Source organism: Temnothorax longispinosus, chromosome 2 (assembly GCF_030848805.1).
Source record: "Temnothorax longispinosus isolate EJ_2023e chromosome 2, Tlon_JGU_v1, whole genome shotgun sequence".
Lineage (NCBI taxonomy): Eukaryota > Metazoa > Arthropoda > Insecta > Hymenoptera > Formicidae > Temnothorax > Temnothorax longispinosus.
Window position 1 is genome coordinate 1,028,050 of NC_092359.1, and position 563,488 is coordinate 1,591,537.

A 563,488-nucleotide genomic window follows, 5' to 3' on the forward strand; every position below is an offset into this window, starting at 1 on the left:
TTTTCCATATTTATTTATCATTTATAATGCGGCACGATTTGACTCGTTGATTGAGCAAAAAATCTGATTTATTCTAGACAAGAGTAAAGCAGCTCAGATGGCAGCGGGCGAGCAGCGGCTCGGGGATCAGATTCGCGCTATCCTCAAGCATTATCAGCAAGACGATCCCGTCGGGCTTCCGGGCGCACCGATACCGGATCCGATGCCAGTGCCGGATATGAAGCATTCCTTTTCCATGTACACGATGAATTTCAAGCAGATCAGCGTTTACGGGCTGTCCAAGTTTCGTATCGAACATGTGGAATCGGAATTGGCACGTATGCAGGTAAATTAAAAAAGTGAAAAACGAAGCAAGAGAGAGAGAGAGAGAGAGAGAGAGAGAGAGAGAGAGAGAGATGAAAATATTCGAGAAGAAGTGAAACTCAAATTAATGCGCTAATATTTCTTTTTTAATGCTCTTGATTAGATTCTGCGATTAAAATGTATACACCGCGTATACATTATAGGATATCGCATGGAGAAAATATGTAGTTTGGTGTTACAATTGTTAATAGTTATAGTTATTATTAGTTTATAATAATATAATAATATAATTAATTATTAATATAGCTATGAATGGTTTAAAAGTAACGTTAGTTTACAGTTATAAATTTAGTGTCAATGCGAGAAATTAGTTTTATACCGATAACTTTAAAAGTTTACAACATCATAGATTTTATTATTCGATTGATTTCCTTGTTAAAACAACAATGCAAAGATATAAGTAGAAACTCCACCGTTAAATTTTAATTAATATAACATTTAATAAAAATTATTAATTTATAATTCACACGCGTAAAACGTTTTTAGTAAGCGAAATATTAAATGTTTGAACTTTTACATGAATCCATGTTTGTAGAAAATGTTTACGTAGAAAATAAGATGATTATATTTCAAGCGGACGCAGTAGAAATATGATAATCAATACAATACTGATTGTGAGACACTGTAATAACGAATGTGTGGAAAGTACAATATACTTTTCCGACTAATCTAACAAAATCTTTTTTTATTAATTATATAGGAAAATATTTAAATTATTAATTTGCAAGGACTTTTAAAATATGATTTACACATAATTCTGTACATAGAATATCTTGTAAATATCTCTGTATTTTTTTCTTATTTTTTATATGTCTTCTTTTTAAAGTTATCAAATTTTTATTTTTTATTTAGCTTTACAAATTTTTTTATTATATCACATAGTTTATAGTATTATTATTATATTTATTTAGTTATATGCACTTGCGATGTTTATATCTCCAATTTTACTGTCTTTGCTAGAAATTTAAGAACAAATGTATTTTTTTAAGGTATCTGTCGCAGTAAGGATTGACAGTCTTGATATTCGTGGATTATACACACTGGCGTCATGGCTCTCGAGATCCGCCGGCGATTTTATAGTGAAACTCACCGGTGTCATGGTCGAGGGTATCGCCAGGCTGGAAGTGGGCACCGATGGCAAATTGCAAGCTCAGGACATCGACATGGATCTGACTTTCGACAAAATTGACATGGACTTCAAGAATCTAGGATTTCTCGGATCAGTTTTTCAAGGTGTCATTAACTCCATCGGCACCTTTATCTTTGACAGCATCAAACCATTCATATTGAAGGAAGTTAATACAAACGTAAGGTACGATTACGATATCTAAAAATATAAATAAAAAAAAGATAAGAAAAATAGAGAGCAAGGAAAGTAGCGATGGAAGTATTACATAAATGATGTTAGTCAAAGAATAATCGATTTTTCAAAAGGACAGTAATCTAATATTGACGCCGGTTTTAATTTACGTTTTTTATGACATTGTTCTTTCTTTAAATTTTGATATTTATGAATCTATTAATTTAAATCTTACATATCTTTTTTTATAAAGTTCTGTGCGTTTTAATAATAATAAATAATTTTTTTTATTCTTTTGAAAAAGGAAGAATTTAAAATAATTTCTTGTTTATTTTTTCGACGATATATATTGATATGTCGATGATATATTTATAGGGGCGAGGTAAATAAGCAGATATCACAATTACCGCAATACTTCCCGAATTCGATTTCGCCCTTCGATATGGCAATCGCAGAAGCCCGCAAGTATGTTTCTCAGATGGGCTGTGATCCGTACAAGCTAAAGGATTACACCCAGAGCGTCGGTATATTCACCGTGACCTCGTCGCATACGTGGATCACCGGTCTAGCCAGTTTCTATCGCATGGGAAACATAACTATCACCATGGAGAACGGAACTGTAAGAGCGAGCTTTTTTAAGAGATCTATAATATTTAACTACGCGTGTAAAAGATGCCAACAGTAAAAATATTGCTGAAATCAGGTATAGACGAGGCTGCCGTATATATTTAGAAGAAGATGTAACGTTTAAACTTTAAACGAACGAGTTGTAATTTAATTTAAATAAATATATTTCGTCCATACGACGAAATTGCTAAACACAAAACAGCTGCAGGATTGGCCGTAATCGCAATCGTCGTTGCGTAAACATTACGCAAGATATCGCGCGCTTGCAAATCGCTTGCAACGCGCGGTTTTGGGGCTTTGCACGCGCGTAGGCGACGTATGTTTATCGTGGACTTTGTACTTATGCGTTACGACGCCTTATACAGGTATACGCGCTTCTGGACGTTGGTACCCAGGAATTGGAGGGCAAGACTCACTGGGAAGTGAGCGTGGTCGGCGGCTTCCTATCGCGCGCCGGCACCGTGTCCTTCACCGTGCAATACTTCCGGGTCCAGGTGAAGCTGGGCCAGCCGCTGGACACGCGGAAGCGCGCCGCCCTGGAGGAACTGGAGCTCGAATTGGGCAACGTCCAGGCGAGAATCCACGGTGCCGGCACGCTCGATTATCTCATGGAAGCGAGCATTAATATACTGCCGAACGTTTTAAGGTAAACCATAATAGATGCAGCCTTGTAAAATATGCGTCTCGCGCCGATTTCAAGGTGACGCCCGTAATTGGCGATTTTCCGACATCGATCGAATTACAATGAGCATTAGGAGGAAGTGTGTCTATAATGCGACGAAACCTTGACAATCTTCGAAACAATCTTCACAACAAACCTTTTTTTATAAATTCTACGTACGTCTCGGAATGTTTGATTAAATCTTAAAACAGTTTTGCGTTTTTTAGTTTTTACAAAATCCTTCTAAAGTCATACGTTACAATAATTGGGATATGATCTGGGATCTAAAAGATTATATAATCTTGGATTTTTCTGTTACATTCTCTACATTTAAATATTATCATATTTAGACTGAAAAAGATGATTCTGCATGACAAATTTTATTTTATCTTTTTTTGCTGTCTTAAAATTCCTTATTTAAGCTTCTAACTCCACTTTCTATTATACTTACTTTAGATATCAGATTATGGATGCTATCGAGGGGCCGTTAAAGAGACGCATACAAGAGGAGTTAGACAAGGTAGACACGGAGAAATTGATCGATGAGAAAATTCCGGAGATCGAGGAACAAGCTAGATGGATGCAGACTTTAGTGCCCGCAGAGGAAACGATTTTAGAGGAACCGACACTGCCACCGCAGAGCCTAGACGATCAAGTGCCGTTCTCCGAGAGCGAGGAAGAACGAGGGCCATCGTAAGAAAGACGCCCGCGAGCGGTCGAACGTTCAAACGTTTAATTTTATTTTAGACGGTCAATAATTCGGAATAAAATCTCATTCGTAATATAAACACGTACATCATACATCATGTATGCGTGCATTTTAACATGTCCATACATGTACATTCTGATTAATTGTTTAATTGTTCTGTATCACGCGACGAAATTCTATTTATAAATTATGAATTTAATTCCGTCATGAATTACGAATCGTCCAAAAGCAGGCTTCGCAGCAAAGACGGGAAATGTACGCACGTCTTCGTGACGTATTTGGCAAACATGCGCAATTTATGTGTCCGATGGATAATTTAGTAATGATTTGCCTAAGTTGAAATATTTATTGCGGCTTAGCCCTTTTTCATGTGCCACAAGCATGTCATTAAGATATAAATATTTAACAGCAAAAATTTTTTAAAAATAGAGCATTGGCCTTCAAAATTAAACCACGAACTTCGTTCGAAAAGAAATATTTACCAAATTTGCAACTAATAATAGTACACAAGTTAAATAATATAATTGCAATTTTGTTAAAATCGTATAAAATTACATATTTAAAGACGATTGTTTAAAAAAGGTATCAAGATTAAATCATTTTTATTTAAAAAAGAGCATTACTAGTATTATTAGAAACATATTACAATTACGATATAATTGCAAATTTGTAAGAATTACATGTAGTTATTTAGAGGTAATATTGTTCGATGATAATAATATAATACAAAATTAAATTAATATTAAACCTTTATTGAAGGAAATATTATTAGCAAAATATTACATTAATTTTAATAGAAAGCGAATAAAATTACAAATGACTGTGCGAAAGGTATCGCGAGAGTAAAATCACTGTATTAACACTGAATCTGGAATATATATATATATGTGTTTAGTCGTCACTTGAACACAATTGCAATCGTCTAACTCGAAATACGAATACGAAATACATTACATAATATCTCGCCTATAATTCTAACTTACTTCCTGGCTATAGTGACGAATAATTAATACCGCGTGATTTATCTATATCATTCATACATATTTTATGCAACACGCATTCCTTGCCAAAAAAGAGTTGTTACGTAAACAATCTATAAGTACGGGTTCTAAATCGAATTGTCGAGTTAACGATAACACGAATAAATTAAGTGAACGATTACATAATAAAGCCAAGCTCTACAGAACGTACGCAGTTGTTACATTTTAATAGCGAGTCACGGCGGCATGAACCATTTGAAACCAATCGCCGAGACGAATGATGTAATGTCTAACAGCGTCGTAAAGCTTCCTGACAGTAGCTATTGTTATTAACGTACGTGTTTTTTTAAAGCTATGAGAAAATAATCAACACAACGCGACTATACATATATATGTATGTTTTTTTACAATTTTCTACAATTAGCTAATTACGTTAAATATCGAAGTTCAAACGCGCGAAAGATGAGTCACGGCCGTAATTATGGAATCGATGGATGTCTATTAATTTCCGCTCTTGTACGCAATTGAAAGTGGATCTTTATTTTAAACGTAATAGTATGTAAATTTAATTCTGCAGTCTTTTTTTTTATCAATCTTAAGCTACGGTTCAAATAATAATCGTGACTCGTTTCTGATATACAGGAGTGCAATGCTGATACATACAGACATTCATGCATATATACATATAAAATTATATATTATTATACATATATGTATATGTATTAATACACATTTATATATAGATACATGTGTATACGTATATATATCAACAAATGTTTACAAAATCGATACATCGTACTGACCGGTTGTACATACATAATAGACATTTGCGAGGAAGCCGAATAACGCGAGTCAGTTATTGCGGAGAGATATCTGAAGGTCGTCTAAACATTCAAGAGACTGATGTAAACACCGACTAACTTTCTTCTCTGCCAGTGTTTAACTCTCCATCTCTTTCTAGATCGCGATACCGATTGTTATTACAGGCACGTAACTCTGCAAACTATTGGCTTTAAGAATGATCGCGGCTGTAAAAATAAAATGATTCGGAATACTTCGACGTCTTGGGGATTAATCCCTCGGACGCCGGACCACTTTCGCGTTTTCCGGAAACATTTCAGCGCGTTACTTGGCCTTGATGGCCGGCAAAAAGCTTCGTCGAATTGGCACGATTCGTTCGCCTGGCGCCGGTAATGCCAGTCTGGGCGCCGTGATGGTCAGGATACCATCGGACGACAAACTGGGCTTCACGTGGCCGATGTCGTAGCCCTTGGGTAGCAGGTAACGGCGTATGAACTGTCGCGACACGTAGCCGTGTCTGTCTTTCCTCTGATGGTGCTTGGCCTCGACGGTGATGCACTGGTCGTCGGTGCGCACGGTGATCTCCTCCGGCGCGAACTGCTGCACGTCCACGATTACCTGGTACTTGTTATCGTCGCGTTCGACCGTCGCCCAGCCGCCTATCTCGCGTTCCAGGTTCTCCACACTGCGCCACGGCCGGAACCTGTCGCGGACCGACGATAGCCACAGATCATCGTCGCGCACACTCAGCTTCCGAAAGTGGTCCTCTATCTCGCGGTGATAGCGGTCTATATCATCCCACCAGTTGCGGTATAGGTTTCTCGATACCAATGCCATGATTTTCTGCGGACAACCGGAAAATAGGCACTAATCATTATATATTTACCTGATTTACTTCTGACGCCTAACAGATTATCATTTTTATCATAGAATTGTTTGGAAAGATTCTAAATGAAAGATAAAACGTATTGGCAATTAAGTGAATGCAAACAAAATCTAAACGTAATATAATAGATAAGGATATAGATTTAATAATAAAAATACAAATATATATATTTGTATCTGATGAATAATTATAACGTATCTGATAAGTGCGCAAACTGAAATTGCTGGAAAAGTGCATTTAGCACTTATTTAAAATACTTATTTAAATAGGCGCTTTATCTACAGTACTTATTTTTAAAGAAATTTTGACGAGTCTAATATCTAGAATACTGAGCAATTTTTGCCTTGCTGCTTTTTGCTATTGCTTGGTTTTTTAACTGTACGATTTATCGTTCACGACGATATTTTCATATATCCTGAGAGACACAGCATGTAAATATTTATGTGTATTGCCCCGTCCTTCGAACACAGTATTGACAGTATGCAAAATCATCTGTTTTTGGAACATCTTCATTCGCGAACGAAAACAAGAGGCTCCTCTCATTCGGAGCAGTTTCACATTTGAACAAAAATCATAGATTACCGTATAACTTCACAAGACAGTTACACCGACGTTCAATGATATCTTTTCTATTCAAAATTTAAAAGTTATTTCAAATTGACATATCTCGATCTTATAAAAAAATATTGGCTGCGTAAATCAGGCTGGAATTTTAAATAAGAGATTCTCCTGCTTGTTATGTTTAATAAACGAATAAAATAATGGCGATTTAACCTCTCTTGTATAAGAATTATCGAAACAATAAACGTAATATATGCTCAAAGGTCTCTAAGGAAAAAATGTTTTATAAATCTTTCTACATAAAAACTTGTCATTATTAATAATAATTTTAAACGTGAACGTAGCAAAAGACGCACGATAATTCAATTAATCAACGTTAATTGTTGAACAATCAAACAATAATCCGTACGTGACGCGTGAATTCGGAGAGGACAATTGCGATACGTACCTTGCCGCCTTCGAAAATAAAGCGCTCGTTTCGTTTGTCAAGAACCCGACGTCGGGCACGTCGTTGAATTATCACGCTTCGTGAAATAACTCGTCGTACTGCGCAATAAGAAATCCGCCGCGAGGCTCGCTTCCTTCAGGCGCGAATTCCGCTTAGCGATTAACTGCGCAACCGTTGCCACTGCGCCTGTTTATATTCGGTTTACCGCTCTTTTCGAGACCGTTCGATAGCGCGGCGTGCGCATGCGCACGATTGTAGGGTATCTCGCGCGACTTCTCGTCGCTTCCAGCGAGATGTGTTATGACTCGTTCGCCCGCTTATCTATATTTCTCGAAAGATCCGGAAGGAGCGCTTGCGGAATCGGAATTGTCCGCGAGAAATTAGAATAAAATTCATTCTTACGAACGAAAACCGCGCACGTTCGTCGGTTACGCGTAATAAAAATACCGAGATTCGATAAGAATTTCGATAAGAACTGATGGCATTTGTGCTCTCGTTTTCACTGTAACCGCAGCTACATATTTTGAATTATGAAATAACACATTATGTTATTAAAATATAGTATAATATAATATATGATATAATATAATTATCTTATAATTTTATATTGTACTTTACAATAATGTTATATATTATAAAATATAAAAATATTACTATATATACTTATATTTTTATATCTATAAATATACGTTAATTCCTTTTAGCATTACCTATACAAATGGCTTCTAGAACATACATATTTTGATGTATGTATTTAAAAACTTATCAGAAAATAGAATATTATCAAAAATACAAATAATTTTTATTAAAAGGGTTAAATACACAAAAACATTTTTAAAAAACTGAGCGAATAAGTGTCTAAACTATAACAAATATTGTTATACTTTATCATTTATTAGGTTCTTTTGAAAATTTATATTTCAGACACTCATGTCAAATTTAGGTATTAAATTAAATCCTGTTATCGCGAAAAAACAGTCGTATTTATCTTAAATTCCCAGAGAAAAGAGAAAAAGAATAAAAAATATATTAATTCTAAAAATAAAATCTTTATTGAAAGTTTATTTCATTCATGATTTTTTTTTCTAGATAAAATTCTATAGTATAAATGTTTCATGGCTGGATTAAATACAGGCAAGCGTGCATGTATGCAACAGAAGAAATACCTTTGCATTTCTTTGATATTCAGAGATTCCTGTTAACTATTACCCGCTTCATATATAGTTACATTCTCTTCTTATCACACATATCAGGTACACTTTTATATCACATGCATATATTTCAAAATTAGATAATGATAGGTATAAGTATCTAAAACATTCTACTTGCGAGAACATATTGTTTTGATATTTCTTCTAGCTATTACTTACTATGCTACCTATTATATGCTACTCATCTATTTCGAGATGTATTAGTCACCGATTCGTTTTATCTGCTTTTATTGGCAGATGGAAAACAGCCAAAAAAAAGCATGCAGAATCTCGTATGTGAAGTCAGCGCACATGTAACGCCAAGTACTATTGTATTAATAGCACACAATACAAATACTATATTTTCTTAAGCATTTTCTTAAGCATCCCATGATGATAATTATTTAGATAATCGCGCGACTTTACTTGATCTTCTATCGATTTTATTTAAATGGCACATTGAACATTTACACACCGTTTTTGCTTACGATTATTTTCACGATAATCATGACTTCTCTGCTAAAACTTTATATGGATTTAGGATGCCATTCGGATCCATCATTTTCTTCAGACCGTACATCATCTCGATCTCAGAAGAACTTTTGCTCAGGTGAAGATATTTGGTCTTTTTAAAACCGATGCCGTGTTCGGCACTGATGCTACCCTGGCACTGTGACACGTATTCAAAGATAAAAGGTTCTAATTGTGCGGCCACGTCCTCGTAGTATTCCGGTATGGAGATTTGTACGTGGATGTTTCCGTCGCCTGAAGACAAAAAAGGGAAATTATTCGTGAACATCAAATATATATTTCTAGACATTTAAATTATCTTTATTTGCATAAGAGATACCTAAATGACCGTAACCGCTGATCCTAACAACACGCGGATCGGATATTCGCTTGCGAAGTACCTTGACGACCTCATAAAATGATGAGAAAGGTAGGGAGATGTCGTATTTGAAGACATATCCGTCACGTAAGACACCCTCACTGATTCTTTCTCGAAGACCCCAAATATTTTCCACTTTTGTTGTTTCGTTAGTCAAAGTGCCATCTTCGATGAAATCATTACTAATCGCTTTTTCGACAAACGAGGATAGTTTTTCTTCGTCATGGGCCAGATGGCTACCGGAGGTTTCAATAAGCATATAAAACTCGTGACCATCTTTGCAACTCGTCAACGGATTCTTCATGCCTAGGTTGTTGATGGAGACATCCAGAGATAGTCGGTCCATCATTTCGCAGGAAGAAAGAATTTCGCCTAGTTCGCGTCTCGCTAAATGATATGTTTTCATGACCTTATCAAAGCTCGCCAATCCTGCAAAAATTATATAATTAACATACAAAATACTTAAACATTAAATTTTTATATTTTAAGTCAACAAAATTTTATAGTAAGGTGTACAACTGTACATGTGTGTGTGCATGTGTATTGTAGTTTAACTTATATATTAAATCTAGTGTATACTAACATATTTTTATATTTGCACTAAATATACCTAGAAATGCGACATTCACGGCCTTTGGCAACGGTGGACACTGAATAGCTACTTTGGTTACAATTCCTAACGTGCCTTCAGACCCGATAAAAAGATGTTTCAAGTGATAGCCGGTATTATTTTTCTTGAGAACGTTCAGTGCGTCCACGACATCGCCGTTTGCCTTCACCTATAAAAATAATTAATATTATTTTCGATTATATTAAGCTGCAAAGAGAAAAATTTGAATCTTTAAAAACAGGGAAATTTAATTTTTCTAACTTTGGAAAATTAATTAATCATTTTGTTCTTTCCCAACTTTCAATAATAATTCAAAAATTTACAATATAATAGTAAATAATTATGAGAAAAACATAAAAATAATTTTAGTTTATATAAATTGTAAGCATATCATGTAATTTAGACAACAAAAATATTGACAGATATAATTATTTATACCTTTTAACACTGTCATATATAAATTACATATAATGTATATAAATTAAAGAATAATATTATAATAATTTTAACGATTTGTATTTAAGACTTACGGCTTCGATTCCCAAGACGTTTCCGTGAAGATTGCCGTAACGCAGAAGTCTTACTCCACCTGCATTAGTGGACACGCAACCGCCAATCAAGCAGCTACCTTTAGCTCCCAGATCCAAAGGCATCATAAGGCCGACGGTAGCCAAGTGATTTTCCAGGTCCTGTAAAACGCAGCCAGCCTCGCATGTCAGTACACCTAACACCAAGTGTTTGTGTTTTTAATATAATGTAACGTAACACAAGAGAGAAACGAACAGTTATGTAATGTCTTTTCGGTCATGTGAGATTTTAAGGAATCACACTGCGTACTATTCACATATGTTAGCCTCTGAAACATATTTTTTCAAAAGTCATTAAAAAGAGGGGTGAAATATCTCAGTTTAATTCTTTTAACTCAAGGATTCTACTTTAGACTAATTTATATATTTAAAAAATATACAAATTAAAATAAATCTTTCCAATTTTAAATACTTTAACAGAAGCTTTAGATAGTAACAGAATTTGGCAGCTGTAATCGCAACATAAATATTGAAGGTTTTCGCCCAGTTTTCTGGCAGGGCTTCCGAAAATCTTCAGATCACATCTTTGAGTTGATATCATAATTGCATGCACTTATCACCTACCCGCCAATTCATTCGTATCCAGAATTTTATTCATGAGCTTCATCGAGATGACGATTTCATCAAATACTGGGTTGCTTCCTGAGACGAGACCGGTGTTACCACTTTGCGGGCAAACTGCTAATCGCTTTTCGTTGCAATATTTTAAGCAAGCTGATACCTCCTCGGTGGATTTCGGTTTCAACACCAACCGACTGGCACCTGCAATTATAACCGACAACCACATGATTTGAAAATGTAAAAGAATTTCGGACTTTTACTCCAAAAAAATATTAACGATGCATTTTTCTTCTATTTGAACTATACGAGCATGTGGTCACACATGCACTCTCTTTTTTAAATATAAACTTCATAGTTCAGAAAAAGATATTTTAGACATTTTAGTGTGTTAAAAATAGCACACTACAGGAAATTTGTCTTATTTTGGAGAAAAGTAATATGTGAACAAATTGTTGTTTTAATTGTAGTTTTTTCCAAATTTTTATTTTATTATTATTTAAAAAAATATATAAAAATATTTATTTAGCAATAAAGTATAGATATAAGATTCGCAAATTCTCTGATTTCACTTACATTGACATAATATTTATTATTTTCATCAAAACAAGAATTCTCTTGAGATAAAAAGAATTACTTTTTTTCCAAATATATTTTCCATAAAAATTTAATAATTAAAAATTCTCCCTCGCATCTCTTTATCCTTTTGAGCTTACCCCTGACGGTCCTTGGAAAGTCGATGTTGTAGCTCTCACATTCATCCGGGTCCGTGATGAGGCGATTGGAGCCGAGCAACGCCTCAAAGAAGCGAACGTCCGCGTTCGTGATCGTGGCGTAGGGTCCGCGTCGCATTTTGTACCTGATCGACGTTAATTCGGGTTTCGCACCACCGGTCTGATAGTAGCGACTTACGATTTTCCCCGAACATCGAGCAGCGACTTCGTTGCATCGAAGGAAGATACCCATCAGTGCGCCTCGCATCGCGATCATTTCCCACGATAAATTAATCCTGAAAAAGAAAAAAAGACATCAATATTCGTAATCTCAATTAAATTGAACACAATCTTCAGCTAGCTTATATTTTTCTCACAGAGAATCGACAAAAAATGATAGACCGCGAAGAAAAAAAATATTTGTTACCGAAGGTGTCCCTTGCTTCACACGATTGATTAGCGAGGAAAGAGGAATAAGAAATTTATTCAAAAAAGTTTGTCACTAAAGAATAAAGTCCATCAAGGAAGAACAGATAACTTTAAAACCATTTATTATAAAATAACGACGAAAGTATAAGTATAAATACATAACATTCGAGAGCTAAGTCACATTTGTATTTCACAAATCTAATCGCGACAAAACTAATTTATCGCTATGTATAAATTATTTCGCATCTTCAAACCATGTTTTATATCAAGGTCACTGCATAGCTTTGAAATAAAGATGGCTAAATATAATATAATGACACAATTGCCAGGTGATACGCAAAGTTGCCATTTTCATAATGGCAATTAAAATATTTTGCAAAATAATTCAGATTTATAATAAAATAATTTACTTATAGATAAACAAAAGATCGAATATTGACTTCATACTTCATATAAATAAACGAATTTTTGTATTAATAATTAAAATTTGTTAATTTTATTAATAAAATAAGATAAAACTATTAACAAATTATTTCATATTTCTATTAATAATCAATTACATTAGACACATCGCGAAATGTACTGACAAAATACTGAGAATCTATATATAGTTCATCACGTTACGTATAGATTTCAATACCGTCGGCACATTTCGGAGCACACCCACATATTAGCATAGTTTCGTGATTACAGCATTATTTATCGACACGATAAATAATAATTTGCTTGATTGAAACTACCGCCATCTTCAGGTCATTTGTCAACTTCTACTCGAAGAATTTCTACTTGCGCTTATTATCGACAGGGTAATACTTTCGAGAATATATGACTCTTACAAGAATAAGGCCCTGCGCACAATAGAGCACGTATTAGAAATAGGAATAATTATTAAATATTAGGAATCGGAATTAGAAATAATAATTAAACGTAACGCACAATAAAAAAGAATAAAATATAAGATGTAAATATAGGAATATTCCTACATTTACATATCCTAATATTTAATATTTGTTCTTATTTCTAATATGTGTTCTAATATGTGTTCTATTGTGCACAGAGCCTAACTCATCCCCTCAAAATTGAGGGAGTTAAGGAAATAAAAATAGACCGTTTGTTTTATAGAGTAATAACTCTGTTTATTCTCTAGCTGAATTTTTCACTTTTTATCTGTTCTATCTTTCTCCCCCTAATGTCTAATTACATATACATTTTATCTGAAGTAGTGCAGAAATATAGTATAGCTGCAAAGAACAGATTTAACAAATAAGATCTTGAAGTCATCATACCAAGAGCTTAAACGCGATATTCACCTCCGCCATATTTGATCCATCGCGAATTAATGACGGTCGATTGAATGAGATTAACATCGCATATAGTATATCGCAATTAAAAATTCGTACTATTTTTTTCTATTATTTTCTCTATTATATTATTTATTTTATTATATGTATGTATATCTTTTTCACATATCAATTACAATTCACATCCTCTACGCTAAAAAATGTATCATGCCAAATATAATGTTAATTAATTGACATCTGTAATATACGTACATATGAAAAATTATAATTTTTAGGCTTTATTTTCGAATTTTAAGACTTGATATATTTATACATATCTGCACAGTGTAATATTAAATTACGCGTTTAACGCTCTTCTCGAGTAACTTCAACTTCGAAAGCAATCCCGTCACTTCGAAACGTCACAAGGGGTATATGGGATAATCTAAGAAAATGAGCAACAAAACATCTCCCCAATCTGCATTGTAGATTTGCAGAGATAAGGCGAAGATAACGTTGCATATAATAAAGACAACCGTTTATCTTGGATTAAATTTTTCTTTTCAGTTTCCCGCACAAAAACTTAGGTTCATCTTTTGTGTCAGCAGAGATCTCTGGTATCTTCATGGCATATTACGTGAGTGAGGAGAAAAGATTTGGGATGAAAAATTATCTGGAGAATTAGACTCATTCTTTTACCATGCATCTCAGCTTATATACGATAACCTTATTTAGACCTTATTTGTTTCTTAATGGACGTACAACGATATTAAAATTCTTTTCGGTTATCCATTTAAAATCGTTATCGTCACGATAATTCATTGCGGCATGTGACACTGTGACAGACGCGGACACAATGAACGAACGAACGCGCAACGGATTTCAAAACGACGTCTGTCGCAACGGCCGCAACAATATCAGAGAGACGAGCGTTAACGCGGCTGTCCGTCCCGGCGTTTACAGTGATTAAGGCGTGGCTATCTTAGCATGCCTATTTATAGCCGGACGTACGTACGGCCGCGGCGCGGCGGTGCGCCTTTCACGCGATCGCACAATCGTGCAGAAAGCGCGATTCGTCGCGTCTGTAATTGATACAAAACCGCGCGCGTATATGTCCCGGCGATCGGCGTAATGGCGCGCCGAACTGGCGGCCGTGTTGGTTTATACAATATAACCGAATTTATCGGTTTGCGGGGAATCCACCCGACAATCTATATCCAGATACTTCTTCTTCGGTATCGATATCAGACACTATCGCATATCTTCTGTATCTTCTGTTGTAAGCACCAGTTTTAAATCTTAAGAAGAAATATTCGTCTCGAGTGTAAATGACATTCTCTCCGATAAGAACTTTGGAATTTATTTCTCAACATCCGATGTGATAACCCTTATTAATGCGTTTCTAACGAGTTTGAGAACGCGAAGTCACTTGAAGTTCAGTGAACAATACAAGTTAGAGATGCAGTTTACGTGTGAACGTTGATTACGTGCGAATGTTGATCGATTTTTTTTTTAGACTTTTCGTATTTGGCGTCAAAATGCGATCGTTAAGCTCGTTCCATCGATATGTCGTTGTGAAGATATTTAAGAATAAAAATTAAGGAAAAAGGACTTTTTCTTTTTTAATCCATTGAACGTGGTGATTGTTTCATAGCATGACGATTTTTGTCATTATTTATTATTGTCTATTATAGCATTCTGGACCTAATTTATTATTGTACCTCATTTCGAAAGAGACAACGTATGAAGAGATGAAACTGCATCTTTCCCCGAACCTCGATAAAGTTCCTCAGATACGAGCTTCTGCGAATTGGCCTCCATGAAGTTCGCCAATGAATCAAAATATACAAGGAAGCGACCTACCAAGATAACATCTTAATTCTTGATCTTCCTCTGACGAGAGACAATAATCATATCTCGTCTCCTCGTCGCCTCGTAACAGGAGACTATTTTTATCAAAACCGATTACGCGATTATTCGGCGAACCGTGACTGCAAATTTAACGCCTTTTATCCACAGTCGTATACGAGGTCAGTGTCGTATATCATTTCGCAAATTGCCATTGGGATGCGAATTCGAGTCACTCCAGGTCCGAATTAAACGGGAATTAAACAACGATTGTGAGTCGAATAACAAAAAAAAAAAAAACACCTAACACAGTAATTTTCTTCAAATTATTCCGGACTAAAGGTGCGCCTTTGGAAAGACCTCGTGACGCATCAGAAACATCGTTACCGTTTTACGTTCAACATATCCTTCATACCGTATAATGTATGTAATTCTATCTCTATATATAATTCCACCTGTGTCCATACAAACGATACGAGGCTTTCCATTTCCCTTCCGCGCCATTGATAAATTATGGATAATCGAGTAAAAAGAATCGCGACATATAATAAGGGCGCACGAATAAAACCGATTTCTCCGTGCGCATAAAGAAAATTGGTGGCAAGAGAGTAAACGAGATGCGCTTTGTGATATCTTTACCGTTTCCACGCGCTCGTTGACGCGTAACAAAGGTATTATAATTTCCACGTTGCAATTGTATTCGTGCAATTAGCAGGATTTCGTTCGAGTGCTCTTTCGCGAGCTCTGTGCAATATTATTCGATATGTAAATCATACCCTTTTCACGGTGTACGGTGTTCATAGTGCCCTATATATATATATCGCGATTTGACACGAATAAACGAGCGTTTATCCCCACGCACGTTCGGTTGCATCGCGATTTTTCGATTGATAGAATACGTTTCCCGCGGACGTTCCGTAATTGCGTCCATAATTAATCGGTCCCGCGATAAACGTCCTACGCGGCGACAACAACTCGCGATCCGTCCGTTAGACCGTTCGACGTCCGCGAAAAACCGTGTGGAGGGAGGGAATTATTAAGAACTTAATTTTAGCGTGGCCGGCAGGTGGAAAATAGAAGCGATGGATCGATGAAGCTTAATCCAGCCGCTGAAATCTTAAGTGTCCAATCGATAAAACCCGTCGCGTCGTCATAGTTAAGCGACATCGCGAGACGGGCGTAACTCGTCTTCATTTCTCAAATTCGAGGAACACAATGGAGAACAGCACCGCCCAAGGAACGCCGCTCGTTCGACCGATTCGTTGTAGACGCACCGCGGGACTCGTTAAAGTCCCATCAGGCCTTTTGAAAGAATTAAATATTGAGCACAATGGAGACAAACGTATCTTTCCGGCCGACAATTTTAGAAATATTTATACTTCAACAATAAACTAATGGACGAATGAATATCAATCAAATGTTTGACTTTACGAAAGCATATGTGCTTAGCTTGTTATCTAATATGCAATAGCCCGCTTATATCTTTTAGTATTTCCCAAAAAGAAACGGTGACGAGATTTATGAACGGATATATTTACTTTAAAGTAAAATAGTCAGTAAATGAATGTAACATGAATGATTAATCTTTAAATTCTTAAGTAGGGAATAAAGAAGATTATAAATATTCTGTAAGTTGGGCAAATACACTCACGTTGTACAGTGTAAAATTTACATGAACAGCAAGTTTAAAAATCACACAATTTATAATAAAATTTATACATTTGCGTTATAAATTTTGTGATTTTTGAACTTGGTCACATAATTTTTACACATTTGTTTTACAGTTAGAGGATCGATATCAGTATATAACTTCGCAAAGATTGTATTTGGATAGCATATACACGTGCGATAATGAATCTTCTGCTTATTCACGAATAAACGAAACACAGCGTCCGACATAAGGGTCTTTTTCGCATGTCTACAGCGTCGGAAATTGAACTCGCTGAGATTGTACCGATTTCGCAACCTTTGGCAATACGTATAACATAATAAACTCTCTCTCTCTCTCTCTCTCCCCTTCTGTCTCCTCCCTCTCTCCCTTCCTCTCTCTCTCTCTCTCTCTCTCTCTCTCATCGTATATACAAGTGCCATATTAAAAGAGGCTGTTATACGCAGATATTAAAGAGGAAATTTTTTACTCTCTCGTAAAGATAACGAGATTATTATCCTGTAGAACAATTAGCCGATATAGATCGGAATTTATAGCGAAAGAGATTGCATTCTCAGCATGAACGTGTGTCGCAAATGTTGCACAGGCAAGTCTTACGATTCCTGAACGATTGTCTTGGAGTATCGTGTGGAGTCGGATCGTTAACCCCCCCTAATCGGCCGCGTGGGAGATAATAACGATATCACTCGTATCAAATTGCAATACGTGCACCGACTTGTAAATATGTAGCCCCTTGTATATGTATTTTATATTTGTATGTATCCTTATGTGTATTTTATATTTGTAACTTTTTATATGTGTGTGTTTCTTGATATATATTTCTTTCTTGGCGCTCAATCTGATGTAAAATTGCTGGCTCATTACTTGAAATTAGAAACCGAAAGAGCCATAAAGATGTATTAAATTTTCGATTTTGCCAGGCTAATATAAAACGTAATGGCGTGACCGTTCCATACAATTAATTATGCTAAATTAAGAATTAACGATATTAATTTGCACGTAATGCGCAGTCAGATAATGAGAGACGCTCTCATTCGGAGCGAAGATTATATTGCAAATCGAATATCGGGATATTCCGCGACGAAGAGGATGGCCCGATGCCCTCGAGCGTCGTTGCCCCAACACGACGAGTCCGTCATGGCACTCGCACGGCATTCGGCAATTACGCTTCGCTCCCCTCCCCCCAACCATCCCGTCTCCGCGCGGTCGCTACCATTTTCTCGACGTTAATTCGAGGACCGATCGGATGCAGACATCGGATATATTATAATCTACAGCGAATCTTTCGATGGGGAAGCCCTCCTACTCCTGCCCCTTCCCCGTCGTGTATCATCGAACGATATGCGGCGGTATATTACCGAGCAGACTTGTGTGGGGAAAAGGAGGTCAGGGGGTGGAGAGGGAGGGGACGGTTGAGTGTGGGAAGGAGGAGATGGCAGTGAAATGAGCCCGCGGTAGAGAGGGAACCGCGATGGACATACGAAGAGAAGAAAGAGCGGCCCGGGGTGGGAAGGGAAGAGGGAAGAGAGAAAATTTCAAGGGAGAGAGATCGAGCGTGGTGGGAAGGGAACCAATCGTCGCGACGATTTAAGCGCTGTGTGCGCGCGCGCGCGCGCGCGCCCGCCGCGTCCTACACGTGATATAGCGTGCCGCGTGTACGGAGCGCGTATGTGTGTATACCGGTCGAATCAGAATGAACACACGAGCCTCTCGCGATAGTAGCGATGGCCACACGTGTACGTGTGCTCACGCAACCGTGTATACGCGCGCACACAGGCGCTGCGCGCGACCAATTCACGGACATCGACCATGACTATATCGAGACTCGAGGCGAATCGAGGCGGAACGAGACGGAAGGAGACGGGACGACGCGCGATACGAACGGGCGCGAGCGAGAGAAAGAGGATCTGTTCTCCCCCCCTCTTGGCGGGGGCAGCGCGGCACATGCGCGGTCACGCAACGACGTTACACGCGCCGGCCGTACCCCAGGCCAGACCAATTCCTCGGTAGCAGCCCGAATCATTAACTTGTTTCCCTGGCAACCCCGTCGCGACCCACACCATTGGCTGCGTCGCTTCTCCCACCCGCGCGCCATTGAGCTCTACGGTCGAACGGCAAACTACAGATGCCGAAGATACGCTCCATCGTTCGCAGCATAGCATAGACGTGGACTATAGGGCAATCTCCCCCCCTTCCTCTTCCCCTACACGCCACGATCTACCGACCCGACCCTCGTCAAGCGCGCATACACATGCATATATGTGCGCGCGCGCGCGCATGAGAACGTCGTACGCGCGCGCGCGCGCGTCTGCCGCTCACGCAGGGACTTGGTTACTGGGATTGGTACAGCCGGGACTGTTCCTACCCTACGCGCGATACGTCCTACCGTCGCACCTCGCGTCGAAATCCGAGACCGGTATTGGGAGATGAACGATAAATCCCTTGTATTTCACGTTAGCGTGGTTTTACTCCTTTTTTACGATTCTATATCTGGGAAATGCTGTCGAGGTACACTCGTTTCCATACGTAGGATCGAGTACCGTAAACGGAAGGATTTTTAATTAACAATTTTCTTAATTGAGCGTGCGGTTTTGATCGCGTTCGACAGCGATCGCCAAAAACAAAACGCGTTCGCGTTTCGGCGTATAAAATTGCGCGCGATAAGCTTGCCATGCTTCGTCCTAGGCAAATACAGAGGTAGTACACGTGGAAGAGTTTTTAAGGGCCGAAGTTCCGACCGCCGAAACGCGAGACTCCGCGTCCTTGATCCATAGATGAAGATGGATCCCCGTGCCTTGGGCGGAGCAGGATGCATTATGCATGGAGGTTTTGGCATCAAAATTGGAGCTTTCCTCGACACCGCGTCGCGTCGAGGACGTCAAGGACGCGAGATGCCCATGTTTTTTGTTTTTCTTAAGTTTTGCTTACGTATGTACGCTCGTTGCGTAAAAAAAAAAATAAAAAACAGCTACGAGCAACTTGAACGCACCGATTGGACGGAAAATTTCTGCAAGAACGCGAGGAGCCAATTGCGTGCGGCTCGCAAGTCCCCGAGTTTCGAGCCGGGAAGCATAAACTCGGCTTAGAGACAGTTGCGCGTCAGGGCCGTGTTGCGCCCGCACGGGGCCACAGATACTAAACTTCGTGTGCGAACTTCTCGCTACATTACGTCACTATATTTTATTCCAACTGCATACTATATACACATTACTTTGCTGTAATTGGTTTAACAGCGTTAAGATTATTATTATAACATTTATATATTTCGGCAACTTAGAAAGGATTAAATTGCGAAAAAAGATTTTTAGAATACCAAAATCAAATATTGTAAATAAGAACAAAAGAACTATTATTTTGCAGCATAATTACATGCGCGCACGTATTGATTAAAACAATATTTTACAAATTTATTTCGTATCTCGAATAATATAAAGTTTTATAAAACAAAGAGAGAGGAAAGAACATATGTTAAGACGAGCATATTATGTTAGGACGAAAAGAACTTATTTCATTTTATTCGCAGCAAACACACTCTTTTCTCTCTTTCTCTTATGTGCAATGTGTTTCGTTGCAGGGGGAATAGTCATTCCAAAGGATATAACTCATAGAACCTGCACAGCAGAAACATTAGCCATTAACAAGTGACCTTCACGTCTTTGAAATCTTTTTGAATACTTTGTAAATTTTTTCCGTTCAATTGTAAGCATGTAACAAGAAATTTCCTAAGAAGAGAGTCTAATAGTTTGGAGGGGCAAGTCTGTTCTTAGAATTCTGCATAGATTTCTTGTAATTTAAAATATACAAATATACAATAAGATATACAAAATACATAAATATGTGCATTTTTATATATTAACTTTACGATATTACGATAATATTTTGATGTAAGTTAAAAGTATTAATAATGATTGTTTTCGTTCATGTAAATGTATAAAATAATAAGCACACACAGTTGGATTAGTAATAATATCATATACGTATGATACGTAATCTTACATGCATTAAAAAGTGGCTCTTCATGTGGAGTAAAAAGTTTTTCTAGAAATCCTGGTCGTGCAATCGTTGTTACGTAAAGTTTCTGGTGATGATTAGCGCAACTGGTAATAATCGATCGTGTGTTGTTTACGATATGATATGAATAATAGATGATATTATCAGCGGTAATTTGTTGTTATCTTTTCTCACTGCAATAAGAAATGAAGATCGTAACAACAATCTCTGTACAATTTATCTCTTTAAATATTTTTATTAAAAGAGGTTTAATAACACTCGTTTTTTCAGTTTTTTTCGTTAACATTTTTATAAAATCTCACAAAACTTATATAATACATATAAAATAAATATGTTTAATATAGAAATTGTAAGTTGTTTGAATAACAATCGTGTGTTATAAATAAATATAAAATTAATTAATTGCAATTTTAAATTGTAACGTATTTTCAATTATCACTGAATATGTCATTTAATAATATATATCAATTAGATAACAATATGATCGAACAACGTAACAAATAAATTATTCATTATTATCAATAATAACGTATAAAGTTTTTATTAGTATAACAATTATAATTCCCAATTAAATATTCAAAAAGGAAATAAACAATGATTTCTCTGACAAAAAGAAAAAAAAAGAGAGATTCTTAGGAGAAATGTGTAAAGCTGGATACCAGGGCACTCGGAAAACTCAGCACGTTTCTGCCGGTGCTATGCTGTGAAATATAGCATGGACTATAGATCTGTATACGTACAGGAACAAATGGTTCGCGTCTCTGTGTGCGAGCACACGATAGGACGACTGGATGCGATAGGTAGCGGTGAGGAAGGAGAGAGGAAGAGAGAGAGAGAGAGAGAGAGAGAGAGAGAGAGAGAGAGAGAGAGAGAGAGAAAGCGAGCGAAAGAGAGAGCGAGAGAGAGAGAGAGAACGCGGTACCGTTAGTGAGCATGCGCCTATAGCCACCATATCCGATGGCTCCGCCTTTCTCAGAGCGGACGATGCCTTTGGGATTTGTCCCCGTCGAACCAATCAGCAGGCAGGCTGGACGACGCGGGGCGCGCGGCGGGAGGGTTACAACGGGAAGGGATGGCTGCGTCGGGGACGCGCGGGTATTACGGAGGTAACGTCCGTATTATACCGTGTGGAACAGGGAGGCAGCTAACAGCAACGGCAGTAGCAGCGGCATCGTCGATAGCACCGACGGATTAACCATTATCGCCAATTCTTACGGACTCCAGGCTACGCGCCAACGAATTTCGCGGGTTGTTGTTCGCGCAATGAAAAACGGTGATTCGTAAAAAAGTGAAAACGCTACGAACGAGCGAACGACACGCCGTTGGTGGCATCGTGTGCTGCGCGACGGACAAGGTGGTGGTGGTGGTGTGAGTGGGAATACACATAACACACGTGCATCTACGTAAGCGCACTCTCTGTGTGTGCGTACACACACACACACACACACATATACGCGGCCAGTCGAAGCGTGTATATATAGGTGTGTGACTGCGCAGTCGCCATGTGAGTACCTGATAATAGGTAGAAGCGAGACGTCCGTGTCGGAGGCTCCGTCGACTCGTGGTGGCGTCATCGTCGTCGTCGTCGTCGTTGTCGTAGGGCGGCCGTCGAGTGTATCCACCCCTTCGCCATGTCTCTCCGTGGGCGCTGTACGTGCCACGCGAGAAAAAAAAATTATCACTAGACCGCGTTTACGAATACAACTCGACTACCACGCTGACGAGGACGATCTTCGCCGAACGCGACAACGGTCCATCGACACGGTGCGACTGTTCGATAACACTGTGCCTTGTCTCTGTCTCTCTTTACTCGTTTGCCACCTCCTCTCTCTTTCGCACACCCGTCCCGTCGTTTCTCCGAACGGTGTTCTTCATTTTGTATTTTCAATATGTCGGCGTCCGCGAGACGCCGCCACCTCGGCGCTCGGATTCGCACGGAGGGACGGGCTGCGACGACAACGACCGGATACCGGATACCGTATCGTGCGTGTGACGCCAGCCAGTAGCCACGCTTTATTGCGTTTTCCGGCGAGCGTGTCGCAGAGAAAAAAAAAGCGTCTCCGCGTGCTCTCGTTATAACTATCTGTTTGTACATAAAATTGCCATTATGGCGAGATCCATGTGTTAGCCGTCCCCCATGGCACAGTTCTTTTTTCTCTCTCTCTCTCTCTCCTTCCCCTCTCCCATCTCCTAATTTTTCTCTCCCCTCTCCGTCACGCCACCCCGCCTTTCAATCGTATTTCCCGCTCTCCGGTGCTTTCCCCCCTTCTTCCCTCTTTCTCCCCTCTCGTTATTACCGTGCCGCTAATTATGGTGGATATATGGGCTGGGACGCGACATTTTGTTCGTTTGCGCGCGCGCGTACGCCGCGCACATTCCAAAATGGAATCGTCGGCGTTTACGCGCCGGATCGATATTCCTCCCGTGATGGTTTTTATTCGAGTGACGGGATATGCAGAGCTCTGCGTTACCATGCGAGTTCGGCGTCGGGGACGTCAGACCGTGTTCCGTTCTTTCGCCCTGCTTGCCCTCCCCCTCGGTGCATTCGAAGCGCGACGCGTTTCTATTTTCTCTCTCTCGCTCTCTCTCTCTCTCTCTTCACCGAGAAGCGTATCGAGCCTCGAGCCCTAGCGTTGTAAAAGGTGGCCCAGATGTGTGGAACCTTTTACAAGAAGTTCGCGTATCAACGTATATACATATACATATATTCTGTAATACATATGCAAGATATATTTCATGTACCAGTTTCACTTCGAAATCAGATATCATTTCATTTCCGCAATGCAGAGAATCTCGGATCTGTCGCGAGCTACTTTTCGCGTCTACGAATTTTTTTTATCGAACGAATTAGGCGCTATAGGAAACTGATTTTCCCATAACAAAAAGAAAGCAAACGAATTTTTCTAAGTTACAATGTCTACCCAATATAGCTTCACAGATCGTTTGACTTTGGCTACGGTCAACGTGATGCTACAAATGCTTCGAAGCATTCCTCTTCTCTTTTCTTTCAATGAAGAAAGAAGAAGAAGAACGCTCCAAAGGATTTGTAGCGTCACGTTGACCGTAGCCTTTATATGTATTTCATTTAAGGTCTAAGGTATTTCATTGAATATCTGCGACGAGTGATAAATTCTTTCGGTTTTTGTTAAAGTACAAAAGTCCAAGTTACAGTGAAACGCGACTGATTAAGTCTGAGACATCCTATATAAAAGAAATGAAAATAAAACCTTTCCTTGTGAAATGTGCTTAATTGAGCTGTTCTGTGAGAGCGGAATTATTTCTCAATATAGAAAGTAAATTTGCGTCACTTAGTTTTGTGTTGGTGCAGTATTCAATCTATTTAGTTTTACATTCTTACAATTCTTGAATTTGAAATAAGATGGATGTATGTTTTCTTCTTTAAAAGATATAAGAAAAGTAAAAAAAAAAAAAACAATTTCGATATAAAAACTACAATAATACTGCAACAATATTAAAGTAAAATGAAAAGATTGAAATAAGATCAGATGCAAAGTTAAGTTATACAATCTCAATATTAGAAATGCAATAAAAAATATAACATGGTCCTATAGGTTGAGGTTGAAACAGTAAATTCACGTAATTGAATGGGTAATCATTAGTACATTATTGAGACGTTTAACATTATGATGACATTTCAATAATATTTATGCTAATAAATGTTTCAAGACCGACAAATAATCAACACATGGTTTCAGCTGAATGGAAAATGTCAAATATTATTAGGCATGGCACAAAAAATCAAAATTAGGCACATCCCTACTTATTTGCTGTGTATTCACATAATCGGTCGATTTTCACTTATTTATAATGTCAGAATTGCAATAATAATCCGATATTAATATAATAATAAAAAACAATATCAGATGGAAAGATTGAACGTCAAACAAAAATCATATATAATTTGGTGTTTAAACTGCAGTAATACTCCGACAATGTTGAAGTGAAATGATGAGATTACGGAATGAAATTATATGGATAGTATGCAACTGTGTGTGAAAAGCATACTCCAGGCTAGACAGAGATAAATAATATTTTTACAATATTCTGCAGTGTCTGTATTCTTCGGGGGAAAAGGCGCGCTCCGTTAAATAGAGATTAATATTTTTATAATATTCTGCAGTGTCTGTATTCCTCTGGGAAAACAGTTGATGAAATCACTACTTCCGCCGTACATACGTCCGCACGATATCTTCACAACGCTCGAACATTTCGAGATACTCAGCTAACTCAGCATTATCCTTATCTCGTAGCTAAGGCAAATTTATGATAAATAATTATTGCCGCACGAAGCGTCTGCCTGTTTGATTTACGTGTTAATTACACAGTAGGATCTGCATACGCTGCGATTTGGTTCTAATATCGTATATTAAGTATAGCTATATGTCGATGTCGCCGCCTAATCCTAACCTATATTCGCTCGGTTCTAATTCTTGCGACGATAGGGCCGCGATAACCGCCCAATTTACGATGAATAAATAACGTTCAATCGAACGACGGGAAAAAAAATAGCGCCGGATGCCCCGATATCGAGCGGATGAGTAAAACCATGTGGTTTTGCTCGCTTGATCGCGCGCGTTACTTTAGCGCGGCGAGCTAGGATCGGGCGAAACGTGACGAACCGTTGATAACTTTTCAGATAACTTACTTTTGCCGGGCCGAGGAGTTTCCGCATGCGTGACCGTCGAGAGAGAAAGAAAGAAAAGATGCAACGTTAAACGTAGGGCAACACTTCACTGACTTCACTCCCAGCCCTCTCCCAGGCACCGGTGCCAGTAGTCGTTCTCGCGACGACAAAATCTCGCCGAGCTCTCGGATCCGCCAAAGCACGCGTACTGTCGGCGAAGGTTATGGCGCGGCGTCGATGGCTACTTCACGCTCGCCTCTCGAACCCGCGTTCGATCGTCAAGTAGACACCCCACCGCGGTATTTTTGTTTAAACATGAAAATAAGATAACGCCGTGCGTAGACACGAGCCGGGAGAGAGTACGTTGAATATTCTGCCAATGGATACAATCGTATTACTCATTTAACTTGTGAATGGGAAAATAGAAGACCGTTAACGAACGATAGAGCAAACTTTTAAGAAAATAATATACCTTCGATGATGCGTGCCTTGCACGCGGAAATATGCGAAGCTGACACGACAGTCGGGCTATTATCCAGGAATTAATTTTCTTTGTTTGTCTGTCTATATCGCAGATGCGGCACGATGGGAAGATTGAAACTGGCGTGAATGTGAATGTAAAATGGCAAGGAAAAGGAGCTACGCGCCAGTTGAACACTGTTAGCGAGAGATACTTCTTTTTCTAAGAGAACGTCTGTAGTCTAATTACGCAAGAGTATAAGGAAACATGACAGATGTTAAACCGATTGGAATTTCGACATCGCAACCACAACAGCAATCGCAATCGCCTCAGCAACAACCGCAACAACAACAAATAATGATCGCAACTCATGACCTGCAGCAGCAGCAGCAGAATGTCCAACAGTCGCAGCAACATGTACAGCAGCAACCTCAGCAGGTCCAGCAACAAGCCCAGGTACAACAGCAGCAGGTTCAGCCGCAGCAGCAGTTACAGCAGCAAGTTCAGTCGCAACAGCAGCTACAGGTCCAGCAGCAAGTGCAACAACAGGTGCAACAACAGGTGCAGCAGCAACAGCAGCAGCAGTCACAACAACAATCGCAGCAGCCACAGCAACAGCAGCAAAATAACGGACCTCACAATGTTGTACCTACTCAGGTTCAAGTGCAGCCGCAGGTAGCTGCCAGCATGCCGCAACAAGTAATTATTCTTTCACATCTGTTTAAAATTATATATTTCGTTTTATTTTATAAATAATTTTACATTTTTTATTATATTTGATTATTGATTCTACTTAATTATGTTTTATTAATTGCCACGTTATTTTTATTCTTTGGTTTTTTTTACCTTCGCGTGAGTATATCGACATTATTTTGCATCTCGTTATTAATAAAGTTACAGGGAGCTGTTGCGGTGTCGATGCAACAGCATCAGCAACAGGGAGTAGGTGGTGTGTCTATGACATTATCTGGTCAACAAGGTGCAACCACTATAACTACAATGGCTGCACATCCGCAGGCAGTTCAAGTGATTCAACAGCCAATGCAGAGTCAAGCTTATCATTTACAACAATTGTATAATACTCAAGGTACACCGTTGTTGATGCCAGGAAACCTTGCGCTCCATCCGGCGGGCATAAATCCCTCTTCTATTCAGGTATAATCCAATTTTCTTTAATTTTTATGAAAGAGAATTAATTATCTCTCTAAAAATAATTTATCTCGAAAACTTTGATATACAAAATTTTACTCTATAATTAAAATAATAATGTGAGAATTAAAGCCTCCTACACACGAAGTGATGTAATATCAGGAAAAAAAAGAACAGTTTTCTTATAAACTGTTTTAATTCTATTAATAATATAATTTATTTTTTTTATTAGAACATTATAAAATAACGTTATAAAACTATCAAAGATAGTTAAACAAAAAATGATATACTCTGAAAGTCGTATACACTATTTTTCCTTTTTTAATAATTATTAGATTCGCGTTTCTAGTTTTAAAAAACAATGCATATTTTATAGGTGATAGCAGCTGGAAAGCCGTTTCAATCTACAGCTCAACTAACTCCTCACATGTTGGCTACGACATCTTCGCCTGGACAAGGAGCTGGTCATCCAGGTGCCGGTGGTAACAAAGTCCCGGGATTTCCCGCCGGCTATTTACCGGTACCCACGTCTGCTAATCCGGGTGGTGGTCAAACGCTAGTGTTCGGTCAACTCGGTGTATTAGGTTCTCCGCAACCACCGCCCTCGCTGCAGCAACAACAACAGCAGCAGTCCACGAATAAGCAGGACCAAGTACAAAAGGTAAATATAGCAAATAAGCATTTATTCTACGATATTAAAGCTTTATATTTTCCGTTTGCTTATCACTTTTCAAACATTATCATCTACAGTACACGATATATTTCAAACAGTATACAGCCTGCACTACTGGGACACCTTCAGGTGGAAGAACTGGTGGTATGCAGTTTGCACCCTGGCAATTCGCCCCTCAAGTATGGACCACTGGATTGCAACAACCGACTCTCCTCACTGCCGCGCCTAATCAAATATTCATTCGCGGTCCTGCACAAACTGATATGTTTATACAAAGTCCACAGCCACTACAGGCACACAATGGTCAGTAATTCCATTCATTTATTAATACACCTAAACATTTCCAAAATAAGAATTTAGTATTTTTTTGTTTATAATTTTTTTGGTATTTTCTTTGTAACCCATGAACGAAACTTTCACACAGAGAATAATGAAATTAAAAAGTCTTACTGTTTTGTTTGATTAGCTCTCGCGACGCAGCAACAGATACAAGGTGTGCAACAGATAACGGCGACTGGTGGAAAACCTAAGCTGATAGATATCCAGCAACAACAGTCTCAACAGGGTAAGCCGAACACAACCATACAGCGACCGTTGAGCATCTTACCGTCATCCTTGGTGCAGGCTGCCAATGTACGAGCCGCCAGTTCTGTCTCCACACAGACAGTTTATGGAGTGCAAGCTACAGTACAGACACAGGTTATTATATTAACATCAGCACATGGTATTTAATTTTTATCTTGAGAATCCATGATATATAAAATATATTCTATAATACAAAAATAACATAAAACCTAAGATTATTTCGAGTGTTACAATAGACTCTTGAACACTTTGTGACTTTCTCTGCCTTTACGTCCACGACAACCTTTAAGTTACGACAAACGTTTTGTTTTCTGCCATCAGCCAAAGAATAGCAATAGCGGGAAAGGCCGTGGCAAGCCGATACAAACTCCGCAACAACAACAACAGCAGCAGCAACAGCAGCAGCAGCAACAACAGCAACAACAACAGCAGCAGCAGCAGCAGCAACAAGCCCAACCAACAATACAACATCAACAAGTCTTCATACAACAGAAGCCACATACGCCGCAACAACAGCCGCAGCTGCAACAGTACCAACAAGTGCAATCTTCCCAAATACAGAACACTAAGCCCATCATGAGTAAGAATGCTTATTCAAGTTGATATTTACACGATACTTACAGTATCAAAGTTAATATGGAGTATAGATATAGAAACTATATTTGACAGTATTATAGTATGAAAATTTCTATTACGTAGCGAATATGACGCTGCAACAAACACCACCTGGCGTTGTCCTGGGAGCGGATCGTTCCATTATGCCCGTAGTCTCAGTGGGCGGAGTTGGAGTCGGGATCGCTGCCTCGTCGCAGATGAATACAATGTCGCAACCTCCGATGTCAACTATGCAACAAATTCCTTTACCGGTACTGACTGCTATGCTATTTCGGAAGTTACTGGCCTTGTAAACGTTCATTTATGTTGCATATAACTGTAAAATGATAAAGCTATTCTTTTTTCTCTGTAGCATAAAATAAAGAACGCAGAATATAGAATAATAATGAATATTCTTTCTTTTCTAGACTATCAATCCGACAATTATATCGGGTAATCAAATAATGAGCGGTACGTCACAAATTCAAGCGATGCCAATTGTGAGTGCAACGCAGGATCAGCCGACACACGATAACACCAACTCGACGATAATGATCACATCGCCGGACCGTAATTCGCAGGCTGAGTGCTCTTTGATATTACCGTCTACCACGAACTCCCCGTTAATAACTGACGATAGCGTAAAGTTAGCTGTGAAAAAAGACGACGTACCTGTCACTACGGAAGATATCACGACAGCACCTCAGTCGGAGATAACAGGTATTAATTATCATTTTATTAGTAAATAGGAAATTTATTGGATACAATCCATGCGGGGTGAAGATATAAAATGGTTTCGTAACCGTTTATACGTAGATGGGGACCAATGTAAGACGGCAAAAAAAGACGAGGAAACAATTGCTCCAAAAGTGGACGAGAAACAGTGCAATAACCCGTTAGCAGGGCTTGCCAATACAGTAAACGCGATTACGAACGGCGTAGTTGGTGATGAGTCACAAACTATACCGATCTCCGCGACAGTCATAGTGAATAATAAACAAGCGCCGCCTAAAGCTATGGTAAAGCCACAGGTTCTTACGCATGTGATAGAAGGATTTGTAATACATGAAGGTATATATTGTAATTGCATTTTTATCTATCAATTATATTATCGTATTAAGTGTCCCTGTGATATAAACATGAATTTTCTTATCTGTACTGCAGCATCAGAACCATTCGCGGTGAGTCAGGAAACTACTAATATCCTTAATCGGAGTCATACAGTCACAGAAAAAGATGCACACGAAGAGCCGCCAAGTAAGTAACTTACTCCCGTGAGTGATTAATGTTGCGTTTTAAGTTCAAGCTAATAATCAAAATTTGCATCGCAGAGAAGAAAACTTGTTCTAATTATTTGAACGAAGAGGATGGAACCAGCGGCCAAGTCAGTAAATGCGAAAGTTGCGGTAATGCGATCGACGAACAAAACATTAAGTTGAAAAAAGAAAAGCGATTCTGCTCGTCGATGTGCGCAAAGAGGTGAACACATACTTTATAACATACATCAAGTATTATATGTATTATATGTACTATCAAATTATTTTATTTCTAAATATTTTCTCTCGCAAATACTTTTTTTAACGAAGAACTTATCTTGTTTACAGTAAAAAACGTGAAATGCGTGATGCTACGGAGAAACAGTGGACTGAAATAGAGACTGAAACCGTCGATGTTGACATGACGAAGAAAAACGGCGAGGAGAGATCGTTGTCTACGACTACCACATCCTCCGCCGACGAATCACTGCCGAAAGTTAATCCAGTTAAATGGACGGTAATGAAAGATATTTTTGAGATTTTTTTCATTAAAAAAAACATACCTGAATATCTTCACATGAGCGAAATTACATGAAAAATTATATGTGTTTCACGTAGGTGGGTGAAGTGTGCGATTTCATACGTGGTCTACCGGGATGCGCCGATTACGCGGAAGACTTCGCTATCCAGGAGATTGATGGCCAAGCTCTTATGCTGCTGAAAGAAGATCACCTCATGTCGGCGATGAGTATCAAATTAGGCCCGGCATTAAAAATCGTCGCCAACATCAATTCGATGCGCGTAGAATCGAATTCGAATCCTTCGAATAATTCATAACCGTCTGCTTACTAGTAGCAGGATTTTCAAAAAATGTTTCCAGAACGTTTCTAGCCTGCGGGCTACAGGGTTTGTGCAAGTATTTGATCGAATGTAAATGTGTAAGATTAAATGTCTTAATGGCAACTACACTGAGTATATAAATACGGACGATTTTCATATCGGTATATTTTACGAAACTTTGTGATGTTAGCGACTTCTCTGATGTATCTCTGGAACAAATTGTATAATTTAATTGAATAATTTTAATTATACATATAATTTAGTTTAGTTTTCATGAGTAAATTACGAAAGAGACGAAGCAATATCTATCAATTTTTTTATTTCGAATGTATGGATAAAAGTAAAAAAAAAAACAGTTTGCTTAAAATATTAATTGGTATTTTATTTTACGGTGAAAAATGAGGATACTTGTATACTGTACGTATGGTGGATACTCGTGAATATAATGATTCTAAAGGACAAAATTTGTTTGAATAAACAGTTCTTTAAAATTTCCTAAAAAATTAGCTTTATTCAAGAGTATCATCCATACGTTATTTATAATTTGATTTTTAATCTGTTTAATCGCGGTCTGATAGCGATCTAAACAAATTAAGGATATTCGTATTTTTCTTCTTTTAGGATTACATTATCGAGGATATGTTTATTTTACGCACAAAAATCGAATTCAGGTAGAAATATGATTGTACTCTCAAGATAGTAATACTACGTTAAATGCGTGAAATTTGTTTAGTTGTATTGTATTCCGGGCTCGGCACTGATTGATGTTCAAAGGCCGGTATTCATAGTTAGATCTTATATTTAAGACCATCTTAAGTTTGATTAAAGACAGTCTCAAGACTCCATCCAATAAAATGACCATATTAGAATCTTGAGGCATTACTTAAGATGATCTTGAAATAAAAACGGACTATGAACACCAGTAGACATGTGTATATAATGTCATACAATGATCATACAATAGAAGTGAATATGATCATTGAACGGATTTTATTGATCCTAATGATCACAAAGAATGTTTGTGAAATGATTTCATTTGACATGCACATAATGAGTGTTTCCTCAAAGTGCACTATTTTGTGAAACTGGAACTGTCAAAGAATAGAGTACAAATTGTGTCTATTGTGCAGGAACATATATTGTACATATAAAACGAGGATACAGCACGCTGTATTTTGTACTCAAGAGTAAACACCACCGGTTGACGTACAAAATGCATTGCCTTCTAAAACTTATGGATAGTAGCGTCACAGTTACTGTCTCGTTAAGAATGCCGATATTTTTTTTTTCTTGCCGGAATGATAATTTCGCTCTTATGTTGATATTGAAGGGGAGAAAAAGAAACTGCCTGCTTGTGTCATTCGTATTTTCATACATACGTGTTTTGTAAACGTTATACGTGTACTTGGTCGATACAGGTGTAAATAGTAGATGTAAAATGATTTATTTATTGTACAAAATTTTACGACACGAGATTTTAGAGTTTCTGAGAATTATCCTTTCATTATCACAATTAGTTCGTAGTCCAGTGAAAAAAAAGTGATTATCCTGTTCTTTAAGAGTAATGATGAAATTAAGTCTTGGAAAAAATTGTCACTATTTTTAGTGTTGGACAACTTTTTTCAATAAAAATCTGACGATATATAATTTTTAGTATGTCAATATATTGGCACGTTCTTTGGAGAACTCGCTGTAAATATATTTATTATATAAATTCACATAACCGTCAATTCTGAAGCTAACTGACAATGAGGCAAAGGTTGCTGCTTTTATATATTTCTTACTATAAGATTAATTAATTTTATACATATTTCGATATATTATGTAAAGTAACTGCGTGATGATTTAATAGGATCCGTCGTGTTTTGGATTGAACAATGATTTGCGATGCAGTTTACGCAAACGTTAAACGTAGTAATAGATGTCTTTTTGTACATTGTAAGAGAGAATCTTAGCGGAGGCAGCAATATAGCTCCTAAAAACATCCGTATGTATCGCATTACTAAATTTCTCCCACGCTCTATTCATGCCTATTGATAGAAAGTAGAGTCTCTACATATAATGCAAGTTAAATATTCCGTGCACCTCGTAAAAGTTTTTTTTATTCAGGTTCGGTTGCACCAACAATGCGAGCTTATTAAAATTCTCCCTCAGAGAATAAGTATCTTCCATATACATTAATTAAAAAATGTATTTCCTTTTTATATCCTTATATCGACAAAGAAAACTTACGATACAGGCACATGAAAAGAATGTAATTAATTAGCGCTAACTGAAATTGGTGCAACTGTGGCTGACATAATTAGGTTTCACGAATGCTGAAATTCCAGCTACAAATTCAAAGTTCAAAATTCTGGCATCGTTTTCGGCGAGGTTTCGAAATAACTCAGGGCCCCAAATGTTTCACAACATACTTTTTATAATGGAGAAATACACTCTGCAATGGCATAAAACTAAATTATTATTATTATTATACTATTGGGAAAGTAGGAGTTGAAATAACTGCAATTGAAATTTTTCGAATAAAGAAAATATAATGAATTACGAATCAATTAATTGTAGAGGATAATCCCTGCAATAATCACTCTCAAACTTTCCTTTAATGTACACTTTCTCGTAAGTGACGTACTTATATTTTTGTCCTTTTCTACAATTTATAAATTTCTTGTAATCTGTTACCTAATTTAATATAAAAAAAAAAGAAATGTATGTTATTGGAGAGTTGCAACTCAAAATATGATAAATGTGATACAAAAATTAGTAAGAAACAAAATGTTTAAGACTATATTTATTACAGAAAACAATAAAACTATGAAGTTTATTTACAAATGATGAGCATAATTTTAATTTTTACATTGACTATATATATATGTACACAGGTTCATTAACAGTTGATAATTATTCGAGTTATATATATATTCTGATTCTCTCGAATACACTGCTCCGCGTCGACTGTCATTCGATGTTTTTCCACTTCCCTTGCCCATACATTAAAAGAATTGCTTACAGATTTATCTCGACCGCATGACGGTCTGCCCTACGTCGACAATTTTATGTCCGGAGATTCTTCTATGTTCCTACCCTCAACCAGAAGCTCGTCCGTGGTGAGTTTGCTCTGCGCTAGTTGCAAGGGACGAATGTATCGAAAGTATTCGTACGCCTTGTAGCCGATGAGGAGGCCGGCGATTACCGTCACCCCCATGCAGACTTTCACGGCGCCCCTGTGCATCTTGTCGTACAGCCTCTCCTTCCTCTTTCTCCTTTGGAAGCCCGGATCCATTGTCGGCGAATCCCGCTCGCCGACGTACGCTGAAAATATACCATTACGTAAATATCACGACATCGCGGCGCACCGTCTTGGAGCGTGGATAACCTCAAAATTTCAATACGAAGATGTCAAGACGGAATAGCGGGCAATTGCAATCAATTTTATTGTGACCGCTCACCTGAAAAGTGTCGACTATTTGACTCTTTTGCGAACGGCAGATTGAATTTCCCTTTCAATCGGCTTCCCTACACAATGCTCGGCGAATCCAACGAATCGGAGCCGGAGCTCGAGGCGGAGGTATCCGGATTCCGGTATCGGGTATCGTCGCCGTCGCCGCACGCGGGACGACACCACGTGGGATCAAGTATCACGGTTCTCCGCTACATGGCGCTACGATTCGCGAAACTAATTAAAAAAAAAAAATTTTTTTTTCGTTGATAGCACGAAGTTATTGCGCAAATCTTGACATTGTGGTTAAAGTAAAAAAATTCTGTTGTAAATTGTACAAATTTTATTAAACACACTTTATTATAAATATACAAAGAAATTTCTGAAAGTTTGTAATACATGTTACATCAATTTATTTTTTTTTAGTTATAATACAATTAAGGAAAATTTAACAAAATAATATTTTTCTCTTACATCTATTTACATACGAGAGAATTGTTGCGGGATAAAATTCGAGTTCCCTTCAATTCAAAAGACAAATGATACGTAACACAATTCACAAAATACTGCACTTACATCTGCGAGGATTGTACAAAGTTTCATGAAATTTAAAAGTCAGTTTAGGCATTTGATGGAAAAATTGGAAGCATTTGTATAAGACATTTTTTATACTGTGAACTATTTTTTTTACACTTTTTATATTAAAAAGCTTAAATTGTCTGAATCACAGCCCTAATATCTAGTTGTAAGAAATGCGGTTAAGTCATGTTCCGTCATGAGCTACCTTCAAATAAAGTTTAGCAACGACTTATCGACAGACTTATGGATACAATCCTCAATCTTCTGCCTCTAATTCTCTAAAAACTCATCAAATATCTTCGAATCAATGTCCAACACTATCTCGTCCAAAGATGGACCTTCTGCAGAGACTGGTAACTCTAAAATTTGGAACAGATAAATTAATCATATAATCTGTAATTAATGATAATCACAGAATAATCATCGGGAAGTTAAACTTATCTCGTGAATGGACAGAATAAAGTGGATGAAACATTATACTGCAGAAGAAATACCATTTTTTAGAAATATATTTGTATTAACTTGTAAATATAAATATTATAACGAATTCAGCTGACTGCACAGCTCAATAATAAATTTTCGAAATAACATAGCTGTTTAATAACTTCTCAATTGATAGGTACTCTGTGGCAATCGTATTTAAACAATATACAGGTTTGCATCAGGTGGCAATTAAGACATCCATGCGATATTCACAGGGTATAAATTATTTACAATAGATTTACTTAATTTGAATATTTTTGCTCGGATATTTCTACGAGTAATTGTTTATTTCATTCACTTTAATGCTCACACGCATTTTCTTTTTTTTTGTGAGAAGATATAGAAATAAAAGGCATACTTGGTATAGATCCAGTTGCTTTGTATTCCTCAAGATCCTCCTTAAAGGCTTCCTCGAAGGTCTCTCGTCGCTCTTTCAATTTTTTTTGCTGATTTAATTCATGTTGCGAGAGTCTCTCCGTGTGCTCGTTAGCTAACTTTCCTAAAAAAAAAAAAAATAATTTGAAATAATTCATGAAAAGATCTTCATTGGATACACAAAATACATTTCTTTCGTCGCGTAACGTACCTTTGAAATTATTTAATTCTATCAGTTTCTTCTCTTTATACAAAGCCAACTGGAACCTGTGATCCAACTGTCTACTTTGTAAATCTAACATTTCATTTAGGTCCTCCAATCGATACAAAGCTCCTTCAACTTCTTCAAACATTTCTTGTAAATTTCCTTCGACATAATAAAATGGACAATTTTAGAAAGATTCGATTTCTATTTGTGTCTAAACGCGTCGCGTTTCATCTCTAAAAAAGGAAAACTACCTATTTGGTCCATAAGATCTTGAATTGCATTATTAATCTTTGGAATGTAAGCTAAGGTGCTATTTAAACATGTGACGTTGTTCCACTCGTGTTGAAGTTTCTCGTAAATAGAAGATATCAGCGTATCCGCTTCCTGAGCCTTTCCCGCGTTTTCCTCTGCGAGCTCGTGAAGCTCGTTCCATTGCAGTTGAAAGTGATGCAGAACGTCTGCCCCAGCGTCATAATTTACATTCCTTACATTGGCCGATTTTTTGCTCTTTGGTTGCTCAGTGGTGGACAATCCGCGTATACTGAAATCATGGATTACGTTCTGGAGTTGTAAAAGTTGCTGCTGCTGCTTACGTCGCTACGTTATCTTTCGTAGTTCATCATTCGAAAGTGTGTGATTTATGACCGGCTATCGTCAGTTCTATTATTGTACGTTATTATTATCCGTATCATTTCTAAACAGTAATGACAAGAGACACAGTAAATATAGAAAACCTTTTACCTAGCAGATATACCTTCCTGCACCGTCTGAAACTTGCTACGTAATGATCCAAACATATTTTATTGTCTCAGTGGCGAACATTCGCTGTCGATGAACCTCCAATGTGCTTTTAAATCCAACTACCTGCATTGGACGACAACTCTCTTTTAATTTTATCACACAGATGTTGTAACGAACGAAAAGAATATACTTAAATACTAAAATCAGGAAGTATTTTCAACTTCTCTGCGTCGTGTGAAGACGTGTCTACCTTTGTGCAACAAGCTACGGTAATTTTATAAAAATTGTGATTTTCTCTATACAGTTTACATTATAATTTAGCTGTAATTATCTTTGACCAATTACACGCACATTCAACAAATCGTGTTAATTGTGTTTACAGTCAAGCCAATCAATTTAACTTGTTCGACAAAGTAAATACGTCATTCTCTCAACAAAAAGAATCTGCTCATTTCACACGTGCGTTATCACCTGCTTTGGAATTATTTTGCAATTGCTAACCGGAAAACACAAGAGATGACATGAGAACTTTGTTTACACGCGTGTAAACACGTGATCGAAGCTACGGCTTGTCAGTCGTTATTAATTGACAATCGACACGTCATCAGACCGAGCTCGGTCCAGCTCGGTCGTTGTTTACAAAACAATGCACTCGGCGTCAGCCAATTTAATGAAATTCTTTCCGCGTATCAAACGGTGCAATGGGAAACCGACAGATTTGGAATTTAATTAACAGAGAAAAGCTCTCTGCCTTTTTTCGAGGGAGTAAAATTACATTGAAATCCGAGAACGACGTGCGAGAACTAGTCGGCAATTTAGCTCGTCGAATTGTCGCGGAGATGACGATAGGTATACGTTTGTTTGATCTGCACTCCTAGGTACCTTACGACCTCGAAAATGACATCTAAATAAAAAGATTTGCTCTTTTATTTCTCAATTAGCAGCACTGGTTCAAGAAGTGTATATTTATTGGGACTTGGGAGTGCAGCCGAAACTCAGTGCAAGAGTTTACTGAACTGGCTGCACTATAAGTGCAGAGCCATTGCAAGCGAGAAAAATCAGCCGGCATTTTCGAAGCAAAAGTAAACAAGTTAAATAGTAAATACGAAAGTGATAGCTTTCCTAGATCGAAAAGATTTCGCAATATTTATATTTGGGTAAATAACATTTGAAATTCTACATATATATAAGTGATAACTGTCGCCAGTTCCTGTTAAAAAAAATCAGTAACCGTTAAATGTCAAATTTATAAGGTTAGAAAATCTTATGATGCTTATTAATAATACTATATATTTCTTTATATAGTTTTTTAATTATTTTTTGGTGGAACTGCAGTTGTATAGTTATCGTGATCAGATAAATCTAACGATTCCACGGGTACAACAGGGCGAATCATTGATTAATCTTTATACACGTTCTTTTCTGTTCTCTCTATCTTCGCCTGCACTAGCTCAGTTTCAGTTCAGTTTAAGAATAAAAAGTTAATCTTAAATGTTTATTCCAGCTTTGGAAAGAGGAGAAAGCGAATAACTCGATTGCGAGAGGAACAAACCGGCCTGTTATCAAACGGATATGTTGTGTCGCATGGAAGCGATTGATCGTGGACGCGTGCTCCGGATAGAAACGACAGGCATCCGACAGGATGCAGGATTCTACAGGCTTTCCTTTGGCATCTGTATGCTTCAACAACACTCGCAGTTGCAGAGAATCAGTCGGAATCTGCAATCTGGCGTATTGACCTAGCAGCCTTTAGACATACTAATCAGGACTCGATGAGCGAACTGACCGCGGCGTATCAGTAGATTGACAGTAAATTGAATTGGCAGAAATAGCCCGCAAATTGAAATCGACTATAATGTCCGCATTAAGCTTATGTTCTGCAGAGCCTGCTAACATAACTCGATGGTAGAACTGAAGGCAGAAACTGGGTAGAATCTGTTGAATCCGGATTCTGCTCTATTTCTGCTGTTAATTCGTATACAATTATGCAGTAAGTATATCAAAGAGTTTACCTGATTTCTGCAGTCAATCTGCCATCATATTTTGGTCAAACTTTACTGTATTTCTGTCTACAGTATTGTATACACTAGATCCTGTATCAGAGTGGTAGCTTGTTTTTTTTTTATATAGATTTGACCATGTGAAGAATTTTACTATGTGCATATCTTATTGTGCAATGGGAGGTTGCTAAGCATAAAATTTAACTGCTGCATCTTAATTTTATCCCACATTTTCATATGAATTGATGGCACATAAAAAAGTTATGAATCTGGAAGGTGTTAATTGCATCACGGTGTTACGTTTGCATATTAAGCCTGTGGTACATAGCAAAAAATTTATCCTGGATCTCTCAGTTCGATGTTACCAAACTTAGGAGTCAGTCTCTTTATTTTATGTTCATTTTGTAATGTAATTCAAGAAAATATAACATGAAAGAATTATATTAAATATGTAATTTCATCGTAATTTTTTATAATTTTTTTATTAGGTTAAATATATAAATATAATTATATTATACTTATATCATTAAATATACATAAATATATAATGTTATTTGTAGACAGAGAAACTAGACTCGGGAAATTTGTAAACGGAGCAAAATACTGAAGTGGCACTGAAAGAAGATATTCAACAATGGCTACTTGTGCTAGATACATTTGAAGTTTCTTATAATCAGTGAAATGAATTAGAAGATCACGAAGCAGCTGTTTGAAAGTAAAGGAAGGCCAGAGTTCAGAATGTGTACCAAAAGAAAATAATAATAATGATAAAAATCCAAAGATATACATATACAAGATATACAAGATCTTATTAATCATCTAAGATTTTATATGGAAAGGTATAATTTTATCGCATTTAGTTTCCTTAATTGAATAAAACAATTTTTATTTTTTTAGACATATATGGATAACAATCGTTACCAAAAATAAGAGATTCCAGCATAATCTTTTATTTACCGAGTGGAAAGAGCAATAAACTGTACAAGTCGGAAACTCTTTGTAAGGCCTTGGATATTTCATCTTTGACGTGCTTCTAAACGCAATTGTGATTCATTATTCGTAAATGAATAAATAACCAACAAAATAGGCAGAAAAAATGAAGATAAATCTAAAAATTTATAAGGGACGTTGTTTACCTTTATGATTTACATGAAAACTCTCGTAATAGTTGCAATTTATCGTGCTACAATGTCAAAAAATTTATTTAAATTGTTTAAATAGATTTCGAAGAGCGTAACGTTGAGAGATCGATAAATTAACTCTAATAAGGGAAATATTTTAATCTTTCATCCCGAATTGTAAAACAAATTATATGAATAATACATCATCGATGCAACAATTTATTTCACAGTCACTGTCCATTTCGTATTTATGGGTACAATAAAACTGATAAGTACGACATAAAAATTCTGATAATGAATAATGCGAAAACTTTATTACATTGTTACAACAATAGAATTCATGAATCATTCACACATTCGCGCACACGAAATGAAGAATATGAGTTTAATGAACTTATTGTGTTTAAAAATATAACATGAAAACAGGAAATTGATAAAGCTCTGTGAATTATAAAGCGAATCGTGATACATCTAAATAGCGTTTTCGACTGGCATAAATTTGACCCATGACCAAGGCCCAACCCGAGTTGGGTTAATGACATCACATGCTGGAATCGTCCGATTAAAACCTGGAAGTAGAACGTGATCGTTATTAACTCTTCTCGGGTTGGACCTTGGTCATGGGTCAAATTCATGCCGGCCAAAACGCTATAAGATAACATCTTAAAATCAATTTTAAAGTCTGTTTAAAATTGAAACTCCTAAAGGTTTGTTTTTTTAACTTCGAGTCGATTACTCCGTACTGACTGAACATAACGAACATTAATATAACACAGAACAGACGAAATAGGATGTAACAATGTGACAAATGCAATATATTTAGTGCATAAGGAAAGTTCAAGTAGCTATTCGAATCTGTTCTACCGTATTATTCGCATAAACTCTTGTTGACTGTTCACAGAATAAATAAAAACATAATCTGTAATAGTTGTTTTTCACCCATGTCATCTATTCGAATAAAACAAGATTTTCAACTTAATTGTCATTGTCATTAAATCTCTCATTCAATCTATTCTCGAATTAAGTAATGTATCTCAAGAACAATTTACTTTGACTACTTTGTGAATTTAATAATATATTGCGTTGTCCGTTTTGCCAAGAAAGATTGTAAAGTATCAATTTTGTACTCGAGTCTTTATATAAAGTTTTCAGATATGGACAACAAATCAATACAACAATCATATATAATATACAAATTGGTAATAAATTATAAATTACGTGGTTTTTTTTCTTACTTTTATGTAAATTATAAATTATTTTTCTTTATTTAAAAATAAATCAATAAAAGGCTATCTGCAGGCATTATAAAACTGATATACAATTTATATTGCTAACGAGTATCTTATAAACCGTACAAACAAAATTTATTCCGGAAAATATCGTCTCAATTTTAGTACGATAAACAGAACAGGGGAGTTTACAAGAGGCTTATTAGAATGTTTTGCCCTGGCGAATGAATAATGCCCCTTCTGGAAAATGGGAAAAAAATGAGATTCGTGCCTCGGCTGAGGTAATATTTTTAGCAATAAATATCGTACAAGATAGGAGGGTCAATAAGATTCTTATTAGTATTAATGATATATATTAAATTGTATATCAATTTAGTAATGAAAGATTTCCAGCCTTGATTTAAGGCTACGTTTCAAGATCAAGTAATATAATAAATTATATAGATTAGCGCAAATAATAACAAATTATAATAAAATTTAACTATTTATACATATTTTTTCATCTTGTTCTATTTATTTCGTAGGAAAACGTTTAAGATAAGTCGAAGAAAAAATAAATGTTACAAAAACATGCATGAATTCATGAAATGAATGCGTACTCATTCAACTGGATACAGCCAAGTTTCCTCTCTTCTTTATTATTCGCATCGTCAAGTTGGATCATCCTTCCCAAATCACCCATTACAAAATGCTAGGAGGGTAAGCTTCCCACGGACTTCCTACAGACTTCCCCTCTTGTACCCCAACAACAATTTTCGATTTCCAGCGGGTATGCTATGGTTGCATTCGGGGAGCACACTATTAGCGCTATTGCATCATTTTATCTTTATCGCTCTTCAGGTGTAAAACAAGGATAGAATAAGCAAATAGTGCTAATAGCGCGCTCCCCGAACGCAGCCCGTATCGAGCAACGTGACGTATATATAAAAAGATGTAGAAGAAGATTTGGAGAAATAATCCTGTATAATACATCCTTTAAATTTAGTAGCCCTTCAGTTATAAGGTCGTGTATTTTAAAGCGAACTATAATGTGAAATTTGGTACTTCTGACGGCATTGTATCATAGTAGCATCGATAAAATCATTTATAATTTTAAAGTTATCTTTTAAATTTAAACAAATAATTATGAATTAGAATATTATACTTGATAAATTATATTTAAAAAGAAACATATACATATATAAGTGCTTTTCTCCAACTTGGAACCAGAAAAATACATATTTTTTTTTTAACTGAGGGATTGTAATAAACTTTCGAAATTAGCTTTTCGATTTAATTTAATTTTTATTCTGGTAGGATGCAGGCAATTTGAAACGACGCAATTTAAAGTACTGAAACGTATAAGATTTATTTTTTCCACATACGATTATGCAACTGTTGTATTTAACAAGAATAGATAATAACGAAAAAAAGTGGGAACAAATGGTGCATTTAAATGTGTTAATTGAGTAAAAAATTTAGTTGTTGTCTGATATAACAATTACATATACATATACTTTAAGTTTACGAATGAAATGTCACATGCTCTTTAATTTCTATAAAAGTCCATTCTTACTAATTATATTAATTTCATTATTATCCCGTACAATCTCATATCTCGCGTTCGTTTCCCATTACATCACGAATGTAATTACATACGCTAATATTGTTTTTATAATATGTATAATAGAATGGTTGGAATTTCGAGACATTTATAACAGCGTATAGCATATGAGAGTGCAATATAAAACTTTTTCATAAAATTAGTATTTTATTTATAAAAGTGACCTTTGATATCTCGGGAAAAAATTAAATTTTTCGCGAGAAAAGAAAAATAATAAAAGTTGAATATATTAGCCGATTACTGCAATAAACTTGAAAGAAATGTTTCTCGATGAAAATATAATAAAAAATTAATTGCAGTTATTTTTTATGTAACGCCTCTCTCTGTGCATAGATATAAAAATTTACAATTTTATGAAATTATAATAGCAAAATAAATGATACATTTAAATATTCAACGCAAAAATATTGCTTAATTATTTAAACACTAAAATGAAGAATTCTGTTATCTCTCTAATATTATTACAGCAACTCAAGTGACGCTAGGTATATAAAAATCGACTGACAGTGCGATTATGTTACATAGTATATATTCTATTGAAATACTACACTCTACTCAAGGCTCTACCAAGTAACTTATCTGGAATTCTTCTGTAAACGTGATTTTGATTAAAATATCTCAAATTGAAAAGGGAGGGCAATAAAAAAAGTAACAACGCTTTTCTGATATAATGTCGATGCAAGCTTTCGATGGCAACTAGGTCGAATAGAATTAATGCAATTTCAAATTTTATTTCTCACAATCAGTCTCATGTATATAAATACATGATTTTGTTCGTCGAGACTAATTACACGCTCATGTATAGAGTGCATTAAAATGTACGCAATTAAGGGGACTGTGTGTGGAGGGTCAGATTGCTGGAAAATTTTGTGATAAACTGAATAAATGTGCAAAAATGAAATTTTGAGGTACATTTATACAATATATAAAGAGTAGAAAAAAATATTTTTTATTAACAAATATTAAGATAAATGTACGATATGCATAGCTGAAGTTTCTTTTTCGAGGTTGTTTTGTAGTAATATCTCGGCTCTCGGTCATCTGATCAGAGCAAATTTTAACTAGAAATTTCGGAGGGTTATCATTATCAAGTGAACCACTAAAAAAATCGAATAAAAATTAACAAAACGGCATAAAAACGGCTTAACATAAAGAAATTATTTGTTTTATTTTATAGATTCATTGTAGCCAAACAATATATTATTTAGTTAGGAGATATTACTTCTAATAATAGTTTTTTCCGTTAAATAATAGGGTTTCCTTAAAAAAAAAATTTTTTTTATTCAAAAAAATATTATTTCGTCATCTATAAGCATATGTAGTTGCTTTAATGAAAGGAATTTCAATCAAACAAGTTATAGAAATACTGAATGTTAAGAATTCTTTTTCTCCATATATCTGACCCTCCAGTCCCCTTAAGAGCCAACACGTAAACTATTTTATCAAACATGTGATAGGAAATACCAATAACAAATAATTCAACGTTATGTAATGTATTAGAAACCTACTCGCCGCTTTGATAAATTAGCGTTATAATCTTTGCCGCATGCATTTTAATAGAAAGAAGAAAGAAAAGAAATTTTTTAATAGAAAATATAGAAGAAAATGAAAATATGATATAGGAATTAAAAAGGAGACCGCGTTCTTGAAAACACTATATTAAAAAAAAAATTAAAATTATCTTACAATCTTTCCGCTCGGAGTTTACTCAATTGCCTCTTCGTCATTTTCGTACGGATGTAATTTAAATAAACGTGCTGGAAACCAAAAATATTTTCGCACACTTTTCCGCTATTACGATCAAAATTACGGCCTCCTTTTTTGTCGCTTCATAAATCATTGAGATCTTAACGTCTTAGTAAGCGTAAAAAATATCAATGTAGCCAGACAGCCAAATCTGTCGAGAATATAGAAAGTTTTGTCAAATTTTTTCGATATTAGAATGTGCCGGCAGAAATATAACAGAATATAATATTGACATGTTGACTGCAGGAACTGAGCAATCTACCGACAATCTGCTGTCAAATTATATCGGCAGATTTTTGCCGACAAAAGATGAGTTTAATGCGGACAGATGATACCGGATCTGTTTCAATATCTAAAGCAAATCTACTACCAATTTATTGTTATATTACGAGGAATTTGCTTACTGGGTAAAAAAATGTAAAAAAGAAATGTGTCAAGTACATCTTTTTAAATAATAATTAAGATATAAATATAAATTAATATGACACAAAAAACAAATAAAATCGTACAGAGAGCAAGATATTATATTAAATAATTGTGTTTTTAACAGCAAACAAACACACCAAGCCAAAATACGAATAATGGAACACGAACGGAATGTTTATATCGACATATTCGGCACGTCTGTTTTTCAAATAATGCAATTCAGCAATATACTTGCATTAATTGCAATACTTGCATAAATAATTAATTATTAATTTTTCAACGTGAACGTAACGATTTTACTTTTTTATATCATTAATTTATATATTTATTTTTAATTATTACGTTTACTACAAAAATATATGTAATAGTAGGTAAATCAAAGTGGGAGAAAGAGGATAGATCTGTACCCTTTATCTTACTTTACTGTTTTATTGTAATACTTTGCTGATTAAAATAAAGTTTTATCAAACAGTCTCAATCTCGTACTTTAGACTAGACTTGAGAGAGGCTGTTTATTTTTTCTAGATGTCCGGACTCTAAAAATAATCGAACTCAGAACTTATATCTCCTACACACACATTAAGCAATAATATGCAATACACAAACTATAGTTTTCTCTTTTCTCTCCGCATTAGATCGCATTTTTTGCCTATTAATCTCTTATAAAATTTTTGCCCATGTCTCTTATAAATTTTTTTAAATCTTAATGGCAAATATAATATTAACGTCATTTAAAATCGTGGTATTAAAATAATTTTTATTTTCTAACTTTAAAAATTTCGTTTCTGAAGAAGTGATTATATACCTTTTCCGAAGCTTTAAAGGCTCAGCAATTTCCGGTAAATAAAATTATTGATCTTTGAACGAATTGACCGACATACCTCTACTTTCGCATCAGTTTTGAGTAATTTTTAGGGCTTTCTTCATTTAGTTCCAGAACGTGAGGAAAATGTTACTTATCGCCATAATATTACTCGCATCGTCGTAAAGCCTCCCCTTTATAACTTCTCCAATCGTTTGTTTGTCACTTTAAAGAAAAAAAACCCTTACTTTCAAAAAATTCTTAGTTGCCTTTCGAAAAAACTTTCTCGTCATCCACGATAGTGAACAGTTTTGTATTTATAGCTCTACCTTCCTTTTGTGTTAGACAATAGCTAGAGGATAAAGTTTCCAATTTTAGGTACCTGAGAAATCGATTACTTTTCAAAATTTTTTAAATAAATAGCCTGGAACGGTTTAAATGACTTGACAGTATTCTATCCTAACGAGATGTGTTACTAAAAAAAATATATATTTGAAGCTTCTTTTTATATTTGCGGTATGTTTTTAAAGCAAATATGTGGAGTGACGCATGGCTGATTGTGAAAGCGGTCGTCTCGTAGTCGGTGGCTCCCGGATTCCGATCCTCATCCCACATGTCTCGGTTTTACCAGAGAAGGCAAAGAAAATACTTCCCAGGATACCGGTGTAAAAAAAAAATTCCCAACTCCAGAATAACTCTTTGGTGGGTAAGTTCTATAGCCATAAAATTGCCAAATCAGAATGATTAATATAGTACACTGAACATGAAAAGCAGATATATTATGAAATATAAGTTGGAAAGTAGCACGATCCAAGCACATGAAGCTTTTATACCATCTAGAATTTGTGGTGGCATAGGAAATTTTCTTTCAAATTATAGACTAAATAAAATATATTTTACGAAGTTTTAAATCATCTAATATAATTTTAATTTTGTTTAAAATTGTATTAAATAAATTGATAGTGCCTACATAAACACTACATTGCAACACTAATCAAGTTCTGAACAAGTTGTAACAATTATAGCCAAATATACTTAAACAGTATTTGATTATAATATAGTACTGCTTAAATATTTAATTATATTTGCAATGATTATTTGCAATAATCTTATATCTTTAAAATAATTTTAAATAATTAATATTTTATTTTTAATATTTCATTATTTTTTGTTAAAAGTGCTTTAAAAATGTATTTTTTAGACTTATTTTTGTTGCACATATAAGTTTGAATTTTTAAAAAATATATTTAGTATGTTTTTTTATTGTTTAAAAAAAAGTATTGTATATCTAATATTTTATAAATATTGATCTATTACTATTGTTACATTTAAAAAAATAAAATGTAAATTTATTATTGCAACATCGAGAAAAAGAAACATAATAAAAAATTTAATTTATCGGTGTACGTATTACATGTAATGTATATGTTAACAAGAATTAGATCATGACTTTCTATATTTCATGCAGACTAAAAATAATTCGCAGCTTTGAATAGTAAATTGCTCGAAGTTGGTCACTGGTTACGTAATCATACTTAACGTGGCCGAATGTAGCAAGTCAGCATCACATCGCGCAACAGTTAAACGCATTCACATACTGTACACTTCGTTTTCTTCATTACGTACTCAATATAATTTATCATGTGACATCTGTGAGTCTAATTTGGACGGAAGAATAACTTGACGAAAGTTGCTACGAAACGTTTTTTCGCTCTCATAAATATTGAAAGTGTTTTCTTCCTCTTACTTCTTTAATTTGCATGTTCCTATACATGTTGTGTTCAACGCAGGTCAGGTCAGGTTAAGTACATGTATAATGGAAAGAAAGAGAGGGAAGGAAAAAGATGCTAAAAAACTACAGGTTAAAAGTCTATTTAGTTTAGCTGCATTCTCTACATTTCTTTTTTCCTTTTGTTTTTTCTCTAAAACCAGAAACTTCACGAGTACAGCTATATAAGAAGAACAAATTTATATATTTAAACAGCATTAATAAAAATTAGTATAATAAAACAATTATTACTAAGTTCCTCTTAAAAAAAGTAAAAATTTTTATCTGTGTCTATATATATATATATACATATATATATAAAAATTGTAATTATGTAGTTTCTTTCGATGCAACATGATAAGATTATTGTATACACATTTTATACGTATTATTTTTTAAACATAGATGAACTATTGTTATTATCATTATTCTTAAAAAGTATTACATCAACATTTTTAAAATTTTCTTTTACTTTGCAACCGTTATATTAGTGTTTATTACAGAAATGTTTTTATTACAGAAACTACCTGTACATTTAATAAAAATTATATTAAGATTTTTTCAATATAATTATTATTAATTATAATTATCTTCAATTTGTATAGAGATAGATTTGTAAAATTTTCAAAAAAAAAAAAAAAATCGTGAAAGAAGACGTTTGTCAATTGGGCGATAATCCCGCTGGTTTCGCGCATAATTGACCAACTGTTCCGTATAATCCGTATTCATAATCATAATGCCAGAAATTTTCAATACATTGAACGCCCGGTTGGCTTGCTGATTGGTTGGTTTAGATCCTCATTCGAGAGAAATTTGGCAACGTCGCTAAAGCTTTAACCTTCTCTCCTTCCTCACCCCGCCATGCCGCGCCGGTGCCCGGTACCCGACTGTGGTGCTTAGCAACCAGTGAGGTCAACAAACGAGGTCAAGTTATACATTAACCTCGCCACGAGAAAATATTACTGGCGTATTGCTGATAAATTATATTATCATGTATCCTTAACCATCCTTAATTACTGTTCGAGTGATATCGAACATCTATTTGTCATCCATGCAATAAAAAACCAAAACGTCAAAGAGAATTATTCACGTGTGTGGCTTGAGGAAGGAATAATAAATATCATTTCCCTCAATATTTTTCTTGCAAGAAACAATATATCATATATCAAGTTTGAAGATATAAAAAAAGGTCACAAATAGTTTCTATGGTAAAATAGCTATCACTGTTGGAGACTGCTTACAGCTGTACAGCTGTAAAGCAAAGGAAAATAGAAAGGAAAAATAAAATAAAAGCACCGTATATGGAGAAAAGAGAATTGGACGGTTTGTATTGAAGCGAGAGTCGCTATTTTAATGGTAATGGTGAACGCGTAGAAGCTCTAGGTATACATATAGATAGATCTCTGGGGTAGATGCAGGACGAGAGAAGAGGAACCCGGGAGGAGTGAGGAAATGGATGGTATGCTGGGCGCAGCGGGGGTAGATCCTCTCCTTCCCCCAGCTCCCCGCTGCATTACCAAGCATTCGCTCTCTCGGCTCTCTGTTGAGTCAGTCGTTTCTGCTGTTCCATCACGTCGGATGAGGACAAGCAAGCCCGCCAGCAACAGCAGCGACCGATTGACCAGCAACAGCAACACACAGGCGCAGTACTGGCGTGGAAAATTCCACTCCTATTTCGTCTCCTCCCTTCGCAGCAGGAGGGGCAGAATAGAGAATGAAAGAGGGGGAAGGGCTATTATTTTTATTGCGTTCTTTGCAAGCGCATTAACCCACGGTTGTGGTTGAGTAATATTAGCTTGTACTCGGTTATTGCATTCCCGTTGGCTATAGGTACAAGCCAACATGCACATGCGACTATATATTTCGTTATTATCCTGAAACGTTGCTTCACGTAATTGTTCCAGCACAGAAACTGGGATACAATATATCATATTGCATTACCTGAATATTGAAATCGTTGCAAATACTTGATATGATTCATGCAACTAATAATAAGTTGTAATGAACACATTATCCTTTGCAATAAACTGTTAATACTTCTAAATATTTCATTGTAGTGCCTTAAAGCAGATATTGTGAACAGTTTGTAGTAGTAAAATGAAAGAATATTTTCTTCCGTTAACAAAAAAGCTCAATCGATTTTTAAAAAGTTAGTCCGGGTTCAGGTAATCGAGTTTTAGAATATACATCATTTATGTTTACAATTGCATTAATGAAGACTATATAAAAATTATAATTTCTATTACAATAATATATGAAGAAACGTAAACTATCACGCAAATCCGTCAAAACGAATAAAAAGTACGTACATAGCGTAATGGAAAAAAAAAAGAGCAGGGATTTACGAGTAAATTCAAAACTGAATTGGAACGGAATGCTATTATAATAAGCTCGAACACATTGTAGATGTAGTCTCATAATTATGATGTTAACGAAACACCGTCGAGAATCAAGCCTTTTCTTCCTCTTCTTTCTCCTTCTCTTTCTTTAACCGAGCGACATAACTTAATTAAATAAAACTCATCAAAAAGAAATCGAGCTTAGAATACCGTGCGCAAAATCGGCTTTTGAGGGGAAGTAACAGAGGGAAATGGTGGGTCAATGCACGTTACGAGCATCTTCCATCTCTTTCACTCTTTCTTTTTCTCCCTCTCTCCCTCTCTCTCTCTCTCCTTTTCCCTATTCTCAACCTCCTCCTCTTCCACCTCTCTTTTTCTCCTCCCACTTCCGTACCAAAGTTACGCCGCTACTATATCGTGATAATCTTGCCTGCTCCATAAAGGGGATTACCTTCTCTGCGCCAAACTAACGCAGTCATTGCTCATACTAGTACGAAGTTTCTACTAGCCGTAGAACAGAAGTTATGTGGCGGAGTGGGGGAATGGAAAGGATCGATAGTCAAGTATTTCTCGGGATGTAAATACCAGTGGCAACCGGGTGCATATATTGGACCACCCAATTGCATGCTTGCAGCTTTACAGCGCTGCGCTGGGTTGCAGCAATATCCGGTTGGCTGATGGTACCGCTCTCATTAGCTTTTAAGCAATAGCTTGCAATTATATACCATTGTATTAAGTCACTAATAGATAAATAGCAAGATATGAGTTTTTCTGTTGCCGTGAAACGGGTGAGGCAACCAATTATTAATGACCTTCGTAATGCAATCAAGAGCAATTTGTAGACAACGAGCGAAGCGTTGCGAGGCGTTCTTCGACAGATTTCTATTCACCATGGGTAACTTCATTAGAATATTTACATCATAAACTACTTTGTGATGCGCATATTTTATTATATCAACAATTAATTTTTTGAAATATACATAACTATAACACTTCACTCGTTTTCTTTGCTTGAATATACAAAGGCGCCGCCTTTCCTTTCTTCTCTCCAGGGGCGTGGCATATACAAACAAGTTCAACAATTATTCTACTCAACCCAAAGTCTTTTTCTTGAAATCTACCAAATTAAACATAGACTCGATCCCCCCCCCCCCCAAAAAGATAAGGTTCTAAATATAGAATCCAGGCATTGTGCTACTCTCGAATATCTGGGACCGAGATTCGTTACGATCAATAGACTCGGCAGATTCGGCCGTTTTCGACATGTTCCGTTAAGTTCCCCTACTATATTCGTCCTCGTCGACCTCTAACCATTACCGGCCACGCCTTGCTCGTATGAATTCCATCAGCTAAACTGGTTATTCGGGATACAATTATATACCATTTGCGCACTATAGATTTTCCTTGTAAAACTGTTTGAAAAAAATATCTTTTCCACTTATTTTTTCCACTATACAGGGTGATTCATTTTAAACAAGACGAGTTAAATATTCTTTAAAAAAATGTTTCAAACGGAAAGTTTTACATCACAGAAAAAAAGGAATATTCTTGATTTGAAACAATCTTTAGTTTCAACGTTGGAAAATTTGGAAATCTTGAAATGAGATTATATTGCGTTAAACGAAGAAAATTTTCTTGAAGTCATTATATAGTTCAACCAAGAAAAAAAATGTTGAAATAAAAAGTTGAAATTCTCATGAGAAGATGTAGATTGTTTCATATATACGCAAGATTACTATAATCTTCTTATAAGAATTTCAACATTTTATTTCAACATTTCAACTTTTTATTTTAACATTTTTTTCTTGGTTGAACTATATGTATAATAAGTTCATTCAAGCAAGTTTTCTTCGTTTAACGCAATATAATCTCATTTCAAGAATATATATTCTTGCGTATATATGAGTATAAACACTGTTGATTTGACACTTCTTTTTTTCTGTGCAGTTTTAGGAAAGTAATATAAATGCAAATTTTTTATACCATGTTTGAGATATTAATGTAATCGATATTTTTTGAAATAAAAACGTTTTTCTTGCATAAAATACAATTTCTATAGTCTAAGGTCATAAAAAATCAATAGTTCAGGAGGTATTTCTTAATTTTTATCAAAATATGTTAGAATAAAATATTGTATAAAATACCTCGTAAACTATTGATTTCTTTTTAAAACTTTATTTTAATACTTTTATAAATAGAATAACTAGGGAAACTAACTAAATTATACAAAAAGTCGCAAAGTTCCACTTAAAAAAAAATGTAAATAATCTTATCTCATAAAAGTGCATGTTATAAAGAATTTGCATTATATTGCCATCCTAAAATTTAATATCTCTTTACATTTAATATGTCAGATTTACATTTATTCAGAAAACGCTTAATTTGAAAGAAAAATTGGTGTGTGCGTGCGTGCGTGTGTGTATTCTTTAAAATAAATCCTGCCTGTAAATGCACAAATATCAAATATTGTATTCTGCGATTGTAAATGTAATATAATACAACTGATTATTCGCGTTTCCATGTATGAATTTTTCAGAAGACAAACAGTACCGCGAAACAAAAAGTAGCGAAGTTATATAAAATAAATTAATCATAAACTCTGATGTTAAAATTAAAAATTTCACAAAAAGTGGAGTAGAACAATTAACTTAAATCGATTGAAGTACGAAAGGAGTATATTTTGCGTCGTAATAAATACTTGGTACAAGATTGAATTGACCGCGAGAGATTTATAATCGATGCGTGTGGAATTAAGTACGAAGTTAAATCGATTTCAGTACGAAAGAAGTATATTTTGCGTCGTAATAAATATACTTAGTACAAGATTGAGTCGACCGCGAGAGATTTTAATCAAATCAATGTGCGCGTGGAATTAACTACGAGGCGTGAGAGACGTGTCCGACATGACGTTCTACTTTGAGTCCTATGAACCATTGGACACCATTGGTTGATATTTCCGACACTACACGGATCAATGTCACGCATGGCTATATGTGCCTGGCCAGGCAGAGTGTCGGGGAGGGATGAAACAAGCGCCGCGCTTCTCTGTCGCTTCATAATTTCCAGGAACCAGAAGAACAGCAGCGAAATTATGGATGTAAATCGTCAGTGGTGCTTTTAAGTACAATGGATGACAGGCGGCAATTGGACAGCTGGCGTTGACGGTTATCGCACAGGGAATTGCACGGAATGGGGGATTCGCGCGGTTGAAAGCCACGGTACTTGGAGGCACGGGCGCGAGCGAGAGGGAAAAGAAGAGACGGAGGAGTGGTAGGGAAAGAGGAAACTTGGTGGTAGAAGAGGGCAACCGAAGGTGGAGGGAGGGAAGAATGGTAGAGGAAAAGCGCGACTCTGGAAAGGGGGACGAATAGCACAGAATAGTTTAACAGGTCGTGGTTACGAGCGTCCGCCGTTCGCTCATTGGTTCCCCACCCGTACTTGAGTACACGTTAGGTTAACTTAATTTCCACCCGTGCTCCTTCCACCCACCCGCTTTCTCCCCTCGTTCCCCTTCTCCCTCATAGCTTCATCCTCTTCCTGTATTTGTTATTATCCGTCTGCCAACGTCTGCCTGCCTGCCTACCTGCCTATACCTGCCTGGCTTGTCCGTCTGCGTCACTGTATGATAATACTTTTTATATTTGCTGGGTTTTGCGCAAAGGATGTGAATACTCATACGTTACACGTGTGTAAGTATACAACATGTGTATGAAGTTCGAAGCATAACGAGAGCGAACCTCCCCTTAGGGCACTATAAGAGACGCAGCAAGAGCAGGTAGCCGTAGGAGGGGGGGGGGAGAGGAACACGAGAGGCGAATAAGCCATGGCAGCTGCAAGAGAACAAGAACAAGAGAAAGAGAAATAGAGAGAGAGGAGAGGAGAGGAGAGAGAAAAGGGGGTCGGGTGGAATACGGAGCTGGTGGGAGAGTAATAATCCCGCCGTCTGGAACGGTAAACTGCGCACGCTGCCTCACGAGCGAGCGAGCGAGCGAGCGCGCGCGCGCGCGCGCCTCTTTACGAAACGACGCATCTGAAAACTCCGAACTCCGTCCTCAACAATTCATAGCGAGTTAATTATCCTACCGCTCGTGCGCGATCGACGTCACCTATATCTTTTGCTACCCCCTATATCGGTATCTCGGTACTAATAATAAACTCTCAGACTGGACGCGAACACAGGGCGACGGGATCATAGCCGCGGCCGCCGCCGGGGATTGCGCATCACAACACGTCATTGAATTTCCGTTTTCAACCGAAGGACGGAGTGTAGCAGTGCCGTTTCAAACGGACGGACGGACGGACGGACGGACGGATGGCCGCGGAAGTGATCATGTTACGATACTGTCGGTCATTTTGTAATCGCGTGTAAAGGAAAGCGCGGGAGTACGATCATGTTCGTCGCGCGACACCACCTCGCTTTTCTTTAACGTTGATCCGCCGCCGCGCCGCGCCGCGAGATAAGGGGCTCCGATCTCCTCACCCCCATCATCGCCATGCCGCCCCGACGACGCGCCGAGATCCAAGAAAGCGCGCGTATTTAATTGACTTTACCTACCGTTGAACATTGAAAACGTTTACCGATTCGAAAGGTTTTAACTCGAAATCTTTGAGCCTCGAGCCGCCGCGCCCGCGTGTAGTGTCTCGCGCGCCTCTCGAAAGTCTCGAATCTTCCCTCTTGTGGGTGCTCCGCTTTTTGATATACATATGAGCCGGTCGCGGTCATTCGTGCGACTGCCGAAGCCGAAAGAGCGAGAGCGCCCGCCTGCCCGCCCTCTCGAATCGGCGACTCGATCGAGAAAGATCGCCGAACTCCGGGCTAACTCGATAAAAATCGCAAATCGGTGGTGGTGCGTGCGTATCGATGCGTGCTATACCGCCCGCGGCCGGCCAATGATCGCTGATGGTACGCGGTACGCGATGTTCGTATCCCCGATCACGGCGCCCGACGGGATCGTACATCGAGGATAAGCCGATGTTGATAACAATGTCCGTAAGTATGCCGCAGTACAGCTTTTACCTACGTTCAACGTGTTAATCGCGCGCGAAAAAAGGTTAAATGGGAAAATGAGCCTCGCGTGTCGCGTGTCTATTGTAATTTGAATGAACTTGGCGGAGATTTGATAAAGCGCGACCCGAGTGTTGGGGGATATGTTGACGTATATATAGAGTCTTCCACCCCCGCTCGTTAACGACTCCAAGTTATTTGCTTTATCTGTTTCGCAGATTGCGAAAATAAATAATTCGATTGTATCACGATTTTCAGGAATTTAAATTTTCTGCAAAAAATAAGATCTATAAGGACGGCGCTGTGGAGCTGTTGCAAAATTTCGGTACGTGTTTTGTAATAACAATAATCAGCTGTAACATAGACTAATACTAATTTTATAAAGTATAATTCTGTAAAACGGACTGACGTATATAAATATGACCACCATCTTCTTACGTCACCGATATTGAACGATATATTTTTGAAAAATTTAAAAAAATTATATATTTTTATATTTATATGTACCGCCCTGTTAAGGAAGAGTGCCGTATCCGCAAAAATTCATTCATATTCTGAGTTATATATAGATTCTAACATTTTTCACCTCGAGGATTTCACTGGACTAGGCAAAAAATCGTATCTGCAATCTGCAACCGTTATTGAGATATAATGGTATCACTTGCCGTATCTGCTTTCAAATAGGCAGTTTTGTGATGAGTAAACACACGTATATGCTAACCAAAAATGCAGTATCTGCTTTTTTTATATGTTACAATGTAAATATTGTAATTTTAGCTTCATAAAATAATTTCAAGAAGTATTTTATTTCAGAAAAAAGTTAAACAATTGATATAATAGACATACATTGTGACGGCTGGATTACAGATTTTTGAACCGTTTTTTTTTCCTTCAATTTTGGGGTTTTTGTAGATAACTCTTCCTTAGCAGGGCAGTATATTGAATACATCGATATTTTTTAATTTAAATTTTTCAATTAGTATTAGCTACTTATTTTCATTTATTACTATTTAATTTAAAGATTGAAAATTTCATTAGATTTGTACAATATGTCAGTCATGAAAAAACATTATTTATGTGAATTGATCAATGTTACTGTCAATATCACCGTTACTTTTTTTTTTTTGTAAAATTTATCTTCAATAAATTGGACTCAAGCTGTGCATTATATGGTACTCGTTGTACTTTCGACTTTGCTTTTGCTTCTTATCTGGAGTTAAAAAGAGCAGATCTTTTAGATCTAAAAAAGATCTGCTCTTTTTAACTAAAACTTCTTGCACGCGTCAGCTTTCCTTCTTTTTTTCTCCGCGTTGAAAAGAAAAAAAGAAAAGATGAACGGTGCAAAAGAAGTCCAGCGAAAAAGATCAATCCTAAATCCTCTTAATATTGGATATGTTTCGAATATCGAAAATCTGTAATAAAATCATCTACATCCACTTTATACATGTGCCTGATAGATGTGCATATATCAATATGAATTGCGATTATTGACTACGATTACACGACTCGATTTACGCCGAAGTTATAACATCGATGTTGTAACTACTGACGTTAAATGCCGTGTAAACGGTCTTTTACGACGAAGAACCACATCGACGTAATAAATGTCATTGCACGTAACAAAGTTTTAGTCACAATCGTAAGGCCGTAAGAAAATAGACCACGCACAATCGATTATTCTTCCAGCTCAAAGAGAATAATAGAGTGTAATTGGTCTATTTTCTTACGCCCTTACGATTATAACTTAAAACTTTGTTACGTGCAATGGCCTTGACTTCGTCGTAGAAGAGCGTTTACACGGCATTTAACGTCAGTAGTTATAATATCGATGTTATAACTTCGGTGTAAATCGAGTCGTGTAATCGTAGTCATTGTCTTAAATATATTTATTGCTATTTTATATGAATATATAAGGTTTATTCTCTCTTCCGATTTTTTCATTGATTTTCTGACATTCCCTTTTTACGATTCTTTGATAGCATTATACTTTATAACGATTACGAGTATTACTCTATGTTACTCTGTGTTATTTTGCGAACTATTATAATTTTGTAATAAACTTTTATGAACGTCGGTCCAGCGATGTAATTTATATCCCTGTTTCTGTTGTTTTGCACAAAGAAGCCTGTGTCTCTCTTTTTTACCATTTCATTACGTGTGCCTCCTTGTAAATGTTAATAAAAGTTGCGGTATGAAAGAGACGATCTAATAAATTATGAAATTACGATTATCATCAACAGCTACAGCGTCTGATCTCGTTGCGAATTATTCAAGCGCTTTTTCAGCAACACATATCCTTTTTTCCTTTCGCATATATCTATCTCCTATTTCTTTAAATCAAGATTAACATTTAAAAATATTTCATATAATCTTTGATACATCACGCAAATACGTATGTCACTTACTTAGAGCGTCATATTACCAAGCATTAGCATTATCTTCGACTCTCGTTCATTTTCATCAACTCTCGTTCGACAGAAACGTGCGCGAGAGCGCACTTAGGAAATGAAAATCCGTCTATACCCAGGTAGCAATAAAATGTCTAAAAGACATCATAAAGACATCTTTAAGATTTCTGGCATCTTAAAAACATCTTTATGGATGTCTTTTAGACATTAATGCTACCTGGGGTATGGCCGTTTCGGCGCCGAGCCGCGCGAGCGAGCGGATCTCGCGTCGGCTGTATAGGTTAGGAATTTATAAACAGGCGGCAAGAAGAGACCACGCGCGTAATCGTATCGCGCAATAAACACCCGACGTCGTGACGAGGAGACGTTTCATCGCGAACTCCGGTTTCTACTTCTTCGCGCGCCGGTATAGAGAACTCTCGTCGACGAGAGCACGTCACCGCGAGCAGCGTGACAATCGCCATTCTGCCGTATTACTTTAACGGAGTAAACGCGCATTATTGCCCGTCTCAGTTTCTCTCAGAAGTCAGAACATTTCGGGGCAAGGGCAAGCAACATGAACGAGCGGTTCACGAACTTTGCTTGTCCCGAAGTCCTTTGTCTTTTTTTTCGTTTCTTTAGAAATTTTACAATGGATACGTCCCCCCTCTCAAGACCGTACTTTTGTACCTTGGGTGTCAACGAACTTGAAGCCTATAATCTCCGCATGTTTTCCTCTCGGATCTCGGGACCGGGGACGGGAAGAGAGCGATCGATTCACAGTTAAAATTCGGTCGGTCGGCAAGAGAATTCTGGCGCTCCGCGAGCACTTTTTTTCCGAAGGGGAAGCTTACGGAACTCGCCGCGCGGCGGCGTCGCGCGCGAAGCACGCTGCTGCAACAAGCTGCCAACAACGCTGCCGCGCGCCGCCGGACCGATCGACCAATCGGCGGCGGGAAATCCGCGCGCCGATACGAAAGCGGCCAATGCGGCGCGCGCTTTAGCCCGCGTATCGATTGGCGAGTCGTGTTTTCAATTCTCGGGACGAAAGTGGCCGAGGCCCGAGACTCGAGAGCGGCGGCGGCAATTATTCTCCGGCGTCGGCCATTTTGCGCGAGAGTACTTCCGTACCGCCGCGCCGATCACCGTTGCGCGTGCAGATCGCGCGCGTCGATTTGTTTACGCCGCCTCATGTAAATAAATATATTATATATATATACATATGTGTACACAACCGGGTAGCCGCGCCGTGTCGGTGTGAAAAGCGTCTCCTCCCCCACGATCCGCCGTCCGCTCCGCGTCACGACGTGAGTGCGCGCTCGCGCATAATCGTGGTCAAGTCGAGACTGTCGGTGTCGAGAGGCCAAAGGCAGAGCCTCTCGAGTCTCGAGTCGCGAACGGCCGATTTGACACTGGTGACGGAAAACGGTATAAGACGTGGGTGACCTCGTTCGACAACGTCTCGCGGACGAAGAGGCCGTTTCAGTTTACCTTGTCGACGTGCCATCTCGGTACGTTTACTGTCTGAATCTCTCTCTAGCTCTCTCTCTGTCTCTCTCTCTCGCTCTCTTCTATGTCTCTTTTGTGTGTCCTCCGTGCGCGTCCGTTTGTCTCTCTTTCTCTCCCTACTCCGCAAGGGAACGATGTAACTTCTGCGCACCAAACAAACTTTACACGCACGTAAGCGTGACGGTGTGTGTGCGCGCGGTGTAATGAAATAGAAATACAGGCGCGCGAATACGACACGGGAAGATGTAACCTTCTTGGCGGGGAAGGTGGATAGAGTGACCGGGATCCATGCGTTCTGTTTCAGACGTGAGTGAGGGCACTCCCAAATCGTCGGACGACAGCCTGAGTGGTCAGCAACTGGTGGATTGCGACATTTGCGGCGAGCGTTTCACCTCGAAGAAGCCGCTGCGCGTCCACATTAACACCCACCTGAGAAAACTGCGTATTGTCCTCAAGAGAGTGGCAAACCCGAAAGTGGTAAAGGTGAAGAAGGACACGTACTGGTTGGATCCCGAGAAGACTGGCTCGTTGAAGCTGACCCTGAAGAAGCAAAGCGTAGCCGATTCCTTGAAGCTCACCCTGAAGAAATCCTCGGAATCGGAAGATTTCACCGTAGTGAACAACAATTTTTACCCGGTCATTAAGTACTATCAGGAGAGAGACGTGGCAGGTGCTAAGGAAAATGATCCGAGAGGCGACAAGGCAGCGGAGAACTCGATCAACGAACCTTTTGAGAACGTGATGGTGGATCAACAAGTGAGTCTTTCTTTAGACGGTGCGGTGTTGAAGCTCAAGATCTTTTCATTTTTTGTTTTTTTGTGATCTCATTTGCAGGATGATTACGACAGCGCCAAGTTGGACACCGACCCTCACAATCCTCTGGAAGAGAATGAAAGACCGTCCGCAGATATCAACGAGAGTGACTCTGATGTAGGGAGTGATATGGCAAATCCGTCTGAGAAGGACGATCAGAATGTCGATGATGCACAAAGTACCGATAACTTTGACAATTCCGAGAAAAGGCTTTCGGAAACCGAAGATCACGAGGAAACGGATGCTTTGGAAGCGACCTGCAGGGAAACTATTGAAAACTTGAAAAAACTCGGCGAACAGTCAAGGTAGGTTGATAGATTGCGATATTTAATTGCGATGGGAATCCTCTTATTAAGATTTATTATAATAGATGAGAATGCTAGAGTAGAATCGAGAAGGAAACGTGAAAATTACAAATTAACTTTATTTAGATTATTGCAAAGCTCTCCTAATATAATTTTTTAGCTTGTGTAAATATTTGGTAGCATTTGCATTTACACTGTTCATATTTCAGTCGCGATATCTTTCTGGATTTAGTTTTTTTATAGCTCCAGGTCAGCTAGTCAACTGGTCGACAGTTCATCGGTGGAAGAAGAAGATGACAGAAGCCACGAAGCCAGCATGATACATAATCTCGAGCAGAATCCTTCCATCAGCATTAATCCGAAGTCTTTCACATTTTCCAATCATGCAACCGAACGCGACAATGAAGATAAGAACAGGGAGTCAACTGACGCATCACAGACACAAGGTTTTAACTGGAATCAACTGTCTGCCGATTTATCAAACAAAAGCAATGAAGATTTCAACAAGGAAGATAGCGAACACCAGGGAGATAACGATGCGAACATGGACAACGCTGGATCAATTTTGCAGAGTTTTCTCATCGAACATCAGAGGCGTAATCCGAACGAGGTGTCGTTGTCGAATAATATGTCGTCCGGCGAAACGGCAGAATATGTGCCCCTTGAGAAATTGGCGGAGACCGTCAATACGTGTCGTGTCTGTAATGAGAAATTCAAGGACATCGCGCATCTGGATGAGCATCGTAGCAAAGCCGGTCACTATCAGTGCAATATACCAGAATGCGCCAATCTCATCTTTCATTCAACGATGGAAGTGTCGATACATCGGGCACAAGTACACGGTACCCCACTCTCCCCGAGCGTGAGCCAATTGTCGCCTCATCATTTGCCGTCGAACACAAATACATCACATTTGGGCCAAACCACACATTCGCCTCATGCCATTTCCGTTACACCGGTGGAGGTATCATCGACAAATGGTTCACATCACCTCAGTAGGACTTCACCCTTAACGTCGCCGCATCAGACGAATTCACCGACATATAATGCGGCGGTAGCAGCAGCGGCAGCGGGCGGTTCTACTGGCCAGCAAATGCAAATACCGCCGGTAAACTTTGAACAACTACCACCACCCGTACAACAACTGGCCCAGCAAGTGCAGCGTATGCCTCTTCCACAGACGCAAATGCCCCCTAGTCTTCCTCCAGGAGCCAACACCATGATACCTGCACCAAATTATTTCGTACAACCGCCAGGACGACCACCGTTGTACAGAGTACCTGGTCCACAAGGTATACAAGGTATACACTATCCACCGCACATGGCGCACTTGTATCAATATGGACCGAATCCATATTCTCAAATAGCGCCTCCACAAATGCATCCCCAAATGCCTCAGCCAGTTCCACGGGGGCAACGATATCCGTCGGCATCTGTTGTTCAAAACAGCAGGTAATCATAGACCTCGCATACAGACACGAATATCTTCATTAGGGGGTATCTTCAATTTTCAGGGCGCCACGATTACCACAAGCTACCGGTCCAGTTCCTCGCCAGCGTATGAAAAGGCCCCTGCAACAGACTATGCAGCAACAAAATAACGCTTCTGTCAAACAAAGGCGTATGGATGTTCTATTGCCTGATAGAAACGAAGATGCAGACTGCCATGTCATAGCTCAACAGAAGAGAAATGACGGATTGCCTGTTATTCAAAATGTTCAGGGAGCCACCACGCAGCAAACCAGTAGAAACGATTCTACGATACATCTCACAGATTCAATCACTTTAAGTGTTCGGCAACCTGGTAAGTTTATAACAAAAGAGTACTCGATTGTAATCAGCCATTTTGCTCAACCTTTATTACTGCTTACATTTTTTTATGCGCCTGTGTAAAGTGCCTCTTCTATGAAATTTGGTTCCTGATTTTATTCAATAGTATTTTCAGTTGCTTTTACAAAAGAAAAAAAAATATGTTTGTTATATTTGCAATTTTTTAATTTAATTTTAGTGTGAGCTGCTTTTTAAGGTTCCTGGGCTCTCGCTGCGGTCATGTGAGATCGTAACGTCAGAGGCGAGAAATGACACGCTGAGATTTCTTGCGTGTAACTTCCAAGTAAAAAGATATACATAAAATAACACTTCAGTTCACTTCAGAAATATTCCGAGATCTACCCCTTTCCTTTCTACATAAGCCTGCGCAGACTAGGTTTCGTATAACATTCATTTTACGGCTGTTTATTAACTGTCAAGGGAAAGGGCTAGACTTTCGAAGTGTGCTGAAGTGATATAAAGTGTTATTTTATGCAAATATCTTTTTATTTGGAAATGGCACGCAAGAATTCTCAACGTGTCACTTCTCGCTTTGGCCGCGGCGAGTATCCAGGAGCCTTGATATCCGTTTATTGTGTTTTGTTGCATACGATTGCTGCGATTGTATATAAAAGAACATGGATCTTTCAAAGGGAATTATTACATTACTGTATTCGCAGAAGGGGTACATTACAGTAAAATAGCGTTGTCTTTTTACTAATCTAAAGGTTCCATCCCAGCTCAAATCCAGAACACGTCAAACCAGGGGGGGAAGAAATCCGACGCCAAGGCAGTTGCAAATGTCCTCGCGGCTCGAGGTATAACCGTTACTCCAGCTGCAAATAAAAATAAGACAAGTGAACAAAACAAACAGCAAATACCCCCCCAGCAGCAGCAGAGGCCACCACCTTCACAGCAGCCTTTAAATGTTACAGCGCTCAATCTGAATTCTGCTATTTCTATCATACCAACTAGTTCACAAAGAAAGCAACAAGAACAAGGGCAGTTTGCTGTTCCGCAAAACAAGCAAAACAAATCGCCAATCAATGACCAAGTTGAGCGACCGCCGAGACCGCCAACCGTGGATCTTACGCAGGATACTCCACCACAGATACCAGTGGTTAGACGAGGTCGGCCACCCAGGTGAGAATCGTCTATATCATCGGTTGTGTTGTTACATAATTGTTATTAGATTTACTAATCGACGAATTAGCTCGAAACATAATAAGATATTGATTTTTTTCCAGAGCATTATTAACATGTCAAGTATGCGATAAAAACTTTCAAAATTCAGATATGTTGACGCAACATATGGCGACTCATCGAACGACCAGCAAACTGCTTCACAGGTGAGTTATAATTATCTTGCTCATGAGTTTTTTTTCCTTCGAATAGTTCTAATTCCCTTGAACACGGGAATAGAACTGATTCCTCTTGCTTTTTAAGGTGCAACCTCTGTCCAGCTCAATATCCCACAGTTCAGGCGTTGACAACGCACAAGCAGGCTTACCACAAAGAAGTTGATACCGTGGCACAAAACGGAGGCACGGAATTGGCTTTGCCGGTCGTGGATTTAAAGTCGCCGCATGTCCTAAATCGCTTGGCAAATTTGGGTATTCAAAGCTACATACCGTTGTCGCAGCTAAGTGCTCAAACTGGTGGTTACTTCGGCTTACCGATCATCACGATCGACGGCGCGAGAAATACGAGCACCTGCAATCTGGGTGCGCTTGGTGCTACCTCCATATTAAGTCTTGGTCCTCTTAAGCATATATCAAACGGGTAACCGCGGACAAACTCGCATTCGGCCTACTCCACGTGTGCAATCGCGCTCTTTGGTTATATCTTGTTCAAGTTGCTTTACTTGTTGCTGTATTGCCAATGACCATGACACATGAAGCGTCTTGATTTCTAAAGAGAAAACCGTGATATAGTTTAAGTAGAGTCGTCATAAATGCAACGTTTTATACATAAAGAATATATTGAAATATGTTCTTTATATAGGAAATATATGTGACATTTATTTGTGAATTTTTTTTAATTTTATTTTAAAAAGAAAATGGTTGACGACTGACTTAGACGTAAAATTTGTTAATTTATATTTGTAGACTTAAAGCAATACAGTATTCCTCGCATAAAACTTTTCTGATTGAAGTTATACTACATTTTGATAAAATAAGATTTTAAGACCCAGTTAATCTAGAAATTTAACCCTTTTGCTACGGCAGAGCGCTGGCCGAGGAAACGCTATTCGTATGGGAGAACCGCGAGTGTGCTTTGCCGCGGACAAAGTTTTACTTTGTAATGACGCGATCAAATTCATATCTTAACTTTATTTTACTTGTTATTGCTGTAGATAAATGAACATTGTTTATAGCTTTGTTGTAATAATCCAAACAACACATGTGTCTAAGGATGCATTTTGAAATGTACTGACAATATTGAAAATTTACTTAATGTGAATTATGGATTTCAGTACTATCAATACATTTCGGGATGCACCAAATTCATTCTTGAGATCTAAAAGATGCCTTACGTCGTGTCTAAAAGATGTGTTTCAGACATCTTCAAGATGCCTTTGAGATGACTTTGAGACGCTTTTGACACGTGTGTTGTTTGGAAATTTATTCTCACTTTAGTTTTGCGAGCACGGCAAATATCACTTGTGTATCATAGACATTGACTATTCGTAGTAGTAGCTCAGTACTCGGTGGATATGCACTGTGGCCATTCGTAGCTAAAGGGTTAAAATATGAGGTACATAATATATCGTTACAAAAGGAATCTTAAACCATGAATTATTTTGTATATTTTTTTTTTAAATAAAGATATTAAAAATAGAAAAAATTTCTCTGCTGAACTTACATGTTTTATGTGTATAAATTATTTAGCAAAAAGTAATTGCATAGCTAAGTCTTTCTTTATTATTATCGCAATGCTTTAGCTTTAAGATGTACCTAATGAAAAATACAACTTTCTGTCATTGAAAAACTATACTGACAGTATCAAATATAAAATATTAGGTTGTACTACATAAAATTGTTGGTATTCAATCAGTTTAAAATCGACAAATGAATAAAATTTAAGATATAAGCTTGCAACAGTATTGGGATTTATAATTTTCTTTAACTATTGTATTGTTTTTATTTAATCTTCTTTATAGAACTGGATAATATGCGATGAAAGACTTATGAATATTTTTTTATCTATATTTGAAATTGCAATATAATACTGCTCAAATAGATAGAAACATTAATACGATTTTCAGAGAAAACTGTGTGAAATAAAATGTTAGTAAAATGATTATTCGGTGATGATTATACACAAATTTTACTCTGAGAATCCACATTTCACAAATAAATCTAGATAGTCCCAATTCCTAATGCTGATGATATTTTGATGGAATAAAACGTGTTTTTTTTTTAACAACATTTTTATGTTGCCCAGTAAAAACAGCAATTTGTTATGGTACAACCTAATACATGACAAAATATTTTACATGTGCAATATATGCGATAAATTGTGTCTGATATATCTAATCAGACAGAATTATTTTGACAGATAAAAAAATGACACTTGAAAAGAGTATATTGATAAAATTATATCTAATATTGTTATATCCATCTTAATGGATTTACTCACTTTGACTGTTTGGGCGACGGAATTTTGAGAATAATTGAAGAAAATTAGATAGATAAAAAAAATTAACATTTTTATGTTAAAAAAATATATAATTAAATATTTTTTGTATTCTTTACAAGAATACAAGAAATATTTAATTTCTTCATACAAAATGTTTACCGCCACATATCTCTGCATTTTTAATTGAGCGTAGAACTTCCAAAAATTTGATCTGAAATTGTATTACTGATAAATCTGTATTATTTATTAGAATCTGGCAAAGACACAAATTTAACATTTTGGCTTTCTAAAAAAATCATGAACTTTCGGAAAGAAGAACTAATATTTTTAATGTCAAAATGTGTAATTAATTCAATCCTTAATTTTTTAAAAATATATTCTCTCAACAGTCAGGGTGGGTAGACCCTTTTAAAAAGATTACAATTCTTGAAACAAACAGCGTTGATACGTTGATGAGAAAACTATCTCTCAATTTTTTTTATGAGAAAAGAAAGCTTTTATTTTGCAATTGTCAAAATATCAAAACACAACTTGCTAAGTTGTACATACATTTTGTAAAAAGAAAGACAAAAGTGATTAAAAATATATTCCTTTATACTTAAGAAATGTTTTATAAAGATATCATATACGCATCATATGTCATATGTAATTTTTATTTATTATCATTCCTATTAGTTACATTGTTACATGCAAATAAGTATTTTCATTCTTTATTATCACACTTTTTCTATATCTTCATAATATACTATTACATACTTATTCTTTACGTATATATTATATCATTCTTTATATTAATTTATACACTTCAAATAAGCAGCCATCTGTCTGTCGAATTTGTAGAAACTATCATCGCGAGCGACTGATAATGAGATATTAAAATATTGTATATGTGTGTATAATAATAAAAAGAATAATGTATATATATATATATATATATATAATATATATATATGAATATTTCCGTCGCAATCCGAATGTACAAGAACAGTTGGGCATTGTATTGTTCACCTTCATTTTTAAGCGAAAACTCTTAAAATATATTTAAATGAACACATTTAAATGATTTTGTTCCTTTGTAGTCGAATACAAAGCGAGATTCCGAGACGTTATTTAATCTCTCCTTTCACATGTCTAAAAACATTTTGGCTTTATTAGTTCCTCGAACAATTCACGCCGTTTAAAGGAGAAAAATAATATAGACATGTTACTTTTTTTATTCGACTCTTTTATTGTAATTTCCCTACCCATTAGCTATAAAATCACACATCAATGATATCACTTAATATTCATCTCTTATAATTGTTCTGTACATAAATGTATTAAGGTACGGTTATTAAAAAACGAGATTTTTTATATTTTATGTCAAAATGTGCTAGCATATATAAATTATAAAATATCTCGTAAACTATTGATTTTTTGATAATTTTAATACTTCGATATGCAGAATAACTAAAACTAAAAGAATCAAAATCATAATTTTATTTAAAAACGTGGCGGACTATGTGACTTAAAAAAATCGATTTTTTCGAAAATTAATTACAATTATTTGTCCCTCTCCAGATCATGCAACTTTTGTCTGAAATATTTTTGTCTACTGAACTCACAAAGTTTTCGAAATATTAACTTTAAGCTCGATTTAACTTACTTTTTATCTTTTTCTAATATCCATTTCTATCAATGCAAATTAACTTTAATTTTAGTTTAATTTACTTTTTATCTTTTTCTAATTTCAAGAGAAGCTTATTACACTTTTAAAAGTTTTTTATGTGATGTGAAAACATCTAAATCTTAGAACTAGAAAAAGATAAAAAGTAATTTAAACCGAGATTACAGTTTATCTGCATTGGTAAAGATAGAGAAAAATAAAAATTAATTTGAATTAAGATTAAAGTTGATTGTATTGGTAAAAATAGAGACACATAAAAAGCTAGTCGTTGCGATAAAGCAACTAACAGTTTTTATCGTCAAAATACATTTGCTCGGCGAACAAGATAACTTGGCCAGTCTGAAAGAGATATAACTTATGCGCGCACATGCTCGATTGTGTCCTGCGCGATGATAGACTAGGCGGAGCATATGTTCTTTATATCAATGAGCTATCTCGCTTAACGAGAATGGAGAGGGGAAGGCGTTCATTTACATCCGAGTAAAAAATTGGACACGCTTGTCTGTTGACATGCGCGCAATTTATATTAAAACATTAATAATTAATTACTTGTTTCTTCGGATTGAATTATCAACATGTAGAATAGAATATATTATAATATGCATGCGCGCGCGCGCGCGTATGTGTAAATAGAAATAAATTTCTCCGAGTGAAATATAGTAAAATAAATTTTTTATCAATGAAGAATCAGTCTTTTTCAAGCTACTATTATATTTTCTAACACGCTAAAAATTTAGCGTAAAACGTGTAAATTTTGCCGATTTTTACGCCTGTTTCGGCTGTTTTAGGCCTACTTGCGGTAGCAATGGGCGCGTTTAGCAGACCACAAGCCGCTCAGTAGCAGTCGAACGTGATTGGCTCTTACTTTTAGAACCAACCAATCAACGCAGAGTGTTGATAAGACGAACTCAACAGTTGTGTCTGCTGAACACGGCTAATATCTCATCTCTATTATCTGGAGAGGGCGCAAGCGCGTAGGCAAGTTTTTCAAGCTGCGCAAAGCCGACCGCTTGATGGCAGCATGCTCCCGCTCCCTCGCTCCCTCGTCATTCTCGTCAATATTGTCAAGTCAGTCAAGTGCGGAAATTGCATCGTGCCGATCGTGGCTTCTACAACTATCCTCGATTCACACGTTTATTTCAGCGGTTAACACTTGTATTTTTAAAAAGGTGATCTTTAACAATGACAGTTCACGTGTGTTCTACATTCGAGGCACTCGTCAAGCATTTATTGTTGTGATTGTCTTGTGACAGTGAAAGAATCGATAATTATTATGTCGACATAATACACGCCCGCTCCTTTTGTCATTATCCAAGTTAGTATGTATATCGGAATGTAACATTGATAGTCGTAGATTTGCTCGTCACGTTTTATACACATCTGATGATTATACCATGGTTGACTTTACCATTGGCAAATTTTTATATTTCAGTCCAACAGAATGACTTCCAGCACTCTTACTGCGAGAGCGGAGGAATACTTTCACAGTATAAATCCTATAGCTCGGAGGATCGGCGAGGATATAACTGCAACGAAAGAGGCCTACGAGGGGCTATGGAACACCTTGAGTTCAGCGGAGCGCAATCAAGCCGTCAACGAGACTATAATTCAGCCCGAGGTAGCGTTGAAGTACACCTTGAAGAAGGTCGAGTTAACCAAAGAGTTACCTGAATGGTATCCGAACCTTCGCATACAAACTGGAATGAAATATGTCATAGACGAAACCGGTTCTGTGAGTACAGTGTAGGATTGTTAATACTTGCGGGAAAAATTTGAATAATAATCTGACAACTTTTTTCACTGTGTTTACAGACATTACGATGGCGAGACGAGCACTCGGCGCCATTTTCATTTATGACTCAATCGCAGATGAATCTTAATCTGATAGACTCTAGCGAAGATATGAAATCTAGATCGATGAGGAGCCACTTCGGAGAATTGCCGCATTTTTCTAGTCCCGTGAAGGCACAGAGAAACACGTGTTCGCTAAGCGATGGTTACAGTTCCGCACATCAAGTCAGTTGTTATCCGCCGGATTGTTACACCAGCAGTCTATTCGAGAACGATCAATGCAGCGACTTACTGACGAATGAAATGGACAGCGAGCACTCTGACAGTATATTTGCTAAACTGATCAACAAGACCTCTTTATTGAAGTTACAAAGCAACATCGAGGATGATATGGAGAGTTTGGTGAGGGATTCCGATACGGATAAAAGTCAGTCAAATACCTTGGTGGTGACATCGCGAACGAAATCGAGCGACATAAACGAATCGACCGCTCTGTTAGAGACACCCAGCTCTTACAGTAGCTTTCAGTCATCTCAATTGAATCAAGAAGAGGAAGAGAGGAGTATACCAAAGACTGGATTTGAGTTTCTCGATAATTGGTAAATTCATTCCGTAAAAGAAAATAATACAATTTTTTTAATGCTCTTCTATTACATAAAAGATATTTCCATATATTCTAAGAATGAACTCTAGTTCGATTGCAGATGTTCGAGCAATATATTTAATTACTCTATTGCTAGATGTTGTATGAAAATATGCATGCGTGTGTTTTGCGTAAAAGTCAGAGTATATTTATAAAAAGAGATGGAATATTTTTTACTCTAGTCTGATAAGATTTTTTTATATCTATATTTTGTACCTTATCTCATTTGTACTGTACTATACTGGAGTATTACCATTTACATGACAGATGATTCAAAGAGTTAAATAATGAAGACTGAAAAAGAATAATTTCCAAAGATATGTTCTCAGAAGATTTAATTTTACGTAGATCTCGATAGACTATATCGTGCATCCTATGGATATCGAATAACATAGGTGAGATTTTTGTTACCTTTTTTACAGCATTGTATTTTATAATATAAAAATATATAATAAGTGCTTATGAACAGATAGATATGCTTAGTGCATTTTGCAAGTATCTGGTCACTATTTACAAGCGATAATTTATCTCTTGAAAAGATTTATGTAAACTGTCTTTTCAATTGTGTATCAATATATGTGTATCACATGAATGCGCTATAACTTACTTCCCATACATACATACATATTCATAACATGTGCCTATTAATATTAATTATATTACAAATCACAATTTGCTTTTTGTGTCTGAAGAATTTCTTCGGTTCAACTCATCGACATAGTCTCCTCGCGCAAAAGAACCTCGATAGTCTTTGAATTTTCTCTAAAGAAAATTCGTTGAACCTCTTAAGCAGTCCAGAATCCGGACAACCAAACTGAAAACATCAGACCGCAAAGCCTCTTTATTTGTTTTTATTAACGTGAACACCGTGTAGTAAAGAAAACTAATTCTTTTTACAAATGATTATGTACTTAGAACGATATCAAAAAATAAAAATAAGAAAAAGTGATAGCGGGGAAATAAAGATATTCTGACGACAGATATTTCAATATTTTTCACATTTACAATTAGTATATTCTTAGATAATTGATGCTGTTATACCTTTAGTGCCGGGCGACTGTATGATCGTTATATTTTCGTCACCGCTGCCGTTCTGGGCGATTTCGGAGGTCCGATAATAGTCGAGCACGTTCCTTCTTGTTTGGGAGAACGAGCAGATACCACGCAGTTCCGTCGCTTTCATTATTCGTCTGGCCTCTGATTTGCGCTCGAAGGGTGACATCAGTATCAGACGCCGCTTCAACGATGTTCGAACTGAGACTTTAAAAATCAATGTAGCAATAATAATTTTGAAACTACTTCCTTATCGTACAGCTTATTGATGTACTACAGCACTTAATTTTATTTAATAACATGTTTTATCTATATTATCAATATAATACGAGTAATTTTATCATACATTATTTCTTGTGGCTCTTCCATGTTTTATCTGTAATACTTTTTCGCGATGTTACTAATAATTGACTCACCACTCGTATCGATTTTATCTCCTGATGCACCCTTACATATGTTTTTCGATTCCTTCGACGATCCGTCAGTCAATGCAGATAAACTTTTCGAAACGATGGCTGCTTGACGATTACTGTCACTGCACGACGATCCGTGACAGACATTCGGCAAGGATTTGCCCTTCGGCTTCAACAGAGTGATTTGTGGAAAACAAGAACCTAAGAGATCATTATTTAAAACATTATTTTTATCGAAGAATATTAAACTTTATCTAACATCTATTATATATAGTAATTTTAGAAACGCCATATGTTTACGCTTCTTCCCCGAATGTCCTTTCATGGAACTGCAGTGTCCGTATTTCGGACATCTTTGTCCATCGAGACAATCTTGATCCATCGAGCGCTTTTCATCTCCCACATTGCTATTTCTATACTGTTCCATCGCTTGACGTTCCAATTCCTGCAATACCGTAATGTAAAAATATCAGTATAATAATTAATAATATTCCAAAATGTGGAAATAGTTGAATGAAAACGAATCGAGAAGAATGCATTTATGAAATTAAGCATCCTATTTTCGGCGTCGAGAACTGATTGAAAAATTGCTTTATTCTTTCTGCTGCAAAACTTTGTTTGGTAAAAAGAAATCACAATAATTCAGCTTATTCGGATTAAATCCGATCTCTGATGTTGATAATGAATCTATAAGATCAGACGACTCTTATATTCTTGTCAATTCGTTTCGATTCACCTTTGACGGAAATATCTAGTCATGAGATTAATATTTGGATCGTTACCTGATATTTGAGCGCTAACGACTCCTCCGAGTTCCTGTATTGTTCCATCGCTTGCTGTTCGAGCTCGTCGTATCTGAAAACCCACAAAACACTCAAATTGCAGGTGAATTTGATTAGAAAAAATGATTACCATGTCAAATCAACCGAAGTTTTAAAACTAAATCGGCAAATAACTTCAACGTACCTTTTCTCGAAGACGTTATCCAGGACCGTTTCGTTCGAGGCATTCGTCAGAACATCTCTGTAAAGCGGCCGCTTCGTCCTCTTGTCCTTCTTTTCGGTATCCGAAACCCTGTATCTTGAGCTCTCGTTCTCAAAGAATCTGTCCTTCAATCTGCATCTTGAGCTTTCGTTCCCAAAGATTCTATCTTTCAACCGGCACGAAGTTTCAGACGACCTTTGTTGGGCTTGCGGTGATGATTCGGCAGCCGTTTTCCAGCTGGTGCCGGCTCCTCTGCAATATTCGTACTTCTCCTCGAAGCTGCGCAGCTCGGACACGAGGGTGTTTACAGTTACAACTTCCTTCGTTTTCTTCGCACAGTGATCCCTGTCGAACCACTGTACCTGCACGTTGTGACTGGAGGTTTTCAGGCTCTGTCTGGAATCCAGAAGAAAAGGCTGCTGAACGGCGGGCTTTGAGTGGCCGCGTCGCGTCTTGATGCTGTTCTTCGTCAGTAGTATGAGATTGTTGAAGTCAACTCCTTGATTCTTCCGTTTCAGCAGCGGTTCCTGGTACAATTCCATCGGTCGTTGATACACAGGTATGGGTGTCGTTGAACTCGGCTGAGTACAAGGCAAAAATTTCTCGTACATCTGCGAAATTATGATTCAAACCCGTTATGCGTAGTTTTGTGAGAATTTCTAATAATAACGGGAATATACCATGGCATTATCGATTTCAATTCAGAATAATTAATAACAATTGCGTAATATGAAAAATAGGTGTAATATAAATTCCTTCGTCTTTCCCTCACTCTTTTTTCTCAAATATATGGATAATAATTATATTTTATTAGAACAATTAATAGATTAATTCTTCAAATTTTTTCTGATTTGAATATCTTAATCTTTTTATATATAAAAAATATATAAAATAAATCTTTTTTTATGTTAAAAAAAAATACCTGCAAAGGACGATGGGCAATCGCAGCATCGTGAATCGGTTGCAGCGGCGTGCAGATTGACAGAGGTGACGACGAAGGAGACGCTGTCAACTGTAGCTGCATCGGCGGTGCCACTCTCTGGATCCATTCCTGTGGCGAACGATACACGTTCGCCTCTGTGTGTGTCGCTGGTAATATGGACACTCTGGCGTTCTGTTCGCAAAGAAAAGTTGCATAGCTAAAAGGTTTTATATTTTAATGATCACTTTATATTAATAATCAATTGTGAAAATCATTCTTGTTAACAGAGAAAATTATTCCGCGCTAAATCTTAATTTTAGCGTGATATGACCGTTTTTCTTCCCGAATACAATGCAGCCAGGTTTTGATTGCAGGTTTTGATCACTATATATGGCCGCGATCAAGAAATACATTCGGCGCCAAAGTTCTTTCTGACTGTGATGAAGAGTTTATCTTGACATTTATGAAGGTACATTTCGCTAATTATGATTTTATATACACTTTATGTAGCGTCCTATGTACGAGAGTTTGACTAATTTCTTTCAGAAACATCTAAGCGCGACCTTCATACAAAATTTACTTTCCGGCAGGCCGTACGTTTACCGGAAAAATGGTCGCCGCGGCCTCCTGCTGCGGCCTGTTATAAGGAAACAGCTCGTTTTGGTAATTCCTGTCATTTAACGACGGGAAGTAGCGTATCTGGCAAGCCTTGCGCTCCTTGTCGTTGTTCAGGCTGTAAGCTATCGGAGGTAGGTTCGATTTCGGGAAGAATTCCGGCACTTCGGCGCTCAGAACTGGTGGCGGCGGCGACGGTGGCGGTGGTAGAGACGGAGGTGACAATAGCGGTTTCCGCTGATATTCCGCTCTCAGGATCAAGGGTTGATACTGCAACGCGCAATAGAATTGCTGATGGTGTTGGGCAGCAGGCTGCGTCTGTCGCGCGACACGCGACTGCTGGCTCATCTGCTGATAGCATCGCTGTTGCTGCTGCTGTTGCTGTTGCTGCTGCTGGTGCTGATGATGATGATGATGCTGAAACTTCTCTGGATTCCATATGTCGCGCACGGCATCGCTCTCTATGCAGGACTGCAGCTGCATTTCGGCAGCGGTCTCGACGGTGTATCGGCGATGACGGGCGAACGTTCTCATTGATTTCTCACGAAACTCTAATAGCGCACAATACATATAGTAAGGGATAAAAGAAGCGTATAAGACGATAGCACATCGGAGTTTTTGAACTCAGAAACTAATTTTTAGATGTTGAATTATTTTATGCGTCTTGCATATTTTCAATATTTCGACAAGAATTTATATTGCCAGATATTATGTCTCTATAATATTTCGAATTAAAGATTGATTATCCTTTCGTCGCCAAAAGTGTTTAATATACGTGGGAAAAGATTTTCAAAAAGCATTTTTAATTATCTAAATAATTATTGTAAACTATATTATTAAAAAGTATATAATTTCGGGGATCTGATGTGCGGATGTATAATTTATTCGTATCGTTAACATGTGAAATTATTGCTTACCACTCTCGTCTGATTTATAAGTCGAATGTAATAATTCATCGCGCAATCCAATTTTTCTGCTTCCTTTTGGACTGGTTTTTTGGCGTCGCTTTTTCGAGCTCTCATTCCAGTCCGATTGGAAGTTCGAGCAAGCGACGGCTTCATTATCCCTCCTTGCGGTGTTACACTTTAGTATTTGTATTGCTGAGCTTTGCAAATTGAAGTGTACTATTAACAAAATATTAAAATCTATTCGCGATTAACACTAGATGTATTTAATATTTTCAAGTCTGCGATTACAAAGCACGCGGACGTCGTCGAGATAAATGTTAAAAATAAATAAAATATATAAAACAAGTTAAATAAATAAATTGATTTTAATTAAAATTGCAATCTGCTAGACTAATTAATATTATACTTTAATTTATACGTATCATTTTAAATTAAATACCACATTGTAGACGCGCCATTAATTAATTCATTCCGATAATATCTTTATCGCGCAATTTTTTTTTGGAGGGAAGAGCTTTGCGGGACATAAAAATAACACGGAAGTGCCGAAGTGAACTAACGGTTCCCGATGCGATCGCGTGCAGCTCGGCGAGATTAACCGGGCGAAGTGTTCTTGAACTTCAGGAAGCATCCACGGTTCCACAGCCTCCGTAGCTGAACGGAAGTGACGAGGCACGCTACCCGACGATTTACCGTCGTCCGGACTGTACATTCTCTCATGCTGCTCGTCGTACTCGTAATTACCGTATTTCGCCAAGCGCGATTCGGAGATGACGTTTCGGACGAGTCTTGGACGATAATCACCATATTCCTCGTACTTCGCGGTTACTTCGCAACTCTGGCATTAAACGCGCGCGATAAGTTATCATTATGTCAAAATAAATTTTCCTTCCTCTTATTCCGAAAAATCTGCGGTGTTACGGTACACGCAGTTAGCTTTTTTTTTTACTTTTAGCAATTCGCAACCGTATATTTTTCTATCTTCGATAAACGAAATATAGAATACGTTTGCGGTCTCGAATGAGATCTAATAGAATTTCTGTTATCTTCAGAAAGAAATATACAGGTATGATATTTCTTTCATCTTTATAGTAATAGTGTTTTGATGACAAAAAGAGAGCTGTTAGTTCCTTTCTTCTCTTAAGGATCAAATATCCTCAGACCAACGATAAACGATGATGATATTGATAAGATAGATGTTTGGAGATATGCATATATAAAAGTATCTGATACTACGTTTAACGCGATCGTAAGTTACTTATACAGAAGTAACGCTCGCGTAAACGTAGTATGAGTTGCGCGTCTCACTTGAATCCAGAGGGAACGATTTAATTTTCGGAAGGGATCCTCCGGATCGAAGGTCCACGTCTTGTCGGCGATCAAACTGACGTTTGCGTAAGCGCTATTCAGGAGCTCGTCGTCGTATGACGGAAGTGGAGATATCATTATCTGTACATTATAACCGATTGATATCGGATTCCGGTAGCGCCGACGAGCCGAGAGGCCGGCGAAACTTTCGCGTTTAAAACGCAAACCCTTCTCGTATTTTTTCTCACGGAGCGACCGAAAATTCGATCTCAAGTTAATAGGTAATAATCGACTAACACGTATATAGTAAAAAAAAATAATTAGTAAGTAATTTGACGCGATGAAATCGGTCGGTTTTGACCGCTTTGACAAAAGTATCGGAACGTATGCAAGAGATGAAGATCGAAGCCGTCGCGATCGCGACTTATCGATGCAGCCAGATACCTAGTAAGCTTTTTTTCAGGCACCTCCGAAAGTCGATGCAAGATGCTGTAATTTTACTTATCGCTTCCTAATTTCAGTTAAATTCATCTAAATCGATTTGGATTTATTTAAGCTTCTTTTTTAATTCAATCTCTATTTTTTTAAATAATAATATTTAAACGTGGAAATCGTGCGATACAAGGAAGAGAAAATCATTTCGTTTGACGATTATTTCGTATACACATTGCATATATAGGATTCTACATTGTAGAACTCAATGGATAGCTATTTTCATAAAGACATTTGAAATAAGAAAATCTTGCTCCACGTTTCACATGAGGAAGAAAAGGAGGAAGAAAAGGAATAAATAAAGACAGCAGCTTTTACAAATCTGTCATCTATTTTACGGTCGATGATGATAGAGTTAGCACGCACTCGCACACGCATTCGCACTTTTGTACAGTTTACACGCGCGGTTTTATTTACAAAGTGAAATCAGGCCGAAGACAGATCTCATAATTTACAACGTAAAACGCGCAAGGCGATCGTCGAGGAAGCCGTTTCTCGCGATCGCGAAACGTCGTTTGGCGAGAGGAGAAAATCAGTCTGGCAGTCTGCGAATAGCAGGCCACTCTCAGGAACGCTACGACGGCGCCGTTATTGTTTCTCTAACAATGAATTGAGCACGAATTTGACATACTCGCGAATCACGTTATCGTCCGCGTGGCATTCCACAGCGGTCCGACAATCCCGTTCATCAGCGGTGTTCCGTTAATACCTTCGCGGTCCAAGAACTGGCAATGCGAAGTAGTTATAAACGTGGGAAGACGAACTCTATCCCTTCTCTTAACGGGCATTCTACTAATCAAAACGCCGTGTTTTCGGTTGAATGGCCGAATGCCACAGATAGTTAACAATCTTCACATAAACAAGAATTTAACAAAATAATCAATGTTTAGATTGTTTTAGAATTAGATAATACTTCGTAATACAACCGATATAATTTTCAGTTTAATCCCCGACTTATTATAAACAATGGATTTTATGATTTTAATAATAATAATTTAAATAATTCTATCGTCACGAAGGAAAAGGTACATACAAGGACCAATTTCGTATGTTGCATGAAAATTTAAAATCAATTGGAAAACAGCGTTCACATACTTACTGAAATTGCAATTCCAAAAAGTCATGATTGTAATCATCAATATTTTTATCTTTTATCACCTTTTTATTTTTCATTTGCTATTAAAAAGCTAATTTTCGAGTATAAAAGGCAAAAAAATATAATTCGCGATAAGTACAATATAACTATATAGTGTACTATAAATTAATTTCTAAGAATAATTATAAGAAAGAGCTACGTATCCCAAAAATCTTTTTAATTTGCAATTTCAATAAATAGCGTTTTTTGATTAAGAATCATGAAATAAGTGCTTATATGTGCCACTTAGCCATTCAAGCAATAATTACAATGTGCGACTGCATCGAGTGTGTATCTGGCACGACAGCTTAGGATATATGTATACAGAGTCGCTAGTTAACGATTAATTGGACTGCCTCGATGCCCAGTCGCACATCTCTCCATCTCGCCGGCGACGGATAAATCGCCGTAATTAAAATGGCATTCAACGTAATCTCGCGAGTCTCGTACTTCGTATTTAATATCGTATTTAATGCGGTCGCTTGAAATGCGCGAAACGTGCAAATTTAGCATTAACATTTAATGCCATTAAAATTAATATTATTCGTAATATTAATATCGATTATTTAAAATCGATTAAGATTATCTAAAATCTTAATATTAATATCAGAAATAATATTAATTTCATAAATATGAATAATTCATAATACGTGGTATTATGTCGTAAGAAAATTTTTGTAATACGACCAATCGCGTAACTAAAGATAGATATTGCGCGCTCCGCGCGAGCGAATCGTTTTGATTAGACATGTGTCATTCAATATTTACAAAAAAAAAGAGAAATTTGCGAGATAAAGAGTACGATAGAAAACAACGAGTCTCTCCCTCTTTACATTTTATGGCAAGATGATCACGCGTTCGACGCGGCACCTCGCTGCAACTTCTAAACGTTGCAACGACTTTTCATGAACACTCTTCGCCAGCATTTTTCTCAAACGTATTCTCATATCACTCAAACCCACATTCGATCATCCAAATTCGCAAGACTGGATGTCGCTATTTATACTATCGATTTACAAACGTTCGACTAATCAAGCTAAACGAGCAGCAAAACAATTCGATAACATTCCTAAGTGGATCTCGCGCGTTTCCTCAGGGCGAGGAGTCTCTACAATTTCCCCGAAATAATTCTTACGGTCACTAAACTACTATTGTTCACTAAATTGTCCCGGCATCAAATCCGAGGACCCGTTTCAAACGTATTCCTCAGACGGTTTGGGGATATTCGCCGGTAATCTGGGTACTCGACTGGTACTGTCCGGTAGCTCGGCAATGTCGATGAACACGCCGACGAGGCTCTCGAAGTTGGGTCCCCAGTTGAGCAGATAGTCCCAGCTGAGAGCGTCCTCGGCGGCGGCGGTGGTGGTGGTAGTGGTGGTAGGCGAGCCGTTACTGGCGTGGCCACCGTAGAGAAGACCACCCATGTGGGTCGACAGATCGTCGTCCGAGGCAACGAGGGTGCTGAGAGAGCCGCGAAATGAACTGTCGAAGCCGTCGTAGTTACCGACGTTCGGCGGCAACGGCGGTTTCGTTGACTGCGATGACTCGACATTACTTCTCCCCTGCGGGCTGCTCCCCTCGTCATCCTGCTTGGCGAACAGGTTGTCGGACCGCTTGTCGCCCACCAGCGACCCGTTGTCGTACTCGATTTCCGAGCAGGTGAAGCTATCGTTGCCGCTCTCGTCGGTGGTCGACGAGTTCCGTCGCTCGAGCCTCTCCACGGGAGGCGTGTGACGCCGGTGGTGATGGAGAGGTCCGTGCGCGGGAGGGCCCCTGGCCTCACTGGAGGAGCTCACAGCGTCCAGAGTGGAGACCAGGCTGGAGGTTCTTGGACGGGAATTGAGTCGTTCGATCTCCTCTGCCGTGAGACCCATCGGACCCGATGACACGTTGTTCACCGAATTCTCGTTGTTGGACTGCGGGGCCTTTCTGCTAGCGGTTGAGCCTGACAGTTGACTCATGATGGGTGAGTTCAGGCTCCTCTCGCTATTGGAATTCAACGCATCCTTTCCGACACCGCCGGATGAGGACGTGGTGGCCAGCAGCGCGCTTTGCAGCGGTTTCCCGCTGATATCGTGCAGCGTGAGAATCCGCGGTTGTTGCGCGGACAACTCGCTACTGGGAGATAATCTCGCCAGAGGAGTACTCTGGAGCAATTTGGGCGCCGGTCCGGGTGGTTGGTTCACGTTGGGCGGTGGCATAGCTCGCGGTGGGAAGGGTCCGGTATGGCGATGCTGTTGCCCCGTGTGCTTATGATGGTTGCCATAATTACCTGTAAAAATAATGTCTATTTAAGCCGATTATATTATTTTAAATATACATACGTATATATCTTTTAAAATAATGTAAACTTTAAAACTTAATGCTTAAAGCAAATTACGTTAAACTTTAAAATTTTTTCTCTCAATAATAAAATATTGGTCTTTTCTCACCTATAGGAGGCGGAGTGGCTTTGTACTTCCTCATGCCGTCGCGATAACCCTTGTAATGATATACGATGTCAATGTCGCTGGGCGCGATGGAACTAGCGTTCTCCAAATCGTAATGTTCCGGGATGTCGGGTTCCGGGTTATGCTCGTGCGAATGGAGGGAGGTTTGAGTGGGCGGTAACGGTAGATGCTCATCGCGGATAGGAGGCGACTTAGTGACTTCCCGCTCGATAATATCTGGTCGTTGCGGTCGGTGCTCGGTAGTAGAGTTGATCTCGCGCTCCTTGTATTTCTTCGAGATCAGCTCAGGACCCATGTGACCGACGCCGCGCAGATCCGATGTGTCGGAGATGTACGTGTTCTCATGACGGGACATGAGATTATCGTTTCCGGGGCCGACCAGCGGGTTACCGGTCATGATAGCATTGGTATTCTTGTTGACAACCGACGGCGCCGACTTCTCCTTGTTTTGGCGGCGCAGTCGGAACACTATGAAGCTCACCAAAATGGCAATTAATAGGATGACGAAGAAGACGATGACCAGAGTGATACCAATACTGAGGGGGTCCGCGGCCGCAGCCGCTCCAATGCCGATCGGTCCTCTGCATCCGATGCTCACTTTGCCATGATAAAGCACATCTTTGAAGATAGAACTGGAGCCGTTGAATGATTGCACCTCGTTGTTGATGGTAAAGTTGGCCAGACAACCTTCGAAGCTCCTAGAACCAGCGCTGTGAGCATAATAGAGGTCCTGGCTGACTCCACCGATCGACAAGACGGACAAATATGGATCGAGGAAATCGTGAACCCCTGCCAAGTCCAATTCGTCGCCTGTCAAGGTACCATCGACCAACAATCTTAATCCTCGAGCGTAGGCATAGAGAGTCAGATTATGCCAACGTCCGTCCGCGAGACCACCCTCAATGTTGATCGACATGTTCACCGGTGATCCGAGCAGAGACATGTAAATCAATTGGCCGTTGCGAAGCTGAAGCACAGTATAATCGCATTAATTAGATTCCAAAATAAAACCCACTTATTTTTATCTACACACATTATTTGTTCTATTCGTTCTTTATTCATTTAATAAAATATAATTAATACTAATTCTTGATAGTACATAAAGTTTAAAAAATCTTTGAAAATTGATTGTTTTTAAAATAAATGATTTTAATATTTATAATATTTTACGAAACAAAAAATTGGTTGAAATTGTATCTCACCTCTACGGATGTAAAATGCTTATTTGTCGCGGCGTATATCAGGATACCATCAGACTTCACGGTTCTGAACATCAAACTGATTGTCTTCGGGGGAGAAAGATATGTTGACGAGCTCGTGTCCTCACGCTTCAAGCGATTCTTGTGCCATGCTGTTGATCCATTATAGATATACTCCAACAATTGCATCCTTCTGTGTTTCTCTGAAATCTGCGCAAACAATACCAATCATGCGACGATTCAGAATTATTCAGAAATAGAATTAATGAAATATTAACAAAGTTGAAGTAATATGACACTGAACTAACTAATTTAAATATTTTTATCTTTTTACTAATCAAATTTCTAGAAATCGTGAACCCCTGCTATTTAAAATCTATTATCTCGTATCTAACATTAAATTAATGACATAATATGTAGTATATATATAGACATGCTATGTCATTTAATATTATTATCTCATTGTTACATTTATCGTATTAGTGATATTAACATTAACATTAAATAATTACAATGCTTATAATAAAATCCTATATATGTATAAAATCAATAATTTATTTTTACCTTAAACTCGATAAATCCTCCCTCACTCAACGTGATGGGTTCCAGGGCACCGTAGCAATTGGGCGCTATCAAAGATCCGCACTGACACATCACTTGATGCCAGTTGTCATGACATTGGGCGTTCACGCCGCAGACAGACACAGCGTCCTGCTCGTCTCTCAGGCATGGATTCCGCTGCGATCTGATGCACGTGGACTTCACGCCACGCGACGCGAGTGGATTCGTCAGATTCAAGGCCCTTCCGTTTATCGAAACCGAGTGAACACAACCCACGAAATCGTCAGAGTGGACTTGGCCCGGACGTTCTAACACGGGATCAGCGTTCTCCAAGCCGCCCAGTAAGAGAGGATTATTGTTAAAGTTCAAGGCCCTGTAAATACCGAATATTAGCGCGCATTCGTAAATCTTAATTTAAGGGATCTAAAGTGATCAATCATTTTTTATCAAGATCAATCCCTTTCTTACAGTGCTTTTAATAATTATCTCCATTATTATATCGCTGAAGCTGGCTCGAAGTCAAGCCGAAACGTTCGTTTTGTAATTCACGTACTTATTATTATACTTAATTAAAAATCCAAATACACATTCACAACGCGCGCACTAACAACCGCATTATTCTTATTGCCCCTCATTTAGTTTAAATTTTATATTCCATTAGTATCAAATACAATCATGTTTTACAATTTAAAATAAACTTTCTACAATTTCAACATCAAAACTGTACAACAATAATGTATTAATTTTAAGATAGACCGTCTAGAACTTCAGAAGATTTAAAAATTCAATTTTTAGTTCAATTTTACGGTCCTATTCACAAATTGATTTTCTTTTGTTGGAAAATTGATAAGACACTTACCCAGTTGGGCCCGTGCCGTCCGCGTAGCAGGTACGATCGCCGGGTCTGCAATCGTCGCAGACATCGCCGTGTTCCCTGCAGGTGGACACGCTGAGCGAGAGAACTTTGCCGTTCCTGGTGGCGGTGACCTTGTGCCATTCGCCGTCCGACACCGGTCGCTTCGTCTTGATAGTGACGGTGCCGATCGCGCTTCTGGCACCGCCGTACGAGAAAACCACTAGGCCGCTTATCAGCTCCAACACGACAAAGTCCGAGCGGCCACCCGACTGCGACGCATAGTTGTACAGCAGCAACGCATCCGGCATCGTGGTGGCAAACACGATGGTGATGTCATTCGTGTTGGTGTCTAACGCTGGGAATGCCATATACGACAACTCGTCGAAACCAAAGGTCGAACGCTCGCAATGCCGGCCGTAACGACCCTCAGGACAGCTACATCGATATCTGCGCGGGCAACAATTTTATTTTTCATTTTTTTAATTTCACTTTCGTACAAATCGTTTAATTATTAAGTGGCATATGTAGATCGTGGTCATGTCACTTAAAATCATATTAAAATCATATTCAACAAACCCAGGTTTTTCTCCTACGCATAAGCCACCGTACAAGCAAGGATTCGGTCGACAGGAATCTGTGACTGCCTCACAGTGATTTCCTCTGTAGCCCGCCCTGCAGAGGCAGAAGAAGCTGAAGCTGTCCGGGCTCTTTCTACACGATCCGCCGTTTCGACACGGATTGCTGGCACACGCATCGCCTCTCTCGAGCTCGCACAGCTTGCCGTCGCGATCGATAGGACAAGTGCATTGAAAATCGTATCCCAAACGTCGGCATTGTCCTCCCTACAGAAAAAGAAGAAGAGCTTTATAGAATTTGTGCTTCGTATCGATTTTCAAAAAGTGCTGCGAATAACAAATCTAAGCTAGAAGAAAAAAGTCTCAAAGTGAGCGTAGAAAAATATTTAGAAAATTCTCTAATTCAAAGGCATATGTTATATATACAATTTAATAACCATCTAGGAACGAAAATAAATATTAAACTCGTGCTCGTATGCTAACGTTATAAATTATAGCTACAATAGAAACGTAATAATTTTAAAAGTTACAATATTAGCAATATTCATTATTTTTATGTTACATGTGTTATACTTTGCTCCACGTTTTAACTGCAAACTATTTTTTTACTCACCAGCAAACAGGGATTCGGAAAACATGGATCCTGTCTTCTTTCACATCTGTCACCGGTGTAGCCATCCCGACACTTACAGGATCTCTCGTGCATCATTCTGGGCGACGTCAGGATTAGCGCCTGGCTGTCGGTGATCCTGGCGTCGTCGTATATGGTCAACCGGTCGCTGCAGCTACCCCCGTTTTCGCACGGCATATGTTCGCACGGAGAATAACCGACGATAAAGGAGTTATTTTTGAGCAGCGTTTGGATTTCGTCTCGATTGCGCTTCAACAGATCAGTCACCTCGTTCCTCGTTCGATACTCTGAAGAAAATGAATAAAATATTGTCGAAATTATATTATCATTTCTTAACGTATATAATAAGTAATATATGTTGAATCCGAGTAATGTAAATATAATAGCACGTCAATATCTTTCAAAATTTTAGAATTGACGTCCATTTAACAACGATACTAAATATGTGAGTGTACATATCTGTTAATTGAATATATGCATTTGTGATATATTTTTAACTTACCTTGCGAAGATTTCACCGCCAAGTGAACATTTAGGTCCGGTCCGTTTTCACCAATGCTGAAAATGGTAAGTGTATCGCCAACATCGAGCTTCTCCTGCAGAAGATCCAAGAGAGCCCGGTAGTATTGACTGAGAAAATCATTAGCGATCATTTTGATAATTTGCAGAGTCGCACTGTTCTCGATCGTGGCGTTCGAGAAGATCAGGAACTCGACGGTGACCTTGGAGATCACATTCGGATGTCGTCCGTCGTTACCGGAGACGCTCAAAGAATAGCCGGCTATACCCACATAATTCAGAAATTAGTAAAAAAATATTCTGCGTAATATTTTGTTGAGAATAAATCATTTCGATCGAGATGGAACATTATGAAACGTTGTGCCCGATATGCTCATCGACAAGTCAATACATCATGTTTTAAAAGTCAAAAATATAGATTAGGAAGAAAAATTCTCTCTCATTATAAATCTGATGTTCCGCGATTGATATGTAACGTGCCTGATGAAATCTTGTTGGTGTGCAGATCGCAAGCAGTGGGGATGGTAAGCACATTCGAGTTCGGGCCTTGAAGAATCTTGCACGAGAAAGCCCCGATGATATCCGGATCGTTCGGGTGCACGTCGGCGATCTTTCCTAGTGGTGTATCGCCGTTAAACGAGTACACGATCACATGCACCGACCTTGGTGTGGATGGGTTGTCATTCTGATCGGTGACGATTACGACGATATTGTGCTCGCTCTTCATTCGAGGTATACCCGAGTCCTCCACTACAACCTACACACAAAAATACATTTCATTAAATTCAAATACCATTGTGCTATTTACATCTCTTTGTGCTATCTGGACTTTTATCAATTATATATAGAATTACAGAAAATGGAGTGTGTAACTTTGCAGAGATTTTAAAATTTTCTAAGGATAAATTGTTTTATTGCTTCTCTCCGGCAATAAATAGGTAAATGGCATAGTTAAAATTACTTTCATTACCTTATATACGTTTTAAATACCAACCTTCAGCTCCAACTGTGGCATTGTTTCTCTATCGAGGCTCGTAGTGGTTCTCAGTATACCCGAATGCTTGTCCAAGGTCACCATGTTGCTCTGTTCTCCTTCGATCAATCTGTAGGTGAACGGTGCACCATTGGGCGGCAGATCGGGATCGGTCGCACTCAAAGTCATGATGCTGGCACCTATCGATTCGTTCTCGCTTACATAGCCGACTACTTTCGGTGGATCGAAGACCGGGCCATTGTCGTTCACGTCCATTAGCTCGATGTGCACCATCACGGTGCCAGTTTGCGGTGGCGAACCGCTGTCGATCGCGCCAATCGTCAGATCGTACGTGGGTACGGTCTCGCGATCCAGTTTCTTCGCCGTTTCGACGTCACCGTTCTGTGAATCGACTTTGAAAGCCTTGTCGAGATTGCCGCTGATGATAGAGTACAAGAACTGATTGTTCTGCGGCTTGATGTCCTTGTCGATCGCGCGAACTATAAGCACGAGGGTGCCCTGGGCGGCACCCTCCGACACGTTGGCGTTGTAGGTACTCTGCAGAAACTCAGGCGGATCGTTGCCATCCTGGATGGAAACGATCACCTGAGCTTCGTCAGTGTCGTTGCCGCGTATACCACCGCCGTTCTTCGCCATCACCGTCAACACCACGCGATTCTGTGTCTCACGATCGAGCCGACGCGACACTCGAATAATGCCAGTATCCGAACCGATCGAGAAGCCGCGATCATTAGACGAGCCCACGAAGAGATAGTACACACGGCCGTCGTCGCCCGAGTCCTGATCGGTTGCCTGGACTACGCCAACCGACGTGCCCACCTCGGCGCTCTCCGACACGTCCATGTGAAATACGGGTTGAATGAAGTGCGGATAGTACTCGTTCACGCCGGTGATGTGCACCACCACGGTTGTGAAGCCGACCATCTGCGACGAGTCCGGATTGGATGCAACGATATCAAGATTGTATTCGTTCGCTTCTTCATAATCGAAACTGGCGTCCGATGTGATTTCGCCAGTATCCCTGCGGATGCGGAAATGGTCTTTGCCGGTGCCGCCCAGGATCTCGTACTGCACTATAGCATACTTGGGTGAGTCGATGTCTCGGGCGATCACCTGGAATTCCGTGAAGAAAACGTAAAAAAATTGCGATTAAATTATACGTCAATTTTGTATCAATTTAATGGAAAGTATATTGGAAATAAAAATAAACACATAGATTTATTAATTGATTTATTTAAGAAATAAGATAGGAAACTTCTTGAAATAACAAATTTATAGCAATTTCTTTATATTCGATTTAAGTTCAAAATTCGAATAATTTTTCTAGCTAGCTACTGAGCTAAAAAACTAGAAGATATCAGAAGAACATAAATTAGATTTAAAAATTCTACGATAAACATACCTTGTAAACGAAAGTATCAGGTGGCGAATTTTCTGGTAAGAACGCTTCATAGACACTCTGATTGAAGGTTGGAGGGTTGTCGTTGATGTCGGAGACATTGACAGTTAAGGTGGCTACCACTTGCTTCGGCTCGAATCCCAGATCCGTGGCGGTGATGTTCAGCCGGTATTCCTGCACCAAGTCGTAGTCGAGGGGCTCGAGTATGGTGACCGCGCCGGTGATAGAATGCACGAAGAATTCATTTCTCTCGTTGCCGGCCGAGATCCTATAGCGGATCATGCCGTTGGGTCCGCTGTCACCATCCTCGGCGCTCACCATCAGAATCGTGGTGTTAACTGGCTCGTTTTCCGGTACTCTGACTTGATAACTGACGGCGGCGAAGGCGGGCGCGTGTCGGTTCTCGCCAGAGATTACGAGAGTCAGAACGATCTCATCCTTCTGCGGCGGCACGCCTTTGTCGGTGGCGCGGGCTTTCAGCAGGAACACCGCGCCGATGGGAATGCCGTTAAGATTCTTGCGCACGTAAACCCAGCCAGATTGTTCCTCGATAGCGAACAGGTCGTCGGTGCCGTTCACGTTCTCCAGCGAATAACTGACCTCCGCGTTCACGCCGAAGTCAGCGTCGTCACGGGCGATCAGCTGAATAATGCGTTTGCCTACTCCATAATTCTCTGGCACTGGGGACAGATAAGACCTCTGCTCAAAACGAGGCGCGTTGTTGTTGGCATCTACCACGTTCACGTGCACCATTGTTCTCGAGGACATCGGCGGCTTGCCGTTATCGGTGGCGACTACTGTCAGCGAGTATAGATTCTCCGGCGAGGATGGCCGATGCGTGTGCTTGTAACGTAGGGTACGCTTGCTGAAAACGTCGCCGGTCGCCGGATCAACAGTGAAGAGATCGGACGGTTGCAGCAGGCTGTAAGATATAACGGAGTTCGGTCCCTGTTTGTCGCGATCGGTAGCCGCGACTGTGCCAACATGTGCCACCCGCGGCTGGAGCTCGGGGAAATGAAAATGATAGGTCTTCTTGTCAAACTCAGGCGCGTTGTCGTTCTGGTCCTGAATGGTGATCGTCAGGGGAGTCTCTGCTCGCCATGCGCGGTCTGCTACTACGACCTATAACGAAGAAGTAGAAAACGATAACAGAAGAAAAAGAGAAAAAGTAGTTTTGATTTTGATATAATAAGTAAAACAAGTATTTTCACAAAGCAAAGTTTAATGGAACTACAACTGCAATACATTTCAAGAGATATATGTCGCGCGTGTCTAAAGTATTATTTCTTTTAAAGATGCTTTCTTTCCTCAAATCTGAATGCGTCTAAACTTAGAAAACGTTTGAATCTCTTAAATTTCGCTCTTTATACCTCTGAATACTTTCTTTAAACTTTTGTATTGTTTTTCGTAAGTTTAAAAGCAATTCATTCGATTTTATAGAGATAAAATTAAATATCCTACCTTCAGTAGATACTCGTCCTGATCCTCTCTATCGAGCTGCCCAGCCACGGTCACGTTTCCACTTAAGGCGTCGATGGAGAACTTCTCTCCTGGATTATCAGTAAAGCTATAACTGACGTTCGCGTTCTGACCGATGTCTCGGTCGCTGCTGGTCATGCGTATAACGAACGTGCCAATTTCCGCGTTCTCCGTCACGTTTACGCTAAACAGTCGCGTGAAGTGCGGCGGATTGTCGTTCTTGTCCAGAACGGTAACCAGCACCGTGGCAGTACCGGTTAATCGGGGGTGACCTTGATCTCTGGCTTCCACGATCAGTTCGTAAGACGCAATCTGAAGGAATTTCAACGTGAGTTTAAGTTAAATGATATAATTAATTGTCACACAAGATATTTTCAGGATTTTTAGGTAGAATTGGTTCGAGATAATTATAATTAGTTTTGAATATTGTAATCAATTAATTAAATATTATTGTAATATCCTCACCTCTTCGCGGTCCAATTTGGCATTGGTCTCGATCTGCCCAGTGCTGCTGTCAATGATGAAAGACTCGGAGAAGTCGTCGATTAGATGATAAGTGATCTGGCCGTTCTCTCCGGAATCGCGATCTCTTGCGGATACCTTGCCGACGAACAACGGTGGATACTCTTCCTCCATCACGGTCGCGTTGTAAATGGCCGCTTCCAGGACCGGTGCGTTATCATTGGCGTCCGTGACATTCACCAGAAGTTGAAGAACGCTGCGCAGAGCGGGCGTATCCGAATCACAAACTTCAATCCAGGCTTCGTAGTGCGGAGCCGTCTCATAATCAAAGCCAGAGGCAACCACGACCTAAAGAAGAATTGTAATTAATTAATAATTAAATATAACGTGCAAAATATAAAAAAAATAATCATTTTCGTAACAGTTTGAAATTCTATAGAGAAAAAGAGAGATAACTAGATAAAAGAAAGCAAGATAAATCAGAGAAAGAGAGATGAATAAATCAAATTGAAATATTTGATCTCAGTTACCTCTCCAGTGTGAGGAGCAATTCTCAAAGCATCCCCCACGTTTCCGCCAGCCATGCCGTAGCTCAAATTGCTTGTCGGTCCAGTCTTTGGTGTGGTAGCGCTCAACTTGGTGATCACCTTGCCTTCGGGCACGTCCTCAGACAGCGTGAAGCTCGTGTTGACGCTCGATTGAAATCTGGGGAACAGCTGCCGCTCCCACAAGTGGATCACCAGATCGGCGGTGACGTGCTGGGGCTCGGCACCGCAGTCCGACGCCTGTATCTGCAGTTGATAGGTGGTCTGGTCGCCGATCAGTTCCTGCGTAGCACGGATCACGCCATTGTTGAGATCAATGGTGAATTGATCGGCGTCCTTGCCGTGCAGCCGGTAAACAATCCGCGAGTTCTCGCCATCATCGTCGTCGCTTGCTTTCGCGCCGAAGACGAAGTCGCCTTTAAGAAGAAATCGACATCAACATTCTGGTTCGCGGCTAGCTAGTTAGCAGAATGCAGAACCATTCTACGGTGGCTCTTCCTTTCGTCAGTAATTAATGCATCTAATTAACGCACTTGGTATTGCCGCCGATCTCATTACCTGGTTTGGTTGCGCTTGGAACGTAGGCTGTGTACCGGGGACTGGAAAAACGGGGCGCATTGTCGTTCACGTCCGTCACGTAGATCGTCAGATTCACAGCGGAGGCACGCGGCTCCGTCGGGCTCGAGTCTCTAGCCACCAGGGTCAAATAATATACAGCAGTCTGCTCGCGGTCCAATGGCATCGTGGTGAACACCTCGCCCGTGTCGGGGTCTGCAGAAAACCGCTCCGCTTTGTCTCCAAGTAGGTTGTAGCTATTTTGAAAAAAGTAATAAAAACCATTTAAACATGGTAAAATATATTATCAATAAAATTAAACAAAATACATTTGATAAATGCAGATTATTATTCTGCTATGATTGGTTTGAAGTGATTCTTAGAGTAAACATATTTATAAGCTCTTACAATTAGCTTTAACTCTTGGTCATAAAATTTTGCGCGAAGAAGATAAAAACTATAAATTTCTTATTTTAAATTATATGATTAGTTCTCTAGTAACTATTCACTTAAACATTAATTAGAGGTAAAAGGACAATACAAAAAGAGAACTGTATATCCAAATAATATTTACATTTAAAATATTGGTGAATTTTTATCGAGAGAAAAGTAGAATTACATAATAAAGTTTCTTTTTGATTCAATCTGTGCGATTCAACATTGCCAAGCACTTCCTAAAATGGAATAATATATTTTCAATCGTGATTACGCAACATCGGTGAGGCCTGCCTACCTTATTTTCGCATTGAATCCTTCGTCCTTGTCCGTGGCGTGCGGCTTGGTGACCCAAGTTCCGGCGGGCGCGTTCTCCACCACGGTGGCCTTGTAGTCCTGCCGCGCGAACTCGGGGCTGTGATCGTTCACGTCGAGGACGACGATCCTGACGATGCCAGATCCGGTGAGAGGCGGCGAGCCTGCGGAGACACGCGATGCGAAACTTTAGTCGTGTTGTCGTCGGGCGGCCATAAAAACAACCGTCGTCGCATCGATGCGTCGTGCCATCGCTCTAGCTTGACTTCTTTCTCAGTTTTATTTATTTATTTATTTATTTTTTGCGCTTTTATTGCTATTTCGCGAACCGTAACGCCGCGCGAGCGTAGTTGGGTCAGTGGCGCGATTATTCCGCTAAATTTACGGCCCACCTCTCGCGGCTCGTTTATGACGGTTTAAATCGGTCCAAACGGAAGGTAAACCGGGGCCATAATTTTAACAGAATATTATTGTGGGGTCCGCGTCGCCCGCGAGACGCCGTAAGGTGATTTAGAACTTGCTCGTGCCCGTCGTGGAATATATTTACTTTTGACCGGCGAATCATTGCTCGTATAATTTTTCTTTTGTCGATTCTTGCAAAATTAGTCGGATGAAGCGCAAAGATGAAGTGCACAAATCGACAGAGAAACATCATTTACAGCAAAAGCTTACTTAAGATATCGTTTATTTTATTGCATCGTAGTTTATTTTACATTTCTAAATGTGAGTCGATTACCTATAATTAGGTACTTAATAATTGCGTTCATTGTAAATTTGCTTTATTCATCTTCAGATGATTTGGGAATTGAGAGAATTTGATGGTTGTAAACTTTTTCAACAATTTTGTTAAAAAAAAAAAATCAATCGAATCCCTCAAATTTCTCGAAGAATCGCTTTCTAAACTTTCCTTGTTTAGTTAATTTGACATATATCCAACTAGAACGATCCTAGATTGGTGCTTTCTTGGGAGCCGCTTTCAAAAATCAAAGGGCGGTACATTGAGATAATTGGGGTCGTGTGGAAAAGCGACTTTTCTGGATCGCGGAAGTGCACGCGGTGGCTAAATAATGGCCGGCAAACGACGCGGGGGTAATTTAGACGTGACACACGCGTTCTCCAAGCGGTGCCCATTGTGCTACCCACTTATGATTTACGGATTGGGGTACCCGACGTAACGACGTTAGTGCGCGCGGAAAAGTCTCGCCGCGGCTTAATTGCGCCGCCTAAAACGCACCATTACTCTCCAGCAGGGTAGGAAGGGAAGAGGACCGATTTCTCTGATTGCGCACGGAGTATATACGCGGTACATGTATATGTTGCACATACATGGCGAGCGTTGGCGTAGCCCAGGGCCACGCGCCTGCACGAACGTACACCGTTCAATCACGCGGAGAGTTCCCGTTGAGGGATAAGACAAAGCAGGAAAGAGAGGAAGAGAGAGAGAGAGAGAGAGAAAGCAGGGGAAGAAGACGGAGGCTGAGACTTGAAACTATATTTATCATGTTCTAGGTAAATATCCCGTAAGAGTACAGATTGGATAGACTGCGTCAAAAATCTCGCGGTTTCTTGTAGCTGCAAATTCTTCCTCGACTTGCTTGGGAACATATCCAACGATAAGGGAAAAGAATTAATAAACAGAGAATGTAAAAAAATATCACTCAAGATATATAATCCTACACGGGTTGATTCGTCACGTATCATAACTCCTTTGTAAAAACATAATGTACATAATGTAATTTTAGAAAGGTAATAATTACAAAATTATAAATTAATCTAAGCAATAATTTTGATCTGCCCGTAAACGAAAAGCGATACTATATTTGCAAAATCAATAACGATAAGAAATAAAAAATTACATAGAAATCAAATAGTTATATCTGTAGTCAATAATCAAAGATAATTTTTATTTTCTTTAATTACTGCCGTTATTTCATGATAAATGGATTATTGGCAGGCTAAATATTCAGTTTAAATTAACAAATCCATCTTGGGGTAATGGTAAAAATTTGACGGAAGGAGATATTTGAAAATAAGATATAATAATAATTACAGAGCTAATAAAAGTAGGAGAATAGAAAAATAGATAAAAAAAAAAGAAAAAATAAGGCACGTAGCATTATAACAATTGTAGTACACAATGACGTGATGAACGTGAGTTCCCAGGGATTTAGAGTCAGGAAAGATGGTCTACTTTGCATATAACGAGTAATCGCGTAATTTTGCTTACTGCTTACTAATGACAGTAATGAAGGGACTCACTTGCTACGCTGATTTCCACCGAACGGGATTTTCAGCTCGGCTGATCAGGAATATCGATTTTTAAGGAACCCGCTAGCCTTAGGTCTTAGGTATCACGAGTATGAGAAAGAGTGAGGCGTTCGTATATGGCGAGTGTCCTTATTGAAAAATGATTATCGAAGCGTCAGTTGGCCATGTGCTGCCCGATACGTATATATTTTTAATTATAAAAAGACAAAACAGAGACACACAAATCATCGTGTCGTACGTCTCAATAGAAGCGAGACATCCTGTTTACGTGCGGCAGATGCTGAAGGGGTCGCAAGGCCCTTATAATCGCCCCGACAATACGCGTCGCGCAAGACAAAAATATGTGTGCCCCGAGATGCCGGAGAGCACGCTGGCGCGCGAGCGCGTGACAACGCTCTGCGGTGTATGTGAATAAAGTAGAATATAATGTGCGAGTGCAAGAAAGGGGGGAGCACTATCCAAAAGAGACGCATAGCTCTCTTTCTCTCTCCGGACGAGAAGGAGGGGTCGTGAGGCCCGAAACGCGCGCGCGGGGCCTCACGACCGGCGGAACGGGAAGGCAAGAGGAGAGGACAGCATGGACGAGATAGTGAGGTAGTGAGAAACGAAGCGTGCGGAAGAGGGGGGGGAGGATGCCTGAGGCCCACAGTCGAACGGGAGAACCAAAGGAAGGAATGGCAAAGGAGAAGGAGGAGGAGAAGAAGGAGGGAGGAGAGGACAGTGCCAGTGCCGAGGCAGACAGGGAGGAAGGCATTCGAGGCCGATTATCATAATCGCGCGTCATAACTCTGCGGGCTTGTCTACCTTGCCGGGGACCGATTGGGCCATCGAGCCACCGCGACCGGGGGCGGGACGGGAGAAGGGGGTAGGCGCAGGAAGGGGTGAGGACCGGGAGGAGGGGAAGGACCGGGGGAGGACTACCGGCTTCTAAGAGGAAGCGTGGAGAAAAAAAAGGTTTAAGAGGGAGGAACTGCCCACCGCTTAAAGAATCTCATCGAACAACCCACAAATTTATATCCAATTTGTATATTACCGCTCATTACTTAAACCCACCGCGTACATCGTCTATCGTTTCTCGTCTATGTGCCGGTCAGCGTCCGCTGCTGGCAGTATTGACATTTCGGCGGATCGTTTGATGGACGGCTGCTGGCACGATTTGCATAAGAAATTAGCACGAATCGATCACGAGCATAATTCCGCGAACGTTTAAGTCGATCTTGTGCAGAATACCCGGAAATAATAGTAATCGCGCCAATCGTAAAGTCGATTGATAGCCAACTAAATGACTCTCTTTGAGTGTACTGTAAGAAGAAATACCCAAGCGCGTATCTCGAGTTGCAATACAACAATGATATAATTAATATTGTGATAATAGCAAAATATATATATTAAAATATTTAAAAAATAGATAATATATAAAAGTTAAGTATTATGCAAAAAATTTATAAATATCAATCTTTAAGGGAAAGAAAGAAAAGAAAAATAGGTTTAAGAAGATTGTCCAGCATTTAAACAATCTTTCTCATCGAGCAAATTACAAATTTATATTCTAATAACTTTAGTTATTTTTTCGTTCAGTCACACTATCTGGGTTACACTGATATGCCGATCCAAGTTTAATTAAGTGCTTTGTTCACACTAAATCGCAACCAGTTTTACACAGACCGGTCACAGCCAAGTGGATCGTAAAAATAATCCCTGCCGGAGAATAAGGGGCTATCCTTTTAATGTCGACCATTGTACGATAGATTGTATGGGATATACGCCTATTTAGCAGTCCATCTGCGGCGAAGATATCGCGTATTCTTGTTGTCGCAGTTTTCTTTCGTATCAATTTTACACCATTAAGCTAAATTTTCTTTCAGCAGAATAGAACGTAATAATGTGCAAAACGCACAAATATTCTATATGCAATATAACACCTTAATAGTTCTATAGTAACATTTTTAACAAAGTATATCCATAAATTGTCCCTTGTAAATTACAAGGAAATTTTATCTATCTATATATGACCAGGCCCCAGCATAGGACATTCCAGCAATATTGCAACATTTCTATAATACAGCTGGAATGTTGTAATATAATTTAAATGTTGCTGGAATACAGTTGGAATGCTACGACATTACTGCAATATTGCTTAATGTTCTATGTTCAATGGACTATTTAATGGATGTTGAGTAACTTACCAGTATCCATAGCCACTAGAGTGAGCGTGTATTCGGGTATCAACTCTCTATCCAATGGACGAAGAAGCGATATGTCGCCGGTGCTCGCGTTTATGCGGAATAGATCCGTGTCACCCTCCTTGAGGAAGTACCTCACTTGATCGTTGTACGGTGGAGTGTCCGCGTCGTACGCTTTAACCTTTTAGCAAATATACAAAAACTTTAGCTTCAACTCATTTGTTAAAATACGTTCTATACGCGCATACGACGAGATGATGAGATTTCAAGCCATACAGCTATAATTAAGATCTAAATTTTTTAATTATCATTTTGAAATCATAATAAATATTTTTTTTAACTCAAGCAATCTATTTGATTCGACAGAAGGACTTTTATTCGACATTCGAACACTTGAGGTCCTTCGAATGTTTTCATTCCCTATTATCAACTGTGACACGGTGTTATTACCTGTATCACAAAACCGCCACCCGGCGGCACCATATTCTCCATAACGTGTGCCAGATATGGCGAATCGAGGAAGACCGGTGCATTGTCGTTTATGTCGAGCACGGTGATGGTGACCTGGGCCGTGTCGCCGCGCGGCACTTTTCCAACTTCCGCCGCGCAATCCTCGCTGCGGATTGTCAGATCGTACCGGGACTTGCGCTCGAAGTTCAGGTTCTTCGCCACTCGTATCACGCCGCCATCTTCTGAGATCGTAAAGTCCCGATTATCGTCCCCCATCGCAATGCTGTACCGCACCCTGCCGTTCGCACCCTCATCGCGATCCATCGCCGACACCTGAGGCCACAGCAACAAGAAAAAGGACGATTTAATATTGAGAGGAAGAAAGAAAGGAAAGGAGGGGGAGGGAGAGAGAGAGAGAGAGAGGGAGAGAGAGAGAGAGAGAGAGAGAGAGCCATATTTTTATTTTATATTATTTTGATTTTAATTGCCCTATCTAACAAGATATTTTATAGAAATTGTAACAATAACAGTTATTCTTTTCGTCCATTTTATTAGTGGATTTTAGAAATGAAAATCTTAACTGTATAGATCTTAAATTCGCTGTGTCGGAAAATTTAAACCAATTATAAAAAATCTGATTTCTTCCTCTTATCTACTTCGACTCTTCTAAAGTATTGAAGTTCATTGTAATCTCACTGACCTGGAGCACACTGGCGCCGATGCTGGCATTCTCGGCGATGGTGGCGAAGTACTGCCTAGGCTCGAACACCGGTGAGTTGTCGTTTTCATCGAGCACCGTAACGGAGACGATGGTCGTCGACGACCTTGGCGGCTCGCCACGATCTTTGGCGGTGACTTCCAGGGTGTAGTTGGATCTTTGTTCGCGGTCTAATGGCCCGGAGACCCGCAACAACCCGTCCACTGGGCCAAGGGTAAACGGTAAATTACCGTCATCCCTCAGCGAGTACTCAACGTAACCGTTCCGACCCTCATCCCGGTCGATGGCTTTTATTGCCATCACCACCGAGTTACTCGGCGCGTTTTCAATTATCGATATTTTCGTGGGCGATATGAATTCCGGCGACATGTCATTCACGTCCAACAGCACCACCGTCACCTGTGTCATTTGAAGGAAGGATAACGTACATTGTTTCAAAATTCAGGGAAGAGAGGAATAATTGTCAACACGACTGTAGTTTTCGCAATAAATCGTAACTTAAATACTAGAGATTTTTACTGGACATCGTCAATAGTCAAGTGTATGTTTTCAAAAAAAAACGTTCTATTCTAGTATTTTTTAATACGTTGCGTAGCGCATGTACCATCGATGGCCGGAATAAATCGTCGCGCAAAAATGGTGCAGCACGAAACGTGTTAAAAAGCTTAAGTTTTTAAAATTTCCTCATTCACATATAAAAATATCACCGAAAAATGTTTTTCGGATTTTTTAAGATTCACCAACCTGTACTGTGGAGGACAATGACCGCGCCGGTGGTAGTGGACTGTCAGTAGCGCTCAGCACCAGATTGTAGACCGGCTTCCGCTCGCGATCGAGCGCCCGACGCGTGAAGAGGGTGCCGTTGTGGGCCACCCCAAAGTCACCGTCCTCGTCGCCTCCGGCGACGGCGTAGATGACCCTGCCATTGTCGCCGGAGTCTAGATCCTGGGCGGTCACGGTGAGCACGGGAGTGCCGACAGTCGCGTTCTCCACGATGTCGGCCGCGTGCGGCCCGGTTTCGAAGATCGGTGCGTTGTCGTTCAGATCGACAACGTTGCAGTATACCGTCACGGTGGACGACAGCACCGGCACACCGCCATCCGTCGCTTGCACGACGAGGATGTAGTGCTGCACCTACAGATTTAATTATAGGATTTAATTGTACGGAGAACAAATGTAAAATGTAAAATGCAGATCTTTTTGAGAATTTATTATATTATTTTAAAAGTTTGCATAACGTAAAAATAAATTTTGTATAAATTAACTACTACGTTCGGTACGTAGAAATTGCAAAAGAATTAACTTTCATCCCTATTACAAATCGCCCTGTAACAGGTCCTTTTAAGAACCGTATTTAAACGTTTTGCAAGAACTAAAATGTTAGTTTCGGCACGTGGTCGGTATACCGTGCTATTTCTTTGTTTCCGATGCGCTTCGCATACACGCACGCGTACACGTGTATTTCACGGTTCGTAATGACGTTGGCGTGTATCTGAAAGGGCATTACGTTGATGAAGGGTTCTATAAGCTACCCTTATCCCGTACCTCTCGCTTACGCTTTCCCTTCTTTCTTCTTTCATTTTCTTCTCGATAGAAGCTGCACCAACACGCATCTGTTCTATCGTAAAGCGCAAAACAGTGGCGTAGCCACCGCGGTTGGCACGAAAATAAGCGTATTATTATTACACGGTGATATTAATATCACCATTTGCCGATTAATGTAGAACATCAATATATATTTTATAGGAAGTAAAGCTAAATAAAGATTCAAGAGAACAAAAATTCTAATAGATAAAAAATGGCGTAAATTTACAGAATTAAAACACAGAATTATACAGAAAAAATAGAGACTTTTAGAGATGTTTCTTTTATACGATACATTGCTAAAAATTCTAAATGTTTTCTGTATTTGTATTATATACATCTATCGGTATCAATTTTAATAGAACATAATAACGGGAAAATAGAAACAGTTTCAAACAATATTTTTTTTATGACCAAAAAGCTGTAATTTATTTACTAGTAAATAAGCGCTTGATAGCCAACGGCTAACGGCTTTATGTAAAAAATCAACGCTTTTCCTATAAAGTTAATAGGAAAATAACAATTATTTAAAAGTCTCTCGCGTGTTGACAACTATTTTCCACCTGTGTACCCTATTTGATCAAATCGCGAAGTTTTTCCGCTTTGTAGAATTTTAGGACTTCGGTTACGCTACTGGCTACAGTGGACGAACGTGTACGTTACCGAAAGTATGGCTAAGTATGGCTTGTCTCCGAAAATGTAGCACCGGAGACCGCCATTAAAGACTGTCTGTTCATCGATCTGTCCGACTGTTATAGCGTTAAACCCTAAATTCTAGCGTTGCCCTCCGCTCCGAGTAATATAATAGGTGCGCTCCGATCCTTGAATGTAGAGGCGTGTTCGTGGTTATAATCGCTGCCCGGGGCATCCGACGCGTTTTAACGTTATACGCGTGCGTATTTTCAGTTCCGAGAGGTAGGCCGATCCGAACGGAACTTCATCCCGACAGAGCCGCCGTTAACCCCTTCGCGTCCAGCAACCAGCAACCGTTATGATGGACATATCTATAGCGATATGTAAACATATGGCTTCAGAATCATCCGGCATTATCGTTCCAGTTCATGAGCATGCTCTGGTTCATGACTGCGATCATTTAACAGCGTCTTTTTATGTGGAATAATAAATAGAGACCGGGCAAGTCACGGCCATGTGTATGTAGAGAGAGAATCGTTGAGAAATCAAAGAAGTTCGGATGCCAAAATTAATATGTCGTAAAACGGATATTTATAATCCCTCACGGACTATTTATAATCATGAGAGGAAAGCGGCTCATGAAAAATTCAAATTTGCTTGTTAACAAATCCGGGAGGACCACCAATCAGGGAGGGTTGAAATCTCGTGTGACGTGTGATTTACTCATGATCGTTATTGACGATAACTTTATTTGCGTTACTATTTCGCTCGTGGTTGCCAAAGCTGACGCAGAATTCCACGTGGATTCATGAACTATTCATAATCGCGTGGAGACGATTCATGTAAAATTCAAATTTTTTGCTGTCAGTATAAATAAGGACCTTAATACGGCGAGGTCAAAATTGCGACGATCGTCACCGTAGATGGCTTTATTTACAACAGAATTCCTTATTATTGGGCGTGATGGCGCGTAGACTCCCTTGCCGGTACCAACCTGTTCGTAGTCGAGGCTCGCGGTGAGCGTGAACACGCCGGTGCTTGGATTCAGCGAAAACACGTCGTTCGCCCAGTCGGAGATGAGCACGTAGCTCAGATGGCTGTTGGGCCCCTCGGCGTCGACGTCCGTTGCTACGACCTGACCAACACGGCTGCCCCTCGGCACGTTCTCCGGGACATCGAACGAGTAGGCCGTGCTCTGGAAGGTCGGCGCGTTGTCGTTGGTGTCGGTGACCTGCGAACAGCGGTTTTCGAGATTCTCTATTAGCACGACGATACGAGGCGCGGCCTGTTACAGTTACATTTGCCTTTAACATCTTTACATCGCCATGTAAATGAACAAAAGAAATATTTGTAGCAACAAAGATTTTAAGCAACAAAGAAATCCATGGTCGAAACGTCGTGACGATTATAATTAATAATGGCCAATTAGGTCAAATGGAGACCAATAATTTTATCTTAATTTTTAAAAAATTTTAATAAAAGATTTAGGTAATTTTTTTAAAAATATTGTAAAAAGGGTTGAGTTGTCTTGAAATTTTTGTTAAATGTTTATACATGTAAGGATTTAAGTAATTTTTTGAAAATATTATAGTAAAAGATCTCTTTTCTTGCGCGTTCCACGAAAATCCTTTATCTAGTGTTCAAACCATTCTAAGGGCTAAGTGCCTACTTCTCTTCCGAGAATTCCTCCGGGAGAGCTTTTTTTCTTCCAAGCCGTTTCAAAGGACACAGTGAGTTGCTTTCATTACGCGCGTCCCCGCGCGCCTTTCATCCCTCGCGTTTATATAATAATAAAAGCGGCAGAAAGGATTTTTACCGCGCGCACACCTCTCGTGTCCCCCGCGCGCCTCTTAATAGACCCGGAAGCCGGGTACGCGCGATCTTAAAATAAACACTCGGAGAGAGAGAATAAAATCGGCTGGAATGGCGCGCACTCGACGTCATTCTTGGATAAACACGCCGCCACCGGAAATATTCGCGCCGCGCTGCGCTCACTTCATTCGCCTTCGAATTATTGTGCTACCTCGCTCCCTCGCGCGCCGGTAGTCCCGGCGCGAGAAAACATTCTCAGGGCCCCGCAGGCTATTTATCCATGTAACAATGCGCTCATTGTGATCGATCGTCGCGGCAGCGGTGAAACGCGCGACGGAAAAAGACGGCCCTCTCTCGATCGAAAGCGAGAATAAATAGCGCTGGTAAACATCATTTTCATCGCGTGAAACGCTCTCTTCAACGTTTTTTCGCCAGTTTTCGCGACTATATTTTTCGCTGTTGAAAAAGAGATTCACACACACACACACACAAATTTCTTTGCTGTAATTCTACAATCGTCAAGTCATTCGTCACGCGTGACGAATGGGTTATTTTCAAAAAATGCACAACATAACACAAAAATTTTTCATGAAACTACTATTTGTCAACGGGAAACAACAAGTATAAAAAAATACTATTATAGAAACCGCTGCAATGCATTTGAAAATCAAATAATTTTATAAATGGTTTAATTGGCCCGGACCACGATTGGAGCACATTAAAGTCGTCGACATTTCGTTATTTTACATTAATTTCTGCGCGACACCATGATGCCACTAGTTCTTTTTTATCGCCTGAAGAGACCAAAATCGAACGGCAAATTTCCGCAGATTTACATTTTTTACGCATTTGTCAAACCAAATAAAGTAGCGGCTTCTTTCTGTCTCCTTCTTTCTCTTTTCCTTCCATTTTTGCTTGCCGAAAACGCAAACGCGCAATAATTTAAACAACAAACGAAACATTAATCTGTCGTTTATACATGTAAATTATAGTCAGATATGTAAATTATATTATTCCCGCGTGACGACTATGTTCGCGGCTACCAACGCGCGCCGAATTTAATATGATTTAATTTATCTGTCAGAGTAAATCGAATCGGAATTAAACGATGAGATTTTCGCATGTTGTGCCATGTTAAAAGATTTGCGCAATAGGTATCTGAAATTTGACTGCAACGTTAGTAAAGATGATTTTATGTGCATTAATTATTCCGTTTAGACGGTTTAGACTGATTGTGAGAGACAGTCTTTATCGCGCGCTATAGGGATTCAATAAAAAGGATATATAGGTACATGTTACTAAAAGTATTAGTTGTATTTAAACTTGCGCAAGCAATACACTTAAAAATATGGATTAATATATATAATTCAAGATTACAACCACCATTTCTTCGCAATAACGCCTCAAAGTTAATAAGAATAATTAAAAGGAGTAAAATATAACATGTATACAGTTGCTACTAAAGAAAAATACATAGTCTATTCTTAGCAAATGCACTATGCTATTGCAACTCCGTCATTGTTTTGATAGCGGGATAAAAATTAGTTTACAATAAAATAATCTGTTATTAAATAATCAATTATTCCAGCAAAATTCGAAGATTCAAAATAAAACCATATTCAACAAGTAAAAGCAATACTATTAAGTTTTATGTTATTGTTCATTTAATGACTAATGATATTTGCTATGATAGCATCAAATAGATTGAGGTTTCTTTTCAGTATGCAAATAAATCAATTATTTAAATTATTAATGTTTCTCACGTAGAAAATTAATGTAATTACAAGATAATACTAGATTGATATATCTCCCTAGAGATAGAGCTCGAGTATGCTCGAAACGTATCTAAGTTTTCCACGGGGACGGACGCGCGGTGCGGTAGAATGAAGTGGGCACGGTTTGATTAAGGAGGGCTCGGAGACGTTTGCAAAAAGTGATGGTGTCCCGAGACGACAGTGGATGACGAGGAGCCAGCGAGAAGAAGGAAGAAGACGAAGAAAAAGGGACGGGATAAAAGAGGTTGGGCAAGAGACGCTTTGAGCCTCGGTGAAGGACCGAGGGATGACAGGGGGTACCAGACGGGGCCCAGATTCCGCGACCGAGACGTGTATATAGTTCGTGAGCGACAATAACACACTTTTGCCGATGTTCTCTAAATGCGCGCGCGCGTGTGCGTGTGCGTGTGTGTGTAATTATATATAATTATAATAAAAAAGTAGATTATACTATTTATAACGCATGAAAGTTGCAGAGAAAAAACGCAATCGGCCTCGTTTCTCATGATGAATGTCACACTAATGATCTTATTGTTAGTCTGATTGCTTAAAATATATAATATTTGAATGTGTAAGGAGATGAAAAGAACAAACTTTGTACACATTAAATATCGAGCGAGTATATCAATCAATTTCTTATTAAATGAATATTATATGATCCCATAAACAAATGCATTTTTTGACGAATATTATAGATTACTTATTTCTATTTAATTGGTGTACGTCGTTTACGATTAAGAACTAACTAGAGCTCTTTAAATCAATTAGTTGTATTTTATAATATATACAAATAAATGTGACATAATTATATTATTGATTGCCAAGCGAAACTTGGTTTCTTCCGCTCTTAAATAAGATATTTCTCAAATAATTGTATTTCCAGAATAAAGAATATAGAAAATATTTTAATTTAATATAATATATACGTATTATTCTCTGGCAATGTCGCCATTTTATTCTATCATAGTCTATTCTTTCGCGATGACTTCGAGCAAAAAGGAGTTTTGACGAAAAGAGGATAGCGGGAGAAGAATTAAAATAAAAAAAAGATTCTCAAGGGATCCAGGAAGATCGATCGAGGAAGAAATGGTTAAGGTTAGCGAGAGAAGAACACGGGCTAGGAAAAGAGGCACGCAGGAGGAGAGAGAATAGCATATATAGGATAAAATATAAAAGACCAGAAGGGGCAAATTTTGCAACACAGTCGGCCAACAGAGAGCGCGAAGCCCTTTTTCATGGAGCCTAGAGTTCTTCAAGTAAGAGTTTGGATCCAATTTACCATTTCCAGACTTATATAGTGCACTTTTCGAAAACATTAAAATCAGTTTAGTATCTATGCAGTTTGTTAATGCAGAAATAAATTTAATTCAATAGTTTATATGTATAAATATTATTATCACTATATACATAAATTTGTAAAAAAAAAAAAAACAATAGATAGATCAATTAAAAATTTTCTAAGCGGTGTCCAAACTCTTACTTAAGGAACTCTAATGGAGTCCCGAAACTGTCGAGCTATATAACCGGATCTGACATTCCTCATTTTCTCTCTCTCTCTTTCTTTCTTTCTCTCTTCTACCTTTCAGAATAGAACAGCGGGCACGAGCACGCGGCGGGCAAAGCGAAGTCTTTAAAAGAATTTCAGCCATTACACATCATGAGGATAATTTTTGCGATTGTCTCCGACGGGATCCCGGCACAACTCGGCTGGCCCGGTGCCGGTGGTCGGGGTCCCTTTTCGGGCTTCGTTAAACGGTCGAATCCCGGGCCCAACTCGCGTTTTTTATCGCCACGAATCGTTTCGACCGAACCGCGTAATGAATTATAAGGCGGGACGCACGATACACTCCGCGCGTCACCGAGCACGCCTCGCAATAGCGCGCGCCTAGGGATCTGGGGGGGGGGGGAGGTGCTGAATGGAGGTGTGGATTTTGACTCACTTGATTTAAGTACTTCTAATGTGTATGTGTGTGTGTGTGTGTGTGTGTGTGTGTGTGTGTGTGTGTGTGTGTGTATGCTAAGGGGAAAAGATAATCTTTAAATGGAGTATAATTCTAGAATACATTTTTTTTATTCTCTTAAAACGTATAAGATTAATAAAAAAATTTATTTCTTTTCTACATTTATATTAATAAAAGAATGTACAAATTTTTTTATCAATATGTATCTCAATCCGTTATTGTATTGAATGGCTGTCCGTTAGGCGTTAAGCGAGCGTTTAAAGATTAAGTTTATCTCATAGTCTGGTCAGCAATTCTGATTGAAATCTTGAGCTTTTTCACGATAGTTGCACGATTTATCATACTATTCTCTCTCTCTTTTTCGCGTTCTCTCGTTCTGATATTCTGGCGCAACCGATCCGTGCACGGATCAATTTTTCTCGCGGCATATTTCGCAATGACGCAGAAACAAATTCGATCTTTTTCACTAAGGCAAGGGACGGGTGTGCCATTGTTGCATGCACGTGCAGAGCGAGTGTGTGAGCAATCCCGCATGGCGGGTCGCCAGGCAATCGTAGATTTATCTTTCGAGTGATGCCTGCGCGGGTACGCAATAGCGCAACATTGTTCTGCTTGAGATCGCTCGTTACGATAGACAGCGCTGACTTATGCGTACGGCATTATGACCGTACACCAAGACTTTCCTCGCCCCGCTGGCGTTTTCGTCTGATTACCGATCATTAATTGAAAAATATCAGATCTATCCGCAACCCTTTACCCACGCCCCGCGAAATAGTTCGAAATAGTATAGAGAGCCTGAGGCTTGCATGACTAATTTTTTATTTACGTCGAGTTTTGTCATCGGTTTAAAGCATGATCGCTACATTTTTCTCATATTGCAAGAGCCTGACTTACTTTCGTGTCCTATTCTCAAAAAATTTATTTGTAAATACGTATATTTTCCTCTCGAATTAAATTCATGAATTTCCCATGAGACCTTATTTAGGTTAAATACCTAATTGTAAAATGAAAGAAAAATTTCTGTGTTATTAGATAGAACAAATTTCTTCTCCTAGATTGGACAACTTTTACACTGCACCGTGTCGTGTTGCCTGGCTCGATTCCGTTAGAGATTGATTGCCTTTAAATTGACCGGTAATTGGTCTCGCGGCAATAATGATATCCCGTACAAATACACTCGTAAATTAATTCATCGCTGTGATTACTTAGCGTCTCTCTCTCTCTCTCTCTCTCTCTCTTTCTTTTTTTCTCTCAATCCTTCATCTTTCAGGACGATTCGTTATTCGCGCAACGATCCTTCGAGCGAGGAGAAATTAGCTAACGTCGCCGACGTTCATTCGACAACGACCGAATTCCTTCACGAGTACCGGGTTATTATTTAACCACGAGGAGAATCGTCGATATGAAGCAATAGGTTACAGTTATAGTAGGAAGTTGTCGGCGACCTTTCGGCACGGGGACGTGTCTAATGCATTATCGACTTGACCCCTCGCTCGCACCGAGCATTCCGATACTCGGGAACAATCGCCCGCTCTTCGTTCTGGTGGATCACAATTCGTCTCTCCTCCCCCGCCAATGGCTACGAATGCCATTTTCGATATTTCGCGAGATGCTTTCAGAGAGAGTGGCCGCTTCGTGTTCTTACGCTAGTTTAGTTATTTATTTCGCTTTCGCGAAAGAGATCGAAGCGACCGGTCGACATCGCGGAAATGAAAGTCTATCGAAGATGGGATGTGATTTTAAAAGTAGCCGGTATGTGAGAAAGTAATCAACGTGTGAGTAATATAAAAATACTATCATCGGTATCTTTATGTAGAAAAAAAAACATTTTCTGACATAATATATCTTAAGATGTCATAATAAACTTTATCAAGTACAATATAAACAACAAAGATTTAGAATACCAATTCTATTTCGCTACAGTTCCATCGTAATTAGAACTTTTTATCCTATACGAAGAAAATATTGTACTAAAAATTGCAATAAAGTCCTTGTTGTCTCAAAATGTTATAGACATTGTAACGGAAATTGTATTTAATATTTGTACTAAAAATTCATATACTTTACTAAAGAATTATTGTAATATATTATTCGAATATTTTATTATATAATTTGAAACAATTATTTTATTAAAATTCGAAAGAAATTTTACGACCTGAGTACAATTGCTTTTAAACAAGCTACACGTTTTACTATGATTACAATGTCAATACAGCAACTTTTTAAACGTCACAAAATAAAATTATTAAATTATAATTACAGTATAAGCTGTAATATTATTATATGTCCAAAATAGATTTTTATATATTTGTTTGAATTTTTTCACATTAATAATATTGTAAACTCAGATTAAAGTTTACACGGCTTTTTGTTGTAAAGAACTACGTTCGATTGTCTATATAAAATCACGACTGATAAAAATTTATAATGTGCACTATAATTTTCATTAATATTAAAAATTAAAATACGATTGATTGTCAATCTTTCATAATAATGTCGCGTCGTGCTCCTACTTTACAGCACAATGTAAAGAGGAATGTATATATGTTTCACGTAATTTATTTGCTCCGTGTAGAGAATGTATCTCTTAAAACGCCACGTCGGCGTCGCTCAAGTCTCGCACTATCACCTGTATATGAAGCACGATGTCCCGGTGTTGCAGGCCGTCGTCGGCGCGCACCTTGAGCACGTATCTCTCCTTCGTCTCCCTATCGAGGGCCTCAGCGAGGCTCAGCTGGCCGGTGGTCGGATGCAGTTTAAATTGGCCCTGCGTCCCATCGTTGTCCGCGTCGGACTCACCGCGATCGCCGGGACGATGATGATTCGACACCAGGGTATAAGTCAGAGTACCGATGGTATCCGGATCGTGGGCCTTGAGTACCGTGATGACGGTATTGGGCGGCGCCTCCTCGGAGATTTGGAATTTCCACGGGCCCGGGCCCCAGGTCGGTGCCACGTCGTTCCTGTCTAACACCGTCACGCGTACCTGCAGCAAGAAAAAGGTATGACGATTAGAAGTGGCTCGCCGGGGTCATCGGTCATTCCGGTCAGATCGTATCCAACCGGATTGAGTCATCAGTGACTAGACGGTATATACCGACGCGGTATTGTCAGATGCAGCGGAATGTTCGGGAAACATTACCCTGGGAAAGTCTCGTGTTCTCGATCAAAGCGATCTGAGTCGCTCCCGCAAGATCGATTATCTCGACGTCGTCGTAAAAATTCTCGGTCACTTATATAATTAAAACTTTAACGCAATATCATCGCAGAAGGTATAACAAAAAAGCAATTAATTTCTTCTTGATGTAATAATACTTGTCCCACTGAAAAAGGTAGATACCATAAGTATCTTTCGTATCGTACTAGGTATATCGTGGTTTGTTATAGTTGCGTTTCTACTAAAGAATTCAGCAGAAACCAGCCTTAACAGTAAGACGTGATACGATTTAATAAATTTTGTAATTTAAAAACGGTTCAATAAATTTTAAAAATCTAATTAATATTCATCTATATTTGATATCTATATTATTTGATATCATATTTGTAATCATGATTCAGCTGAAGTTTTAGTTTAGATAAAGTTTATTTTGTGATACAATCCGCCGCGATACAAAATTGATTCTTAAATTTTGTATCAGTTGAGTATTAAATAGAGATGAAAGAAAATGATTATATTCATGTAAACAATCGGTGCGCATGTGTGTGTAATGTGACTGGGATTTAAAGTTCAAGAATAAATTTTTTAAGTATTATAATTAAAAATTAGATTATCATCTTCATGATATAATTGCATATCCCGAAAATAATGCTCCATAATAATTTTCTTATAATATTAATTTAAAAATCAGCAATGTGTGTGTATTTGTTTAAAATTAAGCTGTTCCAAATTCGATATGTGAGCGGCGTTAAATCTAATGTTCATCTAAGAAACAAAGTCTATTATTACAACAATTATAACTAGTTTCATATCATCGCATTGAAATGTAATCGTAAAACAAAAACCAAGAAACACTAAACTTAAATTATTTTCTATTAATGATTATCAGTCCGCGAGAGATTGACTTCCGCAATTAATAATTCATAAAGTGTCGCAGCTACTTATCAACGTAAATGTTATCGACGCAAATTACTCATTCGAATGAGAATCGGAGTGAGATTGAAAATTATAAATTACATGGAATAATAACTATTAGATTAATAAGTAATTAAAATTTATTACGTATATAATTATAAATTATTGTATCTGTATAATTATTATATGTTTTGTCATGACATTTATGAAACACAATTATTTTTCTAATGCGTGGAATTTGTCACGTTTTAACAATAAATGCTACCATCGGATTGAGAATGCGGAATATATGTGACGAAAATGAAATTCTCAGCTGAATACATTTTATACAATTTGATCTGTAATCAAAATATGATTATATCGCTTATCCGTCGATGTTTTAAGATATAAAACTTCATTCTGAGTATCTCGTACGTTTTTTTTTTTTAATATTTGATACATTTTTTAGACTTATGTAACGGAGCAGAATCGAAAAATATAAAAACTTAATTTTGAAATACGTCGAGAGAGAGAGAGAGAGAGAGAGAGAGAGAGAGAGAGAGAGAGAGAGCCATATATTCGATACGAGAACTCGCGACGATTTGGCTAACGTCTGAGACGTAATTACGTGTAAAGCCGAAGGGAACGTACGAAGGCCGTTGCGGAGTCGAAGTCACGGTATGCATGCGAAGACTCGTGAGAAAGTTAGTTTTTCGATTCCGCTCGTGCATGTCTCATTTCATTAAATTCTCAGTCACGTCAGCAGCTCCGAGGTTTATGCGGCTACTAGCAGCCCGCGCGTATATCGAAAACGGCGAGAGGAGCGGTAAACTATTGGAAAAGCATAATACGGGAATAACAGTACCGCGGTGATAAATCAATAGCTGTATGCATTTAACTACGATACTCACTAAATGTTCCCATGTATGAACCGTGCCAATTCTCTGTGTAGTGTCATTCGCATTTGTAAGGAGGTTTAAATACAGCAAGGTGACAGTCGCTTATAATCCTCGATACAGACAACGTGACAATAAATAAAGATCGTCGCTTGTACAGTCACGCAGAGGAAGTTGTACCTGATGTTTATTGTATAGAAAAATGTATAAAACAAAATACATATATATATATATGTATATATATAAATACATATATGTATATATATAAATAAAATATATAAATAAATTATTTCTATAAATAAAAAAATATATAGTTATATTTTTATAAATATAACACTGTAGTTACACAATGTATATATATATATATATATATATATATATATATATATATATTATGTATTTATATATTTTTTAAAAATATATATATTATATACACATGTGCTTCAAAGAAGTCACAAAGGTTACAGCTGTGTCGGCGACGAATCTGTCACTGCTCGCCATGTAAATTCATAAATTAGGATATCAGTGGTCTGGGCAGTTTAAACGCCTACATGCGCAGAGAGTTCCTAATCCCAATATTTACGTAATTGATGAACGCGTCTCGATATATCTATCGGCGTACGCGCACCCGTTGCGGAATCGGCGGACTCGATTAAAATACTCTCTCGCGTGAGTCATTTCTCTCGCGGAAGAGAGGCGTAAATTGTTTTTCCTTTTTACAGCCAGCCGACGTAACCTCGGCCATGGTAATCCTTGTGTACACATAATCCGAGCCGAGACGAATAAATACGCGGACATTTCTCAGGTAGGGAGCTTTTATATAACAAGTGACCCGCGAAGGCATGCATCTGTCTTCCTAGTAATTAGTCGACCCTCCCCCTCCCACCCTGTCATTGATGGAACGGTTACCATCGATTATTGCTCTCGGATGTTTAGGCGCACCTTCATCGTCGTCAACGTTAGTGAAACAACGTTTCGTTATGACGAAACAAAAGTCGGGACTCTCGGAGCGCCCGAGCCTGAGGAGCCGGGTGGCGGATTAAGCGAGAATAAATAGTCGCGAACCCCCGTGCCTACCGTCGCTCATAAATCGCCGTGTAACCCAGATGCACCGATCTCCGCCTGGATGAATGCACTTACGCAACTTGTGCACGATCGACGCGTGTCGCGTTCGTAGGCGATCCCGACCGACGATCGATATCATTCGCATGTTATTAGAGTTACGCCATCCTATATGCAGCTTTCAATAGAATAATACAAGAAGAAGGTCGGCTTTATAGCGTGAAAGATGAGAAATATTATTGTCTATAATAAAATTAAAAAACAAAACTCGGGACCTTTACGTAACGGGGGCGTTACTAAAATACTGCTCTGTTCACTGTTAAATATTAAAAGGTGAAATTTAAACCCATACCTTGAGTTAAATAAACATTTTGTTATTTTTAACTACCATGTGTGTTCAAATTTATTATTTTAACACAAAATAGTGTTATTTTAATTCTATTGGTTTAATTAAATTAACATTGTTTTGGTTAAATTAATGACATATTGAGTAGGAGCAGTGGCAAGTTATATATAAGAATAATTAAAAATGACTTAAATTGAGTACAATTTAACACTACGAATTTAATAGTGTTGTATCGGATACTTAATAACGAATACAGAATTTTCTTCCACAACAATTTTATCCATTTTCCATCCCATCAATGTTCGTCGATCAATGGTCAAATAACACAAACAGTTTATCCATCGGAAATCACACTTCCGGGTTCTTTTTTTTTCCTCAGACAAATGCGTATCTTCCGCAACAAATCCGATCTTAAATCGATGATTATTATGGGCTGGCGTTACTGCCAAAAATCGACGCGATAAGAGATATCGATAACGAGCTTGGCCCAGGCCCGGGCCTCGTTCGCCTAATATATTCACGTGTACACGCAGAGCGAGGTATACCGACGCCTGTTGGACGAGTTAAATTTATGCAAAGTCTGTCGGAGCAGGTCCACCACGTCGTCGTCGGTAATTATAGGTGGGCCTCGCTGTATCGTCATTAATAGCGGCTATCGACAGTCCCGTGTTAAATGGCCGCGACGTATCTTAACTTCCCGACATAGTTCACACGATCCGTAAGATTGGCCTTATCTCGTAATGGTGCGATAACGGCGCAGATTGTTGCGTGAACGGTCCGCCACCCATGCGTGATGCCCGTGTTAAGCAAACCGACACTTATCTCAGGCAGGCGAAAATGCCCGTGCCCCGTGAGTAACGCGCTTTCTTACGGTCGTCGGTTAATCGTATTCCGTCGATTCTTAATTTTGTAACTGGTTTTTAAACGTTATTGAAAAAAAAATCGACCGTCCAGCCAAAGGATATCGATCACTTCGGGCAAAATTTTCATATCGTCCGGCAAGATCATCGATATATTATCCTACGTTTTTTTATTCAAATTGTATTGCATTCTGAATCACATTAGTCATTTATTATTATAAAATTATAATACATCGTGCAATTTGTACTAAGAATATATATTTATAATAAATTATAGCAGACAATATTTATTTATTAGAGATATTTATAATAAATAATAAATAAATTTATCTTTTTTTTATTTGCATACTATTATTTTTTAAACGGACAAACGTTTTTTTATATTGTATATCTATAAATTATTTAATAAAAATATACATTTTATAAGCAGTAATTTATTTAAATTCGCTACTTTAATTTTTGTCACAGTGGGATTAACTCATTTATTGCCACAACTTTTGATCCACTGCTCGTAGAGCAGGCATTTCGCACCGGTTGCATCAACGCCGCTTGGCGTTGTCCCAATTAACTCATTTCCTCTCTCTGTCTAGATTAGGCGCATGATGACTTCGAGAAAGACATAATAATTCTAACATTCGCTAATTTAGAGTTAGTTAATGTGGAACGTCGGGATATGACGCATCCTTGGATCTGATTGCGTCAATGCTGCTCGTCTTTTTCTTTTTTGTCTTTCTCTCTGCCATTTTGAAATCATTATTAATCCTAATTGTCTGGATAAAAAATTCTTGAATTGTCTACAGCTGACAAAATTCACAAAATAAATCACGAATAATAAGTAACTAATAAAAAAGTAAATTCTTTTATTTTAGATAAAGATTTGAATGTGAAAAGTCGTCAATCTTTATGAATTTACGGAATTCAACTTAGGATAATGCATCGCACGTGGTATCGAGGGCGACGTTTCCTGCGTCGGCGTTGAAATCACCGCGCGGAGAATACCGAGAGCCGGCACCGAAACTTCCTCGATCTCTCGCGTCTCCGGTCGCAGTCAGTTCGCACATTATACGATCTCTCTTCCCCACTCTCTTTCTCTCTCCTTCCTTCGTCGTTGTCGCCGTCATCATGAGAGCGGCCGCGACACTTGGTGTCATCGTCGCAAGCGAGCGGGAACAACGAGCGACGAGCGAAGCAACGGCAACAATAAGCAGACAAATCAGTGCGGTCATATAGCTGTCTCTCGGCTACAATCCCACCCTCTTTTCTCCATTCTCTTCTCTATATACTCTCTCCCTCTCTCTTTTTCTCTTCCTCTTCCGTTCCTTTTCTCTCGCTTCTCGCTCTACTCCTTCGATGCGGCGCGAGAGCGCGGTATATGGGCGGTAAGGAACGCCCGGAGAAGAGCATTCGGAGTGCAAGGAAAGATGGTATCTGCGTCAGCGCGGTCGGGGATCAGCGGATCGGATCGAGTCGCTCAGCGGGGGTTTCTTTGGGTCATGCACGAAGTAAGTCCCATTCTTCTGAGGCCCGTTCCTGTGCCCCGTCCCGCCCCGCCGCTCCTGGGTCCGCCAGCTCGGGCCCGAGGCCCCGCACGCCACTCTATACGTTCCACCCCCCTCCCCCACCCTTGTCCCGCTACGCGGCCGAGGCATGTATCGTACAGGCCGATACTCTTCGCTCGAGAGCGGTCCCCCCCGACCCCTTTTACCGAACGAGGTCTTATGGATTCTCTATGAGGAGTCGAACCACTGACATCGACCGATTAATAATGCGTCTTCGTGGGGGCTCGCATGGCCCACGACGACGATGACCCAGACGACGTTTCTTACCGAGAACGTAAAGGGTACACCGTAATTTCGTATAACGATCGGAGACAATAAGATATGTATCTACTAATAGCCGCTTTTCTTCCTGCGTCCTCCGTATACGACACACGGAGAAATCCGAGAGAATCGAAAATGGAAAATATACGTGAGAGTACAAGCGGAAGATGTTATCTGCAAAGCCTGAATCGATGCTGCTTCGAGAGTTCCTCGCCTACGGCTTGAAATTCCGATTTCAAAGGTTAGTCTCAAATAAATTTCAGCTGAAATAAGCTGCGGTGATTCTTAAGAAGAATCGCCTCAACTGCATCATATTTTTCACTCGTTTTTATTACAAGTTCGTTATCTGACTAAAAAGATATATATATGTCGTGTTAAAAAACTGCTCAAAATTATGGCAAGCAGTTTTCAAAACGGTAGATGATAGCAGACGCTATAAATGTTTACGCTCGGATAAAATTGGATATCGTAACTTTGTTTTTTTTTTTAATCATATGCAAAGCGATCGCTAAGATCGCTCATGCTTGCTCGCTTGCGCATAACGAGCAGTAATTATTAAACGTTAGAGATTCGTAAATCGAAGACGCGTACCATAACCGGCGCGATTATCGCGCGATTTTCCGCTTCCCGCATGGCCGCCCCGCTCGCGTGGAATTTCAAATTCCGCGATGTGTATCTGCTAATGGCTGCTTTACGCCTCGCGATCGCTGGCCGCATTCGTGAGCGACGAGAGCGTGCAGTTGTAACTATGTAGCCGTTATTGCAATGTAATTATTACCCGGTTATTATGTGCGCGCGCGCGCGCGCGGGCGCGCACACTCCATACATCTCCATGCGGGGTCCACAATCGAGGGATCGTAGTTTTTTAATTAATTAATTAAGCCATTTCCCGAGAGTGCTTAATGAATTTCTCGACGCCGTTTGTTTATTGGCTTCGGAACCGCGAACTGGTTTCCGATCCCAGTAGCAAGTATCCGAGTTTGTAATTCTGAATTCGTAATTCTTAGTACGTAATTTACTTCTCTGCTCGTGTCGCGGCTGGAATTATGTGTGAATGTAGAAGATAGAAGGGATTCTTAACGTCCTCGCCTTCTCCTCGCGCGTGCAATTACGTAGAAATAACTTATGATGAAATCAAATTTTCTTACCTTACTTAACATGTATTAAATAATTCGTAAACGAGAGAATCGGATACGGATGAATATCGTTGATAATTGACAATCGATCGCGATCTATAAAAGTAATTTCATGATTTGATACGCGATTTTCTTGCAAATATTCATAAATATCCGCTTATTCGTCAAATAACGTAAATGCTCTAGCAGCTGATATTAAAAATGATCGGCATTTGAAACTTGAATTTGTAATTTCGAGGCCAAACTCGTATCGCTCGTATTTATCGAATGGAATGCTATCGCTTCGCTATGAGGGGTCGACGTCGCCCAATTAATAATCGACTTCGTCGTGGGAGCCGTGCGCCAGGTCGAGGACCTTAAGGACATTTTATGACTCGTTACAACGATGAGACGATAACCGAATACCTAATATATATACATATTTTTGAGAAATAATTTTCTCGGAAACAACACGTACATACAAAAAGAATATAGATATTCTAAAAATATTTTTAGTTTATTATTATACAAGAAGTATATATATATCTTGCTGGCAAATAATTTCTCCCTAAGATGATTTTAGTAATCATTTGTGATAATTGTAACTGTTTTAGTTTTTACAGCGTTATATCTCTCTGTGTGTGTGTATACAGATATAAATAAAAATCTCGAAGCAGCAACAAGCCGTAAGATACAAGGGACTAAAAATAATTTAGAATTAATATGTTAGGCGCAAATTAATGGAATGCTAATTAATTAAAAACATCTCACGAAGCTTCAGGTAATTCGGAATCAGTTCAATGTTTAAACATTATTACCGCATAATCTTCTAGTTTTCTAATTTGTCTCCGTTTAACACGTGCTTTATCGACACGATAAAACACGTTTCTTCGCGATAAGTTTCCCATTGATTTTTCCCAGACAACGCCAACGTGTCGATAAAACCGAATTAAAAGCGATTAAAGATAACTCCTTGTCGTCGAGCGCGTAGATTCCTGGAAAAACTTAATTACGCCGCTTCCATCGTTCATTCCGAGCGAAGCCGGGCGGCGCGGTAATAGTTTCGCCGGAGTAAAATATATTTTCCGCGAGGAAGAGAGAGGAAGTCGAAGCATCGGCATTCCACGGCTTAATAACGACCCGCGCCGCCGCCGGATCCCGTAGGCCGCTCAAAGAGCATACTGTAATTCCGTATAACGGCCGCGCGCAGGGACAATAAGATACATATCCACGGTGTTTAGGACTAACAGCTTTGTTTCCTCGTCCATGACACTGTCACTTCGACAGGCGGGCGCTACGGAGACCCCGGCGTCCACGGTCCACGTCAGAACGCGCCCGGTATCGCGCGTCGTATAATAATAATATCCGATGGATGCCATAGGAGCCACGGCGAACTGTTCCCATCAATCGTTAATAGCCCTCTGTCGTATCGGTTGTACGAGCCGTACGAGGTGTCCCGGGATGCCTGAGCGGCATTCCCGTTCACGAAGACTTCGAGCAACTTGAAAGAATCTCCTCGTGACGAGGATATCGAGACCTGTCTCGGCCGATCGATGCGTTCGGCGATTTAATCTTCGGGTGAAGAAGAAAAAAACGGAAAGGTCGGGGAGAAAAATAAAGATTTGTCTTCAAAATTTAATATTAAACTCGCGGAGAAATTCGATAGGGAGCGATTTCGTCAGGTATGTAAAAGGCGCCGCTGCTGCATTAAAGCAAAGTGACAAAAGACTTTGGTGAAATAACAGCTCGTTTTGCGTTTCGAGTCTTTGTACGTGTATACTATACATATATAATTGTATATATATGTGTATGTGCGTGTGTGGAGGGATCGTTTGTGCACCGAGTCCGAATTGGTCTGGCGTGCACCGGCTCTCGAAGGACTCGAAGCATCATCGCGCGTACAATACTGGCGTACGCATCCAAATAAGAGGACGAAAATATCTTTGAGACCAGCCGGCCCGACCGGCCGGCCGGCCAGCCCGCTGACATCGACGACGATCGATAACGTGAATTTGCGACTTCGTCAGGACACGGGTAAAGTCACAATGTCGTCATATCTCATGCGCGCCGATCGATGAACGCCGGGGCAGGCAGGTATGCGCCGATCGCATCGTTTGCAACATTGTGTCACAGGAGGGCCAAGCATATTAATTTCCGTCCGTCGAGAGGTCTGACAGGCGACGATGGGAGGAGAGGAATCCGGGACCGGTGTCCTTGAACTTCGTTTTCCTCGTCGCGTTTTTCTGCATCGTTACCGGAAACGCAATTCCTATTCGATAATCTTTGATAGCGAAGTAGCTGTGTCGGCCTACGCGATTACGCTTTTAGATTTACGTGATTCAGTGTACGCGTATACTACAATATATAGTTGGTATACTAAAAACTAAATCTAGAATATAAAACAATGCAGAAATTATTACAAATATATATATATATATATATATATACTTATTAGAAGAAAAATAAGTGGAAAATAAATGAAAGATAATACACTTCAATCATATGCAAAAAATTATCGGAGAAGATCAATCATTTCGTTTTCTGAAAAATTTACTTTAAAAATCAGAAAATTAATAACATACTTATTGTTTTGAATTTTAACGATTTTGTGTTATTCAAATGTGGGTTTAAATTTTAAATTGGGCGTAGAATTTTAATTAATTTTGCTAATATCACGGATGCACAAAATGCGTTTATATCGCTCATACAATATATAAAAGAAATATCATATGTGTGCCTTGTTTTCTCTGTAATAGAATTGCTTATACTTCATTTATACTTTCTCCTCTCTTTAATCATAATGTGCCACTTTTAAAATAAAAAAAGTTCGCGAATGTAATAAGAAACAAATCTAACATGTTTTTATATAGGAAAAAGTAAAATCGAAATTCTAAAATAAATCTGAAGAGAAACGATATTTATTGTGCAGTTGGCGATCCGTCCTCCGAAGGTTAATAACAAGATTTCGGATGATAGTAGACATATTATATGATGAGAGAAAGAAGGATATATCCTATCTCTTCTACACGCAGGTTACAGGTTAAGAAGGGACATAGCTCGTCGAGGAGTAGTAAACAGAGATGAGATATCTTCAGTCTCGTAGAGAGATCTAAGGTTGCCACAAGCATCGTTCGGGGACGTCGCACCTTCGCGCATAAGCGGTATTGCAACGGCCACCTCTCTGCCGTGTCTCGAGGATGCAATTAAAAAAGGAGGAGCTGGTGAATGCGGTGACGAGGGACACGCGGGAGAGACGGGGAAACGGAGGGCAGACACCCCGACGAGGAAGCCTTCCAAGTTTCTGCTGTGGTTTCGCGCTTACGAAGCCCGCTTTGTTTTTCTCGCCGCTCCCGGGGCCCGCTTTCTCTCTCTCTCTCTCTTTCTCTCTCTCCGCCGATCCCTCTCCTCTCTCGCACCCCCGCATGAGCGTGCCACATGAGGACTTTCGCGATCGTGCAGCCCCGACCGACGCGACGGGTCTCATTGAACGGGCAAGATGTCGCGGCAGACCGCAACGCGGGGCTTAAGTGTCCGTTACACGTGGAATATGTCACGAGAAAACAACGTCGACGAGGAGATCGGTAGCTCTTCCCCATGTAGTTAACCTTCGATTATATTGCTATCCAGCATATCGCTTTCGATATATAAACCGAACCCGGAGTTGCGACGTTGCTACCTCGATTCTACGGAATGTAATTAATACATAAACAGTTTTTTTAATCGAAGCAATTTGGACAAGATAAAGAGCGGCCCATACGAGAAAGATCGTTAATCACTTTGCAATTGTTATTAATTTTATCATCTATATAATACGTATGTATGTATAGATAGTGTTTGTACACAATCTTTCAAAAATGTATTTTCCTGCAACCGCCAGTAATAATAGGTTATAAAAAAAATGGTTTTAACGCAGTTATAATAATGCTACATTATTATATCAATAATGCTACATTGTTATAAATAATCCTAAAATAAGGCAATATAACAAAAACTAAACGAAAATATTTCTTAATCTTCTACGTCATGTGTTTATTTACTTTTTAAGGAAAAAATTAGAAGATTAAATTAAAATAAAAAAGACCATTACCGTTTTACAATTGAAATTAACTCTTCTATCTTAATTTTTAAATAAATTAATTTGCTTAACCGCAAACGACATCGATCTCAGGTTTCACACCTGGCGACGCCGACGGTGGGAAATATCCGCGTTTCTCTCTCGCGAGGCTTGAAACTTAGTTCGTTTTACGGCGAAACCGGCGGCTATAGTAAATTTATACCCTTCGCGTATTATCATGACAATGAGAAGCATCTTTTTCTCAAGGTACCACGCCGCGTCCTCTTCGCTAAATCCTAATTTAGCGATTCTCTCTCTCTCTCTTCTCGCCGACGGACGCGGCGCAAGACGTCGGGTTTAGGTGGATGCTGGTCTTTGTGCAAGATCCGTCAGGTGGCCGGTGATGGATCATCCGTTTTGAAATACGGCTGCTAACTTATTTTTATCTCGCGCCTCGTCTCCGCGGGAGGATTCGTTCAAATTGTATTACAATACCGGTCAAACGAGGAGTAACGAGCAGTGGCGGCGGATTTAGGGCTCCCGCTGCCCTATAAGCGCAACAACATTCCTCAGGTGCACTTTGCCCCAGAACTTATAAGAATTTTCAAGTCTAAAACAACCTTATAACATTAATACATTTTATTTAATATAAATTAAACTTTTATCGTTTATTCCAATTGCTAATTTAATTCCAGTGTTGATTTCTTTAGCGAACGTATACAATACAAATTTTTCGTTAGGTTTTACAAAAGATTAATCAAGAGCCGCGCGTCCTCTTTCGACATATCGAAAGAAGACTAATTTCCGGCAGACCAACGGTGTGAGAGATCGAGGGACACGGCGGATCGATACTCGCCGCCGATCATCGGACAATTAAAATGACATCCCGCGCAGCCACGCTTGCTCGCGCTAAATTATGCGCTCGGCAAGATCTTCTTGTTCGCGAGATGCGTCTCGCGAATAAGAAGATCGTAGGCGCGACTACGTGGAAGAATAAAAGAAGAGACGCGCGTACGTGCGTCCATATATACAGTGTGCTTCGTGGCAGTCATCGGACATCCCTTTAACCGCAGCTTCTTTACGGCTGACTTGCGAACGATCTTCCCTCAACGAGAATATTACCAAGATTTTTAACGTCTCACATTTTGGTTTTGTATAACTATAACAATTAAACCCTTAATTTCGTTAAACAAACGTAATTAAAGACGCGTTCTCGTCGTTTATGTATTTTCTAGTTGAGTTTACCATAATCGCGTTTTAATTAGTAATTACTCAGAAATTAAGTGTTTTGACACTTTCGTCGAAGATACTCGATAACAAATCGACGGAAGGGTCCGCGGCGAAGGATATCCGGCGATCTCGAGTCACCCCGTGTGCATATATGTATAAGCAGAAGAGCGATCGCGGCGAACGCGCGTGAGGGGAAGGCCGGAGGGAGGGGCGATGAGGATGGCGATGAGAACGGTGGAAAAAACGAGGCAGAAGGTAAGTGGAGTGACGCGCGTGGAAGTAGAATAAGGATCGAGGGAGCAAGGCGAGAGGAGAGAAGATAAAGAGAAACTGAAAGAGACTCCGGATGGTAGAGAGATAGAGAAAGACGGAGTGAGAACACGAGGGATGCTGCAGAAGGAGGAAGGAGGTGGTGGTGGTGATGGTGGCCGGGCAGGAAGAAGGGAGGGGAAGGTGGGGATTGTCTGGCGAAGGAACCTCTAACAACCTATGATCACGTTATTAATTGAAAGAAGACCGCCGATGCTACCGGTTACGCCACTGACTTTACGTGCCGTGTTACGGCCGTGTGGCACCGGCACGGGCTCATTTTTTAACGGAAACATTCTCGTCGATATGTACACGTATACCTGCGCGTGTGCACGCACGCACTTTTTTATATCTCTGCGCGCGCGTGCGTATTTGCGTGTGTATGCGTGACAAATACACACATGTGAAGTCTCGCGCCGGCGGTACCCTCGTCCGGGGGTGAACTTCCGCGGAGATAAGGAGATACGCGCGAATATAATGAGATTGTAACGAGTTTAACCGTAATTGACGACGGCCCGAAGAGTGGATGTTGAGAGAGGGGGTGGGAGAGGACGAGGAGGGAAGGAGGGGAGGAGGTACATCACGTTCTTACGAGAGCCGAGAGTTATTGGGGCCTTTCGCGTAAAAGTCGACGATGATCCAGCAAGACGGGTCGCCGCGGGACGAATGGGGTATCTTTTTTTTATGCGATATTTTATTAATACATCGCGTGAGCTATTTATATATAGCGTCTCGCGGTATTCGTCGCTCGCTTGCGAAAGTCGCGTTCGTATGGCGAGTTATAAATTATCACTGTAAATATATCCTATTATCATATTAGCATAACAGTAAATGATATTTACCGCACAGTAATTTTTGACATTTCTGCACATGTAACTTCTATTTCTATCCACGGGTTTCAATATTCCCGAGAATTTAATTTTGTTATTTCTCAAGACGCAATATGCACTAAAGATATTACAAAACTAATATAATTCTCTAGACATTTATAGCCTTTCAGTGTAAAATATATGATTCTTAAGATGTCTCATGTGCTTCTAGTTAACCCCTTAAGTAGTATGCCCGGAAAAGTTTCATGGCCAAGTCTGCTGTCAATCCCGATCCCGCCACTGTTAAATATTAAAGGATGAAACCAATGCCTTAAGTTAAATAACATTTTGTTAATTTTAACTACCATGTTGTGTCGAAATTTGTTATTTTAATACAAAACAGTATATTATTTTAACTTCATTGGTTTAGTTAAATTAACATTGTTTTAAATAAACTAACGACATATTGAGTTGGAGCAGTGGCGACTTATAAGAATAATTAAAAGTGACTCAAATTCAGTATAATTTGACATTATACGAATTTAACAGCGGAACAGTTCCATGCTGAACTTCGTGCTCAATGCGTTTTATCCCGAAAATATCTCCATCTATTCCTAGCAGATTTTCGTGAGGTATTCTTGCAAATTTTGTATTCCATTTCAGATAAATCATCACTGACGAGATTAAACATACGTATTCTAATATCTAATACACGATATATCTAGGAATATATATGTTAAACATACACATTAAGAATTCTCAATATCGCGAATAAACACGAACTGACAGGAGTTTCTTTTACAGTTCAAAGTTCGAAGGATGGAAACGAAGGGTGAATACTCGTCTAGAATTTTCATTATCGCTAAAACGAACTGAACGACACGTCCATGGTATCGATCGAAGACGATCGAGCAAGAGTGGCATGATAAATTCTCGCGGCATGACGTGGTGGTAGCCGCGCTATTTGATCGTGGGGTCTTAGTTATTGCCGGGTGGCCCCCTCGATATCGTGCTTCCGAGGGAGAAAGTCGCTAGTCAATTATAACGTAGCGAGCGGCATGGCTTATGGCAATACGTGTATTTCCCGGGAGGGCCGTGTGCGTTTCAGTTATGTGGGATATGACAGTCGCTACGGGAGAGGAAAGTCGAGTCCCCTGGCCGTCCTGGGGTTTGCAGACTATCGCTGGAAGTACTCAGAGTCGGCTTTAAAGGCAAATCTCTCGCAGAAAGAAGCTTTAATTATTAAATTTAATAATATATTGTTAACCCAATAAGCAATATGTAAAAGAAGTGCGATGAATTTCGTTTTTATTTTAAGAAAGAACTCGTTTTTAAAATGACCGAAGAAGACGTGCGATTAAAATTACACTCGATACATGGTGTACATCTAACACTATAGTGGAATACCCGTGAGATCAAATAGGAGATCCTTATGAGGAGGAGGTAAATTACGACACGGGAAGACTGAGCGATGAAATTGGAATCGCTCTAGGAATTTGAAGTCGAAGAGTATCGGAGTCGCGCCAAACTGATTGTATAGAAGATACGATGCACATATATGCTACGGGCGAGAAGCCCGGGATCCAAGCGCGGGCCTGACCGCGCTGGAAATGGGGCCCGCTCGAGAGATGTAGAGAATGAGAGGGAAAGAGAAAGAGGGCTGGAGAGAAGGGAGAAGAAAAAGAATGCGCCGGTCGAGCAACTCTTGCGCGACAGTCCGGAGTGTAGGCACGGTTATATGCGTATATGAGCGTGCAGGCGCGTAGAACACGTTCCGCAAAGGGAAGAGAAAGGAGGATAAGGGCAACGGGGTAACGCGGGGTACGGAGACTGCGGGCACGGCCGTGCGCTGCTTATCAGAAAAATTTGTGGCGCGCGGGGCGTCATTTTTCGCGCGCGGCGCGCATCCGTTCGCCGCTTTTGTGCGGGCGAGAAGTTAAATTCATTGTTTATTAACGTGAATCGTATACTGTGCAATTTTGACGCGTCGCGACACTCGCTTTGTGTAATAATAAACACATTCGAATCCTTCTTTGAAAAATTCTCCAACAGTCGTATAAAAGTTCGAATTGCCTTCAACATTGTTCGAAACAGGAAGGTCTTTAATATTGTGAAAAGTTTTAAAAGTATTGAATATCTTAAAACTCTTGAAAATCTAGAAAATCTTTCATGCAAATACTCCAATATATGCAAGACGTCAAAAATTCTTAAAGATAAAATTGCTATTTGTACACAGAACAAAAAAAGTGTCAAATCAAGAAACTTATATACTCATCATATATACGCAACAATTTGTAATCTTGAAGTAAGAATATCGCATAAACGAAGAAAACTTGTTCGAATGAAGTTATTTAGTTCAACCAAGTAGTTCAACCAAGAAAATAAAGTTGAAATAAAAAATTGAAATTTTTATAAGAAGATTATAGATTATTACGTATATACGAGTATATAAGTCTTGATTTAATACTTCTTTTTTTTATGTGTATAAAACAAAAGGCAGATTGAAATAATAATGTAAAGCGTTATATAAGTAAGAGAAAAAACATATTTTCAAAATACTCTAGACGCTAACAAAGTTTGAATAATATTTGAGATATTTTGAGATTCTCGCTATATGTTTGAAATGATTAGATATGAATTTATCGCTAGTTTTTCGCGTGATCTATTCGTAGAAAGCGGATCAAATTGCGGCGTTTTATTAGCTATCTCGATAGTAAGGCGCTAAAACTAAATATTATCACCGCGATGGAATTTGCATACAGTTAATACTAGTGTTAAAGATTCTGAAAGTGCGCAAATAATAAGGGACTAAAGAACAAAAATTTTGGTTACTTTCGTTTGCTCGTCGACAAACTTGGCACGTTTCACTATTTCGTCATCAAATATTGGACTTTATCGTTTGAAATTCTTTTCTCTCTTCATATTTATTTGCTGAAAATATAAAACACGAGAAAAAATTATTAATCTCGGTCGATCTCGCTTGTACGAAATACCTTAATCGTTGCGAAATATACCTGAATCCGGAAGGATTTACATTTTTTGGCGTATCTCTTCTCACCGTTCGGGACCGTTCGGAAATGTCAATGAGGATACGAAAATAATGGTCCGTCCGGCACGGTAAAATATAACCAAGGACGTATCGCTTCACACTCGTGACGTCATCGGGCGCCTCTTTCGCAACGTATATAGCGATCGATCGGAAAGAACCGCGTGGCGGTCGTCGGAGAAATTCGCTTATTCGCCACGCGCGCATTTATCCGCGTATTTCGACCTCAGAAACACGAACGTACGCTGAATTATCCCTTGTTTATTATCGCATTGTCGCGTCCCGCTCCCCTGTTCGCCTCGGGGACGTAAGTTATTTTCTCCTTTGATTTACCGTGTCCGCCGGTTGCGAAAACGAGGGTGGCTTATTTTTTTTTCTTCTCTCTCGACACACACGGCCATTCGGCTCGCCGCGCGCAATTCTTATGTAAAAAGCCCGACGCGACGCCTGCAAAGGCCTTTCGGGTTTCGCGCGACCCGAAATTTCGCAACGAATCGCGCGCCGGCGATTCGATTTGCACTTATTCTTCGATTTCTTTCTCAAGCGAGTGATGTGAAACGGACAGGTCCGATTCTCTCAATTAGATACGTCCGACTTGTACAACATAATTAGTCGGTGGAGAATCGATGCAATCACATGGTTTTTTCAATTTATTATAGTTTAGGCTCGATATGGATATCTACGTAGTTGTTTCAATTAATAAGTATGTAACTAATTTGATTTTGCTATATTCATTGCTAAAGAAAAAACATAATATATTTTACGATTATTCGATTCGATGTGTTCAAAATAGATAAAGTCATTATGTGCTCACATGTGCATACTTTATATATCTGAATTTTCATTGTTCTCTTTGATAATTTGCAATTAAATAAAGATTAATAATATTGTAAATATATATCATTTTTATTAGACAAAGATAAATGCAAAAGTTCTTTTTTAATTCTGAAACAATTTGTGCAGCATCAATAAAAATTGATCAATAAAAAAAGTTTTACTCTATAAATTTAGTGGACTTATAAGGCTGAGTTGTAATTTTACACCCCACGCGAATAACGTAGAGTTAAAAACATCTGCAGAGAGTCCAAGTAACGTTTTACGAAAAATTATCGTCATTATTTTAAAAGAGAAACTGTTGTTCGATCGATTATAAATTTATCTCAGGAGTTAACGCGAGTTTGTTTCTTTGTTAAGAACACGAATTGAGACTGGTTTTTACGCGTACTCAGATTGCGGAATAAAACTCGCGTGTACAGGCTCATATTATTGTTGCAAGTAAAACGATTTAATACCTCGCGCGAATATCGGCATCACTTTGACAGATACGCGCCACCCTCGTAAATTTAAAAACTCAATTACTGGTTGGAAATTTCGTAACTCTTATAATACATGCGTACGCACGTATATACAGGCTTTCCCACAGACGACTTGCGTCACTAACGAATTATCCTGGAAGAAATTTCACGACGATATATTTTTGTTACTTACCGTTGCTAATAATTTAATTAATTGTTAGACACGTTGAACATAATAATAATATTGAATTAATAGATATATCATTAATTTAATTTAATTATATAAATTAAATTGTAATTAATTCAACGTCGTTTTAAATTATCTGAGAAAAAGTTGATTAAACTCCATGCAGTCTATCTTAAATTTTTACAAGTTCATAAATGTATATTCTTTTTGCGCTAATAAAAATGACGACTTTTTCTATAAAGTAAGTGTTTAATTTATTTATTGAATTTATTCTGTCTATTTATTATAAAATAACAGCTATTAATTTCAGTAGCCGCGATTGGTCACCATGTATATTATTATAAAATGTATTTGCTTGAGATTTTTGTTGGAAGAAAAACGTCACGTTTTAGAGATTAGAGCAAAAGAGGCTAAAAGCTTGTTACACCTATTGCAGACCCAGTCTGCAATAGATTAGACCGCTACTGACGTACGCCTTCTTTGGGACACTCTGTATATATATCGACTTACGCATTACATTTCTCGCTCTCGGCCGGAGGCTGTGGGCTGCGCGATAATACACGACATTCCTCGATTTTCTGCGTCTCCAATAACGTGGGTAGTCGGTTTGATATTTGTAACCGCGTCCCGGCACGTGTCCCGACCCTGCCTCCTGAACTTCGCGAGTTAAGTTTACATTTCGTGTGACCGGTCCGTTCTCGAAAGAGGAGTCCTCGGATAAATAACTTTCTTATCTTACTTTTAAATACTTACTTCCGAATAGTGCGCGACGATATTCGTATATTTCATTGAAATTTATATCCGGTGATATCTACGTTATTACCGGTTATTACATTTAGAATATTTTTAGTCTCTATTGAAATAAAAATATATAAAACGTACAGACACACGTGTTGCATTTAAATCTAATTTTTTCGACGGGAGACAACACTGTCGTCGTGGAAATCTGTAATCCCAAGACACCCCGTGTGTCTTACCGCAGGAAAAAATGTTACGGCGATTTTATCGAGAGCTGAGAGAGAGAGAGAGAGAGAGAGAGAGAGGCGAGAGTCGCGGATAGTTGCGTTTTATCGCGAGACCCCTTCGGTATCTATAGAGAGCGCGTGGATTAAATAAAAAGAGACGTGAGGGGAAAAAAAGAGGAAGCCCTAACGCGCATCCGCATGCTTCGAAACGCTCGCCTCGGCACGGCGGCGTAAAGGCATTTACCACATTTTATGCATACGGCCGGCAGCCGGCTGCATACGCCTGGCTCGCGCGAGAAGTTCCGCGCGATGCACGGCTCGTCGCTCGTCGCGCGAGAGTTATCATCCGAGGTGAATTTTTGTCGCGTGCGCGATTATCGCGTGCTAATTTCCGATCCTTCCGCGTTCCGTCTATCTTGCTTCTAGAAATTACTGCCGAAATTATCCCGCTGATTAGAACCGCGCGGAATTCGCGGGGCGTCACTCGGGAAGTAGCTGAGATAAAATAGCTCCTTTTCATAGTCATTTTGAACCTACAGAATGGAATAAATTAAACACTGCGCCGTAGAAGAAATCGGTTCTTTTTATTTTAGCATATACTGCAAGAAGATACATATATGAAATCGTAGAAATAAATATTATAGAGAGCCAGTAATTCGGCCGGTTGGATCAGTGATATATTTTTGAAATGATGACATTGATGACTATTTGAATTTACATAATCGAGGCGCTTTTAAAAATATACTTAAAATATTGCACGTTAAATACACTTTCTAACATTAATAACTGTAATATCTTTGAAACATTCCAAGTAAATTCCCTTCCTACAAATAGCCTCTTATATCTGAGATCTTCCAAATATATCACTGATCCGTACGTAACGAGAAAAGTTTTCAACTTTTTTTATAATATTATTCTTACAAGTTCATAAATGTATATTCTTTTTATACTTCATGTTAATAAAAATAACGAATTTCTTCTGCAAAGTAGTGTTTGATTCATTTCATTCTGTTTTATTCTTACCAGGATAGAAAAATATAATAAACGAGTAATCGAGTAATAACGAGTAACAAGGACTTACTCCACAGTTGCTCCGCCGTCACCCAATGCCTCCCAGACCTCCTCCTCCTCCTCTTCTCCTCGGTCCTCCTTCGTTGTCGCATCTCCGTCGGCGCACTCACTCACCACGTTCACACGCGAAAATATCGATCGTCACTTATGATCGCGCGACACTTTCAACACTTTTAACTTTGCACGGCACTCCTGGTATTAATCTCGCGACGCGGCGCGTACTTTGTTATTACACGGAGACGGAAGACGTACGGCGGAGAAGCTATGAACGAAGCTGCGATCCGATCGACACCCGTAACGTCCCGCAAACGGCGTAAACATCAGGTAGACGCTAACATGGCGGAGGAACTTTCGCAAATCGCAGTCTGCCAACTTCACTCGCCAGGAGCAACCGTTGCGTCGCGAGGACGCCACACTTGCTGCTTTATCATGCGATTTTGGTTAATCGCAAATCGATTTAGGAACATCCATATTCGTGTCTATCCGGGGTGTCCTCCACGGTCACCAAATATCGCCAAATATCAACGATTAAATGCGAGGTTAAACGACTGTGATCTCTAATTAAGCACTCGCGGCGTTATTACTCGATTCAGGGTTTGCTCGTATCCTCTATCCGTGTTCTGAAAACGACGCGACGGTAACTTCATTCCGAAGCCGCGCGACCCGACGCGAGTCAAGTTAAACGGTTGAGAAAAGCGAGAGACGTGCCGATCATCCGAAAGAATTAACGTAATCGAAAGTCAGCACTGTCAAACGCGATATACCTCGGTGACCGTATAAATTTCGAACATTCGATATATATCACAGTTTTCTCCGCAATCTGAACCGCCGGACCCGGCACTTGTGTTTACTCCGCGACGCGATCCGAGACGAGACGACCGAGACTGTCCGAGAGCAAAGATGCATTATGCCCGTATCGCACTAGCGGCTCGCGGCCGCAATTACGATTCTACCTCAGCCAATCAGAAGGTCAGCGACCACTACTTTCTGATTGGCTGAGGTAGAATAATAATCGCGGCAGGGCCGCGAGGGGCGCGAGCCGATAGTGCGATACGGGCGTAATGTCTTTTATGTCTTTGCTCTCGGATCTCGGATCGCGGAGTAACACAAGTATCGCTGGGTGTTGGGTCCGGCGATTCAGATTACGGAAAACTGTGATACATCGCGCGAATGTTCGGAATTTATACGGATACCGAGGTACATTAATATTACACTCGATAATACTGACTTTCGATTACATTTTTTCGGATAGTCGGTCTCGCTTTTTTTAATCGGCGTCTCTCGCGTCGCGGTCGGGTCGACGCGGCTTCGGAATGAAGTTACCGTCGCGTCGTTTTCGGAACACGGATAAAGGATACGAGCGGACCCTAAATCGAGTGACGCCGCGACGTGTTTTGTACTTAATCGTGTTTTGATAATTTGCGATATTTGATCGTGGAGAGGGCATAAATGTGAATGTTCATAAATCGACGATTTAATTGCGGTTAGCCAAAATCGTCACACAAGCAGCAAGCGTGGCGTCCTCGCGACGCGACGCTTGCTCCTGGCGAGTGAAGTCGGCCGCGGCCGCGTGATTTATGAAATTCTCTCCGCCGACCGCCATTTAGTGTCTACCTGCGGGACATTACGGGTATCGATCGCATCGCATACTTTCATTCGTAGCATTTCCGTTGTAATTCTTCCGTCGCCGTGTAACAGAATACGCGCCGCGTCGCGAGATTAATACCGGGAGTGCCGTGTAAAGTGTCGAAAGTGTCGCGCGATCATAAGTGACGATATTTTTGCGCATTTTAACGTCGTGACTCGTGAGTGAGTGTGCCGAGATGCGACAACGGAGGAGGAGGAGGAGGGGGCCTGGGAGGCATCGGCGGAGCAACCGTGGGGTGAGTAATTGTTATATTTGTTTATTATATTTTACTGTCCTGTGACGGATTCCGTCACTTTCTCAAGCGCTACTTGATTTACGTGATATTCGTTACTCGTTCGATGTTTAACTCCGGCGCAATTTCGCAATTTCGGAGTTCGATCTCCGGCATATGCGATATTCAAGAAGAGATATTATGTCGCGAATGTCACGGTCTCTCTTATTCGCATGGTCGTAAAATATTACTTGCACGATTTTTCGCGGACGATTTTTGCATTAGCATTTTAAAATCAAATATCTATTAAAATAATGTTTTAAAAATGTAACGTGCGCGATATAATTATTTACTTTAAGTATCGATTATCTGGGACACTCGTGCTTTAATGTAAAAATATTTATATATGTTTCAGATTAACGCAGGGTTACCACAACTCCGCTGTTGCGCATCGGCCGGTGAGTTATTTTTTTTTGTCTTTTTCTAACAATTATTAAACATTATATGAAAATATAGTCTGCAATTGATTTATTTCGTCTTTTCCATAATAATTTGAATAATAGTAGGCACACCTTTTGTCGACAATTATCACAGATTCAGATCCGCGATATACGCGACGCATATATATAAACACATTTAATAACATTCTCCATCCTCTCTCCAGTCGATCGAATTTCAAGATCGACTGCCTCACAGCGGACATAAATACCTGTCCCCTCTCACTTCCGCTTTCTCGTTTATCACGACAGGCGAGAATATTCGCGTCGCACGCGCCTCCGCTTCATTCCGCCGTTGATTTCGAGATACGTTACTCGGTCGGCGCGCCACACATACGCACACGCATCCCGCCGGCTGCGAATTTATTTATAGTCTTCGTTGAGCTATGTATGATTCATGCATCGTCGTTTACGATACGCGACGACCGCGACCGCGGCCGTCTGTCCCTCGGTCCCTCTGCTGCGGTGACGAGTGACGAGTCCCCGACGCACCCTGCGTGGTTGCGTGTCCCGACTCGCGAATTTTCCCGGCGCGGCGCAATCATCCCGGCAATCACCCCGCGACGTCCATCCTTGCAAATTTCCCAATGCTGCCAAGAATACTCACGATCGTCTGTCTATTTTATCGAAGGGAATAATTTCAGAAAAAATACTTGCAAAAAGGGAAACGTATATGTACTATTAATAGCCTGTGCTGTGACTGCGTAATTTTGTGTACAATTTCTAAATTATACTCAAAATAACAATACAAATATAGAAAGACTATTAATTCTATGTGAAAAATAAATGCAAATTTCTTTCGTAATAGATTTGCCTTTAAGAAAACGAGATTCTTCTGCGTCGTATTGAAAAACTTGGAACCACGTGACACGTATTAATATTCATGAAATACTGATATGTAGAATTAGGCATTACACTTATAATTGCATATAAGTAGATGTAATATTTTTCTTCTTCTACATTGAACGAACTCCACGGTATACGTCTGGAATTAACATGTAGAAAACTAGACACATTACGTTTATAATTGTATGCAATTAGATGAATTATTTTTCCTCTCTTAATAATCGAACAACTTGTGGTGTAATAGCGGATGTATTTAGTGTCGTATTTCAAAACACGTTCTGGCACGTGCCTACCGGCACATTTCGCCAGTCGCGCGCACGATTAAGAAGTTAAGAAGTTTCCGTGGTATATCTTTATCTCTCGAGATAACTTTATGATCTTACGAACGGCCGCCTTGAACACGTGGTCCCCATTCGTTACCTGATGCTTTTTATTCCTCCAGCTCTCTTACAGATGACTTCCTCGCCTAGATCGGGCAAAAACGCGCCGCTATTTCCCGTTGGCTTGTTCTTAAATTCGTGCGTTTTTGCGAGATACGGATTCCTAATCCAGCCACTGCGCGAATCGCTTTGTTTGTATGAAAGGACTCGAGCTCTAATTTTAGATATTCTGCGCACCATTTTAAAAATTCTCGCGACTTGAATATTTAATTTTCTCTCAAAACTCAAGATTTAATTTTTATTATGCTAAAAATTAAAACAGATTAAAAAGGTCCACGCGTAAGATCCATGCTTTTACAATAAAGTAAGATTTGATAGGATTACCTTTAGATGTAAAATTTTCCGCAAAATGAAGGAAAATGATAGATTTTGACGGAGCTTCCGTTAACATTGAATAATCCACATATGTATCTATTTTTATCATTGTATTTGCAAGAATATTCACATATACATGTAGAAAGCTTTTATCTTAAATCGTTCTTAGATAATTTGTTGGCAACATATAAAAATATTTTATTTCCTTGGTGCAAGAGACTGGCCTTGTCACTTTCTTAAAAAAACAGTGACCTTACTCAAGGCGGGGCAAAGAGATAGCTCGTAATTCCGTCAATTAAGTTTCCGCCAATAATTTTCTCGAGCGACTCTCCGTAGATCGCAATTTAGATCCTTAGTAAGAATAGCTTCATAAATTTCGCGTGCGTGACCTCGTTTTTTCCGCGTTGGTAGTGTGGGTGTCCCATATCATTATTGTTACATATCGGTAGTAAATTTTCGCCGTAAGGACGATCCGAGGGAGGATCGTTTGTGTCGCAACGGTCAGAACGTTCCTCCTCCAATTACAACTAATCCGCAAAACGAGGCCGTGCTATGACGACGATACGAGTTAATCGCGATAAGTTGCAATTTCGCCGCGGAGAGCGGATCGCAATTACCACTTTCCATCTCGTGTCGGCGCAGTAGGTCAGATGCAAACTGGTTCTCGCCTCGGGCCGCGTAATAGAATACGAGGACAAATGTACAAAGCTGTTCAGGGTACGGTCGATTACGCGCCTGGTTTTCGCGATCGTCCGGAAATTTTCGCGGAAGACAAAACCGAGGAGAGCCGCGCGACTCGGACGAATCAAATTACAAGATCTCATTTCATTAATAATTGAAAAATTCGATGGAATAATGGTCCAAAAGTTATTCCTTAGGAATTTATAAAAATTAATCTTGAAGTTGTAGGAGTTTTACTTTCTATTTTTAATTTAATAAAAAAAAAATTAAGTCAATCAATTTATTGTTTTTTCTTCGGATTGATAACTTAACTTCGTGATAAGGCGACATATAAAAATAACGTGTAACCGAAATAAACTGTGGACATTAAACATGATGATCGAGACATTACTGGAAAACCGGAAATTATTATCCGCGTGCGGCATTCAATAACGGTAATACGTACTTCATATTTACGACGCAAAAATCCGTTATGAGTAAACTATGAAAGTATCTTTACTTCGAATGATTGGCTCGTTTATTTTATGACTCTGACTGCTGAGATCATTTCTTGCCGGAAAAATAATTCTAAATGACTGATTTGATATCTCCTTATACTTTTTGTTATCGACAGGTATCAAAATTCTTGAAATTTTCCACACGCGCTAATAATTCTCAACAATAAAGTTAAACTAATGATTAATTAATCAAAATAAATCCTCCAATTTTGATAAATAGAAGATATATCTTTTTCGGATTGATATCTTGAGCAAAGGAGTTGGATATTATGTAACAGCATTCCTTCGGCCATTCACGATATTACAAGGATTTCCGGTTTTCGAGAAAGCGAGATGCGAACGCGAGACAATCGTCGCACGACACGAATAACACCGGTGCGGAAGAGGGAAACTTGACCTAACCGAAACGTCAGTACATTGGCATTTTTCTAGTCTGTACCAAAAGGGGAGAGGGGTGAAGGAGAGGACGCTCGAGCGAGACGTGAAGAAGAGACAAAAGAGAGCGGGACGCTGCGAGACAAGAGGGCGGCGGGGGCGGAGGAAGGAGGGCGCGGTGGCAAGAGACGAGATGAGAGAAGGAAGAGTAGAAGAGGCAGAGGACAGGGATGTAAATCATAATATGTAAATCCGTGTGATTTCGTTTGACTCCGGCTGGCTGGCTGGCTGGCTGGCTGGCTGGCTGACTGGCTCGGATGGCCGGGACCGGCGCTTCGAACTGATGGCCACTTGGCGAGAAACTCGAAAAGGCATTCCGGGACTCGCGTCTCTTTCGGTCCCTCGTCTCTCTCTTTCTCTCATCTTCCTTCCTTCTCCTCCGAGTCTCTCTTCTCTTACTCTTTCCCCACCCTTTCCTTTCCTATCCTACCTCGGGTAGATCTTCCTCTTTGACTTCCCGCGATCTCTCTCCCCCTAGGCTTCCTCTTCTCGTCTTCGCGCGCGCGAGTCTTCTCCTCGTCTCTCTCTTCCCTCTCTCCCCCTCCCCACTCTCGCATATCTTCCTTCTCTTCGCGTTCACGATTTAACAATCTACGTCGTCCGCTGAGAGTAGAAACTAGGAACGCTCGTAAATAATTTCGTGAATCCGAAGGTCGCGACGTGTGCGCCCCGTGTCCAATGAAAATTAGAATGTATTCTCTTCGCTGGACTTGACCAAGCTGTGTGACAAGTTTGAAAAACGCACTGTGGATGCGCCAAGCGAACGGTAAATCAGAGAAACGATAAGCTTCGTAGACGGAATCGCATTAACTTCAATCGTATTCGTTCATTAGGATAAAAGGATGAATTCTGAATGATCACACACACATTGACATAGACATATTTATATTTTAGTTCAAAAAGGCGCCAACTGAATGATGAAATCTTTAACGGATATAACCAACCCTATTAATGCTTTACGGATGATTTTATTTCATATAATGTCAATGTGTCACGTTCTTTTTAATTTCGCTTTTATGTGAAATAATTATAGTAAACAGTCCATAAAACTAGACTTTAGATATCTATTTATGGATCAGCTCGTAAAATGCCTTATCGATTCTTCGTGGCATTATACCACATATCTCGAGGATAGTAAAATTAATTGACGCTTGCATATCTCGTAATGTAAATGACCAAGTTACAGCTAGTGATCCAGTTTCAGGTTCCGGTCACAGATCAGATAACTCGCAAACTAGGTTTTTTAAAGCATTTAAAATTATTGATAAACAAATAATATAGTCTATTATTTTTGTAAGAATATAGCAAAAAAAATTAAATAGATGTTTATTTAGAAGAATCGTAGATTCAAAAAAATAGAATTAAATTTTACGAACTATATTGCGTACTCTACCAGTAGTGGTAATATATTATTAATATATTTTTTCGTGGAAAATAATAACAGGCTTCCCATAACTGCTCATTTCTTATCAATCTCTCGTGATCTCTCGTGAAGAAAATCGTGAAAGCTGAATTTCAGTTTCCGTTTAATGATGAATTATCGCTTCGGAGAATCGAAGAATAGAAGGAGGCGAACGGAACGGCGAGAGAGGACAGGCCGCGCTTCCTAATCGGCGACGTATATCGCGGCTCGCGCGATTAAAATCGGAAATAGATCCACGGCGCCGCGCCGTTCTCTCTTCGGGGCGTCTCTACTGCCTCGCGTCTTTACTGCCGCGCGTTAAAAATTCTCACGGGAGGAAGAGCCCGGGGACTTAGAGTGGACCATAAATAATTCCGAGGATCCGTTTACCTGAGGGGGTAACGATGGATCCTCGGTGTGTACTGTACATGTATGCGGGCATTCGACAATGGCCCCCGGGTGTTGCCTTATCGATAGCCGATGCGGTCCGTACGTAATTAAGTTACAAAGTGGCCGTTGTCAAGCGTCTATTTTCTATGCCAGAGCGTATCTGGCGATACGGTACCTCGATACCTCGCGCTGTTCCGTTCCGATCCGACTTGATTGAGACACCGTTCGTGAACGATTAAACATACCTCTCGCTGTTTCGAGAACGAGAAAATATCCTATCAACATCCACTACATCGTATTATAAGAGTTTCCGTTAGAAAATGAATTCCAAGCTTCCCGCTTTAAGTTGAGATTCAAGCACGTTCATTTTCAAGAGCCACGCCTGTGGCCGTTTTAAAGATACGGACAGCCCGTAAACGTTCCCTCGCTCGCGCGCGAGGGAAGTCCGCTTTAGAAACCGCTATACTCGCCTGCCCGACACCGCGCGAGAGTTGCGCGGACTCGCGTGCGACTCGTAGCCAACGGCTCCTCGCATAGTCAAAGGCAATATAAAAGGTATAGAGAGTGTGGAATTCAGCCGCCTCTCAGCTTGAGACCCGGGCTCCGGGCTTGACTCGCTTCTTCGAGTCGACTCGAGAGCTACGGGACTCTCCGCGGAGTCCTCCTCTCCTCCGGTTGATGATGGAACGAAGCATTCTGGTTCCCGTCATGCTAGCCGTAGGCCTCGTGCGCGCGCCGAGCCTGGCCTGGCCTGGCCTGGCCTGCTTGAAAGTCGGCAACAAGTTACACACCGGCCTACGGTCTCGTCTCGTCCAGGCCTTCGTCTCCGTCTCCGTCTCCGTCTCCTCGCTTTAAATCGATCGGGCCACGTATCGGGGCCGCTCGCCAAAAACGACGACGTGTTTTCAAAGACCGTACGAGTTGGTCGGAAGAGCTCGGTTGCGGCTCGGTGGCCTAAAATTCTTTTTTCCGAGGAACATTCAAGAAGCAATTTCTCCTTGAAACGTGATTAAAAATATCAAAATTTCGTGTCGATTTACTCGAATCACTTGGAAAAGTGATTCGGACTACTATTGCGCTTTTGCATCTTCAATTTTGCTTTTTATTACCGTGGCAGGATCAGAGAATCTATACTGTCTTCTTACTTTTGAGAATATGAGAGAAATAATTTTAAAATAAATTTAAAATATAATTTTTTAAGTTTCTGGAAAAAGAAAAACATATTATATTACCGTTACACTGAGATATAAGTTGGTTAAATTGGTGAATGTTGTAAACAAATTTTTTCTTTAGTACAATTTAAAAATAGTAACTTGAACGATATAAATATTTCTTCGCAATAATTAGATGCTAACGCGTGGAAATTTTCTTTAACCGTAGCAATCGCGTACCGTAATATACGTATAAATTTTATAGACTTTCGAAAGTGAACGTTAGAAAGCGCGCGTACGCGTTTTATTAATTATCTTAGCGGCGCTGCTTTTTCAAATTCTCGTCGTTATCTCGCGTTTACGACGCAACGGATTCCTCCGGTAAACGCACCGTGATCTCATATAAAACGCATAACTCTCGTCATTAGCGAGACACACTCTTCGTCGATGACACATATCGAACGAGCCCACATCTCACGATTGAGATCGGTCGCGCTTTAATTTATCGTAACGTAAATTAGATTTCAATTATAGACTGAAAGCGAGATTACTGGCGAGATACCCGGCTCGTTTGCAAATCGTAATCAGATCTTCGAAAAAAAGAGGAAGATCAATCTTTCCAGCGATCTATCGATCAATAACGGCGACGCTGTGATTTTTAGTGCAGCCGCCGCGCCGCGCCGTAGCGATTTCTGTCGGAAACTTCGAAAGCCAGTTCGGATAGAACCAGACTGGTCCACTCTCTCCCTTCCGAGAAAGAGGAGAGAGAGAGAGAGAGAGAGAGAGAGAGAGAGAGAGAGAGAGGCAAGGAGGATGAGACTAGACGAGAGAGGACGTAATCACGTGCTTCGCTTCCTTTTAAATTGATCGACGATCCATAGGCGTATCGTTGAAAAACACGAAAGCAGCTCTTCTTTACAACGCGTCACACGATCGTAACGCATCTCGATTCCAGATCTGAAGCGGACGCCGTGGTTTTACGACGGATGTTATGACGATCCGCGGCCACCGTTACATCCCGGGACATCTTGTAAATATTATCCAGCGGCGGCGTTCGTCCTCCGAGACGAAATGTTGTCATAAACGAGATTCTTTCTTTCCCACAACTTTTCAACTTTTCGCGTGAAACGTTTGAATAAGATTTGTTATTTATTTTGATCGATAACGTTTAATTTGTCAAAGACGTTGATGCACCTCTCAGGAAGATCTCGCGTACTTCATCTCGAATTGATCGACGATCGTACAAACGGACATCACCGCGAACATCGAGATTCGAAGCGGAGAAATAGATTAAGTACGGCGGGATGCGTCGTTTATATATATGCGTAACGTATCTCGAGGGTCCGTGGAATCTCTGGAATTTTTTTGACATCATGGTAGATATAAATGTTGGATTTTCGGTAGGAGAAAATATGACTCAAAGTTCCAACATGCCACTTTTCGACTCCTCGTTTTATCCGTAAAACGCGTTGACTTTTGAATAATATATATCTTGCGAATAATTGAACAGAACTCCAAAATTCTCTGCAGACACGTCTCCTAACAGTCACGTCTTATTCCATTTTACTTAAATTACTAAATATGATTACGTGACATCTTTATTTTATTACGAATTAATAAGAAATAAGATAAAATGAATACATCTGTTTACGCATGCACGAGTTAAAAATTAAAGAGTGAGAGGGACAGAGAATTAAATGCAGAAACAAAGATCGTTCGTGAAAGTTGGCGTTGCGGCAACGCGATATGCCTGCCTACGCGAATGGCAGTCCGTCGGTCGCGAGTACAGTTAATAAGCGAGCGAGCAACAACAACAGCAACACAACAGCGGCCGTATATACCCGCGGTAACGTGGGAGGCGTCCGCCCGTTCACGGTAGAAACCGGCGCGCGATCACGATGCAAAAGGGTTAAAAGAGTCGGGATATGACGGATAAAAATCGGACTTTTTGCGATTCGGCGCCGCTTTCTAAAGCCGCGACACGTCAGACGCCGTTTGTGAGCGCAAGCGTCCCTCGGTGGGGGATATTAGAAAGGACAGGACGATAATCGAAGGTCAAGTGCTAAACGCTCGCCCCGAACGCTCGAGCGCGCGCTCGCGTTCGAGTCCGGGTCGCGTTTAACCCTCGATCACGTTGCGTTTGAATTCGAATAGCACGATCACGCTATACTTAGTTATGGCTTCGCTGATAAATGACGTACAGTGTTATTTTTATCTTATCGACATCTCTGCTTTTGCTTTTTTACAAAGATAGCCTTGTTGACACAATCTAATTTCATCCTATATAGGAATATAGGATAAAAATCATATAAATCGAAGATCGTATATATAAATGCTTATATATATTTCTTCTTTTACAAAACTATACTATAAAATATAAAAATATAAAAATATAAAAATATAAAAATATATAAAAATATAAAAATATAAAAATATATAAAAATATAAAAATATAAAAATATAAAATATAAAATAGAAAAATTATAAATAATGTTAAACATTACAGAAATTATAGAAAGCATTAAAATGTTGATCTTTAGTATAATTGCAACGCCTAATAAGAACTTTAGAACACGACTGATAGTGAATTAAATGCGAGATACCTTTTGACATACTATAGGATAGAAAAATATATTAAAAACATGTTATAAATAATCTTACGATACATTGTAGAAATGGCAGGAAAGCATTAAAGTGCTGATCTTTAGTGTAATTGCGGCGCTTGAGAACTTTAGAACACGATTGAATAGTAAATTAGGAACAGGATTCCTTTATGATAAATAAAAAAAATCGAACGATAACTGCGATTTCGGTGAATGTAGATGGATGAACGATACGACTTGTTAACGATATTGTTTATTTTTACTTGAGCTCGTTGAGCGGCCGCGCAACGAGAGGATGATTCGCGGGGTGAAAATTTATTGAAAGCGCCCGTCAATCAATCCCGGAATAATTTGCAGCCGGGGCGGAATGAAATGATTTCGCACGTCGATCGTGAGATAATAGATGCATCGAAGTAACGGTAACTCGCGAGATATTACGCGGTACGATTCGCGGGACGCACGGGGCGTGCGAGAACGGCGGAGATCCGCGCTCGCGCGGCTATCGTAATTACATCGGTAATACGGCTATGTAATCGTAAATACAATAGTGTTGATTGCAGCGCCCGCACGATTTTTTATCGCCGTCCCGCGGGCGTTATCCTTCCGTAATTCCGCGCATGCGAACGCCGCGCCGCGCCGTATATTCATCTTTCTCGGTATCGATCCGTATATCTGAACGTTCGCAACCGCAATACGTTACGTGGAAAGACGTAGGAATGGAAGGGAATCTTACGTGGAATGGATTGTACTACAAAAGCCTACTTTCTAGGCTTCTTCTGTAATTCGCTTCATAATTTAAAAGAGAATTCCGTTTGTAATTTTACCGTACGAAAAACATTTCTAACAAATCAGAATACATGCATATATAAAATATATATTAAGACACACACACACACACGTATGTATAAAATACAACATATAAAATTATAAACAAGATTGTATCCTGGAATCTGACACCAATTATAGATTTTCTAAAAAGTAATCTCGCATCTGTCAAGAAGAATTTCCACACTAGAAAACTCATAAGTCGAAACTATTCGATGTAACGAACGGATTTCCTGATTTTCGCACTTTTTCCTTTTTAATTTAGAGCAGGAACTTTTAATTTATATTTATTATCGTTTTTTTTTATCTTTTGAAAACGCGGCTGACAACAAATCGCCAAAACGATTCAAGTTACGCCCGATGTGAAACGATTATGACAGTGATTGTGGATAGTTGATTTCATGTCCGTCAATCTCGGTGCCCACGTATGCCGCCAAATAGTAGTTGGAGTGAATAAATTCCACTTCGTAATTATATGCGGAGTAATGAATTCTAACATTATTTATGTCGTAAAGCGATCTCGTAAATACTCGCGCCAAGTATACGCAATGTGCAACGTGTCGGCCGTAAACTATCCATAATTTCTACCGCAAACGGGTTGACATGTTAAAACGGCGGAAATGCCCGCAATACAGATCTACGTATTAAAAATGGCGCCGACTCGATCCTTTCGCACATCGCGTTTTCATATTCCGCGGTCGACGGCAGAACACGTCCGCCTGTAATTATCGCCGATTTATGAGATCTGTGTATGTGGATCTAAGTCGCGCGAGTGTCGCAATGTATAATCGATGCAAATATCAAAAAGCGTCGTTCTGTGTTAAGTTTCCTTGATCTCGGTTGGGAATAGAGATAGATCTTTATTTATTGTAGTTATTAACGCCGTTTCTCAGATAATAATATATTCTAAGATTGATAATTTTAAATTAGCGCCAAGATTTTAAAATATTCAGAATTTTTTTACAATCCTTTATAAAAATCCTCGACGCGACGTCTCCCGAGGCTCTATTGTTCTTCAATGCTTCGGATGTTTACCGTCTTGGACAGCATCCCGCAGTTCGCATTTGAATTTATAGGTCTCTACGCGTGCAAAAGCTGCATAATGGGCGCTATTATACCGATTGCACATTTACCGAGCTCATTTTGTCTCGCGCGACGCTTTTTAACTCGGGCCCCGCACAAAAGTCTCGTCTTCCGGATGACCTTCACGCGGAGCCTTTATTAATGAGGGTACTCTTGACCTTTTTCTTCTTTTTTTTTTGTTCCTTTTAATTCCGTTGATTCTTTTCATCAAATGCATGCTTTAATTTAAGAAGTTCGCGGCTCGCGAGCGGAAATCGAAAATTTCAAAGAGTTTGCCGGACAAAATTCCGGCGTTGCGACGAAAATGACCGCAACCGCGAACCTGATGGCAACCTCGATTGATGATAATTCATATATTCCTAATAACTCATATTGCAAGTCATCAAAAAATACCGAGCACGCAAGGTGAATATACTGTTCATCAAATAAAGGAGGGGCGAAAGAAGGGTGAAAAGAGATTGCAATCCTCTTGGATTTTTAATGAGAACGAGGGAGATTACATCGATCCAAATTAAGTGGGCAAAAAAGTATAATCAAGTCTGTGTCAACTCACAATCAGACTTTTTACGAGTGTACGTATTATAAAGTTCCAAAAGAATCTTTTGCATATTCGGTAGCAAGAGATCGGCAACTTAACGGGAGCTGTAAAAAATTAATCTTTCTCTGAGATAAATGTAAAAAGAAGATCGCGTTCGTGTTATCGATCTCGTTATAATTTCGCAAATCTTGATCTCGATCTTGCATAATGTTCTCCAACGTCCCGCGACGTCATCTCGCTCAGGCAGATCCTCGGACAGCGTACACAAAGTGTGTGGCGCGCGCATTTAACACCCACAAAATCTCAATGCCGAGGCGCGCCGGCGAGGAGAATCGCCGTCGTGTCGCGTCGCGTCGGATCGCATGAAGGCCAGGCCCCCAAGTAATTGTTCGGGATCTTACGAGCGACCGCGCGAAATACGGCTCGGTGTGTGTCTAACGCGACGATACGCGGCGCGAGTGCGAGAAAGCCGCCGTCTGATATTCAGGCCCCGTTCTCCAAGGCCCCGGTCCCAACGCCAAGGGGTCACCTTGGCTGGCTGATGCCTCTTTCAGGCGTCCTGAAAAGAGAGACCCCGCCAACAATGACGGTGCCCGCGTCTGCTATATGGATCCTCTCGGTTGCAAGAGCGCGCCGTATCTCGTTATGCTCTTTCCCCCTGTCCACTGCCACCTTCCTTTTATTCCCCATAAGCCCCTCTCTGTCTGAATACGTATACCAGGTGTAAAAACACCTTTTGTCAACCGAACGAAAGATTTCCCTATTTGTTTTCGTAACGCGCAACTGCCGTTTTCTCCATGCTTGAATTTAAAAAATTGGCCCATTTTGCCGACAAATACGTTTTTCAATTTTAATTAAAGTTTGAAAAAATATATTGATGCGTGTTCAAACGTTTCCAAGTGCTATTGTAGCTATTTAAGACTTAATTAAGGTCGTTATAGTGATTAATTAAGCGTTTAATGGCGATCTTAAGAAGATTACTTATACGTTGAAGATCACGATTTCTAGGAAAATGTATGATTTAATCAGAAATCTCCCTTCGAAGGTAAATTATAGGGTTAATTTATTAATAATTGACATAGACATATATCGACATCGATATACTCTGAAATTATGGAACGCGAGTCATGGTTTGACCCCTACAGGAAAATGCATTTGCAAGTCCCATCACGGCGAATATGGAGTTTTGTAAACAACCTATTGAGCTTTCAATGGCATAGCAGAGAATAGCGAGAAAGGCGAGAAATGGCAAATTCCATGGCTCCATGGTGGACATTCAGGTGCAAATTTATTCAAAAAGTTCGTGAAATTCAAAAGGCTGAAAGATCGGCAAAGACCTGTGTCTAACTGCTTCCACGTCTCGACCATACCTCTGTTGAATTCACAATGCATTTCTCCCTTATCCGCCCTCCCACGCGTCTTTTAATCGCTGCTTTCCCTTTTGTACTCTCTGAGTCACACGGTCGACTTTTTAATCTTCAATCTCGCGTACGAATGCTTCACAAGTTTGTCATATTTTCAAGACTAAACCATACAATCACCAAATATCTACTCGAGATCTATGGAATCTATTACTCTCCGAGAGAATATTAATTCTGGAACTTGATTGTTAAATCAAATATGAGAATAAATAAATGCCTAAATTAAAATTGGATATGTGAAATAATGGTATAATTATTAATTATTAGTATAAATGGTATATATCATTTCGTATAGAAAATACATATAAATAAAATATCTTTTAATAAAAGATAATATTTTTAATAGTTTATTTCTTTTGATTAATGTTAGATTATTGTCCAAGCAATAATATCACTTGATGTAAAAGATCAAGAAATTGCACAATACTGTGAAGAAATTTATCTCTAATATAATTAAAGTAATAAAATGAATAATCTCGATTAATCCCGAGAAATTATAGGTACGAACTTCGTTTCGCAAAAATCTGCATTTCAATATTTTCGAGTATTACGACTTGCGCGCATGAATCTCGTCACGATCGGTAGCCGGCTTCGGTGCGAGTTTGACGCTCTTAGCAAGCTGTAAAGTACTCCTTAATCTTTCCGCGATCCGTCACTTCGATGATCCTTAACTTGTCTTGCCGAGTATCTCGCGCGCGGAATATGGTGGTGCATTAAGACCTTAATAGCGTTGCTGCCGTTATTATGATATGATAATGATACACTGCCGAACATTGTAGCATTCGTCCTTCCTTCCATCTCTCCGCATCCTTCGAGATTCGCTCGAGCCTGCCGAAAAGGGCCCGTTGACATGTTATTATATTTTAATCGTTTATTACGCCGTTACCAGCACGCCCAATCGCGTCCTTTTTCTTCGCGATTATTTCCAAGCGAACAAGAAGGGGGATGTTACCCCCGTCCATCACCAATAAAGATATTTATTAAAATCTGAAGGCGGGCGCTTAATTAAATTACTAAATTATTAAATTATGACACATTAAATTATCGCATTCAATTATTATTGTCACCGACGAATAGAGAACTTTTTAGGTTTCGCAGAATATTATTATTTTTTTCTCCAGTCGACTCCGCGATTATGTCCGCCGTAAAGAGATTTCGTGATTATCCCACTTAAATCGCGTCGTACATTTCACAAAATGCATTAACGGACGCATCGGAATAACTCGCGCTATCGAATTGCATTGAATCATACTGGTACCGGCAATTTTACGCATTGAATAAAATAATAAGTAACGATTACGAGCGTGCCGCGAGACATTTTGACGCGAGCGAAGGTGATCCGGCCTCGATCGAGCGGGTCCGTGCGAAAGGAAAGGAAGAAGAAGACGAAGAAAAACCGCGAGGAGACAAAGCTTACCTACGGAGAACCGGTCCTTAGCGTTATTCCTTAATCCCGGAATGAATCGCCGCACCGTGTAGATCGAACATTTAGGAGCGATCTTTATTTACACCTACACATCTCGACGGCGACGGCGACGATCGAGAGTCGCCGTCCGTGGGACAATGCCCGTCTAGAGTTTGGCGTAAGAACCGGGAATAATAATGAAGCTGATTGGGGTCGCGGACGACGGGAGAAGATATAATAGTTACGCGTTTACAACGGGATGCCGTGAATTAAGAGTGAAATAAACGCGATGGCGGCGACGGCGGCGGCAGAAGAGCAACCTTGGGTCCCGCGGAATCGGCTTCAACGTCCCTTCTTCATGTCGCACGCGATTTAAGACCACGCGTCGCATACACGACCATTAGCTTCGATCGAAATGCGCTACTGGCGTTACGGCGGAAAGTCGACGAACGGTTGACGGACATTGCCCGCAAACGCAACATATACTCTATTTAGACTCTAGATATATTATGATTATATTTAAATTACATTAACATATATTAATTATTAATATTTTATAATGTGAAGAGATGATTCATCATGGCATGAATAACGAATCGAGTATGCGAGAGCAAGCACGTTCTTTTTACTTTATCTCGAAACAATTAGCTTTCTCATTTTTCAAAGCATTTCGCATATAATACCTGATAAAAATATAAGTACATTGCGTATAACTATATTTTTATACTTAATAATAATGTTCCGGAATTAAGTAGTGCATGTATTGACTTCAATCATTTTTAGAAGAATAAAGTAGGGAAAAAAATCTTACTGTATTAAAATAATATTTTAATCACGAAAAAATATCTTTTCCTGCAATTGCTAAAAAAATATAGAAATTTACGCGCACGTGTAAATTTGCACGGAAAGACACCGACAAATTTTCAACGGAAATATTAATTCTCAAAATGCACCGTTCCCACGAAACACGTGTCGTTAACGTCAAATTAATTCTGATAATTCAGACTGGTTGAGCAAACAAAATAAAGAAAGAGGCGAGGCGGCGCAGGCGGCGTGGTGTCCAAGAGACAGAATTTTACACGCGTTTACATCGCGCCGACACTCTCGATCGGATAGTTGTGTCCGAAATACAATTAAAAGGAGGAAGAAGATAAAAGAGGGAGAGAGAAAGAGAGAGAGAGGAAGGAAAAAAACAAGAAAAAGAAAGGAGAAGACCGAGTCATCGAGATCAGACCCCGCCTTCCGTGTCCTCTATAGGGTCCGCAGTACCCAAAACATTTTCATTCAGATCTTTCTCTCTCTCTTTTCTATCCGTCAACGATCAATTTATGTTAATTTCTCTCTCCGCGGCACGAAAAAGGTCGCCATTAAAGATGCGTATATACGTTAGTCATAAAAGTGTAATATCTATGACATTTACGTCTGTTCCGGAAGAGAATGGGGTAGGGAGTTAGATACTTAAAGTTGGAGGACGCGATTAGGTGGAGAGCTCTCTCGGAGCCGCGTAAGAATTTTAATGACACAAAAATACCCGACGTCCGTCGGTTCGCCTAGAGAAAGTGGATTAATTAATTTTCCCGGGGTGTTTATTCGAACAAACGTGAGTCGTAAGTCGGGATGAGGAATAAAAAGTCTAAACGCGTGGGGCCATGATCGAGTTCTCATATATCGGGTGAATTAAGAGGAAATAGCTTGCAAAGAAAGTGAGTGTATTCCGAATGCCTCGAAACAAGCAAGAAATCTCGACATAAACATAAAGTCTGATTTGTCCTCCTGTAACAATTAATTTTCATTATATTAGGTATTTTCGTGGTAAATCTCGCAAAATTTCATCAAATTTCAGGAAAAGTATGAAGAAATACAGTAATGACGTAAAAGAGAGATAACCATTTAATAAGAAAAGAATCATCATCTTGACTCCCGATTTACAAATCGGATCTGTTCGTAAGAATCTCTTTCGAAACGTCACGGATCTCTTCCCGAATCACCCAGTATACGCTCGGCGGCGGTCTCGGATCGACATATAGGCTCGCCCCGAAGAAATTATCCCGGGTGTCGATAAGCGACGCGTTAATTTTTGCGCGGGTCGATTAGTCGCGGACACGCCGATTACTAGTCGTCGTCGAAGGAATCGCTTATCGCGCGCGCTCGCGCGAGCGTGCGAAGGCGGGGGGGTGCTCTTTATTATCCGCGGATACAAATTCCGACGCATGCTTCCCGCACGGCTCGGCAGCGCACAGCGCGTATTAAAACCAAGAAGTACCTGTAACGGCGGCGATCCCGCGAGATATGTAAATACGGAACGTAATTATCAGCCGGGCGGCCCCGGGCGACGAAGAATTTTAATGCGACGCGGATAATTTTGATTTTATTCAGCGAGCTGCGCACGCAGAAATTTATCTCACCGCCCTGGACTCATGATTTGCGCGGTATCGATTTCAATTTTCCCAAACTCTCCCTCTCTCTCTCTCTCTCCCTCTCCCCCTCTCCCTCTCTTTCTTTCTGTCTATGTGTTTCTTTTTCATTCTCTCTTGCCTCCACAATGTTGCAATCGCTGCAACCGCGCGCGTTATCCGACCCGTGATAGATGAAACGCACGTGCTGCGCACACACGCATGTCATTTCGCATACTTGCGATCGCGCTCGGGATTACGGAATACAATCTGCCGTACACGAGCCTAGACGGAAGAGAAATTAGACGGCGATGCGAAACCGCCGAGCGTCCTCCGTGTTCCTCGAGCACCTCGGAGGGCTCGGAGAGGTGTGCAGGGTGTGCTCGGCCGCGAGACCACCAACGCAACGCGAACGAAAACACGCGTGGCGAGTTGTTTAACCCTTGGATCGCTGATGTGAGCGACGCGCGTGAACGCGTTTTAAGTTTCTTCCCTCCCCCGCCAATAACTTTTTTGTCAAATATAAAATATATAAATCGTTTATGAATCGCAATATCTAATTCTTTACCATTTAATATGTACGTCAATATATTTTACAATTTATATTAACTCTGTAATGTGAATATTTATTGTATCTTTCAATCTTCCAAATCTTTTAAACATTTAAATATTTAAAAAAATATACGCGTCTGCTTTTCTCTCTCGCCTTTCTTCTTCACTTTTTGACATAAGCTTATATTATATATGTAGACTTATATATGTATGCGTTTGTCAAGGCGCAGGGGGAATTAACATAAACCGATCTCGATATAGAGATCGATCTCGAAGCGAAAAGAATATTCCGTATCACGTGCTTATGGGCCCGCCGATCGACACGACGGGCCCCGAAGGACAGGGCGGGCGCGTCCCGACGATCTGACGACTCTCTCCCTCTATCTCGTCTATCGACTTTTTCCTTTTCTCCTCTCTTGTCGTGTATCCCTTTTGTTAACCCGCGGCCCAACAGATCGAATACAGATGAAAATGTGTACGCTACATAATTCCAAGCTCGCGCACATTTATGTCACAGTTGTTTACAATCTGGTTGTATCGACCATGTTATTGCAAATTTTCAATACTTTTTTAACATAATTTATAAGAATCTTGTTGTTATATGTATATACTTTTATCTAGCAAATAAGAATAGTTTTTTATTGAATTTAATAAATGGTATCAAAAATTAAATAAATATAGAAGTAAAATAAAGAGTATATGCATATATACATACATATACATACTCTTAAAGCATTATTTATATATAATTATACATTACGATATTTCAATAATATAAATTGAACAATATCAGAAAAATAGAGAATATTGAACAGAAATAAATATGCAAGACAAATGTAACGAGATAAGCGGATTTAATGAATAATAGAAGCGGAAGAATTCTGTTGCAAAGCGAGTGATTATCCGCCATAAAATTTTCCCCGGGAAGAAATCGGCTTCGAAAAGTTGTTCAAAAGAGCGTATCATTAAAATTCGACGCGGCGGCGGTGGGCAACCCCGTTGTTTGCTACGCACTTTATTTAATAAAATGTTACTCGGGGGAGAAACTCGGGGGCTTAATATTCAGCGGGCGAGCGACGGTTTCGCGAGGAAGCGCAAAATGCCCGTGCTCGCGGCGCATATTTTCCCTGAAACGCGCCGTGGCGTCGCGCTAATTTTTTTCTCTGCATTTTTTTTCCTCCTCCCTGTCCCTCGTTGCAACCGCGAATTTTTTTACGCACACATGCACGCACCGAGCCGGGCAAAACTCGCGAAAAAAATACGCGCGTTCCTTAAATCCTACACCACGCCGAACGCGTCGCCCGAGCGCGACCGCTACGAGCGCGCGCGCGTGTGTGTGTGTGTATGCGCGTGTGGCACGTAGGCAAAGAGTTCCCGCGGGGCTCAATCGTTATCGCCGGTGCCTTATCTCGTCTTAAGACTTCTTTGCAAGAGCAACGCAAGAGCGAGGCCCTTCTGCAATTATCCCCCTCCGCGCGTCCGGCATCCCTCCCCCTCCGCGTCCCCTCGCTCGCTCGCTCGACGTCTCCCTCGGAGTATCTCGAAGGAGGCTTTTGCGGCCGAGACTCCCTCCCTACCGCCCTTTATCCCCTTTCCCCCTTGTACCCCCCTCTCGATCTGAGAATTTGATTTTTCTGTGGTCAACGCGCGTTGCGTTCCTTATTTGCGCGCGCACGATAACGTCTCGAGTCCTTCCTTCGCGTTCAGTGAAACGCACTGCCGATTTTCCGAATTATAAACCTTTTGCTTATTAAATACGATAATTTCTAGCCGCGCGATTTATACGCGGTGTTGCGTTTTCGCGAGGTGACTCGAAATACGCAAAATCTATCGCTCAATCCTTCTATTAATCATGATCTTTTTCAGTTTTTGTATTGGTTTACTTAAAATATAATCTATCTATTTATAGTCTTTATAATTGATGCGTAACGTTATTTGATTTTTTAAAACTCCATATCCCGTAATATTTGATGACGTCTATTCCAGCGTTATAAAAACATAATGAGGAAATGAACTTTCGTTTCTCGCATGTAAACGGTCCACCAGCATCAAAGTGGGTGCGTCACTTTCGATACTTATCGGTGCGAGTGAAAGGCCATAAAAGGCTCTCCAGCGATCGATTTATTCGTCGCGCTGTACCACATTTTACGCTTCTACATTCTGTACTCCAAAAGCGTGTCCGAGCATTCATTACGATTTTGCGCGCGAATATAATTCCAAGGTCTTGATCTTCATAAATTTGCTAACACCGAATTATTTTATTAAATCTTGTTCCTATATCATTATTTGGTTTTTATTGCAACATTATTCTCTTTCATCCATACCCAGATCCACTTACATCGAATAATACAACTCATAAACGAATGAGCGTAATAATTTCGAGAACAATGCACGAGTTCCTCTCACGTTTTACCTTCAAACGCGAAAAATACCGCGCGTTGTCACGCGACACACCCTGTATAACCTCGTCCGCGATCTGGCGCGATTAATTAAAAGGCTGAGTTCATAATGTAATTTATTATTATCATCATTGCCCGACGATATCTCCCGCGACGTCCATTCTACGAAGAGTACTCTGTATATTAACGCGCGCTCAAATTAATTAACGGATATTATGGCCGCCGCGGAATCCGCTTAAGTGTAGCCGAGGCGCCAAAGGTGTTAATTTAAGGGAGCGCAATGTAGCGCGCGCAAGCTATTTGCGACTACTAATTCGGTCTCGATTGAACACCTTCGTGTCGAGCTTGGCGCTCGATCGACATTCAGATTATGACTTTTCACTTTTGTCGATAAACGCAGTCAAAATACGTGTCGTGAAATGTGTGTAGATTAAAAAGGTACAGTGCAAAAGTTCCAAATTTTGTAACTCAAAACTATTGTATTTGTAATTATATGTATTATATATATTATAGCTATATAATTATATTACATATAATATAATTTTAATGTATATCTACTGTATAATCTATTTATCTATATTTATTATTTATTATATAATACGCACACATGCACACACGTGCGTATATAGTAGCGGCATTGTCCACTTTTCCAAATGTCAAGAATGACTATAAAGATCATTTTCGAGTAAATAGTTCGCACTGAAATCTTAATTCAATGAAATTACAATGTCCAGAAGCGAGGCAAAGTCGATGGTAATCTCTAATTGTTCGCCACTGAATTTCCCTCGACTTCTGGCCAGTTATCTGGCACGCGATCCAGGATAAACGCATTTCCCGCGAGAAGGCATCTCGCGCGGGAACGATTATCCCGATACCGCTGGCACGCCCATAAAGCGCTATTATGTGGTTTACGAGCTCCGCTCACGCTTTTAATTAGGTCATCTCGACTTAATGTCAGGGAGGCACTAAATGACGACAAAAATTCGACAACGATAGAAATTATTTCGGCTCGACCAACAACATTGTGAGTTATACAAGCAGGTTTAACCACATATTAATATAGAATTTTATAACTTAATAAATTATACTACACAGTGTGTGTGTATAGCATAATTGACTTTTTTTTAATTTTATACGTTGCAAAGAAACTTAGAATTTATTTAAATTCAACGCAACAAAAATATATCAAAAATAGTTTTAATAAAAGATCAAAATGATTTTGCTGTCTAGTTCTATTCCTAATTAAGTTCCTAAAATATTTATGACTGTTTAGAGCTCTGTAATTTAATTTGTAACAATAAGTGACAATAATCATTTTACATCTCTTAGAAAATTCATGATGAAGATATTATTAGATTTATTACTCCGGAAATAAATGCAAGTTAGTGTTCGTTTATGTTAAGACATTGTGCGCGATACACGTGCAGGATAAGCGCGATTTCGGATGCGGATCGTCAGCGATGTCGACGCGGCAAATCCGTACTTTCGCGGCACCCCGTATACACAATGCACATGAGGGGTGCGGCAGCCCAGGGCTGGTCAGCGGAGGGCCTGACAGTCACTCAATGAATTATTGGCCATAATAGCAGTGGCAGCGAGGCCGGAGCCTGATTCTCTCTCACACTCTCTTTCTCTCTCTCTCTCTCTCTTTCTCTCCCACTTTCTCTCGCGTCTCTCGACGAGCCGTCGTGCAACTCGATTCCGGCGGCCGCCGTAACCCTTTGGCGTCGTCTCTCGTGCCTCGGGTTTGGCGCGGGACGAAACGTATTGTTGCTATGCATGCTCAGTAGGCCACGCTCTTTACGAGCGCGGTTCCCGCAAAAAGCACGTTCGGTTTGTGCGGTCGAACGCTTCTACGCATGCAAAAGTTTATACATACGGATCTAATCGGCTTGCTCTGCAAATATCGCGTATTGCATCCCGCATTTCTAATATTTCAACGTGCGACAGTTAAATACTTGTAAGAGCAATTTGCCGATGGTCCCCAAAATAACAGATTGTAATATACATATAATAACTTAATAACATGTACGATATATACAAAATGTTTCAAAAAAGAATTTAAAACTTACAATTAGAGAGTAAGTAGTATTTACATATTAAATTGAATTAAAAAGAAAATTAATCACAATGCCCATAGAATTAATCTTATTAGAGGTATAAGCGATTTTTGGTTCTGATACAAAGGTAATTTAAATTAGACTTATATATCTTTTTCTGCATAAATTAATTCCTCTCGTATAAGACTTAATATAAAATTATCAAAAAATAACAAGATTTTACAAGATATTTTATGTTCAAAATATATCGAATAAAAGGACCTCATAAAGTATTCACTCTTTGGTAATTTATCTCTTAATATATTTTTATATATAAAATAAATAGAAAAATTAATTTATGTAAAAAAACGTTATATGGTATTATATGCAAACGAACATAAGTCACCTATATAACTAAAATTCACTTTAGTCTGTGACAAAATTAATTTTTGAATTTATGTCGATTTTTTTTCATTTAGCTTGATAAGCAAAAAACTTCTTTTTTAATATTCTAGATTTATAAGCACAAATAGATACGTAAGAAACAGCAACTTTATAATACAAGTTTATGGTGTCAATAACCGGAAATTGGAATTATATAAAAAAAGCAGGTAACACCGTCGACCAGTGTCTTTTATTATATCCACGAAGCCACTTGACATTGGAAAGAAAGGACGAAAATTACGGATCAGGTTATAGTGAGTGTGGAAACGCATAACGGAATCGCGTTTTGCAATCGATTTGCAGCGCCCGGCAGCTTCCTCTGCCGCGCCGCGCCGGCGAGATTCACTCCGATGAGTCCGATGATCGCTGGCATCGCTGCCGCTCGCGAGCGCAACGCACACGGCGATTAATTAATTAGAATGAATATTGTATCGAATCCGGCCGGGCGGATCGACGAGAGCGGCGGCCGAGAGTGGTCTCGTGCCGCTTTTATTTTAATCGGCGATCTGTGTTAATGATTCCCGCGCGCGGAACTCGCTCTCGGAAAAGGATCATTAACCTTGGAAGTGATCCCGGAACGTTTGCGGTGGCTGCGTGGTGTCTGCCTTCACCTGCTGAGAGAGTTGGGCGTCTAACGGGAGTCGGGTAGCTCTCGCGGCGCGTGTACTACCCGCTCGCAAGCCTGATTGTTTATATTGTCGCGTGTCCCGTGCCTGCCTGAAATATTCATATCTTGCTGTGCCCGATTGATATCGAGAGCAGCAAATTGAGAAGAAGATCACTCTCCCGGATGAAACGTCTAACTACTCTGGCTAGTCAGATTGAAGCGGATATCTCGAGCTCGATTCAATGTGATGCGGGACGTGTCGCGATACGCTCTATCAACTTTATACTGTTCTACCGTTGTTCCTCAATTGTACTATTAAACATTAAGTCCCGTTTAATTTGTGTTTCTTTACCTCGTGTCAAGTGTTATAAGCGAATGCGTCTAACACTCACAATTTATTTTTACAAGTTCGTAATACGTACAGTTTTCTTGCGTTAATTAAAGTAATGGGTTTCTTCTATACTGGCATTTTATTAATTTCATATTCCGCCTATCTATTACAAAATAACAACTATTTAGTTTCATTAATTTGCTGATTACTCTGTATATCGCTGTTCGCCAGGTATCGCGTATTCACGTGACACGATTCGAGTCGTCGCATCGCCTGTTCGTGACACTCGCGTTGAAATCACTCTCGCGCAACCCTAAATTCTGAACACAGTAAAACTCGCTTATTTCCTTCGTATCATTTGGACATAATGTGATAATTACTGATATTATTAATTTTCAAATATTTATTTGGTCACTATTAATTTCCGAATAAACTTGATTTATAAACAAATGATTTCGTGAAATTATGTCGAGTTATTTGTTATCAATATCAAAATAAGATCGATAAAATAATGAAAAATTTTTTTAGTTTAGTAAAGTTTGAAAAATCCATTATAAATAATGTCCATTTAGCGAACAAAAAAAGTTTTGGATCTTGAAGTTAATCTTTTACTAAAAATCTAAAAATTCTAACAATAAAATATATTTAATCCTATATGCCACACTCGTATTAAAAATTTTTTTGTTTTATATGTTTAAAAAATTAATGAATACATTTCTAAGCGAACAAATTTTTTCGATAATTATTGTGTAATATATGAAAATTTAATGACAGCTTAAGATTCTGCATTTGGTTTAGATTTCTGGTAATCAAGCGTATAAAAATCTTGTTCGAATTTTCTAAATTATCTTGTTTCTTTAAGCGTCACATTATTGCATAAAGGCGAAAAGGAATTTCACGCCTTTACAATCAATCTCATATATCGGCGCCAAAAATTTCTCGAATCACACCGACGACGGCACGACCAGGATAATTTACGTGGGACTTAATTAACACCAGCAGTATGTTCATTAACCAGAACGATGGTTATCAAGGGCCGTTTTCCGTTCTTTTAAGGTCGAACAGGGAATGTTCTTGCGTTACATTATGACATTTACGTTACTCTGCGACGCAACGACGATTATCGTCGTAATTATCGCCGTTGTTATTACTATTATTTTATCATCCGCGCGCGCTTATCGCCGCGGGTATCCGCGGCTGATGGAACGAGGCTGCGTGGCCGATAGTCGCGCTCAATGGTGATGAGGATGATGCTTCTTCTCTCGGGATATCGGAGTTTCTCTCGCCGCACTGGAGAGAAGGAGAACTATACACTATACTACAGAAGCGAGAGGAAAGAGGAGGGAACAGATGGAAGGCAGAAGAGCGAACGAGACAACAGATGGAGAGAGAGAGAGAGAGAGAGAGAGAAGTGAGGGGGGAATAGCGGGAAGGGAGTACCTACGCATTGCGGCAGACATTATGCTAATCTGCGAGCGAGGATGTATGCCCGATAAGCCGCCCGTGTACCGCCTTGGTATATAAGTCCCCCTTCGGATTCCCCTTACCGCCCCCCGCTCTTTCCCGTGCTCTGCTCTCTGGCCTCGTCGGTGAAGCCCAGGGGCTCCACGCCCTCGATCTCACATACGTGTACGTTATCGGCGGTGTGCGTGCCTCACATTACGTCTTATATACCCTTCGCGCACGCGGGGCGACGGCGGACGGACGTCGCGGCGACGGGTCTTGGTCCGAGGGTCAGCGCCTTATCTCTTCTTAACGAAAACGTGGAAGAGCATTTGGGTGTCGGGGACCCGAGAAATGTCGCGCGTCAGCGACCGACTTTGAAACTAGTCGAGCTCTGTGCCCGTCTTTCTTTCTGTCTTCCTTTTGCATGCTCAATCTTTGGCGATGGACTCGAATAATCTTTGCATCGATAACTCGCAGGTATCTAAAAGAATGTCCGAGATTAGCTGATCAGAAATTAGGAATTAAACTCGAGAAAGACAACCTTGACAATTGTTTATGGGTCTATCTGTTAATCCCTCCTCTATTCTCCACCGTTTTAGTCGCTGAAAATTACTGTTGCGGTGGTAACTGTTACATATTAATTATCATCTTTCTTTTTACAAATTCATGTTTTCTCTCTCTCATTCTCTCTTTGAGAACAGATTCTCTCGCAGCGGCAAGGCTAATATCAGGCTCATGATAGCGGACATTCCGCGAGAATACCGGAAGAACCGTTGAAAGACGAGCGTGTGTAAATGTCATGCGACGAGTAGTAGATCCACTTAAAAACCATAATAAGGAAAATATAAAGCAACCTCATATATCCGGCATGATAAACGTACCATATACAGCAACGCTTATTATCGAATTTTTTTTCAGTCACTGTTCTCGCGGTTCCACCGATTAATTTTCCGCGGAAATAATGTGCCCATCGGTGACAACTTTTCATCTCCAGATCTGGGTGATGGATACACTTTAAAGGTTGTCAGTGTAAAATCCTACAGAATCCCACAGTCGGAGCTTGTGAGACCGCTGACAGTATACTAATTAAGTTTAAACACATGGATTATAATGGTAGGCATTTTGGGAGCACAAGATAAATCTGCTAATTCCTTTCGCGAAGTCGGCCGATGCCTCTTTCCTCTTTTCTTCTATCCTCTCTTTTCTCTCTTTTCCTTTAAAGGTCTCCGACTCGTTTTCGAGAGAACGGTTTTCTTTCGCATCTCTCCCCTCAAGTTCAGTAATCTTAAAGAGGACGTATAATTCAGGCGAATTAATGGTGGACGTACGGATATCGGGTGGGTAACGCGATCTTTAAAGGGCGACGGCGTATTTGTCCGCGAGCCGAGATCGGATCGGGATAAGGGTCGAAAAAAAGGAGAGAGAAGGAAAGAGAAAAAATAATGACAGTGGCGTGTGACGCGCGGAGAGACGCGGGAGAAACGACGGGTCAATTTGAATACAATGCCACGCGAATATGCATTTTCTCGCATTCCTGCCTCCGCGTGGTTGCGTACGTCTTCCTTTAACCCTAAGCGCCATCGCCTGGGACGTATTCTCGACCCCGTTTCTAATGCGTATAGATCATGCCAAAATTGTTGTCTCTGATTAATAATTTTGATCCAATGTCATTATATCAATAATAAATTATTACATTCTATATTATGTACTATTTCTATTTCATTAATTTGCGCGAGCAAACATGGTGGATTGTCTCTAAAATTTATGTCTATTATCTATATTATATCACGTGTGATATCGATACGTTAATTATTATTAACTTAGAATATTTAAACGCTACACACATACATTACAATTACAATTACATTAACTCTACATTTATTTAATAAATGACATATTTTGAATTAAATAGGATCTCTCTAGATCGAAAAGGCACGCCGATCGTGTTGCCGAGTGTATCCTCGAGTCTATCATTACATATGAAGGGGGAAGAGGTGAAAAAAGAAGAATCCGCGAGTCTTGTGCGTTCCTGCGAAAGGGATGTCCAAATAATATTTAAAAATTAATGTCATGCGAACTTATCCAAAGGGTTCGGTGGGTTTTGCACCACCTTTCTGCATAAGATAAAGAGCTCTTGTGGCCACCGCACGCGTGTAAGAAAGAACGAGAAGGAGACTGGCGAACATAAAGATAGACTAAGAACGAGAGGCACTGTGCCCGTGAGGAGAAACCTGTAGGATCGAGCGAGAGGAGGAGATGAAGAGAGAAAGAGAGATGGAGGAGGCTGAAGGCGCAGAAGAAGTGGAGGAAGAGAAGGAAGTAGGAACTCCGCGCGAGATAAAAGGAGCCAGACGATCGTAATTCAATGGAGCGAGAAGAGAGGGAAGTGCGCCTCCAGAGCGAGCGGCACAGAGTATAGAAAAAGAGAGCTAGAGACGAGGATAGAGAGGGATAATCGTGGGGAATGAAAGGAGAGCGCGAAAGCGACGAGATCGGAAACACGAGCGAGAGGGAACATGAGACGCGAAGTGAAGAATGAGAGGTATGCGAGAACGAAACAGAGAAAGAGGAGCGTAAAGTGAGAGAGAAGGATGAACGAAGAGGAAGGGCTGGAAGGGTGGCACATGAGCGGAACAAGGTGGCGTGAGAAAAAGAGAGAAGAGGACGGAGCGAAGTCGGAATAAAAGTGAAGAGGAGGAACGTCAACGAAATGGAGAGAGGAAGAGGGACGGCATGTACGTAGAGAAGAAGAATGGAAGTGTGTATCGCGCGACGGAAAGAGGGAACAGGAATGCCCAAGAAAGAATAAAGATGAAGGGAGAGAGAGAGAGAGAGAGAGAGAAACGAGAGATATAAAGAGAAAGAGAGAAAGTCGATAGGCACAGGCGAGGAATAACAGAAGGTGTGAGTAAGCCGGAGTGAGAAATCGAGGATTATTGTAGCCGCAAATGGAAGATTGAAAAAAAAGAGGGAGGAAAAGAGGAGGAATTTATTTATATTTTGTAAAAAAACATAAAAAAATTAATAATTATGAGTATATCATTCATATGAAGAAAAATTTGCAGATGAAATGTAATTGATATATACATATATATGACGATAAAAAAATAAAATTAAAACAAAAAGGAGCGTTAGTTAAAAAATAAAAATTGAACATTTTCGAGTGTAAAAATCCAAAAGAATCCAGATTTGAAGAGAGAGACAAGAAAAAAGGGATAAAGAAAGCGTGTGTGTTCAAGGCGTGCTCGCGAAATGGTACAAGACCGGTAACTGTGCCGTCCGCGTCGAGGCGGTTGACTTAGGAAGAAGAGAGGAGAACGAGACGCTCGAACGAGGGAGACAAATGAGGAGCTTCTTCTCTGCCGCCGCCTTTCTTTCTCTCTCCTTCTTCTCTTTCTTTCTTTCTCTATCTACCTCTCGCGTTCTTCTTTTTGAGAGTCCTCGACACAGGAGAATTTCGACTTGCCAGCGCTCTTACTCTCCTCTCGGTCGTGCGTCGTCTCGTCATGCTTTCGTCGCGCCTCCGTCCTTCATCCTCGCGTCTTCGTCCGAGCGACAGCGAAGCGAAGCAAAGGCGAGGAGAGTTTCGCTCTCGCAGATGGTGGGCCTAGTCAGTCCCACCGTCAGCGATGCCCAGTTTTTCTTCTTCCACCTTTCTTTCCTACCCTTCTCTCCCTCTTCGCGAACGACGCAATCGCTCTCGCACCACCCTATCCCTTGTACTCGCCCTTGGCGCCTTTCTCCCTTCGTCTTTTTCTCCTTTCTCTCTCGTTAGTTATCTCTGTCTCGAATATCTCTCCAGTCCTCCTGCTCTTTTTCTACTTCTGTTCATATCGTTCTTCTTACGCAACTTCCTTCTCTCTCGCTCTTTTTATCCCTCTTTTTCCACTTTGTCTCGTTCTCTCTCGTTTTGTGTTCTCTGTCCTCCTTCTTCTTCTTCTTTATCTGCATTCCTCGCGCAAAGGACAGGCGCGCATTTCTTTCTCGTTCCTACCGCTCCAACACTAATTCACGTTGACATCTCTGCGCGGCGGACAAACCGTCCGACGAATGAGTGCCCACGAGAGAATGAGAAGCGCGATAAGGAGCCCGCTGTATCCTATCGGGCGGAGCTATGTGTGGAGAATAGCCGGTTAGAGAGACGCGGGATAGCTGAGAAAACTTTGTCGGAAAATCCCGGAGTAACAATCGACGAAGCAGTATATGACAATAATATAAATTGCAGGTATTTGCTCTTCATTTATAAAAACATACGATTTTTTATATTTATACACACATTTAAGAATGGATCTAGAGGCTAACATAACATATAATGATAAAATTTCTAGGAAGATTTATATCTGGAAAATAACGAAATAAATTTCAGACTTGGATAGAACTGTAATTTTATTCAAAAATTTTATTGAATCGGTTGAAAAAAGATATCGTTTACCTTTTTTAGAAAATTTTTGGAAAATTGTTCTCTTTCTTGGAGAACTCGTCTAATGATGCATCGACGTGCCTCCAACTTTATGAAAACACGAGTACGAATACAATCGCGTGATTAGAACTTTTCATCGATCATAGATTCGAATATTGGATCCGTGGAAAAAGATCATGGATGCAAAAAGTGCAAAGAATGTCCCTCGCCTTTCCGAAAGTACGAAGAAAAACAAGTATTTTTTCGAGAAGATATTTACGGTGCTAATATTGAGTACCTTTACAACAAACTAGTAAAAAAATTAACGAAAACAGCTTCTACTAAAGCTCATATACTTCTAATTTATCTCCTAATCTTAATAATTTGATGCTTGATGACAAATTATCTATTAATCTATTAATTATCTATTAATTAGATAATTCTCATTTTAATTTTTAAGTTGAACTTCACATCGCTCAAGATATTACAATTTCCAGGCGCTATTTATTCAGAGTTAATCGCGGCGATCGATCCGCGACGATGAAGAGAAGGCGACCGAGGAGCATGCATGCGACTAGCGCGGACGATGGAGAGCGAGAGGGGGCGAAAGGGGGATTCGACAGATGAAACTGCTCGGGAGCACGGTAGACGTGTAGTGATTCGTGTTCCTTGTGTCCCAAGTGTTTGTCTAGGTCCTAAATAAATGTAAATCAAGCGCCTCGGTCCGGTGATCGTCGGTGGAGGAACTGGGCCCGGACCCCGGGCGGACCAAACCCGAAACCGAATCTCTCTCCGGGGGCCATGCGTCATTTGACTTTACGTTACACGTATGCTCGCGTGTCTCCTCTCACCCTCCTTATCGCATCTCGCTACCTGCTATAGTAGAAAAAAAGAAAAAATATATAAAGAAAAATTTTCTAATTCTTCTCTTCCTAATAACTTTTAAAGTAAGATTAATGTGTATTTATCTATATAGATACATATATAGATAACACTTCTTAGAGATAAGAATCTTAGAGATAAAGATTACAAAATTTGCTTGGCACGAAAGGAGTAAAATACAAAAGTAGCAGAGGGGATTTGGAAATAAAATATAATGTGACAAGTAAGATGTAGATAGGAGAGACTAATCCGAAATAAGGAAGTAACGACGCACGTGTCGCTACTGAGGGAAACAGAAATTATCTCTATAGAGAATACGTTAAGAGAGTTGCGATTTTATTTCCTCGGATTACTACTTTATGACGCGTACACCCGCAATGTACGAACCACTAATTACAGGCTCGGATGCGAGAAGCGATTCGCAACCGAGCGAAATCGTAACACGGCGAACCGGCTGCGACGCGGTGCCGATCGCTAAATCCGATTCACAACACGTTCTTCACGTGCTTATTAAATAATCGCGATCGTACCATGTATACTCGTGTGAGAGTCTCGTGATATATCAATTTTATGCGAGATAACGTGCCGAAAGAATAAAATATCGCGCGGTTACGGCACGCGGATACGCCGCCTTAAGATTTATCTAACCGTGAAAAGTCGAGTTAAAGTTGCTCCGCAGATACGATCGTTGAGACTAATATCGATGTTAAGCTTATTTTAATGTTTATAATTCGTGGCGAGAAAATCCAGAATAAAATTCTATATATATAATTTGATACGCGCTACTCTGTATCGCGTGTATCATGTCATAATTATAACATGAGATTTTTTCTAATCTATATTTATATTCGGCACGTTGAAGTTATAAATAGAATTCTGCTTTAAATTCCATCTCGAGTTATAGTCCGAAGTGACTTTTAGAATATGAGATGGTTTATAAGTTTTATAGTAACTTCCGATCTATTATTGATATGTTTCCCTAACGAAGCACATGATCTTAACTCACGCCGTATAATATATCCTTACGTGAGAATTCCGCCGTTCTAATATAACAACTGTGTAGAACGGACAGATTGCGCAAAGTAATTGGATCGTGGTGTTACCTCACGACACGTTGGAATCTCGTAAACACGCGAAGAAAACGCTAGAAACTAGATCGGAATCTCGCGAAACGAATGAAACTCAGGATTTTCACATTCAGTGCTGAAAATACGAAATGGGCACGAAAATTACAGATGTATATTTTTATGTGGAAATTTTTAATGTTTACACAGTAAACGCGCTTTTAGGGTCCCACAAAGGCCGTACAATGCAAAGACGTCACGTGTAGTATCCTCGAGCTCGTAAATTCGCTACCGCGCGAGTAATTGTCGCGAATTGAATGTCGCTGTGAATGTGTATGGTATATCACGACATCGTGATCGTAAATTCTCAGGTACTTAGTACCACGCGAGATTAGGTCTTTACGCTCGCAGGCCCGGGGCGCAATTTCCACAATTAGCGAATAATCACGCGGCGTTGTTCGAGCGTCGGCCGGATTTATCGGGACAAAAGGAGCACGCCGAGCGTAATCGGACGAGTTTTGCGCGAGTTTCTTCGTCCCGGGTACAGGGCCCTCTCGCTCGAAATCCGTGGATGCGTGCGCCCGCTCGGTCCCCCGAAACGGCGGGGCACCGCCGTATCTGACGGTCATTAGCGAGCGCGCGCTTCTGAGCCAGCTGCGATAAAAAGCGGAGGACCAACCGAGTAGTATTTTACCGAGGACATAGTTCTCAGGAATGATCACTATGCGAAGGTCGCCTGATTATGAAAAGATACCGACTTCGGGGAATCATTCTTTCCACCGCGCCGTTTAAAAGAGCATCCCCGGAATCGTTCGTAGTTGTCGCGCAAGAATCGGTGCGTTCCACGATCCGGCCGGGTAATTAAAGTCGATTTAGCGAAATCGACGATGTGACGAGAGACAACTGTAACGAATGGAACTGAAAAGACGCGACGACGAATTGGTGGGAACGTTTCCATCTCGCCGCGGCCGTAGAGCTTCCCTTAATTGCGACGGTTACATAGTACCTAATTTTATACATTTATATACACACACTCATTTATACTTCCCATTAATATACGTGACGATGATTATACTCGCATTTCTCATACCTCGAATTAAACGAGTGCATACGAATTACTTTTGAAAAATAAATTGTTTACTATCGTCTGTCTTGATTTTTATCGCACAAGAGAAACATCAAGTGTTTCTCTGCGCAAGTATAAAATAGAGCTCTACATTGTACGTGGCTAATCGTTTCTGCAAAACGTATCATCGCCGGGAGCCTCATTCGCCCGTTTCCAGGAAGAAAAAAGAAAGGCGAGACCGCCCAATAACATTTTGAAAAGCACAACAAGCTGTTAATGACATCATAATTGAATAATGTCCGTAATCCAGGGCTTTTTCGGCGGTACGCGACCGTCGACCGTTTAGCCGCGATTTCTTAAATCGCATAAGGATACAGACCACCGGATATAGACGTAAGTCAGAACTCTTTCGCTTCGGATCGCCTTACTCTCTTATAATCTGACGGATGTTCGTAAAAACTTGCTCGCCGGTCATGGTGGTGTAATACTAATGAGTGATTCCCCCGAGTTTGGCTCGTAACGACGTCACCTCGCCTCTTCGGAAATTCGAATCTTTCGGCACTTTTTAATTTGGAGTTTTGGATAAATCTTCGAACTCTGGCCTTCCTCGTCCCTTTTAAAATGCCTATAAAGCTATCCGATTCGACACACTAATTTCACGAATACTTGGAATTTCGAACCGATGAATTACCGGGTTCCCCCGGTTTTTAGGTGGCCAAAAGTTGTATAGAATTTTGACTGAAGTTTTAAAATGTTAACTTGGAAAAGTCTTAAAAATTGTGATCTTTGGACTTTAAAATTCCTTGAATGGTTAATCTTTAGCTTTTCAGTGTAAATCGATTGAATGACCTTTTCCGCAAATTGATCCCAATCATTCACGAGACTGCATCGAAGACGTTTTCACTTAACGCGTAGAAATCAATGGTGAATGGGCTTTAGCTGCGAAATCTAGCACCGTACGATCTAGGATTACGACCGTCCTCTTGTTAGAGAGTACCCAATACCTGAATGAGCGATAGAAAATCTGTCCCGCCGTACAATAATGGGTGCGCGCTCGTGTCAAATCTCCAATCGAGATGGACAAGCAGGTAGAAATTACGAGCACAATGAATATCGGAGAATAGCTACAGAATTAACTAGAAAAAGACGCAGTCACAAAAAAGGAGGCCGTCCGGAAACTCGTGAAACTCGTAAAACTAGAAGTGCGGAAAATGTAGCTTAAGAGGGAAGACGTAAATCATTTTTTATTTACTAAAAAATAAAATCTCGCAGATTTCAACAATCGCTTAAAAAAAACGATATTGCATCTTGAAGAGAACATCCATTTTAGACAAGAAGAATTACCGTCATCATTTCTATAGAACTTTCATGCATTGTCATATCAGAAATTCTGTTTGAGAATATATCGATATTGTAACTTACGATTGCAAGAATATTTATTTCGATAACTCTTATTTATAATAAAGTATATATGTCATTCCATTATTACCATATACATATTGTATGCAGTAATAAATAATATATAGATGTATGTAATAAAATAAGAGATTTTTAACAACGCTATCACCATCGCCCAACGAATTAATAAACTGATACAATTAAATTGCAACATAATCGCGCAGCTAATCACGAAATGGTCCACGGGAAAGCGACATTGACTCCCTTCTTTCTTATCGTTGACTCATTTAGCATTTTCTTTTTCTTATTTTTTGACGCAATTACCGATTTTTCGTTCTTAATTTGGGTATAAATACAATACCGGATATTACCAGACTTATTATACTTAATTATTACCGTTGTAATACAGTACGATGGCTGCGATATTTCCGAATGTCGGCGGAAACGATCGTGTAGCAGCCGCCATCGTGGCTCAGTGTCATCATCGGTACCGTTTTCGAATTAATTAAGGCACGCATTACTCGTCCATTCGGGCTGTGCGCACGTAACATCGTCTGCGGCTTCCCTCATTAGCGTCTGGCAATAATCAGCCGACATGTCCGAGCTGTGCATTCGCGGTTACCCCGATATCGCTTCTTCTATTGCGCGTATATCTCCTCGATGCGGTGGTCGCAAGCGAAAAAGAAAGAGAGAGAGAGAGAGAGAGAGAGAGAGAAAGCCTGGCTTTTTGCGAGCCGCGCGAATTTAAGGAGCGCATTCGAAACTCCGTTACACGAGAAGGAGCGAGGCGGTCGCCAATTAGATGCTCCTCACCGCGGCACCGGCGAGGATTTCGTAAGAGGCGAGCTCTCCGGCCACGCGGGTTATGGAAATTAATTCCGGCGCGGCCGGCGGAGAGATGCGAGAAACGGACAAACGTGATTTGACAAATCTGACAGTTTCGCGCGCTCGCGCATTCGGTATTCCGAAACGGAGGAGATTAATATTCAAATATCTATCATATCGCACGCACGACCGTGACAGATGGGCACTTTGGATTTCACGTCGGGATTGCGATTTGAATAATAGGAATCTGCACGCGCGCGAAACGTTTTTGTGAAACTGGTGTGATGCAACGTAGTATAATATTACATATAATAAATGTCAATGAATTACATAATATAAATTTAAATATTATTTTCGTCGAAGATACTAGTAAAATATGTTTGAATTGTATATCAGTTTCTTGTTTATCACAAGTTTTCTGTCATTCATTTTGTAATATTTTTTTTACAACGTGGAGTAATCCCAACGGTACACAGCGGTAAACACAAGATTGATTTTTCCTCGTTTCTCGCATTTATATAATTCTTATTTCTTATTAGGGAAACATCTATATTTTTATATATCAAAAAGCACATCGCATTTAAGTTAGAAATGATCCTGTATACACTTAGAAAAATGGAATAGTTCTAGCAATTTTAAAGTGATGACTCTGATGTAATTATATTTATATAATAAATTATGAAAATTATATATTTTTTTAGTTTAAACAAATATTTTCTTGAAATCAGTTATTATGCTATAATGATGTAGTATGGCATAATGTATATTGATACATTTCTTGTATCAACAATGTATTTTTCGTTATATAAACGTGACTGTTTTACATTACTATTTTCTTGTGTTAACATTACTATGTTTTCTTAGTTCGAACAACTTATCCATTTTTCTTATTGCAACTTAATATAATACCATTTTTCCTCATTTTTCTAGCTGATACTACTTTTTTCTGAATGCATATTCATATTTATACGTATCCATATGTTATCAATCCAGAATGATAAACTACTATACGTATAGCAGCAAATATCTGAATGTTCCAGTGTCCTTCGACAGGAGGAAGCAGAGAGAGAATGAGAGAAAGAGAGAGAGAGAAAGAGAGAGAGAGAGAGAGAGAGAGAGAGAGAGAGAGACTGGTTATAAATATATATTTCGAATGTAATACAGATCGGCAGAGAATTCTCCACCGTGCTCCGTACCCATCGGCTATAATCGCGGGATTCGTCAGATCGCCGACGAATTAGTGAGGTGTCTCGCTGGTACCTGCCTGCGAGGCGCGGGCGAGTGTTTGCATCGGAGTGTCCAACGGAGAAGAACAAGCAGGTAGAGATTATGGGGAATACAATGTGCCGCGGTACCCGCGCGTTTTCAAACGAGCTGAGTGGCAGTAGAAGTGGAGGTCCTTTGAGCGAGCCAGCGGGAGAAAAAGGGAAGGATAGAGAAAGAGAAAGAGAAATACAGTTGGAGAGGGAGAGAAAGAGAGCGAGAGATCTCGGGGAGATATTCCCTCGAACGATCGTCCGTGGAGAAACGGTATGCGGTTCTGGAATTTCGTCCTTTTTGTTGCGCGCGCGGCGAACGCCTCGTGTGATTTCAATAGACGAATCTCGAAGTCGTCGTTGCGTCCCGCTGCGATGTACTTCCACGGCGACAATCCACCCGCCCCGATCCGGTCCAGCCCGGAGTGGGAATAATATTTCAGCCGCGGCCGTCGCGAAACCCGGCCGTCGAATCCGTCAAAAACGTCGACCTTGAAAAATCTATCGACGTTAAGATCTGCATTCCCCGACGATCGAGTCCAGTATCACGCGGTATACTAGATGCTGCGCCAGCGGCGGATCGCCGCTCCCTAAAAAGGTGACTAACCCTTTCTATCACCGCGAAGTCCGCGACTACACTCGTTCAACCGATGTCATTTGAGCATTCGTGAATGTTTTGCCACGTATATCTCGAACATCTCAAATCGCATTTTTATTTACTCGCAAATCTGCTGGCTTTTTAAACCTCGACGTGATTGAACTTGAGATCTAATTATCCATCAGGAATATTTTTAAATTATGTTTCGAGTTTCCCGAAACACTTACCACAAACCGTGGTAAATGGTAAATCCAAACGCGGCTTATCACCGCTGCGCCGGTGATAAGCAGCTCGAGGAACACGCTTCGACGCTCGCTATACTTCACGCCCGCTGATTCGATTTCTCTCCTTCCCTGCCCTGTCCGGTCCCGATTCTTTTTCTTGCCGTGCCCTTCTAAAGAAGACATTGAAAAATGAACGGGATGACGATTGTGATTACGAGCGGGCGAACAACGGCGCGACGAGACAGACGAACAGACGGACAGAGGGCGACTGCGGTGGCGGCGGCGGATGATGATGATGAGCAAGAGTAGAAGATTAGCGTAGCATTAAAGATGCCATCTCTCCCGCGTCTCTTTCTTTATCCCGGCCCTCGTGAATCGGATCGAGCGCAGCGTGCGCGCACTGTATAGATGTAACGTCGGAAATTTGCTCGTTTTCTGTAATCCGCGCCATAAAACCTGCCACCGGGAGGGTTCATTAACAGATAGACGACTGAACGTGGCTATTCTGTGCGCGACCGACAACGGAACAAGTAACGGCGATAAGAACTAGAATACTGGCGACGAAAGTGGACAAGAAGTTGTAGAATCATAAAAGGTATCACCGACAAGTTTAAATCTCTTTTTGAATTTCATGTATGTGGAATGTATATTATCTGAAAATTTTATATATTTCTTTAACTTGAAGCTGTATAAAAACAATCATGAAACTAACATTGTAAACACTGTAAAATTAAACATTATAACTGTTATTTGCGTGCAATCAGATAAGTAGAATATTTTTTTTTCAAATTTTATACATACGAAAGTGTCATCTGTAAAATGTGTTTAAGGCTCCATTCTTAGAATTAGAAAAATATAAGAAGTAAGTTAGATCGAGATTAAAGTTATTCTGCACTGGTAGAAGTGGACATTAGTTGCATGAAATAACGTTTTAGCAGGTGTCAAAGACTAACACTCACCAAGGAGTGATTAAACAGTGCTCTAACGTTTATTTTTTGGCGATGTATCACGAGACGGTCGCATGTAGGTACTTGAATTAAAGCGGAGAAGATCGAGACGTCAACTGGTCGAATCAGTAGACGATGGCTTGCTAATACGCGAGAGGAGGCACCGAAAAGTCGCGACCACGAGCAAATACAGATATGAGATCATATCTGCGTATATAATTAATTGCCAGTAAACTTCGACCTAAATAATTAAATGGAAACTGCGGAGAGATTTGCGAGCACTTGTTCTTTTTCTTCTTTTTTTGTAACGAACGTGCCGTATCTTTCGTTCACAATCGCACGATGGCAATAAGAAAGAGGAATAAGAGAAAGAGAGAGAGAGAGAGAGAGAGAGAGAGAGAGAGAGAGAGAGACAAAGAGAGACTTTTTTCAGTCAATCAGGAGGGAAAAAATGTTAAATGATGATCGTAATGTTTAAACGAGCGAGATTTCGAATCCAGTTAAACATCGCATGCTACAAATGACATTCTGATTGTATCTCGCTATAGATATATAGTGATAAACTGAATCGAGGAAAAAGAGAAATAAAGATATGTAAAGATCGTTCGATCAACCAACGAGAAGTTTGAATAGTTGTAAAAAAAATATAACAGAGAAACGCGACCAATTAATTTTTCTGACGTTGACAAGATCCAACTTGATCAAGCAAAATATATTTATTAAAATACTTAATTTTTTCTTATATATCTGTTGTTAGCGAAATATAAAGAATTAATAAAACTAGATAAATAGAAAGAATGTATGTTGCTTGGTAACTGAGAAATGCGTTAATAGAAAAATTACGAAAAATATTTGAAAAAAAGATGTTTGTTTGCTAGGCGCAACGTCGTTATCGATAAAAATTTAATGTATTTTATCTTAATTTCATATTCCTTTAACTTAATTTAATTCAGTTCAATCCAATCTCGCTTCTGTTTCTATCGGGAGCCTTCAATGTGAAAGAAACACTTAATTGAGACTTTTAAATCACGATATGTGTGAACTGTCATTTTATGGACAGCGTCTTGCGGGGGTAGTTTATACCCTCGCATCGCTCTCGCGCGATGTAACGGATAACAAATAATCTGCAAATACGGCGAAGCGATCGCGTAACGGCCGCGCGAGACCGCGAAATAGAAAGAGTTAATTGCAGGGTTTAACGCGTTTAACCGTGCATTATTAATCACTACGGCCGACGTAATTATTGCCGGCTATTATTAGACGCTCCCGCTCTCGCGCGCGCGTACGTTAGCGCCGACATTATGTTCGTTCGTTCGTTCGTTCCGTCCCGTCTGCAGATAAATTTATCGGCTGGAAAAATGAGTATCACGCCTACATTTCGCGCGGAACCCACCCGTGCGGCCGTGGCCTGCGAGGACGGACGTGTGGGTTAGCGATTCGAATCTCACACCTTCGTGACATACGTTAACATCACGTTCGCGGCCACTTCCTTAAATCACATGACGTGCCACTTACTTCTTGTCGACGTTCTCATTCAGGCGCAACAAATGCGTGGTAGTACGCAGCTTCGACTAACTTCCTAGCTGATACCAGACTAACGTACCTATGATGCATCGCGATTTCCTTATCGATTTTAAGAAGTTACAGAAAAATAACAATAGTGTTATTTTTTTGCGTATTTTGTATTGGAAATTCTTGTCGCTAGGTTCTTTGATCGATTCTGAGTAAATTTCTTTCAATAAGAATATCGTGTAATATCCATATTTTTCAAATAATTAAATACATTAAACAAAAACATTAAAGACAAAGAAATGGCAAAGATTTCTATCCTAAGCTTTAAAGAAAATAACAATATAATATTCAATAATTTAAGTTTATTTCAAATAGTTTTTATCCATTCTTATCACTTTTGCTGCCAGTTTTTAAAAATGTACAACGTAAACAAAGAACAACGATAAAAATTGTTTCAGAGAGAACAAATTGGCCGGAGAGATCGTGATTAGAATTCCGATGGAATTCCGGGACACCCTGTATATTTAATGGATCTCGAAGTCGAGTATCCAGCGTGAGCAGAAAATTATTGCGTTACGGGGGACTCGAGGCACGAACGCTGAACACACGTGCGTTGAAGTCATCGCATCGGTGCGGCGGCATCGCGGGATATATACTTCGCCGTACGTCTCTGGACCCAGACGCGAACCCCATTGCGCGATAATTGAAGTCACGCTTCGTGGGAAGCGCGGCCTTCGCAGATAGAAATGCCGTCGCACAAAGGGTTAGACAAAGGGCGTGCTTGAGCGTTTCGACGGTATGACTCCGTACGCCGCCCGCCTTCACAACCCTGCGGTGATCTTCGGGGTCCGGGCAAAAAGCCGTTGACGTGGACGAAGCCCGATGATGCCGTCCGCGCGACGAAAAAGAGGACAGTTTTGGCCTGTAAGAGAGCGCGGGGGAGAAGTAGCCCGAGAAGAACCCCGGGCCCTCGCACGACCCCGGGGAGGCCACGAAGACGGTGCGCGGGACCAGAAAAGAACAGGCTCCGAAAGCGGAACAAAAACGTCCGAACTGCAGAGTCGGCGATTCCCGAAGAGTCGCGGATCCCATAGCGAATGACGAAGGTGGGAGGAGAAAAAGATACGATACGGGAGGAAAGGAAGAGAAATAGAGATGGAAAAAGAGAGAAGGGAAAGAGATGCTATAATTTATTACGTATATTGGGACTGAGTTTTTAAGAGTATTGAAATGATAATTTATATAAATAGTTACTAATGTTAAAGGAGACACACGCGCGTTACATTAACATAAATTGTCAAAAAATTATCGCTTTTCCAAAAAATATTATAAAACAATTTTTATCGGAAACTTTTATTGATTTTTATACATATATGTATATATATAATTATGTCTAATTTGTCCCATTTATGATTTCAACACTTTATTTGGATAGGACGAAAGCTGACAAATATTTTTCCGTTGCGATTAAAAACATGATCTCTCTAACAGAGGGAATCAAAGAAAATATTTATCCAATTTTTCTGGAACTGATCTCTACAAGCTTTTTTCAAGCTAAGGGAAATCAATTCTTTGTTTGTTACCTTGACAGCAACATCGATTGGGATTTCACCATAATAGCAAAAGGCGGTACATAAAGTACTATATAAAAGAATCATGTTTCTCTCGAAAGCAACATTACCAAATAAAAGATTAAATTTAAGAAAAAGAGAGATAAACGTGTGGATGAAGATGAAGAGAAGCCAAGGGCGACGGTAGGCGGCTTGAAAGAGATGGAAGGGAGGAGGGAAGGACAGAGGGAAGGATCTTCAGAAATAAAGCGGTGTTGACGCACACCGGGGGTAGAGATGGGACCGATTGCGCGCTTCTCAGCGGTCCTAAGGCCCTGGCGCGCGCGCAGAAGTAAGGGCTGCGCTCGCTCATCCAAGATCAAGTTTTTCTTGAGTCTTCGAACCATCGGGAGAGTGAGGAAAGAGAGAGAGAGAGAGAGAGAGAGAGGCCAGGGGCCCGAACTCGAATCCGAGTTGATTTCTTGGCACGCGGTTCATCTTGTCGTTTATTCCTTTCTCGCTCTCTCTTACTCTTTCTCTCTCTATCTCTCTCTCTCTCTTTTTCTCGCACACACATCTCTCTCTCCCTCTTTTCTCTCCCGTTACAACCGTCTTCTCTTCCTCGTCTCTCGCCGTTTCTCTGCCCTCCAATCCCAGAATGTGGCAGGACTGGAGCACAGATAGGATATCGGTACCACGAGGGCACCGATTTCAAGATTCCCGATTTTTTAGGTAGCTCTTTACGCAAAATAAAAACAGAATAGAATAATCGTGCTCGATTATAGTTAATCCTTGGAGTTCCTCTAATCAAGATTTACAAAAACTTAAATAGCAAAAACATGAGATTGATAAGAAATTTAATGCTATAAGAAAGAGAGGATTTAATGGGGATTTCAAAGATTCCACTTATGCTTTCAAGAATTAAAAGCGAAGAATTCATTATAAAATATGCTAAAAATTATTTGATAGATAGATGATAAAACGAATTTGTCAATAAATTTCAGAATATAAAACAGAAAAGAAGAAACAATTGACAGATTAGTAGAAAAATGTGATTTTATTTTAACATTATTTAAATTTAAAGTGTTATCAAAATTTTAAGTCTTTTTATTAAAATTATACAAAAAAGGCGACACGCAATTCTGTTATCTACTTGTTTCTCTAATTAGACAAAGTCTCTTATTTCTCCCGCTCTCTCTTTTTTCCTTTCTCACACACATACACAAAATTGTTAACTATTAATGCTTCGACAAAGGTAAAGAATAGTCAAATTCCCCGAAAGTTTTATCGCTAAAGACAAGATTGCGAATTGTGAGACACCCTGTACAAGTGCAGAGTAAAAAAGTTCGAATTAATTAGGATATGCTTCGTTCTAATAAAACGAGACCAGACGGCGACGGTGGTGGCGGTGGCGGTGGCGGTGGTGGCGCGGCGCGGTGCTTTCGTATAAATTTGAAACGCGCCCTGTAATTTGAGAAAACGTCCCGGGTCCTAAGCCCTATTTATGCAGCACTGAACCGGCTGTAAACCGTTCGTATTCACGATCCCCCTCTTCCTCCTCCTCCTCCTCCTCTTCTTCCGCCTCCTCCTTCTCCTTCTCCTTCCCTTCCTCTGCACCCTCTTTCTCTCCCTATCGCGAAAGAGGCACGTCCTTTTCCCCGCGCGCGAGTTGTCCTTCCATCTATCGCTTCTCATCTTCAAAGAATTTCTCTTTTCCTTGCTCCCTTCGTCACTTCTTCTTCTCTCTTTCTCTCTCTTATTCCTTTTATCCCTCTGTGTGTCACTCTATCGCCGGCTTTAATTGCATTAAAGGTATTGTTGCGTAACGCAATTCTCAGTCAGTCGAATTATCGCTTGTCTGGCGAGAGAAAGACACGCGGCGCGCGTACGTTGCCGCTCTAATTATTGTGTCATCGAGAGTGAGAAGGAGAAATTGATGAATGCGGGAATAGCGTCGAGAGAAGAATCGAATAGAATTATGTTAATCGTGAAATCTCCCTCGCGAAAGTTGTAATTTTTTTGATAATAATATCGTATTATGAATCTTCTTAATTATTATTAATTATTATTAATTGCCAACTTTTGTACTACCATCTTTACGTATTTGGAGCAAAATTTTTGAAAAATTATTTACGAATTTCTCACTATATTGTCTACTTTTTATATTCGAATCAGAATATAAAAAACTTTGTGTCAATCGCAAAGATTAAATTATAAATTATTATAAATTCTATTTTTCATTTATAAGATAATTACAAACAGAGAATATTTAAATAAAAGTTAAAAATGGTATATAATTGATAATTGTAATATTTATATTTCTCTCGTCAGTAACGTCAATGTCTGAGAAAATAGATTTTACCAATTTCTTCGGAAATTATGCGTATTACGTATATATCCGTATACATCCGGCTTAATAAAAGAGTTTCTTTCAATGTCAATAATGATACATTATTAGCATCTCTTAAGTAATTAAATCATGCGCGTGATTATCTGTAACTCACAAATCCGCTTGCCGTCCATTTAATTATAACAGTAACGAAAATACATGAAATAGGAAAAACGAAACGTGTGCGCGTATCCCCGAATTTATATGACATTCTCTTGAAGAGTGAATAAAATATGATTAATTAATACTCCATTCTTCTGTACTGCACGGGAATTTTGCAGAGAAGCAGAAGTTATAAAATTGATTATAATTACATTGTGCATAGTCGGTATCAGAATATGTATGGCTCTAATCTAAAGTGAATCTCACGCAAATATGTATATATGTTTAATAATTTATATCATTATCTGCACAGCTTAGAACAAGAATAAATGCATAGAGATTATCTACCAAATGAAACAAATGTCTCAATGATTCTGGCGCCAATCATACTGTCAAATCTATCTCGCGCGGTATCAATTCAGCAATTATAATATCCCCGCTGAATCTCGCGCCGCAAACGACAATCCGGATTCACCCGTTCGCTCGCCTGCCTCGCGAGAAGGGGTCTTATCCGGCAATCGAGAAATTACATTACGCGAGGCGAGCGTGCGGGACGGGGAGAGAACTGGCACGGTGCACAAAAAGCACCGAATATCTTTCAGGAGCCGACGAAGGAAGCATCATTAATATCACCGGGACGATCAATCAAAAAGCCAAGCGGCGCGGACTCACTTTGGTGGACGTCGTACTGGGCCTGGTGCCGCCGATGCCTATGGCGTATATCTCCACCTCGTACCATTGGACGCCGGTCTCGCGGTCGAGCTGGGCCGCGGTGGACAGCACACCGGTCTTCGTGTCGATGTCGAATAGCCGATCAACTTGGGGCCCGTCGCCGGCGGTCACGTTCGTCACGTAATACTCGAGCTCGATGTTGGATCGATGGCTACGCGCGCTCACGCGCAAAATACTGGTGCCGATCGGCTCGTTCTCGTAAACGTTGCCTTCAATCTGACCCCGGTGCTCCCAAATCGGCTGATCGTCGCCGTTCTCGCCCGGCACGATCAAGGTCACATAAGTCTCGGACGAGCGACGCTCCGCCTGGACCGCCTCGTCCGTCGCACGGACGCCTACCTGATATTTGGATGCTCGTTCGAGGAGGCCACCCTTCGAGAATGATGGATGAGGTTTCATGGTGAGTTGACCGGTATTACGATAGATCCGGAACATATCCGAGTAGTTGACATTGGAACGGAGCAACTCGTACGTCACCAGGCCGTTGGTGCTAGAGTCGAGATCGCGAGCGACTAGCTGCGTGACTGCGACCTCCTTGGTCGAGGATTGATGATAGTTGAAGTTGCCGGCGCGCAGATGCGGTAACACCACCGCCGACATGCTGACGAAGATCGGCGCGTTGTCATTGACATCCTCGACGATCACGATCACCAGTTTCTCGGCGGACAACCGGGCACTTGGCGGTTGCGCTTGATCAGTAGCGATCACCACCAGCTTGAAAGTATCCACCTCTTCGCGGTCGATCGGGAGTAACGTATGGATCACTCCGCTCGACGGGTTGATACCGAAACGCCGCACCTCGTCCTCTGGGTCCTGGCTGAGGATTGAGTAGCTGACCACGCCGTTGTCCCCCGAATCTGGATCCTCTGCGGTAATGGTGACGATCGGTGTTCGCACGAGGATACCCTCGCGTATCTGACGTACTATTGCTGTATTTGGAAACACTGGCGGATTGTCGTTGGTGTCGATCACCTCGACGGTCAGACTGGTGACGGAACTGAGCCGTGGATGACCTCCGTCGCTGCATGTGACGTTGAGCGTGTAACGTACCATCTCTTCGTAATCGAGCGGCTTCTTCAGATACAGGATACCAGTCAGCGGATCGATATAGAACGTGTCCCTTTTATTACCAGCCGATATGATGAATGTCAACTCGCTATTAGGCCCAAGATCGTTGTCGGTGGCCTTGAAACGTAAGAGCTCGGTGTTGGTCGGCGTAGTCTCCAGCACAGAGATCTTCGATTTGTTGTCGACAAAGCGCGGCACGTTATCGTTCTCATCGAGCACTTCGATATGGACGGTCGCGCTAGATGACAGTCGCGTTTCCAGACCGGCATCGTGCGCCACGACGGTCAGCACGTAGGTGTCGGATGTTTCGCGATCGAGCTCCTTCATCAACGAGATCTGCCCGGTGGCCTCGTCTATCATGAAATGACGGTGCTGATTGCCATCCTCCAGCGAATAGAACACATCGCCGTTCAATCCCTCGTCCGCGTCAGTCGTGTACACTCTTAGCAGCTGTGTGCCGATCGCGGCACCCTCGCTCACCTGCACTCGATAGGGCAGACGCTGGAACTGCGGTACGTTGTCGTTAACATCGGTGATATAGATGGTGACCTTGACGCGGTCGCGCAGGCGGTTAACGCCATTGTCGGTGACAGTAGCTTCCAGATTGATATAGCTGCTGCCGGTATTGGTCACCAGGAGCTCGCGATCGAACACGCGCAACGATCTGACGAAACCATTCCTTGGGTCGACCACGAAATCCTGCTGGCTGGTTGGCAGCGAGAACATAAGATCAGCGTTACGGCCGACGTCGCGATCAGTAGCCAGCAGCTTGCCGACGAAGGTGTCGGGCGGCTCGTTCTCGCGCAGATGGAAGCTGAAACTGCTATTGATGAACTCGGGCGCGTTGTCGTTCTCATCAATCACGTGGACCACCACCGGGACCACGGAGCTCCGTGATGGGCTGCCTTGATCGGATGCGGTGACCTCGAGCGCGTAATAGTCCCGTTCCTCACGATCGAGCGCGTTCTTCACGTATAGCTGGCCATCCGGAAAGATGCCGAAGCGACCCTCCGCATTGCCATCGGTAACACTGTATAATATCCTGCCGTTGGCGCCGAGGTCCGCGTCTTGAGCTGTCAGCGAAAAGAAACGCTCGTTGACTGGAGTAGATTCCGGAAGCGAAATCTCGTAGCTGATCAGTCGGAAAACTGGTGTGTGATCATTGACATCTTCGATCGTTACGTGAATTTGGTGCTGGGCGGACAGCGGTTGCTTGCCGGAATCAGTCGCCGTCACTTCTAGATGGAGGACCGTACCGGGCGGCGCACGAATCGGCTTGTCCAGGTAAATGATGCCCGAGTTTTCAGCGACCCTGAATTGCCCGCCTGAATTCTGCGTCAAGGAATAAATGATTCTGGCATTGGCGCCGGTGTCACGATCCCTGGCTCGAGCCAGGCACACCTCCTGCCCCACCGCCGCGTTCTCCTGCAACAGGATTTCGTCGCCTCGCTCACCCCTGGGAAACTTTGGCGGATTGTCGTTGATATCCTGCACGGTAATGTTGACGGTTGTCTGGCCGTACGCGAAATTGGCGTGCGCTGACAGTTGCAGGCTGTAATAGGCGACTCGTTCGCGGTCCAGGCAACCGGCGGTGCTGATGACGCCAGTATTCTCATCGATCCTGAAGTTGCCTCTAGGATCACCGAATACTATGGCGTAGCTCACCTTATCCGTGTTGTCGTACTGCGTAACATGTACCGTGCCGACCACCCGACTACTAGACGAAACGAAGTCGCAATCACCACGATCCTCAAAAACACGAAACTCGTAGCCGTTGTAAGTGTCGAATTCGAGATGTTCCAGATCCTCCTCGCGTATAATCTCCACTACGGCGTTCCTGGCTGCCACCCGCTCGCCAGTGTCCTTCGCTGAGATGGTCAATTCGTGAAGAGTCTCGTGCATAGCCCGCAAAGAACCTTGCAGGACAATCTCGCCTGTCCTTTCCTCCACCATGAAGAGACTCTCGCGGCCGGATTCCAAAGTATACCTCACCTGAGCGTTCTCCCGAGCATCGGCGTCGGTTGCCGTTACTTTACCTATCGTCGTACCTGCCGGAGCATCTTCGGAGATGGACATTAAATATCTCCAAGGATAGAAGATCGGCGAGTTATCGTTAATGTCCTCCAACGTCAGCACCACGGTAGCGGTCGAAGACTGTACCGGCGTGCCTTGATCCTTCGCTATCACTAGAATTCTGTACGTCGCTATGGTTTCCCGGTCCAGGGCGACCATGGTCGTCAGCTGACCGGTCAGGGCGTCCAGTGCAAAGGTCTTGGGATAATCACGCGAGACGCTGGAGTGAAAGCTATACGCGACGCTTCCATTGGTACCCTGATCGTTGTCAACAGCCGTGAGAGTAGCTACCAGACTATAGGGCGGGGTATTTTCCGATAGTGTGACCTCGACGACGTTCTCGGAGAAGCGTGGAGCCTCGTCGTTCTCATCAAGAATCGTTACTTTGAGATGCGTGGACGCGTACTTAGTATTCGGACCGCCGTCTCGTGCCGATACGTGTAATTCGATGCTACCTTGGACCTCGCGATCCAGAGTAGCTATGGTTGTAACCAGGCCGGTGTCGCTGTCGATGGCGAACCAGCCCTGCTCATTACCCGAACCGAACTCGTAATAAATCCGCGCGTTTAGCCCAGAATCCGCGTCCGTGGCCGAGATGCTGGCGACGAAGCTGCCGATCGGTGCGAGTTCTGACAGCACCGCCGAGTACTCGCTTTGCTGAAATACCGGCTCGTGATCGTTGACGTCGTTCACATGAATCACGAGATAGGCCGTGCCCGATCTGGGCGGCGTGCCCTTGTCAGTAGCAACTACCGTGAGATTATACTTGGGTATTTCCTCGCGGTCCAGCCGGCCGTCGACCCGCACGATGTCGAAGCTCTCCATCTTCTCCAACCGAAAGTGGCCCAACTCATTCCCGGCGCGTATCTCCACACTCGTCTTGCCGTTCAGACCCTCGTCGTCATCGATCACCGACACCGCCGCGACGATCGCGTCCTTGGCGGCGTTTTCGTCGACGGTAGCGAAGCGCGCATTCTGTGGAAAGTAGCTGAATTTAATCACGGGATCGTGATCGTTCGCGTCCAATACGTTCACCGTCACGTAAGTACGACCGTCCTGCCTGGGCGAACCGTGATCGCGAGCAAAGACCGTGATGACGCAGCTCTTGGGGCAACCGCCGCTTGGTTGTTCCACCGTGCAACGTTGTTGAGGACATTTCAACGGCTCGGCTGTCGTGATCGTGCCGGTCTCTGGGTCAATTGTAAACTTGCGCTCATTATCCGGCAGATAATATGTCAGCTTGGAATTGTCCTCCGAATCTTTATCGGTGGCGTGGACCGTCAGCACCTTCGTGCCGACTGGTGCGCTCTCGTTCAACGCCACTACGTAATCGCTCTGTTGGAACACGGGCGGATTGTCGTTCACATCCAGCACCGTCACGTTCACCAGCAGATAACCCAGCCGTGGTGGTCGGCCGCGATCGCGGGCGCAGACATTGAGCGAATAGAATTCCACCTGTTCGCGGTCCAGCTTGCCGGTAGTCTCAAGGTGCAGGTACGACGTCTCACCTGTAGGGTTTCCAGTGACCTCCAGACGGAACTTGCCATCCGTATTGCCGTCAACGATAAAATAATCGTCCAGCACGCCGTTCTCGGGTGTATCCCGATCGGTCGCGGCGTCCAACAACAGCTTGGTACCCGCTACGGCTGATTCCGAGAAGCTAACCGCGATACTGGGCTCCGGAAATTCTGGGTTGTTGTCGTTAATATCAAGCACTAGAATCCGCACCTCGATCGGATAGGTCGGCTGACTCGAGAGCACGACCAGATCGAACCGATCACTGCTGAGAGCTTCACGATCAAGAACCTTCGCTGTTCTTATTTTGCCGGTCTCCGGGTCGAGCACGAATTCCTGGGGTGGCTCGTTGAACCTGTAAGTGAAGTCAGGCTTCACCGGTATCGTGCCGACCAGGGTGCCCTTGGGCTCGCCTTCCCTGATCTCGAGCTGGACTCGCGTGTCGACCGCTCTGCTCTGCATCGCCAGGCCCATCGCCCCGGCGCTATCCTGCGGCAACATCGGTGACCTTCGTGGGACTAACCGCGTGACCCTTTGAGGTAGGTTGCGCGAGGTAAAATAGTCGTCGAACCCAGCCACGGCCACCGTCGCCGTCGCCGCCGCCGCCGCGTCCTGGCCGACGACCTGGCCGCCATTTTGGTCCACCACCGACAGTAGTCCCAGGAGCAGGGTCAGGATCATCGATCCCCTTATGATCATCTCTTCGGTCTCGCCGCGACACGCCCACCTGTCTTAGCCAAATCTCGGCTCACGGTGACTTGTCGTAGGCGTAAAATCGCGCGCTCCGATTACGCACTACCTGTCGTTCTTCCTCCTCATGGTCGTGGCCGGCGATAATCCTGTCGTCTTCCGCGTCTACGTACCGGCGCATTGCACGTATCGCGACATTCCACCAAGAATGGAGATTAATCGCGCGCGACGACGTGAACCGCCGTCCCCTGTCCGGCGATGCGTCGCATTTTTTTCCCCACCGGGACCAAAGTCCCGATTTAAACCCGGAGCTGGTGGGTGCTTTCTTTTCCGTCTTTCTTCCTCTTCTTCTTCGTATCTGTTTCTCTGTCTCTCTTTCTCTCACACATACACACTTTCTTTCCTTATCTTTCTCTCTCTCTCTCTCTTTCTCTTTCGTTCTCTCCTCCTTTACTTCTCCTTTCCTTCGCCGCTAAAAGTCAAGTGTATACGAGAGAAGACTTCACCCGGCAGAAGGGGCAGTGACCCGCCGAGAGCCGCGCCTCGCGAAACGCGCGTCTGCGGATGTTCGCGAATGCTTCGCGAGCGCGAGAATGAAACGTTTCGGACGATTTTCCGATCAGCAATTCGCAATCGCGATTTCGAATCGAGAGAACGTATATCTTCTTTCCTCCTCAAGAATGGGTTCTTCTCTCAAAAGATTGCTCTCCTTTTTCAACTCTTGCGCTTCGAGCACACGCATCTACGTCACGTGCTTCGCTCTGTCATATTGCATTTTCAGGACGACGAATTCCTTTCGAAATGGAATGATTGGCAACGTTAACGAACAACGATTTTTCGTGACGATCTTTATATCTCGCTATATCTCAAACACTGAGATCCCTCAGAATCCACGGATTTATCACTAAAGCCCGGATTAAGCCCGACAGAACCTCGCGACGTAAACACTGCACAGAGACGAGGACGCACCAGAGATCCAATATCCGGAACACAAAACGAAACGAACGATTCACGATTTATGTGTATCCTCGCGAGAGTACCGATTTAATCGAACGAGTTTAGTGACCGAACCCCGAGGAACTCGAATTCGCGATTCACTCTCGAGTACGCGCGCCTCGCCGCCGAACTCACGCTATCTTTCGCGGAAATTGTCAGGAAGTTCACGCGATCGCGATGCGGCGCTCGGTCGGGCTCGCCGCTGATCGCGGAGCAATCTCACGAGCAACACAACGGGTTCGCGTGCGCGCGCGCGCGCGCCTCGGGGTAGGCGTTATCGAGGGATGAAGACGAGCCGCGTGCAACCGCGGAAACAATCGGCAGCGGAGCCGAGAAAAAAAGAGTAGGAGAGAGTGAAGGGTTAAGGGACGAATAACGAAACACGACGAGGCCACGACGAGCGCGACGTAAGGCCCCAAAAGAACGCGGAACGTGAGCACCGCGAAGAAGAATGTCGCCTTCCCGAGGGCTGACCTGACTCGACTGAACCGAGCCGGTCCCAGAACCTCGCCGCTGCCAGGAGAGGCATTCTTCGGGCTGGCTGACGCCGTCCCTCTCCGATCCATCGGGCCCTCTTTCTCCCCCTCCCCTGCTCTCTATCCTTCGCCCGTTCCTTGCATCTCCGTTCTTCGTCCTTCTCTCTCTTTCTGTTTAAACCTTTACCCCGACCACCCCGCGCAAGGCCTATCGATATCACCTTCTCTGTCCGCTCTGAGAAACACCGTGGCTCTACCGCGTCTCCTCGCTCCACGATGGGCCCCACTCGCTCTTTCCAACAACATCGCTCCTTCCTTTTCCGTTTCTCTCTCCCTCCCTGTCTTTCGTGTCAAGAAACGTTCGATCTCCTATCCCGGTTACTCTTTCCTTCCCCGAATGCTCATTTTCTTCGCTCTTATTCTCTTTCACATCTCCCATCCTCCTCCCTTCTTGTTCTCCTTTCCCCTACCATTTTGCCATACCACTACCTATATCAGAATACGGGTATCTTTGTCCGCGACGCGCGTAGGCCAGTCTCTCTCTCTCTCTCTCTCTCTTTCCCACTCGTTCTTTCCCGGGGCCCGCTGCTTCGATCGTGGGCCCCGTTCTCTCTCCTCTCCCACCCTCTTACGCGACTCACCTCTCCAGCTTTCCCTCCTCGCCATCTTCCACGCGCGATCATTCCACCTTCGACTCGCCTCGCGCATCCCGCCGTCGTCTCGCTGAGATATTCTCCCTTTTGCCCTCGAGGAACGAGCAATGCGGAGGCTCAGGTATGCAAGATGGCCGCCGCACGCTGGAGCCCCGTGCGACGAGGACGTTGCTTCGCGTTGACGGGAATGAGAGAGATGTAGCGAGAACAAGAGGGACGTCAAGTGGACCAGAGAAAGAAAACGAGAAAGGGAGGAGAGAAAGAGAGAGAGAAAGGAGGAAGAGAAAAGAGAAAAACGAAAGAGGAAGAAAGAGGGAGTAAGAGTAATACGAGGACCGATGAGAAAAAGGGCGACGAGGATAGAGAACGAGAGATGAATAATGCGTGGGGGAGGAGGGGGGTGGAAATACCTAGAAGGGCGAGCAGGGGGACACCCCGACTTAGGGGATGCAGACTGCCACGCGGAGAAACATCGGGATATGTCAGAAGGGAGGGGCGTGAAAGGTGGAGCGGGGGTGATCCGCGGGATCCGGACTCACGGCTTGTGTGTAGATATATATCCGCGGGCCTATATGGTCACTTTTATAATCCGTTACCGCGATTGAGTGTTCCGCTCGATTCTTTCGATCCTCTTTCCTTCGAACTAATTCACCGTCTCGGGTTCCCCCCCCCTCTCTCTCTCTCTCTCTCTCTCTCTCTCTGTCTGTCTGTCTGTCTACTTTCTTCCCTCCTTTTTTCTTACATATCTACGTAGTTTACTCGCTCACTGGACCGTTGATTTCCTTTAATCTAGTTTACTAGGTACAATACCGTACGGACATGTAAGTTGGTTGGTGCTTTGATAATGTTGAAACCTACAAAAGCTACAACCAAAATTATAAAAAATTATAAAAAATAAGATAATAGAGTTGCCATGCTACTCTTCGTGGCAACCAAGTATTCATGCCACGCAAAAATGCACCTCACTACAGAATTCGTTCGCGCACATCTGATTTTGCAGTGATCGCATATGGTCCAGTTTCTGGTTTAGAATGAAAAGCAAAGTCCGCAGAAAGGAGATTATGATAATAAAGGAATCGATTAGTAATTATAGTGGTGATAGTCAATTAAAAAAAAAAAATTTGAGAATAATACGTGATTAAAAACAATAGAAATCCATCACGAAATAAGTCAATAATTAAAGAATAAATTGTTATTAACATTTGGTATATTTTTATTTGTGACTTTAATTCAACTAATAAGTAGTGCATGTGAAGAAATCAAGGTACTGCACAAGTCAAACCTTCTCGGTTTACTCATTTTAAACTCCAAGTCTAAAAACCGAACGAATCTGTAGAATTTAATTTGTTGCAAAAATCGAGAAATATAACAATAAGTGAACCGATTTGCACATTTTTCCGATCATCCTCGTTCCTTTTATCCCGCGGAACAAGGGACAGATCGCTTTGGACCAACTCGCTTTACGTGGACTTAGATAAGAATGAGTACGAGTGTTCTCTCGAATGAGTGAACGTCCGCTGAAGAATAGGGAGAGACGCGATTCCTTATCGGATGATGGACGAGTCGCCTTCTTCTCGGCTTGAAATATCGATGAAAATTCGAGAGGGTTTTATTGGAAAGGGTAATAGGTGACAATGCGCCAAACGACGCGTTTCGCGCTATCTTTAAGTTTATAGGACTCCAAAGTAAAATGCATCCGTTCCACTCTTGAGTTGCGTTAAGTCTCCGAACGTCCGTCTTGTCAAGGAACCGTGCGACACGCACCGACAAGTAATTTTCTGCGCGTCAAATAATTCATAAAGCCATGCGGAAAATACGTAAAATATCGGTTACGAAGAATTATGAACAACGAGAAATAGTTAATTACAAAGTACCTCATCTCATGTACGTATCACTTATCTTATTTAATCTCAATTAAGTAAACTTAAGAATCGAGAAAGATTTATATTTATTATTTATTTCTCATAATTCTTAGGTACCTTGGGATGGCTTCCGATTTATATATAGTTTACAATACAATACGATACCTACTATATTAATTTTAACATTGACTTTCCACACATCTGACTAAATTATGTGACTAATTACTTATCTTTAACTTAATATTTATTATTTCATAATCCTGTACTAACTAAAAGATTTTTATATTAATAGTATGATGATATGCAACTGAAAAAATGTTGAATCTACTTAAAGATATAAGTAGAGAGGTATGAGAAAATTTTGATATTGTAGGATTTGTATTTACAAAATTAATACGTACTTGAAAAATTAATCAATATAATCTATTAGTAAATAATAATAAATTGTTTAAAACTTTGTTAAACTTAAATGATTTTTATCTTAGGCATAAAGAAAATAATCTTGGTATTTTCTTTAGAATTTTTTAAATAATCTACATCATTTTTATTATTTCGTCGCAGATAAGATTTTGTATTATTACAATAAATTTCTTCACAAGAGGTGAAAAATATAATAATATAATTAAAATAATGTAATTAACGATAATGTGATAAACGATAGTATAATTGCATTTTAAAGCAGGAAGTAGTTTTTAAGCAGCAAATGCAGCAATCGTTTGTTATCCGAAAGAAATAAATTCAAATTTGGTTCGTAGACTTGTCTCTCGAAGGATGCAACACAGGACGTTGAATTGCATGATTAATATCCTGTGTTCCACCGCGATAACGCGTACGTGCGTACGCCATTTGTTGTTCCGCGATATTAGAAAGATCACGACCCAGGGTAGGAGGCGAAGGAATCCCGACATTTATCCGGATATAGAAAAGCCGTGACACTTTGTGCGCCGAAATCATCAATTACATTAATCCTCGCATATATCGAGCTTCTCGAACCCTGAAGATCGCGATATACGATCTTTTGATTGAGGAGAGTGATTATACGAATCCTCGTATCCGTATCGTTGACAATATCACGCAAACTCTGTTGAACTATCTGTAATATGATGAATAAAATCTATTTATTTAAATATATAAATATATACTTATATTTTTATATAAATATATAAATATATGTGCTTATAAATAATATTTTTTAAACACTCACGAATGTCTGTGATACGTAATATTTTTTTTAAATATAATAAAAAGCACTTATTTATTATATAAATTATTGTATAATATATATGTTTGCAATATTAATACAATACAAATTAATATTAATACAAAAACCTTACAAAATTTATATTATATCCAACAATTTTATTATATTTATATATTTTATTATACAATGCAAATAATTATTATGTCTATTATTTTTTTCTATATATATATAATAATATTTGGTCACGAACTCAAATAATATCTTACATAACTCAGACATTTAAATTACTATCTTTTGCAGGAAAAATTCGCGGCATGAGATTTCATAGAGCGGACTGACAGATTGCAACATCGCATTGCAGAAATCCGATCGTTCTCCACGTGGGTGTACAAAATTGTCGACATCGAGCACGATTACTTTTCGCAATAGAGCGAACGAGCTTCTCGAGGATACAGGGTAAGAAATTGGCAGAATTAAATATCCTAATAGCTTATTTTGCGGGCGTGCCTCGCCATAAATACGCAGCCGATCGTTTTGCTCCTGTTTTTGGCCTCGTTTACGTATACGATTTCGTAAAAAAATAAGAATTACAAAAATTTATTATACAATTGGATTTATAATGTTATAAATGTGTTAGCATATTTATAAAAATTAATTTTATGAGTATTATAAATATAAATTTATTATAATTTAATTATATCGTAATACGTTATAAAACACGCGCGCGCACACATAAATATGCATTCGTGTGTGTTTATGTATATGTATGTATAAAATATATATAAATTATTTTAAAATTATATTAATTTTTTAAAATTCTTTACCAAAGGTTTTATAGAGACAGGAGAGGTTATAGGAAAGTAGTCATACTAGAAAATGTATATAAATTACTCGATACTAACGTAAAGAAATTTGTTATTGCTGTTAAGAGAGGACGCGACCGACGCGACTATTTTGTACCAAAACATTTGTTGGATTATTCTATAAAAATAAAGTCAAATAAGAAAAATAATCATGACAATATTTATATAATATTTTAATAGAAATGTCTTATCACTGCCAAACAATAGAATTTGATAAAATTTAGCCTGCACAGCTAGTACGACGGAGATTTATTATTCTACTATTTGCCTGCTCCTTTGACTACGCGTGGACTTCGTACTGAAAAATCTATATCCTATAAATTAAACAATATTTACTTCGATTAAATATTCCTGTTAGAAGTATCTAAGAAAAATAAATAAATAACTAAAATTCTCTTTAAATAAATAATATTCCAACACATGACGTATTATAAGTTTTATTAACAAAATGCACATCTTTGTGTATGTTTAATACAAAAAGATAATTATTTAAAAAAGGTATCAATAAATTATACTATTATTTGGGTGCGCCATACGCATCTGGCATCCTTTCTATCGTAAATCTGTGTTGAGATACATACATTATTGGCACACCCGGTATCTTCCGTATTCTTCTTTTCAAATCTTTATCATTTGTTGCAACGATATAGCACTTATGCTGAAATAATAATAACACACAATTTAATTTTATCGTCAATAAGATAAATTTAGATTACATCTAAAAGAATTGTCACTAAAATAACATCTTGCAACTAATACTTACTTGTGTTACTCTGTTCACAAGACAGTCATCTGCATAGGTTCCCTTATGCATACATTTTAACCTTTCAAATCGCGGATCCTTGATGATTTTCAATGCCAATTTATACTTCTGTCCAAGCTTCTCTAACTCGCCCATTACGCAATCCGTTATATACGGCGTACACTTTGCATAGAGGCATTCCATCATATTCTGTATTATATCTAATTTGTTTTTAATGGAGAAGTTAATGAAGTTTGTGTCAATTAAAATATGATACGGCGGTCCAAGCTGCGTGTTATACTGGAAGAATAATGCGGAGGATTGTTGTGGCCTGAAAGAAACAAATACTTTATGATAAATAAGAATTTCATAATATCATGCAGAAAGATACTTCTGTTAGAAATAATATAAAATGTCAGATTATATATAATATTACTTACACTTCTGTGACTTTTATTTTAGTCTTATCTTCCTTCGGAGTTTTCTTTGACGGCAGCCGCTTCTCTGGTTTTCTATATAAAAAAAATCCGTTTTAATTTTTTTCGCATATGATTTACAAAGTTATAACAGTGGCTTGTCGAAGATCATATGGTACATTAACTTACATTCGCGAATCGCTCAGACTAATCATCCTTTTCATCTGAGCAAATCTCTGCATCACAACTTTACGCGTTTTCTTATTTTTCCCCTGTAACATATAATTTCATAACAAGTATTATACAATAATATAATTAGTAATATGATATATATTCATTTAAAATAAAACAATGAAATCGCAATCTCTTATATTCTCACTTCATAGGGCGTGTTTAAAACAACAAAGCAGCTACTTGCTTGTCGAGCGAATGTTATGTATAGCAACTTGTACATCGTTGAGTATATTTTCGACATAATATAATCTAAGAGAACATTTATATTAACATTTATTTTAAAAACCAGCAAACGTAACTTACAATAAACTAAATCTCTAGCTAGAAACCTGTAGCTAGAAGATAAAATACGTTATGCAACTAAGCTAATTGCTACAACAAAGCAATTATCATTTAATGCATTCGCTCAACGAGCAAGTTAACTGCTTTGCTGACTTGAACCCATATTTTCTATATACCCTCCAAAAATGCATGATTAATGTCTATTTCTATCAATGTAAATTAACTTTAATCTCAATTTAACTTGCTTTTTATCTTTTCCTAGTTCTTAGAACTTAGTTTTACCGATCAAGATTAATCTGCATTGATGGATTAACTGCATTGACAACTGGACATTAATAATTTAATTTATCTGGTAGAATATACATTTACTTTTTTAAAAAATGCTTTTACCATTATATTTTCTGTGGACGTGTGTGTATCCTTGAGTCCTTACAATCCTTTTTGGAAAAATTATAATAACGAATTCAAAATCTGTAATCAAACAAAAATCATACAGTTAGAAATTTTGTGATAAACAATTCTACGTTTAATTAATCACTGATTAAGTTAATCGAAATTTAGTCGGAGTTACAGAAGAATTTCACTGTATGAAAAGCACATGTGAGCGACGAATGTTAGGTTAGGTTAGGTTAGAAGCAAAAGAGAACATTTCTTTAAAGTTTTACTAAACGGTGGAAATTTAAGGTGCCTTCAACTTATCCATAGGATCATATAAATCTCTTTTCTTTCTTACTTAATGTACATACTTAGTCTATTAACTGAAAAATCTGTTTGGAGTAATGTAACCTGAAGGAGAAGTCGAAGACACCTAAACCCGAAGGAAGCTCCAGAAAGAAAGGAAACAGGATAGAAAATCTTCCTGTTTGTAGCAAAACAGAATAAAGAGAGGAAAAATTAGAGCAAAAATTCAACACAACCTCTGCATGTATACTGCTATTTTCCCTAAATCTCGCTTATGTGAACAATTGTGAACTTGTGAGCGGTATGTGAGTGTGGTTGTGAAACTGCTGGAAACTCAGGAAACTGCCACATGCCACATGCGCGGCTGCGCGGCGTTTCGGTTCGGCGGCGAATCCAGCAAACTATAAAATTGTTCTAAATACATTTTGGAACGCATTTTTAAACATGCATCGCACATTTACAATTATATCTCACAACACGGAGCAAAAATTGATATGTCACTGTAGAAATTTCGATTAGGTTATAAAAATAAAAAAAATGGAAATTATTCAGTGATGGATTATGGATTGCAGCCGCGACGTACTCAAAGAACTCTCGAATTAAGCGAGTCGTTTAATTGTTTTGCAAAGAGATTATTCTGAATTGATTACTCGTGGTAACAAATGAACATTTACATCTCCATGCGATTTCACTAGAAGAATAGGAGATTGACCTTTTTTTATCGCTACTATACATACACTAACATTAACATTTACTACACTAACATTTAGACATTTAGAGGATACAGAGTAATAAAGATAATTAATGTTTATCTGTTACAGAAAAGATTGGAATACGAGGAATGCATATTCATAAATTGAAAATGATTTAAAAATTTCCTTTAAACGAGGGCGACCGAAGGCGGAATTGGAACAATGGATTTACGTGCTCGTACGCGAAACAATTCTGAATAAGTTTCCCCTCGAACGAGAGCGAAGCGAACAGATGGCTCGAAAAAGAGGCGGGAATCGAAACAATGGATGCGCGCGTCATGCCGTCATGCCGTCACGACGCATACGCACGCGACGAGTATCGCAGCAAGTATCGTATGTATGTATACATACCATCATACGTGTGTCACGTCACACACTATCAAAAACGCGCACGCGTGTGCGCGGTATGGAGTACAGGAAGGGGTGACGGAATACGGAATCAGGTGTGCATCATTCTGCGGAGTCGTGGCGGTAGAGTTATTTCGAGTTGAGTTTACGGTCATTCGGCGCATCATCGTCAATCATTGAAATCGGAATATCCGCTTCCGTCACGGAGTCGCGACGCATGTCGACTATTGTAGACGAGAGCTGAACGGTCGAGGGGTGGAGAAGAAAGGGGACTAAGGGGAGCGCGAGAGCGTTACTCGAACCCGGCTTCGTAACCGAAACCGACCGACCGTCGTCCCGATCGATTCGCTCGTCGACGCGACGCGCGGAGGCTTCATCGTCGCTCCATCCGCACCACCATGGAGGCCCTGATACCTGTGATAAACAAGCTGCAGGACGTGTTCAACACCGTCGGCGCTACCGCGCTGCAACTGCCGCAGATCGTCGTTCTGGGCACGCAGGTTAGCCGGAGTCTTTCTTCGGCCCGCGGCCAAACCGCGAGCCGAACCGCGATAACAATGAAACGGCAGGTCCGCCCCTTTCACCTGATGGACTTTGCTACCCTCGTTGCTCTCAAGATTAAACAAAATATGTGACTTCTCCGGTAAGAGAGAAAATTCCGACAGAGAGAGAGAAAGGGTGCAATCTTTCGAAAGGAGCGGATCTAGCGACGGTTGGACATTTGAATTTTGTCGACAAGCATTCAAATTTTTTTTCTTTGTTATGAACAATGTAACAACGACAGGCTATTCATTGTAAGTTGCTTACTATCCGTCGGTGTTAGAATTGAGGAAAATAATATCGTAGCTTGCTTGAATCTTACGGTTTCCTTAAGCATGTTTACTTTTACTTATTTATAATCAGTTAAGAGGCAAATATTACGATTTGGATATAGCCACTCTCAAAGAAATTTTCATCTTATTCTAATCATGAAGAGTCAAAGTGACTCAAAAGATGATCCAAGGGTATTGTCGAATACAATGTAAAAGCAAATATTGAATTTTTCAGAGTTCAGGGAAGTCATCTGTAATAGAGAGCTTGGTGGGCCGTTCTTTTCTACCACGAGGGACCGGTATCGTCACGCGACGTCCGTTAATACTGCAACTTGTATATACACCGAGAGACGATCGAGAACACAGAAGCGCCGAGAATGGCACCCTGGACTTGGAGGAATGGGGAATGTTTCTGCACACAAAGAACAGGATTTACAAGGATTTCGATGACATTCGCATGGAGATCGAGGCCGAAACTGACAGAATGGCTGGGGCTAACAAAGGAATCTGTCCAGAACCAATTAATCTTAAAATATATTCGACGTCTGTTGTTAATCTGACGCTTATAGATCTACCTGGTATTACGAAAGTGCCAGTGGGTGACCAGCCGGAAGACATCGAGTCTCAGATACATGAGCTCGTATCAAAGTACATATGTAGTCCGAACTCTATAATTTTAGCAGTTGTCACTGCCAATACTGACATGGCTACAAGCGAGAGTTTAAAGTTCAGCAAAGACGTTGATCCAGATGGCAGACGAACGCTGGCAGTCGTTACAAAATTAGATCTCATGGATGCTGGTAAATTTTCCACAGTTTCGAAATTTTTTTTGCAGTTTCGAATTTGTCAAAGACAACCGATTGTACGCATACATTGTTTCTCTTCTTTTAGGGACTGACGCTATAGATATTCTATGTGGCAGAGTCATCCCGGTAAAATTGGGTATTATAGGTGTAGTCAATCGTTCTCAACAAGATATAATGAATAACAAGAGTATTAAGGAAGCGTTGAAGGATGAAGCCACATTCTTGCAACGTAAATATCCAACTTTGGCTAACAGAAACGGCACTCCTTACTTAGCAAAAACTCTTAATCGTTTACTTATGCAACATATTAGGGATTGCTTGCCAGAGTTGAAGGTAAGAATATTAATAGTAGAATTGTCGAATTATAGGATATAGCTAGAATCTAATCTACTAAAGTAAGCATAATTTGGTAGAGCTTGTGTTTTTTGAAAACAGAACAGAGTGAATACAATGGTCGGGCAGTATCAAACCTTGCTTAATTCCTATGGTGGAGATGTCGAAGACAAAAGCCAAACCTTGCTACAGATCATTACAAAGTTTGCAAACAGCTATTGCGCTACGATAGAGGGAACGGCGAGAAACATAGACACCACCGCGCTGTGCGGCGGCGCTCGCATTTGCTATATATTTCACGAGGCGTTTGGTAAAACGCTCGATTCGATTAATCCACTGGCAGATCTCAGTAAAAGTGACATATTGACCGCTATTCGCAATGCAACCGGTCCAAGACCGGCTCTCTTTGTGCCAGAAGTTTCTTTTGAATTATTAGTTAAACGGCAAATACGAAAGTTGGAGGATCCTTCGTTACGGTGCGTAGAGCTTGTGCATGAAGAACTGCAGAGTATAATACAGCATTGTGGTACTGAAGTGCAACAGGAGATACTACGTTTCCCTAAACTGCACGAGCGTATCGTCGATGTTGTTACGCATTTGCTACGTAGACGACTCCCACCTACCAATTCAATGGTAAACTAAAATATTTACTGAGTATATGTATCCGTAACACGTTCTTTATACTCACATGCTGATTTGATTTCTTAAATAAAAGGTAGAGAACTTGGTTGCCATAGAATTGGCATACATTAACACTAAGCATCCCGACTTTCACAAAGATGCAGCATTTGTGTCATCTTTACTGAAAGATACTGATGTAGATCACTTGAGGCACAACAAACGATTAACTTCAGCATCCAATACTATAATTACCAATGATACTGTAAGTAATAATCTCCATTTAGTGTCGTTTTTGTGAAATTTATACCAATTTATTATCTTTTAATTAATTGATAAAGTTATTCTTTCAAGAATAATGATTTAAATGTGGATAGCAACGTTTGCATGTCCATCAGTTTATTCAACATTTTATCCGAGCCACTTCTACTTTCTCACGTCGTGTTTGCATTTAATAGTAAAATGTATTTGTAACAGATTGTAAAATCAGTCAATAATCAAGATGAGATGAACTCTGTTTCCAATCAGATTAGAGAACAGCAAGGACAGCAAAATAACTGGTTGCTAAGTAGCTTACTACAGGGAAGAACGGAGTCAACTAGTTCCGCGGATGGTTCTCCAGTTAGAATGCGTGAAAATAGTAACTCCCCGAATCCAGCGATCGAACTGCAAAAAGCATCCCCGCAACAAAAACCAGTGAATCTGCTCCCGGCGGTACCGATACAGACATCTCGAAAACTTAGCGATCGTGAGCAACGGGATTGTGATATTATCGGTAAGGAAGTGTATCGTATTAAAAGTCATAAACATTATGTTAACAAACTTTAATTTCAATTTTCTTTCTTTCGTTGTTCGCAGAAAGGCTCATAAGATCATACTTTTATATTGTACGGAAATCCATCCAGGATAGTGTACCAAAGGCTGTTATGCATTTCCTAGTCAACTATGTGAAAGATAATCTACAAAGCGAACTTGTCACACATTTGTACAAATCAGATCAGGCTGAGGCCTTGTTGATTGAGAGCGAACACATCGCTGTTAGGCGTAAAGAAACAGCAGACATGCTTAAGGTACGTAAAAAGTTAACTACAAAGCCTCTTTATAATAATTGATCTCTAACGATTGCTCTTATTCAACAGGCATTGACTCAAGCAGGTCACATCATTAGCGAAATTAGAGAAACGCACATGTGGTAATCAAATGCCTAAATCGTCATCACCGGATTCTAGTTGAATTTATTATTACATCTCTGTGTTTTAATGAACTGAGTTAAAGGATGTACTTTACCAATGTATATGATGAAATTAATGTACATAACTCTTGTCTTTCTCACGCAAGTAAGGTATATGTATCGCTATTGAGAAGCAATGGTCCTGATATGTTACGTCACCCGTTTTTATAGTATGAGCATGAAGGAGGTATATCGTACATAAAATACGCGTTTGTGCAACCGGGTTATTCAATTCAAAAGATGTAATTCGGGCTCGATTTTTTATTATCTTCGGCATTCTATATAGATGCTGATGACCTATGATTATCGTTGAATTGATTAACTCTTGAATAACTCGTTTTGTAACACGCATTTTACCACGGAATTATGTTTCTTAATTACTTAGTCTAATGTTGCATTGCCTCGCGTTACAGTGATCGTAAATGAGAGTGCAATTGAGGATCATTGTTCTGTGTATTTTTTAGTTATGCTGTTTGCATAATTTTTCTTTCCAGGAATAGAAAACTGGAAGTATCTATTCCTAGTGAATTGTGCCGCGTTTTTCACAAAGCTGTAGAATAAATTGAAATAATTTCACTATAAATAATTGTTATAATAATTGTTATAAACCGACTAAGGGAGTATTACACAGAAATAGAGCCAAGAGAATTGTAACACTGGACGATACATTGTTCTGTTTTGATACCTTCGATATTCGGTTCAGCCAAGTGTTTGTTGACAAAGTCCGCGTGCTCGAATAGCAGAGGCATCGCGTCTCTGTAATTACCCTCATACATTTTCGCGATGGCGCTCAGTCTCTTTTGAATCGATTTTTGAAGTTGCTTCTCGATTCTTTTCAAATCAATCATTTTCTCACATTTGGCGCACCGATGATTCGTCACCTTCGCGTTCGTGATCGAGAGACCCGTCGATTCCGAACACGCCGCGCACTTGTAACACGTCGTTTCGGGTAGCGGAAGTTTCCAGTTCTGCTTGCAGGCGTCGCATCCGCACAGGAATCGATACTTCTTCCACAAGAACTCACGCCTGTTCAATTTGCTCTCGCTGAGAAAGTGAGGTCCGTAGCAATCGAGTATCTCGCATCCTTTGCCGATGAAGCGCAATGCTCTGACCACGACTATTCCTGTAACGTGAGAATTAGAACTTCGTTCATCTCTTCGTCATGTTCCTGATTGCTTACCATTTGGATAGGAGTGGCGAACCACGTTGGGATAACAGCTGTGATTCACGAGACTGACCGTGGTGTAGATCGCCGCACCGATGTTCCTAGGCTCCCAGACACGCGTTGCCTCGTCGTGGACGTTCTCGATGATCTCGTACGCGTTGCAGTTAATCGCCTGCAAATGGTGCAGCATAGCCACAGCCAACGAAACAAACGTCTCCCTCGTGCAGACGACGTCCAGTTTGTTCAAAACCGAGATCAAGCATTTCGCAAGAAAGATCGCCTCGATGGCGCGAATGAGATTCACGCTAGGTTCGACATCGGCGCAATGAGTCTCCAGTTGAAACACCGTTCGGTAATCGAGAGGACTATACGTCTCCTTCGATCCCAAGTCCGTGCATTCCTTGCTAATGTCATCATCTTTATCTTTTGCGTTACCGTTAGCGTGATATCGTAGGAAATCAGGATTCAAAACGCATGTAGCGCTGTTTGATAGCGATAACGCTTGTGTGACCGTCATACGATAAGCCAGCAAGAGATAGGATGTTTGTTGACGTTCGTTGTTTGAATTTTTGAAAAAGTAATTGAATACTGAGCACTCGTATCGGTGATATTTTTCCCACGCTTCTTTGCGACACGTTTCTGTGCAAAAGGCCACCTGGAGAACGCAATATAAAATTTATATCCAAGGATCTGTAAAAATTGCAGGAAGAATCACCGGAAGTCAAAATAAAAAGATAAACAAATTAACGTGGAAACTAACAGGCAACGGTATGGGTAATCAGATCTGACGCTATGTACATGGCGCGTGGCATGCGCAAATATAAATCATGCGCTCTACTAACTGTTTGGCAATCACGGCACGGAATTCTAACGCTGTCTTCTAATTTAAGTGTGGCATGGCAATGCAAACAATTCCTGCCGAGAGCCGGTGGATCCGTACTAAAGGAAAACGGCCGGTCGACAATGAGTACAGTCCCTGGTCTGATGTCTCTTGCAGCTACGAGGTGCCGGCCCCTGGTCTCGTCGAATCGCAGCTCAACGCCATCCGAACAACTCGTGAGACAGCTGTGCGGCTTGCCGTCGACGGTGGGCAATGCGCTGCTGGAAGAAGAACGGGAAAAGGAAGAGGAGTTGGAAGATGTCCTTCCACGGGCGCCGCGTTTCCTGGAGGACGTAGCTTCCAACTTCCGGGAACACTCCCGCTCTAGTTGAAGGCATTCCTTCCTACGTTGCACGAAGTACTTAACGTTCTCCGCGGAGTTGTCATAGAGACTCGCGGAAAGCGCCAACATGCAGTCGCAGTCTCGCAGGCAGCTCGCGTAAGCGCGCAGGCTGTAGAAGCGTCTAGCGCGCTCGCAGATCGCATCTAGAAACACTCTACTGTTCGCACCAGCCGCAAACAGTGCTTGCGTGAGAATATTACAGGTTTTAATCTCCTCGGCGTGCTCGTCTCTGGGCTCCATCGTCGCCCCGAACGATCTTTCGTACAGCCGCGCGGCCTGCGCATCGTCCTTACCCTCGTACGAATCACCCAGTTTTAAGTCCGCCACATAGGGCATTTCTACAAGCATCCCGACCATTCCTCGCCTGTCGCCCGACGCGGATAGCTTCGCCAATCGAGTCGCGAGCGACTCCTCCTGCGAGACGGCGTTATGTACGGCACGACGAAATTCATCGAGCGTGATGTTTCTGTAACACAGCAGGTGAACGATAAAAAAAAAAACAATTTTTAATGCTCCATTTGATACGAAATTCGAAAGAAAACGATATGTTTTTGCAATGAAATAAATGTAAATTCTTAATTTCTTTTAAATGGCCGGCGCTGCGTTGAAACGAATAATATCGAAAAATGAAAAAGATAACGATGTTTATTTATACCATACATTTGATCTGAAGAAACAATCGTCTTTGTAGAAATGAGAATTATACTCGGAATAACTAATTAGAAATACAATGAGAACGACGATATTCAGAAAGATATAATATTCTTTCCAGAAATTGATGTCATATTATGATCATTTGTGTAGGAATATTTTCGCCAGGAAATGTATGGGATCTCTATACTATCATTTATTGGAAAAACTTGTTATCGAAAAACAGATATTTCCGAGTGGTCTGTACATTAAAGTTTATTACTGCGAACGCGTTTGTGTGTATGATATTGTATGCTAATATAATATATAATAATTAATGCATAAAATTCATGTTTCGAAATTAACCGACGAACGCAGGACGGCGACTCCAATTTTTCGCAGACGAGTCGCAGCCACGAACGTGTTTTCATCGTTTCTCTAAATTTAATTCTGTAAATTTAATCACAGACAGAAATAGAGTACGAGCGAACAGCCCGGTTGCGGTAGCGCACCGTTCGTGGAATTTGTCATTAGGCGGAGTACTGTCCCGGTTTTGCAACGAATGGGAGAACGACTCAGAACGAATCTGGACGAAGGTGGGACGACAGCCTGTCGTAGCCGGGATCGAAAAGTATAGCTGGCTTACCCTTTTCTCGTCAGAGACATTACCAATCGTTATCAGAACCGATCGATTGTGCGTTTAATGAAACATCGGCGGGATCTGCCTCCTCGTCGCGAAACAGAGACACGAATGCGACGGATTTCTAAAATTAGGCTGACTGGCGTTCACTCTTGCGAAACGCGCCCGATGCTTTCGTTTATAGAAAATTGAGCAAAAATCTCGTTCCTTCGCGCATTGATGGAACGTGTAGATGCATTTGCAGGAGCGATAATAGAGAATTATTAATGTACTTAAGCAAAGGAAAGAAACCGCCGCGACTTTTGATAAACGAAAAGGAAATGTAATACAAGATAATGTATAACTGTTGCAATTTTTTTGCTATCATTTCGCAACACCAAAGTAGTTTCTAGCAGTAATTATAAAGTAAATTTAAATTGGATTCTCCAAAATAGTGAATGATCGCGTTTTTAATGGAAGAGTGTTTTTAAGATAACTTCGACTAAACTCTGATTAACTTATCAATAATTGATACTTGTACTTTTTTGTTAACATGAACAAAGATATTAATTTTTTGTCGTTTAATATATGGAAAAAAAAGATCTGGAACAGCAAATTATATAATTTAAAAATTTTGCTTTAAGCAATTCAGTCATCGATTAAATTGATGAGAGTTTAATTGAAATCGCTGTTTTTTTAGAACGTCTTTCACGAATTAACTTATTAAATATAATTTTTTTAACACGAATAGAATTTATTAATCTTATTATCTAATACGTAAAAGAAAGATTAAAAAGGTTGAGAATAAATTATAGAATTAGAAATTTTGCCGCGATTTTATTGGTCGAGTTATAAACGTCGATTATTTTAAATTAATTGGAGTTTAGGCAATCTGAACATCAGCTCGTTTTACTTGCACTTTCTGCACTCAAGTAATTTTTTCGCTCTTTATCTTTCCAATCGAATATACGTCCGTCTCGTTTCGGGTTGCAGAAAATGCCTCCAATAGGTACAGTTAAAAAGAACAGACCGCATTTTCGCTGCGCGTGATTCCCTTTTCCCCTCGATAGTGAAAAAAAAAATCACCAACGGTTACTAGAATCCGGAGCAGTCGTCACATGACGGCGACGGGTGTGCGTGATTTTCTCGTGAGCTTCTCGATGTGGAGATCGAAGATTCGTTAAGACAAGAAACGAAAGGACTACCGGGAGTATCGGGCTACTTGGCTTCTCCCCGGAGTTTCGACCGTGTTCGAAGACCGTGGGATTTTGCGTATATCGTATTGCGTGAACGGCGAGACTTACTATCGCGACGATGAGATACATATTGGGTAACACATTCGCGATCACCGCTTCGGCAACGATCCTTATTTTAGGTATGCTTTACATGTATATTATGATAAATTAATAAACGAAGAAATGTATCGTTAGAGCCTTTCATGCGTTTGATCTTTTCCCAAATTATCTATGTATGATGTCGTCGCGTTGCCAGCAATCTCGTGTCAAGCTTATCTATTTCTTTTTTCTTTCTTTTTCTATTTTATATATGCATATATTTAATATATTATATATTTTGTATGTTGCAGTTTTGTATTATGTATTTACTGGCAAGGGAGAGCAGGTTAGCATTGGATGGTATGTTCATACATTTGTCTTGTATCAGTGGTTTCTTATCTTATTGAATTCTCGGCGTAAAGAGATCCTAATGTTTGTTTTCTAATTTAGGTTCTTGACGAATACTTCTCCATATATGTGGTGCACATTAGGTATAGGTCTGTCGGTAGCTCTGTCCGTAGTAGGCGCGGCATTGTAAGTTAGATGTATTTATAGTTTCAAATAGGCTCAACTCGTGTTACGCCAAAATTTCTTAATTTATTTGTCTTTTTCAGAGGTATCCATACAACGGGAGTGTCTATTGTTGGCGGTGGCGTGAAAGCTCCTAGAATCAAGACAAAGAATTTGATTTCTGTGATATTCTGCGAGGCTGTAGCTATCTATGGCCTGATCACTGCCATTGTTCTATCTGGAATGCTCGAGAAATTTAATTATGCGACAGTTTTCGACAACGAGGAGATCAGAAATCAAAACTGGTTGTCCGGGTACTTGATGTTCGGTGCTGGTTTCGCCGTTGGCCTCGTCAATCTTTTCTGTGGCATAGCAGTCGGCATCGTTGGCTCCGGCGCTGCTCTCGCCGACGCGGCTAACTCTGCCCTTTTCGTAAAGATTCTTATAGTCGAGATCTTTGGTTCAGCTATAGGCCTCTTTGGTTTAATCGTTGGTATTTATATGGTAAGTTAAGACGTGTCATGAAAGTGGTATGCAATGAGAAATGGTCAAAATAATATGTGACTAAACGTGTCTATAGCGAATATATATACTTATGTTTACAAATTTTCTTTTCAGACATCCAAAGTGAAGATGGGCGATAAGCTATCATAAATTACCAGAGAATAAGCTATGGAGTGTTATCGGGATCACAATGTTCCATTCCACATTTAGTCACCAGTAAAGAAGATTCTAGAGGGATGACTGCATATCTATGAAATCATTGTGAAAAGAGAAGAATTTTCCAAATACCAATGTGTGAATTTGGTATATTATTGCATGTCTGTAATTATACTCGTGCGATTCTAGATGACTTAACATCCATTCTGTATCTGTGAATATCGCCTGTTATATCGTTTTGGACGCATCATTCTACTTTTTTCGAAGCATAATGGCGAAGATTATATGTAAAAGTTGCAATAGGCCATAGTTTTTATCAATATTAGAAAGCAACGTAATTTTTGTTTCATATTTTGAGTGCGTTATAGCGCTCGCTTTTGCATAAATTAATGTACATATTTCCTTGTTGATGTAAGTAAAGTCAATACATAATATAATTTATCCTTTATATTCTAATCATGTATCTAATCATTAGCTATTTGATGGGAAAGTAGTTGTTTATAAAAATTAGAACGCATTGTCAATCTCTTAAAAAGTATTAAAAATATTTATTTAACAATTGTATAAAAGTTTCTGATTATCAGAGGTAATAGTCATCATCGTTATTGCTTTCCCCGTTTAAGACTCCAAAAAAGGAGACTTGTGCCTACCTCTGATATGAATAACGTTATAAACATTCTTGTAAATGTACAATATTATATAATAATAACTGTCAATGATCTCGGAAAAATTACATTCAAATAAAGATATAACTAAATATATCTGGCAAGTTACATAACCATAATTCTTGTATTATGTATGTAACACATCGTGAATGCTCTTGAACGCATGTGCTAGCGCTTGTACATATTGACTGGCGTTACGACTGCCTTCGTAACTCGTCACGACTGAACCCAAACGTTTGTCCTGGATCATATATCTAAACAATACATTAACTCTGTTTTAAAAAGTAATATAATCTAAAGGATATAACAAGGTGCTAATAATTGTATCATATCCAATGTGATGACAACTTAACATAAATGTCTTACCCGATTCCATAGCCATCGGGTACCACTGGTCCAAATCCGCCAACCATTACATCTGGACTTGATAAAGTAGATGTAGACAGTATATTATAATTTAGAGCATTGTAAGCTGGATCTTGAAAAATGGCTGGCTTAACGGAACCCGATTCCTCTGAAATTCTTCTCAAAACGAATAGATGCCTATCGAATCCCTGGCCTGTAAAGTATCACATCGAATTTATACACATTCTTTTAAATCCGTTTACTTGAAAGCTGCTTGAATAATCAAATCTAATTACCCATCACGGCCTCTTTCGTAAGCACGTTGTGAGCTTTGCTACAATCAAGTATCATCTTTTTTAGCTGTGATTTAGAAAGCTCGACTTGCTTCTGAGTCATAGCGACGCAGATCGCTTTAGTCTCTAGCGTACAAGGTCTGATAGTTTCTGTTCTGCCGTGTTTATATGCAGCTGTGCTGCAAGATTCATAAGTTGGTACCGATTTGCCTTCTAGGGTATACAATGCCAATTGGAATGCCAGCTGCATCACGGCATCCGGACTTACCCCGAGCTTCTTACACTGTTCCTTACCAAACTCTTCGTAAATCATAAAATCAACGCACAGCCGATTTACCCACTCTCGATAATCTATCTTTTGTTGATCGATGATACTCTCGCTCTTCGCGTCTATAGAGAATTGTAGTCTCTCTACGTTTACGCTCTCTTTAGAAAGTTCATCTACTTCATTAGGATGAAATCTAGGTTTCTTCGATATATCGGCTTTCACATCCTAGAATGACAAAGATTTTTTTACATTTTGCAATTCTCAAATTTTTACAGTCAATTACATTAAACGATGCCTAATATGCCGAAACGGTATATCGCTCACTTGGAAATATCTGAGTACTGCAACACCATCGCCCCATGAATGCTCAAAGTTGAGCCCACCATAACCATCCTTAGAAACAATGAGAGAAAACGACTTGTCAAACCACCGATTGGTGCCGTCTGTATGTAAATACGTTCTAATTAACTTGTTGTAGTCGGTACCGATAATTTCATCATCTAAGATCATTACGAATACAGCCGAATCGATTTTCTGAAGAATTTCTTGATTCCCTGTTTCGACTAAATGTGAGCGTGCCCGTGCCCACTGGTCCCTTTCTGACGACGTAAGAATGCCCACGGGATATCTATTTGCTGGCCTATCGTCTTCCAAAATGGCTTTTAAGCACGCAGCTATCTCTTTAGGGCTACGAATGGAGTCATTTGCATCCAAAACGTTGAACGCATAAAAATGACCTTTCCTCAGTACGACCAGGTGTTTAGCTGAGGAATCATGAAAGATTCTATCTTTTCCCAACTCCGGTATTCTAGTTGTATTGAACAGATTCTTGTATTGAGACATATCTAAAGGAAAAGCCTGTAATAAAAAGTTGTCGTGTTAAATTTGTTTTAAACAAATTTCTATCAATTTATCTTAGAATGTTTCGCACAAAACGTCTAATTTATTCATACCTTAAATAGATAAGCGCCATACCAGCTAAAGCGAGATGGGATCAGTCTTGTGACGTTACGAAATAACTCGGTATCTGACTTCTCAGGTTTCATATGAAACACCTCTGGTTCTAGAACATTATTCTTGAGCGATTTTAAGAATCTCATCGATGATACGACAAGATTTGTCGCCTTCACCAATTGCGCATCATACTTTGGATCGGATTCTGGCACGAAGACTAAGAAAGGATTATAATTGATCGGCAATGGTTTGCGATCTTGCAAATACATGTCGAACCACGGTTCGGTGATGTAACTGGTGTGTGAATTCTCAGCATTTTTTTGGAGTAACAGCTTTTGCAAGCTTTGTCCCTCGCTAGTGAGGAATTTCGAGACACAAGACGATGTGTTCTGCAACTCCTCATTGTTCAATAGAGGTTTCTGCGCATTCAAATACCTTCTACACGAGTCTTCGAGCTTCGGTATCGGTAAACGAGGCAAGGACGCTTGAAAATGCAACGTTGGCACTTTGCTAATCTGTATATATTGATATTCGGTGCTGTCGTACAAAGCTGTGGTACTCCTGTGAAACATAAACACATAATTAGTATCTGTTTCTTTAATTAAACGGTCACACATTAAAACTTCAACGCCATTATTTCACAAAATCACCATTATTCAAATTATGATGCTAATTTTATAGTAGCTAATTGCACAGTGATAATTTAAGTCTTCAAAGTATAAAAATAAAAAACCTATGTCTCCATTACTAGAAATTATGTAAAACAAAACACTACTACCTAGCTAATTGCTGTGATAGTGCCACCCCTCCACGGCTTACCTGTAATATATGTAACAGAAACGGGAAATAAACGGAAAATGATTTTAAAAATTAAAATATGTAAAAATATATACTGCATATGACCGTGTGTCAAACAAGTAATTTACCATAAATTTTCGGAATCCGCTTTTCGTTAGGATAAACATCTCGTAATCCAATACCGCTTTTACCTCTAACTTAATTACTCTTGAAAATGCAACAAAAAAAAATATATAAAAATAATATAATTCACGTCAGGTCAATGTACACATGCACAGTGGTTCCGGATGACATGCAATGACAACTGACAACCCTTTCCACTGTATGTACGTCACTACACACTACGTCACTGGACTGCGCATTGAATGGACGTATTACCATGAAGAACCAATTAAAATCAGGAGCTCCAAGCTCCAACTCTCGTGGAGGAGATAGTCCAAAAAACATCTACCAGCTGGCACCACTATTCACAAGTGCAGATCATAGGCAGCGCCCGGACGGCGGAGAGGTTAGGTTAGGTTAGACGCCGCAGTAATGTCTATCCGCTTGTATTTTCGTTTTTATAATTCGACGTTGTAAGTGGAGAGAAAGTAAGTATTGTAAACGAAAAGTTCTTGTCGTCACTAATATCGGTCGTCATCGCACTTATTTAACTCCCTCATCAACTTTCAGTCGCAAGAATCAAGTTTAAATAACAGAAGTTAAAAAAGTGTGTTTGTGCAACTCTTGTGCAACATCGCGTAATAATGGAGGAGGTTACGAAGCTGGAGCACCTGTCTCTGGTGTCGAAAATCTGCACGGAATTGGAGAACCACCTGGGATTGAACGACAAGGACCTGGCCGAGTTTATTATACATCTGGCGGAGAAGAACAGCACGTTTGCACCGTTCAAGAAGGTGCTGATTGAGAACGGGGCCGAGTTCTCGGACTCCTTCATAGCTAATCTCCTCAGAATAATACAGCACATGAAGCCTGCAAAAACGTCCACCGAGAAGCCGTCCAAGTCTACGAGCAAGCAGGACGAATTGGCGCAAAAGTTTCCAGCGCTGGCGTTACCGAACGAGGATGCACGTTCCGAGGCCAACACCGCCAAGGACGAGGATATCGTTAACGACGTTATGGCCTCCCTGGAGGCGTTCGCACCATCTAATAAGAAACAGTCCGCGAATACCGAGGTCAGCAACGGTAAAATTGACAATGTTGAGAAAAAGAGCAAGCGAGGAAGGAAAAGCAGAAGCAGGTCGAGGGAGAGGAGACGACATAGATCCAGATCGCCGAGAGATCGAAGAGAGAGACGACACAGATCTAGGACGCGTTCCAGATCGCGGACGCGTCACAGATCACACGACAGAACACGCAGGAGACGTTCCAGGTCCCGGGAACGCAAGAGATCGCCATCTCGCGATCGCAAAGACGCGAGACACTCGAGGAGACGCGACGCCGACAGATCCAGATCCAGATCCGCCGAAGAGACGCTCTCCGCGGAGCCGGAGGTGGGTAAGATTTACGCCGGTAAGGTCGCGAACATCGTGCCGTTTGGTTGTTTCGTCCAGCTGGAAGGTTTAAGACGCCGCTGGGAGGGTCTAGTTCACATATCTCAATTGAGGCGAGAAGGTCGAGTGGCGAACGCGAGCGACGTGGTCTCAAGAGGACAGAAGGTTCTGGTGAAGGTTCTCAGCGTCGGTGGACAGAAAGTATCTCTGAGCATGAAGGATGTCGATCAGGAAACCGGGAGGGATTTAAATCCCGTGGTGTCGATCGCGAAAGCGGACGAGGACGAGAAACACTTGCGCAATCCGGACAGGCCCACTTCCCTGCTGGAGCTTCAAGGTAACTACGACGAGGATGAGACGTATTCGAGGAAGCGCGTGCAACGCATGTCGTCGCCGGAGAAGTGGGAGATCAAGCAGATGCTGGCCGCGTCGTGCATCGATAGAAGCGAGTTGCCGGAATTCGACACGGAGACCGGGATCCTGCCGCGGGAGGACGACGAGGAGGAGGACGTGGAGATCGAGCTCGTCGAGGAGGAGCCGCCGTTTCTGCACGGTCACGGCAGAGCTCTGGGCGATCTCAGCCCCGTGCGGATAGTGAAGAACCCGGATGGTTCGCTGGCGCAGGCGGCGATGATGCAGAGCGCACTGGCGAAGGAGCGCAGGGAGCAGAAGATGTTGCAGCGCGAGCAGGAGATGGACTCGGTCCCCACCGGCCTGAATAAAAACTGGATAGACCCGTTACCGGAAGCGGAGAGTCGCACGCTGGCGGCAAACATGCGTGGCATCGGTCTGCAAACGCAGGATTTGCCGGAGTGGAAGAAGCACGTGATAGGTGGGAAGAAGTCATCGTTCGGCAAGAAGACCAACCTGACGCTGTTGGAGCAGCGTCAGAGCTTGCCAATCTACAAGCTGCGCGACGATCTGGTGAAAGCCGTGACGGATAATCAGATCTTGATCGTGATCGGGGAGACCGGCTCGGGAAAGACGACGCAGATCACGCAGTATTTAGCGGAGGCCGGTTTCACCGCGCGCGGCAAGATCGGCTGCACGCAGCCGCGACGTGTCGCTACTATGAGCGTCGCCAAGAGAGTGGCGGAGGAGTTTGGTTGCTGTCTAGGTCAGGAGGTGGGCTACACCATTCGTTTCGAGGATTGCACCGGCCCGGAGACCAGCATCAAGTACATGACGGACGGTATGTTGCTGCGTGAATGCCTGATGGACCTCGATCTGAAAACATACTCGGTAATCATGCTGGACGAGGCGCACGAGCGCACGATACACACGGACGTGCTGTTCGGCCTGCTGAAGCAGGCGGTCGGTCGTAGGCCCGATCTCAAGTTGATCGTCACCAGCGCTACCCTGGACGCGGTTAAGTTCTCGCAGTACTTCTTCGAGGCGCCGATCTTCACCATACCCGGGCGCACGTTCGAAGTCGAGGTGATGTACACGAAGGAGCCGGAGACCGATTACCTGGACGCCGCGCTGATCACCGTTATGCAGATCCACCTGCGCGAACCACCAGGCGATATCCTGCTCTTCCTCACTGGTCAGGAGGAGATCGACACCGCTTGTGAGATCCTTTACGAGCGAATGAAGTCACTGGGCCCGGATGTACCGGAACTCATTATTCTTCCGGTCTACTCGGCCTTGCCCTCGGAAATGCAGACTAGAATATTTGAGCCAGCGCCACCCGGCTCGCGCAAGGTCGTCATCGCCACGAACATCGCCGAGACCAGCCTGACGATCGACGGTATCTACTACGTCGTCGATCCGGGTTTTGTCAAGCAGAAGGTCTACAATTCCAAGACCGGCATGGACAGTCTTATAGTGACGCCGATCAGCCAAGCGGCGGCGAAACAGAGGAGCGGACGAGCCGGCAGAACCGGGCCTGGAAAGTGTTATCGACTCTACACCGAGCGGGCCTACAGAGACGAGATGCTGCCCACGCCGGTCCCGGAGATACAACGTACGAATCTGGCCACCACCGTGCTGCAACTGAAGACTATGGGCATCAACGATCTTCTGCATTTCGATTTTATGGATGCGCCGCCAGTGGAATCGCTGATCATGGCATTGGAGTCGTTGCACAGCTTGAGCGCTCTCGACAACGAGGGTCTGCTGACGCGTCTGGGCCGACGAATGGCGGAATTTCCGTTGGAGCCAAATCTATCCAAGATGCTGATCATGAGCGTGCACCTTCAGTGCTCCGATGAAATTTTGACTATCGTCAGCATGCTGTCCGTGCAGAACGTTTTCTATCGGCCGAAGGACAAGCAGGCCTTGGCCGATCAAAAAAAGGCGAAATTTAATCAAGCCGAGGGTGATCACCTGACCTTATTGGCGGTCTATAATTCCTGGAAGAACAACAAGCTGAGTAACGCTTGGTGCTACGAGAACTTTGTGCAGATAAGGACACTGAAGCGTGCTCAAGATGTGCGTAAGCAACTGCTGGGCATAATGGACAGGCATAAATTGGACGTGGTATCGGCCGGCAAGAACACAGTGCGCATACAGAAGGCGGTGTGCTCGGGATTCTTCAGAAACGCCGCGAAGAAAGACCCGCAGGAGGGATACAGGACGCTGGTCGACAGCCAAGTGGTGTACATTCATCCGAGTAGCGCGTTGTTCAATCGCCAACCGGAATGGGTCATCTATCACGAATTGGTGCAGACTACTAAGGAGTATATGAGAGAGGTGACGACAATCGATCCGAAGTGGCTGGTGGAGTTCGCACCCGCGTTCTTCAAGTTCAGCGATCCGACCAAACTCAGCAAGTTCAAAAAGAATCAAAGACTGGAGCCGCTCTACAACAAGTACGAGGAGCCGAACGCGTGGAGAATATCGCGGGTTCGCAGGCGACGTAATTAAGGAATACGCTTATGATCTATGTAAATATCGTCCCGGTATAGTAATTCAATGTGCGTATTTTTCTGAAATCCTTAATGACATAGAACAGACAATTTTAGCCCTTAAAATAGTATTTTCATCATTTTTATGCAGCGACAACTTGCACCTATAAATGACAGGACTTTGTGGGACAAAGAACACTTTTATTTTGCAAGTGTAACATGTAGAATTCTTGATTCAAGTAAAAAAAAAATACTTTATTAGGAAGCAAGGAATGAAGACAGTTTATGATATCGCGAAGATATTGAATTGATTTTATTATGGTGTAACGATGAAACTAGAGAAATGTAATGCGATCATTGAATTATGTACAAGAATGCAGTTATAAAGAGGATTATTTACAGGTCTTTATGGTGTACATACTTGTAAACATTGTAAATATATAATCATATTCGTTCACGTCACATTGGATTTTCGATACTCTTTTCAACGTTTATCAAAAATCTACTTCGATAAAGTATGATACATTAAGTAATCAGTCTTTTTAGAGAAGAGGGCATTAATTTAAGATTATGCGCTTTTCAGTCTTCCCCCTCTTGATTAATTATTAAATTTATTAAATAAATACATTCTCAATAACATTTAATAAGATGACATAGGAAAGATTTTTCTTATTTAACTTATTCTTTCCTTCTCTTAGATTTATCTCTGACTTATAATAACCGAGTTTGTCCACGGACGCATATTCGTATTACATGTAACGGTTGACACAACATTTGTATAAAAGAATTTATAAGACATTTATAATCTTTCAAAAGAGACGAATTGATATTTTGTGTAACCAGGAAATATCACTTTTGAAGTTCGCTTCCGCACTTATGATATTATTCAGTAATACTATTTCTTGGCTCGATGGTACAAAATACATTTTCGGGAAAACAGGATTCTATACAAATTGAACTATTGAGATTGTTGCTTCTTTTTCACTATTTCCACCAATTGTTTATAGCGCACCTGGCATTCTTCCTGTAAACAATTATAATTTTGAAATTATAATGATGGATAAATATTGGATTTACAAATTTCTATATATAGTCCGCAAGGAGAGAAATAAATAATGTACCTTTGTCTTTCCCTCGACGCAATTTGCAATTTTTTCCCATCTATCTACAGATGCACCTTTGGGATATTTCGTCAGGGCCGCTTCCAGTGCTCTTTGCTGTTCCTGACTCCACTCAGCAGTGCTTACTGTATTTTCACTACGAGTCTTAACCTTCTTCGGTTTTTCTTCCGCGGAAGCTTCTTCCACTGATTCAGCAGGCTTCAAACCTTCCTCTTTCACCTAACGTAAAGTATACGCGGCTCAACTTTTACTGTAGGATTTATTTAAGAAACAAAATTGATGTAACAGTAATAACCTTCTTAGCCATGTGCGTAACTTCCGCGACGGTACGATTCATAACGTTTGCGATTTTCTCCCACCGTTCTGGAGTCCCACCGGGATACTTCTTCACATATTTTATCAGTTCTAATATATCGTTATCAGTCCATAAGCCACCAGCCACCGTTGGCTTCTCGTAGATGTGATTCGTATAATCGCACTCCTCTTTTTTAACGGTTTCCTTAGAATTATTACCGCTTCTTTCTTGCGGAGTAAAGCCAGGCCTGCGTTTCCTAACGCCGCGCGACGTTACTTCCGGTTCAGGCTGTTCGTTCTCTTGCGCTCTGGAACGGATATTCAAGTTTCTTACGTTCACGTTATTTATGATGTAAATTATATAGCAAAAAACAGCTGTATACTTACAATGCCTCCTCTTCCTCTTGCTTTTTCTTCTCTTTCCTTTCTTTCAGGAGTTGAATGACGAGACAAATAGTGGAAGGTATAGCTATCACGGAACCTATTATCCACTTTGGTAACTGAATTGGAAGAGTGTCCCATATAGTTGGAGTAGGAATCTTTTCTAAAAAGTCGGCTAAGTCTGGAATATCTATTTTACTCTTTCTATTCTTCTTTTGCATCTTTTGAAGTTTACTACCTAAAACTTGTTCCTGTAATCATAATATAATATGCTAATTTTTTCATTTCACAAAAAAAAGACATCTCTCTTGATTGCAAAGGATGTGTTACTCACGCAAGTATATCGTTTTTCGATATACACCGCCCAAGCTACGAAGTATTGCCCTATCGTGATGACTATGAACAAGAAAGCAATCAACTCCAATAATCCCATTTTTCGGGCATGACGATAGTAATATACCGCCGACCGCCAATTCGGCAGCCCGTTAACGAGCACGTTATCATACTTTTGCCGTTTCCCGGGATCTTTCAAAATGTCATAAACAGCGACTAACTGAAAGGGAAAATTTCAAGTTGTCAAGATATTAAAATTCGCGAACTTTGAGCATCTTCCGCCTTTCCACTTCTAAAGTACCGTTCTAAATTGCAGTTCCGCATCCTCCGCCGAGTTCTTGTCCGGATGCAATTGCAACGACAGACGCCTGAAAGCCTTCTTGATCTCCGAGGCGTTCGCGGACTGGAAAGAAACAATTTGAGTCAATCAATCAATCGTAATCGAGCTCGCATCTTCGCGTGGTTACATTTTGATATATCTGCACAGTGGAGTACCTGCGTGACACCCAGCACATCGTAAAAATTTTGATTGACCTCCTCGACCACGTCGAACACCTCCAGGTCGTCGTTGTCCCACGCGTAGGAGGACCTGAACACGTCCAGGAAGCAGAGAACCCCGAAAACGACCGACGGTAGATTCATCTTCGTCCACCGCATGCGGACATAGTTGACAACAATACGCGCGCGTATTTCCTTACTGTGCACCGTGCGAAACGAAAATATATCCACGTTCTAGGACATAGTGTCGCTCCTTCACCCTGATCGCCTAAGCGCGCCCCAGGCCCAGGAGTCAGGTTAGAAATCCTCTTTTTGCCGCAGATGCCACATTGCCGCTCATGTCACACGTATACACCGAGGTCGCTCGCGATTATTCGGAATCACGACCACGACGCGGTCGATAGTGTCGATATGCGCGGTATCGCGAGAATCGACTCGGCGCGACGAGCACCCGCTAATTCGAAAACAAAACTTGACTACTGCCGGTAAAAGAAGTAAAATTGTTGTTAATCTTTTGATCTACTTCTCGTTTTCTTTCTTCTTTTTGTTCTTATTCTTGTTCTGCCTCTATTCAACATGACCTACCTAGCTCTCGTAATCGTTCTGAAATTTTGTTCTTTCTCTTTTTTTTCTTTTGTTTTTTTTTTTAGGGGGAAGACTAACATAAACATCTTATGCGGCGTAATAATTATATAATGATTAATAAATCAATCACGGTATTTCTTTAGGAAGCTTATTTTTAAAATAGATACTCAAGGCTTCTTGCGACTGACCAGTAAACTATATAATGAAATAATGAATAAAATAAGTATTATTGTCAAAAGTCAGAAATTACACTCTGGACATGTCGCGGAATTCCAGCGCCGGCGCGCGAACGGGATCCGATTGAAGAGGTGGAAGGACGTGAGTGCTCCAATTACGAGGGTGATTCACACGTGACGCACGAATATCGCGAACAGTGGTTGTCACGATTGTTGGTGGTTGACGGTGGTTATCAATGGAAGGGACCGTTATTTGAAATGGATCTCGAGATCGACGGCAAAATACGTGTTTTTAATGAGAGATGCAACGATAGTCGAGATACGAGAGGTACTGGTCGCGCGAGAGTCAAGTACGAGCCGTTGGAACGCGTCGCCTTTACGCGCTGTTATTCCGCTGGTCCCGAGAATTCGCACGATATATGAGAGACCATAACCTATGAGGCCACTTGTGCGCACTCACGCAGACATCTCCGGCTGGATAGTGGCGAAGATATCGCTCGTTCAAAATGTTGGAGGGACTCGTCGCTTGGGTGCTGAACAATTATCTCGGCAAATATGTGGAGAATCTGAACACAGATCAGCTGAGCATCGCCTTGTTGTCGGGTGAGGTTATGTCGCGCTACGCATTTATTTAATGTTTATATATTTTGTAACGTTTGCTCTGGTGCCATGCAGGATAACGCACATTTCAAGAATGATTTGTTAATATATTTTTTACTTGCCACGCGCTACATCTATATTATAAATTTAGGATGAATACATTTATGTTGTGCAATGTTGTGATCTTTTTGGTGATGTTCTATCATCTCTTTAGAAATATTATTTTTATGCGAGGACCAATTAATTTCATAGCTGCTACCGTATTTAATAGTACTTATAACGTTTTACCGCTTTTGTTTTCTTAACGGTTGCCTATTTTAGGGGAAGTTGAACTGGAAAACTTGCCTCTGAAACGCGAGGCTCTGCGTCATATTGGACTACCCATAGAAGTCAAGGCTGGGTTTATCGGTAAAATCAGATTGCAAGTACCAGTCAGGCAGATAAGGACCGCGTCATGGGTGATAGGTATAGAGCAGCTCTATTTAGTGGCGGGACCAATTAATCTGGACGAGGTAAAATGATTTTCTGTCTCCTATCATTTTAAAATCTTGATAAAATCTCAATAATATTGATAGAGAATTTATGTTATACATTTCAATTTAAAAACAAATATTTGTAGTACGATAACGAGGCAGAGGAACAGGCAATACTAGAATATAAACTCAGTCGACTGGACGCCTTGGAAGCTAGATGGAGAACCGATATAGAGCACGATCCTGGCTATTACGCTTCGAGTTACAGCTCGTGGCTGAATTATGGCACATCTTTAGTAACGAATATCATTGAGAATTTACAGTTAAATATCAAAGATGTTCACATTAGATATGAAGATGGTATCACATTACCAGACGGTAAGCAAAGAGTCATATACGCGCATATGAATATAATGTGAATAAAAATTTTTCTATCATATATTGATATTCACTGTGCTTTTCATCTTTTTATATGTAGATAATGGCATTGTATTTGGCATTACAATTGGAGCATTAACTGCTCAAAGTTGTGATGCCAGCTGGATACCCAGTTCTACATCTTGGAATCTTACGGATGCGTCGTTTAAGCTAATGGAACTCGATAGTCTTTCAATCTATTGGGACCACGTGAAGAAAGATCAACTCTTTGGGGGTCTCAATCTAGGCGATCTAGCTGTAAGACATACATATAGTATAACTCAGTGTGCGCGATAACACCGTTAATCACGCTCTTGTTTATCTATATTTTATCTATACAATATTATTATTTTGTAACCAGTTTTTTAATTTTTAGATTGCCATGAGCAAAAATAAGATTCGATGGCACATCTTATCGCCCGTGAATGCAAGAGCACACATCAAGAGGGATCGAACAGAACGTCCATTGAGGTCTATTAATAAACCACGTATCGTAGTAGATTTGCTCTTAGACGAAGTACCATTATCTATAACAGATGTGAGTCTTACAGATAATAATCGATATACGATCAAATATTTATATCAATACGATTGATCCATATAATATAACAAATTATTTTTTTAGCTTCAATATGAAGAGTTGGTCATGTGTATCAAGGAGCTTGACCGCATAGATCGTCGTAAACAGCAGTGGCGTTGTAGGCCAGTAATTCCCGTTAAAAAAGCTTGCAAAGAATGGTGGAAGTACGCCGCCAGGTGCCATCTCGGCAGGGATACCCTCAAACCAAAACCAACCTGGGAAAATGTATTTCTCAGAGCCAGAGAGAACGTTTGTTACGTTCAAGCATACACTAAATTGTTAGGTACAAATAAATATTTTTTAATAGTTTTAAAATATATTTTCACAATTGTGTTTTCTTGAAATGAAAATTTTACATTTTTTTCTTCACTAGGCACGCCTACCTCGATCTTACCTCCGGAAATTAAAACATTGAAGGAGAAGGTCGAGAACGAGCGGAATTTCGACGAGCTTCGAGTATTGAGGGAACTGGCTATAGAGAAAGTAAAGCCTGCAAAGTCACAACAAGAAACTAATATGAATGTGCCACAAGGACGCGGCATGCTCGAGCAATGGTTTCCACAATGGTGGGGCTGGTATTCAAAGACGTCTCCCAGCAGCAATGGAACGCAAAACGGAAGTAGCTCGACTACCTTCGACGGAGAACTGCTGGACGTTTTAGCGGACACTGTGAACGATGACACTCTTCTACGTCGCGACACAGTATTCGGACAGTTTAATTTCGCTCTAGTGCAAGGCGCGATATCGTTGTGCACCGCGAAAGACGAGAGCAACGGCAGGAAAACAGTGATAGAACTGAAGTTCGAAAGAGTGAACCTGAGCTATGAGTCACGACCCAGATCCGGATCGCACAGGTTCTCGATCAGTTTGGGCGCGTTGTACCTGCACGATTTTCTCACGGAGAACTCTACGTTTCCCATTTTGGTGCAACCTCAAGTCGCGTCCAACGGCATATCCTCGCGTGTCCGCAATTCGTCGGAGAAACTAACGAAAACGCCGCGTCATTTATTCGAACTGATTTACGAGAAAAGGCCGCTGCACATTAACATGGATCATTTGTTGCACGTGTATTCGCAGTCCTTGGATGTCGTATATAATCCAACCGTGATATACTGGCTGATAGATTTTATGTGCAAGCCCCATCGATCGGTGTCGTCCAATCAACGATTCCAGGCGATGAAACGTCGCACGAGGAAGCAGCTGATCAAGAACTGGGAACAGATCTTGGACGGCGATTTTGTGTATCGTTCGTCTTGGGATTTACAGTTTAAGATCTCTGCACCACAGATCTTATTGGTGGAGAGCTTTGTCGATTCCAACGCGGCCGTGGTGATGGTCGATTTTGGCAAGTTACATTTATCGAACGACGCGAATCTAAATCAGGTGGCACTGAAAACGGAGTCGACCATCAGTGACGATGAAGAAGACGAGAGATACGAGACACCTTGCTCCACTCCGCCCGGTAGCCAGGAGAACGGCTCCTTACATGATTTCCAAGGTCTGTCCGAGACCGAGTTACACAAAAAATTGTACGACCAGTACTCCATTGATCTAGTGGACCTGCAGATTTTAGTGGGTAAGACAAAGGACAATTGGAAGCACGTTCGCACGAGAGGCATGTCGAGCTTGCACTTTCTCGAGCGTTTCAACATATCGTTACAAGTCGAACGACGTATCTTCACCACTTCGGATCCTAACTTTCCGTCGGTCACGGTATCTGGTAACCTGCCGAGACTGGTGGTGCACGTGAATGAGCAGAAATTAGGCGCAATACGCCTAATTTATAACTTACTGTCGAGCTTCTCCATTTCCGCCGGCATCCCGCAGACAGAAGCCGTCAATGTGGAGCCGAAAAGCCCTAGGAAGGAAGAGAATCTGGATCGTTCCTTGAGCCACGCCGTGATGGTACAATTTATCATCGATCAGATGGCCTTTGAATTGCAGTCGAGGGGTCGCAGCGTGGCAGAGCTGCAGGTGTCTGGTGTTCGGGCGGCCCTCAGCAAAAGAATGGCTGATCTGAGCGTCTCCCTCTCCGTCCACGGTCTGCTCTTGGTCGATGCTCTTCAGGAATTCGGGCCCGATTTCGAGCTGTTGGTGGCCAGTCACAAGCACGTCGGCATGGACAGCGTTTCCGGCAGATTAAGGGATTCGGAGCCGACATCACCCGTCTCGCCAGAGTCGCCCGAATCACCAGACTCCACGAGGCCACCACGACTGACCTCGCCTGTCGCCCTGACCAATGCCCTGTCCACTCTGGTGAACAAAACCAAGTCCCCGCATTCGCCCAGGAACAACTCGTTGGTCGGCCTAGAAAAATTGGATTCGGAAGCGCTGATTGTCGTGGAGCTGACGCTGGTAGATGACCCTACGGAAAATCTAAGAATGGCAAATATACAGTTCAATAATCTAGATATCATAGCCAATCAGGAGACGATAGTGGAATTGTTAGGTTTCTTTCGAAGAATCTTGCCGTTGCAAAAATCACAGGCAGCGTATGTCACGAGCCGAGACGATTCTTTGTCGAATCAAAGTACGGAAATAAGGTCGATGTCAACGAGAACTGAGATCACCTTTGACTTTCATCGCTTAAATGTGTTACTTCTGCGCGCGGTCGTGCAGGACAATCACTTGGTGGGGCAGAAGATCGCCACGGCGACCATGTCGGACGCGCGCATACAGGCGACCTTGGCCGCGAACACGTCGATCTCGGGCTCTCTCGGCGGGGTACAAGTTCTCGACCAGACACCAACCGGGAAGACACATCAGCGGATAATCAGCGTGGGTAGGGATCCTCTGGCGGATCCGCAACATCATCCGCTCGAGCACTTTAGTAGTTTATCCGATCAGCCGGAAGCGTTCAGATTCGTGGCCAATCGCAGCACCAAGCCAGCCAACGAGGAGGATTGCGTAGAAATCGATCTCGAGCTCACAATACGTGTGGCTAGCGTCTGGTACACTCACGCGCCGCACCTAATATCAGAATTGCGTTCGTGTGCCGACGAGTTCAAGCAATATCTAAGCAACTTTGCGCGCCAGATCAGCGCAGCCGCCACCGATATGGCGATCGGTCTGGTGAACGCCGACGATTGGACTATCCCGCCCCGGAAACGGTTGCCGAGCGTCTCATTTGATCTAGACAACGCAAATGCGCTGTCGTTGAAATTAGACGTGCTCTTAGAAAGCCCGGTGCTCGTGATACCGCGTTCTTCCCATAGCAAACAAGTATTCGTTGCTCATCTAGGTACAATGTCGCTGCGACACGAACCCCACTTAGGCTCCATGGCGAAGCACAAGGTCACGCTGGAGGTGCGCGACATGAATCTGTATTCTCTCGAGGTATCCGCCAACATCGGGCAGTCGCAAACCAACCTGCCAAGAGCCGAGGAAATGTACTCGTGCAAGGAGTCGGGTAAGCCGATACTGCATGACACAACGCTGAAGATCTTGGTGGAGAAGCAGAACACCTTAACGCAAAGTATGAGCTTTCTACTCGACGGCGGCGAATTTACGAACAATAGCCCAATTGTCCAGGTCCACGGCGCAGTGATAACACCGTTGAAGGTATCGCTGTCGCGCGGTCAATACGAGCAACTGCTCGATACCGCTCACCGATTGATCTCCATGCCTGCCGTGACTGCCACGTCCGCGGTGTCGGAATACGATGATCTCGACGGGACGTCCGACTACTCGGAGAAGCTCGACCTCTGCGTGAAGGTCTCGTTCGAGCTACCGATCCTCAGCGTGGAACTGAAGCAGGCGCATTCGGAGCAGCCGCTGGTGGAGCTGTCGATGCGCGACTTCGTCGTCAAGTACGATAAGTTACACCGAAATGAGTCCAGCGTGCAGGTCGCCCTGCGCTCTCTCCTGATGGAGGATCTTCTGTGCCCGGTCGGCTCGCGACATCGCTACATGATGCAGTCGTCGGCGCCCACGCGCGCGAAACTGCCTACGGGCGCATCCAGATCGTGTCCAGATCTTGCGTTCGCGCGACAGTACAAGAACGCCTTCGGACGCGGCAGTCTGCCGGATCGGTTGGAGACCTACACCCTGTACGACGCGATTCCGGCGCACTGGCGCAGAAAACCGGCGGTCTCGTCGGCCGACACGCCGAACACGCCGCCGCCGTCGCCAGGCGGCATCACCAGTGAAGAGAACTTGGTGTTAATGAGCATCACCATGACACGTCCCGAAGAGAACGGCTGTATCGTACCGGAAGATCGGTTCCATCGCAAAATGGTAACCGTGGACTTCAATTGCCTGGACTTAGTGATAAGCGTGGAATCGTGGATGGTGGTGTTTGACTTCTTTGGGATTGCAGGCCTGTCCGGGACGGCGAGTGACGAAGTCGCCGCGCATCGAGCTACGCCGGATAGCGATAGTACCGGCGCGAGCAAAGTGGATGACAATTTGCCGGTGAGGTCGGAGACGGAGATAGAAGTGAGATCGTTGACGTTGGTGCTGACGCAGCTGGAACGCGAGATAGCCAAGGCCAATGTGTCGAACGCCAGCATGCACATCCTCAAAACGGTGGACGGCAAGACCAAGGTGTCGGGATCGCTGGGCTCGATGTCGTTGCTGGACCTGACGCCGCACGGCCGATTCTACCGCGAGAGATTCCTGTCGTCCGGCAGGAAGGCGCTCAACTTCCAGTATTCGAGCTACGCCGACTGCGAGGATCGGCCTCACGACGCGCGACTGAAGCTAGAGATGTCCGCCGTGCATTACGTTCACACTCAGAGATTCGTGGCGGAGTTACAGGCTTTCTTCGGTCACTTCTCGCAGCTGTGGAGCATCATGCGGAATCTGCGGGCCGGCGTCGGTGCCGTCATTGACATGAACAAGCGTGATACACGACTATCGTTGCAGTTGCACGCCGGTGCGCCGGTGATCCTGCTGCCAGTGAGTTCCAGGTCCGACGAATTGATTCTGCTGGATTTGGGAGAACTTACAGCACACAACAGATTCGACACCTCCTTAGTCGTTCCGGATTGCTTGCTTGACGTGATGCTACTCGAGCTGGTCAACATGGACGTGTACGCGGCACGACGGCTCAAGTGCGACTCGAGCCTGAACGAGGACGCGGACGCCTTGATGGTAGGCGGCTTCCTCGTTAAAAAAATGGGCTCCTCGTTGCTTACAGAAAAGTGTCATCTAAAGCTTCGCGTCGAGCGGAATCTTGACACTTACGTCAGCCGCGACATACCCGATCTCAGCATCCACGGTATATTGTCGACGATGGACTGCGCTCTGGATCCGGAACAGTACATGCTGATCCGCGGCCTTCTGTCTTACAACATCAGCGAGAATCTGGACGATCTGCGCCTCCTCGTACAGGATTTGAATCACACGGTGGAATACGCGATCCCGACTGTGGACAATCGCGCGAAGACGTGGACCCGATCTTGCATAACTCTCGAGCTGGTAAACGTGACGGTGAAGCTGCACCCGAGGCACAACATCGCGGCGCTCGCGTGTATCAACTTTATCAAGTCCCGACTGACGCTGGACTCGCTGAGCGACGGCTCGCAGGACATCGATCTGGTGTCGCAGGAAATCCTGATCACGGACACGCGTTTTCAGAACGAGCCGATAGATCGGCAGTGCAACGTGTTCACGCAAATCCTACAGCCGTTGAGAGACACGGCCGACACGACCGAAGCCGCGCAGGATCGCGTCCAAGCGGAAGTACATCATCGGAAGCGTAAGGGTTACTCGGCGACCACCATTCTGCTGCATAGCATGCGACTAACTGCCATCCTAGACTGGTGGCAGGCCGTGCGAGACTTCCTGTTGTTGAACTCGCCGGAACCGGACCCTATACCTGGCGCCCTGCATGTCTCAATTGTCAATCAAGAGGCCGAGGTCATCGACACCGCCGCGACCGCCGTACCTTTTGAACTGAAGATCAACATCACTGACTCTGAGTTAGTCATCGTCGAGGACACCGCGATCCTCGACACCAACGCCGTGATTCTCAAGACGACCGCCGTCCTGTCGTACCGCTCGTCGCCACAGGAAGGCGAGAAGCCGCTCTCCTGCAATCTCTCGCATTGCGAACTGTTCTCGTGCATCCTGGGCTTGGAAAACGAGACCGCTCTGTCGATCATCGATCCAGTCGGGGCGAGCTTGGATCTGACTCAGGATAGATGCCTGGAGATCCAATTACACCCACTGTGCGTGAGATTGAGCTATCACGACGTGACCATGTTCTCCAGGATGCTGAGCTCACTTCCCAAGCAGACCTTATGGGCGAGACAGAGATCGAACGAAACGGGTGTGGAGAGCCGCCAGATGATGGACAGTCAGGTATCGAAGCTAGTCAATTTAGGTTTCGCGGAGGCCGATTGCAGAATCGCGTTAGATCACTGTGACGGCCAGCTGGACGAGGCCGCTTTGTGGCTGACGCAGAACGCGGTGCCGACGAGTGCCGAGACGGTCGCGGCGAACGACGATTCGGTCTTCCGGGCCGTGGAACTACAGATATCCTGCATGCGAATCTGTATCATCGACGATTGTCGCGACGCGGACGTGCCGCTTCTGGAGATTACCTTGGCGGACTTTAACTTGCGGAAGCTGAGTCAGCAGCCCGGCTTGCTGTCGGCCACCATCGGCGTGGACTATTACAATCGAGTACTGAGCGGATGGGAACCATTTGTCGAACCTTGGCGGGCGAACATTGAATGGGAACAGATATTTACTAGTTCTCTCGATCCGAAGAGACTGCACGTATCCATCAACTCCTATGATTCTGTGAACGTTAATGTCACGCTGACACTAGTGGAACTCGCGCAACTAGTCAAACACAACTGGACACAGGATTACTATCTATCTAACGGAAACGTAATTGTCAGTAAATCGGTGACAGGGGGACAGATGTATCGACGTCGATCGCCTTTCATACCTTTCGCCCTGAAGAATGACACTGGCTGTCGGCTTTGGTTTAAAACATTCATCGCCACCGCGGACGAGACGATAGACGTCAGCAAAGCGTCATCTCAAGCGAAGAACATTCTGGACAAGGACGACACGTGGATCGAAGTAATACCAGGAGACACAACACCGTTTACGTTCGAAGAAAGAGGCAAGTTAAGACATCACGCGACGCATATCGTCAGAAGGCACCAAATTGCGGTTCTGGTTGAAGGATGGAAGCCGGTGGATCCTGTGACCGTCGATCGCGTGGGCATTTACTTCCGACATGCAAATGCTGACACTGCCGGATTTCAGGTAAAATGATATTTTATACTCATATTTCTTGTATTTCGATTAAAACCAACAGCGTGATTCATATTCGTGTTCTGTATCTCTCTGTTTAATGCTTTCTGTGATGTTGCATATCTTTTTACAAAATATAATTATTATTTCGTAAACCTTACAATTAAATTGTCTCACTTTTTTACTATATTCGTTTTTTAGTTGCTCAAAAAGAATTTGTCTTGGCGCATTATAAAGAATAATAAAATGTAATAATAATAATGTTCAATTTTAGCCGCTCACACCGAAAGCTAGGGTCGTGTTTGCTGTGGAATTGGAAGGATCCGCCAGGAAGTTGGTTACCATTAGATCAGCTCTTCAGGTGTCCAACAAGCTGGCTCATCCGATCGAGATCAAAATGGAGAAATCGTTAAATCAACTTGGATGTCAGTTTTATCTTTTATGATTCGCCTTTGATAACGATTAGCAAATTTGATTAACAATTGTATCCTTTCAGACTTGACCTCGACCAGCACTGGAAGAATTCTCCAAGTCCCGGCGCAATCGGTGATGTCCGCGCCTATAACACACACCGGGGTGCAGATGTCTTTCAAACCGCTCATCTCGAACTACTTGTTCCAATATTGCATGGAATCGGTGGACTGGACGGTAGTTAAGAAGCCGTCGGAGGTAACGGAGAGCTATGTCACTTGCCGGACTAATCAGAACAATATATTCAGGTATGTGAAACGTTTTCCCTCGGTGAAGCTTAATAGCAAAACTTAATTATTGTTTTCTCTTACCACAGGATGTGCGTGGCCGTAAGACGAAACAATTATCCACCTGACGGTATGCAAGTGTTGCCAGCGCACACAATCACAGTAATGGCACCCATAACTCTGACGAACTTATTGCCATACGAATTGACGTACGAGGCAGGTATAGAAGGCGGTAGAATCACTCCCGGCTGCAGCGCGGATTTGCATTGCGCAAATTTGAACGAGCAACTGGAAATTACGATTCAATTAGACGGTTATCCAGGATACGGAGTGGTACGTGTAACAATTGGTTTTATCACGTCAAATTTGATTCTTTGGTAACTTTATTTTTATCACGTTTCAGTAATAATTAGTTAATAGTGAAATGTTAAATAATAATCAAATATAATTATATATTTCAGGTAATACTGCCACCGAACAGTTGTTCTTTTACTGGTCGTCTTAAATTATTGGATTCCGCCAGCAGAATGCTTTACCTGCAAGCAACCATAGCAGTAGAGAAAGGTGCAGCCATGCAAATCAATATTACTGCACCTTATTGGATTATAAACAAGACCGGCTTGCCGTTGGTGTTCAGACAAGAGGGAGTCGGCATTGAGGCGGCAGGGCAATTCGAAGAACACGAAAGAGCGAGGATGGTAGCGCCATTGCTATTCTCGTTCAGCGACGAAGAGGCCAGTAGAACTCTGTCGGTGAGGATCGGAACGGAAGTTCATCGTCAAGGAATACCACAGTGGTCTCAGCATTTTCATTTGCAGCCTGGAATCCACGTAAGTATATTGTCACATAAAATCTTTATTCCAATCTTTATTGTAATAATTTTATTATTTTTATCCACATATTACACATGAATGTGTTTCTGTGTTTTTATATATTTAACTTTTTGACTTTTTGATAATTACTAGTATTATTTCTGATACAGGAACAAATTCATGGAACTTGCTACAAAGTGTTTCAATCATTTTGATGACGATGATAAATTTGCTTTATGTCCTATAGGTTCATCGCTTGAGAATCAGTCTACGCGATGGCAGACCCGATATAGTTTACTTGATTAGCGTGGCCACTCGCGCAGCAAGAGGAAGATACAGAGCCACTACAGTGGTTACACTATCGCCGAGATATCAGTTGCACAACAAGTCATCTTGCACTTTGGAGCTGGCTCAGAAATGTTTCACGACGACTGTCGTAAGTTTGTTACAATCAATCAAGACGATATCAAAGAATGATAATTTTTGTTACTCGATACAATATCGGTTTCAGTCCCATCCGGATGCCCAGGCGACATACATAACGACTATGCCCGACTGTCACATGCCCTTCCACTGGCCACGATTGGATAAAGATTTATTGCTCTGCGTCAGAATCACTAATGTTCCGGATTGTATGTGGTCAGGCGGTATCAGATTGGATGACAATTATTCATTAACCATTAATGTCAGGGATGTAACAGGGAAGATGCATTTTCTACGAGTAGATGTAGTGCTACAGGAGACTACCTTCTTCATCGTATTTACTGATGCCGATACTATGCCGCCGCCTATAAGAGTAGACAATTTCTCAGAAGTTCCTTTACTAGTTAATCAGGTATGCTTATATCTCACTGCTGCATTTAAATTATGATATTAATATTTATATTAGCTTTATTTTCATGAATTTACGGCTAATTGTTTAATTTGCAACTCCGTACTTCTAGATCGGAGTTCCTGATAATCTGCAGTGGACCGTAAGACCCCATTCATCGGTACCATACGCCCTGGACGAACCAATAAAAGCTGCTGGTTTAGTGCTGACAGCACCCGGAGGCGTGACAGCTTCTTATGACTTAAACCTATTAGGAGAGGGTAGAGGACTGACTTACGAAAACTTCATTTACATTGCGTTTACAGGTATTATGAAGTGGCTAAAATAAAACATAGAGTACGTGTACATAAATACCGATCATGCGCTTTTATCTTGGCAGGCACCTTCAAGACTGATTCCGATCTCGGAACAGGCGAAAGTAATTTAGATCCGCTAGATGTAGAAACTCAAAGATTAGTCTTAGAGGCTGGTTCTGGGGGTTGGGTTGCCCTTCGAAGGAAACAGTACGGTGACAGGTCGCAGCTTTGGAGAATGACCGGCGATGGACAGCTGCAACACGAAGGTAACACAAAAATGTCAATAAAAATATTTTTTTCAACATAATTTGTACGAGGAAAATTATAATAACGTACTCTTGTTCTTATGTTTAATAATTAATGAGACAATTTTAATGAGACAGGATCCAGTCCACCGAGAGACAAACATTCTAAAGCTCCGGACACGATATTCGTTTTGGACATAGCAGGCACCGCACCGCAACCGTTTACCTATTGCGCTCTCGCCCTGAGGAAACCGGACCCCAGGCGACGATCGACACAGACCTGGCGGTTCACCGACGACGGACGTCTATGCTGCGCACATAAGAATATGTGCGTTCAGTCGAAAGATGGCTTTATGGGACTATACGAAGGTTGGGACACTATTATTTGCAGGCATTTGCCTGCTGATTCGCTTACTGATTAAATTGATAAGGATTGTTCGCGAAAATTGCGAATTTCTTTTTGTCACGCGCTTCATCGTCAGATATATTTTCTGTTATTTTGTGTTGCTTTGAATTGGTCCAACATATCTTTTATTTGCGAGCTGATTGTCATTTTTAGATGCGTGTGTGACATAAATCTAATGCTTCTATCTGTAAATGCGAAGCATAAAACATAAAAGGTTGTAAGTTGAGCGGTACGGTATCGTTGGAATTGGCAAAATAACTCGGATCATTCAATGAAAAAATATTAATGACAGGTGCGCGCCACTTGTCTCACGATATTGTGTTGTATTCTCTACTTTGTCTGCCGATTTAATTTCCATCGTTGTTAAGAGTCTTCTATTTTTTGTCATTATTCCTTTCTCGCTATTTTCAACTGGAGAGACCTAAATTGATCATGAATGTTGCAGGCGGCAGTGTCGCCCGTTGGCAAATGTGTACGTATAGTTTCAAAGTACACATTAAAATCGGCTATTTCCTATGAGCTTACCCATAAGTATTACGTGCTATAATATATTTTCTCTCTGCTTGTGTTTTATCCTTTTTTTTTTATTTTTTTTTCCTCGTAAGCATTGCATACCTTCCCAGGAACGTCAAAGCGCGATATAAAAGAAAAGAAATCTTTCTTTCTATTTAAAGTCTTTACGAGAAAAAAAAACTTTTTTCCGAATAAGATTCTTACATACAAAAATTAAATTGCCAAATAATTCGTAAGATGAGTCAATCACGGCGTTATCGTACTCTGGCGTACAGTGCTTGTGCATTCGCAAATCTCTTTTAAGTCGTACAATCATATCACATTTTTACACGCAGAAAAAAAGGAACGCCGCTGTTTTTTTAGGGAGCGAAGCTGTACTAGGTCCTCAGACACACGGCAATCCACCGCCGATCGAGCAACGTGTGGGTAGACAAAAGCTACGGCCGGGTTCTGGATTCTTGTCGGTCAGAGTAACCACTGATGGCCCGACCCGCGTTCTGCAAGTTTTGGATATCAAGGAAAGGGTGGGTGTCAAATTTACCGTTCATCATTTACTTTCATTATCTTATTTACTTTGTTGGAAAAAATTGCTATATTGTAAACATTCACATTATGTCGCAAGAAGCGAATCATTGATGACACTGTTGTCCGAATTAATTAACACAGATCTTTTTGTATTGTAGAAGAAAACGTTCGCCTTACTCGAGGAACGCGATTGGTCGCACATCGCCGTAAGTCATCGACCGACCCAGGTCAACGCCGATATTAAGAAATTGGATTCTAGCGAATTAAATCTGGAGCTGAACTTGCCGGCCGGTCTTGGATTGTCCATCGTGTCGCAAAGACCGGTAGAAGAGCTGTTGTTTGCGCGGCTGGCCGCAATCTCCTTAGATCTAGTGCAGACCCCATTGAATACCACATTGGATCTGAGCGTCGCCGACGTGCAAATTGACAATCAACTGTTTGAGGCGCAATGCACTTCGGTTTTGTTCGTGACACGGTCATCCCGCACGGAGGACGAATACCGACCCGCTCTTCATTTAGCAGTGGAGAAGTTACAATCAAAGAATCAGAATGCCGAGATATATAAACATGTCATAGTGAGTGTCAAACCACTATGCGTACACTTAGAAGAGAAATTTATCCTGAAACTGGCAGCATTCCTTGGAATTGGCAAGTCGGAACTGGAAGTACCCGTCGACGAGAATGATTTCAAGGCACAAAGATTTATTTCCGAAGTGTCCGCCGCGCATGCCAAGAGATATTACTTTGGCGCTCTGAAACTTGTTCCTAATCAAGTATGTAGATATCGATGTAGCAGAGACTCTGTGTTCATTGCTTCATAAATAATATTAACAATACATTTATTCACATGACACACATTTTTCTCTCTTTAGGTAAAACTCAGCGTGCTCACTACGACGAAATTGCCACATCATCTGCAGGCTGTAAAGAGGAAATTGGGATTGACTCTAATTAACTTTGAGAACGCCACTATCGAGCTGGAACCGTTTGTTAAGAAACATCCATTCGAGAGCAGTCAATTTTTAATACATTCCATCGTAAAACATTACAAAGATGTACGATAAATCTAGATTTCGATATATAGCTTTTTTTCGCTTGCTCATTGATTTAATAAATAAATGGTATTTTTTTAGGAATTGAAGTGGCAAGCTGCAGTTATTCTAGGTTCCGTAGATTTCTTGGGAAATCCTCTTGGATTCATGAATGACGTCACGGAAGGTGTTTCTGGTCTTATCTACGAAGGCAGCGTGAAGAGTCTACTGAAGAACGTCACGCACGGTATTTCGAACTCCGCAGCGAAAGTGACGGAATCTCTGTCAGACGGTTTAGGGAGAGTGATTATGGACGAAAGACACGAAGAGGCCAGGCAGAGAATTCGGGCTAACACTACGGGCAGTAGCGATCACTTGGTGGCCGGATTAAAGGGTTTCGGTTTTGGTCTGCTGGGTGGTGTCACCAGTATATTCAAACAGACGTACGACGGAGCAACCAGCGAGGGTTTTCCAGTAAATATTTAAAAATAAATTTGGCCCTCCGATATAAATATCATCTTATAGAACTTAGAAATAATGGACGATATAAAATTCTAGGGCTTCTTTGCGGGTTTTGGAAGAGGAGTGGTAGGCACAATAACGAAACCCGTCGTTGGTGTTCTAGATCTAGCAACAGAGACAGCTAGTGCTGTACGAGAGACAAGTAGAAGGTAATATGATTGTATTATCGTAATTTCCCTAATGACTGCGCTGCGAGTATCTCTCGACGTCGGATTGATTTTCTTTTTTTATACAGCGCTCATCGTGCAATACCGAAGCGCGACCGACCGCCGCGTGTCGTCAGTGGTTCTACCGGATTGCTGCCGCCGTACAATCGTCAGCAGGCCGAGGGCCAGGAATTCCTATACAGCATTAACAATCGCGACTATTCCGAGCTCTTCGTCGCCTACGAGTGTCTGTGCAGCGGCACGGAGAATCTCAGAGTGCTGGTGTCCAACGAGAGAGTACGCGTTATCTCTGGCGGCACGAAAGCGGTGGTGACCCAAGTCAGTTTGGCGGATCTCCTGCGTTGCCAGCCGATGCAGAAGGTTCAAAGCAACAACGTCACTCTACATTACATAGAGTTAATATCCAGATTCGACTCGTCGGCCGCGGTCAACCTGGACGGATTGGCCGAATTGTTGAGGCGGCCGAAGGTACGCTGTGACAACGAAGAGGTGGCGAAGCGGGTAAGTACATAAAATAACGAGGCGTAAGATAGTCTCTCTCTTTCTCATTCTATGAGCATCCCGACTTATTACCATTCATTAACTCGTCTTCTTCGCGCTTGTAGGTATCGCAACAAATCAATTATGCCAAGGGAATGCACGAAGAACGAAGCTTGACGTTGTCGTCGTCGGATAACATGTTGGATGACGTACAACACTATAAGTAATCGACTGTGCGACCAGAGTTCGATCTTATCTCTAACGCGTTTTCCTGGACGTACTCTCTCTAGTCAAAGTTTTAACTTTATCTTGTAAAGCGCACGAGAATCGGTAATGCCTTAGTTACAACGCTTAAAGTTAAGTTTACAAGAAGACTGATGCGAATTATCGTAAAAGTAATTGCTCGCCAATACGTGGCATAAATCGGGCATAATTCGAGCGTAATTCGAGTAATGATCAATTTCTAATTTTGCGTCTTGCTAATGTGGCACAAGTGACACAGAAACTTTTGATACGGATCGATAAGGTGTAAAAATACGTAAAGTAGTCATAGGAGAGATTTTTTAATAATGTACATATATGTGTACATACATATGCCAGTTCAACACGAGTGCAGGATATCCCAGAATCACGCGTTTTCGATGAGGCTGTCTTCGGTCAACCTTCAGTGGAAAGATTCAATGGAAAAATATTTTTATCTCTGTAATGAAACCAAGTACACGTATTTTCGTGCTTCGTATTTTAACTGCTTGTAACACAAGGTCGGCGCGTAGACTTTTCTTCCACAATTTCAGCTTGGTGTCTATAACTGGAACGTCGTGATTTTGGGACGCGTTATATCTATGTACATATATGTATTAAAGTTGACGAATTACTTGTTCACGGATTGACCTACTTAACGCAATACTTAGAAGTAATCGAACCAAAGCTAGGCTTTTAGCGTAAATTTAGTGAATCCAAGTATCGTAGCACGTATTCGTTCTTTTTTTTTATATACATATACATGTACGTTTTCAATAGCACACGTCTTTTCTGTTCTAGCCGCTTACACGTTTTCGTTTTGCAATGCCTTGCAACGTGCTACTTTGTACAGAACAACCTTTGTGTATGTACGAACACCTGTGTGTATGTAACAAGAGCGTGCGTAAACTGTACAAATAGATTAAGTCAGCTATATATTTAAGTACTTTTGTAAAGCTGGCGTACGAGATGCGAGGATAATATACGTTTGTAATATATATCATGTTGATACTTGTTAAGCAGATTAATAAATGTTACAAGTATGACAGTGAGTCGGGATACAAAAGAGCTTTTGTTCATTATACATTCTAAGGTACTATATTTTATTAAAAATAACAGGAAAACTCATTACAGGAAAACTTGGAATGCAATTTTGGATTTTTTAATGTAAAAAAAAAGATCTACGGAAAACAAGAAAAATTAACATTAAAATTGTCCAAGAAAAATTTAAATAACGTATACCGTGTGGCACAAAAGTGATAATCGGAATATATGCGTCGGGAGAATTTATTTTCCAATTGGCCGCGTTCAGCAGACCAAGCCGCTGAGTCGCAGTCGAATGTGATTGGCTCTTACTTTCAGAACCAACCAATCAACGCAGAGTGTTGATAAGGCGAACTCAACAGTTGTGTCTGCTGAACGCGGCCAATGTTGCTCCAATTTCGAAGCTTCAGCCTTTCGCCGCGCGAGGTCACTCGCGTTCAAATGTCATTCGGATTCGATCGAATGCGTTTGTGTGTGGATCAACTTTGAAAAGTCGTGCCTCGGATAATATATCTCGCCTCCGTTATCGCGCGCGTTTCCGATACATGTAACGCGGACCTTTCGTCGACGAACAGCCCGGAGACATGGAAGAGACATGTCTGGATGAGGGACCTGCGGTAAATTTCGAAAGAGCCACCCTAGAAATCGCCAATACCGACCGTGAGTTTCGCCGTCAGTTTCTCCGGGGGACTGTCACACAACAATTTTTTAATAATTTTCGTTTCTGCAAAAATAACGTGCGACCTGCGTTTGATTTCAGCTGTCACTGTCAGACCGTCCGCGTCGGCGGAGAGCGCGGATGACGCGTCGAAGCAGCATTCGGCCTCGAGAGACGTGTGCAACGTGCCATTCAAGCATATAGACGTTCATACATTTTTCACTGACAGGAACGAGGTCGTGGAAAGGGCGATAAGCGACTGTACGGAGAAACTGATAAACCAAAACAATGACGAGCTCGTAGGAAGTTGGCTTCTGACAGAGTACGTACTATCTATATAAAAGTCTATGCGATTCTCCGTTATTGTAACACTCTGTGTTGACAGAAAACTTTATTTGTTTGCAGGATAAGTCTGTGGGACACGGAAAAGGAAAGACTCGTATTATTGGCAACGAAAGCCCTTTACTCTATAAAGTACGACTTTATTTCTCTAAAGATATTGGACTTTAATCGCATACCTATATTGCTGTTTGATACGGTAGTTACGGGGGATTTGATTTATCCAACCTCGTCTCTTGCACCGTAAGTACTTGTAATATTTATAAGTAATTTGTGTACCAAAAACTTTATGACCTTTATGTACATTAAATTTATATAATTTATATATAATGAGACGTACATACAGTAAAAATATATGCTCAATATAAAATAAAAATTACATGCTTCTATGTTCTTGTCTGGTGCATATTATTCATGTCAATCTAATATATTCTAGACGATTAAGCGGATTAGCAGAAGGCGTATCGTCTATAATTCATTGTGCAGTGCGTCAGGAATTGTCGTCTATCGCAGGTTGCTCTAATCTTGCTCAATTTGAGCCTAGGTATACAGCTTTGTTATCTATCAGCACTAATTTCTTGTTTTGTTTTGTCAATTTGCCTTCTATGTATTTATTTCTACCGCTTCTTTATTGTATCGTACCATATATCTGTATTAATAAACGCTTGTTTTACATAGTATGCTTTCTGTGTATTTACGTTATATGTAATCTTTATAAAACTTTATCAATGTTGTGTAATGCGACGTGTTGCAAGAGTTAAAACACCGCGAGAAAAATACGCGCATAAAAGATTGGATTGTTTCACGTACATATATCGAAGTGTCTGCGAAAACGTGATTAAAAATTTTTCAGGAAGCGGCATTTGTCGGGAATAAGACTTATGTGGAACGGAGGGCAACCCTTGCCTCTTATAAAAAAGTGGAATCCGTTCGCGAGAGGTATACCATGGCTCACGTACGCTAGTCACCCATTGTTCTGGTACAAAGGTAGATGTTTAGAAAATCAATATTAAAGAAACCGTGGTATCGCTGTATAAAAGATTTGCCGTGTGCTAATGAGAATTGTGATGTCTTTTTAGATGGAACCGAGATTGTTAAAACGAGATTTGACATAGAAGCCTTCAATACTACGCTCAAAAGTTTATTACCTCGTGAATGCAACGTTGTTAACATGCCGATCATCATAGAGAATTATTGCGGTCTCGGTGCCTTAGTGCACAATAGAAACGGCTTAGGTTTCTTTAAAGTACGCGGCAAAGTCAGTTTCTAACTTCTCTGATCTCATAGAATTGCAAATGTTGCAAGGTATTTCTCTGAGCTTAAATTTTTCCTCGCTTTTAGAATTTTTTCCTATTATACGTGTTTCGGTTTCTTGTACAGTATTACTGTAGAACAGCAACACAATCATATAATGTAATTAATATTGCAACACAATCTTGTATGATAAATAAGTATATATATGTATATATATATTAATAATAACTAATATATTATTATTAATATATATATATTGATATTAAATTATATGTATATTAAAATTTAAATCTACAGTATTTTATTAGAATTGCTTAATTATTTTCATAAAAAATGGTAAATCTAACAGTAAAGTCTATTAAACAGATAATTCTTATTAATTGATCACTGCATATTTTCTGCAGTATTATATAAATTTATATAAGCGTAAGAAAAATATATATGCATACACATACACAATTTTAAAATATGTATACATATTTCCTGTTATACATTTACACTGTACTAAATTTATTTCATTTAAGAACATATGAAAATTTAATTTTCTCAATGTATAATAAAATTTTAAAATATTTCACATTAAAAACTTATACCCTACTCTCAGTACACTTGAATTACTATATATGCGGAAGGATTTATAAAATATTTATCGTGATTTCTTATCGTAGGAATATGCAATGAACTTATAAGTGTATAATGCTATATATCTATTTCTGAGTTAATAATAAATGAAATTTTGAATATATATTTGACATCTTTCTAATTTAGATAAAATGAGACAAATATGCTTTGAGCAACCAAGATTTTCGGATTTTCATCCATAAAGATGCTCTCACTAATATTCCTACTTTTATAATAAATAAATTTTTATAATAAACAAATTTTTATTGTTGTAATTAAATGTATTACATGTATTGCACTAATGGGGAAAAAAGAAATTGCTTTATTATAGAAAAGTTTTGTTCATGGATTTATCTTATCTTGCGTATTGTGAATTCAAAATCACAGATCGTCAGCTGATTTATATCGGATCAGGTTAGGTTGCGTCAAGATAAGGTTAGGACGTCGGCCCAACGGCAACAGATGTCTTGTCTTGTTTATGTCACCTGTTGATTCAACGCGGCAACGGATATCATGATTGTCTTTGATCACCATATGCTACACCGTACGCTCGGCAAATTTTTATTTTTCAATACCTTTCAATACTTGATTGGACAGCAGCGAATATCACAAACTGATTGTCGCGGTTGCTTATAATAGAACGCTTGTGATAAAATTATTTATAAGTTTTCGAGTGTAAACACGCTTTGGCATATAGAATGTCAGTCTACAGTATAATATTATCGATGATTCTATGATGATTTCATTCTACTTTTTATCGTCAACGCATACGTAATGAAGTACATGCTGCAGGTAATGTATTAATGCTCATCACGTTGTTAATAATTGGTTGGAATAATCAGTGACAAATATAGACACGATATAAGTATTCAATGTATAAATTAATTGTGTTGTATGCTTGCAGTCCCGTCGGAATAAATCGACTCTGCAAACGATATGGAACAAATGAGAATAAAAAAGTAAGACTCAAAGGAGTTTAAGATGTACACGCAATATCTGTGCAGAAACATATTTTAATGAGATAATTGAGTTCAACGAAGGTCAAACATAATGACTGAAGGCACGAGTGTAATATAGATTCTACTTGATGTTAGACCACCTGTCGTTAGTCCCGACAGAACTCGACTGAATTTCATCGAATTTTTCATTGTGATGACAAAATGCGTTTCCGATTTTTAAAACAGAGATCGGTATTCCTGGTCGGCTCTGGGATCGGCTTTGTTCTTCCGTTACTATTCGTTTCATTAAGGAGTATATTCGTGGCTAATCTAGTCGATCAAGAGTCATCATTGTGGCAGCCTGAATACTACTTGAATAAAAAATTCCATGACGAAGAAATTATTCTACAACTTTGGAAAAAGGCAAACGAAACGTCTGACTTTAACAGTATTACGTATTACGCTTGGTTGGCAGTGCAAAACTTGAAATTACACAAAATTGATCTGGACAAATACTTGTATAGCCCGCAAGAAGAAGACGACGCGAGAGAGATTAAAGGCACAGAATGGAACTGGTTGAGAAAACAAGTGTCTGTCACGTGTGTGGTTTTTGTGGAGAAGCTCAAGCTAGGAAAATCAATCAAGGCTACGTGGGGTAAACGTTGCAACAATATATATTTCTTTGGACATCGCTTGAAGGATGCGGAATTGCCTGTTATTAATGCAGATGTAAAAATTGTATCTTCTTGGCAATTGTTGTGCGAAGCTATGAATTATATTTGGAACGACAAAGTAGACACGCTAGAGTGGATTATATTCGTGAAAGACGATACTATAGTCATACCAGAAAATCTACGATATATGGTTGCTCCGTTGGACCATAGGCATGATTATTATCTGGGTCATCCAGTGGTTCTTTGGGGTCAGACTTACAATGTTGCTCAATCCGGATATGTTCTTAGTAGAGCCACACTGGATAAAGTAGTGCAAATGTTCAATACTACGGAAAAATGTATTAAAGGCGGAAAATATTGGAAGAAGGAAGATTATTATCTTGGTAAACAATATAATCACGTAAATTTGTGATAGCTGCGTGTCTGCGATATCAATTTTCTGTCTTATTTTACAGGAAGGCATCTGTCGTCCTTAGGCATACATCCGTCTGATACCAGAGATCAGTACTTAAGAGGTACTTTCCATGGTTATTCCTTACAAACTCTTCTATGGGGTATTGCGAAACCGGGCAGCTATTTTACACGTGCTGTATACCCGATAAAAGAAGAATGCTGCTCGCCGATGTCCGTGACTTTCAGCGCCAGTGAGCCCGACAAAATGCACACCCTAAATTATTTGTTGTATCAATTGCATGTATTGAACGGTGAGAGTCGATTTGGTAACGTCCCTGCTAAGGTTCCAGTACGCGAAGAGGATGTGAGTATTTAACGCTATGTGTAAATTTATTTCTTTAAAATTCCATCAAGTATCAATGCGTTAATCGTATAATGTAGATAAATTTAAATAATTTGCTAAATGTGACGCGAATTGTAATTGACGCGATAATAATCGTATGTACATTTATATTCCAGGTTTGGAAGATTGCATTGCAAGAGGAATTCAACATCACGCATTTGAGTGATATATCCAGCGATGCTTATTACGAAATATGGCACTCGAGATACTCCGAACCAGAGCAGTTAAAAATTGCTAAAAATTATCGGATGACTCCGGACGCGCTAAATTGTTTACTGGCGAGTTACAAAGCGGGAAATCGATCAACGTTTAATTGTAGGACTAAAAGTATTGTGGATAGTACAAAAAACTGAATGAGAGTATTTGTTAGAACGCTAGTTTTAACACTTTACTATAGTTGTCAATAGAATAATAGAATGTACCGAGAAGGTGATTGTACTAAGACATGACGAATATTTGTGATATTCCTTTCTTTTTATATATAATTATCCAAACATTAAAATAAATATAACTTTGGTAAATAAGTATATTAATAAATATAACATTGATACTATCCATAATTCAATTTACTACAGGAGCGATAAAGAGGGTGAGTATCAACATGAAAATCAAGCCAAAAGTTGCACGCCGACCACTGTAATATACAATTAATCCGCTTATACGTTGTGGGTAATTCATCAATCGGAAATGGTTGATAAAACTATTTTCCTTGTTGTGCTCAGGATGTTTTATCGAGCTAATTAGAGGCTCATTAACGTCTAGAACGAAAGCGATAAGTTAATCTCGTTTCTAATCTAAAACGTTTTCACAGAAGCGTGCCTATCGCAACTCTCAAATGATTAATAAAAACAATTATACTCGGTATATTATGTAGGAATAACTATGTGTGTATTTTCTTTTGCTTTAATTTATATATTTATTATTATTTTTAATTAATTTAAAGTTTGCGTAGGACACGTAGATTCGAAGATGCAAAGAAAACATATCTATTTAAGAAAGAAATTTTACTTTATTGAGAGAAGATAATCACATTTTAATAAATGTAATAATTGTTATACGAAAATTTAAATTTTCTATAATATTATTCATTTCTTTGTACTATATATTTATTATAGATGCACACAACATGATTTTTACATGTAAATATTTTATATTAGGTACCGTCTATGTACGATCCACGACCGACTGACCCACATTTTTCATCTTTCTCGTTTATCAAGTGCAACTTGAGCTTATCACTTATCCGTTTCCTTCTAGAGGTAGATATATAAAAGGGCTGTTCTCTCCGATTTGCGCTTTTTAAAAGTGTTACTTGGTCCACGAGCTTCGTCGAAAATACAAGTTAAACTTCTTCTGGCACGTGAACACGAAATTCGCGCTGGTATCATGATACCGTTGCAGATACTCAGGCGTTTATTCGTGCTGATTATCATTGCGAGCAATATAAAACATGGATATTCAGGAGATATGGACGCGCAAGAAGCAAATGAGTTAGTATATTGTACATCTTTCTATTGTAAAAACAGAAATTCTTTTTTATAATATGTAAAATGACTATATACATTCTGCTTTTCTTAAGAAACAAATTATGTAAATTGTATTAAAAATGTCCTGTCTCGTGTATTAGGGAGGAGGACATGCTGGATGATGCGCCAGATTCAGTGGTCGGCGGCTTCTACAATGTTAAAAGCAGCAAAGGAGGAAAACGCGTATTCGCAGGGGGTTGTGCACGTAGACCAGGCGCGCCTGTAAACGGCAAAATAAAATGTTCTCTGGACAGGTACTATGAGCCGATTTCACAGTCTCCGATTAATTTGATTCTCCGATTAACTCACTCTGCATCTCTTTCTAACTGTCCCCTTTAATCGGAGAATCAAGTTAATCGGAGACTGTGAAATCGGCCCTATATATTGAAAAGTTGAAATGATGAAGATGATATAACAAATCTTAACTCACGTTTAAATTACCCGATAGATAAATTGACAAATCTTCTTGTAATTTTTTAAATAAATATTTGCAATATTATGAATTCTTTAAGATATAAAGATTACGAGCTATTTTTAATTTTACGAATTGAAGTGTAACGTATAATACGTTGAAGAAATATGATAGATGTAACAATTCTTTGTGAATAGCGGTTGTATCGCAAGTTGTGCACCGGATTACAAATTTCCGAACGGCGCAGTTCAACTGACAATTACTTGCGTTGATAAGGAATGGCACATTGGAGGAACCGAGTGGAACTCGATACCACATTGTGAACGTACGTAGCAAAAGCAAATCTATATTTAATTTATAATAGATGTAGAAGATCGAGAAACGACAAAATATCTTCGTGATCTAAATCGCACGTTAAATCTTTCGATAGCGATCTGCATGCCGGAATGTCAAAATAAGGGGATATGCGTTGCGCCTCATCATTGCGACTGTCCTATCCACTTTACTGGCCCGCAGTGCCAATTCGAAGATAAACCGTGTCTGAATTATTCTCCGCCCGTGCTCAATTCCTATAAAAGATGTAATTCGAAGTGAGTATAATGTGTATAGATTATATTTTACATTTCTGCAAGTAAAAATTATTAATTCTTTTTTACTTTTTCTTTAAGAACATGCACCATATCCTGTATGGAACATTTTACTTTTCCTGACGGCTCATCGGTCGCTAATCTAATCTGCAAGAACGGGAGTTGGATGCCAACCAGAAGCGACTGGGTCTCAATTCCGGATTGCGAACGTATGCGTATAACTATTAAAATCTCTATACGCCATGTAAAATCGGGCACATAGTACATTTAACAAAATTAATTGTGTCTCTACAGCTGTGTGTGATCCACCCTGTCAAAATGGTGGCAATTGTCTGCCGATGAATGTATGCCAATGCCCGCAGGATTATCGGGGACCTCAGTGTCAATACTGTAAGTGAAGAGATGTCTTTATAATTCGTAGTAGTTCCAGTTTTATCTAACGGAAAATATATGCGAAAATAAACTTTATTAAATAAATTTCTTTCGTGTTATATGTTTATAATTTATTTTTTTTTTCAAATTTTATATTTACTCAACATGTATGGATGGCAGCTGCCGATGTTTGCGATGCCGAGAAACTACACTTCAATGGTGGATATCACTGCAGAGATTCCGGCGACACGTATTCCTGCACGCTGTACTGTCCATCGGGAATAGAATTCGAGTTCCCAGCTTCCTCAGTTTATATTTGCACCTACGACAAGGGGATCTTTGAACCGCAGCCCGTACCGCAATGCAAGGTCGAAAATAACATCAAGATTATCTCATACGGCACCTTCCACAACACCTACGTACGGGAATCGAATCACTCCTGGTCAATGGAAAATGTTTACGACGCCAAAATGAAGCAGGAGATTTATGGTGAAAATTACAGGATTCACGGCAGTGATGCGTCTTCACATCCAGTAAATAGTTTATCACATTTATGAAAACATGATTCATTCAATATCAATAAAATTTAGATACGTAATAGATACTAAAAGTGTTACATGCAAAAAGAAACTATGTTTACCAAATTAATAAAGTGAGAATGATATAATTAATTTATACGGTATATGAAACATTACAGATTCGATTTAATACTCAGGACGATCGCGTAATGGTATTTGAGATGAGTCGATCGAGACCGAAGACGTGCTTTACCTGGGGAGGCACGCACTACAAGACCTTCGACGATAGAATCTACAGCTTCGATAGCGACTGCTCGCACACGCTTCTTCGAGATACGCAAGACGGTGTTTGTACAATCATCGCGTCGAATGGCCCGGGCTGCAGAACCGGATCGGATCGTCATTGCTCCAAGATCGTGAAACTGTTCGTGCATGACAAGAAGTACGTACTCACCAGCGACGATACAGGTATGCCGATGTTTTCCAACGACAAACGATCGCTGCCGATACCGGTGTACTTGCCTGGCTTGCGCGTGGACAAGTCCGCGCATTTCATCCTCGTCTCCCTCGACTCGCTGGGGGTAAAGCTGAAGTGGGACGGCGCCTTGCTACTGCAGATTGAGGCTTCCGAGAGTATGTGGAACAAAACGGCTGGTCTGTGCGGTACTATGAATGACGATCCGAACGACGAATTCTTAATGAAGAGCGGAAGTTACGCTGAAACTGTACCGGCGTTGGCAAGTTCCTGGCGCGTCAAAAGTTTCGAAGGTAACGATAATGAGAATTACATTTTTAGTCTGCATTTTGTAAATGCTAAATTATCTTACGTAAAATATGATCCACGTTAACAGACAAATGTTTTAACAGTTACGACGTACTTTATTTTATAGAACCATGCGACGATTATCCGAGTGTACAACACGCGTGTGAATCGAGAAATGAATTTGCTCATGATGCCTTCCAGTTCTGCACTAAGTTACTCTCGAACCATAAATTCAAGGCTTGCGCTGATACAATCAATCTTTCTGAACTGGCCGATGCATGCTTGTGGGATTATTGTGCATGCAAACACGATGACAGAAGGAAATGCGCTTGTGATACCATGGATGTTTATATCCGCCAATGCGCTTACAAAGGAATCGCGCGATTAACTACGTGGAGAAACGATGATACTTGTCGTGAGTTAATAAAATATTTTATAAACGTTACTTACACTCGTTGTCTTACTCAATTACTATTCCTAAATAAATAAATAAATTACTTTTAGCGATTACCTGTGACAGTGGACGAGTGTACATGTCATGCGGTCCAAAGGTGGAAGCGTCTTGTTCTTCCGGTATCGAAGCGACGAGCGAGAGTTCCGAGTGCGAGGAAGGCTGTTTCTGTCCGGCAGGCACCTTGGAGCACCAAGGCAAATGCGTCTCTCCGGAGGAATGCCCGTGCAGATTGAGAGGCAAACTGTTCCAACCAGGCACGAGCGTGCCGAAGGGCTGCAACACTTGCACGTGCACTTCCGGCAAGTGGGTGTGCACGCAAATACGATGCGGTGCCAGATGCGCCGTCTTGGGCGACCCGCATTATACCACGTTCGACGGCAAGCACTACGATTTCATGGGAAAATGCAAATATTACTTGATGAAGGGGGAAAATTATACGATCGAGAGCGAAAACGTCCCGTGTTCCGGAACGATATCCGAGGTCAGAGAAAATTTCTCTCTTGTTGAAGAAATTTGTCATATTGAACTTTTATTAATTCTATTAATTACTACTTTTATATTTCCTCACCTATTAGTAATTTCTAATTAATTATTATTTATTTTAGAGAATGGGCTTTGCCTCTACAGACTCCCCGTCGTGCGTCAAGGCTGTTATAGTCACTTTCAGGGATACCTCTATAAAATTGAAGCAGAATCGTCAGATTACAATAAATGGTGATGAGGTAATGAAGTTCCCGATGCTATTTGATGGTGCCCGTATACGAATTGCAAGCAGCATATTTATGGTGATTCACCTGCCAAATGCTTTGGAAGTGTGGTGGGATGGTGTATCGCGCGTTTACATTAACGCTCCTGCTGAATTTCACGGTAAACTCTTTGTCTTATGTTCTATCATTATAATAAGAATTACCTATGTTATTGTATCTTCAAAGAATATTTCTGATCGAACCACGATTATTCAGGTCGAACAAAAGGACTTTGCGGAACGTTTACCGAAAATCAAAAGGATGATTTTATAACGCCTGACGGTGATATAGAACCCGCGGCGATTGCTTTCGCCAATAAATGGAAGACAAGTGAATATTGCGTTGATGAGTCCGAGAGCGAACCGAAACATCCCTGCGAGTTGAATCCTCAAAGGCGAGCAACCGCGGAAGAACACTGTTCCAAGATACATAGCGATATTTTCTCAGGTACATATAAAACTTTTTTTATATCTACAGATAGTTTCGAATAATCTCACTATTTTCCTGTTACTTCAGATTGCCATTGGTATGTCGATCCGACGGAATTTCATCGGGACTGCATGTACGACATGTGCGCGTGCGACGCTGATATAAAATCGTGTCTCTGCCCCATGCTAGCAGCATATGCGAAAGATTGCGCGGCGCTCGGTGTGAAACTTTCGTGGCGTACTGAAATCGGCGAGTGTAAAATTCATTGCAGCGGCGGACAGACCTATCAAATCTGTGGAAACAGTTGCGCAAGGTAGCACGCTGTAACGTATTCACTGCACTTGCTTCTCGAGTTGCTTTTCGCACGCTCAATTTATTGATGCAGATCGTGCGCGGACATCTCCTTTTATCGGGACTGCAAGCAGGAGTGCGTGGAAGGTTGCAATTGTCCAGACGGCCAGACGTTAGACGTGAACGGCGAGTGCATCCTGATCGCTCAGTGTCCCTGCATGCACGCGGGTCGCGAGTACAAGCCTAATCATCGAGAAGTCCGCCCGGGCAACAAGGGACAAGAGTTTTGCTCTTGTGTAGGTCGGTGTCTAAAGCACGAATCTGCTCCCGGTAGTATTTCGTATCGTAAAATTTTATTCTACACTGGTCTTACAGGCGGCGTATGGGAGTGCCGGTTGGCAACGCCAGACGAGATTCGAGATTATCCACCGGTTACGGAACTGCTTTCCGTTTGCCAGGCTGGCAAGCATCTGGAGGTGACGGACTGCGAGCCGACGAACCAGAGAACTTGCAGCAACATGCACATACGGAACGACCAAACGCCATCGGTGTGCACGTCTGGTTGCATCTGCAAATCCGGATATGTCTTAAATGCGCCGAATGGTGCATGCATTAAAGAAGAGGACTGTCCTTGTCATCACGGCGGAAAGAGCTACAAACAAGGCTCGGTTATACAGGCCGAGTGTAATACTTGCATGTGCGAGGGCACCAAGTGGAAGTGCACGGACAGAATTTGTGCAGGTGATTTTTTTTCTACACTAACTCGCTATTAATTAAAACTGTTTTCATTATTTCTCTGTATGTTTTATTCCTCAACTTTGTTAACAAGTATATATTGTATCGCTTCGAACGAAAGAGAATTTGATTTACTCTATCCCAATCCCACATCATATTTTTATGCTGAAATAATATTCTTTTTGCAGGAGTCTGTTCTGTATGGGGCGATTCGCATTATAAGACATTTGATGGTAAAACATATGATTTCCAAGGTGTATGCGACTATGTCCTAGTGAAGAGTGCTCTGAATAAGGAAGATTGTTTCGATGTCTCGATTCAGAACGTACCCTGCGGTACAAATGGAGTTGCATGCTCGAAATCGATTAAGCTCACGATTGGCAGCGGTGAACAACAGGAAGAGCTAGTTTTAACCAAAGGGAAAGCGCTACCTAAGGGACCTTTTAAGAGACTGTCGATAAGGACCGCTGGTCTCTTTGTATTCGTTGACGTGCCAGATTTAGGATTGGTTTTACAATGGGACAAGGGTAAGCACTGTGCAGATTGTCTAAATCTAAATGTAAATCGGCTGAATTTTTTTGAAGGAAGTTTTTGGTAATTTTTTTGATTAGGTACCAGAGTCTACGTAAGATTAAACCCGGAATGGAAGGGTCGCACGATGGGTCTATGTGGCGACTACAACAACAACGCCGAGGACGACTTTAAGACACCATCCGGTGGGATATCCGAGGCTTCCGTTAATCTGTTCGGCGACTCGTGGAAAAAGGATACGTTTTGTCCCGAACCGAAGGACGTGCAGGGTGATGCCTGCGAGCAACATCCAGAACGTAAACTGTGGTCGCTACGGCAATGCGACTTGCTGAAGTCGCCGTTATTCTCGCCGTGTCACTCAGAAGTGGAGGTCGAATCATACCTGCGCAATTGCATCTTCGACGCGTGCAGCTGCGACGCCGGTGGCGACTGCGAGTGCCTGTGCACAGCGTTAGCCGCGTACGCGCACGAATGCAACGTACGGGGTGTTCCCGTGAAGTGGCGAACGCAAGAGCTCTGCCCATTACAATGCGACGAAAAATGCAGCACGTATTCACCCTGCGTCTCGACCTGTCCACGTGAGACGTGTGATAATTCTATGACCGTAAAAGACGGCTCACATCTGTGCGCGGAGGATACATGCGTGGAGGGCTGCCAGTTTCAGCCTTGTCCCGAAGGCCAAGTATACCGTAATTCCAGTTACACTGAATGTATACCCAGATCGACGTGCGCGAAACCTTTCTGCACCGAGCTCAATGGGGTGACATACTACGAGGGTGATAGAATCAGTGGCGATGATTGCCACAGCTGCTTTTGCAGCCGCGGCAGAGTGACCTGCAAGGGAGAAGCTTGTACCAGCATCGCCACTACCACTGCTATTACTGCTGCTGGGGCAGAGCCCCAGAAATGCGTGGACGGCTGGACCACGTGGATCAACAAGGATCCAATGGTGAAAGGGAAGAAGTTCTTGGACGTAGAGCCGTTGCCCAATTCGATGGATCTCGCCAACGCAAACGGACTCGCAGTTTGCGATAGGAAGCACATCGTTGATATAAAATGCAGATCCGTCAAGGGACACTTGAGCCCGAAGGAGACCGGCCTGGACGTGGAGTGCAGCCTGGAGCGTGGCTTGTACTGCCAATCACACCCGAATCTTCCTTGCATGGACTTCGAGATTAGCGTGTTGTGCCGCTGCTCCGAATCGACTACGCACGGTGTCGAAAACGTGACAACGGAGGTCAGCACAGTGACCGGGGAGAAACAAGGTCTGAAATGCGACGTCGCGAATCCCAATTTACCACATCCGACGAACTGTCAGCTGTTTTATCAGTGTGTTCCCACATCAACGGGGCACGAACTGGTGGAAAAGTCGTGCGGTCCCGGCACTCTTTACAATTCGGAGACCCAGACATGTGATTGGCCGACGGAGGTTTTACGCACGCGACCAGAATGTTCAGCATCCGGACGAACTACGCCAACCAGCGGCAAAATCGAGTGGAGCAGCAACACTGGCAGCCACTACGAGAACACGGTGTCGACTACGGTGAAAAAAATCGTATCGACCACGAACGTGTGCAAGGATGGCGAGGCGTGGAGCGAATGCGCGATCCAGTGCGACAGAACATGCCAATACTATCGTCACATTCTGATGACGCAGGGTCATTGTGGCGAAGGTACCAATTGCGTTTCCGGATGCGTCCCGATCGACCGACCAACGTGTCCCTCGCACACGTTCTGGAGAGACGGTGTCACTTGCGTGGAGGCGAGTCACTGCTCTTGTAGGTCCCACGATGGAAGCTCGGTCGCGCCCGGTGCTATCAGGACGGAGTCCGACTGCGAGACCTGCCAATGCATCAATAATTATTACACATGCGACACGACTTTCTGCTATAACATCTCGGGTCACGAGGTGACGGTAGGGACGGGAAAGGGACCGGAAACAACTGTTACCGCGCAACCACCGCTCAGTACAACCTCTGAAAACACTTGGGGGACATCACCAGTCACCTCGTCATCCGTCGAAACAATCCTTCTACACAGCACGGTCACTCCACCCGGGGAATGCGATGATGCCGACTACGTACCGCTGATACAAAATCTGCGGAAGGAAGTGACTGTCCATACTAGCAGCAGTAAGAAGCCCGTTTTATTATCCGAGGACCTGTTAGTACAGACGGAAGGAACATTGCTGCTACCCAAGAAGTTCTGGGAACCCGAGACGACGAACGCAAATCAGTGGCTTGACATTGAGTTCAATAAACCTGAACCGATTTACGGTGTGATCTTGCAAGGCGGCGTTTCCGAGGATAAATTCGTAACCAGTTACAGGATGCTCTTCTCGGAGGACGGCCAGACCTTCTCATACGTGCTCGATCATGAAAAACATCCACGTGTGTTCAGAGGGCCCGTCGACAAGGTCCAGTCCGTGAAGCAAAAATTCTATCAACCGGTGGAGGCGAGGGTTGTTCGCATCAATCCGCTGACGTGGCACAACGGGATTGCGATCAAAGTGGAAGTGCTGGGTTGTCAGGATCACGCGATGTCAATGACTACGATGAAGACAACAACTTCCGAGAAGATCGTTCGACCGGTGTGCGAGGATTCGATGGGATTGGACAACGGACTGATGACCATCCAGCAGGTCTTGGTGTCGAGCTCGCCGCAGCTGGTTCAACATCTTCGGTTATCCGTGGAAGGTGCGTGGCGCGCGGCTTTGGACAATCCTCATCAATACGTTCAATTCGACTTCCTGGAGGCTCGAAATCTGACCGGAGTCACGACCAAGGGTGGCGACGGCGCTTGGACGACTGCTTACAAAATATTCTACAGCAACGACGAACGTCACTGGAATCCGGTCGTCGATGAGAACGGCGTCGAGAAGGTGTTCCTCGGCAATTTCGACGCGGAAAGCCGACGGACGACATTCTTCGAGAGGCCGTTGCACGCGAAATTCCTGAGGATACAACCCGTCAAGTGGCACAATCACGTCGCGTTGAAGATCGAAGTTCTGGGCTGCTATTTATCGTATCCTGTACCAATAACAACGACAGCCAAATCGACAACAATATCCGTCGATCGAGAGTGCAATGTGTGCGATGGGATCGATCAAACGTCGAACGACGAAGGCTGCAGATGCGAGGATCTCCACTGGTGGGACGGAGAGTCGTGCGTACCGAAGCGGGAGTGCCCTTGCGTAGTCGGGCATATTCCTTACGCGGTAATAACAATAGTAACAATAACGATAATATGCAATTTATTGAAGTCCTGGAATAAACTTTTTAACGATAGGCTGCGATAAATATATATACAATAATGCTTATATTACAGGTAGGAAGCATGTATGAGACGGAGGATTGCCAGCAATGCGTGTGCTCCTTCTCCGGAACAGCTGCGTGCTTACCGAAGAAGTGCGAGCCTTGCTCGAAACCAGGCCTGCGATCTGTCGTCGGCGAACTGTGCGCTTGCCTCTGCAAACCTTGCCCAGCGGGCACCAGGCACTGTGCTACGAGCGACGTGTGTATAAACGAGACTGCATGGTGCGACGGCGTTCAGGATTGTCCGGATGACGAGATAGATTGTCCAAAGATAATTTCCACGACACCTATCGCGACCGAACAATCTCCAGGGACAATCAAGCAGGAAATCACGACTGTCGGTCCTACTCCAGTTGGTCCGCTGCCATGCGAGAAACCGATTTGTCCACCCGGTTACAGAGTAGTTTTCAAAAAGGCGTCCCGGCTGTACGATAAGTCGCAACACAATGTTAAGACTAATGTAAAATCCAAAGGTCACAAAGGTTTCACAAAGACGAAGGGACAGAGGAAGCATCCATTCCATGATCGTCCGATGAAGGACCAAGATCGTCAACTAGCAACGGAGAACGTCCAATGCCCTGAGTTTATTTGCGTGCCCGCTAGCCCTCCTGTCTATCCCGGCGAGGAAAAGCCAGTAAAGTGTCCAGAAGCGTTCTGCCCGCCGGATTATGAGGTAGTGTACGAGAAGATGAGCATGTATAAGATGCGCAAGTGTCCTAAATACATTTGTCGACCGTTGTCACCGCAAGAGGCAATTTGCAACGTCACGGGCAGAACGTTCAACACATTCGACAATATGGAGTACAAGTACGATATCTGCAATCACATTCTAGCCCGGGACATGTACGGTAACGAGTGGTACGTCACGCTGGAGAAGCTGTGCGTCGACTCGTACGGGCAACGGTCCTGCACGCGGATCCTGGCGGTGATGCTGAACGAGCACGCGATCGTGCTCTATCCGGATCTGCACGCGGACATAGACGAGTATACCTTCACGGCCAAGCAGATTGTGCGACTCGGAAATCGTTTCCCCGGCTTCGAGCTTTCGCGCACGGGCGACAAGATTATCTTTGTCTCACACCGCTATGGCTTTTGGGTGATCTGGGACTCGGGCACCAACGTGAAGATCGGCGTCGCCACTAAACTGGCTGGTCGCGTGGATGGCCTGTGCGGATACTTCGACGGTAATATTGCGAACGATCGCCAGACACCCGAAGGTACCCAAGCGAGGAGCACCGTTCAGTTTGGAGATAGCTGGGCGATGGAAGACACAGAATGCGATCTGCACGTGTGTCCGCGTGACGTTCAGAAGCAGGGTTGGACAATCTGTAACTCCGTGAAGAGTCCGATGTTATTGGACGCGTGCTCAGCAGTCGTCGACGTCGACAGGTAGTATTTTATAAATATTCAACAATGGAAATTTGCTAACTCGAACGATTAAAACAAGTATAAAATTCGTTAACAAAATTAAGGTCTTGAAACGAAATTTTGTCCGCTTATGCTAAATGAGTTTCTATATAAATTATATTATTTAAAAAATATACAATATATATTTCCTTAAAATAGATTGCTATTACTATTGTCGCAGGTTTGTGTCTCGCTGCGTAGAGAGCATGTGCTCTTGCCTATCTACTTCCAACAGCTCTTACGAAGGCTGCCGGTGTCTTCTGCTGACGAGCTTTGTCGGCGAGTGCGAAGCTGCCATCGGTCCTGGCGCCGATCAGTTGTCGGATTGGAGAACCGCTTACGATTGTCCCGCGAGCTGCCCGTCGCCGTTTATTCATCGGGATTGCTTTCGCAGCAAATGCGAGATCACCTGCGATAATCTGCACGAGGTGGAACCGTGTCCGGCAATGCGGGGCGTTTGCTTCCCCGGCTGCTTCTGCCCGGACGGCCTGGTGCGTCGAGACAACGAGTGCGTGCCGCCAGCGCAGTGTCGGGACTGCGTGTGTGATGGCCTTGGCGACGCCAAATTCATCGGCTTCAATCGCAAGGACTTCAGATTCGCTGGCAATTGCACTTACCTGCTTTCAGGGAATGTGGAGAACGCGAAGAGTCCGGACGGGACTCGCGCCTATCAAATCTTGATCACCAACGGGTATTGTGTTACCGGCACGTGCACGGAGGCTATCACGCTGCTCTACGAGAAGCACGTGGTGCAAATCAAGCGCGCGGAACGCTCGAAAGATCTGCGGGTGACGATTGATGATTCCCAAGTGAACAAATTCCCGCACAACCGCACATGGATTGTTTTAGATCGAATGTCCGTCGGAGATGTGACTCTGCTCATACCGTCCATCCAATTGGAACTCGTCGCCTTTCAACAGAATTTCGCGTTTACCTTGAAACTTCCTTCGCATATCTTTAGCGATGATACCGAGGGTTTGTGCGGCAACTGCAACGCCGATGCCGAAAGTGGTTTCAAGAAACGCAACGGGGAGATCACCGATGACGCCGAGGAGTTCGGCAGATCCTGGTTAGTCGAGGATCTGTCAACGCAGTTGGGCCTGAACGATCAGACATGTTCCAGCAATCGTCAACCTCAGTGTACGCCACCGCCAGCGGAAGAAGATCCTTGCACAAAGATTCTTCTAGATTTAGCGGCGTTCGAGCAGTGTTACAGCATTGTCGATCCAAAACCATATTTAGATTGTTGTCACGATGCGTTGTGCACCGGCAGAAACTATTGCGACAGCATAAAGATGTATGCGAGAAAGTGTTCGGAAGCTGGATTATGTCTAGATTGGAGAACCGATGAAATCTGCCCTTACGAATGTCCTAAGCGTAAGCTTCTGTCTGATATCTTAATTATTGAATTTGTCTAAAAAATATATTTGCCAAACAAAATTGAAAATCAAATTATACAAAGAATGTTTCGTGAATATTCTATATATATATATTTTATATTCAGTTTATATAATAACTTTTCTAGATTAAAATGATTATTATATGCATTAATTTCAATGGACTTTTGCTATTCAGAAAAAAATCTTTAAAACTTTTTTAATCATATTAATTTAATTAATAACTTGAAACATAATTTATAACAGAGAAATGAGCAACCTGTAATAAAATATCAAATTGCCAAAAAGTATATTCTCTTAACTTAAACAAATATATTTGTCGCTCAGATCTCGTCTACCAAGCATGCGGGTCCAGCTGCAAAGAAACATGTAATACTATAAAAGATTCGGACAATCTTAACTGCGCATCTGCTCCTGTCGAAGGATGCTTTTGCCCAGTGGATCACGTATTCTACAATGATTCCTGCATACCGAAGAAAGATTGCTTCGTCTGTGACAAGGATGGTCATGTACAGGGAGATATCTGGCATCCGGATAAATGCACCGAATGCAATTGCAATGATGGGGTTGTAAACTGCCAAACGATGGAATGTCCTGTGTTGGATACGATCTGCGAGGAAAATATGACACCTGTACTTATCAATGGAACGGAGGAGAGATGTTGCAACAAATATTTATGCGGTAAGTTAACATATAACCAGCCATGGGAAATTACATTTCTAAGTAATATGTATACATATGATTCACTTATCAAAATTGTAAGTTTTAGTTTTGTAAAAAATTTATTTTATAAAAGAATAATAATAACAAAAGTTAAAAAGAATATGATTACACTTGTGACTGTCTGATGCTGCAATTTTAATGAATAGGAATATATTTTATTACGTCTGTTTATAATCTAACGATTTTTCCACGTAGCTCCAAAACCAACAGCACCTACAATATGTGTTGAGTCACAGGAGCCGGAATGTGGCTTTGGCCAGAAAATGAAAGCGATTATCGACGCTGATGGTTGCCACAAATTTATATGTCGTACGTATAACGTGTGTTACCGCACCTTCTATAATTATTCATCAGTTTTTATCTAATCCTGGTTGCAAGGTACATAATATCGTATGTAATTTCAGAATGCTTGCCTGCAACTGAATGTCCTATTTTCGACAATTTTACAAACGAAGTTGAGCAATTGCAACCTGGTTTCATACAGATAATGAATACATCCGGTTGCTGCCCGCGGCCAACTAAAATATGCGATCCGAGAATTTGTCCCCCTGTACCGAACTGTCCGGATTACTACAACGCTGTTACAACGATGCTTGTAGACAGTTGTTGTCCCACTTACGAATGTGGTACATTTTTCTTTTTGTAGTTGTTTTTGCATTTTGTCAAATTATGTGTATGCGGACGTTGCTGAACTGAGAAGTATCGTAACATTTTCAACGTAATTTAAAATGACATACACATTTTTTTAAGAAATCAATATTTTTAACACTACGTATTTTTATTGTAAAGAGATATAAATTCTATAAAATGGAAATATTGATTTTATTGTTAATTTAATTATTTTACATTTGCATTAGTGCCTCCGAAGGACGTTTGTCTTTATAACGAAGACCAAGGCAAGCAACAAGTGATAGCGAAAAAAATTGGTGAAGAATGGAAGGATGGTAAATGCAAAACATGCGTGTGCGAGAGTTCGAATGATGGTCCTAAAGCTAATTGTTTATTCACGGAATGTTCAAATATGAGCGTGCACCCTGATATAGACGATTATGTGTTGGAAGAAATAGTATTGGATGATAAATGCTGTCCAATCTTTGAACGTATTGCCTGCAAATGGAACAGTAAAATATACCATGTAAGAACTAACATTTTGATGCGTATATATATCATCAATTCTTTTAATATTATTATTAAAATGCATATTAATACAATATATAATTAATACAATATATAAATATATAACATATAAATATTAAAAAACAATTTAAAATATCACTAATATCATTCATCACAGGTTGGCGAAACTTGGAAGCCCAATGCTGAAAATGCTTGTCTCACGATGCAATGTGACAAAGATTCGGGTGGTATTCAGCTATTAAATAAAGTCCAAGAATGTGATACCACTTGTGACTATGGGTACAAATATCAGGAGCCTTATAATACCAGTGTTAATTGCTGTGGTACATGTATCCAAGTTGCGTGCATTGTAAAAGGCACGCTTAAAAATATAGGAGAACAATGGTACTCGGACGATCATTGCATAACGTATCTTTGCGAATCCGCAAATGGAAGTGTAAGATTACTGACATAATTCCAAATATCGACTAATCAATCAAATTATGAACTGGTTTTAGTTGCACGGATATTCATTTTTAGGTGTACCTACAAGCAAATACTGAGACTTGCCCGGAAATCGATCCGCAAATGGAATTCGATTTCGAGATAGAAGCACGCAAAATTCCAGGGAGATGTTGTCCGGAGATTGTTAAAACAGCTTGTCGTAATGACGGAAAATTATATAAACCTGGAGAAACGTGGAAATCCCTTACAGATAGCTGCGTCATTGAGACATGTGTGGGTGGTCCAAATATAACGAAACGCAAAGAAGTTGAAGTGTGTTCAAAACAGTGTGCGCAAGTAAGAATATTTTATTACATGCACTTACATTTAAGTGCTTTTATTAAATTTAAGATGTTTTATTAATATCGCGTTGATCAATCTTCAAGGGATGGTCGTATCAGGAACCAGAAGATGGTAAGTGTTGCGGGGAATGCAAGCAAGCGTTTTGCGTGCTTCAGGATACTCTATACGCGCCTGGCATGACATGGTCGTCTGATGATAATTGCACCACATACACGTGTATGGAAACTAACGAACAGGCAAGTTATCTCCCAAGAAGAATAAACGTCTCTAGATCAGATGCAATTAACATCTTTTTTGGAATTTCAAATTATATATAATTAATTAACATACAATAAATATATACGATCAGTTTTATAATTTTGCAATGATTTTAGTTATCTCTCGCCGTGAGTCCAGCTGCTTGCCCAGATGTAACAGATTGCCCTGACAAATTGATTTATCATGATCAATGCTGTAAACGATGTAACATAAGCACTAATATAAAAGATCAAGTTAAGGGTAAGTATAAAAAAAAGAGAACAAGCATTTTTTCATTTATATTGTTACTGTGCTTGTGGAATTCTGTTGTACATTCTTATTAATATCCCTGATAAAGATTAATTAATGTTTATTGATAACTATTTCTTAGAAACATGCGAGGCAATTTTCATGGATGCAAACAGTACTGTAGGCATGCTGGTTGTAAATCATCCGTTATTTGGGAAATGTAAAAACGTGGATGCTATTGAGGGTGTTAAACGATGCAGCGGATCATGCCAGTCTTCAACATTCTTTGACAATGGTAACAATGCAAAATCAAATTAAAATTTTCTATTACATTCTGTGACAATGGTCAGTTCGACTCTCTTATCTCGTTTTTCTTTTCTCGCACAGAAAATTGGAATCAAGTGAACGATTGTCATTGCTGTCAAGTGAAGGAATACATGGGTATCGCTGCTAATTTGATATGCGAAGACGGCAGAAGATTGAAGAAACAATTAACAATTCCGCGTTCTTGCTCTTGCCAAAATTGTGCTTCCTTGGACATTAAAAACGAAAATAAGAAGACAAAGACCAAGGGTTAATCTATGAAAGGCTATGCTGGCTTGGCCACATTTACTTTTTATTCATGTATTTTTAAATAATAAAATACACTCCTGTATTCTAATATGCAAAATAAAGAAATATTTTAATAATCTTTCTTTTTTTTATTGATTACGAATAACCTGTTAACTTATTAGGCAAATCTCTGCAACGCAAATCTATTGTTTAAAAGGAAAACATTTTTTTAGCTTTGTCAAATAAATTCGTATTTTCGCTATAATTATTATAATTCTTGTAGAGATGTCGATAAAGTGGTATCTCTGTAATTGCTAAATATTGAATGGAACTGCTTTACCGATAAATACCATCGAACTGCGCATCTTGTTACGAAGTTCCCCAAAAGCCGTAAAGATGCTACAACAAGCGTTTTTTCTTCGTACACGTGAATGGAGAACCAGAGGAAAATATAGCGACGTAAATTACAAAACTATACATGCCAAGAATTATATGTGAGAAAACTATTTTTTGAAACAAAACTAAAGTTCGTATTTTATAAAAGGAGGGAAGCGGAAGGGTATAAGAGCGGTGCCGTGTGCCGTGCGTTTCGATAAGGACGACGTTGACGCGACGGAAGGCGGGAAGAAGCATTTTCCCTTGTTTATTCATCTTCGGTGTGGAGCACAATGGTTATCTGCAAATTTTATCGGCAAGGCAATTGTCGTTACGGACAATATTGCCAGTACGAGCACATAAATCATTTCGGTAAGAAAGACGTTATTTTCACTTGATATTTCACTTGCTTAGTGTTTCTCGAAGTTTTTCCCTCGGCTGAGGGAAATTAAGATGCGTTCTGCCTCTTCTTTAGGGGCAATACGATACATATACTCTAGTTCACAATTAACTTTTTTACTCTCTTTCTGAATTTTTCTTCTCCCCTTAAACGGAGAATCCTCTTAGGGCTGGTAGTTTTAGCCTGTTGCTAAACTACCTAATAGTTAAATCATATGTATGCTTTGTTTATCCTTTACATTGGACAAAGATGTGATTTAACTATCAGGTAGCTTACCAATAGGTTGGAACAACTGGTCCTTAATCGAGGAATATGCGGGGGAATAAAGACTGAGATTGACCCACGGCCTTTTAGTTACTAATCTTTCGTGGACACACGGAGTCACGCGTCACCCCCATTTTCACTGGCGTTGAATAACATTGAATAACATTGTTGTTTATTTTTCCAAACAGGCAACACCAAGAACGAGGATGATATCATGTAAGTAATCGCATAAAGTTTGCATGTGGATGTGCAAGTTTCTGTTTACGTATATAAATTTGTATACTTAAGCTCAGAGTGATATTTATTTCTTTTTTCTTTGGTCTGTACACATGTCAGTATCTTGGTGGCCAAGGAGGTGCTTCTTGCCGAGCGAGGCGGACAGTGGTTGTTGTCGTGCTTTGCGCCGCTCAAAGAACGTCCCTGTATCCCGGATATGGAGGACTTGTCCCCAGAGGAAGTCCGATGGGAGATATATCACGCACAGAAGAACGGCATGGTCGAACAGGCGGTTAGTTAGGATTATGTCTATGGGTTATTCGAGCAACACGGAGCCGTAAAAGACATCTAAAGGATACCTGGAGAAATCTTTTCGGCATTTCTGTTGCCCAGATAAGCCATAAAAGTGCATTCGTAAGCGTATCGAATATCAGGCTATCTTTGCATATTGCCTTTCAGAAACTACACTATCAACAATTGTGCCAAGACATGAAGGCGAAAAGAGAGATGCTGAAAAATCCTTCGCGAGAGACAATCTCAGTGCTGGTATGTCAAACGACATAATTTTCTCCATATAATCGCTTTGATCAGTAGAAGAGAACCTGTTGATTATATTTAACAATATAATTGTGTTTTAGAAAAAACTTTTGGGAAGTGGCCAAAAAGGTGGGTTGAATGCAAGCAATAGTAAATAGCCGGAAAATCATCTGCTTTGTCCTTTGCAGCTCCTCATCTGAACCTAGTCAATAACACGCCGACCAATAACGTATTTGGAAACACATCATTCGGCGTGCAAAATAATAATCCATTTGGCGGAGGTGGATTTACCTCGTCGAGTAACGCATCGTCGATATTCGGAAAGTCTAATAGCAATAATAATACAACGTCCGTATTTGGCGGTGCGACGAACTTCGGAAACAATATCGGCGGATTTGGTACTGCGACGAGCGGTGCTGGCTCTATTTTCGGAACACCGAGCACCTCGACATCCTTCAGCGGCGTACAGAACAGCGCGCCGACGTTTGGAACGCCTCAAAACAATCCAGTCTTCGGCGGGACGTCTCAAAATGTGTTCGGTCAAAACAGCAATGTATTCGGCGGGACGGCCCAGCTCGGCAACGCGCCCACCACCTCGCTGTTCAACAATCCGACGTCGCAGGCGAACACTTCGCTGTTCGGTGGGGCGACGACCACCGCCCCCAGCTTGTTCGGCGGCTCCGCCGCTGGATTACAGACAAACTCGGTCTTCGGCGTCTCCACCTCGTCATCGTCCGGCTCTTTCAACGGCGGGGTATTCACTCAGCCGAAATCGCAGGTGCCTGCGTTCGGCGGAGCGCCCGTTTTCGCAGGGGTAACTCCTAACTATGCCAACAATCCCGCTGGCAACGCGATGTTCGGCGGCGGTCAAACATTCGGCGCTCCCGCGATATCCACGAGCGGTATCTTCGGCGGATCCACGGTCACCGTTACGCCGGGTTTTGGCGCGGCAGCCGCCATCACAACGCCGGCTTTCGGTACGTCCATTGTATCCACGACGCCAGGTTTCGGTGGATCCGTCGCTACCACGGCGCCGGCTTTTGATCTGAATCAACAGCCCAGCAATAATACCACCTTCGGGACGACGGTATCCGCTCCGAATGTCTTTGGTCCACAAAACACCGACCCCACCATGCCGGTAGGCACTATGTCGTTCGGCGCGCCAGCTGTCGCGATCACCGGCCCGTTCGTCACCACTAGCTCGCAGCAATTCGATTCTACAAGCGTGAGCTCGGCGCCGTTTGCCGGCACGGGATTCGGCGTGGCCGTTCCGAGTACAAATAGCACGTTTGGCACCACAGAGACAGCTTCCAATTCGATATTCGCAAACGCAGGAACTACCTTTGCAACCTCCAACGGAACCGTTCCAAACCCGTCGCTGTTCCCCGCACCGACATTCGGCAGTGTCAACACTTCCTCTCCGTTCGGTCCGAACGCTGGCACAACTCTTACGTCAACGGCCGCAAACCCATTTGCACCGCGGATGCAACAAGGCGGTTCACCGTTTGGAATCGCGCAAAATCAGTCTAACATCAACGCTTCTCCATTTGGAAAATCACCGTTCAACACCACTGCAACCAGCACCGTCATCGATGATACCATTTACAGTGTGGATAGTGCATTAACGGACGATGAAAAGAATATGTTCTTGGCTGAAAAATTTATTATCGGCAAAATACCACTCAAGCCTCCTACTAAAGATATAAGATGACTGGATGCCATTTGCGGACTTATAGTGATATGTATTTAAATATACGCTCTGTGATAATGACACTTTACTTTCTACTATCTGTAAATATCCAAATCTTTATACGACTGAAGTACCTAATCAGGTTCTTAATATAGACCATGTTTATGTAACTAAATGAAGATTCTTATTAATTTCGATGTTAATGAACCTCATTAATTCGACAGTGTAACTCGACAATTAGAGAGTCAATACCAGGACGTGAATTATGGGCATAAAAATATATCGCATGATGCAAAAAAAGGAACTTTGATTAAAAAACTCAATTCTATGTACGATACTTTTTAATCTAATATGACAAAATCGTTGCTCAACCGTCATAACTTTAGCGGATCATTTGTTTTATAATTTAAATATTCAACACGCTAACATAAATCAAATATACATTTTTTTGTATCAACGTCTTTTAATTTAATGAATAATATATGGTATTTACATATGTACAAGCGATGATCGATCGTATCACAAACTATGAAACCTCATCATAGGAGTGAAAGGAATGAGAAGGCAGGAGGAGGAGGAGGAGGAGCAGGAGATACGGGAAGCGGCGGAACGCTATTAATGAATTGCGTGCCTTCCGAAATCTGCAAACAACGTATATACACACTTCCTAGGCTCACACAATTGGATTTGGTATTACGGAGACACGTTTATAAACACACCTGCGGCAAATGGCACAGAGCGTTCGACGGATAATTACTTCGTTGCGTATAGGTCGCAGGCTGATTGGACGTCTGCGATAGGCCGGGTGGTATACCGTTCGAGGACTTGTATCCAGTGACCTGAAAAAAAAAGCAAGGTTTTTGTTGATGCACGAAAAATCGAACGAACCGTATCTATATAATTTATTGGACGTGATCCGATACCTTATCATTCATTTCAGGAAAGATCGTGCTTAGGTTGAAGTTGGTGAGACTGGTGCCCGAAGGATGATGCGGCATGCCCATCGGATTGCTCGAGACGATTCCTCCGCGGACCATGTTGGAGTTCATGGAAAAACCGGCCGCTCCCACGGTCGTGACACCCTGAGCGCTCGCCATGGCCGACGGTGGGGGCGGTGGAAGACCGTTGACAGTCTTGGCGTAGACATTCGTTTGCGGATGATTCTGATAGAGAGCATTGGCGGGGGGTGGCGGTGGAGGCGGGGGTGGCGGCGCCGCCAGGAACGCCGCCGAATGATGATACTCCTCCATCGGAGAGTTGATGCCGGTTAGAGGAAAGGTTCCCTCCAGGTTCTGCATGGGTCCGTTTTCGAGAGCCTTCCGCTTGCCCTTCTTCGCGGCAGTGGAATACGAACGTTTGTCGCAGTTAGGATGCTTCCCGTAGTGCTGATGATTCTTCCCGTTCCCGTTGGCGTTCCCAGCCGTGGTGGAGGTCGTGTTCGCGCTGGACGTATTAACGGTGCTAGCGCTCGACGAGCTGCTCGTTCCAGCCACGTTCGGCAACAGAAAGTTAGTCTCTTGCACGTAATCGGCGGCGTTCTCATGCAGCGGCATGGCCATGTAGCTGTTGGGTGTGTTGGAGATGCTGCTGATGAAGTTGCTGGTAGGATAGATAGAGTTGGCGGAATTGGACGAGTACGCGTACGTGTTGAAGTTTTGATTGACCACCGATTGACCGTAACCGGCCGCGGTGCCGTCGTCCGGTGGTGGCGCACTAGAGAAGTAGTTGATAGGCATCACCGCAGCATCCGCGGACAAACCGCTCTGGAATTTGTTCTGGGGATAATTGGTCGTGAACTTGATCGATGCGTGCTTATCCTGGCCAGTGTCATGAATGCTGGTGCCAATTAGTGCCTCCGCAGTATAGTTGCTTTTGCAGTTTCTGCTTCTCCAGTGGACATTATTCTGTTGATATTTTTGCTGCTGCTGCTGCTGTTGTTGCTGTTGCGGCTGCGGCTGCGGCTGCTGGTATCCCTGTTCCGTGAACACGTGCCCGGATGATTTTTGTTCCTCGTGCCGCTGATGCAAATTATTATTGTCGTTGGTTGTTGTAGACTTGCGAATGTCCATTTGCCGCTTGCTGGTCGTTCTGGGACTCGCGTTGCTCTTCCTCTGATGTTTCCTAGTCTGCTGCTGCTGCTGCTGTTGTTGTTGTTGTTGTTGTTGTTGTTGTTGCTGCTGCTGCTGTTGATGTTGCTGTTGCGAATGCTGGTGCGGATGAGGATGGTGATGCTGGTGGTGTTGATGCTGCTGATGATTCTGCTGCTGATGGCTCTTCTCCGCCTTCTCATGCTCCACCAACTGACTCACTGACAGGAAGGTGGAAGCCGGATGCTGCGCGTTCTGAGTATTCAATATCGCGTGAAGATCCCGTCCCGATACGTTATTCGCCTCTTTCTCCTTTATAGATGCATCCTTGCTCTGCTCCGCGGAGATTCTCGACGACGAGGTTGCAGCGCCGAACAGGAAGTTCTGCTTGTCCAGATTGGCGCTAAGATCGAGATCACTTACCAGACTCTGCAAACTCGACGGTACAATATGCTGATCGATACACTTGACCGATGACTGGCCGATCGCATGTTCAACACTATTATGCACGGTGTTTTTCGTCGGAGACCACGGAAACGGTTGCTCCTCGGAATAGAAGGTCTCCGCGGACCTCTTTGGATCACTTTGCAGAACCGGTAGATTTGGGAAACTATGGGCAGCGGAAACATCATAATTGTTGTAGAACTGATTTGGTGTGCTCTGGTTGTACGCAGGTGTCTGCGTGAACAAATTATTTTGGCAAAACTCTAGCTCCTTGCCGATCGGCGGTAGAATAATATCGGCGAAGTTAGTGTTGTGCTTGACCTCCGGTGTCATCATCCAATTAACCGGTGCCTTGATCGCGTGTTGTTGGTGCTGATTACTCTTGGACTTATTGGTATTACCGTTATTGTTGCTACTGTGCGATTGCTGTTGCTGTTGCTGCTGCTGCTGCTGGCTGTGCTTCACGTCGCTACTGTAACTGCTGCTGTCGTGCAAAGGAATCTGTCCTTGACCAAGAATCTGATATTTGTGCTGACTTGGCTGCTGCGTCTTCTCCGTGTATTTGAAATTCACGCCGGTGTAAGCCTCGATCGAATACTTCATCTGCGCGTTACTCTCCGCTAGATCGAAGTTAATCTGTGGCTCGTACGTGTACACTGCCTTTTCCTGCTTGGACGACAGATTTTGATGATTCTTCTGACCGTGTTGCTGGGAATGCTGCTGTTGATCCATGGCAGCGCCGTATTCGTTCTGCATGTAGTCCGAATCTATGCCGTACTTGTTTTTGCTCTTACTACCGTCGGGAAACTTGTAGTCGTTGCCGGTCTGCTGACCTTGCATCCGGTTCTGCTTCGACGGGTCATTCCTGGTCTTCGAGGAATCAACGAAGGATTGCTTCTGCGACTCGATCTTTCCTTGTCGCGACTTGTCGATCCCGGTCGACATGGTTGAGCTATTCGGATAATTGTCACCAATCAACACTTGATTAGAGAAACTCGAGTTGTCCTTGTGCAACGGTACGTAGCTATAATTCTCGCAGATGGTCTTTGCCTCGGTATTATCGTTCGGATGTGACTGTCCCTGATCGTAATGCACCAGATTGTTGTTACCACCGCCGCCACCACCGCTGACCGGCGAGAATGTCGTCCAGATAATACTAAAATTGGACGAATTATGAGCGACGGTGGTCGTGGACTTGGTGTGATTCTCCGTCATCGTGCTCTGCTCGTAGTTGGACGTGGTGATAAACGACGAGGTCTGTTGCGAGTATCGTGGAACGGCGCTTTGCTGCACCGCTGCTGGCTTATTGTTGTTGGACATAGCGACAGTCGAGACGGCGTTTGTCTTCTTGTCGTCCTTACTGGGATACGAAACGTAATTGCTATGCGTGTCGTCGGTATTCGCGTTCAGAACGTTCGTCCGTTCGCTCGGATTGCTCATCGCTTCCTTGACGTCGTACTGGTACGACTGGGCGAATGGATCTACATCTAGCTTCTTTGCGGGAACGTAGGCCGGATCGCGTATGTGATTATGCTGCTGCTGCTGTTCCTGAGTCTTAGAGCTGAGCACGTTATTCAGCTTCGCTTCTTGATTCGGATTCAATGTGTCTGTGCTCTTGTTTAGCTTGGAATAGTTCCGTTGGAAAGTATTTTCCGAAGAACTCTGACTCGCAGTCTTCGTAACGTACTCTTGATTTCGCGTTGGAGCGCTCGCGGCCTCGTTGTCGCCGCTTGTATATGATATAGAATCCTTCTGCGACATCGCCTTCGCTTGGTTACCAACGTAATCATTGTGAGAGCTCGCGATAATGTGTTCCTGTTTTTTCTGAACGGTAAACGTCTGCTGGGAATTGTTCAAATCTAAGAGAACATGACTGTCCTTGGTCTGACTGTACATATGTTGCATGTCTTGAGAGGGCAGAATCGAAAGGGAGGACTCCTTGGCCGGCACAGAGTAGCTCTGCATGCTCTGGGACGTCACCGGAAGACTTCGGTCCATCTGACTAGCGTAATCCACACGGTGATCGGGAACAATACTGGCAGAATTGATGAGTGTGTCCTTGTTGTGCGACGGATAAATTACATGCGATGAACTTTGCGAGGCTTTGTCCTTCGTTTGAGTCGAATAGTCCGCTTGCAGGGATCGCAAGGCCGCGGACGAGGAATTCGTGGTCACTGTCGCGTTCTCGAGCCGAGTGCTCAACAAGTTCTGAGAGTTGTCGACGTGCGGACCGACCGTGGAATTCGATTCTTGCGTCGTCGCGTTGGCATTTTTGAACATAGACGAGTTGGACATACGTTGCAGCGTACCGAGATTATGGCCCAGCATCGTCGAGTAGCTGGGCAAGAAGTCCTGCGGTCCGGAGTACGTCACGTCGGGATTGCGGCTCGTTGCCACTTGGGATGATGCACAATCCGCGATATCGCTCTTGTCGGTAGACGCGGGGATATTTACCGGCGCTTGAGACGTGATTACGTTACCACTGTTCAGCGTACTCGACGTCCTCAATTGACTCGAACGACTTTGATTCGTCGCCACATTCGGGGACGCGCCTACGATACATGAGGAGTCCACGGCGGAGAAATTGACTGAGGTATGGGAAGAATACGCGCTGGTGGTCATGACGGATTTCTCCAAACTCGGCGTCAGGACGGTCTGAACTATCTTGTACGGCTCTCGCAACGTCTCCTCGTTCACCACCTTCGGCAACGACTTGGTCGTCGCGCATTCCACAGGAACGATTATGTCGGCGTTCGCGTTTACACTCGCGGACGCGATTTGCTTCTCCTCGCAGGATGTTTTCAGCCGCTTCTCCGCGATCGCGTGCGACGGCGAGGAAGTCTTGATCTTGAAGCTGTTCGGCTCCATGGTGCCTATCTGCAACAGCATCGGCGGAGTCTGACTATGATACTTGAAGTCATCCTTCATCTCCTCGTCCAGGACTTCGGTTTTGCCGTTCAAGGACGACACAAGCGGAAAAGCCATCAGGAACGCTGCCGTGGGTGATATCGATTCCGGATTATGCGAACTGGAGGGAACGTGCAGAGAGGCGAATATGTCATTGGACAAGTCCGAATGTAACCCGTCCGTTCTGTTGCTGATCGGCACAAATGTGTTCTCACTGGTGTACGGCAGTGATTTCGGCATTTCGTCCTTCGAAGTCTTTACCAATTTAGTCTCATCGTTGACCACGTTAGCTGTTAGTGGCTGCGAGGACGACGACGACGATGACGATGAAGACGATGCCGTTGCCGTTGCCGATGTCGCTGCGTCGACAATGTTTGCATCGGACTTCATCGTTGTCGTAGTGTTCGTATCCAAATTCAGAATGATCTTGTTGCTCTCTACGCCGCCTATCGTGTCATTGACCCGCTGTTGCTCCTTGGCCGTCGCCACGCGTAAAAGACTGTCGAAACGTGTACCCAAGTTGCACGTTTTCTTCGGCCCGTCCGAACCGACGGCCTTCTCCGCCACTTCGACGTCCGTCAAGGTCGATTTCGCGTCCAAGTGCTCGATATTTCCGTCACTCTTTTCCGTTATGCTGTCGATCGACATGTTGAAATCATTAGACGATCGATCAGGTGCATCTGTCTCTGACTCACTGGGAAATTTGTCCGAGGCAATGGTCTGCGACACGACATCCTCGGTCGTCTTCTTATTCATATCGAAACAATTCGTGTCCACGATATCCATTAGTTTGCTCGTCTCGGATGTTTCTTCGCAACTAGTATCATTTGCTGCTTGAGTAACCATGTTATTTGATTTCGTGACAGCAGATTCCTTCTCGTTGCTGACAGTCGCATGCTCGTCTCGGATGTTCTCCCCTATTCTCTCTATAACGTGCTTCAAACTTACGATAGATTTGCAAGTGGCGGTGAAATCTGTCGCTTTCGAAGCGATTGGTTGGGCGGATTGGTTTGCATCATCGTTCGTGTCTTTCCGTTTCTTGTCTTCCGGCTCGTCCGCGGAATCAGATTCCGTAGATAAACCGCGTTTAAGCGCATCTTTTCGCGGGACGATTGTCGCGTCCTCGTGAGTCTTGGCAGGTTCCTTCGGCGATTTCTTCTCGACACTCAACTCTTCAGCCGTTTCCGGCGTACTTTGAACGCTTTTGTGACTCTTAGAATGATTCTTGTTGCCCTTCGCTTTCACTTCCGACTCCTTCTTGCTCGTGCTATCCTTGGGCTTCTCCACTTTGTCCTTGTGTATCGCTGGTATAGGCACTTTGTAAGCCATAGTCGTCTTCGTGATCTCTTTGCCTTTTGGCAAGATACCCTTGTGCCCGCCGATCTTCGTGGCATTAATTATATTTTTCACATTGGACGCCCAGTTGTGAGAATCGACAACCATATTCGTGCGAATACTCGGCACGGTGTTCAGAGTGACCTTCTGCACGGTGTTAATCAAAGCGTGATTGCATATCGAGACGACGGAGTTCTGGACACGATTCGCCAAGGGTTGCATGACGATCATCTGATTCTGTTGCGTGTTACCGAGGATTATCGGGTTCGTCGATGCCTGCTGCGTATTCACGATGATGTTTGACGTCATCGGAGCTACGAGGGGCATCAGTTTTCCACCAGACAAAATGAGGGTGTTAGGAGTTAAACTGGTGACAGTGTTGGCCATAGGTGGCAACGCCGAGTTTTTCTCATCCTTGCGTTTGCGTTTCTTCTTCAATGACTTTTGGGATTCGACTTTTTTATCCACTGTAAATAAATAGAGAATTACATTAGCAATGAAGATTAATAGATATTGATATATCTATTAATATAACAAAACCATGTTTTTTATTTACCGGTCTTTTTTTTCGTATTGGCTGTTCCTGTCGCGGTCGCTTCGTTAGCAGAATCTAAATTAAAACATAGGAGCGATATAAATGCTTATCAACATCAAGCAATGAAGATTTTAAGCACAGTCATTTAATTGAACGGCAATAATTCTAAATTTGTTTGTACCATTTTGACAACGCTCCACTTCCTTCGATCCAGTCTCAGCTAGGCTACTTGTACTATCGGAATTATAGTTTTTGCTATTGGCACAGTTCACTCGATTCTCCTGATTCTCTATCGAATTACAGACATCCTTAGCGGCGGCAGCTTCCTCGGACAGCTTTTTCGGAACCGACGGTGTCGCAGATTTTTTCTTAGAAGGCACTTTATTTTCCGTGGATTTCTCCTTTTTCTTCTTCTCTGAAGTTTTCTCTGCAAGTGAACCGGGAAATTAGAAAACTTTGAATTATCACTTTCAATTTTAAATCTACATCCAGGTAATGCACTTACTTTCTTCGATCTTATCAAAATATTTGTCTACGTCGTCGACATTAATTTTATTCGACCACTTTAAAGGGGATATTTTTTCAAGAGCCGGCTCGGCTGGTACAGAAATTCCTGCCTCCTTAAGAAGAGTGGATAGTAACTGGGTACGAGACATCAGCTGTGTCACGAGTTTTTTCAAACGAGCCAATTCTTCCTCTGAAAAATCAAAAGGACATGTAGCACCGAGCAGATGTAAAAAATGAAACGCTCCTCCCACTGATGCGCCGTGCAGGTCTCGAAATACGTACTGTGTGCCTCCGAAGCGTGAGTGGAGAACAACTCCTCGGTGCGGCTATGGAGGTCTTTTATGTACTTCGAGGCGTGGATCAGGATGTCGACCTTGTTGCGTTTGCGACCTTCCTGATGCGGCGGCAGAAGGTCCGCCAATGTCTTGAAGTACGCGTTCATACGTTTTCTTCGATCTCGCTCCCATGTTTTCGCTTTGCTGCAACGAAATCTCTAGATAGAAAGAGCACAAGACGGACGAACGTGGGGAGGGTGATCTGAAGCGCGTCTCTCCGCGCTCTTTGACGGAGGAAGAATTTCAGGGAAAACCAGAATCGGACAGATCGTGGATGACTCTTTTTTCATGTCCCTCTGCAGTTGGAAGTGGAGAGAGAGAGAAAGAGAGAGAAGGTACCTTCGATCTCTTGCTCTCGGATTATTCAGCGCAAAATCGCGGATGACTGAGCGGCGAAAGGTTAGAAGGTCGACAAATCCCGAAAACTCACGTGTTCTCTTTTCGTGGCATAATTTATCTGCTTGACATCGTTCTGCAGAGATAGCGTGCCGCGAGAAGCGCCGGGGCGTCACTTGCCACCGACATTACGCGATCGCGAGAGCCGCCCTCGTAATCCTGGCATTTCCGCACGACTCGCGTACGACAACCCTCGCGAAAATACAAAACACAGCGCGAGCCTGCGAGGACACGAGAATACAGCTGGGCCGCGGAGTAGCGCGGAGCGCGGGACGGAACGAGCGGTGGGGCAGCGGGAGGACGGAACTCGAGACAATCCGACTGGGTCGCGACGGAAACTGCATTATCGACCGGCAAGCCCAGATCTCGCGCTACGAAGTTTCAACGAACGGAAAGTGGAGCTATAGATGGCGCGCCACGCGTACTACTCGACCGCCAAGAACCATCGACGCAATTGTTTTTTCAGTTTATTTTTCGTAGCTGCACTTTTCATCTCTTCTCCTTTTCTCTCCGATGTCCGATTACATTTCCGCGCTCGTTTCAAGTGCACATAGTGCAACTACAACACGGCCTATCTCTCTCTTTCTCTTTCTTCGTTGACGACATCGTGACGTCAAGCGCGAGGTGCCTTATCCAGCTGTACTTTTTTTTATGTAATTAAGTCTTCTCGGTTGTTTATTTAAAACGTGAACGATTACGCAAATGCGAGAGGAACGTAAAAGGACTGAAAACAGATGCTCATCTCATTTTCTCTCTCTTCAAATCGACACGGAGGTCTCCGCCGCGCGTGGTCTCTCGCGGTCCGACCTTCAGCAGCTGGCGCGAAAGATGCCGATCTCGCTGTCGAAACGAGATTACGAGATACGCACCTTTCACGAGGATTTACTCACGGTCGCGCGTTCCAACGCGCGATAAAATTCTTTCTTGAAATCGTCGCGATATAGCGGAACGTGCAGGCGTCGTAAAGCTTTTAATCGCGGAACAAGGGCAAGGACGCGGGACGTGGAAACGGAAGCGGGACTGTCAAGAGCGATATCGACTTGTTTTCTTAAACAATAACGATTCAAAAGCGTTCCACGGCTCGGCCTTGAATACCCACGATGAACATTATTACCTCGAAAATTGCGTGAGACAATTTCTCTTTAAATTAATTATTAATTTCCCCCAAAATTAATTTAAATAACTCGTCAACGAGACAATTATCGAATAATCGCCGAGAAGTGTCTCAACAATTCTATCACCGTCAATTGTTGCAGGAGCAATCGAGTCCGATACTGATATAAAAAAAACAAGATTTTCTCCCTCGTTTATTCCTTTTACAGCAATGATCGTGCTTCAATTTAAGCGCAGAAAGTGCGGGCAGCTAAGGAAGAAAGAAAGAGAGAGCAAGACGGGGCGCCGCGTCGCCTTGCGCGGAAACGATTTCCCAGTTTCTCGGCGGGCGACAGGTTCGTGGACGGGCGGGGGGCGGGGGGCGGCGAGCAGAGCGGAGTACGGAGTACACACACACGCGGCGCACGCACGCGTGGTGGGGTGGGAGTGAAACCGTCGCGGGATCGGCTCGGCGGCGAAGGGTTGGCTCGCTCGGGGAAAAACAGGTTCGCGTACCGTGCGTTTTCGCGTCGCTCGATCTCGCGATCGCCGACGCCGACGAATCTCGCGAAAGGGAGACAACGATCCGCCGTCCGGTGCTCTCCCCGATCTCTTCCGGAGCAGTGGGCAGTGGTACGCGTCGGGAGAGCGCTCTCGGAAGTGGACGATATACAGCTACTCCATCCGCGGACGGAGAGTGCCGCGAGCGCGGGAGTGCGCGAGTGCGGGCAGCAGAAGTCGCGAGTGGAACGATTCGCGGAGGAGCGACTAATTCCGCATATAGTTGCGTTTATGTACGGTGTGTTTGTGCGTCGCCCGTAAACGGCGGACGCCGTCTTTCGCGGCCTGGCTGAGATCGCGGCCGACTCTTCACTCAGGTGGCCCGCGAAGCGCGTTCGAGGCGCGCGAGTCACCGACAATCGCCAATAATAGAGAGAGCCTGGCAGCTGCTGTCGTCCCCGCGTCGAAAGGCGGACGTCGTGACAGCGGGAGCGAGGCGACGTAAACGGGACAGCTCGCGGGGAGAGGGAGCAGAGGGTACGCCGAGCGTGCGTATGCTGCAAAATCTGGAGAGGACTTCGCGAATGGGGGCACGGGTACGTTGCTAAAACGAGAAAGAGAGCGAGCGAGAGTGTGTGTGTGTGTGAGAGAGAGAGAGAGAGAGAGAGAGAGAGAAAGAAAAGAATCCGCGAGACTTGCGTCAGCGCGACCCGATTGTTGCGTCTCGATTCGCGATCCAAGTCGGCCCGATTCCGCTGAATTCGCACAACAGCAACGGTTACGGTTACGTGAGAACGAGCCTTATGTTTACGATAACGTGACGATTAGCTCGGATTTTCCTTCTCCCTCCCCGTCGGCCGCGCCTGGTGTTCTTCGTCCCGAAAGCGAGTCCCGAGAAACACTCGCACGTCGCACGCCGTGACATTCCGCGATCCTCCGTTTTACGCACGTACGTGTATCGATTTACCCGCGAGTGTCCGTCCCGTCCCACGTTCGCGCGAGTCGAGTCGCACGCGCTTTCTTTCTCTCCTTCTCCTTTGTCCTCCTGTGCTCCTCCCCCCCTTCCTCCCTCCCACTCCCTCCGTTCCTCTCCGCTCTCCGCCGCGGGCGTCCTCGCGCTCGTGAAATTACGCGAGCGATCGCGCGATGACTCCTCCGCGTCCGCGTCGAACGTCGTAACTCGTAACGGATACGACGCGGAAACGCGTCAACGGTCGCGTCTCGTCGTCCTGGCGTCACGAGAAATTAATCCCCTGTGTTTGCGCGCGTAGTGCCACCAGCAGGTTGACGTATGAATGGTGTCGGGGTCACAGGGACGCACGCCACGTACGTGAATCCACTTGACAAGATGTCAACGACCACCGACGTCAGCGACTTGGCGGCGGCGGCGGCGGATCTCCCGAAGGAAGGGACGCCGATCTTCCTGCAGACCCGCGCGGCCCAGGTCATCGCCGGGGTGTTCGTGTTCGCGGCGCTTTTCCTCACTTGCCAACAGGTACGGAATTGTCGGTATAGGCGATACAACGAGACGCGTTCGATGGTTCGGCGTCAGCTGTCAACTGTCAGCTGTCATTTCTCTCTGCCCTCCCTGTTTGCAGATCTACCAGCATCTAAGGTGGTACACGAATCCCACGGAGCAGAGATGGATAGTGCGAATTTTGTTCATCGTGCCCATCTACGCTATTTACTCCTGGATCTCGTTGCTGTTCTTCAACAGCGAGAGCTACTACGTTTACTTCTTCACCGTGCGGGACTGTTACGAGGCGTTTGTTATATATAACTTTCTGTCGCTGTGCTACGAGTACCTAGGCGGTGAGGGGAACATCATGTCCGAGATCAGGGGCAAGCCGATACGCTCCAGTTGCCTGTACGGCACCTGTTGCCTGGTCGGGAAGACCTACACCATCGGCTTCCTGAGATTCTGCAAGCAAGCCACTTTACAGTTTTGCCTGGTCAAGCCGGTGATGGCGTTTGTCATCATATTTCTGCAAGCCTTCGGTCATTACAGAGACGGTGATTGGTCACCCGACGGTGGCTACATTTACATCACGATAATCTACAACATCAGCGTGTCGCTTGCGCTTTATGGGCTGTTTCTGTTCTATTTCGCTACGAGAGATCTACTGACGCCGTTCGAGCCTGTGCTCAAATTTTGTACAGTCAAGAGCGTCATCTTCTTGTCGTTCTGGCAAGGTAACATCTGAAATTTAAACGCTTGTAAATACGCGCGTATCAAGTATGGTATATAACAATTGCAACAAGTGCTTTTCTATTCCACGCAGGAGTTCTGTTAGCCATCTTGGAGAAAGCAAATGTCATTTCGCCCGTTATAAACAGTCTGGGTCAATCAACGAGCGCTGGTACAGTCTCCGCCGGTTACCAAAATTTCCTCATTTGTATCGAGATGTTATTCGCTGCTATAGCTTTACGTTACGCATTCCCGTATCAAGTATACGCAGCTGGCTGTGTTACTGACTCCAGAGGTAGAAGCGTGACGATGCAAAGCATCAGTAGCAGTTTGAAAGTACGTATAAAATATTTCTGAATGTTTTACAGAGAGATACTCCATTTTTGTCATTAATTTAATACTCTATTCGCCAATAATATTTTGCAGGAAACGATGAATCCAAAAGACATTATGACCGATGCCATCCATAATTTCCATCCACAGTATCAGCAGTACACGCAATATAGCGCAGGTATGTATCACTTTTGTAATAATTTCTTAGTTTTTTTACGCATTGCTATATAAATTATTTTATTAGTGTGTATACGTCTTTATTTATTTTTATTAATGTCGTACATATTTCCGAATATTGTCCTTCATACAGCATGACATAGTATGCGATGAACGCGTCGTCTCATTTATTTCAGTTTTTGTATGCGTTGTCTCTCATGCAAAAGTTACGTTTTCTCATACATTCATAAGAAAATGTCATGTTAAAATAAGGCTGTGATACTGAATGTTTTAATTATAGAGCAAGATTATCCGACGTGTAATGTCAATAATGCCAATAATAGTTACACAAGATACACGTTTCATTCGAGTTTGCAAACGCTTCAGTTACAGGCTTTGGTGCTTTTGTATATAATTTATATTTCACTTGTACTTTCTGACACTTCACTGCTGACCAATGCAGGCACCGATACATCATTATTAATATATGTTATCCACTCACATACGTGTATGTAGCGAATTTCACGCGAATTTCAAGCAAATTCGAAATCACGGATAGTAGAAAATTTGCTTTCGAAAATGGTTCACTAATATTTATCATTTTACTTGTATAAAAAAAAACTAATTATACATAAACTTTCCTTATATGTGCCGGTTTACTAGATTCAGACAATTACTTTGAAGGCACTTTTGTTTGCTGTTTTTCAGACGTTAATACCAACTTGCCGTACGAAAAGATATGACACAGTGAGGCGTCACTTTTTTAATTTCAAGAAATTGGACATCGATCTTTATGCGCGACTTTAAATGAGGATCGAAAGATACACGATACAGCACTATACTTTGCTTACGGAATTATACAATGCCTTAGAGATCGGTATCTGTCCGCAAGGGGTCGATAAAAATGAATTCTCCGCTGAAATTACAAAATAAGGGTTGTACTTAATATACCATCGATATATACGTATTATATGCATATAAGACCCATCTATTTTGCGATTAACAAACTCTGCTGTAAGATAGAAGTTAAGCACTTAACATAAGAGGAGCATTTAGGAAAGAGGAAGAAAGTAAACGGGAGAGGGAGAGAATGGCGTACTTCTATAGGAGAGTGTTGCTCTATAATAAGTGTAAAGAATAATTAGGATATTTATTAATATATCGTGTCTTTTTTTTTTTTCTATAACATTGTAACTGTCAACTTAATTTTATTGCTTTTATTTTATATTCCTACCACATGGTACCATGTAGCATGCGAATATACGGTATGAAACGGCCGGGCATGTAAAGCACGTCATTATGTCCTCTTTCTCAACAGTACTGCATTTACAATGGCAGAATTATCACAATCCTAGCTGCTTGCGATTATTTTATTTTTTATATTAATAATAAATTGCATGAATCGTTTATATTGCGATTATGTCGCATTAATATTAAAAAAAAATTTTTTTTTTCTCTTGCACCTTTGTATTACGTGTATTATGTGTAAGAATTCGAACTTTGTTGCTCTGATCAAGTCTCTCGAGCAGATTAATAATCGCTATTCGCGGTCGTTACGATTCGGATCCGTTTTTACTTTTTTCGTACTTTTCGCGTTATTGGCAGTTTTCGTGCAGAGGTCGAAATCCATTAAAATTCCATCGAGTTCAGCGTTTGGATGTATCGGGATGTAGAATCCGTGGATAGGAATGCTATATAGTGGTCTTTTTATAAATAAAGGTTCTTTATAGCGTAGGAAACTGAACTCGCCGGAATTATACCGGTTTCGATCCTCGATTTTGCAAGCGCGGTCCCAGAGCAAGAACGTTCGAGATGTAAATGTGACATTTCGGAGAAGATTATCTGTATTCGGTCACAATTTTACGTTCAATTAATATAAAAGACAGGCGCGCGCCGTAGGCGTAGGCCGTACATTTACATGCGGTCGATTGGCACATTTATTGGCCGATGGACACATGTATCTCGTGTGTTTGCTCACTGTAATGTGTAACAATGATGTAACAATTAGGGGGCCCGAAAGGACAACGTGGTATGCGAGTATCCAGCTACGATCCGGATGATCCGCAAAACATGCCGGTGCCACCACCGCAAAGGCGAAACACCTCTCACCAGCGCGTCGCTACGATTTCGCAAAATTATAACGAAAAAACAATGTTACTGAGCAGCGACGATGAATTTCAATAAGGCACACGGACGCGTTTCGGGGAAATGTGATTCACGCTCGAGAATCGTACCGACGACGTTACGTTACACAACGCGAAACTTCCATAAATCTTTAGAGATCTGCTTTCGAGGGGGGAGGAGGGGGATGCAAGAGAAAAGCGATATGTTATTAAGCGACTCGCGCGAAGCGAGTTTAATTAGGTAAAAACGTTCTCGCGGACCTTTGAAAAAAATAAAGATGGAGAAAAGGGAGGAAAAAAAGATTATCGCGCGGGGCGTAAGAGTGCATTGAGTTTCACTGTAATAGTTCCATAATGTTACATCCATGTTAATATATGTATTATGTTACAACATACGAGTAAAGAAATAGTATAGAAGATATTTATTTTACTATGCTGACGTGTTCGAGGCAGTGTTATCTGTACACCCGTGGCTCTACTGCGACACTACAAGAGGTATTAACTGCACGATAAATGCTTAACTCTTCGTAACGAATAAGCAAAGGTAATTGTATGGTACTTAATTTCACGCGCGATACCGCGTCTCCTGTCCGGAGTACAGTACGTACGTGAGCGACGACACTTGTTTACACTTTTGTATCTGTTTTTAATTTACGTGTTGCATTTAACGAACCTTGACTTTTGCAATCTCGCATCCGTACTCATATAAGAGCCACTCGCGAGCCACAGGAATATTTGCGTCCTTCTCCACACAAGTCCTACCGCAAAAACTGTTCTTTCTTTGGTCATTTACGAAATTCGTACTTTGTATATATCACCGAGGTAGATTAGATCTGATAAACGCAAAGAAATCGATGAGTTTTCCTTCCCGACGGAAGCCTTTCAATACGAAAAAAAAACCAACAAAAAGAAGACAGAACAATTATATGCGCAAGAAAAGGACGATCGACGAACATCGTGTCAGATATGAATAAACATTTGGTATTCGGTGTCTTATGTGTACAACTGTGTATAATCCTTATATTTTTTTTAAAAGCATAAGAGAGACGATCGAAGTTGACAAAAGATCTATTTTATATGACAACACGTTGTGCCGAAATCTTTCGTCGCCGTTTAAGAACGAAGTGAACGTGTAAATCTGTGAACAAATTTTATTGTCCTATTACATCTCATAATAAAGGTAAGACACAACTACGTGAATAGAATATTATTTATTTACATTAAAACATCTGTTAATAATACCTCACATATAGAAAATATACATACCTATATACATACATATGTATTATTCTCTCTATATAGAATAATGTATATGTATATATTAGAAATTTTAATTATACAATAATCTGTCGATGCTTCTTTTCTTACAAATATGTTAATCAACTCGAATAGCATATTACTGTTAGAAGAATAATTTAGAATGTTATTAACAGCCTTTAATTTTTGGCAAAAAAAATAAAGATATAATATTGTACACGTTTGGATAAAACGGTTCATTTTTCTGATCGCAATAAAGCGAAAAAGCACCATCCCTGTATGTATTCACCGACATCCTACAATCTACTATCGACTACCAACCGATCCAGTACGATCTGTCATCCGTCACTATCTTCTTCCAGCCGTGCCAAGGAGATTCAGAGTTTTCGCGCGCGGGTAACGTTTCCGGCAGCATGTTACCGGTTTTCGATTGTACGCCGCTTAACGTCGATTTCATCGACGCGTTCGCAGCTGATTGTTTCTCATCTTCGTCGTCGTCGTCGTCCTCCTCCTCGTCCTCTTCTTCCTCCTCAATATCTTGATACTGCAATTCGTCGTCCATGTAAACAACTGCGTTGTTATCCTCGTTATTCGCGTACTTGTGATATTCCTCGGCAACGTCGCGCTTCGTTACTTTGCTCGTGGTGACGAGCGCGTTCTGAATGATCTCCAAGTCGTCGGCGAGCAGCGGAGATGGCGGCTTAATTATGGGCTTAAAACCGATCGATCTGAGACGCGCGATCCGTAGATCGCTGTTGAACGCGTTCACCGGCACAAAGGCCGACGCTCTATCCTGCAGAGAGTCCGCGTATCCCTCGTCGCTCTTGCGACTCACGTTGTCCTCCGTGAGGGTGGAAGTGGCGCAGTTTCGCGACGCTCGATAAACCCGGGAGCCTTGATCGGGCACGTCCAACGCGGTTTCTTTCAGTTTCTCCAATTTATCCCACTCCATCTTCAGAATAGTTCTCTGATCGTTTAACTGTCCAATAACGTACACCTCTGGATTATCGGAGATGAGTCTGCACTGCGTCGTCGCATCCATCGTGTTGGGTTTCCCGTCCTGTTTTTTGCGAAAGCAGGATAAACGCGACGTTTGAGCGGCACGATGCGGTAGGGGGATTGTCCGTGTCAGCTTCTTCCGAAGGGTCCTGTTAAAGGAAGTCTCGGTGATGTTGTGGTCGGCCGTTTCAGTTTCGTTCGCCTTCTTCCTGTTACCGGCGTTATTATTGTGATGCATGCGATTTTCATTATTATCGTTACTAGGATTACCTTTGAGATTCTTTCGCTTCCCGATTGAATTGTTGATATCCTTGCTGCTCGCATGCACGGTGCTGGTCATCCTGTACTTGTCCTTGGTCTGTCTCTCCCCGGCACGTTGACGACCGACCTTGAGCTTGCTCTTTCGTTCAAAACTAGACTTAAATCGCTTGTTGGGCGCATATATTACGGTATTGAAGGTGCTGCAACATCTCGCGTATCCGTTAGTCCTGCATCGTAATCTTCTGTTTCTGGGTCCGCGTGTAATGGGACCGAAATTAGCGTCTATCGTCAAGTTGGCAATTTCCCTATCTCGTTTCTTATACTTATTCTTTTTGATCGACGAATTAGGAAAATCCGGCTTGGCCAATACCGCGCCCTTGTCGGCCCTCAGACGGGTTTTTATGTCGTACGAGCTACGAGTGTGTTGCGCGATAGTCTGAAGCGAAGTCTGTACACGAAACGGCGATAAGTACTCGTTGTTTTCCTTGGACACGCCAATCCGATCGCTTCGCCTAACGTTATTATTACGTTTCAGGCCCGCATCGTTGCAGGATTGGTGATCCACCTCGGGTAGCAACTTGTCGAATTTTTCCCCATCTGCTTGTTTCGTCACTTTCCAAAATAATCTCTCGGATCTGGAATATTTGTAATATCTTCTGTTGTCCAAACACGCGACGTTCTCCTTTATGTTGTCCGCTCCTTTTCGCTTCTTCCTAAGATTTGCCCTCGTCGACGCATGCTTCTTAGTCTTGGGCTCCGGAGTCGTTTCCCTTTCCGACGCGTTCCACATCTCGCATTCCTCGATCGTCAGTCCTATCACGTTTCCGATCAGTAATTTGGACAGAGGATGGTGCATCTCCTTATTGATCAAGTTTAAGATTTTGTCCGGCGTCAACGAGTCCAAGGACTTGATGCTTTGCGCGCAGAACGATTCGCTCGGTGTGTCCAAAGAGTCATGGCATTCGGAGATTCTTTCATGCGTCACGACCGAATTCCTCGGCGATTCGTTACCGGGACTCGATTTCTGTGCCGAATCATTAACGATATTGTTGGCGCTCAAATTTTGCACATCTTGGAATTGTTGAGCACTTTGCAGTTGTTCCTTACGTTCGATCGTGGTATTTGCACCGTTCTTGAGGCTGCTTAGCGACGAAGACACAGAGCACAAATGTTTCGACGAGTTTACGACCGCCGAGTTTTCTCTATGTTTATCGAACGGAGAAGCGGCGCTCGCGTTATCAGTCGCAACGTGACCGTTGTAGGATACGTTTTCATTCGGCCGAGAATTAACTCGCGTCTTATCCACATCCGTCTTCTCGGTAGGCTTAACGTCTTCCTTGGGGGTCAAGTGACTACTCTCCATGTCCAACGCCGTACGTACGGTAATGTCGATCGGCTTGGAGGGTTTCTGCAACATCGTCGAGACGCTCTTCTTCGCGTCCTGCGAACTGTGCGACGACTCGTACAGGCCCATGCGTATCGAGATGTTTGTACTGTGGGTTTTAGTAGCCGACGCACCAAGGCACAGCAACATCTTTTGATCAGGTACAGAAGTTGATACAGCGCTCTCCGCGTTACTCGGTAGCTTCTTAAAGACGTGACGCGTTACGATGGAGCTCTCCGGTGCTGACCGTCTGCTGATGTCGATCGACGGTGTCGTTAACGCGACGGGCAGACCCTCGCGACTGTCCCCGTGACTGAGTTTTCGCTTCCGGCAGGTGACGCCATTGTTATTCGAACACTTTCTCAGGTCATACGTATTTAGATGGTCCGACTTCGTCAATGGGATGTAACGTCGTATGGAAGACAGGTTTTCCCAGCCTTTGCTGCCCCAGTTGGGTGGCTCCTGATCACCGAGACGCATCAAGGCAAACTTGTTGTACCTGGTTCTATCCGAAGCCGCGCCGATCCAGCAGTCTATGACTACGTAGAGCCCGTCGTACCTGTATCCCGTGTTAGGCGCGATATCATCTTGTAGATTGTAACTTCTTATTAATCTCAACGGTATCTGATTTTCGTAGTTTCGAATGAACGGATCCGCACTGGGTTGATGCTCGCGATACACCTGGCCTGTAAGCGTCAGATAATCACCAAGATCCACGTCCTCCTTTACATTGCTATGCGAGGTGCAAACGGAAACGACGCCGAACGGCCCCTCGTGTATGTCGGCGTCGAAAGGCTCGTGCATCCTGTCCCTGGAGCAGTCCATGAGGATGCCCCACCAGGATCCAGATGGGAATCCTAGTATCGGGCCGTACCAGCATCTCGAAACCTTGACAGACGTACAAAACTGATATATCGCTACCGTACATCTCATTACACGTGACGTAAACAATGTATAAAACATCAACGGTAAAAGTGACACTTACGTTCTTGTTGCACGCCGAACTCGACTTGTCCGAAAACTTCAGCGAGCTCGTTTCCACGGCTTGATTGAGCTTGCCAAACAGTTTGTTTAGATCCTGCCTGCCTCGACCCTTTCCCTGAAATGGGAGTAAAAACAAAAACACGTGAACGTGAGCTGTGACGAGCCGACGAGCCGGGCGCACAAATGGGCGAGGAATAACGCGACCAGGCCAGAAACGGGACGGAGTAGCGGATGGCGCAAACGGTCCCTCGACGGAGGGAACAGTACACATCAGGCGGAACAGGACGGACACACGGGAGGCCCCCGTGGCGCAATACCTGATTCTTATTTCGCGCCTCCTGCAGCTTCCTCTCGTTCTCTTGAATCGTATTCGCGCACACGGTTCTCGAGACGTCACTGCTCGCCCTCGCCATCTTCATGGACGCGGGGGGCAGGTCGTCGGGCACGCCGAGGACGCGTTTCACCACTTCCACAGTCGCGACGGCACGCTCTCCATTCGGAGTATTCGGACCGCGGTCCGTCGTCCGTCCCCGCGAATGCAAATGGCCGCTATCGCGGCCCGCGGCCGTCCCGTCGATAACACCGCTCCGCGATAACTTCACGATGTAAACACGCGGCCGAGATCCAGACCCCCCCTTCACCCCCCACCATCCCGCCCAGCTGCACCACCTGCACTCCGTCACCGACATCCTTCTCCCTCCCTTCGACCGGGTATCCGTCTGTTTCGCTTTAAAGTGCGAGGATCGCATCGGGGGGGCAATGTTATCGTTTGAATATCACGGTAAATCGGTGAATCAGATCCGCGAGTCGCGTGTCGCATCGCGTTACAAATTTTACGATGTTTCGTCGAATCCGAATTCGAGATAGGAGATCGCGGCAAAATCCTCGTGGATTCGGAAACTAGGTTCGCTTGTTCGGCAGCGTTTTTTTCTCGACACGCTCTCCACATCGATTTAAAGCGAGCGACAAACGCGTAGCGAGGCTTTAAAGAGGAAAAGAGAGAGAGAGAGAATGAGAAAGCGTGTGATTAAAAAGCGATTAGACGAGTGATAGATCGACGAGCCTAGACAACCGCGAGCGTCAATGCACCGTAATTTAGCGAGTTTTATTGACGCACGGCTAGAAAATCGGTCGACAGAGTTACGAGTTACGACGATAACGAGGAGCCTCGTAATTTCGGGAGATCGATTCGAATCCCCGTCTCCGGAGTCCGGACGGAGAAAGGGGTAATCGGGGAACAGAGGGATAGGGATCGTGGCGGGCGATCGGGGCGATAGAAACGAGGCTTTCGGGGGGCGCGCGCGGGCGAACGGAAATGGGGAATGGGCGACGCGGACGCGTTGGAAACGGCGAACGGTGGCCGAAGGAAGCGAAGGCGGCCTCGGTGCGTGAGCGCGCCGCGAGATGGCGCGCGCCATGCGACGCTGCTTTTGACGTTCGCATATGAGTTTTTTTTGATTCCCTCCACTTTGAAAACGGCAGGAAGTGATTTTTCGTAGGGCGCCGCTTAGTCCACGCACGGGCGATCGAGGATGTGCCGTGAGGTGTTAGCCGCGACGCGAGCCGTTCGACTACGCGGTATTTCGCGTTCGAGTACGTAGTACTTGGCCCCGTAGCGAGGCGCGCACGAGGTCCCGCGATTGGCCAGTTTACGAAAACGACGATGGCTCCGTGAGGAGAGGAGAACATGGCTGCGACGCAAGCCGAGAGCCAACAAAACGATGTGAAGCTGAACGAGTCCGTGAAATGCGCACAGAAGCGTACGCAAGTCGGTGGGAATAGTGCGAGTGTTAGTGCGAAGCAGCAGCTGGATTCCGAGCCGGACGATAAAGTGTCCCGGGGCGCGGCCCAGCTGCTTAAATATGTGAATCGCGGCGGCGGGGACACGACGGGCTACGAGATGAGTCAATACCGCGAGGACATTGGCGGACACACTGCCGCCGGTGAGGTAAACGCGCCGCGCGAGCCTGGCCAGCCCGGGCCCCAGGAGCCCGTCCCCGTCGGCAAGCAGGAGGCGCACGACGCGCCCGGCCATCCCGGCCACCCGGGCCATCCGTTCGCGCCAAACGTGATACGCGCCTACGCGGACGAGTACAGCAACAACAAGTCCGGCGAGTTCGCCGCCGCGACCAAGTCGCTCGCCGACTATCCGCCCGGCAAGCAGCAGCTCCCGGAATACGTCGCCAAGCACGCCGACTTTCCCGGCAAGCAGCAGCTCGACTACCATGGTAAACACTTGATGCACGACACCGAGCGGACCCACCGGGCCGAGATGGAGGAGCACTACTCCACATCCAAGATCGAGTCCCGGCTATACGTTGGCGCCAGCTCCGGCAACTTCTCCGGCCAGCCGAGGTTTCTCTCCGGCCAGGGTATGTCCCAGACCGCTGGTCCTACGCCTACCTTGAACCAGTTGCTGCAGGCGTCCACTCCGGTACATCGGTTTCACGGCACGTATCCCGGAATGGGACCCGAGTATCAACAGCCGTGGCCTATGCAAAGGCCACCGGTTGTGCCTCCCGTTTATCCGCAACCCAGCCAGCGTCCTCCGCAAACGGTAAACAAACAGATCTCTGTCTTTTTGCGCTACCACGTTCCACTTAGGTTAAACCCAACGACAAACTTTAGCGTAACGATTGTACTGTACTTTTTGTTGCTACGAGTCTCTCTCCGTATAATTGTCTGGTGCTATCTGCAAATTTTTATTTACATCTAACTAAAACATTGTATTTGTACATGCGACTCTAATTCTCGTGCATTTTCTAAACCATCAGGGTTCACCGAGATTACATACAGGGCCAGGAGCTCAGAGTTCTCCGACACCCATGCAATATCAACAATATACCCAACGATATTCCTCTCCTACGAGACCACACGCCCCATACAGTCATCATCAGGTAAATCGACTTTGCTTTCGATCAGTGACTTTAATCTATCTGTTACTTGTATATTAATGTTCAGGAATGTTTTTACACGACGTTTTCTTGTATCGTTTTAGCTAAACTCTTATACGACGCAAACCAGTCATCCCTCAAGCTTATATACGGAACAAAGGGGGTGGAATCAAGGCGGCCCACCAAATCCGCCTCCACCGCCGAGTAATCAGGTCACTCCATCGGGTCAGTCGCCACAGCGCGCTTTGTCTCAGTCTCCAGCTCCACCACCTGCTGCGTCACCGCAACCACAGGCTACCAGCCAGTCCCAGGTGAACATTGCTGAAACACGTATAATTTTTAATGGTTCAAGTGTTTCTGATGTCTCGGGAATGTATCAAAATTTCAGTCATTTTTATTGCTCTGTACAATAACTTTTCCAACACAAGTATATTGACATTTATGTAAATGACACGTAAGAAAGGGGTTTTTGCGAGAATGGAGTATTTATTATAGGAGCAAAAAGTATAACATAGATCGCTTTTTGCAAATGAACTTGATGTAATAACGATGTCATTGACATGAGCGATATTTTTTTAAGACAGAGCATTGCTCGAGAATTTATATTGTAATGCGACACGACTTGCTTATGAAAAAATATATAAATTAATGGATAGTTAAGGGACTATACGAGCAATGTACAATCCAGATTTTTATTTTCTTCTTTTATTTCGCAAACTTTTTATCTGACACATTGTGCCTTGTAAATAACTTATTTGAGATATTTAAAAGTTGTAGAAAGATACACACATACGATAAAATCTATCAATATTTCGGTGAATATGTTAAAATTAAAAACCAGGGCAGAAATGTATGGTTTAAAGATATATGTTTACGGTATATTTCTGTAATATGTAAAAATAGACAACTCGTAACATTGCGTCTCTTTTTAGGCTTTCCACAATCTGCAACAGCGAGCTACAACACCAAATACTCAAGGAATTGACTCTGGGGTGAGTTTTCGCATTACATAATTAAAATTAAATTTATTTCATCTTTAAAGAGAGATATCAAGTACGTCGACGAGTCACGTTCAGCGCGTCGCCTTCCTCTCAGGATACAAACGAACGTACGTGTGCGGAAAGAAAAGCTTAAAGTATCCGGAACGTAGCAAACAAGTTTTTGCCGGTGATTGCATAATCCCCCGTCGTGACAGGGACGATTGTCGTGGAGATTTCACATACGATTTGAATAAATTCTACTCTCCTGTCGCGGATGCTACGCGTCTCGACGTATCGGTACCGGTCGAATTTTATCGAAATTTGATACTACACGCGTGTATACGTGTGCGCGAAAGCATCGTCGTCCGTTCCACGAGAGAGGACGTCCGGCGATCTTCTCGACGGGACGGAAATCGCGCGACGCGCGGAGTGACGCCGATTGCGAATGTTCGGGAATAGACGCGAGGTTTGGGGAATAGATCGAAAGGCGACGTTTCCATCTTGCGAAGTACCGCTCGGTCTCTACGGCCTCGGTACTCGTTCGTCGAGTACTTTCCCGACGAAAAGAGCGAGCGAGAGTGAGCGAAAGGGTGGCCCCTCGCGTGGCGGTCGAGGGGGATCAGGAGGCCAAGGAAGTGGCGGAGGAGAAGGAGAAGAAGCGGGAGAAGGAAAAGGGAGGATGAACGAGGAGCGCGGACGAGAGCGTGAGAGGGGAGGAAGGAGCGGACGACGTGGTGGGGATGGAGAGTATACCGCGACTCCGGTAGAGTTCGATTAGGGCGCGAGTTGCGCGGCCGCCGGAGCCCCAGATATTAGCGACCTCCTCCTCCCCGCCGTGTTTCCCCTACGCTCGCGCTCCTGTCCCTCGCCCCGGGGTTACCCTCTTCCCCACCAGGCCGCGTTTACATGGGCGGGTAAGCGAAAGAACCGTGCGGGCGACACGGATAACGCCGGCGACCGTAGGCGAGGGGCGGTGGGGGTTGCGACGCGAGCGCGGCCGCGATTGGTCGAAATCGACGACGACGACGACGACGGCGGCGGCGGCGGCGGCGGCGGCGATCATCCCCACTCGAGCGCGCGCGCGCGAGAGCGACGACGACGTGACGTTTTGTATCGCGCTCGGCTATATTCGGTACGCCGGATCATGCGACTGTCACTCTGCGACACGCCATCGAACTTCTTGCGCTTCCCACGGAGCGCGGTTTTTCGAACGCAATCGCAATGTACCGTTCCGCGAAACGTAAGAACTCCCCGTGAACTCTCTCTCGTTCTGCGCAGCGACAAGCGGGATTATTATTGTAGGATCCGCGCGCGCGACGCCCCGGTACACCAAGTTTCCGGACGCTGTCGTTTGCGGCATCGAGCCGTCCCAGGGCGCTCGAGAGAGAGAGGGAGAGAGGGAGAGAGAGAAATAGAATGAGAGAGAGAGCGCCCGCGCGCCCCGGGATACTCACCACCGCGAGATAATATCCCGCGAGATGCGCGACGAGGGGAACAGGACAACATCGTCGGCCCCGTTGGCTCGGCCACCAGGGCGGGAGCGCTCGCACGGATCTTTAACCGCACGACGCGTTCGCGGAGTACATGCGCTCTCGGCGCCGTCCGCGTCGCGGCGATACCCGCCATGTTACTCCAGCGCGGCTTGGTCTACGACGTTATGAAACGACGAGGCCAGGAACGCGCGCGAGGGAACAATTTCGCGAGCGAGATCGATCCGCGAAATGAACCATTACTTTCCGTCGATGCTCCATTTCACGCGAGAATCCCGTCAATTTCAATCGCGGCTTCAGAATCGAGCTCTAACTGGACCCGCGTGTCCTACATCTCTTTCCTACTCGGGGAAAATTATATTTCCACGAATCCACGTCGTCCCCTTCGAGAGCAGGTCGTTAATCGGATCAATCGATTTCTTTGAAAATAATAATTGAAGCAAAGCCGAGACGTACGGGCATCCGAGGGACGGGTGATAACCGCGCGCGAAATAATTCGGGGAAAACCCGCGATGGCGTGAACGCGCCGGAGACTATGCACGGTCACGGCATACGGCATACGGGGCGTACGGTCAATAAAACGTCGATGTATCGGCAGCGGGCAGCGGCGGCGACCGGAGCGGGTCTGCGCGACTCGCGCGGTCGGACCGCGCGCAGAACGACGCGACCGCGACGTAGCGGCAGCAGACGATCTCCAATGTATATGAGCACGTCCGATGGGAACACATGGGTATTTAGTCTGCTACAGGTGATCTCACCGACGCTCCGGGACACCCAAGTATAACAGGGGGGGGGGGCCTCGCTGTAATATCTTGCCTTCTTTTTTCCCCGCAACGCGGGAAAAAAGGTCGTTTCGCGCCGACGGCTCGCGGATCGAGATAGAAATCCCACGAAATCACGAGTCTCGCCGAAATTGTCACACTTTTTCGATGACGGCCCGATATCCGGCCTCTCTCTCTCTCTCTCTCTCTCTCTCGATAAATAGATGGAGTTGAATGAACCTCGGATTCAGTTATTGTCACAGCCGACGGGATAATAACATTACGCCGGCAGATAAAAATAATGTTACGTAACCGGAGCGATTTCGCGCTCTCCCGAGAACGCGGGCAAATATATGCGCGTGTCCCGCGCTCCCCCTCGCCCCCGCCCCCGCGAGCGTTATTTACGTTTTCATTCACGCACGTCTTCGTCGCCTTCCCGTGCGTGTGTTCGTGACCGGCCCGTGAGAAAGAGAGAAAGACATGCCGATCGGAGCACGGAGCTCTCTCTGTATACACACATTCGCGCGTGGCGTATCGCCGACGTTCAGCAGCGTACAGTTTCTATCGAACGGATTAACTCCGTCGCGCACGATAACGTAAACACACCGACTTGGATGACACGGGATCGTATGAATCGAGGACTGGCGTTTCCCCGCGTCGCGCCAACCTTCGGATCGGCCCGAATCGTCTCAAAGCGGAACTCGTCCAGTCTTGGGTGTTCCGAGCCGAAATTCGATAACCGGACAGAAGCTAGAGAGCCGAGAGCGCTTAACGATCGCTCTTGATTTCGCTCGGTCAACGAGGAGAGGAGCCGGTTCGAATCAAACGCGCCAAAAACGGAGCGACGGTTTTCGCTTTTCATTATCAAAGGCTAAAGATAACGGGGTCCTATATACGTGTGAAAATCTAGATCCATATTTCCACATTTGACGCTAATTGCCTGAATGTCCGTCTGTCGTGTGATTTTATCTCGGGCCGCGAATCTGATAACCGTATTTAGCAGTTAAATAAACTGGAGTCTCTTTCTATCGGGGATACTTTAAACGTCTATTACATTTGTCGTCCATTTTTAACGCGTTTTAACGCTGCGTTCTATTCGCATAGATCTTGTCGTCCATGCTCCGATCTAAGTAACATCGATATATAGTTTCTCTCTCTCTCTCTCTCTCTCTCTCTCTCTCTTTCGATTAATGGAACATGGGAAGGGTTTATTTTATTTTTGTATAGAGAGAGAGAACACACGGCGAGATCGTATAGACACGAATCTCGGTGCCCAGGCTTTACTGGGGCACACGAATTCGCCGATCGAAAAGTGCCGAAGTCGTACGATCCTCACCGACCGCTTGCCGCGCCACGATTTTGCGCGCGCGCGCACACATACACGTGTTTTTGTGTGTGTGTCAGCTACCGAGAGTGTGTGGAGAACACCGTATATCCAACACACGAGACGATCCGTGTGCTATACGTTCGATGGAATCAGGACGAGGATAAAGTTGACAACTTCGCAATTCCGAAACGTTCGCGATCTCTTTCAGCTAAGTTCGGAGTAATGGAAAACCACGGGAGGGAAACGGGGCGGGGGGGCGGGGGCAGGGGGGGAGAGAAAAGTCGAAGAATCTTCCTTCGAAGGGACTTGGGCACTCGGCGAGAACGTACAGAACGTTAACGGGAATAATATTATTAGCGAGAAATAGATAGCAGAGGCTTGACTATATATACGGGAATATATCGACTTCGGATAGAGTTCCCGAGAGCGGAGCCAGGGCTTTTGGGAACGCGTCGCTGGCGCACGGCTGGCCCGAGGGCCGAGGCACGGCGGGAACGGCCGAGCGGCGCCGAGCGCTTACCGCGCCACGAAAGAACGCCCTCCGACTCCGACTCCAACTCCAACCATCATGCTCCAACCCAACGAGCGACCAGCGCCTGCCTTGCCTTGCCTTGCCTTGTCTGCCTGCTAGCGCCAGCGAGCGAGCAAGCCAGCTAGACGCGGAAATCTGTAAACCTGAGGTCTCGGCGACGACCGCGAGGAGCGACCCCGATAAGAGAATCGCTCCTCGCCGAACCGTTTATCTATCGCGCACGTTGCTCTACGTCACGTTGCTCACGCGGTTGCCCGAGGCCCGAGCAGCCCGAGCGCGGATTATAACCTGCTTGACGTTACCAACACGCGACACGCGCACGCACGCGCTCACGCGGGCAAAAACAGACCGAGCGGGCGGGCGGGGTGGCGGCAGGCGGGCGGGCGAGCGAACGAGAGCGGGCGCACGAATAAAGGGGACGACCGACGATCACGACGACGCCGACGCGGACGCGACGATACTGTACCACGTAGCTCTCTACGTGCTACCCCGAAGTTTCCATCGGCCCTCGGCTACCGTGACACGGAGCTCTTTTAGTAGACTTATTGACACAACATGCGACGCTCGAGGAGAACGAGGTGGCACGCACATGACGGCAAAGCGACGGCGTTGGCGGAATAAAAAAGCGAAAGAAAAAACAGAGAGAGAGAGAAAGAGCGCGCGAGCGCGTCCTCCGACGCGCGGCAGGGGGAGGGGGGAGGGCGGCACAACCAGGAACGAATACAACCAGGAATATAATGCCCGCGTTAACCGGTACGCCGACGGCAGCGATCGTCCGATAAATTCTCTTTCGCTCGCACGGCGCGGCGCGCTCCCGAGGGAATCCTCTCCGAGAGGAGAACGCAAGCTCCGCTCCGCTCCGCCTGGCGCGTACGTTACTCCGCGCGGTTCGACAAACATGTGAAAGCGCGACTCCGGAGTCCGGACTCCGCAAAACGGTGGCAAAATCCGTTTCTCTTATTATTTCTCTCTCTTTTTCTCTCTCTCTATCTCTGTCTCTGTCTCTCTCCCTCTCTCGCCCCGGTCGCTACTCGTCGTGCTTTAAGTGGAGAGCCGGGTAACGCCTCTCCTTCGATCTCTCGCGTCATGCCGAGAGTCCTTGTGCCGCCGGACGGCCTATGTACCGTACATTCGCTCGTACGCCCGAGGAAGTGTTTAATCGCCATCCACACGGACCAGCTATACGCGGCCTGGTAGGTGTAATGATGTGCCTGAATTTTCTTTCGTTCCTCTCGGCTCTCGGCCTCACTCTCCGCTCCCCCCGCCCCACCTCATCTCTCTCTCACTGTATATCACCGTCTCCCTCCGATCCATCCCTACCTACCCACCCCGTCTCTCTCTCCGACTCTACGCCTATCCTCGTCTCCGTTCCACTCTCTTTCTCCTTCCCTCCGCCCGTTCCCCCCCGTCCCCCTTCCCCATCCTGAATACACGCACACGCGCGCGTATTCACGCACACGCAGCGCGCGGCCACCGCCGCGCCGCGCCGATGCCTCGTTGTGACGGACGACCCGTACGAAGTGCGTGTACACGCGGGCACATGCACGCGCGCCGCACACATATACACGTGCCTGCGCGCGCGCGCGCGCACACAGACACCACACATACACACACCGATTTCGACCGTGCGGAGTATACACACGGTTGTTGTGCGCTCCGTGGACTGTGGCCGAGAGAACGACGCCGCGTGCCATCGCGTTGCGACGACAACGACGGCAACGATCGCGGACGGGACGGGATCGTTCCGCCTCGTACCGCTTCGCAACGCGGGACAGTGGTGCGACAGGAGCGAACGTTTCGTGCGCGATATACTAACCGTCGCGCGCGCGGACTCGAATAACATGGGCGACATCGCCGTTGCTGGGTTCTCGCTTCGCTTCGCGCCGCCTCGGACGGCCGCCGTCGTCCTCGCCGTCCACGTCGCCGTCGCGTCGACGTCGATTGCTTTTTGAGACGAGGAACGCGCGATTGTCCGCTGCCTGGCTCCACCACCGTCTCTCCGACCGCGCGCAAGAGAGCAGAGAGCACGCCCGACGACGTCGCGACCCATCGCCGCGTCGTCGTCCGTAGCCACGAAGGCGGCGCGAATCGCGTTGAAACGTAGCGGCCGAGGTGAACTCACGCGCGTGTGACTCCTGACTCCTCGTCAAGTCGGTCCCTCGATCGGTTGTAGCGATCCTCGTGGATCTCACCGACTCCGGTGCTCCTCGCTGTGTCTCCCGTGCGGACTGCGATTGTGAACTGTTTACATCGAGGACCGTATCTTGTATATTTTTTTTTGTTACAAGTGCCCGCTATCGCAGTGACTTAATATCCGCGATGGATCTACTGCGAACGTTCACTATTGTGCTGACCTACTTCAAAGACAGCTACAGTCGATATTCGTAGACTAATCGCACGATGTATGAATTTGGGATAGTTGTTTTTGTAAAATGTCATCTCCTTATCAACTGTTCGAATTTGTTGCGTTTATACAATTTACTCGTTATAAACTAACTTTAATGAAACTACGAAGCTAGAATCAATATAAGATGCCAGCTTGCGCTAGAATCTATCACGTTTGATCTCTTTCGCATTTCGTATTTCGTGTTGTTCTTCTTTAAGCTCTAAGTAATCGCTTTCTCATCGCAAATTGTTATTCTGTGATTGTAGGAATTATCAGGACAGAATAGTAACGACAGTTCGAATGGACCAGCTTGCCCAGGGACACCGAATTCTCAGGGGATGAGACCTACCCCGTCACCTACAGGATCCACAGGTTCTCGCTCGATGTCCCCTGCTGTTGGTCGGTCTTTTTTACGTCTGTCTCTCTTTTCACTCGCATTTATATTTAATAATAGAATTTATAATTACAGGTCGCTTTGTGCAGGATATCCCAGAGTTACGGAAGTATTCTTTTAATCGCGTTCTCGAATGAATTTAGAATTAGTTCTTTCCTAGAGAGAAAATTTTACCTCGCGCTAACTTTTCAAACATATCCGGGATGTCCTGCACAGCACACGCTCAATGTATAAATTATGTTTGTGTTGTCTTTTTCTTAAAATGATACTAAAGAAGTGTAACTTGAGTTTTATATAAGAGTTTATCTATTGCCGGCCTTCTCTTTTTTTTTCTTCTTGCGTCGTACGTTCGAGTACCTATATAAAAATTTCTTCTTCAATGTACAGGCCAACAAAACGTTCAGATGCCTCCACGTCCGTCGAGTAGCCAGTCGGATGGTAGTGGACCAGCACCGCGCATGAGTCACTCTCCAATGACCACTCAAGGTACCGATTTTACTTCTTTTCCTCTTTTCGTCTCTGCGAAATTTATTCATTGTTTCCATGTAACGTACCACGTTAAAGTTTTGTCAATAATAATAAAGTAAAATGGTCATCGGTTTCAGGAGCATACCAACAGCCATTGGGTCCTTCACCACACATGCATAGCTACAAAATGAACAGCACTGGTCCTGGTGTAGTGCAACCGGGACCCGGCTCGACGGCTCTCGGTGGAATCAGCCCAATGGGTGGTGGGATGGGCTATGCACCTGGTGGAACAGCTGCGGGTCAGCCTGGAGGTTATCATGCACAATCTACGTATCCACCTCCGCGTCCTCACATGCAGTTTCCACAGGGATATCCAACGCCTGCAAACTCGCAACCACCACCCAACAATCAGTATCAGCCTCCCAACAGACCCAATAATTTAGTACAATATCCACCGTACACGGTAATAAACATTTAATTTAATCAATAATGCGTAACAATGATTTATTTCATCGTCATATTGATCGAAGGTAATCGTTCTCCATTGTCTTTCAGCATAAAATGGGCTTTAACAGTGTACCACCGGGAATGCCACCGAGTCCGGGACCGCCGCAAGTTTATGGTGCTGGTGGTGCGACCGCAATGGTACCGCCAGGTGCTCCGGGAGTGCCCGTCATCGGTAACATGGGACCGCCTGCGAGCTCTATGGGTCCGCCACCGCCGTCTCCTAATCACATAAGTAACCAACCACCACCGCCTACCAGCTCGGCGGTACCACACTTACATACGCCGGCGGCCACGCCGCCTCTCAATCACGAGGGCAGCCCGATGCCACCGCCGAGTACAACACCGAATTCACACCCCGCGTCAGTACCAACTCCCACCAGCCACAATTCCGCAGATCTCACGGCTGAAACTTCCAATGACAGCGGTATAACCACGACCGCTTCAGGTGATTGAAAATCTTCTTAAATCAAGTGAATTTTGTCTCTTTATCATCGTCTGCGCAAATAAATAACGAACGTGCACGTTTTATGCGTAGGTACGTCAGCTATAAATGTTATATCTACTTCGAGTGGTACTGTGACGTCTGTAATAACAACAGGTCCAGACGGTACGTCTCTTGATGAAGGTTCGCAGCAGTCGACGTTATCTAACGCATCAGCTGGTTAGTATTATCTCTAAATCTGTTCGCTTGTGTTCGTGCGGTTTAATCTCGTAAAACTCCGGCCATCGCGCAATACGGGGATCACGAGTACAATTATTTTAACCAAATTTATTATAAATAGCCTCTGGTGAAGATCCAGCGTTTACACCAAAAGTGCGGAAGGAGATGATAGGAGGATACCACAGCCATCCTGCGACACCGCAAAGCACCGTTCCGTCTCCTGGCGCTGCTAGCATTAATTCGATTCACGAGGAATATAACGAAATGAACAGTCCTGGTGGTTGGCCGCGTCCTCCTGCTAGTCCTGTACGTATCACCTGCATGCACTTTTATACGTAATACACATTTTCATGTGCTAAATTAGCAGTTAACTGATTACTTCAGATGAAGTTTGAATGCAATATATATTATTTGCATTTTCAATATTTTAATATTTTACAGGTGTTTAACAGTCATGTGCCTCAAGACCCGTACAGATCTAAGGTTACTGTTTTTTCACTACGAATATTTGTTATATTGTCAAAATCCCTTTTGCACTCCACGCTTTAGGCATTTGTCCCCTACACTAACATTTCTTGCTTGGCACATGCATCATATTAATATCCCTGTATCCATAAAAGCATTAAGTATTTCAATATAACATATGTATTTAATATATTCTTAGTAATCTAATTTCTAATTTGCTTATTAATATTTTAGAGTATATTATTTATTTTTTGATATTACTAATGGAACATTTTTATTGAGCAGACGACTGCAACAGCACAATAATTAACTTTTTTTTTAAATTGCGAAAGAATTATGATATAACTTACGCTTTAACAAAGGCTTGTCTACAATAGCTGTAAGAGTATGCAGTAAGACAACAGTAAGTTATTGACTAATGGGATTTTTCAGTTTAAGAATAATCGACTGTGGTCAGTTTTTACTGCTTATGTCTTACGGCTATTGTAGAATGGGCTTAAATAATATAGTGATATATCTCCACAAATATTACCACAGATTATTAGTCTTACATAAATTTTGCAGCAACTCCAATATGATATTACGCGGACGATTTATCGAGACTATATATATTGATGTGCTTATTTCTTGTACTCGGTATTTTATAAGTTTTGCCTCCTATTTTGTTTCTCCATATTATCTGCATAATAACAGAATGTTTACTTAATAATTACCGCATGCATTAAATTACTAGGCTGCATATTACGTATTGCTCTATTCCATTTTTTTAGTTTTTCCAATGAATGTTAAATAAGAAATTTTTTAACGTGCATTGGAGGAGAAATAGTTCTCGAAATCTGTTTACGCTCTGTGGATTTACTTGATATAAATGTACATTTTACTAACCGTAATAAAGGATATATTAACAACTGTATCAATTAAAACGTTTACCAAATAGAGAAAAGCAATATACAAATATCCAGATCCAGCATTATATTTATGCATGTTATATCACGATTGGGTACGATTGGGATTATGTTCTCGCAGCTTTGCAAGAATAATAATCGTTCTATGTTTTAATTAGATCAATAATACACGACGAGACATTTCTGTCGCAAATTTACATATTAATAAAAGTCCACACGAGATTCTTTAGAGTATGCTAAAGTAGCGTAATAATTGTGCGACTTTCAGAAGACAGATAGTCTGGCAAAGTTATACGAAATGGACGACTCGATAGAACGAAGAACTTGGCTGGACAAGCTGGTCAACTTCATGGAAGAGCGAAGATCACCGATCACCAGTTGTCCTACCATCTCCAAGAACCCCCTCGATCTATTTCGGCTTTACCTCTACGTGAAGGAGAGGGGGGGCTTCATGGAGGTATGCAAGGTGCAGTGTAGTTCCATCTAGCCCTTGGTGTCTTACATAGTTTTTGTATTGTTTTTATGTATTTTTACATTCTTTATACTTGCTCTGCACACTGTACACTTTTGAGGTGTCTTATGTCGATTACTCCTCGCTATCGGTGCTCGATGACTCAAAGTTTTTCTGAAGTTTGCATCGAGCACATGACAGAACTTTGACGATTTATCGAAATCCAGATCTGAAATTGAAATAACTTGTATCGAAACACCTCAGAATACGCTTTGTTTTTACATCTATGTTAAATTGTGCATGATGTACGTATAGTTGTATTATTTTTGCTATTAGTATCCCTTTCTCATAATCTGTGTCTGAACATTGGGAAAAGAAAGAAAAAGAAAGGCTTAACATATCTTTTCTTGAAGTAGTTGTTCAACAGTCGAATATGGAAACACCCTGATCTACAAACCTTGGTGCTATATGGAATTATTCTAATAGTCACACAGCGAAGATAAACTTTTAATGTCGAAATATTACAATAACGGTAATTCGTTCCGATTGTACTCTGTGTATTTCTCTCTCGTTCTTTTTTTATTTATTTATTTTTTATTTTTTTCATATTTGCATGCGTTTAGAGACTTCGCCGAGTCATATCGATATCAAATCAATTTTTTGAGACTGGTACCTCAGGCTATAGAACGTCGGCGATGCCTTTTGTATCATTGCGTTTATCTATTTCTTTTGGACATGCAGATCTTTTTTGTCTGTGTTTGAGATTCGACGTGAACGTGCTCTTTCACGAGCAGTAGTAAAGAACGCGTGTGTATAATTTCCTTCTGTAGGTGACGAAAAACAAGACGTGGAAGGATATAGCCGGCCTCTTGGGCATCGGTGCCAGCAGTAGCGCTGCTTACACATTGCGCAAACACTATACGAAGCATCTGCTGGCATATGAGTGCCACTTTGATCGCGGGGGTGTGGATCCGCAACCCATCATCAATCAGGTCGAGGCGGGCTCGAAGAAAAAGGGATCTAAGGGAACTGCTTCCGTACCATCGCCGGGTATGGACTGTTACATATACATATAATTTTATTTCTCTTCGAAATTTTGTTGTTTGCTTGCACAAAACTTTCTTGTATCAAGAGACTTCTTCTCGGCTAGAAAAGGAACCGTTTGTTCATGCAGGTTCTTCCAATTCTCAAGACTCCTTTCCCGCTCCTGGATCGAGCAACGCTTCCATGGACGGTTATGGAAGCTATCAGGGTAGTTACGCGAGCGGCACACCCGGTGGCCCATCGTCGGAGTACACGCCGCCGCCACCTAGGCCACCCAGTCAAAGCAGCGCACCCTCCGCCCATCAAGGTACGTCTCAGTTTACAATCCCTTAACTGTACGTGCCATTAGATTTATTTTTACATCTGTTGATGCCGTACTTATCGAATACATTTGTTTTGATCTCAACAATGAGCGTCGTTAAGAATTTTACGACGAACGATTTTGTTTTTAGGGATACAACAGGGTAGTTACCAGAACACGGGTTCCTATCAGAACTATCCGCAAGAGCAGTACATTCGGCCGCAGGGAAATGCGCTGTCTCAACAGGGAGAGTTTAGTCAACCGTACTCGCCTAGAACGCATTATCCTCCATACGTACCCGATGTCGACAGGTGAGAGATATCACCGTCATATTCCGCTATAATGTTTCGCGGAGAAAATCATTCATATATTTTTGTCGCGTACAGGGGATACCCAGGTGGTAATATGCCGCCGAACAACGCTACTGGACAGGACATGTACAGATACACCGGCGGTCAACAAGGTCCCGCTAGCTATCCCACAGGAACACCTCCTAACGCGCGGAGTAACAGCTATCCGTCGGGACCGCAGGCTCATCCGGCCGCTGTGCAACAGCAGACGGCGACCAGTCAGCCTTCCTCGCCCTCGCAACCGCCGACTGTGTCGTCATACTCGTGTCCGCAAGATTACTATCGACAGGAACAAGTAATATTCGATATTTTTATATTATCTTATATTGTCCTGTGTTCGCGAGAAATTCCGTTTAATTTTTTATCGCTCAATATGTTTTGTGTGATTTGAAAAATTTTCATAAAGTAATAAAGTTAACAATCTTTTAATATCTGTCATTACGTTGCAGAGTGGATACGGAGCGCCCGGTGGAACTCAAATATACACTGGAAGTGGCTCGGCTAACAAGAACATGCCACCGCCCCCTCCGGGACCCACTCAACCTAGACGCCACCCAGACTTTGCCAAAGACCAACAGTATCCCCAGTATAATCAACAACGACCGGCGTATCCAGGTGAGATACTTTAATGTCGATAATCACATATTATTATTGCTGAAGAAGCTTTGCAAGTTAAGTGAGAGGACTTGGATCGCAATTAACCCAAGGAAATGTAATTTCTTGCTGCAGGATGGCCAAATACAACTAATCAGTACAATAGTAATAGTGGAAACAATAGGGTTCAGTACCCAAGCCAACCGGCGCCGTCGCCATCGCAACAACCGCCACAGCAACAACCGCAACAAGGATCCCAAGTCGTCACCGCTGCCCCAACCCCTTCAGCGGTTGGCAGTATTGCTAGTAGTCAACAATGGGCCAGCCAGCAATCGAACAGGACCCCATCTCAGCCGTCGTTGAACGCTATACCGCACCCACCTCCACCGTGGGATCATCGCTACACGAATCAACCGTCCCCTTTGTATCCAACACCCGGGAATCATCAGGTACATTCTCTTCGCAAGTCAATCGTAATTTAACTCAACGCGAAAGCGTTGGATTCCAATGATAAAAAATTAACAAACGTTATAATATCTGTTCTCAATCAACATATCCCATACTGTTAGCATATTCTTTAATTAATTGTTTTGTCATACGTATTGTGCGGACGATCTACATATACTTGTTTCGCGATATATGTCATTTTATAATTAAAATGTTTTGTAGCCAAACGAGGTATCATCGTATTATTTTGCGCAGACTCAACTCGGAGTGAATCCCATGATCAGCCAGCAACCGACGTCAAAGAGAGAAATGACATTCCCTCCTGACAGCGTAGAAGCGATTACACCTCTTTTGTACAAGCGACGAAAATTGACGCGCGCTGACGTGGCACCAGTAGAAGCTTGGCGCATCATGATGGCTTTGAGATCTGGTCTACTCGCCGAGAGCTGCTGGGCCCTCGACGTATTAAACATTTTGTTATTCGATGATTCTTCTGTGAGTATATTTTTTTGCTATTGCAATTATTTTAAAGGCAGAATCAACGACTACTGAAGAAATTTATAGAAAATTAAAGAAATGAAACATACAACGAATAAAAGATATATACAAGAATTATTAACGAATCATAATACGATTTATATATATATTTTTTTTTTGAAGACCTAATTAACATAAAGCACAAGTAAAATTATAAAAGCTCCATAAAAGAACTTGTAAAATATTGTTATGTATAGTAACAGAATAAACATACGTATATGTGTAAAAAATATTTATAAATCTTTCGTTTACAGGTCAGTTATTTCGGATTGACACACTTACCTGGACTACTGGACGTTCTGCTGGAGCACTTCTCGCGTTCTCTCTCCGACATGTTCGAATCATGTGTAAACGACGACGATCGCTATTGCCAGGCCGCAGACGGTCCGGAGGTAGATCTCGGCGCGGTGACGCGCCCGATCGATTCGGAGGATCGGACGAAATTGCTGTCGACATCGAATTATACGTATCTCTCGAGGAGAGGTCGCCCCGTCAAGATCGTCCCTCGGGATGACGATCTCTTCGTTTTGGACACGCGGAGGCCTTGGGATCATCAGGAGTGCGAGTCGGAAACCGAGCCATGGCAAGTCGACACAAATGCGACCAAATATATCGTCACGTGTTTTCAATCTGAAGTGGGCTCGGTGCCTTTCGCCCGTTTGCTGAGGGACGAGAAACCGCCGCTGTTGCAGAAAGAAGTCGACAGCACGGATCTGAAGGAGGAAGCCAAAGCAGACAACGTCGGTGGTGTCCACGAGACGCTGGACTTTACCCACAAGTCCGGCGAACTCGGCGACAAGCAATCTAGCAAGGATAGTGGCGAGCGCAAGCATCAGCAGCAACAACTGGACAAGAAGAAGAAAACGAAGACTCTGAGCGACGTGCTGTCGAGGATCAAGAAGGAACCCGTAGAGATGAACGATCTCACGAGGGAGCTGTTCGAGAAGAAGAACGACGGCTTCAAGAAGGATTGCGACAGCGAAGTGACGAAAGCGAACAACAATATGGGCGAGCACTTTGGCAGTGATGTGTCGAAGAACGACGAGGACTCGTTGCCGACGCAGAATGGATTGAACGAATCGACGGCTGCGACGGCGGCGGCACCAGGCAACATCGACAACACCATAGACAAAACAGAGATCAAGACGGAAGCGACGGAAGAACACGACCTGGAAACGACCAGAGACGACAAGGAGGGACCAAGATTAAACATAAGAGATCCGGCAGGAACGCTAAAGCGACGGAGGATAAGCGACTACGAGGACGAGAGCTACTCCAGGGACGAGGCGAGTCTCTACCTGGTGACGGAGACGCAGGACAGCCTGGCCCGTCGTTGCGTGTGCCTGTCGACGATCCTGAGGAATCTCACCTTCATCCCCGGCAACGAGGCGGAATTCGCGAAGAACGTTACGTTCCTCAGTCTACTCGGCAAGCTGTTGCTGCTCCACCACGAGCACCCGATACGGGCGCAAAAGACGCGCAATTACGATCGCGAGGAGGACGCGGACTTTGCGGACTCGTGTAGCAGTCTACAGGGCGAGGGCGAATGGTGGTGGGACTTCCTCCATCACGTGAGGGAGAACGTTCTCGTGATGGCCGCCAACATATCCGGCCACATGGACCTGAGTCAGCATCCGGAGGAGATCTCGCGGCCGGTGCTCGACGGCCTCCTGCACTGGGCCGTGTGCCCGGCCGCGCACGGTCAGGATCCCTTCCCGACGGTCGGCCCGAACTCCTCCCTGTCCCCGCAGAGACTCGCGCTCGAGGCGCTGTGCAAGTTATGCGTGACCGAGTGCAACGTTGACCTGGTGGTGGCGACGCCGCCGTACTCACGATTACAGAGATTATGCTCGGTGCTGACCAGGCTCCTCTGTCGCAGCGAGGAACAGGTGCTGCGCGAGTTCGGCGTGAATCTGCTGCACTTCCTGTCGGCCGCGGACAGCGGGGTCGCGCGCACCATCGCCCTGCAGACGCCCTGCGTCGCGCTGCTCGTCGCGTTCATCGAGCAGGCCGAGACGAGCGCTCTCGGGGTCGCCAATCAGCACGGTCTCGCCGCGCTGCGCGACAATCCCGAGTCGATGGGCACCAGCCTCGACATGCTGCGGCGCGCGGCCGGCACGCTACTCAACCTCGCCAGGCATCCGGACAACCGAACTCTCCTTCTGCAGCACGAGTCCCGCCTGCTCGCCTTGGTGATGAGCCAGATCCTGGATCAGCAGGTCGCCGCGATAGTCGCGCGTGTGTTGTTCCAGTGTTCGAGGGGCACGTAACTCTCTGTCGTCGGTCGAGACACTATTACGCGACTCGCGCGGATATGTTGTTAAATAACGGTGCCGACGGTGACGACGATGAGTAAGACGCACGCGACACAGCGACGTTGTCGCGGTGGTGCGACGTCGCGTACGGACGGCAGTAGTGCTGTGTAGTCTAAAAAGGCGGGCGTGTGCGGGGGAAAAGCGGGAGATATAGACGGTTATATATCTGACGGAGAAAAGAGAGACGAGGGAGGGACTTGAAGATTGACGAGAGGCGAGAAGAGAGAGACACGCGCGCGACGTGATACGAGTGCACGAGTGAAGGAACAAAAGTGCTGATGAAAAGCCATGGCAGCGCAGTTGTAGTTTTATATCGATTAAACAGGAAGTAAGAAAGTTTAATTATTGGTGTTAGCGTGTAGGTATACCCGATGCGATCTCCGCCCGTTGGTATACCTTCCCCTTCGATGAATTGGAATAATATCGATAGTGTAAGATATTTCATAGTTAATGAAAGGAAAAAAGGTATACACATACACATAGAGAAACCACACGTATTGACACGCAGGACACACACGGTATATCCATATTTACAAAATATATATACACGACACGTGACACACGGATACAAACACACGTGCACACATACTTGCGCGCACGTGCGGCCGCGATATATAACATGGACACATGATATATATATATATATATATATATATATACACATACACAACACACACACAAATATATGCATACGCAGTAAAAAAAAGAAAACGGACTTTCAAGAGACAACGGTCAGCTGCATAATAATATATATACCAAGAATCATGTCGGCGAACCTTAATGGTGCGATGTGGAATGATATATCGGATGATATATATAAATATTAAACGATAATATAATGCAAATTTTTATATTTGCATGTTTTGTGCTGTAATTAGCGAGTAATTAAGATATTTTGTAGATAACACTTCCATTTGAATCTTATTCGATTTTCGTGCTGCGGCTACGGTGGCGCAAATATACGTTTGCGGCTGTAAGGCCGCGGAGAAGTCTCGATTTTAGAAGCACAGGCAGAAACTAGAACTGAAGAAAGACATTGCTAGAAGAGAAAAAAAAATAATATACGTGTGATAAAGCCGCTGATTGAGAAGGAACAGTAGCAGAGAGAAAGAGAGCGTGAAAGCGAGAGGGAGAGAAAAGGAGCGAGGAAGCGTGCATGCGTGCGTACATGTTTATGTATTTGTGTATTGCGTGCATGCATGTATGTATCTATGTATGTATGTATGTATATGTTTGAGAGGTTCAGCGAGAGGAAGAGGGAGAGAAAGAATGGAAGAAAGACGGGGAAGAGCGGTGGCGAAGGGAGAGAAAGAATGAGAGAAAAAATGTTTCGAGATAGAATGCGGGACGACGGAGATGCTGTAGCCCCCTTTATTCTGAAATCGTTCGGGCCGGGCTCTGTCCCTCCCCATTCTGGAATCCCCTTTCGATACTCTTACTCCTGCAGTAGCGGAACGCCGTCGTACGGTCTTCGCGTTCGTCCCATTCGCTTCTCCTATTCTACGTACGGTTAACGCGGCAAAGCCAGGCGCGTTAAACGGAAGCGAGAGAGGAATTCCAGTTTACAGGGGAGAGGCCAGCTGTTCCAGAATAGAGAGGGGATTCAGAGTAGAGCGGGCCTAGAGCACACATGTCCGCCCATAAGTACTTGTGTGCGTGTTTGATATGTTCGCGCGAGTGCGATACGCGCATACGGCGCTTCGACAAATGGGGGGTCCCATATGTACGCGTATTGATATAAAAGATGGATTTTAGAGAAGAGAAAATGCGTGCTGCGTGTTTGCGCGTGTATGTATGCACGGAGGATGGGGGTGCCGGTAGAAAAAGGGGTGGGGACAGTGTCTGTGAAAAGAGAAAGAATACACAAATATAGCTTGCGAAAATATAACTGATCAATTTAGGTAGTCACTTAAATTACCGTTTAATTTTGCAATAATTATTTGAATTCCTAGAAGGTTCAGTAAATGTTTCCTTTTTTTTTTTTCCTTTTTTCAATGGCTTCCTTTCGAAAAGAGATTTGAAAGTAGCGAATCTAACTAACTGCAGTCTTTTTGGAATAAACGTATTTATAAACGTAATTAAACGCCGTTGTGATAACAAAAAAAGAAAATATAAAGAAAAAAGAACGGACAGGCGGAAGAGGAGGAAAACCAACACTGTAGATGCAGATGAAACTGATTCTGGGCGATAATGTAGAAACGAATATATTAAAAAGATAAAACAAGAGGATTTTTAAATTTAAGCTCGATCGTGCCATTAAACGATTCTAATGGGAATATATTTATAACCAAGATTTTATGCTTTTTCAAAGCGCGCATATACGTTATGGTAAAACTAACAAATACCGATTGTCAGCTTGCACATATTTTGACGATTCTTATGATACATACATCTAATTGTAAACTCCCACTCTCACGAACATTTACGCAGCAGTTGCAAGGAAAAGAAAAAGAGAAATAGAGAGAGAGAGAGAGAAAGAGAGAGAGAGACGCATTCGAACTCGTCGTCGCACACCTTCCACTGGTATACTTCCTCGTTTCGTAGAGAGAATGAATTTAAGAGAGACGAAATGACGATTTAGTTTTCACATACGACGTGTAGCCGTTTAAAACGACTCGAATTCTTGCGAAGACATACGATTTAGAAGCGTGTTGAGATAAGTTAAACAGAACACTTTCCCTGGTCCCAGCTTCTCCCCGACCCCAAAGTATCCTATTCTATAGATATCTAAATACATGTAGCTCTTAAATTATTTACTTTAGTTCGAGTGGAGATGCCTGTAAGTGTAATTTACTAAGACTTTTTGTAAATAAATTATGAAATAAACTAGACGTACTTTATCCAAGACGAAGATGCGATCTGACTTTGGCAAGATACAATGATAATAATGATAAATAATAATAATAAAAAAGTGTAGGGCATTAGAGAGACATATATATATAGCGTTTTTTCTTTTTTTTGTGCATTCACCGTATAGACTTTTATTACGCCGAACTAAATATGTAAATACACTGATCTCTTCATCCTCTTTGTTCTCTTCTGTTTCCTCCTTACGGTGGCCTCGTCAACAAACTCCACATTCTCATTTGGAACAAATGCTGCTCTCCATGTTCAGGATCATTGCGTTGTTCATTTTGCGACACAGCCATTCCAGGATGTCCGCGGCCTCGCTCTCCACATACCAATCTACCATGGACGACGACGTCTCTTCCTCGGTCTAGGAATAAATTTAATGCGATCTTTAATGAACATCGATCGATCAACCCTAGAGTGCCGTCATTTTTACTCTTGATATCCTAGTGTTGAATTTAGAATTTGAATCTGTTTAACGCGGTTGCGCATTTTTAATTAATTATTCGAGCAATCTAAATTCTCTGTATTTAGACAATCATGATTGTGTTAAATCAGTTTTGGGGGTAGATTGGAATAGTTACCTCTGTTATATGCAAAACAAGTTTGTTCTTGGCGATGGTTGGTGGTGACAGCAACTGATTAGTCTCTAAAGTCCATTTCACGTTCCACGATCCCCATGCATTTGCTTTCTCGATGTAATATATCCGCCTGAAAAAGATCCGAGGATTTATTTCTTTTTACATTTCTGGATCAGAGGGAATTAACGCGACAATAATTTTATTCGTAAGATCTTTTGCCGTCGATATTGAAAGACAATATTAAAACACAACGCATCAGTGAATTCGACTCATACTGTATAGGTTCCGGGCTTAGCTAGCCTCCCTCTCTCGCCCTCAAATTAATCGTAAGATCCGTGGATAAAAGACGTTTCTGAGACATTTCGTAATAATTATTGTTAGACTTACTGCAAAGATACGAGTGTAATGTACTTCCCGTCGCTATGGAGCGCAGCGTGTCCCCAATAAGAATCGTTCTGAATGCAATGCCCTTTACTTATAGCGTTCAACAAGTACGCTCCCTTCGCTTTGTGCGTCGAGAACAACTCCACACCCTAAATAACGATATTAATTGTTAATGATACAAAGATGATTGGAAGGTCGCGGATTATCGTCCCGACAATACTCACAAAATGTGGATTAATGTACCGCGGCAATCGCATTCTGGTTACGAGACCCACTTCTTGCGCCCTGCAAGACAGATAATTCGCTTTTAAGATAAACGCCGTTAAACGCACGACGAGAGAAAATAAGTGCTGATAGAGCTGATACCTTTTTATCATGTCCGTTATTACATTCGAATAAGAGCTTTCCGCCTTGAACAGCATAGATGTTTTCTTTCCCAACGTTTTGAAGAAATATCTTAATTCTTCTCGATGAATGCCTGTCATTTGCAAGAGATTTAATAAAAACGTCGGAGCCGGAAATGAAACAGCAATGAGCGTATCAACAGATGTGCGCAGCACGATTATGTATGATCCCACTTACATCCACTCGTACATTACGAACAGCAACGATTTACTCACTGTTCGTCGACGTAGTGATCAAGCCGGAGGTCTCCAGATCAATTTCTGTAACGAATGAATGATCGACTAAAAACGCTGAAGGCGGCACATCTGGATTCCGATAATTCGTATCTTTCATCTGAAACGAAATACAACACATGGTTTCAGTTCCTATTTTCACAAAATATTTCTACGAATACCTATGAGTATTTTCAACGGCAAGTACCAAGAGCCAAAATTTTCTATCAAATTGAAGTTTTTCTTTGTAGCCGACGATTCAATTTCTATTGGACTTTACTTAATGAAAATGAAGAATTTTATCGTTAGACAGTTAATGTCGAAGATTAAAAGCTCGCTACAGATACGAGCTACTTAGGTTTTTCGATTAAGGAGCGGCTAAATTTTTAGTTCCTCTGCACAGCTTTATAGCCGTACGTTTACCTTGTAATGAAGTGTGTGACCGTCGTGGCCGCTTAAAAATGAGGCTTGCATACCGTCGGGCGTAGCATGTCCCAGCTCGCATGCGACCTCGTGCGCCAGCCTCTCCGCAGACTCGTCTCCGCACATCAATAACTAAAAATTCACCGTAAATTAGCGTCGTGTTCAATAGAAAAACGAAAGATGTATCATTCGCGACGTATATCGTTTTTGCTTGCTTACCAAATCCGACTCGCAGAAATTGCTCCCTGATGACTTAAAGTTGTAGCCATACTGATTTCCCAGGACGGTAGTTAAGCGCACCAACACGTGAAACTGTTCCATAATCTGCGCGACATAAACGCGCGAAAGATGCGAGAGGAATCGCTCTCTGTTCACGGCAATGAAACTCTTTCGATAATCGAGCAATCTAAACAAGCAAACAAAATCATGAAATTTACTACCGCGCACCTTCTAGTTATATCAAATTGTAATCAATTAGCTCACCTGAATTCAACGTCCCTCTCAAACGTACCCTTCTCTGCATACTCGAAAATAAATCGAAGAACATTGTTATAACCGTCCACATTGCTGAAGTTACGCGCGTTAAATCCATCCGGGTTGGCCAATAATTTCAAGCGCAATACCATCGGGGAGATGTATATCTGTTCTATTAAATGCCTGCTCTTGCTGTTTGTGTCCTGCGATTCATACGTGTAAATCAATCAAAGTCCATGTATTTATAATGTGCCTAAATTGCATACGAGATTAGGCATTACATTATCAATTTTGCGAAGCGAAGGAACGCGCATATTAGACACATCTCTCCTGAGTTTCGCGGCGATCGAGTGTTTAGTTTCCGGTGTCCTGGGTACCAAATTGATCAAGGAGCAGAGAAAGGCCTCTTCTAGATTCAAATTAAACTCCCTGACGATGACACATATCCCTCTGGAAAAATGTCGTTCGAAAATTATCATGAAAAATGTCCATTAACAAGCGATAATGTCATAAATTTGTGCACACGCACTTGTAAATAATGCTCCTTAATTTGCGTTGTTTTAGATACGAGAACTCCAAGCAATGTTTCAATCTGCGGCTTCCAGCATAATTCACAAAAGTCTTTTGCAAGTTGGGATACAGAACTACCGGAAAGGTAGTTTCGCTCAATTGATTATCGATCTGCAAGACGGAGAAATTTAATATATATACACATATAAACGTATGCATATATGCATATGTATTACTCGTATACCTGTATCCTGTGAACATATCCTTGCAAATAACAAAGCGTCGTGGATTCCCTGCAATGCAACCAGATACCTGGCGAATACGTCCTTCGTAACTTGCCGAAGAACGGTTTGGTCATCTGCATTTTTGTGAAGTCAACCTGCAAAAGATTTGGAAAAGTCTGTTAGAGACGTGTTTTTGTTGTGCAATACGCAAAAAAAATAATCACAGTTTACAACACATAGAAATATTATTCCTTTCTAAACAAGATATAGTCTATATATTATTTAATACATATCACTTAAGATGTATTTATGTAATAGATAACACAGTCCTCTATATACTTTATTAATTACTATAAAATCGAACGGAATCTATAACTCAAAGTTCTCATAATAGATGACATGTTCGCAATATAGTTTTAAAGATTGACATTGGACGTACGTCAATGAAATTCTCGAGCTGCGCCGTCTTCACCGAATTCGTGTATTTATTTTCTAACCAGGCGCTCAGCTCCAGCGACAGATTTCTCCATCGTTTGCTAAAGTAAAGCTCCCAATGCGCGGTGGAGTCGATCACACTGGCGTACAGCAACTCCCGTCTGGCGTTATGCAAATTGGATTCCTGTACAACCTACGAAAGAGAATAGATTAATCTTTGATCACACATCTGAAACGTTAACGAGCAATACGCAGGATCGTTCTTCACTCACAACGCTGATTCCGATAGCTGCGATTGACAAGAATATTTCTCTCTTGCTCGCTTCGGGATCGATAATGCTCCTCGCTTTCAGGTACACGCTCTTGTGCTGCGTGAATAGCAGCACACGTTGTTCACCTTCCATGTAGCTCACCCAGTAAACCTCCGCTTCATCCTGATGCATATCCTCTAACGTTTGCGACTTCGTCTCGGTTTCCGCGCTGGGAACGTGATTGACACCACTCGTGTCCTCCGACCATGACTTCGTATTCGCCAGTGACTTGGGAGTGACGGAAGAATGAGACACGCTGTGGCGTCGTTCGATGGTTACGAAGGACACCTTTTCGTGCCCGCAGCCGTCCTGAAAACAGATGCAAGTGTTAACGTCAAGCAATAAGTCGACGCAAAGAAATTAAAATTTTTCTAAAAACTAGATTGAAAAATTAATCTTCCTTAGGGATCAAAGAATGCAAATTGAAAAATTTGAGCAAAAGTATATTAAGTTAGAGATAGAGATATTTTCTTCCACTACCGTCTCGAATAGCGCTCTGTAGCCGGCCGCGTTATTATTGTAAACGTTCCAGATCAATTCTCTGGTCTGAGTAGGATCGTCCCAAGTGTACAGCAAACTTTGAAACGGTTTCAGCAGCGCGACTTGGCCTAGATCAACTTGATTCAGCTTCAGAAACAATTTGTCGCAGAGATTATCCACTCTCACAGGTATGTCGCCGGTAACGTATCTCCGAAATATTATGCGGTATGGAGCACTGACGCCGCCTTCGATCTCCACACATAGCGCCGACTGCGAATTATGAAGTTTTTGTAAGAAGCTTTTAAGTTACATAAATTAAATGAAATTCTTCTTTAACAAAGACTTTCATAAAGACCACTTCTCCATAACAGGCGATCACGCGTTTTTATCTTACCCCATTATCCATTCTCAGCACAGTTTTACCCACATGCGTAATACCGAAGTGTTGCGAGACCAATTGGCTGTTCCTCCACTTTATTTTCATCTTCATAGACTCAGTGGCGGGCCAGAACGACATCTCTTGCCCGGGTAAGAGGTCGTTCCAGAGATCGGCCTCTTCATTCTCCTCCATGAACCTCAAGGCCCTCTTAGTTTTGTTGCAAATAAAGAAGTACGGTAGAAACGTTATAATCTTCGTGAAAATCGGCGACAAACGGGAGCTCTCTATCTCCGTTAAGATCTGATACTTTCGTCCGCGTTCGATATCGCGACATACGATCAACGACATCGATGTGATCCCGTCCAGTCCAAATGGCATTGACCATTCGGATTGATGGGCCCTTAATCGCACCATGCTCCTTTTATTGTTCTTTTGGGAGAACACCATTAACTCCTCTTCCGGCATTTCGTACGTTATGTGAGAATGGCAATCCTAAAAAAAGAATGTTATTAATAAATCATGTATTTGTTATCGTAGGAATCAGGCCGCGACGTCGTTTGGCTTACCTGGATAAACAACGGCAAGCCAGACTTATTTATTATCCAATACTGCGACTGTATAATGATGTTCCAACTGAGAATCTTGCACAATTCTAAGCACAGCAAAAAAGGCTTCGTTAAGTCCGACTCGCTGTCTGCAGACATCAACACGAACTTGCGTTCTAGATTCATATTTAGTTTTACCGCGCCCATCCAAGACGTGCCTAAATAGTTGTGTACCTATATAAAATTATTAGGACGGTATGTAATTAAACGATGCAGCGAAATACATTCATGTACGACTATAGCTTCTTTCGAAAGATGATTCCACGTACCTTGAAAACGAACTGTACGCTATTGCTGTGATTCAGAGAGTGCATGTTAATTTTCTCCCCGGGTTCGATTTTCACCTCGTAATTGATGCCAGGTATACCGACATCGATGACGAAGGGTAATTGATTATTGAAAATAACAGGTGGTACGATATTTATCAAGTAATTCGGCACTTGACAGCCGGAGGGACGAGTCATTAACGGGAGTTCCGTGCATATCGCCCTGACACAGAATACATTACGATTATTGTCGCCTTTCGCCTCGCAGCACACGTCTTTAAATGCATTTGCTGTACCCCTTAAATCTTTCCAATAAATCCCTTCGTCACTGACTTGATACTTCCTACAGATAATATATCCGTTAGTATAACGTACACATTATCTTATTTCTCTTATAAACAAGTTCGTTGCCGTGATACTTGAGATTTTACTTACTCTAGATATGCAGGAAGAATGTGTATCGGGCAATGATACGCTATGTATAGAGGAATGTTATAAGTTGCGTCAGGTTCTATGATCGCCATTCTCACATTATGATCAAAAGGATTCGTGGTTTCGCCGGTTAGCGTCAGGCCCAATTTGTCTATCACCGCTTTCTTGTAATAAAGTCCCAACGCATACGAGGTCTCGTTTCGAAACTGAAATACATAGTGCGATCAGCGAAAGATAGGAGCGACGCTAAATGAGCGGATAAGCGAGATCGCATTACCTGTAACGGAGATCGCACGCAAATCGTTCGGTGTAAATAACTGTTTATCGTCGCCTCTATCACCAGGTAATAACGAACGTCGTGTCTCACCGGACGAAGTGATACGAGATTACGCGTTTCTTTCTTCGGGCAGTACACCAACACGTCTTCGAAACCTGCGTTGAGCATAGAAGACTGATTTGTATCTGTGTATTTATGACTTTTGGGGTATATTTGCGCAAAAGTTACCTTCAAATACGACACGAAGGAGTTCGCCGGTTATCGATTTGTAGATGTTGACTGGCGAGTCAATGGGGAAAAATTTACACTCCGATACGATCAGAGTGGTTTCTTTACCGGCCCACTGGGGACTCGTGAGATCCGTCTGTTCGTTCTCAGGACTGCTGGGTACACTGACCGGTGAGCTACCGTCGTGAAAACTGTACGCGGCTACGACGCGCGTGTCACTGTTCCCGTCCACCTGCTCTTGGACAAGCAGCTCCACTCGACTCGCGTGACCTATGTCGTTCAGCACGGTCAATTCCCGCGCGTTAGTGGGCACAAACGGGATTCCAACCCTCGCCTGCGTGAACGCGTTCGACATCGCGTTCCACGTTGCGATCATGTCTTGCGTTATGGTAATATTAATTTTCTCCTCCGAACATAGAATGATGTACGGCGCGGTGAGAGTCGTTTTCGTCGGCGGACGTGCGACGGGATTATCTATGCAAAAAAAGTACGATATATTAAAACATTAACATCAACAGTTAAGATTTAATACGTTCGCACGAGACTCCGAATTTACGTACAACATTCAGGATTGCAGTCTAGTATCAATTCAAATTCCTCGTCTTCGTTCGTACTCGAGTCGTCGGAATCGCTTTCTTCGTCGTCGCTATTATTATTGAATAGATAACTCGAAATCCTCGTTAATTTCGTATCGCTCTCATCATCGTCCGTGTCAGATTCATCCTCATATGTCACGTAGGTTTCAGGATCTGTTTATTAAAAAAAGATATTTTTTTTACTTAAAAAAATCCGATGGACCAAGTAACACTTCTATGCAGTTGATGGATGAATAACTTCACCTGTTCTTGTGATCGAAATCATATCAGCGTCAGGTCCAATAAATGTCATATCTGCCATATCCTCCCCATTATATTGCGCGTATCTCTTTCTCACTTTCATCGGATCTTGCTTTATGTGATGGCAAGGATCCGTCCAATTGGAGTTAATCAGATTCGCTTCGCCTCGATATATCTGAAGAAATTAAATTGCGGACGGTACAAAAAAACTATGTTAATAAATAATTAAATGCATATATACAGTGCGGTACGATAATATTTAGTAACCTTGATAGTGAATTCCCATGGTTTATAGTTTGCGTCATCTTTCGTGTAAAACTCCACAAATGGCTCCCAATTCTGGCGAGCCCTATTGTAGCAGAATGCGTGAAGTTTTACATTAGATTCGAAGTGAAAATTATTACGCCAATCATTAACGGTAGCGGTGATGATAGTCTCCATTTTCATTACTGGAAATCTTCCTACGGCGTTTTCCATTTCCAGCAATAAACATATTAACACGGGTCTCAAATTAAATGTTACATGATCGCGTCGACGACGATACAATTCCGTTTCGCCTAAATAATGCATACAATAAAAATATAAATTGGTGTTTAAATGGACATAAACAGTTGATAGAATTCAAATAGAATACGTCTGCGATGTATGTGAGATGTGTGATTTACCTTCGTCGGTTTTCTTGTACGGTATACTAGAAACTTTTCTTGGGGTCCAAAGATTATTATGCGCATTTGCATTCTGATTACTGCCGTCGTCTGGTTTCGAATTAATGCTATTCAAGAAAGTCGATGCTTCATTTAATATCTAGAACATAGATATAAATAATATATAACATAATCAATTCAAATATAGTTTATATATTTAGCAGTATAATGTGATTTTTAACTGTTTCAATACTTTAAGAAATAAATTCAGTCTTTGTTTTAGCCTCTAGATTTCGTAATTAAAAATTACATATTTCAGATCCAGTTTAAGTTACATAATACTTACGTCGATAAAAGTATGGATTACTTCCGCCGATAGATGTATATTAATACCATTTATAGCAACGGTAATTTCCTCATTACCGCAAGACAACTTCTTTTTACAAATTTCTACATCACAGGGACGTAACAACCAACACGGTGACTCGTAATTCCCTTGTCCTTTAGTCTTGGCATTGACGTTAGTCAGAGTGCAGACTATCGAAGAGGACCGGCTATGTCTACTACTTTCGATAAACACTTCCGCTTGCATTCGTATCACGTGCGTGCTACTCTTCTCCAAGTCGCCGAATAGAAAGATATCTGGTTTTTGTATTCGAATTGATATAGAAGTACCTAAACATTAGAATTATTCATTTTGTTTTCTTCATTTAAGATTGTACAGAGTTTTACATATAATATTGCTACTAAATAGAAGAACGATTTTTATATACAACATATGCATGCACATAGAGAAACTACCTGGTTGCTCCTTAAAATATTGGGAGCGATTTAATTTGTCAATTTCTGCGTTTAAAGCATTCCGGTTCTTGATTGAAATCAAATAAATTTGAAAAATTAATTCGATTATTAATATTTATAAAATATTTTTAAGGATAAGATAGAGATGTATGTAAAGGAAAGAGTGCTTTAATATAGAATATTAAAAATCTTCTCATAATGAACTAATTATTTGAATAGATTTATATTTACCGTCTGGTTATTATTATCATATCCGTGGTTGATAATTCCTTTCTCTATCTGTTCGCCGGGTAAGGAATCTAGAAAATAACGCCCCAAGTGCATCAAGAAAGGCACAGACAAATTAATTCGTATGTCCTGAATAAGAACGTCGAAACACTTTTCCTCTGCTTGAGTACGACTGTATGTGACGTCGACTATAGGAGACATCGACACAGAAATACAGAACTCCAAGTTCTTCTCTAAGGATGTTGCCGGCGATTGTATTATCCTAAAACGAAAAATTAGATTATGATTCTCGATAGCATTCTATCGCTCTAACTCTCAGCGGTATACATGATTAAGGGACACAATACCTCTTCTCAACGACCGAGTCCTTGCGAGTGTCCTGCAATAAACAGCTTTGCAAAGACAATTTCATTTTCAAACTCTTGTCGCTATAAAAATCCCAAGTGTTTATAGTTTCTCCGAAACTCAGCTTACACAAACCGTGATTTAAATCGCGCACAGGAGAACTCAACACCTGCAATACAACGTAATAAAAATAATACATAAATAAAAATCTACATTAATATTTAAGAGGGCATTAATATATGTACCTCCTCTGTATCCATAAATAAATTTAATTGCAATCCCTCCAACGCAAGTTTTATGTTAACTTCGCACAGTGCTGTTTCATTGTGCGTTAAGAAGTTTTCCAGTTTCTTTACCATAACATCGTCGTCGTGGTTGGCATTCTTTTGGGAATCTTGCGCTGAAATTCTATCTTCGGTCTCACCGATTTTCTTAAGCAACGGTATTTTAGAAATGTTATCTTGCCACACTGATATGAGAGATTTGAGATCCCTCTGACTTAAGTTTATATTTACGACATCAATAGCTCCTTGCATATTGAATAAACCATAAGTTTGAAGTTCAATAATACTACGGTATTCTGTTTTTCTCTTGATATCCAACTGAATTTGTATAGGTTCGATAATGGGTTCCTGAAATTATATCTATGTGATATTATTTCAATTTTAACAATCTGCCATAGCAACCAAATCAATTGAAATGTCTAATTTTACCTGGACTTCTAGATCTCGAGTTAGAGTCATAATGGCTCTAGACACAGTCATGGATTTCAATTTTACCAAAATGTTATCAATTATCAATGGATTGCTATCGCTAGCGGTCATTTTGCTCGATTGTACTGACTGCCCACTGTTCTTAAAAAAGTTTTCAACCGATAATATACCTGAAAATATATTTTTTAATAAAATTAAAAGAATTTCCTCTCAATTTGCAACCTGTGTTTGCTTCGAGTACAATTTTTTACCTGTATCAAACACCAGGAGACTTGGGGCATCTTTCTTTTGTGGCAATAAAAAAGTAGGCCCTTGTATGTCGATAAAAATGTGCAGTTTTGTCGCACTCTTCTTAAACAGTTCAATCCCTCCAACGAATTTATTTTTCAAGTAATATAAGAAACGAGTATAATACGTGGAAGTAAACGGTATTATGAAATTCTGTAAAGACAGCTAAAATAAGTATCGATAGCATTTATATCAATAAATATCGGGTGTATAAATAATAAATATACCATACCCGTAAATCATAGAGAATTTTAGAAATGATCACACAATTTATTCGTCCAATGGAAAGCTTGAAAGTGCCATCTGACATCACATCATCTTGATTTGTATCGATATCCGAGCACTTGTATAATCTTGGTGTGTGTCTCACGTATTTCAGGTCAAAAACCTTATCTTCGTCGGTCGTCAAAATCTTTAAATAAAATTGAAATAGATATATGTATATACTTGTATGTATATAATACGTATGCATGTTATGCAGTAAAAAAAAGATTGTATATGTTACTCAAGGCAATTACTTTGGAGTAAAGCGTATCATCAATCAAATCTTCAGCGAGTATGCTCCTGAGATGTGCACGTAACACCATTCTCTCGTTCGCATTGTAGATACAATCGTTTTCCAAGCCCAGAATCTTAATTTCCATTAAATCTATATCCTTATCGCAGAATCGCACTACTAATGAGCTGAGTCTGGTTGAATAATTCAGTTTAATTGCGCCTGAAAAAGTAGTAAAATGTAAAAATTAATTCATGTTACCTTTGTATTTAAAAATACTTTTTATATTTAGAGCATATATTTGTACCCGGTGGGATGGGCGGATCAGTGTTCCTCTGTTCCCATTTCATAATATTACTGCATGTCTTCTCGGCGTACTTGAATAAGAGAGTATCGTGACACACGCTAAAATTAAAGAATTGATGTTTTTATACAATATCTAAAACGATTAATTTTTTCTCGCATAAAAATTGTCTCACTTACGCTTTAAATTTATGCCAATAATCTTTCATTTTCAACAATGCGGATCTGTGAAAGTTTACGTTGATATTCAGCAGATTTACAACCAACGAGCGTTCGATATTTTTGAAGTGCGACTTGAAATCGGGACAATTTGATTTAACCTGAAGAGAAAATCGATGAATATTTACGAATTAGGGCACCGTAAATCTTCATAAATTACCTTACGATACGACACAACGAGGACTTCGTAGGATTCGTCGGTGGATATCAGTTCCAGATACGATCCGGTAACGCCAGCGTTTGTCTTATCAACCAGAAAAATCGATCCAATGCCAAACTGAACAGCAACACCGTATTCCATTACAGCCGTTTCATAATACAAAGTATGCAATCTCAAATTTAAGTAAGGCTGTTCTCGGCTATCTGTCATATCTTCCAGATTTACGGAGAACTAAATTTCGAATCAATATCAATGACACACGTCTCTTCATAGGATAAAATATGAATGTTTAATGAAACTATATTTACCTCTCCTATGGCAAATCGAAGTAACAAATTAATGTGATTGCACGGAGATATATTATCATCAAATCCGGACAAGTTGATCGTTTTAGATAATAATTCCAAGTCCTCTTCACTAACTTCCGAAGAGACGACACTCCTATTAAAAAATTGGAATTATTTTATCGAAATGCATACAATATTTAAATATCTACATGATATATAAAATCATTACCTATCAAGCTTTGGTACATTAGTTACAACTTCCTTAATGACAGATTTAAAATCACTATGCGTTATTGTGACAGATGGCAAGCATACACTGGATTGTACTTTCATCAATTCTTTCGTTGAAATAAAAATAATACTCGACTTTCGACCGGAAATCGAATTTTTTAAGGTAGCTTTATACTTCTCAATGTTGTTTTCGTATACTACTAGCAATTTATTCAAAAAATATGTCAATAGTCGTAGTTTACTTTCCGATAGATTCAATTTCACGTTTGAAATGTGTACATTGAGTTTTGTCCTGTGGAATATTGTACGTTGAAACAATGCATAAACAGAGGATTGTGGCGCAATTAGGTGGCATATTACCGTGGTAGTTGACGATATTCGGGTCTAATACTGTATGAAATAGTCACATTTGCTTGCAGCTTAGGTAACAAATGATACTCCGAGTCACTCCGTTTCCTCGCCGACCGCCAATCGTCGCCTGAATGACAAAATAAAATTTGCGCGCCGGAGAACACCATATTGAGTCTGTCGTAGAGTAATTCTTCTAGCTCCATAAGAGTGGCATCTTCCAATTGCAAATTCGTTGCTTGAAGCTCGTTGGTCAGCGTTATGTTACCGAGATCCAGAACGAGTATATGCCCTCCTCTACAAAAAAAAATGTAAACATAATATATAAAACAATATTTGTGTGCACTCTGTCTTTTCTAGTCCTACAATCGTATGTAGTAAACGTACTTTTGAATTGATCCGTGTTCGGGAAATATAATATAAGGACTTTTTATATCTATTTTGAAGCTGATTCTCAATGTCTGCGAGACGATGTCGTCCACAAAGTTCAAATATCTTCTTTTGACGCAGTCCCACAGTCTGTATATCCCGCGAATCGTATCGTGAAGGTAATTAGTGTTAAATTTGAAAAAATTTATAATTTCCACTATGGCAAACTGAAAAGCAATTTAAGTCAGGTTTACAGAAACTATAGACAAAATATTATTTAAAGAAATATATAAAAGCATTATTACATGATGATAAGTCACTTCGATAGCTTCCAGCTTTACGGCTACTTCAAAAATAGGATCCATATTCAATCCATTTTTCTCAAAGTCTATCGCCAAAAAATATGTGGACACATTCCCTGTCACACATAATAGTTATAATTAGTACCTCTGCAATAGAGTTTATAAATCGCTTACAGAGATAAATAGGCGCATTACCTGTTAACACATTATCCACTGTAATCAGAGGAACCAAATCGCCATCAGTTGATATAGCTTCAACTACGAAGCTTTCAGCACGAACAGATATCTTGAAAGCTAATAACGTAGGCCGTGCCTCAATACTTGTCAGAAATTGTGTGACGGTTACGATCAACATTTCTTTGCCTTTGCTTAAGAGGCTCAGACAGCAATTTGCCAAAGTAAAGTTTAACTTGTAATCTGCAAACAAACCAAAAGATTCACCAGATAAATTTTTCTCAAGTATTTCTTATAACAATTTTCTGTTAATTGGTATTAAATAAAAAAGAGAATGATCTAAATGTGCTTACCAATCTGTTTTAGCGTCTTTCCCGACTTTATCTTTGAAACAGATGAATTTTCTGTTACACCGAGCAATGAGTTTTGATGTTCATTCTTGTTGCATTGATTTGTTATATTTTGTGCTTGATCGTTATCCGGTAATACAGTTTCTGCATTGACATCTTCCGATGGGCTCATTGTTGTGATTTGGCACTCTCGCTCAATATCCTTATTTCTCAATTCCTGTCTAGCGTGCTCTCTCGCAATTACGATATTTAATATTGTCAAGTTGTCTTCGTGTTTTTGCATATCCAGCTTCAACTCTGTATCGTTTGGTCGTTGCAAACTTTGGATGCACGCCTCTTTGTATTTTCTATAATTTTTTCTGTGATTGGCTATATGCGACCAAGTATACGGCTTAATATAGTGATTCAAAACAAAATTATACGCATATTTCCACCAAGACGACGGTTCCTCATATACGCTTTTCTCAGGACGATATTTAGCATGTGGCCTGTAGACATCGTTAATTTTTAATCACTAGTTTCGTAATTATTTATTAAAAATATGTCATTAAAATAAATGAAAGAATATTAGGCGTTGCACAAATTCACCTGTTAATAGTAGCACGTAACAAGGAGTCATAAATATGACAAAACGTGGCGTATTGCGCTTCGGATAATTGCATCGCTACATCCTGCAGTACAATATCGACTAACATACGTGAAGCTTGCGTTTCTGTACCCTTGTGTATGATGACTTTAATCTTGGCCGTGAAGGGCTTCAACACTTGTGAAAAAAAGAATTTCGTTAAATACAAGACGGAACTTGAAATAATATTTATTTCGAACACAAGATACCGATACTCCGTCATCGACAAATAATATCTCAAACATACAAAACTGAAACTCCTTGTTCTTCATTCCGAATGTCTGCAGGGCTCGATGCATCGTGATCTTCCATGCGAGCAAAGTGGACAAGTCCCAATTACCCTGGACATTTATACAGGATTCAGTGTCGTGATCCATGTACACACTGAGCGATTCCGCGCGTATAAGCTGGTACACCGTTTGCGAATTTGTAGCACACACCCCGGGCTTCCATTTGCTGGAATTTATTAATTCTTATGATAATGGATACGCACACACAACCGAAAGAAACGTGACAATATGCATTATCAAATTACTTGTTGGTAGTCGTTATGGATATACTTTGTATACATATACCACAGGCACAGAGGAAGTTGCGCAATATTTTCTCTTCATATCTAATATGTACATTATTTATAGTAATCTGAAAGTTCTTCGTGACTGACGCCAATAGACCATCAAATAGTTGGGGAGGTAGACCTATAAAAGAAAAATTATATAGATTAATTTACAATTAGATACACATCAAACTGAAAAGCTATTTACTATTTATTACTGATTACAGTTACAAAATTTTGATAATTTCTTCTCTCTCTTTTTCTTATATATGAACTTAATTAATATGTAGACGAGATATAGACACTAATCAAATCTTAATACAAGTGAAATAAATCTCTAAATAAAGCATTTTATAAATAAGATTAAAAATGTTTAACTACCAGCTCTAAATATTTCATCTTCCTTAAGATCCTCAAGTATCTTCTTCTTTTCCGCTCTCATCAAACGTTTCTGTATCTCCGGGTCGTATGGACCGGATAATGCAGGTACTGCTACTGCGTATACATCCTTAAGAAGACAAAGAAACATTTGTCATTTATACTTTAATACACAATATAATTCTATTATATATTATCTATTATATATTTAACACAATATATTATATTATTTTATTATTGCGATATATAGATTGTTCAGTACCTCTATGCATATCACAATGGGTTGCGAGAAGAGTCCAGACCATGGTATTTTCAAAATAATTTTTCCTATCAAGCCGATCTCTACTCTAATAGGTAATCCCAATTGATACTGCAAAGACAAACGCGTCAGGGATGTACATATACATATTCAATTATATTTTTAATTCTTTTTATTGCTTCTGAATTATTAGGAAAAAAAAAAAAAAAACAGAGACCATACCAGAGCCTCCGGTTTCAGTTTCAGGTCGGTGAGGCACGTATCCCCGGAGAAAATACCGACGTTGAATTGCTCCGTGTCCAGGTCCTCCACGTACCTGCCCAGCAGGCGGTTCAAAAATGCCGCTATAGCCCCCTCGAACATCGTCGCCGTCGTCGTCGTCTGCCTTCGAGGACCGTGAACACCGGCTGCCGCTTTCTCTATCCGTCCCGCGAGTCAGACGACGGGATCATATGGGATCGACCTGGTCCCCGGTCGTCGTCATAACCTCCTCGGGATTGTTGCAATTCGCAAAATAATTCAGTCATGCGCGACGCCGCGCCGCTGCAATCCTTATTATTGATCTCGAGTCTCGGTCTCGCCGCTGCGCGACGCAAGGGCAAGACGCAACACCCACGACATCCCCGTCAGTGAACAACCGTCTGCTCCAGTGCTCCGCGGTCTCTGCGCTCACTCTACACCTCTTAGGTTAACCCCTTTTGCACGTGAGGAAGGAAAAGTAGCGTACAAGGCACCTAACCTCTTCACCCGAGAAACTTGAAAAAAACCCCTGATGAAGGAAAATGGATACGTAGCACGTGCTCGGAGTTCGAAGCACTTTCCCCCAAAATTCCGATTAACTTGATCGATGATCAAGCTGTCAATGCAGGTTAACTTTAATCTGTTTTGTCTAAATTCTTAGAACTAGGAACGAACATAAGTAAATCCAACTATATCACATAAAAGTTAAGAAGTTAAATTTTAAACTATATTATCCGTAATCCTGTAATTTTCTTTTTCATGTGTTAAATTATGTAAAAAATGATTTTTTGTGATAGTGACATAATAGTAGGTATAGGTATTAATACACTTGATATAAGTTAATTATCCCAAAAATTATTCGGGGTTTGATCAGTCATCCTTAGAATTTGATAGAGAAAAAATAAGGGAAAAACAAAGATACATATATATGTATATAGAAATTAGAATCGTAATGTTACACGTTATTATATGATTAGAAAAATTATGTGTGTGTGTAGATTTAAAGGGACCACATTCTTTGCACCTACTCCCATTATCTGCACTCGAAGGAAAAATTGTTGGATTATAATGTTGAAACTGGAATTACAAAATAATTGACTTATATAACATGAATATATTAAAACAGAATTATTTTTCTGATTCGGCTGATCAATACATTTAATGCTTTTTAATACTTTCTCTTCTTTTATTTGTTGTACATAATACATATAAGGAAATAGGAAATTTTAATTCGGCAAAGCTCGGCAAAAGTTTGCAAAATATGTCAAAGTCTTGCAAATATAATGCATGAAATATATTTTTAGATGAAACAACAATAAATATATGTATATACAGTATGAGCATTTATTATCATGTATTGTACAAGACCGATAAGGCTTCAAATAAATATTTACAATAACGGTCGTGTCATGCGTTACCTAATAGCCATTGTTATAGATGGGCATCCAATTCTCTTTAAAAATTTTCTAACATTTTAATCACTAAAGATTCGTATTGCTTCGAATATACATACATATGTCCGAAACTATTTTCAACTGCAGCTTCGAATACATATAACCAAACTGCTTTAAATTGTTTTGCATATATGTATTCGAATTACATTAACCCTCTGTCTGTTTGTTTGTTTTTTTTTTTTTGCACTGTGGAGTGTATACGTGGGTCTGTCACGTTTAACACTATTTTTCCTTACTTTAAAGTATTTAGAAAAATCTGAAAAAAATTCACAAAACATCTCTGTCTACATATTGCAATTGACAATTTTATAGTCATTTTGACAATGATCGTTTATTTAATATTGTCTGGCAGGCTTGCAAGTTTTACAATTACGAGCAGATATCATTTTGGCTCGAACGCCACAGACCCACGTATACAGACAGAGGATTAAAATATATATCAAGTGGAAATTTCTGAAAGTTTATATATATACCTTTATAAAAAGTCAATCAGTTAATCAATCTTGATTGTGACATACTGTCACATTGCATGGAGCCAATTTAACGATAAATCATCATTGACTTTCAAAGTATATTCAAAACTTTAAAAACTCAAATGTTAATCACTCTTGAGATTTCTAAACATTTTAAAATATTACAGATTTGCAATTATTTTTTAATTTTCAATAATATAGAAACCACTTAGAATTTACATCATATTTTAGAATTCAATGTATCTCCTGCCCATTGTTAGCCAACATGTTAACAAAATATGGCGTACAAATGTATTAACTTCGCATAAAGTATGCTCACAAATACATTCGAAGTTACTGAACAATGTCCTAATCAATAATAAAATACAAAAAAATTAGAAACAAATGTAATTGGATAAAGAGCGCTGCGTGTACATTGTCGTCGAAAAATGCAAATCTTTATATGTATATACGCTTTTATTTAATCATATAGAAATAAGACGTGCAATAAATTCTGATGTAACATTCGTTAACTATAAACAAAAATAAGATCGCTGATTTTTACAATGCGCACTAATCTATAATAATAATAATCTATTCGCGAAGTCAACTATATCGCCTACCAATTTCGAACCAGCTTCGTAAATAGAAAAAGGCATATAAACACCATCGCGGATAATCGCGCGATCGCGATCGCTAGATAAAGGTTCGATTTACGTGGCAACACGATGATGTTTGGTCTCGCCCGTGTTTGGATCTACAGTGACCTTCTCCTTGACAGACTTTATTGTAGAAGAGGTACCTAAGGAAAGAGAGTTGATCGATTCGGCGAGTGGCAGGAATCTACCGTCGGCGCATTCCTTGAACAATAGCTCCTTCAACCGCTGACCCTTTTCGTTCTTGCTGTTCGCGGATACCTTCTCCATTGTCAGCGTTAGCAGCTCGACGATGAGATAGGACTCGGGCTTGTACAGCCTCGTGAAGTGTAGCTTGATGTGCTCACCGATATTCTCGTCTTTCCGCGGAATGTAGTCGCAATGCGGGCACGGCGGCGTCATGCGCTCGATGCCGTGACGACGCTTGTGCGCGTCCATGACGTCCTTGTCGCTGGTGGAGAACGGGCAACTCTGGCAGCGTATCGTCTCCGCGTCGGCCTCACCCGTCGACGAAATAATGCCCTTCTTTTGCATCAATAAAAAACTCTGCTTGTCCTGATTAGAGGGTTGTATCGCGGCGTTGTTATTGACATTCGACGCATTGTTAACGGAAGACAATACCGCGAGCATGTTAACAGCAGTGGCAGACGATCGCAAGGACTTGCGCGACGATTTTGACGCAACTATGTCGGTGATGCTGTCGTTATCGACCGAGATCCGATCGTCCTCGAACTGTCTGCGCGATGCCTGCGCTTCCGCGTTCGCCTGGTGTTTCTTCAGATGCTGTACGTAATTCGCGTAGTATTTGACCGAGTAGTCGCACGTGTCGCAGCGATAACGTTGTTTCGCACCGTGCAGGGTCAAATGAACTCTATATTGCTCGCGCTTTTCAAAAGCGGACGGACATTTGTGACACTTATAGCGCTTTTCCTTCAGACGGCCGTTCCTTAGGTAACCAGGATAAACGAAGTTTGGATTGCCGCGCATAAAGATACCGAATTGCGGATCCGGTGACGACTGCTGTGGCGACCCGGGAGAGGACGTCGGAGCAGAGTCGGCGGTGGTGGTAGTAGTGATGGTAGACGGTACCTCCGCAGTCACTTCGGTGGTTTCGGTATGCCGCCGATGCACCGCTTGATGTTTCATTAGATTTTGTGCCGTTTTCGACGAATAATCGCAGTCATTGCACTTGAACCGATTGTTTGAACCGTGAAGCGTCATATGGTATTCCAAAGCATCCAGTTTAAAGTAACGAGCCGGACACTTGGCGCACGTGAATACCTGACCCCCGGGCCTCTGAACGATCGTGCCGTTGATACTGTTGTACGAGGCATTCGCGTTCTCGTTGATTTCAACGACGATCCACGCGACGTTCGGCACGCTGTCATTGTCTTCCCGATTCTCCGCCTCGACGCACGCTGTTGCGGGCGGTGGATAACGCTGCGAGTGGCCGTACAGGGACAACAGATACTTGGTGCGCTCCTGATACTCCGTCGAGTGCGCCTTTTGATGAGCCAATAGATGCGCCGGCTGGCGCGCTGCATACGAACACCATTGGCATGAATACGCCAGTTCGGTGGTGTGGTAACGCAAGTGGATACGCAGCTCTTTTTCGCACAGAAACCGTGCCGGGCACTTGCCACAGCAATGCACCAGACGCGAGTCCTGCAGATCGGGCTCGGTGCCCAGCACGGGAGTGTGCGCCATGCCAAGTAAAGTGGCCAGATCGCTCACCTGTTGGGCATCAGGTCGCGTCTCATCGACGAGACAGTGAACAGTCCCGAGAGATCCCGAATGCATTTCTGTATGCGCGATCATGACCTCACGACGCGAGCAGGTGAAGCTACAATCCGTGCAGGCGATCAAGGGACCGTGAGTTGGCATGTCTACATGCATTGTCTCGTGGTCGCGAACTTCCGCACGTCGCGACGAAACATACGGACAATGGCGACACTTGAGCATCTTCGTCAGGGTGCCATCTAGCCGCGATACCCAAACCAGCGGAGCGTCTGAAAAGGCACGAGTGTCCAGGAGTAGCGACGGTGGTGGGGGTGGTTGTGGCTGGGCTCCCGCGATTTTTGAAGACGCCGTTACGTTGCTGCGCGACGTTATCTGAATCACTTGTTCTATAGACGATTCGTCCTTCGTTTGAGAAACACCTGTAACAAACGTTTAGATTACAACAAATGCCCAGTGTACGAATTGTAAGAATTATACAAATCGTACGAACGGACGAATGTACATTCGGTGCATTGTGCAACTTGTAAAACTTACCGCTTTCGGAAATTGATACTTGTTGCGATTGATTCTTGGAATTTGAAAACTGGAGATCTATATTATGCTGATGCATAGCTGCCAGCTCTTCCCCGTGGAGCCTAGCGTGCTCCAACAGTTCTCTGTAACACAACGAATAGAGCAGCTGTATTGCATGTTGTATCACACCATTGCTTATATATACGATATTATACAACACGGATATGTATATTATAAATATAAATGTCATAACATCGTAATCTTTTATTATTGATAAAAATTAGAAAATTAGCACGTATCTCTTAATGTCACAAAAGAAAATAATTGATATTTTAGGGTTAAGTCATACATTTAAAAAAAACGGAGCGTTCATGTTAATAAAGCAAGTTACCAGCGACACATACGCCTTTGTACTAACGTAGTATGGACAAAGATAGCATTTAAATATAGCTTCTAAGTTCGGCCGATGGTGCATCCTGTGAAGAGACAGAGTGGCAGCATCCGATGCTGAAAACGGACAATCCCCACAACCAAATGGATTCTGCGAAAGATGAAGTAGTGCATCAAATTAGAATGAGTTAGTTACTCGGATACAAAATTTGAAAGCAAAAGAAAGATCTCACATTATTCTATATCAACTTCTTACAATCGTGGTAACAGCTGTCGGACGGACAGTTCGTGGAACTTTTACTATATTTTTAAGTCTAAATTGCTCGCGCTATAATATTTAACTATTTTTACTAAGATATTATTTCTGTTTTTCGTAGCATTTCTCATTTAAACTCTTATTCGCGTATAAGCGCGACAACTTCGACCACTAAAATCACAAGAAGTTATATTTTACGATACAGAACTTACCCTTTCTTCGATAGACTCGTGATCAGCAGATTCGTAATGAGATTTAACATGTAACAACACGTTATTTTTGTTAGTATCTCGATAATTACAACGTTTACATTTCCACTGAGTGCGTTTACTCTCATCCATCGCTGGAGATATGGAGACCGCGCCACCACCACTAGGGGTAGTGAAATGCATCGTGATAGGAGTATTCTTCAACAGAGACTGCCCGCGACTTCTGATTTGAGCTGCTTTGAGCGGTGGCGGAGGTCGCAGACTCACGTCTACGCTATGACTGTTCTGATTTGCCTCGCTCGACGGTAAAATTGTGACTGGTGATTGTGACGACGAACCAGTTATCGGAACGTACTCTTTATTGCCCACGATCAACAACTTCGTCGACGATTCTTCCGAGTTCGTTTCCTCTATGCTACGCTGCTCCATGCGATCCTCATCCCACGACTGCTGTTCTACCTGAAGCAGAGACATTGTGCCGTGTAAACGGAATTTCACGCGTGGAACGCGTTAGACGAGATGTCGGATGTCATGAAATACGTTTGTCAAATTACAACATGAAAAATTTTGTATCGCGCTCATGATAAACCGGCGAACGTTTCGTTCGATTTTCATACAGAACTCTCGAAAGCATCGATCGAACTTTCGTAGGGAAAGATAGGATCGATATCCTTCGTCTATCAATTACTAAGAATATGCTTATAACAAGTGTCACAATGCAATAGTGATCAAGCGCCCGTGCGCCGTGGCCAAATTGTGGTGCCGAGATTCTTTCATCGTACATCCTTTTCACAAGGCACGTAATGGTGTTGCTCGTTAAAATTATCGCATCGATGTGAGATATAAGGGCAATGAATTATTCTATGTAACTGAGATTCATTATTTCACCTGTGCGAGGTATTTGTTATATTTGGAATAATTCCGTCGACCTGTCTCATCCGTCATGAGCACTCTGGCGCTCGTATGCACTGCGTCTTTAGCCGCTTTAAGCTTAATATGTTTTGTGATGTCCCATCGCCAGTTAGAACGATACGCGCACATTGAACACTCGAACGGCTTCCGGTTTAAATGACCGACTATATGTACGTGAAAGCGACTTGCGGTGGAAGCCCAAAACGGACAATGGGGACATTTGAATACCCGCCGCCCACTCGGATGTGTCGGACCACCTTCAAACTGACAAAAGTTTTTTATCGTAATAAATAGAAGACTGCCAGTAAAAAAAACTAGAAATGAGCTAGTAACGAGCTAGATAGAGAGATGCTCGACATCCACTATGCAATATGTAAAGCACATTCTTAATAATAAATAAAAAGAAAAACAACGAGGCTCGCTCTAGTTTCTAAACAACGCTCACCATTTCGCGATACATTACATAGAGCTTCTTTATGCATACTCCTACAAAGTATCTTGTAGTCAAACAAAGTATCTTGTGTCAATACTAGCAATACCAACAACAACACTCATAGGTGTTTAACTAATTTACAGAAACGAGAAATTATAAAACACATAGCCAAAATAGAAGAATATCTACATAGCAACAAGAATTTAATTCATACAAGAATTCTCATAAATGCCTTCTACGAACTGTTCAAACTTCAGTCGCTTTATACAGACTTGACGATGACGCGACGTTCGCATCTAAAGTCGCGGTTGCGCAGTGGTTTTCTCTTATCGTATATACTTATTACAAATCATTGTTATCAAGCACCGTACCGGAGGTCCAGAAGAATTTAGTCCTCTGAGATTCGCGTCCCAATCCACGTGCGACGGAAAAGAGTATTCGTCACGGTACAAGGTCATGCGGACGTCTGAGCGATTCGTTACTTTCTCTAAACTACTATCGATGGACGGCGTTGCGTCGTTGCGCGAATGGCAGCATTGCATATGCGTATGGAGATCAGCGGTACTCTTGCAACGTCTTCTACACTTAGGGCAACGTGTCGTGCCCACGGATACGCTGAGCGCGGTGTGGTGTGTCTGTTTGTGGCAAGCTAGCTCTTCCATGCTACTAGCTTTAAACGTACACCAGCATTTCAAGTCTGTCTCACTACTTACAGCTACCTCCGGCACACCGTTATTAATCGACGTCGCTGTCGTCGTTAGTTTTTCCTTCAGTTTATCGAAGAAGGAGGCATTCTTTCTCTCAAATACACCAGCCGCGGTGCTGAGATTCTTCTTCGACGTCGCGGCCTAAAAACAGATGACAGCCAGCACCGATAAGACGTCACGTATTATATTTATTACCCTTATACTTTTCAAGAGGAAAGGAAACAACGTGTGTCAACCAACCTCCTTGTTCCCGTACATCTTAGCCAGCTCCGTATCTCTCGCGATTTGCGCCAGTTCAGGTCTCACTCTGACGCGCGGAACCTTTAGGAGGGTCGTAGGTGGACCGCTATTACCGTGCGCGTTATTGGACTTAGGGCTCGCTGGGGCTAGGCTCAGTGGAATCAACATTGGCAGTGGCTTTCTCGGCTTCGACGGGACAACCGGCGCGTGGCATTCCGCTAAGTGACGCTGCATCTCGGAATCCCAGGCTGTTATAAATTGGCAGCCTTTCTCCTCGCATTTTAACGCGATGCACTCCGCGCTGGCCAGGGCGCTTTTCTTAGCGTCTAACGAACGTAACGAGTGATCCGACACGAACGACGCGGAGGAACTGGCCGACGTGGTTGTACTTTCGTTTTTATTTAACGCTTCTCGAAAGTCACTGGCTCCAACCTAGCGGACATTAAATACGTTATACGACGTGCTTACGCGGTGCGTTCTGACGAACGAAATAACAATTATACGTGTATATATACGTGCTTATAATACCTGATTATAACGTTTTGGACTATTTCGTGGCTTACGTTCGAAAGCGTTCGTACTTTTGCGGTTGACCTGACCCACAGGTGGGTCATGATGATACGACTCATGCACCGTTAAGCTCTGACGGATATCAGCGGTAAAATTACATGCACGACATTTGAAAGCACCTCCACCTCCATGATTCCGCATGTGTCTTTCTAGATTCCACTGAAAAACAGCGTCAAAAAAGGCATACATATAATCTATATAGTATATAATCTCAAAGTGTACGCGCAAGCTTCCTTCGAAACCCTGGAAAGTTTCTCATACGCATTAAACACATCGCTGGGAAACCAAGTATAGTGAGGAACAAACCTTATACGCTGAACTAAAATCACAAGCCGCGCACTTGATCATCGGCATAGAATGATATTTAACATGCTTAGTATAACGCGCTCTGATGTGCGTCACGTACGCGCATTTTGCGCATCGAAAGAATTTTCTTTTCAAATGGTGCACTCTTTGGTGATTTTCAAGATCTTTCACGTTCACGGCGACATACGAACACGCAGGGCAACGATTTTCGACTGGACTGTGCCCGTTTTTGCCCTAAAAATTACAATAAAACATATTCCTGCGACCTATGAGCAATGTGTCTCGATATGATTGTTTTTTACTTAGCACACGTCGTTCGCTACGCGCTAAAACGAAATCGCGGCACGTGCGCAAAAAAAAATAATGCACGCAACACGGTATAACACACCGCGTCCCTAACGACGCGCGGACACGCGTAGCTATCGAAACCACCTTCCGTTTTTAAAACGGAATTGTCTCTCGATTGTCGTCGTGCTTTCCGTTTTAAAAACGGCCATGTTTAAAGGGAAAAAAAACAGAAAAAGAGAGGAAAAAAAATAAAGAAAGAAATTGTCAAAGAAGCACGAAAGAGAGAGAAAGAGAGCGTCAAACACGTAGCGTGACAAATTCGAGTAAATTTGGAGCAACGGCGTCCTCGCGGGATGCTTACCTTGTACTTGTGCTCCTTTCGCAGGTGCTCGAAGTAGGCCTTGATACTGGGCAGCGTTTTGGACGGCTCGCAGGTCTTGCACTCGTAAGACGCTTGCTGCTCGCTCGCCTCTACGTCGATCGTCTCCTCGGTATCCACCGCGACGTCGACGTCGACGTCGACATCGACGTCCAGGATCGTTTCTTCGTCCTCGTCCTCCTCTCGCTCCTCCTCCTCCTCCACCTCCGCCTCCTCGTCCTCCTCGTCGACGCTGGCGGTCATCGTCAGCTCGTCGTCATTGTCCTCCTCGTCCATCACGCTCGCCTGGCTCACAGCGCCGGCCGTGCCCTTCTTCGCGTCGTGGTGCCTCCGCTTCGCATCGTGCTCCACCTCGTGACTCGTCGCGACGGCCCCTTTAAGGTTACCTTCCGGTCGCGGTGTCGCGACGCCGACGGCGAGAACGGGCCCCGTTCTCGCGCGCCTTTGTTGCTGCGGCCGCGGTCGCAGGGCACGCAACCGGGGCAGCTTTCCCGACATCTTGGACGAGAGCCGCGCGCTTCCGCGCAGACTTCTTCGCTCGCCCTTGCCCGCCGCAGGAAACATGGCCGCGCGCGCTCTATACCTCTCTCTCTCTTTCCCTCTCCCTCTCTCACTCTTCCTCTTTCCGTCTTCCTCCGCGCAGGAATAATTATTCACCACGTTCTCTGCATCGTCCAGCGCGAGGCATCGTCATCGTCGGACTCTGGTCTCTCGCCACTCTCGCGCCTGGCAATATAAAGATTACGCGTACACTTATGGCACCTCGCTGTTTGTTGCAGCTCCGCCGTTACTGCTGCTGGCCGCGCGCGCTCCTGCTGCAGTCTTGCTATGCTTCTGCAGCAGAAGTTCCGCCACTGCTGCTGGCGCATTCGCGGCCGGCTCACGCGTCGCACGGCACCGACGACGACGGGGGCGACGACGCTTTCGTTCGCGAACGCCTCGACCGTGTCCGTCCGACGCCGCTCTCGACTCTCGCGAGTCAAGAGCGATTAAAAACCTTTATCGGAGCGATACCGCGCGGTCCACCAATGGCGCGCCGCACCACATCGCTGGGCCGCTTTCCGCGTCGTATTTTGTTGCTGGATCGCAGCAACAATATTGTTTCTTTTTTTCTCTTTTTGGGTCGTCGTCGTCATCGTCGCCGTTAGCCGCCGTGGACGCTTGGCCCGAACGAATTCCGCCTCTCGCGTTACGGAAATACCAACCGGACGTACGTACGTGCCTATGCGTGATGCCTGCGTGCGTACGTCTGTTCCGTTTCTGGTTTCTCCTCACAATGGAAGCGACGCGGACATGCGGCAGCAACGGCAATGGTCACAATGGTGGTGGTCCGCCATACTTTCTTTGTCCCTTGTTTTTTGCCGCCGGGCGCCGACGGTGAAATTTGGAAAAATTGAAGAAAACGATCCCGCGCAACGATTTCCCAGAGCGTTCTCCGCGGCCGCGCGGCGTTTCCTCAGCCTCGCGCGTGTTCGATCTCTGATCGTCTTATTTTTTTTTTCTTTCCCTCCTCCGCTACCTCCTCCTTCGGCCGTCGCCGCTCTAATCGCGACGTCGCGCCGCGAGGCCGGATCTATCGAGCAAAGCGGGAGCGCGCGTATATTATTGCGATCGTTAATACTCCGCTATAAGCTCCGCGAAACGAGGAGGACGCGTACGTGCATGTATCCCCCTCGTCGTCGCGAATAAAGTGCCGAGCCACGCGAACGTCGTCGTCGCGCTCGTGAAATCGGGCCGGTCGCGGTCGCGTAACATCCTCCCTCCTTCCCCCCAGCAGCCGAGCGCGATTTTTACGGATTTTTACGATTTCCCGGATCCCGTTGCGACGACGGGGCGCGAAAAAAAAACCCTCGTCGCTCCGCGGAGCTTGTAGATTATACGGCTCGCCCTTCGCGCCTAGGAAACGCAGAAAAGGCGCAAGAAAAAGGGGGAAGAGGAGAGGGAGGGAAAAACCGCCGCGCAGACCTGACGTCGATACGGCGGCGACGGCGGCGGCCCTCGATACTCTCGCGCGCGTTCCTCTTCCGCTCCAAATATCAGCCGCGCGGACGTCGGCGCAAATATGGCCGCGTTTCCAACTACGACCGATCGGCGCTCGACGCTCGACGGCTCGTGCCTGCAGGTCTCGTTCGTTCCTCGTGGGACTTCCCTCGCCACGTCGACGCTTAAAAAGAACAAACGGTATGCCGCAATGCCGCGCGGCGGGAGGGGAGTCGCGGAAAAGCGCGGGCGGTGCGGCTGAAAAGGATGATGGAGTCGACGATGATCACGATCGTCGAACCCGTGTGTCGGTCTACCCGCGACAATCGTCAAGTTGGCCTTACGCGATCACGCGTAGATCGAATTTACTCAAGTGGCTCCCACGGCCGCGGGCGAACGCGCCTGACGCCTCTGCAGCGCGGCGCCATGATTAACCCCGGTGCTGCCGAGTGCCGCCGACCGGCGCTCGCCTGTGGATATCGGCCGTTATTATACGCGGAGGAAACGGAGGAGACGCTTTTATCCGCGATCCGCCGGTTTGTTCGAAGCGAATTGAACCCGGAATGACGATGACGCGAGGTCCGGCGGACGCCCGAGACTGGCTTTTTATTATAACACGTCTCACGCGTCTGTCCGACAAGATTTATATGCTTTACCATGTATACGCCACAGAATTTTCATTAAGCATAGAAGGATAAAGTATCATAAATATATGTAACGATAAAATATCATAGGCATAGATGATAAAATACTGTGCAATTAAATGAGATACGTCTTCATGGATAGCGCACTTCCTACTTTGCATCGTTATCTACATATTCATATCATTAAAAATTTTGTATTAGGTAGCGTTTATTTCTTACAAGTTTTTTACAAAATTTCAGTTGCGCCGATCACCAATGACCACCGTAGCAGTCAACGTGTTAATTATTCAGATACTCCTCCAAGTTACTTTAGTTACTCTGAAAGATGAATAGAGAGCACTCTAGAGGTCTAGAGCAAAATAATATATCACCCGAATATTCGCGCCAGTCTAGTAGATACATTTCCGACTGTTCTATCCTATGAATATTACAAATTTCCGATCCAGTTACCTATTAGCGTTTGTTTCCGCTTTTCTCGCCTATCGCAATTATCTCTTAGGTGGTGGAAGAGACTCTATAGTAATAATTAGATAGAACCTCGAATAAATCAATAATTTCGGATCTTGCAATTTAATTAATTACGCGTCTTTTCATTCGTTTGGGCTCCCAACAGTCTGCAATTGTTTATCTACTGTATCGTATATCAAAAACAGCCTTCATCGTTTGATTATAAACGGATATATTTCAAATCTCGTTTCTCCTCGCGATAAGATACCTACGTTTGTTTTTTTGTCTTAATAAGAACGTAACGATACGGCGCGTACTTGGTATCTGACACGTAAGCTGCGACTATACAGCTGAGCAGCATGGCGTTCTCGTGTTAGATTATCGACATGGAATTTCCAAAGAGGCGGGCCGCGGTTTTCCGGGATCGACGAGCGCAATCCCTTTTAATCGACGAAAGAAACGAGAGGTGCGTTATTCCGCGTCACGTGCCCGCACCGTCACCGACTTTGGCTTCGTCGTGTCCCGGCACGACGTCCGGATGAGAGCAGCGAGGAAAAGCAGCGAGCGCGAATGAATCCTGGAGCTGGAAAACCCCGATGGGCGCGCGCACATTCGTCAGATCGACGTGGAGCAGGAATCGTCGTCGGACGACGCGTATCGCGTTGTCTGGCGCGGATCGATCCGCTCGGGCGACGCGGACGGTTCCACCGTCGATCACCTGCGTTCGCCGTTCCGCGATCCATTCCTCCTCTTCCACGGGCGCAGCCCGTGCGAAAGTTCGTGTACAAAAAAAGAAATCGAAGGAATCAATTGGAGGCAGCCATATTGCGAGGCCACGGTTCCTCGAAGTCGGGGCCGGACCCTCGTCCATTTTTCGCTTTCCCAGAACCACGTGTCGCTCTTTCCGCGCGTTTTCTACATGCCCCCAAATTTATTTTCGACGAGGGTCAACAATTCGCGGGGATATTAATAGCGGCGCGCGACGCGCCGTCCCGAGATGACGTTTATAATTGTGGGCTTACGTGCCCCACCTGCGCCGCGCCGCCGTTCGCGGCGATAAATATTTCTCACGGTAGGTTATCTCGGTAGTATCGTACGCGATACGCGACCGCGTTAGCGACGACGGCAATTACCGTCGCGTCATCAGCAATGACAGCAATGATCGACGCTCGAGCAATCGAGCAGCTAGCCCTCCCCCCCACCTCTCGAGGATCCATGCACTAATCGTCGAGGCCATTCATTCATTTGTTCGTTCGTCTGTCGCGTTTCGTCTGTCGATTATTCCGCCTCAAATAAGTACCCAGCTAGCAAAAGTTTCTAAAAGGACGTCTTTTGGAGGCTTTTGCTAGCTGGGTATCGACGGCGATACGCGTAAAAGATTGTCGTCGCGACGCCGTAGCCGCTCTCTTCCTCTTAGCTTCCCCTTTCCCCACCTCTCAATTATGTCTATCCCTCTTTTTCCGTCTCTACCTATCTCTCTTCCCTCCCTGTCTTCCTCGCCGGTCGCCCCGCTCCAACCCGTTCTTGCCGAGCTCTCTTCCGTTCTCTCCTCGATTGCGCCGGCTTTCGATCGCGAATATCGTTCTTTCGTCACCGGCGGCGTCAGCACTAGCCGTCGGACTGGAGCTCGGAGCTCGGATGGAGCAGAAAGACTACGAGAAGGCCTCAGAAGGCGCAGCCCCGTCCCTCCTCCTCCCCTTCGCCGCGCCCTTGCGGTCGGCCGCGGGCCGCCGGCCGACTCGATCAGCAACAGCGGCGACGGCGACGATGGCTGACGATGGCCAAGTGGCGCAGCCTGGGCGCCATCTGCAATTCCGATTCCGTCATTTCCGTCCCGACACTGGAAGACGCGTGTCGTTCCTCTCCTTCTTCCCCCTTGTTCTCCCTACGTCTTGCTTCACCGGAAGTCCCGCTCTTGGGGCAGTGCCTGAAAAAGAAACTACTCTCGTCGTCCGCGAGCGGATGTATTGAAACCTATTATGTTTCTTTTATTATTATTATTTTTTTTTCAAAACGATCCATTTCAATCCCTTCTGATCTTGTTCCGGAGTTGCACCGTCTTTTTCCTACATCCTATTTTCGCATGAGGGTCCCGAGAACCCTCTCTTCCGTCCCCCGCGACGCTACCTGAAGACCTATCATTCTTATTGTTAGTCATGCACGTCTCGTGTCGTTTCGCGCAGTTATTACTACTACGTGTCTTTTCCTTCCTCGCGAACTCCGTGCACTCCGGACACGGGAGGAGCGTCTCCTCGCTCGTCGCCGCTGCTGATGCTTCTAGGCTCTCAGGGTCGCCTACTTTTCCGGTCCCGGTGGAATCGCGTCGGTGCGTCGGTTCGTCTCGGCAGTTCTCGGTCTCGCGAGCCTGCGCGAGCCGCGGAAGCATCGACACGATATGCCTCGCCGATATATCGGCTCCGAGGCGCGCTCGTATACAGGGTGTCCCAGGCGTGTCCGGCTAATCCGGAGCGACCGGAGCCCGTGATTTCGGTCGGCGAGAAGCGGCCGACGCGTCGCCGACGGTAGTCGTCGTTTATTTACCATCGTATTCAATATTACAAACGTCCCACGCGATCGAGCGGACGAAATAGGAATTGGGATGCGGCAGCTGATCTGCAACCCACATCCACACCCGATAATGATACATATTTCTATAAAACTCTTTCGCGAGGAACCCTTCCAATTTTCCTCGTAGGAGGAACAAAATGCGAGCTATACGTCATCGTTCGCAGTACCGCAGTATAATTTAAAACGTCGAGTAATTATCGCGGTAACAATTGAAGCGTTTCGCGAAAATAGCGAGCAGGAAAATACGCTACTTTTTATAGAAAAGAAGAGGGCGGGGGAGGGGGAGGGGGAGGTATTTATCTTTGGCTTCAAGGTTACGTAAGTTGCGGATGTTCCCGTTCCGATATTTGGGTTTCTTCTCCTTTCGGGACGGTAGACAGCGTAGTACACGTCACCGGACGGACACGTCGCGACGTGGCGTCGGAAGAGGCGACCTTTTCGAGCGAGGTACCGCGAGCACCGAGGCAACGAGCGCCGCGATAACAACGTCGATGTGTCAGTGTGCGTGCGTAAAGCAGTAGGGCGTTACGCAAACGCGTGCCTCTTACCTGCTTCAAGAGAAGCGTCGCGTGCACGCCGCCATTGGGAAGGACGAGGTCGGAGTATCGGAGCAAAGTCGGATGCGCGGCGGATGAACGAACAAATAATATACTGTCGGAGAACCAGGACCAACTCTGGTTAAATTTTCGCGATTATCAAAAGTGGGTCTGGGGATGACTGAGGAATACAGACGTTATAACTGTTTCATTGTCGCGATACAAATATTAAATATTTAATTATAGTATGTCGAAAACAGATTTTGCACAGTGCCTGCTACAAGCTTTGCAGCAGATATGTAATAATAAAACAGAAATATAATAATTTGTTAAAATAGAATGTATAATAATAAATAAAAAGTCATTAATAATAGGGTACTGCAACGATATTCAATATTATATAGTATATACCATTTTATAATATGCAATTTTTGTAAGGTATCAACATTATATTACGAATGACTTTAGTGATTCAATATATTTCTAAAACACAATTTTGCAATATTCGAGGGAATTATATTATATTATCTGCTTAAAGTTTTTGAAACATTTTTAAAAATATCAAGTGAAAATGTTCAACAAATACAACATAAAATCAACATTTAGAGATATTGATTTAACGTTTCTTGGTTTTAGTATAGGTTGATTACTTATAGAAATATTAAGCAAAATATCCCATTTCGTAACTATTTAATCGAATGAGATATTCCATTCAAAATGTTACGACAAAACTCTTGCTGGCAATTCGTCGAATACACCAACAGGCCATGCTGAACACGATGCCTAAATGCGGACACGGTTGATGTCAAAATCCGTCGCGACATATTCTGCCCGAATCTGCTGACAAACTGTTAGCGTATAACCGCTTACTTTTGCTCACTGGAAATGACGGGTGATCAACTCAACAAAGCTGACCGGGTTAACGTACGAGCGCTGAATACACTTTGACGAATTATCATTGTTAAATAGACCCGATCTACGGTGGAATATTTGCATTTCTGCGACTGGAGAGAGAGATCCGTGGAGATAAATAGCGGGTTATGTAATCCGGTGCGTGAAGAAGTAAAACGGCGAGGGCCTAGTTTTAACAAAAAAAATAACAAACGGCTGAATAGCGTAAACATCTTAAATCAAATGCTGTCCTTTCTGTCCGCCTGCATTGTTTACCCGTTTATCATATCTTTCCGGTACATCGTTGCACAATTTTTTCCCCTAAAATGGAGACCTCTCCAGTTCCATATGGCGGATCAAATCGGTGGATAAAAATGGAACGCAATGTTGATAAAGTAACTCGCGATTATACCGACGCGCGTTTCGCTTACCGTCCGATGATGCGTGTAAACGCGGGCACTTTGAACGTACCGGGTGTACCCGCGCATCCGATCGTTATGACGCGACGTTTATAAAGTCGCGACTGATTATTACGTAAGACGAGAGCTCGGACCTCGAACTCTCGCATAATGCAGGAATATTTTATGAAAGGTTTCGCGAAAGGTCAATGAATTCTCCGCGATTTATTAGGCTGATTAATGCAGGCAGGACTGTGTGTCTTACTGACAGACCCACGTTAAAAAGTAACGAGTCACTGTTGAAATGTTCATTTGTCTTTTTACGTCTCCGTATATTTAATTTAACTCGACTGATTTGACTTTCGGCGATAATTAGGAGGACTTGGGAAGATTGTATCTGCTTCCCAAAGAAAAAGTCTAGTCTTTGCTAAAATAAATGAAATAAAGTCAATGAATAAGTAACGATTGACTCATACGTAGAAAAACTGTAGAAATTTAAATCAATCAATTGTATAATACAATTCTTTTTGTGCACTTTTGAGGCTTTAAAAATTATAATTTCTCCGCACTTCAACCGCTCTTCTGATTTATTCTAATTGTTGGAGACTATTCTTAGGATGACTTCGATTCGAACCCCGATTAACTTAATCGGCGATTAATTCATCGTCTCTAATCTTTTCTTTTTAAATGACAAGAAACCAATAATTGAAATGATTATTTGATAAGTTAATCGGAGTTTGGTCGAAGTCATTCCTAATCAGCGTACAAGTGTCAAGGACCTTTCACTTTGACAGATTCAAATAGATCCGATCAGAGACTGGTGATCTCATTAGCTGATCTCATTTCATAACTTGTCGATAACGTAAAGACAGGAATCGATGTAAATGTCTCGCTATATAACTCCATAAATTATTCAAACGTCGAAGATAATTATGTTTTCCATCGTTCTTTGCTTGGATTGCGCAAAATTAAAATTTCTAACTCGACGTTTATAGCGTAACATTCGTTCACCCTGTGGGTGAAATTAAGTAATCGCGAGAATTGATAACTGATAGCAAACGTTACGAAGTTGTTATTCGCCACGTGACAGATCACGCGATGTAATTTTTTGTAAGGCTTCTTAAAAATGCGATGCTGTATTGATACCGATGCAAGTTTCAGTATTTATACGCATAATACACCTTGGAAATGCGATTAAATCGTAATGTCAAGAAAGTGTAAAGATTTAAAAAGAGGAGAAGTTGCTCTTACACGACCAAAAAGTTTTCCTTTTAATCTCCCGAGGATTTCATTTTACCGAATTATGCTCATTTAATGTAGAACGATTCACAAGTTATCTCAATTAGTGTATGTATAATGTTAACTTAGTCTTGTGATTTAAAAAAATTTATTTAAAGATCTATACAATTGTTCATATGTATTATTCGCTTTCTCTGATCAATCAGTGTGCTAAATTTATCTGCTCATTAAATTACTTCGTTCACTCGCGATGTATTCTACATTTATAATTTTAGAACGCCACGATAAACGATAATTTACATCATACCATCGATTGTTTTACCGAGTTGAATACGTGGTCCAATCATCAGCTAGTATCTCGTTAGTATTATCGCGCCTTTCATATCTATTGCACGGCCGTCGTGGAAAATATGAGGCACGCGGCTGTTCGTGACGCTTTTGCGAAACGAATGGTCTGATTAATGATAATCGAAGATAAATCAAACGCGGTCACGTTATGCAGCGTGAATCCGAGGATGATTTGACGTAACTGTAAGCGACAATCTTATATGCGTGCAATTATATATAATATATGCTTGAAGTCTAGCTTTTTTTTTCCCCCCCGCAACCACGTAAATATTTCTTTCTTTTCATTACAACGCGACGACTTAATACTTGGCTCGTAGACTACACTCTTCATCCACGTCGACGAGTCATGCCTTGAGCTGTTTCTTCAGATTCTCAGCGAGCTTGTTCATAAACTCGAACGTTTCGAGGTAATCGGACCGGGTGACGTTGTTCATGCCCTTGATGCATATGGCGAGATCCTTGGTGAGGAAACCAGCCTCGATGGTGTCGACGCAGACCTTCTCCAACGTTTCGGCAAAGTGTCGCAGACGCGCGTTGTCATCGAGCTTGGCGCGATGCAGCAAGCCGCGGGTCCACGCGAAAATAGAGGCGATCGGATTGGTGGACGTCTCGTTGCCCTTCTGGTACTGACGGTAGTGACGGGTGACGGTACCGTGGGCGGCTTCGGCCTCGATCGTGCGACCGTCCGGACATAGGAGGACCGACGTCATCATACCCAAGGAGCCGTAGCCCTGCGCCACCGAGTCCGACTGTACGTCACCGTCGTAGTTCTTGCACGACCATACGAAACCACCGTCAGACTTCATGGCGTAGGCCACCATGTCGTCGATCAACCGGTGCTCGTACCATATCTCCTTCGCCTCGAACTGCTGTCTGTATTCCTTTTCGTAGATCTCCTGGAATATGTCCTTGAAGCGACCGTCGTACTTCTTGAGGATCGTGTTCTTCGTGGAAAGGTACAGCGGATAGGTGCGCGATAACGCGTACTGGAATGAGCTGTGGGCGAAAGCGCGAATGCTCTCGTCGGTGTTGTATTGAGCCTGGGCGATGCCGGGACCTTTGAAATCGTGGACGGTGTGCTGGATCTTCTCGCCGGACTCGCCGGTCCACGTGATCTCCAGCTTCCCGGGACCCGGCACCACGAAATCCGTGGCCTTGTACTGATCGGCATGCGCGTGCCTGCCGATAATGATCGGCTCCTTCCAACCGACCACCAGACGCGGTATGTTCTTGCAGATGATCGCCTCGCGGAACACCGTGCCGCCCAGGATGTTCCTGATGGTGCCGTTCGGGCTCTTCCACATCTGCTTCAGCTTGAACTCCTCCACGCGTTTCTCGTCGGGCGTGATGGTGGCACACTTGATGCCGACGTTGTAACGTTTGATCGCCTCGGCGCAATCCACCGTCACCTTGTCGTTGGTGGCGTCGCGATTCTCGATACCCAAGTCGTACGTATGCAACTCGATGTCCAAGTAGGGCAAGATGAGTTTCTCCTTAATGGAATCCCATATGATGCGCGTCATTTCATCACCGAGAATGTCGACGACTGGACCTGCCTAAAAATTGCAAAGTATTTGCAATATAACTTGAGAATCAGTACAAGAGTACTTAACAAATCCTTCTCTTTCTAGACAGTTTTTTTAAATAGATAAGTTTTACTTTATAAAAATATTTAATTAAAGAACACGTCTCTTTTTGAAAATTCTATAATGCATATATTGTTAGATTTGAATTTAAATATTTATTCCTTAGTATTCTCCTAGAATTTTGCAATTAGCGATAACATTCGTGCAGCTTTGAGTGCAGATTATACGTAACGTGATCGGTGTAAAGTCCACTTTCCCATGCCCTTTCCCCGAGGCGACGAAGAAACGGCGAAATACCGGTTTTAAATCTCTTCTTCCACCCTCCAAACGTCTCAGACGAGACAGTACGATTATGAAAAGCGGGCAGTCAGTTTTACTTCGTATTTACCTTTATTTTTGCCATTGTCGCGAACGAGGCGCCGAGTGTCCTCGCGAATTGTTCTATCGACGACGAATTTCGCAGCAGGTGACGACGATGACGATCGGGTTCTCGCACGACGAGCGGGGATGACGACGTTGACGTGACACCGTGGTAACTAGCCGACTGCAACGAGCGTACAGTCCTTATAAAATGTGCGTACGGCTGGAGGGCACGGTGGGGCGCAAGCATGGCAGCTTTAAATGTGTGTGTCACCCACCTCTTCACCTGTGTACGTGTACTCCTTAATATTTCCTCCTCCTCGGATATATCCTCTTCCCGCCTGTTGTTCTTCCTCCTTTTCCTCGCGCCGACACTCGGTTACTTTTGTTCTTAGATCAATTGTTGACTAGACGAACGGCACGGGGTGTCTTAAGCCTTTAAAGCTAGATCGATTCGGGATCGCTGATAAGACGGAGCAGTTATCACGCGTGCGGAAGTCACATGCTCGAGTCTTGGGTGTTTGCGGTGTTTGCCCGCTACCCGACTCCAGAAACCGAATTCTCAGCTCGCGCGGATTAAGCTAAACGAGTCTCTCTCTTTCTTTCTCATGCCGCGAGCGAACGCGACGCGACTGACCGGCGTCGGGGATGGTCGGGGAGAGGCATGTGCGTCAATGTGCGTCGCGTCCCGTCCCGTTGTACGCTATCGGTTCGTATTTTTACAGAGGATGTATGTACGAGATGCATCGACATGACGTATGCACTTGCGGTCTTGCTGATCTGTCGACATTCGTTTTCTCGACCCTGAGATCTTACGACCCGACTTCGCCGAGACTCGCCGGAACGGCGGAACCGTCTCGTCCCGTCGACGCTATTTCAAGACATCCCATGCACCGGCTGCAAGAAGAATAGGACAGCCAATCAAACTTTGTCCGGAACGCGGAGACGCGTGGTCCGGAATGTCGCACCACATTCAAATGTAATAACATTAGTCAAAGTTCGTGACAAAAATGCAAACAAATTGAAGAATTTGTAAATATATAATACGATATCCCATAAATTAATGAAAATATATAATACATAATAATCCGCTGATCTTCCGGTGGATGGCCGGTGGAGGACAAACGCAGGACAAAACGATACTTGTGTCGACTTGTGTCCGCTTGCTGGAAAGCTCCCACAGCCACAATAAATCTCCTCCACACTTTTTTATAAGTTTAGGAACGCGCATTAATTTTTTTTATATCAAGATATTCGTTTATTTGGAAACATGAAACTTATTAATATTATCATTTTTATTAAAAAAGTGTAAATTTAAGAAGAGATTAATGAGAATGATGTAAAAATAAATTAAACTAACAATTAGAAAATAAATCAAAAGTTTTAAAGATAGAAATAATCTAGCTGTAAAGAACAAGTCGTTTTTCATAAATTCCGAGCACCACTCAGCGATTATTTCGCGCCGGATCGATCGATCGTGTTTTACGAACGCGGTCGTTGTGACGCGGTTGTTTATCTATCTAGTTTATTTTGTCTTGGGTAGTTGTTGCGGTGAGCGGCAAGTGGCGCGGGGCCCGAGGGGGGCAGAGTTTGATTAAATTCCCGCGAGAGGAGATGAAGTCGGGAGCGGGAGGCATCTGGAGGTGTCTGGAGGCATCAGAGATGATAAACGTAAACATCCAAAGGGCATGTTTCGCAAGGGACGGATTATCATAACAAACGTGGTCGAGGATAACGCGGACGTTTTCCTGGTATGTCGATAGGCTGGATGGATATTGCGCGACGGACGTGCAATCGCGATACGTGCCGTGCAAGTTGAACGTAAACGTTTCGACGTTCGGTGCCCGACGATGTCGGCGGGCGCGAAGTAACGCGATGGTCGCGATGTCCCGCAGCTTTGTGACAGACGCGTGATAAACGAGGCAGAGGGAAACGATGAGCCGCCCGAAATGGGACGTGCTGTGGTCCCCCTTTCACTCGGACCGATTCATCACGTGGGACAGCGACACGATGTTGAATCTCTACGAGATCAGTCCGCGTGATAATAGCGTACGGGAGAACGAGCAAACTTGTAAGTTTTGTGTCTCAAAGATTATGCCAAGTTCACGCTTGTCTTGAAAAGGTGCTAACATAACGTGGGGCGTTCTTTCTAATAGATCTGCAGATTTCGGATCATTCCGTAGCGGAGCTGGTCTGCTCCATTACCATTAACAGCTACGCGAAATGCGTCGACATATGTCCGCAACCGGAGCCGGACATCGTTGCCAGTGGCCACGCGAATGGAAAGATAGTTCTGAGTACCTTCAGCGTGCCAGAGTTCGATTATCAGGGCCTGGTCGGCAGAGAATTTTGTAGGGATCATTTATATATTACATTATCGAGCAAGATTATATTCTCCAACGATATGTCACTTAATCTCTGTATCTCGATAAAATTCCAGTTCCAAAGTACATGCGGTCGTGCAACGTCGTTGCCTGGAATCCTGTGGACACCCACCTGATCATGTCGGGCCTGGACAAACATAGCAAGGAGCACTCGGTGTTGCTCTGGGACGTGCACCATTGTCCGAAAGGCTCGGAGCGACCGATAGTAGAAGCCGGCATATCAGAAACCGTACATTCCGCCGCTTGGTTTAAACACGAGCCAAGATGTCTGGCTCTCGGTGTTAATAACAAGCAGTTGAAAGTTATCGATTTCAGAGGTATGCTTAAAAGGATACGATCTTTGCCAACATACTATTCAATTGTCGATAACTCTTGAGAATTTTTTTTAGATTCTGCAAAGGTGGTGAACGTTACTCCTACAAAAGCGATATATAACCTATCGGTAAACCCCCATAATAATTATCAGTTGCTTTCGCACGTCGACAACCTGATAACAATCTGGGATACTCGGTGCTTCGAGAAACCGATTGTTACAATAATGCCGCAACGACAGGTCACGAAGGTGTTGTGGTGTCCCACTAGACGAAATCTAATTGGCACTTTACAAAAAGATTCAGGTATAATGCATGTATGATTGTAAACTGTAATTACATTTATTTATAGGTCTCTCGAAATTTGTGTTAAACATATTGAAACGTAAGCTGGTGACAAGAAGAAAAATTAAAAGCGAAAATGCATTTATTTTTATTTTGCAGTCAGCCTGCATCTGTTTGATATTCAGTACTGCGGGGTAGAGGACACTGAGCCGGGTGTTTTGGAAAGAGTGGTTTTACCACCGTGGCATAGCCCCCTAAGTTTTTCATGGCATCCGACCGATGAGAATCGATTGTTGGCTATATCGCTGCTAGGTATTTGACGATATCTTATCTTAGAGTATAATCCGTTAGAGCGTAACGTTATTCAAAATTACTGAAGCGTTCTTATTCTATTTCACAGGTGTAACCGATTATACTGTATCCGAGAGAATAACGCTCAACTGGTCCGCTCGGTCGTGTCTCATGTGGAATTGCGCTTTCAAGTCGTTTAAATACATACACAGTGAAGATAGCGTTTATAAGGAATTAGATGATATCTCAGTTTTAACCAAGAGGCGTGCTATGTTCGAATATGGCTTGCTTGTAAGTGAATAGAACCAATGGAAACATTTCAATATTCCCTTTATTGACATTTATTTTGCCGTTGGCTTGTATCAGCTTCTTTTTCTTTATCCCTAGTTTTAATTATATTTACTTGGTATATAATTGTATGTGCGTGCGTATGTTACAGCCGGAGTTGGCTCACAATGGCGACATAGCTGAAAACGAAACTCTAAAAAATGTATGGCAATGGTTGTACCTGAGTCGTTCTTTAGTAGAAGACGGCACTATACAGAGTCCCGATAATAAGCATCCTGGTGTGAGGTAAAATTACAAGACTTTATAGTTGGAAGTATGTATGTATGTAAACATAATGCTTTCAACTTTTACATAGGACAGTTTTGAAATTGGATCAGCAAAATCCGGTCAATGGTTTGAAAACTGAACTGATCCATCGCCCGTGGACGGATATAGGTTCTGGTTATATGACAAAGGTTTACAGGTAATTGTTGATTGTTTGAGTGCATAAAAATATTGAGAAAACATGGTATTTGCGCGCATTTAATATAATTTCGATCGCAGATCGCCGGACAGAGAAAAGAGTCTTCTTCTGTGCGGTTTACGATTTGACAGAGAAACCAATACGGCGTATGATAATGCGTATCTGGAGAAGCTCGAGAAGGAAGGCGCGTACGCGAAAGCAGCCGCGTTCGCGGTATTTAATCTCTGCTTAAGGCAGGCTATAGATATTTTAAACCGAGGTGCTAGCAAGAAGCAAACGACAATTCTAAATATGGTGGCTATGGCATTGTCAGGCTTCTCCGAAGAACGTACTACATTGTGGAGAGAATCATGCCAGAAATCTAAATCCCAGTTATCAGATCCTTATCTGAGAGCGACGTTCGGTTTCTTGACTGCGGATAACGAGTCCTATGAAAGCGTACTTGTAAGTATGAATAAATATCCCGAGACGATTCGATATTTGATGAGATTGGATATCAGGTGCTTAACAAGCTCGACGTTGCAGAACGAAAATGGTATGGCTGTCGAAGATCGAGTAGCATTCGCTCTCATGTTCTTATCGGATAATAAGCTGCACGAGTACTTGAAAAAACTGACCCAGAAGGTAATTGAAGACGGAGATCTAGCGGGCTTCTTAGTTACAGGTTGTGATTCGAATATGTTTTGTATTGTTATAAATATATTACGTTAACTATGTGCTCGTTTATCATAACATATGCTTATTTATTGTCGCGCGAGTTAGGTGCGAGTATGGAAAGTATACAGTTATTGAGTAAATATTTGGAAATCACCTCGGATGTTCAAAGTTGTACTCTTATCGCTATCAGAGCTTTTCCGCCCAAGTTACTACAAGAGAATCAAGTTCAAGTATGGATCACAAGGTATTATATAAGCTTCTCTCATAAATATCTTCTGGAAATATAGTTTCCCGAAACGAGTCACACCATTCACATACCATTCCTTTACTTACAATCTTCAACTTTCCAACCAACATTTTTTACAAAAACGAGGCATTTCGGAATAAAGATCGGAATTAAACCCGCCAATTATAAATCATAAAATCAATCATTCTTACATAGAGTCATGCATCACCCTGTTTTTTTCATAAATATCGGATAATCAAGTTTTTTATTTTGTATGTCAATGTTGCAGTTACAGACACCTCTTGAACGCGTGGAAATTATGGTTTCAAAGAGCCAAATTTGACATCGCCATGAGGTCCTCGACGCCGCAGGAGAGACCGCCGCAACAGATACATGTATCTTGTCACTTCTGCGGCAAAAGCATATCAGCTTCCATGCAAGGGCTGAGCAGGACGAGGGTCCCATTCGGCAGATTAGGCAGTACTCCTAACAAATTAAAGGCACAGTTCTGCTCTTTAATTGGAATTTCGCATAATTTATATGTTTATCACATCTTAGGTTTTTTTAATGGTAAATCTCTTTTCTCAATGTCCTTTTCGATCATTATAGATGACGGCATGCCCGAATTGTCGTAAACCTTTGCCTCGGTGCGCAATATGCTTGATGCACATAGGCACCGTCAGCGGATTACAAACAGCTCCCAGTCCCGGTGGCACCAGGAACGAGGAATGCAATACGAAACTTACGGAATTCAACAGCTGGTTCTCGTGGTGCCTAACATGTAAACACGGTGGACACAGCGAACATATAGCTCAGTGGTTTCGGTAAGGATACGAGATTGTATTTATGCCAGCTTGAAACGTAATGCAATATCGCAGATTAGATATAAATATATCGGGATAGATTGATATTCGAGGAAAGATGCAAATGCGCGACATGCTATGATAAATCTGTTAATATCTCCGTTCCCGATATATTTCAGACAACACACTGAATGTCCTGTAACGTCTTGCAATTGTCGCTGCTCGTCCTTGGATTACACGCGTAACGCAACTGTGACATAGGTATAATTATAGACAAAAATGTTCAAATATTCTTATACATATATATGTATTATTGAGGTAACATAATTTATTACAGTTCTACGGTTTCGCATGTTTTGTATACTATCTGATCCCGCCGGATTGACTTTATGTACAGACGAGGGAATGCATGTTTGAATGCTTTTCTTTTACATTGCAGCATTCCTTGTTACTTTTATGGTAGGGATAATATGCCAGATCAGCTAATAGAATGTAAAAAACGAAAAATGTAAGAAGAAATGAAACATAGTAAACAATTTGTATATGCAAATTCCTTGAATCTTCGTCTTCTTAATCTCCGTAAAACCCTCCCTCTAACTCCTTTTCCACTGCGCAGCGCATATTCATCATTGTGTTGTAGCTGTTTGTATCTACAGCAAATACCTTTGTTAAGGATGTTGTCAACACTTTTGCTAGATAAACCAGACAGCGAGAGAGAGAAAACGTTTTACTCACCAAAGTCTTTACTCATGTCCGGTGGGAAGTATATAACTCTACTGCAGGACATGGTAGACTTGGACTTCACTGTACCGTGCACCTCTACGTAGTCTGAAAGGTTGCTGGCTCGAGTGAGTGGCTCGAGAAACGTGACGTTAACTCGAGCGTCATCCGTTGTTGTTATTTCTGCGCTCTTACCTTCCGAGCTTTTCTGCAAATTGCCCCAGACGTGCGTTTTAAAAATCAATACGTAAAAAAAGATTTTATTAAGTACAATGTCATTTTATAAAAGAGGATTAAATAAGGATTAGATAAGATTATGGGCTACTATTTCCAACGTTTGTTAAACTCTAACCGACAGCTTCAGAATAGTCTATAAAAAGTTGGTGATTCTGAAAAGTTAACAATCGATTACAGTTAACAGACGTTGGAAATAGTGGCCGTAATTGAGTCTCAATTTAATTGATTTTCCGTCACTTTTTATAAACAAAATAGTGGCGAGAGATTTATTCGAGTCTAACTTCATTAGAAAACATATTAACGATATATATGAAAATATTGCTTAATTAATAATTAATATTTGTTACAATAAAATGCGATAAAAATGATCTTCGTTCTGGCGTAATATTAAAATAATACCGGCGATCACTGAAACTTATAAACTAACCTAACCTAAAATACTTTCATATCTCCGTGGAGCAAAAGACATTTGTGCTTTGATTAAACTGGATGAAGATCCAAGCAATATTTAATTTTGTGAAAAAGATCAACAGAGTTTTATAAACTTTAGTATCCGCGCTAGATAATCCAAAGGTATGGTTGAAGACGCCTTCGTTTCAAAAAGAAGTAACCTAACCTACAAAAAAACATACCTCCGTGATTCTGCCAAGCACGATCGCCTCTTGATTGACGCGTTGCCCTAATCGCTTGCCCAGAACACGTGTGTCTGACATTTTCCGATAAATTAACTGACGTATCCCTAACAATTGATACTTCGCGAACGCCCAAACAGTTTACTGCTCCGTAAACGGCGTAGCGTGAACAGGAGCACGACGAACGAAACGAAGTAAACAAGGCGAAGTTTGGCGCCAAGCAATAGGTGTGTCAGATGATCAAGACGATAGCGGCGCGTGCGCGGATAATCTTGTGAGAGCTCTGCTCCTCGTAACAACACCATAGATGTTTGACGTAAATCTCAACAATTTATTAAACACATATACGCTTTACAATTGTCCTCTTATCTTATAAAATTCGATTAAATAAGAAATTACATTAAAATCTCGTTATAATCTCTCATTTGCACGTATAATAAATAGTATAAAAAGCATATATAGCTATAACATACATATAATAATATATATACATAGATAATGTATGTCATGAATAAATCGTCGTCTAATATTTATAAATTTTTATAATTCGTCAGCACATCCAGAAGCGCAAAATTCTCAAACATTCAGAAGTATCAAAATAGCTGTAACAAGGTTATACATGGCACGAGATTGTGCTATAAATTTAGTTTCACCCTTGCCGAATTGCGTGATACAAGGATTGGACGGCAAGCGTAAGTATATTATGATGTGGTCCTTCATTTTGCTATGTACAGTGATTTGTTGTATCTTGACATTCAACGAACTTTCGATATCACATCTGATTTGCCAAAGATCTGTTTGATCGGTGTATTTGTTCTGTATAATCCGCATTTTCTCTCTCAAGCTGTCCTGAATCTTGCTGGAATAATTCTTCTCAAATAAATTGTGCAAATTATTGATTGCAAGAGGATTGGTTGTCTGATCGATTATCCCGTAGCTTTTTTTGGTACGTTCAACATAGAGCAATTTTGCTTTTTCTGTCAACTCCGCTATGGTTTCCTTGTTAGTCACGCAGTCTAATATTCCTGTACCCAATTTTCGTATATTATTCTCAAGCTCAAGCATCTCCTTTCCAAGCACCTCCTCCTGTCCAAGCGCTTCCTTTCCAAGCATTTCCAGTCTGTTAGGCGTATTTGAATCAACTATATTCAGATTAACTATAATTGGATTATCTACGTTTGGATTCACACGCAGCAGCAACTTTCTGGCAGCTTGTTGCTTAGCAGCCTTCTTGCACCTTGCCATAGCCCTCTCCCGTAGTGACCCCACGGTAACTTCCATCGTGAACGTTTTCGTGTGAATTGGTCCCTCCTCATAGATAAGCTTGTACATAATGTTACTCGTCGGTATCTTTTGTTGCTGACAAAACTCCTGCGCAAAGAGCAAAGATTATAATTATATTGTACTTTGACGACTAGTCTTTGAACTATAACATTTTAGCAACTAATGAAACTTACTTGCAACAATCCAACGTAATTACGGTCAACGGTTGACTCTTCATTCGGCGAAGACGTCTCGTAGACTTTTTCAGGACTATGTGTTATATTTGCAACTGAAGATGACGACAAATTATCTATTGGCAGTGGAGCTTCATGATTTGTGTCGAGCAGTAATAGCATGTTCTCTGCCGCATTATGCTTGGCTTCCTTTTTGGATGTTCCTGTACCACATGCTTTCAATTGTCGAGAGAGAGACACATTACAAAATACATTACATGTAAATTGTATGGTAGTTCCGTCCAACCTTTTCTCCGTAAATTTGTAATCAGGGAGTTTAGTAAATCCTTGTTTAATTGACATTTCTTGTAACGAATTAATTGTCGACTTAGCCATTCTATAATTGAAAAATACAGAAAATATTTTGTTTTAAAAAATATGTAAGAAAACAAGCATATATATATATATATATACCTTAGACTTAGAGGTAAAGAATCGTATATATTTCTGGTGTTTGTTAAAATGGAGTTAATTTATTTTTTCCAATATACCAGGAGCTTATTGTCTAATAATGAAAGGTCTTATTGTTTATTATTTTACTAGTTCCTAAGATACAATGGCTAGAAAAGTTGTATTAGAATGACTTTCACCAAGATAAACTTTTTAAATTCTGTTTTTTTTTCTTTCTAAATTTATAATAGGAGATACAATTCTTTACTTCTAAGGATATATATTACAGATATCTTACAAATATATATTATTATTATTATTATTATATGATTGACTGTATTTAACATCCATTTAATTAAATTTATTCAACATGCATGATAATTTATAAACAAGAGAACTACGAAATCTCAGAGAAATTTTGATCGCGACATTAAATAATACCACTTTTTTATTTCTCACAAAATGTAAAATGTTTTTTTTCTTACATTTCTTACATTTTTTCTCACATCTACCTAACGAATTTTTCTAGAATGTTCTCTTACCTTTGAAAGTACAATGTCGCAGGATCGTCTGATGCAATCTCTCCGATTACTCCAAGTCAGAATTGACTCCAATTCGGGCAAAATCGAAATGCTGACTGTCGTCGTTGTTTCGTATTTTATGACCTCTTTTTTTAACACGTTTATACGAGAGATCGTGACTGAAATCGAAGGTGGGATTCAACGGTGCGCGAAACATTCCACGTAGCAGCGGGAACTCCTGTTGGTTGATCTCTGCCATGGTGGAAGGTGGAAGAGCCGGGGAAAATTCTGTACCTGACATCTGTACCTCCTACACCGACGTTATCGCAGTCATAGATAAGTCATTCAATGGTAGATCGATATAAGTCGGAAAGAGACGGAGAATTTGTCCTTATAAGGATGACTCGGTACACTCTGATACAAAAGTAAATAAATTAACAATTGTCTGCGATTTGTATTATACTTATAAATCGGTAGAGAGATGCGATGTGCAACTTAGCTGAATAATTAATTTAAAAAATAACTCGCTTCGGAATAAGTTTTCACTTCCAGTTGAAAACTTTCTGGATCCAGCGCATCCACATTTTTGACATTCGTGCACCGTAATTTAAAGTTGCGCGTCGAAAAGTTGTCAAAATTGTCAGGAAAACGTATTCTTATAAGAGATAAGGAGACTTGTGGAGACTTTGGAGTTCCGGAGTTAAAGTATCCTCCATTCGAATGGTATATGTATATGTACACGCGGTCATTAATGCCTTTTCACTTGAATCTGAGATTTCTATAGTGCATGTAACGTGCACTATACTATAGAATTGCACTATCTCAGATGAGAAGGCATTAATGACCGCCATTAATGACCGCAACCTTTTACACTCCGGCGAACAGGCAGGCCTATTAGCGCTGATTGGTCGTCCCATTCCCATTCGATTGACTCATACAGAGTGATTAAAAACAAATTAGAAGACTTTGAAAAATGAAGCTTCGGACAAAATTTTAAAACAAGAGTTATGACATTTCAAACATTGTTATGACAGTTAAAAATTTGTTCTGAATCACCCTGTAATTCATATTTTTTAACAATTTATTTATATATATTTATTCATTTATGTATTTTGTATCTCTCGTATTTCTTATTTTCATTTATTTTTTTGACTGCGATGTTTCTTGTAAAATACCTATATTAAATAATAAAATAAATGAATAAATTTATTTATTTTCTTATTTACGTACCTTAAGTTCTGCTTTAAATTTCTCTTTACTATCTTTTTCATTCTTTACGATTCCGTTATTGTTTTATTGTTTTTGCAAGTTTTTTCCGCTGCTTGAATGACTGAAAACATCAAAAACTTTAACTTATTTCAAATGAATCTTTATTTTCGGAGAAAGAAAAAAAGTCTGCTGGGGCTAGGTGAGGGGAATAGGGGGAGAGGGATGATGCAGCACATTAACTTACTTAGAAGCTAAATAAGAAACAATAGTAGACAGTGACACGCGAATAGAAGATAATTCCGGAAACTGATTTTTTATAAACCTTTCAATCACTGTACGAACATTCAAGTTGGCAGAGCCAAACTCAATGTGGTATATATATATATATATGTTAAAAAAAAAAACAAATCTTTTTTTCACAGAGAGTTGCTGAAAGAAAAGAATAGAGGAGATAATTGCACGACTTAACGCTCAACTTTCTGCAAAAGTAATAATGAGTAGGAGATATCTATTATTTCTTTCTGAGAGCTTTATTGTCACGTGAATAACAATAAAACGACTGACAATGTCTGGCAGCCGTTAAACAGCTGCCTATTATAAACGTTTATACAAATTGAATTTCTATTCGTTACTACTTGATCACCATTGTGACGCGAGATACATGAGAAAAATGTTAGAAATTGAAAGAAAAGTACATACAAAAGCGCCACTATCTCACGCCTTACTTTACAAAAAAAAGTCCGTTCAGAGTGACATTAGCTCAGTGTGTTTCGTATAAGGGTTGTTTTCGGCTTTGCAGCATCAGATGCGTTTAGGAAGCTAAACAGTATGTCCAAACGAAATTACAATTTTGTACAATAAGAGCCTCTCTTATTTTTTTTTAAAACCTTGTACGGTATATTAAATTAAAATTCGCAAATCAATAAAATAAAAATGAACATTTTTTTATACCAATGTTAATTTCACTCTTATTGATCATTTACCTAGTTAAATATTATCAAAGTTAAATTTTGTTATATAAATCACATTGCTACAAATACTACATTCAATTAAGTATTTTATAAATAAAATAAAATTCCAATTATCAGATTAAAATTTCGTCTGTATTATATAAATACATAAATTGAATTAGAAGTTGTGATAACTTATGCCATAACAAATTTCTTTGATAGAAAAAGTTATATAAATCATTATTCACAACAAACAATCACTTTGTTGGTAATGAGAAAATAATTTATAAATAAAATAACATCTCGAAGTAAAATCATATAATGATTATAACTATCGAGTTCCCGAAACGCATCCTGTTTATGTTGACTATGTTTCGCTAAAGTTACATATTTATTTCTATAATGCAGTCCCGTTCGGTTTTTACACTCATCATTGCAGTCGTGCGTTTCGAAATGTCTCTTGCACTTCTTCCCTCAATCGTTTCGGAATGGCCAACGAAATCGATCTTCGTTACCTATATTTTAGTAGAAAAAGTACACAGTATGGTACAAGCGATTCTTGCAGCGTAGTGCAAGTTTCAAAGCATTTTTCAAGAACATCTGTTTTTGTACAAAGGATTCGATCTTTGATTCGTTGGAATTTTTAGAACGTTAGGAGCCTTTTGATGATCCATATTGCACAAGCAACGTTTCCATATTCAAGCGCACTGGCACGGTTTTGGATTATTACGATAAATACCTCCGAATAATATAACTACGAATAAAATGACAAAAGTAATTGAGTCTTATCGTGTACTTCGAATTCTCATTCGAAAGACGGTGGAAGAAAGAGGAGCGACGGAGCATGCTCATAACATGCCAAAACCTTTCGAATAATTGATTGCTTTCAATAAGCGATCTTGCAGTTTTTCTATTGTACTGTAATCTGGCAACAATAACACATTGAAGCATGTGTGTGCTATTGGTAATCTGAAAATATACGATAATAATGAGCACGTTGTGTAAATATAATCAGTGGAATGCAAACATTACCTATCAGAATCGGGGCCGTGTCTGGCAATGACCATCTTGAGTCTCGAAAGACCGCCGACTGGTACTCGATCGCTACCCGTGGTAAACTGAAGTAGCCTTCGTTGACTTTCCGGTGGTAAGGAGTGCGCTACGCGCCAAAAGTTACGTACCGCTTCGCTGTCCACAGTGTAACCGCCTTCGTACTCCGTAGCTGCCTCCAGCTCGGCAAAATCAAATATTTTGCTTCCGCAAACGAGCTACGCGCACGTCAAATAATTTTATTAGAACAATCGTTCGATACAACGTGTCTTTTACGCCCTATCAACGATTGTACCTGTTCAATCTCTTCAGGTCTGAAGAGCAACGCCAGCGGGCTCTCATCCGTAACCATTTGGAAGCCACGTCTGAAGGCATTGAATTGTCTCTCTACGGATTTGTTAAGCAGGAAATCCGCATAGAGATCGACAAATTCTTTTTTGTTTTCCTGTGTGACATAGAGCTCATCGCCGTTCTCCTTGAGCTCGTGGAACGATAACGATCCAAATACGTCCCTATTGAAAAGATGCAATAGAGAGAATACAATAAGATTTTTTGTGCGCGATTGGCTTATCGTAGACATACCTGTAACCAACTCGGAAAGTTTGCATAAATATCTCCGGCATGTCATCTCCCGTATATTCCATTAATTCTTTCATCGTTCGATATAATGTCGGACTCCAGTCTTCCAAATCTGGGAAACCGCCTTTCCTGCCTAGCAATTTTCTATAAACCACCATTGGAAAACGTACATCCAAAATTACATTGTTATAAATCGCTAAACCGATAACAATGCCTATTAATGTGAACTGTGCGTCACTTTCAAACGATGTCGGATTGAACCATGTCATTTGCGTATCTTCCTGAAATAAAACAGTGACCACGTTTTATAAAACTAAATCACAAACATACATAAAAAGCGTAGTAAACACGCTAAAGCAGAAAAAACGAAATAAGGTCAGAAAAAAAAGTTATGTAAGCTTACATTGTCGTACAAATTCTCACCTGAGTGGTAAACATGCCAAAATCAGGATTAAATATCTCCTCGACAACTAATTGAAAGAATTCTTTAGATACGCCGCCTTCGTCGACACCTTGCTCTCCCTCGAATTCGACAACCAATTGCTTTTTTAAATCAGACGGATTTTCCATTGCCACCATTTCCAATTCCACCAGTGCGTCGTCTATCAAATGATCTCTTCGCACCTGTTTAAACGAGAAATAATGAAATTTACTAATCTTCCAAAGCTAATTATCTTCATCTTCGTCTTTGAGCCAACAAACCTTCAATCTGAGATATGGATTAGTAGGTTGCCCGACAACGGTTTGCAAAAAGCTCATACGTCGTTCGCTATACATTCTGATACGATTATCATAATACAAGCCCAAAGTTTTAGTGGCCGGCGTAAGTATGAAAGCATAATTCATGAAACTAAATTTCATTGGCTCTTCGCTCTTGTAATAAGCGAAATCTTTGTCCATCTCTATAGCATCGCTAAGTGGCTCGTTGTAAAAATCAGTAAATGGTATGAAAGGTTTACGTGCATCCAACGCGGTAATTCCTAATTCCGTCGCTAATGGGTCCTGAAATGTATATTGCTTTTATTTATCATAAGAAAAATAACGTAATAGGTATACCACAGGTCGAAGACAATCGACGGAGACGATACCTGAGGGATCTGGCCCGATATTGTTGATCGTGAAGTAGTTTTGTCGCTACTAGCCGATTCACCCTCGTCGCCTAATATCAGCTCAGGAGGATCTAATTCACCGGCCAACATACTCGCATAATACAGAATTTTCATAACTTTCGTAGGTGCGGTAATAGTGTCTGCATCTTGGACGCAATAATCACGTGTGAAGGATCCTCCGATTACCTGCAATGTGATACCAAATGTGATTAGATTAATCTGTGTGATCAGAAAATAAATAATAATAAAAACAAGTCATTTTGAGATATATGCAAGTGAAACAAAAGCTATCGACCAAAGTTGAGAGAATGTACCTTGACAGTTATGAGTTCTTGAAGCGCTTGCAGAAGGCTTGGAAGCCGCGACTTGCAATGTTTGGCCCATACGCGTGCTAGCTTGGCTTGAGCCAATACCGGCACGCAGCTCAACGCTTTACACAACATATGGAGAGCCAATTCCAAGTATTCGCTATTTCCGAGCATCGGAATTTCAAAAACAATGAGAAATACATTTAACAAACTATCCATACTGTCCCAGCGTACCATACGAAACACTCTCAGATTCAGTTCTATATCATCCGCCAAAGTGACTAGTGCATTGACCAGAGCTGACTCGAACACCTCGCCTAATCAAACAGAAAGAAATATGTATTTAATTTAGTCAGCAAAAAGAGTATCGATGTTAAAGCAGCATTGAGAACAAAATATTTTTTCATACCTGGCAAAGACCAAAGTGCTTCAAAAGCTCGACGGACCGATGGTAAATCGACACTAGTATCGTCATTATTAGGAACTGTAGGCGATGGATCACTGCTATCCTCTTCCTTATCTTCCCCTTGAAGAGATCGTACCGCTTCCTTATTCAAATCTGCAGGTGGCCTGAACAGAGTGTCTGGTGCTCGTTCGAGAAGTGCCGTCAGTGGGGAATTACTTTTCTCAGTTTTTTGAAAACTGAGACTCAACGCTTTTCCGCAAGAGAACACTTCTCCCAAAGTACGAATTAACAAAGAATATGAATCTTCCGCTTTACATTTTTCTATAATATCCAGAAGTTTAGCTTCCGTAAGATATGACTCTTGTTTTCCTAATGAGAAACGGGAATGTGTTATTTTGCGATCCAATGAATAATCAGACATTTACATTCTCGCATAAGCCGATATAATAATCAGATGTTTTGCTTCTACCTTCATCGGAGCTCGTCGAATTAACGCTTTTTACAGGTAGACTCTTAGCTAACGACGTTTGTCCAGGCTCTATGGTAGTCCGAGCGACTTTACTGGGTTGTGTACCATCGCAAAGTCTCGCTTCTTGCGAGAATAATTGTATCGCTTGAGCAGCCGCTTGATTTGGAGTAAGATTAGTTACCTGTCAAAGAACCAAACAAAGTTTTACACGACTAAAACGTTATTCAAATCCTCCCATAGCTTGCCACAGACAAACGAATGAATCTTAAAGTCATACCTTGCCACTGGAGGCACAATGCTGATTGTCACAATGAGGATTCCCACATCCGTCCGTGAGTTGGTAAAAGTAACGTTCAATGAGCTTCTTCGCAGCTGCGCGCTTCATGTCGCTGCAAGGGCTCTCCGCTCCTACCCTACAAAAATGACAGTACAACATAAAATATATGTAAACTAAGATCCTTGATACGTTCTGCCGTTCTGCCGCACGACTGGAAATATTTTATTTATAACACAGCTGCCTAAATACTAGGTATGTTCAACTCTTCTTAAAGAACGTTCAGTCATTCTTATATGTCTATACAAAAGTGACTAGTCATCTCAATAAGCTTTGTAATAAGCTATAGCTTGAGATTCGAAGAACAAAGATCGCTCGAATAATTTCGGTCCCCGCGAACGTAAATCGTAAAAAAAAAACTCGTTCCGATTCGTCACGAGGATTATATATCGTTGAATCGGTGTCGTTGCACCAAAACAAAAGCGCTAATAATAGACAGCCTCGCGATCTCGCGTGACGAAGGTAAAGTACTACGTCGCTGTAAACAAATCTTCCGTACGGCCGAGTGAGAATGAGGCGAGAGTGGCGAGACGGAGAGGCGGAAAGGGAGAAGGAGAGACAGAGAGAGAGAAAGAGAGGGAAAGACGGAAAGCAAAACCTACTCCGCGCACAATTTTTCACAAGACTGTCTCGATTCACCGATCGTGTCGACTTTAAATCCGCGCGTACTTCCTCAATGAATCGCGATTCTCCGAACCGAGCGTCCGTCACGAGCGTGTCACGACCGTCACTCGAACCGTCGGGGGTTTGTCGCCGTCGGAGCAGATCGCTCAGATCGCTGTCAAACGCGCGACAATGTTATCCCTCCTCCTCCTCCTCCCTCCACCCCCGCGAAGAAGAGCGAGCGTTTGTTTCCTTCTTTCTCGTTTCTTTTCTCCCCTTTTTCATTTACGGGCGACGCTAAAGGACGCAACCAACTCTCGTGACACCTGGAAACGTGATCTTCTCCAGGGTCCCCCTGACTCTTGGCGCTCATAGACCGTAAATCGTCGGAATTTTGCCTGTTTCGCTCGGGGACGGGAAGCTGAGCTCGTCGCCGTCGCCGCCGCCGTCGCGCGCACCAATTGTCCGCCGTCGTCTACGCGACACACCGCCGGGACGGGTATCCCGCGCTGATGTGCTCGCCACTCGGCACCGTCAAGGTCCGGATACTTCGGATCGTCCGGATTACCGCGGAGCGAACGTCGCTCGCTCGCCGTGTCCTTTAAACTTTAAACGTCGCGTGGTCGGCCGAACGATCGGGTTCCTCACCGCGGAGGGACACACTTTTCGATACGATACGTCAGAGTCAGAGACTCCGCAGGGAGGGAAGGGGTGAGAGGAGAAGGAGAGACAGACGGACAGATAGACGGAGTTCAAAGGCGATGGAAAAACAGGCGATAGAAAAATAGGGAAGTGAAAATGGAAGAACGAAGCGCAGAACAGAGAGAACAGATAAATGGAACCACGGGAGAAAAAGAGAGAGAGAGCGAGCGAGCGAGAAAGAGAGAGATTCGAGATGATTCTCAAAGAGGGATGATCTTTGCGCGGGGGAGAATCCGGGGGTCTTGGAGGTTAGGGAGATGGACGGCTAAGCGAATCCGCGCCCCGGTTTATACGCGACGGGGATTCGGGGCGACTCCGATCGGCTCGCGGGAATCGGAGAGTTCGCTCGGAGAGGAAAAAAGAGCCACCGATGTCTCTTTTGCTTTCTGTGCCTACTGACGTCTACCGTTTGCGATCAGCACCAACGGGGCCACGAGTTATCGCGCGGTAGCGCACGACTTTCGATTAATCGCGAATTCGCGATCGCCGAGCGACAGATCGACTTCTCGGTTTGTCGCGCGATTTAAATTTTGCGCGACGCGCACGTATATTTCTAAATCGTTATATGTATATAATTTATATGGGTGCATTTTATTATTATACACATTTATATGATTATTATAAATTATGTTATTTCTATTTATCTATTTCATTAGTCTTATTGCTATATATTTTTAGGATTTCTGCGGCGCGACGATTAAGAAGGGGAGCACCATATTGAACTGCGAACAGACGGTCGCTTTCTTTTTAACCAATCGTATTAATGGTGTCAATATCTTGAATTATTTCATTGAGTAATCGTGCGTATACTTGTTTTATTTTTAATACGTAAAGATGCAGTTAAAATGTTATACAACGTATTTGTAGAACTTCTATTTCGAGACCTGAGTTCCATTTCTCATGTCGTATAAAATAAATGATATATTTCAAATACAATGTCTCTTATTCTCATTTTGTCTCCTGCTAATTAGTAACAAAATAGACATAATACCTGATTAAAGTATGTATATTTATGTGCGATCAAGTATTTTCAGAGATTATTTTGTTTATATTTAGCTTTTACAGAACAAAATTCAAAGATTAAGTATTATAAAAAATTAAGTAATTTGTTCTGTGGCAAAAAGGAATAATGCATTAGTCATTACTCATTACTTTAATAATATTTTTAACTGTTTTTAATAGTCTGCGTTTTTCAAAGTCTACATCGCGACAATTATTGCGATCGTTATAATCATGATATTCAATAATTACAAATTATAAAGTCACGATACGTGCAAACAATAAAAGACTATTACTGGATTATTATACTAACAATTAATAAATTATTTATCTTCTGTATTCATGTTTCACTTATATTTCATCTTTTTTTCGTTTGGAAATATATATTACTCGTACAATGTACGCGACTCGCACGAGTAGTCACATTGTTTTATTAGGATTAAATCGCGTCATCGCCATCAATCCATCGATCCGTGGAGAAGCTTAAACGTTTCCCACATCGCGCTTGAAATCTTCGCAAATAGATACGGTTGGGAAAAGAACTGCCAGGTCGCCTTTATTGTTTAAAGTTTAAACCGAGTATCAAACCGACGCGACGGAACGAAATTTTCTACGCGCTTTGATGTGAAAGTAACGCGTGAACAGAGACGAATTGCGAGAGTATCAATTTGCACAGAATTACAAGGAAGATTTAATTCCGCATTGTTCAAGAGAACGGCGGTTTCTATTGATGATAATGCCGGTGACAATTACTCATCGGAAATTAATTCGCGTCGACAACTTTTTCTGCGAGAAATCAAAGTGAACTGTGTACACTATGTACAAATAGCGTTGATATAGCAAGATGGATTAATGAAAAGCGAATTGCCGTTTCTTTTTGCCCCAATATTCCGGAGTTGCGAAAAATTCATTCAAATAAACAATTAACAATTAACTTTTTAAATTGATGATTGACGATCAATTTTATTAATCGTGACTATCGTATTTAATATGTGTCAAGCGAAAAGCCTAATGAATTTCTCATTTTGCCTGAAGGAAATTAAAAGTCAGTTTCTAAACTGCTCAAAACAACTTCCAATCTCTTCTTTCGCGATGCTTTCATTATTAACATTAATTGAAAACGTCAAAAAGAGTCTGCAAGCTTCGCGGATGATGAGGAAGCACTTAGTAAGCGATCAAAAGTCATGTCGAAAGCAATGTCATGATCCTGCTTTTCATTTCTGTACCTCCCACGCGGATCTGTTCTCGCAAGAGGATAGATGCAAATGCCCACATCCCTCTCACCGAGGGTAAACCTGGGCCAATCGTACGGTTGGAGGTAATGGCACCGAGGGGAAGGTCGAGGCGATGGAAAAGTTTCGAGTAGAGCACAGCAGCTCGCAGGAGCGGTAATATCGATCGATCCGGAGTGGAGTTTGAGGCTCGACAGGTCTCTCGGTCTCCCGGTGCGGGGGCGAAAACGAGAGGGAGAGGGAGAGAGAGAGAATAAGCGAACGGGAACGGGGCGAGAGCGTCGAGTAGAGGGTCGGATGTAGCAAAAGCTCCCCTATAATCGGACAGTCAGACAGGCCGGTCAGCTGCCCGGGTACGGATCGCTCTCGTGCCGCCCGATTAATCTTCCACGTTCGTTCGTCTCTGTTCGCCCGCCTCTGGTCCTCTTTTCCCTTTTCTTTCTTATTCTCTTATTCTTCTTCTTCCTTTTCTTTTTCTTCTTTCTTGCGGGCTCTCGTCCTCTCGCAACCTGGAATCTACCGGCTCCGGATCTACCGCGTGTCGGCCTTGAACTCTAGTCACAGTGCGAGTTTGACCTTGACGAGCTTCTCTGTCAAGGCTAGCAGGTAGGTCAATGGTATCAGCTGATACCGGCATTCTGTTCTTCAATGTGCTTAAATGGAAAAAAAAAAAACGAACGTGCGTGATTTTGAATGATAGAAATGCGATAAGTGTTATCCCGGATCGGGACTTATGGATTATGACTGGTTCGCTATAACTTTTGTGTTAGTCGTTTACTTTTAACGTCAGTCCAAGTGATTGTGTTTGCCTCTCTCCGAAATCGGGATTAAAAAATGGCAAAAAAGATCAGTTAAATTTAATGTATGTTAATGAATCCGAATTTCAATGTAATAAATTGATTTACTGTATGTAAAGTATCTTTCTTTGATGTCAATGTCTTTTGATATATCATGAAATAGCTGAGAATAAAAAACTCCTTTTTTTTATAATTGCTTCTTCAATGTGCATGTTTGATTTATCCAAAGCTAATTGTTTTATATTTTTTCTTATTGACATCTCTTTTATCTGCACATACGCTACTATACTGATATATCTCAATTCTAAACTATTAAATATGGACGATATTAATGCAATATATAATTATTTTATCCTTATCAAGTGTTAATTAAAAAAATCTTGTTTGCAATTTATTTTTAATTCAGGATTGAGACAAAAAAAAATTTTTAAATAGATCAAAGAAAGAAGTTTCACACATGTATGATCAATTGCATAATTGATGTGCATAATTGGTGTGCATTTTTGCGGTGTTAACTTGATAATAACAGTTAGAGTGTGAATAATTATTGTTTAGCAATGCACAGTGAATTTTAAATTTTAACATAGAGACAACGAAAAGAATAAGATGCGAGTGTATCGTTCGTAAGAAAGTGTTTGCTTTCTTGCATTTTTGCACGAAAAATAAGACAGACTTTTATCTTCAACGGTAAATGAATATAAGGAGCTAAAGCAGTAATCAATAAAAAAAAATTTGTACACAGGATAAAAAAAATACATGTAGAAAGTCCACTCATCGAAGTGAATTAGTATAAATTAACATTGAACTTTGGGCGCGACTCGCCGGTAGCCATGAGGAAACGAAGAAGCAATTAATATCACGATAAGAGACCATATGCCTAGAGAATGGAAGAAAAAACTTCAAGACTACGTCCTTACGTGGACTGGGATGTAAGCAAAAATTCATATTATAGATTTGATAAATACTTTTCGGATCGTATATCGCGTGAATGTAAAAACGTTTAAACGAGACTGTCGAGTATCATTAAAATATAGTCGTTGTTTCTTTTTTCATAGAATGAAGATAAATACTCAGTAGCGAACAGTCAAGCGCCGTTGCAGGGCGGCGAAGACGAGCACTCAGAGCGCGGAAACTGGACGGGAAGATACGATTTTCTTTTATCTCTTCTGGGATACAGTGTGGGCCTGGGAAATGTCTGGAGATTCCCGTATCTTTGTTACTCGAACGGCGGCGGTGCTTTTTTGATACCGTTTACAGTGATGCTCATCATTGCCGGATTGCCTCTTATGTTCATGGAGCTTTCCTTAGGTAATTAATCAACGAAAAAAAAAATTAATGGAACATTTCGAGATTCGTAATATGGACTGTTTGCGATACCATGATACACATAGATATATACCTTTCTTTTATTCTGCAGGACAATACGCTAGTCTCGGACCAGTGGCGGCTTACAAGCAGTTTTGTCCTCTGCTTCGTGGCTTAGGATACGGAATGGTCCTCGTCAGTTCCGTCGTCATGCTCTATTATAACTTAATCATTGCCTGGACGCTGTATTACATGTTTGCCTCTGTCGTTGGTAAATAATAATATTAATTAATATATACCTTCAGGACAATGTAACGTGTTATTGCAACTATGTAGACTTCAAGCTGTAAGTCTGTAAAATTAGTAAAACATATATACCTGGAAGAGGAATTGCCTACTGTGAATGCTGAAGGAATGCTTCCTGTGAATGGCGCGAATCCCGTGGGAAAGATCTGTGTCCAAACTGTGTCCAAGTTGGGTGCGAGAGAGAAAGGTAGATTGATAACCTTGCTCGCGCAATGCGCAACCGTAGAGATGACGTCCCGCTTGCTGCACTATCCGCACTTGCGCATTGCGGACGAAGGTTACTAATCTGTCTTTTTCTTTCCTTAAAAAACGTGGTTCTCTCTCGCATCCAACTTGGACACAGGCTCACACAGACTCGATCCTTCATCTTCATTCCCTTTCCAGGTATACATGCAATGTTCTAAGTCTGTAAAGCTCTCATGTAAAAAAGTAATAAATTTGAAGAAAAAAAAAATGTGTATACGTGACACAGTTGACGAGTGAAGGCCAGCTAAAAATAGAAATTACTATTTTTCCAAAGACTTATTCGAGTTCTTGCCACAGGTGGTTGGGAATTGCCCTGGAGCAAATGCGAGAAGGAGTGGAGCACCGAGGATTGCTTCATGCCGGACGCTGCCGAGGCTTGTGTCTCTCAAAACGATTCTTACTTCAAAGGAAAATGCCTTAATTCAAGTCAAATGACTTCGATGGGCCTGATTATCGAGAACATAACCGGCGCTATCAGAAGACCGCCTGCCGAGGAATATTTTCAGTAATGACATACTCCGTGTAGATTTTCTTTGATTGCGTTTATCCCGTTATCACAGATCACATCGCTAATCTATTAATTTAACTTTATATTTGTATACTTCAAGTATATTTTTTCATTTTTTCCCCATTACATCTTTACGTTGACTTTGTCTTACATTACTTTACTTCCATGTGAAGACAAGCTATAATTTTAGTTTAAAAATGATTTGTAATATATCGAATTTATTACTTGCTTCAATCGTGTTGCCACTGTTGCCGGAAGCAACAATTTTAAATGAGAAATAAAAGATAGACAATTCCTTTGTGTTTAGCAATCATGTTTTGGGAATCAGCAGTGGGATCGAGGAAACTGGATCGATTCGACCGTCCTTGGCGGCCTGCCTCTTCCTGGCGTGGATCATTGTGTTTTTTTGTCTAAGCAAAGGCGTGCAAAGCTCAGGCAAAGTTGTATACTTCACCGCACTCTTTCCATATGTTGTCCTGGTACGTCCACAATTTTATCGTACGTGATTAATTTAACGTATTTTAAACGAACTTACTTCCTTTTTCGCAGATTGTTCTTTTTATTCGTGGAATTTTACTTCCTGGTGCTAACGAGGGTGTACTTTTCTATCTGACTCCCGACTGGAGAAGACTGACATCCGCCAAAGTATGGGGAGACGCCGCTGTTCAGATCTTTTTCGCCTTGAGTCCAGCCTGGGGGGGCCTGATCACTTTGAGTTCATATAACAAGTTCACCAACAACTGCTACAAGGACTCTCTAATCGTGGCGATCAGCAACATTGGGACTTCCTTCTTCGCCGGCCTGGTGATCTTCTCGGTAATCGGTTTCCTTGCTCACGAGCTCGATGTACCGGTGGCGTCAGTGGTAGACGAAGGCGCTGGTTTAGCATTTATTGTGTATCCTGAGGTGATTATTAATTTTCGTCCTCCATCAAATCAATCTCGCATTTATTTCCATCGATATCATCGACGCGTTAAAAAAAATAATCAGACAAAATAATTAAGTGATATCTTCTCATCGACTTATATCGATGGACTATGTTGATGGCATTTAAGTCCCAGGAACACCGACGATTCTTTGTTACTATGCGTAGGTTGTGGCTCGTCTGCCGGTTGCGCCCGTCTGGTCGCTGCTGTTCTTCATCATGCTGCTTACTCTGGGCCTCGATTCACAGTTTGCTCTGATGGAGACCGTCACCACGGCGATACTCGACGGTGTTCCATCGTTGAGAAGCTATAAAGTCTGGGTTGTTTTTGGAGTTGCGGTACTCGGCTACGTCGGTGGTATCATTTTCACCAGTAACGTGAGTCGCAAACGACTTAGTTTCATTAAAATATAATTGATCGTTAACATACTATCGCAACCATCTGTTTCTCTTCAGGCTGGCATGTACTGGCTGCAGTTAATGGATAAATACGCGGCCAATTGGTCCGTCCTGCTGATCGCCATAAGCGAATGTATCCTTGTGGCATGGGTGTACGGTGCGGATCGCTTTCTGGACGACGTTCAACAGATGATCGGGCCCCGAGGCCGTGTATGGAGATTCTTCTGGACATGGATGTGGAAGCTCGTCACGCCCGCAGCCTTGTTCTTTATTCTCTGCTTTAATTGGGTGGAGTACGAGCCACTCAGATATGGAGCTTACATTTATCCGAAATGGGCGGACATATTAGGCTGGGTTATCAGTATGCTTCCCGTTTTAGTAATTGTTGGATTAGCTATAGTAAGTTGGAATATCCTCTTTATCTAATTAAACATAGCATGTCGATGAATACACATCGTTATACGGAAAATGATGAATATAGGATCAGCTGAAGGGACGGCGTCGGCGATCACCTTACGATGATGATGATGAAGATGACGAGGACGTTGACGATGACGATGACGACGACGACGACGACGATGACGACGACGACGACGAGGACGATGACGGATCTTGCAAAAAAGGGAAGAACGAAAAGGGCAAGAGTAAAAGTAAGAATGTGTGGAACCACATAAAGATATTGTTGCAGCCAACATCCAAGTGGGGTCCGGCGTCACGCAATTCTATAACACCTTCCAGAACTCTGATAGCTTCGTTAGGTAATTATTCTTTATTAATTCGAATGACAAAAACTTTAAAAGTTTAATTATTTTAATGTTTTTCAATGTTTTTTTAATGTCTTGCAGCAACCACGGGAGGATACGACTCGGTGCGGGATACGATTATCCTAGTAAACGGTCAGCCAATGATGGTGCAACCACCCAGTGTCATTCCAACTGCTCAGAAGCTTCCCGGACCATCGATTCTTAAGAATTCTAGTAAAACTGATCTGATTACTTCGCAGCAGGTCTGACACGACACGTTTGTTTTATGTCCGATGACGAGTCCTTAGAAGAACGATGCTGAGGACACAATGTGCCCAACGTAAAGTAAGTCTCTGATATGAACAAGCATTCTCATAATGTCGGCAATTGTACATTGTCAATGGCGTGAGTTATTTTATTTTATTATTCGATTCGATTTACGAGAACCATTAAATTTTGGATTTTCGTAAACTCGAATTTTATCGAAAATTATAACTTTCATCATTAGGTATGATTTTCAATTAATTGCGTTCAAGAAATGGAGGAAAGTACTTTTTACTAACTATATACAGTCTATTAATATTTAAAATTTTTTATTCTTTTGCGATGAATTAAAATTGCAATATTTTTATGATAAATGAGCTGAGAAACGTTTATCAAATAAGTCCTTGACATTGATAGAGGAGCTTAAATAAGTCAATATTAAAATTTTAATGGCCAAGAAATGTTGCATAATGAAAAGAGAAGTTGGAGAGGATTATAAAAAGTGATATAGAAAGTATTATTTTTTAAAGATCGATGATATCTTGTGTCCTCCAAATATAATGAGAGGTATCACACACAAAAGAATACACAATAGAAAAATATTTATTTTTGAAAATTGTTTGATTATTTTTATTGTGAAAGAAAATATATATACATATATATATATATAGTTTATGCGTGAGAATATGTTTATAATAAGTATTTAGCAAGTAGAACAAAAAATTGAAGAAGAGTGAGCAGTATAAAGATAAAAAGAAGCTGAAATATACTTTATGCATATCTAATATCAATCTCTCTTGGAGATATTGTAGGTATATTTTGTCGTAGGTAAATACTATGGATATATTTTATAGATATATCGTCTAAAGAGGTTCTCAAATATTTATAGATCTCTTTGACGTGCAAAGACATTCAGGGAATAGATTAGATAATTTGGATACGCTGAAGAAAATGATAACGAGAAATAAACAAGGAAAATCGCGAAACCTGTTATAACTAGCGAATTTATGAAAAAGGACAGTATAGATTTGTTGATGAGTAGTAACGTATAATGGGAAATCCCTCGCGATCTTTCATTTTTATGGAAAGTATTTCTTGAACAATTTTAAGCGATAATCTAGCAGAATATCACAACCTATCACAATTAAAAAGAAACTACTGATGCCTTGACAATTTTTTCAATGAAAACTTGACTCTGGAGTAAATGAAAAACTTTGTAAACAAGGAGAGTGGCCTTAGTTCTCTGAAAGAAATTTGCTTATGAAGACACAAATATTTATATGCCAATTATCCCAAGCATGTCTTGCTTGAAATAGTCTTCACCCTTTGCCGCGTGACATGCCATGTCAGAAAGTCAGTATCCTAAACTTTCGCACTTTCATTTTTAGTGCGAGGGTATTTTTGAAACTTGTTTGAATCTTACAAACTAAGCAGCTCATAAGTCGCTTGACACCTATAAATTGGTGTACTAAAGACAAATTGGAAATTAAAAACCTTTATTTGTAATTAGAATAAACGGTAACTGCAAAGTTAGGAATCCAAAGACTTTAAGGGTAGGAATAATAGCAATTTAAATGACTCGAAGATTAAAACAATCGGAGACGACTTTTAAACCATTGCGAATGCACGGTTTGTAATCTGGTTGTAGTATCGAATACTGTTGTGACTGTACCTTAAATATTAGCCGGCATGAAATGAGAAAGTGAAATAAGAAAAATGTATTTTAGTAAATCGCGTTTTGAGATCGCGGAATTTATATATATATATATATATATATATATATATATATATATATATATATATATCTCATACATATATGACTGTTTCCTCCTCGGAAAATGTTCCATTAATGTAAGCCAGTTAAATGTTCAAAAACCTTAATGTTTTCAGACCATGCGTTATAGTTAACTAATATGTGACATGGCTTCCTACACAATGATTGTAAAAGTATATGTACGCCTCGTTGTATAAAATAATGACAATTAGTTTAATGTTAGTCACAATGCTGGTTGGTTCTCATACCAGCCAACAAGTCAGTGGCCAAGTGGTTTACTGTCCTAATAATAAGTAGGATTAAGAGCAGTGACGCATTACGAACCATAACGACACGGCGGTAACATGATAGTATAACAGCGATATTAAATCGTTATTTAGAGTAATTTCCCCAAGTCTCCGCGTTCAAGAAAATATGACACCTTATATTTCGCTTAAGCAATTTCCTTCAAGTTTGAAACAGACAGTAAAACAAAGTGAAAGAAGTTTTGTTTCGCGTTATAACCGTGTCGAATATTTAATAAAGAGTCTAACTGTCATCGCGTGGTGGTTACGGTTCTGACGTTGTTACGCGCAACCAGTAGAGCGAACAGTACAAATTAACGTGTCCCAGTTGCGTATAATAGGAAAAAGGCGCTTCCTTTCAAGAGAAGCCTCTTTTCTTTATGAAAGAAAGTTAGGAAAAAGGAGTTTCTTTTCAAGAATCTTCGCTATGACCGTACGAAGAGAAAAGTGTTTTTTTCTTCGCATAAATAACGGCTGATATGCACGATGTTATTATTAGGACAAATAGTTTCTGCGAAAAAAGCAATTTTATTGTAGAATCAAAATACTAATGTCTTATTGTAGAACATGGCGTACAATCAGAACACAATAATGCCTTGAGTGATCATATATACAGTATTAGAAGAGATGCACTTCTTACACAATGAAGAAAGATAGAAATAATTATAATGTACATATGTCCCGAATAGATAAACAAAAAGTAGGACGTATGTTGACATACTGTTGCGTAATTTAAGTAGACTGATTCAAATAAAAAAAAATGGAGGGACTGGATCCTCTCAAGATGAAAGTTATTAACTATAACTTAGATTATAATAACGATTGAGTGTTAATATATGTGTGTAAGTTGTACATATATATCCCAAACAGCACTCATGTTCAAATTTGAGACACAAGTGTCTTAAAGGTGTCTTTAAGACGTCCTGATTTTGGACATGGTGTTGTTTGGGTATCACATATATGTATAATTAGTATATAATATATAGAGGTATTTAAAAAATACCAAATAAATACTGTTGTGTTATTATATATGTACATTGCAATATATAAAAATATATATCTATGTTACGAGCACATCTACAAATATACATATGCATGTGGGCGCATATGTGCGAATTTGTAATGTGTAATAAATGTTATCATGCGTGTGTAATCAATAAAGTGTTGGTATACATGGTTAACTGTGGAGCTGTCAGACCTTTAATTTTATGGCTTTCGCCATGATTGATTTCTAACGTATTAGACACTCCCTTCTTCAATTCGCACAAACAACGTCCCTAATGGGATCAATAAGGCGTAACATTCAAATAACGAAATTAATTCTATGATCTTTGGCTTTTCACCGCTCCGTTGGATATTTTACAAGAGTTGCATCGAGAATAAGTCACTCGCCAAAATTATATTTGACCGCTATTTTTTTTTTTTTCAAGCAAAATTTAATTAATATAATAATTGCAAAGGCAGTTTTATTTTCCATCGATCGATCGAATAGAAGCATCTTACTTCTGGACTACAACTCTCGCACGTCGTCCGCGTCTCGACGTGATAAACGTCTTCGTGATAAACCTTCTTTCAGACTTTTGTCGGACTCTGTTGACGAGGCATTACGTGTCGCTTGAGGGTGGTCCGAATATTACTCTGCACCTCGAAACGGCGCCGAGTATCGGTTTCACGAGTATCAAGAGACCTGCGAAGAACAATGACGCGAACGTCAAGTCTCTTCCGGTGGTGGTACCGCTAATGTACCACCAATCGTTGTAGGTTCCATTGATGAGGGTAGCCAGTAAAAGAATCGTAATGCCGATGCCGCCGCAAGCGTGAGCGACTTTGACGAATATCGGCCTTACGCGCGGATATATCCAGACAGTGTTGTTCGCCAGGACTCCGAAAGCGGCGGTCAAGACGGACAGTATGATCGTCGTTAGGCCCAGCTGCGAGTGAGTCGTGGCGAAATGGGATCTATTGTGGTTGACTTTGTTAACGATGATGATGATCAAACCGATCCCAATTATGGTCAGGCCAATCGTGTGTAGAATCCAGTGTATCGTTACTCTGTTACGCCTGGGTAGTTTCCAAGCGACGTACGCCTCACCGGAGACGCTGAAGACAGCTTCTGTGATTAGGAGACCGACCTTCGCGAGATGAAAAAATATTGAAATTTTTAGTAAATCTCAATATAATTTTGCAATCAAAAGATTAAGGACGCGTTGTTTAGTCATTATATTTTAATTGATTAATTATGATTATGATAATAAAAAATATCTATAACACGCTAATTGACTAGAAATTAAACTGGCTATTTTTGATTTTTTTAGATGGGATATTCAAGCGATATTTCTTTTTTCTTTCTATACTTACCCCAACAGACATGCAAATCGGATGCCAAGAGAAGAAACTGTAGTTCTGGAAGGCAACTACCAGTATATATATTATTGGAGCCACGAGCAGAAAATGCGTCAGTATCGAGAAGCCGAGCGTTATGGCGCTCGGCGGTCCTTTGTTAGCTTCGTTGCTCATGTTGAGAAGCAAGCGATGAGATTTCTTTGACACCTGAATAAAATAAAAAGATTTTGTCGGTAAGCAAATATAAAACTGAATAAATTAACTTAATTAATAAATTAACTAAATAAAACAGTTCGGCATAAGAGTGTCTTTCGGAGTAAAATAAAAACAACGTAAGGATTAAAAAATAAATAAATATTCGTAAAAATTAAGATTAAACAGTAAGTCATTTAAGCCTTAACAAGATAGTATATTATTTTTAATTTCTCCCACATTTCTCCTGCCAAATTTCACATCTAGAACATTTTACATATTAACATTATTATTAACATTAAAATTACGTGAGAAGAGGAGAAACTCTTTGAAAATTGCTGCAGTCAGGTCCAGGAAAAATTCAACCCAGCACTGCCGGGTAAGCGTAAAGTTCTATGGACGTTGTCGGTATCTTTTTACATAATTCCTCGTAATTATTACGAGGCTTTGGATGCCACGATGCGTGATTCATCTTTAATGCAGCGCGACTTCTCGCATCTTCGAACATATCTCTTCCACTCTCGTCATCTTTGCCCGACCAGCTTGATCTTCGCGTTTGAACACGTACGCGATCGTTCGATTAAGTAATGCATAAATAAAAGAAGAAAACAACATCTTATGTATTCATAAATATGAATAATAAACTTTTTTCTCACAGTCATACATGTAAAAGCTTATTCATTCCGATACGCGATATCTTCGACGTTAATACGATTTCACGGACGTAATAAAGGAAAATATCAAATCCGTTACAACTCGGAGTCCGGTATCTTGGAAAGTAATTTTAAAATAGTACATTACAGTATTACAACATAAATATAATAACATAGACACGATTTGCACGACGTTAAATTAAACGAAAGGAGTTGTATATACTTGCGCAAAACAGTCGTTTCTTAGACAAAAATACACGGTGAGCTAAACGATCGCTGTCTATTAAGCAAGAAAGATCGTGGAACTAGTTAAGCGATAAAATTTAAATCCTCGTAACAATCCGTTTCGTTAATGACTCGATAACCAATGATAAGAAACGTACGTTGAGTAACAACGCAAAAATGTCACTCGGCCTGCCGTTTATTGCGGAATGTAAAAGTGCATTTATAGTGCCCTTGCATTCCGACGTTATGTAAATATCAAAATTACAACGATAAGGTCACGAGAAAATAGACTCAAAAAAGAATTGTTTTCCGCGAAATTCTTTTTAAAGAACATTCCATTAAAATGATTGATTTTTTAATTATTTTTATTTGTATTAGGTGAAAAATTCGCTATTTTCTATTTTTGAAAACGAGTTTGCCAGTATTGTTAAAAATAATAAATTGCTTTAAGTAAAAAAACATATATCCTTCGACATTATAAGAAATGTGAAAAAAATCTTTTATTCAGGAAAAATTTTAAATAAATTATTATGAATTATCTTACCTACAAAAAGGTTCTTTGCGTGATGAAATGTTTTATCTGTAAATCAGTGTCGCTAAAAATAGTGAAACTTATCGCAAGAATAAACGGCAATGGCATAAAACCGTTGACACAATTATAACGAATATGCGATTTCTAATCTATAGCATATATATGTTACCTCATTCACGATAAACGGTTATCTAGAAATGATACACTTTTCAGAAATTTGCATTTCTCGCGCAGGGATATATTCTTTAGCAAATTTAGAGCTAAATTTCATTAATACAATTCCTCAAATAGTTATTTTATGTATTTTTAGTAATTAATATTTGTGGACAATAAATTCTTAATTAGTTAATTAAATTTATATTAGAATAGATGTAACTAATTAATGCATGATTTAACTAATTTAGATTTAACTAGATTATATTAAATTAGATTTAAATAAATTGTATGAATTTAGATTTAACTAATTAATGTTATATTAGCAGTGTTAAATAATTATTAAATTAAACACTATTAATGTATAAAATTTATTTGATATTGACCGAAGAATATGTTGTAATTTACTCGTATTTATGAATTTGTCCGAAAATTTCTCTAATTTAATGACCTCGCATTCAATTTGAAAACTATCAACTTCGACATTAAATCATGATTAATAAAAGTAGGCGCACTCGAAACGTGGAGGGTATGTCGCGAGATATCATATCGTTACTTAATCTTTTCCTCTTTCTTCTTTTCTAAAACAATATTTGACAGTACAACAATAACAATAACATTATTATATATTCACCATTTTTACACAGGGCCCGGAGACGCGCTCACGCTACAACAATTCTTACGAGAAAGTCGTCGAGCGGACACTTTGTTGACTCACCGTTCGACACCGTTTGACTGCTACATAAAATCGTCGCCGGTCTTAAAAGGGGAAGCGTCGTCGAAAAAAAAGCCCAAAGAGGTACCCTCTCTCGTGCGTTTCGATCAGCGTGGAGTAGATGACATTCGACAGCGACACACGCGCGCAATCGTGTCCGTGACGCGACTGAGCGTCTGGAACATGGCGATCTAGGCTGTGGATCCATGGATCATTATCGCTGGCGTCGCTGGCCGATGAGGAAACATCGCGGTCGGCCTTGCAGTGTCGGAGCGTATGGCAGCTACAAGGGACCGTTCGCCTGGATAAAAGTTCCCCTGATAATTACAGCCTTTTGTTCCATCCTCGGACCGGGGATTTTCCCTCAAACTCCCTCCGCTCCTGAAACTCATTACAATGCATGAAATTTTTCGGCCTGGCGACGGACGACGCCGGAATGGGAGAGTCCCGAACAAAATCGGGTTCGCCGTGGGCCCGAAAAAGAGGCGGTTCGACGTTGCGGCCTTGGTGCGAGCGGCCGCAGCGGCACGCACACGCTTCGATCGCGTAAACGCGGCGCTCGTACGGCGCAAGTATGCACGCTCCATAAATTTACAAGGCATCCGCATAATGCAGCCGAAGAAACCGAGAGAGAGAGAGAGAACTCGCGCGGGAAACGCTTTATAACGCGTCTCGTTATCCGACTTATCACGATACTTTTTTTACGGAATTGAAAGAGGATCGTTCTTTCCTTCGGCGTATATCCGGTAGCCGCAAATTGGTTACCTCTTTCGAAATTTAAGATTTATTACATTCGTAAAATTCGGCGATATATCAATTAAAATGATTTCTCTCTCGCGATGCTCTTGGACGTTTGTACATATATTTTTTTATCGTAACTTGTGTATAATTTATACATCGAGAAATAATGGGTCTCGTGTGCATCTTTCTAAATTTACTGATGTCGTGAGCGACGATTAATTAGGAACACAATTAGAGATCGCCCGATAATATATTGCTTCAGAATGGAGCGTGACTCGTGTTTGACGAGAATTAATGCGCTTAAATCTGAATGATAATGTTCCTCCTTTCCTCTGCATTTAACTAGGACAAACGCATTTTTCTGTAATTTGTCTTCTTTATTTATCTTCTCTATATATCTTCTTTATATTTCGTTAGTCAACAAATACTGATTGTTCTTCTTAAATCTGCGCGTATTATAGAGCTGTTAGCTTTTGACACTCGCTCCTGTAACCATGATTTCTCGATTTCTCGAATCAGAAAATGATTTCTCTTCCCAGTAAACACCAATAAGTAACAATAGACTTTACGTGCAAGTTACAATTTCCTACTCACGAAGTAAATACAATCTAACACATATGTAGGAACTGTAACTTGCAGTAAGTTTATTGTTACTTGGTGTTTACTGGTTTTTTTTAAGTAATTTAGTTTATAACACGATTAGATAGGAAGCTATCTGACAGATTCAAGTAGCGTCACGCGTATCTGCGCACGTGCAGCGATGCGTGTAGCGATAGTGACAGCTGTGTTGTGTGTTGACTGTTGGTCGTCGTGACGACTGACGATGACGATGCCGGGCCGTCCGCTCTTCACGAGGCCGTACGAAACGCCCGTGTGATTTAACACGGTGTGTTTAAAGCGCTGCGTTTAAAACCGGAGCGACGAAATGGTGGTCGCTGACAAACGCAGGCGTCTGATAGTCTCGACGGCGGGTCACTTCTTCAGCGCGTCCGTGCAACACGACGAGGAGGACGTCGAGGATCGCGAGATCCTCGATCGTTTCCTGGAGCAGTCGTCATGTAGGACTCTATGCGCCCGACCGGTTGACGCCGATCGGAATCAAGTCCGTTTGAAATTGAGCACCGAATTGCCCGCCGGTAGAAACACGTTGGTCTTCTTCAAGGTACCAGAGAGACCCTCCTTCTCTGAAAGAAAGAAAAACACTTTGAGAATTGATGAGTAAATGCAGAAGATTGATGACGAGTGAGAAAGAGGCTTTGTCAACAAGACGTTTATCGCGATTTGCCTTTCTTAAGATCTACTTAATCCACAGAACTGTTCTTTCGCACATTTCTCTCGATTACCGTTGGTTCCTAATCACCGTCATGCCGGCTGACGAGCGTGACTCTTTCTCGTAGAAAGCATTTTCTAGAAAGCCGCGATTCAACACGCCGTTTATATTTAATGATGGTGCGAAAATTCATGCAGGTGACAGCGGCGGCGGTGACGGAAGAGAACTTTCACGACGTGGTCCAGGTGGCTTCCACCGGCTGCGGAGACGGATCGGTTCTAATCGAGGGTCTCCGTCAGGTATGGGCGCCGGCCCTTCGTTCGTCCGCTTTAAGTACGTCTTGTTTGAAGAAATTGGAGGAGAGACTGCTCAGCTCCGGATTTTCGACTACCGTCGCGGAGGAGGAGGAATTCTGGAAGCGGAAACGGGACGAGGCCAAACGATCGCACGAGAGAACGAATTGCGAGGAAGCTGCCAAGTCCGTGAAGAACATCAGGGCCGAGCTTGAAAGCGCCGCGGTCTCGAGGTGCACATTTGTAAACTTTACTCCCTTTACTATTTTACACAATTACTATTTATTTTTCTTTTCGGCACAGAGACGGATTAATCGCCGTGGAGGAAGCTTGCGAAGCTATTTCCGTATACGTGGATGATCTGTGGAAGCTGGGGGGGCCGGCGTATACCGAGGAACGAATGAAGTCGTTTCTCGATGTGATCGGAAACGAAGTGGTCCAGCTGATACAAAATTATCTCAATGCGGTACTGTCTTTATATTAACCATAATCAATAAAAAATTAAGACGTTTCAAAACTACTCATAAATCCTTAAAAAGTCTTCGGAATATCTACAATCGTCTAAAAATAATATCCAATGAGAGCATCGATATTTTTTGGTAATAAATGAAACTAATTGACTCTTAAGCGAGTATCAAAAGACCTTAAATGCTAATTAAGAAATCGATTTCTTTATATATGCATATGATTTATGGCGTGCCATTCATTAGATCGACACGATCGACGCTCGCGCAAAGGATGAAACAATCGCACTCGGAGCGACAGTGTGCGAAAAGTGGGCGAACGCCGCGCAGAAGCTGACGGAGCTTTTCTGGCCGCATCACTCGCTCCATCCTTGGCGCGGACCGATCTTTGTACCCGAGAAATGCTCGAAGCTCGGCAGACGCCTCAGGTAGGCGTTAACGCACACGAATACCATACCAGCCATGGAATGTATAATAACGTAACCGCGATCTTCAGGCAGATGTCCGAGTTACGTGCGCAGCATCGCCAATTGAGCAGACTTCTGACTCCGAGCGAGAGATCTGGGCTCGGTATCGATAAATTGCTCCAGACGTTCGATGACACGAGAGGTACCTGCAGCTTCGCTTTAGAAACATTTTATGATAGCTTCCTGATGTGATTCATTAGGCCACACGAGAAACCATAAAGAAGTCAAATTGGTTTTTCTCTTAAAAAATCGCAGACACCTCCGAAACTGAAATGGACAAAGCGGTTTTTGTAACTCGTAACTTTTCATGAGTTATTTAATGGATAATAATTGAAATAATTAGAAATAGACACATCATGATTCAATGAATTATTAAATAAATTAAATTGAAATCTATCAAGAGCTTAACCGATTAAAAATTACATGAGATAAAAGAAGCGCTCCTTTAAAACCGAGCTAGGTTTTAGTGCTATACTTTAATGAATTATTAAATATAGCATTAACGGTATTTAATAAAATACAAATAATATTTCAAATAAAAAGATTAATAATTACGTTGCTCAGTTGCTTTGGACGATGATGAGCGAGACGACGAATGGAACAGATCGGTGCGTAAAATCGAGGAAGGTCTGATGCCAGCGGAGGAGCGCGTTGCTCAAAAGCTGAAGGACCACATCGCCGATGCCGATACCCCGAGCGCTTTGGTAGCTGAATTTGGAAGATACAGCGAGTTGATGAAGAGGGAAGGGCTTAAGAGAGCGTTACGCGGAGAACGAGAATCGTTGCTTGCGGCATATCGTGATCTAATCGGTAGAGCACATTCTTACACTAAAACGTTCTCTGTATCACTACGTTAGTCATATGAATAATTAGTATAAAAATAAAAAAAACTTCCAAAGAATTTACATATAACTTTTCTTTTTTTATAGTTGTTAATGAATTGTTAAATCGATTATTGATATTATTTCTTACAAATATTTTTTTTTCTGACTATAATTAGAGATAAGATGGTAGATATTGAGAACGATAATTCGTACAATTCAAACTTGTCTCGATCAATTAATTAAACTATATATTTCTTCATACGCGGGATTCTAGAGAATCGTTTGGCTGGGCCTGACACGGAAAATCTTCTGGCTGCTCCTAAAGTGCTGCAAGAGGTTCAAGCCGCTAGATCCGCGGAGATACGGCTGGAGAGTCTAGCTAAATTAGGAAAGGAGTTGCTTGCTGACCTTCCGGGGTACGAAGAAGTGGCGGCGCGTTTATCGAGCGCGCTGAAAGAAGCCGAAGAGAGAAGGCGGGATTTGGTTGAGTCATGGGTAACTTTCAACTGCATATGTTTAGTGCAATACATTACTCTAAAATTATTTTTTAAAAATTACATGAGCTTTATATAATCTCATCTTATATATTTAAAAAAAATCGAGTAACGCATTTTTGTTTGCAGGTGAACACTACTAAGGACAATATAACCAAGAAGGAATTAAGCTTGGGCACCGATTCGCCGGTGGTTGAACTTACCGGCACCAGCATGATGCGAGTGACCTATGATCCTCGACTGATGACTCTGATCAGAGAGGCCAGAGCGTTGTCCGGCGAGGGCGTCGAGCTGCCAAGGGAGATTAGAGACCTGGTGGACAGAGCTGCGTCTTTAGCTGGACGGGCTAGAGCTCTTCAGCAGGTCGCTACTTTTCACAACACGATCGGCGACCGAATGATGCCGTCCCAAAGACCGCTTATGTTGACGATAGCTCTCGAATTAGCGCGGGCTGTTCAGGAACAATCGGGTGTCGTTTGGTCTGATCCTCATCTCGTCGACGTGTACACTGCTAGATTAAAAGAATTGGTAATAATTGGATCGTCCCGTTATTTATATTAATATTGCAAGATGATGAAATTTATGGCGCGATATATTCCCCTGCAGGTAGTGAAGTTTGCTCGACAAAACTCAGAATTGATCTCGAAGCATTCTACCTTGCGAAATTACGTGTCGGGCTTGTTGAAAGGTGATGCTGTGCACCTCGTCGGAAATCAGAACGTATGGAAGGAGACGTTGACGAGCATGAGGGCGATTGTCGACGCGGTAGATTCGGAATATGGTAACGCGAGAGCTTGGAAATTACATTGGGATCGGCAACTTCTGAAGGCGTTGGGTGTAGCATACAGGTATAGGTTATAAATTTCGCGGAAGAATCCAGGAGTGGATTTAAAAAGATCTAAGAAATCTTTGATCATAATAAAATGCTGCGGGTGTATACAGAGCAATTCTACTTACTTACTTGCGTGCAATTTGTTAGCGACATTCATGTTTTTATTGGAGATATATTTGGTATAAAACACATTTCGCTTTATTGCGCATCTCGCCTAGGAATGCCTTGCCATCCTTATCGAGGAAGCTGTCGGAAATTCGAGTGGAGCTCACTTTTCGAGATGGATCCCTACAATGGAGACCGCCGCTCGAGGATATTCGCGCGAAGTTATATTCCGGTATACGCCGATCACTTTCCATCCCGGTGAACTTTAGGGGCGTTGGAGACGTCGCTGACGCACGCTTCGGTGATTTGGTGCAGAAGAACGCGTATCTATTTAGCGGTGTTTACAGACAGGTCGAAATCGCCCTGTCCACTCTCGAGTTGTTTAGGACCAAGTGGTTAAGTCTAGCGACACCGGCCAACATCGACGTTGGAGAACGGTAAACTTGAAATAATATTTTAAAAAATCACTAAAAATGGGGTTTTATTAAATTTTTATGAAAAAAAAAAAAAAAAATTAATTAGAAAGGATCTATAAATGGGTTAATAAGTCAGGGAAAAGTATTGATATACGTCTACATCGGTTTATAATTTTTTAGATTGAAAGGTAAACCTCCCCAAGAATGGGCGAAAGCCTTTAAGGAAGCGAAACAATGGGCCCAAGAGGTAAGTTTTATGTTACGAGGATGAGTCAGAAAATATCTTATACTCTTATACTCTAGAGTTTATTAAACATTTTTAACTCTGATGTGCGTCTTGTTATTGCTTTTCATATACAAATGTATACTTGCTTTTCGATTTGTTCTCGTATTAAACACCTTCGTACTTTTAAAACATATTGATCTAACTGAATAATATAGCCTGTACGTATTTTCGCCGAGATAGGTTGGGAAATTACGCGGCTGCGAGGTGAAAATCTCGTGCATATGCGTCGACACGGCGACAACGAGGAACGATTTGGAGACTGCGTCTCGCCACTATTGGGAACGGCTGTGTTCCGATCTGAGAGCGGAAGCGTCTTCGCGGCTGGTTGCCATCGTGGACTTCCTGTCCTTCGCATCCAAGGAGCTCGAGCGTAGGCCACGCGATGTGGAAGAGGTCGGATTAGCTCACGAGGCTCATGCACGCATCGAGCAACAGTCGGCCGGAATCGCCGAGGAGATGGAAGTCGTCGCTGTGCTGGCCAAAGTTATGGCCGCGTGGACCAGCGAGAAGCTCGACGGTAATGTCTTCTCGCCAAATATGATTGTCGCGCAACTTCTGCAGGAGAACCGATCCTTCGTAAATTGCAAATAAATATATAAACTGAGCATTCGTTTTGTGTTGTTTTTTTTGCAGGCGTTAACGCGGCTCACGCCGCTTGGCAGGATTTGGGGGATCGTTTGGAAAAACACAAGTCCGTTATGGCGCGTCTATTGGAAGATGCTAAAGTTAATCTTCGTCATAAGGCGATAGCGCTAAGAGATGAGAGAGAAAGATGGCAGGTAAAGTGGTCTGCCAGATCGGAGAATCTTACGCTTGATTGGTTGATGTCGATGAAAGAACGTTGGCACAATCTAAATGGACAACTGGATTCCTTGAAAGCGGATTGCAAGAGAATATCTCTGGACCTCGAAAGTGTCCTGGAGGATGACGACACTAATCTGTCACAAGTGGAGCGTGAATTGGAAACTGAAGAGTCAAATTACAGGTCTCTTTAACGGAAGATTGTTTTATTAAACTAGAATTCTTCGTTTTTTTAATTGTTTTAACTTAAAAAAAGTTATTTTTTATTATAATATTTTTAACGATAAACGAATTAAAATGTAATTAAACACATGTAATTAAACAAACATTGCAGATTCCAATCCGAGTTTTTGGGGGAGCTGAAAAATCAGGAAACCGAGGAGTGGGCCGTAGCCAGAAGAAGATTACCGAGACTTCATGATTGGCTCGATTCCTGGGAGAATAAAATTCGGTTGCAAGACAATTTGGAGATTGATACCTTCGTCGGTAGAAAGATAAAAGAAGTCAGATCTGCGATCGAATCTATCCAGTCGCTTCGGGGAGACGAGATTGCCAACGAGCATTGGACCGAGTTAATTCCTATATTGGGTTTGAAGATCGAAACCCCACGGGATATCACTTTGGGCCACTTGCTCGCTTGTACAAAGACGCTGAAGGAGAATGAGGATCAAATAAAAGTAAGAACATGAAAGTTCAAGATTGTTAAGAAGAAAGGAGCAATATTTCAGCATTTCAGTATTTATATAATTTTTTCTGTAAAAGATATGTCAAAGTAAAGTACATTACACGAAAAGTATATGCTCTTAAAAATAATTAAAAATAATAGGCTTGAGAAAAAGAAAGATAGAAAGAGAGAGAGAGATCGGCTGAATATGTAGCTATATACATTTATATTCTCAGACTTCCATAAACACGTACGATATATGTATTTCTTTATTCTCAGGAGATAACAAAACGAGCGATCGCAGAGAGCGGGATCCGACAGGCGTTAATAGATCTGGAGATCTGGGAAAGTACGGCGTCACTTCCGTTGCAGGAATCAACCGATAGCAAGAATACAACAATCTTACTCGTCGGAGACTACGGCACTTTGTTAGCGAAAATAGGTACCGTCTACACTTACTAGTTATTAGTTGTTTGGTTTTTATCAATTTTATAATCTGTTTATTTTATTTCAAATTTTGAATCTCCCTTACAATAGAGGAATTGAGACTCTTGCTCGAAGGAGCGAAAGGCACGTCAGGACACGACAGGTTCGCGTCTAGAGTTGCGCGCTGCGAAGCGGCCCTGTCAGAGCTCGAGGAAAGGATTAAGGCACTCAGCAGCGTGCAAAGGAAATGGATTTACTTAGAGCCAGTCTACGGAAGTGGAGCTGCTCCCAATGACTCCGGAAGATGGTCTAGGGCTGATAAGGAATTTAGGTTTATTAAACTATATCAATCCGATTTAATTCGCTTATATACAGTTTCTGCGTTTTTCTTTCGCTTATATCTAAACATCAATTTATGCCTATGTGAACTTTTAGGTATCTCATAGGAGAAGTATCTCGGGATCCCAGAGTACCATCCTTGAGACAACTTCCATTGCCAGCTTTAACAAGTTTGAAGGATCTATTAGACAGATGTCAGAAATCTCTGGACGAATTTTTAGAGGTGAAACTCAGCATATAATTAAAAAACATTTTATTTAAAAAAATTGTGTTTTTTACCCCCGTTAGCTAATAACAACAAAAATCTTAATTGCAGGAGAAACGAGCAGCTTATCCGAGATTATACTTTCTTAGCGATGAAGACCTTTTGGAATTGGTATCGGGCAGTGGAAGAGGATTGGAGGCTCATTTGCCGAAGTTGTATCATGGTATTGGTTCAGTAGTAAAGGAAAATAATTCGTTAACGGCGATCGCGTCGCCCGAGGGAGAGATATTGAAGTTACCAAAGGCTGTCGACCTCACTGAACCTTTACCGCGATGGCTAGATAATCTCGAGAAAGGAATGAGAAACGCTCTCCGTCACAGTTTGGAGAAGTGTTTAAACGACTCCGCACCCGATCCGTCCGTTTATCCTACACAGATATTGCTACTGTCAGAGAGAATAGGATTTACCGAGCGCTGCGAACGCGCCTTGAAAGAAGGTCGCGCGGCTCTGCAGAAACTTGTCGAATATTTGGAAACGCGGAGGGCGAAGTACAGAGGACTGGAGGACGCCGGTGACAAGCTGACCGCTCTGAAAGCGCGTGGTCTTCTTTTGGATACCGTTTATCACCTGCAAGTGGCTCGATCATTGTTCAAGATCGTGGTAACGGGCGAGAATGCTAATTGGACGTGGTATAAACAACTGAGGAGTTACAAAACTGTGAGTTTTGGTTAAAAAAAACCTACATTCTTGTCTCGATGATTAAAAATTAAATCGCAATACGATTTTTTTAAATGCATTCTATATTTAAATGATAAATTTTCCAAACAAGAAGCATTTTGTATAACATCTTATTGATTATATATTATATTATTACATTACACTGTCATATTTTAATTTAAGAATGAAGGCACGTACGTAGTACGATGCGCCGGTGCAGAGTTACCGTATCGCTTCGAGTATCAAGGGGCATCCATCGGCTTAGTGAGAACTCCCTTGACAGAGAAGTGCTTCTTAGCTCTCACGCAAGCTATGAAGCTTGGATTGGGTGGAAGCCCGACTGGTCCCGCTGGAACCGGGAAGACCGAAAGTGTTAAAGCTCTAGCATCTGTTTTGGGTAGACTGGTTCTCGTCTTCAATTGTGATGAAGGTAAGGCGTTTGTTTTCAATCGTTGTGGCAGAAAATTGTACGTGGTATAAATATGCGTTTTTGTACGCGAAACTAAATTTAATATTAAAATGTCCGTTGCGAAATATAGGAATGGACACCGGCAGTATGAAACGTATCTTAGGCGGCTTGGCGCAAGCGGGCGCCTGGGGTTGTTTCGACGAATTCAATCGTCTTGAGGAAGACACCCTGAGCGCGGTATCGATGCTGGTGAGACCGCTTCAAGAAGCGCTACGGAACGGCTCATCCGAGATTCTGCTAGGCGATCAGAAAATCAAGCTTGATCCTCACTGCTGCATCTTTATCACGATGAATCCAGCTGGGAGCGAGTACGGCGGCAGGCGCAAGCTGCCGGATTCCTTAGCGCGACTCTTCAGGCCTATCAGTATGGCGCATCCAGATAAATCAGACATTGTCAGGACTTTGTTGGAGTGCGCTGGTTTCTTAGAGGCGACCACCCTTGGAAAACGGCTCGTGGAGGCTCTCGAGATTGCTGGGACCATGCTTTCCGAGCAGCCGCATTACGATTGGGGGCTCAGGGCGCTTAAATCTGTGCTCGACGCCCTACGTCCAATTGCCGACGTCGATGAGACCACCAGGTATGTTCGTGTCTGTTTTAAAATATGTCAGATTGAGGAAGAAAATGTTATTAGATATATGATTAAAAATTGATCTTTATTTCATTAATATTATCTAATATTAATATAACATTAGCGTATTTTTAATACACTGTTGATATTTTAATACTATTTAATACTGTTTAATATTGTTTTAATACTGTTCAATTAGTAAGTTGATGTTAACGCAAGTTTGATCTGATACTCCAGCACTCAAAACTTTTCGATGATAATTTCAAAAGTCATAATCACAAGATTAATAGTCAGCGATATTTATGCCAGATATCTCAAGCTGTGATTAACGCGCGGAAATTCGTGAGGTTCTGCGATAAGTTTTCCAGCGATAAGAGACTCGTTCTTGCGGCTTAAACAGATCTAATATAATTAATAGATAGAAATAAAATCACTCGATATAATCGCCTCGTGTTTTTAGTTTATTAGACTTCTTATCTGATATATATGTATATATTTGACAAATTCTCTTTTCTCGTTTTTATTGCATTGGTAGATATACGAGTTGTCCATCGATAAGAAAACATTTCAGTCCTTAAAGTAGATTTCAGTTTGTACTTTTTGCCGATAAGAAATCCTTCTATTTCTATTACGTGTAATTTAGATAAATATATGTGAATATTTTTTTATGGAATTAAGAGAAATTTATATTAATATCTTTAAGCTGCACTAATAGAAACTTTTGTTGTTAAAACTATATTATGATGAAAAGATTTCTTTTTTTTTTTTTGCAGGCTTCTTATCTCAATCAAGGCATCGACCCTTCCGAAACTGACAGAGGCAGATACGACGAAATTCCTGTCGTTGCTGGACGATCTCTTCCCGAAGACTAATCTTCCTTTATCGGTCTCCACTGAAAGCGAGGATCTGGTCGTCGCATTATTGAAGATTTGTGAAACGCGGGGATTGACGAAAGAAATTGCCAACAGATGCGTTCAACTGAACGATCTATTGAAGAGCAGGACCGGCGTTGCCATAGTCGGCCCACCGGGTAGCGGAAAGACGTCGATCAGGTCGTGTTTGGCTGAAGCGATAGCAAAAACCGGCGAATCCGTGCAGCAGATTATCGTTTATCCTGGCGCGATACCAAAGAGCAGATTGTTAGGTCACATTAATCCGCGGACGAGGTAAAGAGTATATGAAACACAACACAATGATTCTTTTTATCCCGCGTTTTAAAGACCCGTTGAATATTAAAATACAAATGTTTGTGCGTGTAAATAGGGAATGGAAGGAGGGTGTTTTGTCGAGCGCGGTAACGTCCGCCGGGAATTCCGCGACCTGGATCATTTTCAATGGGGACGTGGAACCCGACTGGGCGGAGGCGTTGAATTCAGCCCTGGACGATAATCGATTGCTAACATTACCCAATGGAATAGGAATTAAGCTTGGTAGCGGTACAAGGTACAAATGTCTTAATTGAAGATATCTATAACAACATTTATAACGCGTAGTGGCGAAAAATCTCTCAAATTTTAATTATATACGTCAAGTAAGTTGTTAAGTTTTATATGCGCCATTTAATTACTCGATTATACATGTTGCACAAATGTTTGTAAAACAAGGTTCATCTTCGAGACCCACAAACTCGCCGATGCTAGCCCAGCTACAGTTTCCCGATTGGGCGTTCTGCATCTTGGCTCAACGAGACCGACGTCCTTGTTGGTACCGTGGCGTTTAGAGCAACTCTCGTCGACCGCTGCGGAGATCGCGAATACCCATTTATGTTCATGCATCGACGAAACTCTGAAAATAAAGGCTAATAGTTCCTCCGCATCCGGTTTAATGGCTGCTACATTGTGTCACCTGCATAAAGCGCAAACGTTCGCTCAGGCCACTCAGGCTCTTCTGGTTTCATTATGCGGCCAAGTGGAGGATGCACAATCCAAAGACGATTTGGCGAAATTTATTTACGGATCAACCGAAAGCTGGTGAGTGCGCTATAAATGGGACTTTTCGAGTTTTTAAAACAATAGACTGAATCACGTCGAACTTTTCGCTCATAAATGTATTTCTCAGGTGTCCCGATCCACAAAAGCCAAGCGCAGTTCTTTACGACTCCGAAACCGATCGATTAGTACCCTTCAGCGATACGTACGAGTCTATCAATACCGATCACGGGCCCGTCTCGATTTCGGGTACTAAAAAAATTGCGTTAAAACTTTAAAATTATATTTTTAGGAGAGACATAGATCTATATTTATATATTTTATGCAGATCGCATCAAGAAGGCATTAGCGGCTATTTTGCCCTGGATGGAGAATGGTCATCCCATTATGATTCGTGGACTCGAAGGTTGCGGTAAAAATGCCTTAATCGACGTTGCATTGACGAAAATAAAAAATCAGGATATCACGACCGTGGTACGAGGATCTTCGCTTTATGGTCCTGACGATCTTGTGAGTCGTTTGAAAAAAGCCTGTTTGCGCTTGGAGTCTTCTTCGCAGGGTAGGATGTACAAGCCGAGAAGCGGATCTCAAGTGCTTCTTATCTTGGAAGATATGCATCTCGCTGCTAAAGACTTACAGGTATAATCCAGACAAGTCTCTTCTCTAATCTTTTGATCTATTAATTTAGAGACGTCTTATAGCTGTCTGTGTTTAGCACATAAAAGATAACGTTTTAAAACTTTTTTTTGAAATTGTTTCTGCTTTAATAATACTATTAAATCCGTAAATAATACAAATTTCTTTAGAAAAGAATGGTAAAAGAAAAGTTTTCAATAAAAAAGATTTATTTTTATAATAAAAAATTAATGAGATCAAATTATCTTTAGGAATTAGTAAGAGAGTTACTTCAAGAGGAAGGCTTCCTTGAGGAAGATCTCGTATTTTCTAAAATATCCATAACGATCATATGCACTGCCGATGTGACTACTCGATTACATCCGAGGCTCGAAGCCTTATTCGCAACTTATTATCTAGAGTGAGTGACTTTTCTGTACAAAAATATATAAATCAAAATAAAGTTTAAAGGAAATCCATTCTTTAAAATTAAGTACCTATAATTATATATACATAAATTTAATCTTCTGGATTTTTTCTCTAAAATTAAAAGAAAAAGAAAAATTGAAAACTAGAAGTTCACACACACACATAACTTAATAAAATAAATTTTAATTTTCTTTAATTCGTATATTATTAAAAAGAATAGTAATAAATTTAGAACAAGTTCTTGAAACTTTATATGAAATATATCTGTGCTAGATATCCAAGCCAAAAAGATATCGCGGCTATTCTCGAACTTCATTTGAGGACTTCTTTGAAAGAAGTCGACTTTGTCATGGCGGAATCTTGGATCGCCCGAATGAAGCCTAGTATTTTGGATGCTTTCCGATCTGCGAGTTCCTCCCAGGAATCTTCTTTTACTTGGACTCTTAAGGATATTGTCTCGTGGGCAAGACTATTGATGTATTATCCTGCTCCCGAAAATGAAGCGTACATCACTCGTTACTTGTTGGACATTGGACAACGTCTATTTCGTGCGAGGTATTTTAAAATCATAATACTTTACAAGGGAAAATTATTTTCTAAAAATATATTATTATATGTATACATATGTATAAATTTGCAAAGAAGCTGGATTAAATTTCAAAAAAGATAAATTTAAAGTCTTTTTTAAATATTATTGTATTTACTAATTTAGATTAACGCCCAAGACGCTGACACGGTGGGAATCTCTGCTAATTTCGAAGGACTCCGAGGTAAAGGATTTTAATAATGATGTATATGCATGGAAGAGCGCGAATATTGGGCTATATCCGTTGACTGAAGAGCAATGGCGAGAAGAGGTAATTAACGCAGCGGCTAGATGCGCCAGAGAGGGTCAACCAGTGCAGGCATCGATTTCATCTTATCTTTTAGAAACTGTAGCTGGTGTGTAGCACGGCCTTATTAAATTAATAGGTAAGGGAAGAGTTGACAATCATAACAATATTAAATATTTCGATAGGATTAAGTTGGGCTATTGGATGCGATTTTCGTGGTATAATTCTCGTTGGACGACCGGGAGCGGGCAGAAGGTCAGCAGTTAAACTAGTTGCAACCTTCTCTTCCCTACGACTGATCGATTCAGGGCCTGGTACAGTAAGATGAGCTAATAATCTGTAGAAACGCGTTCTATTATTGTATCTTGTCCCTTGGAATCCCGTCATATCCATATGTTGTTTTTCAGAACGTGGTAAAGCGGCGATAAAGAGCGCCGTACAAGCCGCCGGTATTGAGAGTCAACCGACTTTGCTCCTGTTGGAGGAACATCACGCCAGGGAGGAGACCTTAGCCGTGATGGTGAGCGCCATAGTATCCAAAGGGGAAGTTCCAGGACTTTTCACGACGGAGGAACTTGATGCGCTGGTCGCACCGCTCGCCGATCTTGCCCGAAGAGAAGATTTTCAAGGGACACTGGAGCAGTATTTATATCATCGTACGTGTATCCAAAATTTTATTCGATACTGGATAAATAAATCCATAGAGGACTGTTACTCTTTTAAGAGAATTTATAAATCTTTCGTTCGTATACTCAGCAATGGATTGTTTCGTTAATTTATGATGCATATAATGACTGATTGATTTCACAGGCCTGCGCAAGTTTCTCCGAATAGCGATGATCTTAGATTCAGAAGAGATCGAATCGTCGTCCCTGTTACATTTCGGTCTCCTTCGACATTGCGCGTTGCTCGGCTCTGGACCTGGCGGTCCCAGCGAGTGGTGGTCCCGAGAATGCTCGCTGATCAAATTGGCAATTCAGGAGGGCACTTTGCAAATGGATGAGCTCGAGGAACTACCGAACGGCGCAAAGGTCATAATCGGAGCTCATCTTCAGGCACCTCGTTATCAAAGGGCACCGGCGCGGTTCCTTGCTCTGATGCACACCTGGAGACAGCTCCGTGACACGTGGAGCAAGGAGGTCGAAGAGAAGCTACGATCTCTCGAAGCCGGTATCAGCAAACTAAGAGAAGCCGGTGAGCAGGTGGCCAAGCTAGAGGATGAGGTGTCCAGGCAACGCCAGGAACTTGAGGTCCGCGTAATGCAATAACGTTATTATATGTAATTGCAACTTCTTGTATTTTACAATACTGCAATTGCGTAAAATCATGCTTAAAGGTGGAAAAGGGGAGAGCCAATGCCGCTCTTGAACAAATCACCGCTACGATGAGAGGCGCAACCAATCAAAGGGGAGAGATGACAAGTTTGAAGGCTAACACGGAACGCGAAAGTGCCGAACTCGCACGACGTAAGGTAATATCATTTTTTTCTGTTGTTGTGTGATACAAAAAATTGAGGCTCATAGAGATCACGCAACGCGACGTGTTCGCGTGGATGCGATGTATATTCATGAATAACAATATATACCAATCTTATCATTTACGTAGGCGGACATAGAGAGTGAATTAGGGAAGGTCGAGCCTCTGGTGGCGCAAGCTGCTCAAGCCGTGGCTGGTATAAGTGCCGACGCGTTAGCTGAAGTTCGTTCGTTGAGAGCACCACCGGCGCCGGTGAGAGACGTCCTCGAGGGAGTCCTCCGGTTGATGGGCATAAAGGACACGTCTTGGAACAGCATGAAGACCTTCCTCGCTAAGCGAGGAATTAAGGACGAAATCAGGTAAGCGAGAGTATTGGCTCAATCTAACTGATCCATATCAATTTTATTTTATTCAACTGTTTGTTTAATTTTACAACCAACTAAAATTTTCTTCTTCATTTTTCTACGCAAATTTAACGCGCAGAAATTGGGACGCGAGACGCAGTGCGCCTGCAAGTTTAGAGGCGGTCGCCAAACTGATAAAGGAACGTCCGGACAGCTTCGAAGAGAAAACCGCGAAGAGAGCATCGGTTGCGGCCGCTCCGTTAGCCGCTTGGGTACTTGCGAATCTTCAATACGGTCAAATATTGGAACAAGTCGCTCCCCTGGAACGAGAACAACGTCAGTTAGCTGAGTATGTTTCTTTAATTTTTTAAATGCAAAAATATTCTCTGATTCTTTTGACATTCATCTTCCTGTGATGTATCTTTTTATCTTTGTCATCAATTTTTTATCGTTTTTTTACCTAATTTTGAATTTTCATTTTATTTTCTTTTACATTTAGTTGTTTTATTTTTTGGTTTCTTAATTATTTTGTCATTTAAGGGGCCTGGCGGCAGCTGAGGCACAGTTGGGACAATTAACAATGGGATTAAACACAGTAGAGAGCCGTGTGGCGCAGCTTCAGAAGGAACTTGCCGAGCACACGAGGAGTGCAGCTGAATTACAGCTGCGGACCGAATCCACCGAGTCCAGTCTTTCGACAGCACGTGCTCTGTTGAAGAAACTCGATACCGAACATCGCGACTGGCAAGCGCAGTCCCAAGAACTGACTGCCAGGAAAGAGCAACTGGACGTTGAGGCAGCTAATGCTGCAGCTCTACTTGTATATCAGGTAATCAGTCTTCCTATTTAGCTTTGCCTAACGTAAAAAAAGAAAAATTGGATTCTAAAATTTACGTCAACAAATAATTTAGATATAGGTTTGAATATTCCTATATTTCAATTTTTTATAAATAAAAAAATCTCTAAATATTTGTTATTAATTAATTGATTATAATAATAAGTAGTAACAATTGATCCTTAAAGAATTATGACATTTGGATTGCGCAGGATCCTGAGAGAGATGACGATTGGAAGAAATCAGCGATCAAATTATTAGTAACCGAACGCGAAAGATTATCGTGGAGGGCACAGGGTTTGCCGGCAGACACGGCCAGCTTGGTCGCAGCCTCTCGCGTGTTAAAAGGACCTCTGGTACCTATTTTCCTTGATCCCTCGGGGGTGGCTGTCACCTGGATCAAACGCAATTTTGGCACTAGACTCGAGATAACTCAGCCTGAAAATTCCAAGTTCTTGACGACTCTGGAGCTCGCTGTGCGTTTCGGGAAACCTCTTTTGGTCGAGGAATTGGTCAAGTTTCCGTCGATATTGTTGCCTATGCTTCGTCGAGGATCGCTCAGATTGGGCGATCGTATTCTGCCGGCTCAGGAAGGCTTTCAACTCTTTCTGGCCACTAGGAAGAACCAATTGGAAGATATCCCGAAGGAAGCCGATGCTGTGTTATGCGAGATCACGCTCGGCGCCGGTACGAAAAGCCTGGCAGAAAGATTCGTGGAGAAGGTACGAGAAAATTAATAAATATGCAGTGATTTCTGATATGGCATTTATATCTGATTTTCTTTTATATTCGGATCATTAACGATACTGTCACATCAGCTCTTACTAAACGAAACGCCGGAGCTCGAGGCGCAGAGAAGAGAAGCCTTGGAGAGGGAAGAAAGATTGTCCGGAGAGCGGGACGCGGCCAGGCTAGATGTGCTGAGCCAATTAGCTACTGCCAGAGGCCAAGATCTTTTACAAGAATCCCAAGAACAAGGAGGTCTCTTGTTTTCATTGGAAGCAACGCAGTCTAAGGCGAAAGAGATAGCGATCGCGCTCGAAGAGAGTAGACAAAGTTTAGAAGAAGTCTCAAGGTACTTTTAGAAATTTTAACACTACTTCTATATTAAAAATACTAATATTGATGTTGGTATCAACACCTGAAAATAACGCTGTTTTCGTCCTCTTCTTTTAGGCGTGCCAAAAGTCACGAAAAGTTCGCGCAGTTTGCCGCTAATGTCTACGAGACTATCCAGGGGTTGACACTCCTCAGTTCTTTATATGTCATCTCTACAGAAGCCTATACCGATATCTGCTTGAAAGCGGTGCAGGATGACATTTCTTTCACGAATGAAGACAGAGAAAAGCGGGAATCACGAGGTCTAATCGAGAAACGGTACGCACATGTTTATTCTGATCGATAAATGCAAATGATAAATGCAAGATCGTCACGTAGTCTGTTGTATCAGGTTGATAACTCTGACGTTTCACCATTGCGCGAAGGCGGTCTACAGGAAGCATAGACTTCCGCTGGCGTTGCACATGGCGTTGTCGTTAAACTCAGTGCCGGATGTTGAGAGAAATCTCTTGTTTGACAGTGGCGTCGATAATTCCGACTTCGAGTTACCTGAATGGATACCGGACGAACGACGCGAAGCTGTGCAAGCCTTAGGCTCTTCTCTACCCAACGTATGTATATGATGTCTTCAGTAAATAATTGAAAGTTTTGTTAAATTAATTTCACTACCATGAACAGTTTGAATAAAGCAGATTTGAATTTTTACTGACGTCGATATCATTTTTCTTTTCAAAGGTAGCCGTTAGGATGAAATCTTCCTGGCTGAACGATATTTCCGATATTTATGCTGACAAGGGACTCAGCGCCTTTCAAAAAGTTTTAGTCGTTAAGGCTCTACGGCCTGACTATTTGCACACCGCACTTTCTAAATTAGCTGCGAAGCAATTAGGCAAGTGCCAGATTATGTGATAAAATTATTTCGAATTTTGCGTATATTTAAACATTTTAATGTCATTGCAACTTACAATTCTAAAATTCATACACTCGAAGAATATACAAGCGATCTGAATTCAAGAAAAACGAACAATTTGAATATTATGTACAAACAGAACCTTTTATTATTTTTATTTCAAGAATGAACATATGCTTGAAACAATTAACACTACGTTTATTTTGAGATTCTCTCTTTAAAAAATTGTAAATTTACCGAATTCTTTTTCGCGCAACCGACTCTTTCAAGCAAATTTAATTTTTAAATCTATTTGCGAAAGGTGTGAAGGATTTGGCACCACCTCTATGGACATTGAGCACGGTCGCTCAGGAAAAGGCGGGGACGTATCCTGTGCTGTTACTTTTATCGCCGGGAACTGATCCCGGTCCCGAGCTCAGTGTATTAGCCGAGAAACACACCTCCGCTGGATTTACCGAGGTATCTCTGGGCCAAGGACATGTCACGCAAGCTGAATTGGCGCTGGAAGCCGTATGCAGGTAAAATCTCATAACTCTCGAAAGCATCGTGATGCAATATGTATAATATTATATGAGTAAAAAAAATTTTAAATGCTTTATCTTGCTTTAATAAAAATTATTAAAGATAGAAATAGAATTTTAATTGAAAGTATACGATCTTGTCGAATACTAAATAATATATTCATTATTACTTTGCAGAAATGGTGGTTGGATATTGCTAAGCAACTTGCAGCTCGCTCTAAACTGGCTGCCGCGACTGGAAAGTTTGCTTCGCTCGCCGATGTGTACCACGAACAAGAATTCCTCCACGAGGATATGGCTGACCACCGAGGAGTGTTCCGGATTCTATCCGGGTTTAGCGGGGCTCTGTCTGAAACTGGCGTATGAACCGCCCGAAGGCGTGAAGAGGAATGTGAGAAAATCGCTGCAACAGCTGCGACAGTCGCAACGTAACAGCGACGATGTCGCGGCCACTACGTTGGTACTCGCCTGGTTACACGCGACGCTTCAAGAACGACGAAACTTCGTTCCTCAGGGTTGGATCAGACCGTACGAGTGGAACGAGTCGGATCTCGAGGCTGCCTACGAATTGGTGGTAAAGGACGTGACAAAGGAGAAACGATCGCAACAAGGTATGTGAAACGTAAACGTACACAAGTAATTTTAACATCTTATAAGACCGATGTATCAAGTATATGTTGGGATGGAAAGGTGATTGGCAGATCGGTAGAGGTCTGCTCGACGTTGCGGTTTACGGCGGCCGGCTCCAGGATGCTTATGACGCAAGGGCATTGCGCTCGATGATACGCAACGCGTGGTCCAGAGATATTTTTGAGGGACGCCGGAAGCTGGGAGACGCGTTGAAAGTAACCGACATGACGATGGGTGATCTATTAAAGTCATTAGAGAATTTGAACGACGTTGATTCGCCGAAAGAGTACTTCGGACTCCCCGCTAATGCTCATAGGGCATGGGAAAGGGCTGCTGCGGAACAAGCCCTGACGTATCTCAAAGGTATCTTTAAAGTTTTATTTTTATATCTAACGATAAGTCATTCAAGTTCTCGACATCAATTAATATATTTGAATTATCCAGGTATCTTGATGAAGTCTTTCAGCAACAGCGAAGGAACTAGCGATAAATTAGAAAAGTCGAAAGTCCAACAAGATCTAAAGGAAATTATGGAACGACAATGTTCTTTGACGTTCACGCGCGATACAGGTGCCATAAGCGAGCGGAAAGGAAACCCTTTGCAAGACTTTTTCATCGATGAAATCGATCTTACAAAAAAGTTGTTGCACATTGTACAAACGGACATGGACGCGCCTTCTTTCGACGATAACGAGGTAAGGCAGATTTCGATTTTGAGAACTGTATTTCTATATAATTATTTCAATACAACGATAATTATAATTATATATTTTTTTCACAATAATAATGGTAATCATTACATTTATGATTCAAGACTCCCAAGCACTGGGTTGCGGAATGGCGAACGGGCCCGAAGAATACCATTCAATTCGTGAAAGCGCTCCTGTCCAAATACGAAGCACTAAAATCATCAGCGATAAATGTACCCCGTCGAGTTGATTTATCCCAGCTGTCCCGACCACGGGCTCTTCTAACCGCCCTAAAGCAACATACCGCACGAGAGCTCGGTCATCCGTTGGAAACGCTTCATCTCCGTGCCAATTGGACCGAGAATCGTACGAACAAAGAGTGGCAGGTATCGCTACAGCTCGAGGGTTTACTCATATCAGGTAAGTTTGATTAATTATGTTATCAGACTCAACGGAATTTGATCCAGTATTTACAGTATCAAGTTCTTATTTATTATAATCAAGTAACAAGAATCACATTTGACAATTTTTGAAAAAACTTTTAGATCATATCGAAAAAGTCTAGAGTCTAGAATACTGTTATAAATAAAAGAGAAAACGGCCTATACGCAACGCATTTCTTACAGGAGCCTCGATCGAAGAAGGTGTCTTGAAGGATCTGGACGCAAATTCAGCAGCGGTCGCGGTCGCCCCGACATGCCAAGTGGCGTTTATACCGGAGGAATACTCGGACGATAAATCCGGCGACGACAATCTTTCCGCTCTCGAGGATACGTATCGGCAAGATTATCTGAGCATACCGGTTTATACAAGTGTTCAACGGGAGGCTCTAATTTGTTCGTTACCGATCACGTGCCCGCGAGAAGAATGCGACGCATGGTTACGCCGTGGCGTCATCCTGTATCTGCGATAAGTAGCTTTCGTAATCGTTCCCAATTAAACCGATGAAGATGAAGATAGATCATTTGCAAGTAGCACCAGATCTCTGACAAGAGCAAATAGTTTTTAATTATTGTTAAATGCTAGCTATTAAAAGATATGCATTTGTATATTCACATTTAATCTTGCTGAAAAACGTAGACTCTCACTCTGTACAATTCTGAGGTGAGTTTAAACTTTTTATTTATTTAGTCGTCAGATATGTTTATTTGTCAAATATAATTTAGATTAATAAAGCTCGTAAATAAATAGCTTTCGTAATAATTCCCGATGAAGATGAAGATACGGGATGATTTGCAAATAGGCGTTACCAGACGTTAAACCAGATCTCTAACAAAAGCAAATATTTTTACATACTAGGTACTATAAAGGATATTTATTTATATTTATTTATTTAAATAAAAGATATTTATTTATATTTATTTAATCTCGACAAGAAACATGGGTTTCTAATCTGTAGTCCTAAGGCATTTTAAACTGTTTATTCAGTTGTTCGTCAAATATAATTGAGATCAATAAACTTTGCATGTATAATTTGGCTCGATCGAATAAAGAGACGAGGGCGAAGGGGGGGAGGAAGTATATATAACCGCATGTCAATACATATACGTGTGAATTGAACAATACGCTTATTATTATTAAAAATACATAGAGATATGTCGGAAATTTTTCGGGAGGTAATGTTACGCGGGACGTATCGTCCCTAACGGCAATCAAGTTTCGTACGCGAAAATTCTTCTACCGGAATTTGGAGTTCCTTCCTTACGTTCCGCCGTTTCTCGTGAAACGTCTCAAGAACGGTCCGGTAGCGTGAGTCGTTTCGTTCAATAGGATTTAAAATTACAGATAATACAGCGATATCGTTTATTTTGATAAAATTAAATGGTCATTGGTTGGTCCGCCCAAGCCTTTCCCACGAGACTTAGAAATTTATATATATACAAGCACACGACGTTCCCCCGCGCCGCGTAATACGCGCGTGTCGCGTACTGAGAAATGTATCGATGTGTTCACATGAAAACTGTAAAGTTCAGTTCCTACATTCTCTTGTAGAAAATAAAAGCTACTGTTGTATCATTACGGGGCTGGAAATATATTGGTGAACCGAAACTGTTTCTCTCTCGAAAATATCTGGAGACACACGTTCGGAAGAACTGACAGGCGAATGGACAGAATTCATTTTCGATGAGTATAATCTCTAGAATAGTTAAGAAATTCCGTAGAATTCAAATCTATGTATACTATTTAATATTTCGTAACATTTTTCAATATAACTGGACGACATTGAAGTTCGTTCGTAACCGAGAGCTTCGAGGTATTGTAATTTGTATAATGGAACCCGAGGCAGAAATATCCGTTCATTGTTATTCTCGCGCGAGAATCGATTTTGGACCGAAGGAAATTTACTTACTGAATGTAAATGCATTTGTACATCTAGTCGAAACTTATTTTCTACGGATGGGAAAGAGAAGTTTAATGGAAGTAAGGCTCATTCGAGACGCTCTGTCGTCCAGTGCAATCAAGTACAACGAACTTTAAAATTACGAACACGGAATAACAAGATTCTATTACGATAGATCGATTATAGATTTTCTACTCGACTCATAAATTTTAAAAGGGAAACAGAGAGAAATGGTACGTCAAGGATCTGGACTCCGTGCACACCAATAGAATTTTCTTACTAAGAAATCACGTTAACTTGGATATGCGCACCAGCGACGAAGGAATCGGTCTGAGTAATTGATTTGAAAATTTATTAAAATTTGTGTATTGTTTAAGAAGTTATGGAAGTAATTATTAGGGCGACAGAAAACTTGGAAAATTGTAAAAAGCGAAATAGAAAGCGAGAGATACAGACAGAAGAAGAAAGAGAAAAGAAGATATTTATATATATTTTAACTAATTTTATTGTTTTATATATAATATTTAGAAATTCTTTTACATTATCTATATTTGAAATATTATTTTTAATTTTTTTTTTCCAAATAGTTTATGCTTGTTATTTGATAATCACGTGATTAAGTAGTACGTGCGACTCTTTTCGAAGTCGCTTGTGTGTATATCCGACATCCGTCTACCGATAAAATGGAACGTGCGCACGGAGTCTCGTTGTTCAGACGAGACAATCTCGAATTTCAAAACGGCGAAACGGAACAAGGAGAGGAAACGGACGGGAGAGAAGGTCAGTCGCGGCCCGAGCGCTGGCTTATGCCGAAATATCGTGATTGTCGTCAATTTATTGCTCTAAAAACTTAAAATCGAGATTTGCGAGCCGAGCCAGCGCTCTCACCGACGCTATATAAAGGCGTCGCTATATATCCGGGAAATCCCAATTAATTTCCCTCTTTCTTTTCTTTCTTTTTTGTGTGTTTTTTTTTTTAATCTCGAGCCTAATACTAATCCGAGAATTGAAACCGGCACGATCGCAAAGACGAGTAAGAAAATTTCGGATTGCCGCGAGAACGATTTTCACGCTCGTTCGCGGCAACGAATAGACACAATCGTCTAATGGAAAATGCACATCCCGTTTTTCTCCCAGGACTTCGACAATTGGAGAGTTGTGGAACCTCGCGAGACCGCACCGGTTCCAATGCCGGTTCGCGTTATCGGGCACTAAAACTAACGCTATACTCGCATTCTCATCCGTTCTCGATGTACATTACACGGCGTATGCCCGATAACGTGCGCCCTACGTACTTTTACACGGTCCTAAAACGATCCCTACAACGATTCTACAACGATCCTTTCACGTTTATTTAAGTTAATCTCTCGTTTTAAATTTTCACTTTTTATCGATACAATGGTACAACAGGTACGGATCGCGAAAGGCATTTCTTCTTAAATACTCCGAAAGAGCAGTAAAGATAAGCGAGGACGTTCTAGACATCGCGCCCCTCCTCCACCGCGAGCGCGTAGTCGATTTTTCTCAAGAGAAAATCGATGAAAGACCGATGTTCGTAATTTACACCGTTACAAATCGCGGCCTAACGAAACTTATAAGAAGTAAAACCCGCCCGCTGTTACAATAACTCACCGTCTTCTTAAGTTGTGGTCGAACACAAAAGTTTCGTAAGTTATCTACATTCTCGCGTGAAACTTAACTTATTAACTTAACGGCCAATAAAACAACGGCAATTCTTTCCTCTTTTACTCGCTAAAAACGTGGTATCATTCACTTGAGTTAACATGACGATTTTCTTAGCGAGATAAGGACAATTAGAAAATCGCTCATGTGCAAGATTTAAAGGAGTGCGCGACTCCTGCGATACTAATACTCAATAGTCTCGATACATCGTACATATTTTTCATTTTAAGATGAGGAATAATTAAAAAAAAGATTGAATTGAAACAAAATATTCTCAAAAGTCACCTCTCGCGTGTTAAAAGAAGCTGAATACTTTCGCAACAATTATCATTTTCTTTTCAAACATTTCTCTCTCACATATTAGTATATTAGCATTTAAAATCTACGGATAAAACTCGATCGTTCGATCACATTCGATACACCCCTCGCTCCCGAATTATTTCTCCATTTTACAACGGACGAAGCGAATACGAACTATTGAGCATCAGTATACGAATGATAATGAGGAAAGAGATAAAAACAGAGGACGTACTCGCCGCCGCGTACGAAATCGTCACACCCACACACGTTCAAAGTATAGTAGAAATATAAATTGGGTTTCTAGGGGATCACAGAAGTATATCGATAAGTAAACGGGCTCGATTAAGACGCGCGAAAGAAAGAAATCGTTGCGTGCACGATCGGTATTGACTTGTGAGCGGCGTCCTTTCTTTAGTTATAGTATACGCGCAAATCCAAGCGATGAGCGCCTCAAAAACTCTACACGTATATGTACATAGATCTTACATATCAATCCGACAGAAAAATAATTGTAGTAACAGTATAATAGTAATAGCAATAGTACGATAATATTGATAGACTGCGTCTAACTACTAATTGGTGTTCGTACGTTGATCCCTTTTTACATTTTGGTATTTATAGAATGTATCTTCGTTCTCATCGTGGTTCTCCCACTAAAATTATTCTCTATTTTCCCTGGATTAAAACTAACAGATTATCGATTCGCTTGTAGCACCCATTTCGAGTGGAGACTATGAACGTTTCGTATATATATATTGTATATACTTTTGCACATGCTCCAACATGAGACAGTCAATCTCCGTTTGGCATTATCGTTAATGTTCCTTCATGACTCAGTCAGTTGGCACAGACTTAACGTTTCATCACCGGATTGAGCTCCACAAAAACAGTCGTACGTTCTCTTTAATCGCGCAAATATGATGGCCGGCCCATTGTGTCTGTTTATTTTGCACGAGATTGTAATATTGATAGAATCTTTCGCAAATATATAATGTGAGTGTATTTATACACATATATATATTATATATAGATATACAAAACTGACTGTCTCATTTCGGACCGGAGAGACGTTAAATGTCGTACGAAAAATAAATTTTTGCTCGTTCTTAGGAACAATTTTAGGTGCTCCCTGACCGATTATGGTCCACTTGCCGAGTACGTGAGTGTAAGTAGAGCTACAAGCCTCGGGCAAGTTTACGAGTGAGAAAAATAAGGACTTATTATCGATTAGAAACAACTACATAGTTACGTATTATATGTATGCGCGTGTACGCGCGTGTCCTGTGTATGTATGTGTAGATAAATTATGTGATAGTTGTGTCCTAGAGAGTAATTTTCGAAGTATCGACAAGAAAATACGTCAGCATTTGGCAAACACGTAATCGTCGACGTTAAACAGACGAAGGATATCGGATTATCACGTAGCGATTTACGTTACGAAAAAAATGCCGCAAAAAAGCGTCGTCGGAACGCCGACAACAGCGGCTCTTGCGTCACAGTCGTTCAGGGCGGTTCAGGCCGTGGCGATCAACGCTGAAGGTCAGAGATCGCTCTCCATCTCGTCCGTCGCTAATTGAAAGTGCTCTTGACCTGGTGACACACATAATTACAATTCGTATACACTTAGATAGGTGCACCTAGAGTCAAATATGTGTTTAACGCTCTAGAGAGACGAGATTTCATTGATGAGAAACTGTCTTGAAAGAGTTTACCTTGACGAATCGAGAAGATTAAGTCTACGATCGGAAAGATTACTTACTTTGCAGATACGCAGCTAGATCGTGATCCTCCGCGATCAGCGCGAGCTGATGCGGCGTGTTACCATGCCGGTCCTTCATCATCAAAGACGCGCCACCGGCTACGAGCATACAGCAAATGGAACGACGTTTATTCTGTGCAGCTTTATGCAAAGCGGTTTGCCCTCTGAAATAGAAATAGATTACTTTTCACTCTCGTAATCAAGATGAATAGAATGCAGCGAGAATAAAAAGAAATTAAGTAACGAGAAAGACTGGAGAAATTTCAGCGATTAATATATTCAGATTAAGTTTTCAATTTTATCGTGAATTTTAATCGTCGATAACTTACTTATCATTATCGATCATGTTTAAAATTGTCGGTGGGGCGCAGGCAATAAGATATCTGACAATATCCTTGTGACCGTGCCTCGATGCTAGGTGTAGCGCCGTTTGACCAGTCTCATCGATCGACAGAACCGAGTACCCCTTTTGATGAAGCTGCTTCAAGGTCGGCAGATCGCCGATCTTCGCCGCTCTCAGTATCTCATCGCAGCTCTTCTCGAGTAATTCAGTAGCGAATCCGTGAACTCCCGAGTTCAGGCCGAAGAGTCTGTCGCGGGGGCTGCAAAATATAAACCAGAGGAATCCAGATTAGGGCAGTCTCTCCTCCCTCCGCACGCAAACTACTTCTGCAACGTTCGCGGGACAGGGAATAATTATTATCCGAATAAATTATCCGAGCAAAGATAATTGAAGCGCACGGTCGAATGAGGGTTTACGTAACGTATCGGCTCGTGTTGAGTTTTTCTTTAGAATAATCCATAATATGTCGTCGCGGTACCTTTTACACCGTCTAAAAGGCACTCGTGTGGAATAAAGGTCTACGTTACCCGCTTTGAAAGCCGCCAGTGATCTTCATTTAAAGTTGCCTGTCTCCTAACGTCGCATAGACACCCTTCTTGGCTCTCTCTCTCGATCATTCGGATAATTAACGACACGTCATAAGAGACTCTGAGAACCTTACCTGATAAAAGCGAGAGATCGGTCCTGGTGCTGCGACTGTTCGGCACGAGCGATTGCGACGTGAGAGTTCTGCTTCAGGGACTCGCGTCTTATATGAGGGTACGATTCGCCGTTTCTGTTCTCGCCCGGCGGCACGTCCAGGGAGTTTCGACTCGCCGAATTCTTCGGTCTGACGCCGTTCTGACCTTCGGATTCTTTATCGAAGGAAATGCTCTCCCGCTGTCTGGAAAGCCTGATCTTCCCGGACGGCTGTTCCTGTCCCCGCGTATCTTCGTTCGATCGATTCGTCTTCTCTGTCACGGCTGGCGTCTCCTTTAGACGTTCGTCGCTATATCATATATCATATCATGCGTTTCGAAGGAAAAAAAAATCTAGATGCTGGGTCTGCATGAAAATATCTCGCGTACCTTGACAAGCGGATCTGCGCGGTTTCGTCTTCCTGACTCGCGACAATCTGGCTTGGTCCCGCTCGGCCGTCGGACTGCTGCTGCATGGCGTCTTCATCGAGGATGTATACGGCATCTATGTCGGCGACATCCGTCACGTAATGCAGCTGCTCTTGGCCACGATCGATCCTGAAGAATCTTTCCGCGGTGCACGCTAAGTAACAGAAATCACATTTTGTGTATTCTTCGCACACAGAGAGGATTTGCGGATAATATTTGCACGAGAGGCGGCACTCACAGTCAAGGAAACAGCACGAGTCCATATTGTAATCTTTTGTCAAGAGTTTCCTCAGGCTCTCCAGATCAGTCGTAGCATCGAGATCGAGCGGTTCCGCGAGCCACGACTCTGCCACTTGCTTCAACCTCTCTTTGTTGTGATGGTACGCCTCGTAATCTGACATCTTTATTCTCATTATAGGTAGCTTCAGCCTGTCTAATCTCGCTATGTGCTGGTGCGACTTTCCCGCGGTCCTTCTTTTCGCTAACATCGTTGCCTTGTTCAACATACTTAAAGTTATGATAGATGGTAACAAACGACAAGCTTCGCCGTCGACCTATAACATTACAGAAAAAAATAGATTAAATAGAGAATGATAATATTATCGGAACAGAGAATGACAAAATTTCAAGGATAAATATTATATTATAGTAAAATTTCTCCTTATCCATAAATATATGATTAATATTCAACAATTAAAATATATTTATTATATTTTATACAAAAAGAGAAGACGGCTTTCTTTATGTTCAAGAATCATATTGTTAAAGCTTGCCTGCATCGGTATAGTCTTCGTCGTGACCAGTTTGGCTTTGCTGCATTGCACTATGCAGGTACCGTGTCCACGTGCTTGCAGAAGAGGTAGCTGGTAGGTGGTCAGACCGACTACCTCGATTAAGCCATCGTCCATAGCCGGTTCTCTAGTGCCACTTCCCGCGCTCCATGGATGTGTTCCGCCACCGTAAGAGGCAATATTCAAGAACAGTATAGCGTGGACTCGGTGCTCTTTCAATTTCGGCGTCATGTCCTGACCGTCGCATTCCAACGTCACGAAGTCCGAGAGGTCCTTCCACTTTGTGAGCAGCAAGTCCTTGCAGCCCATCTGTCCGTAGAACAATTTGTTCCTCATTCTGGAGTTAAACTTCTCCGGGTGAGCCTCTACAATAAATCGTAGAGGGTTTATCAGACAAAATCCTTTTTTACGTATATACCGTTAAATGTTAAAGGATGAAATACCTTGAGTTAAATAACATTTTGTTATTTTTAACTACCGTGTGTCGAAATTTATTATTTTAACATAAAACAGTATTAATTAACTCCATTGATTTAGTAAAATTAACATTGTTTTAGTTAAATTAATGACATATTGAGTAGAAGCAGTAGCGATCTATAGGAATGGTTTAAAATAACTCAAAGTGAGTATAATTTAACACTACAAATGTAACGGTATATTTTATACGAGGTATAACATACAAGAAAGGTCTGACTTAATTACGAGGCAAACAAAAGAAGAAGAAATGAGGTCAGAGCTCTCGAGATCGCGTTTTGACCTCACCGAAATCACAGAGCGGAACCTTGATCGGCCATGCGATCGATTTCCTGCCCGAACTAGGACAACTGCTATATATTGACTTGATACTTTCGGCATAATAATATAATCGGTATAGTGCGAATAAAAATTTGGAGTTTTGATCTCACCTCGTGCTTCGTGAAACTCGAGGGCGATGTGAGCGTCTACACCGAGGGAGAAGTAATTGTTAACAACATTGAGCGGCAGGCTTTCCTTGCCCTTGCCACCATCGTCGTCGTTCTTGGCATCGGGGTTCCTCTCGACTTGCAATTGCCATCTGTCCAACAGGGTGGTCTCGCTGTCACTTATGCTTGTTAAGATCTTGCTGATTGGCTCATCCTTGTAACCGCCGCCCCATCCCAACGCTCTCGCTAGATCGTTTCCGGTGCCCAGAGGAAGTACCCCGACCGCTGGCGCTGGATAAGCACCGATTTGATCCAGAATCGATAGGACCCAACCGACCGTACCGTCGCCGCCGCATGCCAATACGCGCAAATTAGGGACCTTCTTGAAGAGTTCCAATCTGCAAGATCAATATTTTTGTTTAGTTAACTTGATTTGATTTTGTTGACTCAGTCTTTTCTTTCTCCCTGTATCGTGCGTCATCCTTGCCAGTCGTTGAGATGTATTTTTACTCACCCCATTCTTGGACCACCCTGCGTCAGATCGAAAACCTGTCTTGGATTGAGCAGCCACTGAAACTTTTGCAGCAATTTCGCTCCCTGATTACCGCCGGACTTTGGATTTATAAAAACCAACACCGGCTTTACGGTAGCCGAGGGTATGGGCTTAACGACCCACAACTCTCCCTGATCCTTTTCCTTTCCCTTTTCTTTCTCCTTCTCCTCCTTCTCCTTTTCTTTGTTTTTCCGGCGGTAAGATGAGCCATCGCCGGATTTCTTCCTTCTGGGTGATCTTCTCAGGCTACTCTTGAAGCTACCTTTACGAGGGAGTTTCACGATCCACGACGGCGGTACTACGATCGATGCGTGAGTGCCCAATTCGCACATCTCGCCTATTTTCTGTACGTTGAAGCACGTCTCCCTGTTGTGGTAAGCGGCCTTGCACCAGCTGCAGCTCACCGCCACGATCTCCCTGGAGCTAAAGCTGAGCTTTGATTGGAACGACTTGCCGCAGTTGGCGCACTTGCCTTTCTGCGATCGTCGGTGGACCCAATGATGATGGGTTGTCGTTTGCTCGCGATACTGACGCACCCCTACATCGCGAAAACTCGACTTGCAGGCGAACTCTAAATTTCCGACGCAGCAGGCGTGAGCCACTACGCGACAAGCCGGACATTTCAACCGGGGTCCGTGTTTCTGAAAGGGAGAAGGAAGAAAAGACACGTATAATGATCCGATTGATCAAAATCTCTGATGCGTCTCTTGTTCTTAAAAGCATCCTTTCATTCTCCGTATTATCGTTGAGACTTACGGAACAGTCATTGACGTAACAGAAGTCACCGGACGTAGCGGTTGGTACCCAAAGATGTTCCCCATTAATCGCATTTGGACCCCAATCTGGAGTCGACCGAGGTTCACGATGACCGCTCGAGCCACCTCCTTCTCTGCTATCTTCTCTACTATCCTCTCTCCCTCTAAAATCATCGCATTAAACGCTCATAAAACTTCTTTCGACTTAATTAATTCCCATTAACTATTATATATAACAGTTAAAAAATATCTATTTTAACTGTTTTATATATATATGTATATATACTATTGTCAAATTAAAAAATTATCGCGAAGAAAAATAATTTAATTTTTACGTCTGACGATGTCACAATTTATTTGCCATAAAATGTCTGCCAAACGTAATTTTGTATTTACATGTAAAATTCATACTGAAATAAGAAATGATAACAGAAGAGATGGGGAAAGCATACATATCATCTTATACATAATTAAAATTCCCCTTGCACGTGCTTCTTTTATAAGGACCCACAAACGCGGGCACGAAATCATGTCGTATCTTTGAAATAGTAAGAATGTCCTCAAAAATTTAAGCTGTGTTGAATAATTGATGTTCACCTTTCTCTGCCGTGGTATATAAAACACTCATCCGAAATTAGAATACAAAAACTTAACGATCACAGCTTTTTAGGTGCGAGCCTTTTTGATGTGGAATATCTTAATATGCGTAGTAATAAATAAATAATGATAATAATCATGTCGCACGAAAGGTGCGTGCGACACTCCGCTTATAGCTCTTTGATCGATATCCTTTAAATATTTAATTCTCCGCGATAACAGAGAGAGAGAGAGAGAGAGAGAGAGATTACTTTGGCTTCGTTTTTAATACATAAACATAGCTTTTTCGGAGATACTCAGTGTTACATTTTTCCAACTTATGGAAATGTTATGGAAATGTCCGAAATAATAATTTACAAGAAGTAACGCTATATGCGCTATTCCCCTTTCAAGAGTTTCAAGTAGAATCGTAAATACTGGCAAGAGACGGAAATAGCAACGCGATAATAAAAGTCTTTCCCTGCTTATTTTTTTAAACCCACTTTAGATGATCTATAAGTCGCGTCAGAATTCAGGATAGAGTGTTCTATTTATAACGTTATATACCATATATTTTTGTGTTTATTTTACATATGTGTTGCAATATGTGTGAAACAGGAAAATGTTTGCAACGTAGAAAAAATATTTAGATTTTTTCGTTTTAAACTAAACTAACTAAAGGTATATTTTAGTCAAAATAATTTTATACATACAGAGTACAAGAAGTTTAAAGTAAAAATATAAATAGGTATAATAAACAAAGAATTAATAAAAAAGATGGTAGAAATATAAATTATCTAACATAATTAGAAATGTGATTTCAATCACGAGTCATTTTCATTCATACAAATCAATATTATAGGTATAGATTATAAATTTTCACATTTTATGAAAGAAATTTAATGTATCTAGGTATGCCCATTTTTTATTCCAAAAAATTCGATGCTTCTACCATCTTTTCTAACAGCAAGATTAAATCTATATTATATTCAAGGTGCATAATTTCATCACAAAATTATATTACAAAAATTTAAATATAAAATAATTTTATACGGTTTAATTCATGCATCACGCGATAGCTAAAATTTAATTTAAATGCTACAGTAAAAAAAAGAGAAAATAAACGACGACGACAAGCGATATTATTTGCGACAGATGACTGCTTATGCATCCTAAATTTGACAATAAATAAATCAAGTTTAAGTGCTAAAAATCGCGCAACAAAATTAAAATGTCCAACTTAGGAAATGTGCTCGTCAACGCAATCCAAAATCGCGTTGCACGATGTGCTCAGAACAAAAGAACACTCCGAGGGGGTCGCAGCTCCATCTAATCAGACGTACCCACCCTATCGAAGGTCGCGGCTCCTTCCCAGGTAGCAGCGCCGTGTACCTCGTCCTCGCGTCCGTCGGCAGCACGATGTCGACGCTCTTCGACCTGATGCTCTGCTGCGGCACCGCCAACGAGTCCGCATTGGCTGCGCCGCCGTTCTTATTGTTATTGAAACACGAATCCACGGAAGCGGCGCGGTCCCGCTTCAGCTCCGGCACGGTCAGAAAAATGTCACGCACGACGAAATTGGACCCGGACGGCGGCTCGACGGGCTCGTTCTCCTCATCGTCGTCGTCGTCGTCCGCTTCCGACGAAGCAGTTGCGGCTGACACGAGAGCGGGCAGATGCTCCAGGGGGAAGGTGGTCAAGGCCTCCTGCCTGGACAGCCTGCGCTGCCTCTCCGGGAACTCTGGCCTGACCTCGGAGTCCGGCCCGGCAGGCGTATCTTCGGGTGGGACGTACCGCGACGACTCGCCCTGGTCATTGTCGGACGTCAGAGTGACCCGGATCTCCGGGCTGCCATCTCTCTTGCCAGTCTCATCCTCGCGGTCCGACTCGTTCTCGGACTGATCCGTGCTATCGGTCTCGATCTCGCCGGCGTCGGCCTCGTCCTTGGCGATATCCTCGGCCAGCCAGAGGCTCCGGTACTCCTCGACGCAAGCACAGTGGTAGCATCCGGAGACTTGGATGATCGGCGTTTCCGGTCGCTCGATTCCACCTGCCGGGAGTTGCTGGCTCGCGGCCGAGCCGGAATACGCGTCGAAGCTCTTGGAACGCTGACCGGTCAGCTGCGGCACCTTCAGGGTCGAGGAGCCCCTTCTGCCGCGTATGGAGTCTTGAGATCTCGCCGGGGAACACGTGGAGGACGACGAGGAGGTAAGGTCCTGCCTCGTCTGCAACTGTATCTCGTCGAAGGAGGCCGACCTGATCTGCTTGGGCACCTCGAGGCTAGATTGGGATTTCATTTCCGCCCCCGTTGGAGTGCGCGACCTTTTGAAGGTCGAGCGCAACTTCTGCATCGTCGCTTGATAGCTACCTGGCGATGCTGTCGTCCGCAATCCCGGACGTTTCGCTGCTCTCCCTCAACGAAAATAACTTCTCGGACGAGACACGAGCGGCCGTGTTGCTTTCCTCGCTCTCTTCCTCGTCCCCGAGGCTGGATTTGCCGCCGTGTTCCGCTCCCTGTTCCTGGATCGTCTTCCGCTTGACCGACGACTGGGTCGTCTGATTATATCTCGAGAAGGATAACGCTGACGATGACGACGACGACGACGATGCGACCGTCTCTTTTTTCGGCTTGGACTTAGCTGCCGATTTGCAGCCCATTCTAAGTACCTTCGCCGCCAACGTTACACTGAAATTCTGGAGTTTTCAAAGGTAAATACTCGTAAACTGTTTGTATAATGGATGTCAAACGTCAGACCACAATGGAAAAGCAATATCGAGAGACCACTCGGGCCACGAGGGAAGGACAGGAGAAATATACAGGCTGGAGTTTACAGCTGTTTCTCAAAGTCCGGCACGATCTCTTCACGTATGAAGAGCTTTATTTTAAAGCGACCTGGAGTCGCGTGTGTAGAAACGTATGGTCGATTTTGGTTCGTTGACAGTCGATGTTGCTCGAAATATTTGCTCGCCGCTTTCGTGTATTTCGAGATTGCTTCGAAATTACGTGGGAACGAAATTCGGAATGACCGCTCTCGGTCATTTTCCAGCATCGCAGCGAGAAGCTTTACGTGAGGCTTCGCGTGTTCGGCTCGAAATATCAAATGTTGAAATGACAGGTGCGCGACAACCAGCGGCGCGTGAATTACAATGAAAATTATCTCGTTACATTCGGCGAGAATGATCCCGGCAAACTCGACTCGGTGATTAATCGACGTGGGCGAACTTTCATCCGTCATTTGTTCGCTTTCTGCGTTTGTCCACCCTCGCATCCACTCTCGCAATCACTCTCTTTCTCTCTTACACACATACACACTCTCTCTCTCTCTCTCTCTCTTTCTCTCTGTTTCTCTCTCTCTACCTTTCTATCTCCCCTTTTCTTTCCTCGCTACCGCCCCTCACGGCGCGGCTCTCTCCTCTTGAGTGACTGGCACCATCGATCGAGTTTTCCAGCACCGGAATTTATTTTCACGGTGACGCGTGATAATCGAGGTCGCCGATACGATGAAGTCGTGAGCCTTACTGCCGCGGCACGAGGCGAAATCGTGCCTCGATAATTCCGTGATCGGAGATCGATTGATTCTCATTGTCACCATCACGGGATGTTCCAGTCAGCCGGAGCCGTCTTTGAAGATGCTTCCGCGCTCGTCGATGATAAGCGTTCCTCGTTGAGAATATCGACGATCGATCGAACGTCAACGATAACGAAGACCAAAACTCCACGAATTCTTTCGGGACGGACGATCGTTCGATGCTAAGAGCACGTCGACGGAATATTCACCGAGGCTGTTCGGTGTTCCGAACGACCTTCGCCACGTCGGTCGATCCATACGCTTGATCAATGATAGAGCACATTCCACGAAAGCTCGTGCACCGCTCCACTCTCGTCATCCTCTAGATTCGTCTCTTCCTTTCTTCCTTTCTCTCCCTCTCTCCTCTCTCTAGCTCTCTTTCTTTTCTCTCTCTCTCTCTCTCTCTCTCTCTCTCTCTTCCTTTTTCAGGAAGCACAGTTTCTTTCGAATAAGGAGCACCTACGCACCGTCCACGAGCCGAACGCCTCGTCGCGCGAGGGATGAATTCAACGTGGTCCTCTCCCTCCGAATTTTTCGTTCCTCGCTCGCATCCCCTTCCGGAGTTCACGCATCCCGGACGGTCTCTCGAGTCCTCTCTTCATACGAGTCGCGTTTTTTCGCGACCCGCGAGACAAACGTATGGTGGTGCGATCTCAAATTGGGCGACGGCGACGGCGACGGCGACGACGACACGACACGACACGACGCGGCGCGGCGAGTTTGCCGGTCGGACTAACGCAAGCCAGGGCTCGTCGATGACCGATGTCGAAAGGGGTGAGCGAGAACGCGGGCGGCTGTACGTGTGCGCCCCCGTCCTCCTCCGTTCCTCCCCATCGTCGGGGTCCGCTCATGCGCCCTCCGCGACGGATCACCTCTCGCAAAGGTGTCATGATCATGCGCGCAATAATATAAAGCGTATTGGCCAGGAATCGAGGTTCATACAGTAAAAAAAAAACAGAGAGAGAGAGATAGAAATAGAGAGAGAGAAAGAGAGAGGGTCTATACGAGACCGGTAGTCATCGAGCGGTGTTAATGGCGTTTGTATTATTTGGATATTCGAGATATATAATACGAATATCGTGTTTCGTAACATTTTGTTTGTTCGTTTGAAAATATGAATTTAATGGGAATTTATTATTGATATATAGTTTGAATCTCTGTCTCTCTCTCTTTTTCCCTTTCGTCTTCAAAGAAAACCAAGTACCATTTCCACTCGCATAGCTTTCCCATTATAAAATAAACTATCGTAAAGTAAACATCACAAAGCAAAATTTACATCCACTATCGAACGCTTCTCTTTCTCTCCGACGTCTTCAAATATCAGTCCGGAATCGCCGCTGCGTTAATAACTTCTCGTATTCACGGTGGATTTCGCGCGTTCGGCACGTGACCTCAACGTATCTGCCGCGGGGAGACGCGGGTGCGATGTAGGTTGCAAATTAAAAACATCGCAACACAGTCAGGTCGATAACAATCCGGTGTCATCAAAGTGTCAAAGTGTGCGATTCTTTAATTTGAAATCGCGCGGTGATCTTGTTAAAAAAATATATATATATATCGGACTGAATCTTTTTAATTTCCGTTCACTTTCGTACAAATAATTGAGTCTTTGGTCTAAAAAGAGAGAGATCGCTCCGCAAGTTCCGTAGTTAGATAACTGCTGACCTTATCTCCGAACCGGACGGTATAGGGTCTTCGCGGCATCTTAAGTTCGTGCCCTCCGCGAAACGCACCCGTTGTCCTAGCTTCGGGGCCAGCTCGAGCAACCTACAATGCACACGAGAAACGCCCAGATGGTGGAATACGGTCAGCACACGAGGAAGAGCGTAACACGTCTACGAGCGACGGAATATTCTCTCAGCCATTCTCTTATAGCCGTCTCACCTTCGACACGCGCTCTCCCGCTAAAGAACCGACCGGCACACCGGATCGACAGCTCAGTGTAAAGGAATTTGTAGCCGGATCATCCGTGGAGTGTTGTTTATTAATTCGAAGTGTTCTTCAGGCGTTATGCTTATCTGTATGTGATTGTGTAAATGTACTCATTATATATATTGGCGGGGTAAAGTAAGGTTCGCATATCGGCATTCGAACAAATTCTCTACTTCTAGTCTAGATAGAAACATTCGAGTTTCAAGTTGAAACGAAATCTATGATTGAAAGCGTTATTTCCGCGTTAAAATGTGGCGTGCGGTGCGGAGAATCGCTTTATACAGAATGTCACGGCCTTATAAGTCGTCAGCATTTTTTTCCTTCCAAGCTAAAAGAGGCGAATCGTGGTAACCAATATCTTTGAAGAGGCTCTCAACGGAGAACGTTTCAAGTTAAAGGTTCAGGTGTGGAGTTTAATGGAAGATTTTTACCGCCTTGTAACAAGTTCTATTTATAATGAGCCTAACGGAACGGCTAGCAAGTCCCGATCACGTAACAACACCTTATAAAACAAGGAAAACGTAATTTCTGAATCATAGATTTTGCGTAGGAAATCGCGCGATCGCAGTCGCGTAAGCGAAGTTGTTCCGTCGCAACGAAAAATGACTGTTCTAGATTGATCGTGAGAGAATAACGTCGCGGATCCACATGGACCGGGGAACTCACGTGAATCTTATCGTGACCACCTCGCCGGTCTCCGATGGTTTCGGTATCAAGCAACACAGCCAACGGACGCCCATCCTCGCGATCGGTCTCTCCGCACGCGATTTCCACCTTGGTGCACGCGACTGACACGGAGGAGAGGAAGGAAAGAAAACAATTGCGGGAACAATTGTAGCACGATTGTCGCTCCCCCCCGCACTCCCGTTCCCGCTAATCTCTTTCGCAACTGCGAATTATGTCATCTTCGTGTAATAACACCTGGTACGCCACTTTTCCAGCAACGAGCGTACGTACATCACCGACCAGTATATCACCCACGAGTTCCAGCTGCCTGCCGTCGTCGTTGATGTCACTCGTATCATTCTTGTATTTCTGAACGAAATACATTTGTATACTCGTAACGTCCAGCGAATTAGCTTCTAATCATCGCGTTATATGATGCGCGATATCCGATTCCGTGGGAGACGAACGACCCAACAAAAGCGTAATACTGTCGGTTTCGTAAGACGCGCGACGTTTAATAAAGGGTTATTTTTCAAGATCACTTCCGCAATTAACTCACGTTACGAAACGTATAAGACGAATAAGAGAACGCTGCAAAAAAGACGCCTCCGTGTCTCATATTAATTATAGGTCTCTAATATAACTTTAATGAGCGCTGTAACGAGCTCATTGGAAAATCTCTATCTTTTATTTCATTGCTGCTGAATTATAGCCGATAATCCTTGTCTTATAAGCAACAGAAAGTGATGAACTGCAAATTTATAAACTATAATTTAAGAAATATACATAAATATATACATAATTTAGCAATCTCTTAAGCAAACTTCTTCAAAATCTGAATAAAAAAAACAATTTAACAAAATCGCCGTTAATAACGCGTTCGTCAACATTAACAATAACTTTTTCGAAATTTTGACAAAAAAATCTAGTAGTTCAGGTTGTCAAAAGAACCATCGTCGATACATATTACGGTTAAAAAGTAAAATTATATTGTAAATATCTTTCTTTCCTCTTGACATCTCTATTATGCAAAACGTTGCTATATCTTTCGGTATGACGCATTAAGCAAATATTTTCTCTCCCTCCTCGCACAATTTAATTGCCCATTGTTCTCCAGCATGCCTAATTCAGGCTTAACTACCGTACCTCGTTACACGTACCTCGTGCACGAAAATACACACGTTTACCCGGCGACTGCACTCTTAAAACTTTGCTCGCGTAATACAAAACGCGCGTCCGCGACCGAAAACAATCGAGACCGGATTACGGTCTAGGCATCGTCTCCTTCGCGTTTTGTCACGGGTTTGTCCTTCTATGATGACAGTGAGAGCGAGAGCTACAATCCCATTCACGAACCGCATTACGAACGAGAGCTTCTCGCGCGCTCGTCTTACCAGGAGTTTATTAACTAGGCATCGAAATCAGTTGGGCAAATCGCAAATTATATCGCGGCCGTGAATCCAGTTGCTAACAGTTCATCGTGCTTTTTCGGCCTCGTCGACGAGTGCCGTACGCGCTATCGTCGTTGTTAATGAAAATAATGAACGATGCTGTATCACAATGCGGCGGGCAGTAACCGGTTTCGCGTTCACGTGGTTTTGCTGCTTGTAATATGATGTAAGTTTTAATTCGCGAGGAGAGCCCCTTTCGGGGTTTAGTTACATTTTCTTTTCACTCTCGTCTCCGTTACCCTCACTTAAAGGGAACGTTTATTGTTATACCTTAGGCAAAGAATCGCTCCGGTAGGAGTTCGTCTAAAGAAGAAGAACGCGACTCCCCGCTGTCTATAAACCAATAAAAACGTATCCGTAGAGACTAGAGAGAGTTTATTTATAGCTACGGAAACTACTCGGAAACAGATATATCTTCGTCGGCGATATAAGGGATTATATCAAGCAACAAAAAATATGATCTCCTTGCCATTTCTTTTTGTCCGGCATGTATGTACAATTTAGGATATAGTTTGTGCGCCGAAACGAATGTGTCACTCTTTACGTATGAAAGATAAATTACGTCATGAAACATATTCGCTATCCTCACCCTTCTTCGATCGTGTCGTCCTCTTCGCATCTCTCCGCCTCCTGTTTGCTCTCCTCCCCCTCTTCCGCCATATCTTCGCGTATCGAATAAATCCAATTACGAAACTCCGGAAATTAAACGAAAGAACGACGAAAGAGATCTTCCCCAACGTGTTCTCTGTCAGCAAAGCGACGGAGAAACATTCGCTTGATCAAGTTCTGCGGTTCCATCACACTCGATCTCTCATGACTGACTTACGCGAAACAATTCGGGATGTCGTCGGAGCATATTACGGCTTCCGAAGACTCGCAAAGTCGCAATTCTATTTTCCATAATGCCATAATGGGATTATCGTTTTATCCATACGTGGCGTATTATTAAGTCACGCGGGTGCGCGATGAAAAATAGAGTGACACCAAAGAAAAACAAGCGAGGAAATCTGAATTAATGTAGTTTACAAAGAGTCTATAATTAGATTATTTTTAATATACATTGCTCTCGAGTACGCGATTGCATCTCAATGCATTGTATTAATTTAATTTAATTCAGCTTTGTGTACACAGACTGGAATTCGAACAGATATTGATCGACGGTTTTTAATCATTTTTGCAGCTCCGTTGCTGTTGAACGCCGTAGCCTCGTTTTTCCTTTATCTACTCTTTTTTCTCTATCTACTCTTTTTCCTCTATATCTATATACTATTCCATTTAAAAGTAACAGATAACACTAAAACCTAGTTCTAAATAAAAACCATATCTAGGATAAGGACATGTTGAAATGTGAAGTTTTTATTTAATTTTGTTTCCTTCGCGGTACGCGGTACTTATATCGACGCTGGAGATTCAACTTATACATTTTATGCACCTATAAAACTCGCCAGCTTTATCGTAATCTTCCGTAAGCTTATCTATCCATTCATACTGATAACTCGATCGTGAACGGAGAGCGCCGAGAGATATATCTCGCTGCGTCAAATCTCGGTGCAGTCGTACTTATATTCCTGCGCATCTCAATCTTGTGCCAGTTATGCCGTGAGTAAAGGCCGATTGGGTTGTATCGATCTCTTCCTGCAGAAAACGAGGTCGATTGTTGCTTACCTCATTGAAAAAGCGGCTCTCCCGTAGCGACGGGCCGCGGTCAGCAGCACGCCGGCGTTCCTCCGTTTCCCGTCTTCGTGACCGGCATAGCCGGCACCGCGTAGGTGAGGGATCGCGTAACCGCCTCGCGATCGACGTCACAATGAGCGATATGTTCTCGCGAAGACGCGACCGTCAGCTACGAACACTTGCATAGTCGCGCGACGGATCCGACGGCGATCGGCAATCGATCGTCCGTGATGGATCGTCAGGTGTACGCGCACGTGTGCCGATCGCTCGCGCCGACTCGCGCTCGCATCTTATTTCGAGCAATGCCGGCGCAATCGGTCGGAACAATTAACGAGTATCTACGTCGACGCTCTGTGACAACTCAGCTTCGTTGACACAGAATGTGATTCGCAATCGGAGTGTGTAATCACGAAAATGAGGTCTATTCTTATTGATAACTTCGGCCACTCCAAAAGTGATCGAATCCACCTAGGTGATCACTTAATCACTGACACTCTCGATCGGGATTCGCAGATCCGCGATCAGTAATCGAAACCTCTTCGGAAGACGTGCACTCCAACGAGAGTATCGTCGATACTCGACGACGATTTGTTAGTTATTAGTATAAAGTCAATATACCTCGTCAACACGCGGAGAAATGCGGAAACAAGCGGGACGTCGGGACGGGAACGACTGTCGTCCGCCTTGTTATCTCGATCGGTTCGACATAACGGGATCTCGATGGACCGTTCTCCGGTCTGGAAAAAATTCCAGAGGAAAAACCCTCGACGGCACTAGGTATTCGTTAGCGCCTACGACGACGTTTGACGCGACGACTCTCCCCAGTTAACACTACTTTGTTGAAACGCCGCGCGACGCAACGCGCGCCGAGCCGAAGGTTGACTGTCCCGTTATTATACCTCGACCGGCGGCGATCGGGTGACCGTGAAATTTCGCGAGACCACAGCTAGACGGACGCCTCCGGTGATACCGCTCGTACACTCGAGGATGAACGTTCTCCGGACCGCGGTAGGACCGCGGCGAAGATCCCGAGGAGGACGCACTCCGCGGCCTGCCATTATAAATAGTTGTGACCGAGACGACCAGAGGCTCGCGACGAAGCGAAGTGTAACGGACGTGGAAAGAGGGTCCAGACGAAAGAAGAGGACGGTGGTCAAGCCAGAGGGAAATGACGATACGTCGCTAGTGATGGGCTTGAGCGACCGTCGAGGCGATCGAGGCTGCTTCCTCGCGAACGAAGCGATGAGTGACTCTAAACGACGCGCGCTACGATCAAGGCTAAACTTTAGAGATTAATTCGAAATTGAGAAGTAAAAAATGTACGCGTGTAAATATATACATCGAACCTATTTCCTCGCTTTTTGAACGCGTTGGATTCTCTCCAATCTTTGATTTTGCTTTTTACATGGTTTTGACCCGTTTCTCCCATAAATCGTCGCAATTATTCGTTCGCCCTCTTCCCTCTCTATTCCCCCTTTCCAGAATAAACTTCTCAAGTAACGGGTCGTTAGTGCGGCGTGACGACTATTTCCTAACTGCCGCAACTTGAGCGGACTTAGCTGCGCCTGGTCGAGCGAGCAATTAATCATCGGGCAGGACTGGCGGGTCGACTCTATCGCTAGCGCGTCATTCGTCTCATCCTGTCCTCGCGCCACCGTACCATTGTTCTCATCCGCGAGCTGCGAAGTCACTTGCGATTCTAATCGCGGCGGATCTCGTCGTCGTGACGTCCGTCCTCCGTTAAGCCCGGTCTACATAGGCCACACTTCTCTGTGTATAGAGATTAGATTGACATGTAGACTGTGCGTGTGTCTTGCGTTTTGCGAACTGCCTATATGTAGACCGGGCTTTAGACTCGCGATGCAGTCTTGCGAGGTTGTCGGACGGGCCCGCGCGCGAGAATCTATTTCCGATGGCGCGTCTTTTTTCCTCTTTTCTGGCACCGCACTCTGGCTCCTTCGCACGCGTCGCGTCGCCGCTATTTCCGAGAGACTATTTCCACTTACGCGAAAGTAGCAAACGTAGCGAACCTCTCGGCTCGAGCGGGACAAACAATAACTGTTTGAGCGGTGCGTTTGTCACGAGGATGCGATGCTACGAGTCAGATCTCTCGAGAAAACTCTCTAAACTCGACGGTAAACTTGCGATTTTAGATTAATTGCGTTTTAAAATTGAAAATTTACAACGTATCAAAACTTTCCAAATTGTTGCAACTTTCTCACTTGCTGCCGAAATGATTTAACGTCCGCCTGCAAGTATTTTGCGTTTTGAAATATGTGAAAAGCGTATAAGATTCGTCAATTCGTATCGATAATGCGACAGATGCGGCAAGCGGCAAGCCGGAATTTATTGAACCTTTTAAACTTACATTGCGTTAGATGATGACGGAAGCATCGATGTTTTACGTAACTGTTATCAACATCTCGCACTGATGCTACTCGCGAAATGGCTAAGTAGGTCTGTAATGAGATACTCGACTCGCCCTCGGAGCTTCCTTTCGTTAAAACCACACTCGTCATGAGTGCATGCTTTGTATCGTCAACGTATCCGTTACGTCGTCGGCAAAATGCTCCTGTATATCTTGTCTCGATAAGCAAAACCGCAAGCGAGTCAGTGCTTCCGTATAGCCAAGGGCAACAGTTCTACGATAAGACCTATCGGGAAGCATGTATGGCGTAATAATATACAGTTTCGCTTCGAGCTTCGAGGTCGAATATCTTAATATCAGAGATAGATGTACCTAGATCGATGTAGAGAAAAGTATCTTGACTTTGAAAATAATCAAATCATTTTTCTTCTGAATAAAGCTTTGACTTTAATATTTAATATATTTTTCTTCTTCTAACGATAAGAGTACTTTGAGAATAATCAAATAATTATTTTCCTTCCGAATAAATGCTTTTACTTTAATATTTAATATATTTGTCTTCTTCTAAGGATATTACTGGATTGCCACGGGATGATGTAGAAGATGGCACATGTGCACGACGGATTTTATATGATAAATCGTTTTATTTTAATAATTTGTGTGCCTGCATTTGTACAGTATAATAATAATAATAATAGTAATAATAGTAGAGAAGTAGTAGTAGTAGCAATAGTAACAATAGGAGTAGTAGTAGTTTAATAATAGATAATAGTAGAGTAGCAGTAGTGGCCGTACAAGTGACAGTAGCGGTAGTAGAGTGATTTACTACAGAAGCAACATCCGCGTCGTTCGCCTCGTCCACTTCGACGTTTGAATCTCAAAGAGCAGCCCGACAGTTTCCGGAAGTAAATGGAAGAAACGTCGCCCTTGTAGGCATTTCTATACCGACTTGGCCACTGACTGCGCTCGATCTTTGTTCGAAAAGTGTTAACGAGACTGTGCAACGATCATTTTTTGAAATTTTTCAGATACGCTTTCCCTTAACATCCGTGTACGCGCCGAAGCGAAGGACCAGAAGGTTTATTCCTCCTCTTCCTCCTCCTCCTCCTCTTCCTCCTCTTCCTCCTCCTCCTCCTCCTCCTCTTCCTCTTCCTCCTCTTCCTCCTCCTCGCCCTCCTCCTTCGCCTCCTCCTCCTCTTCTTCGTCAAATTGCGGCTCCTCGAGATCGTCGTCGACGGCGGCCTTCACGTCTTCCTCGCCCTCCGGTGATTCGGGATCGCCAGCCTTCTTGCCCGGTCTCTCACCGAACCACTTAGGTAACTTCGCTGTTATTCACGGAAAGCGACGGATTAATATTGCACAATTGGGACAAGAACGCGAAATACGATCATAACTGCTAAGTATACTGGATTAGAATTCCACGAGGCTAAATGACAAAAACAAGTGCGGAGGAACTTTCTCACAAAACGGATCTTCGAGATATTAATTAAAGCAGAAATGTGTCTTATCGTTTCGGAATGAATTTCGTATTAATTGTTGGATAACCGTAACAACGTCAAATCGATTTATCATTATATTTATTAAAGAAATATAGGATTTTTTTTCTCGAATCTTTCCCCATAAGTACGTTCGCTGCTTCGACGTCTCGAGGAGCACCGGAAGCTCCTTCGAAGCTGTTGGTTCCGGTGCTGGCTCGAAGCCTCGAACGCGGAATTCATACATACTCTTCTGGCGACCCAAGAACTGTTCCTTCTGTTGGGTCCACTGCTTCTCCATGGTCTCCTTCAGCTGTTCGTTCAGACCCTGAAACATCAACGGACAGAATGGCATGCTAGGGGTTACTCTCACACATCGGGATTTCTTTCGCCTGGGAAAACCCTCTCTTATTCCGTACTGTTGCTTTCCCTGGGTCGTACAAATCTCCCCGTGGCGAAGTTAGGGCTGACACAATCACGATCGACAGAATTAACGTCACAAAGGTCATCTATTTTCGCGACCGTATTCCGTCTTCCAGTCTGAGCTACGATCTTCGACGCTCGCTTTCTGACATACGAAGAGTGAATTCTCGGATTTCGCGCGGATTTCAGGAAATGAGGATAAATCAAACATCCTTAACTGTCGAGCAAGGGGGGGGGATACCGAGGAACTTGTACTTTCGGAACGTGAAGTGACTTGAACAGATTTGCAAACGCCGACAGAGTTATTATAGAGATTATTTTCGTGATTGGTGACTGCTGTCGCATCTCTCCTGGGCAGTGCACGTGAGAAAAAATCGCCATCGGTGTGTGTGTGTGTGTGAGCACAAATTTGGTACATCGTGCTTTTATGTACACCATCGAGACAACACGAACACAGCAATAACATGGCTGCATGGGCAGCCATCTCGACCGTCGTTTAGTCAACGAGAACAAGGAACAAGTATACATAAATTAGAAACACGGTCGTCCGTGAGATTTCGGAGATACAAATCAGCAAGGCAAGCAAGGGGGGAGGTGGGCGACAGTGACAGAGAGATCACGGTTGGACTCACTTTTGGTACGCTTCATAAATTGTTCTGTTCTCTGTTTCCACGTTTTCTCGTTGGTCTCCGCTAAAAGCGTGTCATAGCCCTGCGATTCAATCGATAATATGCTCACTAATCGCTATCTTTATATATATACATATATAGATTAAGTTCATTCCTAATCGTGTCCGATATTTGTCCGTTTATTTGTGCGTTATGTCACGGGGACGAGTTCCTATACTTTTTACGTACGTGTACATGTAGTGTCTTCATATCTGGCAGTGGTAGAGTGTTCGAATGTAAAAAATTCATCGTGATCATGTCGCAAAGTGAGCGAATTATGGGCTTGACCTCGTATTCTGAGAGTAGGGAATTAATTTTAATGTGTCGAATAAGTTAGAAGGGTTATACTTACGCCTTCAAAAAGTTTCTTCTTGTCGTCGTAGGACCTAGTATCAACGCGACGTTCGTACTTCGAGGCAACTTGGATTTTCGGCTGTAAAAGATCGATTCGATTAACAAAGCTTCTTCCTTGTATTTTCTTTTTTCCGCGTGATATGATACGTGATTACGTACGGGATATTTGCCGGTTAAAGCCTCAGGATCGAGGCCTTTCTTCAAGGCTTTGTGCCTCAGTTGTTGCTTCTGACGTTCCTTCAGCTCTTTAAGCTACGATAAAAGGGCAATATCGATTTATCAATACGGCCAGAAAACAACACGGACTATAATTAAACTCGTGTCCGAGTAACTTATTTATCAAGCGGAAATGGTCAATATGTATATACTTCTTTTTCTTTCTTTTTATTTTTATGACCCTTATATGGTATATAAAATTATTATATATAAATAAATTTCTTCTTATGCAATCTTTCGCTCATTAAAACCACCATTTCTACACAATTGCAAACTATACAATTAAAATCTAGCATGACAAACAGGCAATTCTTCAAAAAATAACGACAATTTAAATTTTGTTAGGAATGCGATAAAATTTATGTTGTTCTCATAGGGCGAAACAATTCTCAGTATTTTTAGAATCGTATAAATCGTAAAAACTTACATCATAATCCTGACGCTTTTGTCGCTCCTCCAGATCGTACTTTTCAGTTTCAAGTTTGACTATGGTCTCCCACAATTCGGTAGCCTTAGTACGGAGCTTGTCAATGGACAGACCTTCGATTTCCAAGGGCTTGATGCGAATGCTAAGGGAGATCTTCTTCTCTTCCTCGAGCTGCTCTTTCGTCTTGTTACGCTCAAGTTGCGCTGATGAAAGATTACCCTAAATTCACAGAAAAGAAGAGAAAAGATACCGGTTACAGAGAATACGCAATTGCTGCTTACAGTAAAGAGACTCACCTCAAGACCCTTCTTGGTGATGGTAAAGTTTGGACCCTTTACTTTACTTGCGTCTTTCATCGCTTGCATCATTGCCTGGCGTTTCTTTTCCGATTCCTCCAGGCGCCTAAAGTTATAGCAAGCAAATATAAAACAACACATTATATTACACAATGCATGTAAAAAATGTTTTAACGAGAGCACTCCCTTAATTGGATGGAAAGATCATTTAAAAAAAAAAAAAAATATAAAGCACAATAGATCCTACTGTGTTCTTCTACTCCGTATTCAAGTAGTTACGTAACTATCAATGATCAATTTAATTAATGCATAAGAAATTTACAAGTTTAATATCAATTGAACCGGAGAAAAACAAAATAAAATATAAACTAATTCATTCGATCTTAAACAATTTATTTTTCTATAGATGGAGAAAGGCAAATTAGAATCACAGTTGTGGATGTGTATGGAACATTTACATCGCAAATAACGGTTCATATAACACGAATGTCAAATACTTATGTCAAAAAATGTTACGTAACATAAATCAATAAATTTATTATTGCAAAATTTTTTGCGCTCGTCAGTGATAAAAATAATTTGACATTCTTGGTTATTTAATTGTTATTTAATTGCTCGCGACATAAATTTTTATATATTGACAACTAATTGGCTCTTTTTTGTTTATCGACATTTTATATCAAAGAAAATTTTCTTGTATTTTCTTTATTTAATTTATTTCTTGTTTCAGAACCAGAGATTCAACTATTTAGAAAAGAACCGATATTCATACAGAATTTTTCATGTAAAATGACATTTCTATTTCTTATAATTCTTGTATACATTACGAGAGGCATTTCGTATCAATGATATATTATATAAATACCTACCGTCTCTTCTCTTCGATGTCACGTTGTTTCTTCTCCTCTGAAAAAATTTAGAGAACTTTAAGTTTCCAGATTCTGTTTAGAGGAGAATACAGAGACGGACATAAGTGCAATTACCAATTTCACGTTGGCGACGTTCCTCCTCTTCCTTCTTCTTCTGGGCCAATCTCTTCTCCTCGTCCGCGCGGGTTACCTTCCGTTTCGCTTGTTTCTCCTAATACAGCATAGTTCCCAATATTAAATACAAATAAATATTGATCAAGAAGAATCCGGGGACAAGTAAGGACAAATTGTACCTTTAGTCTCTTCAATTCGTCTTCCTCCTTGGCCCTCTGCTTTCGCCATTCCGCTATGTATTCTTTGAGCTGTTCGTCGAGGTCGCTTCTTTTCTGTTCTTGCCTCTGAATTTTTAACGGATTTTAGTCGTAACGCGTATTATATTTCTCTCAACAATCGTGCTAGAGCCCAACGTGATTCCCAATGCGATCGATAGATAGAACGGGGTTACCGATATACATTCTGTTTATCCGTAAAAGGTATTTTTACGACGAAGGTGCTATACGGACGCACGGGGGAATTTGGGCACTCGCACAATGTTTTATTTACGAGCAGCCAGCACTCACCTTCATAAACTCGATATTCTCGCCAGATTCCCTGAAGGAGGCCGGAGTGAAAACAAAAGTAACTCTCTTTAAATCACGACGGTTGAGCCCGCTCTCTGGAAGATCTCGCAAGATCCCCCAGAACTCCATACGCGATTCTCACGTCCATATCTCCACTACTTTATTACAACTCCATCCATTCTCTCCCGTAGTGCATATTTTATTCAATGCCGCTCGTCGCACGTATACACACACAGACAACACATGGGCGGAACAGACAGACAGATAGATAGATGCACGGTCGGATAAATAGAAAAGTCAGAGAGAAACAGAGCGGGACAGAGAGGAGAGGTGGCAGAGGCGACATGTGAAAGAACGAAAAAAGAGAGACAGACAAGAGAAGAGGACAGAAAAGAGGCAAGTAGTAAAAGGCGATAATGTGCAAGCATATATAAGAAAGAAGAAACCAAAGTGCGCACCGCAGCGAATCACGGGAGAAGGCATTAATGAGAGTATAGCGAGGAATCCCATGACTGTCTTGGGATGGAGTTATCTCAGTCGTAAGGACCGTGGATTCGTAAATGACCAGAAGAGATATCGGAAATGGGGAATGACGACGGCGCATCGGAGATACGCTTTGGGAGGGGGGGGGATGACAATTGTGAGCGTTATAGGCTTAAAATTGTTTGCAAACGGATTTAACGGATAATTTCGCTCGATTTTTTCCAGACCGAGTTGGAGGTCAATCCGTGAAAATTCACGGGGACACGTGGGACTCGTGTCCCGAAAGATAAATCGACGAGAAGGGGAGAATATACCGCAATCGTCATCGGATTTCGGCTTTCCTTCCCCCCCGGGTCTCTTAAAGCGTTCTATTGAATTTTTTGGGGGGGATATTTTTTTTTTTTTTTTCATAATTTACATCGTGGAAGATGTCGTCGGGGATGTAAGAACCGCTTATTCATGGGATCTGCGGGCGTGGGTATATTGCAATTATTGCTTGCGAGTCGTTCAATTATGGCGCAAAGTCAATATAAATTAATATGGGGGATCGGACAAAATAACGAGCCTTGAGATACAAGGACGTGTGACACATCGCTTTGACGTAAACTCGAACAAGACACGTGATTATGTACAACTCGTTAATTCGTTAATTAATCAGAGAGACAAAACGTAAAACACGCGGGGGGTGCGAAAGAGATATAAAGTACGAGGGAAACATAAAGAGGGGGGGTGGGGGCCTCGAACACTGACAACGAATGATTAGACGTCATCGACAGGGTTGAAATCCAGAGTAATCGTTCTCGACTACAATTTGACTTTTGACCAAAAAACGCAAATGCACAATCGCGATCTTCTCGCAAGATTCGGCATTTGCGTTTATGCAATTTCAATGCGACAATAAATGCTGCGGATATGCCCCTGGCTTTACATATAGTTGGTCACATAATTCTACACGGTCGAAATGGAGAAATTCGTATCGAGCTCGCAAGATTAACGCCGCACTGCAGATATGCTGCATTATGTATCGAACGGACCGGCCCGTTAATAAGATCACGTCGGCGCCGGGGCGTGATACATTTTGAGCAGACGTCGGTCTCAGAATAAACTGTGTTACGTTATTGTGCATATATTTATGAGACGGCTGGCGGGCTCCCAAACGGCTCAAGTATCGTCGCGCGTTAACGTTATGCAATCGCGATGGAATATTCACGAACGCCTGCGACGACATACCGCCGCGCGCCGGTCGCGCCTGCCGTTACCTTCGATAAATATATCCCTATTATTATTCGCCGTCGCGCGCTACACACAGGCCAACGATCGCGTTATCCGTCCCGTATCTGTAAACAAGATTCTCTCTCCGGCGATATAGATAGAAATTGGCGAATCTACTACAGCGCGCAACGCGACCGTAACGCCGAAGCCGCGGTCTCTTCTGCGATCTCATTCCTGCCGTGACGAAAAATCCAAGGGTCTGGCGACCGGTTTCACCAACGTCGGTCCAGCAATCGTTAATTTTGTAATTTTACGCTCCCGGTGTCTTTAGAGACAGAGAGGTGAAGATTCATCGCGCTTTCTCAATCACACGCGATTTACAATAAAGGCGGAAGACCGGCAAATTGCGTTTACAATAGCTCCTCGAAGGGACGCGTTACACGTATCTTCTTGAGAACGGAACTTGGAAATATCTTACCGATCTTTCGCCCCGATTTATCGCAAACTTCGTGTGCCAGTAAAAAACAATTTATTCTTCTGCCTTTCGAAAATTGAGAAAAAAAATATCTCCTCTCTAAAGAGATTAAGAAAAACGAATTTAATCGACGTCGGAAAAACCGGACGGGGGAGGGGGATGTGAGAGAGCGGCCGAAGAGAACAGGGAAGATATATTATTGACGTGTAAACACCTCGATATATTCAACTTACTTTTGGGACGCCCTACCCCTATAAAAAAAAGAAAGTACAGATTCATTAATAACGTCGTGTAATTGGTCGTTGCTTACGTAGGACTGCACAAAGCTGCACGTAAATTATAAAAATCGGTATCGCGCTCGTCTCCAACTTGCGCTTTCCTGTCTTTTTTTTCCGTGCAAACTAAATCCGACCGCTCGATCGATTGATTTGCACGGTTCTTTTTTTTTTTTTTTTTATTGCAGGACTGAGGTCGTTCCGACACTCATTGCGAGCGAGTAATCGGTATGCGTCGCTTGCTTTCAACAATTAAGCGGCTCGTCGTTACTTTCTCTTCAACGGGGATCTCGTAGCGCTTTTGCAAAAAAAAAAGAAAGAAACGTTTCGTTGCCCATTTGCCATAATAATGCGGATAACAGAGGCTGATATTAGGCGACAGATATACAGTCGACAGACACGACGAGGACAAAAGATAAGGCTTGGAGAAATAAAATGCGGGGTGAAACGTGTGTATATATATACTTTTGCAACTGCATCTCGTCAAAATCTCATCGCTTCTGTGAGAGGTCTCGACGATGCGTATTGTACGGTCCATGTGTGGTCTCTCATACTTGAGATACGTGTACATGTGTGCGTGTGTATACAGTCGTCCGTGATATACATAGAAAAGCGCGATAGCATTGCTGTTTGTTTTCTCTTTTTTTTTATTATTATTATCATTTTGTTTAATCCATCGACGCAGAACAGCGACACAAGACAAACGTTGAGAAGACAGCGAATACACCGGCGGCGGCAGAATGTATTGTACTTTACAAAAGAATTGAAGTAGAAACAGAGAGGCGCAGGGGATGGACACATCAGCGTCAATTCTTTTTCAGACAATGTTACCAAAAAGAAGAACGTCACTGAAAAAACGTTTTTCGTCGTCCTCCGGCAAACCAAATTCCGATGAATTAAACATTAGAGGTATTTTGACAGAGCGACGTTCTTCTTTCGTGTGTATAACAATTCGACGAGAGAAGAAAAATAAAGAAAGAGAAAGAGACAGGGAAAAAGAGAAACGAAGGGAAAAGGAGAAAGATAGGTAGACAGATAAAAAAAGAGCAGCAAGTGTTTTGTTACAAAAAAAATTCTATGCAAAAGTAAACGACTGCGGCGGCACAACGCGTGTGAGATGATGAAGACAAAGAGAGAGAAAGAGAGAGAGTATGAAACAGAGAACGGACGAACAATTAAAGACTACACCGAGACAACAAAGACAACAAGACAGCGATTAGACAGCGGGGAAGAAAAAAAAATAAACGACACTGACGACAGCGCGTAAACGTACACCATTTATTGGCCGTCAAAAAAAAAGAGAGATAGAAAGAGAGAGAAAGAGAGAAACGTTCATATTTGTCGTGTGCAAAACTTACTCGGTCTTCTTCTCCGGCTGCCTTCGATTTTGACATATTTTGTATCGTACCGCGCGGGTCGATTAGCCGATCGGTCGATGGTCGAGTGACGGTTGGTTTGATTGATTGGTTGATTGGTTGGTTGGTTGGTTGATTGGTTGGTTGGTTTTGTGTGTTGTATGTGGAGATACACACAGACAGAGAGAGAGAGAGAGAGAGACAGGGAGTGAATAAACAAAACAAAAAGAAAGAAGAAGAACGGAGTTCATAAATCACAATCGGCAAGAGAAATCTGTTGCGCGTTGCGCGGCGCAAAACGAGACTTCGGAAAGCTATTATTCTTCATCTACGCTCTTCTCCGCTATCGATTCCATCGTGCGCGCTCGTTGGGCGTTCGTTAGCTTTAATCTAACTCGACGTTCTAGTTCTACGAAAGGAGAGCACCGACACCGACGATATAACGACATTCCCAAGAAAAAGAGAAGAGGAGAGAGAGAGAGAGAGAGAGAGAGAGAGAGAGAGAGAGAGAGAGAAAGAAAGATAGAGATTTAGAGTAACTCCGGTCTTGCTTTATGGATCTCGATAAATCTTTCTCGACAAAATCTCGCCGGATCCCGCGCGTGAAACGCCATATCTTTACGAATATGCATTATCTTCGCAAAGTAAAAAAGAAAGAAAGAAATTAATCGGATCTGTCAGCTAATTCGAATTTTGGCGAACGATCTATCACTCCGCGAACTATCGAGAGACTCGCGCGGCTTCTTTAATCGCGAGATCGAAATGGAATCGCGTCTTCGCAGTAGCTACCACAGCGCACGTTACAAGCCTCAGAAACTTACTTCCTGAAATGAGAAAACGTAACAATTCGTATGTTAGAAAGATACCGGGGAGCGTAATCGGGGAAACATTTAACGAAAGTGAACACTTACACTTCCTCGACTTCCTCCTCGCTGCTGCAAAAGAGAAAACGGAAAAAAGTCCAGTTTAGTCAGGGCGGAAACAACATTGGCGATCGGGGCGTTCGAACGTGAAACAAACGCGGGGAGGGGAGGACATTTACGGGGGGGGGGGGTTTCGCTCTCAAAGAGTTAGGGTCTTTTTAGGGTTGCTTCAAACTCTCGCTTATTTTCTATCACACAGATTGATTTCTGTCAGTATATATGTATGTGATTACGCGAATTTACTTTGCTTCGTAAAACGGCAATGAATTTGCAATCCGACCGTGCTGATAAATGCAAGTGATTGAATTCAAGTTTTTATATTCTTATCTTAGATGTGTCTAGACTCGACCGATTTACTTACTTCGTCTTTTCTTTATTTCGAGCTAAAAGCAAATTTTCTCAAAACGTTTCTATAATAACAAATAATTAAGTTAAGTACTTAATTTAATGAGAAAATATGTAGAATTTTATTTTACACAATGTTCCTTTAGAAAGTTTGAGGCGGTAATGCAAGACACGAAAAGCATCTAAGAAAAAAATAATAATAATAATTATGCAAGCATGTGAAAATGTCATCGAGCGACAATTAAGGAGTTGACTGAAGTATCCGAGTCTCGCTTTGAGTGCTAATTAAGGGGTTCGTGCGTGGGTGCGATTGGGACGTGACGCACGCAGCTGGGGCGGGCACCGAGACGACAAAAGTTAGACGACAAATGTGTGAAACATTTAGAACACGACGATGCCACAGATCTGTTTAACCTTACGTGGGCGTGATATTTAAACTTCGCTCGCACTTTCGGGTTCGTATACGATATCGTGATCAACGTTCAGCGAGCGTGCCACGATCTTGTCTAATACCGCCTCGGCATCGGCAAAGATCCGCGATTTGTCGAGTCTGGAAATCATTGGCGCGTACCTCGGCGCCTTCTCTCTCGCATTTCGGTCTACTCATCTCGGAGAGTGACGATATCACGTGTTTTACAGGTCGTTTATTTTGAAAATTATGCAAATCTGTACTTCTCGAAGAGAAAATCTGTTCCCAAGAAGAACAGAAAGTCAAATTGACATTATTTTGACTTTTCTGTTTTTCTTAGGAGGGAGAAATGATTTTCCGTGGCGCATGAATTTTTTACGCACCCATCAGAATTTGTAGAACTTGTACTAAAATTGGAGTTGCATCAGTTTCAAAATAAGCGATTGAGAATTACGGAACGCGAGCAACGGATGACAATTTACGATCGATATGTTGGCTTGAGAATAACGATCAGGGGAGCTACTTACGAGTATTGTTCCTCGTCGTCAGACATGTTGGCGGCTGTTTAAGGCGCTGCAACACAAAAACGAGACGTCGATTACCAGGTTGATTTGCCAAGTCAAAACGGCAAGAGAGAGATTTTTAAACAGTAGAGCGACTAAGCAAACGGTATATTTATTTGCGCGTTAAATATCTCTAATTAGATCACACTGTTCGATGAAAGTTGCACTGCGCTATTCTCCTAGGGAAAAAGATTGCGTAATTTAAATTATATCGCGTAACGTTAACACTTTTGACATCCTTGCGGTGAAATCGTCGAGAAGCGAAATCTCCATGACGTTTAACATAGCTCTATCACAACTTTCGTAACTCAACTATGCGTGCAACTTGATACTGATACCAGCTCCGACGACGGGCACGTCACGATCAATTCCGCGTGAACAATCTTGATTAGATCGCGTGCCAACGGTGCGATAAATTTCGGGAGATGAACGAGCGAGGATCAAGAAGGGATGGAAAATTGGAAACCTCGCCGATTACGGGTGAAGAAGAAGAAGAAGAAGAAGTCGCGCGGAAGGACCAGGCGAGAGGAAGCGGCAAGGGGAGACAGGGAGCAGCCAGGAAAAGAGGCACGGGGCACGGGGGGGGCACGAACGGGGCGCGGATGTACAAAAATGCTCGCGCTTGGCCGAACCTTCCGTGGAAGAGGGGCACCCGGAGGAAAGCCGAAGCTGAATGGGCCGGACGGCGCGCACCGACGACGTTCCCGAAGTAATCCGATACTTCGAGGCGAGAAAGAGAAAATGCCAGTTTGCTAACCCTGGCCGCAAGCTCCGGCGTCGCGCACAAGCTCTATAAGGAGCCCGTCCCCTTCTCTGCCACGTTGCTCTAATTTTAGAGAGGTACAAACACGCTCGTTTCGCTCTCCTTTCCTTGCCTTCTTTACGCGGACGGCGAACGTCGAAACCGCGGCGTTCGTAACCCTAGACGACGAACGGGAGGCGAAATATCTTGAACGTCCGCGAAAATGTCCGCGTGATATCCGCGAGTCCGTCATCGGAATATTGCCGTAACGCGATAATCAAATCATATAACTCGTCGTTGTTAATAATTACTTGTCGCAGTTGCCAAATAAGTCGAGGTCAAAGTACAAAACTGTTAATCCTCGACCGACACGAAGTGACACCTCAGTCTTTTATCTCAAACTATTGTCCGGTTTTACTACAAGTTTATGAGATCGTTTTGTCATTTTCTTCTCGGCACTTTATATTAATGATATAACGAAATAGTATAAATAATAAGGATATAATACAATGATACAACAAAAAAATGTTATAACGCAAAGAAAATGATGTAAAGAAAATTACAAAAAAGAAAACGTACGAAGATATAAAGAATTCGGAAAGGGTCTTTTTTCGGATCGCACACGCGAGAGGAATCCGCGGATAAAGTTTGCGCGAGAGTCATTAATCTATGCCAAAAAAATGCCGAGCGGAATAACAAACGCATTACACGATCTTACATCAATCAATTTTTTCGCATAATTATTCACTCGCACGTCCGTCGCACCGAAGGTCAGAAATTTTTCCACTGATGCGCGCCAATTCTCCCCGATGGGCGAGTAGATCGAGTCCGCGCTTCGAGCGGACGCGGCTACGCATTCACGAGATTTTCACTGGCCGAGGAACATCGCTCACTTTCCCTTTCTGTACATTGAAATGAAAAGATGCTTTTAAGTAATTTTACGTGGTCCACTGATCCTCCTCGGAAGATGGATCGCGTGATCGAGCCTCGAAACTTCTCGTGTGAATGGCTAAATCGTCCATTCGTCCCCCAAGACGTTTCGTCGTGGGTCAATCTTCTTCAGCAATATAAATATATTGCAGGAGCGAGGGGATTTCCACCGAGGTTTTCTCGATCGTTAATTATTTTGTATCGTATCACATCGTTTTCACATTCACAACAGTTCACACATCGCGGAAAGATCATCACGTAGTTCATCGCGAACGTTTTTCGGAACGAGAGCTAAAACAGAGAGAAGGCGAAGGAGGTGCGTCTTCCGTACCCGATAAGAAACGACGGAAAAGAAGAAAAGAAGAAAAAAAGAAAGAAAGAGAGGGAAAGAGAGAAATTACAATCGGGATGAGATTATTGAACAGAGAATGAAAAATGTTGAACTTACACTCGGGGTGGTGTCAATGCGTGTGGACGAGTGCGGGCGTGCTAGTGCGCGCGCGCGTGTGTGTGCGTGCGCGAGTGCGTGTACGTTGGACGTATACGCGCGCGTGTAGATAGCTTTCACGGGGGTGGCCCAGCCGGATGAAACCGCGAGGGAGAAGAGAGAGAGAGAGAGAAAGAGAGAGATGATGAAGTCCCGCGACACTCCGCAGAGGGATGAGAAAGAGAGAGAGAGAAAGAGAGAAAGAGAAGACACGCACACGCACAGGAGGAGCTTGTCCCGGTGGAATGTGGAGTCCGCGACAGCCTGAGCCGCTCTGAGGTCCGCGAAGTCGTCGGCGTACCGGACATCAGCCCCCGGCTCCGGGCGTCGTGCCCGCCCCGGTTTAAGGCCTCTCATTTCTTCCCTCGCCCTTCTTTCTCGCTCTCGCTCTCTCTTTCTTTCTTTTTCTATTAATAGAGCGGTGATCCGCGTACGCGGGCCACCGGGAGTGATACGATCCTGGTTGATACTATTTTCGTGTCTTTTCGCCGGCGAGTCCGCACGCCGCGCTTCCAACTCCTCCTGCGGACTTCGCGCTCTTCCGCCGGACGGATTCGACGAACGATTGCTCCAAAAGTAGGCCTGTTACGATCTCACGCCCCCACCTCCCGATGGCCGTTGACAATGGTGAGATGAACCGGCTGCAGAGGTCCGCGAAGATCCGCTATGAAGATCGCTCGAAGATCGAGAATCTGGTCTTTTAAATTTAAATTGTAGAGTATGACGGTACACCGAAAATTAGCGAGATCTCTACTCGTTCTCCCTCTACGCATGTAATTGCATACGTAATTGTGTGCAATTCATTAGTCTTAATATCTTAGTATTTCAGCTAGCAGAAGGTTCTAAAAGACGTCTTAAAAACGTTTAAAAAGACGACATAATTTTTCAGACTTCCTTTAAACATCTTTTAAAAGCTTCTGCTAGCTAGAATGATTACGATACGCTTTAATTTAACATAATCTCTGTGATAGGTTCGATTTAAATACGAATGTTTTGTTAGCGGTTTTTTTTTTTAAGACATAATAAGTATATCATAAGATAAAATAGATACTTTGTAACGGTGTAATTTCGCATTAATCAAATTGAAAAGTTTCTTAAAATAAAAAAAATATGTATATATTCCTTTGTAACTGTCTTCCGATATATTTGTAACATTCAAGAATGTACAGTGCTTTTCTGAATCTGAACAAATCGAATCGATTTTTCTTATAATCACAATTTACATAAAAAAGCTCGGGATAACAAACTGTTATATGTCGTAACTTCGGTTATTTTCAACGTAAAACATCTCGGCTATGCTGTCGATACGCGCTCTTTGTGACTCATATTCGTCGAGGAAAAAAGAATGCACTGCGGGGGCACCGTTGATGAAATCGTAGTAGAGTCTGAGCGATAAAATAGGAGTCTAAGACCCTGCTGAAGGGTACGGGATGCCTGCGTCATCTTAGTCATCTAACATCTAGCTAGCGGAAGGAAGAGGGTTGCCTTATCAGCATCGCCGCCGTTGTCGTCGGTGCTGGAAGTTTAAGCTTGAATGTGACTGTGTCGAATCGCGAGGTGCCTCCTTATATGGAGAGAGGCGTGTGTGGGAGACCGCGATGATGCGGTATAAAGTTGCCGGCGGGCGCGAATACGATTCCCCGCGGTGTGCTCGAAAGACCATCTCGCGAAGATTTAGCGCTAAATTGTCCACGCGATCTACGACCGGAGACGAAATACGACGCGCTTGTTTGATTCGACGATAGTCGTATGCACGAGTCGCATTAAACATTTCGCAGTTTTTTTTCACAGTCACATCGATCTCTGCTGTTAAAATAGCGAGGTGCAGTGCGGTAAAACTGACCGAAGTGAAACGCCACTCACGTTCTCGAATGACAAAACCTGTGTGTTCTGTATGTTGCTTTATTAATGCATTGGAATAACAAATGGAAAGGTATAGGAATGAAAGAGTGGAAACGGTGGACGGAAATAGTGTCGCAAATGTCGAACAGGCTATTTATCTTTTCGGCTTTAAAATATTAGGTACAATCGGTCGTTTAAATGGTCGATCTTTTCCCCCGAATCTCAGCTGGCCCGATTCCTTTTTGCCGCCAAAACCACCTCCTAAGAAACAGAGAGTTAAAATTTTTTATATTTGTCTACGAAAATCGTACGCATCTAATTGCTGATTACACACCGAGTCTCCTAGGTTTCCATCCCTTCAAAGTACGGCCGCATTCGTTGTCGATAAATATTTTGTATCCCTTTAACGTGGCATCGATGGTTCGTCTCAACGCTCTTCTAGCGTCCTCTTCGCTTTTCATTTCCACAAAACCGTACCCTTGAGAGAGTCCGGTTACCACGTCCACTATTACCTTCGCCGAAACAACATCTCCATGTTTGCCAAAGAACTAAACAATAACAATTTTATAAATGATTATACAAGACGTACAATAAAATTGCCAAACGTATGTCGTTCTATTCGAAGATAATGTTACCTCTTTCAGGTCGTAATTAGTGATTTTGGGACCGAGTCTAGCTACAAATATAGTTCTTTCCGGCTTAGATTCTAGATTGCGCGGTGGCTCGTAGTGCATCAGCATTGCCCTGCTAACAGCCTTATCGTGAGGCTGCGTGTCTGTTCCATCGATACTACCCGCCTTTAAGGGATCGTATTCTCTGGCGTAAGGGGTCCAATTCTGCAACACGTCCTCGCCCTAAAATATAAAACGGTCAATCACACTAACGTTTCTCAGATCAAGTCGTAAATTGCTATCATATAAATAACTGCTACTACTATAAAGTTACCACCTAATATTTTAAAGATTAAATTGACTAAAAGACTAATTGTTGCGAAACAATATGCACACTAATAAAGTACCAAAGAATTATGCAGTATAACCTAGAAATGTCAATTGCGTTAATCCTAGTACATGCATATTAATGCAATTTAAGGTTATCTGTTATTTCAGTATCTCGTCGATGAAGAAAAACACTCACCATGTTAAATATATTTGTGGCGTCAGAAGCGCATTTAAATATTTAGTAAATAAATCGCATATTTTTGCCCGACGAAATGTAAACAAAGTGAACCGAGACGCCAACTGTGCACATAATTGCGAACGTGGAACTACGTAGCTATAATTCGTGAATTTTCCCACTAGGTAACATAGTTTCGGTTCTGATCCGTGCTGTATCCGTAAAAAAATATATGTATATTTTAACACGATCAATATATGTATTAAAATTGTTAGTTTAATTTGCAAAAATAACTTATACAGCTCAAAAGTTGCGAGACAAAATTATACGATAATCTCGGTTAACAAATGCCTTCGATCATGTCCTACATTATTTAATTATTAATTAATTTGTTTATTAAATATGGTGCGCTGTGATAATTAACTATCGCTATCGCAATTTTATTTCGTGTAATGACACACGAAACGAACCGTATATAATAATATCTAAAAGGTACAGTTAAATATACAGGATGACTCACACACACACAATTCGAACCGGGTCTCTCGTATTTTCCCTCTTATTTTTTTTCTCCAATATTTTTTCTCCAACATTTTATCTCCAGTATTTTTTTTATTGCCAATCGCGAAAGAGATACGATCAGTTTGTATGACTTTTGTATAAACAAGCTCGTTGTTTTTTCGCACGTTATTGATAAAGACTTTGTTAAAAATAAAATACAACCTTATACGCGCGCGTTTCACATATCTAGTGTATAAGTGTATAGTATTTGTAAATATATACACAGTACACATATAATACCTATATACATATAGATAATATAAATACGCGGAGAATATTTCAGACGAGTTCAAATTACATCCAAAACAGCCCGCGGGAAAAATCCAATTTCATCGAATTTCAATCGACACAGGAGCGACAGGAGCATCTACTCGCATAGCTGCAACAATTTGTTTTACTGACAATCTATCCGCCTAGCTGTGCGGAATAATCGGGTATTTTTCGTTCAATAGTATTATATATCAGAATAAACAACGACGAGGAAGCACGACCTCGTTTTCAATCGCGGCCGAATGATTACGCCGGAATTGCGCGCCAGTTGTTTCATTTCAATAAACGTTCGTCCGTTCTCTCTCTCTTGTCCATTATTTGTCCCGCACTTAAAATCTGACAAACGCGTTGAACGAACAGTTATATGAAATAATGCAAGGTTAGCACAGATGTGAAATGACTATTTCGCGTAAGTAACGTCATCGAGTCCGGATGCATGATATGTCGTTAGCCGATACTAGATCAAGTCGAAGTCTAGACGCGCGCCCATCCGTTTCAACGCCAGGATAGCGTTAACCGCCTTAACCCAGCGCTTCTTAATGACATAGCGTTTCAATCGGTGCTTCTGTATCGGGTTCTCCAGAGCGGCTTCCAGCCAACGGTGCTCTATTAGCTTTCCCGCAGACGGTCTTTCCCTATAGCAAGAAGACCAATCAGTTTCTTAATTTATTCGCTATTCGGATGTGTGGGAGATGTGTGTGGGCGCGAAGCAAGTGAACTTGAAACTTTCCTATAGAGTACTCTGTGATTTATATATTAGATATAAAATATGAACATGTGACTATATTTAACAAGAAACATGTGCGTGAATGTATATGTTATTTCAATCAGCTCTCCTGCAAATTTCGTGCAACATTATATATATATATATATATATATATATATATATATATATATATATATATATAGATATACTGACAATAAGTAAAAAAGTCTAGACTTAATCTATTTTATGTCTCTCATAATTGTTATTATTATAATACATGAGAATATATCCGATTAATTCTATTAATAAATAACAGTATATTAAATATAAGGGTTTCCCTCTGGAACGCTTGTTGAAAAATTGTTGTTTGCAGAAAAAAGGATATTTAAATTCGGAACGACGAATTTTGCGCCGTTCTTTCTGTTGAAAATGTCTGCACGATAGATTTATTAGCTTGCAAGGAATCAAATCGAAATTCCTTGTAGATATAGGCTCCTTGAAAATTAATTAAATTGTACTGACGACATATAAAAATATTGATTTGAGGGTGTATCGATGGTACACAGCTATCGAGAATTTTGCTTAAAGTAATATATATATCATCCTTATTATCCAAATTTAACTCTCCGTTTACAAATATCCATCAGAATTGTGTCTATTTCAAGTTTAATAATAGAGGACTTTACGGTCTCTTACACTTTCGCGACATTTTATGTATATATACATTATTTTACGAAATGTCACGATATTGCAAGATTCTGACTTGTTTTTAATTGTGAAAACACATCTGCAGAAACGGATGTGAATCCAAGATTCAGTCGATCACCGAAATTAAACAGGCGTTAAGATAATTAAAACTTAACTTTTTTTCGTTTAAAAAACTCTTCTCTTCTAATTTTTTCTTAAAAATTCAATTATTTAAAGAATAAGAAATAAGAATGCGCTTGTTTGTCATTCGTAAGGGTTTGTTAAAAAATAATTAATTATAAGATGGATTGAAAGGGGTTGAATAATAAAATCATTTCCCGACTTTGAAGATCAAAGATTCACATTTTCATAGATTAATCTTTGCGAATCATCTACTAAGTATATTATTATAGGCGTATATCTCATTTTGAGAGTCAAATTGTTCCGAAATAAACGAAATTACGATCGTAAGAAGAGAGCAAAGATCGTTAACGCCGCGCATTTTCCTGATCCGGTCCACGAACCATTCGCAAGTGCGCAATCTGCAAGCGCGGACGTGTCGTTCAACGATGTATCGACGGCGACGTGGATGACGCGACGTCGGGAGATTTCGTTTCCTGTTGCTTCGACTGGAAGTACTGCGCCAACGAATTCATCGTCCTCCTAGCGATCGTGTCGGCCCCGCACCAGTCCAGGCTGACGCTCTTTCTGCCGGCGCCGACACCACCACCACCGCCGCCGCCGACTCCGCCGCCGCTGCCGCCGGACATTGTGGTGACTTCCTCCCATTCGCCCAACAGATGCAACAATAGGTCCTTCGTGCTGCCCGGCTCGTCCAAGTTCAGATTCTTGTGCAGGTCCCGCAAATTCGATATCCGTGGAACATCCCTGCTGGTCTCGCCGAAGGATCGTTTCACGCGGGACCGTCGCCACGGGGGCGTCAGGTCCATTTCCTCCGCGCCGGTGGAAGACCTCCTACCTCTCTCGATCCTCTCCCCGTTGAACTTCTCATCGATCGTCTCGGTGATCGTCGTTCGTTCGAGGGAATATTTTCGCGAATCCTTGCGTCTCTCGGACATATCACCATCGCCGATGCTCGTTCTCCTCAGGGCCACGAACACGTTACCGAAATTTGGATCGAGATTGTGCCTGTCGAAGCTGCGGCTACTATGAAAGGTCGTTCCGTTGAGCTTTCGCTGCCGAGTGATACTAGACAGTTTCTCCGTGATCTCGTTGGTCTCTTTATCGACGTGAGACGTCACTTTAACATTATTCCTCGAGTAGGTATCGCGATTATTATCACCGGGCCTTCTAGTGAACCGCTGCGCTTCCATTGGGCCTCCGTTATTTTCCTCATTCACCCGCGACCCCATGGCGATCGAGCGCAAGTGCTCGGATAGCTTGATGATCTCCTCGGCCAGAGCGATCTGGCTGGCGGGATCGCGACGGTTTCGCGCGGCCGTACCTTCGGAAGCTCTCCTCTCCAAGGACAAGCTGAGACTCGGCACGGACAACAAGTGGCTAGAATTATCTCTCACGGTTGCAGGGTCCGTCACCCTCTCCGATTGCGTGCTGCTGCTGCGAAGACTGTCGCAGGGTGAGGGACTGTGACCCCGCATGGATATGGATTCGTCGCGACTGCGAAGCAGGTTCCTCGGCAACGCGTGATACGAGTCGATCGTGTACGGGCTGTCCGGATGTTCCCGCCAACGCTCGACGAACAGTCTGAGATTGTCCTTGGTCACGTCCAGCTCCTCTCTGCCGTTATCGTCGACGACACCGATGACAGGACGATTCTCGATAAAGGCCGTCCGTTTGGCCGCCGCCAATCCCGCGACCTCCTTCTCGCTCTTGGGCTTGTTCATTTTTCGGGCCAGCCATCGGTGTTCCCGACATTGCGCCGCAGTCATTCGCTTTCTGAAAGATTCGAAAGGCTCGTCGTGAGGAGGGTCGTGCTCTAGTGTCGCCCAGGCTCGATAGTGCGTTTCCCTTGTCACGTGGAGACACGCGTGATTCCGCGATCCGAGGGCGAACAATTATGACGAAAATGTATAGACGAAGAGTACAATGATGGACTCGAATATCGTACAAATGTGCGTTGCGTTATGTGTATCTGAATGCAAAATTCTCGATAAGAAACCATCCGACGGGCGAAGCTTTATATACCGCTGTTGCTCGTTTGACATTTGGACGCTCTCGAAACAACAAAATCGTTTCTTGAATGCGACGAGAATAAAATATTAGTTGATATACAATGTCGAAACAACATACATTTTGTTAAGAGTTACTACAAAATGCAATAAATTCTTATATTTTACTACAAGATAAAATCGCTTTTTTCTAATCGCTAGCTTGACAAATTCGTGGAAATTGATATATATTAAAGTAGAACATATAAAGTAGATTAGTCACGATAAGTGCGGGTTGCTTTGTGAGCCATACACACACACCCTCACAACGAGTCAAAGAGGATAATTTAAACAGTGTAACAGAAGGAGCTTCTTCTCTGATTGTGAGTGTAACAACAGATTCGGGAAATGGTAATACGGGAATACAAGAAGAAGAGGTGAGAAACTGAAAAGAAGAAAGAAGCAAGGAGAAGGAGCAAGGAGAGAAAGAGAAATTGAAACACAGAAGAGTAATATATACGTACAATATATGTATGTATGTAACATAAAATATAAAAATATACTTACTCTTTGTCTTTCACCAGAAGGCATCTTATGAAATCCTTGGCATCTTCCGAGATCTCGGTGAAGGCCTCGTGATCAAAGTCGTACTTTGCGATGGTGACATTCGCCATTGTCTCAATGTCCGTGTCGCCCATAAACGGTGATAAACCGGACAATCTAAAATAGTTAGTTACATGAGCAGTAGTTACAAGGCGTATCTTTTGTAAAGCTGTAATATGCGGAATCGTAACTTACAATACGTAACAAATAACACCTATACTCCATATGTCAGTACCAAATCCAATTTGATCAAAGTTTACGACTTCGGGAGCAACAAACTCAGGCGTACCGAACAACACTTGTAGTTTCTTACTCGGATCGTATTCCCTCGCCAGGCCAAAATCGATGATTTTGATTCTGTTACCTTCTTTCGTCAGGCATAGTATATTCTCCGGCTACACAACAGACATAATTCTAAATAATTACACAAATTACTAAATAAGAAGAAGATTACATAGATAATTATATTCTTACGAGTAAACAGAGCAGCTTTCAAAGATTCTTAAATTTGATAAATATAAGACATAAAAATTTGGAAATAACTTTATAATAAACATATCATAATCGTAAAAAAATTAATAGGAAGATTTACGAGGAACATGATTGTCAAATACCAATCTTCTACTATGTTCAAAATAATTCGTGTCGACAATATATAAATTAAACGACTCACTTTTAAATCGAGATGCAAAATCTTTTGACCATGCATGAATTCTATTCCCTCGCATATCTGCCGCATAAAAACGGCGCAGCTGCGTTCCGTCAGTACGAAATCGTCGTCTATCACTCTCTCAAAAAGCTCACCGCCGTCGATCCTTAAATGATGGAAATTTAAATGTAATCCCACAGAGCGCGCGTCTTTCTAATCCTACGCTCCCTTGCCCGCTGTTTCGCCCGCAAGAGAAAAAAAAAACGTACAATTCTAGAACGACATATATCTGTTTCCCCGTGTCAATGGCATCGTACAGCTGAATCAATCGTGGATGCTGTAAGCGTCGCATGATGTCTACTTCTCTTTGCACAGCACGTCTGTCCTCCTTCCTCATGACGTTTACCACTTTCGCGGCGAGCATCAAGCCGCCTGTTTTCTCCTTACATCGGTAAACGATTCCAAATTTTCCCCTGAAACGAGTATAGAGAAACCAAAAATTAATCGAAGACGATCGGACATTTTTTGTTCTTACTTTGTAAATACTATGTGTATAATCGGGTAAAAATCATTTGGCTTAAATATGAATAGCTACGTAAAAATAGAATTAAATCTCCGTTGATTAGAGTAGCAAGCATCGTATACAAAATCGCGCTACGATCTTTGAAACACAGAATTTTTGGGTAATAAGTAACAAGTAACGCGTAAAAAGTAATAAACACTAGATGATTTGGCAAAGCTGTACATCCGCAGTACGTCCCTGGCAGCACAAAGCAGAATACAACATACTTGTCACGCGGCCAAGTCAGCGAGCGAACCATTGTGTTCGTGTATCTAAGTCAACGGATGCGTCGAACGCAATTATTACACCTATTAATTAAATTTTATTATACAGTAATTAATATAATCAAATTATTAATTTATTAATTAATCGTGTTACATAAAGAGGTGAGAGGATGGAGCGGTTGCCTGTAGCTAAAGGTCGCTCTTCTCTTAGGGTTGAATGTGAAATGTTACAAGATTTCCTACTAGAAGACCATTATTTCGCTCTTGCTATCATCATTATTATTAAATTTCTCGTGTTTGACATTTAATTTTTGAGCGACGCCAATATCGTGAAGATAGAAAGAAGCAATTTGGCGAGAATTACGCGTCCAATTATTAAGAAAATAAAAAATCGAAATCTCTTTTAGTTTATTTTAGCAATTCGCTCTCGAGCACCGTCCACGCTCCTACTGGACTTGTCTGCGATTTCGAAATCGTAGCGTAGGGCAAACACGTTCATTGTCAAACTACATTCCGGCACTGACGAGTCGGCCGAGTTCACCACCGGTGTCAAGAGCACCGGCACGCCCAAGCTCGACGTCGGAACGTCGTTTGACGTGCGTACCGTTTCACTCCACGGGTCGAGAGAAACGGATATTTATTTATAGACGTATCGCGCTTGGGTCCTTGATTGCCGGCGCGAGCGAGATCGCGCGCGTGTTCGCCTTATCACCTTTGCGCTGCATTCCGCAGACGTGCACCTGACGGCAACGGCAACATTCCTGTAATTCTGTCACTATACCGTCTGATTTTGTGGAAACGGGCCAACGGCTCTAATATCCCAAAGAATATTGGACACTCGATACAAGAATATCGAATGAAGGCCATACGACGAAGACATCAAATATTTGTATTTAGATTACCGGTTTAACCCGGGAACGGGCGCCCGGGGTGATTTTTACACTCTAATAGTACCTATCGAAAAAATGAAGCTCACATCACAGCAATTTTAACGCGTGTTGTGCTTCTTTTATTTTTTAAATATTTTTAGTTTTTCTAAAAACTAATAAATTATAGAACAATCGAAAATATGCAATATGTATGTAATAACAATGATTTTTAATTGGGATGCAAATATCACCCCAGATGACTATTTATGCAAAAAAAAAATAAAAAAAAATCAAGCGCCTGTTTCCGGGTTGATCAGGAGTTAATCGTCAGTGTATATTACTTCATCTAGAGCGGATGGAGCGAGAAGAAGCATTAGCGCTTTTATCTCTAATGTTCCATACTATTTTTCTACGATCTTCCAGATCAGAAGGATGTTGCGTTATGATCGCATAAACGAGGTGCTCTAAAAGTCGATAAATTAAACTAATTAACTACGTTGACGTGATCCTCGTTTCCACGCGTTGACTTCCTGGAAATTCTCTCCATTAATCACGACGTCAGCTCGACGTCAATTCCCTGGCTGTATCGAGATTGATACGCATCCGATCGCGCGTGATCGACGCGTCGTTGGCACGATACACGAAGTGTCTGTACACATCCGCTGATCGATGGATTTAATCACTCACCGTCCGAGCTCCGACTGGATGTCATAATCGTCCTTGAACTCGACACCTCGGCGTATCGTCACGTCTCTATAGGGGAAGCTGGGCTCGATCTCTGAAAACAGACGCGCGCGCGCGCGATGGTTAGACGGGTGGAATGCGAGGGTGAGTAGGCGTTTGGCATTCAATTTCATCGCCGAACGATGAGCCGGCGTATCTTGAAGATGGAAAGAGGGCAACTTTGAGTATCGCGCCCGTTCTCCTCGAGAGTTTTGGCGCCAACTTTTCGCCAAGACTTCACGAGACGCCATCAATTTTGTATCCTTTTCTTGTTAGCAAGTTTTCTCGTTATATTTTAATGATTTATTTTGAGAGAGAGTTTCCCAAAGTTTCTCTATTCTTCTCTTCCTTAAAAAGGTTTCTATCGATCGTTCCCTCGAGCCCGATGTCCATCTTCAAAGATAAGCTTTTTAAATAGAATCTAATTCTTATTTCTTCATCTTATTATTATATCTTTTTTCATTTATTTACCTCTATTTATTACACGTCTCACAAAAATTTTTGTTCCAAAAGGATCTTCCACACAGAAAAAGTGTTAAATCAAATCGTATATACGCAACAATCTATAATTTTATAAAAATTTTAACTTTTTTTGCTTGGATGAACTTTATTATATATAATCTCATTTCAAGATTTCCACATTGAAGCTAAAGGTATTTTAAAATCAAGAATATTCTTTTTCTTTCTGTACACCAGCTGCCTACAATTTCATGCGAGATGAGTAAAGATAATAAATAAAGCTTTAATTTCGAGATGCCCAAATTCCGACATTACGTGCGAAAATAGCTTCTATATGTTTGTTCAAGGCGCGGAAATTCCTACGAGATACGTCTCTCCGTATTGCTAAAATTGAATTCGCCGAGAATATTTCTGTTTTAATTCAGTGGCAGACACTTGGGTATTAGAACGCGTCAGAGAAGATTAGAACGATGCTGCTTGAATGAGAATAGTCATCTTTTGATTTCCCCAAAGTCGCGCCCCGTGTTCCATCGAGCGCGCTGACAGGCGCGCACACGTTTCGCGTTTCCCGCGTTTCTCGACCGAAACGTGCCCTCTTTTCCCCTCCCCGTTTCCCGGGTATCTCCTGTTCAGGAAAAATACAATTGTCCAGTTTCTTTATCCTCCTCTTTCTCTCTCTCTCTTACCTCCCACCGGATCCGACTCGTCTACGCGGATCATGTTCCTCGAGCGATTTCACGACGAATCGGCCGCCGTTGTCACCGCCGTTGTCACCGCCGTTCTCCCGTCTTCCCGGGAAACAAGAAGAGAGCGGAAACAGTGATCCTCCGCGGGTTCTTCGCTTCTCTCTTTTTCTCTCTTACCCTTTCTTGCTCGCGAAAATAAGAATCACGAGGAGGTTTCGCGCGGATTTTCGCACTCGCGCGCGATCCCTCGATCGATCCGGCGCGAGCCACGGGCGATTATGAACTATCTCGCGGCGGCTGTTTCGTGTCGCCGAGATGGTGGTCTCTTCTTCTTCCCCGGCTCGGACGGATTTAGATTTTCGGCGGACGCCGCGAATTCTGCTGGTCGATCACGTGGCCCGTAAGCCCTAACGATCCTCGAGGTGGGGGTAAAATAGCTGGCATCGCTCTTCTTTTCCTCTCTTCCTCTTTCTCGTGCGTACGTGCGTGCGTTTTCTCTCTCTCTCTCTCTCTCTCTCTCTCTCTCTCTCTCTCTCTCTCTCTCTCTCTCTCTCTCTTCGTACATTCACAATTTCCGATTCCAGCTATTAAGATGCGAAGACTAGATATACACGATTGTCGCCGACATCAAAATTATCGAAAATCGCACATCGCACCTGGCAGGAAGAAAACATTACACATGGCTCAAAGGGGTCACACTCAAAGCAGTAAAATTCTGCCTGACCTGTTTAGAGCACGCCTGAAATAAATCGTCAAACCATCGTTCACCTCCACGATGATATCACACGTTATTTGGTCTCCTGGAATGTTTTGCTTCCTCATAGAGAAAGCTTTGTTTTCGTAAATTCGTATATGAACCTTTGATTGCGTATAAAGTTGGCTCTAATCAATCAAATTTAAAAGAATTATATATAAAATAGGGGTAAAAGAAACCAAAGAAAAGATTGTTTTTTGAGTTTTTAATGTCAATATTTTCAGAGTGTTTTAAAACGTCAAAATAATGCATTAAAAAAAATGTCGGTATGTGTGTATGTATGTATGTATGCTGTGCCAAATTTACAGTTTCTATAACTCCAGAACTGATCAACCAAATCTTAACGACGTATATATAGGGGTAGAAAAAACTGGAGAATATAATAGAATTAATATAAATTGCTAATAATAAAGGGGTTACTGATTTCTGTTTAAAAACAGCCAAACTTACCAAAATTTCTATAACTCAAGAACTGATTAACTAAATTTTAAAGAATTATATATGAAATAGGGGTAAAAAGAACTGAAGAATATAATAGAATTAATATAAATTGCTAATAATGAAGGGGTTACCGATTTCTATCTAAAAGAATCTACATGATTGCCCTAATTTCCGCAAATTTTGAGATATTGAGCTTAATTTTTTTTTATGGATAGAGTATCATTAAAGGAAGATTGTTAGTGAATTTGGCGAGGATCGGTGAAGGGATTACCGATTTCTGCTTAAAAAATGTGTAACGTTTCTGGTTTTTAATGATACTCTATATAAAATTACATATATAATGATACTTTATCCATCAAATAACTTACACATTTTTTAAGCAGAAATCGGTAACCCTTTCACCAATCTTCGCGAAATTCAAAACAACCTTCCTTTAACGATACGTTCTATATATAAGATTAGATACATGTATATGTAATACTAAGCTGTCCTACTATTAATTCATTCTCTTGTCATTATAAGCTGCTGGTTTCATATATTATATGTGATTTTGATAATTTATCACGTTTTATATACGTTGGAAAATAAGCGAAATATTTGATTGAAATGGAGGAATTAACCAACAACAAAAATGAGGAAATAGAAGAATTGAGAAATTGTAAGTAAAAACAATAATTGATTTTTTTTAAAGAAAATTTAAAGAAATATATAATAATAATATTAAGAAATAACAGTTAAAAAAATGATGTGTCCGTTAATGCAAATCATGCTCTCAAACGAGATTTGACAATAAAGAGTTTTAAAATGCTGTTGCATACGTTTTACATTTCAGAATGCAAAACTTTCTGCCGCATTTTGCGTTTGCATAAATTATTCAAAAGAACATAATTAATAACTATATTAATAATTAGATTAATAGAATACTATAATCTAAAATAATAATTAAAAAACAGCAAGAATTTAATTATGCATCAGTAGAGACGTTAGAAGACAATAAAAGTTAATAGAAGAATTAATTCGGATGATAAAGTAAGCGAAAGTCAGATTTCGCACCGCGAAATCTCGGAAATTTACTCCTGATATATCAGGAAAGCATGAAAGCGAGGAGGTTGTCCGGATTGCAGTAGGTATTCCGCGGGTGTTTTGAAATGCGAAATGCGCTGAACAACACTGGGTCATATCTCGAGAAATATATTCATCTTAACATTGTTATGTATGTTTTAATGCGAGACTTGCTCTCTCAGATGTAATTAGACGCTAAAGAGTTTCAAAATGTTGCTGCATAATGTTAGACAACAAGAAAAAGGTAGCCGCGAATGCCGACGAGCGGCGTTGGACGACAAAGTTGGAGCTCCGAAATACGATACGCGACACCGGACGAATATCGAGAAATATACTAACGTTGATATGTTCTTTGATATATAAGACATATAACTTTCTTGAAAAGAATTAAACGATAAAAGTTTTAGAATGTATTGTAAAAAGGCGAGGAGAATCGAATCATTAAGACAAAGATATTTCTCAAGAATCGTTGATTGTTGCCCGTCGCCTTTCTGATTTCCATCCTTTTCGTCATTCGCCATTTTGTAACAGCACTTTAAAACTTTTTATCACCTAATGTTATTCGAGAAAGCATGTCTCGCATTAAAGAACCCTTAAACATATTGGTCATTAGATTAATACAATATTACAATCTTAAATTATAATTAAAAAAACAGCGAGAATTTATAATTATGCATCCGTAGAGATGCTAAAGAAGATGATAAAAGTTAATAGAAGAATTAATTTGGATGATAAGATAAGCGAAACTCAGGTTTCGCACCGCGAAATCTGGGAAATTTACTCCTGATATATCAGGCTAGCATGTTAGGCAAGGAGGTTGACGGAGGTATTCCGAGCGCGGGTCTTGCCACCCCACATTGCCTCCTCGTAATCACGCTGCTATTGGTCAAAGCGCGGGAGCCTACTGCCCCTTCTATGCACACCTGCCAGCGCTCTGATTGGCCGTAGGCTAGCCATCCTCGTCGCGCGCCCGGCGCGCCGTTCATCAATGGCGATGGGTAATAGTGGGGGTAGGCGTGCCGCTGCTCGAATATTTACTAAAACCTCCTTGCTCAACATGCTTCCCGCGTAACAGGAGCGATTCCTCGAGAGCGAGATTCTCGCTTTCCTCATAACCTAAAATTCTTTTCATAATTTTTATGATCTTTCAAGCGCCAAACGAATGCACGATATATTTCTCGTTATTACTTAATAATAATTTAATATTAATATCTATTGTTTGTTAAATTAATAACGTTTTTATTAATTACTTTTTTATATATGTACTATATGTATGAATAACTGAAACTATTATATGAATTAATGCAGTGCTCGTGCTCGGCCGGCTCGGCGGAAAAATTGTATAGAAGCTCCGAAATGCGCTGAACGACATTGGGTCATATCTCGAGAAATATATTTATTTTAACATTGTTTATGTATGCTTTAATGCGAGACTTGCTCTCTCAGATGTAATTAGATGCTAAAGAGTTTCAAAAATGTTGCTGCATAATGTTAGATAACAAGAAAAGGTAGCCGCGAATGCCGACGGGCGGCGTTGGGTGACAAATTCGGAGCTCCGAAATGCCACACACGACATCAATAAATCTCGAGAAATACGTTTTTTTATATATTAGTATTCTTTAATACGAGGCATGCTCTCTCGAATGTGATTAGACGCTAAAGAGTTTCAAAATGTTGCTGCATAATGTTAGATAACAAGAAAAAGGTAGCCGCGAATGCCGACGGGCGGCGTTGGGTGACAAATTCGGAGCTCCGAAATGCCACACGCGACATCAAATAAATCTCGAGAAATACGTTTATTTTTATATTATTATGTATTCTTTAATACGAGGCATGCTCTCTCGAATGTGATTAGACGATAAATAATTATAAAATGCTGTTGCATAATGCTAGCCAGCGAGAAAGAGGTATAGAGGCGAATGCCGACGGGCGGCGTTGGACGACAAATTCGGTATTCCGAAATACCACACGCGACACCAAATAAATCTCGAGAAATACGTTTATTCTAACATTGTTATGTGTCCTTTAACGCGAATTAGGCTCTCTCGAATAAGATTAAACGATAAAGAGTTATAGAAACCTGTTGCATATAATGCTATTGCTAACGAGAGAGAGAGAGAGATATATATGTGCGAATGTCGGAAAGGTAGAAAACTCCGAAATACAATAAACTCTTTATCGTGTAATTTTATTCAAGAGAGCATAATTTGTGTTATAGAACACATAAGAATGTTAGAATAAAGATATATCTCTCGCGATTTAACCGATGTCATTCGTCGCATTTCAGAGCTTCTCTATATATAATGATTTCTGACTTTCATAAAACGCTTTTATATCTCGGCAACCGTAAATGATAGAAAGATGATTAAAGAAAGACTTTATACTTTATACTTTGCCCTATTGGTATTACTCACAATGTATTACTCGCAATTATATACTTTCGTTTATTAAAGCAATAAAGCGCGAGCTGGCCAAAAGAATCGTGCGCCTCGCCATTCATCATTGTCATTAAACGTTTATATCTCGGCAACCGCAAACGATAGAAAGATGATTCAAAAAGCACTTTTTAGATCGTGCTCTACTCTATCAGAACTGCTCACTTTTATTATCGACAATTATTTATTTTGTAATTAGCGCTAATGCATGGATGTATGACATCTATGTGATTGCAATATCATCAATAATACATCTCACATTAAGGAGGAAGCTGTGACAGCGTAAACGACGCTGCTTTGGAAGCAGGCGCATTCGCTATTTAAAATAAACCTTTAAAAATCAGCAAAAACATCAAAATAGACGTTGATGCCGCGCGCCGGCATTCCCGGACTCGGTGATCTAGGTCAAGGCCAAAAAGTGGATCAATAATGTACAGCTGCTCGTGACGTCATGACAACCGCCCGCCGCTCAAGTAGGGTCAAGGCCATGTGTTGCTGGCTTGGCGCGAGAAAAAAAGTTCTCCCTATCGTTTATCGCAAAATATCTGAGCAACCACCGAAGATATAGAGATGATTCAAAAAGGACTGTTTAGTTTATACTCTGCGCTACTGGAATATCTCAATTTTGTTACTAATAACAATTACGTCCTTCCGTTTATTTAACATGATAAAGCGCGCGCGTGCCGTAAAGATCGGGCGCCAAATTATTTCTGACTTTCTTAAAACGCTTATATCTCAGCAACCGTAAATGATAGGAAGATGATTAAAGAAAGACTTTGTACTTTATACTTTGCCCTCTTGGTATTACTCACGTGTATTACTCGCACGTATGTACTTTAGTTTATTAAAGCAATAAAGCGAGAGCTCGCCAAATAAGAATCGCGCGCCTCGCCGCATTCATCATTTTCATTAAACGTTTATATCTTCAACGCGAATTATGTTCAGTATTCTATAACTCTTTATCGTTGAATCTTGTTCGAGACACCTTAATTTGCATTAAAGAACACATAACAACGTTAAAATAAATGTATTTCTATAGAAATATGTCCTGCAATCGTTTGTCGCATTTCAGAGCTTACGTTCCGTCGAGCAAAGGCATACGCCAGCTTCTATTTTTTCTCATTAACTAATATGTAAACAACATTTTATAATTATTTATCGTCTAATCACATTCGAGAGAGCATGCCTCGCATTAAAGGACACATAACAATGTTAAAATAAACGTATTTCTCAAGATTTAGTTGGTCTCACGTATCGTATTTCGGATCTCCGAATTTATATCGTCCAACGCCGCCCGTCGGCATTCGCAGCTACCTTTTTCTCTTTAGCTAAGCTAGTATTATGCAACAGCATTTTATAATTATTTATCGCCTAATCACATTCAAGAGAGCATGCCTCACATTAAAGAAAATACATAACAATATTAAAATAAACGTATTTCTCGCGATTCATTTAGTTATCGTATTTCAGAACTCCGACTTTGTCGTACAACGCCGCGCCGCCCGTCGGCATTCGCAGCTATCTCTCTCTCATTGGCTAGTATTATGCAACAGCTTTCTATAACTCTTTATCGTTTAATCTTATTCGAGAAAGCCTAATTCGCATTAAAGGACACAGAATAATGTTAGAATAAACGTATTTCTCGAGATTTATTTGGTGTCGCGTGTGATATTTCGGAGTACCGAATTTGTCGTCCAACGCCGCCCGTCGGCATTCGCCTCTACCTCTTTCTCGCTGGCTAGCATTATGCAACAGCATTTTATAATTATTTATCGTCTAATCACATTCGAGAGAGCATGCCTCGTATTAAAGAATACATAATAATATAAAAATAAACGTATTTCTCGAGATTTATTTGATGTCGCGTGTGGCATTTCGGAGCTCCGAATTTGTCACCCAACGCCGCCCGTCGGCATTCGCGGCTTATACCTTTTTCTTGTTATCTAACATTATGCAGCAACATTTTGAAACTCTTTAGCGTCTAATTACATTCGAGAGAGCATGCCTCGCCTTAAAGGACACATAACAATGTTAAAATTAACGTATTTCTCAAGATTTAGTTGGTCTCACGTATCGTATTTTGGATCTCCGAATTTATCGTTCAACGCCGCCCGTGACTATTCGCAGCTACCTTTTTCTCTTTGGCTAGCATTATGCAACAGCATTTTATAATTATTTATCGTCTAATCACATTCGAGAGAGCATGCCTCGCATTAAAACATACATAACAATGTTAAAATGAATATATTTATCGAGATATGACCCAGTGTCGTTCAGCGCATTTCGCATTTCAAAACACCCGCGGAATACCTACTGCAATCCGGACAACCTCCTCGCTCTCATGCTTTCCTGATATATCAGGAGTAAATTTCCGAGATTTTGCGGTGCAAAACCTGAGTTTCGCCTATACTTTATCATCCAAATTAATTTTTTTATTAACTATTATTGTCTTTTAACGTCTCCACTGATGCATAATTAAATTTTTGCTATTTTTTAATTATTATTTTAGATTATGGAATTCTATTAATCTAAGTATTATAGTTATTAATTATTATGTTATAGTTATTAATTATGTTCTTTTGAATAATTTATGCGAATGCAAAATGCGGCAGAAAGTTTCGCATACTGAAATGTAAAACGTATATGTAACAGCATTTTAAAACTCTTTACTGTCAAATCTCGTTTGAGAGAGCATGATTTGCATCAACGGTTACATAACAATGTTAAGATGAATATATTTCTCGAGATATGACCCAGTGTTGTTCAGCGCATTTCGCATTTCAAAACACCCGCGGAATACCTACTGCAATCCGGACAACCTCCTCGCTTTCATGCTTTCCTGATATATCAGGAGTAAATTTCCGAGATTTCGCGGTGCGAAATCTGACTTTCGCTTACTTTATCATCCGAATTAATTCTTCTATTAACTTTTATTGTCTTCTAACGTCTCTACTGATGCATAATTAAATTCTTGCTATTTTTTAATTATTAATTATGTTCTTTTGAATAATTTATGCAAACGCAAAATGCGGCAGAAAGTTTCGCATACTGAAATGTAAAACGTATGTAACAGCATTTTAAAACTCTTTATTGTCAAATCTCGTTTGAGAGAGCATGATTTGCATTAACGGATACATTACATAACAATGTTAAAATGAATTTATTTCTCGAGATATGACCCAGTGTTGTTCAGCGCATTTCGCATTTCAAAACACCCGCGGAATACCTACTGCAATCCGGACAACCTCCTCGCTCATACTTTCCTGATATATCAGGAGTAAGTTTCCGAGATTTCACGGTGCGAAACCTGAGTTTCGCCTACTTTATCATCCGAATTAATTCTTTTATTAATTTTTATTGTCTTCTATTTTTATATTTGTAAATGTTATTTTATAGTCAAAAATCACGAAGCAGATTCAATATTTAGAGCTCATACTAAATTCTGTTAATACTTTATCAATTCTGAGAAATATCTAATATCAGAGAGACTAATGTAAATATTTTTGTAGCATAATTAATTAATTTATATAGAATCATGCATAACTTGGGAATGAAACGGACAGGTTGTATCAAAGAAAATCCATTGGTGCATAAAATACGAAATATATATATTTGCTTTTATAGCATAACATATATAATTTAGATAAGTATGCATATCTTATGAGTGTTACACTTCGTATCATAAGTTCAACGATATAAAAGATGACAGTTCACAGATTAATATATACAAAGAACGGCAAAAGCCTGGTCGTATAGTATATAACACTCCATGGCAATGCTTCTTGTATTCTATATAGCCGTTAAGAAGATAATCGCGATTGTATCCACGCACACAGTATCTTATGTTTGTAAATCATGTTACGATTGTCAAAGAAACGAATTTATCATTGCTGGTTACAGGTAAGATTCGTTCCCGTTCGATGCAAGCGTGAAAAAAATATCTGGTAAATACGCCCGAAAAAGAAAATATTGAAGAGATACTAATTCTGTCAATCAAATTTGATTAAAACACAACTATTAACGCGTTGTTAACAGAGCCATTAAAAAAAACATAATGTCAAGAAGAGTGTTCTTTCTTAACTTAAAATCAGTTTCGAATTGGTACCAGTCACGACTGCGCAAAACGAAATAAGAAGTTTACAATGTTTTTTAGGGGGAAATTTATAACAAGTTCTCTTCTACGATACTACTTTATTATTGTGATTATCCCCGCAATTGATCTTGGCTTCTCACAAACTTAAAATATACAAACGCGCCATTGCATCGATAGAAAAGTGCACTTGATTTGAAGAATGCATTCGTCTAAAAATAATTTAGGGAAAGATAAAAAATTGACGCTATTAAAACGTTGTATATTCGTCGATCGCATTATTGTGCCTTTTATCGTGCTGCTAAGCAGCATCTGTATTTCCACAGCACTTCTTCGATACTCATAGAGAATTCATCTCTCATTAATATTTTTACAAACGTAATTTACGTAAGAAAAGAGTTACTCATAGTATCGTCTTGGGGCTAGTATTGTCCGTTTATTTAGTCTATGCTTAGTTAGCTACTTAAATACGAACATTAAGCCTATTAAGATAGTATAAATTAACGCTCGTGGAAGCACCCTGAATCACTGAATGACAGTCGCAGGCCCGGTCCTCAATTTAGCATTAGTATTTAGCCCTGAATACAACCATTTGAATCAGAGTTTCGTCTGCTTATGCAAAAAATTCAAGTCAAAAGATAGATATTAAATGTGAACATTTAGTGCCGAAAATACGACAAGAACACGGGCCAAGATCTATTGTCGGCGGTCACAAATAGCTAGACGGCGAATTTTATAATTCGCCGTCTCACTTCGTCTTACTTATCTCGCTATCTCTAAATTTGATCAAAGAAGGACGATAAGTACTCGTCACTCTTAATAAAAAATCGCAACGGCGCAATTAAACGTGACCATCTCTCTATCCCGATATGCACATTTCAGTTTCGACTAGATTCAATTGTCGTGACAAATCCACGACTTGGACATTATACACACCGGGGTAATGGGATGGAGGGAAAGAGGGGGGGCATATTCGATGATTAAGAGCCAGTATAAATCCGCCATTCGTTCTCAGACGTAGCTCTCATCGTCAACGACGGATCTGCCGAATCCTAGATGCCTCGTGGTGATAGGGGCGCGAGGTTGCGGTGGAGGTCGATAGGGCGGTGGCGGTGGTAAAGACCTACCCGCCACTTTATGCCTGTCCTCGAGATTCATATGCACCGGCGGCAGGTGTCTGAGCCTCGGCGGCAAGGGCGGCGGTGTGTCCGGCCATGATGTACTTCTTTTCTCCTGCTCATCCTCGCTAAGGTCGACTACGCTTTTATAAGAATCGTTCGCATCCGCGGTTCCAAAGATCTCGGTTGATCGACTCCTGTCCTGGCAGTATGTAACATTATTAAATATATATATTATATCTTGGTGTCTATGTCATGCTTTTTAATATCAATGATGGATGCTCCGATCAATAAAAAGTATAAGTACCTTTCTCGGACGGTCGACCTCTTGTCGACTTAAATTCTTCGCCGACATAGCGATGACAAAATCCATATTCTAAATTTCATTCATTCATTACACGCCACGTCATTCTGCTTAAATTCCATTCGCCAGACAGATGTATAGAATGTCTTATCTTTTAATAGTTGACGTTTCAGGGATTACGTTCTGTGGGATAAAATAAGAAGGATAATTATTAGTCTCTCTTTTCCCTTTTCTCTTTCTAGGAGTACACAACTGCTCTGTTAAAAATTGCAACATTAAGGAAAAAAAAACAAAAATTTAACGCGTTCTCCCAAATTTTACTTTAGCTAATGCATTAAAAGATAACGTACTTTGGAAGAGACTTCGCCATCGATCCGATTGAGTCATAACTGATGTATACTCAGGAAGAGGGATACTTTTACAAAACGTCGATGGAGCATAAGATACGCGCTCGGCCCAATTGCAGTCGTGATCTTCGACGACCTGAATTCCAACAGGCGCACGTAGCATTCCAATTAGTATAAACACGAATGCACATGCATCGTATCGAGAGATCAAACTCCTTCATCTCTCGATCGAATAGAAGCGAGGTGCTCCTCCGAGGCACACCTTGAACGACTGCAATCAGGCATTGATTAACTTATTAATCGGCGATTAATTTTTTGCGCTAGAATTGTGTAATGTAACTCGACATGTGTTAAGCTACATAAAAATATTGACAAAAAATATTGTGAGAAATTTTGAATTTTGAATAATTTTGTGAGAAATTAACAGTCAATTAAGTTAATTAAAATCAAAGTCCATAGGTGTTCATCTCTGTGTTGTGATCTCTTTTCAGTATCATTAGATTTATCCTTCGTAATGCACCGTATCATACTTTTTCTGCTTAAGAAAGAATAGATTTACAATTAGACATTGAAAAGAAATTCGAGACATTGAAGAAAAGACGAAAAATCGAAAAAGTTGTCTAAAAAGAAGGCAGACATTTCATCATTAACATATACGATCACCATAATATTTTTTTCTTTCTTCAATGTTGGTTTATTATAATCTAGCAATTTATTATAATCTATAATTAGCACAAGAGGATCTCTAATTTTTAATTGTCTATATTAGAAATTTCAATCATTTTATATTTTTTCTGTTTCTGTTTTTTAATCAGATTGTGTGGTATAATTATTTGTATTCTGTTCATTAACGTTTATTATAATCACACCTAGTTATTATGATTGCCAATTTCAACTTTTTTAATAAAAATGTCATTTTAGATATTCTCTTTCGTGGCTGCACTGCGTTATACTTAAATACTGTTATATTTCAAATAAAAGAGACTTATATAATTAGACGTTGGAGAGAGAAAGAGGAAATACGTGAAATCCAAGAATAATTTATTCCGCTAAAGGAGAGTCGCGACCATAACCTAACCTAACCATTTGTTATTGATATATGGACTTGTGCTAATTCGATACAAAGCGAAAAATTACTCAGTATCGAATGTACGTGGTACATACAGGGATGAATATCATACTGAAGAAAATATATCACGTTAGCGTCGTCCGAGATGGTCCGAGAACTCGCGCATCCACGAGCATAATAAGTTCCGAAAAAGCCGAAGTGAAAGAAGAAAGAAAGAAAGAAGAGACCATTTTGAAATAATTGCGTTGCGCCGCGCCTTGTCTTTCTATCGTATCGTGCATGCGCAGACAGCGCGGAATGCCACGTGGTCAGCGTGGTGTTGCAATGGGGTTTCCTAACCTCGCAACTGCGGCGATTTTATAAAGTCGGGGGATAAGAGTTTTTGTACTAAATAACGTAAATTGCAGGGTTGAATTGAATACTATTTATATGTTACGTAGATCGAGTTTCGCTGAGATTAGTGGAAGGACATTCCCCCATGTGATTCTCTGATGTAAGTCTAATTTAATTTGATTTTAATCTACGTGTGAAATACGTAATTTAAGTTACCCTGTTTATTTTGTGTAAAGTATAATAAAACCAGAATAAATTGACTGTAATTTGATTAAGTATCTTTTCCAAGTTGGAAGATTAAATTTTAAGAATTTTAACCCTCTAATGGCAAGGTGGTCTTTCAGAACATATTTAATCAACGTACAAAGTAGATAAAAGAAGTAAATAAATAACAAAACTTTTTTCAATAAAGTTAAAAATACAATAAAGTTTATTAATTGAATTTAAATAATTGCAATAAAACAAAAAACTAAAATAGACAAAGCCGTGGGTCGCATCCGACCCAACCTTACCGTTATAGGGTTAATAGTCGACTTGCATTTTTACATATTACACATATATGTTGTTAATTTAGAACTGTCTCAATTGGAAAGGTATTGGTTGAAACGACATCGAGATGGGTCAAATAGGAGAACAGGGTAGCAATAACGGTGTGTCAGATCTCCAGAGCAAACATGACAGTAACATCCAAAACAAGAAGCAGAAGGAGGAGAAGAAGTATAAATGTGATTATCCTGACTGCAATGCTGTGTTTTTACGACCTAATAGATTGGAGAGGCACATAAGATCGCATACTGGAGAGGTAACAATCATGAGCATGAAAGTAATTTTGTTATGTGATATTTCAATGTTTAATGACTAATGATTCTACATTTTCTAATAGAAACCTTACAAGTGTAGCCATCCAGAATGTACAAAATCGTATACAAATTCCTCTCATTTAAAAAGGCATTTGGAAACGCATAATGCTGTGAAGAAAGTTTACACGTTCGTATACGTTGGCATATATTTCAATCAGACTTGTAGGCAATACATTAATATATTAATATGTTACTGTCTCAATTTTAGATGCACGGAATGTTCAATGGGAATGAGAAGCTTACAGGGTTACAAACGTCATTATAAGCAGACCCACAGCGAGAAGAGGATCTCCTGCAAGGAATGCAACGCGACTTTCAACAAGAAGCATCAGCTTGTCACGCATCAAGCTTCTGAGCACTCAATCATGCCTATAGTCTACAAGTGTGATAGGTGCAACAGAAGTTATCTGAATCGCAGTAGATTTAATCGGCATCAAAAGACACATGAGAAGCGTTGTCCAGTACCTGGATGCTCAGAGGTGTTTGATAAGTGGACGCTTCTGTGTGAACATAGAAGAACAAACCATAAAGGTATGTATTACAGAAAAATAAATTATATCATAAGAATGTAACCGAGCAGAGCAAATTTTTATTTCAGATCATAAATGCGACACTTGCGGCAAAGTATTTCGTAGTAAAGCAAGACTAATTTTACACTGCAAGATACATTCTGAAGACAGATTGGTTTTTCCGTGCCCATACGACACGTGTCATAGATTTTACTTCTATAAATCTAATTTGGACGAGCATGTGAGAACTAGTCATCTCGGAAAGAAATTTTACTGCGATATATGCTCCGTGGGATATACGTCGAAGCGATGGTTGATAGCACATATTAAGCGTCATTACGAACCCAAGAAGAAGAAAAAGAAAAATAGAGAACCACGAAAGAAACGGAAAGATGTTGGTGTACCAAAGAGAAGCGTGATGTCTGCCTTAATTGGAGTGGATTTGCCATATTCTTTAGAAAAAATGATAAGGGAGCGAGAAACCATGATAAACGAAACAGTGACAACAACGGAAGCATCTTGATAAATACCCAAACGATATAGAAAAATTTATAGATTCATTATGTCTCTATTACAATAAAATTAACGATGTAACATTTGTTATTAAATTCCGATGTAACATTTTCTAACGAATATTCTAATTAGGATAAATCTAATCTTGCATTTGTTTTTATATTTTCATTCTTTCTCTATTATTTTCAAATCAAATGGTGAAATAAAGAGGCTCAAGAATAAACAAAAAAAAATTACTCTTACATAAAATAAATAATATTTACATCAGTAAACTTGGTAAGCTGGCGCCCGATGCCTCTCCCAGGCCTCCTCCTCTCAAGTTGTCCTCTCGAGTTGTCAGCTCCCTCGATGCGACACTTTCTACGTCGTTATCTTCTGAAACATAAATAAATAATTTGATATTAACTAATTCTTACGCATCAAACTTCTCATTCATCATTCAATTAAACATTTATTTAAATAAGTAATACATTTTCCAAAAAAAGTGTACAAAAATAAATTTTTATAAAATTTCAAATTATTTCTTTCTTTCTAATTATTATTTCAAAATCATGATAAAATTATCGCAAAAATATATTATGTAAAATTACATTTTTAATAAATAATGTATCATATGCTTTTCAGGTATAACGAGTATACAGTTGCGATCGATTTGCTTATTTACATTTTACATTGTTCACAACTTAATTAATTTTTTAAAATTACAAACTTTTAAAAATGATATTCCAAAGTTTCTTATTTTTGCTTTTATCGCGCCGGACAGGTGGTTTCGTGAGAGAGCCAATCACGTTAATTGGTACGAGAGGTTCGTTCCGCGGCTGCACCTACTCTCTCTGGGTTCGACAGTTCCACTTACGTGGGCATGTTTACATTCAACAATTGTTTACTCTTCAGACTTTTCTTTGATTTGATCACAGAATAGATTAATAGATATCTGTGGATTTGATTCAGTTTTATTTACGTGATACTGTGTTTTTTGCCTGATGCGATAACATTCCGAGACTCTTTCTTTCAATAATTATAAGTGTCTTGCGCAATTTTCCTTTTGATGGCACAATATACAGAATATAAAAATTAGGAATATAATCGGTGTTATTTATTAATCGTGTATTTATAAATACATGCGTTTCTTATCAAAATGAGGTATGCTCAGTTAGTAATGGGTCCAGCCGGCAGCGGCAAGGTAATAAATTTTAATTGTTTGTCATTTTGTTTTTTAAGGTTTAGGTTAGGTTAAGACTTAATATTATCTCCAACTGATACCAGACCGTGAAATCCCAGTTGTTTGACATAAATCTCAATAGGTATTATGTATAAAAATGCCTTATCCTTTTACTTGAACTTTTTCTCCTCCCCTCAAATGAGAAACTTTCCTCTTAAAACTCTCCTTCCCTTAAACGGGGGATCCTCCTTTTAATCGAGGAATACGAGGGATGACGGTCGGGATCAAATCACCGACCTTTCAATTACTAATCATTTGCAGAGCTATGTGTCATCTCGAATTGTCTGTCAAACTTATATTAGATTTGTTTTTCCCTTGCTGCACTAGTTGGCGAAGTATATGTATACATTGAAGCGTGAGAAACGTACATACAAGATTCTCACACTTTAGTGTAACAGCTCTTGAACTAGTGCCGCCAGTTCAACGATAGAAAACAAATCCATTAATTGAATACTAACACTTGCCTGAATGAAACAGCTCTATTAATATTTTGATTCTGAATTTTAAATAGTCCACTTACTGCTCAATTATGCAACAACATGCTGTCGACTCGGGAAAAACGATAGATGTTGTAAATTTGGATCCTGCAGCAGAACATTTTGATTACGAGCCTCTGGCGGATGTAAGAGACTTAATTCAGTTGGATGATGCCATGGAAGACGACGAATTTAACTTTGGACCCAATGGTGGACTTGTATTCTGCATGGAGTAAGTTACTTTCTATTGAGTGCACTATTTTTTTTATATATCCTTATATCTTATTGCAATACGGGTTCTCGAAACGGGTTATACCATTGTCACTTCATATTCTTTTGCTCTCGAGCTTTAATCTTCCCATCAGTCTCTTATAAAACTGGCATACATGGGATAAAGGAATTGAATCTGAGACCCATCGATTACGAGTTCATTGTTCTCACATGGAGTTACGTGTCATCATATCATCATTTTTATAATTTATGCTTTATGTGATAAAATCACGTTTTTTTTTTTTTACAGATACTTGGTTGAAAATGCAACTTGGCTGGAAGAGAAATTAGGTGACACAGATGATGATTATATAATATTTGATTGTCCTGGACAAATCGAGTTGTATACTCATATGACTGTGATACGACAACTGATAGCTGTCCTGCAGAAACTTAATTTCCGTACATGTGGAATCTTTCTGATAGACGTCCAATTCATGATAGACGCATCGAAGTTTCTTTCAGGCACCCTGGCTGCCCTTAGCGTAATGATAAACTTAGAAATTCCTCATATCAGTATTCTTAGCAAAATGGACCTGTTATCGAAGAGCGCGCGAAAAAAATTAGACAGCTATATCGATCCCGATCCAACTAGTTTATTGGCAGATACAGAAGGAGATCCATGGAACGAGAAGTTTCGCCGTCTCACAGAGAGTCTTGGTAGAATTATAGCGGATTATAGCTTGGTGCATTTTTTGCCATTAAACATCAAGGATGAGGAAAGTATTGCAGACATAAAATTAACGATCGATAATACGATACAATATGGTGAAGACGCAGATGTAAAAACGAGAGACTTTGAAGAACCGTGCGAAGACGACTAGAGGATGGATCTTGATCATGATCGTGAAAAAGGAAAGTTATTTTACATTCTGATTGTTTACACATATGTATGGTATATTTCTACAATAATTACTAAAAGAGGAAATAAAAAAGATAATACTGCAAGCACAGGAAACGCTCTGTTAATTCATTTTATATTGCTTTATAAAATTTTCTTTGTACAATGTGAAATATTTTATATATTACTGAATATTTTATCTATCTACATACGTATTCGATGTGCTAAATACGAACATGAGACATCCGAAGGCGATGATCGAGCCGTGTGCAATGATTGCACTTCCTTCCCATCCTTCCTCCAGATGCTCATTAATTCTCATATCACGTTTTATATTACATTTGCATAAGATTTTGTCATCCGTGTGCGCATATTCTTCCAAGCAAGCTGCTTCTTCCTTATGCAGAATAGTTTTTATCATATCAGAAGTCTCTTCTTCCTTAGTGATGTATATCGCTTTGTCAGTCTTTTCCTCTTTCATTTGTTCCTCTAAAACACGAGTGCAATCACAAGAATACAGCACCTGGTCCACCACCGTTCCGTATTCGCTGTAATTGAGTAATTCGTAACGCTTGGTCACCTATAACAAAGATAGACGACGATGAGGAAAGAAGAAAGATCCTTTACGCCACGTCGTCTTCCTTTAATCTCTTTTGAATTCTCTGTTAAAGGAAAAGTGTGTGCGTATGGTATTTACTTACCTCGTCGAAAAATATTACTGCGTGTTTGGAGGATGTGAAACCGCAGCTACCGTATTTGGACAAAACTAGGTCGCAATTCGGGCCGTTGCCGATAACAAAGGTTCTACGTGTCATGAATGCTGGTGGATTAGGCTTAGGGCTTAAAGAAAGTAATGCGGCTCTTGCTCTTCTATGACAATTTATTGTTTCATAACTCTCCCCGTCCGGATTTAATATTTGCTCTAGTCTCTGTTGCGCTAATGCCTCCAATACTGGCCTCTCTAACAATTGGACACCTTCTTTAATGTTATTATAATCATGGTTGCTCGCATAAAATTCGCGATTATTACATTCCTTAGAACTATCCGTCGCAGTCTCGCTCTCCACTTTACTCGTGTGTTCACTCACTTCTGACTCTTTCTGCCGATCACTTCCCTCATCCATAGTATTATCGCACTTCACTCTTTTTGTTCTTACTTCATCGGTTTCTTCAGTTTTCTTATTTTCTACACAATTATCTTTGCTATCCGCTTTCTCAACGTCTGTCTGTTGCACTTCTTCATCTGTAGTATCTCTTATAGGCCATATAAGACCATCTTGATAAGAATGTACCGGATCTATGTGCGGCGGGTTCTCATAATGGAACTTGACGCTGCAAGGAACTTTTATTCTCGGACGACCCTCCAATCTCACCTTCGTCCGAAATAGTGGATTGGCAGCGCGCGCTTTACGTAAGAAGTCTAGTTTGACCGCGTGCTGATCTATTCGTTGATTCGCGTACTTGTCCCAGAGCTTTATGCGTTCTGTCACTCTGCAAGAGGTCAACAGATTCTGATCTATGAAGTGATTCGGATGATTGGGACACATCCATCGGCCGATTGGAAAAGCAGTCAGCGGTGGGTCCAAGCAGTCCTGGTGAAAATATAATGGACAATAGTCACACGCGATTAACGGCGCCTTTCTGCAACTACGTCCACATTCGTAGCATAAACGAGCAGGCAATGGAACCATTAAGTTGCTATCCAAGCAGTGACTTTTCCCAACTGGAAAAGAAAACAATATTACGTTTAATACAAAAGTCTTAATCGATTCGAAGCAGTTACAGCAGTGTGACTGATATTTACAAAATTTAATTTTATTCCTACAAGAAAAAGGACAAAGAAAAAAGAAAAGAAAGAGTAACACACAATCTCATCTTGCCTACCATTGTTATACGATGAGCATGGTGGTTTACCTCTTCTGCCAGATACGTAATCCAATTTATTGCTTCCAGGAAACATTATAGGCAACTGTAACTCCTTGGGCAATTCAAACTCCCTTGGATTTACCAGAGAAGCCGCCAATGTTAATACTTCCAGAGCGGATCTCTGTTTCTTTTCGTTCCCCTTCTCATCCAAGAGTACTTCCCTCTTGGAGGCGCAACGACAGGCATAGCACAACCATTCTCCATTAGGAATGTCTGTCGGATCCACCGCAGGATAGCTATAAAGTAAAAACTTTAGAACTATGCTTCTTTTGCGGACGGCGAAACATTCAATATCTCGTAGCAAGGATTTCCAAAGCAGGTAGCGATTGTTCCAATCACACTTACTGGCACTGTAAGTGATAGGAGGCCGGACATTTGTCGCAGCATATAAGCTCTCCACCATCTTTACAAGCGTCGCAAAAGTCGCGATTGTGGCCGCGACCTCGCCTCTTAAAGTACGGATGCTTCTTCTCCTCCTTCTCCTTCTTCGCTTTCGCCGTCTTGGAGTCGTCGGATATCGGTGGCGCTATGAGAGCCTGTATTTGCTGATAAAAAAAAAAGATGATTCGAGTAAGAGGCGATGGTCTTTCGCGTGAGGACGAATTAATCAGACCGTAGAGTAAAAACCCAGGACGATTTTTCACACACGGAAATTCGGGGTGTTAATGATAGATCCGCTTGTTCCGCTTACCGGCATCAATCCGCCTATCATCGGAAAACCATACTCGACGGTACTCATTTGGGAAACGCAGCGACGAACGTTGAAAATAATCAAAATTATCCCTTCGTGTTCTCTGCGGGTCTCTGCCTCCAGTCGATCAGTGTCCGCTCCGTCCACTCTCCACCACCATGCACCATTCCTCACCGTCTCTCGCGCACTAATGTGGCGCTCACCGAGCTGTTTTGCTGGACGCAGTGGACGCCACTGGACGCAGCCATTGACGCGTCCCGAAACTCATCGAAATTCGAGAGATATAAACATATTCGCAAACTGTCCAATTCGTCTGCAAGAATAGTCGGTGTGTATTTTACAATTTTCTCATTCATGTTCTCACAATGTTCTCATTCAGATCGAAGGAGAACCTAACCTAAATTTTTGTGAAAGAAACAGCACCTGTTCCGAACTTAAAAAAAAAAGAAGGAGAAACGGCAACAATCGTGGAAGCCGAGACTTGAAGACTTCGACAAGAGTGACAAGGTAACGAGCGTTACGATTCGAAGCGACGGTGTCCAAGACCATGTATTCGGCGAATGCACGCGCCGGTATTGCTCGCGCGTTTTTCGCGCACCGAGGGCTGCACGACAACGTGGAGCTGGTCGAGAGGTGCACGGAGATCGTGAATCGAAATCCGCGGAACTTGGAGCGGCTGAGGATAGCGAGGAAACCCAGCGGTTATCATCTCAATAACCCCGGGCATTCGTACTGGCACAAGTAAGATTGGTTTTTTTTCAAGTTCCAATTGCCACGAATAAACAAGACCTATATTCTCGTTTTCATTACAATCAGTTTAATCACACTGTCACTGTGTCAATTTACAGATTGTTCCTTGTTAAGAAACCGCGCTACATTACCGCGGAAGTGCGCCACTTTGAGAATGGACCGGTTGTTACAGCTTCCAGTGCGGAATGGGCATTGAAGAAACAGTTATATCGGTATAAAGATTCAGTCAGACTATCTATTATTATATATTTTTTCGTCTAATTTTCTTCATCCTGTTGACGTAATGCAAATGTTTCAGGACCACTGATGGTTCAGCCTATATTAATGTAGGACGAGTGTTGGCTCAACGTTGCCTGGAGGCTGGGATCTGCGAAATAGAGATTGATGCCGCGTTAGCTGGAAACAAATGTGAATTGTTGATCAAAGAATTGGAGAAGAGTAATATCATTCTGACTGAGCCGCCAGTGTACAAGTATCCAAATTCTTGGGACAGATACCGACCGGAAAAGCCATGGGAGATCCACGAATAGTCTGCTTTGTCTCCTCTATATAGTAATATAAACAGATTTTTAAGTGCAGAGTGAGAAACGAAGTGTGTATGTCATACAAACAATGTGTGCTTCTCGGTGGAAACCGAATAAGGTGAAACTTGGTGAGTGATATAAGATATTTTATTATCTTAGCATCTATTCACTGTGAAATGCCGAGTTTTGTACATTACAGTATCTAGGAGTAAAAATAAATAATTGTATCGCTGTTAAATAAACGTCTATAGTCTACTAGAGATGTAACGCTGTGACTTAAAAGCATGTCATTACCTAAGGCAAGTACATTCCGTCAGACATGGTCTGCGATGCGAATGGAATGTAACGTTACGTGATTCTTATCATAATGACTGTAATAGAAAATTTAAGTTAAGCTAGGTATACGTACATATACAGATTGATACAGAAATGATTATGAAAATTGATGAATTTGCCCAGTGATTGGGTGTAAATATTGGTACCGGTGTACCGGTTTATGATGTACAAACTCAACTTGCAAGCCTGTACAGTTATCAGAGATATTCCTGTGTCATTCTGTACATGTAAATTAAAAAAATAATTTTGGATTTCTTTCAGCTTCCTGGAATCATCTTTTTTTCTCTCTCACCGTCGACGTTTACAATATATTCTATATTCGAACAGTTGGTACCTTAACTCGCAATATTCTTAAGTATCTCTCTTAAGTTCTTAAGTATTCCTAAGTAATCCGCAATGTTGCTCGTTTATGCCGCACTATTTTGCGGTTGCTAAATTAAATCGCTTGCACTGAGCAAATAAATACAAATGCAATGAACACTTTAAATAATAATTTACGTTACAACTATTTTTTATATATTAAGTAACTATTGTAGTTATATATAAAGAGTAGTGTAAAAAGGAATAATTAGACGATTGATAAATTAATTTAACGAGTTTTAATATGGATTTTTCATAGGAGACTAAATGCAATTTAAGTTTATATTTTACTCGTCTCCATTAAAAGAATCGCGTCAATTGGATGATCGTAAATTGCGATGCGCTTAATTCCTACGAACACACAATTAAAAGTTTCTTGATTTGCTTAAACTTTTTTTTGTAGGCCACGAATAATTTACGACAAGACTAACTCATTTCCCTGATAAAATAGATTACTTAATATTCTGATAAAATTTATCTTTTAGATTACCTATCGCAGTAATAAGTAATAATATTGCATAACATACATACATGTATCACACATACACGCATATTCGCGGAAGAGAGAGGCTTTAATAAAATTTATTTGATGAGTAGATTTTAAATTAAAAAAGAGTACCGCTCAAAATTCATTGACTGTGAAACAATAATGCCGCCGTTACCAAGATACGACTGTACTGTCAGTTGTACCTTCGTATATATATCTTCGACGATGCGAGGACAAGTCCGAAAAAGAATTATGAAAAGAAAAAGAAATAAATAATAGCGCGCTATTTGCAAGTGTGTATATCGATATTCTTCACGCAGGTCTTGCACTCGACGAAGCAACACCAGTGAAACTTGCACTCGCATCTCTCCTTGATGGTCGACTTCTGCGTGTTGTATCCCCTGCCGCAGCAAAGGAGATTGCAGCCGTCCATGCCAGACGAGGTTCTATTGCATAATCTACCCTGCGTGCCTGTTGCAAAATAATTCCAAATAATTCAAATATCTTATAAACATTCGAAAAATTAAATCTTGAACCTCTTCCCGATTTTTCCTAAATAAAAATACTCGATAACAAATGCAACATCTTCGAGAGAGAGATAGAGCTACCTAGTGATCCCAGGGTGTCATTCGGGAGGCAGTAATTCGGCGAGTCGTCCAGATAGACCAGATCGTTCGCAGTGGGTACGGAGAACCTGGGATCGCGCATCGATAAGCGGCCGCGCCGATTTACCTTGACTTCGGTCGCACCGTCGTACTTGTCCAACAGAAAATCGCCTGAAAATGCACAAAATTGCGTTACCGTCTGCACAGCATATTCCTCGAACGACGTAAGTGTCTATGACATCGTAAAAGTATCCAAAAGGTATCTTAAATAACGTTATTTAATGATATTTACTATTTAGGATGGATTTTTTTATATATCTTCAGTCGACGTCAAAGAAACGCCCTAAAGAGCATTTAAGATGTCTTTTAAATTGTCACTTGGACTTTGCATTGTTCGGCGATGAGGGATGTTAATCGCCAGACCTACCGATGTCGCGAAACGATGTGAGCTGCTGCCAGCAGGTGATCAGGCTGCAGCTTCCGGAAACGCCGTGACATTTGCACGTCACCTTGGACCTTTTGATGACGGCCTGCGGGGGATGTATGGTTGGCGCATTAGTTTCGTTTGCCGCCCTTTTGGTTCAGCGAATTCGCATTAAATCGCGCGAAATCGATACGCGCGTATACATTTAACGCGACGCGACATTTAAAGAGACATTTCTCGCGCGCGAGCTAAGAAAAGAACGAACTTTACCCTGCGACCGGCCTCATTGTTGTGCAGATTCATCAGGCTCCTGCCCTGCTCCCGGCTGCCCCTCTTAAAGCTGCGCTCCCGCTCCCGCACATCAACGAACGCCTGCGTGAATCTGAAACGGACGTTCGTTCACATTAACTTCGATAATAATTAAGTACTGCATCATGATATATAAATTATATCTCTATATATGTATATACATAAAAACTAGAATATCTGTCTGCGTACGCTATTAACTTCTGAACCCTTTTTGACCAATCTAGACCAAATTTTGCATAGTTACACTCTTTAGATTCTTACATAAAATATACCATGCAACCTTGATATTCTACTCCTCCCTGATTTCTTCTCCTTTGTAATAATTAAAGTTTAGTGCATTATTATATATAAAAAGCTCGGGCAATGCCGAATAATTTAAGCTAATATAATTTTATATCATACGATGTGTACTTAATATTACATTAAATCAAATATAAATATAAGTAGATATTTATCTCATGTCTTTCGGCTTTAAAAGGGTTTACAAAATATTAATTCCAATAATATATTACGTACTGAGATCACAAGTGTAACGAAAACTACGACAATATACCGTTTTATCAAATACAAATAAAAATTATATTAACAAGTAGTGGCTAAAAGAAATTGTTTTCGGAAAAATACCACGATAATGTATCTCGACTGTTATTATTATTGAAATATATGACGACGGCAGTCGTTATCTATAGGTATGCGCATGACTCTTGCGATCCATCGATGGACCATCATTAATCAAATACCGAAGACCGGTTACGCTGTGTTAATCAGATATAGAGAGTTAGGAAAAATAATCGCGCGCAGAAACATCGTCGCGCGTATCTTTTCGCGCTGGCACAACATCTTATTACCGACGAAAACATGCCTCAAACCAGTTTCCCCGGCTTCTCCGTGACGTTCGCGAGGAGAGAAAAAAAAAACACGAGGGAAAAGAAAGAAGGGAAAGAGAAAAGGAAGAGTGTTCGCCTGTACTCCTTCGAATCTTATAAAAGCCACTAAAGAGTGGCTTTTATAGGACCGGCGGTTTACGCGATTCGCGCGACGCGCTCGCACTTACTTGTAGCCGTACTCGAGATTATCCCCGCATCCGCCCCAGATCCAATCGCGCTTCAGATCCTTGGGCCTGCTACTCCTGGAACATCCGCACGACGACAGCTGGCCGTCCCGGCAGGAACGGCTGACGGAGTAGACCACTCCGGCGGCGGTGATCGCGTGAACGAACGCGGTCTCCCTGCTCGCTGCAACGGACAGCGTCGTTTCAATTAGAGAAAAAAAAATAGATGAAAAGATATCGCTCATATCGCTGTCGTTCGCACACGCTACGGTTCCTGAACGTTGGCATTAGCGCCGATTATACCTATTCTGAGTATCGGACCGAACACCGTCTCGTCGTGGACGGTGGAGCAGTTCCACCTTCTGTCCCTGAACTGATGCTGGCACTCCATGACACCGTACTTGGCGCCCTTGGCCACGCTGAACATGTGGTCCACGGACAGCTGGCAGAGCTTTCCCTGGCCCTGGGACAGGCCCTTCAGACCAACGCAGATCGTGGAGGCACTCGCGTCAAACGGTTCCATTGACTGCGCCGGTTCCAATTGCGGCAGGTGTCGTAGACCCAGATTTCTATAGGGGTACAAAATAATAACATAGTTAAAAAACACTTGCAACATCAGGTTTCAAAGATGGATCTAGACTTTCTTTTTTTTTAAACATTGGGGTCGATTGCAATTTTCTGTTATAGGAAGTCCGGAGAATCCTAGGATTCTCATTTAGAAATTGACTAAGTTCAACGGCCGTTTCGAGAACTCCACGGCATCGACGAAGCGTCGGCCGCAGTCCCCTTATAACTCCTGGAGATTTGTTACGCCGATTATATAAATTCGGTGCGGGGCGGCGAGAGTCCGTCCGCGCGTCCGTGGGCGCGGAGCGGCCCTTGGATTTCCTCCTTAATGGCGCATTTGTGAGTCAACCGTGCGAGATGATGGAACGGCACCGTCAAAGACAGAAGCCGGGGGTCGGGCATGGCCGGGAAAGGGCCCCGCCAATCTGAAATTCGAAACGGACGATCGTCGTCGCGGGCGAAGGTTCCAACAGCTCCAGCGAGCTCGAATCGCGTCTCCCCCCCTGTTTATTCCCGTCGAGAATCGTCCGTCGAGAAAAATCCCCGGGAAATACTCGGTTGGCGAAATCGCCGATCCAGGGTAGATCCAGGGGATTTGAACGCTCGCAATTTCTGCGTCAGTGACTCCGACAAACTACCTGTTTACCCAACGACGACCGATCGATCTGCCGTTGCTGCACGCGCGATTTGTGTAAACCGCACATTTGTAGTTTATTGCGACAAGATTTAAATCCTACATTGTCATATATTACAGAAAAAATGTAGATATTTAGAATGGTCACGACAAAGAGGACACCCTGTGTAAGATTAGACATGTGTTGATACTTGATATTTGCACGCACGAGGTACTTTTCTTCTGTTTCAGACAAATTTTACGCTGTGCGATTTAACCCTTTAGTGCGCAGCTTTGCATATATGCAAAGCGAATTTTCGATGTATACTCGTGTATTCTTTCTTATGAAGTTCGAACTGAAAACATGCATATTTGTAAAGGGCCTTCTCTGGCCCTTCTGGACTTCTTTCCTTTCTGGCTCCCCCCCTTCTTTGGGGAGTCAAATTAGTAAAGAATTTTGAAAATAACGTTTTAGAATTAAGCAGTCATTATTTATTTAAAAAATACTCAGAATGCTACGAAAAATTGCGCATTTAAAGGTTGAAAGAGCAACTTTTCAATTATATCTCGTAATCTCAGGTCTGGATTTCCGTCTCGCAATCGCCTTCGTCGCCGGCTGCGACGTGCGCAGCGAGTCGCGACAACCTGCACGGCGACTCGGTGCAATGCAACCTGGACGACCTGCGCGAGCGTGACTCAGGTGAATACTCGTCGGGATTGTCGGCCGGCGATGTGACGCGACCACTTGAGATGTATCAACGGCGTGCGTTACTTAGGAATTTCTACAGCGCAATTATTGGAAGACTATCGTAATTTCATCAAGCCATTGGTACATTGATTACTGTTAGTGCATTGATTCTATACGTTAAAAGTTGAGTAACTTTCAATGCCCGAGGCAGTGTATGTACAATAAGAATAAGTAAGATTTATTAGCGGGAACAAACAGCCACTTTGAAGTGGGAAAAGGAATGCTCGTCTCCGGGCTGTTTTCTTGTCCGGTATCGGGAAAAACAGAATCCCGTAACAATATTCTTCCCTCCCTCGCGTCGCGGTCCATCCGAAGTATCCGCTACGATCGGAAGAGAGAGAAAGCGAAGTCGTAAAAGTCCACGCGACCGTCTAGGGAGTGTAATAGACGACATTAATATTCTGGAACACGCTCCGGCGACGATATATCATCGGCTTTACACTCCCCTAAAACAATGGCGCGGACAAACCGCGCGGACCGGGGGAAGGGGGCACGCGCGGCAGAAAGAGCGATAATATTTCGACGGGGTACGGCCCACGCAACGCTCGCGCGGGGCACCGTCGTCGTCGCGACGTGGGCCGCGGGGCCCGCAAAATAATGCCCCGTGTCACCGAAGAGATTGCGGCTACATCCGCAGCGACGCGTATATATTCGCATATACGGGGTGTCCCGAGGCAATCGCGAGGCCGCGCGCCGCGCGACGAAATGGGATACTGTCAAGTGTAAAGGATCGCGCCGAGTAATTAAGCAATCGGGGACGATTAGTTGGGCGACGTAGAAATTGCACGACGAGATACGATAAAGGGGAGCTAATGCGTATACGTCGGAAATGCGATGTGATTTCTGACTTCGTGACTCTCTCTCTCTCTCTCTCTCTTACATTTACAGATTAGCCGTACAAGAGCGTGTCCGGATTGTCCGGAATCGGATCGGAGGAGCAACTTCAGGGGAGGCTTGTAAGCGCATTCCGATGAAAAAAAGCGGTCGGTTAGGCGAGGACGAGGATTTCCTTGCGAGAGATAGGATATACGAGAGGTGAATTCGGCGCGAAGCAGGTCTGGGGCGATCCGACCGGCACACAAAGGCGCGCGGGCGTCCGGGACCATTCGGTGATTGGTCATGCTCACGCCGGGTAGAACACAGGGGCCGGAATGGCAATTCAGAGATTAGACACACTCCCGGCGAACGAGGCAGGGCGAACGAGCGACGTGGGGAACGAGCTACGAGCTTTCGTTCGCGGCGAGAAAGAGAGAGAGAGAGGGGGGTTTTCGGGGGCCACACGAAAGATACGCTCGCTCGGATTCCCACGATGCTCGTGGGCACAAAGGCCCATAAATCTGGAATCCGCGTGAAGAATCGCGTCGATTCGTCTCCTGGCCGGCGACGTGTCGACCTAATCGCGCCGGGAACGATCGTCGACGCGTAATTAACGTTCAAATACGTTTAAATACGAAAATTAAATACAGTTTTTGTCGACGGAGAGATCGCGAGTCGATTATATCTCCCGATGGAAATATAATTCGACGATTCGAGACGGTGGTGCGACTACCGCGAATAAAAAGGGCGCTTACGATTCCTGGCGGGAACGAATTCGATCGACACACTCGGCGACCTCCTCTTTAATGAGGGGTATAAAGAAGCAGAGATTATTCGAGATAAACTGCTCGTTTAGCAATTCAGTGAATTAATTTGCTCGATAAATTCATTTATTCGCTCGCCTCTCTCACGGTACTTGATGGCGTCCGCGCGTGGTATACAGAATTTCAATTAACCGAGTCGACGTCGATCATCGAAAATTCAATGAAACGTTAGAGCGGCACCCCAGCGGCGGGGCCGTCATCGCGTCAGTTCATCCTTCGATCGGCGATATCTAGGGCACCCCTTGTCCTTCGACGTCGGCTTATTTTAAGAGTCGCGCGAGCCTAATGAAAAAATGTAATCGCGTCCCATCTAACTATAAATACGCGCGTGAAAACCGCTTGACACCTTCGATCCACGTCCGACGCCGCGGGGAAAAAGGAAGAGAGGAAAAATCGTCGCGTCACGGACGAGCGATACCGAGAAATACTTACATCCAGGTCCCCGGGACCGTCGTGGCGGCGGCGGCGGCGACCATCAGCGATCGCAGGACCAGGAGTGGACCATTGCGCATCGTCATCCTTCTTCTTCACCCCTGCAAGCATCGGAGGAAATCGGCAATTTTGTATTACGAGCATCCGCGGAGCGATCGCGCGGAGGCACCGTATTAATCGCTTCATTAGGAAGACCGCCGGCGCAGCCGGCCGTAAATCGTGCCTATGTAGCCGTACGAAAAAGGAGCGGTGACCGCGGAACGGTGAAATCAAGGTCGGATCGATGCATCACCCGGTCGCCGGCGGAAAAATCGGGTCTCAATTAAACGCCGCGCTCGGCCGAAGCGGAATCTTGACGCTCGCGCGAAGCCTAGAAACCGGGGAAACTGAGGAATGGCGATTCGTGCCGCGCTTTAGAAGCTATCAAAATTTAAAAAGTTAAGATTAACCATATATATACATATCTCAATCTAATTAGTGTCTTAATTAGGAATTTGGTAAATTATAATAAAAGATGATAACGATCTATAATCTTATAAAAACTTCAATTTTTTTTCTTGATTGAACTATATAAATGACTTCATTCGAGCAAGTTTTCTTCGTTTAACGCAATATATAATCTCATTTCAAGATTTCGATCAGAAATATTCTTCTTTTCTGTGTAGCTTTTGAAGACTCGAAGCATAGGAGATCATATAAACTCTGCGGCCGGATTAATTACAAATTACAATTCATCCATTGACGATACATTATTTGATTATTCAGACGCAGATGAGAATAACTCGCTTTGATCCTGGCCAGGACTCATTGTCAGTAATGTACACGAAGATATCGCGACGAGAACAGAAACAGATCTCGCACTTCGGGCGATTAATGCAATCCTTCTTGGCGTCTAGATAGGCGTATTCGGTCAAAGGCGCGACAGGGTGACGCGAGATCGACCGATAGGCTCTGCTAATCGTATAACTCAACGCCCGTTGATATCAACAATTTGTGCAACGTGAGAGCGATGCCGCGCGATACAGGCGCGCGCAAGGTGTAATGTCAAAGCTGTGGTATATACCATAATCGTCCCGTGGGCCTGGTTGTCTCCTCGTCCCGAGGTCAGCCAGTAGTCCACGGGGGACAGTGACGTAGCCGAAACGCGCGCGGGCCCGCGCGCGCGAAGCTCTCACGTCCGCTTTCGTTATAACGTCAAGTGCCATCGCATTATGTAAATAACGTCGAGTAAACCCTTTAAGATAACGGTGCGTCGCGTCGCGAGGTAACCGAAGATTTCGTCATCCCGATCTAATTACTAGTTCAACAAGCGTCCTCACAAACGTTCCGGGACCTCTTGAATTCCGGGAGATTGCTCTCGCCGATCCCCGCGATCGCGCCGCCGATCGTTTCTGCGCGGAATTCTCCACGCGACGGGGGAAAGGAGAGACGGTAGCTCCCTGGCCGCTTTCGCGGACCGCTAGCTCTCACCGGTGGCTATACATCCCTGTGTCCCTGTGCCCGCGCGGAACGGGTATACACACGTGTACAACGCAGGTGTATGTACACGCGCGCTCCTTGCGCTCATAGACGGCACATCGCCGTCTATATCTAGCCCACGCGATCGGCCCGGCGATATTAGCCGGCGCATAAAACGCATTTGCGATCACGGCGGGAATGCAAACGGCGCGCACTTCGGCGTCCGCGTCCCCGCGACGAACCGCGCCGCGGAGCGGGCAGACGCGCGCGGATTATCAGCGGTTAAGTATCTCGCGCGCTGGAGGCTCGCGGCTGAACAAGACATGACCGAGGCGATATAGGATGCAATAAGCGCCGTTGCGTCTGCTACGGAATGAGCCAATTGCCGATTCCCTATGGCTGCGTCGTACCGGCGTATAGTTATAATGAGCAACAAAAGGAAGAGAGGCAGAAGGCGAGAGAGAGAGAGAGAGAATCTCAAATCTAATATTAGGTGCACGTGCATAACGACGCACTTTGCTCGGCTACTCGAGTAGTCGCGCTTGCATAATCCCCGTGACAGAGGCCGGCAACGCGCTGGCTGCCGAATCGTAAAATGCGATCGTAACGCGAGGCACGATTATAAAACGGTTCGGTTTTGCGGCGCGCGAAGCGACGATTTACTCACGTCGTTAACGCGATATCGCGGATCCTTCGCGAGGAATTGGTAAGGGAGAAAAACTTGCAATTAAATACAGAAGATGTCATCTTCGGTCGGGCTGGATCTTGATAGCCTGATAATGATAATTCTTATTATTGAAATAAGGCTCGTTTTGCAGAGCAATGTAAGGGAATAATGGGCCAACGATACGCTAAACAAGTTCAAGATATTATATTAATAATAAAATTTATTCGTAAATAGAATGGGTAATATAATAAATAATGTTCCTGTGTGAATTTTGTGTACTAAAAAGAAAAACTTGTCAGTTAACGTGTGGGATACGCGGGTTGCGAAATCCCGTTCCTTCTCCATCCTCTCGTCCATCTCGAATTTCTGGATTATAAATGACGATATCGCTTTAAACACGGAGTCGCGTTTAAAGCGAGCTTAATGAATTGCTTATGCTCGCTTTATTGCGTGCTCTCGGCCTGTCGTATAATTTAGCGTTATCTCAAGTTCTTCAGCAACGAATTTATTCAACGACGTGATACAGCTGATAAAATGCCGATTGCGGTCCCGGAATGCAATCGCGGGAGGAAAAAGAGTGAGCGAAATTCACGTTTAAGGATCTCGGGGACATGCAGGCGGATCAGAGTCGTCGATATCCAGGTAGGCTGTTAATTGTATTCACTAGATAAGACGGTGCGCGTTCGAGGGTCCGAGTCGCGTCAAACGGTCCCCCCGAAGGGGGGCAATAGGCTCTAGATTTTCACGGAGCGCGCCAAGATGACGACTCGAGCCCTCTTAACAAAGCTGGAAGCTAAGGACGGAGTGTACACACACTTGAGGTGCGCGTACGCGGAGGAAAACGAGAGCCTACCGGGGCCGAGAGACCGCGGCGAGAGTGGGCGAGAGGGACAACGGGGGGGTAAGGAGGGGCACAGGGGATGCAGAAGGGGCCCCGCGAGAGCGGCAGAGGAAGGAGAGGAGGAAGCGGGAGATGAGAGAAAGAGGAAGGTCGGAGGAAAGGCGGTGGAGAGATCGGGAACCTGGACGCGCGGAGGAGCACGGGGGTACGCGAGTACAGTGAGACCGGTCGACGATTGTCAATACAGAGCCTGCGCGAGGATACGACTTGCTAGAACAATTCAGATAGGAGAAAAACCAGTCAACTGCGGAAACACAAACTCCGCTCGATGGGAAGGATCGTTCTGTCTCTTAGGAGTCTGTACGGTGCTTCGCATAATCCAAGGACCTGTAATACAACGTGTACTCGAGAACCCACCGTTGTTTTGCAGAAACCAATCGCGAAATCAATCCTGGAAATACGGAATGTTTTAAAATAGACTTTAAATGCTCTAAAATGGACTTTATCAATCTGCTGGATCAAGCGCTCGATTAAACCCTCGCTAATTTCTTGATATCTTTTTTCAAGGCGACCGGGCGAGGTGTTCGATAAAGAGTCATTCGAGGACACAGGCACTGTTTGGTAAAACCCGATCGAACGAGCGAAAGCGACCGAGGACCGAGGCGCGAGGCGCGAGTGGAGAGTACTCAGAAAGATTGCAACGACGCTGAAGAGTAATTACGTACATCAAGAGGGAGACGGTCCCTTTTTACAGACACGTGAAAGGAACACAAAAGGCCCTCGTCGGACATTGTAATCGTTGATTACGCTCGCTGTACGTGCGTAGGTATCCGGCACTCCATCCAATCGTAACTCATAACTTTTACGACGCTTTCGTGAAGGTACCTTATTAACATTCAGCCGCACTAATTTATCCTCGGGAGAACTGACTTTTAATTGGGAGGTATCGGAGTAACGACGTCGTATTATACCTTCTCGTTTCGAATCGTAACGCACGTGACTATAAACGATACGGAAACTCGTGGATTTTCTGACGGATCAAGTTTATGTGTACGGTACCCGATGGCGCGTTAATATTGATAAACGTATTAAGAATCCAATTTAATTTGATAACAAATTGAATGCGACGAGATCCACCGGTTGATCGTGAAAGATCCCCGCTTTCGGAAACGACGCGCACGAAACGTCGGAAATTGTCTCCGCGAGGGATCGTCAACGTCCAGCCCTTTCTCTCTCCTCCTCGATCGAGGGTAATCCAGGATAATCGCGCGACTCGATCTAAGATAATGGAAGTACACGGGCCTCGTTGTCGATCATCGTCATATTACGAAGTCCGGATCGCGAGCGCGTCGTTATATACCGTCGCGCGTCTCTAAACGTTCCGCGAAATGATCCTCCCCGGTGATTACACCTCTCCGGGGCCAGTTCAATGCCAGGTTCGTCGTACGGCCCCGTCGGGGCTCCCACACGCGAGAGCTGAGCGTATAATCGTCGATGATGCGTCTCGTCGCGCGAAATATCTTTTGTACCCGGCGAATATTTCCGCGCGACGACGCGGGGCGCGGCTAATGGCGGCGGCGGCGATCGTAAAACGCGACAGTTTTAAAACGCGCTTTTCACCTCGTTTAAAAGGCGTCGTCGCGGGAACGGCGCGGAACGGCGGCGAGCGACGCGATATTATTCACCCGATAACGACCGCCGTCATTAAACACAACAATCTCTCGGTACTCGGCGAGAGATTAAGCTCCTCTCCTCTTACCGCGTCGCGCGATCGTACCATATTTTTCCGATTGTCCGAGGATATAAGGACCATCTTTACGGCGAGAAGAAAAATTCAGTTCGAAAATATTTTCCCGAGGACATAGAATGAAAATTGGGTCGCGTCCAGCTTTCGTCTGGAAAAATTGTCAGTGATGTCAAAACTAAGAAATATTAGGGATAATATAGGGATAATTCTAATTTCTAATACATTAGTTCTCTTTGTGAATTCTTCGATCCTTGTTGATCATCCCTTAGGAAAATAACGTCCCATGAGAAATGGTTTCAGGTCTACGGAAATGAGATCAATGACGCTTGCTGGAGCATGCCTATATATTGTTCGTGACGGTCGCAAAGTGGAGCAAAGTACGAGGCATAACGGAATGGTCATTCGCGAGATGAACTCCGGGCGAGCCGTTAAAAAGGGTGGGGAGGGAGACTCGCCTATTAATCCACCGAGACATCGGTAAATCATTGCCGGTCCAGCGACTATCAAGCGGAAATTCTCGCGACTCGGCTCGGCTCGGCTCGTATCTCGAGCCGATTCTCTACGCTCGTTTACCGATATCTCTCTCTCTCCGCGACGATATCTCTTCGGGAATCCGGTAATCTTTGTCCGCGAGAGAGCATGCCAATTTTTCACGTCAATTATGTTCCGGATGAAATCAAACGAAGGGGCACCGCCGAGATCGCGGACGGGAAATTCGATTTTAAGCGAGAAAGTTCCGGCAAGCGCACGTTCGGATATGTTTCTTAGAAAGTTACGATTTATATGCATTGCGCCAGCACGAACGTTACGAGAATACATACTCGGAATATTTAAGAGTTGATCCTCTCCGCTGCACGCGCGCGACGTTCGTCCTTTTGGGGTACGGGCTCGGAACGGGCCGAATTTCGAAGCGTTCGACAGACAGGCATCTGCGCGCCTGCAGAGATATTACTTTATGTAAAATCTAGAATCACGCCCGCGAACAATGGCTGAAAAGTGAAAGGGTTGAGCGTCCTCAGAGTCGCGACCCTCTCGCGACGCGACGCGGGCGAGCGATCGCGCCGATGAAAGCTTATCTCGACGGTCTCTCTCTTTTGAGTATCGGACCGTCACCGCACACCGTCATCGCGTATACTATAACGACCGCCCGCTAACGAGATCCTGTTACGATGGCTGACAGTTGTCTGAACGCGTGTTTCGATCCGCGAGGCTGCGTCGTTCGCGCGTTACGCGCGTGTATTCTTCGCCGAAAGAATCTTGTTATAGCTTTTATATCACGGGGAGACCGAATTCGCAAACGCGCTTTCGGAATCGTATAATTGTATTCTAATTATTCCCATTCCTGTTCTTAGTCGACATTTTTACGGATCTTATTCTTTTATCGTGTGAGGTATACGCGTTCAGCTTTAAACCGACAAAATTTATAAGTTTATTATGATCTTTGGCTGTTTATACAATACTCGTGCGTATGAAGAAGAGTTATATACATCTACGACGTATACAAAAGTATATCACCCCTGGGCAATAAATTCTTTACAAAATGATTTAATAAGAATGCATCAAAATTTAAATCGCTTATCGATTTAAGTATGTGAATTTGTTAAGAACGCGTGTTTTGTTAACCATATTTACTTTCGAGACGTATCTGTGTTACTTATTGTTTTGATACTTTTGATGGATCATCGAGACGAGGTTCGAGCGGACGAAAAATCATCGAGGAGTGTCGCTATTTAGGCGCGTTACAGTGAGTAAAACAATCCGAAACGAAAATGAAGAGTTAGATAGACGTGGCGCACGTTCGCTAGATTTTTGTCGAAGTACTTTTCCTGTAATCAATCGCGTTTCTATCATTAATTAAACATCTAAACAAAAACTATCGATTTTAATTGTCTGACCGGTTCACGTCCTGCCGACTCCATAGATTTATCTTTCCAACTATAACTGTTTGGAAAAAATTTATAAAATTCATACAATAATATTATTATTAGGCTACCAAGATCCAGGCTGGACAGTGAATGATGTTTTTTCTCTCCAATTGATTATACAAAATAACTATAAACTTTTATGCTTTACAGTTTGATAAATAATAAAATTTTGTAATTATTATACGCTCTTATGTTCCGACTCGGGAATATTTATTATCTCGAAACTAATAATCGTGCGGCGTTCATCACGACGAATTGTCCATTATACTAAACTCGTCGGGGTGAGCCACGGCGAGTTGCCGTTTAATTGAATAATTACTCACCGGAACGGAGCAAGCCGCAGTCGTTAAGTATCAGAGATAATTGCGCCCCGGCTCGACTCGCCGGGATAATCTTGTATCGTTCGCTCGTCCTTCCGCGATAATAGCGCGATCACGAGTGCGAATCGATCTCGCCTTCTCCTTATCGGGGGGAAAATCACCCGCGACGGGACCTCGTCCTTTGAATCGTGAATAGTCCTCCGGACGGAAACGTTCCTCTCCTTCCTCGCGCGACACGACTCCGCGCCGCTTCACGTCTCATTTCGCGGCTCATAACACCTACCGGCTCGCATAATTGGTTCGCCCGAGTCTCTCTCGGGGTCGCACGGAGAAGATCGGGCTCGAGGATCTGAACGAGTACTCCGGCCGTGGATCGAGTACTACTTGCGCGATCCTTCCCCGGCACAGGCACAGCGCGGCACAGCGAGCGGCGTGGCGGAGAACGCGTGCTGGAAGAGCGAGATTTCTTCTCGGAGCGAAACCTGATCGCCTGGGCGAGCTGCTCGCGCTCGGTCACGCCAGCGCGCGATTGCGATCTTGATGGAATAATTTCCGCCGAACTCTTTCGCCGCCGCGTGCCCGAGTTTTAAACGAGTCGCGGCCGTTCGGCGCGACTGAACGCGAGGATCCCGCTCTCGAGCCTCCGAGCTCTCTAAGGATACGTTCCCGAGACGTACGATCGTCCAAGATCGCGCCCTCGATCCTTAATGCGTAGCGTTAATTGCCGCTTCAACGAATCTCACGACGTCGAACTTATAGCTCAACTGTGTTCCGCTCGGATGCGCCTGCAGACGGTCGGCGTTCTTGTTCTACTGGAGAACCTGTCATCCGATCCAACGTCCGAGATAAAAGCGAGCTACCGAGGTGCATTATTCGATGATCCCTCGAGCGCCCGTTTTTGTATGTCGTATAAAGATCCTCAGATTCTTCAGCATTCGTACGGTCGATTTGTCATATATATAATCCGATTTTCTTAAATCCTAAATCTTTTCCAACGAGCGGCAAGATCGGTATTGCTGACGACGACGATCTCGGCATAGAAGACCGAAGGACTCTGCTGAAGCTTAAAAACCGCTAGATCTCTATCCGCCACTCGCCAGGCTCCAAGACTATCGCCTTTTCCTTTCTGGACGAGCTCTTCGGGGAACCAACGGCGCTTCTTGATCAAAGAGCGAGCGGTATACTTCGCGCAGAGCGACTTCGTCAAAGTCGTCCGGGTGAAGAAGCCTGATGGTCCCGGCGGAATCGAGCTCCCGGAGGATGGAAGAAAAAAAAAACAAACAGACTCTCGCGGCACCTTTCACCGGTGGGGGCACTTCCCGGAGTGTCCTGCGGCGTCCTCGTATCTCGCGGCAAGAAGAAGAACGTCGGAGGAGATGTGTCGCCGGAGACTCGGGGGCACTCTTCCACAACGGAGCTCTTTCCCTCAACGGGGGACGCGGAAATGACCTCGTTGGAGAACGGTTGCTCCTCCTCGTGGTGTTATCGGAGGGCCCTGGGAACGCTGCGAAACCGACCGGCGCGGCGTGTTGGTACAGAATGATCGCGGCAGGGTCCACGAGCCTATGGTCCCTCTCTTTTCGCTCTCCCTCCCGCTCCTCTCCTCCCCCCTCGTTCTGTCTCTCTCCTGCTCTCTGTGGTAGTCGCGTACCCCTTCTCTGTCTCGTCGACCAGCGCTTCTCTCTCTCTCCCTTGCCCTCGCACTCGATCTCGTTCTCTCGCTCCCTCTCTCGCTTTCTCTCTCTCTTTCTCTCTATCTCTCTTACCGTAGGCCCGCGGCTCTTTCTCTCGGAGAGGGAACCCCTCGATGGTCGCACGAAACCCGCCGGCTGCTTCTCTCCCCTGCTGCTTTTCTGCCTTTCCGTTCATCTCTCTTCCGTTGCTCCGCTCGCCGTATCTTCTCACTCTCTCTTTCTCTCTTTGCCTTACTCGTTTTCTTTCCCTCTCTCCCTTTGCCGCGCGGTGGCTGGTTCATTGGTTTCATCGGTGCACCGGCCCGGGCTCTCCGTATTCTTTTCTCTAATTATACCGTTACGTGCAATCGCCCGTGTCAATTAGCAGCTCCTTTCTTTCGTTCCTCCTCTGCGCGCGCTTCTTTTTTTTTTTCTCTCGCCACTCTGGCTGGAGATCCGACGTGGCGTGCAACCCCTTCGAAGGGATCGCTGCGCTGCGCGAGGGAAGGGAGAGGAGGTCGAGGAAGCAGGGCAAGGGGTTGCGGCGCGCGCGATCGGACCCGCCAATTAATCCTCCGCACTCCGCATCCTTCGAGCCGCTCCGCTCGTGTAACAAGGCCGCCACTCGAGCAGGGATACCCGAAAATCCTGAAGACTTCTTTCAGGGCCCGATGGGGATTAGTGTGTCACACAAATATATAATATCTAAAATGTTTAACACAACTTAATTAAATTTGCAGCATACGAAACACGAGATTCAAGATAAATATTTAATATAATATATTGAGTACTATATTGATGTAAGTGTTTAAAATATGTTTATAAATCACTTTAAGAATAATATGTATACATATAAGTAAAAAATTTTCTTTCTTCTCGCTAAATAAATCAAATAAATCGGCGAAAAAGACCGTAAAAAATTATTCTTTTCAACAGAGGATACAATCAGAATTTCATTTTTCCGTCTCAGAATCTCATTTCATTTTCAAAGAGCTTATTTTAGAATCCTTAGAGATCCTCATTATTCTCTCCATTTGGCATTGCATTTAACCGTGAAGATATGGTTTTCCAATTCCATTCACCTTTTTGTACGGATGTCCGACCCCCTCGGAACAAAGATATTACTCGCCTAAAATCCAATGTTACAGAGTCGTATAATAAAATCATGTAAAAAGTGTAATATTGCGCATAACGATAAAAATTAGCAGAATGACACGAGCGGAGCAAATTCGTTCAAAAATTCACAAATCTAATCTACGGTTCCAATTATAATAGAAAAATTACATTATCAATTATATCATTTATATTAATTATAATTTGTTATAAAAATTCACAATTCTTTAATTTTAATATTTAGGAGATACAGATCTCCAATTGGCCACAAACGAGGGTGATTATTCTGTACCATTCTTAACCACTTACGAGAATGTGACGTGACAAGTTTATGGACAACCCCGGCTAAATTCCGATTAATCTAAATCTAATTAACGATTAACTCAAGAACTGCTTACAGCAAAATTTTTAACTGTACGATTCGTTGTCCCCGATCTAATTTATTTCTTTCATATGTTAAATAAGAACTAATAATTCTATCCATGTTATAAATTATAAATAATAAGGCGTTACTTATGATAAGTTAATCAGAGATTAAGTTAATCGGAGCCGAAGTCACCCTCTATCCGTCCTCCTTTCTCCGGTGGACCATCCGGCGCCCGAGCGCAGCTGCGCTATAGTTCCATCGCGATGATCGCGTTCGATATCGAACACGCGACGGAGATCGACGGACAGGAAAAGAGGGGGGGGGAGGGCGTTTAGCGTTAAATGCGCGGCGTGATTGCGGGGCCGTCGTCCGTAATCGGGGCTTTACCGCGCGCGACGATAAACCAGCCGCCATTTATGAAAGAGAAACAAAAATCCGCCGCTCGTTAGAGCCCCCGGCCGCGCGCGATGAGGAGATACGGTTTATTCATCGGCGCTTTTTCTTTCTCGATCGCCTCTCTTCCCTTTAATTATACCGTTACGCGCGATCGCCCCCTTCCCCCTCCCATCCACCCTCCTTAATTGGCTTCTTCCATTGCGGAGAGCAATGCCGATCGCTCCCGCCGCGGGCCGATTTCACCGCGGGCCCCCGCTATATATCTGCCGACGAATCTCGGGCGAAAACTCCCCGCGGATCGGCGGCGTCACGTTCCCGATCAACGTGCTCACACGTGTCGCGAGCGTAAATCGATAATCCGTTACGTCATCGTGTAACGCGTCGCTTTGACGATGTCGACTGGTCGACGATACCGGCCGCTTCTCTCCCATGTCCCCCCCTCCCCCGCTGCGTATACTATCTTTGTATGGGAGAAACGTATCGCCGCGTCGCGACACAAACCCGTCGAGATATACCCGTTAAGTATCCCCGCGCGCGCCAATACGGTAATCACCATCGATTAATCTGTACCCTCTCACCGCTTTCCTCTCCCCCCCAATAGAAGTGCGATCGATCACCTTAATTGCGGCAGATTCTGTTCCCTTTTCTCGACCACCGCTCAACGGGGTAACATTAATTGAAGGCCTTTACGCCACGAAACGTTGCCACCGAGAAAAATGTTAGACTCGGCCTCCGATCGTTATCGCGTCCCTCGCGCGTTTTTCTTTCCCGCAGGAAATCGTCTCCCCATTATCGTGCCAGGCGACTCTTATCTCAGCCAAATGTTGTCAATTAAACACACGCGACAGGAAGGACGATTGACAAAGATTATAAACTTTCAGCTGCTAATTAAAGACATGTTTTATAAGTAAATGTAAAATGGAACTATGGATATACATATCGCCAGTCGAATACAACAACGGATAATTACAGAAAGATGCACGTGTATTTTTTCCCGTTATTACAGACATATGTTTCACTTTTTTTAATGTTTTCCATCGTTTTTCACTATTGTTCGCGATTGCAACGGGGTTTCGATCACGTCCCTATTACAAATTCCTCGTTTGTTAGAAATCTTACAGACGTAGGAAATACCTTAATGCTACCGATGTACAGTTTGGGTCTGACCTCGACAAAGTGGTGGAGCGCATTTACCGTAGCGATGACTTATCGCGAATGAGATATATAATTTAATTACATAGAAAAAATGTACAATTGATTCACGGAGTGTATCATTAGTTAATCCTAAGTTACACGATTCTCCGAACCTCGAAGAATCGCTTCAAGTAAAAGATCTGCCCTGCCGTCACGCAGACCAGTACCAGGGCTTCGAAGAACGCCCATATCACTACGCGGAAATTGGTACTCTCGTTGATCGCTCTGTGATTGCGATCGCGGACCTGAAAAATCAAGCAAGAGACGCTCGTGAACGTTTAGATCGGATCGGCAAATTGGAACATCAATGGAGGAAGCATACACTCGTCTTGCTTCTCCGTTAGTACCTGCATGTACTCCTGCTCGTTCTTCACACCCCACAAGCTGGTGCTCAGGTCTTTAATCATGTCGTCTAACTTCCCATGATTGGCATCGCCATCCTGACCCTCCGCACCAGCGTTATCCTCGGTTTGCTTCCGATTTTCGTCAATGTCCATATTGAACATCACCACTTTTGGCGTCATCGTGCTCTTCTGATTGCTGAAGCAATAGGTGTAAAGACCCGAGGTATGCGCGGCGAACGTATATTTCCCGCTGCTCTCCTGCTCACCTTGGTAGATTATTCTACCGTCAGGGCCGACTATCTTGACATCTATATCTAAGAATCCACCCTCCGCTATTTCAAATGTGAGGCCTGTAAACAAAATTACATCCTGATAGAAACGTACATTGATTTAAAATTTAGTTGTTTTTTTTTGAAAATAGTAATTTCCTCAATAACAGCAAAAAGTAGAAAATTTTAAGCAAACATGATAGAATTAAATGATCATTTAACTTTACTTTGGCATACAATCAGCGGAGTAAAACATCTAGGGTAAAATAAAGTAAAATAATCTCAAACATATATTACGTAAAATTTATATATTGTTGTATAGATAAATTTTCATGAAATAGAACTTGTGTTTTTATACAAAAATTTGTATAAAAATCCCGTAAGTAAAAAAAGTAAGAAAATCGGTAAAGTAGCAATTATTTTAAAAAAGTAAAGAAATCGACAAAGTAGCAATTGATAAAACAAATGACAGGATTAATCTAAATTGGATGCGCTAATAAATTACAGCGTCGTTAAAAAAAACGCTCGCTTAAATTGCCACGGCAGTGACGAAACGCAGTAGGAAAACTAACCCATCTTGGTGCCGAATTCAACCTTATCGAAGAAACATTCCTCGGCGTGGGCGTCTACGGTGATGAAGTAGCAACGCACGCTGACGATAGATACGACGAGGAATACGCACGAGCTGAGCCACCTCATTTTCTTCGTTCGAATTTTACCGTACAATCATAAAAATGACATATGCTTTTATCTCCCCGTGGCCCGTACGCACCGATCGCTCGCCAGTTCGCACTTCACAGCGGCATGTTGCTACCGCAGCGCCACGTATTCACGTCGCCACGTATCAAACTCGGAGACGAGAGGCCCTTTAAAAGAGGGTCGCCAACTTGTCACGCGACTTGGTAGCGGTGGACTCCGATTGGCTGAAGTTCTGAATGTCAAATTTGGACACCTATGATGCCATATGATCTGTTGGTTATATGCAGCGAGATATAATTATATAATTATATTAAATTAAATATTATATTTTTAAATATCTAACGTTGGTAAGTAAGTTTATTCTCAATTAAAATACTAAATAATAACTATAATTGTTAAAAATATAATTAAAAGTCGTAAACTGATTTATAAAATAAAAATATCTGGTTCAGTGGAAAAATTCGATTCAAAATTAAGATACAGGGATCAATTTAATCCTTTCACGTCCTATTTCTTTCGAAAAGAAGAGTGTATAAAGTTCAATTATTTTGTTTGAAATCACTCAACTCGAAAGTGATGTAAAAATAAAAGCAAATAATACTAAAAGTTCTAAAATAACGATTTCAAATATTAAGATCTCTTCGAATCATGATGAAAATTTGCCTGGAATCTCCGATTTGGACGAAATAAAAAATTTTAAAATTAAAATAATCTATAAATTGACACGGCAGGAACGTTTTAATGTAAATCGGCCCCTTTATTCATTCCGATTAAATTAAATTAAACTACATAATATTGTTAAGTTTCAGCCAAATCGGTGAGGAGGCCACTGATTCTTCAGATTTACCAATAATAATATTAATCTTGCAATTAACGTTGTCAATCATTTCGCCCCGACCGCGTTTTCCTTTCCGCTCGATTATACCTCGCCAGAACTACAAAAACTTTTTGCGCAGCCTGCTGTCTGCTGCCCGCAGCCGATCCATCTATCTTTCATGTCCACGCGATCGCCAAGACAGAACCTCGCCAATCACATTCGGTCACGCATCTCCTTTACTCCTTCCCCTTTCTATGCGCATGCAACCCGAGCACGCTCGCGTCTTTCGATCGATGTTGACGTGGGTCGTGTTTATGTCCCGCGTTGTTTTTGTCTCCCGCGCAAAAACGCAGAAACGATTCTCTCTCTCTCTTTCTCTCGAGGAAGGTTAAGGAAGGAACGACAACATCCCCGGGGCTCCGAGCTCCGAGGCCGATCGCCGACTCGCTCGTTATCGTTGCCCTTTGCGCTCCGGATGTGCGCGAGCGCGCGACTATGGCAACGATAGAGGTCACGTTCCCGTCGGACGGGTCGCCCGGGAAAATCCTGAAATGGAGGGTACGCTCGGACACAATGGTCGCAGCGGGCAGAATATTGCTGTTATACCAGAACGCGTCGCTGGCCGCCGCCGCCGACGACGACGAGGAGGCCAAGGAGCCCGAGAAGAAGCTGCGGGCAACGAGTTTCGGCCGCGTCAAGCAGCTCCTGGTCAAGGAGGGTGATGTCATCCAGCCTGGGTATGCATCCTTCCCGCAGTTTTTGTTTGGATGACAGTTACGTGGACTCTCATGTCGTAGCGTCGTCATGCTCAAAAATCTGCAAAATAACCAACTCTTAAGCGTCTTCGGACGAAGAATATGTATATATTTTTTTGTTTACCTTGCGTTAGACGAGGATTCTGTGAAGATTCAAAGATCTTAAACTTGTATCCATAGCGTAAACTGACAGATCTTCAGTTTTTGAGTCAAATGATAAAGAGCGTCTTCTACTGCTCCATTTCTAAAAGTAGAAAAAAATTGTATATCTTTAAAAACAAATATTTGATTTTCAATATTATGACATGAGGATTTTAGATAATAATTATATCGTGTTTGAAAATATACCTTTTCAAATGAAGCAGTTTTGTATTGTGTCATTTATTCAAAATATACTTGAATTTTGTGATATCTGCATAGTCGGTTAGTGTTCCAGGCAAGTGATAGCTCTACTGGAAGGGTGTACACATCCCACTGTGATGATAGACTTGTGCGCAGAATGCGGGGCCGACTTGAGGGTGCAAGAAACCAGCAAGGATGGAAACACGGCCGGAGTATCTCAGGCCAGCGTGCCCATGGTGCACAGCATACCAGAGCTGAAAGTATGTCCGGAATTAGCAGAGAAAATTGGGAAAGAGGATAAGCAACGTCTTTTAATGGATCGAAAGTTAGTGCTACTTGTGGATCTTGATCAAACAATCGTTCATACCACAAACGATAATATTCCACCTAATTTGAAGGTACGTTGACATTTTATTACGCCGATATAATTCTCCACAAAAACTATCAAAATTGTGAGCGTTATTGCAAAACAATCAAATGTGATCATGTTTTTTCTTTTTAAGGACGTTTTCCATTTTCAATTGTACGGGCCGAACTCTCCGTGGTATCACACCAGATTAAGACCAAACACCCGGCATTTTCTCTCGGAAATGAGCCGACTGTATGAATTACATATTTGCACTTTCGGAGCAAGAATTTATGCGCACACTGTTGCGTCATTGTTAGATAAGGATGGAGTTCTGTTCTCGCACAGGATACTTTCTAGAGACGAATGTTTCGATCCAGCATCTAAAACTGCAAATCTCAAGTATTTATAAATTATCTTAAATTTTACGTAATATTATTATAGGGATAAATATCTAAAGATTAATTTTGTATTATATTATTTATTGCAGAGCTCTATTTCCATGTGGCGATGACTTAGTATGTATTATAGACGATAGGGAAGACGTGTGGCAAGGGTGTGGAAATCTGGTTCAGGTTAAACCCTATCATTTTTTCCGTCACACTGGAAACATTAATGCACCACCAGGTTTGGAAAAGGCTGATGCACTACGTTTGCCGGAGCCGGCGAATGCAAATGAATCCTGTACAAATGATTCGCAAAGTAAAGATAATAAGAATGATGCACCAGAACCTGAGACACCATTAAATGAAGCCAAACAATCGGACCCTTCTGTGGATCCCTCTATGGATCCCTCTGTGGATCCCTCTATGGACCCCTCTGTGAATCCCTCTGTGGATCCCTCTGTGAATCCCTCTATGGATTCCTCTGTGGATCCCTCTATGGATTCCTCTGTGGATCCCTCCGTGAAAGAAACAAATTATGAAGATAAGAAAGACGAAAAGACTGAGAACGAGGTGAAAGAAACGAAGAATGGGAAAGATGAAAATACCAAAGCGAATGCTAAAGAAGATGTTGAATCCAGTGTTGAATCTAATACTGCGAAAGAAGATGATAAAACTGATAAGGAAGTGACGGAAGTTGCACCATCTGTGAAAACAGATAAAGACAGTAAGCAAGCGACACCAAAGGAAAATAACATAATAGATGAAGATGCTGATGATTATCTACTATATCTGGAAGATATTCTTCGGAGAATTCATACAGAGTTTTACGCTACGCACGACCAAGAGAACGCTCGAAAATCTTTGCGGGATATAATCCCACGGGTGCGCTCTCAAGTTCTGAAAGGATTATGCTTGACTTTTAGCGGCTTGATACCCACTCATCAAAAGCTTCACCAAAGCCGCGCATATAAAGTCGCGAGAGCATTCGGAGCGGAAGTGACTCAAGTAACGAATTTGATATTTGATATTTTTATTTATATTTTATATTTCTATAAATAACAACAGAATTTTGTCAGGATTTAACAGAGAAAACTACGCATCTAGTTGCTATTAGAAAAGGTACAGCGAAAGCAAACGCGGCTAGAAAAGTTGCAAACATTAAAATCGTAAATTCGGATTGGTTGTGGACGTGCGCAGAACGCTGGGAGCATGTGGATGAGCGCTTGTTTCCTCTCACGTCACAGGTATAAATGCCACAATTTTGCGACATTAAGTTACGTTATTTGAGCAATTATTTTTACGATAATTGTTTGAAACGTACGTTGTCTCGGCATTAATAATAAACATGAAGTATCATAGGCACGCGGATCAAGAGTACCACCACCGCACTGTAGTAGTCCGGAACGCGTTGAGGATGTAGAAAGCGACAGTACAAACTCTTTTGCCAACTCTATTAATCCATTAATGTCATTCACTCAAGAGGAGATCGAATTTATGGATAAGGAAGTAGACGAGGACATGGAAGATATGATTTTCGAAGACGAGGAAGATGCGGAAGAATGTGGTACGAGGATACGTCGTCGGAGTTCCGATTCTGAAGATTCTGTGAATGGTAAAGCCCATTTTAGGCGACTTGTAATATGCGACAAGATTCAGATGCAATTCTTTCTTTAATTTAAAAAATCAGGATACGTGTACACACATACTGGAACATCTAAAATTGTATCTTATTTTATTACATCAAAGTGTCCTAGATGGACCATAGTTTCCAAATTGCTTTCATTACAGTTACCATTTTTACGGGAAGAAGTTGTAAGCTTCTTGCCCATTCTAGAGGATCAAATTTATTTTTAAAATTTATCTATTGTTTGAAAATTTCTATCCTCCAAGGAACGACACTATCGTAATTTGTTTATTATGATATCACGAGAATTAAATTTTATATTTTGTAGACTGCTTCAGGCAGAATGGAATATTTTTTCATTCAATTCTTCATATTGTGTATGCAGTGCAGAGTGTCAAGACCAGGAATCAAACCCAGATTTTTGTTTTACAGGCGGTTATTCTAACATTGAGCTACCCGATATCTATCCATGATTCTTTAAATAAATTATAGGCTACTTAAAAAATATACTTTAACTTATCAAAAAGTATAACTTTCGAGTATAACTTTATACTTACAAGATTAAACACACACAGCTTTTCTTATGTTACAGATATAGGTGAATTGGGTGTTTCAAAAAGGAAGAAGAGAAAGGTTTACAATGGCAGCTCTGATAAAGGTTCTTCGAAGGATAAAGATGACAATCGTGACAGTGATGACGATGATAATAACGACAGCGATGACGATGATAATAACGACAGCAATGACGATGATAATAACGACAGCGATGACGATGATCTTGTTGCGCGTTTTAGGAGAGGAGGAGATTTACCCGATGATTTAGATTTAGGCGATAACTCACAAGATTCTGTGGACGATCTTGAGGAAGATAACGAAGATGATAGAGAATGGAATGCGTTGGGTGCTGCACTTGAAAGAGAGTTCCTTTCTGAGTGACATGTATTTGAATATTAGTATTTGACTATTGGATAATTCACTCTCAGGATGTTTTGCGTTATTCATAAATTTCAAGTTCGATAACCGAAGCAGGGTTATTGAGAATAATAATAAACGTTACATATTTGTGTACTCTGGTAAAATCAGAGTAAGATATTATAGAAATATTAAAGATTTGAAAAGAGTAGATTGAAATAATTAAATTATGAAACGAGAGAACATATAAAGATGAAAAAAAAAGATTCTATATCGAACAATGGTTCTATATTGAATTTTCAAATTTTGCACATATATACATATAAGCGCATGATCAGTCGTTAGCCTTACGTGAAAGATAAATATAAGTAATTATTCTTCTTTAAAAGAGTAATTTGTGGATAGTATCATAGCACTGTGAATAACACATGTGCCATTGAACATATTTGCGAGATATTTCTCATGCGAGCGAATCTGTCGAAAACCGATTTTATCTTTATGTATAATACTAGAGAATGAGAAATTTATTTTCTAATATTTTTAGAGCTATCGCATTAACGTTGATGATCACAAGCAAGCTTTTGTATTGAAATCCCAGAATGTATCAGAAAATGTGAGAATAAAACTTTGTAGTACATATAACTTGCAATGTACAGTTTCCATTGAATATTTACAATTTATTAATTATCAAGTTTTTCTGAGTACAAGTACTGTTCTATACCGACGGAACGGTGTCTGGTTGTGGGTCATCAGGATTTTCGTAATACTTTAGATAACTCTTCTTATGAGTGAAGTCTCGTATACCTTCCAGTCTTCCTCTTCGTGGTGCTTTCGAGTAATCAAAGGTCGAATCTTCTTTGCCATATAACATGTTCTCTTCCTCCATATCCTCCCTAATTTTACAAAGAGATATAAAATGAAGATTTAAATGTATTTAGACAGGTCATAAACGTTCCTAGGGTAGTCATGTGAAATATTTAACCGTATATTATATACCTATATCTACTTGCGACAACTTCTTTTCCTGTGACTGGATCTACTATATCGCCTAGAGGATATACCACCTCGACAACCTACACAAGTTTTTAGATTTAATAAAAATACAGAAATTATTTATCAAGTTTATTATCAAAGTTTATTTGCTAGAATTTAATCTTTCTCTCGTAACGCGGCATCGCTATGGCAGTAATCAAATATTACTGCGTAAAACAACCCATACCTCGTGCGTGATCAGGCGCGTTAATTTCTCTGGTAGTGTCTTTATCAAAATCACATCGCCGGTTTTGCACAGCTTCTCCGGATCATGAGCATAAACGAAATTGTTCTCTTTGAAATACTGTTGAGCAAAAGGAGGAAATATAACCTCAATTAGGAATTTATCCAAATAAATATTATTGCACGATATACGACAGATATATGTGTATATATTAACCATGTGAATGTAATTATCGAATTCCAATCGTGGTACTCTCACTTTGGCAGCATTCTGCTTCGACGAAGGCACACATGTGCCCAGAAAATACCGCAACACGGTCTTACTCGCTCTCTTCGCGGCCATCTTCAAACGGAAACTACTAAACTGTTAAATGTTAACTGCTTATGTATTATCAGTTCAATATTTGAAACACAAATAAAAAATGTAAACATCACTTTTTATTTTAATAATTATTATAATCAAGAGCGTAACTGTACGGTACAGTGAGTACAGACGAAAAGTCAGAAAACAATTTTTAATGTACACAAGCTTTTATAATAAACTTTACAGCTCTTATAATAAGCTTTATTTTTTAGCTTGACAATGTGGACAAAACATGTACCTAAATGTTTGATTATACTATGATCGAGCAATTAGAAGCAAAGCTAACTGACTTACCTATTATATAGCAAGATTCAAACAATATGTCAATATTTTTATTTAGTATAAAGGTTTACATGTCTCAGACCCTCCCCAAACAATTAATAATAATTGTGTTTAAACGTTCCATTTTAAGAAATGTTAATAATAAGAGTCACGATTCAATGAACAAATAACATACACGATTGCAATATGATCTTGTAATTCTAATTACATTAGTAGTTTTCTGATTTTTTAATCACTGTGTGTACATTAGTAGTTTTCTGATTTTTTAATCACTGTGTGTACATTCAAGTCCAACGTGGATAACAGTGGACAGGCAGGATCTACATCCTACGATATACTTTCGGACTTTGGTAATTTGCGAGATTACGTTCTTATGGAGATTACCACGAATAACATAATAGTCTTAACAAAGATATTAGAATATATTAATAAATAGATGCATTTTTGACGAGGAATTATATTTCGCATTGTTATACATAACGTAAAGCGGTTTTATGATCTAGACACTAATCTTCTTACGAATGTAATTTACTAATTACTTTATGAACTATTTACTAATTAACGTAGTACCACCAGTTAAATTCTGGATTAAAAATTATTTGGATATTTGATTATTTAGTATTCGAATAAAAATCGAATATATTTATAATTCTAGTCTGTACATAATCTATTTTAAATATATATTTTATGTAGAATAAATTATTATAGGATTTGTAGAAATAATCTTTAAATATAATACACATAATATATATCTATAATTCTTACACACAAAATTGTTATTGAAACATGCTTTAGACATTTTGTGCAACGCTGATATATGGAAATAAATCACGAAATAAAAAATAGACACATATTAATTAATAACATAATAGATATTTAAGAAAACGGTTTTTATATTTTTTAAACTCACAATCGATCAAAGAAATATTAATTTATTATACATGATTTATATATTCCTGATCTTTCATATCTATCACCCTGATTCTTTGTAGTAAACGGTGAAGAATTAACCATTCTTAAAGCAACTAATATGTTATGAATTATTAAAAGACAATGTGGATCTATTTTTTTATTTGCATTTTTTTGCACTTTTATTTACATTTCATGATTTTGAGAAATTTGCGTATTACAAACATTAGTGCGAAATTCTCTGTTATATTTGATCTACATATTAAATTTACTAATACCTACTAATCACAAAATTTATAAAATTAATTTTCATTATAGAGATCATGATTAAAGTTGCTGCAAGTATCATTAAATGTTTTGTTACTGCAGATTATTTTTGTTTCGAAAAATCTCTTTTCGAGAAATTTACAAAAATGTTAAATGACGTGATTGGTAAGATTTGCAATTTAGATTATAAAAATTTAATTATTGATTGTACAAGCGCCTCTTCTAAATTATTTTATATTAAAAATACATGTCATTTTTCAATTGATTATTTATAAATAAATTTTACGAAATTTTAAAAAAGTTAAAAATGTCTCCTCTCTCTCTCTCTCTCTCTCTCTCTTTCTCCTACAAAATATAATTGTATTTTACGAAAACTTGGGAATTACCTAATGGATCATTATTTAAAAATTTTTTATTTCTTGATAATATTAGTTATTATTGGAAGTAGTCCAACAAAAATTTCTAATTGTTTATAGATCAAAGATATAACCAGATAAAACTGAGTACCGAATGCGGAATAGAAAGGAATTTACTTTAACATACCTTATATCTTCCAAAAAAATATTGATTAGGAAATGGTTTTGATTAAATAGTTGTTTTTTGATTATGTAAATTTTCTATTTATAGATATAAATAAGAGAATTAAAATTTTTTTGGAATAAAAAGTTTAAAAATGTTCAAATTTCAATCACGATATCGATATTAAAGTTATAATTCTACATATAATACAATATTTAAAGAATAAGTTTCTGTACCATATTCGCTAATTTTTATTATTTTTTCTTTTCTTTGCTAATATCACAATTCGGCGCATTCTGTCACGTGCCTTCTTGGCCGAATTTCACGCGTCTTTGACGTCAAAAGAATTTCTCGATGTTACTTGACTCTCCACTCGCGTGATCGCGTGAGGTCCACTGTTACCATGCGAGTGAGCACATTCTTGATTGAAAGGCGTTCTACGGTGGTCATTGCGGATTGGTCGAACGCGACGAGCCCCTGCTTGACCGGAATGACCTTCACGTTCTGGCTGGTCCCATTGGCGCCATTTACGAGCCTTACGCAAATTAATTTGCGCACAAGCAGCTTTATTTAATCGCTACTCTAAGCACCAATCAGAAGTGATTTTTTTTTTCGTAACCATATGTGACCATGTGTACATCTTCGCTTCTGAATTTAATGCGTAGTATAAATAAAAATAGACACGGAGAATGTCCTGGCTATGACGAAAGCTGATGATAAAATCGACCTGGTTCTAGACGCCATAAAAAATTCTCGTGGTAACTGACAAAATATCCAAAGTGTTCGTTCGTTCGAAATGTTCGTTTCTGTTAGTATATTGTTAAATAATGCATAAAAGATAAATATTAAACATCACTTGCGTAATATTCAAGGTCATCGCTTAGTGAAGCTAAATACTTAAGCGAAACGGAATTTTTTTCACGTAACAATATTGCTTTATTTTTAACATAATTTCTGTCTCCTTATAAATATCTAATAAAATATGAAGTAACTATAAAGATATAAAAAATAAAAATAGTATAATAATCGTATAATTACATAAATATACATAATAAAAAGAAAAAAATAGGAAGAAAGAAATTACTATATTAGATACTTGCGAAGAAAACATGCAATATGTATTGTAAGTTCAAGCTTAAAATTGTTTCTCTACTACTTTAGAGTAGCAAGGACAAATACATTATGTTTATTTATTTCTATACTTATTTCATTTTATCAGCAGTTAAACATAATGAGCGATTCACTAAGAAACTTTAGCAATATCGTTCGCAGTAGATAATTACAGTATTGGATGAAATATCCACCAGTAAATAAAAATACTACAAAATTCTACTTTATACGCTCTATGTTAAACATAGCGATTATAAAATTATAACAAATTGCAAAAACTAATAAATCGAAAGCGAAAAAGAAATATCGCGCTCGAATAATCTCATCGTCCTATCGTCATGTGCAATTTTCAACCTTGCCTGCGAAAGTATCGTTATTATAATCCGGCTTTAAATCTATATATATAAAATTACTCCGGATTGGATTCTCAGCTTAGCCACGCCAATGTAGTTCGTTGGTAACAGAGGACGGTGGTCGATTATCAGCGACGTAATGCAGTGATGTACATTACGATCACCGATAATCGTGATCGTAGATACACCGTGGAAGGCAATGGTGGGGCCGTTACGGGAGATCCGTGGGATTATCTGACATTTTTTTTGCGAGGAGCGAAAGGGTCTTTATCAAGATGTAAAGCGGGCCTACCGGAGATATCTGTATGTGATCGGTATCACGTAGACGAAAATGATGGCGTGAATCGATGCACGTTACTCGGGAAATTTCATCATGCGTGTACGCGCCGCGCCGAGCCGCGCCGCCCTTTCGTTGGAAGTGCTTCTCGCGAAATGAATCATTGTCCAGATATTTTTGCGTAGTGACTAAATCACGCCTAATATAATCTCTGCATGCCAAGTTCGGAACGTAATTGCGTCTGTATCTTCCTACGAGTACCTCAAATCCTTTTTGATAATAGAGGAGATTCGCGCAATTTGGACTTTCCGAAGTTTTCGTCTATGTATCTGTTATTCTTTTTTTCTTTCTTTTTCTTCTTCAAGGTAGATCTCGAACGGACTCATATGTTCAGCAGGTAGCCCGTCACGATTATTTTTACCGAACATTATCTGTGGCGTGTCCTTCTTACGCGGTGATATAAAAAAAAAAAATTCATAATGACAGTATGTGGTCTGTGACGCAACATTGACGGGTTATTAACAGGATACAGAAGCGGAGCGGGACGACCAATAAGAACCTCGCTTCCGTGGAGGCTCGACCGGGGCTCGGCTTCGTCACGTGCGTAATATCTTGAGAAACGCCTGACCAGCCGTCTTCAAGGAGTATCAATGGGAAAGGAAAGTTGTGTGGTGTGGCCGTTAGTTGATAAGATTAGCCGTTTATCTTGCCTCATCAAATGTTACGTTATATTGCAGATGACGAAATTACAACCGCCTCTTATCATAAATTCGTCACGAAGCAAGTTTACCGATTGAATCATATATTTTACTTTTTTTTTTGTTAATGATGTAACGAGATGTACATACATAGGAAAAAAAGAATATTCTTGATTTGAAAATATCTTTAGGTTCAACGTAGAAATCTTGAAATGAGATTATATTGCGTTAAACGAAGAAAACTTGCTTGAATAAAGTCACTTTATACAGTCAACCAAGAAAAAAAGTTAAAATATAAAGTTGAAATTCTTATAAGTATATAAGTTTTAATTTAATACTTCTATTTTTCTGTGTATATCTAATATACATATATTGCTAGTGGCACCATTGCACCGTTTGATTTTCCCTGAAACATCCCTTTCCTTCTATTAAGATCTAAATGTTTCCACTTATTTCAAGTTTCAAATAAATACATATCTATATTGATAATGTGTATTAATCTGTATTAACGTAATAGGTACATATTCAATATTAATTATTTAGTAGAATTAGTCCGTTAGTTGATGGAGTAATATTCTTTATATAATTTAAGTTATTTTAAGCAACCGTGGAATAAAATAAATTACGATGATTATACTCTGTGGAGTGTTACTTAAATTTCATTTATCATGTATAACCCAGGTAGACAAATAACACTAAAGTAGTGATTATTTTTGTCGATTTTACTTATACATATGATAAATTATGAATATGTGACATAAATATATTTGGCAAGTATTTAACATTAGATTTTTAGATACAGTCGAATGAAGATTACGTTAAAACGTTAGCTCAGATGGAACTTGTCAGTCGTGCATCGGTCACAGAAGCAATTTTATACAAAACAGCGGTTGAGAAGAGAATGTTATAAAGAACCGAACCCTTTTAAAGTACAAGATATTTATAGAGAGCAGAGATCAAAAGTTTTTACGCAACACTTTAAAAGATCTTTTCTTGTCTAGACATATCTGCAAAGGACGACTGCAATTTTTAAAGGTCTTAACGTTGTTCAAAGTCGTAGAGTCTATAAAAAAGTAGAATTGGATCTATATAAAGAAATAAAGATCTTGGAAGGTAGCCAGCACCTTAAAACGGAGTGGTTATCCAACACAGTATCCAAATTATATATAGACACTTAACATTGGTCAAAATAGACGGCATCGCTCCTTTTGAACTTCGCGTTATTTTATTCATCCATACAATATTTAAGCGAAATATAATAAAATAGTTTGACGGACTTCGAATCACACCTTAAGAAGACTCGAGCTATTCATAAATATCGCATTTCTTTATCCCACGCGTTCAGCAAAAGAAAAAAGAAAGATAGAAACATGCTTTAAATGTTCTCACGACAATATCAGAAAATGTCAATAGGCAGGCTCGAATTGTATTCTACAAATTTCCGATCCGCCTTTTCTACGCCTTCAATGTTGAAGCATTGGATATACGGGTAAGTGCAGACAAAGGACCTTTCTCCTACGTACGGAAAGTTTCGAGAGATTTGCGTCAGCCCGTTTAACGCCTTTCATCGACGACTCGCCCACTGTTCGTCGCCATGCCATATTTCTCGGAAGAAATATAAACGAGATAGCGTCGTATCACCTCGTACGAGCAATTGATATAATTAATAAATAAGCATTAATATTTTGTAATCTTATATTGACACCTGAGATTAAATTAAATAACCAGCAGCTCTTTAATTAACAACTTAACATAAGATATTTATGTAACGATAAATAGAATTATAGCAGGTAATAGTAGGTATAGATAATCTCGTTATCTCGTTTTTTTAATGTTTATCATAATATTATTAAAGTTAGTTACATTATATCATGCTGTTGTAATTCTTTCTTTCAAGTTATTTTCTGAAATGAATTTCTGCGAATACATGTTATTTTTCATGATATCTCATAAGAAAAAATCTTTCCCATTACTTTATTCTCAATTTTATACATAGAATAAAGAGAAAAATCGATTTGAACTAAAAAAGTATATGATTCCATTAAAAAATGTAGTTGCATCTTGCAAGTGCATTATTTAAAAAAATATAATCACAGAATGTATTTTTATAGATCGTATATTAAACGATGAAAGATTTCCTCTATTACTTTTTTCTATCTTAACTTAAAACAGTATTATAAGTTATCTAGAGCCCAGTTACTAGAATCAACCTATATACGTATATATTACGTACAAAATTATGTATAAAAGTAAAGTTACAAAACAATCTCTTAAAGTAAAATCCATTCGTATATAAAATTGATCGAAAACTAAGAGCGTTACTTATTTGTAATATTGTGGTGCAATCAAAGTGGTGCCAGCAAAGTTCTTACCTTTTGAACATTCCTTCTATTCGTATTCGCGAAAGTTATTTCGTATATTATACATGACCGGTTTCAACGCTATTGATTAACCGTATAAGTTTAACTTGTGACTGCTTCTCTATCTGCGGCCGTATCATGGGCGCAGAAAGATTTTGCTGAATCGTGTGGTTGCAGTTAACCGACATTGATAAAACCGGTCCTAAGCGGTGCAGCCTAGCCATTCAAGTCTATACAGTGATATTTTCATGATGCAGAAGAAACATCAATATGCAGCTTGATGTGTGAAGCTGATCGCTTTATGAAGTAAACGATTGTTTAAAGGTTTGCTACCTGCCACATCAAAGGATATAAGCAAAGTGAGCACGGACACTGATAGAACCGTAAATTGTAATCTTGTATAATCATAAAACTTTATGAAATATAATTTGCCTTATTATTGCCTTGTATAATTACAATACCAGTACGGACTGATATGTCGATATATGATAAATACATTCTCTCTCAATTGCTTGTAGAGAGGTACCTAGTTTTATCGCCACACTTTTGACTCTGCAGTTGCAATTTGGTGACTAATTGTAAGCTTATATGCATAGAATCGAATAAAGTTACAGCAATGTTAAAAATTCTGCATTAGAATATGAGCAATATACGGCAACAGTACTAATATTTACGCGGGTATTGAAGGATACTCGACTGGTCCGCAAAGACTAAAGAACTGGAAAGGCTAATAAACTCGGGCAAGAGATCAAGGTCCGAATATAAAGATGTGTCGATAGTATCGTACTTGACTCCTGTCGCGTAGCTATAATAGACCGTAGAGATGACCGTAATTGAGGTATTACGGATAAAATCTATCGCGCACATAGTATTAGTGACTATATCAAGTTGAGAATTGATCGAACGATTCGCCGCTTGCATAAGCGCGGCCTTGAATCTGGGAGAATAATACATTAATGACGAACGGGAATAACATATGGGAGATTTTATGTAAGAGTGAATCGATACCTCCCCCGTCCAGACTAATCTCTTAGCCGTGGCGAACAAAAAGAACGGCGATTTTCGAAAAAAAATATATAAGTAGCGTAATCGCGCATTCGACTTTTGCAGTCACGCGCCACTGTATCGCGGAAATCGCAAACTAGTCGCTCACATTGGAACGGAATCGCGCCGCTGGTTCTTTGCTACTGCTCACGGGTAACTTGCACACGATGTTTCATGTATATTATTTAATTATATATATTCATTATTTCATTAAAAAGTAAGTGTAGGTTTATGTTCAGCTAATGTAGAGTCTTAACTCGATTATATATTTATTTTGACAAAATAAACGAGTGTTTCTCTAGTCCTCAGAACAGTCTCAAATACAAATTCTGAATTATTCTAGATTAGTCGCAGGTATGTCTTCTCGATATAAATTCAAATTCTCATAAAAATTAATTATATATTTATATCTTTTTCTTTTAAATACATTCCTAAAATAATATCGTAGTATTTTATTGATTTTAATTTATGTCTTCAATTTTAGGCTATATTCAAAAGTTATTTATTATAATTAATAGGTTAAATTTTATATATTTTAATTAATGATTAATACAATATATTAAAATACTAGCTGGTTACCCGGGCTTCGCCCGGGAGTCATTTTTCTCCAAACGACTTCATTTGTTTCAATATCCTTAATAAAAAAAAATTCCTTTATCAGGCAATGAAGAGACATATAATGAGGCAATGAGAAGACATACAATAAGATAGATTTATATGGTGCTAAAAAAAATTTCCCAATTTTTTTTCTATAGTTCAAGACTTGAACTTTAAAATGCAACGTATATCATTTCAATATATTATTTATTTATTCTTGAGCAAAATTATGAATTTTCAAAGCAGGTGGCATATGTATGTATCTCGAGAACATAAAAAATTAATACATATTTATAAAAATATTACACTCGTATAACTTTTGAATGTAAAATCGACAAGATATTCTGAAATAGTTTACAATTCTGATATAAAACAAATTTATGCGTTTTAAGAAAACAAAAGCTATATATAAAACTCGATATTGAGTTATATATAATTTTTTGACTATATAAGCTTAGCCTTAAACTTAATTTCTGAACATTTATCGAGAGTTGAAATTAATTCAATTGACAATCTCTTCTTATACAAGGGTACATATGCCGCCTTTCTTGAAAGAAATAAAGTAATAAAAATTTGATTGTTTACTCATAAAATAATTTAGTAGAAAATCGAGAACACTAGCTAGCTCGAAGTTAGTCAATTTGGAAAATCGCCATTTATAGGCAATTGCCTCTTCCGAGTGTACTTGCACGTACTTCTGAATAAGTAAGCATAAATTTAACTCATTAGCACAAAAATTATCGATGTATCGTGTAACGCTAATCAGCGCGCTCGTGCGAGCTACACTGCACGTTACGCTATTTGCGAGGTATCGTCCGAAGGTCATCACATCATCATATTCGCTCTGTATTCGCTACTCGTTCTCCGTTTCGCTCGCGTCATGTCACGTGTCACGTGTCGTCACGCGTCACGTGGAGGCTCGTCCGGAGGCTCGACCAATCGTGCCGTAGAAAGGCGAAACGGACGGCGCCAGTACGAACGGCTACGTCGTCATTATACTTATTATTATCGTTTCTTCGAAGCTGTAATATGACCGGTTAGAGTTAGGCCGAGAAATTCTCGGAAGGCGAAGTCTCGCGTGCCTGACTCCCGGTCTCGGCATTTCTTGTGGAATTTCGGACTCCGTGACAGAACGAACACGTCATCGCCGTCGTACATGGATGTTCGCGTCGTGTTATATCGCACGAAATGTATGTTTCTCCATGCCTCAGCTGTCGCGAAATCTGAGACGAAGTTATCTCGTGATCTTGCAAATTCAGATCATATTGCATACGAAAAATTGCGTTTGATTTTGAAATTGTGCAAAGCACACCTCTCACACCTAAGAAAATCTTCAGGATACGATTTTCTATGGAAAATCATATTCTTCCGTATGCTTACAATTAGTGGAGAAGGACGTTTTTCTTTTTATTCGTTTGCTTTCAAAAGAATAAAATTAGAATTATGAATGGAACGAAGATAAGCACCGAGATAAACGGTAAAATAAATTTTTATCTGGGTAAAAAGAAAACTGAAATAAATTGAAAAAACCGCGAACACATACACGTTCGAGGGCGTTTTAGAAAGGAGGGTCGTCACAAACCAAGTCGTAGCTGATTTTACATCTTGCGTATTGCAAAAATGAAAACTGTTATAAAAAATAACATTAATTATTTATGACATATTATTATTTAAGTTACGTATTAATTGTTATCCGAACAAATTAATTTCTTCTTTTTCTTTTCAAAATATGATTCTATTATAGTATTTAAATGACTGATTTGATAATCCTGGTATTTAAACTGGGATTTAAATGATGTATCTTACCCATCCCAAAATTTTAGGATAAATTACGGAATATACATATTCTTAATTATATAACTGTATAATTATATAAATGTTATTAATTATATCGAGGTAAGCGTAAAGCTTCTATGACAATATCTCATCGATTCGCGCAGCTATAAATCTACGCGTCGCGTCGTAAGAATCTGTACAAGCAATTGCGAGTCGAAGAATCGATTCTACATTCGGAATTGGAATGGAAAGAAAGGTCGGAATGTTACTTCTAGCTCGTTGACCCCGTCGCTTTCTATCAAGAGACATCAACGCACAGTCACTTCGTCGCCTGAACCATAAATTTTTATTACCAAACAAAATCGCCGATAGATTGTGTCATTAAAGAGATATCTATGTCTTACGCGCGTTAATAAACGTTTAATATTTTATCCCGCGCCCTACCAATAAAACCGCAACTTTACGATCGCACGTAGCGTTTGACATGATTAATTTAATTAACGCGATACGCGTAAATGTATATCTTTACGACTCGCAGCGATTTCGCGTGATGCTATGGGCTGTCTTGAATAATTTAGGGGCATCAGTCAGATATCTTCTAACTTCTGAACTTCTTCTGAACTTATTTCTTAATTACCTTTCAAGATGTATTGTTATCGCTAAAAAAGCTTGCGTATAAAATATATAATGCGCTAGTCACTATCTAGATACTCGCTTCATATTTTTTAGTTACTATCTTATTACATGAATGCAAAATGCAGTGAATATTTTTCTTTTTATCGTTCTTTCAAGGTTTTTGATATTCTGATTACTGCTTGGCTTTCCTTCAATGTGTAAAAAAGATTAAAAGCTTCGAAGAAAAGTTAAAAAGAAAAAAGCAGTGATAAATCCTATCATGCATGCGAAATATACCACTTTTCCAAATTTGATCACTATTCGGGATCTTTCGGAATGAGATTTTTACATTTGACGTATCGGGAAATATGTCGCCTTTACATCAAAACATGCAAAATAGGATATCATGATTGTGCAGAATTTAGGCAATGTCATCGCAATTGCTTAAATCGCGCGATGCAGCGCACACAATATCGATCAACCTAAATATTTCAAAGCCATTACGTGCGCGGGCAACGCAAAAATGGCGTTTTTCTTCCTTGTATGATTTTTATTACTCAGCGATTACTTTATCCAAAATGATAGATTTTTAGTCGAAACTCAATTACTATTTTCGCTCTTTATAATTCTCGTTCTGGAATAGGAGACGACGAATTGGTTAAATTATTATAAACTCACACAAATTAACCAACTTTTTAGTGAGATCTTGATTCTCATATAGAAATATAAATCTAATCGCGCATTTATAATAATTTTATGCTGTGATCAGCACCGACCTTAATAGTTCGCTATTTATCTTTTCTGCAGCGTCTACGCAAGATAAAATAATCTCTTATGTAATGTTTGACAACAATGATTTCAGAGTGAGTTCACTTGAAACCAAGTCCACGCGACGGAGATACTTTGCACTTCGATACAGAGAGATATTATCTTTGAGACGATCTTTGATATGTTCGTCATTATAATTTTACTTTTGAATATTTCCTGAGTGAGATAAGCATCATATGTCTCACGATCAGACATATGAAAACAATTGTGCGTAATGTGACAATTATTCTTTTTATAAAATTTAATTGTTATGAAATGTTCACAAAATTAAATTATAATGTATTTGAATTCATTAAATCAAAATAAGATAAAATCATTAGGTTGATTAGTTGTTCTGCAGTTATTTCACATAAACATATATACATACAAACATATATAACACTATAGTAATTTAGTTTTTGTTAATAATGTAGGTATCATTTTCTTATTTTTCAATGCTTATACTGCTTATATTTTTAATATCTATATATTTCAAAATGTTATATCACGATATATATCATGATTAATAACATAAAAAGAAAAAAAAAATAGATAGATTCTATAAAGTCCGACATGAAAATCTGGAAAAGGGTTCTGTGAAATATTACTTTCATTAATTTAAACTTAACTCAGGTATCTAAAAATTAAGTTAACTCTTGAGATTTAATCGTTTGGAATTTAAAGTTACGTTAAATAACTATTAAAATTAAAATTTCATATTTTATAAAGAGACAAGATTTGGGTTTATCAACTCACTAATACATAAATGAAATAATAAATTCTGTGCAATAAAAAAACAGTCATATTCAAATATATACATTATAGTGATAAAAAGAAAATAACTTTTATACAAAGTTTACAAGAAAGAGAGGCAATAATTTTATAATTTGCAAGTTTCGAATGGCAATCACGTATTTTATATACAAGTATTTATTAAACATTATTATATGTTACAATAAAATAATCCTTGCCTAAGGTATCAGATGACTTTGATTATCACTTGCGAAGATTTCCAGAAAAAAAAAAAATAAATTCAACACTAGTTAACGCAGCTAGGCGTTACAACGTGTAACTTCTCGATAGCGTGAATTCATCGTAATTAATTACGATTGCATACGATTGCGATACGGTTGCATAGTCGCGAGAAAAAAATTAGAGGCTGCGGTCAAATTAGTGGCTGGCGTACGTAAGGATTACTTTCCCATTCGTTGGATAGACCACTCCTGCTGGCACAATGGGCAACGATTGTTCTGTTTGACCCAAAGTGACATGCAGCAGTAATGGAACGAGTGGTTGCACTCGCCCCAAACGACCACGCAGTCTTGCCGGCCGTAAACCTCCTTCTTACTTTCTGCCTGGCACCGTAAGCAGGCATCTGGAAATTAAAAAATAAGCGTCGATGAATATCATTATTTGTGTGAACGTCACAGGACGGGAAGTGTAAATCGTAGCCGGAAAATTTGGAGTAAATTTTTTCTTAATAAAAATATTAATGCAGATCGTCATTTTTTATAATTTTAAATCTTTATATTCGATATCTTGGTGATTAACGTGAGAGACAGTTGAAATATATTGAGATATCGAAATTCGAAATCTGGACTACTAATGCTACTACAATTCGGTTATTATAATCACAAGTAATATATGTTTAAAGAGTGATTGTTAAAGAAATAAATTAAAAATAATTAAAGCTCTTCTATATTTTTAATTATAAAAAAAATTCTTACTTTGTACATTAATTTTATCTAATTTTAGAAATAAATTTTTGCGCGCAAATACACATAGGTATACAAAATGTAGAAAAGTTAAGGATTAATTTTCTGTTCGACGTATTGTGATTAGCGAATTATGCTAAACAACAATCTAAATTGATCTTTGTACCTCAATTTATGCTTAAGAGAGAGTGGCATAAAATATTTCAAAAATGATGGTTACAGTGACGCACGCGACGTTCGAAGTTCGAACGTGGTTAAATATTAACGAGATATTAAGAGGTGATAAAAAGTCTTCGCTAAAATCAGTCGCACGTGTAAATGATATGTCGCGATCTCGCGTGCCGAGGCAACAATTGAAAAATGACAATTTAAGTATAAGATTTTAGATTCATAGAGTGAAACAGACGATTACAGAAAAATTGCATTACTTTAGAAAACTTTTCCGCGAGTCCTTTGTATATATAACGTTGCATACGTTTTATATAAAAATAAAAAATAATTCGCGCAAAAGGACAGACGCTGCTATTAACGCGATTAAAGGCTTAATTGTCAAACACAATAAACGCGCTTTGTTCGCCATTCAAATTCCGATGATAAGGTTATTTAACTGTGTTATCATTTGCGTCACATTCAAATTCTGCGTAGTTGATGCAATCGTAGAAAAGTTTTACTTTATGTCGCGCGAAAGGGCCAATAAACGAGCGATAAGAATATTATTGTAACCAATAAAATGATCGAATTATACTTGCAATTCGTGTAGTTCACTTAATTTCTATTTTTTATTTAGTTATAATATATTAATTTATCTATGTATTCATTGTTTATTTACTTCACCTATCCTAACTCTTTTCTCTGTTATTATTATTAATTAATTTGTTTTATGGCTGATAAAAACTTTTTGTAGTTCAAAACGTTCCAGTAATTTTCTTTGTTTATAGAAGAAAATAAATCATATTGTATTAAATACAATATATATACCATCACACAGAAAACCTTTGGGACTTCAGAAAAAAAAATTATTCTTATTACATATATACTCATTTTCGATATTTTCTTTGTGTGGATTCGTTTTTTTCCATTTCTTAAAAATTCCTTTAAAGCATAATAAAGGAATAAAACCGTACAAATACGAATAGTAATTTTTGTATTCAACGGATAATTACGTGCTGATCTTCATGATTTGCCGCTATGTATTACGTCTACGTGCGGTTTTCGCGTGGTGTCACGTTCATCCCTTATCAAAATCGTTTCCGTGAAACGTAAACGTGCTCGTTCAGCAGAAACGCAGCATAATCGCACGCAAGCCAGACATTCCATGATGAACGGAAGAATACTGAAGAACATACACGAGACACTTTTTTTCTCCTGTTTCCCATCGAAATCTTTAGAATTAAAGAGACGGCGCGTATCACGATGGCGCTGAGGAGATAAACATGCAAGGTGATCTGCGGTCTTCGCACGATCTACTGTCTTACTACGTGGCTAAACGTGACTCAATACCCATAAAACGTGGCTGCTTGAAAGCAAATTGTTCGTATAAACATGATAAAAGCACGTAGACTCGAACATTAATGTCTAATAATAGAAAAAGCAAATCACGAATTTATTTCTACTTCTATCTACTTTCCGACGATAAATATAATGTACGATAATGTATAAACAAACAGTCGATAAAGCGCAGAGTGTGTGAAACGTCGATAATTCGTACGACGCACGTAACAAATGCTGCGTTGTTTGCATTCCACATAATATGAATGGAAAAATACACATAAACGTTCGATAATTTTACGATTAACAAAATTAAATTCCAACATGTCAATTAATAAGCAATGTCAATCGTAGCAAATAAATATATCACATAAATAAATATATCTTTGCGCTTATAACAATTGCTGTAAAAAGTCATATAATTATTATAGTAAACGACTATTTGCCTAATATTACATTCGAATTATGTTAATTGACAGTTTACAGTTTACTCTCTCTCATAAATTCATTTAGTGAATATATAAATCCATAAGATATTGTTTAAAGAAAAGCTTTTAATTATCTTCGCATATGTTTGCATAAATAATTGTTAAATCATTAAATAGGAGCATTAAATTCATGCTGAGTCCAAGATGAACAAATTGTTCAGCTTTGGACTTGCATGTGTATAAAATATATCATTTTACCTTGACAGAGTGATTCATTTTAGTGATCTGTTGCCAACAGATGTCAACAGAGTCAGTGGATTCAGTGAGATACGCTAAAATTTAATTTCGTGCTTATAACAGACTAAGGCCACGAATTCATACATATAACGCAGCACATTTATAAGTTAGATTTAAGTAACGATATGTGTGTGTGTGTGTGTGTGTGTGTGTGTGTGTATGAATACACATATTTAAAATGTTTAATATAATAATTTTAATCAAATATTTGTTTCTTTGCACATCGTTTAAATACCTATTTAACACATCGACTGCCATAATGATCATCCGTGACCTTCTATAACTTTTAAATGGCGTTCGGGTGGTCACTGGTGACCGGCGCTATCAAAATTTTCTAAAACGTTTTTAAAAGATAAAATGCCATTATAATATAAAATTCTGAGTAACAGCTTAAATAACTAGATAACAATGTAATGGAAAAAATGCGTTATTCAATGCTCATGAGAGTTTTATAATCTCATATCATATCATACAATATTGTACAATATTTTACCATTATATACTCATGATAATGAAAATTCAACATAAAAACTTGCTAAGCAAATCATCTGCTACGACGAAAAGCTGGAAAAAAGTGTCACGAAGTTGACAAATATTAGGATTCAAGTTAAGAGATAAAACAGTTGGTCAAACAGAAGCAGTTGTGTTTGTATGTTTATCTAATTTTCTCCCTCGATTATCCCGATAATAAAAAGTACGCGATCATCCCAACCAAGGGATCTCGTCATACCTCGACACGAAGCGATATCGAGTGTTGTTCGATGTTGCATGTGTCAGTACGATTGTATAGCATATCTGGTAAAATTTCATAGGTTATATCTAACGTGTCTAACAACATAATTACCACGTATGATTGCTAACAATTTGATATGTCGCGAATGTATAGAAGAACGTCAATCGGCGTAGTTCCGGATAAGAGTACAAAACATAACACAATAAAGTTGCATATACATAAGGATGCATTGTGAATGCTGCGAGTGCTCGCCGGACTCAGTCTTTTTTTTCTCCTTCTTATAAATGTCACTTTTAAACAGCGCCTTTTTAAAAAATATAAAAAGTAAAAAAGAGTGTAGATAAAAATATTGTAAAAATGTTTTGCTAAAAATACATTTAAAAATATTTAAAAGTATATAATAATTTTCAACAAAAAATATTAACGTGAAAGATACTACAATATTATTGCTCAAATCTATCTCTTCGAAAAAAAAGTAATATCACAAAGTTGCTCCAATTCGTTCTTTACATCAGAGCGAATATTATCCTCTTCCAACCCTTTCTAAGTTTTCATGATAAATATCTGCATAAGAAATAAAAAATCTTTTTCAATGCACGAGTTTCTTAAGAAAAAAAAAAAACAGAAAGAAAACCACGACCTGCCCTTAACTTCACATAGATTTATCCTCTCGAGTTAGTGCGCTCGCCGATTTGTTGACACCGATACAACTCAATCAAGGTTGACTCGATTGACAAGAAAGAAATTTCCGTCGTTATCTCGGCGTCTGCTGACGCTTCGTCGATTAATTCACGACGATCATTCTAGAAAGGTTGCGAGACTGAAAGAGAGAGAGAAAGAGAGAGAGAGAGAGACAAAGAGTCGCGATGGGTGCAAACTTCTTGTTGACCCCCTCCGGGGGATCGGTGCAACATGCTGGACGCGCCCCCAGACCCAAGCAAACCATTGGGCCAATTAATCGTGGCGACGAAGGCGCCGGCGACGAGAACGATTGACGCGATAAGCACACACATATGTAATTGTTCGATCTCAGGGCCGCACGCACATTGAAGGTGTGAAGATTGTCGAGATTTTCAAATTAGATTTTCAGGATAAAAATCTTAAATATCAAATATATATATTGGAGGGTGAGAGGTTTTTCTCGCTTACAAAAAATTTCGGGAGCAGCCATTATTCATTAATATGCTGACTGCTGAAGGTGTTTGTTGATGGCCTCAGTGAATCCCGGCGCATCTCTAATCCGCTGATAAAGGCGAGCGAAAGTATTACGACTTATCTAATTTTTTTATAAAAAATAATCTAATATAAAATTTCATCTAATATAAATTTTCAAATGACACAAATAGCTAAGTAACAATGTAAAGTAAAAAAAATACGTTATTAATTTATGAGTTTGCCCAAAGAAGTAGCTCCTGAAGCTTGATATTGAGATCCTGAAAACATGGAGTGGGGCAATCCCTTTTTATATATCTCTGAATAGACTTTTACGAAGTACAAGTCGAAATCTGTAAGTATACGTTCCTGGAATATCGCACAATGATGCACTACTTAAACGATTACATTGTAGTTAATAGCTATACATCCTGTATTCTTCATCCTATTGCGTCGGATAATGGATCTCTTGGAATTTTCCAAGCTTATCAGCATTATTGAATCTTATAACATTGTTGCCAGCGTGTAAGTAACGCGTTGCGTCATGATGAATTTACTTCAATCATATTATGACTGACGTAACGACCGGCAATATATTTTGATTAAATCAGGTTGCATACGCAGAACGTTTCATTTCAACGATCACTTTGGCCCTTTAACTTTTGTGCGCGACACTTTCAAACTTATATAAATATATTAATATATGTATAATAAATCTCAAGAAAGCCATCGATGATATATTCACATATTAACACGCTCTCTTCTGCAGTTTTTATTTATAAATATTTTTACTTCAGTAATAATCTCGTTGTGCTATATACGACGGTGCTAGAGGAAAAGTCCAAATTACAGGTCGCGAAGGAAATGAAAATCATTTCGTGTGCACTAATATTCCATTAAAATATATTCACGGACGTTACGTTAGCATTAAACAATTGTAGTCAATTCATCATGATAAACAATTGAAAATGCTAAATTCAATGCGGTATTGTAGTTAAAAGTAAATTTTTTCCTACCAAACATATCGATATTTCTCTTGACTATCTTTTATAATTAAACAAAATGCTTTCTGCAAGAATAGATTAACATTTAATTTAAAACATTTTTTAATTCAAAACATTCAGACATTTAATTAATACAATTACGTTATCAAGTTACGTAAAATATCCTAGAATTATTATCCAAGAATGGTGCGACTAACGCCGGATGATATCGATTTGCACCGATATTGATTATTAAATATTATTATCGATATATTATCTATTAGATATCATCAACAAAATTATCAAACATCGATAAATGCAATTAATCTATTTTTTGTAATAAAAGATAAAATATCATAAATTATTAAAATAAGCAGCCTCTCAAACATACAATTCTAATTACTATATTAATGTTAGAGTGCCAACAATAACAAATAATCTAACTTAAAAAAAATATCTAATAAATCTTTAAAAGAAGTTCTAATAAAAGAAATTCTTGGAGATTCGGCAATTCCGGATCAATAAGATTCAGCGTAATTCATCTATATCTGCGCATTAACATATAAGGTTAATGTGCATTAATCACATAATAAAAGGCAGCTCGCGATATAACATCCTTGTACGATTCCGTTCATCAAGCGCTCGTTGTAAGCCTCGCATGGTTTCTTTAATCCGCACGATATATCATTATCGATGGGTTGACGGTCAAACGGTCGCAATATGTCGAATTAAACTGCGAATGCGTCGCGCGGAAATTTTAACGCGACCGTCCATATCACGGGATAGATACGCTATTCACGCTGTTTGTAATGTGTCAATTAATTATCAAACTCCTTTTCCTGTTGCGGGAAGAGCGGTAGTCGCGTTATCACTAGGAACATATCCTCAAGTTCATCAAGAAACGCGCTCACCCTGATGCGAATTTCATGTATAACAATCGTATTGGCGGACTCATCCTTGCGCTCTCGTTCAACGTGTAAAAAAAGCTGATAGCGTTTTCACGATGATGACGGATGTTCCGTCGTGGACGGACATTGCATGAATTCCGCGTAGCCGCAAATAGAATCGCGAGGTTGAAATAAATCGAGAGCCGCCTCCCCGGGATAAGTTATCGTACGATGTGGATGATGAGCCGTGCTCGTTGCTGTTCGCAAATACGTACGGGAATATGCATCACGGAATGGCCGATACTTATCGATGTAGCAATCGTATGCATTAATGACGTGTATTAATCAATCGAGTATTCGAGAAAAACGCCAAGCCGAGGCTCCTTGCTCAGTTTAATTGCCGCCGTGTGCTATTATTGGGCTCATCGAGCCGGATTGGCCTTTGAGGTGATAGGATCGCACTTGGTCTAATTATGGAACAATCGATTAACGAGAAGCGTAGAAAACTTTATTTTTAGACGTTGTTATACGGCTTTATCGAAGTGTTCGCCACAAGAAAACAAATGAACGCCGGAAGACGTTACGTGCTCAAGTCGCTATCGTCAAGAACGGTAAATTTAATTTTACCATTTTGAGAAGATATCACGTAGAATTTTAATAAAGCAAAAAGGCACCTGTAAATATAGCGTATTTAATAATTATTATTTAATAAAATTAGACAATATAATTTTATAATTAACCGTTGCTCTTGAACACTCCGGAAACTTGGATTCTTTGACCGAAGGACACTCCACATTTTGGTCGTGTTAACAACTTAGCCCGTTGGTTGTGTTAATAGTCAGCCCGTCTTGCGTCATATGTGTGGCTCTTCCTAGAGGCAAAACTTATCGTCTTTGTTTTCCCGATTCGTCGCAGTATCGACCAAGTGCGAACAGGCAAATTGCCCTAATTTTCGCGGAAAAGTCTTCTCCGTCATTCACGCCCAAGTGAAAACTACGAAATCAATTACGTAAATTATTGCGTAAGAACACTTCTGGAAGAGTACCGATGATTATCACTTCCAAATTAAGCGAAAAACGTTCTAACTTGAATTACAAAAATCTGCACAGACCGCGACATCGTGATGAGTAATTGCTATTGCACAATGATACAAGACAAATCGCTATGCAATCATTTCAAAAAATTTCGACAGATCTCATCATTAAACCCAGTTACCAACAATATTTATTTCCTCAATATTTCCTTAAGATCAGGAATTGCTGGTGAGATCACATTTCTCACTCCGTTTCTCGAGAAGAAGAGGGGAGGTTATCAAAATTTTCCTCTTTAAAGTCTTCTTTAAAAAGACCTTCTTGCACAAGTGCATTTTTTTCGCGGCATTTTCACGCCATAATAATGCAATCCTGGCGAAAGCTTTGGCAGGTACTTTTCCTCGGTCGTTAACAATGTCAACCGTCTCGTCAGTTAACCCCGATCAATCGTGATTCGGCCGTGATATATAACGACGAGGGGATCATCGAGGGAAAAAGAGCTCGTACGTACGGACGACCGTAGAACGGCGCGGTGCCCGATTGCACGAGCGGGCTCGCGAGCGACGCGTGCGAGCGCAATCAATGCACGTGCGAGCATTCGTAAGCTCGCGGCCAGATCCCCACGTCATGCCGAGGAGACGCGAACGAAACGGCACGGGTCAAGTTCACGACTACCGCCGCCTTGATAACGACGTGACATCGACATTGCTCGAACTTCGTAGATAAAGATGAGAGAAAAGACGGACACGAGCCTTCAAAAGACAGCGCGTCGCGCCTTCAAATAAGTAAACATTAGATAATGTGCGAACTGCAAAGCATGCAGACGCGCAATGCTATGCAAATGCAAATTTATATCAACGGTTATACCGTCCTGGAATTAGCTGTCTGTCCTGGTGCACTCTGCAGATCCAATATTAAAAGCAAGCTTCACGCGAAAGAATTCCAATTTCACAGCTTCATTTATTCGCAAAATTAAAATTATATTATCAAGATATTTATTATTAAAAAATTGAGAATTTTCTAAAATAGACAAAATTCCATCGATAATTCACTGGGCAAGATACTGGATTAGCTCAAGAACAGACAGCCGAAAGAAAATGCGCGACCCGTAAAAACCAGCCATATTTAGCGATGATAATATGTGTGGTTATCATAATATATTATTTTATATACGTATTAAAAAGTGCACATATAAAAGATTCTTTCACATGACAATTTGGGTGACATAATCGTGAACTCCAAGACTTCATCTCACAATAAGAAAAGGAATCTTGCATAAGGGAATGATTCTTCTTCAACTGCGTCTCGCTTTATGCGTGACATCTTGAGTAATTAATTAAAGCTCACATGGCAATCGTTATCGTTAGACAGGTTTGCTGCGCAAAGGAACAAACGGAATAAAAAAAATAATTTGAATTGATATTCAAGTAACTCAAGATAGAGCAGAGCACGCATATTCATAATAAAGTGTTTTGCATTTTTCAATAACTCTAGTCAACATATATGTAGACGAGATACTAAAACACCTTGCGACTTATATACAATGACAAACACGCAAATATCCACATGTGATGTACGTTTGTAAAGAGCATTTTTTTCATTTTATATTATTTATCTTGTTCCAATATAGATATAAATAAGACTAGAAAATTAAAATATTCAGAAATAAAACGCTTTATTCTACGTTTTGAATTATTCTTACACGAGAAATCACACGTTTTAGTTATTATGTGAATTCTGTTACATTTAATTACATTTTATATTGCTCAGTAGATATATATTTAATTTTATATCGACTGATCAAAATAATTCGTGTTACAACGGCTAAGAGTTTTCCCATACTAATTGTAAGCCACAATTCATAGTATCACAAAAAAAAGAAAATTACCGCTCTATTTATTTGTACATTTATTGCGATTCTGCAGCATATAATTCTTTGTGCGCGATTTTTCATTTTATCATGACAATATTTCCTCGCAATCTTGACTCTCAATATTCTCGTCTCCCAGCTGTAGATTCATATTAAACGACTCGACACTAGTCCCACACTCAATGTTTAAATATGTATAATGAGAATATGGATCCTCTTGAGTTTCACGCATGCAAATTTCATTTGTAAATATAAATTAAACAGTGGGAATATATTATTGAACGGTAGAATACCTTTCGTAAGTCACCGTAAACAGCGTAGTACTATTTACGTCAATCAATTTATTTAGGCTTTATGAGCGATACGCAGATAATCGCATTAACAAAAGGAAATGCTGACATTCTGCCAATGTCAACTAAAAATGCTCTACGCACTTTCCGGTAGTGCACGCTTATTCCTGACCTTCGTCCTCGCGGGAACAACATAGGAAACTTACCGGCAGAACTCGTCGTTTGAAGTTGTTAGAAAAGATTACTAACGCATTTTCGCATCAACTTCAAATAGATAAAGAGGAGAATATTCCATTGTGTTTAAAGAAGCAGAGAATCATATGCGATAGGAAATTTGCCTCTTGTAAAGAGATTTATTAGTAAAAGTCATCAAAAACATTTTTTTTTTTTGAAAAATTGAATATTATTGTAATAAATATCTATTACTATAATATATGTAATGTATCGATGCGTAAAATATAGAAATTTTAATTTAAAAAATACATCTATATTGATTCAACCAATAGCATCATAAATATTTTAAAAAACCACGATGGAAAACGTATACTAAAAAAATGGTTAATAGATAACATAAAGTTTACCGAAATGGTATTTAACAAAATATAATATACACTATCAAAGATAATTTTCTTTTAATCCTAAAATTTTTTAGCGTGCATTTAAAGCTGATGATAATAATTCTGGATTTTTATATCTGCATGTTAGCAGAAACGAAAAATCACGTTGCATTTGTTTGCAGGTCGAAGAGTTTATGCGTAAGGGCTTGCACGAAAACAAATAACTCTCGATGCATCCAAGTGCACGCGAACTTGCCAAAGTATTATAAATTTGGGATCAACATTGCGCAGATCCCGCTTACGTAAACACGTTTAAAAGTGGGAAATGGAAAACGAATGAATATGAATACCTTATCGGGATGCGTTGTGGTTACTTTAGAAGTGTGCTTTGCATAGTGTGCTTTGCATAGTACGCAGTAGTAACAGCAGCGAGATAGACTGCGCTTGTTCGTTCCTCGCTGATATGCACGAGAATACGAATAAAGTTTTCGCGATATCTCGAAATTTCCAATTCTACACGTGGCAACATCAAATCAGGCACAGGTTTAACTCTACTTAGACTTCATTATTTCGAGAAAATGGTAAGATTTTTTTAAATTAAATATTTTGACAAATATTCGATATTCATCACTCAAATCAATAGTCAAATTCATAACAACTTATCAATGCCTAAATTTTCAACCGTGATTTTTTAGAATAAATAATTTTTTTGGAAATAGCGATAATTTTTTTTTGTAAATAGCGATAAATCTTCCAAAAATCCAAAAATAACGATTACGCAAAATTCATTATCTTGCATCATTACCGTTTTCATTCATATGCAATCATTTTTGTTAATATATTTTCATATAAGTAATTTTTCTTGCGAAAACATTAGCAGGTGTACTATCGTTTCTTGTGAGAATCAGAGAAATATCTATTTTATTATATATATATTCTTCAATCCTACAACTGTTTTATAATAAAAATTCGAAACTAAGCGTTGTCAATGACACTTTTTTAGCGCAAGTTTTTTATTATCTTGCAGTAAACCGAGTCGCTTATACAGACAATGTCTTAATGTGTTTCTGTTCTGTGTGTGTCATTATTACGAGTTGGAATTATCGAACCTGAACATCATTCTTTGCTAAAAATGCTTTGAACTAGAACTTTTTGTGTTGAATAAATTCTGTCGTAATATATGGTCTATTAATAATACTCATACATAACTAATAACTCAATTAATAATATCATATATAGATATAACAAAATTTTTTATAAATTTTTAATATATTTTTTCTGTTTCTCTAATACTTATCATAGTTCTTATTATCTATATTTCTATGCAATTAATTTTACAATTATTTTGATGCACCGAGCTATTAAAAAGCTATTAAAGATCGATCTAAATTTGCTCGATGTATTTTCGAATCGTTTTACACAAATTTCACATTAATATCAATATTAATATGTGATGGATCGTAGAAAATATGAAATAAATGTATATGATAAGATTATATAATCGTTTCACCTAAACGCATGTTCGACAAACTCATATAGCATTCAAAACATGATGTATTGCAATGCGGTATGATACGAATCGTTCCAAAAATGGGGTGGGTGTCATTTGAAGACCTTTGACTGGCGCTCTTACACTTGAGAGCTCTCATCTTTGTTAATATAAAACATCACTAGAAAGAATGCACATCATTGTCTGCAGTGACGCATCGGCATATTTGATTCAAACAGCAATAAGATGATATTTTAAATAATGGAACAAATGCAATACATATAAATATATGAAATGCTATGTGAATAGCACAACAAGAAAATTATATTTTTGATAAACGAGAATCAATTATTCTGTACGAAAATTTCAATTACTTTATTTAATTTTAATATTCGAATTATTAAGCATAAAGACTCAGTCCAAACGTATTAGCCATATTTCTATTACTTGTGTTATTCCACATAGCGGTTACACACACACACACACACACAAGTTCATTTATTATTATTTAATATTCGATGTTATATCTCGGCAAAGGCAGATGACAATCCAGATTGCAAATTCCTTAATATGTCTTTTTCTATAAGTAATTATAATCAATAGAAATAATTTCATCAACAGAAATAACTATTTGTTTATTTAATAATATACAAATTGCGGAACTGCGAGTATCTAGCAGCTAATTTGTATATAGACAGCACATATAAGTGAATCGGCCAATCACTTTCTTTTCTCAAGTACAACCGATCCGAGTTCACATGGACCATAAACCTGTCTTAAATGCTGCACAGAAGTGGATAATGATTATTACATTCTCGACAGACAGGAGATAACGTGCAATATTGACGATAAAAGTAGATTAATCGATTATTTCCATGCTGATAAATCGCGATCGTCATCCGCGATTGTAAAGCGGAAGGAAAATCGTTGAAATTGCGATCAATGAAATACGAAAGATTACGCTGCATCCAGAAATGTCGAAATAAGAGCTTCATAAGTATATCTGTGCATTTTTTAATCATTTTAAGTTTCCTTAAAATCGAGGCAACGACTTAGTAATATATAATATTATATTAATTGACATAAATAATTAAAGACTAAACTAAAAAAAGTCAAGTTATTATAAAATTTTCTCGAAAATTTTAGAACCTAAGTCTTAATATTAAAGTGATCGATCACTATACTTATTTTTTGCTTGACTAAGAAGTTAAAGATTATGCGCACTTATGGCATTTTGCAATTAATCACTTTATAGTTCAGAAGCCCAACTAAATAGCAAAATTATATTCTTTATTTCACTAGAAAGTGTAGAATTTGTATTTTATAAAAATTATACTTTATTAACATCATCAGGTAACAAAAACATTGAGAAACATCAAGAACTTTTTTTATTTAAAAACTTATTACTTTTTAATTAAAAAATGTAATAAAGAAACGTGTTATAAATAATATGCACATTCTTCAATTTTGTATAGCATAATAAATTGCAATTATTGCAATTATAATTTATACAGGAGCAATTATATATTGATATATTCTCCTTTACCAATAATTACCAATTCGCGGTTGCAAAAGTTCTTATCGCTAGTCATCAGGTAAATTTTGGCACACCAAAATTTCGTAAAAAAAAGAGGATATCCGAAGTATCGATTAGCGCGATAATTGATCGTGCAAAGTCCAATGTTCGATGAAGACAAGCTTAAGATAAGTGATTGATGTGTGGTATTAAAAAAAAGCATTAATCCTCTAAGTCTAATAAATAAGAATAAATATGAATATATGAAAGATATATATATATATATATATATATATATATATATATATACACACGCACACATATATATGTATATATATAAAACATATATGAAGAAAATATGTACATACATAAAATAAAAGAGATACGATATTTGTGTATTATATTCAATAGGTATATTACGCTCGTAGATATTCATTATATACATTCATTATATAAATGTTTACTGCAACAAAAGGAAAACTGTTTATCAGCCAACATGTTTATCAGCAAGGCTCGGAAATTATCTTTTTTATTACCTGTTCTCTCATTTAGGTATTTGCTAATGGCTAAGCGCCGAGGATAATAGAGCTCTGATCGGATTGCCGAGAATCAAGTGACATAGCAAGCTGAAGGCCTGTGCGGCCGCAGTAGCTCAATGTCTATTTACTATTCTGAGCATTCGCTAACAGGTATTTAGGTAGGAAAGCTGCTTATTATAAGAAATAACAACTTTCGAGCTTTTCTTATTAGTATCTTTTGACAAACCAAATTATCATTAATGAATCTAAACAGAAGAGTGTAAATATTAGCACGCATGATAGATATACAGAGTGATAAGAGACACAGGAAGTTCATATGTATCCAACAAGCAGTGAACAGAAGAAATGCCGAACGAACATTAAAGGAACATTATTAAAGGAATCTGTATCCCGCCAAATGCTGCGTACGCGAGCGTGTAAAGGGATCTGCGGCCAGAGAGGCAGAAGGAAGAGGTACGGTACGAGACTTCCACGACAGGGATGTGAAGCGTACGTGCCAACAAGCGTGTACGGAGACAGGACTGGCTACTGGCATATATGGTAGAACGAGGTCGGACGTCTCGAACCTTCCATGAACGACCGAGACTGCGTCGTTTGAACCTACCTCGACAAATGTAATCGCGATGCGATACATGTCGCTCAGTTCATGTCTCATTGATTCACCATACGTTATAACGATCCAATCCTTTAATTCAAGAACTTGCGTATAATTAACTTATTACACATGTAAACTATTTATATCCTCTTAGATCTATTTTAGGCTGACGCACATTACGATTAATTACGTGCCTTACAAAAAAAATCCAACTTTTTCTGCAATTATTATTATTTGATAGAAAATGAGATACCTCATTTTTTAGTTGCCAATACCCAAGCATTATTTTCTTGTCCTCTGTGAAGTCTTCATATATTCAAAAATTGTTTCAGACTATGAGTACATTCCGATGCGCATATAATGCATCATTTATCCCTGTTTAATATTCGGTGAACAACAAGGATAAATGATGCATTATGCGTGAAACGGAATGCACCTTGCTTACTATAGTAATTGTTCTTCTAGTATTGGAGATTAGATACACAAATAAGGAGACCAAATAAAGATACCAGGATTCGGATTTATATGGAGGAATATATTTATTTCGAATTTATTTTAAAGTCAAACGTTTCAAACGCTGTGAAATGCATATTGTGCACAGGGATAGCGTCGTGAATGGCGCGGCTTTCAAAGAGATCAGTATCTAGTAATGTAAGTAATGTATAATACATTAGGTAGAAATGGGATAAATGTGAGAGATCAGCGCAACTTGTCGCGTGAAAATGTATAACGACACGCATACCGATGTAGCGATACGTTGCAGAAAGATCTTATTGATAGTTGGAAAACAAGTATATTATTATATCATGTTACAAATGTCATTATAATACATCATTATAAAATTGTTTAATATACATGACACTTTTATCATAACACAAGATATATCTCTCATATTTCTTGAATAATAAAGCTATATATAGTACAACGATAATTTTTGAAAAGCAAATTGTTTTATCTTTACGTTTCTTTCCTATTTTGCTAAGTTCCGCGAAACTTCGACAAGAAAATGTCCTGTGTTGAAAAAAAATGTTGCTTTTGGTAACATTTTAAATAGTTAATTGAATGTCGAGCATAGTTTCGTAAAGCAACTTTCTTGATCTTTATTAATATTCGAAGTTAGATCGAAATATCTTCTTAATCTTTAATCTTTAAATTTCTTTCTACATCACGCACGAAAATGTTTTATAGTACTGCGAAACTACGAGAAATGTGAGAATGTAACGTTCTGTAACAAACGTAATTTATTTCATCTTTGAAACATATTTCACGAGGCGATTAATACAAACACAGATGTTTTTTCACAAGATGCTAAAGAATATTCATTTAAAAAAATCTGTCCCATTTATGCTTATTGGAGCCAAACGTATCAATAGCGATAAATCAGGGACTCGGAATATAGACAATTTATTAGCGGATGTTTCATAATATTAACGAAACTATATATTTTCAGTTTCGCGATAATAATTAAAATATCAAAACAATTATGCATAATCTTTATATACCTATGATTGCCGTTATATATTCCTTAAATTGATTAATATTCCATTTTTAAACATTTTTCATATTTTATAATTAATTACGAAAACAAACTACGTTACAACTCGAGATGTTGATAAGAAAAGAAAGAACTCAGTTCGAAACCCTTTTCGCATTTTTACGAAAACATGTAAAATCGAATAAGGGTTAAATCATTATGATATATAACAGATATCTGTTTAGGACCAATGTATAGAGGGACTGGTGAGATCGTCAAGTTTATTGAATAGATTCCAAGGAAGCCAATAAATAGGTTTATTAAAGATAAAAATGTGTAAAGAAAAAAAAAGAAAATAAAGCCATCTAAAATAAAGATTACAAACTATAGTGAGAATTGTTTTTAGTCATTATAGAAACGTAACAGACGTTTTGATCATCGAGCACACTGCGCGGTTAAAACAAAAGAGAGAAAACAGAAAGGAACTTTCGGGCGCCGCGCTGATTTAATATCTAGCCGGTTAGTCGTTAGATGATCAAATCTGATGCAACTCGGCGCGCGGCGCCTAACCGCTCAGGAGGAGCATCGTATTTCTCGTATTGTGCTCGAGGCAAGTACGAATACCGAGGTCTCGGGCCTCGCCAAGGAGGTCTGATAAATTCGCGCGCAGCGTGCCTCCCGTCGCGTCGCGTCGCACCGCGCCTCGCCGCGTGAAAACGCATTCCCCTCCTACGGACGCGCCGAAGAGGCGTGGTTTATACCGCAGCGGTGTGTATAAAGAGACAAACCTCCCCGAACCGATTAGCAAAGTTCCCCAAAACACACGTAACACCAGACTTTTCCATGCCAACCGAGTCGTAGCGTTAGCGATCGGAAGATCGAGGGAATCGAATACGAGGCGCGAAAACGACAACAAAGCGGCACTTTCTGGAGATATCGAGACATCGGATAGAAAAAGGCGATAAGAAAAACAAAACAGAGAAGATAAATCGAGATCCTTGAACCTGATCTTGAGCGACACATCACCAGGGATATCCCCGCTGTCTAAACGCGGCGGCGAGAGACGCACGCTCATCACAAGGCAGCGGTGAACGACGGTGTAAAAAGGACAACTGTGATCGTGAGAGAGGGAGAGAAGGAAATTCGATTTCTTGCGAAAAGGAATTTCCTCACGTGGCAGGGACTCCTTCTCCCAGTATAGCTTCTCCAAGAAATTTGACGGGAGCAACAGGAGCTAGGCCGATAACGGCCGATAACTGTACACTATATCGCGACACCGGAGCCGGCGTAGTGGTGCGGTAGAGGTGGTGAATCAACGAGAGACGGGTACTACGGGTAGCGGCCCGCAAAACGGTCTCATTTAGGCTCCAATCGTTCTCTGCGTCACGTCGTCGTTACTCGAGGGTGCGTAACACAGCGCGCAACCGGCGCAACGTTCCCGACCGACGCACCAGCGCAACGCTCGCACGTACGCACGTACGCACGCACGCACGCATCCACCCATCCGTCAACCAGACGGAACCACCCACCTGACCTCGAACGACCACCCACACACGCAAACGGAGGGCTGACCGTATAGACGTGACACGGTATCGAATCGCAATCGATCGAAGGCGCGCGGGGAGAAAACGCGTTTCGGTCGCACAGCTGCTGTCGACGAACGACGACGACGTTCTGTCACTTGGCGCCGGAGGCCCCGGAGAGTCCTGCTCGCGGTGATCACAACAGAGCCACGTGTGATCAGCTGCGACGTACGCGCGCGCAAACGAAGAATACGCACACACGCATGTAATACACCTGCGTGCGTAATCACCCACGCACGCGTCCGCCGGCCGATCAAGCCGCACTGCCGCGCGCACTGCACGCGCCGGTCGCGCATCGACGAGAGAGGAGTCGCGCGACCTAGCTGACGGCCACCGGCGTCTCATCGGCGCCGGCCGCGAGGGGCAGTCCAGTCGGAGCAACCAGGAATAATTCTACTTGGCGAGATAAGCGACCGATAAACCCACACGACTACGACCAACTGAGGCTCACGCCAATATCAAGCCAAATTGCAGCAGCAGCGGCGACAACAACGACAACGACGACGAGGACGACGACGACACTCAGCAGCTGGCCGTACGAGACACACGAGCCGCGCGGGTCGCCGGCACTCGCCCGCGAGAGAGTGTGAAAAGCCGCACAGCCGCGCTCGGCAATCTCTCCCCTTCCCCCCTACCGACGACAGTACCTACGCGACGACAGGATGCCCGGCTTCCAAAGGAGGCAGATGATGCAGCCATGGCCCCTATGCTTGCCGCCCTTCGCGAAAACGAAGGTAAGACCCCGCGCGCGCGGTAAATCCACCGGGTGACGGAGGCCGCGCGCTCCTGCGGCACGCGGCACCCGGTCCGTTTCATCTAGGTTTCTCTCCGCGGCCAAGCCGCGTCCGGTTTCCACGGCAGGAACCGGGGGCAGGCCGCCAGTTTCCGCGGCCCGCGCCCGCCGTCCTTCTCTCCGGCGCACTCGACGGTCACCCTCGTTCGCCTCATGCACTCGCTCGATCGCTCACTCGTTCGCTCTCTCTCTTTCTCTCTCCCGTTCGCTATCTCCTTCTGCGCCTACCTCTTCCCCACCCTTAAGCCAGTGGAAATTTCCATTGCACCGGCGGCAGGCGTCTGCCGCCTGTACGACAGCTTTTTTTCTCGGCTTTCCGGCCTCGACTCTCTTTTCCCGACCTGTCTTTTCCTTCTTTCCCTCTGTATCACCCTCTCTCTCTATCTCTTTCTCTTGCCCCCCTTTCTCTTCTCAGGTCGTGTCATTGTCTGATGACTTCAATTAGGTTTTCGTACTGTCTTTGCTTTTGCACCGTCTAAATCGCGGATGACGAACCGTTGGGCCGCAACAATGACATCTTTTCTCGGCTCAAGGAATGTAGGAATGATTTATAAAAAAAAGGGTGAAAAATTGATTGCGATGAGCTTCACGCGTTAGTCAATCGTACTATTCGGAACTAGATACCGCGAATCTCTTCGTCGTACTTCTATACAGTAATTTTATGCGCCTTCTTCGCTTTCCGCCAAGAGAAAGGTCTAAAATTCTGCCGTCTCATATCTCGATCGCGGTATCGAACATTTACCGCGATTAATTTATCACATTTATTCCAACAATTCTCGCACATTCTCGAGCCTGCTGATCTCTCTTGTCTCTTGCGTCGTTCTTATCGTCTCGTGTCTGCAATTCCCGACTGCGGCTTCGAAGGATCTATATTTAACGCGCGGAAATCGCATGTTAGCTCGGAAAGTCACGGCCTATAACGATCCCCCTCTCGATCGCGAAATCGCGTTACGTTACATTACGTGCTTTCGCAATGAAAGAAACGGCGAGATTTTAGGTATCGTTCGATACGATCTCAAAACAGCACGGGCTCGTCTGCAAAAAATGCACATTATCTATTGCCGTTCCGTCTCGTTGCAAAACGCCGGAGAAATGCGCGGACAGGTGTAGAGATTGGAAGTATGGGATCTAGTTTCATCGTATCCGATTTTTTGAAGCTACAACTGTTGAAGGAGCGCGCAACTTGCTTCGCTCGAGCGAATTCATCCTCGTGGCGCTTCGTGGAGATCTTTGGCTCACCGAGACCATACCGGTTTCGGTCCCCGGAGGGAAAGGCCTCGCACGAGACAGCCGAAGTCACGCTCGCGCGAAACCTCGCCGTTGGTTTCGGCCGAGACCCAGCCATTCCGAGTTCTCGAGTTCCGGTTATTTCGTGGCCCGCGACGATTTTCACTGGTCGCCGGATAACCGGCGTTCATATGCAGCTCTGTACGCCCCGGCGAAAATATCGATCGCTGTGCGCGCGCATCCGGCGCATAAGGTCGCGGACGTAACCATAATGAATTGTTCAGCCAAGAGAAACTAGCGAGACTAGCGTGAGCCGCGTCGTATTTCGGCCGAGACACGAGGAGACGCGACGAATTTATTATGCGTGAACGACCGTGCAAACAAAAGCGAGTCGATTCATAAAATTAAAATAAATTAATCGTTACGCGTGCGGCTGGCTGGCGCGCGCTATCGATACTGCGTCGTTCGGAACGATGAAATCTAGAGAAGATCGCCGCGCACGCCGACCGATTATCGCTGTGAACTTTTTCAGGATATTTGTACAGGGTGTGGTGTGCTGGCGCACTGCGCGGGGAGTTACGTAACGGAGTTACGGACGAGGAATTTTCCGAAAGCAATCGGGTCGACGTGCGAGTACTTGATTTTATCGAAGATAAGAAAATAGTGCGAAAGCGCCGCTTCTGCTCGCTTCTCTTCTAGAAGTAGGACGGAATCACAATAAATGTGTTTTTTTTTATTAGCGATCTATTTTTCGGAAATCAAATCGAGTATTTCATGTCGTTATCTCATGTCAACCACATTTAAATTCGGACATCCTGTACGGGCGGTTTAAAAATAGATGCGATAAAATCTTTTGCGTCAACGTGAGTCGTCGCATTTCACCAAGAAAGATAACGCGGGCCTTGCTAAATTAAATTGCGATTTATTTTCGAGGAATGTTCTAATGAAATAATTAAGTTAAATCGAATCTAATCAAATCTATTGATCGAACTGATCAATGGGCTTTACGTAAATAAAATTATCTATTGGCTATTTAGATAAATAAATTTAATCTTATTTGATGAGTGTGATTGCGTGTATTGAAATTGATATACATTCGATTATACGTTTGATTTTTGATTAAATAATCCCTTTTTGCATTTCAATCGATCTATTGCCAAATAATTTCTTAATTAATTTTTTGGTTAAAGGAAAAATTATTAGTAAGTCAAGTAATTAGAAACTTAAATAAAAATTTGTTATTAATATAGTGACAATAGTATAATAATATAATAATTGTAATTGCTTTTGAAGAAATTCATCGATAGTATGTAAAATCAAAGTAATTGTTTTATATATATGCATAAATGTACATTATATGTATGTATGTATGTATATATATATATGTAATTTACTTTTTTAATTGTATGTATGATTTTATACTTTTACATTACTTTCATAATTAAAATGGTAAAGTTCAAAACATTGTTTTTTTATTTCGTGCTGTAAATAATAATTGCCCAGATCTGTTCTTGTTGTAGCGGCACCAACATTGATATTCCGCAGAACAATCATCATTCATCAGAAAGATCTCGAACTCTCTGTTGGGATTGAATAATCTATCGTTGTTGTTCATAGATCACCTGGATGGCTCAGTGCTTATCTACCTCAGGATCAGGATATCGAACGAAAAATATCGATACCTGACTTATCGGAAGAACGTATTCATAGTGCGCTTGTGTCGGAAAAGAAGTATCGATAAAATAAACGTAAGAAAACAAGAACAAATCAAGAAATATTTTCAAAAGCCACATTCTTGAAGTTTTCCATTTCTTACGTAATGCTTTTGACATTTGTATCTATCTAACGATAATAAGTAAAAATGTAATACATTTTGTGTAATTTAATTTCTTACGTTTTATTTAACTGACAACGAATGGAATACAATAATATTCCTGAATTAGCATCAAGAAATTTTATTTATTTATTCACAAATTGTTTTTTATGAACGTAAAAATGAGTTTAAAAATTAAAAAATATTAAAAATTATGTTACTCACTATATTCATATCTTATGAATTTCCATTAATTGAATTTAAAAATCAATGTAACAGTATTCAATAGCAATGTATTGAAAGTATTGTTTTCCTGAATAGAAAATATATTGTCTAATAAAAGTATCGATACTCTTTCCGAGTCTCTTTCATTTCTTTCATCTCATACACATTTGTAATGTTGATAGAAAGCATCAATAAAACCATTTGATGAAAATCCGACTTTTATCATTAACTCTCGAAACTGCTCGGATCCCGCTCCCGCGTTTTCACGTTGCGCGATGTGCAAATCGACAGACAGAGCCAGGTATAGAGCGTTATCGTCTTTCAAACATGTTGTATCTAATTCCCGCATATATTATGCTATCGACCGATACTCCGGCTCTCAAGGTAGTCAAGAATTAAGATAGCGTTAAAGCACAGGCAAATTTAAATTCGCGATTGCTTCGCGATCTACCGTAACTACGCGTCAATACGTCTGAAATATCAAGGACGACCGGAAAACCTGCAGATATTCCGTCGTAAATAATAAAATGTATATAGATAGATATATGGTGTCGCATACAGATATATTCGTCCACTTGAAAAACAGAAAAAAGAATTATTCGAGTCGAGTGTCATCGAAAGTCCGATGCACTCTTTACAGGCCAATTCAGGATTGAAGGATCGAGTGAATGCAGGAAGTATGATGTTCATACATTATTTTGGAGAATAAACCTATTGAGATGTCTTCGAGATTTTAATTATCTAAAACTATCCTTTGCTCAAAATGGAAACGAATGATAAACGATCGACGAATTCTTTTCAATGGAGATTTCAGGTAGCAGATCACAATTTGTCGTAATTATATTTATTTTACATTCAGCCGTAGATATTTAAATAATTACACCTGAAATTGGTGTAATCCTTTTTCTTTCACAAATTAACTTTATTTCGAATTAACGTGCATTCTTTTTCATTTGAATAATTGAAATTAAATATGGGTAAAAAAGAAATGCGATAATTATTTAATATGCTAGATTTGCTGCATAATAAATCTTCATGAATTCGTTGCTGCTAGGTACTGAAAGCATCGCGCAACAAGACTCGATACGTAATTAGACATTCGACTTAATTAGGCATTGCTTCAAAACAACAATCGATAGCCAGTCGATAAAATTCGATGGATGCATTACCGACTTGGCGTTACAACAAGCATGTTCGATATCGTGTCTACTTTTTCCTGTCGATTTATCAGTACGAATCGAGCGTGTTAAACGTTGTACTCGAATGTAAGGCGGGTTGCTGCTCTGCGCACAAAAGGGGCTAACCCTGATATATCAATACTATTAGTAAGGGAATAACACGAATAATGAAATACTGCTCGATAAAATCGGAACGTAAATTAGTACTTCCAGGACAAGATCGCCATTCGATACATACGCATAAATTAAAATTATAACTTACATGAGGACACATTGGGGGTATTGAAAAATTAACATAACTTATTGCGACACTGTAATTTTCTGCAATGATAGAAATAGCAATAATATCACTGAGGAACAATGATGATAATGAGGATCCATTTAACAATCAGAAAGATTTAGATGTCGAGCTTGAAATTTCCAAACGAACAATTCATTGCCTTTTCTTCTCTGAATGTTCCGGAGTATTCGGGAGGTAAGCAAACTTCGTTTATCTGCGAGGCTAAATATACAAATGTATAAGAAAAGTCTGTAATAACACGGCAGTCACAAGCTAATTATATTTGAAAATCAAATGGAAGGGAGAGAGAGAATGAGAGAAAAACAATCCCTGGAACGATACCTCATATTGTCAAATCCATCGACCTGCATTCTAATGCACTTTCATTCCGCGATGTAGAGAATATATTGCACGTAAAAAAAGCATCTTACGTCTGCAGATGTTTTGGCATTTAAGACACGCAACATGAATACAGAATTTTCCACGCGACATTTTCTTTCACGTCTTCTACTCCCGATGTTTGAAAATACACTCGTTTAGGTTGCCTTACACGCGGGACACTCTCGGCGGCACAGATGAATCGCACTACGATTTCACGTGCGCCACAACTTTACGTGCACTTCTATGTATTCGCAAACAGGAAATAATAATAGGATTTGCACGTCTCCCGACAACATGCGCCATAAATCATGAGCGACTACCGAGATACCGCGATGCACTATCGTCACTATCATGCTACTAATTCTTCTCACTCCGCCATTCCCGCCTTGTGTGAAATAATATATTTCGATCAAGACGACGTGAGAAATGCAGTCGACTTATCTTCACGTTAATTGTCTCATGGACGCAGCGCTAAAATGCATCAGCAACAACCCACGCAAGTGTCCACGCCGCCGGTACGTCCACTATTGCTCTAAAATATCCAAAAACACCCTTTTCAAACCCATAGAGAGTGACGAGCTCACTGCGAAAGGGCAAGGGAAGCCACTCGTAGTCACACGCGTCGCGCGAACGAGGAGATTTCTAATTTATATGACAGAAATAAACTGCGGATTCCGATGTTTACTGTGAGCGACTGTCAGTACTGAAAATCTATAGTATACGTGACGTAAAATATAGAAAAATAGAGATTTTCAGTACTGACAGTGAATATTGGAATGCAGCTAAAGATAGACAATCGATACTATTTGATAGAATAAGTATCTTAAGACTTGTTTAACATCCAAGTCAATTAGTTAAATGCTGTTTCAGTCCAGTATTAATGTCAATTGGAGTGCATTTCGATATAAATGCAGATGATGACGAAGGAATTCACGACAAACGAAAATAAAAGATCTCGTCCGCGCGGCGCGTTGAATGTCTCTGATTCTTATTGCTCGCTGCATTCGTTTTCCTTCTATGTACTTTCTTCAACGAACTATTTTAAGAGAACATTGCCGGATCGAAACATCTTTTATTTGCCAGTGTTACTTAACTATAAGTCGCGCCAACGAGAGAAGCATAAAAACGATGAAGATGAATTACGAGCTTCGCGCGAAATCGAGAATCGATACTGCCACAATAAGAAAATTTAAATATATATGTTTTGATTAACTTTATATGTATTTTTGCAAATTGTTTCATACAAAAGTTTCAATTTCAAAAAATTGTTCAATATTAATTTCTGATCAATCTTGGATTCTCGATCCAGAAATGATAAAATATAACCAATTAGTAAATTATTATCTAACTTTTAATGATTTTAAGATGAGAAAACGTGATAAAATAACTTTATAATTATTATTATATGTACTTCGAAAAGTATTGTTCTACCATACAGATATTGTTATCATAATCAACATGTTATTACCATAATTATATATTCTGATCGACTCTAATATTGTTGGATACGATATGAAATAGTGTTGCAAAAGCGTCACACCGACATTGGTAGCGCAAAGAGAAATGCACATTCTTACACCGCGAACAAAATGACGAAGCATCCACTCGGACCAAAACGTATCACTTTGGCAGACGTTCATAAGATACAGAAATAGCATCGCTTATACGAAAGACTTCATGTTGGGAAGCACTAAAAATATTTCGCGTGGGCTGTGCGACTGATTTAGAAGAAATCAGCGATCTCATTCCGAGAGCTATATCGGCCAAAGCCTTGCGTAACGTAATTGAAGACTCGCATTCAAGGTTACCCGGAAAATTTTTTGCCGTTATCGTCCAGAAATCGTTGACTTGAGGGAGAACATCCAAGACGAACATTCGAATAACGCAACCTTCAAAGGGCGTCTACAGAGAAAGTTTCAAAGATGGGATTGCCCTTTAGATTCTTTAATAACATTATTCTTACATTTGTGTTGAATGATTTTCCATCAACTGCATCAAATGGCACGTTAATATATATAACATCGATAAGACAAATCCTTTTAATTTTAATTATTTCGATGGAGCCATTTTTTGTTATACTGCATTAATTTAATTTAAAACCTTTAATTAGCAATCACGTATGGAAGTTGAATGAAAACTGAGTGTGATAAATGCATGTTCATGTACAAGGCGTTTTAAAAGAAGCGAGAATTACGAGACACTCGTAAAGCATCTTATAGTAAAAAGAAAGAAAAAAATTCATAGTCTATATGACTAATGCACTTCGGCGGATAATTAATTCTTTGCAAAATAGAAATCAATTAACCAAAGACGCCATAGACGAAGTTTGCAACATGTATTATCGAACACTCGATATATAATCGATCAAATATAGCGAAATTGAGTTATGCATGTTGTTGCTGTTCCCGATGTTTCAAATCCAAGTAGAATATAGCAAATATTGATTTCTGTAATCACTTGATGCTGAATTATATACGAACTGCGTATGAGGGCTATGACGTAACAACATATACTTCACTTTGCGAAACGTTCCCTCTAGTTTGTAAAGCTGATTAGCGTTTGATCGCGTGACGAAGATTACATGATATAGTTATGTAGTCGGAACGAAACATATTTTTTCTGATTGGTCGGCAGAAGAGGGGATTTGTTAAGAATCAAATGCGAGGGTACGCGCTATACAAAGTGCAAGTATTATCTAACTTTTTTGTCCGTAAAAATGTTGACATATCATCGTTTGACATAAATTTCTTTTATCTTATATCTTTTATTTTCATATCTTTTGTGTGCTTTTCATTTTATTTTTAAAAAACTATTGGAGAGAACAACTGAGATAAGATAATCGATGTAAAATGATTACATTTAATTAACCTACATTCAATATTATAAGTTCGCGTCTTATAATCTTCCCCTAAGTTTTTATTTCCCAAGAGTACGATAGCAAATCCAAATAAAATGACACTCTCCTCGAGTGATATGTAAATATCAACAAATCATAGCCCTTGTTTATTAACGTTTTTCCAGAAAAAAAACGGAGATTCTTTGGACTCGTCTTTAGAAAAAATAAAATCACGATAGCATTACACAAAGTCTTTTGCAAAATTTATTAAATCTGGAAATATAAATAAATAAAATTTATAAGCATTTATAAACATTTTGGCATATGCAAATGTTTAATTGATCAATATTTAATTAATAACGTTAAATAATTTCGTAATGATGCTTTGATTTTAATACAGACAAAGGAAAAATTCGTTTATTTAATTCTCTTTAAGCAAAACGCAAATTTATAAAAGACATAACATTTTTTAAGAAATATCAATTAGTTCAAAGGCCTGTATTACGTTTGGTGAAATCACAATTACGTGAAGAAATCTTAGTTAATATTTGACACGGAAGCGGTTCACGATGGAATTATCCCTTGGTCAACAGTCGTCAAAGTCGAGTGACCGTGCCGTAGTAAATTTAATCGATCGACCATATCGGAAATTGCGCGCGAATGCATGGGACATTGAAACATATCCTCGGAAAAGTCACATATCGCTCATTTGCTGCAACAATGATATAACTAAAAAATCGCCTTTTTTGAATTATTCATATAGGGAAAAGGTGGTTATATGTACTATTTACAGTTAAATCGACAATGCTTAATCTTCACGAACTCACCCGAGGGAACAGTTGTGCTAAGGGAACAGTGTGCTATTGTCATTTAGTAAATTACTTATGTAGGTTGCAATACTGTCTTATCTCAGTCTTATCATAGTTGTCATTTTGTCGTTGTAGTGAGAACACCGTAAAACTTGCAAAAAGAGTGACATGTCAATACGATATTTTAAAATTCTCACAGAAAGTTATAATAATTCAAAACTTTAAATCGTGTCTGCTGAAAAATCACAATTTTTATGTTATGTTATTGTTACAGCAAATGAGTGATATATATTATTACTGTCCTTAGTAAACTACTTTCGTCTTTGAAAGACAGATCGAATGTTGTTAATCATGTATAAAGTCCAAGATCGTTTTTCCATTTCTTTTTGATTAACGAGATTCCTCGCAATTTTTCCGCAGCTAATAAATGTAACGATTAGATCTTAGTATAGGGAGATTTAATTTCACAGAATTTACTTCGGGATCAAGTCTTATTAATTTGTAATTTTGTTTCTCAAATATGGCCAGCAAATTCTTTCGTACGCGATTTTATAACTTATGTGGATAATTCTTCAATACGTTAGCATCTTATTTCACAGTATAAAATGCATCAAATTGTTTATTTTCTCTCGTTATGTTCTTCATTAGTAATTCATTATATTTATTCTTAAGCTTATTATTTAGAAATGTCTATGTTAACTGTGAATATAGTGGATATGGATATGTTTATTAGATAACAAAGTATGATTGTGTTTGATTGCCATCTAAGATTTATCGTAGAATTTAATAGATTTAATAACATTCGGTTATCTAATATTTTTCTTAGTAAACTAAATTGTTCATATAATTCATTATTGCTGTTATGATACTAATAACCTTCAAACCAAAAAATGAGAAATCCGAATAAGAGTAGAAGTTTTAATATATTTATTTTCATGCTTTATAATAACAAAAGTCCTATAAAACAAGAACGATCTAATAGTCAATTGAATTATATAGAGAACCCTGATTCCGCGCCGAAGGTCAGGAACACTTCATTAAACTTGATATAGTGTTCTAACGTAATAACTGATTACGCAACCTAGATTCCAGATTTATGGTATAGTTTTGGAATTCTATTTAAGATAATTATCTTTTCTTAACGAAAAAAACATCATCATATGGATCACTAGAAGAGTAATGTTTTAATTTAAATCATATTTTAGATTAAAATTTTAACGCTAAAAACATCTCTCACTAAAAAAATAACAATTTGGGACTGCGATAGTTTTGTATCAGGGACTCTATGTATTCGTCGCGAGATTGTATCGATTCTTTAAAAAATATTATGAAGAATGTGGTATCGCAAATTATCGATCCTACGTAATTACAGGCGACATGTGACCCGCACACAATTTTCCGCAAATCGATAAGAGAACGTAGAATTTCTTTGTGTACAAGCGCACACCAGAATCGAACTCCAAAGAATAAGTTGACATAAATTTACGTCAAACGCCCGGTTTTCTTCCGAGACGTCATAGTTCATATCGTATATATGTGTGAACTTTACCTCGCATGTAAGAGGCACGTGATGACCGCGGGATAAACAGATGATTTTTCGACACAATAGTTATGATGCCAATGTAATGTGAAACATCATATCACACGTCCACACAAAGGACGATCCATGTTTTGTTGGATGGGCTAGCCTGTGACAACTTTTATATTTCGTACGACGCAATGTTCCACTTTAACGTTCAGCCTTCAAGAAGAACGCCGTAAAATTTAATAACGCCTTCTTTTCAATCAAAGGGCATAAATCAGGTGTCTACTTAACAATATCGCACCAATGCGATCTATTCTCAGTGTCACATCGCCGATATAGAACATCCTAAAGCGATATCTTATTAGAAATTACATATTGAAATTCCGATGAAAGATAAGAAAGACCTGTGATTATAATCGACTTGTGAGTGAACGTACTCCTTTACTCTTAACACGAATACAATTATAAATGTAGAAATAACAAAAAGGAGATTGCAAAAAAAACATGGCAAAAAATTGATTTTTATATCATAATCAAGTATTTATATTTTTAAGATGCATATAGACCGTGCAGAGAATACCTGCAATGTAATTTTTTGCGTGTGATTTCTTTAAAAATATATTAAACTTATTTCATAAATGATTTTAATTGACGTAAGTATTTTCATGAATTAAGGATCCATCAAATACAGTATTATATTGCCATATCGGATGAAAAATCGATAATTAAATTTTATTGACAATTTACGAAAGTAATAAAAAATTCGATTTATATTTAATTGAGAAATCATGAAATCTGAAATTTAAAATGACTCTGCTCAAATAATATTATCATCCAGAATCGGAATTACTGTACCTCTCAAATCTCAAAAACCTTAACGCCTGTCTTCTCATCAGAATTGCTTAAATGCTAGATTCAAATTGCCTTCACAAATATGACTTGGCTACTGTTGGATATTAAAAATTCATGTAGTTACTTCGCCATTGTTTACTTTTATCTGAATTGAAGGTGATTTTCGTATAAACATATCATTGAAAAGAGACAAGAATATAAAAACGAAAGATAAATAAGATAGAACATGTCAAAAATATTGAATTAATTCATTTATACTCATTTTCGGGGTCGACAGTTCTCGACAGGATCCCCGACTGTTTGTTACAGCAAAGTTCTAGTTATTCCGGAAATGTGGTAATTACGAGATTTTGGCTATAGAATCGAATTGGACAATCTTTTTATCACGTAACGCTTTGCGTCAACACGAAATAAAGAAACATTCGCGAAAGCTACGCACTCGTTGTTAGTAGTGGAGTTCATGGGTTATCAGTCAGGGGTAAAAATGTCATCTAATCTCCGACCGGGCAACATCATTGCTCGGTTCTCTGCCGCTGGCTTTTCATCATTGGTTCGTTCAATAATCACACTTTTTTCTTCTTTTCATTCTCGTTCTCGCTCGCTCTGTTTGCCTGTCCAGACGTTATTCGCCCTCTACTTTTTTTCTCCCCTTGTATGATTCAATTCCCTCTCTACTAGCGTATTTTCACCGCGATTCTTGATAAAGCGATTCTTCAAAACAGTATAAATAGTCCAGCTTTGATGTTTCATCCCTTTGAGTGAACTGCTAAGCGAATAAACGAACGGTCGTTCTTCGGCGATTGGTAACGCGATTTTGTTCGTTTTATTTGCTCTTCGCATCTTTCTGACAATTTTCAATTATCTTTTTATCATTATACATCCGGTGATTTCTTCTTAGTGTACGGTTCATCCGTGGATACGTTCTATCGTTCACGCGGATTTCACGTCTGTTAACATCTTCTCGTAAAAGTAATCCATGATTTTAAAAATTTTCAAAAGTGATTTCTGTGTTAAATAAGTAAATGTGTCGTGAAAAACGAAACTTCTCAGAAGCACGAAAAGAACTCTTTTTCATCGAGCTGAAACGGGCGATTATTCTAATCTTTTTTTATTATTTTTAAAATTATGCACAATGTTCTGAATTTATGGTTCTGAATTTATTAATGTAATCTGTTTACCACGCGTAGAACTTTATCGCGAAGAGTAGCAGTAGAGGTCTGGTAATGTCCAGTTCCTCTTTTGCGGTTATCTCCGGTTTCAACTTGTATATACACTTTTATCCATTCTTATAAAAGATTTCTAAAATATCTTATGTGTTAAGATTTAGAAAATAAATAGGAAAGTCTTGCATTTTGCGATCAATAACGACTCTGTCGCTAAAATTGTTTTTTCGCAATACAACAAAAACGGTGGTAAATTTTATATCCTGCCTAAAGTTCTATTGCTGCACTTTCGTTTGAGAAAAATTCTGTCCACGTATATTAATATTTTCTTTCGTTTGAACGATCACTTTGATATATAGTATCCATCCATCTCGTCGCGATTTTAAAAATGTAGAATTCATCCGATATATCGTTAAAACGATTTATAATTCTGCATTTCAGGAGCGCAGCGTTTTGGCAAAATACCCGAGGGTATCCCCGGTCATCGGCTCTTCGCCGACCAGTTCTGGGTCCAACCTAGACTGTTCGTCGAACGCCACCCTCGTGACGAACACCAGTCCCTTCAACAGCCAGACCGCCCTCATCACCGAGAAGAAGTACTTCTCCGGCAACACTGGCAAAAAATCCAACCGTTACTATGCCGAAAACTTGAGGAACAATCATCAGAAGGCCCTAACCAAGTCGCGGATCTACGATCCGCTCAACAAAGACCAAGACGTCGATTACAAGCAGCTAGATCCACTACTACCGAGCGAGGAAAGTCTAAGTATCCTCATGGATCCCGAGGACGTGAAATTGCCGAAGGACCCGCAGGAACCCACCCGACTGCCGTCCTCGCAATTCCAGAAGGAACCTAAGCCGTCCTGGCTGCGGTTTGCCGCTCAGGTGAGTTTCCGTAAATTTTTTTCACGGATATATATATGGGATTTACCTTTAAATTTTTCGAGCAATTTAACATCATTTATATTTAAAAATGTGCAAAAAGAGATATTTCCCTTTATTACTAAATTAATAAAAATAAAGTTAAGGAATAGCGGCTAAATCAGATGATATGGCACTACTTATTCTGAAAATGCTATAAGTTCCGTTTTGAAATATGAATTTTAATCGGCAAGGCAGAACATTATCAACATTGTCAATTGAACAACTTCATTGATAAAAAATTGTGAATTATTTCATTTTTAAAACGATTATTATCAATAGTTATCTCACAAGTAATATTTACAAATATTTATGAAGAAACTTCGCACGTGTTTCTTGCGCATAATATCAACGTTGCCTATATGCAGACGAGCATATTTTTTACAAATACTTATTTCACAAGTCGTCTAGTGTGGTTAGAATGCGGTTAAGTTGCAGATAGAATACAATACATCAAATTATCGTGGATTACGTTTACTGACTGAGAATTTTTTTCCTTCTTTATTGTTGAGAGTCGCGCTCTCGAGAATAAACTGCTAGATTTAAGGACGCGGCCTACAGTAGTATGACCACACGTGCGGTCCGTCAGAAGCCACATCGATGCGTTACCCTTCATTCACGCGAATTTTGTAATGTTATAGGATGGCATCTATAGAAATTATAGTATTCTTCGTATGAAAAGCATAATTGTAATAAATTAAAAATGATAAACTCACACATCTCTATGAAAGTTACTTCTCTGTATAAAAATTATTTCATCATCTATATATACTTTCTCTTTATATATCTGTTTTTGTTTATATTGAATTTTTATATTCGTAAACGTAAACAAAAGCATTTTTTCAAAAATGTTTGTATAAAGCCGAAATAATTCCTGTTGTAGTAAAACTAGTAAAATATGGATACGCGAATTAAAACGTTTTTGCATTAAACATTTTGCTCTATTGTAATATATGCGTACAAGTTAATCAATTCGCGCTGTCTGTTACGTGATCGAAATGATCGACAATTGTACGAGAACAAGAGAAGACAAACGGAGAGCAGACGCAACCCTGAAACATATATTGCAGCCTTGAATAACGCTAACATTACACTTTCCTTGCGATAGTCATTGACATTCATGGACGATGGCATCATGGGCGTCACCAGAATTTCTCAGTTGTTATTTTCGTATTATGCGAAACACAAATTTATTTCCATTTACGTGAACTATACACGTTATTAAAAATAGATGAAACAAGATTCATATATAAAAGAAAGATGCAAAATTAAACGTTGTAATAACGATTCTTTAGTTATAATCGGATCTCGAGGCATCCATTAAAAGAGTAATCTTTTTAATAATTAGAGCTCTTGTTAAATTAATTTCAATTATTCAGCTTATCGTCGGTAATTTTACGCGAAAAATAGACTTAAAGTATACAAGCTTTGCAACTTTTTATGTCCTTAAATCATTTGTGCTCGAAATTTTATTTGTATTTTTGCATGTATTAGTATTTATTTATTTACATATTTATATTATATTTATGTATCTGTATAACTTATTCAATATTCACAAGCAAAAAACTATAGGGGTATTCAAATAAGTTAAAGTTTAACGGTTTGACAGGTTATGTCGGGTTAAAGTCGAGTAAAAAGTTAATTAATTAACTTTGGGCGCGCTACTTTTTAAGGTTATGCAAAATACATAAGTGACTCATTAACCTATCACATTAATCTTTGGGTTAAAAGTGTAAAAATTAACTTTTTACCCGACTTTAACCCGACATAACCTGTCAAACCGTTAAACTCTAACTTATTTGAATACCCCTTATGTGAAAAAAGATTAAATTTAGCTTGATGAAACAGTATTCTATGCCATAAAGCATGAAGCAATGAATATTTATCAAGCAAGAAATCAACCTTCATTACACGAACAATCGTATTATAGATACAGATGTTAAAAGCAGATGTGACTATAACCATTATATATTTATCAAGCTCTTTTATTAATTTAATGACTTATGATCAATGCATATCAGCATTAATTAATAATCAAACCGAAATGACGTAACATATTTAAATCCATACGTCAAACGAGTTATGACAAGTTATATAAGAATAAAAATAATTTCTTGTATATAATATATAGACAAACGAAAATGATATTTAAGTAAAATCAGATAATGGAAAATTTCATTAAACATTCTATTCCTAGATTTCAATTTTTAGAGTTTGCGCGAACACGCGCTAAAATTTACGCATTGAACGAAATAATTGTTACATACAGCGCGTTATTAGTGCAAAAAGTTATAGCTGAAGAATTTGGATAAAAATCATGCGCTTAATGAAGAACTTCTTGCATATATCGATTATAGATTCAAGAAAGACGTTTCAACAATTAAATGAAATACTGACGCAATGTCTAATTACTTTTTCTTTGCCAGCAAATTCACTGTGAAGTTGATAAGATAGTAAGAACCATATAACAGAAATAACGGAAATAGAAAAACAACGAGTAACTCAGTTGATATGATATTGATTAATCAGTTGATAGCATGCCGATAGAATAAGTAACGTTAAAATATTGCATTAAACAATGAGTTGTTTGAATGAATAATAAAATACTTAACTCTTTATTGATACAGTATACATGCATGCTGCTTTATCAATACAGTAAACATAATGTATCAATAAAGAATATACGCATATATAAAATATAGAGAATATAGTACGTTATGTGCATAAAAGATTCTATTGATTTTCTAAATAGTTATTTTATACTGCTTTTCGTCAAATATTCTAAATCATTAAATAATAGGACAATAAATATCTTGGTATTCTTGTAATCTACCGATATTTATGACTCGCAATACCAGCCGCAAAATCAAATAACGTGCAAAATGAACAATCGAATGAGCTATAGAAAGTTAATTTTTTAACGTTGGCGGCTAATGTTATACTGTTACAAAACAAGAGAACTGCTTTAGGAAACGTTATGGTTTTCACGTTGAACATACGAGTTATACCCCCATCGAGTTTCAAAAGTGCTTCAGAAAATACAGTTACGTAAAGGCATAATACGTTCATCCCCCCCCGCTCGGAATTAGAATCATGAGTCGCTTCGAAAGTGCAAAACGAAGACGCCTTTTCAAATTGACTGTGATCATCCGACATGCTCCGGCTCCGGGGAGTAGTGATCTACGAGGTTCTCAACTACGTGACTTACGAGGGGAAGGGATGGCCGGCCCCCAGCATCGCTCTCTATATAAGTTCACCCGGCGCGTTCCACAAGTGTCAATAGCTTGTATTATACTGTGACATCGAAAACTTCCATTCGCGTCAGTGCGCGATCGATACTCAGTTCGTTGATCGTCGATTAAGCCAGATCAATATCGGAATCCGATCGGAAATATCGATCTCTATAACAGATAGTCCCCGCGCGCAAGAGTGAGTTTTCTCATCTTCCATCCCGATCTCGAGTCGGGATCCTCGAAGGGTCAAAGTTCGGTTATCCGATTTTTTCTTTCTGCAACGCGTTTATCGAGACTACTTTACAACTCTGATACGAGAACGCGGAGTTTCCAAGACTTTCGGAATCGACCTGCTATCGGATAGATTTCTGATCCGAATAAATCCGCTTATTGTCAGTTTATCCTATCGCGGGTGTTCGGAATAATCCGATTTTTCGCTCCGATTCCGGTTTCCATCGTGAAACGCGACGATGATCGTCGCGTTGTAATTGGAGAACATTGCTGGTTATCTCTCTCGAACGTTAAACTGGTCCCGAAATCACCTTCGTCGAAAAATCGCGTTCATAATCGAGATTACGAGATAGTATCACAATAGATTCGATCTATCCGTGATCATGAAGATTCTTCTGCGAGCGGACACTTATGTAGACATCGAGCTGCCGGTAAATTCGCCGGTAGCAAAATGCACGATCACTCAGGTAAAAAGCTAATTTAGACCGAAATTTTTCGTTTGTCTTTATTTTTACTTCTCTGGATATTTCTTAAATTTCTTTAGAGGGCAAGAAGAGATATTTCGCACAAAATGTCCCGTAGATAACTGAATAGACAGTGAGAGAGAGATTTCTCGTGTAAAAATAAGTACAAAATACATAATAATATTCTGCATAATTTTCAAGAATAATCTTGAATTCTCGGACTATAAAAATTGACAAATGTTATATGTAATATTAAAATTTGTTCATGTAACTTTACAGACCTATTCATTATTAATAGCGTTTTAGTTTAAAAAATTTTTTGAAACTAAATTATAACAATCTTGAATACATTGTCATGGTTCTAGAACTTGTAGCGATAATATTTTTACTCTGCAATTGTTATTTAAAAACTACAATATTATAATAAAAACGCACGTTTCTTTTATATTGAAAATTACTTTTCTCGAGAACTGTGCTACTGTACAGTCAAACAAATTTAATTAATATTTTTTTTTTCAAGAATTATAATTATTTATTTGCTGGTTGCACTGCAATTTTTACTGGTCATCCTTAAGATTCCATATACTACAAATAATCCTAAATAAAGATCCATACGTTAATATACATATAAAAATTGCGAAAATAACAGGATATTTTCCATGCGAATGTCGCAATCGTTTTCGACATAATTTCTATGACGCAAATCGTGACAATTGATCAAATATCAATTAAATTATTGCATTGATCTCTCTTTGGTTTCTCAATAGAGTCTATATAAACATGTACAAATTGCATGTACAAAGAAAATATATACTTGATATATATATAGTCTATATATTAAAAAAGCGCACGTGAATCTTCACAATTTTGATTAGCGATTATGTGATTGTTTTTTCTTTACATGAAAGATTTATGACTATAATATATTTATTCTGTCATCTGTTGACAATCTGCCTTACCGATTGAATTTATTCCGATTATATTTAGTAATTCCCCTGTAATTTAAAGAGGTTTCTCATCTTACTAAGTACGCCTAAAGAGTCAAAGCTCACGTTCAGGCTTTCATACATTTTTCATGCTGTTTATAATTCATTTACAGATATTGGCTGCATTATCGGTATCGTTAGGCTCGATGCAGGTCGGCTATGCGTCTTCCTACACATCGCCAGCGCTGGTATCCATGCGCGATAACACCACGGCGGGATTCGAAGTCACCAAACAGATGGTAAGTCCAGCAATTGATATTTTTTAAATAATCCGAACCGTCCTTAACTCCTGTCCGAACGTGTTGAGAATTTATCGTACAGAAAGACAAATCACGCATCTTATCGGGCACATACTTTGTATTTCATGTATCTAGAATTTTATGTAAAATTCGCCAAGTTTGCGAAAGCTACGTAAGAAAACGATCTCCGACAAACGTTTTCATAAAAGTGTTCAGAATAAAATCGCAATCTCTCCGAACGCTCGACCGTGAAGTGAATACGAAGGATCCGATTTTGTCGGAAGTAGACGATTGTGGGAATCGGACACGCTCCTTGAACATCTACCGCCAATTATACACATTATTCGTTTAGCGTAATACCTACATATTCGTATAACTCGTATTTTCTGCAAACTTGATATTTATTTGTATTCTGATCAGTAGCTATGTTCTCTATCTACGTGAACGTTTTATTTATTAAAAAAATTATTTTACCATCTTATATCTTATTGTTTGAAGCTACTAGAGAATGCCAAACAAGTATTCGTGACATCATTTTCGTTTATGTCTAGATCGCAAACAGATATTACGATAGCACGCGTTTCTACGCCCGTTTAAAGACATTACATTAAATTAAATTAAATTAAATTCACGATGTCAAGGAAAAATCCGACGGAATTGTTTACGAGCGACACGTTGTGGATCAATGTGAAGTGGAAGTCGAAGCTAAGCGCCGATGACGAACGACGTAACGCGCGTCACTTGTAAATTATCGCGATGCTACGCGTGCGTATAAAAAGGTACGACCTTCGTTATTCGAAGGGTCAATGGATAATTAAAAGGTTTAACCTCAAGTGCGTCATTGGTGCCTGGTCAGGGGCACGATGACCTGATTGCGATCGTATTGGCGAAGGAGCCGTCGTGCCTCAGTGGCCACGAACGCGATTGGCCATTTTGCCGGACACGCCAGCTCTGTCGTAAGGCCTCAACATCATGACAATGTCGGAAATTGATTCCAGATATGCAAGCGAGTGTGCTGAATAAGACGCTTCCGCAAAAGCGAGCGTTCGAGCCTCCGACGAGCCGCGATGTAGAACATATATGTATCTCAGGAAACTTAGCGTTAATATATTTCAGAGCAAAAGGGAACAAAATTATTACGTGTTCAATATCTTTTTGTTTTTTAATATGCTAAAATATAATAAAATAAAATCGTTTATATAATGTATATTATATTATATTTGAAAATGATCATTTTTTCATCATACAAAACTATATGCTTTTGCATTCAAATTATCCTGAGCGAAATGCTTTTATTAATGCATTCTCTATGCGATAATATTTTACGATATACTCCGAAAGATATTATATAAGATTTGACTTTAATCCTCAATACAGAATATACTTTTGTCTCTGCCGATAGAGACAGGATAGAATAGCTGCTGATTATGCAAAAATATTTTCGTAACGCTCCTAAAATATTTTTCTAAATGTTTTGTTTTTTATTAAACTAAATAAATAATGCAAGTATATAAGATATTCTAATAATTAATTAGGTTTGAGAAAATAATGTTTCGTTAAAAGCCATCGTACTAAGAACACTGCCAGCTATCTATTACACCGATTATTTTCTAACAGCAATTATTGCAGTAATTATTTTGCGCTTAGTGACTCGATCAATCGTGACAAAGATTTCGTAACCCGTTTTTGCGCTGCGGTAACTTAATTAAAACGCACGACCACGAATGAGCAACGAAAATGATCGATGGTCGCCCTTCGCAATTGTTTTCCTTGACATTTTTGCGGCTTCCCGACCTTATTTGTATTCGAAGGACCTGTGATGAGTAAAACTACGTCAGTATTGCTTCAGTATAGGACTTGCTATTCGAACGATGAATTTAAAACAATCGAGAGGTCTGAGATGTCGATACGCGCTGCATAATATACAATCGACCTACATTTTTTTCAATCCTATCCCGAGTCGCTTCTGTACATAACCGTAGCAATTTTAATAGTTACCGAGTATACAGAATATTTTAAATCCCCCCAAAATTTTATTTATATTAAAAGTTTAAGGCGTTATATAATATATTCGGGCCGATATTTATTAAACTTCTGCATCGCTTATATATACATACATATATGTGTAGAATGTTGTGTAGTTAATTTCAAATAAACTAATCTTTAATAGATATTTAATTTGATATTCTGTTGATTAATTAATTAATTAATTGACAATTAGAGACTTGCAGTAAGCACCTATCAAAATCTTTCTAAAAATTCGTTTGGAGCTTTTAGATTATATATGATTATATTCTAAATTTTATGTTACAGAGCATGTGGATTGGGTCACTTATGCCACTGAGTGCGCTTGTCGGTGGCATTGCTGGAGGGCCGCTCATCGAATATATAGGAAGGAAAAAGACGATACTTTCCACAGCGCTTCCATTTATTGGAGGTAAGTTTATCGAAGCATGCGCAGCGCAAGAAAAATTGTACGTAATAAGATATAATGTATTGAGATATATATGCAAGATATAATGAACGAACTATCGTAACAAGTAACGTTATATAAGCTCTGTCACATCTTCCATCAAATTATTTAAATTGGTTATAGTTTCCCTTATATTCCGAATTCTTGCATTGCACATAAGTAGTAGACCATGTTATACGATGACGTGATATTTATTACAGCGTGGGTCTTAATTGCGATGGCTGAGAATGTCCCGATGGTATTGGCTGGGCGCGCGATAAGCGGCTTCGCTGTAGGTATTGCATCTTTAGCGTTGCCTGTGTATTTGGGCGAAACGATACAGGCAGAAGTGCGTGGTACTCTTGGTTTAATGCCGACCGCTTTTGGTAACACCGGTAAGTAAAACGCAAGTTTTATATAGTTATAGTTTAATTCTATCGTCGATTTAAATGTACGTTCCTAAAACTTCTTTATAATGCCTGAATTTGATATCTATTTTCTCAGAATTGAAAGCTTTACAATTTATTTACACGCGTTTATTTTTTAAAATGTTATCAATAAATATCAATATAGATAAATATTAAATATGCTATTTGTTTCTCATTTGTCTGATAAAGAAATTAATATGATATTTAAATATTCAACTTGTTGAACATTTAAATATAAGAACATATATTCTATACTTATTCTTATATATTTTATACTTTATTCTTTATAAATTATGTCTCACAAACTCATAAAAGTTTTATATTCGATGCGCAGGAATATTACTGTGCTTCATAGCAGGCATGTATCTGGATTGGAGAAATCTGGCGCTAGTAGGAGCGATTTTACCGCTACCATTCTTGATTTTGATGTTCGTAATTCCGGAGACGCCAAGATGGTATATCTCTAAGGGGAAAACAAAGATGTCCCGCAAGTCTCTTCAATGGCTGCGCGGTAAAGATGCAGATATAACGGACGAATTGTCTCTGATCGAGAAAATGCATCAGGAATACCTCGATAGCGAGAAAAACGGTTCTCAAAGCACGATCTCGGAGTTGTTGAAGAGTAAGCACCTCAATCCTCTCCTCATTTCTTTGGGGTTGATGTTGTTCCAACAAATGTCCGGTATCAACGCGGTGATATTCTATACAGTGCAGATCTTCCAGGTACGTACATCAACTTTCTCTATTGATTCGCGAGTTCAAAATTCAATAATGTTTAAACATATAATTCTCAATCAAATCATAAAAATGAAATAACGGTCAAATAAATCTCTAAATTTTGAGAGATATAGATCAGCGTGTAATAATCAACGAACAACGTTTTCTTTTCAGGATGCTGGTAGCACAATCGATAAGAATCTCTCGACCATAATCATCGGCATAGTGAACTTTATATCCACTTTCGTCGCCGCGTCTGTGATCGACAAGCTGGGCAGAAAGATGCTGCTGTATATAAGCGCCGTGATGATGGCCCTGACTCTCTTCTCTCTCGGCGGATTCTTTTACGTGAAATCGTTGGACATAGACGTGACGGCCTTCGGCTGGCTGCCGCTGGTCAGTCTGATCGTGTACGTAATAGGCTTCTCGCTGGGCTTCGGACCCATTCCTTGGCTGATGATGGGCGAGATCCTACCCGCCCAGATCCGCGGCTCCGCCGCAAGTATCGCAACTAGCTTCAACTGGATGTGCACCTTCATCGTGACGAAAACTTTCGAGGACGTCATAGCGGTGATCGGTGCGCACGGCACCTTCTGGCTGTTCGGCATTATCGTCGTGGTAGGTCTCGTTTTCGTGATCGTCAGCGTGCCGGAGACCCGCGGCAGGTCGCTCGAAGAAATCGAGAAGGGATTTAGAGGTCCGACTAGACGAATGAGCGCGGTCGCCAATATGAAACCGACGCCGATGTCGTGCTAGCTGCTGAACTTTCGATCGCGATTCGTGTCGACAAAGAAGCTCGTTCGAGTAAGGAATAGCACTCCTTACGGTGTTCCTCTAAGGTATAGATTCCCTTATAGGTATGCTTTCCCTTAAAGGGAAGTCAAGTTCGAAGGTTATACTTCTCTCTATGTAAAGAGAAGTGCATCTGTTCTTCCTTCTTGACTTTTCCTTGTTCTTATTTCCGAGCTTCGGCTCGACTTCGCAAAGTCTGCTTGTTATAACGAAGTTTGAGCGAGAGCGATTCGGAGATAACCGATAAAGAATGGAAGATTGTAGATCTGAATAGTATAGAAATAGATACATGGACAAAAGCGCTTCTCACAAGATCCACATCTCTTTAAAACGAGTTGAAGAGGCAATTGGAAGAAGAGTCTAATTTCAGCGTAATAGCTATCTCTTAAAAGCTATCTAAAAAAAATTAATTGTAAAAAAGTTGATCAAGATAATTCCAATTCAACTGTACTTCCAAAGCACTGATAACTTTATGATATAAAAAAATACATCATCCTCGTTCATTCGCTTCTTCAATTAGCTTCGTAAAATTTCGATTTGACTTGACTCATGTCCGATGCGAGGATCAGAGTTAGCGAGTTAGTGCCAACCTTGTCGAGTATCTGCGAGGCAATTAATTAGCTTCGTGGGATGTAAACGTGTTACGCTTTCCCACCGTGGAAATGACGCGATATGTGACTATCAGCTGTTGACTAGGTGTGTAGTTGTAATTGTTTTTATTACTTCCGACAGTCCTTCAGGGCCTACCTCAAGTTGACATTGCTCTATTAGAATATAGCGGACAATACTATCGTTAGAGATACGTATACGGCATACGCGTAGGTCAACGCTAGTCGCGCGCGCGAGCGCGCGTTCCTTCTTTTTTATAACGCACGTGAAACGACGCAATTTGCGTGGGGCTGTGGTATCGCATATAGTTATGTGCGATACAATTAATCCGCCACGTGCACTTTGAATTTGAGAAGCACGCGTAATATGTTATGTACTTATATATTATATATACATATATATTATACACCGACCAAGAAGCCGGTCTTTCGAACAGGGGCGAATTTCCCACGCGACAATAAATTTTAAGATCAACCGCGTTCTCGTCTAGTTTGTACTATAAACTGTAAATAGTCGAAGATTTGCGCCACAGTGATATTATGTATCCACGTCCGAAGATCGTCGTTGTTAATTTCAATTGTGGATATAATTATTTTTCTATTGCCTCTTTCTTCTTTTCAGACAAAATTTAGAAAGGGACAGAGGGGGACTATTGAACTACGATTGTTGTTAAATAAGCGTTGAAGAAATTGAGCGTAAGTGGGACGATATGATTCTAACAGTCCATGATCGCGTATTATCGTAATCTTCGTATTAAACAAATCATGCTTGGTATCGGACGGCTGTATCAATGTGGGATGTGATTTTAAATGTACGTACAAGTCAAACGATAATTTAAGCGTTATGATATATGGCAGATATATATTTTTATTCTCTAAAGAGTCTAAAGCGAGGGATTAGGAAAAGTGGGAGCGTAGTCGTAAAGTTGAGATGAAGTTCTTAGAAAGTTACGTAAGAGTAGCGCTGGAGGAAAGCCTCAGACAAATGTAGAAAATAGTCGAATCGCCTATGTTCGAAAGTTAGGGTAAAACTGCGTCGGGCACCTGATGAGTGTTCTCGGTCGAGTAATTTAATGAAAGAACAATTCGTTGGCATATTGTTATATATGAGAGATTTATTATATACAAAGGAATTATTTGTATACGTTTTACTTAAATTATTGATACATATTTATTGTATATTTTTATGAACAATTTATCATATGAGATTATAAATAGAATTATATGTACATTAAAATTCTACGTAGTTTTTATAACAAAAGAGTTAAAAAAATGAAATAAATAAAAATTGATTTTACGAAATTTATTTTTAGACGACATTTGAGAAGATATTTTAGACGTTTAAAGGATATAGTACTTTGATGTCTTTTAAACGTTTGCATTGCCTGTATGAAATGTGATGTTTAATAAGTTGTATCCAATGTTAATATGTAAATTATATATTTTTGTAATTTATTCGGATTTACTACGCGCGACCGGGTGCACTCACAGTGTGTTTGGCACAGTAAAAACTAAATGCATATCATAATTTAACGATAACTGACGAACGCGTTAGAAAACACGTTAAAACACGTGAGTATCCGTTGTTATAAGTCAGAGTGTGCTTGTAGTTGCGTGCGTCCGAGTCGAAGAATTCCGTTAGTAGCGAATTTTGTTTGTGTAGATAGAAGTGTAAAAACGATATAACGTCATGCGGAACGTTTCTCGCGTCTTAGTTTCTTTTCTCGCTCGCGTGTTAAACAGTGTCACGGTAGGCATTGTTTACAGCGCGCGGAATCTCATTTTGACATTGTGAATAAAATACCGCTCGAACAAAAAATCATTCCTTTGCGATTGTGCAAGGTTCAATGTACGACTCTAATATTATATAAAGCAATAAGTGCACAATATACCTCGTTTTATACGAGAATTGAGTACATTATTACTCTCCTTCGTAGTACAACGACCAATCACGGCATTTCTTCGTTTCTCATATTTACTGTTTATATTTGTTGCTATTATAAGTAATACCTGCCGCTTATTCATAAGCTATTTGCCAAAGCACAATGAAGATGGCGGAATATTTTTGATAATTTAATACTCATGTTAAGTTTACGAGTAATCTGTAAGTTATTATGTGGTATAATTTTAAGACTATCTATACATAAAATGATATGTTTATGTAAAATTGTTGCATTAATTTTTTACCCTCTCCTTGCGATATTTTTATATAATAACGTTAACAATGCTATTCAATTTTAAACAATTACGCGTAATTACGAACACTAATTAAGTAAGAACAAGATTTGAAAATTATAATGCTATATAATATATAGAATATATGAAATTCACAAATCCAAATGCGATAGAGAAGTTCTCGAAAAACGAAATCTAAATAAAAGTTAGTTTTCGTTTCAAGCAGTAGTTTTTAGAATATCGGCCTATTACAAGCAACGATTAAACAGTCCATGTCTTATGATCTATCTTCAGATCGTGTTAATTATTGAAGCACAAGATACTGTGTTCATATTATACATTGTCTATTATTGTGTAATAAAAACATACCCCCTCACAACCTATTAAAAATAAATAAATATAAAATATTCATTATATAAAATATAGAAAAAATATGTAAAAATATTGATTATGAATTTGTGTACATATATTGACGGCAATATGATCATTAACACTACCTGCAATTCATGACCAGATGATCGTTTAACCGTAGCCTGTAATTAGCCAATGCTGATGTAAGTATATGTTTCAAAAAGTATCTTTTAAAGTAAAAAAAATCACGACGGCTTTTTTTACATAATTTTTCATGAAAGTTCCTACAGCAGTGTCTTAATCCAAATTTTGTAACATTCTATACACCCCATTATTAAAAATATAAACCTGCTTAATGTAGAACGCAAAATATCTTTTTAGATATTAAGACATTTTTATATTCAGCAATTTCCAATTCCCATTTTAAAAGTCATCAATTAACAAAATCTGCAAGACATTTAATAATCATAATCTCTGATTTGATTCTCTGATAAGATTCTCAATCAAAAAGTGAACAATCTACTGTTTCAAATTATTGTTGTAATAAATAAGTAATGGTGAGTATAACGAGACTTTATGTATCTTATATTGATGACTGGATGACACGTACATTTAAAGTTATAAGAAACAATACAACTTAAACTGCCTAGACACTGTGCATTACGAGTAAATAAATAGAGATTGGGAATCAACGTCCCATAGTCTAATCTGCCAAAAATAAATCTTGCAAAGTGTCTGCTGTAAATTCCACCGCTAGAATGCCAGTAGAAATGTAACACAATCTGTTAACAGAATATGATGGCACGTCGCCTACAAAAATCCAGCAGTATCTTATCCTAATCGTTTCCTAATCACTTATTCCATTTAAATGGTCATAAAATGTCATATTCTGATAGTTTATACTGACAATTTACTATCGGATCATGTCGGCAGACTCTAGTAGACAGAGCTTAATGCGCTAACACAGCCAATCTGCTGCGATATCCTGCTGGCAGTTGCTAGCGTACCGTTTGCTTATTGGGATACAAAACGTCGAATACGTTGCATTTTGGAATAAATAGGTATAAATTAATTTTCATTGCGCGAATGTCAGCGTGACGATTATAATCAACATAATGCAACATTTCTGTAACGATGGATACGGTAGCGGGGGTGATCATTGCCTACATATTTAATTTAGGAATATATGTTCTTAAGATAACTAGGATAAGATTATATATACACCCCAGAAAAATCTTAGAATAAGTTACCTGGATAAACCAGAAAAACGATATTTTTGGTCATTTTTGGCTTTATAAAGGGGAAATCTCTCGAACTGCGGCAACAGTTCTTCAAGTTCTCTCACAATCAGTGCACTATTCGTACTACACGGTCAATCACCAGTATCATAAGTTGAAGTAGATTGTAGCACAAGTTGAAGTATTATTGTAAGTAAAACGATAAATAAAATTCTTTTTTTCTTTGTAATAATAATTTTCGCGAATCCTGACATGGGAAGCTAATGAAAACATAACCAAGACTCACCCATAACCTGGACTCGGCAAATTGCACAGGTGTCACACTCCACGTCCCAGCTCCACATGGCCACGGCGTTCCACTTCTTCAGAGTAAACATCTTATCGTTTTTCTGGTTATCGCCGTCGATCCGGTCACCCGGGTCTTGCTCGGAATCGCCCATGTTTCGAGGTTAGAAACGCCAGCGGAACACGGAACAGCGCGAGGTCGACGCGATTCGCGCAAAGTGCGAACGCGACGCGGTTTTTATTTATGTATTAATTTATTATTATCAGAGAGAGAGAGAAACCCGAGCGGCCATCTTTTTCTCTCTAAAGATGTATTTTCCGACGCGCTACCTGAGAAGATGCAACGCAACTAACGTCGTTTCGCTCGATAATGGTATATGGTTCGTGTCCGTGCTATGATGGTTCATGTCCGAACTACTTGTCAGATAGACTGATAGAAGATGATTGTCGGTCCTTGTCTAACTCATATATTCATCTCATTTTACTCTCATCTCGACTATCTTCTGAGTAGTTCGGACATGTATTCAAATAAGTTATTATTATAATTTTTTTTTAAAAAAGGTAAAAAAACGCGTTCCGTACAAAATCTTTATAAAAAAAAATTTTTGATCTAATTTGATCTTATATTAATTATATTTGTATTTTTTATTACTTCTTAATTTACGCACGTGACATGTAACGCATGTATATTGTTAAATCTTGTTTTTTTTTTATATTGAAATATACCTACATAACTACTTTGATCACCCCAATCCCTTACGCATAGTACATAATTGTTGCTTCCTTAATTAAAAATTAAATTTTTATAAATCAATATTAATTGATATTAATAAATAGTAATCACTCACCGTACGATGCGCAACAGCGGAGTTATTCTGCAACGTCGCTGCGATGATTCTGTAACAAACAAATATAAAATCCAAATTAGAAATCCAAATATAAAATCCAAAAAGAACGGAAAACAAAAAGACAGTCAATAAATATTTCAAAAAATAATGACCGAACACTGAATTCTAATTGATATTTTAGTTGATTAAGCAAATTTAATGAAATAATTATGTAATTTTTTAAGAATATATTCTCTGTCTATTGAATACAAAAGGTTCTATAGAATTTTTAAAATAAAACTTCTTTTTTCTAATTTTTAATTTCTGACTAACTATCCAATTGAAAAGTGGATAACTCTTCCGCATAAAAGACACAATATGTATAAACCAATTATGCATATTTACCGCATGTTGTTCCGCCGGCGCCTGATGCCTTTCCTAGGCCTCCTCCTCCTCTCAGGCTGCTCGGGGCTGTCTGCTTCGTAGTGTTCCCTCGATGGGACGATACTTCTTCTTGCGTTCCCTCGAAAAGAGAGAAACTGTGAAAATAAAAAAAAATTTAATTTTATTCGCACTCTCGACGTTCATACAGCAAGCTCGCTACGATCGCGCGGAGTTCACTTGAGAAACTGTCGCACATTCGCGTCACTAAACTGTATTATTTGAGATAAACAGTGTCCAAACGCGGATTTTTTGTTGCAAATGGGATAGATGCGCGTTTAAAGCCACGATATTGTACGGATTTCAACATCAAACAGGTTCAAAGTGTCAAAATCCGTTTACATATGCCGGCCCGACGCCGCGTCGCGCACAGAGACGGCTTGTCGGTATTACACTGAGATCGCGGTACAGGTATAGACACACGATAACGATCGCACACAATGTTCAACACTTGCAGAAAACACTCGCGATACGTCCTCGCGCGCGAAATTCACTTTAGCACGGTAACGACTTAACAACGCACGATAAATACTACGGAGCGACTCGGACGCGCTTTGTCCTTTGCAGTCCACCGCGACGTAATGACGAGTTCGCCTTGCCTCGATTGCCTCAAAATATTGAAACTTGAAGCGGTGAACCAATCACAGCGCGCCGAAGCAAATGTAAGAAAAACCAATAGGAAAACGGGTCTTATTTTTTTAAATATACATATATTAGCATCTATGTGTTCACTGTTCAGCAGATATTAATAATTCGAGAGAAATTTAATCGATGATGTCAATATTCTGCAATTATTTCTAGATCAACTTGATAATGAAAAAAACCGACCCAAGCCTGTCTCGCGTCTGCATCTTTCACGATTTATTTTATTCAATTCACAAACAATTAACTGTTATATTTCGACAAATATTTTTTTCTCGCACTTCGGGGCGATCCGGCGACGTTTCTCCTGGCTCCTGGTTATCCATCGGCATCTACCTCGGTCTCGGATCACGTTTGAGCAATTGTTAATTCGCACTCTCGACATTCGTACGCATTTTGGAGCAAGCTCGCTCCAGTTCGCTCCTCGCTCCAGCTCGTTCGCGATCGCGACAAGCAAAGTAAGAACGCCCCAAACGCGCGATCATTCTCTTTAATCACTCAATAGATAATTAATTCCCGTGCTCAATGAGAGGTTCGAGCTATTCACCGAAGCGTCTTTCCACGCGATTCACTCATTCGAAGTAGAAATCGAAACGGAGGCAAGAGACGCGACACGAATTCCGAGGTTATCGTGTCACTGCGACACGCGGGACAACAATTCTATTAAAGATTCGGATGTATCGCGCTTCGAATCATTTCTCTCTCATATGCACAATTCACTTACCGATCACGGCATTCACGGCACATTGCCTGAGACAGGAGGAGGAGACCCGTCAAATCACAGCCGGGAGGAGCGGGAGGGTGATACGTTCATTTCGGCCATCCCACTCGTTACAGTCGACACGAGAAGAAACAGAATACTCGGCGTACATTCAGCTTGCGACACACATACACTCTGTAACCGGAGGATTTCTTTTCGTTCACGAGAAAGAAATTACTTACACGAGCGGCAACGTCTCGCCGCCTCGCGACTCGTACCGACCGCGACATATTACTTGCGCGCGCGCTGCGTCAGCTGCGTGGCGAGTCGAGCCCCCGATTGCCCCCGAATCCGACCGAATCCGGCCGAATCACGTTCGGCCCAGTTCGGCCGCTCACGCCGTTCGCGCCGGCGCGGCACGCGCCGCACGCACGTGGCACGGTCGGCACGGATGGCTTCTCTCTGGCGGTGGAAAACAGATTCCTAAAATGCACGTGAAAATTGCAAAATAAATTTATGAACGTATTATGAACGTTTATAACATATGTATGATTAATTCAGTAAATGTTGCAGCTAAGAGAAGCAAAACTTATATTATATATGATTATTAATTACTATTTGAAAATAAAAAGTTTAGGTTATACACGTGCTAATCTTGTCTTTCTCATATTTACACGTTTATTATGTATTCAAATCTATAATTTCTTCTAGATTATTTGAATTGGTTACAAAAGTGTATAACTTGTCTTAAAAATGAAAGTGAAGAAGATGAGCCAGAGGCCTCTCAAGTTGCCAGAAGTACAGAAATTAGCAATTACTGGGAAAAAGAAAAGAGATCTGAGCAAAGTAACTACTAAAGAGTTCCTTGAACAAGATTTCGAAAGTGATACAGATAGTGATATATACGATAGTGATGAAAAAGATAAAAACACAGGTATGATATCAAATATTTGATTGGATTTCTTTTTTTATTTTAGATTGCATATATTCCAACTTTTGTTATATTCCTTTATGCAGATGATGAAAACAGCGAACGACCTGATAGCGACAGCGATAGCGAGAGCAACTTAAATCCTGCAGAATACAAAAGATCATTGATAAAATTACAAGATACTGATCCTGATTTTTATGAATACCTGAAGGAAAATGACCAAGATCTCTTGGACTTGGAAGTATCAGATGACGGAGATGATGATAATTATTCAGTGGACTCGGATGATAGGCACATTTCTAATAAAAATTTAAAGGTATTTTTTTCACAAATGTAATTTTAACTCTTTGTTTTAAATACCTTTTTAACAATATTATTAAATATACAGGTTGCTAGCGATAATAGTGATTCTCAATCGGAAGAAGCTGACGATAATTGTGAAAAGATCACTATGCAATTACTGAAAGTTTGGCAACAAGAAATACAAACAGACAAGTAAGTTTTCTTTTGTTTACTTTTTATTGAATGAATAGCAAAGTAGTAATTATGCATTATTCTGAATTTGTAGATCAAGTGTTACCATTAAACGTGTTGTAGAAGCTTTCCATGCAGCTTTGAATAGTATCGCAGTATCACGAGATACAACCACACGATATAAAGTAGAAGGAAGTGCAAGTTAGTTTTAATTGCTATTAAGTCACTAATTATTTTTTAAATAATTCTATTTTAATTTTACCAAATTGTGTTTAGCATTTAATGGCGTGATGCAATTATGTATAACACACTTGCCTGATGCACTTAGACGGTATTTAAAACTGGATCCAGAATCGCAGGAAGCACATAAATCTAAGAGATTTAACAAAATACAAGAAATTTTGAAGTTATACTTGTCGGATTTAATTAAAGTATGTATATGTAAATTCTTCATTTATCTTTCATATATAATGCAGTTCAAATAATGTATTCTATCAATAAGTACATCTGTTTCACAGTTATTGCAGACTGTAGCATCATCCAATAATGCTGTTCTCATAGTGCTTCTTAAGCATCTTCATCAAGTGTGGCCTTATACCCAATCGTTCTCGTCCTTAAGTAAACCATTGTTAAGAATCTTATTAAAGCTATGGTCAACTGCAGAAGAAACTGTTTGTGTTATAGCCTTTATGAATATCTTACATATTGCAACCAACAAAGAATTTGTACTTGAGAAACTATTAGAGGTGAGATTCACATGTTATGATGAAAAGAGAATTTTCGGACAATGGCATCATTAAACTTTTTTTTTTAGACTATGTATGAGAAATACGGTCAGAATACGAAATTTGTTTCACCCAAAACATTACCAAGAATAAATTTCATGAGACACTCTTTGGTCGAAATTTACCTGCTTGACCACAATATTTCGTACAGTCATGCCTTTTTACATATCAGACAATTAGCGATTGATTTAAAAAACGCCGTAACCTTAAAGAACAAGGTAATCATTAAATAGCAATTATGTACTTTTCATAAAATTTATCACTAACATCCAATATTTTTTGTTTCCAGGAAAACTTACAGGCCGTATATAATTGGCAGTATATAAATTTCTTACGCTTTTGGACAGAATTGATAACTAAAGCAAGAGATAAGTTGGAATCGCTGTTATATCCGTTAGTCCAGGTATTAGATACTTTAAACAAACAAGCAATAAAAATAATGTAACAATTTATGTTAAAAAAACATTAAATTATTTAACAGATTATTATTGGAACAATAAAAATAAATCCAACCGTACAATATTATCCATTGCGATTCCATTGTTTGAAAATGTTAATAACCATTTCTAAGGAAACCGGAACTTTTATACCTATTATGCCGTTCTTTCTCGAGGTATCAGTTATTTTCAAATCTTAATAATTTATAATCGTAGGATATACAATTATCTTGTGTCAAACTTTTCTTTTTAGATACTGGATTCTTATGATTTTAACAAAAGGCATAAAGCTACGATGCAACCTATATCCTTTGATTGCCTTTTAAGGATATCGAAATCACAATTGGTAGAAAATGGCTTCAAAGATAGTATTATTGAAACTATTTATCAACTTATATTGGAACATGCAGCAAGTGAAAGTTACAGAATATATTTCCCAGATCTCTACATATCTTGTATAATACAGGTATCTTAAAAAGAAACTAAATTAAAAAAATTTTTAGAATTTTTATTATTAGATGTTTTATTATTTTATTTTTATTATGTCCAAAATATTAAATCGATATACTTTCGTAGTTAAAAGAATTTCTGAAGAAATGTCATGTGACAATTTATTGCAAGAAGATGAAACAGCTTCTATCTGTAATTGAAGAAAATAGAACATACATCGAGACCGAGCGTGCTAAAGCAGCAATAGATTTACAAAATATGGCAAAGATTATAAATTGGGAAAATAGAATAAAAACGGACGGCACAGCAATAGCCAAATTCTATGCCTCTTGCATTAAACATCGTGAATCCCAGAATCTTAAATTTCTTACGAAGAACGAAAAAGAGTTCAACGTACCAGTTGAGAGAAAATCAGTGAAACATAAATTAGATGAGCAGAGTGCAGAAGACAGTGAAGAAGAGAGCGAGTTTGAATTTCAGATGAAAGAAACGGAATCTGAAATAAGAGCGGAAAGACGACTGAATAAGAAAAAGATCAATAAAAACAAGAAGAAAAAGTAGTCAACAATGATGAGAATTTGCTGAGAAAAAACATGGTTTATTCAAGATGTAAATACTAATGATTAAAGTTAAAAATAAGGGCAAGATTACTCTGGAATTAACAATTATATGTATAGACAAATACACATTGTTTTATATCTGAATATGAATTTTATCATTATTTTTACATTTAATATATGTGATAATTATGGAATCCCTTACACACAATAATTTATGGATTATATATAAATCTCTTAATATTGGAAATAGTATTAAAATACAGAAAAACATATAATTAAAAAAATATAATTTAAAACTTATTTATCTCACTTATTAATTCTAAAAAAAATAAAAATTATACGTTTCAAATATTTGAATATATACATTAGAAATACATAAAAAAAAAACAATCTGTATTTTATTTCTGTCAAACATTTTGTTATTAAGCGTCTGATGTGGAAACGCTTTGTTACGAGGCGTGCATATATTTTTTTAAATGCGATCACAACTTTAGTTTTATGAAAAATGAAATCAGAAATTTTTCAAGTAATGAAAATTTGAGATACATATAATAGTGTGATACAGTAGATAATTTTTTATAATGAAATACAAAAGATACGTAGGATGCAAAACATTTATTTAAGACTTTGATTTCAAATTAGATCAATTCTGTACATACACAATATAGCTACAATTATATTCTCAGAGTTATAAATTTACAATCAATTTTCTTTTAATATACAGGCATATCACCGACAAGTACATAATAGACGTAATGACGATAAACTATGAAAGATTCGTAAGTTAATTCAACGATCTCGTTTCTTTTTTTTGTATAGCACTCCATTACATCTGTTTCGTTTCTAAACAAAATGAACATAGCGTTTTTATAAAAATATATCTTTAATCACAAAAAGCAAACGCACAATTTTTTTGCTCTAATCGCTTTACCTACTTTACAAGAAGACATGTTGCATGCTCTTTTTTTCATTAGCAAAAGCTTTAATCTGCATGACGATGACACAAACAGAATATGAAACATCACTCATTATACAATATTGTGTGTAATTCATATCTGTATTAGAACAGATATATACTTAGTTAGTTTTAAAGTATACAGATATACTCGTCGACAATAAAATCCTTTTATTCGCTGTACAAATTGAATAGATTTTAATTTATATCGTTCTGCTGTGCTACGATGAATTTTTTGGTACAACTAGTGCATTAGCAACAGCAATATAGCATCGAAACAATGTTGCTTTCGCAACAGTTAATTTAAGGCATAAATGAAAAAATTGCAAACACCATACATGAGCTATTGCGACTAATGTGAATGACGGTGGTAAAAAAAAGGAAAAAAGAGTGAATTAAGTTCTATTGTTACATAATATGAACGAGCAAGAAGAGCATATTGCTTTACCAATATATGTATATATTTGTGAAATATATACATACATATTTTAGTAGCCCTTAAAAGAAAATAGTATACTCATTAATAGTCGCCTAATCTGCCCCTTAACATATAAATCGATAGGGCAGAGCTTAAGCATTTAAAATGAAGAGTACTCTAAAATGTTTTTTCCCTTAAACATAAAATCATTAAAAATTCTATACTTCTTAGTATATACTTGAAACAATTCATAAATACGCTGCGCCTATAATTAAGTTTACCCTACAAAAGTGCGAGCCCACAGTTACGTAATAAGAAGAATGTAATGTAACTTTTGGGCTTCTCAGACATGCATTCTTGTCTACGGATAAGGGATAGATTATGTATCCCTTAGATTCTCAGCATTGCTTATGTAAAAACGTAGATTTTATTTCTCTTTGTTAGCTTGTTACATAATAATGAGAACACTAATTAGCAAGACTTTTGAGCTGAACATTAATAAATCATTCGTAAGCGTTAATAGATGAGTACTCATTTGGTTCGCCTTTTGTGTAATTCATTTAATTCATCAAATTAATAATCACCAAAGCTGTATTTATAGTGATATCTAATAGCAGAAATTGAAAAATCATATAACACTGTGTAATATGTATTATTTAAATCATATAAGCTAATCGCACTGAAATAACGTATGTTTATATGTGACAATGTAACTTAAGTTATATAAATATAATCAACTGAAATGCTGCAATATCTTAACGTTAACTTTTAATGATTTAACTAATGATAGTAAAGCGATTTACAAATAAAAAAACTAACGCGACAAAATATTTGTAACTAAATTCGGATTGTGGATTTACAAAATTAAAATTGCGTGTGCGATGCTTCCATGGTTTTTAAAAACTTCTCCTTTACAAAATGTCCGGTGCAACTAAAAAATACTGCTCGAGTCGATAATCATTATTACACGTGTTAAGACTACAAACTAGCAACAAGAAACTCTAACTTCGAAAATCGTTTTTGCAAAATTGTATTATTACGTCATGTGACATGGCAGAAACCGAAATATTTCTGCATTTGATTACAAAATGCATCCATCATTCACGCAATATCGTTCTATATACAAGCTAAAAGTACATAAACAAGGTTGTAGTTAAACTGCGATAAAAAGTAATCGTCTTATTTAGTACTCTAAAGGCCATGTCATCTCATACACTTTAGATTATCTTTAAAATTCTTACGGTACTGCAAACACACATTGCAATTATAGAATCTCCTTCCTTTCTCTCTTCCTTTTATTACGCGATCACAAGATTGTGTCTGACCTACAACCATTTTATATTAAAAAATAAGAAACGAAAGAGATACCACACCTTCCTAAATTGATGAATCTGTAATCTTTTATAACTAGATTAAAGATCATGCTGTTACATGCTTCTGATATCCGAACTGATAGAAATTCAATTTTGGTAGGTACTTAATATATAATACAAACGTTATAAAAAATCTACTGTAGTTTTGCTGCTGATAACTAACTTATGCAATTGTTGTATACTCTCATCTCCATAATTGTATCTTAACAGTGCGGTGTAAATGATTATCTGTCGTTATTTCCAAAATATAAGTCATCTGTACACTGATAACGAGTTTTTTTCTTTTTCTAGCGCTATTGATTTCATTTACAACAATGCATAATGTTTATGTATAATAGATCTGCTTTTCATGTAAACAAAAGAACAAAAAAGAACATACACATCCTATCTTACCTTTCATGAAGAATATCATCATATATATATTTATATTCATATGCATGTAACATTGCAAAATATATGCAAAACTAAACTTTAAAAGATACAATTAGCAGCATAAATTAAAAAAAAAACTGCTAATGTAAAAAACGCTAATGCGTTCTATACTTACAATAAAATATGTTATTGAAAAAAATTGATTCATGAAGGAATAAAGGAAAAGTTTCCTAATGCATATAAAATTATCACTATATTTCTATACAGGAAATCTCCATAAAAAATGGATACATAATATATAGCCAAAATAATTTAAGTATCCATCAATACAACAGTATATAAATACCAATAGTAGAACTTATAATTTTAATTACATTAAAAATATAAATACATTAATTAAAAGCAGTATGAAATATATAGCAAATAGGAAGATAGGATGTGCAGTTTAATTCGAAGTAAGGCATTTGAAATTATCTGTTTCACTTGTTTCATTTTACATGATATATTTTATAAAGAAAAACATAAATCACAATATTTTTAAATGAAAATGAAATGTGTTATGATAACTTCAAATGTCTTACGTTGAACATTAGATACCAATCTTACACAGAGTAGAAATCAAAATATACCGTAATTAAAAAAAAAAAGCCATGAAGGATTATTGACATGTAACTCTATTACATCTGATGTTATCTGATGTTTATTTTTTCTGATATTGTAGTGGCTGCGTCATGCTATCAATTATGAGCTTAAACTGATTAATGTTTACAAAATATACAATAAAAGATGATATTATATATGTATACGAGTAAGAAACCTCATTGTGTGCATCAGGATGTTCACAATATTTCTACCTATATATATACATATATAAATTCTTTTTTTTTTAATCTTCCGTATCAGATACTTAATCTACTTTGTAAAATCATGGCATCTATTTAGAAATATTATCATACACAATGGATGTTTCAATAACATTAGTAATTATATTAAAATATTTGTCTGTATGTATCATTCCTTTTTAGCATAATTTAGTTTTCGCACGTTAAAAAAAGACGAACTTTAAAAAAACTCAAATTTAACTTGTGTAACGTTAGACTATCGTAACGGATTGGCATCAGTCAACAAGCACGCTAGCGCTGTATACCTTTCTAGTTTTAAACTGGAAATCCGATTCAGATGTTTATTGAGCGTGTTTGCAGTAATTGGTTGACAAGGTGCAACACAGGGGGGCGAGTCACCAATTAGCTCAACTATTGTCACTACAAAAGTTGACCATTCAGAAGGCAGGGAATCATCTGTGACGCACAATTGTTCAGCATGCTCGAACATCGCTGCTATTGCAGACACACCAAACTGAAAGACCAAGTGATAAATAACAGAGATTATCGTGTTTTGCAAATATACTTCCTATATATGAATTTATTGAAAGATTCGTAAGTATTATACATTTAACTAACCTTATTCAGAAGGGCAAAAGTTAAGCTATTATTTTTAACAGGATGAACAATAGCAGAGTCGGATAATGCTCTCGCTAATCGCAATATAGTATCAAAATCTTTCACTGCATCAAGCCATCTTCGAAATTCGGAATAAAAGTCTGTCAATATATGACAATCTCTACGGCCTATTACGGCTAATCCTTTAAATATCGCAGTCCACAATTCTCTCAACTGCTTGCTATGTTCCGTCACGTTCAGGTGAGGTAAAAAACGCAGTAGTAATGTCTATAAATATACAAAAATATATAAATACAAGACATTGGGAATATGATTATAAGCTTTAAATCTCTTATTCATCAAATTACCTTTCCTTTTCGAATACTTAGCATACTAGCTAATTTATCATCTTGTATTACGTGTTGCATACATATTAAAATCATGCTTATTAACTCCGGTTCAGTTTTAGTCGTATTTACTTCAGATTCCCCTTCCTGTTGTTGTTGCGGTTCCGGAATTGAAGCGAGAGGATTACTCAGATCTTCGAGTTTGAATTGCAATGTATACAGCTAAAAAACAACATTTTATTAATAAAGAATACATTACCAAATTAGTTATTTTATTAATTGTATTAGAATATTGATAGTACTCTCTCAATTTCAAGGAGTAATTGCCGTGTTTTTTTAGTGTCTTTCTGTTGGGACTGAGAAGTAGACTGAGAATCGCTATTTGATACGACATCCATATCGATAAGTTTACGTGGTGCTGTCACACTGCTGCAATGAAGTTTGCCTAATGAATTCTCAAATTGAGCTGGCGTGTATGCTGATCTTGAAGGGGCTTGAGGTGATGGTTCCCAATCTCTAAAGGAATAGTAAAAAAAAATTAAGGATAGTAATAAATAATATGTAAATAAATAATCTTGAAGAAATAAGTAACGATCAATCCATGTCTACAATACAGAATAAATAAATAATAGTTTTAATCAACATTGGTTATTAATTTCTTAAATCCCACAATTATAATAAAACAAGTGATTATTGCATGTTTCGTGTAAAGTATATTTTGTAGTGCTACGTTATCATAAAAAATACAGGATTTGCTTGCGTCAAAATATGTAGAAATGTGAAAAATTAATGTGTTATTATAGGAAATACAGGCTTTAGATAAAAAAAAAACATACCTATGATCCCTATGATATCCATTGTTATTATGGTGTTTCTTATCTTTTTGTTCTTGATTTGCATGTTGCTTATTCCGTTTATCACAGAATACGACATAATAATGGTCATCAACGTACGGTTGGATTGTATTAAGTTGTAATAATTGAATATTAATTAACCATTGCTTCTCATGAGGTTTTATAGCAAGTTTTCCTGAGTGTTCGTATTCTCCCGAAGCATTACCATTAACACTGTGCGAGTAATGTTGATGATGATAAGGTCTTTGATTATTTCTGTCATGATTGCGGTGAGGATATTGATTATTTTTAAAAAATGGTTGATGTACAGTTTGTTGTTCGCTATGATAGTAAGATCTGTTCTGATTTCTCTGATTTCCTAAATGTGAATAAGGTTGGTGTTGTTGGTGATTGGTTTGATTATTAGGAAATGCAGGCATCATGTGATCTGGCCGAAGGAACTGCGGGCCTCCTAGATTAGGGTGCAGTTGCTGAAATGTAATAAAAAAAGTGTTAACAATGTAAAAATACTTTATATTATATACATATTATAGTAATCATAATATATGACCTGTAAAAACGACTTACAGGAGGAAAACCATAAGAGCCATGAAGAGCTTGCCTTGGAACTGGTTGTGGCAACATTAAATGCGGAGGAGGATAACGTAACATATTACCAGGTTGATCTGATAAATGAAAGGATAATCAATATCAATATGAAGAAATATTTCAGCAAAGTTAATTTTAAAATTTAGTCATTTTTAATTCCAAATTAATTATGATAATAAATAAGTGATAATTAATTATATTTTGTATTAATTACAACAAATAAGATTAGATATAAATACAAGAAATAATACATAATTTTCGTGATTGGAGATTTTAGAACATGACCTTACTGAAAGTACCAAAACATTCTGAGATCAACATTTGCCGAGAACTTATCAATTCATATTTTGCAAATATATATATGAATCTGTACATATATTAATGAGATATTTAATTAGTAATAATAAACATACTTACTAATTAAGCCTAATAATCTAGGGTGTTGCATCAACTGAGGATGTGGTGCTCTTATATTGGGCAAAACTATAGGATGTGCTCCAGGTAGACCCAATCCTGGCGGAAAACGTGGTGGAGGTAGGCCATTGACTTGAAGTTTCTCTTTCAAGGAGAGGGCCTCAAAGAGAAGTGAACCCTCAGACTTCTTCTGTTGTTGCGTTTGTGGTTTACTGAGACCTGGTGGCGGCCTATTTGCAATAAGCCCTCTTTCCAACTCTTCCACTGTACAGACATTTGGTAAAGATAACCGTGGTTTCGGAGGAGATAAATTTAAAGGACTACCCCACACACCAGGTCGGGGAACTATTCCTTCCTTATCCAATACCAAATGTGATAAATTATCCTCGATATTTATGTTAGAAATAGTCTGTAAGAAATATAAAGCATGATGTAATATGTGTAACTATTTGTTAAAAAATTCAGATAATGTAATGACAGTAGAATAGGAAATAAGGAAAAGTATAATTTTAATTAAATGTGTTACGTTTACAAGATTATTTTTCAAGTATTACATTTATTCAGTGACTCACAAAACTGATCAAATCGTAGCATTGTCACGAATTTTTCTTGAAAGTTTGTGAATACAAATATCTGTAGCAAAGTCATATTTGTTTATATATTAAGTTTATTTATTGTTAATATTGAAAGACGTTTTATCATACAGTTTCATGAGTCATTGTAAGTCCTAACTTCACCTATTTTTAATATTAAAAAATCCAAATTGCACAATATAATCTCAACATATAACAAGTTTGAAATAGAAAGCACACATTTGAAAGAACATTTATTAAGATAATTAAAGAAAATCTTGATCGATGACACAACATACCTTCTTATTTGTTGCACTCTGATTATGAAGGCGATTTGATTCAGTAATTTCGGCAAGTTTCTCATGATCTTCTTCCCAATCACCGATAGCAGCATCGGGACCAAACGTCTCATCATTCAGCGCATCGTACTCTTCCTCCTCAAGCTCATCTTCCTCCAATGGACCATCCAGTCCATCTTCGAGATTGTTATCCTAATATACCAAATGAACAATAATTATTACCGGAAACGTGAAAATATTTCAATATAACTTAACGTAAACCAGATAAAAAAAAAACAATGTCATGAATGGATAAAAAAAAAAAAGGAAAGAACTGCTGTAGAAAATTACAAAGGTCATAGCCATGTTTTGTAGCGATGATACTTCCGACGCAATATCAGATTCAAATTGATGGAACTTGATTAATTAAGACGACACGCGCAAATTTCTCGACAAACTCAACCGGGATTTTGCGACGCTCGATGTTAATGACCTTTAGGGCGAGGAAAACAAGAATGAGGTTAGACGACGTAATGTAATCCTGCGACCGCTTCGGAGAACGGATTTTATCATTTTCCGGGGAAGGGGGGGGGGGAGCGGTATCGACGAGATTTGAGGATAAGTTCGGCGAGAGAGCCGCCGTTTCAGATCAGGCCCGCCGAGTAACGGCGGAGGATGAAAAGTTTTGTTTCTCCAGAGCAGGAGACGTGCCGCGACGCGGCTGTTTATCGGGGGAAGATTCACACGGTTGCGTGCCCCGTTGGAACTCGGACGAATCGGTCTGCGATGCCGCGCGCAATCGAGCGATGTGTTATCCGTACTTACTCCGAGCGTGGTATCGAAACCGAAAAAAGTGTCTGCCATTTGTGAAAATGAAATCTGCAAAATGACATGTTCCGATTAAACGTCAAGTGCTGCAACGCGGGGCATCAGCTGCCATGGCGGCCATGCCGTAACTCGCGGCTAACGTCAGACGGGAAAGGCGGATGCGCAACGAACGAAGAACGAAGTGCGCAGTTCCTGGTCGTCGTCCCCTGAGCGGCCTGATGAGCGTGCGAACACTGCGAACTTTAGACCATCTGATTCGCCTACGAAAGTACATACAATACTTGCTCGGCTCGGCAGTCTCGGCACTCGCGGCGGCATATGGGGCTCGATTCTTGCATTATTCGCAACAGAAACGTACGCGCAAGTTCTGCTTTTAACAGAAAAGTTGCAAGTTGATTAGCTCATATGGTTGTTTCTGAGATAAAGCGTCGCAAAAGCTTCAAATCAAGGGTACGTTGCGATTTTTCGTGCTGGCTCACATGTGACGTGGTAAATTATTACAAATGCTGCATATGCTACATAATGCATTTTTAGCAATTTATTAGATCGCATACGAGTTTTAGTACGAAAAATCATAATAGTTGGCTTTAGTGACGCGCGACCGGAAGCTCGTTTGTCGACTATAATAATTGCAAACGTATATTATTTTTATTTACGTACTAAACATTAACCAAATACTATATAAATATTATATAACTTTATTTAAACATGCAAATGATATACATATTATTTGCAATTTGCTTGATTTGAACTAAATATTGAGAAAAGTGCACGATGCACAGCTATATAGGAGCAACAAGTGTAGTCGTGTAGTGCCGCGGGCCGTCGCGTCGATAAACGCGCGCGCTCCAACCGCGCGAAGTTTGCCGCGCGACTTTCGAATTTACTCCGTTCCGCGCTCTCCGCTGCGCGAGAATTATCGCGTTAATTTGTGAGACGCCATGGATCGTGTCGAACGGATCGGAGCTTTTGTAAGTAATAATAACGTAATCAACCGTGCGTCACATACGATTGACGTTCAGAGCCGCACGAAAGTGACTATTATCGCGCGTTTTAGTTGCGTGAGTAGAATTAATCGTGTTTCGCGAGTGGTCGCGAGTGTATGAGTACCGTGAAAAGCAGCTACGGAAGGACAAGAAAGGAGCAAGTCAGGCATAGCGTCAGGCAACGGCGGAATGACCATGGGGTGAATAATTTACAATTATTTACTTACTATAATTTATTACTTGTGTTGTAATGTCAAATGTGATAGACCCACGTACTTGCCTTAGAGGAAAAAAAACGTATACAACGGAGGGATAAATTTAAAAAATATATATATATGTATACGCGTAAAAAATATTAAATATTATGTAGTTTGAAGCTATGGGAATTATTGGGATTATTTATATAAAAATTTTGTTTTGCAAGTTATATCATTTTTCTTGTTAAATATCTAATTGCAAGATTAATTAGAAAATTAAAGTTTGTGCAGCAATTAATTTGACATTGATTTAATATTTGGATATATTTATATCTTACAGATCCATGCTGTGTAATTCCGCTGCTGCGCATCATAGTGGTGAGTGTTTAATTATTTCTTATCCTAATCTTGAAATAATGGATTTATAAAAATTGTATTACAAATTGTATTAATATATTTTATATGTGTATAGTGTATATACGATATATTAACACAAATATAAAACATATAAGATATGATATATTATTTTAAAATCATAGAGAATTGGAAAGTTTTTTCTTGACGGTTATTAGTATGTAAAAATTCAAATTTGCAATGATATCAGCAGTTGTGTATTGGCTATGCTTGTAAAATTTTCGATATTTGATTGCATCATTTATTCCTATAATTGTTTTGTCGTAAATAAGAAATTAAAATTTTAAGTTAAAGGTATTACAGAATATAATATTTTATAAATCCATTGTATGTGTGAATCTCAGCTTAAAAATACAGATTGCCGTCATTATTTAATATGAAGATTAAGGATACTTAGAATATGTATATGTATTATCCGTCGATTTATTGTGCATATAAGAATGCATATGAAGCTATATGTTCACAGACTTTAAAAGATTACTTTAAAAATTGCAACAGATGGCCTTTTGCAGGTCAAAGGTTTTTAAAACGTGAGCCGTGATTAAAACAAATTGTTATATCTGCAATACAAGTCCATAACTGGAAAGAGCGATCTTATGCTGTTTCTATAATTATGAGAAAAAATGGCTTTATTATATAAATATAAAATAGACCGAGGAAATGTTTAGTTGCTTTGATAAAAACGTGTAGATTTGTTGGGAAAGAGGGGAAGTAATATTCAACAGTCTGGATCGAGGCGTGCACTTTTTATTGCCATTAAATCTTTTTGTATCGTACTACTTTCCTTTGGTTTTCTTATCTTCCACATTATGATTCCTTAAAATTATCTAATCGCATGCGGATATCAACGCGTTAAAATAAACGTAATTCGTCGCGTGTTTTTTTTTTAAACGCTACTCGTCGCATGACAATCCTCAAGTGTTGCTAGGCTGCTGGCCCTCAATGACGCCAGGCTCAAGGAACTATGATTTAGAGTATTCATGCCATGAGGATCTTCGCAATGCAGGTACAGCCGTGAACTGACAGACTTGTGGCAATCGGGGCATAAACGTTTCTTCTTCTTGTCGCGTCTTTTCAAGATGTCGTATGCGCATCTGCCAAATGTATGTTGCACGAGAAAATAAGGAGAAATATTCTTTTGAAAGACTTGGCAATTAGAATTTTACTCAACATTATTATTGTACTTGATTCCAACGTTATACTTGATTCTTGCTTTAGCTCATCTGTTTCTTAACAGAAAAGTAGTCTTGAAGTTTTTCCGCGTGTCTTACCGAGCGTGTAATATGTGAGAGCAAGGTAATGCTTCCAGGGAATCAGCTTCCAGACCGAAAGGTTCATTGCAGCTTCCGCATCGTAACTCCAAATCTTCCTCCATCGCAATCGCCAATCTCTCATAATGTCCCTTTTGCTCCTCGTCTCCCAGAGACCCGTAAATTTTCGATAATCTGGACCTTACTGTTCGCACCAGAAGCTGTAAGCAATCAGATTCTCATAATTTTAGTTTGAACTTTTCTCGCAGAGAATCATATGTAGGTTTGTAAATTATATCAAGTGATATTATAGTGACATTTTTTTCAGTGGCATTAGAATGTTATTAGAGATACCTCTGTCTCTTTTCTTTTCTCCTTTTCAGCAAGAATTTTATTCAGCAAGAATTTCATTAATGTTCTTCGGTTAATAACCCTTGGTTCATTGTATGCAGAAAAGATACGATACGGTAATAAAGTTATAAATATCCTACCGTTTTAATTCGCGGACTAACAATAATCTTTATTGAGCTCTGTTGGGCAGCACCGACGAAGCTGCACATTTTACGTTATTGGTTGCGTGTGCGCGTATATACAGCGTCAAAATGGAGAAGCGGCTCCATTGATTCGTAGACACAAATAGCGGGAGGATTCGGTGCGCGTGGCGTGTGAGTGTGGTAATATATGCATGGAATACTTGTGCGACGTACCAGCGGCGTTGTAGTGTCGATAGCTCTCTCGGCATTTCATTGGAACTCACGATAGTCTTTAGATGTGTGTGGATAAACAATGCATGCAACGCATCTTTAGCCTCGGACGAAACTTTTTCTATTACTCTGTGCTGATGCTTTTGTATTTAAAATTTATCAATTATAAATTTCATTGTAAATAATCTACAATCTCAGCGGTAAATATCTACAATCTTATCTCTAAATAATATAATCTATAATTTATTTTAATGTTAGAATCACCTTCAATTGTAATGTCACAAAATTTGTAAGATAAAGGATATGAAATTTTGTTTATTTGAGTAAAATCTCGAGGCAAGAGTTAACTAGGTATATCTCACGTTATATCTAAACTAATTTCTGAAATCAATAGAATTAACTTTCCCTTCAGTACATTCGATTCGTTGCAAATTAGCGAAACTTCACTGCATTTGTTTTGAGCTGCATTGATCCTCAAAGACTAAAGAAAAGGAGAAAAACTCCGAAGTTTTCACGTCTGGTAGAAGGAAGGAAATTGATTTCACAGTATATCGTCAATGCTCTCTGGCTCTCTCTCTCTCTCTCTCTCTCTCTCCCTCTCTGTTTCTGTGAAAATGGAATGAACGACATGCATCACAATCCGTGATCTGTATTGGCAGTTTACCTTGGCGCCAACCGACCCCGCCACTTCCAGGAGCCTAGTATTGAACTCGAGGGGTCTGCAATTGCATATCTTGTGCTGGAGCCTGAGAGCTTCCAGGCATCTCGCCGCGCCGTCCATCGCTTCCATCTGGCATAGTCGATCGCCAGTCGCGGCCGCCGAGCCCATCGCGCTCTCATACTGTCGGAACGCTTTCTGCAAAACGTCCATCTTTATCTCACCGATGTTATCGCTCTGACAAGCTGGCCGGCGTACGCGATGCGTGAACTAAAGGCTAATTATATATGCATCGCGATCGCCAACTAAAAGACAGATTAAATTCAACAGGCAGCTTCTATCGCTCAAAAGCGCAATCATATCCGACATTCGAGCAAGCAGCAAATGAGACAAAAATCGCTATCAGTATTCGTAATGATATATATTATTTTACTATATGAGTAAATATTATATGACTTTATTTGTTGGAACATAGAGAGAGGTTTAATATATGATTTAATACGTCATAATAACGTAGTAATTTAATAAATTACATGACATTTGATAAATAACATGACAATTTGATAAATTACTAAAGTGATCAGATATTGTCCAGTTTTTCGGGATCTGTTTGTAATTTTAGCTAAAGTTTATAATCAAACACATTGCATTGAATGCATATAATCTCAGAATTACAGATTGTTTCTCTGGGTTATAATTTCCATGTATTTCTGTTGTTAGGTACTATTGTTATATAATAATATTAATCATTGTATAACATAAACCAGTTTACATTGAATCTGGTAAATGTAAGTTATAAATTAAATTTACCTAGTTAATTTATACCAATTTGTCTAAATAGAAGTACACATGTAAATATAAATAACGAACGCGTAAAATATCAAAAATATGATAACTTTTTATATTCCTTTTATGGAAACGTTTTAGAATCTGCAATTTAATATTCGCTTTCGATATTCTATCTTGCTTTAACATGGATGTTTCATCAAATTTTTGTCATTTACTCTTCAACAACACTCAAAGGGTTTTACAGCAACAAAAGCAAAACGAAAGCGGTATGCGTTGCAAGCGTGATACAATCGCTTTTGTAACATGCGTGACATGCAAAGGAACGCTTCAGTTATGGCGTTTTTTTTTTATCACCGATGACAGTACCGTAACAATGTTGGAACGAACAATGAGGCTGTGAATGGTTCTGATAGCATCGTAGCACTTGACGTGAATGCTGATAAAAAATCTATCTGTAGAAACGTTTTTGATGCAATATGCAAATAAATATATTGACGTTATTTCCTATTATGCGATAACAGCCTTTACATATGAATGTTTGAAAAAGGAAAGATCTTTATCCTCAAATGTCATTTATTATTGCGCTTTTCGAGTAAACTTTATGCATGAGAATCGCGTAAAACATCTATTTGTAATTAATATGAGTAAAAGAGAATGAGGTAAGAAAATTACCCGCGATATTATTGTTAGAAGATTCAATGTGAAAAGCTAAGAGAAAGGGCATACCGATAACTTAGTGTGAATTACTCACATTTATATCCGACTTTTTTCTATAAATGTCTCCCATAATACGGATGCTTCGAGCGTAACTGGCTTGGTCGCCAGAAACTAGTGACAGTCGCGTTGCCTCCTGTGCATAATGCATAAACGAAATTGATATCATCGCTAAATAATATTATTATGGTCTCGATTAATCAATACAATCTTCCCTATAAAACATTCTCGATAAATTACGCGACGCTTCTTGCACGGAACTTTTCCTTCGAAAATATTTATGTCTTTGACAAAACATGAATATATCGCGTGACGGAGGAAAAAGAATTGTGAGATTGAAAATGAAAAGTTGGTGGGAAAAATTCGCGATATCGTTTTGATTTTAAACCGTTTAATGGTTATACAATTTTACGCTGATTTCTATCTTTGACGTAAGTTTCTTTTCTCTCTTTTTCTCTTTCCTGAGAAATTTCAAGTTGAAACTTTACCGAGCAGTAATCATGAGCGTCGCCTAGCTCGCCCTTTTTCCTAAGCGCCGCGGCCATTTGTAATAACGCCGCTCTGTGATGACGCGAATTCAGATCTCCCAGCTGTAAACTTCTGGAAAGATCGTAAGCTCTTGCCGCGTATCTCGCGCTCTTGTCCGCGTCTTGTAATCTGCAGAAGAGTTCCGACAAACCGACGTACACCTGGAAAAGAAATCCCACGTAATCAGAGTAGGTCACTATCATGGGCGAACGTACTAAGAGATTATCAATGAAGGAAAACTTCTACATGAGCCTTAGCTCGAGTATAGTATGTCTTATATGAAAGAAAGAAAAGAAAATATTACCAAAACATCTTTTGATTGCGACCTAATCTTCTTCCTTCATTAGATTAGATGTCGATGTTATAAAAATAAAATTTCCGAAACAAGGAATAAAAATGCTTCATCGCAAATTCATTACATTACGAAATAGTTTTTTTTTTTTTTGGAGTATTAATTATCGCAGAGAAAACTGATTTGCTCGAGTATCCAGATAGCGCCAAGTGCACGACGCAAGTGGGTTAAAGATGCAGGTAATCGACTAATCGAGAAATGAAATATAGTAAAGATTAGGCGATATGAAAAATGAGATCAGCTTATCTCGCAAGTCACAACTGCTGCTTTTCTAATCGTTCCTGCGCCGTCCATTAATTAACAAACATCGTAACAACAATGCGCGCTTACATACTCGTGCGAAAGAGGAAACTAGCAAACAAAGGGACCTAATTACCTGCAGTTCTAAGGAGGGATCTTGAATGGAGTGGGCGATTTTGTGGGCTCTTTGAAACGCTTCCAAGGCTTTACAGAATCCTGCTAGCTCTAAGTGGACTCTGCCTACGGTTAAGTGAACTAATCCAGCAGTCGCGCACTGATCGCACTCGTTATACAAGCTGCGAGAATGCAAAATTATAGATATTAGCATACATACACATGTAGATAGTCAATAAAAATCATTGCTTAGACAATTGACGTCATATTCGTCTATTGATTACGAACGGTCTCGATTATCTCTCTCCTCAAATTTAGAATTATCACCACTAAGATCATAATCAGAGGTACATTAGATACATTTCGACTTATATCGACGCTCTATCAACAACTATTAACTGTATTACAATGGAGAAATACAGATATACCGCGTATGTTACGCATCTATTTTAGATTTCTCGAAAGTTGACATTACATTATTTTATTTACATAGGTCGTATAACGAATGAAAGAGGCTCAAACCTGTGCCGAGCGTAATCTAACGCTCTATCCAGGGCGCCTAATCTCTCGTGAGCCCTGGCCAAGTTCAAATACGCTTCTGCCCGCATGTTTGGCGAATCCAACTCCTCCGAAATGCATAATTGCTTATTACCAAATTCAATGCTGTCTCTAAAAGGAGAAAAATTGCACGATGGAAGAATCATAGTATTAAAATATTGGAAAGGGCAACACTCTTTCGTAAGGAGGAAAGAAGAGTGAAACAGTCATAAAACTGAAAAACTCAACTTTAATCTTTAAATGGAATGTTGGACATTCTTAATATATTAATTTTTAATAATAAGATATATCGTAATATATTTATAATACCTTTCAAATGAAAACTAATATCCGGTTTGATTTGTTTACTCCCTCTCTCCAGATTATTTTTAATAATATCGATAACCATAGACGTATTCACGTATATAATAAACTAAGCATTCCCATTGGAAAGCTTCCTACAAGATCTGAAGAAGAGAAAATATGCTTGCAGGAAGCTTGCAGAGACGATTTCCTTTCTAACATTTAGGTCCTAACCTAAAATCGTCTCTGCAAGCCACTGATCTCTTATATAACATTGGATGCCGTATTCAAAGAAATTTTTGTGCTGTTATATACAGAGATCAGTGCTGCAAGCTGCAAGCATGTCGTCTGCCCTTCAGATCTTGCCGGAAGATCTCCAATGGGAATGCTCAGTTTATTATATACGTCTATGCGGATTTTTCACTTTGTGTATGTGAAAATAGCGCAAGCAAAGGTGACAATAGAACCGGAAAAAACATTACAACTTACATACTACTATGATCTACCTGTATTTGCCCCAATCCATGTACGCCTGATACAAGTAACCGAGAAGAGCAAACTTATCTTCGCGGTGTCTGATGCTCTTCAAGGCGCCCCTCCATTTTCTAACCGCGGCTTGTTGTTTATGAGCCCGGTACAATTTCAATCCTTGCTCCACCTGAGTCACAAAATAATGGAATTTCAGCACTTCACGTGCCCTATTTGCTGCACGTGCTGATTTATTTATCGCGAAATCCCTCACAAAGGGCGTTATAAAGAACGAGCTCGGACATCCGAGCTCCGAGCGCGGGAGAGAAAATAAAATTTTATTAATCATTCATCGCCTTTTTAAATCACTCATCTATGAAATTCACATCGCGTGATTTAACACCTTATCTCGATAAATCCTTGAATTTCTGCCGATCGCACACGTCCTTGTATCTGGACTGTTTATCGAATATCCCAGCACATTTCCAGTTTCCTCATATCAACTATAGTCAGACCCGCACGCCCAATGAGACCTTGAGATCGATGCTCATGAAATTGACATTGAGTTAATAACGGCCCTCTTAAGCGGAGATGCAATGTTCAAGAGCGTATAAGCAAGTCAAAGAGGAAATTGCACACACTATTAATACAGGCAATATTAATAGACAATAATTATAAAACAATTATTATAAAGCTCGTTGTTTATGACTTGCAACGTACAATGTAATTTTATGAAGCACGACACGTAGTTGTATATAATTCTCTCTATATATAATTCGTATATAATATTTCTCTCTCTCTCTCTCTCTCTCTCTCTCTCTCTCTCTTTGTCTCCGGACGAAATATAAAAAGATTTACATTTTCTCTTTACAAAAGAAGCGTTGTACAGCGCATGTAAAAATAAGCGTAGCTTAATTAAAATAACTAATTGAGATTAAAAGATTTATTATTGATAAAAAAATATTTACATACCTTATTTTTTTACTTAGTTGTTACCGTTTTTTTTCCCAAGCATTTTTTATATTGAGGCATAAACTTTTTTATGCCCTCTGCATAGAAATTCGCCGCCTGGGAGTTCAGCGTCGCTACTTTCAACTACTTCTATCTCTCTTCGCGAACCGTTGAAACTTGAGCTACTTTTTCAGCTGGAAGAAAATGTGAAAATCACTTGGTGCGGTATATACGGAAGATGCTCGAAAATTCCTCATTTAAATTGCCAAATTTTTTGCACAACGCGAGAGAACAATTCCTGATGTCATTTTCTTTCATTTCAAGAAGTGAGGCTTGGTTCTCAACGATTCGAGGAGAGCGAGGAGAAAGCAGCGATGTTGAACTTGTTGAACTCCCAGACGGTGGATTCTACACGAAGGCATAAAAAAGCTGCGCTAATATAAAAAGCGTTTAGAAAAAAACAGTAGATGTGTAGATACTGTAGATATATTCTTTTTATCAATAAAATCTTTTTATTTAATTTGATTTTTTAATGACTGACCAACTTTTACTTTTGAAAAATAACTTATATAATAAATGAAATGGTACTCCGTGAACTTCCTATATGTTTTTCTTAATTTTTTGAAAAATTTTTTGGAAAAATTGTTTTTTAATCACTATTTAATTTTATTGCTTAATTACTACAGTATTATGTAAAAATAAATTAATCCGTTAACGTTAAAAGCGAAAATATATTGTACATGTAACTAGGACAGAGAGTAATATAGCATTGCATTTTAAATTAAGTTTACTCAACGTGCCTAGTGAATAAACTCATGTTTCGGTAACACCGTTCAATTATACGTCTTGTAAAACGGGGTTTAGGTAATAGAGCTTCTTTATCCAGGAAGAAGAAGTCACGATAGGTGTTATGGTCTTTATCACGCAGCAATAGCTTTCACGTAGATAATACGAGCAAAGGTAGAAGGCCGTATCGATTTAACCATGAACTTTGTCCCTGGCAGATTAAACCCTACGATAAAATATAAATAGCTTCTCGTAAGGCACATAAAAATGTATCTCGTGCGTGTGCACGACCGAGGGATGTAATTCCTGTTCATTAAAATTATACATATATGTATGTAAGGAGCAAAGGTTTAGTGATACACGAACCTGTTTATTTGCCATAATTTCGACAATCTTGCGAAACCTTGAGAAATGTGATTTGAGGAACAAAGTAGTAATAGTACTAATTATAAGCAGCGGTATTAGTGGCAGTATTCAGAAAAATCAAATAGATTGCATGCAAGGTTGCATGAATAAATCTTAATGCTTATAATCATTAACATAATACAACAAAGAAATATAATTTATCTTTAAACAATTATCTTTGAGACAATTTTTTTTTCTTTCTGTTTCTCTCTCTTTCTTTCTCTGCGTTAAAATATTAATAATTCATTGAAGTTGTAGTGATCAAGTTTATTAAAATTGTAGCATGTGTAACAAAACGTTAAATTTTTGCAGTTATTTTGCATAGAAAATAAAAAAGGGAAACCATGAATTTTGATGATAATTTTTTAATGATAAATGTGACTTAACAATATGAATTTTATACTTTTCCATAATCTTACAATTCGATTGAGTTATCGGGTAGCTTTGATGAAAACGTAAACGCAAATTACGCCTGTTACTACATGAAGCAGGCATCATGAATAAGCTGTCAGACGCGGGACACGAAATCATAAGTTTCTCTGGGTGAAACGCATCAAGAACGGTAAACACAGTACGACCGGTACTTCGGTTTTAGTGGTTACGAAAGGATAGCGTGACCGCAGCTACGGCATGCACATCGTGAACTTGACAGTGACCGATAAAGCATACTCGTCCGCGAAATATGCTTCGTTATGTAGCCGTCATGCCCCGTCGTTTGCTTGAGAGGGTCCTCGGATACTGTTACAGATACCCGTTTGACATATTATACTCCCCAATCGCTTTGACACATTAGACGAGTTCAATGGTTAATGGTCAAGTAATAGTTTAAAGAATCAATTATAA

General features: G+C 40.8%; 53 protein-coding genes and 7 long non-coding RNA genes across 135 annotated transcripts in view; 28 read left to right on the plus strand and 32 right to left on the minus strand.

The window, feature by feature from the left end:
* LOC139809227 (uncharacterized) overlaps window positions 1–4,846 on the plus strand; it is an 8,080-nt gene extending 3,234 nt beyond the window's left edge. For both annotated transcript variants that reach the window (XM_071771987.1, XM_071771986.1), the window contains 5 exons: window positions 78–325; window positions 1,353–1,675; window positions 2,039–2,282; window positions 2,656–2,936; window positions 3,408–4,846. In XM_071771987.1, coding sequence (XP_071628088.1) covers window positions 78–325; window positions 1,353–1,675; window positions 2,039–2,282; window positions 2,656–2,936; window positions 3,408–3,648 — 1,337 coding nt within the window. In that variant the 3' untranslated portion in view covers window positions 3,649–4,846. The remainder of the gene's footprint in view (window positions 1–77; window positions 326–1,352; window positions 1,676–2,038; window positions 2,283–2,655; window positions 2,937–3,407) is intronic.
* Window positions 4,392–7,497, minus strand: LOC139809235 (protein lethal(2)essential for life). Its single transcript, XM_071772015.1, has 2 exons — window positions 7,337–7,497; window positions 4,392–6,284 (listed from the first exon to the last, which is right to left on the minus strand). Exon 2 carries the CDS (start codon window positions 6,276–6,278, stop codon window positions 5,766–5,768), a length of 513 nt encoding a protein of 170 aa, XP_071628116.1. The 5' UTR covers window positions 6,279–6,284; window positions 7,337–7,497; the 3' UTR covers window positions 4,392–5,765.
* Window positions 7,337–25,928, minus strand: D2hgdh (D-2-hydroxyglutaric acid dehydrogenase). 3 transcript variants are annotated; one of them, XM_071771982.1, is made up of 8 exons: window positions 25,787–25,928; window positions 22,633–22,768; window positions 11,887–12,179; window positions 11,177–11,374; window positions 10,556–10,749; window positions 10,026–10,194; window positions 9,377–9,844; window positions 7,337–9,291 (listed from the first exon to the last, which is right to left on the minus strand). In XM_071771982.1, the coding sequence occupies exons 2-8, from the start codon at window positions 22,692–22,694 to the stop codon at window positions 9,032–9,034; spliced, it is 1,644 nt and encodes a 547-aa protein (XP_071628083.1). In that variant the 5' UTR covers window positions 22,695–22,768; window positions 25,787–25,928; the 3' UTR covers window positions 7,337–9,031. The 3 variants fall into 3 exon arrangements, with proteins under 3 accessions (XP_071628083.1, XP_071628082.1, XP_071628084.1); XM_071771981.1 differs by having other exon boundaries at window positions 22,633–23,203; window positions 25,787–25,927; XM_071771983.1 differs by lacking the exon at window positions 22,633–22,768 and having other exon boundaries at window positions 25,787–25,921.
* On the plus strand, window positions 22,232–34,151 carry LOC139809214 (uncharacterized). 3 transcript variants are annotated; one of them, XM_071771959.1, is made up of 14 exons: window positions 22,232–22,624; window positions 26,341–26,924; window positions 27,120–27,380; window positions 27,751–28,035; window positions 28,146–28,350; window positions 28,514–28,746; window positions 28,954–29,212; window positions 29,332–29,498; window positions 29,655–29,946; window positions 30,043–30,297; window positions 30,391–30,483; window positions 30,558–30,705; window positions 30,831–30,999; window positions 31,101–34,151. In XM_071771959.1, the coding sequence occupies exons 2-14, from the start codon at window positions 26,493–26,495 to the stop codon at window positions 31,317–31,319; spliced, it is 3,018 nt and encodes a 1,005-aa protein (XP_071628060.1). In that variant the 5' UTR covers window positions 22,232–22,624; window positions 26,341–26,492; the 3' UTR covers window positions 31,320–34,151. The 3 variants fall into 3 exon arrangements, with proteins under 3 accessions (XP_071628060.1, XP_071628062.1, XP_071628061.1); XM_071771961.1 differs by having other exon boundaries at window positions 22,232–22,488; XM_071771960.1 differs by lacking the exon at window positions 22,232–22,624 and adding an exon at window positions 25,986–26,124.
* On the minus strand, window positions 28,589–30,040 carry LOC139809239 (uncharacterized). Its single transcript, XR_011731059.1, has 3 exons — window positions 29,899–30,040; window positions 29,328–29,563; window positions 28,589–28,729 (listed from the first exon to the last, which is right to left on the minus strand). It is a non-coding gene; the product is annotated as an uncharacterized lncRNA (long non-coding RNA).
* Window positions 34,152–35,099: 948 nt separating the features above from the next.
* On the minus strand, window positions 35,100–58,809 carry Dysb (dystrobrevin binding protein dysbindin). 7 transcript variants are annotated; one of them, XM_071772012.1, is made up of 7 exons: window positions 57,809–58,127; window positions 57,589–57,725; window positions 37,145–37,267; window positions 36,655–36,944; window positions 36,407–36,562; window positions 36,179–36,319; window positions 35,100–35,696 (listed from the first exon to the last, which is right to left on the minus strand). In XM_071772012.1, the coding sequence occupies exons 3-7, from the start codon at window positions 37,198–37,200 to the stop codon at window positions 35,608–35,610; spliced, it is 732 nt and encodes a 243-aa protein (XP_071628113.1). In that variant the 5' UTR covers window positions 37,201–37,267; window positions 57,589–57,725; window positions 57,809–58,127; the 3' UTR covers window positions 35,100–35,607. The 7 variants fall into 7 exon arrangements, with proteins under 7 accessions (XP_071628113.1, XP_071628115.1, XP_071628114.1 ...); XM_071772014.1 differs by lacking the exons at window positions 57,589–57,725; window positions 57,809–58,127 and adding an exon at window positions 58,791–58,809; XM_071772013.1 differs by lacking the exons at window positions 57,589–57,725; window positions 57,809–58,127 and adding an exon at window positions 58,261–58,421.
* LOC139809238 (uncharacterized) lies at window positions 38,162–41,190 on the plus strand. The gene is made up of 4 exons (XR_011731058.1): window positions 38,162–38,301; window positions 38,649–39,134; window positions 39,705–39,983; window positions 40,042–41,190. It is a non-coding gene; the product is annotated as an uncharacterized lncRNA (long non-coding RNA).
* On the plus strand, window positions 54,072–66,864 carry LOC139809213 (uncharacterized). 5 transcript variants are annotated; one of them, XM_071771955.1, is made up of 10 exons: window positions 54,072–55,168; window positions 55,442–55,508; window positions 59,384–59,835; window positions 59,914–60,197; window positions 60,441–61,305; window positions 61,378–61,649; window positions 61,712–62,001; window positions 62,735–63,149; window positions 63,254–63,355; window positions 63,453–66,864. In XM_071771955.1, exons 1-10 carry the CDS (start codon window positions 55,079–55,081, stop codon window positions 63,790–63,792), a joined length of 3,177 nt encoding a protein of 1,058 aa, XP_071628056.1. In that variant the 5' UTR covers window positions 54,072–55,078; the 3' UTR covers window positions 63,793–66,864. The 5 variants fall into 5 exon arrangements, with proteins under 5 accessions (XP_071628056.1, XP_071628054.1, XP_071628057.1 ...); XM_071771956.1 differs by having other exon boundaries at window positions 54,079–55,168; window positions 60,441–61,649; window positions 62,735–62,824; window positions 62,942–63,149; XM_071771957.1 differs by having other exon boundaries at window positions 54,080–55,168; window positions 60,441–61,649; window positions 62,747–62,824; window positions 62,942–63,149.
* A 1,457-nt stretch (window positions 66,865–68,321) lies between these two features.
* Window positions 68,322–70,340, plus strand: LOC139809232 (uncharacterized). Of its 3 annotated transcripts, none has more exons than XM_071772007.1 (3): window positions 68,322–68,633; window positions 68,747–69,046; window positions 69,127–70,340. In XM_071772007.1, exons 2-3 carry the CDS (start codon window positions 68,756–68,758, stop codon window positions 69,706–69,708), a joined length of 873 nt encoding a protein of 290 aa, XP_071628108.1. In that variant the 5' UTR covers window positions 68,322–68,633; window positions 68,747–68,755; the 3' UTR covers window positions 69,709–70,340. The 3 variants fall into 3 exon arrangements, with proteins under 3 accessions (XP_071628108.1, XP_071628107.1, XP_071628106.1); XM_071772006.1 differs by having other exon boundaries at window positions 68,324–68,629; XM_071772005.1 differs by having other exon boundaries at window positions 68,326–68,483.
* An 83-nt stretch (window positions 70,341–70,423) lies between these two features.
* LOC139809219 (uncharacterized) lies at window positions 70,424–74,993 on the minus strand. Its single transcript, XM_071771971.1, has 8 exons — window positions 73,724–74,993; window positions 73,121–73,312; window positions 72,181–72,809; window positions 71,997–72,069; window positions 71,515–71,659; window positions 71,218–71,415; window positions 70,790–71,008; window positions 70,424–70,562 (listed from the first exon to the last, which is right to left on the minus strand). The coding sequence occupies exons 1-8, from the start codon at window positions 74,303–74,305 to the stop codon at window positions 70,534–70,536; spliced, it is 2,067 nt and encodes a 688-aa protein (XP_071628072.1). The 5' UTR covers window positions 74,306–74,993; the 3' UTR covers window positions 70,424–70,533.
* LOC139809240 (uncharacterized) lies at window positions 73,213–73,801 on the plus strand. 2 transcript variants are annotated; one of them, XR_011731061.1, is made up of 3 exons: window positions 73,213–73,344; window positions 73,495–73,589; window positions 73,667–73,801. It is a non-coding gene; the product is annotated as an uncharacterized lncRNA (long non-coding RNA). The 2 variants fall into 2 exon arrangements; XR_011731060.1 differs by having other exon boundaries at window positions 73,222–73,344; window positions 73,441–73,589.
* A 1,773-nt stretch (window positions 74,994–76,766) lies between the features above and the next one.
* Ft (cadherin-related tumor suppressor fat) lies at window positions 76,767–177,936 on the minus strand. The gene is given in 24 exon segments (XM_071770957.1): window positions 76,767–79,850; window positions 80,011–80,995; window positions 81,231–81,437; window positions 81,792–82,161; window positions 82,648–83,091; window positions 83,221–83,486; window positions 83,833–84,137; window positions 84,353–84,615; window positions 84,846–85,126; window positions 85,364–86,476; window positions 86,766–87,884; window positions 88,224–88,553; window positions 88,707–89,051; window positions 89,234–89,664; window positions 89,807–90,060; window positions 90,537–90,717; window positions 95,008–95,185; window positions 95,455–95,787; window positions 96,155–96,610; window positions 96,612–96,677; window positions 96,917–97,306; window positions 99,384–99,620; window positions 106,567–106,923; window positions 172,537–177,936. Coding segments are annotated over 24 exon segments (15,387 nt in total). The 5' UTR covers window positions 177,934–177,936; the 3' UTR covers window positions 76,767–78,771.
* LOC139808703 (uncharacterized) lies at window positions 127,021–184,264 on the plus strand. The gene is made up of 3 exons (XR_011730927.1): window positions 127,021–128,936; window positions 129,328–129,370; window positions 183,431–184,264. It is a non-coding gene; the product is annotated as an uncharacterized lncRNA (long non-coding RNA).
* Window positions 184,265–184,414: 150 nt separating this feature from the next.
* Bka (FCF1 rRNA-processing protein Bka) lies at window positions 184,415–186,709 on the minus strand. 2 transcript variants are annotated; one of them, XM_071770955.1, is made up of 6 exons: window positions 186,585–186,709; window positions 186,058–186,138; window positions 185,341–185,423; window positions 185,176–185,247; window positions 184,757–185,066; window positions 184,415–184,651 (listed from the first exon to the last, which is right to left on the minus strand). In XM_071770955.1, exons 2-6 carry the CDS (start codon window positions 186,058–186,060, stop codon window positions 184,511–184,513), a joined length of 609 nt encoding a protein of 202 aa, XP_071627056.1. In that variant the 5' UTR covers window positions 186,061–186,138; window positions 186,585–186,709; the 3' UTR covers window positions 184,415–184,510. The 2 variants fall into 2 exon arrangements, with proteins under 2 accessions (XP_071627056.1, XP_071627057.1); XM_071770956.1 differs by lacking the exon at window positions 186,585–186,709 and adding an exon at window positions 186,414–186,481.
* A 791-nt stretch (window positions 186,710–187,500) lies between these two features.
* On the plus strand, window positions 187,501–191,909 carry Drp1 (dynamin related protein 1). 2 transcript variants are annotated; one of them, XM_071770949.1, is made up of 8 exons: window positions 187,501–187,948; window positions 188,496–189,060; window positions 189,152–189,399; window positions 189,502–190,032; window positions 190,115–190,282; window positions 190,495–190,792; window positions 190,876–191,087; window positions 191,157–191,909. In XM_071770949.1, the coding sequence occupies exons 1-8, from the start codon at window positions 187,847–187,849 to the stop codon at window positions 191,211–191,213; spliced, it is 2,181 nt and encodes a 726-aa protein (XP_071627050.1). In that variant the 5' UTR covers window positions 187,501–187,846; the 3' UTR covers window positions 191,214–191,909. The 2 variants fall into 2 exon arrangements, with proteins under 2 accessions (XP_071627050.1, XP_071627051.1); XM_071770950.1 differs by having other exon boundaries at window positions 187,504–187,948; window positions 190,546–190,792.
* Window positions 190,827–195,838, minus strand: LOC139808696 (SET and MYND domain-containing protein 4). The gene is made up of 4 exons (XM_071770951.1): window positions 194,913–195,838; window positions 193,256–194,102; window positions 192,429–193,068; window positions 190,827–192,371 (listed from the first exon to the last, which is right to left on the minus strand). Exons 1-4 carry the CDS (start codon window positions 194,930–194,932, stop codon window positions 191,872–191,874), a joined length of 2,007 nt encoding a protein of 668 aa, XP_071627052.1. The 5' UTR covers window positions 194,933–195,838; the 3' UTR covers window positions 190,827–191,871.
* A 154-nt stretch (window positions 195,839–195,992) lies between these two features.
* LOC139808700 (V-type proton ATPase 21 kDa proteolipid subunit c'') lies at window positions 195,993–198,090 on the plus strand. The gene is made up of 5 exons (XM_071770954.1): window positions 195,993–196,260; window positions 196,471–196,519; window positions 196,610–196,693; window positions 196,774–197,173; window positions 197,288–198,090. Exons 1-5 carry the CDS (start codon window positions 196,200–196,202, stop codon window positions 197,321–197,323), a joined length of 630 nt encoding a protein of 209 aa, XP_071627055.1. The 5' UTR covers window positions 195,993–196,199; the 3' UTR covers window positions 197,324–198,090.
* Window positions 197,854–200,966, minus strand: Cpt2 (Carnitine palmitoyltransferase 2). Its single transcript, XM_071770952.1, has 7 exons — window positions 200,781–200,966; window positions 200,633–200,673; window positions 199,854–200,415; window positions 199,225–199,758; window positions 198,636–199,125; window positions 198,361–198,553; window positions 197,854–198,248 (listed from the first exon to the last, which is right to left on the minus strand). The coding sequence occupies exons 1-7, from the start codon at window positions 200,817–200,819 to the stop codon at window positions 198,122–198,124; spliced, it is 1,986 nt and encodes a 661-aa protein (XP_071627053.1). The 5' UTR covers window positions 200,820–200,966; the 3' UTR covers window positions 197,854–198,121.
* A 133-nt stretch (window positions 200,967–201,099) lies between these two features.
* On the plus strand, window positions 201,100–205,456 carry Pea (ATP-dependent RNA helicase pea). Its single transcript, XM_071770948.1, has 2 exons — window positions 201,100–201,242; window positions 201,325–205,456. The coding sequence occupies exon 2, from the start codon at window positions 201,399–201,401 to the stop codon at window positions 205,011–205,013; it is 3,615 nt and encodes a 1,204-aa protein (XP_071627049.1). The 5' UTR covers window positions 201,100–201,242; window positions 201,325–201,398; the 3' UTR covers window positions 205,014–205,456.
* A 132-nt stretch (window positions 205,457–205,588) lies between these two features.
* On the minus strand, window positions 205,589–207,938 carry LOC139808698 (dnaJ homolog subfamily C member 1). Its single transcript, XM_071770953.1, has 7 exons — window positions 207,619–207,938; window positions 207,425–207,526; window positions 207,125–207,343; window positions 206,797–207,041; window positions 206,411–206,717; window positions 206,116–206,334; window positions 205,589–206,018 (listed from the first exon to the last, which is right to left on the minus strand). The coding sequence occupies exons 1-7, from the start codon at window positions 207,778–207,780 to the stop codon at window positions 205,953–205,955; spliced, it is 1,320 nt and encodes a 439-aa protein (XP_071627054.1). The 5' UTR covers window positions 207,781–207,938; the 3' UTR covers window positions 205,589–205,952.
* Window positions 207,939–208,124: 186 nt separating this feature from the next.
* On the plus strand, window positions 208,125–225,500 carry Vps13d (vacuolar protein sorting 13D). 2 transcript variants are annotated; one of them, XM_071770945.1, is made up of 24 exons: window positions 208,125–208,985; window positions 209,304–209,494; window positions 209,602–209,833; window positions 209,934–210,130; window positions 210,249–210,410; window positions 210,498–210,735; window positions 210,826–217,679; window positions 217,942–218,092; window positions 218,164–218,386; window positions 218,455–218,698; window positions 218,827–219,195; window positions 219,425–219,613; window positions 219,689–220,012; window positions 220,122–220,314; window positions 220,389–220,571; window positions 220,689–220,919; window positions 221,402–221,428; window positions 221,833–221,993; window positions 222,153–222,767; window positions 222,867–223,049; window positions 223,128–223,499; window positions 223,584–223,696; window positions 223,783–224,215; window positions 224,320–225,500. In XM_071770945.1, exons 1-24 carry the CDS (start codon window positions 208,889–208,891, stop codon window positions 224,419–224,421), a joined length of 12,084 nt encoding a protein of 4,027 aa, XP_071627046.1. In that variant the 5' UTR covers window positions 208,125–208,888; the 3' UTR covers window positions 224,422–225,500. The 2 variants fall into 2 exon arrangements, with proteins under 2 accessions (XP_071627046.1, XP_071627048.1); XM_071770947.1 differs by lacking the exon at window positions 221,402–221,428.
* Window positions 225,501–225,908: 408 nt separating this feature from the next.
* On the plus strand, window positions 225,909–228,474 carry LOC139825309 (tumor protein p63-regulated gene 1-like protein). Of its 2 annotated transcripts, XM_071797945.1 has the most exons (6): window positions 225,910–226,138; window positions 226,239–226,458; window positions 226,542–226,718; window positions 226,912–227,019; window positions 227,329–227,462; window positions 227,555–228,474. In XM_071797945.1, exons 1-6 carry the CDS (start codon window positions 226,063–226,065, stop codon window positions 227,743–227,745), a joined length of 906 nt encoding a protein of 301 aa, XP_071654046.1. In that variant the 5' UTR covers window positions 225,910–226,062; the 3' UTR covers window positions 227,746–228,474. The 2 variants fall into 2 exon arrangements, with proteins under 2 accessions (XP_071654047.1, XP_071654046.1); XM_071797946.1 differs by lacking the exon at window positions 226,912–227,019 and having other exon boundaries at window positions 225,909–226,138.
* A 307-nt stretch (window positions 228,475–228,781) lies between these two features.
* LOC139825303 (C1GALT1-specific chaperone 1) lies at window positions 228,782–231,202 on the plus strand. Its single transcript, XM_071797932.1, has 4 exons — window positions 228,782–229,142; window positions 229,255–230,345; window positions 230,418–230,719; window positions 230,875–231,202. Exons 2-4 carry the CDS (start codon window positions 229,511–229,513, stop codon window positions 231,109–231,111), a joined length of 1,374 nt encoding a protein of 457 aa, XP_071654033.1. The 5' UTR covers window positions 228,782–229,142; window positions 229,255–229,510; the 3' UTR covers window positions 231,112–231,202.
* Window positions 231,203–232,046: 844 nt separating this feature from the next.
* Window positions 232,047–248,063, plus strand: Hml (hemolectin). The gene is made up of 29 exons (XM_071797894.1): window positions 232,047–232,248; window positions 232,386–232,538; window positions 232,894–233,021; window positions 233,127–233,286; window positions 233,365–233,492; window positions 233,578–233,673; window positions 233,836–234,188; window positions 234,353–234,941; window positions 235,064–235,351; window positions 235,441–235,871; window positions 235,996–236,257; window positions 236,353–236,583; window positions 236,653–236,878; window positions 236,951–237,156; window positions 237,232–237,597; window positions 237,780–238,118; window positions 238,203–241,339; window positions 241,450–242,825; window positions 243,025–244,220; window positions 244,568–244,921; window positions 245,159–245,272; window positions 245,368–245,589; window positions 245,821–246,098; window positions 246,258–246,536; window positions 246,620–246,880; window positions 246,970–247,122; window positions 247,261–247,384; window positions 247,515–247,667; window positions 247,760–248,063. The coding sequence occupies exons 1-29, from the start codon at window positions 232,145–232,147 to the stop codon at window positions 247,948–247,950; spliced, it is 11,898 nt and encodes a 3,965-aa protein (XP_071653995.1). The 5' UTR covers window positions 232,047–232,144; the 3' UTR covers window positions 247,951–248,063.
* Window positions 248,064–248,335: 272 nt separating this feature from the next.
* Window positions 248,336–251,802, plus strand: LOC139825301 (uncharacterized). The gene is made up of 6 exons (XM_071797928.1): window positions 248,336–248,671; window positions 249,152–249,179; window positions 249,300–249,471; window positions 249,639–249,725; window positions 249,818–249,845; window positions 249,905–251,802. Exons 1-6 carry the CDS (start codon window positions 248,593–248,595, stop codon window positions 251,425–251,427), a joined length of 1,917 nt encoding a protein of 638 aa, XP_071654029.1. The 5' UTR covers window positions 248,336–248,592; the 3' UTR covers window positions 251,428–251,802.
* Window positions 251,803–252,038: 236 nt separating this feature from the next.
* On the minus strand, window positions 252,039–260,407 carry LOC139825290 (uncharacterized). Its single transcript, XM_071797899.1, has 7 exons — window positions 259,987–260,407; window positions 259,504–259,700; window positions 259,220–259,411; window positions 258,896–259,141; window positions 258,736–258,789; window positions 252,330–258,646; window positions 252,039–252,245 (listed from the first exon to the last, which is right to left on the minus strand). Exons 1-7 carry the CDS (start codon window positions 260,004–260,006, stop codon window positions 252,114–252,116), a joined length of 7,158 nt encoding a protein of 2,385 aa, XP_071654000.1. The 5' UTR covers window positions 260,007–260,407; the 3' UTR covers window positions 252,039–252,113.
* Window positions 260,408–261,473: 1,066 nt separating this feature from the next.
* Window positions 261,474–267,539, plus strand: Tmep (Transmembrane endosomal protein). 2 transcript variants are annotated; one of them, XM_071797934.1, is made up of 6 exons: window positions 261,474–262,141; window positions 262,817–263,040; window positions 263,144–263,738; window positions 263,828–264,069; window positions 264,160–264,244; window positions 264,931–265,498. In XM_071797934.1, the coding sequence occupies exons 2-6, from the start codon at window positions 262,837–262,839 to the stop codon at window positions 264,963–264,965; spliced, it is 1,161 nt and encodes a 386-aa protein (XP_071654035.1). In that variant the 5' UTR covers window positions 261,474–262,141; window positions 262,817–262,836; the 3' UTR covers window positions 264,966–265,498. The 2 variants fall into 2 exon arrangements, with proteins under 2 accessions (XP_071654035.1, XP_071654034.1); XM_071797933.1 differs by lacking the exon at window positions 264,931–265,498 and adding an exon at window positions 266,231–267,539 and having other exon boundaries at window positions 261,475–262,141.
* A 2-nt stretch (window positions 267,540–267,541) lies between these two features.
* Window positions 267,542–272,687, minus strand: LOC139825295 (uncharacterized). Of its 3 annotated transcripts, XM_071797920.1 has the most exons (4): window positions 271,548–272,687; window positions 271,232–271,345; window positions 268,872–271,152; window positions 268,589–268,750 (listed from the first exon to the last, which is right to left on the minus strand). In XM_071797920.1, the coding sequence occupies exons 1-4, from the start codon at window positions 271,977–271,979 to the stop codon at window positions 268,731–268,733; spliced, it is 2,847 nt and encodes a 948-aa protein (XP_071654021.1). In that variant the 5' UTR covers window positions 271,980–272,687; the 3' UTR covers window positions 268,589–268,730. The 3 variants fall into 3 exon arrangements, with proteins under 3 accessions (XP_071654019.1, XP_071654020.1, XP_071654021.1); XM_071797918.1 differs by having other exon boundaries at window positions 267,542–271,152; window positions 271,548–271,865; XM_071797919.1 differs by having other exon boundaries at window positions 267,542–271,134; window positions 271,548–271,864.
* Window positions 272,688–272,751: 64 nt separating this feature from the next.
* Window positions 272,752–293,886, plus strand: Osa (trithorax group protein osa). 6 transcript variants are annotated; one of them, XM_071797900.1, is made up of 20 exons: window positions 272,752–273,787; window positions 274,005–274,127; window positions 274,229–274,435; window positions 275,057–275,116; window positions 281,867–282,014; window positions 282,382–282,480; window positions 282,600–282,925; window positions 283,018–283,414; window positions 283,505–283,630; window positions 283,752–283,936; window positions 284,072–284,113; window positions 285,269–285,466; window positions 286,282–286,501; window positions 286,626–286,802; window positions 286,948–287,107; window positions 287,183–287,441; window positions 287,596–287,761; window positions 287,876–288,189; window positions 288,443–288,682; window positions 288,979–293,886. In XM_071797900.1, the coding sequence occupies exons 1-20, from the start codon at window positions 272,918–272,920 to the stop codon at window positions 290,992–290,994; spliced, it is 6,333 nt and encodes a 2,110-aa protein (XP_071654001.1). In that variant the 5' UTR covers window positions 272,752–272,917; the 3' UTR covers window positions 290,995–293,886. The 6 variants fall into 6 exon arrangements, with proteins under 6 accessions (XP_071654001.1, XP_071654002.1, XP_071654005.1 ...); XM_071797901.1 differs by having other exon boundaries at window positions 285,269–285,457; XM_071797904.1 differs by having other exon boundaries at window positions 281,867–281,972.
* A 102-nt stretch (window positions 293,887–293,988) lies between these two features.
* Window positions 293,989–310,110, minus strand: LOC139825288 (intermembrane lipid transfer protein VPS13A). 4 transcript variants are annotated; one of them, XM_071797896.1, is made up of 50 exons: window positions 309,650–310,107; window positions 309,431–309,538; window positions 309,172–309,298; window positions 308,770–308,932; window positions 308,482–308,690; window positions 308,198–308,372; window positions 307,613–308,097; window positions 307,281–307,502; window positions 307,089–307,201; window positions 306,802–307,010; window positions 306,427–306,711; window positions 306,065–306,358; window positions 305,857–305,989; window positions 305,549–305,779; window positions 305,350–305,489; window positions 305,174–305,271; window positions 304,889–305,088; window positions 304,603–304,782; window positions 304,334–304,523; window positions 304,083–304,252; window positions 303,615–304,001; window positions 303,372–303,538; window positions 303,028–303,286; window positions 302,797–302,863; window positions 302,342–302,670; window positions 302,017–302,155; window positions 301,619–301,908; window positions 301,355–301,526; window positions 301,076–301,264; window positions 300,516–300,989; window positions 300,288–300,442; window positions 300,014–300,216; window positions 299,582–299,921; window positions 299,274–299,486; window positions 298,723–299,199; window positions 298,329–298,598; window positions 297,810–298,157; window positions 297,542–297,730; window positions 297,123–297,257; window positions 296,898–297,049; window positions 296,650–296,818; window positions 296,378–296,571; window positions 296,114–296,300; window positions 295,895–296,026; window positions 295,475–295,592; window positions 295,221–295,332; window positions 295,079–295,139; window positions 294,858–295,003; window positions 294,474–294,600; window positions 293,989–294,256 (listed from the first exon to the last, which is right to left on the minus strand). In XM_071797896.1, the coding sequence occupies exons 1-50, from the start codon at window positions 309,788–309,790 to the stop codon at window positions 294,122–294,124; spliced, it is 10,209 nt and encodes a 3,402-aa protein (XP_071653997.1). In that variant the 5' UTR covers window positions 309,791–310,107; the 3' UTR covers window positions 293,989–294,121. The 4 variants fall into 4 exon arrangements, 3 of the variants coding, with proteins under 3 accessions (XP_071653997.1, XP_071653999.1, XP_071653998.1); XR_011735506.1 differs by lacking the exons at window positions 293,989–294,256; window positions 294,474–294,600; window positions 294,858–295,003; window positions 295,079–295,139 and having other exon boundaries at window positions 295,437–295,592; window positions 295,948–296,026; window positions 309,650–310,110; XM_071797898.1 differs by lacking the exons at window positions 293,989–294,256; window positions 294,474–294,600; window positions 294,858–295,003; window positions 295,079–295,139 and having other exon boundaries at window positions 295,948–296,026; window positions 309,650–310,110.
* An 877-nt stretch (window positions 310,111–310,987) lies between these two features.
* Window positions 310,988–320,893, minus strand: LOC139825292 (uncharacterized). 7 transcript variants are annotated; one of them, XM_071797909.1, is made up of 11 exons: window positions 320,512–320,893; window positions 319,155–319,898; window positions 318,506–318,739; window positions 318,158–318,358; window positions 317,630–318,061; window positions 317,054–317,530; window positions 316,226–316,513; window positions 315,341–315,796; window positions 314,887–315,023; window positions 314,504–314,625; window positions 310,988–314,388 (listed from the first exon to the last, which is right to left on the minus strand). In XM_071797909.1, the coding sequence occupies exons 2-11, from the start codon at window positions 319,734–319,736 to the stop codon at window positions 312,287–312,289; spliced, it is 5,031 nt and encodes a 1,676-aa protein (XP_071654010.1). In that variant the 5' UTR covers window positions 319,737–319,898; window positions 320,512–320,893; the 3' UTR covers window positions 310,988–312,286. The 7 variants fall into 7 exon arrangements, with proteins under 7 accessions (XP_071654010.1, XP_071654008.1, XP_071654009.1 ...); XM_071797907.1 differs by having other exon boundaries at window positions 320,391–320,893; XM_071797908.1 differs by having other exon boundaries at window positions 320,378–320,893.
* A 7,113-nt stretch (window positions 320,894–328,006) lies between these two features.
* On the minus strand, window positions 328,007–330,720 carry Idh (isocitrate dehydrogenase [NADP] cytoplasmic). Of its 2 annotated transcripts, XM_071797931.1 has the most exons (3): window positions 330,448–330,720; window positions 330,198–330,353; window positions 328,007–329,779 (listed from the first exon to the last, which is right to left on the minus strand). In XM_071797931.1, exons 2-3 carry the CDS (start codon window positions 330,210–330,212, stop codon window positions 328,568–328,570), a joined length of 1,227 nt encoding a protein of 408 aa, XP_071654032.1. In that variant the 5' UTR covers window positions 330,213–330,353; window positions 330,448–330,720; the 3' UTR covers window positions 328,007–328,567. The 2 variants fall into 2 exon arrangements, with proteins under 2 accessions (XP_071654032.1, XP_071654031.1); XM_071797930.1 differs by having other exon boundaries at window positions 330,198–330,720.
* Window positions 330,721–331,029: 309 nt separating this feature from the next.
* Window positions 331,030–336,427, plus strand: Mio (GATOR complex protein mio). The gene is made up of 16 exons (XM_071797925.1): window positions 331,030–331,166; window positions 331,713–332,240; window positions 332,326–332,520; window positions 332,610–332,870; window positions 332,943–333,170; window positions 333,309–333,461; window positions 333,550–333,731; window positions 333,880–334,013; window positions 334,084–334,191; window positions 334,272–334,635; window positions 334,717–334,855; window positions 334,954–335,092; window positions 335,364–335,574; window positions 335,684–335,898; window positions 336,057–336,138; window positions 336,215–336,427. Exons 2-15 carry the CDS (start codon window positions 332,105–332,107, stop codon window positions 336,136–336,138), a joined length of 2,547 nt encoding a protein of 848 aa, XP_071654026.1. The 5' UTR covers window positions 331,030–331,166; window positions 331,713–332,104; the 3' UTR covers window positions 336,215–336,427.
* Window positions 336,166–337,690, minus strand: LOC139825312 (uncharacterized). The gene is made up of 3 exons (XM_071797952.1): window positions 337,467–337,690; window positions 336,613–336,805; window positions 336,166–336,527 (listed from the first exon to the last, which is right to left on the minus strand). The coding sequence occupies exons 1-3, from the start codon at window positions 337,545–337,547 to the stop codon at window positions 336,448–336,450; spliced, it is 354 nt and encodes a 117-aa protein (XP_071654053.1). The 5' UTR covers window positions 337,548–337,690; the 3' UTR covers window positions 336,166–336,447.
* A 352-nt stretch (window positions 337,691–338,042) lies between these two features.
* LOC139825308 (uncharacterized) lies at window positions 338,043–340,547 on the minus strand. 2 transcript variants are annotated; one of them, XM_071797944.1, is made up of 4 exons: window positions 340,402–340,529; window positions 339,895–340,287; window positions 338,924–339,299; window positions 338,043–338,837 (listed from the first exon to the last, which is right to left on the minus strand). In XM_071797944.1, the coding sequence occupies exons 3-4, from the start codon at window positions 339,296–339,298 to the stop codon at window positions 338,043–338,045; spliced, it is 1,170 nt and encodes a 389-aa protein (XP_071654045.1). In that variant the 5' UTR covers window position 339,299; window positions 339,895–340,287; window positions 340,402–340,529. The 2 variants fall into 2 exon arrangements, with proteins under 2 accessions (XP_071654045.1, XP_071654044.1); XM_071797943.1 differs by having other exon boundaries at window positions 339,895–340,547.
* A 1,044-nt stretch (window positions 340,548–341,591) lies between these two features.
* On the minus strand, window positions 341,592–347,992 carry Ube3a (ubiquitin protein ligase E3A). Of its 4 annotated transcripts, none has more exons than XM_071797923.1 (12): window positions 347,289–347,992; window positions 346,231–346,366; window positions 345,954–346,134; window positions 345,488–345,853; window positions 345,085–345,395; window positions 344,750–344,956; window positions 344,364–344,663; window positions 344,085–344,285; window positions 343,665–343,942; window positions 343,378–343,594; window positions 343,065–343,300; window positions 341,592–343,001 (listed from the first exon to the last, which is right to left on the minus strand). In XM_071797923.1, exons 2-12 carry the CDS (start codon window positions 346,336–346,338, stop codon window positions 342,881–342,883), a joined length of 2,526 nt encoding a protein of 841 aa, XP_071654024.1. In that variant the 5' UTR covers window positions 346,339–346,366; window positions 347,289–347,992; the 3' UTR covers window positions 341,592–342,880. The 4 variants fall into 4 exon arrangements, with proteins under 4 accessions (XP_071654024.1, XP_071654022.1, XP_071654023.1 ...); XM_071797921.1 differs by having other exon boundaries at window positions 347,217–347,992; XM_071797922.1 differs by having other exon boundaries at window positions 347,206–347,992.
* On the plus strand, window positions 347,707–348,528 carry LOC139825314 (uncharacterized). Its single transcript, XR_011735508.1, has 2 exons — window positions 347,707–347,840; window positions 348,271–348,528. It is a non-coding gene; the product is annotated as an uncharacterized lncRNA (long non-coding RNA).
* A 1,780-nt stretch (window positions 348,529–350,308) lies between these two features.
* LOC139825299 (sodium- and chloride-dependent glycine transporter 1) lies at window positions 350,309–358,555 on the plus strand. The gene is made up of 11 exons (XM_071797926.1): window positions 350,309–350,429; window positions 351,363–351,549; window positions 351,676–351,928; window positions 352,038–352,196; window positions 352,775–352,982; window positions 353,293–353,464; window positions 353,535–353,891; window positions 354,079–354,288; window positions 354,367–354,708; window positions 354,791–355,067; window positions 355,155–358,555. The coding sequence occupies exons 2-11, from the start codon at window positions 351,505–351,507 to the stop codon at window positions 355,319–355,321; spliced, it is 2,190 nt and encodes a 729-aa protein (XP_071654027.1). The 5' UTR covers window positions 350,309–350,429; window positions 351,363–351,504; the 3' UTR covers window positions 355,322–358,555.
* LOC139825313 (uncharacterized) lies at window positions 350,340–352,761 on the minus strand. Its single transcript, XR_011735507.1, has 4 exons — window positions 352,304–352,761; window positions 352,020–352,187; window positions 351,691–351,923; window positions 350,340–350,476 (listed from the first exon to the last, which is right to left on the minus strand). It is a non-coding gene; the product is annotated as an uncharacterized lncRNA (long non-coding RNA).
* Window positions 358,556–358,787: 232 nt separating the features above from the next.
* On the minus strand, window positions 358,788–362,451 carry LOC139825310 (transmembrane reductase CYB561D2). 3 transcript variants are annotated; one of them, XM_071797949.1, is made up of 4 exons: window positions 362,191–362,442; window positions 360,218–360,457; window positions 359,733–359,924; window positions 358,788–359,506 (listed from the first exon to the last, which is right to left on the minus strand). In XM_071797949.1, exons 3-4 carry the CDS (start codon window positions 359,889–359,891, stop codon window positions 358,979–358,981), a joined length of 687 nt encoding a protein of 228 aa, XP_071654050.1. In that variant the 5' UTR covers window positions 359,892–359,924; window positions 360,218–360,457; window positions 362,191–362,442; the 3' UTR covers window positions 358,788–358,978. The 3 variants fall into 3 exon arrangements, with proteins under 3 accessions (XP_071654050.1, XP_071654048.1, XP_071654049.1); XM_071797947.1 differs by lacking the exon at window positions 360,218–360,457 and having other exon boundaries at window positions 362,107–362,451; XM_071797948.1 differs by lacking the exon at window positions 360,218–360,457 and having other exon boundaries at window positions 362,191–362,414.
* Window positions 362,452–363,847: 1,396 nt separating this feature from the next.
* Window positions 363,848–383,751, plus strand: Btv (dynein cytoplasmic heavy chain beethoven). The gene is made up of 46 exons (XM_071797895.1): window positions 363,848–364,090; window positions 364,396–364,724; window positions 364,795–364,957; window positions 365,202–365,383; window positions 365,452–365,564; window positions 365,987–366,232; window positions 366,521–366,741; window positions 366,870–367,268; window positions 367,347–367,588; window positions 367,791–368,114; window positions 368,274–368,340; window positions 368,560–368,896; window positions 369,013–369,364; window positions 369,515–369,857; window positions 370,124–370,286; window positions 370,382–370,601; window positions 370,706–370,832; window positions 370,926–371,531; window positions 371,715–371,961; window positions 372,071–372,578; window positions 373,343–373,735; window positions 373,833–374,012; window positions 374,174–374,539; window positions 374,628–374,746; window positions 374,826–375,136; window positions 375,385–375,533; window positions 375,815–376,096; window positions 376,254–376,483; window positions 376,560–376,688; window positions 376,782–377,030; window positions 377,185–377,624; window positions 377,711–377,845; window positions 377,980–378,209; window positions 378,334–378,543; window positions 378,735–379,023; window positions 379,242–379,751; window positions 379,848–380,104; window positions 380,206–380,406; window positions 380,480–380,699; window positions 380,824–380,977; window positions 381,300–381,516; window positions 381,697–382,130; window positions 382,210–382,512; window positions 382,594–382,844; window positions 382,964–383,258; window positions 383,465–383,751. Exons 1-46 carry the CDS (start codon window positions 363,854–363,856, stop codon window positions 383,749–383,751), a joined length of 12,267 nt encoding a protein of 4,088 aa, XP_071653996.1. The 5' UTR covers window positions 363,848–363,853.
* A 638-nt stretch (window positions 383,752–384,389) lies between these two features.
* Window positions 384,390–399,115, minus strand: Rdga (retinal degeneration A). Of its 3 annotated transcripts, XM_071797915.1 has the most exons (12): window positions 397,306–399,108; window positions 395,295–396,641; window positions 393,373–393,535; window positions 392,578–393,257; window positions 392,067–392,461; window positions 391,144–391,526; window positions 390,609–390,924; window positions 390,332–390,524; window positions 389,926–390,252; window positions 389,251–389,523; window positions 388,922–389,085; window positions 384,390–388,752 (listed from the first exon to the last, which is right to left on the minus strand). In XM_071797915.1, exons 2-12 carry the CDS (start codon window positions 396,296–396,298, stop codon window positions 388,703–388,705), a joined length of 3,948 nt encoding a protein of 1,315 aa, XP_071654016.1. In that variant the 5' UTR covers window positions 396,299–396,641; window positions 397,306–399,108; the 3' UTR covers window positions 384,390–388,702. The 3 variants fall into 3 exon arrangements, with proteins under 3 accessions (XP_071654016.1, XP_071654015.1, XP_071654018.1); XM_071797914.1 differs by having other exon boundaries at window positions 395,295–399,108; XM_071797917.1 differs by lacking the exon at window positions 389,926–390,252 and having other exon boundaries at window positions 395,295–399,115.
* A 7,116-nt stretch (window positions 399,116–406,231) lies between these two features.
* Tpnt (troponin T, skeletal muscle) lies at window positions 406,232–419,445 on the minus strand. Of its 7 annotated transcripts, none has more exons than XM_071797939.1 (13): window positions 419,116–419,445; window positions 416,960–417,005; window positions 413,359–413,376; window positions 410,956–410,986; window positions 410,629–410,733; window positions 410,450–410,546; window positions 410,336–410,372; window positions 409,467–409,572; window positions 409,171–409,389; window positions 408,687–408,779; window positions 408,526–408,606; window positions 408,138–408,216; window positions 406,232–406,932 (listed from the first exon to the last, which is right to left on the minus strand). In XM_071797939.1, exons 2-13 carry the CDS (start codon window positions 416,983–416,985, stop codon window positions 406,688–406,690), a joined length of 1,137 nt encoding a protein of 378 aa, XP_071654040.1. In that variant the 5' UTR covers window positions 416,986–417,005; window positions 419,116–419,445; the 3' UTR covers window positions 406,232–406,687. The 7 variants fall into 7 exon arrangements, with proteins under 7 accessions (XP_071654040.1, XP_071654037.1, XP_071654038.1 ...); XM_071797936.1 differs by lacking the exon at window positions 408,138–408,216 and adding an exon at window positions 407,332–407,410 and having other exon boundaries at window positions 419,116–419,442; XM_071797937.1 differs by lacking the exons at window positions 408,138–408,216; window positions 419,116–419,445 and adding exons at window positions 407,332–407,410; window positions 417,628–417,745.
* A 1,595-nt stretch (window positions 419,446–421,040) lies between these two features.
* Window positions 421,041–423,394, minus strand: LOC139825311 (U11/U12 small nuclear ribonucleoprotein 35 kDa protein). The gene is made up of 4 exons (XM_071797950.1): window positions 422,134–423,394; window positions 421,632–421,850; window positions 421,331–421,544; window positions 421,041–421,257 (listed from the first exon to the last, which is right to left on the minus strand). The coding sequence occupies exons 1-4, from the start codon at window positions 422,134–422,136 to the stop codon at window positions 421,151–421,153; spliced, it is 543 nt and encodes a 180-aa protein (XP_071654051.1). The 5' UTR covers window positions 422,137–423,394; the 3' UTR covers window positions 421,041–421,150.
* A 282-nt stretch (window positions 423,395–423,676) lies between these two features.
* Window positions 423,677–431,590, minus strand: LOC139825300 (uncharacterized). Its single transcript, XM_071797927.1, has 7 exons — window positions 431,241–431,590; window positions 430,060–430,150; window positions 427,987–428,190; window positions 427,742–427,883; window positions 427,264–427,463; window positions 427,033–427,185; window positions 423,677–426,253 (listed from the first exon to the last, which is right to left on the minus strand). Exons 1-7 carry the CDS (start codon window positions 431,272–431,274, stop codon window positions 424,900–424,902), a joined length of 2,178 nt encoding a protein of 725 aa, XP_071654028.1. The 5' UTR covers window positions 431,275–431,590; the 3' UTR covers window positions 423,677–424,899.
* Window positions 431,591–438,529: 6,939 nt separating this feature from the next.
* Window positions 438,530–443,041, minus strand: LOC139808347 (uncharacterized). Its single transcript, XM_071770225.1, has 3 exons — window positions 441,795–443,041; window positions 441,448–441,627; window positions 438,530–441,342 (listed from the first exon to the last, which is right to left on the minus strand). The coding sequence occupies exons 2-3, from the start codon at window positions 441,511–441,513 to the stop codon at window positions 441,034–441,036; spliced, it is 375 nt and encodes a 124-aa protein (XP_071626326.1). The 5' UTR covers window positions 441,514–441,627; window positions 441,795–443,041; the 3' UTR covers window positions 438,530–441,033.
* Window positions 443,042–443,202: 161 nt separating this feature from the next.
* Window positions 443,203–445,331, plus strand: LOC139808346 (uncharacterized). Of its 2 annotated transcripts, none has more exons than XM_071770222.1 (5): window positions 443,203–443,353; window positions 443,787–443,995; window positions 444,077–444,180; window positions 444,262–444,584; window positions 444,652–445,331. In XM_071770222.1, exons 2-5 carry the CDS (start codon window positions 443,810–443,812, stop codon window positions 445,083–445,085), a joined length of 1,047 nt encoding a protein of 348 aa, XP_071626323.1. In that variant the 5' UTR covers window positions 443,203–443,353; window positions 443,787–443,809; the 3' UTR covers window positions 445,086–445,331. The 2 variants fall into 2 exon arrangements, with proteins under 2 accessions (XP_071626323.1, XP_071626324.1); XM_071770223.1 differs by having other exon boundaries at window positions 443,209–443,353; window positions 443,768–443,995.
* Window positions 445,332–445,914: 583 nt separating this feature from the next.
* LOC139808468 (GPN-loop GTPase 3) lies at window positions 445,915–448,001 on the plus strand. Its single transcript, XM_071770498.1, has 3 exons — window positions 445,915–446,258; window positions 446,809–447,005; window positions 447,294–448,001. The coding sequence occupies exons 1-3, from the start codon at window positions 446,214–446,216 to the stop codon at window positions 447,865–447,867; spliced, it is 816 nt and encodes a 271-aa protein (XP_071626599.1). The 5' UTR covers window positions 445,915–446,213; the 3' UTR covers window positions 447,868–448,001.
* Window positions 448,002–448,003: 2 nt separating this feature from the next.
* On the minus strand, window positions 448,004–450,694 carry LOC139808465 (uncharacterized). 2 transcript variants are annotated; one of them, XM_071770491.1, is made up of 5 exons: window positions 450,502–450,694; window positions 450,156–450,355; window positions 449,799–450,046; window positions 448,586–449,607; window positions 448,004–448,464 (listed from the first exon to the last, which is right to left on the minus strand). In XM_071770491.1, exons 1-5 carry the CDS (start codon window positions 450,547–450,549, stop codon window positions 448,081–448,083), a joined length of 1,902 nt encoding a protein of 633 aa, XP_071626592.1. In that variant the 5' UTR covers window positions 450,550–450,694; the 3' UTR covers window positions 448,004–448,080. The 2 variants fall into 2 exon arrangements, with proteins under 2 accessions (XP_071626592.1, XP_071626590.1); XM_071770489.1 differs by having other exon boundaries at window positions 449,769–450,046; window positions 450,502–450,693.
* A 4-nt stretch (window positions 450,695–450,698) lies between these two features.
* Window positions 450,699–453,418, plus strand: Mrpl18 (mitochondrial ribosomal protein L18). 4 transcript variants are annotated; one of them, XM_071770502.1, is made up of 4 exons: window positions 450,699–450,829; window positions 450,922–451,242; window positions 451,350–451,463; window positions 451,550–452,035. In XM_071770502.1, the coding sequence occupies exons 2-4, from the start codon at window positions 451,049–451,051 to the stop codon at window positions 451,779–451,781; spliced, it is 540 nt and encodes a 179-aa protein (XP_071626603.1). In that variant the 5' UTR covers window positions 450,699–450,829; window positions 450,922–451,048; the 3' UTR covers window positions 451,782–452,035. The 4 variants fall into 4 exon arrangements, 2 of the variants coding, with proteins under 2 accessions (XP_071626603.1, XP_071626602.1); XM_071770501.1 differs by having other exon boundaries at window positions 450,711–450,829; window positions 450,916–451,242; XR_011730871.1 differs by lacking the exon at window positions 450,699–450,829 and adding an exon at window positions 453,279–453,418 and having other exon boundaries at window positions 450,844–451,242; window positions 451,550–451,903.
* Window positions 452,672–470,587, minus strand: LOC139808467 (protein Wnt-5b). 2 transcript variants are annotated; one of them, XM_071770496.1, is made up of 8 exons: window positions 466,309–470,587; window positions 459,348–459,448; window positions 455,651–455,916; window positions 455,351–455,531; window positions 454,258–454,369; window positions 453,991–454,093; window positions 453,567–453,734; window positions 452,672–453,429 (listed from the first exon to the last, which is right to left on the minus strand). In XM_071770496.1, the coding sequence occupies exons 2-8, from the start codon at window positions 459,431–459,433 to the stop codon at window positions 453,242–453,244; spliced, it is 1,104 nt and encodes a 367-aa protein (XP_071626597.1). In that variant the 5' UTR covers window positions 459,434–459,448; window positions 466,309–470,587; the 3' UTR covers window positions 452,672–453,241. The 2 variants fall into 2 exon arrangements, with proteins under 2 accessions (XP_071626597.1, XP_071626598.1); XM_071770497.1 differs by lacking the exon at window positions 466,309–470,587 and having other exon boundaries at window positions 459,348–459,720.
* Window positions 461,190–464,279, plus strand: LOC139808473 (uncharacterized). Its single transcript, XR_011730872.1, has 2 exons — window positions 461,190–462,114; window positions 462,881–464,279. It is a non-coding gene; the product is annotated as an uncharacterized lncRNA (long non-coding RNA).
* A 149-nt stretch (window positions 470,588–470,736) lies between the features above and the next one.
* On the minus strand, window positions 470,737–473,345 carry LOC139808469 (transmembrane emp24 domain-containing protein). Its single transcript, XM_071770500.1, has 4 exons — window positions 473,208–473,345; window positions 472,234–472,630; window positions 471,396–471,742; window positions 470,737–471,293 (listed from the first exon to the last, which is right to left on the minus strand). The coding sequence occupies exons 2-4, from the start codon at window positions 472,358–472,360 to the stop codon at window positions 471,144–471,146; spliced, it is 624 nt and encodes a 207-aa protein (XP_071626601.1). The 5' UTR covers window positions 472,361–472,630; window positions 473,208–473,345; the 3' UTR covers window positions 470,737–471,143.
* Window positions 473,346–473,491: 146 nt separating this feature from the next.
* On the plus strand, window positions 473,492–478,184 carry Fcp1 (RNA polymerase II subunit A C-terminal domain phosphatase Fcp1). Of its 3 annotated transcripts, none has more exons than XM_071770486.1 (7): window positions 473,492–473,914; window positions 474,369–474,672; window positions 474,778–475,022; window positions 475,111–476,011; window positions 476,083–476,250; window positions 476,366–476,618; window positions 477,223–478,184. In XM_071770486.1, the coding sequence occupies exons 1-7, from the start codon at window positions 473,673–473,675 to the stop codon at window positions 477,564–477,566; spliced, it is 2,457 nt and encodes an 818-aa protein (XP_071626587.1). In that variant the 5' UTR covers window positions 473,492–473,672; the 3' UTR covers window positions 477,567–478,184. The 3 variants fall into 3 exon arrangements, with proteins under 3 accessions (XP_071626587.1, XP_071626589.1, XP_071626588.1); XM_071770488.1 differs by having other exon boundaries at window positions 473,773–473,914; window positions 474,353–474,672; XM_071770487.1 differs by having other exon boundaries at window positions 473,773–473,914; window positions 474,361–474,672.
* Window positions 478,185–478,193: 9 nt separating this feature from the next.
* On the minus strand, window positions 478,194–479,960 carry Mrps17 (mitochondrial ribosomal protein S17). Its single transcript, XM_071770503.1, has 4 exons — window positions 478,975–479,960; window positions 478,762–478,878; window positions 478,539–478,615; window positions 478,194–478,435 (listed from the first exon to the last, which is right to left on the minus strand). Exons 1-4 carry the CDS (start codon window positions 479,098–479,100, stop codon window positions 478,258–478,260), a joined length of 498 nt encoding a protein of 165 aa, XP_071626604.1. The 5' UTR covers window positions 479,101–479,960; the 3' UTR covers window positions 478,194–478,257.
* Window positions 479,961–491,647: 11,687 nt separating this feature from the next.
* Window positions 491,648–537,798, minus strand: LOC139808472 (RING-box protein 2-like). The gene is made up of 2 exons (XM_071770504.1): window positions 537,566–537,798; window positions 491,648–492,110 (listed from the first exon to the last, which is right to left on the minus strand). Exons 1-2 carry the CDS (start codon window positions 537,717–537,719, stop codon window positions 491,929–491,931), a joined length of 336 nt encoding a protein of 111 aa, XP_071626605.1. The 5' UTR covers window positions 537,720–537,798; the 3' UTR covers window positions 491,648–491,928.
* On the plus strand, window positions 502,592–535,682 carry LOC139808466 (facilitated trehalose transporter Tret1). Of its 4 annotated transcripts, XM_071770493.1 has the most exons (8): window positions 508,386–510,096; window positions 515,729–515,774; window positions 522,886–523,329; window positions 528,393–528,518; window positions 530,832–530,955; window positions 531,192–531,365; window positions 531,733–532,121; window positions 532,290–535,682. In XM_071770493.1, the coding sequence occupies exons 2-8, from the start codon at window positions 515,736–515,738 to the stop codon at window positions 532,869–532,871; spliced, it is 1,878 nt and encodes a 625-aa protein (XP_071626594.1). In that variant the 5' UTR covers window positions 508,386–510,096; window positions 515,729–515,735; the 3' UTR covers window positions 532,872–535,682. The 4 variants fall into 4 exon arrangements, with proteins under 4 accessions (XP_071626595.1, XP_071626594.1, XP_071626593.1 ...); XM_071770494.1 differs by lacking the exons at window positions 508,386–510,096; window positions 515,729–515,774 and adding an exon at window positions 502,592–502,747; XM_071770492.1 differs by lacking the exon at window positions 515,729–515,774.
* A 2,775-nt stretch (window positions 537,799–540,573) lies between the features above and the next one.
* LOC139809198 (nucleolar complex protein 2-like) lies at window positions 540,574–543,955 on the plus strand. Of its 5 annotated transcripts, none has more exons than XM_071771920.1 (12): window positions 540,574–540,664; window positions 540,886–541,108; window positions 541,192–541,421; window positions 541,494–541,600; window positions 541,674–541,780; window positions 541,856–542,010; window positions 542,098–542,325; window positions 542,394–542,582; window positions 542,654–542,767; window positions 542,846–542,977; window positions 543,055–543,267; window positions 543,378–543,955. In XM_071771920.1, the coding sequence occupies exons 2-12, from the start codon at window positions 540,928–540,930 to the stop codon at window positions 543,810–543,812; spliced, it is 2,091 nt and encodes a 696-aa protein (XP_071628021.1). In that variant the 5' UTR covers window positions 540,574–540,664; window positions 540,886–540,927; the 3' UTR covers window positions 543,813–543,955. The 5 variants fall into 5 exon arrangements, with proteins under 5 accessions (XP_071628021.1, XP_071628023.1, XP_071628020.1 ...); XM_071771922.1 differs by having other exon boundaries at window positions 540,604–540,720; XM_071771919.1 differs by having other exon boundaries at window positions 540,605–540,811.
* A 456-nt stretch (window positions 543,956–544,411) lies between these two features.
* On the minus strand, window positions 544,412–552,423 carry Patr-1 (Protein associated with topo II related - 1). Its single transcript, XM_071771918.1, has 9 exons — window positions 552,247–552,423; window positions 551,443–551,634; window positions 550,575–550,980; window positions 550,137–550,234; window positions 549,552–550,039; window positions 549,018–549,231; window positions 548,737–548,937; window positions 548,390–548,656; window positions 544,412–548,285 (listed from the first exon to the last, which is right to left on the minus strand). The coding sequence occupies exons 1-9, from the start codon at window positions 552,283–552,285 to the stop codon at window positions 548,028–548,030; spliced, it is 2,163 nt and encodes a 720-aa protein (XP_071628019.1). The 5' UTR covers window positions 552,286–552,423; the 3' UTR covers window positions 544,412–548,027.
* Window positions 552,424–554,571: 2,148 nt separating this feature from the next.
* LOC139809199 (43 kDa receptor-associated protein of the synapse homolog) overlaps window positions 554,572–563,488 on the minus strand; it is a 17,715-nt gene continuing 8,798 nt past the window's right edge. Inside the window, exons 3-10 of one of the 7 annotated variants that reach the window (XM_071771927.1) lie at window positions 560,542–560,693; window positions 559,718–559,864; window positions 559,218–559,377; window positions 558,450–558,650; window positions 557,999–558,097; window positions 556,465–556,656; window positions 555,118–555,317; window positions 554,572–554,940 (exon numbers count right to left, since the gene is read on the minus strand). In XM_071771927.1, the coding sequence (XP_071628028.1) occupies window positions 554,733–554,940; window positions 555,118–555,317; window positions 556,465–556,656; window positions 557,999–558,097; window positions 558,450–558,650; window positions 559,218–559,377; window positions 559,718–559,864; window positions 560,542–560,693 (1,359 nt within the window). In that variant the 3' untranslated portion in view covers window positions 554,572–554,732. Of the gene's footprint in view, window positions 554,941–555,017; window positions 555,318–556,464; window positions 556,672–557,613; window positions 557,700–557,998; window positions 558,098–558,449; window positions 558,651–559,217; window positions 559,378–559,717; window positions 559,865–560,541; window positions 560,694–563,488 lie in introns of those variants that run through there. The other 6 variants (XM_071771925.1, XR_011731051.1, XM_071771931.1 and 3 more) reach the window with 6 other exon arrangements.

Bases quoted from the DNA above. Each gene is read 5' to 3' on its own strand.
- Idh (XM_071797930.1), bottom strand. From the start codon at position 330,419: ATGCTTGCGCCCCACCGTGCCCTCCAGCCGTACGCACATTTTATAAGG. The intron at 329,780-330,197 runs GTAAATACGAAG...TGCAATTTTTAG, and splicing joins CGACAATGGCAAAAATAAAG to GCAGGTCCAGTCGTCGACAT.
- Drp1 (XM_071770949.1), top strand. From the start codon at position 187,847: ATGGAGGCCCTGATACCTGTGATAAACAAGCTGCAGGACGTGTTCAAC. The intron at 190,283-190,494 runs GTAAGTAATAAT...TATTTGTAACAG, and splicing joins CTATAATTACCAATGATACT to ATTGTAAAATCAGTCAATAA. The intron at 190,793-190,875 runs GTAAGGAAGTGT...CGTTGTTCGCAG, and splicing joins ACGGGATTGTGATATTATCG to AAAGGCTCATAAGATCATAC.
- Tpnt (XM_071797935.1), bottom strand. From the start codon at position 411,084: ATGGAGTTCTGGGGGATCTTGCGAGATCTTCCAGAGAGCGGGCTCAAC. The intron at 409,390-409,466 runs GTGAGTCTCTTT...CTGTGAATTTAG, and splicing joins TCACCAAGAAGGGTCTTGAG to GGTAATCTTTCATCAGCGCA. The intron at 408,607-408,686 runs GTACGTAATCAC...GATCTTTTACAG, and splicing joins CTTTAACCGGCAAATATCCC to CCGAAAATCCAAGTTGCCTC.
- Pea (XM_071770948.1), top strand. From the start codon at position 201,399: ATGGAGGAGGTTACGAAGCTGGAGCACCTGTCTCTGGTGTCGAAAATC.
- LOC139808698 (XM_071770953.1), bottom strand. From the start codon at position 207,780: ATGCGGTGGACGAAGATGAATCTACCGTCGGTCGTTTTCGGGGTTCTC. The intron at 207,344-207,424 runs GTACTTTAGAAG...TTTCCCTTTCAG, and splicing joins CGGAACTGCAATTTAGAACG to TTAGTCGCTGTTTATGACAT. The intron at 206,335-206,410 runs GTTATTACTGTT...ACTTTACGTTAG, and splicing joins TTACGCACATGGCTAAGAAG to GTGAAAGAGGAAGGTTTGAA.
- LOC139809214 (XM_071771959.1), top strand. From the start codon at position 26,493: ATGACAGATGTTAAACCGATTGGAATTTCGACATCGCAACCACAACAG. The intron at 28,351-28,513 runs GTCAGTAATTCC...TTGTTTGATTAG, and splicing joins GCCACTACAGGCACACAATG to CTCTCGCGACGCAGCAACAG. The intron at 29,213-29,331 runs GTAAGAATGCTT...TCTATTACGTAG, and splicing joins GAACACTAAGCCCATCATGA to CGAATATGACGCTGCAACAA.
- Mrps17 (XM_071770503.1), bottom strand. From the start codon at position 479,100: ATGGCCGCGAAGAGAGCGAGTAAGACCGTGTTGCGGTATTTTCTGGGC. The intron at 478,879-478,974 runs GTTAATATATAC...TTTGCTCAACAG, and splicing joins TCGATAATTACATTCACATG to TATTTCAAAGAGAACAATTT. The intron at 478,616-478,761 runs GTATGGGTTGTT...AAACTTGTGTAG, and splicing joins CGCGCCTGATCACGCACGAG to GTTGTCGAGGTGGTATATCC.
- Bka (XM_071770955.1), bottom strand. The intron at 185,067-185,175 runs GTAAGTAATATT...TGTTTCTTTCAG, and splicing joins AAAATAAAAGTCACAGAAGT to GCCACAACAATCCTCCGCAT. The intron at 184,652-184,756 runs GTAAGTATTAGT...TTATTATTTCAG, and splicing joins TTGTGAACAGAGTAACACAA to CATAAGTGCTATATCGTTGC.
- Osa (XM_071797900.1), top strand. From the start codon at position 272,918: ATGGCTGCGACGCAAGCCGAGAGCCAACAAAACGATGTGAAGCTGAAC. The intron at 283,415-283,504 runs GTGATTGAAAAT...TTTTATGCGTAG, and splicing joins TATAACCACGACCGCTTCAG to GTACGTCAGCTATAAATGTT. The intron at 288,683-288,978 runs GTGAGTATATTT...TTTCGTTTACAG, and splicing joins TGTTATTCGATGATTCTTCT to GTCAGTTATTTCGGATTGAC.
- Mrpl18 (XM_071770502.1), top strand. From the start codon at position 451,049: ATGTATTCGGCGAATGCACGCGCCGGTATTGCTCGCGCGTTTTTCGCG. The intron at 451,243-451,349 runs GTAAGATTGGTT...GTCAATTTACAG, and splicing joins GGGCATTCGTACTGGCACAA to ATTGTTCCTTGTTAAGAAAC. The intron at 451,464-451,549 runs GTATAAAGATTC...CAAATGTTTCAG, and splicing joins TTGAAGAAACAGTTATATCG to GACCACTGATGGTTCAGCCT.
- LOC139808468 (XM_071770498.1), top strand. From the start codon at position 446,214: ATGAGGTATGCTCAGTTAGTAATGGGTCCAGCCGGCAGCGGCAAG. The intron at 446,259-446,808 runs GTAATAAATTTT...AATTTTAAATAG, and splicing joins GTCCAGCCGGCAGCGGCAAG to TCCACTTACTGCTCAATTAT. The intron at 447,006-447,293 runs GTAAGTTACTTT...TTTTTTTTACAG, and splicing joins GGACTTGTATTCTGCATGGA to ATACTTGGTTGAAAATGCAA.
- Cpt2 (XM_071770952.1), bottom strand. From the start codon at position 200,819: ATGTTTATCCTAACGAAAAGCGGATTCCGAAAATTTATG. The intron at 199,126-199,224 runs GTGAGCGATATA...TTGTCATTCTAG, and splicing joins CAGTACTCAGATATTTCCAA to GATGTGAAAGCCGATATATC. The intron at 198,554-198,635 runs GTAATTAGATTT...GATACTTTACAG, and splicing joins TACGAAAGAGGCCGTGATGG to GCCAGGGATTCGATAGGCAT.
- LOC139809232 (XM_071772005.1), top strand. From the start codon at position 68,328: ATGGCAGCATGCTCCCGCTCCCTCGCTCCCTCGTCATTCTCGTCAATA. The intron at 68,484-68,746 runs GTGATCTTTAAC...TTTATATTTCAG, and splicing joins ACACTTGTATTTTTAAAAAG to TCCAACAGAATGACTTCCAG. The intron at 69,047-69,126 runs GTGAGTACAGTG...CTGTGTTTACAG, and splicing joins TCATAGACGAAACCGGTTCT to ACATTACGATGGCGAGACGA.
- Ube3a (XM_071797921.1), bottom strand. From the start codon at position 347,263: ATGAGCGCCAAGAGTCAGGGGGACCCTGGAGAAGATCACGTTTCCAG. The intron at 346,135-346,230 runs GTATGACTTTAA...GTTCTTTGACAG, and splicing joins ATTGTGCCTCCAGTGGCAAG to GTAACTAATCTTACTCCAAA. The intron at 343,002-343,064 runs GTAATGTTTGCA...GTATATTTTCAG, and splicing joins CACGGCCCCGATTCTGATAG to ATTACCAATAGCACACACAT.
- Tmep (XM_071797933.1), top strand. From the start codon at position 262,837: ATGAATGGTGTCGGGGTCACAGGGACGCACGCCACGTACGTGAATCCA. The intron at 263,041-263,143 runs GTACGGAATTGT...CCCTGTTTGCAG, and splicing joins TTTTCCTCACTTGCCAACAG to ATCTACCAGCATCTAAGGTG. The intron at 264,070-264,159 runs GTACGTATAAAA...AATATTTTGCAG, and splicing joins GCATCAGTAGCAGTTTGAAA to GAAACGATGAATCCAAAAGA.
- LOC139825301 (XM_071797928.1), top strand. From the start codon at position 248,593: ATGGTTATCTGCAAATTTTATCGGCAAGGCAATTGTCGTTACGGACAA. The intron at 249,180-249,299 runs GTAAGTAATCGC...TACACATGTCAG, and splicing joins AAGAACGAGGATGATATCAT to TATCTTGGTGGCCAAGGAGG. The intron at 249,472-249,638 runs GTTAGTTAGGAT...ATTGCCTTTCAG, and splicing joins ACGGCATGGTCGAACAGGCG to AAACTACACTATCAACAATT.
- Vps13d (XM_071770945.1), top strand. From the start codon at position 208,889: ATGTTGGAGGGACTCGTCGCTTGGGTGCTGAACAATTATCTCGGCAAA. The intron at 220,013-220,121 runs GTATGCTTATAT...CCGTACTTCTAG, and splicing joins TTCCTTTACTAGTTAATCAG to ATCGGAGTTCCTGATAATCT. The intron at 221,429-221,832 runs GTACGTATAGTT...CTGTTTTTTTAG, and splicing joins TGTCGCCCGTTGGCAAATGT to GGAGCGAAGCTGTACTAGGT.
- LOC139809198 (XM_071771920.1), top strand. From the start codon at position 540,928: ATGAAAGTGAAGAAGATGAGCCAGAGGCCTCTCAAGTTGCCAGAAGTA. The intron at 541,781-541,855 runs GTTAGTTTTAAT...AATTGTGTTTAG, and splicing joins TAAAGTAGAAGGAAGTGCAA to CATTTAATGGCGTGATGCAA. The intron at 542,011-542,097 runs GTATGTATATGT...TCTGTTTCACAG, and splicing joins ACTTGTCGGATTTAATTAAA to TTATTGCAGACTGTAGCATC.
- Mio (XM_071797925.1), top strand. From the start codon at position 332,105: ATGAGCCGCCCGAAATGGGACGTGCTGTGGTCCCCCTTTCACTCGGAC. The intron at 332,871-332,942 runs GTATGCTTAAAA...AATTTTTTTTAG, and splicing joins GAAAGTTATCGATTTCAGAG to ATTCTGCAAAGGTGGTGAAC. The intron at 335,575-335,683 runs GCACAGTTCTGC...CGATCATTATAG, and splicing joins GTACTCCTAACAAATTAAAG to ATGACGGCATGCCCGAATTG.
- LOC139825288 (XM_071797896.1), bottom strand. From the start codon at position 309,790: ATGTTCGAGGGGGCTATAGCGGCATTTTTGAACCGCCTGCTGGGCAGG. The intron at 308,691-308,769 runs GTAATTTGATAA...AATAAATTCCAG, and splicing joins TCCATAACGACTACCAACAA to CAAATGGAAGCCCGGGGTGT. The intron at 295,333-295,474 runs GTGAGTAAATCG...TGCAAATGACAG, and splicing joins GATCACTACGTCGACGAACA to GCATTCATCGAGAAGAATTA.
- LOC139825312 (XM_071797952.1), bottom strand. From the start codon at position 337,547: ATGTCAGACACACGTGTTCTGGGCAAGCGATTAGGGCAACGCGTCAAT. The intron at 336,806-337,466 runs GTATGTTTTTTT...GGCAATTTGCAG, and splicing joins TGCTTGGCAGAATCACGGAG to AAAAGCTCGGAAGGTAAGAG. The intron at 336,528-336,612 runs GTGAGTAAAACG...TATTTGCTGTAG, and splicing joins GGACATGAGTAAAGACTTTG to ATACAAACAGCTACAACACA.
- Rdga (XM_071797915.1), bottom strand. From the start codon at position 396,298: ATGCAGAAGTTGCGCTCGACCTTCAAAAGGTCGCGCACTCCAACGGGG. The intron at 393,258-393,372 runs GTAAGTCTCAAC...TCTCCCTTTCAG, and splicing joins GTTACGTCAATGACTGTTCC to AAACACGGACCCCGGTTGAA. The intron at 389,524-389,925 runs GTAAGGTTCTCA...TATATTTTGCAG, and splicing joins CGATCTCTCGCTTTTATCAG to CCCCCGCGACAGACTCTTCG.
- LOC139825310 (XM_071797947.1), bottom strand. The intron at 359,507-359,732 runs GTAAGTATAGAA...CATCTCGCGAAG, and splicing joins CGATTTGCATGTCTGTTGGG to GTCGGTCTCCTAATCACAGA.
- LOC139825309 (XM_071797945.1), top strand. From the start codon at position 226,063: ATGGAAGAGACATGTCTGGATGAGGGACCTGCGGTAAATTTCGAAAGA. The intron at 226,459-226,541 runs GTACGTACTATC...ATTTGTTTGCAG, and splicing joins GGAAGTTGGCTTCTGACAGA to GATAAGTCTGTGGGACACGG. The intron at 227,463-227,554 runs GTAGATGTTTAG...ATGTCTTTTTAG, and splicing joins CCCATTGTTCTGGTACAAAG to ATGGAACCGAGATTGTTAAA.
- LOC139808346 (XM_071770222.1), top strand. From the start codon at position 443,810: ATGGGTCAAATAGGAGAACAGGGTAGCAATAACGGTGTGTCAGATCTC. The intron at 444,181-444,261 runs GTTCGTATACGT...TCTCAATTTTAG, and splicing joins GCTGTGAAGAAAGTTTACAC to ATGCACGGAATGTTCAATGG. The intron at 444,585-444,651 runs GTATGTATTACA...TTTTTATTTCAG, and splicing joins TAGAAGAACAAACCATAAAG to ATCATAAATGCGACACTTGC.
- LOC139809219 (XM_071771971.1), bottom strand. From the start codon at position 74,305: ATGTATTGTGCGCTATTAGAGTTTCGTGAGAAATCAATGAGAACGTTC. The intron at 73,313-73,723 runs GTAAACGTACGG...CTTTGCGAACAG, and splicing joins CCGCGGCGACCATTTTTCCG to AACGCCAGAGTGTCCATATT. The intron at 72,810-73,120 runs GTATTTTTTTTT...ATAATTTCGCAG, and splicing joins TTGCCCATCGTCCTTTGCAG to ATGTACGAGAAATTTTTGCC.
- LOC139825295 (XM_071797918.1), bottom strand. From the start codon at position 271,649: ATGAAGATGGCGAGGGCGAGCAGTGACGTCTCGAGAACCGTGTGCGCG. The intron at 271,346-271,547 runs GTATTGCGCCAC...CTCCCATTTCAG, and splicing joins AGGCGCGAAATAAGAATCAG to GGAAAGGGTCGAGGCAGGCA. The intron at 271,153-271,231 runs GTAAGTGTCACT...GCGATATATCAG, and splicing joins GTTCGGCGTGCAACAAGAAC to TTTTGTACGTCTGTCAAGGT.
- LOC139809213 (XM_071771953.1), top strand. From the start codon at position 55,079: ATGGTACGCGGTACGCGATGTTCGTATCCCCGATCACGGCGCCCGACG. The intron at 55,509-59,383 runs GTACGTGTTTTG...GTTCTGTTTCAG, and splicing joins GGAGCTGTTGCAAAATTTCG to ACGTGAGTGAGGGCACTCCC. The intron at 63,356-63,452 runs GTGAGTTATAAT...TTGCTTTTTAAG, and splicing joins ACCAGCAAACTGCTTCACAG to GTGCAACCTCTGTCCAGCTC.
- Fcp1 (XM_071770486.1), top strand. From the start codon at position 473,673: ATGGCAACGATAGAGGTCACGTTCCCGTCGGACGGGTCGCCCGGGAAA. The intron at 473,915-474,368 runs GTATGCATCCTT...TTAGTGTTCCAG, and splicing joins GGTGATGTCATCCAGCCTGG to GCAAGTGATAGCTCTACTGG. The intron at 476,012-476,082 runs GTAACGAATTTG...GAATTTTGTCAG, and splicing joins TCGGAGCGGAAGTGACTCAA to GATTTAACAGAGAAAACTAC.
- Patr-1 (XM_071771918.1), bottom strand. From the start codon at position 552,285: ATGGCAGACACTTTTTTCGGTTTCGATACCACGCTCGGA. The intron at 548,938-549,017 runs GTACTATCAATA...GTTGTTTTTTAG, and splicing joins TACTCCTTGAAATTGAGAGA to CTGTATACATTGCAATTCAA. The intron at 548,286-548,389 runs GTTAGTTAAATG...TTGGTCTTTCAG, and splicing joins CTTTTGCCCTTCTGAATAAG to TTTGGTGTGTCTGCAATAGC.
- Hml (XM_071797894.1), top strand. From the start codon at position 232,145: ATGATACCGTTGCAGATACTCAGGCGTTTATTCGTGCTGATTATCATT. The intron at 232,539-232,893 runs GTACTATGAGCC...CTTTGTGAATAG, and splicing joins ATAAAATGTTCTCTGGACAG to CGGTTGTATCGCAAGTTGTG. The intron at 236,584-236,652 runs GTACATATAAAA...CTGTTACTTCAG, and splicing joins ACATAGCGATATTTTCTCAG to ATTGCCATTGGTATGTCGAT.
- LOC139825292 (XM_071797909.1), bottom strand. From the start codon at position 319,736: ATGTTTCCTGCGGCGGGCAAGGGCGAGCGAAGAAGTCTGCGCGGAAGC. The intron at 318,062-318,157 runs GTATTATAAGCA...AATGTCCGCTAG, and splicing joins GTCCAAAACGTTATAATCAG to GTTGGAGCCAGTGACTTTCG. The intron at 315,024-315,340 runs GTAAGTTCTGTA...CATCTTTCGCAG, and splicing joins ACGAGTCTATCGAAGAAAGG to AATCCATTTGGTTGTGGGGA.
- LOC139808466 (XM_071770492.1), top strand. From the start codon at position 510,025: ATGCCCGGCTTCCAAAGGAGGCAGATGATGCAGCCATGGCCCCTATGC. The intron at 523,330-528,392 runs GTGAGTTTCCGT...ATTCATTTACAG, and splicing joins GGCTGCGGTTTGCCGCTCAG to ATATTGGCTGCATTATCGGT. The intron at 528,519-530,831 runs GTAAGTCCAGCA...TTTATGTTACAG, and splicing joins TCGAAGTCACCAAACAGATG to AGCATGTGGATTGGGTCACT.
- Btv (XM_071797895.1), top strand. From the start codon at position 363,854: ATGGTGGTCGCTGACAAACGCAGGCGTCTGATAGTCTCGACGGCGGGT. The intron at 372,579-373,342 runs GTATGTTCGTGT...TTTTTTTTGCAG, and splicing joins GACGTCGATGAGACCACCAG to GCTTCTTATCTCAATCAAGG. The intron at 375,137-375,384 runs GTATAATCCAGA...AATTATCTTTAG, and splicing joins TCGCTGCTAAAGACTTACAG to GAATTAGTAAGAGAGTTACT.
- LOC139808347 (XM_071770225.1), bottom strand. From the start codon at position 441,513: ATGGATTTTGTCATCGCTATGTCGGCGAAGAATTTAAGTCGACAAGAG. The intron at 441,343-441,447 runs GTACTTATACTT...ACATACTGCCAG, and splicing joins AGGTCGACCGTCCGAGAAAG to GACAGGAGTCGATCAACCGA.
- LOC139808696 (XM_071770951.1), bottom strand. From the start codon at position 194,932: ATGTCTCTGACGAGAAAAGG. The intron at 194,103-194,912 runs GTAAGCCAGCTA...GCTGTGTTACAG, and splicing joins ATGTCTCTGACGAGAAAAGG to AAACATCACGCTCGATGAAT. The intron at 192,372-192,428 runs GTAAGCAATCAG...CTCACGTTACAG, and splicing joins TCGCCACTCCTATCCAAATG to GAATAGTCGTGGTCAGAGCA.
- LOC139825308 (XM_071797943.1), bottom strand. From the start codon at position 339,298: ATGGCTAAGTCGACAATTAATTCGTTACAAGAAATGTCAATTAAACAA. The intron at 338,838-338,923 runs GTAAGTTTCATT...CTCTTTGCGCAG, and splicing joins ATTACGTTGGATTGTTGCAA to GAGTTTTGTCAGCAACAAAA.
- LOC139825299 (XM_071797926.1), top strand. From the start codon at position 351,505: ATGGAAGAAAAAACTTCAAGACTACGTCCTTACGTGGACTGGGAT. The intron at 351,929-352,037 runs GTAATTAATCAA...TTTATTCTGCAG, and splicing joins GTTCATGGAGCTTTCCTTAG to GACAATACGCTAGTCTCGGA. The intron at 354,289-354,366 runs GTGAGTCGCAAA...GTTTCTCTTCAG, and splicing joins GTATCATTTTCACCAGTAAC to GCTGGCATGTACTGGCTGCA.
- LOC139825311 (XM_071797950.1), bottom strand. The intron at 421,545-421,631 runs GTAACATTATCT...GTTATTGTTTAG, and splicing joins CTAATTACGACCTGAAAGAG to TTCTTTGGCAAACATGGAGA. The intron at 421,258-421,330 runs GTGTGTAATCAG...TCTGTTTCTTAG, and splicing joins ATGGAAACCTAGGAGACTCG to GAGGTGGTTTTGGCGGCAAA.
- LOC139808469 (XM_071770500.1), bottom strand. From the start codon at position 472,360: ATGAGGTGGCTCAGCTCGTGCGTATTCCTCGTCGTATCTATCGTCAGC. The intron at 471,743-472,233 runs GTTAGTTTTCCT...TTTTGTTTACAG, and splicing joins TGAATTCGGCACCAAGATGG to GCCTCACATTTGAAATAGCG. The intron at 471,294-471,395 runs GTACTAACGGAG...TTGATTTTTCAG, and splicing joins ACGAGCAGGAGTACATGCAG to GTCCGCGATCGCAATCACAG.
- LOC139825303 (XM_071797932.1), top strand. From the start codon at position 229,511: ATGCGTTTCCGATTTTTAAAACAGAGATCGGTATTCCTGGTCGGCTCT. The intron at 230,346-230,417 runs GTAAACAATATA...CTTATTTTACAG, and splicing joins GAAGGAAGATTATTATCTTG to GAAGGCATCTGTCGTCCTTA. The intron at 230,720-230,874 runs GTGAGTATTTAA...TTTATATTCCAG, and splicing joins TTCCAGTACGCGAAGAGGAT to GTTTGGAAGATTGCATTGCA.
- LOC139825290 (XM_071797899.1), bottom strand. From the start codon at position 260,006: ATGCCACGAAAAGAGAACAC. The intron at 258,790-258,895 runs GTACAAACAAAT...GTTTTAATTTAG, and splicing joins AGTGGAGCGTTGTCAAAATG to ATTCTGCTAACGAAGCGACC. The intron at 252,246-252,329 runs GTATCGGATCAC...TTTTTTTTTCAG, and splicing joins TTCCTGAAATGAATGATAAG to GTCACTGGATACAAGTCCTC.
- LOC139809235 (XM_071772015.1), bottom strand. From the start codon at position 6,278: ATGGCATTGGTATCGAGAAACCTATACCGCAACTGGTGGGATGATATA.
- LOC139808465 (XM_071770489.1), bottom strand. From the start codon at position 450,549: ATGAGTACCGTCGAGTATGGTTTTCCGATGATAGGCGGATTGATGCCG. The intron at 450,356-450,501 runs GTAAGCGGAACA...TTTTTTTATCAG, and splicing joins TGATAGGCGGATTGATGCCG to CAAATACAGGCTCTCATAGC. The intron at 449,608-449,768 runs GTAGGCAAGATG...TTTCTTTTCCAG, and splicing joins ATGCTCATCGTATAACAATG to TTGGGAAAAGTCACTGCTTG.
- LOC139808467 (XM_071770496.1), bottom strand. From the start codon at position 459,433: ATGACGATGCGCAATGGTCCACTCCTGGTCCTGCGATCGCTGATGGTC. The intron at 454,370-455,350 runs GTAAGTGCGAGC...CGTCCGTTTCAG, and splicing joins AATCTCGAGTACGGCTACAA to ATTCACGCAGGCGTTCGTTG. The intron at 453,430-453,566 runs GTAGCTCTATCT...ATTTTGCAACAG, and splicing joins TGACACCCTGGGATCACTAG to GCACGCAGGGTAGATTATGC.
- Dysb (XM_071772014.1), bottom strand. From the start codon at position 37,200: ATGTTTGGATCATTACGTAGCAAGTTTCAGACGGTGCAGGAAGGTATA. The intron at 36,320-36,406 runs GTACGTTACGCG...TTTTTTTTTTAG, and splicing joins AGAATTAAATAATTTCAAAG to GAAAGTTAGCTAACGAGCAC. The intron at 35,697-36,178 runs GTATGCCTTTTA...TCCAAATTTTAG, and splicing joins AGCAACTGGATCTATACCAA to AGTTACCAGTCTCTGCAGAA.
- LOC139808472 (XM_071770504.1), bottom strand. From the start codon at position 537,719: ATGGGCGATTCCGAGCAAGACCCGGGTGACCGGATCGACGGCGATAAC. The intron at 492,111-537,565 runs GTGAGTCTTGGT...TTTAATTTCCAG, and splicing joins TTGCCGAGTCCAGGTTATGG to ATGCCTGCTTACGGTGCCAG.
- D2hgdh (XM_071771982.1), bottom strand. From the start codon at position 22,694: ATGACGCCACCACGAGTCGACGGAGCCTCCGACACGGACGTCTCGCTT. The intron at 11,375-11,886 runs GTAAGCTCAAAA...TTATAATTGCAG, and splicing joins CTTTCCAAGGACCGTCAGGG to GTGCCAGTCGGTTGGTGTTG. The intron at 9,292-9,376 runs GTATCTCTTATG...TTTTGTCTTCAG, and splicing joins CAGCGGTTACGGTCATTTAG to GCGACGGAAACATCCACGTA.
- LOC139825300 (XM_071797927.1), bottom strand. From the start codon at position 431,274: ATGATCCGCGTAGACGAGTCGGATCCGGTGGGAG. The intron at 428,191-430,059 runs GTGAGTGATTAA...TACTCGTTTCAG, and splicing joins ATCCAGTCGGAGCTCGGACG to GGGAAAATTTGGAATCGTTT. The intron at 427,464-427,741 runs GTGAGTCGTTTA...TCTGTTGTGTAG, and splicing joins TTTTGCATCTCGATTTAAAA to CCGGAGAATATACTATGCCT.
- LOC139808700 (XM_071770954.1), top strand. From the start codon at position 196,200: ATGAGATACATATTGGGTAACACATTCGCGATCACCGCTTCGGCAACG. The intron at 196,261-196,470 runs GTATGCTTTACA...TGTATGTTGCAG, and splicing joins GGCAACGATCCTTATTTTAG to TTTTGTATTATGTATTTACT. The intron at 197,174-197,287 runs GTAAGTTAAGAC...TTTTCTTTTCAG, and splicing joins TAATCGTTGGTATTTATATG to ACATCCAAAGTGAAGATGGG.